The sequence below is a fragment of the Microcaecilia unicolor genome, chromosome 9, assembly GCF_901765095.1.
Source record: "Microcaecilia unicolor chromosome 9, aMicUni1.1, whole genome shotgun sequence".
NCBI lineage: Eukaryota > Metazoa > Chordata > Amphibia > Gymnophiona > Siphonopidae > Microcaecilia > Microcaecilia unicolor.
In genome coordinates, this window is record NC_044039.1 from 6,435,040 (window position 1) to 7,011,755 (window position 576,716).

General features: G+C 43.9%; 2 protein-coding genes and 1 long non-coding RNA gene across 5 annotated transcripts in view; 1 reads left to right on the forward strand and 2 right to left on the reverse strand.

The window, feature by feature from the left end:
• Positions 1 to 17,373, forward strand: part of CALD1 (caldesmon 1) — a 255,182-nt gene extending 237,809 nt beyond the window's left edge. For all 3 annotated transcript variants that reach the window (XM_030215003.1, XM_030215005.1, XM_030215004.1), the window contains 6 exons: positions 1 to 35; positions 346 to 483; positions 4,300 to 4,395; positions 8,304 to 8,384; positions 9,155 to 9,191; positions 15,921 to 17,373. The exon at positions 1 to 35 is cut by the window's left edge and continues 44 nt beyond it. In XM_030215003.1, coding sequence (XP_030070863.1) covers positions 1 to 35; positions 346 to 483; positions 4,300 to 4,395; positions 8,304 to 8,384; positions 9,155 to 9,191; positions 15,921 to 15,949 — 416 coding nt within the window. In that variant the 3' untranslated portion in view covers positions 15,950 to 17,373. The remainder of the gene's footprint in view (positions 36 to 345; positions 484 to 4,299; positions 4,396 to 8,303; positions 8,385 to 9,154; positions 9,192 to 15,920) is intronic.
• An 8,008-nt stretch (positions 17,374 to 25,381) lies between these two features.
• Positions 25,382 to 357,462, reverse strand: LOC115477548 (LARGE xylosyl- and glucuronyltransferase 1). Its single transcript, XM_030214492.1, has 15 exons — positions 356,839 to 357,462; positions 264,661 to 264,850; positions 207,922 to 208,217; positions 198,280 to 198,362; positions 176,159 to 176,282; positions 159,885 to 160,056; positions 110,283 to 110,387; positions 79,058 to 79,170; positions 71,795 to 71,920; positions 63,393 to 63,548; positions 55,670 to 55,833; positions 42,097 to 42,375; positions 36,009 to 36,155; positions 33,140 to 33,335; positions 25,382 to 26,935 (listed from the first exon to the last, which is right to left on the reverse strand). Exons 2-15 carry the CDS (start codon positions 264,764 to 264,766, stop codon positions 26,738 to 26,740), a joined length of 2,265 nt encoding a protein of 754 aa, XP_030070352.1. The 5' UTR covers positions 264,767 to 264,850; positions 356,839 to 357,462; the 3' UTR covers positions 25,382 to 26,737.
• Positions 357,463 to 497,456: 139,994 nt separating this feature from the next.
• LOC115478215 lies at positions 497,457 to 521,083 on the reverse strand. The gene is made up of 3 exons (XR_003943463.1): positions 521,071 to 521,083; positions 505,978 to 505,987; positions 497,457 to 497,749 (listed from the first exon to the last, which is right to left on the reverse strand). It is a non-coding gene; the product is annotated as an uncharacterized LOC115478215 (long non-coding RNA).
• Positions 521,084 to 576,716: the final 55,633 nt, after the last annotated feature.

The following is a 576,716-nucleotide window of genomic DNA, read 5'->3' on the forward strand; positions in this document are numbered from 1 at the left end:
ACAGCAGACTTGAGCAGTACACCAGTGCAATAGAGGTAGGTCCACGTCTGTCCTGATACCATGGATACTTCCACATTTATTAACAACTTGTGCAAAAGGCAAACTCCAAATGTAGATACTCTTTAAGGAAAATATCCCTAAAGGAACAATGAAGGTGATGTGGTGTTAAAACGTAACCTAATGAAAGCAACAGTATTATCTATACAAAACTACTTTGATGGATTTGTTGTAGAATAATTGTGATAAGGGAATTAGTGCTTGGGAGCTACGTCAAGCTTATAAGTTGTAAGTTTTTGGAACTCCTAAATTCCCTTTCTCAGACCATATCACTGCAATTTTATCCAGGGCACAAAATCTACCAGGCCTGCCAAAGCCGGGGCATCTGACCTTCCTCTGCCAGCTGAGGGTGTCCGAAATATCAAGAACATGTGGGAAAAGGGCAATGTCTTTTCCTCCCCGGGCGGCACAGGCACACCGAATAAGGTAACCGGACTTTGCACAGTCTGCTTTGAAAAAGAGTTGTGGATCTAGGATGTATGGTTGAAAACTAAGACACAGAGGAGAAGAGAAGAGCTTTTATCAAGATTCAGAAGTAGCAATATTTACGTAAATAGATTTTGTTAATAACTGTTCCTTGTTCGTTAATGAGATGCAGCTTCTTCTGGAGTGTGACACACCTATTTAGGTCAGATATTGCCTCTTGTTCTCGTTTCCTTCTGCACAGTTACCAAGCTTGTGGGGGCTGGCACGTGTGTGACCCTCAGCAGAGCGAGGTTGCCAGCACCATCCCTGGCCATCCCAAGGCAATGAAGTGTTAAGTGGGTTACGTGGCTTACCCAACGCCACAAGGAGCTGCTGTGGGATATTAACCTGGGTCTTCTAGGTCCCAGCCCATTGCTCTAACCATTAAATTATTCCTCCCAGACGTTTCTGGATGGAATCTGGATACAAAACCCGTCTCTCATTCCTCACAAAGATGTTAAAACAAGTAGACCATCCTTGCATGTTGGGTTTGATGGTACAGTGATGTGTTTTTAAATCTAGGCTTGCATGGATGCCTTGTTTGCTTCAGGTATGTGCTGCTGGTTTCTTTTTAAGGGCTTTTTAGCAGTTTTAGTCCACTGCTTGAGATAATATTTGTTACCTTAAAATAAGTGAAGAAGGGGCTGCCAAGAGTCCAGGAACCAATTATAGCACATTTCACTGGTTTGGCTTGAAGTGATTTTTCTGAAATCAAGGTATGACCTTTTGCTTTCGATCTATTAAAAAAGTGAGGGAAAAGCAAAAATCAAGTGGGGGCAATGGTATAGTACCTAGCATGAAAACAGGTGAACCAGATGGACCTTAAGATCCTCTTTACCCTTGTCACACCAGACTATATCCCTCCCGCCAGCAGGTGGAGACAAAGACAAACTTTCTGGGATAATGGGAAGAATTCTATAATTGTGCACCTATGTGGTGCCTATTCTCTAAAGAGAAGTAGATGCCTACTTTCCTGTACAGAATACTCTTGGCATTTGGGCGCAGGAACGGTGATATTGTATAGAATGCTACTGCTCTGCCCTTAGCCACACCCTCTTTTAGGTTGCACGCTAGGGAATTTAGATGTGTGGGGGTTAAAGAATAGCAAGCAGAAAGATGTGAATTTCCAGTATACTACAGGCTGGACATTCCAAGATTCGTCTTAAGATTTTTAATGTGAATGGACCGCGACTTTGGAGCTCACTTCCACTTCATGTTCGCCTAGAAACCAGTCTTGATAGATTTAAAATTAGTCTAAAGATGTTCCTGTTTAAGGATGCTTTCAGGTCTGAGATTTCTTGATCACAAGCCCTACCCCATGGTATGGTGGTCTGCGTGGATGCGATGGCCCATTGATGCTGCAATACAATATTTCCTTGTCCTGATCTCTCTGTTTCTTCTATTCTGTCCTTATTAATTACTGTAGTTCTTTTTTATCTTTACATTTTTAGTGATTGTAAACCTCTCAGATGGTAGACACTTATGACATGGAGGCATATTTTCAAAGCACTTAGCCTCCCAAAGTGCTTTGAAACTATGCCTCATGGTATATCAAGTATAAACTAACGAAGTCATTTGACGTAAGCATATACTGTATGAGGGTAGTTCTGTAAAGCAGTTCCTGACATAAATGCATGTAAACATCACAAGTGCCCCTAAGTACCGTTGTGCAACTGTATACAACTTTATGATAGCAGTTTGATGAGATATTTATTTGGATTTTGCCCACACGTTTTTCAGTAGTAGCTGAAGGTGAGTTACATTCAGGTACTCTGGATATTTCTCTGTCCCAGGAGGACTCACAATCTAAGTTTGTACCTGAGGCAATGGAGGGTTAAGTGACTTGCCCAAGATCACAAGGAGCAGCGGTGGGATTTGAACCAGGCACCCCTAGATGTCAAGACCAGTGCTCTAACCACTAGGCTACTCCTCCACTCCAGGTGGACACATACATGGGTGACATCTGGGTAGGATAACATGTGTTTATGCGCATAACTTATGGAATACTATGTTATCCGAGTATCTTCTCAAACTAAGCACAAACATTTAAGTTAAATTCTGAAAAAACAATCTGCCCCGACATTTAAGCTATTTAACTGGCCAGACATGGCCACCAACAGCTTAATCACATATCAGGGCCTAACCACTTTATTCAGCGGGAGATATCCAGTTATCTCTGCTTTATATTGCCCAATAGCACCTAGCACATAACCGGATATATCGTATAAGTTATCCAGTTAAGACACCAATATTCAGTGACTCACTGGATAAGTTTAGCAGTCAAATAGGACCGCACAAATAGCTGTCCTATCTTTAACCGCTAAAGAATTAACCAGTTAGCACTGAATATCAGAATAACCAGTTCACGTTTTAGCAGTTAAATAAACCCTGGATATTGGAAATGGCCTGGAATTCAATACCCAGGTTTAACGCCAGCAGCGGACATCAAAAGCTCTGCTTGCTGCGAGGAGAATATCAGGTCGTCGTCTTAGAGAAGTCATACCCCCCTCCCCCCCTCTGATGACTGCCCTACATTTGGATGGTAGGAACACACTTTTTCAAACATCTATCTGTCGCTTAGGAGTCAGGATTTGTTCCACTTTGGATGAAGAGAGTCATATAAATCACTTGGAACCGGATTTATTTATTACATTTCTACCCTGCACTTTCCCACAGAAGCAGGTACAATGCGGCTTACATATTAAACAGAATTACAATTGTTAGATTCAGAATATTACGAACTGTAATGTAACATAGTAATAGAAGGCTTTGAGAATGTGTGTTGAAGTAGGGTTCCAGCTTGGGTTTGTAGTTAGGTCCGATTGGTTCCCTGGAACGTTAGGTTGTGTCGACGGGGATGTGTTTTTTTGAATAGGTGTATTACCTACCCTGTGAGAAGTGTCAAATAAGGGATCCAGCAGGAGCCATGTCTAATGAAGAAGAGGTATTAATATCTCCAGACCTTAATATTAAATATGACCAAGATGCTAGATACATCTTTGGATGTAGTAGACGCTTTGCTACCCTTCTTGCGTCCTTTGTTTTCAAAGTTGATTCAAATCTTGCGATGAAGATGTATTTCAGGACTCATACAGTTTTATTCCTGGGCCAAAAGATTTCCCCCCCTCTTTACTAAGTTGTGCTAGTGATTGCCATGCGCTAATGCCAACACAAAGAATTCACTTCGAATGGGCTGTGTCGGCATTGCCGTGCAGCTTAGAAAACAGGGGGGATTGGTATTTTCCGAATGTGTGCAGAGAGACTCAGGAGTGGTGGAAGCTGTCTCTGATCCTCTGGGCTACAGCTCTGAAAAATGTTTAAGAAAGTTGCAAAATGTGCTTATGTTTTCTATGATCCAGGACAACTTATTTTCTTGATAATGTTTCCTATCCAATTGGAGAATCGCTTCCTATAGAATCTTGAGTGTATAAGTTGGCTTGGTTTGACGAATATAATCAAAAAAATCTATATGTCGAACTTTTCTTTGAAATAATTTCCTGAGAAAATGTCCATGTAAAATTTCTGTGGTTTTGTTCCCCTCTTTTTTGGGAATACAACAGCATTTCAACAACTGTTTAATGGTTATCTATCTATTTATTTATTTATTTTAGTTTTCTTTCTATTGTGGAAGGTTTGCTAGAGTCTAAAAACCTATTTGCATCTTCAAGATGTTTTTTTTCCCCTTGTCGGTATTATACTTAAATTACTAATAAAAATAAACTGGCTGTTATTTCTTGCTGTGTAAAAGGACTGATTCGCACCTGTTTATGTCTGCAGGAGACAGCTGGTCTGAAGGTCGGCGTCTCCAGTCGTATTAATGAATGGCTCACTAAAACTCCAGAAACCAACAAGTCACCTGCTGCCAAGCCCTCAGTAAGTGCAGCCATGCTGTAGACACCCCCCCCCCCCCCCACCCTACCATTTTGATCACAGGTCACCTAAATGAGCTAATCATGCCTTTGGCTTTATAGAATCCTGTTAGTTATGGGCTCTATTTACAAAGCTGCTGTACTGATTTCCGGTGTGGTAAATACAATGAAGCCCATTCAATTCCAATGGGTTTTGTCGCATTTGCCAAGCAGGAATTAGTACCGTGGCTTTGTGAAAGGAGTCCTATGTTCGTAACTGTAATTTTAGGTAAATGACTGCAGTGCGCTAATCGCCATAACTCGAGCTAATCTTTAGTAAAAGACTCCCATAAATTCACTATTTTTGTGGCTGGACATTTGAAGTTTGTTATTTTGTCCTACAGAAGGGTTTTATTTTACCATTGATGATGAGCAGATCAGTTATGATCATTATAGCTCTATAAATCAGTTTTGACCTGGAGCTCCTTTGAGGTTTTTTCCTTCCTTTTTTGATTTCTTTGTGATATATACATTATTTTATTGATTATCCGAGAGAGATTTTTCCTTTGTATAGGTGGGACTATTTTTGTAGATTCTAACTTTAAGAACTGCCATCCAGGGTCAGAGCAATGGATCATGTAGCCCAATATCTTGCTTGCATCAGTGGCCGATCCAGGTCACAAGTACCTGGCAGAACCTCAGACAGCAGCAACATTCCGGAATCCCAAAGAGTATTAAAAGATTCTGGAATCCCATAGAACAGCAAGATTCCATGTTACCAATCCCATGGATAAGTAGTGGCTTTCCCCATGTCTGAATAGCAGATCAGGGACTTTTCCTCCAGGAACTTGTCCAAACTTTTTTTTTTTTAAGTCCAGTTACACTAACTGTTTTTACTACAACCTCTGGCCATGCATTCCAGAGTTTAACTATGTGTTTGACACATGAGTTCTTTTATAAATTTGACCCCCCCCCCCCCCCACCCCACAGACACAATTGGGATTTCAAGGTAAGGACACCATGTGAAATCAGCAGAATGCAGCTTAACCATTGTCGTGGCTGTACCTAGATTGAAGGTGGCTAACAACAGAAATGATTAAAGACCAGGCTCCATAATTGGACAGACTCCTCATCCCAGAGGTGGCTGTGTGTTTGTTACAGTATTGCATACTGGCAACCCCCTGGAGGAGAAACGTTATATAGATGCAGAATATTATTCTTGCAGCAATGAAAGAAGTGTTTCTTGTCAAAATCACCATCATTATATTGCTGCTTTGCTGTAGAAAGCAGTGAAATGCATTTTCCAGCAGTTCTTCAGAAAAGAAAAATGTGCTCTTTTCCCCTTGTGATTGCCACCTCATTGTGTCAGAAGCGGTTCCTGTGATGCTTTTCAGCCATGTGACCCTGCACTTTAAATCCAGATTGCTGACTTGTTTCTGAATCTATCTTGCAGCACTGTCCGGTGGTCTCTCCTTTTGCTTCCTTGAAAGCAGTTCCAGGCTAACGCCCTCCTTTCCTCTCTGAATTTCTGGCTCCTTCTAGCAGACCTCTTTGCGTCTCTCCTCTGTCGTCTCTGCTTGAATGGGAAAATCCTCTACATGGCTCCTTCCTTCCTGTCTCTTCATTCGCCTTCTGGGGGCTTGGCCTGTTCTTTCCTGCTCAGGTAAATGGTTCTTTTGCATTTCAGCCAACAGTTGCCAGCTGACTCCATTCTTTTCAGCACATGTTGATCCAGTCCTGGCTTTGTCCTACTGCATGCACAAGGTAGGGATTACATTTGGACAGGGACCCCAAACTCCACAAGCAGCCTATGCCTCCTTCCGCTCTGGGTAGGATGGAAGCCCAGGGCAATTGCTCTAGTTACAGCTAACAGCGGTCCTGTGCTTGCACGAATGTACAATACTGTTAGGGTACTACCCACTCCATGTCATAAGGAGCTGTTTAATCCAGTTCTGGATTTACTCTTTTGCAATGCATGGACTTTTCTTTGGAAACTCAATGGGACAATCAAAGTTACACGTTCATACATACACCAGGTAAAACCAGGACCAAGACTAACTGTCCTTATAAGTATTCACTTTTCACTGTTTGTCTAAGGAAATTCATTCAGCCAGTGGGTTCAAAGTCAAACCAGGAGTGCATCAAACTGTCCTGAAAATGTGTAACCAGCTGGTGGCGCCCTTTCATCCTCTTCAGTAATTAGGGCAAAAGCCTGAGGGTCTGCACTGCTGTTTTTCTTTCATTTTCCTGATATGCTCGGTGGGTTCAGCTTTCTAAAAATGTTCCCCACTGACACACAGTGGCAGAAGTCAAGAATAAAGAGCCTGTTTTAATAACATAAAAATATGCCAGGAGATTATGGCTTGCTTTATTTTCAAGGATGGTTGGTTAGTGTAAGAAATACTGAAAAGCAGTAGTTTAGTAAAGTTGACAAGAGAAGAACAGAATTGCCAGCGTCTTAACATTGTCCTCCAATACAGCCACCCCAGGGCCTGATCCATGCAGCAAGGCACACGGGAGACTGGAGTGCTGTGTGTTTCAAACAGGTTGTGTAGAGAGGTGCGGTAGCCATGTTAGTCCACTTTTAAAGGTAATCAATAGAAATAAAAGAAAATAAAACATGGAAAGGAAAATAAGATGATACCTTTTTTATTGGACACAGGGCCGTGCCTAGGGTCTCCGGCGCCCCCCTGCAGTTGGCCTCTCCGGCGCCCCCCCCCCCCCCCGAAAACGAGCGCTACACTACCCGCGCTCTTCTCCCCAGATCCTTTTTTTTTTTTTTTGTTTAAATTTACCTCTCCGGCGTGTGGCAGCGTTAGTGAGAAGGAGGCGGCGCTCCCCCGCCCCGATGTGTCTTCCCTTCGCTGTGTCCCGCCTTCTTCTGACGTCAGAAATGACATCAGAAGAAGGCGGAACCGAGCGAAGGGAAGACACGTCGGGGCGGCCGGGGGAGCGCCGCCTCCTTCTCACTAACACTGCCGCGCGCCGGAGAGGTAAATTTAAACAAACAAAAAAAAAAAGGATCTGGGGAGAAGAGGGCGAGGTAAGCATGGTGCGGCGGGGCGCCCCCCAGAGGATGGCGCCCTCCTGCCATGCTTACCTCGCTTACCGCGTCGGCACGGCCCTGATTGGACATAACTTAATACGTTTCTTGATTAGCTTTCGAAGGTTGTGGACAGCAGGAGACGAGAGGGATGTGAGAGGATCCCCTGCTGTCCTGGTCCTACTTCCATCCTACGAAGGCTGCTGCAGGAGACAGGAGGAAGGGCGTACAGAAAAATTATGACGGAAGAAAAGAGGGTGGTAGGGGAGGGAGTAATGAGGGGGCTTAATGGTGAGAGAATGATAAAAAGCCCAGATAACGCCCTCTATTGCACTAGGGGGGGGGTCTTTTACTAAGGCGCACTGGCATTTTTAGCACGTGCTAAACGCTAAAGATGCCAATGTATTCCTACGGGTGTCTTTAGCATTTAGCACGCACCTATTTTTAGCACACGTTAAAAACGCCAGCGCGCCTAAGTAAAAGACCCCCCTAGGCTCCTTATCTCCTACAGTTCTAGGGGAACTGGTCAGTTCTTCTGCAAGGGACAGATTTTGCAGGAGACCGGGGGGGGGGGGCAGCATCTGTTTCAAAACACTATTAATCGTTATAGGTTTCCAGTGATTGCATATCAGAGGTCAATCGCAAGACCTCTGCCTGTCTAGTAATACTCTGATAATAACCAGGATTTACCCGTCAGGAGCCAAAAGTGCAATTGATCAGGCCTACATTGAAATCTGGCATTTCACTGAGACTGTAAACAAGAAGCCTGTTTACAAACAGCTTAGAGAGAAAAAACAGATTTCTATAAAGGTTTCTATCTTATCCATAAAGCTGTATGTAATTACTGATCGGTTTAAAAAAAAAAATATCCTGACTTTTCTTTTTCCCAGGATTTAAAACCCGGGGACGTGTCTGGAAAACGCAATCTCTGGGAAAAGCAGTCAGCCGAAAAGCCTGGATCTTCTACCAAGGTAAAACAAAAAAATGACTGCAGCAACCGTTATCGCCATCTGCTTTTAGGGGTTAAGGGCTCCCGCATTAACCGTGCGTTAACTGGTTACTGCAGGAACAACCCACTCTCTGCTCCGACACACCCTAAAAAAATTTCCCAAATATATTTAGCATGTGGTTAGCATGCATGCATGCAAAAACTAATGCGAGATGTTTCAGTGCATCCAATGCTGGGTCTTTTGTGCTGCATTAGATGCGCATTAGCACCTCACCCAGCTTAGTAAAAGGGTTCCCTAATCCCTTCTTTGCCTGTTTAAATATCCGTGTTCTGCTCACTGTCCTTAATCTCGTTTATGTTTATTAAAACGTAGTATACGGCTTGCCAAAGTGGTTCCTAATTTATAAATAAAATACAAAACCAAAATAAAAACAATAAGGAAAAGCAGAAAGCAGGTGCCGACAGGGACCCACAAAGACCTGCAGGAGCACTTGAGTCAGTATCCAGGCAGTCACTGCTTTTTTTTTTTTTTTTTTTTTTTTACAATAGTGGTAAAAAAAACAAACAAAAATGAATGATGTTTATTTATCCACTTGGTCTGTTTTGAATGGCCTGTAAAGTTGGTGTTTAATGCATTTGTGTACAGTGCTGTGTACATCTGGTAGTGTTATAGAAATGATAAGTAGTAACAGTGTTTCTAGCTTGCTCTTTGCCGAGGTTGAATCGGATGTTTCTGTCTCGTTTGTTATTTTGTAACGATAATATTTACATTGTATCTATTTCTTAATTCAGATGACAGCTGTTGGGAAAAGCAAGGCAAATACCAACGGTAGGTGACCCCTAGTAAATTCTATTACAATATCAAATTTGTTTTTTTGGAGCAGTAAAGAAAAGTTTTGACCAGCCATCAGACTGCTTTGATTATTACCTAATGAGAAAAACACGTGTAGAGATTGGGCCTGCTTTTTATGCAGATAATTTTTTTGATATTAAACAAGGTACGTAGGTTTGAATGCGTTGCTCGCTCCAGCCCCACCTCCCTCTCCCTGAATACCTCCAGAGTCCCCACATACATACAGACGGGTTGGATAATATGCCAAACTCCCTGCTCCGCAGTAAAATGCCACCCTATTGTCTACGACCAATCATAGACGCAGGACGTCTTGAGAACTCCACACTCCCATTGGCTCATTCCCAAGCACGGTTCCTTCTAAGCTGAGCAGGAGTCGTGCACTTACAGACCTGTCAGTAGGGGGTGCTGTTTCATTGTCATATTTTCAATAGTGAGAGGCAGTGGCGTAGCAAGGGCGGTGGGGGCAGGGAACCAGCGGAACCGACATCCCCCCAGCGGCGTGCACACAGCAGGCAAGAATGCACTCGGGGGGGGGGGGGGGGCTTGGTTGATGCGCCAAGGGGGGGTTGATGCGCCGAGGGCCTGTTCCGGAGCAGAGGGAGCAGGGAACCAGTGGAACCAACACCCCCCCAACGGCGTGCACACAGCAGGCAAGAATGCACACGGGGGGGGCTTGGGTGATGTGCCAAGGGGGGGTTGATGCGCCGAGGGCCTGTTCAGGGGCAGAGGGAGCAGGGAACCAGTGGAACCGACACCCCCCCCAGTGGCGTGCACAGGTATTTATATTTCACTGAATCCCACAAGGTACAAAGCGGATTACAAGAGTAGTAAAACATTACAAGCACCAGCAAATTAACTGCAAAATACAAATGAATGAAAAAAAAAACATGTTAACAAATATTTCTGAAATAAAAAACTTTTCAGAGTAAGCTAGAAAAGAGTAGGAATTCAGGTATCTGAGATCTTTTGCAATAGAGTTGCAACATTGAACAGCTTGAAAGCCAAAGGAGCTTTTGAATATCTTGTAATAATGAACACTTTTTTGGTGAAGAAAATGAATGAGAGCAGAGGTGTAAGATCTTAAAACTTTTTTTATATTTTCTGGAAAAACAAATAATTGCATCATATACTTTAGTCCAAGTCTTTCAAAAAAAAAATTTTTTTAAAAAACAGCACAAGCCATTTTAAGATGAATTTGGGCTTGTACAGGGAGCCAGTGTAACTGGATTAACTAAGGAAAAGGCTTTAACAGTTTTGTGGCATATGAAAATCATGTGTGCAGAAATGTTTTGAAGTGTTTGAAATTTCAAACCCATCTTATCTGAAATACCTGAACGTTGACCATTGCAGTAGTCTAGGTGCTAAAAGATCAAAGCCTGAATTAATACAGAGTAATGTTCTACATAAGTACATAAGCATTGTCATGCTGGGACAGACCAAGGATCCATCGAGCCCAGCACCCTGTCATCGACAGCGGCCAAAAGAACAAGCAATTTGTCCCGCCCATCCTAGAAATACTGTGTTATTCCCTTGTTCATTCAATAACATTCTATGGCTTTTTCCTTCAGGAAGCTGTCCAACCCTTTTTTGAAGTCCGCTAAGTTAACCGCCTTAACCACCTTTTCTGGCAGCGAATTCCAGAGTTTAACTACGCGTTGAGTGAAGAAAATTTTCCTCCGATTCGTTTTAAATTTACCGCACTGCAGCTTCATCACATGCCCCCTTGTCCTAGTATTTTTGGAAAGCGTAAAAAGACGATCCACATTGACCCGTTCCATTCCACTCATTATCTTATAGACCTCTATCATATCTCCCCTCAGCCGCCTCTTCTCCAAGCTGAAGAGCCCCAGTCTCTTCAGCCTATCCTGATAGGGAAGTCGTCCCATCCCCTGTATCATCTTTATCTCCCTTCTCTGCACCTTTTCCAATTTCACTATGTGTTTTTTGAGGTGCGGAAACTAGAATGGAACACAATACTCGAGGTGCGGTCGCACCATGGAGCGATACAACGGCAGAATAATACCCTTATTTTTGTTTTCCATCCCTTTCCTAACGATACCCAACATTCTATTTGCTTTCTTAGCCGCAGCAGCACATTGAGCAGAAGGTTTCAACGTATCATCAACGATGACACCTAGATCCCTTTCTTGGTCCGTGAGTCCTAACGTGGAACCTTGCATTACGTAGCTATAGTTCAGGTTCCTCTTTCCCACATGCATCACTTTGCACTTGTTCACATTAAACGTCATCTGCCATTTAGACGCCCAGTCTCCCAGTCTCGTAAGGTCCTCTTGTAGTTTTTCACAGTCTTCCCACAATTTGACTACTTTGAATAACTTTGTGTCATCGGCAAATTTGATTACCTCACTAGTTACCCCCCTCTAAAAATAGAGGCTCCTTTGCACTAGCCGTGAATAAGCTTTTGCCTTGAAAGACTTTTTAAACTGAGTTAATTGTAAGACCGCAGAGTGAAGTTCACAATAGCAGTAACATCTGAAGTCATTTACTGTTCTCAATGCCTTGCCAGGTCTTTCCTGCAGGTTATCTGGAGCCCTAAATTCCTCCCACCTCCGTTCCAGGGCACTGTTAAGCACCAGGAAATACCTTTAAGGATTAAATTACTCATCTTTCCCAAGCTAAGCTCAGGCATGTTACATTTAATGCACAGTAATTCCCTGCCCCAGAGGGCTTACAATAAGGTCATACCTGAATCAATAGGAGGCATGGAGACATATTTTCAAAGCACTTAGACTTACAAAGTTACAAAGAGGCTAATTTTTGAAAGAAAAAAACCCCATCCAAAAAGTGTCATAAAAGTACCATTTGGACAGATTTCCTTTCAAAACATCCAAATTGGTATTTTCGTAACATGTTTCACAGACACCTAGCTATGCATTTCACCCGCTGTGCATCCAGATCACAAGGGGGCACGATGGGGGCTTTTTGAAGGTGGGCTTAGGGCGTGCCTAACACGAGGACATTTTACAGCCATTATGGAACAAAACCAAAACGTCTAAGGCAAAAAAACTTCATATTAAGTATATTTCTAAGGTAGAATTTTTTTTCCACACCCTTACTCCCCCGGTGGTCACTAACCCCCTCCCACCCCCAAAAATGTAATTAAAAACATTATTTACCAGCCTCTATGGCATAAGTACATAAGTAATGCCACACTGGGAAAAGACCAAGGGTCCATCGAGCCCAGCATCCTATCCACGACAGCGGCCAAGCCAGGTCAAGGGCACCTGGCAAGCTTCCCAAACGTACAAACATTCTATATTCCCGGAATTGTGAATTTTTCCCAAGTCCATTTAGTAGCGGTTTATGGACTTGTCCTTTAGGAAACCATCTAACCCCTTTTAAAACACTGCTAAGCTAACCACCTTCACCACGTTCTCTGGCAACAAATTCCAGAGTTTAATTATGCGTTGGTGAAGAAAGATTTTCTCCGATGTAATACTCAGGTCCATTACAACAGCATGCAGGTCCCTGGAGTAGTTTAGTAGTAGGTGCAGTGCACTTCAGACAGGTGGACCCAGGCGCCTACCTCCCCCTACCTGTTACACTTGTGGTGCAAACTGTGAGCCCTCCAAAGCTCACCAGAAACCCACTATACCCACATATAGGTGCCCCCTTCACCCATAAAGGCTGTTGTAGAGGTGTATAGTTGGAGGCAGTGCGTTTTGGGTGTATTTTGGAGGGCTCAGCAGATAAGGGAACAACGGTGAGATGTGCTTTGAAAATGAGCCTCAACGTGACTTGCCCCAGGTCACAAGGAGTGTCAACAGGAGTAGAATTTCAAATCTTGGTTGCCCTGGTTCTCAACCCGTTCTTCTAATCATTAAGCATCAGTTAACTGAAGAATTAAAATCTTGTATAGAAGAAAGAGAACATCTATGCTGATATTAATAATGCAACCCACTTTAACCTGGAACTGTCTAGTAACTCCACCTCTATCTACAATAGTCCGCTTCAAAAATATTATCACTTCCTGGATTGCAGACCCTTCTGGGGAGCATTAACACAGATTATCTACACTCTCTCTGCTTTCTCATCCCCTTTTAATAGTCAAGAGAACAACGGAACCAAGAGGGAGGGATATGGAAGACTCTGGGTAGTACTGCAGCTTAAACGAAAGGTGCGGTTACTACAGGCCCACCAATTGAGCCTTTGGGATCGACAAATTCTTACTAGCAAATGGGCTGATAGGATATCAATACTGAGCACTTAATGTTGGAATACATGAAGATTGAGTTTCTTCCATTTCAAACTCTGTTGCTTTTAATGCCAGCAAGACATACCTTGTTATCTAAAAATGAGCTTTGCCATTATTCTGTGCCTATCTTGCAACTTTGTCCATCCATTTCTAAGTTTAACTATCAGCTCAAGTAATGCATTATAGACTCTCTTTTCTCAACAAGAAGGTCCTAACAGTGCACATTATAGTCTAGGAAAGGAATGAAAAACAAAAATGAGGACGTTACAATGCATTTGTATGGCTCTATGCTGTGACCACAGTTCGAATATTGTGTTCAATTCTGGTTGCCGCATCTCAGTTCGAATATTGTGTTCAATTCTGGTTGCCGCATCTCAAAAAAGATATAGTGGAATTAGAAAAGGTACAGAGGAGGGTGATGACAACGATAAAGGGGATTGGATGATTTCCCTATGAGGAAAGGCTGAAGCGGCTAGGGCTCTTCAGCTTGGAGAAAAGACGGCTGAGGGGAGATACGATAGAGGTCTATAAAATAATGAGTGGAGTGGAATGGGTAGATGTGAATTGCTTCTTTACTGTTTCCAAAAATACTAGGACTAGGGGGCACATGATGAAGCTACAAAGTAGTAAATTTAAAACGAAACAGAGAAAATTTATTTTCACTCAACGTGTAATTAAACTCTGGATTTCGTTGCCAGAGAATGTGGTAAAGGCGGTTAGCTTAGCAGAGTTTAAAAAAAAAGGTTTATGGATGGCTTCCTAAAGGAAAAGTCCATAGACCATTATTAAACTGGGGAAAATCCACTGCTTATTTCTGGGATAAGCAGCATAAAATGTTTTGTACTTCGTTGGGATCTTGCCAGGTACTTGTGACCTGGATTGGCCACTGTTGGAAACGGGGTGCTGGGCTTGATGGACCTTTGGTCTGTCCCAGTGTGGCAACACTTGTGTACTTGGGATTCTGAATGGAATGTTGCTACTCTTTGGGGTTCTACATGGAATGTTGCTACACTTTGAAATTCTGCAAGGAATCTTGTTATTCTTTAGAATTCTAGAATCTTGCTACTCTTCGGGGTTCTACATGGAATGTTGCTACACTTTGAAATTCTGCAAGGAATCTTGTTATTCTTTAGAATTCTAGAATCTTGCTACTCTTCGGAGTTCTACATGGAACGTTGCTACTATTAGGGTTTCTGCCAGGTACTTGTGACCTGGATTGGCCACTGTTGGAAACGGGATGCTGGGCTTGATGGACCTTTGGTCTGTCCCAGTGTGGCAACACTTATGTACTTAGAGCTAACTACATGACAGGGCTAAACCGGAGTCATTGCTGCTGTGGGAATAACGTACCATGGGTCTCCAGCACCCAGGGTCCAATGTTTGTTTACACTTCCCCAACACACCCCATGTCTCCTAGGCCCTATGCTTTTATTTTCTGACCTTATAGCATGCTTCCTTCAGGCTGGAGATCCAGGGGCCATGGCCCATTCCGTCCCCCCTCCATTGGTACACCAATTACTGTGGGTTTCTAATTTAACATTAAAAATGAAAGTGGGAGATGAAGTTGATGAAATAAAACAGAGGAGGTACTGCAGGAGGAATATTTTTATTAAATTGCTGTCTTGGTGTGAGATGTTGCTGCATATTAATGCCATATTCTAGAAGGATGAGCAAAACTGAGTGGGACTGACTGTGCTATCCAGGGCCGCCGAGAGGGGGGGGGGCAGGAGGGGCAAAATTCCCCGGGCCTCCAAGGCGGGCCCGGTGCTGGGGTCGGGCCGGCAGCGCTGTAGTCCCCGGTGTCACCTGCCTGCCTCCACGGCTCCGGGCCCCCTTCATTCAAAGCGGCAGTCGCAGATCGCGTCTCTTCTTTCCTTCCCTCCCTGTGTCCCTCCCTCGCGGAAACCGGAAGTTACATCAGACAAGGGTGGGACACAGGGAGGGAAGGCCAGAAGAGACGCGATCTGCGACTGCCGCTTTGAATGAAGGGGGCCCGGAGCCGTGGAGGCAGGCAGGTAAGTGAGACCGTGGATTGCAGCGGGGGGGGGGGGGGGGGGGGGGGGTCAGAGGTGGGGCGGCCTTGCCCCAGGCCCGGCCTAGTCTCTCAGCGGCCCTGGTGCTATCTTTTTACATGGAAATCTATAAGAAAATGGATTTTATGTACACAAGATGTTTTTACGGTGCCACAAAAGTCTGACTCTGTTATACAAGTCATAACTAGAAGGGGTGATCTGACTCCTGATATAGCCTGGGTTTTGCTCCCATTGCATCTCCAGCTTTCTGTTTATAATATCTTTAGCAAAGCAAACAGCCAAATGTCCATAGATGCCATGAGGCAAAACCTGGACTGGATCAACTTCCCAGAGCTGCAGAAAGCTGGACCGGTTTTGACTATTTTTAGCCCAGTGCACTGGCAAATAGTCCAGTTTGTAATATCTCCCTGGTCTTTGCTCCAAAAATCCCTTAAAGTATTTCCTTTTTCCCAGCAGGTTTGCGACAATATGAAAAAGACTCCTAAGATGTGACAAGGACCAAATCCACCTTCAAGTGCTACATTCTCTTTTTATATTTATAATTCATTACCAAAATGTGTTGTTTGTTTGTTTTTTTGCATTATCCCATTTAAACCCCATGTATATTAGCACTGTATTTAATATTCACAAATCTAGATGTTGGTGAAAGAAGAACCGCCTTTGCACAAGCCCCAGATCTCAAGAGAAACCCCCTGCTGTGAAAAAAACCCAAAAAATAACCTACTGATCAAAGTCCTAACTAATCGTGTTTGCAACGGTAGAAGTAGCTGCACTAGAAGGGTCAGGAGAGCACCTCCGCGCCAAGAACAGCCCAGGAGAGCACAAACTATTCATTAGAAGCCGCACGAACGGGCGAGAAGGCAAACCCAGGATCTTTCTGCACTTTAGGATCGATAGTCGCCCTCCGTAGTGCCAAAAACTCACTTGGCTGTTCTAATGATGAAACCACTGCACGCATGAGATTGTTAGTGGACAGCGGTACTGATTTCCTGTAGAATGTTACGACAATGACTGCCATTAGAATACGGCGTATACACACAATGGCGTCTCGAAGCTTAGCTTGACCAGCACACTTTATAATGTGTGAGGATATTATGCTTGTACTAATCAACATAATTCTTGCCAGTATCACAGCTTCCTTCCGTTTCGGGGACATTTCAACTTTTTAATTGCCACCAAAATGGTGGCAAGATCAGTATTCTAGCTCCCCGATGCTCCTTTGCTCAGAAACAGCTAATAACGTGTCATTAAAAAAAAATGTGTGTATAAAAAAAAATAAAAACCAGAAAGAGAGTTATTAAAGTCAAAGTAGGTCAACATTTGTATTGAACATTGTAGTTAATTTATATAAACACCAATGGCAATAGTGCTGTAGAGCGCTTCCAATCCACTAATCCTACCACGGGCTATTAAAATGGAAGTATCTGTCCAAAGAAGGCTATTGGCTTCGTTGTATTTGTATATAGTAAAGATATTGCCTGTGCTCAGTTGTAACTGCAGTAGCAGGAGAGCAGAGTCGACAATTTGCTGTACTGTCTTCCATGATACATTATGTTAAATTGATTGCTCTGGAGATCACAGATTCACGCTATAATTTCCGCCTTCTGGCTGCTTTAATCTGCATTATGCCATGGTGAACCTGCCACCACATTTCGTGTAATTGGTTTTGCTACTGTAGCATTTTAATTGCTTGGAAGGGAGGAGTCAAATAAGCAAAATCCCCCCTCCCCTGAAATGCAATCTCAGAAGACATGTTATATGGTAGGTATATATAGAGAGAGTGCCTTCCCTGGCTGCTTCCTGTGTATTTTTTTTTTTCTTAGTGGGGAGGTGAGGACAGGGCGCAGTAGTTCATAGCTTCAGTCTGATTTTAAAAGCACCAAAAACTACAAAACAAACAAAAAAAAAAGACAGAAAGAAAGAATGCATTTCATGCCAAAGATTCCTGCACAGCTTTAGCAGAAACATTTTAATCCTTTTGAAATGAACATTATGGTTTACATCTTATGATGCAAATACTCTCATTTTGTTTGTGGTGGGTTGGGGGGAGGGGGGAAGGGAAAGGGGCGGTAAGGGTGGAAATCTATGCAAAAACACTTTGCGTTCTCTGCAAATCTGCCATTTTTATAAACACTTTGAATATTTCAATTACAGCCGATAGCTGCATAAGAAAACTGAATTGTTTAAACAGTGTATTATGAACATGCAACCACAATAAATGGAATATTTCCATCTGCGGGCTTCTGTCTTTATTTTGTTCAGAAAATGAAGAGTGGCCTTGAAATAACTGGAATGGGTTTCTACAGGAAGCAAGCTTGGCACTGCAGGAGGTGAAAGGCTAATATTTGTGGAGGGTGGGCACAGGATGGTACATAGGTACCTTCCTGGGAAGACTACAGTGCTGCTGCTTAGACTGCTGGAGGAGGTGGAGGAGGAAGGGCTGGATCTCAAGTGCTTGCAGGAGACTATCAGCCTCACTTGTGTATTGGCTGTTTGAAAAGCTGGCATTGCTTTGCCCCATCTGGACTTTCTGGCGAATGTCAAACGTTGCACAACTTATTGGCTGCAATGTACACAATGAAAAATTTTCCCCTGTAGAAAATCTTGCTTGTTGCTTGCTGGAGTGCTAGTTTTCCAGAAGGCAGGCTGAATATTGTCACTCTCAGTGGCGTAGGAAGGGGGGGGGGCGGTCTGCCCCGGGTGCACGTGCTCGGGGGGGTGCTGGCCCCGCTGGTTCCCTGCTCTCTCTGCCCCGGAACAGGTTACTTCCTGTTCCGGGGCAGAGAGAGCAGGGAACCAGCGGGGCCGACGCAGCTCCGAGTGACGTGCACTCGGGGCGGATCGGCCCTCCCACAGGTAAGAATGCGGTCCGGGGGGGGGGGGGGGGGTGTCGTGCCGTGCTGCACCCAGGGGGGGGGGGGTGCGCAGCGGCGACCCGCCTCGGGTTCCATTAGCCCTCGCTATGGCACTGGTCACTCTCCAGATTGTTCCGTGTATGAAAGAAAAAGGTGTCATTACTTCAGATTGACTTCTGAAATAATTGAAGTGAATGAGCCTCAGACGGGGAGCATCAAGCTTTCAGCGTAATACGCCAGACTCCCGCATAGCCACCAGTGGGTCAATCCACCAGTATTTCAATTCTTGTATATTTATAGAGAAATCTCATAGAAACAGATTTTGAAAAAAAAAAAGGTGTAAACTTGGCTTTTCCCCCCCCCCACCAGTTTAATAGTGATAAGAGATTGGGCACCACCTGCAAATTGGGTGGGGTGGTGAAGTGAGGGGAGGAAGGATGTCTGAATGTACGTAGGGGCACTTTTACTAAAAGTCATTAAGCCCTTAATACATGGTTACTGTAGACAAACAGGCTTCCACAGAAAGGTGTTAAACTGTTTTGCACATGCTAACTTGTGTTACTAATTTTTGAGGGTTTTATTACAATTTTTGGACAGGGTGTGTGGGCATTCCCACGTTACCCAGCTAGCGTGTTATGATTAGCATGTGTTATCTAACACTTATCTCCTAAATAAAGATAGTACATGGTACCACATGCTAAAAGCAACATTAACACATGACCTGCCACAAGATATAAAAAAAAAAAAAAACAACCAAAAGTGTTGTGTTAAATCTGATCTTAGCGCATGGGAAAGTACCCCATTAAAATGCATGAAGCCCAGATTTTACCACATTTTACTAAAATGGCCCTTTACTTATTATATAGCTTTTATCATTCATTTTTGTTGCGAATGTGAACGGCTTCTGTGACTTTTTGCCAGTAGGGTGGTACATACAGTAATACCTCGGTTTTCGTTGACTTCGGTTATCGTCGGTTATGGTTTTCGTCAATTTTTTTTCTGCGAAAACTTTGTCTCGGATTTCGTCAGCGTGCCCACGTGACCTCGCTGCTAATTTTGCAAAAACAAAGGGCGACCCATGTGTTCTGCTCAGTGTGGCGTTGTTTCTCGTTGTGTGAGCATCCCCCGCGCGTCTAGCCAAACAATTCCATATGAAAATAATTGCCTCGGTTTCCATCGGTTTTGGATTTCGTCAATTGTTTTCGGATGGATTATCGACAAAAACCGAGGTATCACTGTGTGTATGTGTGTTATATATATATATGTGTGTGTGTGTGTGTGTGAAATAAGGTGAACTGAAGAACTATGAACCTGTCTTGGAGCCTGGGAGTTCTGGAAGCTTTAAATCCTGCACGGGTGCCTAGTGACTGCAGCACAGGTGCTGTGATGTCATTACAGTGAACCCGCCTCTCTTTAAGACTGGAAACGGGAGCTGCAGCACTGGGGGAGCCTGTGAATTCCACAGGTCATCAATCCTGCAATGGTACTGGTGTCTGTGACGCAGGGGTTGTGATGTCATCACAGCGAGCCCAATTCTAAGATTTTGACCACTGCAGAACATCTCTGAGTTCAGCCTCTTGTAATGTTATTCCCTAGTCTTGGGGTACTAGAACATTTGGCACCTACTGCTTCATCTAAGTTATGGGACTCTTTACTAAAAGGTGTTAAAGGTTTGCAGTTAATGCAGCTTAATGTGGGATTTTACCACACATTATTTGCAAATCTAGCACACGCTGATCCATTTTTTAGCGCATCTGTAAAAAGGCGGCAAAATGAAAATTGCTGCGCATCCATTTTTATTTACTTGTTACATTTGTACCCCACATTTTCCCACCTATTTTTTTTTTGTTACATTTGTACCCCGTGCTTTTTCCCACTCATGGCAGGCTCAATGCGGCGGGCAATGGAGGGTTAAGTGACTTGCCCAGAGTCACAAGGAGCTGCCTGTGCCGGGAATCGAACTCAGTTCCTCAGGACCAAAGTCCACACCCTAACCACTAGGCCACTCCTCCACTGTTGCTACTATTTGAGATTCTACATGGAATGTTGCTATTCCACTAGCAACATTCCATGTAGAAGTCGGCCCTTGCAGATCACCAATGTGGCCGCGCAGGCTTCTGCTTCTGTGAGTCTGAAGTCCTACAGCCTTCTACATGGAATGTTGCTAGTGGAATAGCAACATTCCATGTAGAATCTCCAATAGTAGCAACATTCCATGTAGAATCTCCAATAGTATCTATTTTATTTTTGTTACATTTGTACCCCGCGCTTTCCCACTCATGGCAGGCTCAATGCGGCGGGCAATGGAGGGTTAAGTGACTTGCCCAGAGTCACAAGGAGCTGCCTGTGCCGGGAATCGAACTCAGTTCCTCAGGACCAAAGTCCATCACCCTAACGACTAGGCCACTCCTGCCACATTTGCAGGCTCAATGTGGCTTACATAGTACCGTAATGGCGTTCACCAGTCGGTCGATAACAGATAACAAGGTTATATTGTGGTTGAATGAGGTAATTGTGTATCAGGCATCATGGGGGTCAAAGGGTAATGTCCAGTACGATCATTGGTTATGTTGTGTTGCTGGGTGTAGGGATTTACGTTGGATCGGTGGGGTAAGCCTTTTTGAAGAGGGTAATTAAGTACAATTGGCAGTACTTTTAATGAGTTACAAGTAAAAAGTATTGCAAAAAAAATATGTAACGAGTTACATTAAAGCTGTACTTTTGTACTTAGTAACAAAGTACAAATTTGGAAAGTAGTTAAAAAAAAAAAGTAGTTTCCATCCCTCTGCTTCTCCCCCCACTAATATCTTGCAGAAAAAGGGAGACTTGAGAATTAGGATAATGAACTCTTGCCAAAGAATAATGCAAAATCAGTTACTCATTTATAATGTTTCTTTTTAGTCTCATGCATTAATCCAATGGTTTCTAATGTTTCTCAGACCTCACACTATTTGCTTTTGTCTCACCTAGAATGTAAATCGCACTGAACCCGGAAAGGGGATATTAGCAGTATACAAGAATTCATTTGAATATAACATGTCCACACCCTGCCTAGCTACACCTCCTAACACCCATGCAGTAACTGTCAAAATAATGCAAAACCCCTTAGCCATATTGTTCAGTAGTCATTACCATGTGCTAAACTACACATTAATCCCAGATTTTATACAGGCCACCCAAATTTGGGTTTGGATACCAGATGCGTCTTCAAGCGGTTAGCTTGGCAGAGTTTAAAAACGGGTTGGACAGTTTCCTAAAGGGCATGTCCATAGACAGCTACTAAATTGACTTGGGAAAAATCCACAATTTCGGGAATAACTTGTATAAAATGTTTGTACGTTTGGGTAGCTTGCAGGTGCCCTTGACCTGGATTGGCCGCTGTCGGGGATAGGATGCTGGGCTCGATGGACCTTTGGTCTTTTCCCAGTATGGCATTACTTATGTACTTACTAGTAAAAAAGGCCTGTTTCTGTCAGAAATGAAGCGGGCGCTAGCAATGTTTTCCTCAGAGTGTATGTTTGAGAGAGTGTATGTGTGAGAGATAGAGTATGTGTGAGAGATGGAGTGTGTGTGTCAGAGACAGAATGAGAGAGACAGTGTGTGTGTTTGTGTGAGAGAATGTGTGTGAGAGACAGAGTGCTTGTGTGTGTGTGACAGAGAGATAGAGTGTGATAGACAGAGAGTGTCAGAGAGTGTATGTGAGAGACAGTGTGTGCTCCACCCACTTCTCCCCCCCTTTATGGTCTGAGGACCTCCTTCCACCCCCACATCTCTGGTCTTCACCCCCTCCCCTGCCCCCCTCCAGCCACTCATGTCCAGCGACCCTCCTGTCCCCCTGCAGCCACCCATGTCCAGCGACCCTCCTCTCCCCTGCCCCCCTGCAGCCACCCATTTCCAGTGACCCTCCTCTCCCCCTTTTCTCCTACACACCCATCTCCTCCTCCTCCACCGCTCCCTACCACTTTCTCTGCGATCTTCCCTACTCCTCCCCCTGCCTGCCCGTTACCTGTGCTGTGCTTCTGCCGGTCGCCGAGTTGTGTACGGAGGGAGAGCGGGCAGGCGGTCTCAGACAGTCCGCTGAAGCCTTTCTTCTAGCTCAGGGGGGAAGGGCTGCCAAAATGCTCGTCCTGCTCTCTGGGTCTCTGTTTTGTAGCGCGCAAAGCTCTGACAGTTTGGGCGTGGGATAGCTGAGGGGCGCACGCTGTATATCTGTTCACTGACACATTTTTTCTCCTTCACACCCACTGCCTCCTTCTCCTCCACCGCTCCCTGCCACTTGCTCCGTGAGTTTCCCTACTCTTCCCCCTCCCTGCCTGTTACTTGTGCTGTGCTTAAGCCGGTCGCCGAGTTGTGGACGGAGGGAGATCAGGCGTGCGGTCTCCGACAGTGCACTGAAGCCAGTTCTCCGTTTTGTAGCGTGTGCAGCTCTGACAGTTAGGGAGCGCGATAGCTGATGGGCGTGAGGCAGGTTTTTTTTGCTGTGTTGTTTGATGCCAGATTTGCGCGTGGCAGTGTGTGTGTGTATGGGGGGGGGGGGGATCAGCTGTGAGTGATGTCAGCCTGGCTACGGAGCCTAGCTCAACAACGCCGAAGGCGCCACAGACACAGGCAAGACATTAGAATGTTGGTGGTGAGAATTATTATATAGGATGTAATCAATTAGGTGCTATCAATTATTGGGGTTAATCGGAGTTAATTGGCACCACATCTGTCCAAGTCACTATTCTATAACATCTGCACCTAAATTTCTTACTGTGCAACTCAAAAGGCACGGGCAGGTCAGGGGACTTCCCAGAAATTAGGCGAGATGTTACAGAGCACTTAACGTTTGCAAGCACAACTGCCATCAGTTGGGAGCCAGGATTTACACCAGGTTTCAGTAGGCGTAAATCCCTTGCCCAACATCGCTTAGACCGGATCTTAACAGTGCCTGACTCTGGGTGAAATTTACTGAATCCAGCCCTAAGTATCTAATGCACTTTAGTGAAAAGACCCGCTATCACTGTCCGTCTGATCACTTTTCGTAAGCATTCAGCTTTGCCAAAGACAGAAAATGTAAAGGCAATTATAAAATAAAGCCCTCTGTCTCCAGAACCCACCAAGGTGCAGAAAAATGACACTCGTATCTGCTCTGTTTATAAACAAATTATTAAAAGAAAAATGATCCAAGACCACCACTACATGCAGAAACACCTGTAAATTATTTCTTAACTGCACATCAAAAGCAGCTTGAGCTGGATGTAAGTTGTTCAAATAGTTAGAAAGAGCAATACTCAGATCGTTCTGGTTTCTTTGTCGCCCTCCTTTGATAGACCTCCAATGCCCAGGAAGCACCAGGAACCTTCACTGGCCCTGTAGGACGGAGGGATGTCTCCTATGAAAAGATTAGTTTTGCGGTTGGGTTTTGGGCCCAGATGCATTAAAGACGTCGGTAATTCCCGTTCCCTACCGATTCCATAGCGAATCAGTAGGGAACGGGAATGCATCAACGATAGGGAATGCAAATGAGCTACTCGTTGTAGCTCACTTGCATTCTCTAGTCCTTCGGTACCTGAGTCGGAGAATCGGGACGTCCCTTTAGATTAGGCTCCTCTTCCTGGTCTCTTCAGCCAATCAAAGCGGGCTTAGCTGGCTGTTGTCAGCGAAACGCGCTCTGATTGGCTGAAGAGACCAGGAAGAGGAGCCTAATCTAAAGGGACGTCCCGATTCTCCGGCAACCAGGAAAATATAAAAGTTTTGCTGTGGAGGGGCGGCGAAGACAAAATAGAAGGGGGGGAAAAACACCAGCGCCGGCAGAGCTAGAAAAAAAAGACGTCTCTCAGAAGCGCAGGGAGAGTACGTCCTTAAAGGACGCCCCTCACATGCGCTCCCTGCTTTTTTTTTTTCTTTTTTACCTTTTTTGGGGTCCCTTTTCCTTTCCGATTCCCTCACAGGAGCCCTAACGAGAGGTCAGACATCTCGTTAGGGTTCCTACGGTAAGGGAATCGGAAAAACGGTATTGCATCTCATTATAATGGGCTGCAATGGTAGTGCAGCTCATTATAATAGCTTTTCAATCATTTGCATTCCATTTTCGTTGCCTGCTACCGTGGCAGGGGAAATGCCCTTAGTGCATGCCCGGGGTGAACTACTTGCGTTTTAAACTGGCTGGAACCAGTTTAAAACGCAAGTTATGGGCTCGTTAGGTTTTGTGCATCTGGGCCTTGGTTAGAGCACGTTGGTGGGTTCTGGGGTTGGTCCTTTGGAAGTTACAGGGGGAGCAGCAGAACCTGTAAACTACCTTTAGCATCATCTCAGACTAACCAGAAGGCTGATCCATTAACTGCAACACTGTTTTGTAAAAAGGATGTGCAAAAGAGGTGCAAGATGCCGTGTTAGCAATTTTTTTTTTGTGTGCGTGAGGCTCTTTTGGTGAAATAAATAACCAGAAATTTCTCATTTACAAACTTTTATACATAGTTTGCTTCATACCAGCATTTACTAACCTTCTGCACTGATGAGCTGCCGCAGTGCGGTATCAAGCAAATCAACTCATTAATGCAGAATTCAGGGCACAAACCCAGCTTTTTTTGCAGTGAGGTGTTGGTACCTCTTCATTTTGCCAGGCCATTAGCAGTGTTTATCAAGAGAGTTTGTGAGCGAGCTCATTGGCACGCGAAGAAGGCCTGCCAACCTGAAGGACATCCCCGGGTTAGTACACCAGCCTCCGAGCGATTTCCTGCTGAAAGGTGCCAATGAGTAAACATTATTGCTGGCCCCCAACCTTTCCTGGGGGGGGGGGGGGTCTATGTGAAGTCATTTGTCATCATTTTCAGCCTGTGAGCATCAGAGGCTCGTTCTGATTGAATTGGAAGACCAAAAGGGGCAGAAGGAAACCTGAACCAGATAATACAACCATAAACGTCTGTGAAATCCCACTGGCTGCCACCATCACATTCAAAGCTATAGAGATAGGAGTAGATATGTGTTGGTTAACATGTACCATAGAGAAGTCTACGGTTTCAGGAACATTGGAAATAAAACATGCGTCAAACTGCAGAGGCACAAGGCAGCAGGAAGGGATAACGGTCACATCTCTCCTTTATTCAGTTCTGCTTTCTCCGCTTAACATGGCAACCGGATACAAGGAGACCAGCTACGGTAGTGCATTAAAACGGCTGTCGTTGGGGGATTTTTTTTTTTTTTTTGTTCGTTTTCCCTCTTTTTTGTAAACACAACATTAATACTGAACAATACAGAACTCGGCAGAAAGTTCGGTGTCCGTGGGTCTAGCTGTCTTGTCCTCTCTCACTGCTGTTGGGACTGTGGACGTTGGCGAGATGAGCAGATAGCCACAGATATTCAAGCAAACTCTCACACTTTGCTGTTGCAAACCTTGTTCCCCTTCCCCCCCCCACCCCCAAAACCCCTCACGGGGAGTTTATTTTGGATCTCCTCTCCAGTTCTGGTCTTCCTATAAATAAAGAAGTTGCTCTGACTGATAATCTGAAGTTCACAGTCATGCGGGTACAGGATTTTCACAACCCTTGAGAAGCTGAAAGACCCACCTACCCTGATGTCGTGTCATTCTCTGTACAGTACCCAATAAGAAATTGTTAATATGCAAAACTCCAAGTCTTGGGCCCACTTGTTCAAGTCACTAGCCTTGGGGTTATCCATTTCTACGAATACCTCTAAGCCTTCCACACTCTCATGTACAGCAGCCTATTTCAGCTAACCCTGACATGTTTGTCTTCTTCACTGGACTGTAGGGTGACCAGAAATAGGTGACTAAAGGACATGACCTTTAAAATCTATACCTGTGGGGTAGGGTAAATGCTCCTTCCTTAACTGGCCGACGCATGGTCTACATGCATCACCCAGAGGTCTGGCTCGGTACTGCAACTATTTATCTGCTAGCCAGCGAGGTCTGCCCTTCCTCCCTTATACCGAGCACCTTCAGAGCTTTCGCATACACACTCTTCTGCAGGTTGGTCTGGACCAAAGATCGGCCAAGGCAACAATTCAGTTTCTAGATTTTGAGCTCTAAGGTTAAAGAGGCTGACCATCACATATGGCATTAAAGAATAATAGGGACAAATTAAATAAGGGGATGAGGCGAATCCCTCGTTCTGAAGGCCTGAATTTGCTCTCTTGTAAAAATACGTAAGTGTCCTGCACCCAGACATTCCAGTGGAGTATTTACCTTTCCCTTACCCTACCACACTAAAAACCAAAGACACGAGGGGTAAGATGCAGGTGCTTTCCAGCACTGTGCAGACCCCCCAACCCCCTTCCCCCAAATTGCTAAGCCCAGGCCACACAAGAAAGGACATTCCTCAGTGCTACTTGAGTGCTAGAAGGCTTGCAAAGCACTCAGAATCTCTCTCTTGCCCTCTTTCGCCATCTGGAGCTTGCTGTGACCAGGGCTCCACAGGGTTAGCTGTTATTCTCCGCAGTGAGATATTTCAGGGCTGTGAATCCATAGCGACGGGACATGTCCTGCTGGAATTCCTCCTTCAGGGTCTTCAGACAGATGCGATATTGCTTGTTGGAGCGGAACTTGGTTATGTCAAAGCTGGGGGCATGTGGCATATGGATCATGTACGCATTCGGCAGCACAGTGAGCTCATACTCCTGCAGAGAAAAGACATCCGTGAGTAACTGGTCCATTTATGCTGTTACTATACATCCACTGTGGCTAGAGGAATAATGCAATAGACATCAGGGATGGAAAGACCCATCATACCATGCTACTCAAAGAGAAGAGGTCAAATTTGTCAGGGCATAGGGAGGAACCCGTAAACCATGTAAACCGTTTTGAGTGCACTCAATCTGCTGCCCCCCCATTACCTCTCTACCCTCCTCTCCCCGTATGTTCCCACCCGTAACCTCCGCTCTCAGGACAAAGCACTCCTATCTGTACCCTTCTCCACCACCGCTAACTCCAGACTCCGCCCCTTCTGCCTCGCATCACCATATGCCTGGAACAGCCTTCCCGAGCCCATACGTCATGCGCCCTCCCTGCCCATCTTCAAGTCCTTACTCAAGGCCCATCTCTTCTCCCTTGCTTTTGGCGCCTAACCACCTTCCCCATTCCTGTTACCTACACTGACTACGTAGTCTGTTACCGTTAGATTGTAAGCTCTCTTGAGCAGGGACTGTCCCTCCCCATGTTTAAACTTGTACAGCGCTGCGTAACCCTGGCAGCACTATAGAAATGCTAAGTAGTAGTAGTATTCACATCTAGGATTAACTCATTTTGACTCTGGGCATTGGAACTAAAGATATTTGACTTATGGCGGAATTGTGCCCGTAAAGCTGTTGCTATCGAATGGGCAAAACATGCAAGAAGCACAAGGAAAGATCACTGGAAAAACAGTGCCATCTTTAAAATTGAGCCTCAATGAGAAAGGCAACTGCAGTGGACTTGACCCAGGATGGCTCTCGGGACAAAACAGTATTGTGGACGGATGCCAGCTTCTCGTAACATAGTAAATGATGGCAGATAAACTCCAGCACGGCCCGTCCACTCTGTCCAGAAAGGCGGCCAGGGTTGTACCTGTGACTCTCTATGGGATAATCCCACCTCCACCCCCCTTTGTCTCTAGGGTTGCAATTGATGTCCGGTGCAGTCCATCCCCTTCGAGTGACAGTTTATTTTTTATTGATTTGGTTTCAGCTCACACCTCTTTCAGTAGTGGGTTCAAGGCTGAGCTACGTTCGGATACACTACTTTGCACCTCAGGCAACAGAGGGTTAAGTGACTTGCACAAAATTCAAGGATCCAGCAATGAGATTTGAACCACACTTGATGATTATGGGTACTTGCAGCCCGCCACTCTCCCTAAATTTAAGTTCAGAGCGGGTTGACAGTACACTCAGTTAAACAGGTATCAGATGACAGACAATAACAATATCCCTACGTCAGTTTATCATAACGGAAGAAGTAACTAACTTGTTAGTCTCACACACACACACAAGGATTGACTTGGGCTGCACATACTGCAGCGGGACATGTTTATCCACTCCTACCCTAGCTGAGATAATATTTAACCATCTCTCTGACCTCACGTGCAACTTCCTTCAAATCAATCACCTTACTTTCTAACTCTTCCTACTTTCTTACTCATCTATATGTTACAACTTTGCCTTACCCTTCACTACCAATTATAATGTTCTAGTACGTATTGTGTAGTCATTGCAAGTAGTATACCATGTCATACTTTGTATTGTTTGAATATTTTTACTGCTCTAATTTGACTGCCCCTATCGGACCGACCGTTCACTTGTCTATTAGATTGTAAGCTCTTTGAGCAGGGACTGTCTCTCTTTGTTAAATTGTACAGCGCTGCGTAACCCTAGTAGCGCTCTAGAAATGTTAAGTAGTAGTAGTACTTGGCTCACTTTCCCCCCTTAGTGTGAAGAGGTTCAGTCTTTGGTAACCAGAGCTGATACTGTGATGTCATAATGCCTCATTCCACCAATGTCTAAGAGCCAACCTCATCAGTGATGTCACAATGGCTCAACTGTCCTATACTTGCTATACTTGTCTTTGCTTAAAGCCCACCTCTTCAATGCTGCGTTCGGCACCTAACCCTTACCGTTCAGTGAATCCAGACTGCCCCAATTTGACTGCCCCTATCGGACCGACCGTTCACTTGTCTATTAGATTGTAAGCTCTTTGAGCAGGGACTGTCTCTCTTTGTTAAATTGTACAGCACTGCGTAACCCTAGTAGCGTTCTAGAAATGTTAAGTAGTAGTAGTAGTAGTACTTGGCTCACTTTCCCCCCTTAGTGTGAAGAGGTTCAGTCTTTGGTAACCAGAGCTGAGCTTGTGATGTCATAATGCCTCATTCCACCAATGCCTAAGAGACAACCTCATCAGTGATGTCACAATGGCTCGACTGTCCTATACTTGGCCCCCCCTTAGTGTGAAGAGTTTCAGTCTCTGGTATCCAGAGCTGAGATTGTGATGTCATAATGCCTCATTCCACCAATGTCTAAGAGCCAACCTCATCAGTGATGTCACAATGGCTCAACTGTCCTATACTTGGCCCACTTCCCCCCTTAGTGTGAAGAGTTTCAGTCTCTGGTATCCAGAGCTGAGATTGTGATGTCATAATGCCTCATTCCACCAATGTCTAAGAGCCAACCTCATCAGTGATGTCACAATGGCTCAACTGTCCTATACTTGGCCCACTTCCCCCCTTAGTGTGAAGAGTTTCAGTCTCTGGTATCCAGAGCTGAGATTGTGATGTCATAATGCCTCATTCCACCAATGTCTAAGAGCCAACCTCATCAGTGATGTCACAATGGCTCAACTGTCCTATACTTGCTATACTTGTCCTTGCTTAAAGCCCACCTCTTCAATGCTGCGTTCGGCACCTAACCCTTACCGTTCAGTGAATCCAGACTGCCCCAATTTGACTGCCCCTATCGGACCGACCGTTCACTTGTCTATTAGATTGTAAGCTCTTTGAGCAGGGACTGTCTCTCTTTGTTAAATTGTACAGCGCTGCGTAACCCTAGTAGCGCTCTAGAAATGTTAAGTAGTAGTAGTAGTACTTGGCTCACTTTCCCCCCTTAGTGTGAAGAGGTTCAGTCTTTGGTAACCAGAGCTGATACTGTGATGTCATAATGCCTCATTCCACCAATGCCTAAGAGCCAACCTCATCAGTGATGTCACAATGGCTCGACTGTCCTATACTTGGCCCCCCCTTAGTGTGAAGAGTTTCAGTCTCTGGTATCCAGAGCTGAGATTGTGATGTCATAATGCCTCATTCCACCAATGTCTAAGAGCCAACCTCATCAGTGATGTCACAATGGCTCAACTGTCCTATACTTGGCCCACTTCCCCCCTTAGTGTGAAGAGTTTCAGTCTCTGGTATCCAGAGCTGATACTGTGATGTCATAATGCCTCATTCCACCAATGTCTAAGAGCCAACCTCATCAGTGATGTCACAATGGCTCAACTGTCCTATACTTGGCCCACTTCCCCCCTTAGTGTGAAGAGTTTCAGTCTCTGGTATCCAGAGCTGATACTGTGATGTCATAATGCCTCATTCCACCAATGTCTAAGAGCCAACCTCATCAGTGATGTCACAATGGCTCAACTGTCCTATACTTGCTATACTTGTCCTTGCTTAAAGCCCACCTCTTCAATGCTGCGTTCGGCACCTAACCCTTACCGTTCAGTGAATCCAGACTGCCCCAATTTGACTGCCCCTATCGGACCGACCGTTCACTTGTCTATTAGATTGTAAGCTCTTTGAGCAGGGACTGTCTCTCTTTGTTAAATTGTACAGCGCTGCGTAACCCTAGTAGCGCTCTAGAAATGTTAAGTAGTAGTAGTACTTGGCTCACTTTCCCCCCTTAGTGTGAAGAGGTTCAGTCTTTGGTAACCAGAGCTGAGCTTGTGATGTCATAATGCCTCATTCCACCAATGCCTAAGAGCCAACCTCATCAGTGATGTCACAATGGCTCGACTGTCCTATACTTGGCCCCCCCCTTAGTGTGAAAAGTTTCAGTCTCTGGTATCCAGAGCTGAGATTGTGATGTCATAATGCCTCATTCCACCAATGTCTAAGAGTCAACCTCATCAGTGATGTCACAATGGCTCAACTGTCCTATACTTGCTATACTTGTCTTTGCTTAAAGCCCACCTCTTCAATGCTGCGTTCGGCACCTAACCCTTACCGTTCAGTGAATCCAGACTGCCCCAATTTGACTGCCCCTATCGGACCGACCGTTCACTTGTCTATTAGATTGTAAGCTCTTTGAGCAGGGACTGTCTCTCTTTGTTAAATTGTACAGCGCTGCGTAACCCTAGTAGCGCTCTAGAAATGTTTAGTAGTAGTATTGCTCATGTTTGATCTATTCTTACTGTAAACCGCCTTGAGTGCATTCCTTCAAAAAGGCGGTAAATAAATCCTAATAAATAAATAATAAAAATTCAGAAAACAAATAAAATTTAAACTGTTTCCGGAAATGAGTATAAGATGAAGATATTCTTACATCTGTCGGAAGCACGTTCCGAAGTCTCACCAATTAAAATATTACAGACCTTTCTTGAATACTTTTAAAGTTTAATTCCTCTAAAAGCGGGAGTGTTCAACACGAAATAAGCTGTGTTACACTCTTCCACCTGTTAACAAAATAACTAGAGGCGTCAACTCTGACGGACGATAACCCTTTCCTGGTTGTCAACCGCTACTTACTTTTATGGTGTTTGGCAGAAGTTCTACAACCATTGTACAACATTTCATGGACATGCTGAAGTCCAGACAAATGGCCCATTCTTAACTTCCCTGAGGCTGTGGTTGTTGTACAGCGAAACATTGGCCAACATCGGGAGGACATTGGGAGCTCTGAACGCAATGCTAATAGCGTGCAAATGCATGCTAAACAGGGACACTAGTATTCCTCTCCAATGTTTGGCAGGCAGCGTGCGAAACTAGCGTGCTGCTACCGTTGTAAACCCTACGCCAGCTTGGAGCCTCTCTGAGTTTCTCCCTTATATGGTAGTGAAGCCCTCCTGCCCAGCGCATTCCAGGATGCAATGGGCAGCGTGCTGCCATTTTGGAGGCGGCGCTGGAAGGAGGAGAGCGTGCTACTCCCTCCTCCATCGTATAAAGGTAAGGGGGGAGGGGTTCAGGGCCTTTAGACCACAGGTGGGAGGGTGCTAGACCTCCAGCCCTCTCTTCTGTCAGGCGGGTTTCTTGCATAGGGTTCAGGGGGGCAGTAGACCACCGGGGCCTCTGTCTGAGGGGGTTGAGCGGGCTGGAGATCCACCAGACTTCATTGGTGTTTGACAGGTTCAAGCTTTTTTTTTTTTTTTTTTAATTTTGACAGCCTGGACCTGTCAAACAACTTCTGCAGGAGGATTATGCTTTGGATGCATGACCAGGCACAGTCCTATCATACCCCTATGATCAGAACTAATAGTGCACCTAAATTTGCATGCTATTAGCTCTGATCAAAGGGGCGTTAATGCGCTGCACTGTTCCAGCTCTAATTTTAGAGCGCTGTTTGGAACAGTGCGGGGCTTCTGATCATCAGGCTGTCAATTTGTAGAATACCAATTACCACTACTACTATTTATCACCAATTAAGGGCAGTTATCTGTGGAACTGTTAATTAGTGCCAATTAGCACCAAATTAATTAGCAGTTAATTTAACAATTAAGTTACATGTGCAACTGACACAATTCTGTAACTTGCAAACATTTACAGAACTGGGGAGGGGGGGGGGGGGGGGGCTGTGGAAGGAGAAGCAGGTAAGGAAGAAGAGATGCACATTTCCAACTTACTGCCTCCCTCAATATGACCAAACGCAAAGTATTAGAACTGTGCACCAGACAAAAAGTTTTAATTCGTTTGGACTTTTCTCCAATTAAACATTAAAAAAAATAGTAACACAAGTTATACCAACAGCCCGATATTCAAAATGACTTTTCCGGGTAACAGCGGGTGGGTGATATCGGTTAGCAATTTTCATTGGTTTTACCCAGATAACGCCACTGAAAATTATTACAGACCACCCCAGCACTATCTTGACAGCAGCAGGGTGGTCCACGGGCAGAGCAAGGACGGTCCCTGCAGTTATCTGGTTGGTGGATAACCAGATAGCGCTGGCAGTCATTGTGGAAATAGATATTCAGTATCAGCCACTATCCAGATTCAATTTAGCTACACTGACTGGTATTAAAAAAAGAAAAACAAAACACTGACCACACTCGGCTGGACTCTGACCTATATATGATTTAAAGTGCATTAAGGAACGTGCGTCTCGGTGCGGTACTGAGGTTTCCCCAAGAAAGAAGGTGGGGTTTTTTTTTACCTGTGCATCCAGCTCCATAATGTGTGCAACTTTGTTCCAGCCAAACCCAACAAACCGTCGGTCGTACTCGGGGCAGTCTCGTCTCACCACCACATATGGCTCAAAGTCCGCTTCCCACTCAACCCGGTACGGTGTCGTTGCAGTCCTCCACTTAGCAAAGTTCGTAGGTGCGTGTCCCTTCGTCCACACATGATACCTTCATCAAATGGAAAGAGTACAAGTGAGCTGGCAGGTCTAAGGTGGTCTGCCCTAGGGTGTTAAGTTACATGCAGGTGAAAAGCAAAGCATTCTTATCAGTGCGATGCTGTCTGCTCGTTGCATGACGCTGAACTGCTGTGGCATGTGGAGTCATTAACTAAGAGAAGTGTGAACCTTCATCAGATCAGTTTGTCAAACACTTAGAAGAATTTGCAACAATTTTGAAGGCCTCAGCAAACCATTTTGAAGAAACCTGAAGCAGATTTTTAAGAGAGGTCAATTTGTACCTTTCCAAAAGGGTGCCGGATGCACCTCTGAGAATGCATATACTTCAAATCTGCTTGAAATTTTCTAAATTTCTTTTGAGATTTCTTCAGATTTGTTAGTAAATATCTGCCCGATCTAGGGAAAAACCTAAAAATTATGTTGAACCTGAATCAGACTGACATCCTCCTGGTTAGGGGAATGGGGCGTCCACGCTGGATATCTAGCCGAGACCATCAAAAAAATTCATTGGGCTAGGTCAGCTGCATTTTCACAATCCCTGGACAAAAGTTACACACAACTAAAAGGAGAAACACATTGTCTGATGCAGCATGAGAGCCCTTTACATAAGTACATATGTATTGCCATACTGGGAAAGGCCAAAGGTCCATCGAGCCCAGCATCCTGTTTCCAACAGTGGCCAATCCAGGTCACAAATACCCGGCAAGATCCCCAAAATGTACAAAACATTTTATACTGCTTATCCCAGAAATAGTGGATTTTCCCCAAGTTCATTTAATAACGGTCTATGGACTTTTCCTTTAGGAAGCCGTCCAAACCTTTTTTAAACTTCGCTAAGCTAACCGCCTTTACCACATTCTCTGGCAACGAATTCCAGAGTTTAATCACACGTTCAGTGAAGAAACATTTTCTCTGATTCATTTTAAATTTACTACATTGTAGCTTCATCGCATACCCCCTAGTCCTAGTATTTTTGGAAAGCGTAAACAGACGCTTCACATCTACCCGTTCAACTCCACCCATTATTTTATAGACCTCTATCATATCTCCCCTCAGCTGCCTTTTCTCCAAGCTGAAGAGCCCCACCCTCTTCAGCCTTTCCTCATAGGGAAGTCGTCCCATTCCCTTTATCATTTTCGTCGCGCTTCTCTTTACTTCCATGGATTGGTGGAAATTTGGTGAGAAACCAGTTTTATGTATGTAACTGTGAGGACGGAGGAAAAGGCCATAGAATGTTATTGAACAGACGTGGGAAAAATCCACTATCTCTGGGATGGGCGGGACAAATTGTTCTTTTGGCCGCTGTCGGAGACAGGGTGCTGGGCTTGATGGACCCTTGGTCTGTCCCAGCATGGCGATGCTTATGTACTTGTGAGATGATCACACACCTGTGCAAGGATGAAGCTTCTCCAGTTGACCAGTCATGGAAGTACATAAGTAACCTACTAGCTCCAAGGGCAGAGCAACCATAAGCTCTCAAAAGAGCACCCAGGAAAGGAAAACACCAGGCAAATTCCCTGGAGTGCAATCGAATAATCAACTGAAGGTACAGAGGGGGGGGGGGGGGTCCAGAATGACCTACAGATTCATAAACAGCTGCAAATGCATGGAGAGAAAATTCTAAAAGCAGCATGCGGTCACCATGCCCAGCTGCAGGCATGGACTGGATGTGTAAGAATAGAGGAAGGGGTGCCATAAATGCTGAAAATGCAGAGTTGACTGACTGCAGGATGGGGAATACAAATCAATATCACCTATGAGAAGGGTGGGGGGGCAACTTGTATAGACAGAGGGCCGCAAGAATGTCAGTGCTATCCCTAGCAGGCTGCAAGTCACTTAACCCTTCATTGCCCCATGTAAGCCGCATTGAGCCTGCCATGAGTGGGAAAGCGCAGGGTACAAATGTAACAAAAACAAAATAGATACAATTGGAGATTCTACACGGAATGTTGCTACTATTGGAGATTCTACATGGAATGTTGCTATTCCACTAGCAACATTCCATGTAGAAGGCTGCGCAGGCTTCTGTTTCTGTGAGTCTGACGTCCTGCACCAGGACGTCCGACTCACAGAAGCAGAAGCCTGCGCGGCCACATTGGTGATCTGCAAGGGCTGACTTCTACATGGAATGTTGCTAGTGGAATAGCAACATTCCATGTAGAATCTCAATTAGTAGAAACAGTGGAGGAGTGGCCTAGTGGTTAGGGTGGTGGACTTTGGTCCTGGGGAACTGAGGAACTGAGTTTGATTCCCACTTCAGGCACAGGCAGCTCCTTGTGACTCTGGGCAAGTCACTTAACCCTCCATTGCCCCATATAAGCCGCATTGAGCCTGCCATGAGTGGGAAAGCGCAGGGTACAAAAAACAAAACAAACAAAAATGAACAAATATGCCATATAATTCGCTGCCCATAAAACTCGATCCAAACAGTTGCTGACATCGTTCCATTGGCTGGTTGGTTCCACCAACAATAAAATTCTGGTTAATGATGTTTATAGGGGCCCCTTTTCTACGTATACTTCCCATGGTCTCGCCGGCTGCATAAAATTCAATGGTGGGCCACAGGTTGCCCACCCCTGACTTATGACAATCTTGAAAAGAAGCAGTCCGAGGACCAATCTTTGTAGCTCAGGACCGGCCATAAAGGAAGAGCCAAGTGCCTCACCTGAATGTGAAGAGGGTTCCCATGTCCAACATGGAGAGCAACTCTGCCTTAGACTTGGGAAAGGACAGGCGGTACCGCAGTGTTTCAAAAGCAGGGACGATCAGTGCTTTTTTCATATTCGCCAGATCCAGCTGGGCGACGGACTTCCTGGTGAAACAAGAGAGACAACAGAAGCTGAACTTTTTAAAACCCGGAAATAAAAGAGCGGGACAGGAACAGAGACACATCTCCCCCTGTTTCTCCCTTGCTAACAAGGATTCTTATATTTATTTATTTCTTGATTTATTTGTATCCCACATTTTCCCACCTCTTTGCAGGCTCAATGTGGCTTACATTATGCCGTTATGGCGATCGCCATTTCCGGAAGGAGAAATACAGAGTATTATTGCATTTAAAGTACAGAAAACATAAAATAAATTAGAAGTAAATAGAAATACAAATCATGTCAGGTCTATGAGGACAAAAGTGATGTGTAATGTTCAATGACGACATTGTGGTTAAAGTAAATAAGTAAAAAAAGAGTTCAAATGATAACTTCTTCTGTTAAAAGTTTTGATGTCAATTCATTTATGAAGGATCCTTATGATAAGTCTCTTTGAACAGGTTAGTCTTTAGTAATTTCCGGAAGGTTGCTAAATCGTGCGTTGTTTTTATGGCATTTGGCAATGCATGGTGGTTGGGAGGCGGGGATAGGGCTGGGCAGACTTATATGGTTTGTGCCAGAGCCGGTGGTGGGAGGCGGGACTAGTGGTTTGGAGGCGGGGATAGTGCTGGGCAGACTTATACGGACTGTGCCAGAGCCGGTGGTGGGAGGCGGGGCTGGTGGTTGGTAGGCGGGGATAGGGCTGGGCAGACTTATACGGTCTGTGCCAGAGCCGGTAGTGGGAGGCGGGACTGTTGGTTGGGAGGCGGGGCTAGTGCTGGGCAGACTTATACAGTCTGTGCCAGAGCCGGTGGTGGGAGGCGGGGCAGACTTATACGGTCTGTGCCAGAGCCGGTGGTGGGAGGCGGGACTAGTGGTTTGGAGGCGGGGATAGGGCTGGGCAGACTTATACGGTCTGTGCCAGAACCGGTGGTGGGAGGCGGGACTGGTAGTTGGGAGGTGAGGATAGTGCTGGGCATACGGTCTATGCCAGAGCCGGTGGTGGGAGGCGGGACTGGTGGTTGGGAGGCGGGGATAGGGCTGGGCAGACTTATACGGTCTGTGCCAGAGCCGATGGTGGGAGGCGGGACTAGTGGTTTGGAGGCGGGGATAGTGCTGGGCAGACTTATACAGTCTGTGCCCTGAAGAGCACAGGTACAAATCAAAGTAGGGTATACAGAAAAAGTAGCACACATGAGTTGTCTTGTTGGGCAGACTGGATGGACCGTGCAGGTCTTTTTCTGCTGTCATCTACTATGTTACTATTCCATAGCTGTGTGCAGGTGTACGAGAAGCTAGATGCATATATTGATTTGTATTTGAGTCCTCTGCAATTGGGGTAATGGAGGTTCAAGAATGTGTGTAATGACCTTTTTCTGTTCCTTGCTGGTAGGTCTATGAGGTCAAACATGTATATCGGGGCCTCGCCATGAATAATTATATGATTCAGAAAATCCTTCTGCAGTGAATCTGTTAGATGAAGCAAGTTCTGGTTCTCTTCCATGTTTATTTCAGAAGGAAAATAATTTGGAGGAACCTTTTTCTCATTGTAACAAATCATATTAAACATTTTCTGCTCATATCTACATCTGCACCAACACAGGGATGTTCAAAGCTCTGGCACTGTGCAAAGAAATTGCGCCAGAAAACACTAACAGCAGCGCAGAGGAATTATTTATTTATTTAAAAAGTTTCTATTACTACCTATGACTAGGTGGTTTCCATAAAAAACAGTCATAATCACTTCCTCATGCTTGAAGCTAATAGTATGCAAACGATATGCGTGCTATTAGCTTCGAGCATGAGGAAGTAAATCGGGCAGATGGTGCCTGGCGCATACGCTGAAGAGTCGCATGCGCCAGAGAGGAGGAGGAAGTGCTGACAAGTTTTTGTTTTCCCACATTCCAGGTCTATGGCTGCTGTTTTTGGCGTGTTTAAGAGTGTCATACAGTGTATGCAACTTACAGTATTGAATAAGGTGCACATGTAATTAGAAGACACACCCCTTGGTCCTACATGCTCTGCCCTCATGTACACTAGAGAACTGCGCAGGAATGGAGTTTTACAGGAATCCCCTCCAGGACTGCAGGGACAGAAGCAGTTCATGTGGGGTTTCTGTGGGGACGGAACTAGTTCCTGTGGGGTTCCCATGGGGGAAAGAAGCAGTTGCTGTGGGGTTCCCGTGGGGACGGAAGAAGTTCCTGAGGGGTTTCCGTAATGACGGAAGACGTTCCTGAGGGGTTCTTGTAGGGACAGAAGCAGTTCTGCGGGGTTTCCGTGGGATGAAACAGTTCTGTGGGGTTCCCGTGGGAACGGAAGCAGTTCTTGTGGGGTTCCCGTGGGGATGGAAGACGTTCCTGAGGGGTTCCCTTAGGGCTGGAAAAAAGTGCACTGCAATTCCCCCATTAACACATTTTCTGAGGTCAGTTGAACAGAAGGAGCATTTGGAGGGTCTTCAATCTATGTCCTGCTACAAATGTTAAATTTCTTGTTATTTGGGTGATGACAGCTCCTGGGGATGCCATTATGGCGAAACAGAAATTTGTGTCGAGTTGGAGACTATCTTTAAGATCAGAGACATTTTCAAGAGATGGAAAATATTCTATGGACTGGAGATACTTTATAATAACTTTCTGATCGTTGAAGAATGGACTAATGGACTTCCATGTGAGAGATTATATTGCCTTTGTCAACTGGACAATTGGTTTTGAAGCAATTAGGTGAAGTTTGCATCTGTAATAATTGAAGGGTAACACATGGAAGAACCCTTTTGGTTTTAGGAGTTAGTGAACACATGTATAATTAATGGGGGAATTTGCAGTGCACTTTTTTTATACAATGTGTTATTGGTTGATTTAATAAATTTTCAATTTGCATATTAATATCTTTCTTAAAAATGTTTTAAATTATTTTGAATTTTCTATATTTTTGTTTTGAATATTGTATGAGAAAGTTATAGTGTTGGTTAGATTCCTAGGTTTGTCATTTTTTCTATCCAATATACATCATGCCTTTTCTTTCGATCAGGTGCAGATTAATTTGGATGCGTCTAATGAGTGTAGTTACTGGATGATGCAGCTGGTTTAAGCTCGAGATCTGATATGCTACCATATCTGACAGCAGGTCACAGAGGTTTACAACATATAGAAAGAAGCTCTATGTACGATTTGAAAGAAATGATAAGACTTAAGTATAAAACTAAACTAAAATAAACATTAAAAAAAAAACCCAAAATAAAATAAACTAGACTAACAGACTATTTGCTGTTCCCGAGGCTCCAAACCCAGAACTCTGAATGCCTGTTGAAAAAAACGGGGTTTTAATAATTTTTTTAAAAGGATTTGAACACCAACTTAGACCTCAATATTAACACTTACAGGGCTGCTGAGAGGGGGGGCAGGGGGGGCAAAATTCCCTGGGCCCAGGCCACCGGCGCTACAGCTCCCGGTCTCACCTGCCTGCCTCCTCGGCTCCGGGCCCCATGCATTCGAAGCGGCAGTTACAGATTGCCTCTCTTGAGTTGCAGATCGCCTCTCTTCGGGCCTTCCCTCCCTGTGTCCCGCCCTCGCGGAAACCGGAAGTTACATCAGACGAGGGCGGGATACAGGGAGGGAAGGCCAGAAGAAAGGCGATCTGTGACTCAAGAGAGGCAATATGCAACTGCCGCTTTGAATGCAGGGGGCCCGGAGCCGTGGAGGCAGGCAAGTGAGACCGGGGACTGCTGCTGCAGGGGGGCGGTGGCAGGGTGGCCTTGCCCTGGGCCTGGCCTAGTCTCTCGGCGGCCCTGAACACTTAACCTTAAGAAGTGAATTTCACAATGCTGGGGCTAAATGGAAAGAGCTGAATGACGAACACTCTCCAACTGGGCAGTAGCTGGAGAAGGAAAAACCAGATGAAATACATAAAAGCTACGAACAGGGTGATTAGACATAACAGGAACAACAGCGGATGCCGGATATCCCAGACAGTCATACTGAAGAACTTTGAATACCAAGCAAAGTATTTTGAAACAGATACGAAATGAAATTGGAGCCAATATTTTTGAATAAATAATGGTGTAATACGATTATACTTTGAGGAATGACACATTCAATACAACATTATAGTAATCCAGTCGGGTAACAAACAGTGAACGTGCAAGGTTTGCAGCTCACGTTGAGAACACTAGATGGTGCTGTTGACTCTTCATGTAATAAAATATGTTAGCCTGAATAAACCTCTCTCGTTTATTTTCTCATGGGCCGATGATCAGAAGCAAACGCAAGCGCTTGAGGCTATTAGCACCGTACTAGCGCCTGCGTTTGCCAGAACCCCATGGTCGCAGGCTTTGACCAAAACTAGCATGCAAATGCATGCTAAACATATTCCTCCCCAACGATCAGCAGGCTGCATGCCAAACACTGGCACATTGTTCGTGGCAAACCCTATGCCAGTTCAGAGCTGGCGCTAGGGTTTGCAGACCATTGGGGAGGAATGGTGAGCCCTATCCAGCATGCATTTGCATGCTAGCAGGCCCCCCATTCTCCCAAATACAGCCCACCCCCCCCCCTGCAGGAGCAGGACCCCACCCCCCCACCCCAAGCCAGCAACTCGGACAATGATTTGTACACATTCTACTTACATATGAACATAAGTGCTGCCATACTGGGACAGACCAAAGGTCCATTAGTCCAGTACCCTGTTTCCAACAGTGGCCAATCTAGGTCACAAGCACCTGGCAAGATTCCAGATTTTATGCTGCTTATTCTAGAAATAAGCAGTGGATTTTCTCAAATCCATCTTAATAACAGCTTATGGACTTTTCTTTTAGGAAATTATTCAAATCTTTTTTAAGCCCTGCTAAGCTAACTGCTTTTACCACATTTTGGCCACTCATGCAAGTATTTTATAATAAAAACTAGCCACTTAATTTTCTTTATAAAGTAGGTGCGCCTTGATTAGTGATTTTAGTAGGTTTACCCTACAATGGGGGGGGGGGGGGGTTACAGATGTTTTCTATGTGTAAAATCTGGTAGTTCCTAGTCCCACCAATTCCAGAACCAGCTGGTCCATGAATTAACCATTTATGGCATCTTGAAACCAACTGTTTACTTGCCATGATATGAGACACCTACCCAATCAAGTGAGGTGATACAAATCTCCCATTGTTATAACATTCTCTATTTTATGAACGTGTCCATCTCTGTTAGCATTTCACTGTGTTCCATCACTCTACTCAAAAGGATAATATTATAATACCCCACTACTATACTTCAAAGCTCTCTGTTTTCTGACCAAAAATGTAACCATTTTTCCACTAGATAACATTTTTTTTTACTCCAGCACAGCTCAATGGATATATTCCCTTTTTCTCAAAATCCATTTTCCTCCTAATGTTTTTGGATGCTACCATGTAGATACTCAAACTGCTCTACCATCACCCCCGACTCTCCAAGCTACGCCGAAAGCATTTAAAAATGGAATCATGGAGCATCAAAAACTTTATGGGCCCCAGGTGAGTTGTGGTCCTTTGCATTTTATGTCAAGCCCTGCCTGAACAAACTCCCCGAGCCCATACGCCAGGCCCCCTCCCTGCCCATCTTCAAATCACTGCTTAAAGCCCACCTCTTCAATGTCGCCTTCGGCACCTAACCACCACACCTCTACCCAGGAAATCTAGACTGCCCCAACTTGTCATTTCATTCTTTAGATTGTAAGCTCATCTGAGCAGGGACCGTCCTTCTTTGTTTAATTTGTACAGTGCTGCGTAACCCTAGTAGCGCTCTAGAAATGTTAAGTAGTAGTAACCATGCTATATCCTTCATAAAACTGCTCACATCCAGTAACATCCAATATTTTGCTAGTGTCCTCCAATCCTTCATCGGTAATTTTACAAAGCCGATCGGCTGATTTTTTTTATTTTTTAGGATGGAGCAGAACTGTAGCCACAAGGCTGTGTCCAATTACCTGAGGTACTCGTAGAGTCCATACATAGGCAGGAAATCAATGTCCGATAGGAACATGTACGGCGTATTGACATGTTTCATGGCCACATTACGCAGCAGGTTCACAGGGTAGAACTGGCCTTCCTTGTAAACAATGTGGTAGCCGACGTTGTGGCGGCTCATGAGGACCTCCGAGCCCTGAGCGTAACGCAGGAACTGCTGAGCCTCTGCATCGGAGAGGTAGAGAGCCAGGCTGATTGGGCCCTCCCAGTGTTTGCAAATGGCCTCCAGCATCTGGAGCCTGGAAAGGAGAATAACAGAAACGAAATCATCAGATATCATCTACCCAGGAGTGGTAAAGTCAGTGGTGTGCTGGAGCAGGCTCTCACAGGCTCGCAAGAGCCGGTTGTTAAGTTTTTAAGAATTTTGGGAGCCGGTTGTTAAAGTAGGGCCCTCCATGGCTACTTTAACAACTGGCTCCCAAAATGTGGGCTTGGGCCCCCTGCTGAATTCTCTTTTACTTTGCTGATGGGGATGCTGAGCCCTGTCAGTCAAGTAAATAGACTGCTGCTGCTCCCCGATCCTGTTTCCAGCTCTGAGCAGCAGGCTGGGACTTCTCCAGCATGTGTGAGAAGTTTCAGCATGCTGCTCAGAGCAAGACGTTGGGAGTGGTGGCAGTCCATTTATTGCCTGCCAGCAAAGGTACGCCTAGCGTGCCCGCAGGAAGGGAGGGAGGAGAGAGAGGCAAGTGTTGCTCCACCCCATCCCGGCCACCCCTAGCCCTTCCAACTGCAGAGCTGGCTACGTCTGGAGAAAGAGCCTGTTGTTAAAAATTTACCAGCACACCCCTGTGTAAAGTCATCCTATATAATAATTTGCACCTCCGTCTGGCTGCCTGGGTTCGTAACACAGTTCCCATTGGTCCGCCCTGCGGTACATCAATATAACTTGCTCATATGGTCCATCCAAAACTCAGATCCATTTCACACTGGATAATCCATCCCAGGTGAATTACAAACGAGTTAACACCTGGGGATTTTCTCAGTGTCCTGGCCACTCAATACCCTGAGCTAGAGAGTGACACAGGGACAGAGCCACGGGGACAAACTCTGTCCCAGTGTCATTCCCTATTTTGAAGGCTGTTAATAAATTGGACGGTTATTTTATGTCTGAGGGATGCAGATGACGGTTATTTTTTGGAAATACAAGCAAACGTGCTGGCCACAACTGGCAAAATTTGCATGGGGGAACCTGTGCATTTCTGCTACCAGCACATCTTCTGAGAAGGCTTTTTTTTTGTTTTTTTTAATTGCAGAAAGGACTGTGGAAGATGGGAGAACTGGACCGAATCCTGGGATTGCTGATGTCTTTTTGTTCATCCACAGATTTAAAAAATCATCATATTCCTCTCCCACTGGGGCACACAGAATGGGTTTTATTTTACACCCCTGGGGTAGTAGAAACCAGCTATTGTTGGGGGTTGGAAGGGGAGGGGGAGTTATTAGATTTGCTCATTGTTGCTATTGTTTTCTATTTGTGATGGACAGAGCCTGGGGGGGGGGCTTGAAAGGGGGACAGGGCAGGGACAGAGCCCAGGGCCACGGGTACAGGCTTCGTGTCCCCATGTCATTCACTACCCTGAGCTTAGGAGTCCTGATTTCAATAGCACAGAAATGAACATCTCCAGACAGTTACAATGTCTCAAATCTTTTCCTTCCTAATGATACCTCATTTGTGTCCTTGGTATTTTGCCACATAATATCTATTTGTGAAACAGTTCTGTTGCATCTAAACAGCATCACGTTCATCTGATGCCTGCCTTGTTAACTGTAATAGACAGTAACAACTTATTTACATTGGAGCTAAAGGTCAACTATACACTAAAAGAATATGGAGGCGTAGTTAATTGTTGCATCTTTATTTAAGAGAGATGTGGGTTTTCTTTCCTAGGATGAGTATAAACATTAGCCTTTATTGACTCTGCCTCATTAGAGTGATTTCAGCTCAATCTAGATTATGGTATGGCTATTCTGCAGGGCTTTTTTTTTTTTTTTTTGACCCAGCAGTTTTCTCCACCTCCTTTCACTTCTCAGCTCTGGCAGAACCAGGACCGGGATCTAGTACCACGAGCCTTGTTTCACTGTTATCCTGGGATTTTTTTTTTTTCCTATTTCATAATCCTGCTTATTTTTTTATCTGGGGAATTAAGAAAGGGTCATGCCATAATATCTCCAGTGGTCAGCTGCTCAATTAGAGCAACTCTTTATAACTTAGATGCGATCGAAAAAGGTCTAGATACAAAACGTCCTTCTTTTTAGACATGGATGTTTGTTCCCGTTCGAAAACCACTGTTGGGACGTCCTAGTTTTGGGCCCTCCCTAGTCCTGCCCAAAAGACACCCACAACATATCCCTTGGCTATTTCGATGAACTGCAGTGTGAAACGTTCAAATTCTGACTTTGCAAAATTGGGATCTGGATGTTGTTTAGTAGATGGACTTTTTGTTTTAGGCATCAGCCTCTCTTTCTTTCTCTAACCCAGCCAGTCGCAGGGCCGGCCAAAGTTCAAGGGGGCGTGTCGGCAGGATACCGAAGGCGGATGCAGAGACTGCGTTTTAAGACTCGGGCATTTGCGAATGATTTGGGCTGGGTTTAAAAACATGCTTTTTCTTCTTTTTGTAGCGGCCGCTGCTGTTCAACAGGAGAAGCAACAGCGGCTGGACAGCGTTACCAGTGGCAGCTGCGGGTGGCAAGGGGGTTGATGTGCCCGGGGGGGGGGGGGGGGGGGGGTGTTTGATGTGCCAGGAGGTGCCTGTGTTGCCATGCTTGTAGTTTTTTGATGCGCCTCTCCCTGACACTTGCTCCGAAGTGGCAGGGAGCGGCGCACTGACAGCTGATTCCCAGGCAGTGGAAGGAGTAGCTGTGAGTGACGTCATCCTGGCGACAGAGCCTAGCTCAGCAACTCCAGGAGCCAAGGACACAGGCAGTCCCACATTAGAACGTTGGTGGTGAGAATCCTACTTTATAAATGAAGAGTGACCGATGTGCCGCACATGCGCAGAACAGCGCAGCTGTTCTGTGCATGCACTGTACGTCACCTCCTATGCCCGCCCTCAAAAGTTGGAGTTAGTCAAACTAGGGCGAGCCCATGCCAGCGCTCCTGACCGGCTGCTGCGGACGATCATTGCCGGCAAGGACAGAGAGTTGCGGGTAACCGGCGAGCACCGGGTGGGGATAGTCTGACAGCGGCTCCGAGGCGCAGTCTGACAGGTCCGACGACCTGCTGCCACCACTGCCGGTGTGACTGCAGGCCGTGCTGGGAGCCGGGCGTTTCCCTCTGCCACCATTCCCCGGGGTGGCTTTCCTGGGTGGGGGAGGGGCTCGGACCGCTTTCTTGACGGTGCTTCTGGGCGGGACGGGCTTATTCTTAGCACTGGGGGTGCTGCAGCAGGACAGGCGGCTTAACGGAAAGGTGAGCGGATTTGGGGGCGGTAGTGGTGGAGGAAGCTTGGCCGGGGAGGTGCACAGGTCCCGCAGGAAGGGGTGTGCCGGGGAGGGGGCTCGGTGCAAGTGGCACGCCTGCTGCAGCTTGGGGTCGGCGCCGCTCACAGCCTCCATCACATATACACACTCTCTGTCTCTGCCCTGATTCATCTACCCCAGTGTCACTCTGCACCGCTGACAATGCCTCCATCCACAAAACTAAACACCTCTCGACAACAGAGGATATATAGTTTGCCTCCCCCCCCCACCCCCACCAACACCATTGCATTAGGCTTGGCGAAGAAGGGATAAACCAAATGGCGTGGAGGGAGGGGAAACATGGATTACTACTAAAAAAATTACAACAACGCCTGCTATCTCTTGCGCACACACACACATTTTTTCTCTCAACTCTCACACTCTATTTCTCTTTCAGACAGATGCACACACACACACTCACTCTCTCGCACACACACACACACACATATATACACACTCTCACTCTCTCTTCAACTTTTAAATTACATTTCAGAAATAAAAAAAATCTGAGAGAGAGAGAGGGAGAGACAGAGAGAATGAATATTAAACAAAAAAGGCGAAGAACTTCAGCTCCGGTGGGAACAGAGGGAGAGGGATAGAGAGATGGAGAGCCGAGTCCTGCCCATTATCAAAACAAAGGCCACTCTTTATTTATATAGCAGGATATTCATTCTCTCTCTCTCTCCCCCTCTCTCTTTCAGACAGACGCGCGTGCGCACACACACTTTCACTCTCTCTCACACACAAACACACACATATACACACTCAGTCTCTCTCTCTCTCTCTCTCACTCTAAAGATGGATATGGATGGGATGAGAGGGCAGGGCAGAGGACAATCTCTGGGGAGGGCAGAATTGCAGGACAAGGATAGGAGGACAGGGCACAGGAAAATCGGTGGACATGGAGGGGAGGACAGAATCGCAGGACATAGAGGGGAGGGCAGGGCAGAGGAGAATCGATGGACATGGATGAGATGGGACGGAAGGGGAGGAGAGAATCGTGGGACACGGATGGGAGGGCAGGGGAGAAATGCTGCACATGGAGGGGAGGGCAGAATCGCGGGACACAGAGGGGAGGGCAGAATCGCGGGACACAGAGGGGAGGAAAGAATCGCTGGACATGAAGGGGGGGGGCAGGGGAGAGAGAAAATAATCGCTTAGACGAGAGCCTTTCTAGGGCCCGTTTCAAACGGGCTTGGGTCCACTAGTTATTATATAGGATAACACATGTATAACAGTTACATGTGAGCTGGGCATGAACTCGGCAATTTTCTGTAACTTTAGCGTGCAAGGGGGTGGGAGGAGCATGGGCAGGTCACAGCAACCACTGGGGAATTAAGAAAGGGTCATGCCATAATATCTCCAGTGGTCAGCTGCTCAATTAGAGCAATTCTTTATAACTTAGATGCGATCGAAAAAGGTCTAGATACAAAACGTCCTTCTTTTTAGACATGGATGTTTGTTCCCGTTCGAAAACCACTGTTGGGACGTCCTAGTTTTGGGCCCTCCCTAGTCCCGCCCAAAAGACACCCACAACATATCCCTTGGCTATTTCGATGAACTGCAGTGTGAAACGTTCAAATTCTGACTTTGCAAAATTGGGATCTGGATGTTGTTTAGTAGATGGACTTTTTGTTTTAGGCATCAGCCTCTCTTTCTTTCTCTAACCCAGCCAGTCCCCGTGCCCCTCCTCCCCTCCCCACTTTCCCTATCTAATCCCATCATACACAGTAACACAGTAAATGATAAATATATAGACCCACATGGTCCATCCAGTCTACCCAGTAAAGTCATTCATGTTGAAACACTGGTTGGCAATTTGAAATTATGCCAACCACGTAAAGGTAGTTAAATATGATACAGTCTTCAGACCGTATTTTATACCCACAAGTATTGTAATAGTATTTAACTTGCTAATCGCAACCTTAAAAATATTTTTCTGTCCCCCTTGAGATGCACAACACCCCACTTGAAGCATAAGATAATAAAGTGATATACAATACGCAGACTTGATCTTCATCTGTCTTGTGTCATTTTCAGGAGACAGACTGTAGAAGTCCATCCAGCACTGGCCTTACTTCTCAACTGCTCAACATAAGTACATAAGTAATGCCACACTGGGAAAAGACCAAGGGTCCATCGAGCCCAGCATTCCTGTCCACGACAGCGGCCAATCCAGGCCAAGGGCACCTGGCAAGCTTCCCAAACGTACAAACATTCTATACATGTTATTCCCAGAATTGTGGATTTTTCCCAAGTCCATTTAGTAGCGGTTTATGGACTTGTCCTTTAGGAAATCGTCTAACCCCTTTTTAAACTCTGCTAAGCTAACCACCTTCACCACGTTCTCCGGCAACGAATTCCAGAGTTTAATTATGCGTTGGGTGAAGAAACATTTTCTCTGATTTGTTTTAAATTTACTACACTATAGTTTCATCGCATGCCCCCTAGTCCTAGTATTTTTGGAAAGCGTGAACAGACGCTTGACATCCACCTGTTCCACTCCACTCATTATTTTATAGACCTCTATCATGTCTCCCCTCAGCCGTCTCTTCTCCAAGATGTTTTGTTTCCGTCCTCCTATTTAGGCAAGGCTTGTGCTTATCCCATGCATTTTTGAATTCCTTCACCGCCCCTCTTGGAAAGGCATTCCAGGCATCCACTACCCTCTCTGTGAAAAAACATTTCCTGACATTACCCCTGCCCTGTAACCTCCATTCATGTCCTCTAGTATTACAGTCTCTATATCATATCTCCTTTCTCACTCCTTTCCCGTAACCTATACACATTCAGGCCTTCCAGTCTCATCATTTCTCCCTTCCCCAACAATTTCTTTTTTTCTCCAGTTGTCCCAACATCCCCATCTGACCTCATCTCTCCCTTCACCTGTTGCTGCTCCCCTACTGCTCTTGCAACTTCACGCTGAGCAACCGTCATAAGCTCCTAGACCTCAGTTCACTGCTATGAGTCAGGCCTGCTCCACTCCAGACCACGCTGTCCCTGTGGACCCCACTGCTTCTAATTCTTCATGCTGTACAGTGGCTGCTGCTCCCACCCCTGCTCACGTAGTCCTGCAGGCTATGCAGTTCCCACAGCATCCTGCAGCTTCTGGCAATGCGGCTATTGTTGTCCCCCACGCCTGGTACTTCCAGCTGCCCATCTGCTGCTGTTCCCTCCCCAATGTTCCTGCCACCGATATTCACAGGGTAAGCTACAGTCTCACGAAGAGGCTGGGTTTTCTCCATTGTACGGTATCCTTGCGAATGCACCGTGATAGCCTCAAGAACCACAGTGCACCACAGACCACTGATTGGAGAAGGTACAGAGAAGGGCAACGAAAATGATAAAAGGGATGGAACGACTTCCCTATGAGGAAAGGCTGAGACGGTTAGGGCTGTTCAGCTTGGAGAAAAGGCGGCTGAGGGGTGATATGATAGAAGTCTACAAGACAATGAGCGAAGTAGAGCGGACAGATGTGAGGCATTTGTTTACACTTTCAAACAACAACAAAACCAGGGGACACAAGATGAAGCTAGAATATGGTAGATTTAAAACGAATAGGAGAAAGTTTTTCTTTACTCAGCGTGTAGTTGGACTCTGGAACTCGTTGCCGGAGAATGTAGTGACAGCAGCTGGCCTTACAGAATTTAAAGGGGGTTTGGACAGATTCCTGAAGGAGAAGTCCATTGAACATTATTATTTGGGGGGGGGGGGGGTTGCCAGGTTCTTGAAGCCTGGATTGGCCGCTGTCAGAGACAGGATGCTGGGCTTGATGGACCCTTGGTCTTTTCCCAGTATGGCGGTGCTTATGTGCTTATGCTTATGATTGGGGCATGCAGTTGGTATAGATTAGGAACCAGGGCTCTGGCAGTTCAAGTTAAATTCTCCTTTCGGGTTCCAGATTTAGAAAGATGCCAACACCATCACCCTCTGCCCATTCAAAAAGAGTCAGTGTCCTCTATGACAAGGAAAGGGAAGACGGGAAACAAGTATTCAAATATCTCACCAGTTCAGTTTGTTCTTAAATGTCACGTTTCATCTATGATTTACTATCTCTAGAGGTACAGCATTAAAAATTTATGGTGATAGACTCTTAACTGATAAGTAAACTTATGAGAAAAACATGTAGAAAATCAATATCACCATTTGTTTTTTTTTTTTTCAAATATCTCAGTGAGTCTCAGAACAAATGTCCACAAGCACATCGGTTCCAGATGATTGGGTCCACATGTGATAATATGCTCTGCTGGGAGCCTTCGGGTTTAAACACCGATAAAGTGAGCAATTGGAGAAGCCCTGCTTGCAAGGAATGTTATATGTCACAGAACACACATTTGTATCGCTTCAGAAAAAAAAAAATGGTGCTTTTTCACTCAAGTTTAGTAATATACTTTATATAATATAATATATAGGAATATTTTGTTATTTCAATATTTTTACTGCTGTAATTGCCTAATGCTCATGTTTGATCTATTCTTACTGTACACCGCTTGAGTGAATTCCTTCAAAAAGGCGGTAAATAAATCCTAATACATAAATAAATACTAGAAATGTGATTGAAGTGTTAGTTTACTTCTGTGGTTAACAATCCATTGAAAATATACGTTTCTAGCTAGCTTTTGGGAGTTCTCTGCTCCTCTGAGTGACTCCAGATGGAGTACAATGTAGGACTGAACAAGGCAGAAGCTTCACCATTGCCATGGGAGGATTTATTGAACCGTGATGACGGGCAGTAATCTAAAAGCCCTAATCTGGGAGGAAAACTTGTATTCTGCCTCCTTTTCTGTTGTCATCTTCTAAATGAGCAACCTAACTGCTCGCTTCACAGATGAAACAAGCCAGGACTAGGAAATACGGAGCCAGCAGCCACAAGCTACGTCGATGTGCAATTATCCTGCGGATTTCCCCCAGGTTGCTGTGGCAACCTGCGGAAGCTCTGCGAACTGCAGTGAGAATGATCATGGGTTGCCGTGGCAATCTGCACCAAAAATTGCAGGGCACTGCAGATTGCTAACTGTTTATAATTACCATACCTGCATTTCATTATGATTAAGAAATACTTAGCACAGAAAACCTGTATGAACTCTATTCATGTAACAAGGTATCGGAACTCAGCACATAAAAATGATGGGATTTCAGTGCAAATATTTTGTTGAAAAAAAAACAAACAAAAAACCTTAGAATCCACTGTTGGGGGTCTCTCCCCCATTCCTTTGCCTCTCCATCCCTGCATTTGCAAGCTACCCCCTGGTTCCCAGCGGGTGGTGTATGTCGCAGGTTAGTGGAGAGAGACTCTGATAATACTTAAAAAAAAACTCCAAACAGCCCAGAACACGGTAGCCAGACTTATATTCGGCAAATCAAAATACGATAGCGTGAAACCCCTACGAGAAAAACTACCCTGGCTCCCACTTAAAGAATGCATCACATTCAAACTTTGCACCCTAGTCCATAAAATCATCCACGGTGACACCCCAGCCTACATGTCAGACCGAATAGAACTACCACCCAGGAACGCAAAAAAATCCTCTCGCACATTCCTCAATTTGCATCCTCCCAAGTGTAAAAGGTCTGAAGTACAAATTAATGCACGCAGCTACCTTTTCCTATATGAGCACGCAATTCTGGAACGCGTTGCCACGTGACCTGAAAACGGTTTATGAATTGACCAATTTCCATAAATTATTGAAAACTTATCTCTTCGACAAGATATAGCATAAAGATCAACACGTGTAACTGTACTATCCTTCATATATCCAGAAACGTCGTTTAATGCCTTTTGCTTTAACACTGTCATGTATCTTACCACCATGTAACCCATAACCCTCTGTAAAGCCAAATGTATATTCTCTTCTATCTCCAGTATCCATGACGAACTGTAAGCCACATTGAGCCTGCAAAGAGGTGGGATAATGTGGGACACAAATGTAATAAATAAATAAATTTGCAGAAGTTCCCTGTCATTTAATTCAGGAGGGGAGCATTCTTCAGCAGTCAGTGTTATTTGCAACTAGTAGAAAAGGCCCGTTTCTGTTTTAAAGGAAACGGGCGCTAGCAAGGTTTTATATGAATGTTTTTTTTTTGTAACCTAACAGTTGTTATAAAAGTGTTATAATCCGAAGGAATATCTGTGTCCTTGTTTTTTTTTTTTATCTTTTTTCTTTCCCTAAATTTGTAATTCTGCCAACATGTTTGTCTTTGTGCTTGTGCATGAATTCATGTGTTGTGGTGCTGTTTTTTTTTTTTTTTGCATGTTCAAATTGTTGGATGCATTCCTGTGTGTGTAACTTCATTCTTGAAATGAGCACCATTAAGTTTTTGCTGGTAGTGTGTGTGTGTTTTTCCATTGTTTACTTGTGTGAATTCGCCCCTACTTACCCTCCCCTCCCCTCCTTCCGCAGTGAGACACAGAGAATGCAAGACTGGTTGTGTGTGAGAGAGAGCATGTGTGTGTGTGTGTGTCTCTCTCTCCATATCCTCCTCCTTGCAGCATGCCCTTGCAGGAGCACAGGGGTAGGCACTGTCTCAGAGTGTATGTGTGTGTGTGTGACAGAGACATACAGTGTGTGTGTTTTTGTGTGTGTGTTTTCTAGAGTGTGTGTGACATGTTTTCTAGAGTGTGTGTGACAGAGAGTGAAAGACTGTGTGAGAGACAGCGAGTGTCTATGTGTTTGGTGCAATTTTTCCTCCCCCCTCCTGCCGTTTTTTAGCTGCACTTAATACCCTGTAGAAGGGCTGGTTCCCTTTGAAGTATTGTTTTTCCATTGTAGACCGGTGAATTTGGCCCTATTTCCCTTCCCCTCCTTCTTTTCGTCCCTGTACATAGCACACTTACTCAGAGTAGTTTCGATTTCATTTCTGTGCTGCCTGTCAGTTGCCTCTGTCATGTCAGTAGGAGTTCCCTGTTTTATTACTGTTGTTTCTGCAGGGAGTTCTGTGAGCGCGTTAGTGTCGGGACGCCCGCTGGCTCGCAATCTTTGTGGTTTTGTGAGGGTGGGCGGCACTTTAGTGACGGTGCTTCGGGAGGCCAGCAGTGTTGTTGGGTCGGCCGGTGTCTTGCAGGCTACGTGTTTTTGTTAGGGCGGGGCAGCACTTTCTGTACAGGGCTTCTGTAGTCTGGCAGTGTTGTCAGCTGAGCTGTCAGTTTCGAGAGTGCGGTTCGCGATGTTGGCAGTACAAAACTGATCAGTTCCCAGCTGATCAGTTTTGTACTGTCGATTACCGAGCGCGGCACGTTTGGGCGGGCTGCAGGCACCGTGGAGCCTTTGCGCGTGGCAGCCAGTCTCGAGCCTCTTTTTTTTTGTTTGTTTATTCACGCATGGGCCATGGCACTTGTTCTTTTTAGCAGCCGTTGATGTGAGGTTATCTACACAGCCTACCGGTCCACCTTTCAATGCGGCACGGTCCCAGGCGCGGGGGGGGGGGGGGGGTGACAGCTGATTCCGAGGCAGTAGGAGGAGTAGGGAAACCTTGCCTTGGAATCAGCTGTGTTGACGTCAGTGACGTCCGTGCGTGTCTGCCTCGCAGACCACTTGCAGCCAGGGAGCCACGGTCCCAAGCATAGAACGTTGGAGGTGAGAATTATTATATAGGATATATGTATGTACATTTAGCTCATGCACATTGCAGTAAGTTTTCAAGCAGATACCACCGACGTTGCTTCTCTTGTTGCAAAGTCTGTACACAGACGCCTGTATCCGGGGCTCCATCTGCCCTTTTTACACCAGCAGCTTTTTAAATCACCACGGAACACGGCTAATATTTCACTTTTGAAGTTCAAATGATAACACTTGAACAAGGTTTCCTTTGCAACACGGCTTGTCCCACAATTCATTTCCCGACATGCCGCTGCTTCCCACGTCAAAATATATGTCCATATGCAGCAAATAAAAGCCCTTAAATCGGAGGTTATTTTAGCTATTTTTTTTTTCAGATGTTTATATTCAATGTCTGTCTACATCAAATGCTAAGCATGCAAAGTGGGTCGAGGGATCCAATTTTATATAAAATTAAAACCACGGGGATACAGGGGCAGAAGGATTTGCTTGTTTATTGGTTTTTCAGATTCCTTCAGCTACTCTGTATCAGAAGCAGGGCTGAGATCTTGAGCCATGACCCCCCCCCCCCCCCCATTTGCAACCCACCCAGGGAGTTTTCCCTGCTATTTATAGCCCTTCAAATCAGGGGTGTAGCTACATGGGGCCACGGGGGCATGGGCCCCCACAGATTACACCCTGGCCCCCTCTACATTTGACCCCCCCATCACCACCGCATCAGGTACCTTGTTTGCTGGCGGGGGTCCCCAATCCCCGCTAGCCGAAGAGTCTTCTTCAGCGCCGGTCAACTCCGGCGCCTTCGTTGTGTGATCATCTGTTTCTGACGCCTTACGTCCTGCACGGGGCAGGACGTAAGGCGGTGGCGGGGTTGCGGTTGCAGCGAGGGGGGGGGGGGCGGTCAGCGGCAGGGGGAGGCGGCTAAACAGTGCCCCCCCCACCACCTCGGACTCTGGCCCCCCCTCCCGCCGAGGTCTGGCTACACACCTGCTTCAAATGTACCTAGTCTGGTCACCTCAATGAGTGTCAGGAACTGGTGGCTATTTGCCAGGAATCTTTATATAAGAACCTTTCAATCAGGTCCACAAAATGTCGCTGCTAGATTTAACCCTTAAGCCAGATGCTAAAGACAAGATTTAATCTACAAAGACATCATATGAAACGAGACAATGCCAACCAGGATGTCACCTCTGTGGGACAGCACGGCACAAAACCAGAACGCTACATCAATGATCTTATAGTGAAAATACTAAAAGGCAACTTTAAGACAATCCAGGAACGAAAGACTTCTGAATTCAAAATAATGAAATAATTTGACACCCACCAGACAGGATTTGACAAAGATCTGGGTTTTCCATCCCACTATAAACCATAAAATTATACTGTTTTGTTACCCTCTTATCAGCCTCCCAGCTCTCCCCGTTTCTCACCTAACCCACCCCACCCTCTTCCTGTGAGACTGGCATTGCAATGCTTTTGTATTTCCCTTAAATATTCTGATTTTTATCAACATTTGCTTATTTCTGATCTGAAGAAGAAGGGTTACTTTCGAAAGCTAATCAAAAAATGTATTGTTAGTCCAATAAAAAAAGGTATCACCTTATTCTCTTTTCTCTGTTTTGATTTATTTCTATTTATTATCATTAAACAATGAAATCTGGCTACAAGATTTCACTCAAACAATGGCCTTGGCTCCTTCTACCTCCTATCCTAGAGGCTGTGAACACTGTCTCTGCATAATCCCTAGCTGCAGGTGACCTGATGAGCAAAAGACCCGACCTGAGAATCATGCAGGAAAATGAGCCACCAGACTGACCAGAGGTCCCACATTCCACGCAGAGGCGGTGCCAAGTTGACGGCGCGAGGGGAGCGAAAGCAGACTTCCGCCGGCGCCGGCGCACATTTTCAATGCAACACGACGAGAAAAAAATAGGCGCCGGCGGAACTCCGTTTGGGGGAGCAGCCGCTCCCCTGGCGCCCCACCTAGCTACGCCACTGATTCCACGGTGAAATACCATCAACAAATGAATAGACACTAAGTCACGCTCATGTCACTTTCGGCACTGCCTGAAGCCAAGCTCTTGGGGGCCCTTTTTATTAAGCCGTGTAAGCGTCTACGCGGGCCAAAATGTAGTTACCGACCAGTCACCGCTCGGCTCTTGCAGTAATTTCAATTTTGGCGTGCGTCTGATACGCACATACGAAAAATAATTTTTTTTTCTCGGACACACGTAGGTCATTACTGCACGGTTACCGCGTGGGACTTTACCACTACGTCAATGGTTGGCGGTAAAGTCTCAGACCCAAAATGGACGCGCACCAATTTTGATTTTGCCCCGCGTCCATTTTTGGCAAAAATGTTAAAAAGGCCTTTTTTTTTTTTTTTTTGAGAGGCGTGCTGAAAAATGGACCTGCGGGTGCCCGAAAACCCGTGCCTACGCTACCGCAGGCCGTTTTTCAGCGCACCTTGGTAAAAGGACCTCCTCGGTTTCCAAGACCTGCCGTGAAATAAGAGCTTTACCTATCCATGGAGAGCTGCGCCACCAGGGTGACGTCTGTATGGTCAGCTGCTGGCTCGTATTCGTAGTGCAGGAAATACAGGTGCGTGCGATGGACGGTGAAACGTTCCCGTCGGAACTCGTAGCAGAGGTCATCCTCGTCCAGCTCAGAGAGCTGCTTCTGAAGCTGTGAATCACAAAACACACACCAGAGACAGGTGAGGCAATATTCAGACGGTTACAAAACATGGAGCTGTTTACAGACGAGTTATCTGCATAAATTTACATATTAGTTCAGCTAGCTGAAAACAAACGTATAATTTTATATGGATACAATATCAGCATTAAGTTATTCCTGCTATTACTACGGCCAGACAAACATATACAGGTCAAAACTAAAAAACACTTTTGCATTTTGAGGTGTTTACAAAGGCGCATTAAACGCTAACATGCCTATACATTTCTATGGGTGCATTAGTGTTTAACGTGCGTACACCATTTATGCGCGTTAAAACACACCTATAGCACACTTTTGTAAACATAGGCGTTTGTGTCAGCCAGGGGCGTAGCTAGGTGGGGCCACGGGGGCAAGCCCCCACCAGATTTAGCCCTGGCCCCCCTGCTTTCATCCCTCCCCGCCGCTGCCCCTCACCTGCCACATTCGACCCTCCCCCTCCCGCCGCTGTCAGGTACCTTTGCTGGCAGGTGTCCCCAACCCCCGCCAGCTGAAGTCCTCTTCAGCGCCGCTCTCTGGCGCATTGCTGATCTGGATTCTGTTTCTGTGAGTCCTGACGTCCTGCACGTAGGAATGTGCAGGACGTCAGGACTCACAGAAACAGAATCCAGATCAGCGAATGCACCAGACTCGGAGACCGGGCTGAAGGGGACCGGCTGGTAGGGGTAGGGGACCCCCGCCAGCAAAGGTAGCTGGCGGTGGTGGGGGAGCATTGGCAGCGGCGGCGGGACGGGGGGTTGAAAGGGACAGGGGAGGGGCGGCGCCGGAGGGGGGGGGGTCTAAAATGTGCCCCCTCACCTCGGGCTCTGGAGCCCTCCCCTCCCGCCAAAGTCTGGCTATGCCCCTGGTGTCAGCACTGACTGATTAAGGGTTATTTTATTCCATACACATTTGCATGAAGTGAAATATAATTCTGGACGTACAGAGAAACAGTACCAAAACAAGCCAGCACAGAAGGGGCAGTCGGACAGACAGGGCAAGTCCAACTGCATTTGCTAAATTAGCTCTTTGTATCAGCAGCTGCGGCACGGTCGCTGACACCAGGACAGAGGAACCTGCAGAAAGCGTTCAGGTTCGCTGACACCAGCTTAGGGGAACCTGCTCAAAGCAGATCTGTTTGAAGTCTTCTGCTCTAGGCCTTACTTTCAAATGTTTTCACCACCTTTAGGGTTTTTTTTTTTTTACAAAGCTGCGCTAGCGAATCCCTGGTACGGCAAATGAGAGGAAGCCCGTTCAATTCCTATGGGCTTCCTCCCATTTGCTGCGTGGGAATCGCTAGCGCGGCTTTGTAAAAGAAACCCTTAATTAATTTTCAACGTTTTTTTTAAATAGTTGATAACAGAAAGATAAAATGTGATCACTGTAAATAAATTAAATAAAACTCAACAGGGACATATTTTAGCGCCCTGTTTACTAAGCCACATTACAGGCGCGTTAGCATTTTTAACACACGTTAACAGTGTACGCCCCTACAATATCCTTATAGGCGCCTACATGGTTAGTGCGCACGCTAATTGAAGGCATGTTAAAAACGCTAATGCACCTTAGTAAACATGGCCCTGAGTGTACTATTGTATTTTAAAAAGAGTCACTGGTTTCCAGCTCATGCTAGAATTTTGTTTTAATTCTTTTCTATTAGAGATAAAATAGTCCATGAGTCTGCTCCCATCTACTGTTTTTTATCCCATTTTATCTTTTCTCAAAAACTAAGGATCGCTATTTCAACAGCTTTATTTGCTTTCCTTCTCTAAAAATTATGAAAAGATCTAGGACATTCAGTAACCTTTTTTCATTTCACGCTGCTCGCCTTGAGAAAGATATTGAGATTTTGCTATGCTCTTCTTCAAGTTATTTTCCGTTTCGAAAACAAATTAAAACCTATTTATTTAGGAAATTTGTTCCACAACAAAGTTATTGTCCAAGAGACCAGCAGTTTTAATCTTATGAGGAGTCCATAACGACCTGTGATGAAGAAAGAAGAGAGATTGCAAATAATTTGCAGATGCTATAGGTCTACTGATTTGGGACCAGAACAAACTCAACTGCTGATCTGTCAAGTGGTATTTTCAGCTCAGATTCCCATATAGCTCGTAGACTAGATTTACCACTGTAAAGTGAAGTAATCATAAACTTGTATAACTTGGAGACAACATGAAAAAGAATTTTCTGACATTACTCCTACATGTTATATTATTATTATTATTTACTGCATTTGTATCCCACATTTTCCCACCTATTTGCAGGCTCAATGTAGCTTACATTGTTCCGTCATGGCGATCGCCATTCTGGAGTGAGAAATACAAGAGGTATTACATAAAGATCATGAATAACAAAGTAGATTAAGCAATCAGGTATAAAGAGTTCATGTTCTGGATAAGAGGTAGAGTGGTGTTCCAATAAAAGTTCATAGGATGGATCGTTGGAGCATGCCTTGATGAGGACATAGTAGATTCAAATTCAGAATGGGCGATAAAGCGGTATTGCGTTAACGTTCATAGGAGGGATCTTTGTGGTATGCCTCGTTGAAGAGGTAGGTCTTCAGTGATTTCCGAAAGTTGGCTAGGTCTCGCATTTTTTTCACGTCGGGTGGTAGTGCATTTATACTGTAATCTGCCTAGGATATAAGTAGTCTATAAATGTCAAAATAAACAGCAGATGTGTAACTACATCAAGGCTGCAAAAAAGCATAGGGAGATGAACACTGACAGCTTGGTCGTGTTTGGGATGGAGGATTGACAGGTCAGGTGGGCAGTAGGTGCATTAGTGTAAATCTCATAGACACCTCTTCAAGATGAAGAATATATACCTGGCAGAGTGGATCAGACACTTCAGTCTATCTGTTGGCATTTAAGATACATTTAATACATTTTCTTGCATGAATAAGGGTAAGGCTTTTTCTCTGATCCTTCGTTAGTTGTTCAGCTCTTGCTGGGCTTCCTCGAGTCTCTGCTCTCATGGACATCTCCTTACAAAGGGGAAGATGCACTAAAGTCCTCGGAACAGCCATTCCGATTCCATAGCGAATCGGTAGGGAACGGCCATGCATCAAGGAAATGGAATGCAAATGAGCTGCTCGTTTTAGCTCACTTTCATTCTCTCTTCCCTCGGAAACCAGTCGGCCAGTCGAGCATGCGCAGAGCAGCCAAGCGTTATGCTGGCTGCTCTGCGCATGCCAAAGACGTCCAAAAAGGACATGCAGACTCTCCTCCCGGGAACGAGTGGCTCTGGGTCAAGCTCCATCTCTGGCCGTCTTCAAATCTAAGCTAAAAGCCCACCTTTTTGATGCTGCTTTTAACTCCTAACCCTTATTTTAATCATCCTCACCTTAATATTCCCTTATCTCTTGTTTGTTCTGTTTGTCTGTCCTAATTAGATTGTAAGCTCTGTCGAGCAGGGACTGTCTCTTCATGTTCAAGTGTACAGCGCTGTGTACGTCTAACAGCGCTATAGAAATGATAAGTAGTAGTAGTAGTAGGTGGGCTAGGGGTGTATTTGAAGTATCCACAGATAACTGTTATTACAGATAAGCAAGTCGTTTAACTATGACCACAGAAACAGTAGACGTAAAGTTATACGGATAAATTATCCATAGGTCTTTATTTCTGCATTGATAACAATCAGATGTAAATGGATAGGGATCACTGAAAAAGACAGTAAAAACCAGGAAGCTTTTTAAAATTAGCCTAGCACTTAGAAACGAAAAATAAAATTAAGTAAACTTATGGGACAGGGGGAACATCTCCCCTTCATATCAAACTCGTAACGAACAGTGGTGACTGCTGGGGACGTAAGACTTTTTGCAGTGATTTTTCGGTGCCCCAGTTGGTTGCGTGTTCCATTGGAGTTAAGCAGGACTAGAAATCGGAACTGGCACTCACAAGAAAACGGGCAATGGGCCAATTTTGACTAGCACATCTGGCCATAATTGGACTGTGCTTTCTGCCAGACTGTCAACTGGGTTAACAGATCAACTGGAGACTTTAGTGTGTCGATTGGGGTGCCTCAGGGCTGAACAGTATTAAGAAAGTGGTACAATAATAATATTTTTTTTTTAATGCAATCAACTCCCCCCTCCCCTTACCAATAAAACAAATGATTTATAGCAGACACGATGGCTGTGCACGATGTCTGTGTGTTTCCAACAAATGAAATGCCAAAGACGGGAAGAAGCCAGAACAGCAAGATCTAATGTAACAGAAGGGACAGTCGGACAGACAGGGCGAGAGTTCAATTGCATTTGTTAATTTAGCTCTTTGTAGCAGCAGCTGTGGCACGCTCGCTCGCCGACACCGGGATCGGAGAACCTGCTCAAAGCAAATCTGTTTGAAGTCTCCTGCTTTCAGAGCTCTAGACCTTACATTCAAAAGCTTTCATTTTACACAAGCACGAAATGAAAGAGGCAGCTTTGAAAATGAAACTTCTTGTGTTTTGCTCTTTTTACAAGGCAATTGGTTCCCAGCTCTCGACCTTTGTTAAGACAGAGGTCCGCTTCTATATTACTGCCTGCCATTCCACCGTGCCTGGGGCCACGAAGCCTGCCTCTTCCATGAAGAACAGGCAGGGCCGCTGAGATACTGGGCCGGGCCCGGGGCAACGCCGCCCACGGGGCCCCGCCCCTGCCGTCCTCGCCGTACCGCCCCCAGAGGCCGCCGCCACTCCCCCTCCCCCCCGAGGTCGCCACCGCTCCCCCCGAAATCGCCGCAACCACTGCTTCCCCCCTCCACCTCCCGAGGTCACCGCTGCTGCTCCCCCTCTCCATCCGCCACCGGGCCGGGCCCCCTGCATTGAAATCGCAGTCTCACCTCTGTGGACGCAGCGCTGCAGACAGCAGAACGCCTTCCTTCGGCCCTTCTTTCCTCCTTGTGTCCCGCCCTCGCGGAAGTTACGTCAGATGAGGGTGTGACACAGGGAGGGAAGGACGGCCGAAGGGAGGCGTTCTGATGCCTGCAGCGCTGCTTTCACGGAGGTGAGACTGCGATTTCAATGCAGGGGGCAGACGGTTGACGACGGAGGGCAGGTGGGACTGCAGTGCCGGGCCCGGGAAATTTTGTCCCCCCTGCCCTCCCCTCTCGGCGGCTATGAGAACAGGGTGGGGTAAGAGACCGTGACAGCCTCAGGGCCCAAGAAAATGGACTGACCATGGGGGTCGCAACCCACTGTAGAGAATTTGGGGGGTCTTTTACTAAGACACGCTGGCGTTTTTAGCGTGTGCTAAAGATAGGTGTGCGCCAAACATTAGACACACCCATAGGAATACATTGGCGTCTCTAACGTCTAGCGTGCGCTAAAAACGCTAGCTCGTCTTAGCAAAAGACCCCCTTGGATTTTGATATTTACATGAGAGTGAGGTGGAAATTATTTTATTTTGTTTTTTTGTTACATTTGTACCCCGCGCTTTCCCACTCATGGCAGGCTCAATGCGGCGGGCAATGAAGGGTTAAGTGAGTTGCCCAGAGTCACAAGGAGCTGCCTGTGCCTGAAGTGGGAATCGAACTCAGTTCCCCAGGACCAAAGTCCACCACCCTAACCACTAGGCCACTCCTCCACTCCAGGGCAACCAGGGACATCTTGGTGGTAATGAGGGGGGGGGGGGGGGGAGTGCATATATTTTCTTACAGGTAGCCAGCCCTTTCAATATGGTCCTCAGGGGAGTCAGTGCCTGCCTTAGGGAACACTGGTATCACTGAGCTCAAAAAATCTAGCTTTCTGAGCTCACGGTCTCCACGAACAGAAACGAGAACCGAGTTCCACCCCAACAGGTCCATAATACACTTGAATAAATTCAGGCATCAGCATCTTATTACTCCAGCCGTCAGCTGCTCCCATAAAGCACCATCTGCTCCCACTGCTTCCCTGCCCAAGCTGCACCAGGAAAAATGGTTTTTGAGAATCCAACTCAGAATGGTTTTATTTTTAACTTGTAATTAAAGCTGAGAGGGGATTTTCCCTCCTCCCTTTGAAGGATTTAATAAACAGGAGAAAGGGAAGCTGTGCTCCCTGGCAGCTTTGGCAGATAAAAAATTAATCATGAAGCAGCAGATGGAGGGGGAGGTGATGCTCCTGGATGACAAACCAAGGCCTACTGTACATTGCATTTGAAAACGAGGGCCTGAAAATGCACTGCCAGCGCTCTGCAAATGACGTGGGTTTTTTTCCTCTCTTTTGATTTGTCTTGCATGCATGGCTGTGTTCTTTACTGGGTCAATATTAAATATATTTATTGATGGTAGTGGATCAGTGAATTACAAAATGTACAGAAATCAAACAAAATAAAACATGGAAAAGAAAATAAGATGATACCTTTTTTATTGGACATAATACATTTCTTGATTAGCTTTCGAAGGTTGCCCTTCTTCGTCAGATCGGAAATAAGGGCAACCTTCGAAAGCTAATCAAGAAATGTATTAAGTTATGTCCAATAAAAAAGGTATCATCTTATTTTCTTTTCCATGTTTCATTTTGTTTGATTTCTATTGATAACCTTAAGAGTGGACTAACACGGCTACCACACCCCTCTACTTAAAATGTACAGAGAAGGGCAACAAAAATGATAAAGGGGATGTGAAAACTCTCTTATGAGGAAATGCTAAAGCGGCTAGGGATTTTCAGCTTGGAGAAGAAACGGCTGAGGACAGACATGACAGAGGTATACAAAACACTGAGTGGAGTGAGATGGGAAGATGTAAATCGCTTGTTTACTCTTTTTAAAAATACAAGGACTAGGGGGTACACAATGAAGCTACAAAGTAGTAAATTTAAAACAAATCAGAGAAAATATTTCTTCACTCAACATGTAATTAAACTCTAATTTGTCGCCAGAGAATGTGGTAAAAAGCAGTTAGCTTAGCAGGGTTTAAAAAAGTTTTGCAGAATTTCCTAAAAGTAGAGTCCATAAGCCATTAATAAGATGGACTTGGAAAAATCCACTGCTTATTCCTGGGATAAGCAGCATAAAATCTGTTTTTACTCTTTGGGATATTGCCAGGTACTTGGACCTGGATTGTTCACTGTTGGAAACAGGATACTGGGCTTGGTAGACCTTCGATCTGTCCCAGTGTAGGATTGTTGTGTTCTTATGTTCGTAGTTTCTCGAAACGCCAGTCATGGCACTTATAGCTTCAGTCCACCTATATGGCTGGGTGGTAAATAGGGACAGCCACAACAGACAGCTGTCCACATATAGCTAAATGGTTTAATTTAGAATAGCTTTTCTCTAGGCCTCAATTAAACTGCTTAGCTATACAGATAATGGCCACCTATCTCCACCATGGGGACAATTCTGTAAAGTTAGGTGCAAAAATGCTGTAAGAACTTTAAAGCAGTGTAATATTCGACCCATTATGCATTTTACACGATTGATATGGAAGCGATGGTGTTGGAATGATCATTAATCTTCAAAACCTTGGAGGGGGGGGGGGGGTGAAAGTAATCTGAAGTGAGCACAAGGCTGAAGGTTCATCTAAGGTACCTAATATCCTTGCGCTGGCCCTGAATCTTAGTTGCGTACTCACGTTTTCGCTGTTGACGTCAGCCTCGCTAGGGCAGCCAAAGAGCTCTCGCCGAAGGAGGTTCCCGTCATACTCCAGGAACGTCAGGTAGAGGTTGCGGAAGAATTCCACATGCTTGTTCTTCACACGAAGCTTCTTGGGTGAGTTCCAGTGGATAACCTGTCAGAAGGCAAAGAACAGGACGAGACTTCTCAACCAAGGTCTAGGTCAATCCCATGAGATGGCATCTTTTCTTCAGGCCAACACAGAGCACATTAGAATTTAAACACTTCGGAGACAAATTCTATAAATTGGCACTTTGTTTAGGTGCATCGATGCCATTATTTATTAGGATTTATTTACCACCTTTTGAAGGAATTCACTCAAGGCGGTTACTAGGTAAGTCAGCATGAACGTGCCTAAGTTTATGTGTGATCATTTATGACGTCAATGGCAATTGTAGATGGCCGCCTACACAAGTCAAGTGACATACATAACTGATAGTATTCTATAAGTGACACACATCACTTGAAGATATGCCCATGGACTGCCCATGCTTCACCCATGTATACGCCCTCTCTGCAATTGCACGCTACTTTACAGAATAGCAACTAGCGCACATTTGTAAAAATACCCCGTTACTGGTGCCTACGATACGTGCAAGTTGATTGTATGTCTAGGTGCCAATTTATAAAATTACCTCCTTCCTGCTAAATCATATCAAGTCCTTGAGCTAACCTCTATATTCCTGCTGTCCGATATTTAAAACCATTTAACCGGCCAGGAACGGCTCCTGGCCGGTTAAATGGCATTTAAACAGCTACCTGGCAAACTTCAGCAGGAGATAGCCAGTTATCTCCTGCTGAATATTCACAGCGCAAATCACTCAAAGCCAGAAACTGAAAAGTGTGTCCATTCACCTGCTGGAGATAGAAAATACTGAATTGCTAGACTGTATGCCAAGAGAGATATGTTCTGGAATAGTAGGAACTAACCTTAAACGCCTCCTTTCACCTTCGCAGCAGCAGGGCAGGCCACTCCTTCCTTCCGTGTCCCGCCCTCGCCTGACGTAACGTCTGCGAGGGCGGGGCACGGAAGGAAGGAGAGGTCTGCCCTGCTGCTGCTTGCTGCGAAGGTGAAAGGAGGCGTTTAAGGTTAGTTCCGGGAGCGACGGAGGGTGGGTGGAGGGGGGGGCCCAGCGACCTCGGGTGGGGGGGGGGGGCGGCCTTGTCCGGCTCTCGGCGGCCCTGCTTTCAAACAAAAATTTGCTAGGTCTTACTTTCGGGGGAGGCCTTATATCTACCAATTCAGGAAAACCTCTACTAGGTCTTATTTTGGGGGGATGTCTTACTTTTGGGGAAACAGGGTACTATATGTGTCAGTGCAACACTGAGCTGCCTTACAGGGTGACGTTTATCACTACCAGGGCAAATGAGTAAGAGCAAAGATGCATGCATGCAACAAAGCAATTTTGTCTCTTCATAAGGAAATACAGTAGCTTTGCCATATTAAGTTTGTTTCTGACTACACAGTAAAGAACCAGCACAGGACCATATACAGAAACAGAATACAATGTGGCAAATGCACGGAGATGAATTAGATACCGCAAAAATAATATAACAGGAACAAGAGACCTCAGCAATTGCACCGGAAGACAAAAAAAAAAAAAAAACACCAATAATTTTGCTGGCTATCCAAAATGTTTCTGGTAGGTTTACTTCCATAAGGAGAATGAATGGGCTGCTGAAAGACCAGTAAGAGTTTCTAGTAGGCAGATCAGAGAAAATAACTGTAATTAAGTAATAAGACACGACAGGCAACGTGTTGCATTGTAATTATAAACATTTAGATTGCTAGACACAAGACCGCAGGTCCGCTGTCACCGAACACATCATGGGGTGTGTAATTACACAACGCAGGACTCTGCTTCTAAAGTGCTTCAGTAGGGAAGAAAGGATTAGTAAGGCTTTACGATAATTTACAAAAATAAAAATTCACGGTATTTATTACTGGATAAGAAACTTGGAAGCCGCTATTTTCGGGGGCACCTGGGTCTTTACAAGAACGGTGGGGCTTGCACAGGAAGGATGGACTCCAGAGTGCTGGCGTACAAAATTCAGAACACTCTTAAAACATTTGCAGGAGGCACAAGGTTGCATTTAGTGTACAGTAAGCAAAGCTTACCGTGATGTTAACATTTGCTTTAGACTGGTTCTAGCCAGTCTAAAGCAAATGCTATTTAGCGAGCAGCCGTTGGCAGCCACTGAGAACCCCATGCAAATGAGCTCGTTGGTATTTTAATGAATATTCCGAGCAATGCACAGCTCCAGAGCGCCCAGTTCTAAGGAGCTAATTTTACGGCTGCTCTGGAGCTGTCAGAAGAGGAGGGAAACACAAGCAAGCAACTGCAAAGGCTGCCTGCTTGTGCTCCCTACTGCTCCACCCCCTCTCCGCAACACCCCCTGCTGGCAAGACCCCCCCCCCCTGCACCCTTGACAAAATTCCCTGGTGGTCCAGTGGACCCCAGACCCCTCCCCGCACCACCTGCCCCTCCTCCTGCACCCTTGGCAAAATTCCATGGTAGCTCAGTGAACTGCACACCCTAGCAACTGACCCTGATGGTCTTAGCAACCCTCCCTCCTCCCCAGTACATTAAAAAAAAGTTAGGCAGAACAACAGCTCTTCCCTTCCTGCCTCAGAGCCACCGCTCTCCAAATGGCAGTGCTTTCTGGGATGCACTGGGTGGGGCTATACACCATATAAGGAGAAAAACTCCAGACCACCACGGAATTTTTTCGCGGTGGGGATTGGAATCCGGTGCACCTGAGCTGTCAAATGCATGAATGCATTTGACAGCGAGTGATGCACAAAGGGGAATCTGTGCAACTCATTTGCATGTGATCCTCTATGTGCACCGTTCACTGTTTGTGAGTTGCTAAATTTTACAGAGGCAGACGTATTTTTACAGCTGCCTTTGTGCATCGTCACCTGGGTTTCATGCAACAAGAGCTGTAAGCAGAGGCACTGAGCTGGGTCTGATGCCAGGAGAGGAGGAGATACAGGTTTTTGAGAGCACATGAAGAAGAAATCCCACTGCTTCATGCCAATCTCATATATGCATTGGGTAAGAACTCACCTTATAATGCTCTGAAGCCTCACCTGCTTTCCCACTGATGCTTCCAACCCATGTCTGCCTTCATAATAAAAGGCTCATCTCATCTCTGGGGAGAGGGACCGGGAGGGGGAAGGGAGAGCATCACTGCTATTCCTGAAGGGAACTGAAGGGGGCAGTCTTTGATGTTCCCAACCCCTAGGCATGGACATCCACCACAGCCAGCCTTGCTAGGGGGCAAGCCAGCAAGTTTGGAGTGGCACATAGCATCCTTTATGAAGAACAAGGACCCCACCTCAAATGATTGCTGAAAATTGCCCCCCCCCCCACCTTGAATTTTCATTAAACTTCACTAATTGCTTCTAGTCAATCAATCAAACCATCTGCAGAACAGAGTATGAGACTGGCCATACAGCTGCACTGTCCCTTCCATAAAGAACACTGTACCAATGATCTCATGGTGAGACTATTAAAAGGGAACTTTAAAACAATACAGGAACGTAAGACCTTTGAAGTCAGAATGACTGAATATTTTGACACCCAACAGACAGGACTTAACGAAGACCTGGGTTTTCTAGCCCATTATAAACCATAGAAATTCTACTGCCTTGTCACCCTCTTATCACCATGCCTCTCTCCCTGTCCCTCATCCACTTGGCCCTCCCTGTCTCTCACCTAACCCACCCCACCCTCACCCTGTTAGACCGTCACTGAAATGTAACATAGTAACATAGTAGATGACGGCAGAAAAAGACCTGCACGGTCCATCCAGTCTGCCCACGATAAACTCATATGTGTATACCTTACCTTGATTTGTACCTGTCCTTTTCAGGGCACAGACCGTATAAGTCTGCCCAGCAGTATTTCCCGCCTCCCAACCACTAGTCCCGCCTCCCATCACCGGTTCTGGCACAGACCCCGTATAAGTCTGCACTCCCCTATCCTATCCTCTCAACCACCAACCCCTCTTCCCCCCGCTTTGATGTTTCACTTATATATATACTGTCATCTATTAACCTATGCTTATTTCTGATCTGACAAAGGGCTACCTACGATCATCAAGTTAGTCCAATAAAAAAAAGGCATCATCTTATTTTCTATGGTTTATTTTATTCTATTTCTATTGATTACCTACATAAAGAACCGAGAAAGCAAGCTCCGGAGGGTGTAGTAACTTTTAAGGTCAGACAGTGAGTGAGAGATGGGGAAAAGGTAACCTAGATGTATAATTCATAGGTCCACATTTTGACTACTATGTCGCGCTGCCAGCCCCATGCAGATGCACAACATCTGTTCTGCAGTTTAATTATGCAATAAATCTAAGAAGGCATGATCCTCAATGATAACAGTAAGATAGATTTTTCCCATTTCCATCTATAATATTTTTCATGCAGGTTAACACGTACCTCTTATGCTTTCATCTCAAGAAAAAAAAAGGTGCCCTTTCCTTGTAGAATAATTATTTTTAAATGAGAAAAAAAACACATTTTGTATATGATGAATGAGAGACAGAAGCAGTATGCATGACAGTTGGAAGGGGGGCTGTGAAGAGACGTGTTCTTGGGGGTGGGGAGGGGGGGGGGGTACGGGGGAAGGAGTGGAACACTCTACAAGCAAAACTTAGCTGTATACTTTTCAGTAACAATGCTGGCAGTTTCCATTTCTAAAACTAAAAACCCAATGCCAAACTGCCTCTGAGGCAGGCAGATAGAGCTCCCACACACTTTTTTTTATTTTTGTTACATTTGTACCCTGCGCTCGCTTTCCCACTCATGGCAGGCTCAATGCGGCTTACATGGGGCAATGGAGGGTTAAGTGACTTGCCCAGAGTCACAAGGAGCTGCCTGTGCCAGGAATTGAACTCAGTTCCTCAGGACCAAAGTCCACCACCCTAACCACTAGGCCACTCCTCCACTGTTGCTACTATTTGAGATTCTACATGGACTGTTGTTATTCCACTAGCATCATTCCATGTAGAAGTCGGCCCTTGCAGATCACCAATGTGGCTGCGCAGGCTTCTGCTTGTCTGACGTCCTGCACGTCAGACTCACAGAAACAGAAGCCTGCGCAGCCTTCTACATGGAATGTTGCTAGTGCAATAGCAACATTCCATGTAGAATCTCCAATAGTAGCAACATTCCATGTAGAAGTCGGCCCTTGCAGATCACCAATGTGGCCGCGCAGGCTTCTACATGGAATGTTGCTAGTGGAATAGCAACATTCCATGTAGAATCTCCAATAGTAGCAACATTCCATGTAGAATCTCCAATAGTATCTATTTTATTTTTGTTACATTTGTACCCCACGCTTTCCCACTCATGGCAGGCTCAATGCGGCTTACATGGGGCAATGGAGGGTTAAGTGACTTGCCCAGAGTCACAAGGAGCTGCCTGTGCCTGAAGTGGGAATCCAACTCAGTTCCTCAGGACCAAAGTCCACCACCCTAACCACTAGGCCACTCCTCCATCTTTACAGCTGATTCCCCTATGAACAGCGGAACGGGGGCAAGACAGTCTACATCCCTTTGAAAATTCAAATGTGCAGGTGCTGTTATGCCCCAAAATTACACACCCCCTTGGGAGCAACGCTTTCCAATCCGATTTAGCTTTAAATTTGATTACTTGCTTCAGATCACATCTCTAGGTGAAGCCCTATTAAGATTAAGCATAAGAATACAAGTTAAATAACATGGAAATAAAAACACATGTGAGTGCGATAACAAAGCTGTATTTTTAGCCACCCTGTGAGGAGCAATTTTCAACTAGGAAAATGTAGTTGGGTTGCGTCCCTTTGAAATCTGTCTCTTCTCAAAGGGCCAGATGCCCTGAGCACTTTTTCCATAGATACAAAATGGAAGGGTGGGGGGAGGTAGGTGGGACCCCTTAGTGCAATGTTTCCCAGGTCCAGTCCTGGAGTATTCCTTGTCAGCCAGGTTTTCAGGATTTCCACAATACATATGCATGAAACAGATTTATATATAACTAGTAAAAAAGCCCCGTTTCTGATGCAAATGAAACGGGGGCTAGCAATGTTTTCTTCTGTGTGCATGTGGGAGTGTGTGTGTCCCTGCCCTCTGGCCTCTCTCCCCTCCCCCCTGTGAGTCCTTCACTGTTACAGAGCCAGCGATTTGATTTCGTGTTCTGCTGTTTTCCTTCACTGACTGTGTTACAGAGAGGGCAGGGCAGACACACATAGGGAAACCGGATATCTCGCCCCCTTCACACTTCCGGCTGGAGGCTTCATAGAACATTGGTGTTGCCTTTTATATAGAGAGATGTAGGCAGTGTATGCAAATCAAGTTCATGCATATTCATTGTGGTATATGGCATTTGAATACTTTCCTGTTTGAGAGGTTTCCACCCATTGATGGAGTGTGTTACATTGTAACCAGCCATCAATGGTTCTTTATTTAGTTCCTGTTTGTATCTTATTTGTGCTACTCTGCTCTTACTTGATATTTTGTTTATGGTACTGTAAACCTTGCCTGTTTTATTTACCGTATGCCATATTGAACTCAAGTATGTTGGGAATAATGTGGAGTATAAATGTCAAAATAAACAAACCAGGGAAACCCTGCAGGACACATGTGCACAAGATTCTGTGTTGAAGACAGCTAGAACTGGGAGCACATATCTGCGAATGTGCTGGAATGTTTTTCTACAGACAAATTTCAGCCTTGCAAAAATTTCTTACAAGTAAAATTTTTTGAGAGGCTAATATTTATGCACAGAACTACATTCCAGTTCATGTGCAGGTATAAGTTTTTGCTGCTCAGACCTGTGTGCAGAGTTGCCTCCGCTTGTTCTGTCCTAAAAGTTGTGAGTACACAAAACAAAACAAAAAAAACTAGCATTAAATTCTCTCAGCTCTCCTGCAGAAGAAAGACCAAATCCTTCCACACCTCCTCAGACCTGGCGGCCAGGTTCTAGCATTGTGTTCACCTTGATGTTATAATGCCGTTGTATCGCTCCATGGTGCGACCGTACCTTGAGTATTGTGTTCAATTCTGGTCACCGCATCTCAAGAAAGATATAGTAGAACTGGAAAAGCTGCAGCGAAGGGCGACAAAAATGATAGCGGGGATGGGACGACTTCCCTACGAGGAAAGACTAAGGAGGCTAGGGCTATACAGCTTGGAGAAGAGACGGCTAAGGGGAGACATGATAGAGGTATATAAAATAATGAGTGGAATGGAACAGGTGGATGTGAAGCGTCTGTTCACGCTTTCCAAAAATACTAGGACTAGGGGGCATGCGATGAAACTACAGTGTAGTAAATTTAAAACAAATAGGAGAAAATGTTTCTTCACCCAACGCGTAATTAAATTCTGGAATTCGTTGCTGGAGAACGTAGTGAAGGCAGTTAGCTTGGCAGAGTTTAAAAAGGGGTTGGACGGTTTCCTAAAGGACAAATCCATTGACCGCTACTAAATGGACTTGGGAAACTACTACTACTAAACATTTCTAGAGCGCTACTAGGGTTACGCAGCGCTGTATAAATTAACAATTAAGGATGGTCCCTGCTCAGAAGAGCTTACAATCTAAAGGACGAAATGTCAAGTTGGGGTACTTAAGATTTCCTGAGAAGAGGTGTAGTGATTAGGTGCCGAAGGCGACACTGAAGAGGTGGGCTTTGAGCATTGATTTGAAGATGGGTAGGGAGGGGGCACGGCGTATGGGCCCAGGGAGTTTGTTCCACAATTTCAGGAATAACTTGTATAAAATGTTTGTACGTTTGGGTAGCTTGCCAGGTGCCCTTGACCTGGATTGGCCGCTGTCGGGGACAGGATGCTGGGCTCGATGGACCCTTGGTCTTTTCCCAGTATGGCATTACTTATGTACTTATGTCTTCTGCATATACACAGAGACCAAATTGCTAAAAGCCTTATTACCATTCATTTGAATACGTTGTGTGCCAGTGTCCAGGCATGGAGTTGTGTAGTGTATCTCTGTATGTATGAAAAGCTTCTGTACATCCTGCAGCTATAAAATGCTGCACAGATACCTTGTTAACTGCAAGCTGCTGTCCAAGGTAGCTTTCTGTATCGACCCCACAGCAAGACCTGGAATGCATTCCAACGGGTGTTAGAAAACCAGGATTGAACCTAATGCTCGTAATTCTGGCAGCTCTGCTACATTTTGAGTGAATTGTGAGCTGAATTAATCCTCCGGGACGCTATCTGGAAACAATCTGCATATCCATCTGGAAACCGTGCAGTACGTTAACACCTAAGAAGATGAGTCTTGTGTTCCTGGAAGCTGTGCTGAATCTTAAAACCCAAATCGCTTTGCTGCCGCATCGCTCGTTACTGTACCTTGAGATCTGAGACGTCCCTGTAGCACTGCTCGGACCGGGTGTGGTCAGACAGTTGCACGTTCCAGAAGCAGGGAAGCTGGTACACCAGAAAGGGATTCTGTTTGATGACTGCATTAAAGATGTCCTGCAGAAAAGACAAGACAGATGGGCGCATTAAAATGTTTTCCTGCCCTAATACAACCGACACGAGAAGTGATGCAATAAATTGATAGTCCAGCTATAAATATGCACAAATTCATCCAAGAAATTTCCCCAAGACCACCTGCCTACCAAAAGCACATACTGATGGCTCAATTGGTGCCTATATGTTAACATCTGGAAGCTGTTACCGGCAGCCCTCCAGTGATGAAAGGGTCTGGAATGGAATCAATCTCAGTACATCTCCTCTATGAGCTGACATCATCAACAAGTGACTGTTTAGTCAAAGTTTAGCAATGTCTGCTCAGGAAGAAAACAGACTGAACTTTGCACATTATTTTCTCTCAAGCTGCTCAAAATGCAGAGCAAAACAAGTCTGATATTCAAAGGATTTATGCTCCTAATTTTAGAGTTCTGCTCATAAATTTGGCTTCTTCGATAATTTACTAGGGTTGAATGCATAACTTTATACTCAAAATTTCACCACATTCCTAAAAATTGGGTGGGAACAGGGGTAGATTTACGGTTGGGGGGGGGGGGGGGGAGTAGAAGCTAGGCACTGATTTTCAGCACCAGACTCATAAATCTAGGCAAATGAATGGCAGGCCTAAATTTATAAGCATAACTTTTAAGCTCCTAAATGAGGATGATTTTTTTTTTTTTTTTTGCTGGAAACTTAGGCTCATAAATTTTGCTGGAAATAGGTTACAAATTTATGAGCCTAACTTAGGAGCATAAATTTAGGAGCTCAGCTTTACTTGAACATCGTCTTAGCAGTTTCATCCTGCTCAATCAGAACCAAGGCTGGGATCTGGTGCAAGGAACCTTCATTCAAAATACATGGGGATTTTTATATCTCCCTCAGAACTCATTTATTGCTGCTCTGGAACTACCCTAGGGCTCCTTTTGAAATCTAGCTCAATTTGACCACTAGGTGTCACTATTGTGCAATAACCAGGACCTCCTACACAGCATCCCCAGACCCAAGTGAACCAGAGAGTATCTTGGTAAGCAGGGGCGTAGCTAGGTGGGGCCGCGGGGGCATGGGCCCCTGCAGATTTAGCCCTGGCCCCCCTGCTTTCACCCCCCCTGCCGCCAATCCTCCCCTGCCACCGCCGTCAGGTACCTTTGCTGGCAGGGGTCCCCAACCCCCGGCAGCTGAAGTCCCTCTTCAGCGCCGGTCTCCGGCGTGTTGCTGATCTGGATTCTGTTTCTGTGAGTCCTGACGTCCTGCAAGGTGTCAGGACTCACAGAAATAGAATCCAGATCAGCAAATGCGCCAGACTCGGAGACCGGCGCTGAAGGGGACTTCGGCTGGTGGGGGTTGGGGACCCCCACCAGCAAAGGTACCTGGCGGTGGTGGGGGAGGGTTGGAGGTGGTGGGGAAGGGCTGGCGTGGCGCGAGGGGGGGTTGAAAGGGATGGGGGAGGGGTGGTGGCACTGGGGGGGGGGGGGTCAAAAGTGGCGGGGGGGGGGGGGGCTAAAATGTGCTCCCTCACCTTGGGCTCTGGACCCCCCTCCCGCTGAAGTCTGGCTATGCCCCTGTTGGCAAGAGAACAGAAACAAGGGACATCATCTGGCAATGTGCAGCATTGATGCGCAAACTCCCACAATTATTTTTAACCAGTAAACTTTGAAAATAAGCACATAAGCACCGCCATACCGGGAAAAGACCAAGGGTCCATCAAGCCCAGCATCCTGTCTCTGACAGTGGCCAATCCAGGCTTCAAGAACCTGGCAAAACCCCCCAAAAAAGAACAACTTAATTCTTAATGATGTTCAATGGACTTTTCCCTCAGGAATCTGTCCAAACCCCCGTTAAACTCCATAAGGCCAGCCGCTGTCACTACGTTCTCTGGCAACGAGTTCCAGAGTCCGACTACACGCTGAGTAAAGAAAAACTTTCTCCTATTTGTTTTAAATCTACCATATTCTAGCTTCATCTTGTGTTCCCTGGTTCTATTGTTCTTTGAAAGTGTAAACAAACGCTTCACATCTGTCCGCTCTACTCCGCTCATTAGCTTGTAGACTTCTATCATATCACCCCTCAGCCGCCTTTTCTTCAAGCTGAAGAGCCCTAACCTTGTGAACAGAAAGTCCTACTATGGCTACAAAGCCAATCCAGAAGGCTCTGCTTTCTAGGTAATCATTATTAACAAAAGTCTGCATGAAAGGGATATTTGATGACAAGCAAAAAGATTTGTTTTAGTCCCTCATTGACATGTGGTAAGATGAAGCAAACGAAAAAATATTTATAAACATTCTTTTGGTAGGGGGGAAAAAAAGCAAATCCCCCTCCTAATGCAGGAGAGCTGACTGCTCACGGTGGTCTGCACTCTCATCTTTGAAACCTCTCATGTTTGAAATCTAAAAGTTCTAAACTTTTAATTTTTATTTGAGAATGTAAATAAGGATATCCTTCATTTTAGATGTGGACATTTCCGAGCACTCTACCAAAACCCTCATCCACACCCTCGTCACCTCTCGTTTAGACTACTGCAATCTGCTTCTTGCTGGCCTCCCACTTAGTCACCTCTCCCCTCTCCAGTCGGTTCAAAACTATGCTGCCCGTCTCATCTTCCGCCAGGGTCGCTTTACTCATTCTACCCCTCTCCTCAAGACCCTTCACTGGCTCCCTATCCATTTTCGCATCCTGTTCAAACTTCTTCTACTAACCTATAAATGTACTCACTCTGCTGCTCCCCAGTATCTCTCCACACTCGTCCTTCCCTACACCCCTTCCCGTGCACTCTGCTCCATGGATAAATCCTTCTTATCTGTTCCCTTCTCCACTACTGCCAACTCCAGACTTTGCGCCTTCTGCCTCGCTGCACCCTACACCTGGAATAAACTTCCTGAGCCCCTACGTCTTGCCCCATCCTTGGCCACCTTTAAATGTAGACTGAAAGCCCACCTCTTTAACATTGCTTTTGACTCGTAACCACTTGTAACCACTCGCCTCCACCTACCCTCCTCTCTTCCTTCCCGTTCACATTAATTGATTTGATTTGCTTACTTTATTTATTTTTTGTCTATTAGATTGTAAGCTCTTTGAGCAGGGACTGTCTTTCTTCTATGTTTGTGCAGCGCTGCGTATGCCTTGTAGCTCTATAGAAATGCTAAATAGTAGTAGTAGTCTCTTGTAATCAGAGGTGATATTGTGATGTCATAATGCCTCAGGCCACCAATAAGAGCCAACCTCATCAGTGATGTCACAATGGCTTGATTGTCCTATACTTGGCTCACTTTTATTACATAGCTCTTTGAGCAGGGACTGTCTTTCTTCTATGTTTGGGCAGCGCTGCGTACGCCTTGTAGCTCTATAGAAATGCTAAATAGTAGTAGTAGTCTCTTGTAACCAGAGCTAATAGTGTGATGTCATAATGCCTCAGGCCACCAATAAGAGCCAACCTCATCAGTGATGTCACAATGGCTTGATTGTCCTATACTTGGCTCACTTTTATTACATAGCTCTTTGAGCAGGGACTGTCTTTCTTCTATGTTTGTGCAGCGCTGCGTACGCCTTGTAGCGCTATAGAAATGCTAAATAGTAGTAGTACCACATCTATCTTACAGTACTTTTCACCGGCCTCCTACTAAGCCATTTCTCTCCCTTTCAATCTCTTCAAAATTCTGCTGCACGACTTCTATTGCGCCAGTGTCGCTATGCTCATATTAGCCCTCTCCTCAAGTCACTTCACTGGCTCCCTATCCATTTCCACATACAGTTCAAACTCCTCTTACTGACTTACAAGTGCATTCACTCTGCAGCTCCACAGTACCTCTCCACTCTCATCTCTCCCTACATTCCTCCCTGGGAACTCTGTTCATCAGGTAAATCTCTCTTATCTTCTTCTCCTCCACTGCCAACTCCAGACTCCTTTTCCTTTTATCTTGCTTCACCATATGACCGGAATAGACTTCCTGAGTCAGTACATCAAGCTCCAGCTCTGGGTCTTCTAATCTAGGCTAAAAGCCCACCTTTCTCAGGCTGCTTTTAACTCCTAACTCCTATTCACGTGTTCAGTCCCCATGTCTCTTTTATCAGTCCCACCTTAAGTAATTCTGTTATCTATTTGTCCTATTTGTCTGTCTTGATTAGATTGTAATCTCTGACAAGCAGGGACTGTCTCTTACATGCTCAGTGTACAACACTGCGTATGTCTAACTAGCGTTATAGAAATAAGTAGTAGTAGTCTTTGGGATTCCGGAATCTTGCTACTCTTTGGGATTCCGGAATCTTGCTACTCTTTGGGATTCTGCACAGAGTCTTGCTACCCTTTGTCCTTATCCCTTATTTGTCCTGTCTGTCTTGATTAGATTGTAATCTCTGTCGAGCAGGGGCTGTCTCTTACATGTTCAGTGTACAGCATTGCGTACGTCTAACTAGCGTTATAGAAATGATAAGTAGTAGTAGTAGTCTTTGGGATTCCGGAATCTTGCTACTCTCTGGGATTCTGCACAGAATGTTGCTACTCTTTGGGATTCCGGAATCTTTGCTACTCTTTGGGATTCCGGAATCTTGCTACTCTTTGTTCTTATCCCTTATTTGTCCTGTTTGTCTGTCCTAATTAGATTGTAAGCTCTGTCGAGCAGGGACTGTCTCTTCATGTTCAAGTGTACAGCGCTGCGTACTTCTAGTAGCGCTACAGAAATTATAGGCAGTAGTAGTGATTGTACTGCATGCTTATCCTGAGGAATGTCTGGTTAGGAAAAAGGGATATGGAGGAATGGGAGGGTTAGGAAAATTCCTTGCAGCAAGAAATGAGCAACCAGTTAATATCCCATTCTACTGTAAACTATTTAATCCACGTAGAAAAAAATCTCAGCTTTCAAAACCACATTTTTTCATTTATTTACAAATGTATGTTTTTCAAGTAATACAATAAGCCCAACAAAACAGTAAGATAGATTTTCAGTTAAGTGAAAATAGCAAAGCTGAAGGTGAACACAGTGCAATTAAAAGGTATCTGACAAGCTTTCCTCCCGTTATCAGAACATAAGAATAGCCATACTGGGTCAGACCAAAGGTCCACCTGGCCCAGTATCCTGTTTCCACAGTGGCCAATCCAGGTCACAAGAACTTGGCAGGAACCCAAATAGTAGCAAGATTCCATGCAACCCAATCCCATGGTAAACAATGGCTTCCCCCATGTCCGTCTCAATAGCAGAATATACACTTTTCCTCCAGGATCTTGTCCAAACCTTTTTTAAAGCCAGATATGTTAACCACTGTTACCACATCCTCCAGCAACAAATTCCACAGCTTAACTATTCTTTGGGTGAAAAAAATATTTCCTCCTATTTGTTTTAAAAGCATTTCCACATGATTTCATTGAGTGTCCTCTAGTCTTCGTACTTTTTGAAAGAGTGAAAAATCGATTCACTTCTACCCAGTGGTGTGCTGCAGCAGGCTCTCATGGGCTCGCGAGAGCCATGGGAGCCGGTTGTTAAAGTAGGGCCCTCCATGGCTACTTTAACTACTGGCTCCCAAAATGTGGGCTCGGGCCCCCACCTCAATTCTCTTTTACTTTGCTGGTGGGGATGCTGAGCTTCGCCAGCCAAGTTAATAGACTGCTGGTGCTCCCCGCTCCTTACTTCCATCTCTGAGCAGCAGGCTGGGACTTCTCCTGCATGTGCAAGAGCTGCTCAGAGCCAGAAACAAGCAGTGTGGTGTGGTGGCAGTCTATAGCATGCCTATATGAGGTGGAGAGAGAGGGGCATATGTTGTCCCCCCAGTCCACCCATGCCCCCCCCCCCCTCTAATTGCAGGGCTGGCTATGCCCAGAGAGAGAGAGAGAGAGCCCGTTAAAAATTTACCAGCACACCCCTGCTTCTACCTGTTCTACGCCACTGAGGATTTTGCAGACCTCAATCGTATCTCCCCCCCCCTCAACCATCTCTTTTCCAAGCTGAAGAGCCCTCAGTTCTTTAGCCTTTCCTCATATGGGTGGCGTTCCATCCCCTTTATCATTCTGATCACTCTTCTTTAAACCTTTTCTAATTCTGCTACACCTTGTTTTAAATATGACGACCAGAACTGAACGCAATGCTCCAGGTGAGGTTGCACCATGGAACGATACAGAGGCATTACAGACTTCACTGACCTGATGGAGAGGAAACCTCTCAAAAGCTTGGCAAAGATACACTAAGGGGCCCTTAATGCAGGTTTTAACGTGTGGAAACAGGCTACATCGTAACTGCATTAGGGGATTTTGAGGTAGTTTTTGCCTGTTTCTGTGTGTGAAAAGTTTTCATTCAGGAGTCGTGGCACGGGCGGAGAGTGGGCGTGTAAGTATTAGCCAGATAGAGCGCAGTAAGTATAATGTACCAACTGGCTAATGCACAGTTAACAAGGGGAATCACTTAGACCCTCCTACAGGAGGAGGAAAGTACTTCCATGTTAAACCTGGCGCAGGTACCGCACATTAATCAAAATGTTTTAACACATGACCTGCAGTAAAACAACTGTGGAAATGCCCCTGCTTAGTAAAGTTAGTTTTGGTTTTGCTGCAAGTTAAAATTCAGTGTTATAGTGCATTAACCCCAAACACCTAATGTATTTTAGAAAAAAACTTCCCAAGTTAGTTCAATAAAAAGACACCCACAACTGGGTTATTTATTTGTTGCACTTGTATCCCACATTTTCCCACCTATTTGCAGGCTCAATGTGGCTTACATATTGCCGTAGTGACAGTCGCCACTTCCGGATCTGAGAAATACGAAGTGGATGTACAAGACAGGCTATCTTACAAAGTGGTGTTGCATTAATCTTCATGGATGATAGAATAAATTATAGAGTAATTAAATAGTCAAGTAAAGAAACTTCATTTCCGGTATGGGAAATGACGTGGTGGTGCATCAGGCATTGCGCGTGTCCAAATAAGTGAGGTAGTCCAGTGTAAGGTGTGATTCCTATTTCCACATATCCAAGAGAGCTATCGGTATTCCTGTGTTAACAATGAAATAACACAATGCCTTCCCACCGCTCTGACCCTATTAATTGTCCATCTGGTGCCACATAACCTGATAAAAGCCTGAGGTTATGCCATGACCCCTATGTTATGCTGTTAAAGCAGATGCAGGGTCCCCTTCCCAGTGCCGTACTGCCCCGTGCACGCACCTGATCTGCTAATGAGGTGGAGAGCATGCTCATTAGCTCTCGTTCTGCTGTCAGCCTCCACATCTGCTCCCATTTCATCTTCCGAAGCTTATCCAGGAGCAGCAAGATGACACCTGGAACAGAAACGCGCAGAGGTGGGAAAATGCCATTACGATATTGTGCTAAATTCATCACCGAGCCCCGCTGTAGCCACAGGAAAGGCAAAGATACACAGCCAGAAAGTCCTGAAGTGTTCTACAGGGAAATGTTCTTTCAAAGTTACTGAGTGTTTTAGCCACGGTAAAATGTTTAATAATTTCAATACAGTGAGAGCAGAATCCCTTCCTCAAGAAATGGTAAAATACATTTTATGAAGATCAGAGCATAGCTTTTGGATTTCTTTGCTGCTCAGGCTGTTAAATATGCTATCAAAAAAAAAAAAATCCCTGTAAGATGCACCGATGTATCTGCAGGATGTTAAATTGATTTGCAAAGCCCTTCATCATTAGAATATGTATAGCAGAGACATAATGCGACATGTTTGTGCAAGCAGAGTACCTCATGCTGCTGATAGAGGGCTTCATTCAGCACACTGCACTTCCACATGAGTGAAGTATTCATACTCATTGAACCACATATACATAGTAACATAGTAGATGACAGCAGAAAAAGACCTGCATGGTCCATCCAGTCTGCCCAACAAGATAAACTCATATGTGTATACCTTACCTTGATTTGTACCTGCCTTTTTCAGGGCACAGACCGTATAAGTCTGTCCAGCACTATTCCCCGCCACCCAACCACCAGTCCCGCCTCCCACCACCAGCTCTGGCACAGACCCTATAAGTCTGCCCAGCACTATTCCCCGCTTCCCAACCACCAGTCCCGTCTCCCACTACCAGCTCTGGCACAGACCGTACAAATCTGTCCAGCACTATCCCCTCCTCCCAACCACCAGCCCTTTTTTTTAAACCTCGCTAAGCTAACCGCCTTGACCACATTTTCTGGCAACAGGTTTTTGACACATGCTGAAGCCCCTTTTTACTGCAGCAGGTAAAAAGCTATCTTTTTTTTTTTTCTAAATAGTAACATAGTAGATGACGGCAGAAAAAGACCTGCACGGTCCATCCAGTCTGCCCAACAAGATAAACTCATATATGTATACCTTACCTTGATTTGTACCTGCCTTATTCAGGGCACAGACTGTACAAGTCTGCCCAGCAGTATTTCCCGCCTCCCAACCACTAGTCCCACCTCCCATCACTGGCTCTGGCACAGACCGTATAAGTCTGCCCTCCACTATCCTCGCCTCCCAACCACCAACCCCTCTTCCCCCCACCTGCTCCGCTACCCAATTTTAGCTAAGCTTCTGAGGATCCATTCCTACTGCATAGGATTCCTTTATGCACATCCCACGCATGTTTGAATTCCGTTACCGTTTTCATCTCCACCACCTCCCGCGGGAGGGCATTCCAAGCATCCACCACCCTCTCCGTGAAAAAATACTTCCTGACATTTTTCTTGAGTCTACTCCCCTTTAATCTCATTTCATGTCCTCTCGTTCTACCGCCTTCGTATCTCCGGAAAAGGTTCATTTGCAGATTAATACCGTTCAAATATTTGAACGTCTGTATCATATCACCCCTGTTCCTCCTTTCCTCCAGGGTATACATGTTCAGGTCAGCAAGTCTCTCCTCATACGTCTTGGAACGCAAATCCCATACCATTCTTGTAGCTTTTCTTTGCACCGCTTCCATTTTTTTAACATCCTTCGCAAGGTACGGCCTCCAAAACTGAACACAATACTCCAGGTGGGGCCTCACCAACGACTTGTACTGAGGCATCAACACTTCCTTTCTTCTGCTGATCACACCTCTCTCTATACAGCCTAGCAACCTTCTCGCTACGGCCACCGCCTTGTCACACTGTTTCGTCGCCTTCAGATCCTCGGATACTATCACCCCAAGATCCCTCTCCCCCTCAGTACCTATCAGACTCTCACCGCCTAACACATAAGTCTCCCGTGGGTTTCTACTCCCTAAATGCATCACTTTGCATTTCTTCGCATTGAATTTTAATTGCCAAACCTTAGACCATTCTTCTAGCTTCCTCAGATCCCTTTTCATGCTTTCCACTCCCTCCCGGGTGTCCACTCTGTTGCAAATCTTAGTATCATCCGCAAATAGGCAAACTTTACCTTCTAACCCTTCGGCAATGTCACTCACAAATATATTGAACAGAATCGGCCCCAGCTTTGAGTAAACACTCAGGAATGGGCAAAAAAAAACAAAAAACAACCTCTGCCTGAACCCAAGCAAAACAGAGATTCTCTGGGATTCTAATGCAAATGGACAAATACCGGACTTCAAAATACCTTTGGGGAAATATGAACTCTTCCAAAAAAAAAAATCACAGTTCAGGAATCTTGGGATTCTGCTAGACTCATCATTCTAATCCGGCAAATTCAAACAACCTTTATAAATTGTCTCTTACCATCTGCGGCAGCTAAGAAATCTCTCACCATATATTGAAAAGATGAGTCTGACCACAGTGGTCCATGTCACGACTGGACTACTGTAATGCCCTGTACACTGGGCAAACCAAAACAGAGTTTGCACCGGCTCCAGCCAATTCAGAATGTTGCAGCACGACAGAGAAGGCTGCAAGTGGCATAAACACATCACACCCGTCCTGCAAAAACTACACTGGCTACGAGTAGCTTACAGGGATAATTTGAAAACTTTTACGTTTGATTTTCAAGTTCCTCAGACAAAATGGGCCAGAGCACTTAAAGAATAAGTTAACTCTCTATACACATTTTAGGACCTCTAAGGTCCTTTCCAGCAGCATCACTCGTCATGAGCATCACTCATGTAGCCTCATCAAAACAAATCGTATGGCACGATACCCGCCAGCGAGCCTTCTCAGGGGTAGCTCCCACACTTTGGAATCCATTCCCAGGGGGGCTACATCTAACCTGAGACTACCTCTACTGCAGAAAGCAGCTGAAAGCCTGGCTCTTCTCCCAAGACTTGGTGACTGACTACACACTCTCTCTGCACCTGGACTGCACACCCTGTAACAGACCAGATCCTCATACCTTATTTAACTGTACATAGAACCTGCCTCGAGTTTAGCAACCCATCTATTTATCCCAATTGACTGTGCAATACCCGTCTTGTCCCCAAAGCATTAACATCATATCTTTCCCACTCATGGCAGGCTCAATGCGGCTTACATGGGGCAATGGAGGGTTAAGTGACTTGCCCAGAGTCACAAGGAGCTGCCTGTGCCTGAAGTGGGAATCAAACTCAGTTCCTCAGTTCCCCAGGACCAAAGTCCACCACCCTAACCACTAGGCCACTCCTCCACTGATGCTACTATTTGAGATTCTACATGGAATGTTGCTATTCCACTAGCAACATTCCATGTAGAAGTCGGCCCTTGCAGATCACCAATGTGGCCGCACAGGCTTCTGCTTCTATGAGTCTGACGTCCTGCACAGGACGTCAGACTCACAGAAACAGAAGCCTGCGCAGCCTTCTACATGGAATGTTTCTAGTGGAATAGCAACATTCCATGTAGAATCTCCAATAGTATCTATTTTTTTTGTTACATTTGTACCCCGCGTTTTCCAGTCATGGCAGGCTCAATGCGGCTTACATGGGGCAATGGAGGGTTAAGTGACTTGCCCAGAGTCACAAGGAGCTGCCTGTGCCTGAGGTGGGAATCAAACTCAGTTCCCCAGGACCAAAGTCCATCACCCTAACCACCAGGCCACTCCTCCACTCCAATCATATAACAGAAATCTATGTTACTCGAATGATCTAATGCGGGCTTATTAGGTGTTTCATTGGTATCATGCTGTCATCAAACAACTTTGTTACATGACTGTTCTTCCTTGCTGCCTATTATGGTACTGTTTGTATTGTACTGTCATTTATGATATTTCCGTTATATGATTGTTGTGCAGTGCTGTTAAACGTGTATATTTTTGATACTGTTTCATGTTAGTCCTGTTATTAGGTTTCAATTTGCCATTTCCAGCTTTACCTCATCGATTGCATTTATGCTCAAATTTGGTCTTTTTACTATTGTTATGCTGTTAACAAAATTGCAAATTTTATGCTAAACTGTTGTGCAGCACCTTGGGTGAATCTCTTCAGAAAGGTGGTTAATAAATCCCAATAAATAAATCTATAAAACGATTCTAGCCTGAAAATGTCATTGACGAGACCCAGAAGACTATGCAGTAGGGATAAAACTGAACCAGGCACCTGTCTATAAATAAAAAGCATAACCTTGGTTCAGGAATTTTCCCAGTTACAGTGCTGTTCACATACTGAGCTTCCCTGCTGAAGGTCAGGCCACCCGGGATCCTGTTCTGACAGATCCCTACAGCTAACAGGCCTCAAATGTGGATTCTGGGCAGATGGCAGGAATTTTTAACCGAGCAAGATCTAAAGCAAAGGCCTCTGCACCGATGCTCTATAAGGAATTCCATCTCACTTTAATTTCCTTACTAAACAAGATTGTTGGCTTTGGAGTGCTAATGAAGACAAAAGGAAGTCCACCTGGCTGAGGCACACAGTTGAACTAAAGAATAGTTTTATCAGTATTCAATTTTAATAAATTGTCAATGGCCCAACAGTGGGTTCTTTTCAATACAATCTATAAAATTAACTTCACTCATCACTCCTACCTTTACTCATAGAAATATGTATACTATATGTCTTTATGCCTTAATATTGCCCTCAAGCTCCCATTGTCTCCTTCCAATGTTCGTGTTCCACTGTTGCACTCCTTAACGTCACTTCGATTGTCTCGCATAATTCTGCACAATGTAATCCATAACCAATCTGTAACAAATTGTAATTACATCATTCATTTCTTATTGTAAGCCACACTGAACCCGCAAAAAGGTGGGAAAATGTGGGATACAAATGCAATAAATAAATAAACTTACAATCAGTGTCTGACACCAAAGGTACTAAGATAAAAATACCATCTGCATAAGATGAAATTTTAAAAAAGCAGAATATTCTAATACTTAGATACTAATGAGGTCCTAGTTAGATCATTGAAAAGCCTAAAAAGCTCTCTTAAATTCCGAGTACCATCACCTATTAATGTTTTATGATACAGCTTTTTGGCATTAGATACTGTCTTTTGAGATTCTTTGATCATTTCACGGCATAATATTTGCTTTGTGAATCCTGAAACTTTCTCCAGGCCTTTTCTATCTTACGTCAAGATCTTTCAAAGTGTTATCAGTATACCAAGGACATTTAAATACTCTCTTAAGTTTTTTAATACCGTCCTCTGGGAATTGATTTAAAGCATCATCTACTATTTTATTCCATTTTGATAACGAGATTAAAGATGAAGTCCCATTAAAATCCAAATTTCCACTAACAAGATCAAAACTTCTCTGCTTCTATCTTCCTCCTGGTACCCAAGTTATTAATTCTCTGAGTGTTCATTTGTTGAGATTTAGAGAAATACATTGTGAACTTGGCAATATAATGATCAGACCATAACACTGGGGACCAATCTATATCAGATATAAACCGATGTCTCCTTGAATGAGTTAGTGTCACTTTTAAATCTAATGCATGCCCTTTCTCATGAGTTGGACTACTGATCTCAAAATGATAATGAATCGATTTTAACGATTTAAGAAAAAGTTGACGCATTTGAGTCTTGTCTTTTCCTTTAAATGCAGATTTATATCACCCAGAAATATTACTTGAGAGAAATAAGCAGAATACCGTGTTAGCAAGTCTAAAACTTGATCTTGAACTTTTTGCCAACTGCCAGGAGCTCTATAAATTAAAATAACTCCCAATGTTCCCTCCAAAGACTCGTCTAATTGACAAATCATAACCTCCAACCCAGTTATAGCTACAGACGACACTAATTTAATTTTCATAAAAGATTTATAAACTAATCCAAGATCTCCATCAGTTTTCTTAGGCCTTGGACAAAGTACTATTTTATATCCTGGAGGGGCATAAAGCTAACTCTAGCTGGACTATCCTGATCAGTAACCCACCAAGTTCTTCAATCAGCTCTCTCAATAACATTGTCTTACTATTAATAGATCTTGCATTCAAATAGCAACACGGAGCTGGTTGAAATCCGTCACTACACATTTATTTTTATTTTATTTTTTGTTACATTTGTACCCTGCGCTTTCCCACTCATGGCAGGCTCAATGCGGCTTACATGGGGCAATGGAGGGTTAAGTGACTTGCCCAGAGTCACAAGGAGCTGCCTGTGCCTGAAGTGGGAATCGAACTCAGTTCCTCAGTTCCCCAGGACCAAAGTTCACCACCCTAACCACTAGGCCACTCCTCCACTGTTGCTACTATTTGAGATTCTACAAGTCGGCCCTTGCAGATCACCAATGTGGCCGCGCAGGCTTCTGCTTCTGTGAGTCTGACGTCCTGCACGTATGTGCAGGACGTCAGACTCACAGAAACAGAAGCCTGCGCAGCCTTCTACATGGAATGTTGCTAGTGGAATAGCAACTTTCCTTGTAGAATCTCCAATAGTAGCAACATTCCATGTAGAATCTCCAATAGTATCTATTTTATTTTTGTTACATTTGTACCCCGCGCTTTCCCACTCATGGCAGGCTCCATGCGGCTTACATGGGGCAATGGAGGGTTAAGTGACTTGCCCAGAGTCACAAGGAGCTGCCTGTGCCTGAAGTGGGAATCCAACTCAGTTCCTCAGTTCCCCAGGACCAAAGTCCACCACCCTAACCACTAGGCCACTCCTCCTCCACATTGGTCTAACAATTATCACCCATTGCAGACTAGCTCCTCTATATTCTGTTTTCCTTCTATTAGGTCTATTACCAATAATTACTTCTGTCAGAAAAGCTTCTGAACCACATATGTCTCCCCCAAAACTTTGAATCCCTTCTCCCACTTTTGATCAAGCTAAAAAAACAGTAGGGGATAGCTAATAGTAATATTCCCTAGTACCCTTTAAACCATTATCATCATCAAAACCACATCCTCTACCACAAACCAACAAACACATTAAAATCAACCACCAAAACAATTCCGTAATGAACAACTAACAGTACTGAACACCTACAAAAGGAAACACATTCAATTACTACTCACTGCACCCCCCCACCCCAGTCTTTGCTCACATCACTTGTGCAAAGTCGCTGCGCAAAGGCACGCACTGAGGTGTGCACTATCGGCTTGCATCATAGGCGGCGTGCCGCTAGGTCACTTGGGTAAACAACCCAGGCATCTGATGACCGCTAGATGACCGAGGAGTAAAAGGGGCGATCAGGGAAGACAAAGCCGTAGCGGAGAGATTAAATGAATTCTTTGCTTCGGTCTTCACCGAGGAAGATTTGGGTGGGATACCGGTGCCGAAAATGGTATTCGAAGCTGAAGAGTTGGAGAAACTTAATGAATTCTCTGTAAACCTGGAGGATGTAAAGGGGCAGTTCTACAAACTGAAGACTAGCAAATCTCATGGACCAGATGGTATTCATCCCAGAGTACTGATAGAACTGAAAAATGAACTTGCGGAGCTATTGTTAGAAATATGTCATTTATCCTTAAAATCGAGTGTGGTACCGGAAGATTGGAAGGTGGCCAATGTAACGCCGATTTTTTTAAATGGTTCCAGAGGAGATCTGGGAAATTATAGACCAGTGAGTCTGACGTCAGTGCCAGGCAACATGGTAGAGACTATTATAAAGAACAAAATTACAAAGCATATTCAAAAGTATGGATTAATGAGACAAAGTCAACATGGATTTAGTGAAGGGAAATCTTGCCTCATCAACCTACTACATTTCTTTGAAGGGGTGAACAAACATGTGGATAAAGGTGAGCTGGCTGATATTGTGTATCTGGATTTTCAGAAGGCGTTTGACAAAGTACCTCATGAAAGTCTCCAGAGGAAATTGGAGAGTCATGGGATAGGAGGTAGTGTTCTATTATGGATTAAAAACTGGTTAAAAGATAGAAAACAGAGAGTAGGGTTAAATGGTCAGTATTCTCAATGGAGAAGGGTAGTTAGTGGGGTTCTCCAGGGGTTTGTGCTTGGACTGCTGCTTTTTAACATATTTATAAATGATGTAGAGATGGGAATAACTAGTGGGGTAATTAAATTTGCTGATGACACAAAGTTATTCAAAGCCGTTAAATCGTGGGAGGATTGTGAAAAATTACAAGAGGACCTTACGAGACTCGGAGACCGGGCGTCTAAATGGCAGATGACATTTAACGTGAGCAAGTGCAAAGTGATGCATGTGGGGAAGAGGAACCCAAATTATGTCATGCAAGGTTCCACGTTAAGAGTCACGGACCAAGAAAGGGATCTAGGTGTCATCGTTGATGATACGTTGAAACCTTCTGTTCAGTGTGCTGCTGCGGTTAAGAAAGCAAATAGAATGTTAGGTATTACTAGGAAACGAATGGAAAACAAAAATGAGGATGTTATAATGCCTTTATATCGCTCCATGGTGCAACCGTACCTCGAATATTATGTTCAATTCTGGTCGCCACATCTCAAAAAACATATAGTGGAATTAGAAAAGGTACAGAGAAGGGCGACAAAAATGATAAAGGGGATGGGACGACGTCCCTATGAGGAAAGGCTAAAGCGGCTAGGGCTCTTCAGCTTGGAGAAAAGGCGGCTGAAGGGAGATATGATAGAGGTCTATAAAATAATGAGTGGAGTGGAACAGGTAGACGTGAAGGGTCTGTTTACGCGTTCCAAAAATACTAGGACTAGGGGGCATGCAATGAATCAGAGAAAATGTTTCTTCACTCAACGTGTAATTAAACTCTGGAATTCGTTGTCAGAGAATGTGGTAAGGGCGGTTAGCTTAGCAGAGTTTAAAAAAGGTTTGGATGGCTTCCTAAAGAAAAAGTCCATAGACCATTATTAAATGGACTTGGGGAAAATCCACTATTTCTGGGATAAGCAGTATAGAATATTTTGTACTTTTTTGGGATCTTGCCAGGGATTTGTGACCTGGATTGGACACTGTTAGAAACAGGATGTTGGGCTTGATGGACCTTTGGTCTTTCCCAATATGGCAATACTTATGTACTTAAAAAGTTATTAAAAATGATTTAAAACAGCACTTTTTTCCGGAAGCCTTCTTTGAGGGAGGTTAATGTGTTGCTTTTGTGAATTCTGCAGTGATGGTTGGCATAAGATTTAGGTAAAAGCAAGCGTAATGTTGGAGTTTGTCGATATGTTTAATTATGCATGTTTTTATCGGAAACCAACCTAAGCAGGATATAAATGTTAAAAATAAAATAAAATAACACTGTTCTGCTTACAGAATGGAAAAGTTTAAAGCCTACACGAACAGAACTTGCCTCCTCCCTCTTTGGCTGCTGTTTTGAAAATCCATTTCATAAAGGCAGTAAGCAGAGGGATCATCAGGGTGAGTAAGATTTGGAAGTATTCTCATATGCTTTGAAATCCAAATCAATAAGCACTCTGGATTTTCTGCTGAGGGAAAGAAAACAGCTTTTAGAAGTAAATTTTTCCATTCTCTGGAAGCTCTCATGTTAAACTCATCTAGCGCTCTGTCATAAATGGTTGTTCTTGCAGGTACCTGAGTGTGCATCTCGCACACCATTCCAGATGTGATGCTTGTCCCCATGGTAACAGAACTCCAACCAGAGCTTGATATGAAAAGTTAAAGCCTTTCATTTTCCTGACTGAGATTAACATGTTGACAGCATGGCCAAGTCAATTGTCAACCGGTTGGTGTTTACAGGCTTGTACCTTTGATTTTATTTTATTCAACTGCTGAGTGGTGTCGACTTGTGTTTTCTGATTTGCACCTACCATTTTAGTTGGTAGGTGGCCATGTTTTGGCAACCCCTGATGCAACCGGTTGCCAAAACATGGCCATGTTGGGTTTGAGTAATGTAGTTTTTTTGTCTCTACCATACTGGTCTGTGCTTATTTCTGCTTGGCCGTCCTTGTTTCTCCTGACCTGGTTGGCATCATCAGTTCGTTGAGTCATAAACCTTGCCCCTTCTGTTTCCTGTAAGTTAAATGCTTGACCAAATTCCACAACGTGGCAGTGACCAATGTGTAAGAAGTGATGTCTCCAGGCTACGTGGCTGGGTGGTCTAATCACAGTTTTACATTTGCAGCCCAGAGTGAGCCCAGGCGGTCACTGTAGCACTGCACTAACTCAAGTATGTAAAATCAGATATCTTTGAAAGCTTAAGCAGTGGAATAGGGTGGGCAAGAGGAGCCATGGCCCTACCAAATATTTTTTGTCCCACACAGCATCAGCAACCAGATAGATTGTGTGTGTGTGGGGGGGGGGGGGGGGGGCAGGGACAGACTTTGGTATATTTACCTCTTCTAACTGAAAAGATGCTCTGCTGCAACTGTTTGAAAGGAACGTTTCATACTCATTCCATAAATGGAAAAACAAACAGTCAAACAAACAAACAAAAAAACCCATATTATTCAATACTCCTGATACGGAGAAAGACTTTCAGGCTTATCTTTGAAAGAGAAGGGCGCCCATCTTTCGACACAAATCGGGAGATAGGCGTCCTTCTCCCAGGGTCGCCCAAATCTGCATAATCGAAAGCCAATTTTGGGCGTCCTAAACTGCTTTCCGTTGCGGGGATGACCAAAGTTCACGGGGGCATGTTGGAAGCATAGTGAAGGCGGGACTGGAGCGTGCCTAACACATGGGCGTCCTCGTCCAATAATGGAAAAAGGAAAGGCATCCCTGACGAGCACTCGGGCGACTTTAATTGGTCCATTTTTACTTACGACCAAGCTCAAAAAGGTGCCTGAACTGACCAGATGACCACCGGAGGGAATCAGGGATGACCTCCCCTTACTTCCCCAAGGGTCACTAACCCCCTCCCACCCTAAAAAAAACTTTTTAAATATTTTTTGCCAGCCTCTGTCATACCCAGCTCCCTGACAGCAGTATGCAAGGTCCTGAAGCAGTTTTAGTGGGTGCAGTGCACTTCAAGCAGGTGGACCCAGGCCCATCCCCCCCCATGTGTTACATTTGTGGTGGTAAATGTGAGCCCTTCAAAACCCACTGTACCCACATGTAGGTGCCCCCATCCCTTAGGGCTATGGTAGTGTTGTACAGTTATGGGTAGTGGGGTTTTATTTGGGGGGGGGGGGGGTTGGGGTGCTCAGCACCCAAGGTAAGGGAGCTATGCACCTGGGAGCAATTTGTGAAGTCCACTGCAGTGCCCCCTAGGGTGCCCAGTTGGTGTCCTGACATTTGAGGGGGACCAATGCACTATTAATGCTGGCTCCTCCCACTACCAAATGGCTTGGATTTGGTCATTTCTGAGGTGGGCGTCTTTCCATTATCACCGAAAATTGGGGACGACCATCTCTAACGTCGACCTAAATTTCGCGATTTGGGTGTCCCCGACCATATTATCAAAATGAAAGGTGGATGCCCATCTTGTTTCGATAATACAGGTTTCCCCGCCCCTTCACCAGGATGCCCTGCAAGGACATCCTCAGGAAAACTTGGGCGCCCTTTTCGATTATGCCCCTCCATGTATTGAGTAGACATCTTATCAGTAACACATTATCTAATTCAGTCATCCAGTCCATTAAAGGAATTCACCTTTCAGCCTTATGTGTGCAAATTCCTGCGAAATTTAAAACATTTCAGGTATTAAAGTAGGTAAAGGGAAAGTGAAATGGGGTGGGATTTGATATACTGCCTTTCTGTGGTTACCAATCAAAGCAGTTTATATATTATATATAGGTACTTATTTTGTACCTGGGGCAATGGAGAGTTAAGTGACTTGGCCAGAGTCACAAGGAGCTGCAGTGGGAATCGAACCCAGTTCCCCAGGATCAAAGTCCACTGCACTAACCACTAGGCTACTCCTCCACTCATTCCACCAATAACAGCCAACCTCATCAGTGATGTCACAATGGCTTGATTGCCCGATACTTGGCTCACTTCTGATATTGTGATGTCATAAGGGAAAGGGAAATGGGACTTGATCTACCGCCTTTCTGTGGTATTTTGCAACTACATTCAAAGCGGTTTACATATATTCAGGTACTTATTTTGTACCAGGGGCAATGGAGGGTTAAGTGACTTGCCCAGAGTCACAGGGAGCTGCAGTGGGAATTCAACCCAGTTCCCCTGGTTCTCAGGCACAGGAAAAGCTCTTGTTTTCCATATGCTATTTTTCAGGGCTTTTTTTTTTGTTTTGTTGCTTCATTTCTGCTTTATAGGGATGGAATAAAACGCTGTAGGTGGTAATGTTAAAAGCCATTTGCATGCAGGAAATAAATAATTATGCAAGAAATGCCATAAATGACTGACCGATGCTACACATCAAAAACAAAATACGGTACGGACATAACACAATTCTTCCGTGTACGACGCCCTTATGAATAAACTTTATCCTATCTCATGTGGCTGTACCACATGAACGTTATCTCATCTCAACATCATTATGTATTTGTTTACACTGGAGCCTGCAATCGCATCTCCGGTACTACGTAAGCCACATTGAGCCTGCAAATAGGTGGGAAAATGTGGGATACAAATGTAACAAATAAATAAGTTTTAAAGCAGCCCAGGCTGTATACAGGAAGAAGTGAGAACATTAACTTCGAGCCAAACTGAGTGAAGGTATTGCTAGGTAAAGGGTCGTGGAGGGTTTAGCATCCACATGCATAATCTATTAGATACATATCCATGCACGTCTTCTATAATAATTCTCACCTTCAACATTCTAATGTGCCTGGGACTGTGGCTCACTTGGAGGTGGTCTGCTAGGCAGTTTAGAATGCACTGACATCAGTGATGTCACTGACAGCTGATTGCAAGGCAAAGGGAGGAGTAGGGAAACACGTGGAGCGTGTTTCCCTACTCCTCCCCACAGCCTGGGAAACAGCTGTCAGTGCCCCCCCTCGGTGCAACACCCAAGCCCCTGCCCTGAAAACCGCGAGCCAGGCAGGGGGAGGAGTAGGGAAACACGCGGAGCGTGTTTCCCTACTCCTCCCCCTGCCTATGAATCAGCTCTCAGTGCCCCCCCTCTCGGCGCAACAACCAAGCACCGGCGCAACACCAAAACCCCTACCCCCCCTCGACGCATCACCCAAGACCCTCCCCCCAACGCTTTACCAAAGCCCCTACCCCCCCCCCCCCAGCGGGCACATCAACCCCCTCGCCACCCGCAGCCGCCAATCCTAACGCTGTCCGGCTGCTGCTGCTTCTCCTGTGGAGCAGCAGCGGCCGGTACAAAAAGAAAAAAAGCCCAAAAAAATATTTAAACCTGAAATGTGGCTCCGTAGACAGCAGTCTGGCATTGGCTGTCGTCTCTGCAGCCGCTCCTCCTCTCCCCTCCACATCACTGCCCCTGCAGGAAGACCCTGGAGGAGCGCAGCGACGTCAGAGGGGAGAGGAGGAGCGGCTGCAGAGACGACAGCCAATGCCAGACGGCTGTCTACGGAGCCATGTTTCAGGTTTAAAATCTTTTTTTGGCTTTTTTCTTTTTGTACTGGCCGCTGCTGCTCAACAGGAGACGCAGCAGCGGCCAGACAGCGTTAGTATTGGTGGCTGCGGGTGGCGAGGGGGTTGATGTGCCCGAAGGGGGGGGGGGGGTAGGAGCTTGGGTGATGCGCCGAGGGGGGAGGGGAGGGTCGCTGGACATGGGTGGCTGCAGGGGGGGCAGGGAAGAGGGAGGTGGGGAGGGGGTCCTGAGACCAGATGGGTGGTTGCAGGGGGGGCAGGACGGACACTGCGGGAGGGGGGGGATTACCTTGCTAGCGCCTGTTTCATTGCCTACCGAAACGGGCCTTTTATACTAGTAAACCAAGAAATGTATTTGTTCTAAATAGTCAGCATAAGTCTTTGCGTAATAACCATGGGGTAATTTTCAAAGGTAAAGTACATGGATACTTTCCCTTCTAAAACTGGTGCAACTTATGTACACAATTGCTGTACAAGTTAGGAGATTTACTCTAAAAATTATCCTCCCGTTGTGGACCAAAATTATTTAGCATGTGCTTAATCATTCTGCTGTATGTTATAATGATTTTAATGCCAATAAACTGCAAAAATAAAATGCCTTTTTTGTGCTCTTCTGGATGAAAAGCGAAAAAACAACAAATGATCTGTCATTGAACAGACGATGTATGCTTAAGAATTATGAGTCTGATATTCAGCCTGTGGTGGTCAGTGACAGTCCAGATATTCAATGGCAAATGATATCCAGGCTCAGGCACTGAATATCTGGGTCAGGGGATGTGCCAGTAGGTCAGGATTGAGGTGCACAGAGGGGGGAGGGGGCAGACTTGCTACTGGAACAGGTAGGTCATGTGACCTGCAGGTCCACCAACAGGGGGAGCAAGATTCCCCGGGCCTGGCCTCGAAAGGGGCATTAGCAGCATGTTGCTTGGAAACCCTGCATATACCTGCCTCAGCCAGGTGACGAAAGCCAACAATCTTGTTTAGTTAGGAAATTAAAGTAGATTGAATTCCTTACAGAACATCAGTGCAGAGGCCTTTGCTTTAGATCTTGCTCAGTTAAAAACTCCTGCCGTCTACCCAGAATCCACATTTGGGGCCTGTTAGCTATAGGGATCTGTCAGAATAGGATACCAGGTCACCAGGGTCAACAAGAGAAAAAAGCAGGCCCGGGGCAAACACTCTTATGGGGCCCTCCCATCCCACCAAACGCAAGGGCATAGCTAGCAGCCCGTACGGGAGGGGAGGGGTACTCTGGGACCACCCATTCCTTGTTGCTGCTCTCTGTCTGATTCCATTCCCTCTCCCCAAACCATTAAAACTTTGCTGGCGGGGATGCCCAACCCTCACCAACCAAATAGCTCTGTGGCTGAACCTCCGCTGGTGTAAGGAAGTCGGCATCATGCTTTCTAACCACTAATGCTGGCTCTCCTCACACATGTTCAGTTCATGCATGCAAACCGAGCATGGGTGGAGTGCTGGCGTCTTGCTTTCCTAACTTTCTGTGCTTCTGAATATCACCACTGATTGGTTATGTGCTGGCTCTGCCCAAGCTCCACCCACAAACCACCGCAGTACCCATTACACATAAATTCAAGCTCACCATCTGCCCGGGATTATGACGGTGATGTAGTGCTATATCCCTGATCTTGCCTTATTGCTGCAGCAAAGCACTGTAGACTTCTCTTACCAGGTATTTTTCTGGCTATTTTCTCCCAGAAACAACTTTAGACCTGTGGTTTAGTTTAAAACAAAAAACACACTGCACTGCTGAGACTCTGGAAATGAGCCCAGCCTGCTATTACTCCGCGTAATAAGTCCATTTCTACCGTGGCCATAAAATTGTCTTCTTTCCCCCCCTGTTTGTTTCATTTCTAGCCGTGCACAGACATTACCATTAGCGCATGGCCATTAAAACAACTTAATTCAAGAGCAATTACCGTGGGGTAAGGGTTCCGGAATTAGGTTGCGGGCTCTCACATTAGGTCTGCATTATGCAGTTAGTGTGAATTAATGTCGGCGTGCTGGCTGAAGCAGTGGCGTAGCTAGGTGGGGCCACGGGGGCCTGGGCCCCCTCAAATTCGCTCTGGGTCCCTGGTTGGCTGGCAGGGGTCCTCCCTCCCCCTGAACACTTCATCCAGTGCTGGCCTGTGGCGCTGCCACCGCATTGCCTGCCCTGTTCTCTCTTCCCCTCACGTTGGGCACGCCCCTTTTAGTGAAAATGAGCATGCTCAGTTTCCCTAAAAGGAGCGTGCCGGACGTGAGGGGAAGAGAGAGCAGGGCAGGCAATGCGGCAGCGCCGGAGACCAGCGGCAGCGGTGCTTCAGCTGACGGGTTGGTGGCGGGGTGGTGACCAAAATGTGCCTCCCTCCCACCTTGGGCTCTGGCCCCCTCCCACCTTGAGGTCTGACTATGCCCCTGGGCTGAAGAGCGCATCCGTGCCCATTCTCCACCCCAGTCCACTCCATCCCAAAATTTTTTTAAAAAATAGTTACCATGCAACTTAGAAAATGCTGATGGCAAAACTAATGTGGAATGCTTTCGTGCGTCCTGTGTTAACACAATTTAATAAAAAGGGCCGCTGAACGTACAAAAAGCCAGTTACCAGGGTTTGTGCTACCATGAAAGCACAGAAGCTCAGACTATTTTGGGTTTTGTTTTTTAATTTTCATTTTCTGAAAGCAACGTTTCTCTTAGGCATAGGTTCCATCATTAATAATTCACTTCTGCTCCTGCAGGGTGCATTTCTCTTCAATGCAGAACTATCAAATATAATAGAACGCTCCATCCAACGTATGTAAAGACAGAAAGGTCATGAATGATGTCTTTATTGTATAACAGGTGCAGGTCGCGTTTGTGTGACTAAAGGCGTCACAGAATTACAGAAAACACCGAAATGGAAGGACCTTACACAGGTCATGTGGTGCATCCTCTTGCCTCTCTGCTAGATGGCTTGTACCTAAACTGTTAATATGGAGTTTATCTCCTCAAAGGGAAGCAGGGAGCGAGCCCATGGTACAAAGAGTCAACAGCAGCATGAACCTGCGGCAAGCAGCAGGAGACAGGAAAGCTGCCACAATGATTATAAAAAGGGCTCAGAACAGTTTCAGAAGCATCAGTCAAACACAGACAAGATCCTGTCATTACTGAGAGTTATATGTACTGTATTGATTCATTTCCGTTCACTGAACAGCTGATATTGCAATACCACTTAGCAATGCGCAACATAAAATTTAAAAAAACAACACAAAAATCAAACAATGCAACAATAAAAACAAAAATAAACAAAAATATCAAGTTACTGACCACAGGACCTATTCTAGCTAAAAACTTGCATTAATGGTATTAGTACGCACTAATGCGAGAGTGCGTGTTAATAAATCAAGCCTTTTGTGTGACGTGGAGGTGGTGGAAAGAGGCAAAGGGGCCCTTTTACAAAGGCGCGCTGAAAAATGGCCTTCGGTAGTGTAGACGCGTGTTTTGGGCGTGTGCAGAATCATTTTTCAGTGCACCTATACAAAATGCAATTTTAAAAATTTTTTGCCGAAAATGGATGTGCGGCAAAATCAAAATTGCCATGCATCCATTTTGGGTCTATGACCTTACCGCCAGCCATTGATCTAGCGGTAAAGTCTCACACGGTAACCATGCGGTAATGACCTTCACGTATCAAATACTACTTGGAGGGACATAAACGAACTGGGCGCCCACGTTTTCATCAGGGCGTCCTCGCAGGACGGCCCCACGAAGGGGCGGGGAAACCTGTGTTATCAAAACAAGATGGCCGTCCAACTTTCGTTTCGATAATACAGTCGGGGACGCCCAAATCATGAAATTTAGGTCGACCTTAGAGATGGTCGATCTTAGGTCGTTTTTAAGATGGTTGTCCCCGGTTTTCGGTGATAATGGAAACCGAGGACGCCCATCTCAAAACTGACCAAATCCAAGCCACTCGGTCGTGCGAGGAGCCAGCATTCATAGTGCACTGGTCTCCCTAACATGCTAGGACACCAACCGGGCACCCTAGGGGGCACTAAAGTGGACTTCAGAAAAAGGTCCCAGGTGCATAGCTCCCTTACCTTGCGTACTGAGCCACTCAACCCCCCACCCCCAAAACCCACTCCCCAGAACTGTACACCACTACCATAGCCCTTAGGGATGAAGGAGGGCACCTAGATGTGGGTACAGTGGGTTTCTGGTGGGTTTTGGAGGGCTCACATTTACCACCACAAGTATAACAGGTGGGGGTGATGGGCCTGGGTATGCCTGCCTGAAGTACACTGCACCCACTACAACTGCTCCAGGTACCTGCATACTGCTGTGATGGACCTGAGTATGACATCTCAGGCTGGCAATGAGGCTGGCAAAAAAGTATTTTTAAATATTTTTTTTGAGGGTGGGAGGGGGTTAGTGACCACTGGGGGAGTAAGGGGAGGTCATCCCCGATTCCCTCTGGTGGTCATTTGGTCAGTTCGGGCACCTTTTTGATGCTTGGTCGTGAAAAAAAATGACCCAAGTAAAGTCGGACAAGTGTTCGTCAGGGACGCCCTTCTTTTTTCCATTAATCGGCTGAAGATGCGCATCTCCTAAGCACGCCCCAGTCCCGCCTTTGCTAGACTGCCGACATGCCCCCCCTGAACTTTGGTCGTCCCCGCGACGGAAATTAGTTGATGGTGCCCACAATTGGCTTTCGATTATGCCGATTTGGGCGACCTTGCGAGAAGGACGCCCATCTCCCAATTTGTGTCAGAAGATGGGTGCCCTTCTCTTTCAAAAATTCACCTGCTGGCGGGCGTCTGAAAATAAAAATTATTTTTCAGCCACACGTATCGGACGCGCGCCAAAGATGAAATTACCGCAAGAGACACGCAGTAACCGGGCGGTAACTCCATTTTGGTGCACATTGGACGCGTGTGGACGCTTATGTGGCTTAGTAAAAGGGCCCCTTATGTGACTTGCCCAAAGTCCCAAGCAGTCACAAATCTCTCTCAAATATATTGATTGTGGATATTCTGAAAATCAGATTTGTTCTGGGGGTTCTCCAGGCCACGCTGTTGCCAAACATGCCCTGCCCCACGGTCAGTCAGGTTTTCAGGGTATCTGAAATGAGTGTTTATTGGCGTTTTCCTGCAACCGGTATCATTACTGAGTATCTTAACCAACGGAATCACACATGTATGTTTATGTCACTTAGGAGTCAGACAAAAACTGGGTGAAAGACACCAGCCAGGAGAGGGGTGACAGTGTACTAGAGGGCAAATAAACATCTATTTTTAAGTCAGAAACCCCTACCTATAAAGAAGAGTTTTGACTTCATTCCTCAGGGCATTTAGGGAATGCATCAAAAAGTTTTCATACATATCCTATCACGCTCTATTGCCACCCTAAAGAGAAATCATTGTGCTCATGAGAGCAATGACTTCTGCCTATGCTTTCTCCAAGAAACAGGACAGCCAATTAGTCCAAGGAATCTGCAATTAGCACTTGCTGCTCCTGCGATAAGAGATGCACTGCAGCTGGTGACATAGGTGCTCAAAACGTACAATTTCATGGTACAACACCCATTTTCACATCTGGTTTTTAACAATACTTTCTCCATGCTGCATACAAGGGAGCTGGATTAAGTCAACGGCACTGCAAATATGCAGTAACATTAATGATTTGGATTTATATCATCTTTCATCCAAACATGATCTCATGGCCCCATAAAAGAACAATGCTATTACCACGGCTTCACACAGCCTGGCAGATGCTCTTGGCTGGGTTTGGCGCTCTAAATATTGAGTCCTTCCCACAAACCTAGGATATTCAGCAGTATCGGCGCAGGAAATGGGCAGTTCCATGCAGCGCAGCCTTCTGTAGTTGACAGATGGTGATTTCGTCAATTTTCTAGGTCTTTCAAAATTGCTTGAAGGGCGCAAATTACTACAGGGGCCACAACTTCAGTTTTCAGCAGAAATTGTTCAAGTTAAATTTTTGAGTCTTCATATTTTGCGATCTTCTCCCTGGTATTGCCACATCTACGATTCACACCTGCTTCTTTTTCAAACAGATATTGGTTGTGTTTTGAGGCAAGTGTTTGTCAGTCTGTATTCTGACGTTCTAGATCATTTTTACTTGATCACTTTCCACCAGAGTTTTGATTTTGTGGTCCTTATCAATTCGTTGTTATGGGCAAATAATCCAGTGAATCGTGGCTGCTACTTTGTTGTGTCTTTCCTTGTAATCAGTCTGGGGTGATCTTTTTGCAGCCAGTAGCTAGATGATTGTTGTGGCTGTCTGTGGGTTTTTGGATCCAAGTAAGTAGAACCAACATTTCAGCCATTGTGTTGTGGCTTTCTTTAGGGTAGCCGAAGAAAGACTCAGCACAATCGCTGAAATGTCAGTTCCACTTACTCGGATGTGGCAAGACTTGGAAAACCACAACAGTCGTGACACCAGTCACAGAAGCCCAAGAGAACGGTAAACTAGATGGTCTACAGTCTCTTCAGCTTCTTTACACTGGTGGCACATGCTATCATTCGATGTTTTATTAATGTTAAGCCTTTTTTGCATTTGTTCAAAGAGCTTGATCTTCTGCTACCATGATAAGTCCCCTCGCTTTGTTTCTTCAGGGTTCCTTTCTCCAGCCATTGCCACATTTTGAATTCGTCAACTTTTCCTTTAATGTCTTTTATATACTGTCTATAGAGTGGTTTTACTGTGCCATTTTTATCTTCAATTTCTTACTTGCTCTTATCTGTAGACCTGCTTAGATTCTTTGGCCTTAAGTAAGCCTTTTTGATTTACTCATTTTAGTGTATCACCTTCATTATTGTTAATGTATGCAGCCAGATCACGTTTCCCCTCTTCCATTTTTTATAGCACCTACAACAGTCCTCTTCGACCTATGCTATGAGGAAGATAAAGCCTGTCAACATTACTGCGGAGGTGGAGAGCATGGTTAACGGTCATGACTTTTGCATTTTTCAAGCCAAAGTTTCTAACTCTGCCTTGATCCAATGTACTATTCCTGAACTATATCTAATGACAGATATGGCATTTCCACCATTGAGTTTAGCTTTTTAGGCTTTTTCTAACTTTTCTGATGTATTCTTCGGTGATTGTGTTCATTACCATGGACTATATAGGATGCCAGATATTTGTAGGTTCCTTCACTGTCCAGCCTCTTACTCTGTAGTTGCTTAGGGAAGTCCCTTTTGCCTGAGGTAGGTCTTCTCAGTTGTTAATCAGTCTTCAATCTGCACTCCTTGCAGAAACCTGAACTGTTCAGCTATCCTTGGATGTAAACTGGTCAGATGTTTCAGCCGGAAACCACGCAGTGGTTCTTTTCCAGGATTCCTCTCCAGGTGTTTCATTTGTACTTTGTTCCTCTGAATTTCTTCTAATTCCATATCCATAAAAAATCTTTTGTCTGTGATTAATTGCCTCTTCCCTTATTTCTGAGTCCGAGTGTTTTTCTTGCCGTAATTCAAACATTTGTTTTAAGTAGCTGCGTTTTGATGTGTCCGATTTGTACTAGGAAACCAAAATTACTCTATTTTCAACAATTGTGTATTCCTGCCAAGTTTGCGATTGTTCTTCCAGTAGCTCTGCAGATCCAGCCCTTGTTATTCAACTGAAGATCTTGATTCCTATAGCCCATTTGCCATCAGCTTAACACCCGATGCAGTCCTTGTTGCTCCAGGTGACAACCAGTCCAGTATAGGATTTGTTTTTCTTGTTAGCATAAATAATTTGATGTGTTTGAGATATTATAAGTACATAAGTAATGCCACACTGGGAAAAGACCAAGGGTCCATCGAGCCCAGCATCCTGTCCACGACAGCGGCCAATCCAGGCCAAGGGCACCTGGCGAGCTTCCCAAACGTACAAACATTCTATACATGTTATTCCTGGAATTGTGGTTTTTTTCCCCAGTCCATTTAGTAGCGGTTTATGGACTTGTCCTTTAGGAAACCGTCCAACCCCTTTTTAAACTGTGCTAAGCTAACCGCCTTCACCACTTTCTCCGGCAACGAATTCCAGAGTTTAATTATACATTGGGTGAAGAAACATTTTCTACGATTTGTTTTAAATTTACTACACTGTAGTTTCATCGCATGCCCCCTAGTCCTAGTATTTTTGGAAAGCGTGAACAGACGCTTCACATCCACCTGTTCCACTCCACTCATTATTTTATATACCTCTATCATGTCTCCCCTCAGCCGTCTCTTCTCCAAGCTGAATAGCCCTAGCCTACTTAATCTTTCTTCATAGGGAAGTCGTCTCATCCCCGCTATCATTTTAGTCGCCCTTCGCTGCACCTTTTCCAATTCTACTATATCTTTCTTGAGATGCATCGACCAGAATTGAACATAATACTCAAGGTGCGGTCGCACCATGGAGCGATACAACGGCATTATAACATCCTCACACCTGTTTTCCATACCTTTCCTAATAATACCCAACATTCTATTCGCTTTCCTAGTCGCAGCAGCACACTGAGCAGAAGGTTTCAGCGTATTATCGACGACGACACCCAGATCCCTTTCTTGGTCCGTTACTCCTAACGTGGAACCTTGCATGACGTAGCTATAATTCGGGTTCTTTTTTCCCCACATGCATCACCTTGCACTTGCTCACATTAAACGTCATCTGCCATTTAGCCGCCCAGTCTCCCAGTCTTGTAAGGTCCTCTTGTAATTTTTCACAATCCTGTCGCGAGTTAACGACTTTGAATAACTTTGTGTCATCAGCAAATTTAATTACCTCGCTAGTTACTCCCATCTCTAAATCATTTATAAATATATTAAAAAGCAGTGGTCCTAGCACAGACCCCCGAGGAACCCTACTAACTACCCTTCTCCATTGTGAATACTGACCATTTAACCCCACTCGCTTAGTTTCACTCCTCCCCAGAGTCCTGTCTGATATTGGGTGGCCCTACTGCATAGCCCTCCGATTCATAGAAGCACACATGCCCCTCCACTGCAGCAAGGTGGTGTCCCATCACAGGGGGCTATTATTTTTATTATTAGTATCCAATCACAGTTATGTCAAGCAGTCAGGGCCTGGTGCAGAGGTATTAGGTGAACTTGCAACACTGCACCCCCTCAATTAACTTACAGAACCGTAGGCCTTCCCATTGAGATTTGGATAACTAAATTCATCAAACTTTTTAGTATTAAACTTTGTTTGGTATAAATAGTAGATATATATCATGACGGAAGTTTCCAAACCTGCCTATCCTCACAGTGAAAAAAGTATGCTTTGGTGGTTCTTTCCAGAACCCATGGTTTTCTGTTGACTTAAGCTGCTCTGTCACCTCCCTGGAAACTGCTGCCCCTCGGTGATCCCTAGTTGCCCTGTAGGCAGGTCTAGAGGCTGTGCTGGTCCCTAGAGAAAAGTAGGATTTCTATAGGTTGCGATACCTTTTAAGGAATATGTAAGCCACACTGAACCTACCAATGGGTGGGAAAAATGTGGGATACAAATGCAATAAATAAATAAAATAAATAAACCAGCAAAAACGAAATGTAATAAAGGAGCATCTGACATCTCATAGAACCTAGAAGGAAGAACGGACCTGTGTAGTCTCAAATTTCACTTACTGCAACAGCTTTCTTGCCCGTCCCTTAAAAGGTGTTACAAATATTACAGCTACTAGGACTACAGCCGCGTATACCGAGTCTCAAAGTGATGAAGTGACATATCCGAGGTCAGACAGCAATTCAGTGCCTCACACCTCTTCCTTAATTACATTTTTCCTACATGTAATGTAATGTCCTTTCAGGACAGGATGTGCGCTCTGCCGGCTGCCCGAAGTGTCTTTGTAAACAATCTAATTAGTATACTGAACAGAAAAGACTTTGCTTCCTCACAAAAGGAGAAACGAAATCCAGGAGCATCGACTCCGTATAAATGGCCTCTAATAAATATGTTCCAATGTTCCTTTATCTCGTCAATTGCTACTTGCCATCTCCCGAGGCTTTCAAATAGTCTTTTGTTAAATTATAGCACAGTAAGCGCTTTACATTACTTCGTACTAGAATATGATAATAGAGAGTATCCATTTTGGCTTTAGTGTTCATAGACGGAATAACTGCAATCAATCCGGTAGACGCATTATATGATCAATAGGCCAGATCAGAATGCAATGCTGGCAGGAAAGAAAAAAAATTTTGGGACTCATTCGATACCATTGTGCATAACGTCTCCTCGCAGAATTGCAGGAAGGTGCTGGAGGACAATCCGGGCCTGGGAGCTGTTATGCTCCTCGGCCTGGACGGAGCCAGCAGATAAATCAGATTCAGGAGTCAACGTGCTTAAACAATGACCTTTTTATTAGTAGAGAGGCACAGAGCATATGTATATATTTGGCTGCTTCTTCCCTGGGCTGGTTTGTAGAACTTAACTCCCGGGGAGATACACTTCTGACCTTTGTTCCCTTATGGGAACCTCCTCCATGTCCTTGGCTTTTCTTAAAGGGGATGGCTACATTGCTTCCCAAAATTACCAAAAATGTCACCAGATAAGTTTGTGTAGAAGTTACTGTCCTGATAGTGACGCGGAGGGTCAATTCTTATTGCAAGGATCGCACTTAAATTTTGGGGTACAACTGCCAACTTACGCTCTATTCTTTAATAGAATCCAGGTGCCTACATGCCATTATAGAACTCACACTCAGTGTACTGCATTTTGGCGCCCCAAATTTGGAGCTCTTTATTGAATTACCCCTATTATATCCCTGTCGGAAAGTTACAGGATACCGTAAAGATCTTGGTATTGACTTTTTTTTTTTTGTTACATTTGTACCCCGTGCTTTCCCACTCATGGCAGGCTCAATGTGGCTTACAGGGAGCAATGGAGGGTTAAGTGACTTGCCCAGAGTCACTAGGAGCTGCCTGTGCCTGAAGTGGGAATCGAGTCCACCACCCTAACCACTAGGCCACTCCTCCACTGTTGCTACTATTTGAGATTCTACATGGAATGTTGCTATTCCACTAGCAACATTCCATGTAGAAGTCGGCCCTTGCAGATCACCAATGTGGCCGCGCAGGCTTCTGCTTCTTTGAGTCTGACGGACCTCAGACTCACAGAAACAGAAGCCTGCGCAGCCTTCTACATGGAATGTTGCTAGTGGAATAGCAACATTCTATGTAGAATCTCCAATAGTAGCAACATTCCATGTAGAATCTCCAATAGTAGCAACATTCCATGTAGAACCTCCAATAGTAGCAACATTCCATGTAGAATCTCCAATAGTATCTATTTTATTTTTGTTCCATTTGTACCCTGCGCTTTCCCACTCATGGCAGGCTCAATGCGGCTTACATGGGGCAATGGAGGGTTAAGTGACTTGCCCAGAGTCACAAGGAGCTGCCTGTGCCTGAAGTGGGAATCGAACTCAGTTCCTCAGTTCCCCAGGACCAAAGTCCACCACCCTAACCACTAGGCCACTCCTCCACTCCACTTATGCAGTCAATGTGAGTTTAAAGCCAGAAAAGGATTTTCAGCTCTTGACTGTTCTATTTTGGATGAGTTGCAGTTCTTGCACTTTTAAAAACATTACTGCTCAGGATGACCCAATCAGTCTAATCAATGCCTAACGCTTTATCTTCACCTTGGATGGCTTGCAAGACAGTGGTGAGAACTCGTTTTTAGGAACTTAAAAAAAAAACCCACATACTCCAATCAAACAAGACAATCCAAATGCAGTCTTGAGTGCCAAGTGAAGCTCTGCTCCCGAGGACAGAACTCAGGACTACTAGTGGGAAAAAAAAGCTTTTTTTTTTTTTTTTTACTACTTTGAAGATAGAGGGGAAGCTGAAAGCAGGATTCTCATAAGGCCTGGAAAAAAAATTAATCAATCAGCAGGTACAGGTAATGATCCAGTAAAAAAATAATACAAGCAATAATAGCACAGAATATAAAGCACCAATGGTGTGAATAGATTCCATTCAGTGTTAAGTGAGGGGAAAAGTGAGTCTGTTTCCAGTTCTAAGAGCCCACGACAAGGAAATGAAAAGAGCTCACCATGAAAAGCAACAGAGGGAAAAAAAAAACACCCCACCCTTGAGTCCTCAAAGCACCTTTCTAACTTTTAACTCTTTCGCAGGGATCCTGCTATTTCACGGCACACGGGGCACAGAAATTTGCAGGCCTTTTCCAAGATCAGAACTAGTTCACAGCAGACATGCTACAAGGACACGAGTGTTATACAAAGCTATGCGTCTCACCATACTCCTCCCTTCTAAAGACTCAATCAGATTTCATGGAATGTTTGTTGCAAAATATATATATCTACTAGTAAAAAAGGCCCGTTTCCGAAACCAATGAAACGGGCGCTAGCATGTGGTTTTGAGTGTGTGTGAGTGTGTGTATGTGTCACAGAGTTATTTTGTGTGTGTGTGTGAGTGTGTGTGTGTGTCACAGAGTTATTTTGTGTGTGTGTGTGAGTGTGTGTGTCACAGAGTTATTTTGTGTGTGTGAGTGTGTCACAGAGTTATTTTGTGTGTGTGTGTGTGTGTGTGTGTGTGAGTGTGTCACAGAGTTATTTTGTGTGTGAGTGTGTGTGTATGTGTCACAGAGTTATTTTGTGTGTGAGTGTGTGTGTATGTGTCACAGAGTTATTTTGTGTGTGTGTGTGTGTGTGTGTATGTGTGTATGTGAGGGTGCGGTGTGTGTGCAGGTTGTTGATGTGTGTCTTTTTTTGTTTTGTTTTTTGCTTGGGGGTTGGGGGATGTGCTGTGCTGGCAAAGTGGGTTGGATTGGTGTGTGGCTTTGAGGGTGTGTTTCTGTTGTATTGTGTGTGTGTGGTTTTGTCTGTCAAGGAGGTTTGTGGAGGGGGGTCTTTCTGTTGGTGAAATGTAAATGAGGTTGTAGGGGGTCAGCCTTTGTTGAGTGTTGTTTTTTTTCATGGGGTTTTTTTTTGTGTTGTGCTGAGGCAGCAGTGTTGTTTTAGATGGGCGGAAGGTAGAGGAGTTTTATTAGATATCTATATATAGAAAACTCACCCTCAACGTTCTATTTGCACTGACGTCACTGAAGCCAGGTTCGTAAGTTCGAAGCTCTGAAGCCACACAAAATCACAGTCTATGGGCCCCGCCCTCGCGTCAAACGTTATGACGTTGAGGGCGGGGCACATTCTAAGCTCCAACGTTGTAATGCACTGTAGCTCTGCTCCGCCCTCGCGTCAAAACGCGATGACGTCGAGGGCGGAGCACACGTTACTTCTGCAGGTCAGTGGGGTGGGGGGGCCTTCGGAGAGGGGGGAGCGCCGGCAGCGACGACATCGGTGGGGGTGGAAGGGGGTGCACTGGCAACACACACATCGGGGGGGAACGGAACGGTCACGGACGCTGGGGGGGCGTGCCAAAAGGCCCGAACGGTCACGGATGCTGGGGGGGGGGGGGGGGGGCATGCCAAAAGGGCCAGGGTCACAGCACATTCGCACGGAGGCTGCAGGGGGGCCGGCGACACACGGAGACATAAAGGGACGGAGGGGAGCCCTGCTAGCGTCCGTTTCATTGCGATTTGAAACGGGCCTTCGTTACTAGTATATATATATATATATATATATAGTTCTTCCTCCATCTATTTAGGGTTGCCACCTCATCCCAGATGAAGAGATTTTTATTTATTTTATTTTTGTTACATTTGTACCCCGTGCTTTCCCACTCATGGCAGGCTCAATGCGGCAGGCAATGGAGGGTTAAGCGACTTGCCCAGAGTCACAAGGAGCTGCCTGTGCCGGGAATCAAACTCAGTTCCTCAGTTCCCCAGGACCAAAGTCCACCACCCTAACCACTAGGCCACTCCTCCACTGTTGCTACTATTTGAGATTCTACATGGAATGTTGCTATTCCACTAGCAACATTCCACGTAGAAGTCGGCCCTTGCAGATCACCAATGTGGCCGCGCAGGCTTCTACATGGAATGTTGCTAGTGGAATAGCAACATTCCATGTAGAATCTCCAATAGTAGCAACATTCCATGTAGAATCTCCAATAGTATCTATTTTATTTTTGCTACATTTGTACCCCGCGCTTTCCCACTCCTGGCAGGCTCAATGCGGCTTACATGGGGCAATGGAGGGTTAAGTGACTTGCCCAGAGTCACAAGGAGCTGCCTGTGCCTGAAGTGGGAATCAAACTCAGTTCCCCAGGACCAAAGTCCACCACCCTAACCACTAGGCCACTCCTCCACTTCACACACTGATCTAGTCTTGGTTGTTCCCTACTGCCTGACAACTAGAAATCCCAGCATGCAACAGGGTAAAAGGACTACTGAGAAAAGTGTAAACTCAATCCGAACCCCTTTCTTTACCCAGCATGCAACGGGGCAAAACCAAAACTGGCTCAGTCAGTTCTGCTGACCTCAGCATGGCAAATGCATACAATGTTCCTGTAGTTAAAATAAAGCACAAATGAACCGTGCATGCTGCTAACTCAAGAAAGACAGAAGCAAGAATGCTCTCTAGGAGGATTTTTTTAAAGCGGCGAAGGATGCCTTTAATGGATGTGAGGAGGAAAAGCTGTGTGCTCAGTAATACAAAGAATGCAGCGTGGACCTGGACAGTATGTGCCACTCGGGAACAGATCTTGGCTGCTCTGGTGCAATAAGAATCCGTAGAAAGGTGGAAGCGAAGCTGTGGAGAATGAACCAAGGACAACAGCAGCAGCCATACTACAGGGGCAACTTACACTGTATCTCCTCTGGTTGAAGATTTAGCAATTGGTGGTACTGGTCACAATTTTCAAACTTAGACTAAATTCAACCATTATTCTGTATGTGATACCATGTTTCCAATACGTTGTGTGTATACGTTTCTGCGGTTCTCCAGATATTAGAAAGCAGCAGACAGGGTAACTCTGGAGTCCTAGATGGTGCCTAGAGCTGTTTCCATCTCCTAGAGCTTAATCTTGAACTGCAGCGTCTCACATTATTCCACTTACATTCAAGGGCTCTGCCAAGGTCTCTCACTCTGGTAGTCCATAGTGAGAACCCCTCACACCTAAGCTCTCTGCCTACGCCCCTTGCTTCCAGCTCTGCAATTCCAGTACCAAAACCCACACATAGAACTCTTGACAATGCACCTTCACTCCTGCCCTGCAACACCCTCTGGTAATCTTGCTCATGGAATCCAAAGAGCCCATCGTGTGTTGGATTACACTAGAAAAGAAAAAATTTGTTCTGCTACTCTCAGTCTCCTGCGTGCATGCACTGTTACTATACCTAGCCTGTCATTGAAAAAGCACAGTTCCAGGAAGTCGAAAGCTGTCAGGGACTGTCTACCATGTCTACATTGCTTTTGACTCGTAACCACTCGCCTCCACCTACCCTCCTCTCCTCTTTCCTCTACACATTAATTGATTTGCTTGCTTTATTATTATTGTCTATTAGATTATAAGCTCGTTGAGCAGGGATTGTCTTTCTTCTATGTTTGTGCAGCGCTGCGTACGCTTTGTAGCGCTATATAAATGCTAAATAGTAGTAGTAGTAGGAAGCCAGGACTGGCACCTTTTGAAGTCACTGCTAGAGCCACAGTACGTTACTGCTAAAATTAACTTGCCACAGTATAAATCAGAAAGAGAAACAAAATCATTTCAATGGAATACCAAAACATGAAATCTAGTATGTAATATCATACTACATCCTACAGAAAGACTGGGATTATTCTGGCAACACTCAAGAGGAAATAGCCGTAAAAGGTAGGTGTGTATGTATGAACACCACAGAGCTAAACCACTGGGAGAACTGTACACTAATGTGTTGCACCTACCCAGACATTACAGGGAACTTAGTTTTGTTCTGCTGCACGACTAACATTCCGCCAGCGTCGTTATGCTCATATTAGCCCTCTCCTCAAGTCACTCCACTGGCTTCCTATCCGTTTCCACATACAGTTCAAACTCCTCTTATTGACCTATAAGTGCATTCACTCTGCAGCTCCTCAGTACCTCTCCAATCTCATCTCTCCCTACATTCCTCCCCGGGAACTTCATTCACTGGGTAAATCTCTCTTATCTGCACCCTTCTCCTCCACAGCAAACTCCAGACTCCGTTCCTTTTATCTTGCTGCACCAAATGCCTGGAATAGACTTCCTGAGCCGGTACGTCAAGCTCCATCTCTGGCCTTCTTCAAATCTAAGCTAAAAGCCCACCTTTTGATGCTGCTTTTAACTCCTAACCCTTAATCACTTGTTCAGAACCCTTATTTTATCATCCTCACTTTAATATTCCCTTAACTCTTATTTGTCCTGTTTGTCCTAATTAGATTGTAAGCTCTGTTGAGCAGGGACTGTCTTCTTCATGTTCAAGTGTACAGCGCTGCGTACGTCTAGTAGCGCTATAGAAATGATAAGTAGTAGTAGTAGTCTTTGGGATTCCGGAATCTTTGCTACTCTCTGGGATTCTGCACAGAATGTTGCTACTCTTTGGGATTCCGGAATCTTTGCTACTCTTTGGGATTCTAGAATCTTGCTACTCTTTGGGATTTCGGAATCTTGCTACTCTTTGTCCTTATCCCTTATTTGTCCTGTTTGTCTGTCCTAATTACATTGTAAGCTCTGTCGAGCAGGGACTGTCTCTTCATGTTCAAGTGTACAGCGCTGCGTACGTCTAGTAGCGCTTTAGAAATGATAAGCAGTAGTAGTAGTGTTCTTAGTATGGGCATTGGGGGGGGGGGGAGCAGTGCAGAAAGCGCGTGTGAGCAGAAGTGCATGGTTACCATGATATGTATGCACAAATTGCTGCTGCACAATGTACAAAGGGGTTCTGCACAGAAGTTCATTTGTATGGTACACATGGGCACAAAGTATATGGAAAATACATGGTAAAACGTCCATTAGGTATTCCACAGCAATGCAAAGAAGCAAATAGGGCATTTTAAAGCATGTACAAATGCAGAAATTCTCTACCCGGTCTAGGGCAATGTAGAAGGTTTAGCTGAGAGGATTTAAGGCCAGTTTTTAGAATTTAATGCCAATTTTTCTGCAACTTTTTTTTTTTTAATGTCCCCATGCTTACCCCCACCCTCCCACTCTGTCAGACTGTCAAAGTAATGCTTTGATGTTTCTCTTATATATACTATCTGCTACCATATTTGCTTATTTCCGATCTGACGAAGGGCAACCTTCGAAAGCTAATCAAGAAATGTATTAAGTTATGTCCAATAAAAAAGGTATCATCTTATTTTCTTTTCCATGTTTTATTTTGTTTGATTTCTGTTGATAATCTGCAACTTTTAAAAGACGGAAAAGGCAATAAGAGCTCTGTGCACATCTGCGCACAAACTAAAATATTCTGTGCATAAATATCAGCCCTGCAAAACTTTTAGTGGAAAAATTTTTTTTGGGAGGCTAATATTTATGTGCAGAATAATATCCCGGTTCATGAGCAGATGTGTGCTTTGCACTTTCATTTCGTTTGGACATGCACACAGTGAAGCTGCCCTCAGTGCAGAACCCTTGTGCATATGTGTCCAGCAGACTTTCCTTGATTAGCACACAAGCTCTGCATGTTTTGAATTTACATCTCATTCATTTACTGCATCACCACAGTTTATTTTTTGTCGCCAGTTCCAGGGTAAAATTCTCCTCCTGCATTAGCCCCTGGATGGAAATGTGAAAATCTGAAGGTGGTAGACGAGGCCATTCAACCAGAGCCTTCAGGACAGCAGCTATACACCTCCAACGTAACGGGGATGGAGGTGTGATGAGATCACCTGTCATTTAAAGGTTTTCCTTGCCAACGTCTTACCTGTGTTGTATCCTCTCCCAAGTGCTGGCCAGGGTCGGTGATTCTTCCATAGGTTGCCCAGGTACCAATCACTCTGGTTTTCCACTAAGCCCAAAACCTGCTGGCCTGCAAATAAAGAGAGGACGTTACTAGAAATGACGGGGGAAAGTGTCCACCATGATGCAGAACAGTCCCTTATTCCTTGTTTTCCCTGAGTTCATCAGGAATTCATCGAACATCATTTTGGTTCTTATCAGAAAATCGTCAATCACAACCTCTGGTGTCTGTTCCCTTTGCGTCTTAGCTTCACAATATAGATAAACAGGTTGTTAGCATCTGATTCTGTATTAAAATTAACTTTATAAGGTATTTCCTTACCACTTACTGTTCTTTTGGAGTTTCCTGTGCAGATCTAGATAATCTCAGTTGCCAAGAAACCTCTTTTTAAGTTTGGACAGGCCTCTGTTTTTGCTTTTTATATCTTACTGCTTGATTTTATAATAGCTTTGTATTTAAGACCGTCAACTGCCGTGATGGCATAGCTAGTACGCAGCTAGTTCAAATGGCAGTCAAGCAAACATTTTAATGATAAGTTGTACCTAGTAAAACCATTTCTTTGTTCAAACGATTTTAAAACCACCATGCAAGACGGCTATTTTGGTTGTGTGGTTCTAATCGGGATTATCAAATAAAGATGGTCTTGTCAATTACAGCTGCTGTAAAACCCAATGGTACATGTTATTTCGTCCGACCTTGAACAGTTCTGTCTTTAGTGCTTTCCAGAAATTTAGGTGGTCGAGCGTAGTTTTTACTGCTTTTGGCAGTGCGTTCCACAGTTGTGCGCTTAAGTATGAAAAACTAGATGCTTAGGTGGATTTGTATTTGAGCCCTTTGTTGCTTGGGTAGTGGAGATTTAGGTATGATTGTGCAGATATTGTGGTATTTCTGGTTGGCAAGTCTATGAGGTCTGTCATTTAACCAAGCTTATTGTTTTAATTTGCGTTTTTACCTGCTGGGGGGGGGGGGGGGGTGCTGAGCGCCTGTTAGCTTTGTTCGTTCCATGCTCCCTCTGCCCCGGAACAGGAAGTAACCTGTTCCGGGGCAGAGGGAGCACAGAACGAGCGAAGCCAGCAGGCGCGCGGCACCCGCCCCCAGCGGCGTGCACCCGGGGTGGACCACCCCCTCTTGGTACGCCACTGTCCTGGAGAATAGCGTTTTCATTACCATCAGGGGGAAGTCTTCTGCTGGCGAAGCTTGGGATCCCCACTTGCTACCGCTAATACTTGTGCTGCTGTTGTGTGGGCTTGAGCCACCCAGGCCCACCCTTGGCTACGCCCACTGCCAAGGAGTCCAACTCCTTTCCCAGAAAACAAAACTCAAAAGCCCACCACACCCAGTAGGAGGAAATCAAGTATTCCAGGAAGAAAGATCCAGCCCAGGGGCATTGCTATGCAACAGGAGCAAAATGACTTCTAGTATAGCCGTCAACCAGGATCGAAGTGGAAGTGTGGGGAAGATGCAGTATGAAATGGAACCCTAGGCCTAGCAGTTTTATTAATAGTTTCAGAATAAGAAGCTACTATATAGGCAGGAAGCCATCAGGCTGGCCTCAATGGCTAGGTTTAACACGTCCAACTAAAAATAGACTTCCCGGCATTCTTTATCTGGCCTGCTCTGCTTTCCTGCTATCTGATTAATTAGTCAACTTACACAGAAACACTCCCTCCTCTACATGTTTCTAGCTCATCCAAGCAAGCGCTGTATTCAACCTGGCTGGACCCTGGTGATACCTCGATCTATTCCTGCTCCTTCCAAAGATAAAGCAGCTCTACTTCTACTTATCATTTCTATAGCGCTACTAGACGTACGGAGCGCTCTACGGAATGATGATTCTTAAGTGCATTTGCAAAATCCCCCTGATGGTTTTTCTTTTTTCCTATCAGCTTTCTTTGGTAAACAAGTATTTTCTGTATAACTACTTATAACTGTGGGATATCTGTGAGAGGACAAATAAAACACAGACAGGAATAGTCCCCAGCATTCTCATTAAAACAGAAGATAATGCAAGACAGCCCTTAATAAAACTAAATATGATCATCTGCTTAATTTATAGTTAAAGGAATTTCCTAGTTCCAAGTAGCTCTGGAGCATCATGCAGTTCTGTGCTTTTGTTTTGTGTATCAGCTGGCCACTCAGATATTGGTGGCTGGTAAGTTGGTGTTGGCAGCGGCATGGAAACAACAAACTCTGCCGGGACTCAGGACTGTTATAAGGAAACTGGACTACATTCACCTAATGTCTAAGCTAATGGCGATGCGACAAGGTCGCCTGATAGTGTATCATCGAATATGGGACTCATATATTGAGTGGTCGGCGCAGCCGGACCCTGCCTTGCCAATTAACTAAGTGGGAGGAAGAGGGTAGAGGGAGGGGGAGGGGGTAAGGGGCATATAAGGGGATTATAGAGTAATAAAAACAAAACAAAAACCAATGTTGATGTTGCAGAGGGAAGTGGCGATACTGTTTGTTTACAATTATTTCTGTGCGGTATGTGTATGTTCAATAAATATAAATAAACATTTAAAACAAAATTTAACAGGCACCTTCCTCCCCCAACTTCTCCCTACTACCAGGAGAGTTCTATTTGTCAGATTTTCCCCTCTCCCCCCACTCTCTTAACAGCAGCAGGTTGTGAGACTTGTGATAGCAGATGGCGAACTACCTTCAGACGTTGGCCAATGAAGGTTCATTTATTGACTAAGACAGGGGTGGGCAAACCATGGTGTTCGAGGGCCACAATCTAGTCAGCTTTTCAAGATTTCCACAATGAATATATGCATAAGATTGATTTGCATGCACTTGTATGGAAATAGATCTCATAATATTCATTGCGGACATCTTTAGAAACCCAACTGGACTGTGGCCCTCGAAGACCATGGTTGCCCACCCCTGGACTAGGAGCTGGGAGACCATATTACAATACCTGAGCAAGTTTAGTCCTAGGACTGATACCCACTACTACAGCCAGTACTGTTCCTCTGGTTCCAAACAGCTTTCTGGATTGGATCAAGGCACTGAATAAGATGAGACCTTGCACATGTCTGAGGAAGAAGCCTCGGCGGTCGTTACTCTAAAGCCAGTGCTTCCCAACTTGAGGCGTACCTAGTCCCATCACATTTCCAGGATATTCACAATAAATATACATGAGATGAGATAGATTTATAGACCAAGGAGGCAGGACAGGCAAATATCATGCATATTTTATTTGGATGTCCTGAATCCTGATGGGACTAATAGGTATGCTTTAAGGACTGGGTTGAGAAGCATTGCTCTAAAACAGGTCGGTTTATGATAGTTTATGAGATCAATAGATCATCAGTAATGCTGCCAGACACCAAGAATAAATCTTGGCTGGGCAACCCACATCTGCATACAAAGTATGCAGATGGACACAGTTTCAGTATCACCCCCCCCCCCCCCCCCCCCCCCCCCCCCCCGAACAGGCTGAGCCAACACCTCAAAGGAACACTCTATTAACAACAGATACTAATTCCATGCTATTAGAATCTGCTCTTAAATTTCTAGTGCCCATTTCAATGCAAGCTGTTGAACAACCTTGGCCAAAACGTACCGGATGGGTGTGACAAATCTCCAGTGCAAACTGGCTCAGGAAATGTTTACTCAGGGCTTTTTTTGAGGGGGTACTTGGGGGTACTGAGTACCGGCACCTTTTCCATTGTCTGCTAAAATTGACCCATGGACCCCAAGTTTTAATGAAAGAGCTCAGGCTCTACACACCAATTCTGCCTTGCCGTAGATTCTGTGACTGGTCGCAGGGGGCCAAAGGCTGGGTCAAAGGCTTGTGGGTAAGGTCTCAGACCCAAAAATGGACACGCAGCAAATTTTCATTTTGCTGCACGCTCATTTTTGGCAAAAATTTAAAAATTGCATTTTTTTTTGTAGGTGTGCGGTAAAAAATAATTCTGTGCATGCCCAAAACACGCGTCTACATTACCGTAGGCCATTTTTCAGCGTACCTTAGTAAAATGACCCCTAGGTTCACCCCTTTGACCGCTCCCACTCACTTTGATCCACTTGTAACCTTTCCACCTTCACTTAGAACTTCCATCCATGGTCAGAAAGTTAAAAGGGGGAAGGGTAAGAGCCCTGAGTTAAGGGCACGTCCTGTGTACTTTAACCCGAGAGCTTCTTTGCTTGGATAATCTTGGTAGAGGGGCAGGTAGATACCGTTCTCTGTTGATCTTTCACATCTTCTCCTTCACCCCTTCTATCTTTGAAATTCACTTTGATATCAAAATGCAAGGACTGAACAAATCAGATTTGTCCAACTTCAGTCCTCGAGGACTGCAAACCAGTCAGATTTTCAGGACTTCCTCAATAAAGATTTGCCAGGGCTTTTTTTGAGGGGGTACTGTGTACCGGCACCTTTTCCATTGTCTGCTAAAAATGACCCATGGTCCCCAAGTTTTAAATGAAAGAGCTCAGGCTCTACACACCAATTCTGCCTTATCATAGATTCTGTGACTGGTTGCAGGGGGGCTGGCTATTGTGGGGTTGGTTCCTCAGTGATTACCCCACCCCTTAAGGGTGGCCTAGCATTTGAGTACCGGCACCTTTTTTTGCTAGAAAAAAAAACTCACTGAGATTTGCATACTATGGAGGTAGTGGGCATGCAAATGTCTCTCATGCATATTCATTAGTGAAATCCTGAAAATCTGGCTGCTTTGCAGCCCTGGAGGACTGAACTTGGATAAGCCTGCAATAGAGGCACTGGTTTTCTCACCCATTAGAAGAACTGTAAAGTGCTTCTATCCCCCCCCCTCCCCCAAATCCCCTTCTCACTGAGCTGTAATAGCAGAAGCAGGCAGCCAACGACCTAGGCGACTTTGGATCACTGTACCATTTCCTCATTGACATGATGAAGAGAAGATAACTCTGGAAAGCTAATAAGTTAGTCCAATAAAAAGGTTTCACCTACAACTTGTTCACTGACCCTAATTTTCCTTTAGATTCCATTTGCTCTTTTCTAAATATCAGAGCAAAGTCGAATTGCAGAGGGCCAGGAGCATAAAAGTTCAATCAAAGTGTAACACATTTAACCTGAGCGTAGGCAGCCAGATTTCTCTGCTGCCTGCTATGCTTATTGGGTAATGCTCCTTCTAAAGTTTCTGTGATTTATAACAGCAGATGCTCCCTTTCAGCTGCTATTATTCACTGGCAAGAGAACAGAATCAATACAGTCTCTAAGTACAAAAAAAAAAATAAAATAAAACCAGAACTGGACAAACACCATATCAAAACATGGATTTATGATGGCAGCAATGCTGATGTCCTGGGGCACGTGCATGCCCTGTATTCTAGAGGGTCTCGTTCCTGGAGGCTGTGTAACACAAGCCTGAGAAAGCTGACAGCACAGTGCAGGGGTGTGCTGGTAAATTTTTAACAACAGGCTCTTTCTCCGGACGTAGCCAGCTCTGCAGTTGGAAGGGCTAGGGGTGGCCGGGGTGGGGTGGGGGAGCAACACTTGCCTCTATCTCCTCCCCTCCCTTCGTGCGGGCACGCTAGGCATACCTTTGCTGGCAGCCAATAAATGGACTGCCACCACTCCCAACGTCTTGCTCTGAGCAGCATGCTGAAACTTCTCACACATGCTGGAGAAGTCCCAGCCTGCTGCCCAGAGCTGGAAACAAGGAGCGGGGAGCAGCAGTAGTCTATTTACTTGGCTGGCAGGGCTCAGCATCCCCACCAGCAAAGTAAAAGAGAATTCAGCAGGGGGCCCAAGCCCACATTTTGGGAGCCAGTTGTTAAAGTAGGCATGGAGGGCCCTACTTTAACAACCGGCTCCCAAAATTCTTAAAAACTAACAACCGGCTCTTGCGAGCCTGTGAGAGCCTGCTCCAGCACACCACTGGCACAGTGTCTCTTATACTCAGGTTACACTTAGTTCATAGATTCGTATGGGGTCCAGGAAAAGGGGACTCAAAAGTTGGTGGCATCAAGCTACAGCATGGGACCACAGTCCATCCCAACCAACCCACACTCCTCATCCGATGGAGCATTTAATACTACTACTTAGCATTTCTATAGCGCTGCCAGGGTTACGCAGCGCTGTACAAGTTTAAACATGGGGAAGGACAGTCCCTGCTCAAGAGAGCTTACAATCTAAATAATGCTCTGCATCCCCTACAGCTCCTGGCACTAGCTTCTCTCTTCTTTAGGAAGCGGCCTCTCTGGTTTACTCTCCCAAAGCTCTGGGAAGCAAATGCTATTTAAATACCTGAATCTTATTCTTACATAGTAACATAGTAGATGACAGCAGAAAAAGACCTGCACGGTCCATCCAGTCTGCCCAATAAGATAAACTCATATGTGTATACCTTACCTTGATTTGTGCCTGTCTTTTCCAGGGCACAGACCATATAAGTCTGCCCAGCAGTATTTCCCGCCTCCCAACCACCAGTCCCGCTTCCCATCACCGGCTCCACCACCCAATTTCGGCTAAGCTCCTGAGGATCCATTCCTTCTGCACAGGATTCCTTTATGTGTATCCCACGCATGTTTGAATTCCGTTACCGTTTTCATCTCCACCACCTCCCGCGGGAGGGCATTCCAAGCATCCACCACTCTCTCCGTGAAAAAATACTTCCTGACATCTTTTTTGACTCTGCCCCCCTTCAACCTCATTTCATGTCCTCTCGTTCTACCGCCTTCCCATCTCCGGAAAAGATTTGTTTGCGGATTAATACCTTTCAAATATTTGAACGTCTTACGTCTGTATCATATCACCCCTGTTCCTCCTTTCCTCCAGGGTATATTCTTATGAATGAGAGAAAGAGAGAGAAAAAGCCATAGAGGTAAAAGGAGAATGTAGAGACAAGAACAACAAATGACAGTTAAATGAAGAAACAGAACATAGCATAAGCACTGGCGAATTAGATGAAAAGCACTGATAAGGAAGGGGAAAACATTTTTTAAAAGAAGTTTGCTATAGCGGCAAAAAGTCATAACAAAACCTTTTTCAAGTATATTTGAAGCAAGAGTCCTGTGAGGGAGTCAGCTGGACCATTAGATGATCATGGGGTAAAAGGGTCACTCAGGGATGACAAGGCCACAGTGGACTAAAATTAATTTTTGCTTCATTCTTTACTGAGAAAGATGTAGGGAAAGTACTCATGCCAAAAACGATATTTAACAGTAACGAAGGAACTGACGCAAATCTCAGTAAACCAGGAAAATGTAAATAGGTCAAATCAACAAACTAGAAGTAAATCACCTAGACTGGATGGTACTGAAAGAACTCAAAATATCATTAAAACTGTCTATGGTATCTGAAAATTGGAGTTTTTAAAGAAGGCTCCATGGGTGATCCAGGAAACTATAGATCAGTTAGCCTAATGTCAGGATCACACAAAATTGTTGAAACTACAATTAAGAACAAAATTACTGAATACATATATATATACATAGTTTAATGGGCCAAAATCAATACGAGTGTTTAGCCAAGGGAAGTCTTGCCTCACCAATCTGTTACATGTTTTGACAGCATGAAAAAAAATGTGGATAAAAGGTAAGCTAGTTCATATACAGCCCCAATTCACACGGAACAGAGTCCAAAATTGAGGTTGGGACATGCTCAGTTCCAGTGGTATTTTATTATTAACATTTGTATAGCGCTACCAGACGCACGCAGAGCTGAACACCTGACACAGAGAGACAGTCCCTCTCCTCCACTGTTGCTACTATTTGAGATTCTACATGGAATGTTGCTATTCCACTAGCAACATTCCATGTAGAAGTCGGCCCTTGCAGATCACCAATGTGGCCGCGCAGGCTTCTGCTTCTGTGAGTCTGACGTCCTGCACGTATGTGCAGGACGTCAGACTCACAGAAACAGAAGCCTGCGCAGCCTTCTACATGGAATGTTGCTAGTGGAATAGCAACATTCCATGTAGAATCTCCAATAGTATCTATTTTATTTTTGTTACATTTGTACCCTGCGCTTTCCCACTCATGGCAGGCTCAATGCGGCTTACATGGGGCAATGGAGGGTTAAGTGACTTGCCCAGAGTCACAAGGAGCTGCCTGTGCCTGAAGTGGGAACCGAACTCAGTTCCTCAGTTCCCCAGGACCAAAGTCCACCACCCTAACCACTAGACCACTCCTCCACTTGCATATAAATGCATATAAATATTGTATGTGAATATAATGACTGCAGACAGCTACAACAGCTAAGACAAATCATGTCAAATAATCAGATGCTGTTGATATGGATAGATAAGAAGAGAGATGGCTAAGAGTGTAGTTTTATTTATTTACTAGTAAAAAAAAGGCCCATTTCTGACACAAATGAAATGGGCGCTAGCAAGGTTTTCCTTGGAGTGTGTATGTTTGAGAGTCTGTGAGAGTGACTGTGTGTGAGAGAGAGAGAGAGAGTGAATGTGCAAGTGTGTGTGTGTGACAGAGAGAGAGAGAGAAAGACTGGGTGCGAGTGTGTCTGTGAGAGAGAGAGTGTGTGTGTGAGAATGAGAGTGTGTGCCAGGGCCCCCCTCCCAGTCCCAGGGTCTTCCCCCCCTCCCTCCCAGTTCCAGGGTCGTCCCCTCCCTCCGAGTTTCAGGGTCTCCCTCCCCCCGTTTCAGGGTCCCTCCCTCCCTCCGAGTGTTCTTCCCGCTGCACTACAGGTGCCTGATGAGCCGGCGGCAGGTGCGGCTCCAGATCGCCACGGCCTGGCTGCTGCCACCCGCCCTGCTCTTTCCCATCGCCATCTCCAGCGGCGCTGTGATTCTCGTATACTTCTTCCTACTCGCTGCTGCTGATGGTACTCATCTTCTTCCCTTGCTTGTCCATCGTCACCGTGACCAATGGGCGCCTTTTTTCGCAGTGACGTCAGACTGTGTTACAGAGCCTAGCAGAACAACTCTGAAGAAGTCACGAACACAGGCTGCAGGACGCATAGAACGTTGGAGGTGAGAATTATTATATAGGATTTGTTACATCTGTATCCCACATTTTCGCACCTATTTGGAGGCTCAACGTGGCCTACAGGTTATCGTAAAGGCGATCGCCAATATCGGTATGAACAAATACAGAGTGATGTTGTGGCAGAGTGGAGTTCATGTGTGACAGAGACATTGGGTAATCGTAAGGAGGAAGAGTTAAGTTATGTCCAGCACGAGCTTTGGTTACGTTATATTGCAGAGTTAAAGGAAATGTTGAGAAAACAGACCAAAAATATTGCCCTTCCTGCTCAGGTTATTCACATGTATAGGTCAAAACAATGAGCAGAGATGATGAGGCAGTGTGTGACCTTCTGATGCAAGTTATTAACAAAACACACAGTCTCATGTTACGCGTCTGTTTGCACCGACTTCCTGTCAGCATTCCATGGTAAATTTAGGGAAAAACCTCAATTTGGGATGGATGAGCGGTTTAAAATGGGAACCGGCGAAGGGTAATTCTACAATACACGTCTGCATTTACACGCCACTAGTATTTTTGCGGATTAAGTGGACACTTACAAACACAAGTTCCAGCAGGACATCTTAAGCACTATTCCGTAAGAACACTCTTCAATGGCAGAGCGCTTAAATGCAAGGACGACGTATCCATGGGCAGAACATGGGCAAAGCTCCCACTTACGCATTTAATTTACACAATACTGTAAGTTACGCACTATTCTTGCAGTTATGCAACCATAGTTACACCAGGTCTATGGCTAGGGAAACTCAAGGTGTGGAGTGGAGTGCTAGTGATTAGAGCACCGGTCTTGCAATCCAGAGGTGGCTGGTTCAAACCCCACTGCTGCTCCTTGGGTAACCCTCCACTTAACCCTCCATTGCCTCAGGTACAAACTTAGATTATGAGCCCTCCTGGGACAGAGAAATATCCAGAGTACCCGAATGTGACTCACCTTGAGCTACTACTGAAAAAGATGTTAGCAAAATCTAAATAAATAAATATTTGGAATGTTGCTACTATTGAAGATTCTACGTGGAATGTTGCCACGTTTTGAGATTCTGGAATGTTGCTACTATTTGAGATTGTAGATGGACGGTTGCTAGTGGAGGAGTGGCCTAGTGGTTAGAGCACTGGTCTTGCAACCCAGAGGTGGTTGATTCAAATCCCACTGCTGCTCCTTGTGATCTTGGGCAAGTCACTTAACCCTCCATTGCCTCAACTACAAACTTAGATTGTGAGCCCTCCTGACAGAGAAATATCCAGAGCACCTGAATGTAACTCACCTTGAGCTACTACTGAAAAAGGTGTGAGCAAAAATCTAAATAAATAAATATTCCAAGTAGAACCCCAAAGAGTAGCAAGATTCTTTGGGGTAGAGGAGTGGTTAGAGCACCAGTCTTGCAATCCAGAGGTGGCCAGTTCAAATCCCACTGCTGCTCCTTGTGATCTTGGGCAAGTCACTTAACCCTCCATTGCCTCAACTACAAACTTAGATTGTGAGCCCTCCTGGGACAGAGAAATATCCAGAGTACCTGAATGTAACTCACCTTGAGCTACTACTGAAAAAGGAGTGAGCAAAATCTAAATAAATAAAATAAATATATGTTAGATGCACCGATGCGAGGTTACACAGCTATTCTATTACAGAATCCAGACACCCAGTTGCAATTACAGATTAGGCTCTCACCGCATGGCATCTGGACACCTAAACAGAGGAACCTGCTTACATTAATAGCATTAAGTTTGCATTTTGTTACCCGCTCAGAACTGTAGAGGATGCAGGGTATACATTCTATAAATAAATAAAAATAGCTTCTGGAGCCCTTAAATTTTCATCTCTTGGTAGCTGCCTGCTGTGATGTGACTGGGCAGATCTGACAAAAGTTGTACTATTTGGTGGACCCTGTGAAAACTTGCTGGTTCCCAGAAACAGGACCACCATCAAGACAGTCACCAATCAGCTGTCTCCGGAAGAGAGAGCCAGGATTGAACAGGCATCAATTACAAATTCTCTAGCAGCAGAGGGTAATTCCAGGGGCATCACTGGCTCCTGCTCTCCTTGTAAATCTAAGGGTTCGGTCTCCAGGGGGCTGTCGCACACCAGCACTAAAAACTCACTGGAACTTTAAAAGTGGAAAGCAGAGAGTGATCACCTGAGTTAGAAACTGAAGATTGCTTAGGAAATGTCAGACCATCTCTCTCAATCCACATACCTTTTCTGGTGACATTTCTCATTCCCCCCCCCCCCCCCCCCCCCTGCATTCTGTTGTTTATTTGTTTTCCTGTGAGTGCTTTTAACTTGATTAGCTGCATCAGCAGAGCAGAGATGTGGGAGCTGGGGAAAGAGATGTTTAAGCCAAGACTAAAATGAAAGGCATTCCTTGTGCACATCTGTATACAAAGCTCATCCAGGTCTGAGAAACTACTGGCTTCTGTTAGGAAAAAAGTAGCTAGCTGAAGAAACATTATATCTTGTTACAGTTTCAGTTACCCCTGAAGTTACTTTATAAGTGTAGCTGGTATCTCACTAGGGGGCAACAGAGATCTTACATAAAAGAAATCCACAGAGCATGACTGGAGCTCAGGTAAACTGGAGAATAAGCTTTGGTCGACAGAGGAGGCAGATCTAAGCTGGAGGGAATTCAAAAGACAAAAAGGGAACACGGGTACCACACATAGTAACATACTACTACTTAACATTTCTAGAGCGCTACTAGGGTTACGCAGCGCTGTACAATTTAACAAAGAGAGACAGTCCCTGCTCAAAGAGCTTACAATCTAATAGACAAGTGAACGGTCGGTCCGATAGGGGCAGTCAAATTGGGGCAGTCTGGATTCACTGAACGGTAAGGGTTAGGTGCCGAACGCAGCATTGAAGAGGTGGGCTTTAAGCAAAGACAAGTATAGCAAGTATAGGACAGTTGAGCCATTGTGACATCACTGATGAGGTTGACTCTTAGACATTGGTAGAATGAGGCATTATGACATCACAATCTCAGCTCTGGATACCAGAGACTGAAACTCTTCACACTAAGGGGGGAAGTGGGCCAAGTATAGGACAGTTGAGCCATTGTGACATCACTGATGAGGTTGGCTCTTAGGCATTGGTGGAATGAGGCATTATGACATCACAATCTCAGCTCTGGATACCAGAGACTGAAACTCTTCACACTAAGGGGGGAAGTGGGCCAAGTATAGGACAGTTGAGCCATTGTGACATCACTGATGAGGTTGGCTCTTAGGCATTGGTGGAATGAGGCATTATGACATCACAGTATCAGCTCTGGTTACCAAAGACTGAACCTCTTCACACTAAGGGGGGAAAGTGAGCCAAGTACTACTACTACTTAACATTTCTAGAGCGCTACTAGGGTTACGCAGCGCTGTACAATTTAACAAAGAGAGACAGTCCCTGCTCAAAGAGCTTACAATCTAATAGATAAGAGTGAGACAAATATAGGACAATCAAGCCATTGTGACATCACTGATGAGGTTGGCTCTTAGGCATTGGTGGAATGAGGCATTATGACATCACAGTATCAGCTCTGGTTACCAAAGACTGAACCTCTTCACACTAAGGGGGGAAAGTGAGCCAAGTACTACTACTACTTAACATTTCTAGAGCGCTACTAGGGTTACGCAGCGCTGTACAATTTAACAAAGAGAGACAGTCCCTGCTCAAAGAGCTTACAATCTAATAGACAAGTGAACGGTCGGTCCGATAGGGGCAGTCAAATTGGGGCAGTCTGGATTCACTGAACGGTAAGGGTTAGGTGCTGAACACAGCATTGAAGAGGTGGGCTTTAAGCAAACACTTGAAGACGGGAAGGGAGGGGGCTTGGCGTAAGGGCTCAGGAAGGTTGTTCCAAGCATTGGGTGAGGCGAGGCAGAATGAGCGGAGCCTGGAGTTGGCTCATCATAATAGATGATGGCAGATGACGATCCATACGGTCCATCCAGTCTGCCCAACAAGGTATTTATTTATTTATTTATTGCATTTGTATCCCACATTCCCCCACCTATTTGCAGGCTCAATGTGGCTTACAAATTTGTTAACATTATCATATCAGAATAACAGATATAGTTGGTAATGTGTGGCGATCAAGGAAGGGAAGAAGGAAGAGAGTGACTGGGGTAGTTATAGAAGGTGGGCTTTCATAATTGATTGGGTTGGTGAGGTGACTTAGTGAGGCTATAGGTTCTCATTGTAGGCCTTGTTGAAGAAGAATGTCTTCAGAGATTTTCGAAAGATAGCCGTTTTGTTGATTGCTTTCAAGTCTGTAGGTAATGCATTCCATAACTGCGTGCTCATGTAAGCTAAGGTGGTGGCGTGCATCAGCTTGTACTTAAGTCCTTTGCAGCTGGGGTAGTGCAGGTTGAGAAATTTGCGGGATGATCTTGTGGACTTTCTGGGAGGTAGGTCCACGAGGTTTAGCATGTAGATTGGGGCGTCTGCGTGAATGATTTTGTGAACAATCGTGCAGATCTTGAACGCAATGCGTTCCTTAAGTGGGAGCCAGTGAAGTTTCTCTCTTGGTGGTTTTGCACTTTCATATTTAGTTTTTCCAAATACAAGTCTGGCGGTGAATGATGTAATACTATGTAGTCTTGATCTTGATTTGTCCTTGCCATTTTCAGGGTGCAGGCCACAGAAGTCTGGCCTTGTTCTTCAGTTATTGAACCTGTCATTGAACCCCAACTCCAGCCCATGTAAATCTGTCCAGTCATGATCAGGGCACAGACTGTAGAAGTCTGCCCTGGCACTGGCCTTGTTCTCCAACTTCTGAAGCTTGTCACTGAAGCCCCACGCCAGCCAATCCATATCTCTCCAGCCACGATCGGAACACAAACTGTAGAAGTCTGCCTGGCACTCTCTGGCCTATCTGTTCAGCCACGATCGGGGCACAGACTGTAGAGGTCTGCCCAGCACTGGCTCTGCTTCCCAAATTACTGGTGTTGCCATTTAATCACTGCTAAGCTTGTTTGGTTCCATGTCTTCTACACAGGATTCCTTTGCGTTTATCCCACGCATTTTTGAATTCCGTTATTGTTGAAATTTAAATTTATTATTTCTAACCTGCCCTTATCCAGGGTGGGGTACAAAAGAAACATACATAATTAGTAAAAACAAAACCTACATATAAAATACGAAACAACACTACACAGTTCCAACAAGGAATTCAGCGTTTTATCTCTCAATTAGAGTCATGACTACTACTGCTACTACTTAACATTTCTATAGCGCTACTAGGGTTACGCAGCGCTGTACAGTTTAACAAAAAAGGACAGTCCATGCTCAAAAGAGCTTACAATCTAATGGGCGAAATGTCGAGTTGGAGCAGTCTAGATTTCCTGAATAGAAGTACGGTGGTTAGGTGCCGAAGGCAACATTGAAGAGCCTGATATAACAAAACAAAACCTTTCTTGAAGCTGGACAGGGAAGTTTCACTTTTAAGCCGCAGGGGCAGGCTGTTCCATTCAATTGTTCCACGCATGGAGAAAGCGCCAGACTGTGTAACCTTCAATCGGCTATGTTGAGGTGCAGGAACAACCAATTCACATTTGTGCTGATAAGCTTAGAGATTGGGACAGCAAATACCATTTTACAGCATGATGCACGTAATATGTAGAATCTTGACAAAGAGTCCGATGGAACATTATTAACAACTTATACAAAATACTACTATGCATTGGTAATCATTTCGGACGCCTCAGGTGGCCACTCAGATGTTCTGACCGTGAAAGGCCCAACACAAGCTGCACAGTAGAACTAACTGCCACCTGGAGTGCCTGAAGACAAAAATTTGGGAGGCCAAGATAATAATCTATAGTACTGAATATCATTACCTTTACTAGGCTCTTAAAATTAACCCAAAACAAAAGATGCTTCAATTTACTCAGTCTTAAAATTGAAGTATACACCTCCCGTGGTAAAAAATATCAAGTGGAAAAAAAGTAGAGTTACTATTTAGAGTAGTGTCCACTGTTATAATGTGCAATCGTATGGCCACTGCTAATGGAGGAGGAGTCTCATACACCTACAAAGCTGATTTCACCTCACCCCACGGTGAGTCTCAGCTTCTCTGCGTCTTTATAATCATCGGCTCGCCTTCCCCCTCCTTTTTACTAATGCTGTCTAGTGACCACTACTATGATACATTCTGTAATCGCACTTTAGAGCAGTCTTATCTGTATCTTAACATCACAGATGGCTGCGCTTTACTTATCTGTATCGGCCAGCATGCCCTGTTTCCCCCGACAGGTGCCTGTTTCGCAAGAACGCTTTGTCAAGGGGAGATAATTGCACCGGACCGCTTCGCCTCACTTGCGCCGTCTGGAATGTTGCTACTATTTGAGTTTCTACATGGAATGTTGCCACTATTTGAGATTCTAAATGGAGATTCTACGTGGAATGTTGCTACTATTTGAGTTTCTACATGGAATGTTGCTAATATTCGAGATTCTAAATGGAGATTCTACGTGGAATGTTGCCACTATTTGAGACTCTACATGGAGATTCTACGTGGAATGTTGCCACTATTTGAGACTCTACATGGAGATTCTACGTGGAATGTTGCCACTATTTGAGACTCTACATGGAGATTCTACGTGGAATGTTGCCACTATTTGAGACTCTACATGGAGATTCTACGTGGAATGTTGCCACTATTTGAGACTCTACATGGAGATTCTACGTGGAATGTTGCCACTATTTGAGACTCTACATGGAGATTCTACGTGGAATGTTGCCACTATTTGAGACTCTACATGGAGATTCTACGTGGAATGTTGCTAGTGGAGGAGTAGCCTAGTGGTTAGTGCAGTGGACTTTGATCCTGGGAAACTAGGTTCCATTCCTACCGCAGCTCCTTGTGACTCTTGGCAAGTCACTTAACCCTCCATTGCCCCAGGTACAAATAACTACCTGTATATAGTATGTAAACTGCTTTGAATGTAGTTGCAAAAACCACAGAAAGGCGGTAGCAAGTCCCATTCCCTTTTCCTTACCAGCTACTGCAGTTAGTAACAAGAAGGTCCCTATACGAACATTTCTAAGCAGTGGTTATTTCTTCCTTCCTATAATCTGCAATCTCGCATGTATAGGTGGCAATGACCTCATCCTGCAGCTAAATCCCAGGCCTGGAGCAGCACCCGAAGCTGTCCACAAACACATCAACAGGGGGCGCTGTGCCCACAAAAGAAAAAGTGACTCCTTCTACCAAATCAATGCCAAGGGCAGGAGGAGGAACCAGGCTGGTGGGAGAAGGCTCCTGTCCTCTGAAACTCCACAGCTCTGATAATGAATTCCACACAGCACCTATCTCAGCCCTGCAATATTTCACACATTGATTTTACTGTCAAATAAAAAGGTGTGCGTTCCAAGTGGCATTTAGTGAGACAGATGGGAAGTGACCAAGACTCCATTATTTGGAGTTTGTTCTCCTGGCGGGTGGGTCATGCTGACAAACGCTAGCATTAAAGGATGACGTCGTCTGTATCTGCTCTCCCAGACCACTGCTCAAGTGCTCTGCATTCCACGATAAGGTACATTATTCACACAACGCTATCAATTTACTTAGCCCAGCATACACAATTCACACAGTTTCAGCTCCTTCCCCCTACAGGGCTAAAAATAAATTCCAGGACCCAAGCTACAGTGTTCAAAATATCAAATACTATTTTCTTGGTAACACTGTAGCAAAGTAATCGATGGCAGATAAAACTGACTTTTTCCTTTGGTCTTACTCTTAAGTTTCCTCTCTCTCTCTGTCATAATATACTTTTTACTTCACTTTTACCCATTTACTAAGCCATGCTCGAGGTGCGTTAGGGGTTTTACCACATGCTAGTATTCCTATGGGCGTCTACACGGTTAGTGAGCGCTAATTTTTAGCATGCGCTAAAAACACTAGCGCACCTTAGTAAACAGGGCCCTTGGAACGCAAAATAAGAATTTTTATTATGGTTACACGCGGCTGTTCAAAAAAATATCTTACAAATAAAAATTCAATAAAAATGAGCATTCAGAAAAATGTGCATTTTTTGCCCCACTGCTAGGTCTTTATTCTGTTCCAATATATCTTATTTCTTATCTTACATATTTTCTGCCGGATTCTATATACCGCACCTTAATTTCTGTGCAGAAATTGAAGCATATTCTTTAACAATGCGCATAACTTCATTGGTTAACTAGCTAATCAGCGCTGTCAATTGGTTCATATAAAAATTTAGGCTGTAAGGTCTCAGGGGAGAGGGAAATGCCCCATTGTAACTAAGAATTTATCAAACACAGACGCTTTCTCACAATAAAAAAAATCCAAAAAAGCTCTGTACCAGCATTTGCTGGTTGAATCCCATAAAGAGAGAACAGGGTACATAAAAATTTACTATCTTCCTCCAGTTGCTACAAGTTTAATGCTAGGACTCTGACAATAACTAAGTGTCAATTTTTGAAAACATGCAGAACAGGGAAGCAATTCTTTTCCCAAGAGAGCTGAAATAAGTTTCTCAGCAGCAGGTTGTACCAAACTGAGTTCTTGTGAGCAGGCAGTAGAGAGGAACTTTTGCACAGATGCTCATTAATGTGTTCCAAACGACCTTGGAAAATGCTTTCTACCAACCCCAGAGAAGCATGTGGGGGGGGGGGGGGGGGGGGAGAGAAGTTATCATTCAATAGCCCAATAATCTTCTTCAATCCCTACCCTACCCATCTTCAAATCTCTGTTTAAAACTCACCTCTTCAATGCTGCTTTCGGCACCTAACCTTTCGTGAAATATAGTATGCCCTATCAGACTGACTCTACACTTGTCTTTTGACTGTACACTTGTCTTTAGATTTATACCTGTCTTTTAGATTGTAAGCTCCTTGAGCAGGGACTGTCCTTCCATGTTAAATTGTACAGTGCTGCGTAACCCTAGTAGCGCTTTAGAAATGTTAAGTAGTAGTAGTAGTAATTAGCAAAGTGCATGTAAATGGAGCACTTGCATCTCTTACTCTCCAACCTAGTGGTCTCTTCTACTTCACCCCCACCCCCCCACTACCAGTATTCTCGGTCTTCGGTCAGTTCACGTTTCCACAATCCTTCATGGTCATGTCCCTGGGTTACACCACTCACCACTCCTAAATGGGGAGCTAACAAATGTATGCTTGCCTAAGGCCCAATATAGTGATCATCTGGCCCTGAGCGTTGTATCCGTCTTTGTCTCTCACGCTTTGGAGGGGCCCTGTTGTATCTCCTGGATCTCAAACCACTTCTAGTCCAATACTCTGTCTGGCCTGGATACATCGGGATGTTTATGTGGTAATGCAAGACACATAGGCTGTATATGAGTAAGGGGCTCATTTTCAAAGCACTTAGACTGGGGCAATGGAGGGTTAAGTGACTTGCCCAGAGTCACAAGGAGCTGCCTGTGCCTGAAGTGGGAATCAAACTCAGTTCCTCAGGACCAGAGTCCACCACCCTAACCACTAGGCCACTCCTCCACTGTTGCTACTATTTGAGATTCTACATGGAATGTTGCTATTCCACTAGAAGTCGGCCCTTGCAGATCACCAATGTGGCCGCGCAGGCTTCTGCTTCTGTGAGTCTGACGTCCTGCACGTACGTGCAGGACGTCAGACTCACAGAAACAGAAGCCTGCGCAGCCTTGTACATGGAATGTTGCTAGTGGAATAGCAACATTCCATGTAGAATCTCCAATAGTAGCAACAGAATCTCAACATTCCATGTAGAATCCCCAATAGTAGCAACATTCCATGTAGAATCTCCAATAATATCTATTTTATTTTTGTTACATTTGTACCCTGCTCTTTCCCACTCATGGCAGGCTCAATGCGGCTTACATGGGGCAATGGAGGGTTAAGTGACTTGCCCAGAGTCACAAGGAGCTGCCTGTGCCTGAAGTGGGAATTAAACTCAGTTCCCCAGGACCAAAGTCCACCGCCCTAACCACTAGGCCACTCCCCCACTCCACTTATGCAGCCAATGTGAGTTTAAAGACAGAAAAGGATTTTCAGCTCTTGACCGTTCTATTTTGGATGAGTTGCAGTTCTCGCACTTTAAAAAAAAACATTACTACCCAATCTGTACTAGTTTTCCCACAAAGTGAAAATGCCACATAGGTCTTAGCAGGGAATCCACACTGTCCCAGTATTGGCAGCGGGGTGGGGGGCCTTTCAACCCTCCCCCCTCCTATACTAGCCCATTTTTACGAGCTGAACGGCTAGTCTTTTCATATGCAACCTGCAAAGATGGACATTCCAGGAATCCCAATCACCTCAATCAACTAGAATAAAGGCTGTAGGATGGAAGACGAGGATGTGATCAACTCCACAGCAGACTAGATGAAATATCATTCAAACCCTTAAAGAGCACTGACAAAAGCTTCTGCTGAACCCGATAGGAGACCGACAACCAATGTGAGGCCGTCAGGTTAGGGATGACGCAATCATATATTCCATCCCCATTATGATCTGAGCTGCGGCACTTTGAATTCTCTGAATGATCTTTACTGATGAAAATGAAAGACCAATAATCAATTAATGGTATGAACACAGCCTGAAAAAATGAACAAAAATCGGGGAGGTTCTAGGAAAGAGTTTGTGCATTATAAAAGACAATTAAAAAGACCCCAGTCTTCACTACACATTCTTTTCATCTCTCTCTGAATCATTATTAAGAAACAATTGCTCAAATGCCAACAGTTCAAAGATAGCTCCACACCATCAACTCAAAACACATAATCTGGAATTTTGGTTTACATGGACTTCGGTCTACATATCTGTGATTTATGTTTACTACTACTACTACTAATTAGCATTTCTATAGCGCTACAAGGCGTACGCAGCGCTGCACAAACATAGAAGAAAGACAGTCCCTGCTCAAAGAGCTTACAATCTAATAGACAAAAAATAAAGTAAGCAAATCAAATCGATTAATGTGTACAGGGAGGAGAGGGAGGGTAGGTGGAGGCGAGTGGTTACGAGTCAAAAGCAATGCTAAAGAGGTGGGCTTTCAGTCTAGATTTAAAGGTGGCCAAGGATGGGGCAAGACGTAGGGGCTCAGGAAGTTTATTCCAGGCATAGGGATTTGGTATTCTTTCTTCTGCATAGTATTAGAAATTATCCTGCCTCTTTGACAGATTTAAAAAGACTGACTGATTGATATGCAGCTTTACATTCATGTGTGTGGGTGTATAGTTGTAATTGTATGTAGGAGTGTGGTGTGTCTGTGTAACATCTGTTGTGTGTATACGCTGCATCTGTGAAACTTTGGTGTATAGCTTTGTGCCACTTGGATACATATATCAACATTTACAAGTTTACATAACACACATGCAAATGGAAATTTTACAAAGAGGGGCATAATTGAACGTGGCCAGCCATCTATACTAGCGGCCATCTGTAGGGCCGGCCCCATAAAGCGGCATACCCGGCCGTATTATCGAAACAAGATGGCCAGCCATCTTTCTTTTCGATAATACGGTCGGGGCTGGCCAAATCTCAACATTTGGGCTGGCCTTAGAGATCGCAGCCATTGGTTTTTGCTGATAATGGAAACTAATGGCAGCCATTTCAAACCCGGCCAAATCCAAGCCATTTGGTCGTGGGAGAAGCCAGCATTTATAGTGCAATGGTTCCCCTCACATGCCAGGACACCAACCGGTCACCCTAGGGGGACACTGCAGTGGACTTCACAAATTGCATAGCTCCCTTATGTGCTGAGCCCCACCAAACCCACTACCCACAACTGTACAACACTACCATAGCCCTTAAAGTGTAACGGGGGGCACCTACATGTGGGTACAGTGGGTTTCGGGTGGGTTTTGGAGGGCCGGCCAAGTGCTCGTCAGAGCCGGCCTTCTTTTTTCCATTATCGTCCGAAGCCGGCCATCTCGTAACTACGCCCCCGTCCCTCCTTCGGTATCCTGCCGAAACGCCCCCTTTAACTTTGGCTGGCCCTGCGACTGAAAGCAGTTGAAGCCGGCCAAAATCGGCTTTTGATTATATCGATTTGGCTGGGTTTAGGAGAAGGCCAGCCATCTCCCAATTTGTGTCGGAAGATGGCCGGCCTTCTCCTTCAAAAATAAGCTGGAAAGTCGCTATTTACATTTGGAGAGCTGCACAAGGGTTCCCTAACCAGGAGAATGGAAACAAAGCATGGCTGTTGAGGTATTATGTTGGAGAAGAGTAGTTGGGAACCTAGGCCAGTGTCAGATGGACTTCTACTGTCTGCGTCCCGCAAATGATAAAAGACAGGTGTGGATTAGGGAACTAAGGCCAATGCTGGATAGACTTCTACAGTCTGTGTCCTGGAAAATGGCACAACACAGTTGTGGATTAGGAAACTAAGGCCAATGTCGGATAGACTTCTACAGTCTGTGTCCCGCAAACGATGAAAGACAAGAAAACATCAAGTCTATGTATTGTATATCACTTTATTATCATATGCTACACCTGTGCATCTCAAAGGGGAGGGGAAAACATCTTGATGTTGAGATTAGCAAGTTAAAATACTGTTAACAATACTTTTGGTTATAAAATATTGTCCCAAGACTGCATCACATTGAACCACCTATTTGTGGTCGGCATTATGGCAATTGCCAACCAGTTCTTAACATGAATGAGTATTACCTTCACGGAGTGGTAGGTACAGCTTTGCTCTTGTTGAGCAGGCTGGATGGACCATGTGGGTCTTTATCTGTCTTCATTTACTGTGTTACACCACACCCATTTCAAGGGGCATGATGTGGACCAACAAACTACATGTGTATGCCCATTTTGCATAGGGAATTTTTTTTATTATTATTTTATTTCCATTTTGCTCTCACCTTTTTCAGTAGTAGCTCAAGGTGAGTTACATTCAGGTACTCTCTGTCCCAGGAGGGCACACAATCTAAGTTTGTACCTGAGGCAATGGAGGGTTAAGTGACTTGCCCAAGATCACAAGGAGCAGCAGTGGGATTTGAACTGGCCACCTCTGGATTGCAAGACCAGTGCTCTAACCAGTAGGCCACCACTCCTCCACCCCAAAGAATCTTGTTACTCTTTGGGGTTCTACATGGAATGTTGCTACACTGTGAAATTCTGCATGGAATCTTGTTATTCTTTAGAATTCTAGAATCTTTATTTAGATTTTGCTCACACCTTTTCCAGTAGTAGCTCAAGGTGAGTTACATTCAGGTACTCTGGATATTTCTCTGTCCCAGGAGGGCTCACAATCTAAGTTTGTACCTGAGGCAATGGAGGGTTAAGTGATTTGCCCAAGATCACAAGGAGCAGCAGTGGGATTTGAACCGGCCACCGCTGGATTGCAAGACCGGTGCTCTAACCACTAGGCCACTCCTCCACATGTGTATGCCAAAACAAATAGCTAAAGGTTGCATTGCACTTCTGCCGAGACATGCACAAGTGCCAAGAAAAGGACAAATGCAGCTACTGTACAATGGCAACAACGTTAACTGGAAGATACCATGGTCACAAGACACAAATACTTCACCACCTTCTGAAGGACCCACCCTATTACGGGCCATGGAGGGAATACATGGAGAGGCGCTACCTCTAGCCAAGTCTAGGGAAGCCAACATTTTCAGTGGGGGACACTCAACAAATCTGCAATCCAATCCAATGTTTTAACCCACTGTCAGTCTATACTCAAGACCCTGAAAACCTCAGCGGTGCTACTTGCATATAAAGATATCTCAGTGCAAAAGCTTTACTGCACCCACCTCCTCAAAGGGTTCCATTACTCATTTACAAATTATATGGTGCTCTCCAAAGTGTTTCAAATGTTCAATTTATGTGTCCAATGTGTCTTTAAACCACTTGTTGTTTAAATATACTTAAATTTCACTTTTTTTTCAAACATGTACTTATCTTAGGCAGAACTTAATTCAAGTGGGGCATAATCTGTCCGACATGATCACGTTCCCCCGTTTCAAGGATGTTCCCCTAATATCAACACATAGAATCAGGCAAGATCTCCTAAGGTAAGACTCCCCTCAAGAGGAAAAGCTAAAGAGATTAGGGCTGTTCAGCTTGGAAAAGAGACAGCTGAGGGGCGATATGATTGAGGTCTACAGAATCCTGAGTGGTGTTGAACGGTAAAAGTGAATCGGTTTTTCACTCTTTCAAAAAGTACAAAAACTAGGTGACACTCAATGAAATTAAATGGAAATACTTTAAAAACAAATAGGAGGCAAAGAATAGTTAAGCACTGAAACTCGATGCTGGAGGATAACAGTGGTTAATGTATCTGGATTTAACAAATGGTTTGGACAAGTTCCTAGAGTAAAAGTCCGCTATTAAGATAGACATGGAGGAAACCATGGTTTGCCCTGGGTTTGGTAGCATGGAATGTTGCTACTATTTGGGTTTCTTCCAGGTACTTGTGACCTGGATTGGCCACTGCTGGAAGCAGGATACTAAGCTAGATGGACCATTGGTCTGACCCAGTATGGCTATTCTTATGCTACGTTATGTTAATGAAGGAAGCTAGCTATTCCTTTCGAAAGGGCCTTACCACTGGGGAGTCCTCATCTTCCTCCAAGGACATTCTATCCAGTGAGGCATCCCCCAGGAGGGAACCACCTCTGTCATCTATATATCTCATCTATCCCTCCCCCCCACATGATCAGAGCCCTCGTTGAGCAACCTGGCCCACCTGCAAATTAGAGCTGGGCAATAGATGAAGCCAGAGACCCCCCGAGAACATTGGCCCTCAGGGAGGTTCACCAAAAGTCCTCGAGCAAAGACCTTAAACAACTCTAGAACTCTTCTAAAACAATTAGTTAGCGTCTGTAACATATGGAGCCCAGGGCTCTGGAAGGTCCCACACTGAACCCCCCATGGGGGAAGGATAGAGTCCTACCACAGCCAACCCCAATGGACTCTACAGTATACTGCACTGGGCCTGGTTTTGATGGTCTGAGGACAAAATGGCCATTGTTCCCACCAAAATCGGCTCCTCACAAGGAGCTGCAGAAGTCTGCTGCCTGGCCTCTACAAGCAGTCCTACTGTATCCAGGAGGATCGTAATAGCATCTGCTGAAGACATTTGCTGTCCCCCATCACAAACAGGGTAGTAGGAGCTGGCCACGCTACTAATGCACCAGCTGCCACCATGCCCTGCTGCATCTGCCTCCCGGCATGAAAGCTGCCTAACAAAGAACCCCTACTAAGGAGAAAATGATTAAAAGCAACCTGGGAGTCTAGCATAGGCCTGCCCCAGTCAACCCCCTGCCTGCCTCTTCAATTAAATTAACAAGCAGTATCCAGCTACCAGCACTCTGCTTTCTTTTCTTTTTTTAAAATTTGAAACAGACAGGCAAAGCTGACAGAAAAGCTCCTTGTATTGTGAAGTCTGTGGAGGGTGGGGGAGGAGGAGAAGGGAATACTACTCACCCCCCACTGGCTGGCCAGCCTCACTAGTGAAGACTGCTGGCTAGAACTTGGGGCCCTGGAGGGGAAGACACCTCCACAATTGACCAGAGAAAGTTCCGTGGACCAGTCTCTAGGATAACACATAGGTCAGGGCACCCTGGGAAACGCACACTGGGGAGAAAGGCCTTGTTCAGAAGAAATGATGCTGCAGTAGTCAACCTGCAGCACCTGCTGGAGGCAGAGAAAAACTGGGAATCCTCCTGGCTGCTCCACCTGTTATACCAAAGATGATGTCAGAATCTTCAAATCTCTGCCTCCATCTGCTGATAGGGGCACATAACCTGTCGTTCTGGAATGGTCTGGCAGGATGATAAGGAATATGTTTAGCCTTGACTACTGCAACCTACTAATCACTGGTCTCCCACTTAGCCATCTATCCCCCCTTCAGTCCGTTCAGAACTCTGCTACATGTCTTATCTTCCGCCTGGACCGATATACTCACATCAGCCCTCTTCTCAAGTCACTTCACTGGCTTCCGATCAGGTACCGCATACAGTTCAAGCTTCTGCTACTAACCTACAAATGAACTCGATCTGCAGCCCCTCCCTACCTCTCTACCCTTATCTCCCCTTACGTTCCTACCCGCAACCTCCGCTCTCAAGACAAATCCCTCCTTTCAGTACCCTACTCCACCACCACCAACTCCAGGCTCCGCCCTTTCTGCCTCGCCTCACCCCATGCGTGGAACAAACTCCCTGAGCCCATACGCCAGTTCCCCCTCCCTGCCCATCTTCAAATCATTGCTCAAAACCCACCTCTTCAATGTCGCCTTCGGCACCTAACCACTACACCTCTACTCAAGAAATTTAGACTGCCCCAACTTGACATTTCGTCCTTTAGATTGTAAGCTCCTTTGAGCAGGGACCGTTCTTCCTTGTTAATTTGTACAGCGCTGCGTAACCCTAGTAGCGCTCTAGAAATGTTAAGTAATAGTAGTAAGTATATGTATTCTTTTGACATATCCATGCATACATTATTGTGTCTCATCAAATATGCAGCCCTGGCAAAATAACTGAGACATACTTTTAGCAACCTGGAGTACTTGCAAGAAAACCTCTCTCCCTTCATAAGCATCCTATGGTCCTGATAATTGCAGTCTCATTGTTAGTAAGCAATTTCAATTGGTGATAATGTAGCATCTGTAACACACTGTATAGTCAATGACGGTCAAAGGGGCTTGCAATGAATGATGGCCCGAACCTTGATGTGTGTAAGGGGAAGGAGGCACCTTGGATATGACTGGCCTCCTTTTTGAAGCAACTTGGAGATGGTCCAGGGAGGGAGCTTTTGGGAACCATGGGCCTTGTATTGTTGGTTACACTGCCCTTTCCTTTGTGTGTGCATTCTTATGTCATTGCTTGATTTGCTACTACTATCCGCCAAGTTTACCTGGAGGGGCATAATTGAACAAAAACGTCTATCTCCATGAGCGTTTATCTCCGAGAACGGGTCCGTGAAGGGGCGGACCGAACCGTATTTTCGAAAAAAATAGACGTCCATGTTTTATTCGACAATTTGTGAGCTGGGCGTTTTTGTTTTTCAGTGATAATGGAAAATGAATGCACCCAGCTCAAAAACGAATAAATCCAAGGCATTTGTTCATGGGAGGGGCCAGGAGTCGTAGTGCACTGGTCCCCCTCACATGCCAGGACACCAACCGGGCACCCTAGGGGGCACTTTTACAAAAAAAAAAAAAAAAAGGTAAAAGAGCTCCCAGGTGCATAGCACCCTTCCCTTAGGTGTTGAGCCCCCCAAATTCACCTCAAAACCCGCCGCCCACAAGTCTACACCATTACTATAGCCCTAAGGGGTGAAGGGGGGCACCTACATGTGGGTACAGTGGGTTTGGGGGGCGGTTTGGAGGGCTCCCATTACCAGCACGTGTAACAGGTGGGGGGGGGGGGATGGGCCTGGGTCCACCTGCCTGAAGTCCACTGCACCCCCTAATAACTGCTCCAGTGACCTGCATACTGCTGCCAGGGAGGTGGGTATGACATTTGAGGGTGAAAATAAAAAGTTGTGAAACGGCATATTTTGTGGTGGGAGGGGATTTGTGACCACTGGGGGAGTCAGGGGAGGTCATCCCCGATTCCCTCCAGTGGTCATCTGGTCATTTAGGGCACTTTTTGGGGCCTTATTCGTGGAAAAACAGGGTCCAGGAAAAGTGCCCTAAATTCTCGCTAAAAACGCATATTTTTCTTCCATTATTGGCGAAAGGCGCCCATCTCTGATCGCCCGATAACTACGCCCCAGTTCCGCCTTCACCACACCTTCGACACGCCCCCATCAACTTTGTCCGCATCCGCGACGGAGTGCAGTTGAAAACGTCCAAATTCGGCTTTCGATTATACCGCTTTATTCGTTTTTGTGAGATAAACGTCTATCTCCCGATTTGGGTCGCAATACAGGCGTTTTTCTTTTTCAATTATAAGCTGGATAGTTATTACAAAAAAAAAAAAGCCTTGCAACATTTCTTGTAGAACCTTAAGAGGCCCATGGAAGGAAGGAATTACCATTCCATGTTTCTAGCACATGACAGGAACCCCAAAGAACACGAATTTCTATCTTTATCCTACTGCGATATTAAAAGTAATGAATTTCACATCACGGAGAATGTGATAAGCTGTAATTGGATGACAGCGGATTAGGACAGAGAACTAAAAAGATAAACAAAAACTAAAAAGGCTTGCATTCTGTTTTACACTTTGCTCGAAGCTTTAATGCATGGGTCATAATTTACATGAAAGGAGACTTTAGAAGATGTTTACACAATTAATATTCACTGCTCTTAAACAATAATTAGCTGCACAGTCACTGCATCAAGAATCATTTTATGAAGCTAATGGACAATTAAGGATGTACTTGAGATGACAGAACAATATGAATTTGCCTCTTCCTTTTCAGCCCGCACTTGTCATTCATAGTACCACGATTCCTGAGATGAAATAGTACAAAAAAAATCACCTCCCACCTCCCCAAAGGTCACTTTCCTGCAGCTTTTTGTGCTGTCCTCCAAACCAGGGTGCATCAGGGAACGTAAAAGCAAAAAATGACATCAGGTCTATGGTTCGCACAAGTTACGTCATTTTTTTGCTTCTACATCCAGTTGCGCCAAGTCGTTTGGTTTTTGTGCATCACTACGAGCTGACCTATCAGGACTGGCTGTTCTGTTTGCACTCCTGATGAAGGTACTTACCAAGACAGGCACCACGTACAGTCCACGCTTCAGTGTATTTTGACTCACCTCATTTACAATAAGTACATAAGTATTGCCATACTGGGACAGACCAAAGGTCCATCAAGCCCAGCATCCTGTTTCCAACAGTGGCCAATCCAGGTCACAGATACCTGGCAAGATCCTGTAAAAGTTCAATACATTTTATGCTGCTTATCCCAGAAATAAGCAGTGGATTTTCCCCAAGTCCATTTTAATAAATAAGCAGTGGATTTTCCCCATGTCCATTTTAATAATGGTCTATGGACTTTTCCTTTAGGAAGGCATCCAAACCTTTTTTAAACCCCGCTAAGAAAACCGCCTTTACCACAATCTCTAGCAACGAATTCCAGAGTTTTATTACACGTTGAGTGAAGAAATATTTTCTCCAAATCATTTTAAATTTACTACATTGTAGCTTCATCGCTTGCCCCCTAAGTCCTAGTATTTTTGGAAGGATTAAACAGACGCTTCACATCTACCCATTCAACTCCACTCATTATTTTATAGACCTCTGTCATATCTCCCCTCAGCCGTCTTTTCTCCAAGCTGAAGAGCCCTAGCCGCTTTAGCCTTTCCTGATAAGGAGTCATCCCATTCCATTTTTCATTTTCGTCGCCCTTCTCTGCACCTTTTCTAATTCCACTATATCTTTTTTGAGATGAGGTGACCAGAATTGAACACAATATTCGAGGTGAAGTCGCACCATAGAGCGATACAAAGGCATTATAAAGGTCCTCATTTTTGTATTCCATTCCTTTTCTAATACCTAACATTCTATTTGCTTTCTTAGCTGCTTTAGCACGCTGAGCAGCGAGTTTCAACGTATCATCAACGACGACACCTAGATCCCTTTCTTGGTCTGTGACTCCTAACGTGGAACCTCGCATGACGTAGCTATAATTCCTGTTCCTCTTTCCCACATGTATCACTTTGCACTTGCTCGCATTAAACGCCATCTGCCATTTAGACGCCCAGTCTCCCAGTCTCGTAAGGTCCTCTTGTAATTTTTCACAATTCTCTTGAAATTTAACAACTTTCATCTGTGGATATTTGTAATAAAGGATTAATAGAGATTCCAGTCTCAACACTTTGGTCTTTCTCTCTCTCCTTCTTGGTTCTAGAAAGAATGCTTCCATTTGGAAAAGTAGCCTAGTGGTTAGCACACCGGACTTGACATCCAGGGGTGCACAGTTATTATTAATATTATTTGTAGCATTTGTATCCCACATTTTCCCACCAATTTGCAGGCTCAATGTGGCTTACATTTGCCGTAATGGCGGTTGCCATTTCCAGGTAGCAGAATTACAGATGGACTTGCGTTAAGGTACATACATACATGGTAGTAAAGAATCCACAAACGTGGAGAACTCAACGAAGTCCAACGGATAGTCACAATACAACAAAGTAGTGGGTAAAAAACCAGGAGTCCCAGAGTGAAGATGAACCAAACTTTATTAATCAGTATATTGACTCGACACAACGTTGTGTTTCGGCCAAAGGGCCTACATCAGGAGTCTACAAATAAAAACAATATATAAACACAATATAAAGCAATATAACACTAAAAACAAATGATAATACATATATAATCTGAAAACTGTGCAAATATATGTGATTATTAAGGTGGTTCATCTTCACTCTGGGACTCCTGGTTTTTTACCCACTACTTTGTTGTGTTGTACATACATACATGGTAACATACAAGGACTATGATATATATGGGTTCATATCCCACTGCTGCTCCTTGTGATCTTGGGCAAGTCACTTAACCCTGTGTTGCCTCAGGTACAAAAATTAGACTGTGAGCCCTCCAGGGACACAAAAATACGCAGTGTAACTGAATGTAACTCACCTTTTGAGCTACTACTGAAAAAGGTGTGAGCAAAATCCAAATAAATACATAATAATTATAAGGAATGAGAAGTGCCCAAATGAAAGAAAGGATCTTTTTTGAAGCAGCTCTTCTGTTTTAGAACAAGCCTCTAGCCTGAAAAAAAGCTGAATTAGCTAATAAGAACTTTCTCTGTTCTTAAATACTGGGCATCCAAATGGTAGATTAAATTTAATGTGGGCAAATGCAAAGCGATGCACATTGGGAAGAATAATCTGAATTACAGCTACCTGATGTTAGGGTCCACCTTAGGAGTCAGCACTCAAGAAAAAGATATCGGTGTCATTGTAGACAATATGCTGAAAATTTTCTGTCCAATGTGTGGCGGTGGCCAAAAAAGCAAACAGGATGCTAGGTATTATTAGCAGAGGAGTGTGGTAGCCGTGTTAGTCCACTCTTAAGGTTATCAATAGAAATCAAACAAAATAAAACATGGAAAAGAAAATAAGATATTACCTTTTTTATTGGACATAACTTAATACATTTCTTGATTAGCTTTCGAAGGTTGCCCTTCTTCCTCAGATCGGAACTAAGCAAATGTGCTAGCTGACAGTGTTTATAAGTGAAAACATTCAAGCATTACTATGACAGTCTGACAGGGTGGGAGGATGGGGGTGGGTCGGAGGTATGCATGGGGACATCAAAGCATATCATTGATATTCTAACAGAATAGGTGTGGATAGGTGAGGGGTGGGGTGATCAACAGAGACATACAGCTTTATGGTTTATAATGAGCTAGGAACCCCAGATCCTTGTTAAGTCCTTTCTGTTGGGTGTTAAAATATTCAATCATTCTGACTTCAAAGGTCTTACGTTCTTGTATGGTTTTAAAGTTACCTTTCAGTATTCTCACTGTGAAATCACTGGTACAGTGTCCTGGTTCTGTGAAGTGCTGTCCCACCGAGGTGGGGGCCCTACTGGCTGTATTGTTCATGTGATGTCTATGTAAATTGAATCTTGTCTTCAGCATCTGGCCTGTTTCTCCAATATAGCATCCTTCGTTACATTTTTTACACTGAATGATATATACCACATTGGAAGATGAGCAAGTGAAAGATTCCTTTATGTTGAATATCTTTCCTTTGTGGATGACTGTGGGGTCCTGTGAAATATTTTGGCATAGTTTGCAACTGGATAAATTACAGGGACGTGTGCCCTTCTGTTCCTTTTCAGTCTGTGATGGAAGTTTACTTCTGATTAGCTTGTGTTTTAAGTTGGGTGGCTGTCGGAAGGCCAGTACTGGTGGGGATGGGAATATTATTAGGATATGTATTATTAGGAAAGGGGGTGAAAATTCCTCTGTATCACTGCATAGTGTGACTTCACCTTGAATATTGTGTTCAATTTTGGTCACTGTATCTCACAAAAGATAGAGTGGAATTAGAAAAGGTTCAAAGAAGAGAGAGCAAAATGATAAAGGGGATGGAACTCCTCCCATATGAGGAAAGGCTAAAGAGATTAGGGCTCTTCAGCTTGGAAAAGAAACGACTGAGGGGGGATTCGATTGAGGTCTATAAAATCCTGATTGTTGTAGAACAGGTAGAAGTGAATTAATTTTTCACTCTTTCAAAAAGTACAAAGACCAAGGGACACTCAATGAAATTACATGGAAATACTTTTAAAACAAATAGGAGGAAATATCTTTTCATGCAATGAATAGTTAAACTCTGGAACTCGCTGCTGAAGGTTGTGGTAATGGTGGCTAGCATATCTGGGTTAAAAAAAAGGTTTGGACAAGTTTCTGGAGGAAAAGCCCATAGTCTGTTATTGAGATGAATATGGGGGAAGCCACTGTGTACCCCAGAATTAGTAGCATGAAATGTTGCTACTAATTGGATTTCTGCCAGGTACTTGTGACCTGGATTAGCCACTGTTGGAAAGAGAGTACCGGGCTAGATGGACCATTGGTCTGACCCAGTATGGCTATTTTTATATTCTTATGAATAGTTATGAGACTAGGTGAATGGGATTGCACTGTGTTGACTACCGTAAGCAACTTCAACTAGACTAGATAGATGGTGGGTGCTGTCTACAGATTTCCACCTCAGACAGAAGAACTAGACAGGTTGCAGATTTCCAAAAATTGGGAGCAAAGGGTCAGCTGCTATTGCTAGGCAATTTCAACCCTACCCCTTACCAGATATTGACTGGAACATCCCCATCTGCAGAATCAAAAAGTAGAGCGATGATAGATGACTTTCAAGGAGAAATAATGCCTTAAATGATGTTTTTATGAAAGGGAAAAACTGGGGAGGAAGGGGGGGGGGGACAAGACTCGGAGAAAATACAAGAGTCCATATTATTTTAACAAAACATGATCAAGTGGTAGCAAAAACTTCTCTTACCCTGGCCCCGAACACATTCAGGACCCCCTGCCCTACCTCCCTCCATAAAATAAAGTCTGATGGAGTTTAAAGAATGACGAGATTCAACTCTAATGCAGACAACAGTAGACAAATGATGCTGTAAATGATGTTTTATGAAAGGAATAAAACAAAAAAGGCCACCATTCTTAATGCAGTCACTTAAGAAGAGTCATATACATACTGGTTAGTGGTCAATAATTTAAAGGTAATTGAGGTAAGCTGAGGACAACCGTCCCTTCCTCAAAGCAAGATCAGCGGAATCTGTCTCACTTTAGATAATATCTGCCAGAAGATGCACTTTTCTCCACTTACTGTCTTCACATTCCTCCTGGGAATTCTAAGGCCGACTCTACGGAGGTACCTGGTGCTCCTGTGCACAGTCAGGCTGAGACTAAACATCCCAGAAAAGGGAATCAGTGAGGGGTAAGGGATACCTCCTTCTGTTCAGGCTTACACTGCAAAGACCTCATCGAGAGCTGTCAGGATCCCAGACCTCAACCCAAGGAATCATTTTTGGGGTGCAGCTATCCACTCCTGTGTTGACTCCCCATAAAGTACAGGAATCCCAGAACAAGGGAATTACCCATGGGCTGCAGAGATGCACCCTTCTGTAAAAGTTCACATGCGTATTATTTGCTGAAGATATGAGAGCACTTTCAAAGGGACTCTACTCCTCAGGAGCACATTTATAGAAATCCCTTTGAAATCCTCCTCCTAAATGACAGTCATGATTTTTCCCAGCCCTCAGTCATAAAATAAACCTTTAATCGACAAAAGTATATAACCTCTAAGGGTTCCTTTTACTAAGGTGTGCTAAAAAATGGCCTGCAGTAGTGTAGGCGCGGGTTTTAGGTGCGAGCAGATCCATTTTTTCAGCGTGCCTGTAAAAAAAAATGCCTTTTAAAATTTTTGCTGAAAATGGACGTATGGCAAAATAAAAATTGGCGCGCATCCATTTTGGGTCTGAGACCTTACCATCAGCCACTGACTTAGCGGTAAGGTCTCACACGTTAACCGGGCGGTAATGACCTATGCGTGTAGAATGCCACTTGAGAGAGGGAATCTGGCTTTCTTGGGGGGGGGGGGGGCAATATTTTTTCCTCTTTTTTCTTAGGGCAAATATGGTAACCCTAGATATACTTATGTAAATAATAAGAATAGATTTGTGTCTTAATAATCACTAGCAATTTCTATTTATCCCTATGATGCTTCTAACAAGTATACATTATACCCTTCCAACATTCATAAATACATATCATCATATAACTTATTCTCCACAAAGCTATGGTTCCAATGTAGGTAAGCTTATTATTATTATTAATCTGAAGACCAGTATTCTTTAGAACCTACAAAGTTCGTATCTTAATCATCTATATAAAGATACCATTGTGTTGTTGTCAAAACATCCTTATGGAGCAAAAACCTAAACCCCCTCCAGTCAGGCAGAAATCCTGTCCAGGGACTGCAAGATTTTGCCAACTTGGGAGCCTTACTGAAGTCTATTTATCCTTATTCCACTTACACCTGTGGTTTTTTTTTTTTTTTGGAGAATGATTAATCCAGTTAACTCTTGTGGTTATAAATTCTTCATCCTTATAGCATCTGTGACAAGGCTTGCGACTGGCTCCACAAGCCCCGCCTTCATTTGTCTAGGTCAGGGGTAGGCAACTCCGGTCCTGGAGAGCCGCAGGCAGGTCAGGTTTTCAGGATATCCACAATGAATATGCATGAACTTGATTTGCATACACTGCCTCCATGGTATGCAAATCAATCTCCTGCATATTCATTGTGGATATCCTGAAAACCTGACCTGCCTGCGGCTCTCGAGTCTCGAAGGCAAGTTGGAAGGAAAGTAGGACACGGGGCAGACAGGATGAGGGGGAAATGCTGGACTGTGGGTTCAGGTGATACAGGGGTAGGCGATTCCGGTCCTCGACAGCCGCAGGCAGGTCAGGTTTTCAGGATATCCACAATGAATATGCAGGAGATAGATTTGCATACCATGGAGGCGGTGTATGCAAATCAAGTTCATGCATATTCATTGTGGATATCCTGAAAACCTGACCTGCCTGTGGCTCTCGAGGACCGGAGTTGCCTACCCCTGGCCTAGTGGTTAGTGCAGTGGAACATGGAATGTTGGCTACTGTTGGAGATTCTGTTGCTACTATTTGAGATTCTACATGGAATGTTGCTACTGTTGAGATTCTGTTGCTACTATTGGAGATTCTAGATGGAATGTTGCTACTATTGAGATTCTGTTGCTACTATTTGAGATTCTGGAATGTTGTTACTATTTGAGATTCTACATGGACTGTTGCTATTTCACTAGCAACATTCCATGTAGAAGCCTGCCCTTGCAGATCAGCAACGCGGCCGCGCAGGCTTCTGTTTCTGTGAGTCTGACGTCCTGCACGTATGTGCAGGACGTCAGACTCACAGAAACAGAAGCCTGCGCGGCCACATTGCCTCCACATAAAATGTTGCCAGTGGAGGAGTAGCCTAGTGCAGAGGTAGGCCATTCCAGTCCTTGAGAGCCTCAGGCAGGTCATGTTTTCAGGATAGCCGCAATAAATATGCAGGAGATAGATTTGCATACCATGGAGGCGGTGCTTGCAAATCTATCTCCTGCATATTCATTGCGGATATCCTGAAAACCTGACCTGCCTGCGGCTCTCGAGGACCGGAGTTGCCTACCCCTGGCCTAGTGGTTAGTGCAGTGGAACATGGAATGTTGGCTACTGTTGGAGATTCTGTTGCTACTATTGGAGATTCTAGATGGAATGTTGCTACTATTGAGATTCTGTTGGAGATTCTAGATGGAATGTTGCTACTATTGAGATTCTGTTGGAGATTCTAGATGGAATGTTGCTACTATTGAGATTCTGTTGCTATTATTGGAGATTCTACATGGAGTGTTGCTGTTGCTACTATTTGAGATTCTGGAATGTTGTTACTATTTGAGATTCTACATGGACTGTTGCTATTTCACTAGCAACATTCCATGTAGAAGCCTGCCCTTGCAGATCAGCAACGCGGCCGCGCAGGCTTCTGTTTCTGTGAGTCTGATGTCCTGCACGTATGTGCAGGACATCAGACTCACAGAAACAGAAGCCTGCGCGGCCGCATTGCCTCCACATAAAATGTTGCCAGTGGAGGAGTAGCCTAGTGCAGAGGTAGGCCATTCCAGTCCTTGAGAGCCGCAGGCAGGTCAGGTTTTCAGGATATCCGCAATAAATATGCAGGAGATAGATTTGCATACCATGGAGGCGGTGTATGCAAATCAAGTTCATGCATATTCATTGTGGATATCCTGAAAACCTGACCTGCCTGCGGCTCTCCAGGACCGGAGTTGCCTACCCCTGGTCTAGGTATACATCTACAAAAAGAGGTATCTAAGCTTGCATGTGCTTGTTGAGAAGGGATGTCAGCGTTGGGAAAGAAAGGAGGCTGTTTTTGTGTTGCTGAGGATGGTTTTTTGTTTGGGGTTTGGGTACTGGAATTTGTGCATTTGGAATGAGAAGAAGCATTATTTATGTTCAGTGGTAGGAAGGGGTTCAGGGGGAGCTAATGACAACGCCCCTCACCCTTTCTAAAACAAAGGAAGATGATTACATTCCACACAGAACAGAAAATCTTTCCAGTTTAATGCCATTTTCGCCCCAAAGTGTGCAAAGAAATCAGTAAAACACGCTTACAGGAATACAAGATGCATGGCTTGCATTTCAGCGTTCAGAGTAGCGTCCCTGCCGGATCTTGCACAAACCGGAGGGAAGAACAGAGGAAGAATCGGAAGGAAAAGTTGAAAATTGAACTTTAAGAAATGACTGCAGCAGGTTTCCATAGGGATAAAAGAGCTGCATTACGTTGCCATGGCAACTAATTTTTATTTTTATTTTTTTTCATGGCATAAAACAAAAGCGAAGGGAGGGAAGACGAGCTGGAGGTGGCTGCTCTGCACTTGCCAGGCTCCAGACAGTGGGAGCCTGCGTCAGACGATGCAAAACCGGAGACAGAATCAGCTGTGAGTCACCGCAAGATGCCGAGTATTCTCTTAATTGTTTCCTCTCTCTTATTGTAATCGGTGAGCGAAGGCATCCGACAGGTGCCGTCTCGGCGTTTTCAGCCCCGTCATTCATTTCCAATTCTCTGGCTTTTGGCAGAAGTGGGTTGTTTTCACAATCACAATTTCACTGTGTGGGTTACCAAACCTCAGTAAGAAAAAGGTGTGTGGGGGGGAGAGGGGGAGGGGAGGCAGAAAGAAAGAAACAGACTGTAGACAAGAAAGTACGAGAGGCAAGGAAAGAGTGAGCGGGAGTGGGGGAAAGAGGCAGGGAGAGAGGTGGGGAGAAAAGGAAGAAGGAAGAGGGGAGGGAGTGAAAAAAGGAGAAAGGGAGGATGGAAGTGGGAAGACAGAGAAAAAGGAAACAAAGATAAAAATGGCAGCAGATAAAGACCCTATGGCCTACTGAGTCTGCCCACCCATACTAACTATTAAGCTCTACTATCCCTTCCTCACCTTCAGAGACCCTCTGTGTTTCTCCTATGTTTTCCATCTTAAGTAGAGAAGTGTGGTAGCCGTGTTAGTCCACTCTTAAGGTTATCACCCAACAGAAAGGACTTAACAAGGACCTGGGGTTCCTAGCCCATTATAAACCATAAAGCTGTATGTCTCTGTTGATCACCCCACCCCTCACCTATCCACACCCATCCTGTCAGAATATCAATGATATGCTTTGATGTCCCCATGCATACCTCCGACCCACCCCCATCCTCCCACCCTGTCAGACTGTCATAGTAATGCTTGAATGTTTTCACTTATATACACTGTCAGCTAGCACATTTGCTTATTTCCGATCTGAGGAAGAAGGGCAACCTTCGAAAGCTAATCAAGAAATGTATTAAGTTATGTCCAATAAAAAAGGTATCATCTTATTTTCTTTTCCATGTTTTATTTTGTTTGATTTCTATAGATTCTACATGGAATGTTGCTATTCCACTCGCAACATTCAATGTAGAAGTCAGCCCTTGCAGATCACCAATGTGGCCGCGCAGGCTTCTGCTTCTGTGAGTCTGACGTCCTGCACGTATCAGACTCACAGAAACAGAAGCCTGCGCAGCCTTCTACATGGAATGTTGCTAGTGGAATAGCAACATTCCATGTAGAATCTCCAATAGTAGCAACATTCCATATAGAATCTCAAATAGTAGCAACATTCCATCTAGAATCTCCAATAGTAGCAACATTCCATGTAGAATCTCCAATAGTATCTATTTTACTGTCATAGTAATGCTTGAATGTTTTCACTTATATACACTGTCAGCTAGCACATTTGCTTATTTCCAATCTGACGAAGAAGGGCAACCTTCGAAACCTAATCGAGAAATGTATTGTTACGTCCAATAAAAAAGGTATCATCTTATTTTCTTTTCCATGTTTTCTTTTGTTTGATTTCTATTGATATCCTATGTTTTCCTAAATTCAGATACAGTCCTTGTCTCCATCAGCAACACTGGGAGGATTTCCACGTATCCACCACCCTTTAATAAAAGAATATTTCATGTCTCCTTTCACCTTCATCCTATGCCCCTTTTCAATTGAGAGAGACTCGCCTCCTGTGCATTCATGTCATGTAGGTATTTAAATGTCTCCATCATATCTCCCTTCTCCCGCCTTTCTTCCAAAGTACACATACTGCAATCTTTAACTCTGTCCCCATAAGCTTTATGGCAAAGACCACTGGCCATTTTATTAGCCACCCTCTGGACTGACTTCATCCTGTTTATATATTTTGGAAGCTGTGGTCTCCAGAACTGTACACAATATTCTAACTGGAGGTCTGAAGAGACTTATACAGAGGTGTTAATCACCTCCCTTTCCTTGGTGGCCATTCCTCTCCCTATGCATGGAAGCATCCTCTACCTTGTTTGACCATAGGAGAAGATGCAGTGCTCTACCGCCAGTCCAAAAAGGCAGGTTAAAGAAGCATACAGGAAGGTACGAAAGATAGATGGGAGACACAAAATGGAGGAAAAATAATACAACAACATTTGTTCACCTGTACTTTAAATTCTTTTTCACCCCTTACTTTATAAAAGTCACTAGTAAAAGAGGCCCATTTCCAACAGAAATGAAACGGGTGCTAGCAAGGTTCCAGGGCCCCCTCCCTACCTCCCTCTCTCTTCCGAGTTCCAGCCCCCCTCCCCTCCGAATTCCATGCCCCCCTATCTGCCTCCCTCCCTCCGAGTTCCATGCCCCCCTACCTGCCTCCCTCCCTGTCCTCTGAGTTCCAGGACCCCCTCCCCTTCCAGTTCCAGGTCCCCCTCCCCTCAGAGTTCCATGCACCCCCCACGCCTCCCTCTCTCTCTCTCTCTGTGGCCTCCAAGTGGAAGCAGGACATGTGCGGCTGCCCCTCCCGTTCGTGTCGGCTGTTCTTTAAAACTTTTTACCTCGTGGTCCGCCGGCAATAGTGAAGTCGAGCAGGCACGGCACGGCGCTTCACACTGCCTTTGCTTCTGTTTCAGCTCTGCCTCTGGTCCCGCCCCTTCTGCAAACAGGAAATGAGGGCAGGACCAGAGGAACAGCGAACCACAGCCTGTCTGAAGCGGCGTCTGTACTTGGTGGACTTGAGTGTTGCCGGCTGAGCAGGAGGAAAAACTTTTTAAACAGCAGCTGCCACGTACGAGGGCTGGGGCACTCGTACACGTCCTCCTTGCACTCGGAGGCCACAGAGACAAAGGGTGGGAGGCGCTGGGTGGCGGAAATCGGAGAGGAGGGTCCTGAGACGAGGGGGGGAGGTCCTGAGACAAGAGGGTGGGGGTCCTGGAACCTTGCTAGCACCCGTTTCCTTTCTGTTGGAAATGGGCCTCTTTTACTAGTTCTATGTAAAATATACTGTAAGTGGGACCCCACCATGCAAAATGCTCCCCTTGCAAATAGGTGCTATGCAAGATCTATATAATAAAACTCACCCTCAACGTTCTGAAGACATTGACATCACTTCCTTCATGAAGGGTTCGTGGTGGTGAAGCCACCGAAATCACCAAGTCTCTGGGCGCCGCCCTCGCATCAAACGTGATGACGTTGAGGGCGGAGCAATGGCGTCACACATCGAGGGCGGAGCAATGGTGTCAGTGGCTTCACAACGAAGAAGGTGATGAAGGTGTGTTGACGAGGTGCAGAGCAATGGCGTCAGTGGCTTCACAACGACGAAGGGGTAGGGAGGGGGGGTTGGGGAGGAAAACCTTGCTAGCGCCCGTTTCATTTGCTACAGAAATGGGCCTTTTTTACTAGTAATTACATATTTACAGAATAATGCTTAGGTGGCTGGATGGGCAGCATGTGGTATATGGAGATTATGGATTTGATATATCACCTTTCTGTGGTACAGCCAAAGTTGGTTGCATCTCAAAAAAAAAGATATAGCGGAATTAGAAAAGGTTCAAAGAAGAACCACCAAAACGATAAAGGGGACGGAACTGCTCCTTTATGAGGAAAGGCTAAAGAGGTTAGGGCTATTCAGCTTGGAAAAGAGACGGATGATTGGGGATATAACTGAGGTCTACAAAATCCTGAGTTGTGGAGGACGGGTAAAAGTAAATCGATTTTTTCAGTCTTTCAAAAAGTACAGAGACCAGGGGACACTCAATGAAATTGAATGGAAATACTTTTAAAACAAACAGGAAGAAATATTTTTTTTCACTCAAAAAAACAGTTAGGCTCTGAAACTCTTTGCTGGAGGATGGAGTAACAGCTGTTAGCGTATCTGGGTTTAAAAAGGTTTGGACAAGTTCCTGGAGGAAAAGCTCATAGTCTGCTATTGAGACAGACATGGGAAAGTCACTGCTTGCTCCTGGATTGGTAGCATGGAGTGTTGCTTACTAACTGGGTTTCCGCCAGGTACTTTGACCTGGATTGGCCATTGTTGGAAGCAGGATACTGGGCTTAGATGGACCTTTGGTCTGTCCCAGTATGGCAACACTTATGTACTTGGGATTCTGCATGGAATATTGCTATTCATTAGGGTTCTACATGGAATCTTGTTACTCTTTAGGATTCCGGAATCTTGCTATTCTTTGGGGTTCTACATGGAATGTTGCTACTCATTAGGGTTCTACATGGAATCTTGTTACTCTTTAGGATTCCAGAATCTTGCTATTCTTTGGGGTTCTACATGGGATGTTGCTACTCATGGGGGTTCTACATGGAATCTTGTTACTCTTTAGGATTCCAGAATCTTGCTATTCTTTGCGGTTCTACATGGAATGTTGCTACTCTGATAGGTTCTGCATGGAATCTTGTCAATCTTTAGGATTTCAGAATCTTGCTATTCTTTGGGGTTCTACATGAAATGTTGCTACTCTTTAATGTTTTACATGGAATCTTGTTACTCTTTAGGATTCCAGAATCTTGCTATTCTTTGGGGTTCTACATGGAATGTTGCTACTCATTGGGGTTCTACATGGAATCTTGTTACTCTTTAGGATTCCAGAATGTTGCTATTCTTTGGGGTTCTACATGGAATGTTGCTACTCATTGGGGTTCTACATGGAATCTTGTTACTCTTTAGGATTCCAGAATCTTGCTATTCTTTGGGGTTCTACATGGAATGTTGCTACTCATTGGGGTTCTACATGGAATCTTGTTACTCTTTAGGATTCCAGAATCTTGCTATTTCTTTGGGGTTCTACATGGAATGTTGCCACGATTTGGGTTTCTGCCAGGTACTTGTGACCTGGATTGGCCATTGTTGGAAGCAGGATACTGGGCTAGATGGACAATTGGTATGACCCAGTATGGCATGTTCTTATATATATACTGCTACAATTCTCAACATTATATGCACATTTAGGCATGCAAATTTTAGTGTCCAGTTGATAGAACTGCCCTTTTCAAGTGTCTTGTGTGGTAGGAAAAAAGGAGAGAAAAATGAACAAGAATTTAAAAAAAGGCCAAGAGAACAAGAAAGAAAAAGAGAAAAGAACAAAAGTGCAAAGCAAAGACACGAAAAGCCTGATAGAACAAAAACAAAAAAAAGTATTGAGGAATTGCCATGCAAGTCACAAAGACAACAGTGGCAGTATAGGATGCATTTTATTTGATTAGGAAAGGAGCCCTGGGCATGGAAATCTACCAATTAAGCATCAGTCTTCTGTGGGTCCTTGTCACACAACCTCACATCAATGACTGATCTTCCTTTGTAAACATGAATGACCCTGGCGCATTTCTCCCATCACTGGTAGAGAGGTGTGGTAGCCGTGTTAGTCCACTCTTAAAGGTTATCAATAGAAATCAAACAAAAGAAAACATGGAAAAGAAAATAAGATGATACCTTTTTTATTGGACATAACTTAATACATTTCTTGATTAGCTTTCAAAGGTTGCCCTTCTTCGTCAGATCGGGTTCTACATGGAACGTTGCTACTCTTTGAGATTCTGCTGTGGAATCTTGTCACTCTTTAGCATTCCGGAATCTTGCTATTCTTTGGGGTTCTACATGTAGAGAGGTGTGGTAGCCGCGTTAGTCCACTCTTAAGGTTATCAATAGAAATCAAACAAAATAAAACATGGAAAAGAAAATAAGATGATACCTTTTTTATTGGACATAATACATTTCTTGATTAGCTTTCGAAGGTTGCCCTTCTTCGTCAGATCGGGTTCTACATGGAACGTTGCTACTCTTTGAGATTCTGCTGTGGAATCTTGTCACTCTTTAGCATTCCGGAATCTTGCTATTCTTTGGGGTTCTACATGTAGAGAGGTGTGGTAGCCGTGTTAGTCCACTCTTAAGGTTATCAATAGAAATCAAACAAAATAAAACATGGAAAAGAAAATAAGATGATACCTTTTTTATTGGACATAACTTAATACATTTCTTGATTAGCTTTCGAAGGTTGCCTTTCTTCGTCAGATCGGAAATAAGCAAATGTGGTAGCAGATAGTATATATGAGGGAAACATCAAGGCATTACTTTGACAGTCTGACAGAATGGGAGGGTGGGGGTATTACTTTGGCAGTCTGACAGAGTGGGAGGGTGGGGGTGGGTAGGAGGTATGCATGGGGACATCACTGGTGAAACTTTCACCTGCCCAAGTCACTGTCACAAAGCAGGGCCTGGTAGGTGCTCAACCTACAGCTCTCTCTTCTAGAATCCAACAAAACCAACCAAGGGACACTTTTCCCAGTCCCAACCCCCTCCCCCCTCCTCCAATACTTTGTTTACTCTGTGCTACTGTATTCCTAAAAAAAGATGATGTTCTAAAATTAAAATGTATGAAGCATTTATTAAAAATGTTTTTAGACATTTTAGACATGGTACACGGGATTGACAATAGGGTTAGAGGTTTGGGAGTAAGATTAATCTGCACTTTTCAGTTAAAACTCCCGATGACGCACTCAGCGAAACACAGACTTGTTGTCGGGTTTGACGGTGGCATCTGAATACAGACAACTGAAAGTTTACTCTGCATTTCTATTCACAGCTTCCTTATTAATGACAGTTGACACATGTAGTTTGGGAGCGTTTATACGTTCATAGGTACCAGCTCTGCAGGAGCAGTGAGTGGACAGGGAGGGTAAATTTACATGGCATTTAACATTGAGTTTATTCATGTAGAAGCTATGAATGTGCTCTTTAAAATTCATCCGAATTACCCCAGTCCTTACCATAACCTCTGTGGCCCTTTTACTAAGCCACATAAGTGTCAAAACGCGACATACATGTGCCAAAATGGAGTTACTGCCCGGCTACCATGTGCCTCTTGCAGTAATTTCATTTTTTGCGCGTATCCGATGCATGCGTCCGAAAAATAACATTTTTGGACCTGCGCCAAGTGGCATTTGACGCGCGTAGGTCATTACCACCCGGTTACCGCTTGAGACTTTACAGCTAGGTCAATGGCTGGTGGTAAGATCTCAGACCCAAAATGGACGCATGTCAATTTTCATTTTGCCGCATGTCCATTTTCGGAAAAAATTTTTTAAAAGGCATTTTTTTTACAGGTGCGCTGAAAAATGATTCTGCGCACGCCCAAAACACGCGTCTACACTACCGCAGGCCATTTTTCAGTGTGTCTTTGTAAAAGGACCCCTCTATTTTTGACAGTATGCTTTGAAAGCACCTCACTCAAAACCACGCACTCCTCACTGACAGCCAAAGGGTGCTCTCGCTCCCTTTTAAAGTTTATTTATTACAACTCGATATTCTGCTTATGGATTTACTAAGCCCCAAAGCAGCTTATCATCATATTGCACATAATCCTTAAAACATTAGAATTATAGTAAAGGTACTTATGTAAACACCTTTTAAAAAACAAAACCAGGCCTTAACCTGCTTCCTAATATGTAAATAATGGGTTTCATATTCAGATCACTACAGGAAGCTCATTCCACAGTTTAGGTGAACTGTACTGAAATGCATTTTGCTGTGTTCCTGCTAATCTAATTTGAGGGATTTTGGGCACCACCAGTAACACATAGATGGAATAATTCTGCTAAGCAGTGGCGGACTCGAAAATAAAACACTTCAACACTTTGTGGAACTCACTTCCCCAACTAATCCGACTGGAAAAGTCCTACACCCTTTCTCGTAATGCACTAAAAACTTATTTTTTTTCCAGCTAGCATTTTGCTCCAGCTGATCCTGAATTTTTGGCCATTGTCAGTGAGCTTCTACGACAAGAGATATATAGTTAATTTAGTTTGCCTGTTAGAAATTTGAAAACATGTTACTTTTATTTTGGATGGATGGTTTTAATTGATTAGTGTTATGTTTTTATATATCTTGTATGAATATGTATGGATGATATCTCTGTCTTATGATTTTATGGCGTTCTTTTCCAATTAGGAATTAATTGCAAACCGTTCTGTCTTGCATGGCAAATACATACGGTATAGGAAATTTAATAAACGATAAAGTGAACCCTCTTGTTCAACAGTGACTAATTCATTTAGTAAAAGTATTGCTATATGGTCAAACAACTTCTGCAGGAGCAACCTGGTTGCTGTGTTTTTCACCGGTTGCTATCTTTTCAGCCTACATCCTGCTACAATGAATTACAATAATAGCAACAAGGAGTGAATGATTATTAACACCTTTTTTTTTTCTGCTGGCTTTTAATGTCAACAGCTAAGTTCCATCCATGGTTAAGGTGAAGCTCATCCCATTGGAATACGCTCCCCCTTTCCTCAATTCCTAACAAATCTGAAGCCCTTTTTCCCTGCACTACTGTCTCATCTATGCATGATTTCAACCTGGCTCTGGGATCATGTGTGTGAAAATGGAACCTGTATGCTTTTCAGTTTCCTCCCAAAAGTTAAATTGGACTTCCGGAACCCCTCTATTGCACCTTCCTATGTCATTTATACGCACGTATACCACAATAGCTGGTTCCTTCCTAGCACTCTCCAAAATTCTATTTAGGTGACAAGTGAGATCCACTATCTTTGCATCCAGTAAACAACATACCACATATTTTTCACGGCATCAGGCCATCCAGCTATCTACACCCTATTGACTGAGTCTTCAATAACCTAGACACATAACTCTGGACAGGATGAGTCATCACCTTGAGGGCAGGTGCCAACCACAAAATTACTTCATTCCATGCCAACATGATGGATGGTCTTCTTCTACAAGTCCTTGGCTCCTCCAAAGCAGGTCAGGGGCTGCCAGAAAGGAAGTGGGATTGGCCTTCAATGTTTCTGAAGGTGTCCTCTACATACTTCTCTGGTTTATCTGATCCAGTTCTGCCATTCTAGCTTCTAAAGACCATATTCATTCTCCAAGAGCTAGGAGGTCTTTGTACAACGTTCCACCAACAGGCAGCTCCTTATACATATGATAATCAGTGCAATAGCCCCCATCTTGCTGACAGACTGCATAGAGAGGTATAACCTTCATGAAGTGACAGATGCAACCCTAGCCACTTTCCCGGGCTAACTAGGTGGGGCTATGCTGGTCTTAACCTACTGTCAATTGCTCTGTTACTATAAAAGTTTATGTCCCTTGAATTAATTTGGTTTATTTTTTCTTACTTAGTTTGTCAGCGACATGAAACTGATCGACCTATTTCTTTCATTCTTTTTGTCAGTGCTCCCATATTCATCATTGTTTTTTTAAATGCCACGCACTAATACGGTTCCAGTTAGTTCATTTATAGCCTGCTAATACCAATCACATAGTTTATAGCAGATTACAATTAAGTTGCTAAATCAAAATAAATCTAGGATGTGACAAAATTCATCTACAATTCCCACAGATATAACTAGAACAGTCATCAGCTACAAAAACACAACGTCATAAAAGTAATTACAATATTTCACTGCCTTATCACATGTTTATAAAATAGAAAGGTCTTTAATACCTTCTTAAAGATATTATGGCTAGGAAATTACCTTGGATTAAATGAGAGGTAATTCCATAATCTAGCTGCCTGATATGCAAATAAGCAAGTGAATGAAAATGAACTTTGTATATTATAATGCTGTCCTGTTATCGATTAACAAACAAGAGAAATCATATATTGGGGAATCAAGCCATAAACAATCTTGAATAATAAACATCCTAACTTAAACAGAGCCCTCGATTCTATAGGAAGCCAATGCAGCTTAATAAAATAGGATATAATTCTGTCTAATTTCTTAAGAGAGAAAAATCAGACGAACAGCCGTATTTTGAATGGTTTGAATTTTTCTCAATAATTGCGTCATGCTCCTACTCCCCCACCCAAAAAAATATTTTTTTAAAGGCAATTTTATGGCCACGCTAGACATGGGCTGAGCAAGTGGGAAAGATCTGCGTAAGGGAATATTAAGCCCATTTCTCCGCACAGCTTAGTAAAGGGGCCCCTAAGTTTTGCTCCAGTGGATAAAGAACGGGAGCAGGGCCGCTGAGAGGGGGGGGGGGGGGGGGGGGGGGGGACAAAATTCCCCGGGCCTGGGCCTCCAAGGGCCCGCCCCTGCCCCTGAGGTCGCTGCACTGCAGTCCCCACCTGCCCCCTCCGCCCGCCCCTGGGCCAGGCCCCCTGCATTGAAATCATCACAGCACCTCACCTGTCAACTCCGTGACTGAAAGCGCAGCAACGGCAGATCGGATCTGCCTCCCTTCGGGCCTTCTCTCCCTGTGTCCCGCCCTCATCTGATGTAACTTCCACGAGGGCGGGGAATAGGGAGGGAAGGCCCGAAGGGAGACAAATCCGATCTGTCGCTGCTATACTTTCAGTCATGGAGCGAGGTGACAGGTGATAACAGATAACGACCTCGGGGATGGGGCCCCGGAGGCAGCCTTGCCCCGAGCCCGGCCCAGTCTCTCAGCAGCCCTGAATGGGAGAAAACCCTTCAAAAATAAAAAATAAGCCCCAAGAGTCTTGCTACTATTACAGTACACATATATTTCAATTGACTTTACATGATTTTTAAAGATTTCTAGTCACCTCTACATGATCATTATGAAACTGTCATGACACCACACAGTTATCTCCTCACCTGCCTATTTCAACTCATCAACTGACCCAAAAGTGTGTGTTCCAGCTTTGCAAACATGGTTTTACTGTATGCTTGTCTGGAGCCCACAGCCTCAGTGTTCCTGGTGAAAATACGCCCACTGTCCCGGTAACTGGGGGATAAGATGGAAGCCAATTTTCAAGGCACTTGCAATTCAATTACTTTAAGTGATAAAACTTTAGCAGCTCATTTACAGGTTATTACTGAAACTCATTCTACTGCTCCAGCTCACTTCCCAAGAAAGTTGTTAGAAAGCTACTCCTTCTAGACTCTAAAGCATTTTCTGAAAATGTGAATTCTGCTTCTATTAGTCAAGAATAATGAAAACAACCAACAAAGGAGAAACACTGCACAAACTATGCAAGTCAAGCAGATAAGGTGCAACAAAAAATACAAATAAAAATGATAAATAAAGGGGGGGAGAGGGGGTCCAAGATGGCGTCCTAAGAGTTCTACAATTGTTCCGGTGTTTTGTTGACCAGGATGGCCTGCCAGACTCATTGTGTTGCCTGCGACTCCTCATCTTCTGAGCAGACTGGTTGCTGAGCAGGCTCTCACAGAGGGAAAACAGGGAAAAGGCGCAGAACACCCCAGGGGGAAGGCACGATAGGGACCCAGAACCACCAGGTATGGCTGCTCAACTGGGAACCAGTTGATCAACTGGACCAGGAGCAAGGCCTCAGAACCAGAGATAGAGGAAGTCTGTCCATCCACCTGCTGGAGATAGAAGATACTGAGGAGCTGAGCTGCTAGTAGGGAGCTATGTAGTGGTGCTCATTTCTGTATTTTCTATCTCCACCTTCTTGTCGATGGACATAACTACCCACTCGTCCTGGAATAGTGGGAATGAACATAATTGGAAAGAAATGTTAAAGACGTATCTGCTGGAAATATTGGGCTTTTCAGAGGATACCCTCCCTCCCATTGTACATGCTACATTTCTGATTTTACTCACGAAGATGATAGTGGATAATAAGAACCAAGAAAAGTCCCGGGAAGACTATATGAATTTGAATGAGTTTCTACAATCATTTATGGAACTGATTATGGAGAGATCAACACTGCTAGTTAGCACTGGAACCAGACCAAAACCAAGTACTGAAACTTTACTTCAGACATACTAATGTGCAATTCTTTGGGTCTTATATTTGAACTTTTCCCAATTTATTTACGATAGCCCAGCTGAGGTGTAAAGAATTCTTAGGTGTCTCATATGTGCTAAAATTTCTTCATCATTGTTTTGCTCCTTATAGTGGTAACAACTTTATGTTTTTAGACCCTGTAAAGCTCATGCAATTTCTTATTGATAGAGAAGTTATTACAGTTACTGGGGAGTCTTCACAACAGGTAATCCTTAACCAGCTGCTATCTGCTCGATACAACCCTACATAGATTAAACTGTTCATTTTTTACTTTCTTTTTTCTTTTCCTGGAGGTCCCTCTAATATTGTGAGCTAAAGTTTCGTTATTTCCTTTAATGTCTTATTGAATGATGATATTTTCTTGTTTTCATAGCATTCATAGGATTAAGCCGCGCTGTAGGCGTGCTATCGTTTTTAGCACACGCTAATGCTAAAGATACCCACAGGAATATATGTGTCTGTAGTGTTAGCATGTGATAAATTTTAGCGTGCGATAAAAACTTTAGCGCACCTTAGTAAACAGGGCCCATAGTGTTTGAATGTTTGTAAGATAAAAATCTTGCATAAATAAAAATTAAAAGAAAAAGAAATATAGAATAACATCAACATAAACATACTTTATTACATATATAAACAACTAATAAAAGCAAAGGACATATAAAAACAAAGTAAAAAAGACAAAATCATACAATATTGAGAACATTTCATGACAAATCAGATGCCCAACATGTTTCGGCCGTCACCTACCTCAGGGGGCTTATTTACGCCTATGTTTACTAAGGTGAGTTACAGGCACTTAAACATTTTTAACATGCGTAAATGGTTTACATGTGTTAAACACTAACGCGTCCATAGAAATGTATAGGCGCATTAGCGTTTAACGTGCCTTAACTTTAAAGGTGCGTTAGAAACACTAACGCACCTTAGTGAACATACCCCTTAGAATGAAAATGATGATTTAAAACAAAACAAGCCAATAGCACACTTCAGGCTTGAATGCCCATAAAAAGGGAATCACACAGTCCACATATGACACCACACCAATTCTCACTGTAACACTTAGTTGACAAACAACGTCAAAACCAGGTACCTCAACATAAAGTAGCAGTTGGATCCTGAAGTCTCATCTCATCTTGGTTTTGAGCAAACCCATTTTAACAGCCCTTACCTGATCCTACACACCCTGCCTACAGTCTCCAGACCATTGGAGCCGACTCTGTCGGTGCTGTGGGTGCTTGAGCACCCCCAATATTGAGAAAATTCCTTGTATGTGTCCAGGGAGGAGTCATTTCCATTGGGCTTAGCACCCCCAACAATTTTGAAAAGTTGGCTCCTATGCTCCAGACCCAGACCACAATAGTACAAAGTACTGCACGGATCGACTTTCGCATACATGAGCACACAATTCTGGAATACACTACCACGCAACCTGAAAACGATCTACGAACTGACCGACTTCCGCAAACTACTAAAGACTTATCTCTTTGAGAAAATCTACGGCAAGGATCAAAACACATGAAGCCCATACAATCTCATAGACACGCACCAATACACTCTCTGTAATCTCTTCTCCCGCGCTCTCACCACTCTTTAACCCTACCCACAGATAAAATTGTCAGACCTCCATGTTCCCTCGATACTGTTTTGTCCCTCTCTCAACTCACCACTGTTATATCCCACTGTTCTATCCCCTAATGATATCCTGAATTTACTCTGTCTTATATAACTCATCACAATGTAACCCATAATTGTACTGCAACTAATTGTACTTCCATCATTTACAACATATTGTAAGTCACACTGAGCCCGCAAATAGGTGGGAAAATGTGGGATACAAATGCAAATAAATAAAAATAGTGCAAGAGAAATTCACCAACAATCTGCACAGATGTGATGTATGAACAACCAACACAAAAGTTATCACTCCCACTTTCTTATCTTACAAATTCCAAGCTGTACTTTATTTTCACCTTATATTCCTGTACTTTATTCCTCCGTTTCTTTTCGCTGAAGTGTGCGACTGCTCAGTCCCCCGTCAGAAAGCCTCTGAAATAAGCAAACAGAAAGCAAAGCAAGTGGCGCGGCTTACCTTTGAACTTGTGAAAGACAGCCCAGAGCTCAGCGATATCGGTGGCAAAGGTGATGTCCGTGTCCAGGACGATGACTCGCTCCAGGTTAGAGGGAAGGGTCTTGGTGAGAACCAGCTTCATTAGACCATATATCCCAGAGTAGTGTTTGTTAGGGATCCAGGATACTTCTGACTACCACCGGGAAGAGAAAGTGGAGAGGCCCAGGAAAAGAAAATGGGAAAAACAAAAGAGGGTTTTAACAGCGGAAGCGTTCTTTTTCAATACTGTAGAGTCTAAACAATGCGATCACCTGAATTACCACCAAGCAGAATTCCTCTCGTCTTCTTTCATATGTTGGGGTCTATATTCAGCTGATGGTGAAGGCGTCTTTTTTTAGCTACCAGTGGGTTATTCCTGGATATTCAATGCTGGGCCATGTCCGGTCATGGGTATTGAATAACCAGGTTTATGTGTCCTCTTACGTCTGATATTTAGCACTTAACCGCATTAGGGCCTGTTTACTAAGACGCGTTATAGGTGCGTTAACATTTCTAACACGCCTTAACTATGCACGTGCATTAACTGTGTAGGTGCCTACAATATCTCTATAGGCGCCTACACGGTTAGCACGCACGTCAATTGTAGACGTGTTAAAAATGCTACCGCGCCTTAGTAAACATTGCCCTAAGTGACACTGCATACAAGATAGGACTGGCTGTTAGGCGGTTAAGTGATTAAATATTTCTTTAGCAAACGTAGCAACCATTTTAATTTTTTGCGCCCTCTTTTTCAATCTCTGCCAACACCGTAACCCTTGCAATACGCCGGCCGATATTCAAAACGATTTAACTGGCTGGAAACGGCCGCCAACTGGTTAAATTGCTTGTTTGCAGCTATCTTGGCATTTTCAGCGGCACTTTAGCGCCAAATTCAAAAGCGGCTAATTTGTGGGTGTTCTAGGGGAGGTTGTGTTGCTATTCAGCCCCTCAACGCATAAGTAAAGCTCTTAAATTCGGGCTGCATAAATAGCAGGTCCTATCTTTAAGCAGTTTTTCTTATATGGTCAAGGGTTGAATACAGACTTGTTAGCAGGCTCAAAGAAAAAAAAAATATATATATTTAATGCTGAAGCCCAGACAGAAACAAAAGGGGTTCGCAGTTTCCACAAAAATTCAACAAAAGAAGGAGGTGGAAAACACAACTTCAAGAGATCAATCCGAGACTCAGGGTGAGATGCTCCTAATAAAGGTTTCCTGGAGCATCTCACCCTGAGTCTGGGATTGATCTCTTGAAGTTGTGTTTTCCACCTCCTTCTTTTAAAGCCCAGACAGAGCCCGGCTTTGAATACCCGGGAGTAACACCGGCAGCAGAAAGCAGCAAAATGCTCACTGCCACCAGCTGAATATCAGGGCGACACTGCTGAATGTGAAGCAATACCCAAAAAGGCTATTTCTAGGACTCTGCTGTACTTAGGGGGTCTTTGACCAACTGGTAGTAAGCCCAACCGAGGGCTTACCGCTCGCTAATCTGGGACTACCGCTGGGATACTGAAGCAGCCCGGCGGTAGTTCTCATCCCAGGTCGCGCCATTTGTTTACCCAGCGGTAATCGGGCAGTGCCACACGCCGTCCAGTTACCGCCAGAGCCTTTACCGCCACCTCAATTGGTAGCGGTAACTGCTTCCCTCCCCCCCCTCCAAAATGGCCAAGCAGCAAGTGATTCGCTTACCACACAGCCATTTCGTAGAAAAAAAAAATACAGCCTTTTACCCGCTGCTGTAAAAAGGCGCCTCAGCGTGCATCAAAAACACGAGCTGACACCGGCGCAATCCCCCTTTTTACTGCAGCTTAGTAAAAGGAACCCTTAATAAACTGCATGCTAATCTCTCTCTCTCTCTACACGCAGCGGTAGAAAAAAACGCTGACGGGCCCTCAAAGTTTACAGCCCTGTCTACTACTGTTTCTGAAACCATAAACAGATCATGTCAGATCATGTTTTACCTGATTGAGTCCAGGACTGAAGGACTGCGTGTGCTCAATCCGAATATCAATTTTGTGTGAAGGGGACCATATGACGTTGCAGTGTATGGCTTCTAAACATTGTATTGTCTTCATAATACTGTCGCATGTAGTCAACTGTTTCTTGCGACCCCTGACGCAGGCGCTGGGCGCCGAAACACGGACCGTGTCGGGTCCATTTAAGTATTGCTTCATCAACGTATACAATTAAAGACTTTATCCCCTTTCTTTGAAGGCCCTTAGTGCTTTTTGTTTTATTACTACAGTTTAGAAACCAAAGGCATTTGATTTGAGTTCCAGAAGGGACAACGTGCACTGGGCACAGTTCAGCTTACTGGATGCTATGAAGGATACAGTACTTCTTTGGAATCTCAGCCTTACCATGCATTAAAAAAAGTAATCAAGATTCCCTTGACAACCGCCATACTATTCATCCCACTTTTATTAATTTTGGGCAGGTCGTCCCAGCCTAATTAGGAAAAATGCAATACTGCACTAGAACAATGCTACCTAATTTACTTATGCAAATGTATTTAATTAGAGACAGGGAGGCTGAGAAGGTTTAAATGTGGCTTACGGTAGAAGCAAGCTAAGGGACTCCAGAGGAGAACAAGCACAGACCCGATGCAGTCACCTTCAAGAAGCCACCCTACACTTGGTGACGCTTCCCGCTTTCCCCGCTGCCCTGTCAGAAAGCAGAATTCCAGGGCTGAAGTAACACAGGCGCAAGGTCATTGCCTGGAAATTCCTTGGCACTGAACCTGGCAGCTATTCACAGCAAAATGTCAGCACGTCCTTGATCTCAGAAAACCCAGCAGTATTCGATTCACAAGGTGCAGTTTAGTGTTCGCACTTAGGACTGGGGTCTCAGAAAACCTAACATAGCCCGCTTTCATGAACTGCCACCGGCAGTAACTGGGTGATGATAATACTATTATTACCACTAGGCTAGCAAAGTACTAGAGAAATCTAATATTATCATTATTTACCGTAGGGTACTAATAAGGAAGAGGCATGCATTGGAAATGAGATTGAAGGGGGCAGACTCAGGAAAAATGTCAGGAAGTATTTTTTCACGGAGAGAGTGGTGGATACTTGGAATGCCCTCCCGCGGGAGGTGGTGGAAATGAAAACGGTAACGGAATTCAAAAATGCGTGGGATAAACATAAAGGAATCCTGTTCAGAAGGAATGGATCCTCAGAAGCTTAGCGGAGATTGGGTGGCAGAGCCGATGGGGGAGGCTGGGCTAGTGCTTGGGAGGCGGGGCTAGTGCTGGGCAGACTGCTATGGTCTGTGCCCTGAAAATGGCAGATATAAATCAAGGTCAGGTATACACAAAAAGTAGCACATATGAGTTTATCTTGTTGGGCAGACTGGATGGACCGTGCAGGTCTTTCTCTGCTATCATCTACTATGTTACTATATTATTAGACAAGATTTATGTTGATGCTATAGATACAAACTGATCTCACACAAGATTTCTCTCTATGATAAAGGCAAATATTGTACTTAAAAAAACGACTAAAGTTCTGTGAAATGCATCAAGCTTCAAAAATGCAGGAAATCTGAACGCGTTGAAACTGCTTGGTTTACTCACGTCTTGAGACAGATAATAACATAGCGAAACTCTGGCCAAAGTCAGTGTGTGTTGGACCGATTACCTATATGTGATATCTTCTCTGCATTTGAAAATTGAAGTTAAGTTTGAAATTAAGTTTATAATGTTCTTCACATTTTCCCGGATCTGTAGTCAGTTCTGTAAAGGTTTAGCATCTCTTATACTATAAAACGAAAGGGTTTTTTTATGCCGATGATGAAGGAACCCATGATCGCTTCCAACCTGTGTCATTATCGCAATACAACAAGATTAATCATATCAATATAAATACCCCAAATTTTACTCTTCCTGTTTCAGACACCTTGAAACTTCTGGGAGTCACAATTGATCGAAATCTCGCACTAGATAGTCACGCGAAAATTGTTACAAAGAAAATGTTCCACGCAATGTGGAAATTCAAAAGAATAAAACCTTTCTTCCCTAGTGAGGTATTCCACAATCTGGTGCAATCAATGGTGCTAAGCCATTTGGATTACTGCAATTCCATCTATGCCGGATGCAAAGCTCAAATTATTAAGAAACTCCAAACAGCCCAAAATACGGCAGCCAGACTCGTATTTGGAAAAGCGATAAATGAAAGAGCCAAATCCCTCAGAGAAAAACTACACTGGCTCCCACTAAAAGATCGAATTACATTCAAAACCTGTACCCTGGTTCATAAAATTAACCATGGCGAGGCACCGATATATATGTCAGACCTCACAGACCTACCAGCAAGGAACACAAAAAAATCATCACGCACATTCGTGAACCTCCATTACCCCAACTGCAAAGGACTTAAATATAAATCAATATATACATCTAACTTCTCCTACATCTGCTGGCAACTATGGAATGCATTACCAAGTGCCATAAAAGCAACGCACGATTTGGCAACCTTCCGGAAATTATTAAATACAAACCTGTTCAAAGAGACTTATCATTTGGACCCTTCTTAAATGAACGGACATCACAACTTTACCATAACAAGTCAACATTATACTTTTTTTATTTGTTTACTTTAATCTCATTGACATTATTGAATGTTTACATTACCCTTGTTCTCAAATACCAGAAATGAATTGTATATCTATTCATTTCTAATTTATATTATATTTTCTGTACTTTAAATGCAATAATACTCTGTATTTCTCATTCCGACAATGGCGATCGCCATTACGGCATAATGTAAGCCACATTGAGCCTACAAAGAGGTGGGAAAATGTGGGATGCAAATAAATAAATAAAAATTCAAGATAATTATCCGGGTTGGAGGTTGGGTGGATTTCAGAGGTTTTTTCCCTTTCATATTTTTGAAGCTTGATGCATTTCACAGAACTTCAGTCTTTAAGTACACTATTTGCCTTTATCATAGAGAGAAATCTTGTTTGAGATCAATTTGTATACTCTCTCTTCCTTGTTGGGATATAGATGCCAAAGATACAACCTCAACTTTGGGCTAGACATCAACTGTGGTGAATTTTCATCCTGACTGCCTGGCAGACTTATACGGTCTGTGCCGGGGCTGGTGGTTGGGAGGCGGGGCTAGTGCTGGGCAGACTTATACGGTCTGTGCCGGGGCTGGTGGTTGGGCGGCGGGGATATGGCTGGACAGACTTATACGGTCTGTGCCCTGAAGAGGACAGTACAAATAAAAAAGTAGCACATATGAATTTATCTTCCTGGGCAGACTGGATGGACCGTGCAGGTCTTTTTCTGCCGTCATCTACTATGTTACTATGACTGCCAGTTAAAACTACTGTATACAGTGGAGATTTTACCCTTTACCCTAAGGGGGTCTTTTACAAAAGCGTACTACCGTTTTTAGCGCACGCTAAACGCTAGAGACACCTATATATTTCTATGGGTGTCTCTAGAGTTTAGCGTGTGCTTATTTTTAGCGCATGCGCTAAAAACGCTACAGCACCTTTGTAAACAGACCCCATATTGAGAACAATTATTTTGTCCCAGCCATCTCCTGCAGATAGGAAGAAAAGGACACAGCAGCATCTGAACTGCCAACAGGTCTGGCTTTTTGGACGATCCAGATGTGTAAATTAACAGAGTTTTTACATCTGTGACAATTCACTATAGACCTTCAGAGAACCAGGCTCTCAAGAACCAAAGCTGACCCTCTACTGTGCCAGATTATAATGGATTACACACTATCGTAAAAATGCAGGGAAATGCTTATGTAAGGCTCCATTAGAATATCCAGGTGTCCCTCTTACACTTTTAAATGTACTAATGCTGCAGAATTCAGCAGAACAGTCCCACATTATGGCTCTGTGTTTGATAAGATTCCAGGTACGATGGGGAAATAAACGCGATTGCCTTCCATCTTGCAATAATGCCACCCCTCCAGTTTGGACAGCAGGCTCTGTGACTGAATCTACAGTCTGTAAACTCAGTTATCTTTGCGGAATAAAAGGAAAGAGACAGAATTGTGCCCCTTTGCTCCAAACAGAATTAAACAAGTATTTTCCAGACCACAGTCTGCTGCACTCTGGACTCTCTTGTTAATGGAGTGAAAGCTACACATACGAAGGGCTCCCAAATAATTTGGCGGACCAGGTATCTACTCTGTATTTAACAGCAGCATCAAAGCAGTTGGAAGACATGCCAGAGCTATTAATCGCCTGGAAATTATTACTTGGCTCCCAAAACCAATTCATTTACCCAACTGGAGAGTGCGATAGCCATGGTTTTCAACACAGGCTCTAAACTGAGGGAGGTGCAAAACTGCACTGTTCAGCTTTCAAGAGATCATATATCAAGTATAGCAGCAATAACAGTAGACAACAGAAGAAAAAAAAACAACTAGCCTATCCCATCTGCCCTGTTATTCCTGTCTACACAGTAAGACAGTTCTCAACCTTCTCCTGCAAGGACACAGCCAGTCAGGTTTTCAAGGTTACCATAATGAATACATATGAGATAAATCTGTAAATATTGCAGACCTATGTCATGTATATTCATTGTTCTAATCCTAAAAACCAGGACAGAGTTGAGACGCACTGCATTAACAACATACAGCATGACCACCTATTAAGACAGCTCTCTTTTTCCAGAGAAGTTGGCCATGCTCCATTCTTGCACCTAACCATTATACCCCTATTCAAGAAATCTAGACTGCCCCAAATTGATTGACTGCACATTTTGTCCTTTAGACTGTAAGCTCCTTTGAGCAGGGACTGTTCTTCTTTGTGAAATTGTACAGCGCTGCGTAACCCTAGTACCGCTTTAGAAATGTTAAGTAGTAGTAGTAATAACATAGTAACATAGTAGATGACGGCAGAAAAGGACCTGCACGGTCCATCCAGTCTGCCCAACAAGATAACTCATATTTGCTACTTTTTGTGTATACCCTACTTTGATTTGTACCTGTGCTCTTCAGGGCACAGACCGTATAAGTCTGCCCAGCACTATCCCCGCCTCCCAACCACCAGCCCCACCTCCCAACCACCGGCTCTGGCACAGACCGTATAAGTCTGCCCAGCACTGTCCTCGCCTCCCAACCACCGGCTCTGGCACAGACCGTACAAGTCTGCCCAGCACTATCCCCGCCTCCCAACCACCAGTCCCGCTTCCCACCGCCGGCTCTGGCACAGATCGTATAAGTCTGCCCAGCACTATCCCCGCCTCCCAACCACCAGCCCCGCCTCCCGATCTTGACTATACAAAGTAATAAACTAAGTAATTTTGTATTGCCCACATTGGGGGGAAAAACCATGCAGACCTCACATGATTTTCAAGCTAAAAGTCCATATGTGCTTTCACTTGGAAAATTATTCCAGGAAAAGGACCCACACATATCTAAACCTGCTAACTCGTGCAGACGTGTTTTCTGAGTAAAAATATCCACAGTCTTTTTATAATTCTTGGGAATAGGTGGTTTAGTTCTGAAGTGCTAAATTAGTTATCTAACAAATAGAACATTTGAGGTCGCTTCTGTAGTTGTCCTGCTCCTTCAGTCTTGATTGTAATGTCCTACAAGGGTGTTTTGGGCCTTATCCTTTTTAAGGATTTTTTTTGACGTCACTGAAACCACTTATACAAGTCATATGGAGGTAGCTTGTATATTTTCACTTCCTGTAAAGTGGTAAAAAGAAAAGTACTTACTAGAAATTCTATAAAAGCCCGTTTATGTGGGTAAAGCACTACTGTAGCCCACTGAAATAGCTTTGAGAATCACTCTCACAGAGAACTCTGTCACTGTTTCATTCAAGGAATTCATCATCTCCCCAGTAAAGACAATTCCTCACATTTACTCTGAACCTCCCTCCTGCTAACTTACCACACTCAAACTGTTTTCAACCCAGTAAAGGTTGCAAACAAATTATCCTTAAGGACTCAAGAAAGTCTGGGGTCAAAATAACTCCATACATTTATCAGAATGGGAAGACATATCTAATTCAAAAATGGACCACATGGAGCTGGGTAAATCTCTCTTATCTGCACCCTTCTCTTCCACCGCTAACTCCAGACTCCGTTCCTTTTATCTTGCTGCACCATATGCCTAGAATAGACGTCCTGAGCCGGTACGTCAAGCTCCATCTCTGGCTGTCTTCAAATCTAAGCTAAAAGCCCACCTTTTTGATGCTGCTTTTAACTCCTAACCCTTATTCACTTGTTCAGAACCCTTATTTTATCATCCTCACTTTAATATTCCCTTATCTCTTGTTTGTCCTGTTTGTCTGGCCTAATTAGATTGTAAGCTCTGTCGAGCAGGGACTGTCTCTCTTCATGTTCAAGTGTACATCGCTGTGTACATCTAGTAGCGCTATAGAAATGATAAGTAGTAGTAGTAGTATGGAGCTAGATGTTGCAGAGAATAATTCCCAGTTTCCAATGCATTTCTATAGAAGAAGCAATTCTAGCTTCTGCAATATAAAAACGCTGATAAACTGCAATGTTCCTTTTCAACTCTCTCTCCCCTCCCCCCCTTTCCTAACCTCCCAGTCACAGATGCACAGAGCCACTACCCCTCTCCCACACACACAAAACACAGACACACACACAAAAAAACCCCATTTACGTGTACTTTTTAATCTAGGTGCAATCATTTATACTAGCTGTACGGTCAGGGGAGAAAATGGCATCCAAAGACAGGTGCCAACATGATCAGCAGCGCTAAACTAGTATTCTGCGAAGGGCGTGACCTTTTCAGAATACCGGCTTTAGCGCTCATTTCAGCGCCTAACTTTGGGCGCGCACTTATGCCTGCCAACTGGTGTAAACGCTGGTAAACGACCGCATTCTATAGCATCACGTCTAACTTCTGGGAAAGCCCTGGACCCACAAGTGCCCCCTCCCATGGACACACCCCCCCTTTTGGAGTCACACACTACGAAATTTAGGCGCTCCTGTAATAGAACTGGGCATAGAGATGCCTTTGTAACTCCCAAGGACTGCAAATTCATGTAAATTACCGATTGTTAATGCCCGATTAGCTAATTAAATTGTGCACGATCTGTGACTTGGGCCTGTCTTTGCGCGACCTACACGGAATGTGGAGCTTCGTGGAAGTTGCCTAAATTAGATGTGCATATTTCTGCTCCCACACTAGAATCTACTTTCCTTAACAGATTCCAGTTAGGGTCCTTTGAGGGCCTAAAAACAGGTGCCCCTTTGTAAAATTACCTTCTACACGACTGTGTAATTTGCAAGGGGCTGCTGTGTGCTGTGTTTCAGTGGTGGCAAAGCACGACAACTGTAATATTGGCATATGGCATTCGGAGGTTAAAATGTAAAATCCCGCTTTTGAAATTTGTTGACAGTGACAACTGATGGCAGGGGGCAAACTAACTATTCGGGCAGCCAGGCAGTGCCTGAGGGCCCAGAGTAAGGTAGCCTTATATTCACAAGAAGTGAGGATGAAGGCACAACCCTGCCACTTATGACGACGTAATTCTCCTGACCTCCTCCTTTATGAACAAACTCTAGACTTGGTGTTTCCCCCTGGTAGCAGAAACAGAGATAAACTAATAATCTCTCCAGTCAGTGCTAAAGTCACTTCACACATTCTGGCACACGGGAGACCTAGTTCCACCCGCACACACTTTTGTTACATGCTTTTCACACACCCAGACTCCTCGTGCTCTCACCAGTACCAGACCGTTTGTTTACTCTTTCCAAAAATACTAGGTCTAGGGGGCATGCGATGAAGCTACATAAGTAGTAAATTTAAAATGAATCGGAGAAAATGTTTCTTCACTCAACGTGTAAATTAAACTCTGGAATTCGTTGCCAGAGAATGTGGTAAAAGCGGTTAGCTTAGCAGGGTTTTAAAAAAAAAGGTCTGGACGGCTTCCTAAAGGAAAAGTCCGTAGACCATTATTAAAATGACTTGGAGAAAATCCACTGCTTATTTCTGGGATAAGCAGCATAAAATGTATCAAACTTTTTTGGGATCTTGCCAGGTATTTGCGACCAGGATTGGCCACTGTTGGAAAACAGGATGCTGGGTTTGATGGACCTTTGGTCTGTCCCAGCGTGGCAATACTTATGTAGATTTGAAAAGGTTATGAAACATACAGAATACTACAGCCCCACACTAAAACCAGAGAAGCGACTGACTATCTGAAGTGCTCTTTGCTCATAATGCTGAGATGTGGTTGGGCCCAGAGGACTGCAGGAGAAGGAAATCTGTTAAAAACAAAAATCAATAGCCCTTATTTTTTGCTTGCCCTGCTGTGCTGGGTTTATCCTTCCTTTCCCATTCTTACAAGTGACATGAAAAATGTGTCTTCCTTTAAAGCACAGCACTAGCTATACATCTCAATACATCACCTGGTCCTTTTGGCTTTATTAAAGCTTCTGCTTTGTCTTATTCTTAAAGTTTCCTTTCTTTACAGGCAAGTTTCACAACAAGCGATAGCGGCGTCTGTCCATCCATACGTCCAGATGTGCAAACATATGTGTACAGAGTGAAGGCCAGCTGGCAACAGGGAACAGATGGGCTTTTTGACAATAGGTACCAACATCAAAAGACAGAGAGGTGGCAGCGATGGAGGAAAGAGCAGCAAAGAGGCAGGGAGTCATCCCAAAGATCAGAGACACACGGGCTTGCAAGTGACGCAAGCTGGGAGGGGATCAAGAAAGGAGGAGAAGAAAGTATGGGTTGAGGAAGGGGGAGTAAAGAAATGCAAGCATAGGGGGATGGTGAGAAGAGCATTGAGGCTGGGGTGGGATGCGGAGGGGGTGGTAAATGTGCACCTCTCCCACCCACTGTCTCCTTATACACACCCCATCCCCCACATCAATCCAGCACCAACAAAATACCTCCCATATCCCCCTCTCCCCCCGACACACAAGCACCTACACTTTCTCCACAGGCACACCACCATATGCGCACCCAACGCATGTCAATTTTGAGTTACCGCCCAGCTACTGTGTGGCCCTTGCAGTAATTTCATTTTACCGTGTGACACTTAACTAGACTGTGCCACTGAATATCACTTGTTAGTGAATCCACTGTAATACAAACAAAATCGCTCGACTCCTAAAGGGTAGGAAAAAGCCTGAGAAAACTAAGGGTAGACTTAATACATTGTTCATGTTCCCTCTTTCTCAATCATTGGCTCAAAAAACCCCTCCCTCTTTCTCAATCATTGGCTCAAAAAAAAACCCTCCCTCTTTCTCAATCATTGGCTTTAGAAAAACCCTCCCTTTTACAGAATACTAGCTTTAGTGTGCAATTAGGCATCAGTCTCTGGCTTTTTGGAGACAATGATTGAGAAAGAGGGAGAACGAACAATGCATTAAGTCTACCCTTACTTTTCTCAGGTTTTTTCCTACCCTTTAGGAGTCAAGGGATTTTGTTTATATTACAGTGGAATTGTATGTGGATTCTCTAGGAGTTATACCACTGCCCTCCATAAGCTCCCAAGTTTTTCACTAACTGGCCAATGCCAGGAGTGGAGCAGAGAGAGCATTTCCCTTGTTCTGTTTCAATTTGGTTAGCATTAATATTCAAATTCAGAGCTAGGCAGTCAAAGTTTCAGCCACACATCTGGGTACCAAGATTCCATCGTAGAACACTAGCGTAAGTCAGAATCAGCACACCTAATTATTTAGCCACACCCACTTACGCCATGACGACAGCAGGTTAAGTGTGAGCACCGAAATGCGGCACTTATTCTGCAAGTTATATGCATAATCTTAGTCCCGCCCATGCTCTGGCTATGCTCCTCCCCCGGGAACGCCCCCTTGCATTCATTTGCTAAGCGAACTGCACGTGTCACTTAGAGAACAGCACTGAGCACTCACTCAGCGTTTATCCATGTGAGTGTACACTTACCTGAATACGTGCTATTGTTCTATAAATTTAACAATATCATATAAAGGACTTGCTTATAGAACAGGGAGGAGAGGTTATTGGACAAGGTGTTTTTCATCAGAATGACGACCTATTTGAGGGTGTCTTTTACTAAGGCGCACGCTAAACGTTAGAGACGTCCACAGAAATGCATTGGCATCGCTAACATTTACCTATTTTATTTATTATCCTTTCAAAATATTTAACAAGAGTAAACTTGTCAAAGCAATACAGCATAAATCGCAATAAAGAAAAATTATTTTCATTCAACTTAATTTTAGATCGAGATTGAAAAGTATCAACTCAATCATTAAGAAAATATCAGGAAAAAACATTCATATCCTTCCTTAGACCCCAATACACAGGGGGGGGGGCATGATGAATAGAGAAGATTATATAGGATAAACAATTAATAATTAACAATACGGCGATTCCTCGAATATCTTTCAATGATGTTATTTTACAGTTGTTTGAAGTCCAGAAAAGATTTTAGCTGTTCTGGTGAATAAAATATATATTTTGTTTCACCCAGCTTTACTACTCACTACTAGTGCGTACCTATTTTTAGTACGTGCCAAAAAAACGTGAGTACGCCTTAGTAAAAAAAACCCTGAACGTTTTTGATTGTTTTTGCATTTGTGATCCGTTGTCATTCAGCAATAAATTTATGTTTAAATAATTTTTAACTGCTTAAATGGTGCTTACATTTAAATGCCAAGGTACTGAATGATGAGTAAATGCTTCTAGAACTCTTGTCCTCAAAAGCTCAGGCTTCAGTAAACTGCTATAAGACGCCACCAATTACTCTGTAAATTTTTGCCACTTCAGATTAACATGACTACCTCGTCTGTACGATTTAATTATCTTCCTTAAACTTGTCTAATCTCTTTACGAACCAATTTACAGTATTTCACCCTCATGAGGCTTTGCGGCAACGAGTTATTTTCAGCAGACAATGGTCGAAAAATAAAAGCAAAAAAAAAAAAAAAAACAGAGAGCGTCAAGTGACCATGGGCTGAAATCTTTTTTTTTTTCTGCGCAGACAGCTCTGAGACAGTATCACGAACAACTATCTTCACATTAACTGAAGCATGACGCAAGCACTGGTACCGCTGACAGTTCAACAGAGGCAGCTGAACAAAGAAAAACTTGTAGAGAGTGTAAAATTTTAGTTTAGGGTTGCACAACGCCAGCACTGGATTAACACTAGTCAATCAGGTTTTCATACAATCAACAATAAATATACAATGGTGTCACTTCATGCAAATACATCATATACACATGAAAAGCAATTCTATCACTTAGGTGATCACATTTACACATGCGTTATGTGTACACACGTGCACACATACCTCTGTAAGTGCTGGCAGAGCATTAGTCTGCAAATACTTTCGTACATGGAAAGACAACAAAGCAGATAAGTAGAAGAAAACCATAAATTCGTTGAACAAAAAAAAAAAATATTCAAATCAGCCCGACACAGGCCATGTTTCGCCCAGCAGGGCTGCATCAGGGGCTACACAGTTTTCTTTTATTGTCAGGGTACAGAGGTCTTCTAAAATGTAATTAAAAAAACAGCCAAATAATCAAAAAAGTGATGACGTGCAATCCGTCAGATACATTAGCAACTCTGACGGATTGAACGCCATCACTTTTTTTGATTATTTGGCTGTTTTTTAATTACATTTTAGAAGACCACTGTACATTTTTTACATCAGTATACATATCTCATTAACCCTGGCAATAAAAGAAAACTGTGTAGCCCCCTGAGGCAGCCCTCCTGGGCGAAACACGGCCTGTGTCTGGCTGATCTGAATATTTGGTTTTTTGTTCAATAAATTTATGGTTTTCTTTTACTGATCTGCTTTGTTGTCTTTCCAACTTGGAGTCTGCAGATCATCTGCCTTGTTGTTTTCTTGAATAATTGCATAGATTACATAATGCACGTTTGCAAGCAGGGCCCACACATGGGAGGAGTATGGGTGGTACACAAGCGAGGCTCCCACTTACTCGCATCAATGACAGAACATTACGTCACGCATGTCCCCACAACATTTAGGTACCTTCACTTAAGCCACCTCTAAGGCCGATGTAAACGCCTAAATGTTGAACGCGCTGATACAGATTTACATCTAATTGGGTTTCTGCAAGGTACTTCTGACCTGGGTTGGCCACTACTGGAAGAAGGATACTGGGCTAGATGCACCATTGGTCTGACCCAGTAGGGCTATCCTTAATTCCAGCATTCTATAACGAAACCTACCGAGTTACTCCACAATGGAACCTCAGTTACTCTAGTATTCTACAATAGAACCTTCTGAGTTTAATCTAGTATTCTATAATGGAACCTCAGTTAATCTAGAATTCTACAATGAACCCTACTTAGTTATTCTAGTACTCTATAACAGAAACTCAGTCAATCTAGTATTCTACAGTGGAATCTATTGAGTTACTGTGTTCTATAATGGAACCTACTGAGTTTCTTTAGTATTCTATAATGAAACCTCAGTTACTCTAGTATTCTTCAATGGAATCTATTGAGTTATTCTAGTATTCTATAATGGAAACTCAGTTCATTTAATATTGCATAATGGAACCTTGGTGCCTAAGTTTTATTATAGAAAAGGCTCCTACCATATAGCCTTGGGGTGTCTACATGGCGTTGCCCAGTAACTGAACTGCCTCCACTATGAGTAATTCGATTAACAGCACGTCTACATTCAGATGCCAAGAGGGTGTTATGTGGTGCCTACGTTTCTTTATAGAATTCTAGTGTAGTGGGATGTAACTGATTGCAACTAAATTGCCAAGAAACACATGTAAAACTACAGCACCCTGCCCATGCTCTGCCAGCTTCACCCATGTGTGTACCCCACCTGCAAACTACACGCCGTCGCATTCAGGCACTTGTTTATATAATAGTGCTTAGACATAATTTTGATATTTACAAATAAATGTGCACACATAAGCCATGTCCTCATTCAGTGGGGTATCGTGAAAACCTCACCACCTAGCAGTTCTTCAGGACAGAGCCTCTGTTCACCCTCCCTCCCTCCCCCACCATACACCTTGAGCATTTCTTACAGGAAAATCTGCAAATCTCTCATCATCTTTGAAACGTACAAAAGTCTGACGTCACCCCACCCGAGAGTCTCTTTCACACAAATTTAGTTCACTTATTTCTGTCATTTCCAATGCACGTACAAACTGCAGTGCATGCAGACATCCACTGTGATCTGATAATCCTCTGTTCCTTATAGAACCGAGGCTAAAAATGGATGTTTCGTAGTTTGAAACGGAAATGTGATATTTTGCCACTTTTAAGTCAGTTTGTAAGTGCAGTATCACATTCCAGAGTGTGCATTATTAAAGCAGTGCTTCTCATCCCGTTCCAAAGACCCACCTAACCAGTCGGGTTTTCAGAATCACCACAACAAATGTGCATGAGATAGATTTCCACGCAACAGGTCTCCGATATATGCAAATTTATTGCATAGAAATTCGTTGTGGTTATTTTTGAAAATCTAACTGGCTTAAGTGTGTCTCCAGACGAGGGTTTGCATCAAAATCCTTTGAAGGGATGCTCCCATTCTCTGAAGTCATGCTGACTTACTGACCAGGGTAGGTGAAAGCACCACACTCTGTGCACCAAGATTCATAATGGTGCTGAGGTGGTATCTGCAAGCCCTCCTCAGTTTGGAAGACATGGAAAATATTGACATCACTAAAAAAAAAAAAAAAAATGCTCCTGGCAACACCAAGTTAAACTAACTCATGACCTGTCGATTGCCCAGCAACAGATTCCGTTCATCTAGATGAACTTTGGGTCAGACCAGAACAAAACAGCAGAGCAATAAAAAAACAAAAACAGGAGCCATCCAATAAAAGCATTAAATATTTCTTTGCAATAGTTGCGTCAGTCCTGCTTTAAAAAAAAAAAAAACATTCAATACTATTTTGCAACAAACAGTCATATTTGGCTGCTTACATCTGTTCATGACTTAAGTATCTTGCGACACGTTTAAGTTCTCAAGACTCCTCCTGACACAGGCACTGTTTGGCAAAACACAGCCGTGTCAAGTCTTCCGAGTCATCTGGTTTGTGCCACAGACATCCCTTGATGATCTGAATATTAAACACTTTTGATGCTTTTATTGGACTGGCTCTTGTGTTTTATTGCCTTGCTGTCTTGCTGTGGTTGTTGCTACCTGGGGGCTCCATCCATCTTTTACGTATCAGTCATCACTGAACTTTGAGTCGCCCATAATTTTATAGATGTGGAACCCCGGCTCTTCCATTTCCTCCCCTCTGCCATTTCGGATTTCCCTACATGTTATAAACCACAGCCATCCCGGTTACCTTCAGCTCATCGGCATCGTAGAAATCTATCCGCACAGCGGGAACCATCCAGGTCTGGAAGAGAGTGGCTAGGATCTGCTTGGCAATAGCATCCGCAATGAGGTGAAAGTGAAGAGGGTTCCGTCTGGCAAATGGAAACAAAAGAAGTCGTGAGATCCACTGATAGAGAAGAAAGCAGACACAATACTAGATCCCTGCCCCTAAACAGAAACCTTGTCTGCTCGATTTTCAAACACACTCAAAACACTCACAGGCAGATGATCAAAAGCAAACGCCGGTGCTAGAGGCTGTTAGCGCCATACTAGCGTCGCCGGCGTTGGCTACCGCCCCATGATCAGAGCCCGCGAGTACGTGAAAACATGTTTGAGGGCTCTTAGCACAAGTAGCATGCAAATGCAGGCTAATCAGCGCTTAACACATTCAACCCCAATAATCAGCGTCCAGCACGCCAATGATTGGGTCACTGGCTGCAACAAACCCTATGCCAGCTCCGAGCTGGCGTTAGGGTTTGCAGATCATTGGGGAGGAATGGTGAGCCCTGTCCAGCATACATTTGCATGCTGGCAGGCCCCCATTCTCCCCTACAGCAAACCTACCCGCAAGGGCAGTTGAGGACGTCCAAAATTGGATGTTTCTATGAAAGACGTCTTTCTCATAGAAACATCCAATTTTGGGCGTCCTTAACTGTCCATTGCAGAAACGTCCAAATTTTGGACGTCCTCAACTGCCCCGTCACTATACCTCCGACACCCCCTTAAAATTTGGCCGTCCCTGCAACAGGGCAGTTAAGGATGTCTATCTTCCGATTTAAAGATCGGCGTCCTTCTCTTTTCATTGGTCTCCAGCCCAGACCTGTCAAACAATTACTACTACTACTTAACATTTCTAAAGCGCTACTAGGGTTACGCAGCGCTGTACAAATTAACATAGAGGGACGGTCCCTGCTCAAGGAGCTTACAATCTAAGAGACAAGTAAACGGACACTCCGATAGGGGCGGTCAAATTGGGGCAGTCTGGATTTACTGAACGGTAAGAGTTAGGTGCCGAATGCAGCATTGAAGAGGTGGGTTTTAAGCAAAGACTTGAAGATGGGCAGGGAGGGGGCTTGGCGTAAGGCCTCAGGAAGGTTGTTCCAAGCATAGGGTGAGGCGAGGCAGAATGAGCGGAGCCTGGAGTTGGCGGTGTTGGAGAAGAATACAGAGAGGAGGGATTTGTCCTGTGAAGGGAGGATTGTGCTGAATGCATGCTCAGGCACAATTCTCCCGCACTTCTACCCCATAATCAGAGATAATTGTGCTGCTTAAATTTGCATGCATTATCTCTGATCATAGGTCTAACAGCGCCCCGCGCTATTCCAGCGCTATGTTAGAGCGCTGTTTGGAACAGCGCGGGGCTTGTGATCATCTGCCGGTCAGTGACAATACCGACCCGTAAAAGTACTTTCAGTTAAAAAAAAATATGTACAGATATAATATTGGCTGAGGTTTTTTTTATTTTATTGGCATTTAATAATTATTACACAAGCAAAACACACTTGTTACAGTAATACAGAGAAGGAATAAACAAAAATTTTGAATTAACTTTGACGGTTTAAAATTGCAAAAACGGTCAAAGTTATACGTTTCAGAAAGAGTCGTGGTGAGAGGCAGGGACTGGACGGGTAAAACAGTTTATGCTCAGTAGCTGCTGAAATTATATAAGTGGTAAAGAGTAAACAGCAGGGCACAGACTAATTGTTTCTCTTCATCTAATGTGGGATATAAGCAATTGCTTCTTAACATTCAATTATCAGCGCTGATTAGCTTGTTAACTAATTAAGTTATGTGTGGTGTTATGGAATACGCACCGATTTCCACATGGAAATCTCGGCACGATATATAGAATCCCAGGGTATGTGTGGAAAATGCTTTATAAATTACCCCCAAGTTACCCAGGCACAAAACAAATCAGCTAATTATTTTGTACAGAAACTGCAGCACCGCTTTGTGAATACAGAAAAGGAGCCAGAGGAAAGCAGGGAGTGGAGAAGAGGGAGGTCGATATCTCTCCAACTATTTATAAACACATCTGGATCAATCATAAAAGAATTAGGCAAGGAAACAGAACCCTTGTATAAAAGAGAGCAAGGAATTCACTGTGATTTGTGAGGCAACATCATAGACCCATCAGCACTTCATGGGAATTTGCCAATGGGGAGCTGCTTTCATAGAAATACAGTATGGGGGGTAATTCTGTGAAGTAAGAGTGAAGATTTACACACAGCTATGCGTTTCATTTATTTATTTGGATTTTGCTCACACCTTTCTCAGTAGTAGTTCAAAATGAGTTACAGTCAGGTACTCTGGATATGTCTCTGTCCCAGGAGGGCTCACAATCTAAGTTTGTACCTGAGGCAATGGAGGGTTAAGTGACTTGCCCAAAATCACAAGTAGCAGCAGCAGGATTTGAACCGGACACCTCTGGATGTCAAGACCAGTGCTCTAACCACTAGTCCGCTTCTCCACACGTACATAAATGGTCAGAATTCTAGCAATATAAGTGCATACATGCCGAATACGCACCTATGCGCTGTTCTATAAATACACACATTTTACATAGCGCATATTTTATAGATAGAAGTACCCATAGGCAGAGTGTGGGTGGAGAGTCGGCAGGTCGCACATTTACGCATGTAACACAATAGTATAAATTACGAGCATATTACAACACTCAAACGTGCACATGTAGCCTAGCCTCAATGCACACAAACATACATAACATGTTATACTAGTATTCTATAATCCAAAGACGGGCCCAACCTCGGTCCTCAAGAGCCACAATCTAGTCGGGTTTTCAAGACATCCACAATGAATACTTGCGAGATCTATTTTCATTTAATAGAAGCGGTACATGCAAAACAATCTCACGCATATTCATTGTGGCAATCTTGAAAACCCGACTGGATTGTGCAACTGAAGGACCGAGGCTACCCATCCCTGCTATAAAGAAAAGCAGCTGTCTTCTTCCAAGTATGAAGGCATGAGAACATAGATGCCAGGTTTTTCATGCTGTCTTAGTGTCAACGGAACACAGTTTACCAAAACTATCGGGCATGTGGCTAGAGATGTTGGCATGTGGATCCGTCTTCTCTCACACAGATGGATCCACAAAGTATACAATGCAGAAGACGAAAAAAAACCTCTTGCAGATGGTGTCAAGGGAAAATCTTTATGTAGCAACAATCTTCAATAACAACTTGTGTTTCGGCCCTAATGGCCTGCATCAGGGGTCTAGGAATTTATCATTCAAACATATTCCCAGACAAGTCATGAAACAAAGTCTCCTATTAGCAATCTTCCTACATATAAGAAGTTTCGAAACTAATAGGAGACTTTTGTTTCATGACTTGTCTAGGAATATGTTACGAAACTTCTTATATGTAGGAAGATTGCTAATGAGACTTTGTTTCATGACCTGTCTGGGAATATGTTTGAAATGATAAATTCCTAGACCCCTGATGCAGGCCATTAGGGCCGAAACACGAGTCGTGTCGGGTCCCCTTTATTGTTATTGAAGATTGTTGCTAAATAAACATTTTCCCTGGATACCATCTGCGAGAGGTTTTTTTTTCTTCCGCTGTTTGTTGCCTGGTGTTTGCCCTCAGTGGAGTTTTTTCTTCTGTTTGTGTTTGACTACAATGCAGAAGAGACATGGTTTGTACAAAAATAACTCCACCAACATTTGTTTTCCTTTCAAGGAATGGAAACCAATAAACGTCATGAGCCACATACCCAAGCTCTATTTTTGTAAACCTTTCACCCTCCCTTCATCTGACTATGAATAACTTTCTTGCATTTGACAGTTTCACATTTTTACTTCAAATGTGCCCGTGGGACAAATGTTTAGCTAATATCTCTAGTCCGGTCGAAACGTTAAACAGCCCTGGGATAAACTATTAGGGGGTTTTCTTACTGTAAATAGCAAGTTGTGAACATGCAATGAAGAATAACCAAAAGAAAGAAATATTTTATGCACTCTTTAGCAGTACTGCTGACTTCTCACTGTCCTTCCACATGGAATTTATAAGGGCAAATTGATGAATGAAAGACAAGAATCAACTCAACCACCACATCAGACATCAAAAGGCAAACCAAGGTGACTCTCTGTGGGTGAGCATTTTTCATGACCAGAGAACTGCATAAATCATTATCACCAGAATACTAAGAGAAATTTTTAAGACAAACCCAGGAATGCAAAGATGTTTGAAGTTGAAATGATAAAATGCTTTGACTTTACAAAGATTTGGGTTTCCTATCGCATTATAAATCATAAAAGTACGCTGCTTTCTCACCTTCTGATCCATCTCTCCCTGTTTCTCAGCAACCCCCCCCCCCCCCCTTCAACCTTTCCAAATGAGACTGTCAATGGAATTTAGATTTCACTTATACATTCCAATATTCTCATCTTTTGGTCATGTAGGTTTAATCCAACACGAAAGGATTGTTCAATTCAAAATGCATTAAATACTTCATTTCACTGATATTCACAACGCTCTACACTTGCAATGTGAAAGAGTAATTAAGGAACCAAAAAGCTTTGATTGGATAAGTGTTCAAAACTTGATGGAAACCCTTTTTGCAGAACCTTGACAACCTTTATGCAGTTTTTGTCCTTTCTTGGCAAAATAGCTCAAATTCTTTCAAGCTGGCTGAGGATCATCTGTAGATTGCAATCTTCAAGTTTTGCTACACATTTCCTACTGGATTTGTGTCTAGGTTTTAACCATGTACTCAATGACATTCATTCACTTTCTTCTTGCTGAGTTGCTCCATTGTTGCTTCTGCTTTAAGATCATTTTCCTGATGCAAGTTTTCTCTACCCTCTCACGTCTATGACGGACTGGGAGAGGTTTTTCTTTCCCAGAATCTGCCTATACTTTGAACCATTCATTTTTCCCTCAACACTTCACAAATCTCTTTCTGCAAACCATCCCCACAAAATAATGCTGTAAACATTATGGTGGAAAGTCTATAAATTGGTGGCTCGTGGAGAGGAACCTGGAGAACTGGGTTTGATTCCCACCGCAGCTCCATGTGACCCTGGGCTAGTCACTTAACCCTCCATTGCCCCAGTTCAAAAGCTTAGATTGTGAGCCCACTAGGGACAGACAAAGTACCTGCATATATTATATCTTTGGTTGTACCCACAGAAAGACGGTATATCAAATCCATGACCCATTTTATTTATATTTATTATTACATTTGTACCCCGCGCTTTCCCACTTAAAGCAGGTTCAAAGCGGCTTACATAATAATATGGATTACAGAGTATTGACAGAGAAAATATAAGTTAATTATATCAAATAAGAGATAGGTAGGTAGAGATAGGGAAAGGTGAAGGGAGTAGGAGAGGTATGAGCAAGGGGTAGATGAGCATTGGAGGATGGGTAGAGGAGGCGGGAGGGGATAGGACACGGGAAAAGCATAGGGAAAATTTGGTGGGAGATGTAGTCTGAGTCATTGTCTTCTGGGTATGTGTTGGGTAGATGGGTTCATGGGATTAGATTGGGTCATTTGGGTAGGCTTGCTTGAACAAATGGGTTTTTAGTGATTTCTGGAAGGCTAGATAGTCGCTGATTGATCGGATGGGTCTAGGGAGGGCATTCCAAAGTTGGCTGCCCAAGAAGAAGTTGGATCCATAATAAGTTTTGTACTTGAGTCCTTTGCAATTGGGGTAATGTAGGTTGAGGTAAGTTCGTGACGTTTCAGACATGTTTCTGGTGGGAAGGTCAATCAGATCGAGCATATAGCCCAGAGATTCACCGTGGATAATCTTGTGGATTAATGTATGGACCTTGAAGTTGATTTGTTCTTTGATAGGGAGCCAGTGAAGTTTTTCATAAAGAGGTGTTGCGCATTCAAAACATGATTTGCCAAAAATATGTCTTGCTGCTGTATTTTGGGCAGTCTGGAGTTTCTTCAGGATATGGGTCTTGCAGCCTAAGAAAATACTATTGCAGTAGTCAGCGTGGGTAAGTACAGTGGATTTTAGGCATCTCAAAGGGGCACACTTAGTGCCAATTCTATAACAGCTTAAGGGCATGCCTATACCCTTTATACAGTACTAATGCAAATTCACATTGGTGTGCCAAAGGTTAATCGAACCTACCTATGACAAGTCAATGGCTACGCAATGTGTACAATTGATAGAGTTCTATAAGTTGCGCATGTTGATTGATGACACGCCCATAAAATGCCCATGCTCTGCCCATATGTACTTCGCTTCACAGTTATGCGCTAAGGGCCAGATTCTATATAATGTGCCTAAAAAAATCCACACAGTAAACATTTCCGCCTAAGCGTATTCCATAAGCGGCACCTAGATTTATTTATTACCTCATTTATACCGCACATTTTCCCAACTGCGTTAGGTTCAATGTGGCTTACAGCGCACCACAGAGGCTGAAGCCAATGAAGTAAAATTAAGCTAATACAACATAAAACCTACATAAGAAATAATGGGGAGGATGGGAAAGGGACAGAAGGAACAGGGAAACCAGGGGAGAGGAGGGAAGGGTGGATGTGTCCAAAATTGTCCTTGGGGTAGGCTTTTCCAAATAACATGGTCTTGATTTAGGCGCGGTATATTGAATACCCTTAGTTGATATCCCAGCACCTAAAACTATTTCCCTCTATTTACACCAACAAAAACGTATGTAAATCCCTGTGTGCAGATTTATGCGCACTAGGCCATATTATGTAACTACATGGGTAAATTTAGGAACACCCACGAAATGCCCGTTTCTCTGCCCATGACCCTTTTGAACTGCGCACATTAGAATTTAGGCACAGTTCACTGCAGAATACACTTAGCGAGCTGTGCGCGTAAATTCTCTTTTTTTTTAAATTTATTAATTTTAACACAATACAATGCTTATAGAAACATACATCAGTGTATATTATTCAGATGAAACATTAAATATAAAAATAAAAAAAACGCACAGCTCGCGTGTAAATTCTAATTATTGCCAATTAGTGTTCATTATTGCTTGTTAGGTGCCATTATTGGCATTGATTAGCTTGTTAAGCCAATTAAGTTACGCGCACTATTAATAGGCTTAGATTTCAGCGCAGAATGCTAAGCGCGCTATACAGAATCCGTCTGTAAGCGACTTGGGCACACGGTTTATAGGGAAGCACCTAGCGCTTACATGCGTAACTGTTATTATTCTATGAACCAGGTGCATTATAGAATTGCCTTTCAGACTTTACTATAGGAATGGTCATTATCAGGTCACAAAACCTTCCTCCATATATCTGCAGTATCCCTTACGTACCTCTTTTCTATGCAGCACATCAAATGGTTTTTCTTTAACAGTGGATAGAACCACTTAGTTTAAGGTTCTATCCAAAAGAGTCCAGATAGTGCACTAATAAACCACTGGCATCGACCACATGCTTCATGAGATCCATTATAGGTGTCCACTGTGGAGTTTCCATCAGGGGCGTAGCCAGACACCCAATTTTGGGTGGGCCTGGGCCCAAGATGGGTGGGCAGAGTTCCCTATCCCACAAGTGCTTTGGTCTCTCCCTCTCTCGCCTTTATACCATATGGTCTCTCAAACATCCCCCTAATCTTTTAAATAGCAGACTTTCACCGGCAGTGAGCAGCAACTAATACACACTGCTCATGTTGGGCCCACAGCCTTCCCTCTGATGTAACTTCCTGTTTCCGCATAGGTGGGAATACATCAGAAGGAAGGCTGTGGGGCTGTATGCAGGAGGGATAGTTGGCTGGTGGGGCTTAGGGATCCCTGCCAGCCACATCATAGGTGTGCTGCTACTGGGTGGGCCTAAGCCCAAAGTGGGTGGGCCCGGGCCCACCCATGGCTACGCCACTGGTTTCCATGCTTTTTAGAAAACTCTCTCCAGTATTGCAACTACCCTCCCTAAGGTTTATTGATCCACTGAAAGGCCCACTGCATCCTGGAAAAATTCAGAAAGGAGTGCTCTCACAAACGGATTATACATCTACTCCCAGTGGTCCTTGTAATTTTTTTGCAGGGTGTACAAAAGTGTCCATTACTATTGGGTGCATTGTATTTGGAAGAAGAGGGGTGCAAACCTTCCCTTTGGCCTGTAATGGCTACATTAAAAGTAAAGAAAATATCCACAAAGAAATTATAACATTTGACACACCCATACAATGCTATAGACAGATCCACAAATAACGCATTCAGATTCTCACCAAATGCAAAACTGGAGATTACAAAGTAGAAACAGAACCGTAAAACGGCAAATGGAAAAATGAAAGAACCCAGACCGCATGCACTGCAACACTGGAGAAATGCAGCCAATCCCAAGTTCTGACTGCTAGCTTTCGGGAAATTGGACAGAACAGCTTGTAAGGGGGAGAGAACATACAGTCTGCTCACCATTCCCACCTCCTGAAGTTAAGGACACAATCTGCTATGTAGCAAACCTAATAAGAACAGGGCAGTGTGATATTTAAAAAGTTATAATACTGGCCCTACAATATGCAACCAATGCAAAAGTCAGTAAAAAAAAATCACAACCTTATTTAAAATTGAGAAAAAGGACAGAAGCTGGTAACGGGTCGTGTTTCGGTGCTACCGCATCTGCGTCAGGGGTCACACCAATGACGAGGAGGCTTTTTAACATACAAATTCAGAACATCTGATGATTTTCAAGGTTGTCTATATTTCTCCATATATGACGCAGGTGCGGTAGAACCGAAACACGGCCTGTGCCGGGTCTCTCTTCAATCAAATTTCATTATTAAAGGTTTTTTTAAATGTAAGAACTGTGTCCCTTTTGTTTTTAAAGTCCCTTTGTGCTGTTTTCTTTGGTTGGACTTTGCTTGTACTCAGTTCCCTCTCTTTGTTACATTTTTGCTTCTCTAGATACAGGGGGTCTTTTCCTAAGGCACGCTCACATTTCTGGCAATGCATCGCTATGGGTGTTTCGAATGTTTAGCACGCACCCAATTTTAGTGCGCACCAAAAACGTGAAAGACTCCCTAATATAGCTAAACTTCTGGATAATTTCAATTGAGAATATTTCTTCTTTTGTGTTTTCTCATCATGAGTTCAGCCTTTTCTCCACTTTCCTGATTCCTCTTGTTTGGACTTTTTTTTTTTTCCCTCCTCTTACATATTTCTTCTCCGCAGTCTTATCTCCTCCCAAAGAGATAAGCCACGGAGCAGGCATAGAAATCCATGCGTAACTTAGTGCCCCAACCACATCCGGCCAGACTCTGCCTACTTGGACACATACCTGGAAAATACGTGCTGTGTAAAAAAAAAATACACATATTTACAGATAGTTACAGGATAGAACTTATACAGAATTTTGGCATGTTTGCGCAAATGCACGTCTAAGTTCTCTCAATTAGAAGAATTAGGTACAAAGCCCAGAATCATGGAGTAGGAGAGCACTGGGGTGGAATTAAGAGGGGTGAGATTTCTAAAAATTGTTTTTTTTAATGTTTATCTGAGTCGTCAAGTCGCAGGAGGAATGTGAACGATTACAGGAGGACCTTGCGAGACTGGGAGAATGGGCGTGCAAGTGGCAGATGAAGTTCAATGTTGACAAGTGCAAAGTGATGCATGTGGGTAAGAGGAACCCGAATTATAGCTACGTCTTGCAAGGTTCCGCGTTAGGAGTTACGGATCAAGAAAGGGATCTGGGTGTCGTCGTCGATGATACGCTGAAACCTTCTGCTCAGTGTGCTGCTGCGGCTAGGAAAGCGAATAGAATGTTGGGTGTTATTAGGAAGGGTATGGAGTCCAGGTGTGCGGATGTTATAATGCCGTTGTATCGCTCCATGGTGCGACCGCACCTGGAGTATTGTGTTCAGTACTGGTCTCCGTATCTCAAAAAAGATATAGTAGAATTGGAAAAGGTACAGCGAAGGGCGACGAAAATGATAGTGGGGATGGGACGACTTTCCTACGAAGAGAGGCTGAGAAGGCTAGGGCTTTTCAGCTTGGAGAAGAGACGGCTGAGGGGAGATATGATAGAAGTGTATAAAATAATGAGTGGAATGGATCGGGTGGATGTGAAGCGACTGTTCACGCTATCCAAAAATACTAGGACTAGAGGGCATGAGTTGAAGCTACAGTGTGGTAAATTTAAAACGAATCGGAGAAAATTTTTCTTCACCCAACGTGTAATTAGACTCTGGAATTTGTTGCCGGAGAACGTGGTACGGGCGGTTAGCTTGACGGAGTTTAAAAAGGGGTTAGATAGATTCCTAAAGGACAAGTCCATAGACCGCTATTAAATGGACTTGGAAAAATTCCGCATTTTTAGGTATAACTTGTCTGGAATGTTTTTACGTTTGGGGAGCGTGCCAGGTGTCCTTGACCTGGATTGGCCACTGTCGGTGACAGGATGCTGGGCTAGATGGACCTTTGGTCTTTCCCAGTATGGCACTACTTATGTACTTATGTACTTATGATAAACATGTAAATCACAAACAGGCCTTCTAGAATAACCTCCTTTATGAGTCCTTCTATGTTCTGTCCAAACTCCTGTTACAGTAACATTCTACAAAGAAAAATAAAGGAGTAGCCTAGTGGTTAGTGCAGTGGACTTTGATCCTGGGCAACTGAGTTTGATTCCCACTGCAGCTCCTTGTGACTCTGGGCAAGTCACTTAACCCTCCATTGCCCCTGGTACAAAATAAGTACCTGAATATATGTAAACCGCTTTGAATGTAGTTGCAAAAACCTCAGAAAGGTGGTATATCAAGTCCCATTTCCCTTTCCCTCTTTCCCTTATGACATCACAATATCAGAAGTGAGCCAAGTATCGGGCAATCAAGCCATTGTGACATCACTGATGAGGTTGGCTCTTATTGGTGGAATGAGTGGAGGAGTAGCCTAATGGTTAGTGCAGTGGACTTTGATCCTGGGGAACTGAGTTCAATTCCTACTGCAGCTCCTTGTGACCCTGGGCAAGTCACTTAACCCTCCATTGCCCCTGGTACAAAATAAGTATCTGAATATATGTAAACCACTTTGCAAAAACCTCAGAAAGGCGGTATATCAAGTCCCATTTCCCTTTTTAGAATGGACACCTGCCAGGTGCCCGGTTACAGCTGTACATCTACATATACATGATTTTAAAGCATGGGTAGCTACGACTAGAACCAGCTGTGATTGACAGCTGTCCAAAGCTCCATGACTATGCACATGTGTCCTGCAAGTCACACGGTAACTGCACACAGGCAGTTTAAAACTCTACAGTTTCACAAAACTGATGCTCTACTTTGGGGGAAATTGAAACAAACAAATGAAATGCAACAGAAATTTGAAATTAACAAAGGAAACATTTCTCTCTCTTTCACAACTCCAATCAGTGCCTTCACTTCCCCAGAAACTGCCTCCTTGCCCTTCTTTTTCGGTTTCTGCAAATTATGTGCACGAGACGGGGAAAGAGTGGGCTAGCTATGCTGTAAAGGGCAATTGTGTCTTTCTTTCCAACGCGTGGGAGACCAGAGCTGGGAAACAGGGTCTGTCAAGAATTTCCCAGGCACAGATGGGCGAACAAGGGAATGAGTGGCAGCTAAAGCATCCAGATTTCCAAAACAACAGGAGACGGTGAAGGTTTGTGCAACACAGGCTCTTCGCTTATAGAAGAACATTCTTAATCTGTTCTCAAAAAAATATATACACAGGGGGAAAAAATGTAAACTCCAAACTGCCCAAAACACAGCAGCCAGACTCATATTTGGAAAAACGAAATACGAAAGTGCCAAACCCCTCAGAGAAAAACTACACTGGCTCCCACTAAAAGAACGAATTGCGTTCAAAGTTTGCACCCTGGTCCACAAAATCATTCACGGTGAAGCCCCGATCTATATGTCAGACCTCATAGACCTGCCAACTAGGAACACAAAAAGATCAGCACGCACATTCCTGAATCACCACTACCCCAGCTGCAAAGGACTTAAATATAAATCCACATATGCATCCAGCTGCTCCTACATAAGCGCGCAACTATGGAACGTACTACCAAAGGCCATAAAAACAATGCATGTCCTAACAATTTCTGAAACCTACTGAAAACCAACCTGTTCAAGAAGGCATACCACAATGATCCATCCTAAACACTTAGTTTGGTTTTGTCTAGTTCATGTAAGTCTGGTTGTCTAACTCTTTACACTAGACTGATAACCTTCGTTGTTACTACTGAAAGTTAGGCAATTTGCACTACCACGTTATTTCCGATTATCTAATTTATTTTATAATTCACTCTATCATTCAGGAACTTCAATGCAACACCACTTTGTACTCGACTTTCCCATTTATGCGCCTCAATGCAATACAACTTGTAATTCTCTATCCGGAAATGTCGATCGCCATTACGGCATAATGTAAGCCACATTGAGCCTGCAAATTGGTGGGAAAATGTGGGATACAAATGCAACAAATAATAAATAAATAAGAATAATAAACAAACAAATACAAAGAACCTGGGACAATAACTTTCAATTATCATATGAAGATGGAAAAGGATACACAATTGTTTTTGATACTTTACAAATGATAATTGGCCTGTGGTTAAAATTTAGAATGCACAATCCATGAACTTACACTGCACATAAGAGCATAAGGGTAGTCATACTGGGTCAGACCAATGGTCCATGCAGCCCAGTATCTTGTTTCCAACAGTGGCCAATCCAGGTCAGAAGTACCTCGCAGAAATCCAAAGAGTAGCAACATTCCATACTACCAATTCCAGGGCAAGCAGTGGCTTCCCCCCTTTCTGTCTCAATAACAGACTACTGACTTTTCCTCCAGGAACTTGTTCAAACTTTTTGTAAACCCAGATACGCTAACCGCTGTTACCACATCCCCCAGTAAAGAGTTCCACAGCTTAACAATTTGTTGAGAGAGAAAAAAATATTTCCTCTTATTTGCTTTAAATGTATTTCCATGTAACTTCCTTGAGTGTCCCTTAGTCTTTGTAGTTTCGGAACGAGTTAAAAAAAAAAAAAAATCGATTCACTTCTACCCGTTCTACACCACTCGGGATTTTGTAGACCTCAATCATCCTTCTCTTTTCCAAGCTGAAGAGCCCTAACCTCTTTAGCCTTTCCTCATATGGGAGGAGTTCCATCCCCTTTATCATTTTGGTCGCTCTTCTCTGAAACTTTTCTAATTCTGCTATATCTTTTTTGAGATACGGTGCCCAGAACTAAACGCAATACTCAAGGTGAGGTGGCACCATGGAGTGATATAAAGGCATTATAATAGCCTCGGTCTTTTTCACCATCTCTTTCCTAATTTTATTTATTTTATTTTTTTATTACATTTGTACCCTGCGCTTTCCCACTCATGGCAAGCTCAATGCGGCTTACATATTATATACAGGTACTTATTTGTACCTGGGGCAATGGAGGGTTAAGTGACTTGCCCAGAGTCACAAGGAGCTGTCTGTGCTGGGAATCAAACTCAGTTCCTCAGGACCAAAGTCCACCACCCTAACCACTAGGCCACTCCTCCACTGTTGCTACTATTTGAGATTCTACATGGAATGTTGCTATTCCACTAGCAACATTCCATGTAGAAGTCGGCCCTTGCAGATCACCAATGTGGCCGCGCAGGCTTCTGTTTCTGTGAGTCTGACGTGCAGGACGTCAGACTCACAGAAACAGAAGCCTGCGCAGCCTTGTACATGGAATGTTGCTAGTGGAATAGCAACATTCCATGTAGAATCTCCAATAGTATCTATTTTATTTTTGTTACATTTGTACCCCACGCTTTCCCACTCATGGCAGGCTCAATGCGGCTTACATGGGGCAATGGAGGGTTAAGTGACTTGCCCAGAGTCACAAGGAGCTGCCTGTGCCTGAAGCGGGAATTGAACTCAGTTCCTCAGGACCAAAGTGCACCACCCTAACCACTAGGCCACTCCTCCACTGTTGCTACTCTTTGAGATTCTACTTGGAATGTTGCTATTCCACTAGCAACATTCCATGTAGAAGTCGGCCCTTGCAGATCACCAATGTGGCCGCGCAGGCTTCTGCTTCTGTGAGTCTGACGTCCTGCACGTCAGACTCACAGAAACAGAAGCCTGCGCAGCCTTCTACATGGAATGTTGCTACTATTGGAGATTCTACATGGAATGTTTCTATTCCACTAGCAACATTCCATGTACTCAGAAACAGAAGCCTGCGCAGCCTTCTACATGGAATGTTGCTAGTGGAATAGGAACATTCCATGTAGAATCTCCAATAGTAGCAACATTCCATGTAGAATCTCCAATAGTAGCAACATTCTATGTAGAATCTCCAATAGTATCTATTTTATTTTTGTTACATTTGTACCCTGCGCTTTCCCACTCATGGCAGGCTCAATGCGGCTTACATGGGGCAATGGAGGGTTAAGTGACTTGCCCAGAGTCACAAGGAGCTGCCTGTGCCTGAAGTGGGAATCGAACTCAGTTCCCCAGGACCAAAGTCCACCACCCTAACCACGAGGCCACTCCTCCACTAATAATTCCTAGCATCCTGTTTGCTTTTTTGGCCGCCACGACACATTAAGCTAGAAGATTTCAACGTATTATCTACAATGACAGCTAGATCTTTTTGTTGGATGCTGACCCCCCCCCCCCCCCCCCCCAAAGGTGGACCCCAGCATGTTTTTCCTTGACGCAGCTCATGGTAGCTGAAACACAGATACGTTGGAATGGGCGTATATATATTTTCCAGTCTGGATTCTGCCATGCGATCCCTGGTCAATTATAAGCAAGTTATAAACACAATCACGTACTGCAAAATTTGATAATGGATATAATACACTATTTGAATGTTAATGAGCAGATGCCTGTTCACATTACTGACGTTTTGAAAAGGTGATTATAAAAAAATCCGGCCGCTTATTAGAACCTATTTGTGGTTCATTATAACTTTTCTCCAACAAAGGGGCATATTTTCTTTCCTCTTCATATGATAATTGAAGATTTATTGTCCCGGGTTCTTTGTGTATGTTTAATCTGCCTCTGACAGTCACTCCCAGAGCCTCACACTTCCTGTCATTTTCATGTAATTTGCTGGCCTCAGAGAGAGCTGGGTATGAAAATTAGAAAAGAAAAGAGGGTGGAAGGAGGAAGATAAGTCGGAGAAGATTCTCTTCTGTTAGTAAACAATTATTTGTGATGATGATTCTTGTACTTTATGCCTAAAAATGTTTTGGAAACCTTTTTTCTAGAGGTTGCTGTTGCTAATGGGGAAAAACAAATTCTTCAGCAAAGTGGGCTCACAGTACTGCAGCATATTCACTTTCATTCATGCATTCATTCATTTAAGTATTTATATAGCAACTCAGGCCTAAGCGGGTTACAGTTTCATTTTACAGGTACCGGGTCTATCCCATTTAAAACAACAGTATTAAGACCAGGGGCGTAGCTGCTATGGGGCCACGGGGGCCTGGGCCCCCGTAGATTTGGCCCTGGACACCCCTGCCGGCAACCCTCTCAACCCCCCCTCCCGCCGCCAACCCGCCGCCTGCTACCTTTGCTGGCAGGGGACTCCAACCCCCGCCAGCCGAGGTCTTCTTCCTTGCAAGGCTTCGTTCTGTTTCTGTGAGTCTGACGTCCTGCACGACATCAGACTGAGAAACCAAACGAAGGAAGAAGACTTCGGCTGGCGGGGGTTGGGGACCCCCGCCAGCAAAGGTAGGCGATGGCGGGTGGGGGGGTGGGGTCGAGAGGGTCGGCGGGGTCAAAGTTGTTGGAGGTGGCGGCAATGGCAGCGGCGGGGGGGGGGGGGGGGCTCGGCGCCGGCAGGGGGGAGGGCTAAAATGTGCCCCCCTCACCTCGGCTTTGGACCCTCCTACCGCTGAAGTCTGGCTACGCCCCTTAAGACCACACTGCAAGTTGGCTTAGATGGTACCATAGATGAAAGATTCAGAAGTCTCCTGTATAGATTAGTGGAACCACTGGTCTGGAAACAAGGGCAGGGTCATGCATTTTGGATATACCGCCTTTATGTGCACCGGTCAAAACAGTTTAGATATTAGAGACAGGTACTTTGTCCCTACTGCGCTCAGAATTAAGATTTGTACCTGGAGCAACGGAGGGTTAAGCGAACACGAAGCCGCAGTGGGAATCGAACATGATTCTCCTGCTTCTCAGCCCGCTGCACTAACTCCTTATTTAAGCTGTGGAAGAAAACGCTCCGCACCTGTCCGCATTACTAAGCCTAATGACGATTTCATTTTCAAAAATCACCATACTTTCCTTTACACATAATGCCAAAGAAGTGTAAGCTCTGTAGGTACTTCTGTACCTTCACCACGCACACCAATGAACTTTCTAAAAGAAAAGGATTGTGAGGAGCTGCCATCCAATGGGCGTACCAAGGGCGGGGCGGTCCGCCCCGGGTGCACGCTGCTGGAGGGGTGCAGAGAGCAGCTGCACGGCCCTTGACTCCGCTGGTTACTTCCTGTTCCGGGGCAGAGAGAGCAGGGAACCAGCAGAACCGACAGCCGCACAGCTGCTCCGAGCAGGAAAGAATGCACCGGGGGGGGGGGGGGGGGCAGACATCGCCGCTGCACCGGGTGGGGGGAGGGAGGTGCGCAGCAGCAATCCAACCCGGGTGGCAGCTGTCCAAGGATCGCCACTGCTGCAATCTGAAAATTAACTGCTCCCTTATTTTTAAAAATCCAAAAGCATGCAGCTGTAAATCAGAAACTGGTGGAGCTGCTGTGGTGCCATTTACTGCAGTGGGACTATCCAAGCACTGCCGTGGCCAAATGCCACATCTCCCTAGACAGCACTGCATGTTCCACAGAACTGTTTACAGAAGCAGGTATAAGCAGCATAACAGGCCGAGACAACAAAAAAAAAGTGGAAAAGACGTGACCAGTTTCCAAAACGTGGTTCAGCAGCTGATTTTCAGCACGGAAAGGAAAACTACCTAATGCTATAAAAGGCCTTTGAGGAAGTGACATCATCAGCAAAGAATGCTCTTTCACAATAAGCTCACGGAATGATTTTGTAAACTTCTTATACCCTAAAAGGACTTCAATATAATCACCCCTGGGGATACACTCACTGAGCAAATAGCACCTTCTTTTCTGCATGTTCTGACCTGGAGTTTGGGCAGTCGTAAAAGATTTATTTTAGAAGTCCTTTTGCAATTTACATGTAAAAACACCAGCATTTACATAAGTACATAAGTAATGCCACACTGGGAAAAGACCAAGGGTCCATCAAGCCCAGCATCCTGTCCACGACAGCGGCCAATCCAGGCCAAGGGCACCTGGCGAGCTTCCCAAACGTGCAAACATTCTATACATGTTATTCTCATAAGTGTTGCCATACTGGGAAAGACCAAAGGTCCATCGAGCCCAGTATCCGGTTTCCAACAGTGGCCAACCCAGGTCACAAATACCTGGCAGAAATCCAAAGAGTGGCAACATTCCATGTAGAACCCCAAAGAGTAGCAAGATTCCATTCAGAATCCCAAATACATAAGTATTCCATACTCAGACAGACCAAAGGTCCATCAAGCCCAGCATCCTGTTTCCAACAGTGGCCAATCCAGATCACAAATACCCGGCAAGATCCCAAAAAAGTACAAAACATTTTATACTGCTTATCCCAGAAATAGTGGATTTTCCCCAAGTCCATTTAATAACGGTCTATGGACCTTTTCCTTTAGGAAGTCGTCCAAACCTTTTTTAAACTCCCCTGTCAAATATACAGAGGGGTCCTTTTACTAAATGGTATCAAGTTTGAGGAGGGGAAGGGGACGGGAGTACTGTGTTCAGTTTTGGAGACTGTATCTAGCTAAAGATTTAAGAAGACTCGAAGCGGTCCAGAGGAAGGCGACAAAAAAAATGATATGGGGCGTGCGTCAAAAGGCACATGAGAAGAGTCTGGAAGACCTGAATATGTACAGCCTAGAGGAGAAGAGGGACAGGGGAGATATGATACACACGTTTAAATACTTGAAAAGTATTAATACAGAAACAGATATTTTCCAGATAAGGGAAATGGTAAAACTAGAGGACATGAATTGAGATTGGAGGTGGTGGATTCAGGAATAACATCAGAAAATTCTTTTTCACAGAGAGGGTGGTGGATGCCTGGAATGTCCTCCCGAGGGAGGTGGTGGTGGAGGACAAAAACGGTGACGGAATTCAAAATGGCGTGGGATGAACACAGACGATCTGTAATTAGAAAATGAATGGTATAAAAAAATACAAAATTTAAAGGGTTGCATAAGTGTTTACATATCAAGTGGTGCTTAGATGGTAACTCTGGCTGTATCGACGAAGACCGGTGCTGGGCTGGCTTATACGATCTGAGTCCCGCACAGAGCAATCCAGTTGTAAGATGGGTTGGCGAGAGCTTAGACGGAAACTCCAGTAATTTGGAACGCGAGGACAATACTGGGCAGACTTTATGGTGGGTACTGCAAATGACAAAATGAATTCGGATAAGCTGGAGTGAGCTTTGACGGCAAGTCCAATAGTTGGAACACAAGGACAGAGCCAGGCGGACTTCTACGGTCTACATCCCAGAAACACCAAAGAAAGACCACGATCAAGTATATTATATCTCATTCACTGTTGATTTAATCTTGAATTGATAACGATTGTGATTGTTGGGCAGAATTGACGGACCACGCAGGTCTTCACCTGCCGTCACTTACTATGTTCACGGCGGTGGCCTGGGGAAGGGAGAGGGAAGGAGAGGGCTTTGAAGGTGGGCTGGGAGGGGGATCAGGTGGGCTTTCATTCATCAGAAAAAGTTATGCGAGCCCCGGTTGAGTATCAACGGGATCCCACATAAGCACTGGATATTCAGTGCCAGAGTTCACACGTGGCCCAGCACTGAATTTCTGGGGCTAATCTAACACTGACTGTTGTGGCTGAATATCGGCCGGATTATTTTTCAGATAAGTCTTTGGAGGTTAGACACTGGTGGCCTGTCTTGTTCAGACAATCTACACTGTTTTATTCTCTTTGTATGGAAGCCAGTGACTTTTTTTTTTTTTTTTTAATTTGAAATGTTTTTATTCAATTTTTCAGTTTCCATACAGTAACCATTTTAACGTATTACCAGTTATATATCAAGCGTTCAACTGAACCAATAAACTTCACATGAATAACCATTACGTGAATAACATCATTCGCACACCCCTTCCCCCTCCTCATTCCGCACAGTAATGGCTTCTGGCCCTTGTCCATCCCCTTCAGTTCCTGTGCCCAAAATAGATTCTAAAGCTCTCCATTCCTTTGCCTTTGAGGTATATCTTCCCCCTCTTACTTTTATTGATGAATGTTTTATGAATCTTTCCTGTAGTTTTACTGGAGTTGCCTTTCTTTATACTGATTTGAATTGTAAACCGCCTTGGCCTGTTTTTTTGCGGTAAAGGCGGTATAGCAAATATAAATAAAATAAAATAAACTTTGCACTTGTCCACATTAAATCCATCTGTTATTCCACATATGAGCAGCAGTGCTATAGGTTATGACCCAGGAAAGCAGAATTTAGAACTGTTAGGAAAGCATTTGACCGTAGGCTGCTACCTTAACCCTAGAACGCATATTGGGGGCCTTTTAGGCCCCCATGCTTACATTTTTGCTATTATCTGCAAAATTACTTTAGTTAGAATTTTGAAACTCAAGGTATTACTCAAGTATGTCATTGTTGATAATATCCAGTTGTTCATATAATTTTTTTTCATAGGCATTATGGTGTAACAATGCTTGTTTGGTGAAAACTACATCTGTACGAATTGGGGGCCTTTTAGGCCCCCGCTGTTTTTATCATGTTCTCAGAAGTGTTTGTGTCTCAAGTTACTTTATTTGTACTCAGTAATGCTGGTGGAGGGGCCAGGGTGTGGATAATAACATGTGAGGATGTCATGTGATTTTTGGAGGGAGTGATAAGGCCATGACATCACCTCAGGTCCTCTGAACACTGAGGACAGTATACAATAGTGAGCTAATTGCTGAAGGACCTGTGATAAGATAAGCTGTTGAGAGGAAATCTGTTTCATTTTCTAACATCTAGTCAGCAATGGCACAGTCTTCCTCCAAGTGTCTGACTGACCAAGAGATTGAAGCGATTATGTTTCAAAGCGATGATGAAAGTGAACTATCTTTGTCTGATGAAGAATATCTGCCACCAGCTAATCAAACATCCTCATCCAGTGATTCTTCTGATGATGAAGAAGTGAATCTAGTGGATCCTCAAGAAGTGATAAGTAGAACATCCAAAACGAATGTTTTTTGGGACAGTAATCCTAGCATTAGTCGGACGTACTCCAATACACAATATTGTGAGACAGGCTCAAGGAGCTGTGGGAAGTCCCAGTTACTTTACCCCTAAAGATGTATTCTGTACTTATTTTTCTGACAATATTGCAGAAGAGGTCCTATTATGTTCAAACCTAGAAGGAAGACGTATCGCTTCAGCAAAAAATAAGTCCTGGAAAAATATCTCAAAAGAGGAACTTTATGCATATATTGGACTTTTCCTGCTGGCAGGGAGTCAAAAATCGTATGATGTCCCAATACGAGAATTATTTCTGGACCCACTTTCTGATCCACACTATAAGGCGACAATGTCAGTGGGCAGATATGAGGAAATTAGAAGGATCATTCGCTTTGATGATAAGCGAACTCGTGCAGCGAGGTTTGAAACAGACAAATTAGCCCCTATCAGTTATATCTGGAACATATTTATCAAAAATTGCACAAAACTTTACAATCCTAGTACTAATGTTACTGTAGATGAGCAACTTGTACCGTTCAGAGGACGCTGCAAATTCATACAATACATGCCCAGCAAGCCAGCCAAGTACGGTATAAAAATCTTCTGGATGTGTGATTCTGCAAATTATTATGGCATAAATGGCGTAATCTACTGTGGCAAAGAGGTTGGTGCACCAGTACAGAAGGATCTGGGGTCTGAAATAGTCAAAACTCTTGCTGTTCCAATATTCAATTCAGGTAGAAACATCACCATGGACAATTATTTCACCAATGTTGAACTAGGCAATTTTCTGCTTGCAAAAGCTATTACACTTGTTGGTACTATAAAGCAAAACAGACGAGAAATTCCAGCAGCACTCAAACACAATCGTCAGCGAGCACTTTATGAGAGTGTCTTTGGATTCAATAACAAAGCGACTTTGGTATCTTACAAGGCAAAGAAGGAGAAATCTGTAATTTTACTCAGTACCATGCATCACGATTGCAGTGTTGACAGCAATAACCAAAAATTGAAACCAGAAATCATCCTGCATTACAATGCAACAAAAGGAGGTGTAGATAAAATGGATGAGATGGTGGGAGAATATTCGTGTAAGAGGCAAACAAAACGATGGCCTGTAGTACTATTTTCAAATATGCTTGATGTAGCAGCCCTAAATTCATTCATTATTTATACAGAAACTCATCCTGAATTTCATGCACAGAGGAAGGACAGGAGACGCTTATTCTTGAAGGACCTTTGTCATGAACTTGTAATACCTCACATGATAGAGCGAAGCGACTTGAAATGCTTGCCAAAGAAAACTAAAGAAGCAATGAAACGGTGTGGCGTACAGTTTCAGATTACTCCAGAGCCAGGAGAAAGAAAACGAAAGCGTTGTTTCATGTGTCCAAGAAACATAGAGAGGAAAACTGAGCGATATTGTTCCACTTGTAAGGAAACTGTTTGCAAAGAACACTCTTCTGAAAAAATAACGTCAGAATTGTTTGGAAGACTAATATAATAGAAAAGAAAGTTAGAATAAAAATGTAGCTGCAGCTAGTTTGCTATAGATTTCTATGCATTTTTGTGTGTTTTCATGTCTTTGCGTGAAATTTGGGAAAAAAAAAGATTTTTTGGTGTTTTCTGTGAAAAATTATAATTAAAATGTTGTCCACTATTCATATTTTATTGAGCAATTTTGAAATAAACTTGTGAAAGTTATTTAAGTGTGTTTTTCTACATTATGTGCATGGGGGCCTAAAAGGCCCCCATGACGTTAATATGTATATTTTTAACGTCATGCGTTCTAGGGTTAAACACCGAGTACATTCAAACACCCCCTTCCTCTTCATCACAGGCCCCCAAAACTAAGACAGGGGAACAGGTTTTACTCACCTGTGGAACAAGACAGATTTAACAAGCGTGACAACGTCCCGACTGGCATTGTACCCGGCACAGACGATGGCGACGTGAATTGTCTGAGGAGCAAACAGAAGAGAGAGAAATGAGATATTTCCAAGAACAAGAAACGCAAGAAAGGTTACAGACATTTCATTCCATGATCCCCTCTCCCAACCTGTTTCATAATGGCACAGACAGCATGCAACGAAAGTCAGTCTTTATCGGGATAATTGTGGTTAGATGTGGGAAGATCACAGGGGCTGCAGCCCACATGATACGCTAGGAGTGGCCTAGTGGTTAGGGTGGTGGACTTTGGTCCTGGGGAACTGAGTTCGATTCCCACTTCAGGCACAGGCAGCTCCTTGTGACTTTGGGCAAGTCACTTAACCCTCCATTGCCCCATGTAAACCGCATTGAGCCTGCCATGAGTGGGAAAACGCAGGGTACAAATGTAACAAAAATAAAATAGATACTATTGGAGATTCTACATGGAATGTTGCTGCTATTGGAGATTCTACATGGAATGTTGCTATTCCACTAGCAACATTCCATGTAGAAGCCTGCGCGGCCACATTGGTGATCTGCAAGGGCCGACTTCTACATGGAATGTTGCTAGTGGAATAGCAACATTCCATGTAGAATCTCAAATAGTAGCAACAGTGGAGGAGTGGCCTAGTGGTTAGGGTGGTGGACTTTGGTCCTGAGGAATTGAGGAACTGAGTTCAATTCCCACTTCAGGCACAGGCAGCTCCTTGTGACTTTGGGCAAGTCACTTAACCCTCCTTTGCCCCATGTAAGCCGCATTGAGCCCTGCCATGAGTGGGAAAGCACGGGGTACAAATGTAACAAAAATAAAATAGATACTATTGGAGATTCTACATGGAATGTTGCTTCTATTGGGGATTCTACATGGAATGTTGCTACTATTGCAGATTCTACATGGAATGTTGCTATTCCATGTAGAAGGCTGCGCAGGCTTCTGTGAGTCTGACCAGACTCACAGAAGCAGAAGCCTGCGCGGCCACATTGGTGATCTGCAAGGGCCGACTTCTACATGGAATGTTGCTAGTGGAATAGGGTGGTGGACTTTGGTCCTGGGGAACTGAGGAACTGAGTTCAATTCCCACTTCAGGCACAGGCAGCTCCTTGTGACTTTGGGCAAATCACTTAACCCTCCATTGCCCCATGTAAGCCGCATTGAGCCCTGCCATGAGTGGGAAAGCTCGGGGTACAAATGTAACAAAAATAAAATATAGGCACTTAGTTGAACATTCAATACCTGCCCATCTTATGGGCCTCATGCAATTCACTACAGATTGACTGTAATAGTGAAATTCAGGTAACATATTTTCATCTCTGGAGAAGTGGCCCCGAAATCACTGCTTGGTTCACAGCATTTTTATTCCAGTGGAGTGTCGTTAAGATTGAGGAATTCTCTTAAGACCTCTACAGTGTTATTCTTCTACTTTTCATCATCTTTCCTCTGGACTCTCAGCAAATGTGGGTCAGAGGAAACTTAATTTGCAAAAACGTCATCGGTTCCAACTCTCCTTTTATGAGGTGCCCCTTCCTTCTACTTGACCAGATAATCAACTTTCTCCACCCCAAGTGCTTAGATTTTGATTCACTTTAATAACGTGTTAACACATTTCCCTCTTAAAAAAAAAAAAAAAAAGAGAGAGATTTCAAATTCCATCCCACAGTAAGCCAAGGCCTCTACTGTCATTTATTTCGATTTTATTGTTTTTCAAGTGGGATATTACAACGGCAATTTCAACTGACAGCTAGTATTTCATGTGCAGTAGCAGTTACTGTAAGTGCTAAGCATGCCCCATCCTGTAACATCAGTCACTCCACAAGCATTAGCTAGGCCTGCAACGATATGGCAGACCTCGGTTCCACGCCCGTCTTTCACGTCTGGTTTCCAAATTTTAGTAGCCATAGCAACTACCAAATATTAAAATGTCCCGAGTGATATTTAGCACTCTATGGGGGGATGTAGTCAGCAGTGTACAGCAGAAAAAATCCCTCCATTACGAACAGAGATGTCTTTATTGGGGTGGAGGAAGGAGCAGGGGGCTTTAAACAGCAGGGCAGTGATTCAGGAACATGTCTGTGATGGAAGACAACACTGCAAGTACAGACTAATCTTTACAGTAAAATTAAAGGGGGAAAAAAAAAGCTATAGCGAAGTAAAACATTTTATCAGCTTGGAAAGCCACAGGACACCATCACGATAGTGTAGGCAGACATTTTTAACAGGGGGTATGACTCTCATCAGTACGTTAAAAATCATCTGCTCCACTGCAGTCTACGCCCGGGCAGTGGCACTCATAGGCTGCCTGAACTGTGGATTTCTCTATGAACTGTCCCGTCCTTCAGTGTTGCCAGGTTTAAATAAATTTTCCGACCCCAACCAGTTTAAAACCCGCCCAAAACCACACACCCCTGCCACCGCCGTCATCAACCCCACCCCCGCCGTCATCAGCTCCACCCCCGCCATCACCAACCACACCCCCGACATCACCAACTCCGCCGTCACCAATGTCGTTAACACATCGTTAACACATCGTTGACACGTTGATAACCACGCCCCCTGCGGGGCGAGAAAACCCGCAGCTGGTGAAGAAAAAACCGCCCAAAAAACCGCGACCCGCAGCAGGCAAAAATTTCCCGCAGCGGGTCGCAGAAAGCCGCCCAATTGGGCGGGAAACCCGCCCATCTGGCAACCTTGCCGTCCTTCATAAAACAGGAAGTTGTGTCAGAAGGGGCGGGGATGGTTCACAGAGAAAGTCCTAGTGCAGGCCACAGGCAGCCTATGAGTGTCACTGCCACTGCCCGGGCAAAGACTGGAGGGAGATGATTTTAAGGCACGGGGGAGGGGGAAGTCTGACATGGAGTACATATGCAACATACACACCTGGAATAAATACGTCACTGCATCAGCAATACACACTCTGCCTGCCACTGTAACCAATAAAGTTCCAACAATAGGCTCAGGGGCCCTTGTACTAAGCCAGAAAAAGCGTCTATGCATGCCCAATGCGTGCCAAAATGGAGTTACAACCCAGCTACTGCGTAGCTCTTACGATAATTTCATTTTTGGCACATGTCCGATACGCGCAGCTGAAAAAAATTTTTTCCCGGATGCGCGCCCAAGTGGCATTTGACGCGCGTAGGTCATTACACGCCCTGTTACTGTGTGAGACTTTACTGCTAGGTCAATGGCTGGAGGTAAGGTCGCAGACCCAAAATGGACGCAGAGCAATTTTGATTTTGCCGCACATCCATTTTCGGCAAAAATTTTAAAAAGGCCTTTTTTATAGGCACGCTGAAAAATGGATCGGTGCGCGCCTCAAACCTGCGCCTACACTACCGCAAGCCATTTTTTTCAGTGCACCTTAGTAAAAAGACCCCTCTGTTTGCAATGTGGAGGAGTGGCCCAGTGGTTAGAGCACCGGTCTTGACATCCAGAGGTGGCCGGTTCAAATCCCACTGCTCCTCCTTGTGATCTTGGGCAAGTCACTTAACCCTCCATTGTCTCAGGTACAAACTTAGGTTGTGAGCCCTCCTGGGACAGAGAAATATCCAGAATATCTGAATGTAACTCACCTTGAGCTACTACTGAAAAAGGTGTGAACAAAATCTAAATAAATAAAGATTCTAGAATTCTAAAGAATAACAAGATTCCATGCAGAATTTCAAAGTGTAGCAACATTCCATGTAGAACCCCAAAGAGTAACAAGATTCTTTGGGGTGGAGGAGTGGCCTAGTGGTTACAGCACAGGTTTTGCAATCCAGAGGTGGCCAGTTCAAATCCCACTGCTGCTCCTTGTGATCTTGGGCAAGTCACTTAACCCTCCATTGCCTCAGGTACAAACTTAGGTTGTGAGCCCTCCTGGGACAGAGAAATATCCAGAGTACCTGAATGTAACTCACCTTGAGCTACTACTGAAAAAGGTGTGAACAAAATCTAAATAAATAAAGATTTCATGCAGAATCTCAAAGAATAGCAACATTCCATGTAGAACCCCAAAGAATACCAAGATTCTGGAATCCTAAAGAGTGACAAGATTCCATGCAGAATCTCAAAGAGTAGCAACATTCCAGATAGAACCCTAAAGACTAACAAGCAGAGGAGTGGCCTAGTGGTAAGAGAACTGGTCTTGCAATCCAGAGGTGGCCAGTTCAAATCCTGCTGCTGGTCCTTGTGATCTTGGGCAAGTCACTTAACCCTCCATTGCCTCAGGTACAAACTTAGATTGTGAGCCCTCCTGGGACAGAGAAATATCCAGAGTACCTGAATGTAACTCACCTTGAGCTACTACTGAAAAAGGTGTGAACAAAATCTAAATAAATAAATAATGTGGAAATGTTATTTCTGGTTTTTCATTAGTCAGATAGTCCTCTACTTAAGGGCTTCCCGAACTGTGGATCGTGAACCCACTGGGGTCACAACCTGAGAAGGCCCTCCATAAACATGCCTCTGGAAAATTTCGGTGGCTGCATGAATGGTGTTGGTAAAACGTTCTGGAGATGGGGCAATTCCTGAGGATGAGGCAACACATGCAGACATGTACTGATACACAAACATATCCCCCCCCCCTCCCCCACATACACATAAATACATACAGAGGGGTTGGAAAGAATTTCATGAGCCAGGCTAAAAATGCTTTCCTCTCTTGTTCTATGCTACAGAAGATGGAGATCCTCCCACAGAAATGCACGGGGTCGTTTTTTTCAAGGACTTATTTCTCTAGAACCCCCAGTCCGATCTGGCCCATTTTCAAACTCTTTGCATCTTTTTTACTGGTTTATCCCTCATGCCAAGTTTCATCTCATTCCAATAAAGTTGCAGAGCATTCTTTTGCCCCAGACAGATAATTCTGTTGGGCTGAAAAGAATAAAATGTTTCACCCCTCTTGAAAGTTAAAAGGCATAAGATTCTGACAGGGCCAGGGCTGGGGTATTGGGTGTCCCAAGCAAACATTTAGCTTACGCCCCCCAATTAGTCTGTCCCCAGATACATGTTTCTAAAACATTAAATTTGTTGCATGGGTTTGCATCATACACATACGAACAATGAAGGCAATTCCTAGAAGTCATTACTCAACCAAACGAGATATTTGAAAACTGCCCACCGGGAACGTAGCAAGATACGCACCCCTTCCGTTGGCTTCTCTTGCAAAGTGGGCGGGGTAATGTCAGTAGCATCTGGGGGCAACTTACACAGGGCACATACCGGGCTTACTCCGCTCCTGCCGCCCACTCTTCCTGCAGGTAAAAGTTCACACTGATGGCTCTTTGAATTCCTATGGCCATCTAGATCTGTTGTTTTGTTTTGAGTGCAGCCATACTTTGCCCCTCTCTCTTCCCCCAGAAGCTACCAACCTAGGTGACCGCCTAGTCTTGCCTAATGGATGGGCTAACCCTGGAGAGTCATAGAGGCTGCTTATCCATAGTAACGTAGTAAACGACGGCAGATAAAGACCTACAGGGTCCATCCAGTCTGCCCAATAAGATGTGTAACATATAAATTCTTGATCTGTCCTTGTCATTTTCAGGGCATAGACCGTAGAAGTCTGCCCAGCATTGGACATACTCCATGCCATCGAACCCCACTCCAGCCCATCCAGATGTGTCCAGCCGTAACTGGGGTACTAAGCAAAAAAAAAGTCTGCAAAACATCTTTCCCTTGTCCTTTGACAAGAATGATTTCTGCCTTTCTGAATTTCTTTTTCACCCTACACTGCAATTCCTCTTTTTAACTTATCAGCTCTCCCGGGGGGGGTCTGTGCAGTGCAGAACCATCTGGCAAGTCTCCCTCTTCCTGTCACACGAAGACGCCTGCTTATTAATAGCTTACTGCTTTATTGATCAAGTGTTTTATTCCTTAATGATGGAAGCCGTGAAGTCCTTTCAGAAACATGACAGCTTGCAAGTCCATTGCAAAGGGAGAAGGAAGAGGAAATGGAAGGTTGGGGGGGGGGGGGGGTTGAAAAGGAGGGAGGTCATTTTACTCATATGCACGATGATTAATTTTGATAATGAGCAAATGAATGAATTATTTAAAGGGTTTAATTATACAAAACCCATAATTAATTGCTGGCTGCTCTGCCACTAAACTCCCCCCTCCCCCATTTATTTTTTACTACTGTTTTTATTAAACGTTTTTAAAATAATACAGTTCTTTCCCAGTGCTGGGTGGGACGGCAAGATGTGGACAGTGCTTAGTGGATTGGAGAAGAGGGTTTGTATAGCAGTGGGGTAAATAGGAGAAAAACAAAGGTGGATGGATGGCAAAAAGATGTTGGCAGCACTGAGTGGAAGAGGTAAAAGCAAAAAAGTAATTGGTAGATGAAAGAGGGTAAGGAAGGGCAGGGTTTGGAGGAAGATGAAAGGAGTTGCCGTATGCCTGGAATAAACTTCCTGAGCCGGTACGCCAAGCCTCATCTCTGGCCATCTTCAAATCTAGGCTAAAAACCCACCTCTTCGATGCTGCTTTTAACTCCTAAACCTTCAACTGTCCCCTATCCCCGATATGTCCTGTCTGTCCTAACCCTTATCCCTTAGTTGCCCTGTCTGTCTGCCATAAATAGATTGTAAGCTCTATTGAGCAGGGACTGTCTCTCCATGTTCAAGTGTGAAGCGCTGCGCACGTCCGGTAGCGCTATAGAAATGATAAGTAGTAGTAGTAGTCTCTGGGATTCCGGAATCTTGCTACTCTTTGTCCTTATCCCTTATTTGTCCTGTTTGTCTGTCCTAATTAGATTGTAAGCTCTGTCGAGCAGGGACTGACTCTTCATGTTCAAGTGTACAGTGCTGCGTACGTCTAGTAGCGCTACAGAAATGATAAGTAGTAGTAGTCTTTGGGATTCCGGAATCTTTGCTACTCTTTGGGGTTCCGGAATCTTTGCTACTCTTTGGGATTCTAGAATCTTGCTACTCTTTGGGATTCCGGAATCTTGCTACTCTTTATCCTTATTCTTTATTTGTCCTGTTTGTCTGTCCTAATTAGATTGTAAGCTGTCAAGCAGGGACTGTCTCTCCATGTTCAAGTGTGAAGCGCTGCGTACGTCCGGTAGCACTATAGAAATGATAAGTAGTAGTAGTAGTAGTTATAGCATTAAGATTGAAGCTTCCTGTTTGGTTTCCCTCTTCTCAAGTCGTCTTCACATAGTCTTGTTCTTTTCTTTATTCAGAGTACAGTTCAGAAATAGGTTTCATATTATGCCTAAACAGTTTCCCTTCTTCCCCTGTTTTTATAAGAATTCTTCTGCAGGTAATATTGCCATGAATTTCTCATTTCCTCTACTAACGTTTTGTATCCGGTCTCTAAAATAAACATATTTCAGAAGACGATTACGTGCATTAGGGCGGGATTAGTCATTCCAATTGCTCCATGGCTGGGACAGCGCATGTTCACTACTGTGCTATTATGCATCGTATGGGACGGCACCAACAAAACAGTTTAGGATGGCGCTAGGCAGCAATAGTGTAACAAAGAGAGGGAACTAAGTACAAACAAAGTCCAAGCAAAAAAAAAAAAAAAAACAGCACAAAGGGCCTTTAAAAACAAAAGGGACACAGTTCTTGTATTTTAAAAAAAAATCCTTTTAATAATGAATTTTGATTGAAGAAAGACCTGACACGGGCCGTGCTTTGGTGCTACCGCACTCGCGTCAGGGGTCACACCAATGACAAAGAGGCTCGTACAGACCAATTCAGAACATTTGATGATTTTCAAGCTTGTCTATAATATATTCCTCCATATATCCTACAATATAGAGCTCACGCACACCTTCAGTATGAATGTCAATCAAAATTCATTATTAAAAGGGTTTTGTTTTGTTTTTTTAAATACAAGAACTATTTCCCTTTTGTTTTTAAAGGCCCTTTGTGCTATGCAGCAATAGACACACCGGGGCTCAGGACAGAGGCTAAGGAACTGGCCGGCAAGTGTCAGGTGCCCTGAAGCTCATTGGCATCACTTAGTTTTGTCAACGAGCTACTTGTGATGCTGGGACCTCGGGAAATTGTCCTGCTTTCCTAAGCTCTACCCTCGTGATCCTAAAACGGTGTCCTGCACATAAGAACTGTGTCCCAGGGGCGTATCTGCGTGGGGCCACAGGGGCCTGGGCCCCCGCAGATTTTGCCCTGGACCCCCCTACCGCCGTCAACCCTCCCCGTTGCCGTTGTTTACCTTTGCTGGCGGGGGACCCCAACCCCCCGTCAGCTGAGGTCCGCTTGCTGCCTTTTAAAGATATTTTTTCAGCTGGCGGGGGACCCCAACCCCCGCCAGCCAACCCGACGTCTTTAAAGTTCTTCTTCGGCCTCCGTGGCCGTGCTGTAGTTGACTGTTCAATACAGTTAGGAGTCTAACGTCCCAGCAAAGGTAAACAACGGCAGCGGGGGAGGGTTGACGGCGGGGGGGGAGGGTGGAGAGTCGTTGGTGGGGAGGTTCTGGCAATGGCGGCAGGGGGGGGGGGTCGTTGGGGGGGGGAGCTAAAATGTGCCCCCTCTCTCTGGCTCTGGCCCCCCCCTACCGCCAGAGTCCAGATACGCCCCTGCTGTGTCCATGTAAAAATTCTATACTATTCATACTAAAAAGAAGTAAAATTTGGCAACTATTTCTCCAGATGGGTTACCTTCGAATTTTATTTTATTTTTATTGTTTACCTTTTAAAAAAGTGGACTAACATGGCTACCATATCACTTTGTTCTAGATATAAAAGTACAGGTAAATATAACTTTAGAGCCAAGACAAAGATAAGTTCTATAAATATAAAATGATAAAAAAAAGTTTTTTAAAAAACATTATAAACCTATGGTAAATTTAAGAGTCGGAGTCGGTACATTTTTACCAACCCCACAGCCCTGGTGCAACAGCCTCTCCGGTACTATGTAAGCCACATTGAGCCTGCAAATAGGTGGGAAAATGTGGGGTACAAAATGTAACAAATAAATAAATGTCAGAAATGTGCACATATCTTATACTAAATCTGTAAGACGCGCGTTTGTTTGTCTACCTGTAAAACACGGTCTCAAGATATGCACAAACATTTACGCAATAGCAGTTAAGCAGAATTTTGGAATTTACAGGTATATGTGAACACATGTCATTGGTCTAATAATTTAAGCATATAATTGGTGCTTAAATGTCCATGCATACTTTTTAGAACTGACCCTGTGCTGCTAAAGGAGTTAGCTGAAGTGCAGCATGATTAGGGTGGCTTTGCCCAGGAGCACTTCTCCCATATTTATAGTTTTACCAAGAACTGCAACTTCCCCCCCCCCCCCCCCATCCCCCAGCTCCCCATCTTGAGTTGATGAGATACGAGTACTGAAAGAAATGAGAATACTCCTTGGCTAACTTTTAAGAAAAATCTCCTTACTCGGTACATGCTTGTGCTTACAGAACACGACAGCAGAAAATGACATACAGTCCACTTAATCTGACAATCTACACTGTCTGAGCAGCTCCAGAGCCCTTCCAGTCTTTCAGAACAGATATAAAGAACCCAAATGGGGTATATTTTATTCTGCCCCAGCATGACACTTAAGCACTTCAGTGTGTAATCGCCAGATCTGGTTCTGCCGCAAATCGAAGCCCATGTTAAACACCTGAGTAGTTACCTCGCACTTCTCCACAGCCGGTTGCTGCCCACACTCGGAGCTGTTGCCAGCTACGATGCCGGCTCGTAGGCTTTCGCTGTCCCCCGTCCCCTCCTCCATGGAGTAGGTTTTGGAGTGGTTACTATGGCGTCGCTGAGGTCCCCGGCTCTGGGCCAAGCTGAGCTGTCTGCGGAGTACCCGGTTCTCCTCCTCCACCTCTCGCACGTGCAGCTCCAGGCTCTCCCGCTGGCTCGAGGCTGTGTAACGAGGGCTATGGGGCTGGGATTCAATTGGAGATAGGGATATTTGTTTCCCATCTAAAAGAAAAGAAAAAAATGTCATGGATTATTGTAAATAAAATTTGACCTGTGACTCTTAAAACCAAAAAAATCATATTATTTCATCTTGAGACAATTTTCATACTGGTATCAGAGCTGCATACAAACATGACAATAGAGAAATAATTAGGGGCCCTTTTACTAAGCCACGTAAGCGCCTACGCGAGCCCAACGCGCGCCAAAATGGAGTTACCGCCGGACTACCGCGTGTGGCTCTTGCAGTAATTTCATTTTTGGCACGCATCCTATACTTGCGTCTGAAAAATATTTTTTATTTTCAGGCGCACAAAACGGCTGCGTGCTGAGTGGCATTTGATGCGCATAGGTCATTACCACCCGGATTCTTTACTGCTAGGTCAACGGCTGGCGGTTAAGGTCTCAGACCCAAAGCCGCACATCCACTTCCAGCAAAAAAAAAAAAAAAGGCCGCAAGCCATTTCTCAGCGCACCTTTGTAAAAGGACCCCTTAGGTTGTTAGAACTGTACAGAGGAAGTCCCCTTGCATTCCATTTTTATTTTCAGAAAACGATAAACTACTGTTTGATTTCTTAGTTTCTGTTGCATTGAAACTAATAATATTTATTTGCTACATTTGTTATCCCACATTTTCCCACCTATTTGCAGGCTCAATGTGGCAGGACGTCAGACTCAGAACGAAGGAAGAAGAGGACCTCGGCTGGCAGGGGTTGGGGGTCCCCCGCCAGCAAAGGTAGGCGACGGCCGGTTGATGGCGGGAGGGGGTCAAGGTAGTGGTGACGGCAGCGGTGGCAATGGCTGGGGGGTCGCAGCGGCACCGGGGGGGGGGGGCTAAAATGTGCCCCCTCACCTCGGGCTCTGGACCCCCCTCCCGCCGAAGTCTGGCTACGCCCCTGGTCCCGAGGACTGGGTTCAGAACCCCTGGTATATACATAAGTACGTACCTACATATGTATGGTATTCTAAACACTCACCCGTGCACTGGGTCTGCAAATGTTAATGCCTGGTTGAAAGAATTGCTCTTATAGAGAAGGGGGCATCCCTTTCAATACAGCATGTCTTAAGGGGCGATCTCCCTCCTTTGCTACCACATCCCTTAGGGGTGTTTACACTTCCCCTCTTCTAACAGCATAGGGGTGCTGACCAGGTAAATTCGGCCCTGGTCACGCTTCATGCAGCACTCTACTTTGGGTATCAACCTAAGTACGTAAGTATTGCCACTCTGGGACAGACCAAAGGTCCATCAAGCCCAGCGTCCTGTTTCCAACAGTGGCCAATCCAGGTCACAAATACCTGGCAAGATCCTGAAAAACTTCAGTACATTTTATGCTGCTTATCCTAGAAATAAGCAGTGGATTTTCCCCAAGTCAATTTAATTATGGTCTATGGACTTTTCCTTTAGGAAGCCGTCCAGACCTTTTTAAAACCCCGCTAAGCTAGCCGCCTTTACCACATTCTGAAGGTGCTTTTCTCTCCTCTCCTGATCTTTATACCATAACTATACTTTGGGAAGAAGTAGAAGCCCCCTAACACACCAGAGGCCATATGCCACCACCTCATACTTTACTTTGATATAACAGGAATTCTGTTTTCTCAAAGCTGTTCTTAAGAGAGTGTATTCAAATTCTGAACACACTTGGAGATCACCAGCTCTGGTTTCTTATTAACACCGCAGCAGCTCCCAGATTCCCTTACATAATGATGAATGTGGTTAATTAGAAGGGAATTGAAACATTTGTAGTTTTGTTCCTGATGTGGTATTAACAATTGGTATTTCTTAAACTGTTGGTGTTTTTCTTCTCGCCAATGCTCGATTCTTTTTTTCTTATTATTTTTTTTTTAATCCCTTTTTAGCAGTTCGCAGCTACTTTAAAACGTCAAAGAGAGAGAAAAAAAAAAAGAACCAAAACAAAAATCTGAGAAGAATCCATCAAGAAAAAGCAAGCAGAACCAAGAATTTAATAATGGTCATGGATCATTCAATTCACTAGTGGGCAATGTTCTGAATTAGGAACCAAAACAGCAACAATTAAGACACAAAGCAGTAAATCACCTTCCACCCTGCAATGTGACCAAAGTCAGCAACATCATTTGAAGCAGTCTAACATTAACTGGAAGCAGCGTACCTGCAAATATTTCATGGATCTTTTGGGCTGATTCTTATTTAAGGAAAACAGTTCGCAGAGACGGTGTGAGTTTGAAGATGCCTTAAGTATGAGTGGAAGAATGACATTTTCAGGCAAAGCTTTTCAGCAGGACGTGAGAATTTTTCTTCTTAGTCAGTCACAGGAATAGAGCATTATAGGGATCATCTGCCCCAGGTCCATGCCCCATAGCATTTTCCCTATAGTTATATCTAGGGTTACCATATTTTGTCCCCCAAAAAGGAGAACACATGCCCCGCCCCCACCACACACCCACCACACCCCTTTTCACTCCCTCGCTCCGCCCCCTGTCACATTTTCCCCTCCCCCTGTCACACACCCCGTCACCCCCCTCCCCGTCATCCCCCTCCCCTTACTATTGCCCTGGTGGTCTAGTGACCTCTTCGGAGCAGGAAAGAGCCCCCTCTTTCCTGCCCGGAGCGCTGCCCTGCATGCATCCTTCCTGTTCCTGATCTCTGTGCCGATTCAAAATGGCTGCCGAGAGTTGAAGTCTCGCGAGGTCACTTCAACTCTCGGCGGCCATTTTGAATCGGCGCCGAGATCAGGAACAGGAAGGATGCATGCAGGGCAGTGTTCCGGGCAGGAAAGAGGGGGCTCTTTCCTGCCCTGAAGGCGGAAGAGGTCACTAGACCACCAGGGCAGTAGTAAGTAAGGGGAGGGGAGGCCAGCAATCTGCCCGTTTGTCCAGAAATCCGGACAAACGGGCAGATTGGCAAAACCCGCCCTGTTGCCCGGACATATGGTAACCCTAGTTATATCACAGGGAAAGATTTCCCCCTATAGCTGCTTAATGCAGTGCTGCATTGTTAGCATTTCTTCCTTAAAGGAATCCACAGAAATTTTGCATCTCAAGGAACATTTCCCCCATAGCCTTTACAGTGCATTGTGGGTGATTCACTTTCCCAGAGGCAGCCACAGTTACGCAGGATATCATTTTATGATGACTGCTCATACCCTAATTACGGAGCAGGCAGCCTGCAAACATGGAAATTCTTAAGAGTAACATTCATTCTACTCTCTGTGTGAGCTGGTGCTACCTCTCAGCATGCGACACTGATGAAGAACCTGACTCAGAGGAAGGTCTACAGAGAGTTTAAGGGATGAAAGAAGGTGGGTAGTACTCACAAACCCTTCTACAGGTCAGAATAAAAATACGCCGAGTCTTACTGAATCAGGATCCTGCGTCATAAAAGCTTCTCAATGTTAGCACTTTGGAACCTTGGCACTTTGCTAACAGTTTCACGGGATCCCCTAATTGCTAGGGATTCACATCTAAAAACTGGCATTCAGACATTCCGACTTTATACCAGTACATCCATATGGCAAGGAGGAAGAGTCTGGACATTTTTCTGGGTAGGACTAGGGAGGGGCCAAAAGATGGACTTCCAAGCTCTGACTGCAGACAGGGAAGGGACGTCCATGTTCAAAAAAGATGAACATCTGTATTTACATCTGGTACTTGGCACATCCAGGTTACAGACAGGGGCTCTGAATGAGCAGTTCTCCACTGAACGGAGATAAAGGAAGTCACAGTAGGTATTTTGATGTCCCTGGAGTGCTCGAAAGAAAGATTACAAAAAGCTGAAATGGAACTTGACCTCTGGATCTCTGCTCTGGTTCTCAGTTAGCTGCTTTAGCCATTACACATGGATGTTCCTATGCTGCTACACAGATATTCATGTCTCTCATTTTGCTTCATTCATAACTTTGATGTTTCAGTTTGTAAAATGGATGCTCATTCTGGACAGGTCCAGCACATGGATGTCCATCTCACATACATTTTAGAACAGGCTGTATCCTGTTGCAAAGAGATGGATGGTAAAAGTGAGTGTTCAGTACTGTAATGCTGTCTAAAACCAGTCTGCCTCAGTGGCTGCTGCGGCTAAGAAAGCAAATAGAATGTTAGGTATTATTAGGAAAGGAATGGAAAACAAAAATGAGGATGTCATAATGCCTTTGTATCGCTCCATGGTATTACTGCACCTCGAATACTGTGTTCAATTCTGGTCGCCACATCTCAAAAAAGATATAGTGGAATTAGAAAAGGAGCAGAGAAGGGCGACAAAAATGATAAAGGGGATGGGACGACTTCCCTTCAAGGAAAGGCTAAAGCGGCTAGGGCTCTTCAGCTTGGAGAAAAGGCAGCTGAGGGGAGATATGATAGAGGTCTATAAAATAATGAGTGGAATTGAACGGGTAGACGCTTTCCAAAAATACTAGGACTAGGAGGCATGCGATGAAGCTACAATGTAGTAAATTTAAAACGAATCGGAGAAATTTTTCTTCACTCAACATGTAATTAAACTCTGGAATTCGTTGCCAGAGAATGTGGTAAAGGTGGTTAAGCTTAGCAGAGTTTTTAAAAGGTTTGGACGGCTTCCTAAAGGAAAAGTCCATAGACCGTTATTAAATGAACTTGGGGAAAATCCACTATTTCTGGGGTAAGCAGTGTAAACTGTTTTGTACTTTTTTGGGATCTTGCCAGTTATTTGTGACCTGGATTGGTCACTGTTGGAAACAGGATGCTGGGCTCGATGGACCTTTGGTCTTTCCCAGTATGGCAATACTTATGTACAAACTCCTTTCTTACTGCATCCGTGTAGATGCAGCTCCAGTTTCTCTAAGAAAGTCGTCCAAAGACAGACAATCATTGTCCAATCAGTAAAGGCAGGGGATATTCAAACGTTTAAATTTGATATACCGCATATAATACAGTTTATCTATGTGGTTTACATTAAAACCATTATTAAAGGGAAGACAATAGAAGAAAAAAGGGCATGAGGGAAAACTAAAATTACAATAATAATTCAGAGTTTAATAAAATTAAGTGTGAAATTTACCACCAACCCATATAAATGATCACAAAAAATTTACATAGCAACCAAGATATAATAGGAAACTAGGAAGTGAATAGACAAAAGATGAGACTGTGCCCAACAGAACAAATGTGCTACATAAAGAGATCTCCACAGACAACTATCAAATTCATTATCTATCATTAACAAAAAAGGATTTTTTTTGCTTCTGGTTCCATCTGCTAGTCAATGGACATAACCTACAGGTTCTGGACTGGCCTGGTGAGGATGCTAAGGCATTAAACTTAAAAAAATCTATTCTGAAGATAACATTGAAACCACAAGAAGACAGTTCCTGTGATTCCTATCTCTTGAAGGCTTTGTAATAAAATCTTATGATATACAAGGTCAAACGTTAATAATAAATCTGAAGAAATTAAAAACACTTCCTGTCCCTTGTCTAAGCAGGTACGCACAAAGTCAGTCACTGGTAAAAGTAAGTGTTCAGTACTGTAATGCTGTCTAAAACCAGTCTGCCTATGACGTAAAACATTTATCTCATCAAAGAATCTCATCAATTGCATTTGACTCCAAATTAGCTCATTACCATATTACCACTGCTTCAGGTTTACAAGCTGGGGAATAACACAAAAAATATGGTTTTAATTTCAAATTCTGTGCATTATTTGTCTTTTTGCTCTGCTAACACACTTTATGGTGCAGAAACTGTTTGCGCAGCTTAGTAAATAGATCCCACAGCAACCCAAGCTGCTCAATGGCGATGCCGTGGAGAATTCTGTCTCATTTCAGCAGAATCCCATTGAGCTGTAGCATATCACGTTTCTCACACACGTAAATCATTTCTTATTCTGGTGTAAATATGCAACTAAGGGTCTGATGTTCAACTTGTAAACTGCTCACAGCCAAGAGCTGATTTAAACCCAGATATTCTGGGTCGGGGGACGTCATGCCTCCAACACTACATTTCCGGTATTAGTGCAGCATCCCGGAAGCTTCTTGTTGCAATTTTATCCACTCCTTTAACCAGTTAGCGGACTGAATATTGCCGCTAACCAGTTAAAACGCTGGCTCCACCCACACTCCACCACTAACCTAGCCAGCTAGTGATTTGGCGGTAAGAGGATATTAACTGGATAGTGAATATATGGGCATGGCTGGCTCTTCTGCCTGGTTAAACCCTTTTGAATACTGACCCTTAGGGTAAACGTGACCATAACAAAAAGTGACCATTAAACCGTGACAGAAAAGTATATCCTCTTGTCTTATAAAGTAGCAGAAAAGGGTCAGCTGGTCCCATCTTGGAAATCAGAGCCAGTAGGGCCTCGCTAGACACCAGGGACTTGCAGCTGAGCCTGAGAAACATTGAGTGGGGAGGGACTGGAAAGGGGGGGGGGTTGAAAAGGGAGTGAGGGACGCATTAATTCAGACACAACATTAAGGGCCCTGTTTACTAAGGTGCCTATAGGGATATGGTTGTCGCACGTACATGGTTAACGTAAGTACATAAGTAATGCCATACTGGGAAAAGACCAAAGGTCCATCGAGCCCAGCATCCTGTCCATGACAGCGGTCAATCCAGGTCAAGGGCACCTGGCAAGCTACCCAAACATACAAACATTTTATACATGTTATTCCGTGGATTTTTCCCAAGTCCATTTAGTAGCGCTATGGACTTGTCCTTTAGGAAACCGTCCAAACCCTTTTTAAACTCTGCCAAGCTAAACGCCTTCACCACGTTCTCCAGCAACAAATTCCAGAGTTTAATTACGTGTTGGGTGAAGAAACATTTTCTCCTATTTGTTTTAAATTTACTACACTGTAGTTTGATCGCATGCCCCCTAGTCCTAGTATTTTTGGAAAGCGTGAACAGACGCTTCACATCCACCTGTTCCACTCCACTCATTATTTTATACACCTCTATCATGTCTCCCCTCAGCCGTCTCTTCTCCAAGCTGAAAAGCCCTAGCCTCCTTAGTCTTTCTTCATAGGGAAATCTTGCGCTAAATGCTAGGAAGCCCATTTTATTCCTCTTGGCTTCTTAGCATTTGGCACGTGCTAATCGCTAGTCACCTTAGCAACTTTTTCTCCTATTTGTTTTAAATTTACTACACTGTAGTTTAATCGCATGCCCCCTAGTCCTAGTATTTTTGGAAAGCGTGGACAGACGCTTCACATCCACCTGTTCCACTCCACTCATTATTTTATATACCTCTATCATGTCTCCCCTCAGCCATCTTCTCCAAGCTGAAAAGCCCTAGCCTCCTCCGTTAACGCGCCTATAATGCTGCTTAGTAAACAGGGCCCTAAGTTATGCAGTTTCAAGTTTTCTTTTGGATTTGCATTTTATACTTTACTAGTAAAAAAGGCCCGTTTCGGAAAGAAATGAAACGGGCGCTAGCCAGATTTTCCTCGTAGTGTGTAGAAGCGCTGCCGGGCCGCCTCCTCTTCCACATTGCGCCCTCTCTCCCGCCTCCTCTTCGTCGTTCCGCCCTCTCTCCTGCTTTCGGCTACTGATTGGCTCCTTGAATGTGCTCCGCCCTCAACGTCATGACGTTTGACGCGAGGGCGGGGCCCACAGACTGTGCTACAGAGCTTCAAACCCGCCTCCTCTTCGTCGTTCCGCCCTCTCTCCTGCTTTCGGCTACTGATTGGCTCCTTGAATGTGCTCCGCCCTCAACGTCATGACGTTTCACGCGAGGGCGGGGCCCACAGACTGTGCTACAGAGCTTCGAACAAACGAACTGGCTTCATTGACGTCAGTGGTCAATGGAACGTTGAGAGTGGTTTTTATGTGCAGATGGGGCGTGGCCTAGGGCGCAGATGGGCGTGGCTGAGTGCGGGAGTCCAAATAGCCTAGGTCAGGAGCCACAGTTGGAGTGAGGTGAGCTTCAGAACGTCTGAGGGGGATTCAGAATGTCTGAGGGGGATTTTATTTATATAGATTAAGGGTTTCTGACATCAACACCAGCTCGGTGGGCAGCGTGTTCTGAAAGCAGATGTCCCGCAACAAACCGGTAATGAGGAACTTTCGGTGTCAGCACTTGGACTGGGAGCCTGAAGCCAACACCGATAAAACATACATGGGAAAAAAAATAAAGCTGAAAAGAAATAAATATAGCAATGCCTATGAAGACCCTGCACCCCAGTCAGATGAAAGGTAGTTAAAGGGTGACCCTGCAGATAGAAGGTCACCCTGGAACGAAACACAATGTTCTCCACAGCAAGCCACCAATATCACCATTAGCACTGCAACCCTCACTGTATCAAAAGCATCTGCTAATAATTGGAAGGGGAAAAAAAACCCCTCTGCAAATGGAAAAATATTGTAATGTGATGGCCTGGTTTGCTACTATTCCCTTAAAATAGCCAGATGATGAACAGAGTCAGAGTAGGAAACAGCTCTTCAAGGGCATTAATTGAAGCATACATTGCCACCATCCTACCATGGAGACCTAGCAATATAAAAACAAAGGTGAATTTCAAAAGGTTTTATCAGACTAACTTCTGAATGCTCTGGAGGCATTCCTGAGATGGCTTTTCAATTCAGCCAGTCAGCAAGGATTATTCAGCACTAACTGGCTAAAATGTACTTGTGCCACTGTCCAGTCATACAAATTGTAGTCTTAAATCTAGATGCACAAAGTTTCGTTAGGATAGATTAAAGCATATTTTCAGGTGCAAGCTTTGCCAGATGCAGATAAAAATTCTGCTCAAGACGACCAAATAAAATTAACGGGGTACATTACCCGCTCAAAAGCTTTTGAGGAATTTATCTGATACACATTTAAATTAAACACAAAAAAAAAATTGGAAGTGTCCTAGAGCACTTTTTATTTAAAAAGAAAGAAAGAAAGAAATCTAATAACAGAACAATTGAAACCATCACAGCATGCCAGCCCCATAATGAAGTCCTGAATGGAAAAAAAGAGGTGCTTTCCTTCCCAGCCAACACAGCTGAACGACTCACATATTCACATAATACCAAACCTGTGTGTTAATGGTTCTCTGCAAAATAAGGTAGAAACGGAGCAACATTACCAGCTAAGTCCTTTATTAAAACCCAGTATCTACAGCCTTTGTTGATACTAAAATGATTCAGTTTAATTAACTCTCTATTCTTTATCAAGATTACAATAGTTAGCAGATAATAAGCAGCAGTTACTTTCCACTCCATGTCCTGTTAAATTTTCTTACACCATCCATTCTATCATCACTGGTATTTGTTTGGCTCTGTCTGGGCTGACAGACATTAGGCAGTACTAGGTTGTGGCCTAGGGTGGCAGCTTCTGGGGGACAGCCAATAACATCTGCAATGAAACCAACACAAAGGGGCCGATATTCAGACGTGGGAGTTAGCCCTGCGGTCAGTGCTAAAGCTGGATATTCGATGCTGCGTTGTTTCCGGTTGACCAGCATTGACTATCCGGTTTATTTTTGGTCGGTTTGAATATATTATATAATGGCTAAGCCGATATTCACCCTTAGCTGGTTATGTTCAAACTGGCCAAAGATATTGCACGTATTCACACGGCCAAATACAGGGAGTCTTTTACTAAGGTGCTGTGGAGGGGCATTTTCAAAAGGGACGTCCAAATAATTACAGCTGTTGCCTGGACATGGTCCAGTATCTAGGCAGAACACTGGTGGCAGCCAAAAACAAATGATCGTCCCCACCAGAATATTTACCCCATAATGTGATGTATTTGCTAGACTGCTATTTTGTCCTAAATCTGTTCTGTAGTCCAAAAATAGTATCCTATATAATAATTTACACCTCCGTCTGGATGGCTGGATTCGTAACACACTTCCCATTGGTCCGCCCTGGCGAAGACGTCAGAGGGCGGATCAGTGAGAGGGCAAGGGAAGCCAGTACCAGCCAGCGGAGGTAAGTAGAGAATCGCCCCCCTCCCTCCGAGTTCCACGGCCCCGCGCCTCCCTCCCTCTCCCCTCCGAGTGCAAGCATGACCTGTCCTCCGGCAGCCCCTCGCCTTCCTGCATACCAGCTGTAATTTAAAAATTCTTACCTCGGGGTCCGGCGTCTGCAGTGAAGGCGAACGGCGCTTCAGACTCCCTTCCCACGTGTCTCAGCTCTGCCTCTGGTCCCGCCCTCATTTCCTGTTTCCGGAAGGGCAGGACCAGAGGCAGAGCTGAGACACATGGGAAGGCAGTCTGAAGCGCCGCTTGCCTTCACTGCAGACGCCGGACTCCGGAGGTAAGAATTTTTAAATTACAGCTGGCACGCAAGAAGGCGAGGGGCTGCCGGAGGACAGGTTGTGCTTGCACTTTGAGGGGGCAGAGAGAGAGGGAGGGATGGCATGGGGGTCTGGAACTCAGAGGAGAGGGGGGCGTGGAACTCGAAGGGGATGGAAGGGAGGGGCGTTCTGGAACTCGAAGGGGAGGGGGTAGGGGTTCCTGGAACTCGAAGGAGAAGGAGAGAGGGAGGGAGGTAGGGAGGGGGGCGTGGAACCTTGCTAGCGCCCGGTTCATTTCTTTCAGAAACGGGCCTCTTTTACTAGTAGAAAAATAAAAGGATACAGAGCTTAAGCAGGGCACTTTTTAAAAATTACTTATGCAGTTAAATGGCTTTCTACAAGTGCAAGTCAGCTCTGAAAGCTGTCCACCAAAACTATGGGTAGAAGTGTGCAAGACGTTCGATAACACGCAGCAGAAGCATTCGCAGGAGCACGGTTAGGGCAGGAAAAGCTACAGCGCATGTTATGCATTTTGAGAACGATGTGCTTTGTTTGGGAGGGAAAATGTATCCACATAAAAAAGCAGGTCTCTTTTGTATATAATTTATATTTTTTTAAAAAACCCCACATTGAATGAAAATCCATAATCAATCCCACTGAACCTTTGGAATCAGCTGTGACTGTATCTTCTATATTTCTCACATACAATTTTCAAAGCTCCTTTTTTCACAGCAAGGACAGCTACTGCTTGAAAACCCACTTACATTTTTCCTTTTGTTTAGACAGACATTTGACAGGGAGTGGCACCAGCTGCAGAATATCAAAGATGCAGGTGCAGACGCTGGATGCTGAATATAAAAATCAGGGAAGAGCATGTTGAGCCTTCTGGCTGTCAGGGAACAGCTTTTCCTATTTGCAACAGATGCAAACGCATAAAGAAAAATAACAAGTAAAGTTCACTCTGGGGTAATCAGTGGCGTACCAAGGGAAGGGCGGTGGGGCGGTCCGCCCCGGGTGCACGTCGCTGAGGGGGGGTGCCGCACGCCTGTCGGCTCCGCTCGTTCCGTGCTCCCTCTGCCCGGAACAGGTTACTTCCTGTTCTGGGGCAGAGGGAGCATGGAACGAGCGAAACCGACCGGCGAGTGGCATCCCCCCAGCAGGTAAAAAATGCACCGGGGGGGGGGGGGGGGGGCGCATCAGCGATCCGCCCCGGGTGTCAGCCACTCTAGGAACGCCACTGGGGGTAATTTTATAACAGGGCAGTGACGGTCTTTTTAGAACAGGCTCCTAAAGTCACCCTCTGTACTTACAACATCGTGTGTGCATGTGTCCTGCCTACTCCCTGTCCCCATGAATACCTATATGCACATCACACACAAATACAATCTTTGTGTGTGCAACAATTTTATAAAAGCCTTACTAAGATGACTTGAAAGCTGTTCTCCAATGCACTAATCCATTATATATATATATATATATACAGTGGGGGAAATAAGTATTTGATCCCTTGCTGATTTTGTAAGTTTGCCCACTGACAAAGACATGAGCAGCCCATAATTGAAGGGTAGGTTATTGGTAACAGTGAGAGATAGCACATCACAAATTAAATCCGGAAAATCACATTGTGGAAAGTATATGAATTTATTTGCATTCTGCAGAGGGAAATAAGTATTTGATCCCCCACCAACCAGTAAGAGATCTGGCCCCTACAGACCAGGTAGATGCTCCAAATCAACTCGTTACCTGCATGACAGACAGCTGTCGGCAATGGTCACCTGTATGAAAGACACCTGTCCACAGACTCAGTGAATCAGTCAGACTCTAACCTCTACAAAATGGCCAAGAGCAAGGAGCTGTCTAAGGATGTCAGGGACAAGATCATACACCTGCACAAGGCTGGAATGGGCTACAAAACCATCAGTAAGACGCTGGGCGAGAAGGAGACAACTGTTGGTGCCATAGTAAGAAAATGGAAGAAGTACAAAATGACTGTCAATCGACAAAGATCTGGGGCTCCACGCAAAATCTCACCTCGTGGGGTATCCTTGATCATGAGGAAGGTTAGAAATCAGCCTACAACTACAAGGGGGGAACTTGTCAATGATCTCAAGGCAGCTGGGACCACTGTCACCACGAAAACCATTGGTAACACATTACGACATAACGGATTGCAATCCTGCAGTGCCCGCAAGGTCCCCCTGCTCCGGAAGGCACATGTGACGGCCCGTCTGAAGTTTGCCAGTGAACACCTGGATGATGCCGAGAGTGATTGGGAGAAGGTGCTGTGGTCAGATGAGACAAAAATTGAGCTCTTTGGCATGAACTCAACTCGCCTTGTTTGGAGGAAGAGAAATGCTGCCTATGACCCAAAGAACACCGTCCCCACTGTCAAGCATGGAGGTGGAAATGTTATGTTTTGGGGGTGTTTCTCTGCTAAGGGCACAGGACTACTTCACCGCATCAATGGGAGAATGGATGGGGCCATGTACCGTACAATTCTGAGTGACAACCTCCTTCCCTCCGCCAGGGCCTTAAAAATGGGTCGTGGCTGGGTCTTCCAGCACGACAATGACCCAAAACATACAGCCAAGGCAACAAAGGAGTGGCTCAGGAAGAAGCACATTAGGGTCATGGAGTGGCCTAGCCAGTCACCAGACCTTAATCCCATTGAAAACTTATGGAGGGAGCTGAAGATGCGAGTTGCCAAGCGACAGCCCAGAACTCTTAATGATTTAGAGATGATCTGCAAAGAGGAGTGGACCAAAATTCCTCCTGACATGTGTGCAAACCTCATCATCAACTACAGAAGACGTCTGACCGCTGTGCTTGCCAACAAGGGTTTTGCCACCAAGTATTAGGTCTTGTTTGCCAGAGGGATTAAATACTTATTTCCCTCTGCAGAATGCAAATAAATTCATATACTTTCCACAATGTGATTTTCCGGATTTAATTTGTGATGTGCTATCTCTCACTGTTACCAATAACCTACCCTTCAATTATGGGCTGCTCATGTCTTTGTCAGTGGGCAAACTTACAAAATCAGCAAGGGATCAAATACTTATTTCCCCCACTGTATATATATAGATCCTATAAAAAGGGGGGGGAGGGGAGTCTGCGATTGAATTTTGCGGCTGTTCAAAGAATACGTGGCACGGCTGCAGTGTTCTGAAATACCTGACACAATTTTATGTTAATACGTTATCTGAATTTATTTCAGGGTTTGCATTGGGGTTAATGGTACTTTTCCCCCAGGCAGTTCACAAAGGGGGAAAAAAAAGGCTGCATTGCTTTTCAAATTTCTTTCAAAAGGGTTGAGAGGTTATCGAGCACCTCAAATAGCAAAATATCTGGAGATAAAGTATATTCATGTCGTCTTCTCTCACTTACCTTCACCCTTTCCACAGTAATTGTGATTTAGAGGTCCTTTTACAAAGCCGTGGTAAGCACTAACGAATTTTAACTGCAGCAAAAAAAATGGATATACTGCAGAGCACGCCGAGGCATCCCGCAGTAATTTGGGGATGTGCAAGCGATGGCCCACACTAGAGAATGGCACGGGGAAAAAGTTTGTCCCCATCCCTGCCCCGCCCCCATGGGCTCTGTCTCCATCCCCGCAAGTTCTGTCCTCATCTGCAGAAGCCTCGAACAATTATGATTTCATATTTAAATCTTTTTTATTAAAGTATAAAAAGGAACAATATGCTGTGCAACTGTTGTGTATAAATTACAAATAAAAAACAATAACAATGAGCAGCTATAATAACCCTCCTCCTGACCACCACCCTCTACCCTTCCAACCCCAACAATACCCTGTTTCCCCAAAAGTAAGACATCCCCCGAAAATAAGACCTAGTAGAGGTTTTCCTGAATTGGTAGATATAAGGCCTCCCCCGAAAGTAAGACCTAGCAAATTTTTGTTTGAAAGCAGGGCCGCCGAGAGCCGGACAAGGCCGCCCCCGGGCTGCCCCCCCCTCCACCCACCCTCCGTCGCTCCCGGAACTAACCTTACACGCCTCCTTTCACCTTCGCAGCAAGCAGCAGCACGGCAGACCTCTCCTTCCTTCCGTGCCCTGCCCTCGCGGACGTTACGTCAGGCGAGGGCGGGACACGGAAGGAAGGAGTGGCCTGCCCTGTTGCTGCGAAGGTGAAAGGAAGAGTTTAAGGTTAGTTCCGAGAGCGACGGAGGGCGGGGGGGGGGAGGCAGGCCAACCCTGATCCAACCCCGATGTTTCCCCAAAAATTAAGACAGCCCCTGAAAATAAGACCTAGCGCATTTTGGGGGGGCAAAAATTAATATAAGACAGTGTCTTATTTTCGGGGAAACACGGTAGCTGATTTGTACTACCCCAAGGAATCCTAATCCACAACATTAATATGTCCAGGGGTACAAAACACAACCCATTCTGTATGCCCTAGAGGGGAGAAATACACCCTATGAAGCACTGTCTAAATCTCCTGTCTTCCACAATCCTTCCTATGTCTTCTTAGAAGATGTGCTGGTAGTAGGAATGTCCAGCATCCCCCATGCAAACGTTGCTAGTTGTGGCCAGCATGTTTGCTTGTTTTTCGAAAAAAAGTCAAAATATTGTTGCTTGCGTCAAAATATAAACAACAGTCCAGTTCATTAACAGACTTCAAAGTAGAAAAGTACATAGGGCCAATGTTTGTCCCCATCCTTGTGGGCTCTGATCCCAACCCCACTCTGTCCCCGTGGGAACTGTCCCAGTCCCCACGGTTACTGCGGGTCCCCGTTCCCATGTCACTCTCTAGCCGTTGGTAAAAAGAGTCCCTACGTCCGAATTCTTAACACTATGTATTCTTTCTCCGCCAGCAAGATTTGTGTTGACTGCAGAGTTTTGAAAAATCTTCAATAAAAATCAATTTATAACAACAACAACAAAAAAAGGATTATTCTACAAGACCGTATCAGAGTAAAAGAATTACTCTTCGGGATAAGACTTTTCCCATTTTTTTCTGACCATAATTTGCCACAAAAGGGTTTGTTATAAAGACAGTTTATTGTAAACGCACCCTGGTACTCACTCTCGATTTCTGTGAAAGACTCAAACAGCGCTTGTCAGAATTTCCTTTCCTTCCCGGTCAATGAGCTTCGGCTCCCCATTGCGGTATCTCTGGTGGATACCCCACGGAGTCAGACAAGAGGTGGAATCAAAGAACTGACACTACTCATCTGTAGGCAGGCAATTGTCATGGGGTGGTGGTGGGGGTGGAAATCAGTCATATTTTGCTAAAAAAAAATGCACTTTACACCATACTTAAAAAAAAAACAAATATGCATCTATTTTAACTTTCGTAACTTCGCTTGGGACAAGGCATCTGCAGATATTTGCAAATACTTTGCATTTAAAGACACCCTTCCAAGAGAATCTACATCCCATTTTGCAACACCCCACCCCCTAATCTAAGCACACTCCCATGAACTCTACCTCCTAATGGATTTTTAGCTGCAGGTGCTGTGGAGCAAATCACACTTTCGGACAGTAAAGAATGGACAATTTTCAGACAGCTGGGTAAATCAGTACTAACAGGATTCGATGGAAACGCACCAGCCTCAAATAGACTTTCAAATGACCATGGAAGGTGCCGTGGCCATTCACCCGCTGTAGCCCGTGGTGCACAGGAACCACAGTGCTGGAAATGTTAACACAAAATGTACCTACACAAATTACAATTATTACATTTGCTCGTCACACACAATAACTAGTTCCAATTATTAGCTCCTGTCAGCCAAACGCAACTAGTTATTACTTCCTGTCATGCACGCATAACTAATTACAGTGATTACCGTAGTTAAATTTGCATGACACAGCTAGTTACACTTACTGTAATCACTTTCTGTGGAGTGCAAGAGGAAGTTGTTACATTACCACCTCCTGCTGCTCATTAACTTATTAGCTGCCGCAATGCACAATAATGAGGCAAAGTTATTACGCTTCATGTCACTGGGTAAGATATGAGTTACTGTGAAGAAACGGGGCCCTTTTACTAAGGAGCACCTACAAGTGGGCTGTGCTGGTGTACGTGCATGTTTCGGACGCATGCTGGTCCACTTCCTCAGTGAGCCTGGGAAAAAGGCATTTTTGTTTGTGCTGGAAAATGGACATGCGGCAAAATTAAAACCAGTGTACGTCCATTTTCAGCCTGAGACTTTACCGCCACCCACTGGCTTAATGGTAAGGGTTCAACGCACGTAAACTGTCAATTACCGTTGGGCAAGCGCCATGTGGTAGAAAATAGAAAATATTTGCTTGCCAAAAGTGGAATTACCGCCCGGGGAATGCAGTAGCCGGAGCGGTAGTGCCAATTTGACACATGTTGGACGCGCGTAGGCGCCTATGTGCCTTAGTAAAAAGTAAAAGTGTTCCAGTGTGTTTTAAGCCTGTAAATGTATTGGCTATTCTCCTGGCTTAAATATGTCTGATGTATTTCTCCTGTTTGGCCAGCAGATACTGTATGTTTACGCTTAAAGTTGTTACAGAGGACTTGACCTCTCTTTATTTTATTTGGCATACAGATAGGCATACAGATAATATGAAGTGTCTTGCAGTGATGTAACCAGTTTTTATTTGAAACTTGACTGTTCTGGGTTCTGATTGGTCTTCAGTTCTGAAATTGCCCAGCAGCTGTGGCTTGCTGTTGCTTCAGTCTTAGCCCAGGAAGAAGAGAGAGACAAATCTCTTTGCTAAGGCTCTGTGAACAATTATTTGTCCTGATCTTCCCAGATTCTGTTTAGACAGTATACAGATGTTTAGTTAGTTTTCTAATTGATCCACTCTTCAGTTACTTGTTACTGTTTGCACATTTTTGTTCCTTTTTATGAGAATAAACACAATTGTTTGCTCTGTTTCTGGACTGATAAAGAATTCTGGTGGTTTATGTATTGGGTCTGTGAGTGCTTTCTGGGAACTGTGGCACCACTGGTAGTGTGGCTCCAGTAACCTAGAAATCACTGGGAATAAATGGAGAGCGGGAGACTCGCCCAGAGGCAGTTGTGATTCAGTCAGTGGGAGGAAGGTGGTAGTCTAGAGTACAAGTGGTAGGTGCAGGCGGACCCGAGCTGTGCTGGGGATAGACCATCTAAGTGGCCGCGGGGTAACCCCAGATGGGTGGCTAGGTGTTTTGTGACAGTTACTATCTAGGTTATAAAGTGTGGCGATGGAAGTGCACTGCTGAACAAAAGACGCTGGTGAGCTTCTGCCCACTGGATCAGTGAAAAGGTGACATACTGTTAAACTACACACGACAGAGAAAACAGAATATATCCACACACACAAAACAAAGTACACCCTGTCAATGTCTTGGCAAGGAAATTCATAAAATGATTGTAAAGTAAAAAACAAGCACTACATTCAAATAAAAAAAACAAACAAAAAAAAAAACAATTAAATTCTAAAATAAGCAGCACTGGTTTAGCACTTCCATGTGGAAATGGTGATTTTACAGCTTTTCATGTGTAGGTGTCCCATTGTGCAAATCTATACATGTAAAGGTCACTCACTAAATAGTGAGGCTGCAAATCTTATTCCTTTATTAGGATTTCATTATCTAGATCTTGGAGACAGAACCACAAAACTATGAAGAATTTACTCACCTTATTCCAAAGCCAGAGCTGGAACAACACACATTTTTAAAAATCCATGTCTGCTGGTGTAACACCCATGAGGAAATTTGTTCCCATAATAAACTTCTATAAAATGGGGAATACACAAGAAGATATATGTCCCACCCAAGACACATCCAAAATCCAAACCACACCGCTATCACGTCTCCTTGAAATCTCTGCATGTTGTGGATCTCCACGTGCAAACAGCAGCTTTCCGAAATACGAGTGTATGCAATCTACATGTGAAAATGCCACTATGTACAACTTAGTATATGATAAAATCGATCTAATCTACATTAACCTATAAATTCACATATGTTGATTAGCCCACATTAAAAAGCTCTGATGTGCGTTAAAATTTCTTTATTGCAAGAAATGTGTGAAACATACCACAAAAGGTCTAAAAATTGAAGGAAAATTCCAACTGCATCGAAAATGAGCTAAAACGTTTTGCCCTGCGCACATCCCTAGCAACGAGGCTCAAAATCAATAGACTAACCTGGTCAAAGGTTATCAGGGGAGTACTGTGTTCTCTCTTTGTGACTCTGCAGGTTAGTATCAGGGAGGGAGCTTCACCTCCAGATGCTACTTACTAGTGCGCTCTCACTGAAGGGCAGAACGGGGGCAGGTGCGCATTGCTCCAGATGTTTTCTTTCCACCCACTCTGATGCCTGCTCCTGCTCACTCTCTGTGTTCCTACCAGCCCTTGCATTTCTGTCTCACAGTGAAATACTGGTTGCCTCCTCCATCTTGCACCTCTGTTCATTCCAGCCATGAAAGGTTTCTGGATAATAGTTTTATTATATAGAATAACTTTCATTGCAAACATAATCCAGCGAGCTTGGCAGTTCAAACACTTCAGAAACAAACACGATCACCTCCGCAATAGAAAAATTTGGTGGCCAATTGTATTGCTCGGCTTGAGGAGAAGGCATAACAAACCTTCCTTATAAAAGGGAATCTAGCAAATAAATTCTTTTTAAACTATTTCCCTACGTCACTCCTACCTTTAAGGGCAGGATATCAAGGCCACAATCACTGCTGTGTTTTCCACCAAGCGCTAATATTATGGTCTGAATTCTCAACACGCGTGCTACTCTCTCCTTGGTGCAAGCTGAAGTCAGGGAACAGGGCTGCAGATGACGATTTAATTAAAAGGCATCCTCTACACACCTTCCTTCCTCTCCTCTATTTCCACGCATCACCTCATCGGCCTAACACCATGACAGCAGCATTTCACTCAACAGTTCAGTGCCGAGAGATGAGGTCCTCTGCTGGGATGGAATCGCTTACAGTCTGCGCCAGTAGAAGGTACAGTATCACCGCTATTAGTGGATGTCACACTCCACCTGCTTCTATCACTTAGGCAGCATCATTAAACATGGCGTAGCTGAGCTGCCTCACCTAAATGGTACCTCAGCACCCATGGAGCACCCTTCCAGCATCTGCTCTCCTACACGGAAAGGTTTTCTTCTACACACGGACTGGGAGCAAAGCCTATGCATGGACTTACATTACACTACAGTTAATGCTCGTTTGCTGCTCATACCAAAGACTAGATCAGTGTGGCTCAGACACCAAGAAACAGGACAAAACCTAGAAGGTACAATAGAAATTTAAGAAAGTTTAAAACAAACATCCTATTCAAGACAAGAAAAATAACAACAAAACCTACGAGTGATTAAGCAAACTTATGAAATAACCAAGATTTTTTAAAATTTTGGATATAAGGGGATAAATTTTCAAAGGTTTGCCATGTATCAGTTAGACTTCTAATACAATTTTTTTAAAGACACAAGTTACGTATAGAAATCAGAGGCAGGCTGCCTGGGGTACATACTCGCAAACTCAGGCAGGTTAGACTCGGGTGTGGCCTCGTCCTGATGCTGAAGGCACACACTCAGTTAATCTTCCAAGACATAAGACATTAAGTACTTGATATACTGCCCATCGAGGATCATCTGAACAGTTTATATAATTTAAACAAAATAGAATAGGAGAATAAAGAGAAACAAGAGGCACATGAGTGTTGGAATGGAACTACAATAATTGATAGGAAAGAGCAGCAAAATAAGAGGGAGGGTCACGCTCTACAAGTTGGCACTGAGAACAGCTATTTTGCTCATCTGGAGGCTAGTATAGCACATTTCATCCTAAACATCTGGAGAAATGTAGTCAAGTGTGTCTTAAGATCAGCCTTAAATTTATCTAAGGAGGCTTCCAAACAAAGGGAAGAGAGAGTAAAGCATTCCATAAAGCTGGACCAGTGACTGAGAAAATGTGGCGATGGGTGGAATCATAAGTGATTTGTCTGAAAGTGGGGACAACCACAAAGATTTTGTTAAGATCAGAGAGCTTAGACAGATATATACAGAATCAGCAAACGGTCAAGAAACAGCAGGAGTCCTGCTTGGCAGATCTTGAAATCTTATACATTCCTCCTCGGGAACTCCGTTCACTGGGTAAATCTCTCTTATTAGCACCCTTCTCCTCCACTGCTAACTCCAGGCTCCGTTCCTTTTATCTTGCTGCACCATATACCTGGAATAGACTTCCTGAGCCGGTACGTCAAGCTCCATCTCTGGCCGTCTTCAAATCTAAGCTAAAAGCTCACCTTTTTGATGCTGCTTTTAACTCCTAACCCTTATTCACTTGTTCAGAACCCTTATGTTATCATCCTCACTTTAATATTCCCTTATCTCATGTTTGTCCTAATTAGATTGTAAGCTCTGACGAGCAGGGACTGTCTCTTCATGTTCAAGTGTACAGCGCTGCGTACGTCTAGTAGCGCTATAGAAATGATAAGTAGTAGTAGTAGTCTTTGCAACTCTTTGGGATTCTAGAATCTTGCTACTCTTTGGGATTCCGGAATCTTGCTTCTCTTTGTCCTTATCCCTTATTTGTCCTGTTTGTCTGTCCTAATTAGATTGTAAGCTCTGTCGAGTGTACAGTGCTGAGTACGTTTAGTAGCGCTATAGAAATGATTAAGTAGTAGTAGCAGTAATTCTGTAAGTGAGCCTATGAGTTTCTGGCAGCCAATGTGCTGACTTAAGAAGAGAAAGAACGTCAAATTTCCTGGCTGCTACAATCAATCTGATGGACATATTTTGCTAATTTTAGGTGATGAAGACCTTTCTATCTGAGACCCCGATAAAGCGCACTGCAGTAATCTAACTGACTGATGACCAAGGAGTGGATCAGGATATTAAGGGTTGATGGTTGAAGTAATGGCTTAATTGAATGGATCATGCGCAGCCTTAAAAAGTTGCACTGAACAACTGAAGAGATCTGAGACTGAAAATTGAGGTTAGAATCAAGTATTACACCTAACACCGTTAATGAAGGTACCTGGAGGACGGACTGTGGGAAAGAAGAACTGGAGATGAAAGCTGGAATATGGGTTTGTATATCCTCAAGAATCCAGCCATTTAACCATGGATTGAAAATTTTCCCCGAGTGGCTAACAAGCATGCTCTTACGCTAGGGCATGGGGAGCCCTGTCAGCAACGCCAACGATGTGTAATACTGCTGGGTAGGCCTAAACTCAAAGTGGGTGGGCCCTTGCCCACCTGTGGCTATGACAGGGGTGCAGCTGAATGTATGTGTCCACAAGTAGAGCGGTGATATAGTAAAGCTCCCAGGTACAAGCATAGAGTATACAGACATTTACACTGTAGGAGCAATGCAAGTGCAAACAGTATGAGCACTATACCCAGTCATCCATGTGACTATATGGACCTACATGATATACATGGTCCTACATACATGGCACTATCCAGCATTAAGAACCTGATTATAATGTGCAAATTCAGGTATTTCCGTTATAAAAACTCTAGACATTGTAGAAACATCAAGTCTAACAGAAGTATCAACTCTTAATTACTGGACAGAAGCTGCTGATAAAAGGATAGTGTTGTCAGCATTGACGAAGGTTGTTATCAGAGTTGACATCAATGCAGGACACTTGGAGCTACTTGTTCTCCAAATGCAGAAAATACATTGGCAACAGAGATAAGGCTCCTGATTTCTCTATAAAATAAAGAGCTCATCACAGTCGCAGGGCTGTGTGTCCACATCACATCTGAGGGACAAGATCTGCATTGGACCAGACGGACATCTGAGGGACACACTGACATCTGAAGGACTACATCGGGTTACATGCCATGTATGTTTGTAATAGTGCTCTGGGGTTAGAGTGACTCTTTATACTTTAGAGTCTAGCTAGGGATATACATATCTTTACTCCAAGCTTTTTCTGTAATAGGATTGTCTTTATCTTTATTCTTGTTTACTCTATGTCATTTGCTGATACTGTGTGTAGTTAGTTTCTTCTAAATTATATTGGCGCAGTGGGCTTGGATCTACGGATAGGCAGTGATACATTTACTTCTGACACTTTCCTAACCAATGCTAGCCTGGTTGGGACCCATTTTTCCAGAATTTATACTGTCAGGTACCCCAATAACACCCCAAAACACAGTGAATCTGTTTTGCGCCCACAACACCTTCTTCAGAACAGGTGCGCATTTTTGCACTATTAGGGGCAGCCCTGAGAGCCTATTTCATAAGGACTCATAGACATTAGGTTACTTCTATACATAAGTACATAAATAATGCCACACTGGGAAAAGACCAAAGGTCCATCGAGCCCAGCATCCTGTCCACGACAGCGGCCAATCCAGGCCAAGGGCACCTGGCGAGCTTCTCAAACGTACAAACATTCTTCATGTTATTCCTGGAATTGTGGATTTTTCCCAAGTCCATTTAGTAATGGTTTATGGACGTCCTTTAGGAAACCGTCTAACCCCTTTTTAAACTCTGCTAAGCTAACCGCCTTCACCACGTTCTCCGGCAACGAATTCCAGAGTTTAATTATGCGTTGGGTAAAGAAAAGGTTTCTCCAATTTGTTTTAAATTTACTACACTGTAGTTTCATCCTATGCCCCCTAGTCCTAGTATTTTTGTAAAGCGTTCCTGTTCCACTCCACTCAATAAAACAAGTGCTTTTGAGCACAATGCTATGAAATTACCCCGTTTATAAAACTTTAAGCACCATCCACAGAACACATCAGTTAAATTTTGGCTACATGTTGGCTTATATGGCAAACATTTTGCTGCCTGGGAAATTTAAACAAAAGTGTGGCACTCAATAATGGGATGATAATTTTGTGTAATTTTGGGGGGGGGGTTTTTTGGCCCATCATTCCAAATATTTCTCAAGGCAGATTACAGGAATATCAGTGTTTAGGAACAATGAATCCCTACTCCTAAAGGCTTATTTTTAAGTGGGTAGCATAGGTGATAGGAAATGAAGAGGTTCATCCAAGGCCAGAAGGAACAAGGTCTAGGAAGAATCAAGATGTTTGACATCACTCTGCAATGGGTGAAATAGTGCTGACGAACAGAGAGACACAAAATCTCTCTGCAGGTGCTGATCAATAGAAATAGATTATTACTTGAATTTGTATTGATTACTCATATAATAGGTGGTCGGTACTGGATTTTTTAGCTCCAGGCAAACCAATAAACAGAAAAGAACATTTGTTTTGCATACTGACAAATCAATTGGGAAATGTTAGCTTGTCCATATGCAGAAATAAATGTCTTTTTTTTTTTTGTTGTTGCTGTTTGGAGCAGTAGCTGCCTTTGCTACTTTCGGGCAGTGTGAAGAAAGTATCTAAAAAGGAGAAAAACTGACCAGCCGAGTGCTGTAAACTTAGAAGGGCCCCTAGTAAAACGAAAAACTTCCAGCCACTCATCCATATGACGGCATTTCTCGAAACAAAAAAAAAAAAAAAAAAGCCTTCTGCTTACACAACCCTCTGCCTATTCAGAGGGCAGGGGGAACTAGAAGCCCAAGACTAGATCAGTGTGGCTCGGACACCAAGAAATAGGACAAACCCTAGAAGGTACAGTACAAATTTAAGAAAGCTTACAATAAATATCCTATTGAAGACAAGAAAAATAACAAAAGTCTGCCCAGCCCTATCCCCGCCTCCCAACCACCAGCCCCGCCTCCCGATATTGACTAAGGAATGGATCCTCAGGAGCTTAGTCAAGATCGGGAGGCGGGACTGGTGGTTGGGAGGCGGGGATAGGGCTGGGCAGACTTATACAGTCTGTGCCAGAGCCAGTGGTGGGAGGCGGGGCTGGTGGTTGGGAGGCAGGGATAGTGCTGGACAGACTTGTACGGTCTGTGCCAGAGCCGGTGGTTGGGAGGCGGGGCTGGTGGTTGGGAGGCGGGGATAGTGCTGGGCAGACTTATACGGTCTGTGCCCTGAAGAGCACAGGTACAAATCAAAGTAGGGTATACACAAAAAGCAGCAAATATGAGTTATCTTGTTGGGCAGACTGGATGGACCGTGCAGGTCTTTTTCTGCCGTTATCTACTATGTTACATGCATGATTGAGCAAACTTATGAAATAACCAAGTTTTTTTAAGATTTTGGAAATAAGGGGATACATTTCAAAGGTTTGTCATGTATCAGTTAGACTTCTAATGCAATTTTTAAAGACACAAGTTACGTATGGAAATCAGACGCAGGCTGCATGGGGTACATGCTCACAAACTCAGGCAGGTTAGACTCAGGTGTGGCCTCGTCCTGATTCTGAAGGCATACACCACAGTTAAGCTTCCAAGAGATTAGACATGTAGCTACTTGATATCAGTGGCGTAACCAAGGGTGAGCCTGGGTGGGCCAGGCCCACCCAGTAGCAGCACACCTATGCTGATTCCCTAGCCCCACCGGCTGAAAACTCCCAACAACTGTCCCTGCTGCATACCTTGTAAATAGCAGATGGCATGCAGGTGAGACAAGGAGAAACCAAATCACCTGAGGAACAGGGAGGGGTTCTTCTGCCCACCCATCTTGAGTCCAGGCCCACCCAAACTTGGATGTCTAGCTAAGCCCCTGCTTGATATACTGTCCATCAAGGATTATCTGAAGAGTTTATATAATTTTAAAAAACAATAGAATAGAACAAAGAAAGAGAAACAGGAGGCACACGAGTACTGGACTGGAACTACAATAATTGATAGGAAAGAGAAAGCAGGAAAAGAAGAGGGAGGGTCATGCTCTACAGGTTGATCCTGAAGAAAAGAATTCCCTTTATTGGGCCAATATAAAAATGATCCAGAGATGTTGTTGGTTATGAGATGACAAAGATCCCTAAGTTACTACGGTGATTAATTTAGAAGCACTGACCCATGTTTACATGGCCATAAACCGGTGTTTAGATGTTCATAGTGAATGAACACCCAAATTCTAATTTTACAAAGCAGAGATATGAATGTCTAAAACCAAAGAACATCCATATGGTATGAGGGTGTGGTCCACCCGTACCCCATTTCAGAAGGGGAATGAACATCTATGTCCCAAATAATGGACATGGGGATCTTTACCTCCTACCTGGGATGTCTAAGGGGGAAGTTATCAACGTGGGCTCCCGTTAAAAGATAGGATGTTTTACTGTTAATCTGGGTTATTAGTAACTAGGTCTCATTGAATAAAATCGGACCTGTACTAAAATAGCATCAGTTGAGGTAAAATAATCCATCTTATTAGTAGCCTAATTTGAACCCCCCTCCCAACCAGAAAAGTTCTCCTATTAAGCAGAATTCCACTTGAGAAATTGGGGGGGGGGGGGGAGGTCACCCCATTAATCATCCAGTGGTTAATGTTCTGCCAAAAGTGAAACTGGAAAGGGAAAAGGGATTCTGCGACACCTTCAAGAAAAATGAATGCGTTTCTTAAAATGGCAAGACATAAAACGTTTATGTTCCAGCATATAAACCTTTACATTGCCTATTTTATAACATGAATTGCCCCTGTGCTGCCACAAAGACGCTCATGTTCCAGTTTTGTCCCATTCATCTTTTAGATGTTCGTTTTGCTAAAATGGATATTCCTACAACACTACGTAGCTAGTGCAGGATTGTTCATTTCACCGTGTATTTTAGAACTGGCCGCAAGCCGACAGATCCAGTTCTAAGATACTAACGGAACTTCAGGTGTCCCAACCTGGACATCTCAAGCCTCGTTTGTACATCCTTTATAAAATGCCACTCTCCAATACTATGTTCACGACTGACAGGCAGCATCGTCTCTGGCCACATCTCACACTGGTCTAACAAAGGAGATTATTGTGTCTAACTGCGTCTTACTCATAGCATATTCTTTATATTTTATTTATTTTCTGCAATGAATATACTGCGAGTGATCCCTGAGGAGACTATGCGGTTTACAATTTCTATTACAAGTACTTTGCGCTGTCCATAATGGGCAAGTTGTGTATTGTACCTGACAGGGGAGTAACCAGACCTTGGCAGGGGAGGAAGCCAGAGACCAAAGTGTGTGGGGGGGGGGGGCGGGCACAATTTGGCCCACCCCCCCCCTCCCGAAATCTCATAAGAACATAAGAATAGCCATACTGGGTCAGACCAGTGGTCCATGTAGCCCAGTATCCTGTTTCCAACAAAGGCCAATTCAGGTCACAAGTACCTAGCAGAAGTCCAGAATGAATAGCAACATTCCATGTTACCTCCATTAGGAACTCCCCTACCATACCCTCCACATTCCCTTCGTTCTGAGCGCGCACACACACAGGCCCAATATCCCGCCCCCCACCTGCTGTGACTTTAAGCCACCGTTTACCAACACAGTCCTAGAACTCTGTTTTTCTAGATAACCACAATAAACATGTCCGAGATTGGAGATGCAGTACAAAGCTCTCTCATGTATATTCACTGTAGATATCCTGAAAACCAGGCTGCTTAGATGTGCCTGCAGGACGGGATTACAAACCACTGACTTAGGTTTCATTTAAGGCATAAGCATCGCCACACTGGGACAGACCAAAGGTCCATCTAGCCCAGCACCCTGTCTCCGACAGTGGCCAATCCAGGTCACAATCAACCGACAAGATCCAAGGAGCAAAGCATTTTGTACTGTTTGTCCCAGGAATAGTGGATTTTCCCCTACGTCCATTTAATAACATTCTATGGCCTTTTCCTTCAGGAAGCCGTCCAAACCTTTCTTAAACTCTGTTAAGCTAACCGCCTTAACCACATTCTCCGGCAACGAATTCCAGAGTCGAATTACGCGCCGAGCAAAGAAAATTTTTCTCTTGTTTTAAACTTACTGCACTCCAGCTTCATCGCATGCCCCCTTGTCCTAGTATTTTTGGAAAGCGTAAACAGACGCTCCATATCTATCTTTTCCACTCATTATTTTATATACCTCTATCATATCACCCCCTCAGCCGCCTTTTCTCCAAGCTGAAGAGCCCCGGCCACTTTAGCCTTTCCTCATAGGAAAGTCGTCCCATCCCCTTAATCATCTTTGTCGCCCTTTTGTGCTTCTCAGCTCAGAGTCTGAAGACCTCCAAAATATACCTAGTTTTCAAGAGTATCAAAATATTTTAAAACATTTCTCTCATATTCACACCTAGCCTGTTCAGTTTTCAAGACTACCACAATGAATATGCAGGAGATACATGTGACACATATGCAAATTTATCTCCCAGCTGGCCAGGTATGCCTGCAAAGCAGGGCTGGGAATCACTACTCTAAAACCAGATCTATTTTGAGACCTCCAAAACCAATGATGTGTTAAAGGATGAAAGTCTTCAGGAACACAAGAAACTGAACGCATTTTTTGTGCCTGCGCATTAAAAGTTAAAAGTCCGAGGTACACTTTTTCCCTACATGTAATGACGTAGGAAATTTGTTAGCAGAAACACCTGCGTTAAGTAACAGGGAAAAAAAACACATTAAATTTATTTTGCTACAGTGACAGAATACCATTAGCTGAAGTGATTAGAGATGTGAAAAATTCCTGCAATTTATAGTTAATAGTGGAGCCAGAGCTCAGTCAAAGCGTCTGGTCTGGTTTTATCAGCCAAGAATAGAAGAAACTGCCAAGAACATTCAGGAATTACAGATTTACCCCATAGTCAGAAGTGCAATTGTACTTCACTCACTGAAGCTTTCCTGGGAAACGGCCCGGAGAGAACACTTCTACCTCAATTCAGACTTCCCAAATAAGAGATGGAAAAAGGCAAAAGCCCTGCAGGTTAATAAATATAACATGAAGCAGAAGAAAATCATTCATGTAATCTTTTACTGGCAACACAAAATCTGACATTCGCAGCTGATTTCATCACTTTAAAATACATAAAGTATTGTTCACTCTTTCTTCTTCCATTCAAAGTCTGCTACACTAGATGGTTTGGGCTTCAACTGCTTGAAAGATTAAGCGATTTCGTACTGTCCTACTAGGAATCTGAGATCAAATGAAGGATTTAGTGTTCCCAAATTAACAAAAGGTATTTTTTAATTTTTATTTATTTATTGCCAAATTGTCGTTTACAGAAAACTAGAAATATGGCCAGCTTTGGGGAAGACCCGGAGTTATGGAATTCTCTGCCCCTGGGACAATAAGAATGTCACTAATTTGGCGCTTAGAAAATTGGTAAAAAAATAAAACTTGGCTATTTTTTAAAAAAACTCTAATCGCTAAGATCATAGCTTGTTAATATTTTTTTTTTAGCAGCAGAAATGGGATTTTTTTGGGTCTGATTCATCTTAACTTCTTGTATTTATGAATTGCGATGTCTTTGAATTATTATTAATATCCACCTAGAACCCTCTGGATTAAATGAAATATAAATGCATAAATTAAATTAAAATACATGGCAGAAAACTAAATGCGGGATTAGTGGGGTATAGAATGGGAAGGAAGGGCAGGGAGGCTGCAGCTTCTATCCCCAGAGACAGCTGCATGACTGAATCTGAAGAGCAAACAACACAGTGGGAAGGTGGAGATGGCTTGAAAAAAACCAAAGTTTAATTATGCGTTGGGTGAAGAAAATTGTCTCTGATTTGTTTTAAATTTACTACACTGTAGTTTCATCGCATGCCCCCTAGTCCTAGTATTTTTGGAAAGCGTGAACAGACGCTTCACATCCACTCCACTCATTATTTTATATACCTCTATCATGTCTCCCCTCAGCCGTCTCTTCTCCAAGCTGAAAAGCCCTAGCCTCCTTAGTCTTTCTTCATAGGGAAGTTGTCCCATCCCCGCTATCATTTTAGTCGCCCTTCGCTGCACCTTTTCCAATTCTAATATATCTTTCTTGAGATGCGGTAACCAGAATTGAACACAATACTCAAGGTGCGGTCGCACCATGGAGCGATACAACGGCATTATAACATCCTCACACCTGTTTTCCATACCTTTCCTAATAATACCCAACATTCTATTCGCTTTCCTAGCCGCAGTAGCACACTGAGCAGAAGGTTTCAGTGTATTATCGACGACGACACCCAGATCCCTTTCTTGGTCCGTAACTCCTAACAGCTGCTTCTCACTGACAGTCGGCCCCGACAAAATCGCACCCGTTCCCACGCTACCCTGCATCAAACTGCGCACCGGCCTTGCCAGACAGCCCAAAGACTCCGGTATATTCAGATACTGTGCTAAATCCGAAGATGTGCTGCGGCTGTTTCCTCCGCTTGGAACAGGATTCCTGGCTTGCAATCACTGCAACACCCCGACGCCACAGCAGGGCCACCACTGAACTGCCTCCGAGGGTGTCGCCATTCATCCCGACTGTCAGAAGCACAGCATGTGTCCCATGCAGTGCGACAGGATCCCTCCCGCTCCACCAAGTAGAACTTGCAGCCCTCCAAGCGGTTCCGAGTCAAACTTAGTTGGACTTAGCACTGCTGGCTGCTCCCCCTCAGCTCACAGTGTCCACAAGTCTTACCCCAGATGAAAAAGATCTCTGACTGATACTCTGTCCCATGCTCTCCAGCAAACCTCTTTCCTTCTCCCCTTTTATTTTCTTTTAAGGTTGTTGTGCTGGAAAAGGAGAGCTCCACAAGAAACAAGGGAGAGGTGAAGGGAGAGAAGAAGTAAATTCACAAAGCACCACAGACAGGGATCTGAAGACCTCCGGATATGACTCTGCAAACTCAAGCCACCTGGAAAGCTCACCTTGGGACCAGTTGGCCAACTGGTCCAGGATCAAATCACTCCGAACCAGAGTCTGAAAGTGTATCCATCCACCTGCTGGATGCCAAGAGAGATATGTCTCAGCTCAAGTTTCAGGTCTTTATCTCCCCCTGCTGGTTGATGGACACAAATATCCAACAGGTTCTGGAATGGTGGGAAGCTATGCAATGGGAAATGTATTTATTTATTTGTGACATTTATATCCCACATTACCCCAAACAAGTTTGAGTTAGGCTGTATAGAGAGAAGTGTGACCAGCAGAAGAAAGGAGGTGTTGATGCCCCTGTATAAGTCGTTGGTGAGGCCCCACCTAGAGTATTGTGTTCAGTTTTGGAGGCCGTACCTTGCGAAGGATGTAAAAAGAATTGAAGCGGTGCAAAGAAAAGCTACGAGAATGGTAAGGGATTTGCGTTACAAGACGTATGAGGAGAGACTTGATGACCTGAACATGTATACTCTGGAGGAAAGGAGAAACAGGGGTGATATGATACAGACGTTCAAATATTTGAAAAGTATTAATCCGCAAACGAACCTTTTCAGGAGATGCGAAGGCGGTAGAACGAGAGGACATGAAATGAGATTGAAGGGGGGCAGACTCAAGAAAAATGTCAGGAAGTATTTTTTTCACGGAGAGAGTAGTGGATGCTTGGAATGCCCTCCCGCGGGAGGTGGTGGAAATGAAAACGGTAACAGAATTCAAACACGCGTGGGATAAACATAAAGGAATCCTATTCAGAAGGAATGGATCCTAAGGAGCTTAGCCGAGATTGGGTGGCAGAGCCGGTGGCGGGAGGCGGGGATAGTGCTGGGCAGACTTATACGGTCTGTGCCAGAGCCGGTGGTTGGGAGGCGGGGCTGGTGGTTGGAAGGCGGGGATAGTGCTGGACAGACTTATACGGTCTGAGCCCTGAAGAGGAAAGGTACAAATCAAAGTAGGGTATACACAAAAAGTAGCACATATGAGTTTATCTTGTTGGGCAGACTGGATGGACCATGCAGGTCTTTTTCTGCCGTCATTTACTATGTTACTATGTGGCTTACAATAAACAGTATAGGATACATAACAAAGAATAATGCATAAGTAATTTGTTGTTAAGAATCCAATTTTACAATACAATGTCATAAGCATACTAGGATAACTATAAAATGCTATTTTAACATACAGAAAGGGCTTTAATTACTGCCCCCTAAAGTTAGCGCCAATTTAAAAAAAAACATGCAAAGGGCGATATAAACAATAAAACCAAAAAACTACAGGGATATATTTAATCAAAGATAAAGTCATCATATCTAACAAGGAACAACTAGCAGTAGCGAAGCTAGTAAGATGTTGTAGATGTTATTTTTGCTAACGTTCCTGGCTGCCTGAATATTCCAGAAAGAGGGAGTGTTAATCCTGGCACATGCTTTGACTTCATTGTCTTGTCGAGCTGCTGGAGCTGTCCAGCAGTTTTTCTGTGCAGAAATAGTCCAAACAGTTAAGCTACATCATTCATTTTTTTTTCTGGCTCAGCTTGCATCCTTTACTGTGCCAGAATTCTTCTAGAAGGTGGTTCTGATTATTAAACCTCCCTCTGCATCCCTTAACAAATTTTTTTTAATTTGAGTATTTCAGAAGCTGCCTCTAATACTCAGGCTTCATAGGTGCCTATGACCTTATACTTATCTTTCCTTGCTGTTTTCAAGGTTACCGGTAAATCTCATCATACATCATTTTGTCTCCGTGCTATCTGAGATTTTCTCACATCTCCTACATATATCTACATGAGCGTTTCAATATTTGCATGTTCTCTTATGCTCTTTGCTTCATGGAGGAGATGTATAGGTCCTTTTACTAAGGTGCGCTGAAAAACAGCTTGCAGTAGTGTAGGTGCAGGTTTTCGGCACGCGCCAATACATTTTTCAGCGAGCCTGTAAAAAAGGCCATTTTTAAATTTTTGCCAAAAAATGGATGTGTGGCAAAACCAAAATTGCATGGCTTATAAAATAGTGCTTTTTTTCGGTGCCAGACACAGAATTCATCCCCATATATGTTGATTAAGTTAGGACTGCTTTTTTGCAGGCCTAAATTAAAGCACATAGCTATAAGGACAGCACTGAATATTGCTTCTATCTGAATACTGGGTGTACTTCCCTTTATCCACCATAACTCTGCCTCTGCACCATCCAGCATTTAGAAAGATTTTCAGCGCCACTATCCAGATAAGGGACCGGAGCAACCAATAAAAGTGTAATTTAATAACAGACCACCTATGCATGAGGGCCAAGTAAGACACCTATTACATAAGTATTGCCATACTGGGACAGACCAAAGGTCCATCAAGCCCAGCATCCTGTGTTCAACAGTGACCAATCCAGGCCACAAGTACCTGGCAAGATCCCAAAACAGTACAATACATTTTATGCTGCTTATCCTAGAAATAAGCAGTGGGGTTTCCCCAAGTTCATTTTAATAATGGCTTATGGACTTTTCTTTTAGGAAGCTATCCGAACCATTTTTAAACCCCGCTAAGCTAAGCTAACTGCTTTTACTACATTCTCTGGCAACGAATTCCAGTGTTTAATTACACATTGAGTGAACAAATATTTATACAATTTACCCCCATATGTCTAAGTCCTTTGAACACTGACCTGAGTGTTTTTCATAGATTCATACACACCAGCAACCTCCCCTGAGAGGATGTGAACTCATCTCTCTCTCTACTCCAAGGTTTGTCAGAAGAGAAACCTTCAGCTAAAATGAATTACTGGTGGTTGCTTGGTAACTAGGATTCAAAACGTTGAAAAACTTCCAGCTCAGAAGACCGCTCATAACCAATAAGTGTTAATCCATGAAAAAAAAATAACTCTTTCAGAGAACAGATGTTACAGGTAAATAATTTCCCTTTTTCAAGCGTTTGATTTTCAGCTTTTTTTATAAACGAGCATGAACTTTCACTGGTCCTAATCAAAGCCTCCTTTTCTTTGAGAAAAATGCCAGAAGTGAAAATAATGAAGTTGAGAAAAGTGTGCAGATATGCAAGGCTTCCTACCCACTCTCACCACCTGGCTGTTCTAAGATTCACCACAGCTCTGCAGACAGCTGTTCCTACAGCTGCACCAGCTAAACCTAAATTATTAAATGCAATTTTTTTTTTCCAAACTAGAAATCTTACATCCAGGCTTTTCTTTCCCACATTCAAACCAGTGTAAGACAACCTTTCAGTACTGATTTTCCTCATTATAAATACGGGAATCTGATAAAATGAGTCTTTCTTTAACGATGTTAAAAAAAATGCAAGTTTATTTCCCATCTCTTCGTGGGCAGCCTACCATATAAAGGAAAACGAAGCAGCAAAGGGAACAGAGGAAGGGAGGGGCTGACAGCAAAAGGGGCACAGAAAGAATGAGGAAGGACTGCAGAGTATAAAGAGGGAATATTTATGAAGAATTTTCTGCTTGTGGAAAACAGCTCCCGTGAAAATGGTGTGAGGGTACACACATGTAAACAGCTGGTGCACTGCAACAATGCACCTACTTTTATGTGATCTGTGTATGGGGGGGATAGTTGTATAAAGTGGGGGGGGGGGGGAGAGGTTTAGATTCATATGCTTATTTTATAAAATTCATATGTAGATGCATAGAACGCACAAGAACATAAGCACTGCCATACTGAGACAGACTGATGAAAAGTGAAAACCTTCCTATTTGACAAGCTCTGAGATTTTTTTTTCTACTGAAAAATTATATTCTGATGTAATCTTTATAATTTTATTATATTTTCTACAGTCTGTGCCCTGATCGTGGCTGGATAGATTTGGATGGGCTGGAGTAGGGGCTTCAATGACAACTTCAGAAGTTGGAGAACAAGGCCAGTGCCAGGCAGACTTCTACAGTCTGTGCCCTGAAAATGGCAAGGACAAATCAAGGTCAAGAATGCATATACCTACCTTATGCTATGAGTTTATCTTGTTGGGCACTTTGGATGGGCCATATGGGTCTTTATCTGCTGTCACGTACTATGATACTAAGTATTTAATTTGATGTAGCTCCCCATATACAATATTTGGGTTTCTATGGGGTGGGTGTGTGTGTGTGTGTTTGTGTTACACCCACCCACCCCACCACCCTTTCATAAGACATAAGCATCGCCACACTGGGACAGACCAAAGATCCATCTAGCCCAGCACAATCCAGGTCACAATCACCCGACAAGATCCACGGAACAAAGCATTTTGTACTGTTTGTCTCAGGAATAGTGGGTTTTTCCCTACGTCCATTTAATAACATTCTATGGCCTTTTCCTTCAGGAAGCCGGCCAAACCTTTCTTAAACTCTGCTAAGCTAACCGCCTTAACCACGTTCTCTGGCAACAAATTCCAGAAGGTTTACAAAACAAAATATCAAGAATATTTTCTTAGATTACTCGTCTATCCTCTTTCACCTTCATCCTATGACCCTTCATTCCAGAGCTTCCGTACATTTAAACACAAAGGTATTTAAATGTTTCTCTGTCGTCTTCCTTTCTTGACTTTCCCCCAAAGTAGACATATTTGCATCTTTACAATTGTCCCCATAATGCTTTATGACAAAAACACTGACCATTTTAGTAACAACCCCTGGACTGACTCCATCTTGTTTATATCTTCTGCAGATACAAAAAGGAGACACAGTCTCCAGAATTTTACACAATATTCTATATGGGGTCTCACCAGGTACTTATAGAGAGGCATTATCACCTCTTCTTTCCTGCTGGTCATTCCTCTCCCTATCCTTTCAGCTTCGGCCACTGCCTTTTCTACCAGGGCTGAGGAGTAGGTACACCAAACCGTCAACTTCAGCCCCTACTGATATTAGGCTTTTTTTCTGGATGTAAAGTACCGACTTCAACTCCACCCAAAACTGCTTTGGACTCCATGACTCCGACTCCGCAGTCCTTTATTCCAGCTGAGGCAATGGGGGGGGGGGGGGGGGGTAAATGGAGTGGAGGAGCAGCCTAGTTGTTAGTGCAGCAGACCTTGAACCTGGGGAACTGAGTTCAATTCCCACTGAAGATCCTTGTGACTCTGGGCAAGTTACCTAACCCTCCATCACCCCAGGTACAAATAAGTACCTGTATATACAGTACTATGTAAACCAAGGCAGTATATCAAGTCTCATTTCCCTTTCCCTATTTGAGATTCCACATGGAATGTTGTTAGTGGAGGAGTAGCCTAGTGGTTAGTGCAGTGGCCTTTGATCCTGGGGAACTGAGTTCGATTCCCACTGCAGCTCCTTGTGACTCTGGGCAAGTCACTTAACCCTCCATTGCCCCTGGTACAAAATATGTACCTGAATATATGTAAACCGCTTCGAGTGTAGTTGCAAAAACCTCAGAAAGGCGGTATATCAAGTCCAATTTCCATTTCCCTTATGACATCACAATATCAGAAGTGAGCCAAGTATCGGGCAATCAAGCCATTGTGACATCACTGATGAGGTTGGCTCTTATTGGTAGAATGAGTGGAGGAGTAGCCTAGTGGTTAGTGCAGTGGACTTTGAGCCTGGGGAACTGAGTTCGATTCCCACTGCATTTCCTTGTGACTTTGGGCAAGCCAACTTAACCTTCCACTGACCCAGGTACAAATAACTACCTGTATATACCATGTAAACCGCTTTGAGTGTAGTTGCAAAAAAAAAAAAAACACCAGAAAGGTGGCATATCAAGTCCCATTCCCTTTCCCCTAAATAACTTGCATTAATGAGATCTGAACTCTGGTTTCCCTATCTCTCAGCCCACTGTTCTAACCTCTAGGCTACTCCGTTCAAAAAAAAAAAAAAAAAAAGGCGCAAGAACTCAGACTGACTTCAGACTTGCTAAATATCAGTCCCAGTTTCTCTCTCTGACACGACATCAAACTAAGTTTGCGATACACACAGCTCATTTATAAAGATCAGTATGGATGCAGAATGTGAGGGGAAAAATCATTTTAAAGTAAATTCTTAGTTATTTTTAAATGTTCTCTTTTCACAAAATATATTTAAAAAAAAAATACTGCTATTATTATGAGTTTGAAAAGCTTGAGATGTGGCCAAATTTCAAAGCATGTAATATTTCTTCATATCTTTGAAAAGTTTTAGGGCGCCGTTTAATAAGCTGCGCCAGCGTTTTTAGCGCGCACTAAAATTAGCGCATCCTAAACGTTAAAGGCACCCATTTGTTCCTATCATTAGCGTGCGCTAATAATGCTAACTTGCCCTTAGCGCTGTTTAGTCATGGAATTCCCGAGGTCACAAGGTGCAGGTAACGCTATCCCAGATGTCAGCAGAGCCTCTCAGAAGGAACATTTTTCTCATGTTTCTCATCTACTAATTCGATATAATCACAAACAAAATTAACGTCACATTAACGGTATGTACCATATTGCTTTTCTTGAAGCACTGTTGGAGATATGTTTATTCAGCATTCAGGAACTTCGTCTACACACTCACGCCCTTCTTGATACTCTCCATTACTAGCCCTCACACACACACACACACACACACTCCCATTCCCGCATCATCAGCTCTAAGAGTAACAGATAATTTCATTATCTTGCACATAAACTCAAGAAAGTGCAGCATTAATATCAAGAATGAACTTGGAATTTTCAACACCTCATAAAATATTTAAGGTGTGATATGAAGAGGAAAGAAACTGTTAAAACATAAATCTGACTAAGCCAACCGCGTTTTGCAACCTTGACAAGCACACACATATATACATTAATGCAGACCCCCGTATATACAAAGAACACGTCACACGTCCACGTGCAAGAACTGAGTTCAGGTTCTGTTGGAACCCAAGTTGTCCTCTCAATTCTTTTCATCAGATTTTTGTCCGGAGGAAAAGATGTTGTTAACATGGACATTCCCATCTCTTCCCTAATTAACAATAACAAAAAGTTTTTACAAACCAGATTTGGCTGCTCTGGCTGCCAGCATTATGTAGTAGCTAAAATCAGAGAAAATCTATTTCCTGGGTTTTTTTTTTTTTTGGGGGGGGGGGGGGGGGTACTTTGATCTCTGCTTTCAACTCGTGTGGTGCTGGCGACCAGATTAGCTGAAGAAAGGAACTCCTTGATCTGCAGCGGATTTAGTAGTATTGGGAAGGTGGGAATTGGAATTTGGAGATGGGTCCGATACAGAAGGTGAGAGAAGGCAGAGGACCACTATTGTCGGGGGTGGGGGGGGGGGGAGAAACATAATCATAGGTAGGGGAAGGTGAAGATGGAGGGGCAAAGCGATGGATGCTGGGGTTCTTAACTTGGTGCTGGTATGCTAAGCTGCTTCTCAGTGTATATTTGCAAGGATTTGTCTTACAATACACAGTGTCTGGTAGTGGAGGGAGTTCGTGTTTGCTGTCACTGATTTGCTACCAGAGTTTGTATGTTGAGTTGTAAAGTGAAAACGTTCTACTTCTGCTTTGTACCCCTTTGTTGGGAAAGTTTTACTGGTTGACCTGCATTGGCCACTGTTGGAACCTGTATAGTGGGCTAGATGGGACCGTTGGTCTGATCCAGTATGGCCATTCTTAAGTTCTTATGTTAATTATACTCTATATATAACATACATAAAATTAACTTCTGTTTGAGTACGTGTGCTCTTCATCCCGGGTTTCACGGGTGTGCAGCTAAGCTCTGGTGGCTGCCAACACCAAAGGGCTCAACCCTGGTAGAATGGACTGGATATTTTTTGTGTGTGTGATTCAACTCTGTTTTTATATGCATGTAAAAAAAAAAAAATATATATATATATATAGGGTTACCATACGTCCAGAGTTGAAGCAGCCTCGCGAGACTTCAACTCTCGGCGGCCATTTTGAATCCCAAGACCGTCACACCGCAACAGGATGCAAGGCAAGGGCAGCGCTCCGGGCAGGAAAGAGGGGGCTCTTTCCTGCCCCAAAGAGGTCACTAGACCACCAGGGCAGTAGATAGTAAGTAAGGAGAGGGGAGGGGGGGAATATGTGACAAGGGGCGGGCTGAGAGTGAGAAAGGGCAGGGCGAGGATGTGAAAGGGGCGTGGTGTGGGTGGGACAGGGGCACGGAATGTCCTCTTTTTCAGAGGACAAAATATGGTAACCGTGTTTGTGTGTGTAGTTTAAGAATTATTATTATTATTAGTTACATTTGCACCCCACATTTTCCCACCTTTAGCAGGCTCAATGGTTTTCTGATAAATTAAATTGCTTATTTGATTTTATGAAGGGTGGTATATTAAATAAACAATAAATTAAACTAAACTTTTTCTATCACTCCCAATTGTAGTTCTCAGGAGCTGCCGGATGGTGGGGAGCAGTGCCATCTCATTCCTCACCTCAGGCAGCAGATTGCCTTGAGCCCCACCCCCCCAGTCCAGTCATCCTATAATAAGTTCATCATACTTATCCTAATTAATTTCCCATTGTCTTGCACCATTGTACTTGACTGAAAGCAGAATGCCAAAGCTGAACAGCAGCAAATGAATAGCAGCAAAGTTATGGGCCATCATGCGATTGTGCTCCGTCGTCAAGAGCTGACAAGCACTTCAAGTATGAATAATTATCAAAAAAGACTGTGCACCTCCCCCACTTCCTGCACTGCAGTGTCTAAGCCCTGAAAAGTCCTATTCTATTGCTTTCAAAGTGCTCTAACTGTGAAACAAGTCATAACCTTGCTTGAACGCAAAATGTTACATAAATTCAAATTGTTAGCACAAACTCTAGGACAACAGCCCTTCAGCCTAACCAACCTCTGCAAATTTAAGTGGATTACTGTAGGTGAAGGGAAGGAATAGGAAAGTGTTCCAGAAAGCATCAAGGGAACATAAGACCTGAAGGGTTAGGGCAGTTGATTCTCAACCCTCATGGAGGCAACACTGCCTTGAGTGAATTCTTGCAAAAAGGTGGTAAATAAATCCTAATAAATAAATAAAATATGATATTGTCAGTAAATGGTTTCAGCATTATCACAATGCATATGCATCAGATACTTTATCACATACAATGGGTCTCTAGTATATACAAAATCTATCTCGTGCATATTGATTTAAGGTAATCCTGAAAAGCCAGACCATCTAAGGTGCTCTAGAAGAGGGTGAAGGATTGGATGCATGAGAAGGATGGATTGTGAATGGAAAGGGATAAGGAGATGTATAGGAAGCATCAGAAGAGTGGAGGAGGAGAAATTATGGAGATGCAGTGAACGTGGGCTAACGTCGTTCCATACAGAAGACTGGTAAATAAAGTAGAAAGCATGGGAAGAGGACGACAAGTGGTTAAACAGGTGATAAGATAAACAACAGAAGTGAGAGTTGGTCAATGGAGTCCATTCTGGTGGAATTTAAGCGACGTGTCTACTGCCGAGTCTCTGGACTAATGGAAAGTGAACATGATTAAGAACACACTAACACACAAGATCGTATATGGGGACGCTCCAGCTTATATGTTCAGCCTAATTGACCTCCCTACCAGAAATGCCAAAAAGCCTTCTCGTTCCTGTCTTAACCTTCACTATCCTAACTGCAGGAATCTGAGATACAAATTGCTCTTCACCTCCTCCTTTTGCTTTGTGAGCCCTCGTTACTGGAATGCTCACCATCTACATTAACGGAGACCGCCAACCACAATCTGTTCAAGAAGACCCTTAAGACTTATCTTTGTGGTAGAGCATACACCACTGTTAACTACCCCCCCTTCTGTTCCCTCTTTTGTTCCTCCTGCTGATTGCTCCCCACCCAAGCTGTACCTTATTCTCTGTTCTGACCTAAGAATTAGTTTGATGTTCTTTTCATAAATGTTGTACGCCACATAGAGCCTGCCATGGTGGGAATCTGTGGGATATAAATGTTCTAAATAAATAAACAAATAAACAAACAAACATTCAAACATTTAACATATTTCCATAACATACAATGAAAGTAGGCCAAGATGATTTATTTCACTGCATTTGATTATCTGCCTTTCATAGTAAACATTGAGCAAGCAGAAAACAATGATTGCAGTGCTAGTTGACTTGGATATGTGGAATTAGGGGTCAACAACTAACTTATATGTGATACAACTAGAACAACAATGTATCTTGGGCAAACTTTAGAGTGATCTTTTCATTAAAGCAGAATAAATTCAAAATACATTACAAAAAAGCCTTCAAAGACAATTAACACCCGATTAAAAAAAAATACAGTAAATCCAAGACTTACACACAGACCCGAAACCCATACCCCTCCTCCCAAAATGAAACAAAACACCTCCAACCCAAGAACCTTCTGTCCATATGGCCCGCCCCAGCTCCCTAGCAAACTAACGCACAACAACTATGCTTGGAAAAAGCCTGGGAAAATAACCAAGCCTTGGTCAGCTTACAGCAAAGAACAACAACTCCAGACATATATCCAATGAAAAGGCATTCCGGAGCACCGGGGCTAGCCAACGAGGTGTGTGAAAGTATTTCGTGAGGACAGCGGATGCCTACAACTGCCCACCAGCACGGCTTAAATCAGTGCTTTTCTATCTTTGTGACCCCATGATCCACTCACTGTTCCTCCCTATCATATACCATGAGTTTATCTTGTTGGGCAGACTGGATGGATCATACAGGTCTTTATCTGCCTTCATTTACTATGTTACTATCAGGCTTATTTTCGAAAGTGATCGCCGGTGATCTTCCGACATAAATCGGGAGATGGCCGGCAATCTCTCAAAAGCGGCGAAATCGGTATAATCGAAAGCGGCTTTTTTGACACCATCGCCGCTTTCCCGTCGCCGCACCGGCGAAAGTTCAAGGGGGCGTGTCGGTGGTGTAACGAAGGCGGGACATGGGTGGGCATGGGCATAGCTACCAGATGGCCGGCTTTCGCGGATAATGGAAAAAAAAAAAGCGGCGTTAATCAGTATTTCGCCGGGTTTACTTGGTCCTTTTATTTTCACAACCAAGCCTCAAAAGGTGCCCCAACTGACCAGATGACCACCGGAGGGAATGGGGGATGACCTCCCCGTAGTATCCCAGTGGTCACCAACCCCCTCCCACACTAAAAAAAATAAAAATAAAAAACTTTTTTTTACCAGCCTGTATGCCTGCCTCAAATGTCATACCCAGCTCCCTGACAGCAGTATGCAGGTCCTTGGAGCAGTTTTTAATGGGTGCAGTGCACTTCAGGCAGGCAGACCCAGGTCCATCCCCCCCACCTGTTACACTTGTGGTGCTAAGTGTTGAGCCCTCCAAACCCCCCCCCCCCCCCAAAACCCACTGTACCCACGTGTAGGTGCCCCCCTTTACCCATAAGGGCTATGGTAATGGTGTAGAGTTGTGGGGAGTGGGTTTGGGGGGGATTTGGGGGGCTCAACACCAAAGGTAAGGGAGCTATGCACCTGGGAGCTATTTGTGTATTTTTGTAACATTTTTAGAAGTGCCCCCTAGGGTGCCCGGTTGGTGTCCTGGCATGTGAGGGGGACCAGTGCACTACAAATGCTGGCTCCTCCCATTTCGCTTTTGAGATGGCTGGCATTTTTTTTCCATTATCGCTGAAAAACAAAACTGGCGATCTCAAACCCGGCGAACTCTGGCATTTGGCCAGGCTAAACCGTATTATCAACAAAAAAAAAAAAGATGGCCGGCCATCTTTTTCGATAATACGGTTCCGGCCAGCTGTTGCGCCGCCGCCAAAATAGATCGCCATTGACCTTCGATTATGCCCCTCTATGTTACGTAAGCTGAGTAGGAGTTCTTCACCTACAGCCCTGCCAGTGGGTGGTGCTGTTTCACTATCACATTTGCAATAGCAAGGGATCTGCAAGCTCTGCAGGACTCTAGACAACCTGCCTGTCCCTAGTAACTGAAAACACAATACTGAAGCACCATCACTCGCTGGCAACAAATGCAGCTGAAAGACTCCTGTTCAGCTTAGAGGGAACAGTGCCATGATTACAAACAAGCAGAATTGCATCCCCCAGAGGTGCAGAATAGTGATGCACCTCTGGAGAGTCCACCCAGGTTGCGACCCCAAACGAGGGTTTTGTGACATGGACTGTTGTTCTGTTGCTTCTCTTCAGACTCCAAGAAGCAGAGGTGTTGTGATGAGAAGGAGGGAAGGAGATGATCCTGGAGCAAAGCACAGAACAGTCACTACTCCTTAATCCAGACCCCCCCCCCCCCCCCACCTTTCCTCTGGCACATCCAGCCCCTTCCCCAGTTCTACCTCTTGTTTGTGTAAAATTAAGCACTCCCTACCAGCGTAAGTGGGAACAACCAAAGGAGTGACCAAATTCAAGCAGGTGATGGAAAGGGCAAGGGAAGGGAAAAGCCCAGCGATCAAGCAGGATCGGAAGGGACACGGAAAGTGAAAAAGGTTGCAATCAAATGGTGAATTATTTAATGGCACAGGAAAAAAATGCAGACCTAACAACTGTCAGGTAGTTACTGAATTTTTTTCTGTTCTTAAAAAGTAAGGGCAGCAGGGCTTACCAGTGTTAACAGACAAGTTACCAGCACTATAATATTCTCCGACTCTTAAACTGTTGCTGAAGTGTAGAAGACTAATGAACCTGCCTTCATTATCTACAACCTTATAAGTTACACAGCTGTGTACAGTAGTTATTGCAATAAATTAATACTGTCTGCTAACAGGCTCTTGTAACTACTAACTGTACAGCACAGTCCACAAAGGCCTGAATAGAAGAATTAAGTAAAAAGGGTTCCACCATCTCCAGCCCAGATGTAAAAAGGGGTGGGACCCCAGCTCTTGCCACAGGGAAAGAGAAAAAGGAGGGGAAGGAACCTGGATCTTCCTATTGCAAAGGAGAAGATCTCGGAAAAAGGGAGAAAAACAGCAGGATCTTATATCCTCCAGTGAGAAAGGGGGAATGAAGGGAAACTCAGCTCGGCTCTGCTCCTGTCCAAAAGATGTGTAAAGAATTTGGGAAAGGTCCAGGCACTCTCTGATCAGAAGGGTTCAGGATTCACTCTGCACCCTTTCCTCACCAGATACCCTTCCAATGCAGCTCAGCCACAAGAAAGTCAGGGACAACAGCCTCGACACCAATTCAGTAATAAACAGATGTGCTATAGAGTCTCTTCAATTATTAAAACTGTAATGCTTGGCTTAATTAGATATGCAAATGACTTGCTAGATGAGCCATTTACAGGAGCATTACCCTGCTCTGCACAAAAACACCGAACACTTGGCGAGCCGTTCTCTCTCTCTCCCGTGTGCGTTACTGGTCTGTTGTGCTTGCAGACTAATATGCTTCTTACAAAACACCATTCTATTCCGCCTCAGGCTGCTACTCCGTATTACACATGTGGCTCCCCTGGGCCAGCAACCTGCTAAATAAACACAGTTGCCAATTAAAAAGGAAGGGAGCAGTTAATGGGTACTGTCTCTTAACAGGAGCTGGCAGGTGAATTTCCTCCAGAAAGCTAATTTCACTAGGGTTAGGCTAGAATTTTCAGAGTTAGCATCAAGTTCACAGGAAGCAAACTTTTACTGGCCTTTATAGTTCTGTTTGGCCCTCCACCCCAACGACAAAAGCAGGGACCCCTTCAACCTGTGAGCCCATCTCTTTTCAGGTAGCTGCACCTGTGCCCTCCCGGAGCCAGGGACTAAAAAGCTGTGGTAAGAGGAGACAAGTTTTGTTTTGTTTTTTAAACATAGTAACATAGTAGATGACGGCAGAAAAAGGCCTGCATGGTCCATCCAGTCTGCCCACAAGATAAATTCATATGTGTATACCTTACCTTGATTTGTACCTGTCTTTTTCAGGGCACAGACCGTATAAGTCTGCCCAGCACTTGGTCTCAAGTTGCATTGAAACTGGTCATTTCGCACTGGAAAGACAATTCCCAAGTAAATGTGGTGGTTTGGTGGAACTGGATTTTACTATACAAAAAATACGAGCAGTCTGCAGTAATTTCCAATCTTAGTCATAAAACTTGGTCTTCAAAAAATGGAAATCTTTAGACCTTTTTCTTTCAACTGCGGGCTAACATTATGATTTGAACTCAGCTTTATTGTGTATTTTATTCTGTTGTGTTACCTTTTGAATTTGTTGTATAATTAAAATCTAATTTTAAAAAAAAAATGCAAAAACATCTCCAAAAAAAAAAAACATCAGAGATGCACATTTGCCAAAGGTAACCAACACAGTGGAGAAAACAATAGGTGGTGGATGTCTGCAGTCGCTTTATTAAACTCCAAAACGACTCGACACGGGCCTTAACTTCTAATTACTAGCACCAATGAAGGGGTCCTTTTACTAAGGCAGGGGTAGGCAACTCCGGTCCTGGAGAGCCGCAGGCAGGTCAGGTTTTCAGGATATCCACAATGAATATGCATGAACTTGATTTGCATACACCGCCTCCATGGTATGCAAATCTATCTCCTGCATATTCATTGTGGATATCCTGAAAACCTGACCTGCCTGCGGCTCTCGAGGACCGGAGTCGCCAACCCCTGTATCACCTGAACCCACAGTCCAGTATTTCCCCCTCACTCTCATCCTCTCTGCCCCGTGTCCTACCTTCCTTCCAACTTGCCTTGGAGACTCAGAGCTGCAGGCTGGTCAGGTTTCCAGGATATCCACAATGAATATGCATGAACTTGATTTGCATACACTGCCTCCATGGTATGCAAATCTATCTCCTGCATATTCATTGTGGATATCCTGAAAACCTGACCTGCCTGCGGCTCTCGAGGACCGGAGTCGCCAACCCCTGTATCACCAGAACCCACAGTCCAGCATTTCCTCCTCATCCTGTCTGCCCCGTGTCCTACTTTCCTTCCAACTTGCCTTCGAGACTCGAGAGCCGCAGGCAGGTCAGGTTTTCAGGATATCCACAATGAATATGCATGAACTTGATTTGCATACACCGCCTCCATGGTATGCAAATCTATCTCCTGCATATTCATTGTGGATATCCTGAAAACCTGACCTGCCTGAAGCTCTCAAGGACTGGAATGGCCTACCTCTGCACTAGGCTACTCCTCCACTGGCAACATTTCATGTGGAGGCAATGTGGCCGCGCAGGCTTCTGTTTCTGTGAGTCTGACGTCCTGCACATACGTGCAGGACGTCAGACTCACAGAAACAGAAGCCTGCGCGGCCGCGTTGCTGATCTGCAAGGGCAGGCTTCTACATGGAATGTTGCTAGTGAAATAGCAACAGTCCATGTAGAATCTCAAATAGTAACAACATTCCAGAATCTCAAATAGTAGCAACAGCAACATTCCATGTAGAATCTCCAATAGTAGCAACAGAATCTCCAACAGTAGCCAACATTCCATGTTCCACTGCACTAACCACTAGGCCAGGGGTAGGCAACTCCGGTCCTCGAGAGCCACAGGCAGGTCAGGTTTTCAGGATATCCACAATGAATATGCATGAACTTGATTTGCATACACCGCCTCCATGGTATGCAAATCTATCTCCTGCATATTCATTGTGGATATCCTGAAAACCTGACCTGCCTGCGGCTGTCGAGGACCGGAATCGCCTACCCCTGTATCACCTGAACCCACAGTCCAGCATTTCCCCCTCATCCTGTCTGCCCCGTGTCCTACTTTCCTTCCAACTTGCCTTCGAGACTCGAGAGCCGCAGGCAGGTCAGGTTTTCAGGATATCCACAATGAATATGCATGAACTTGATTTGCATACACTGCCTCCATGGTATGCAAATCTACCTCCTGCATATTCATTGTGGATATCCTGAAAACCTGACCTGCCTGCGGCTCTCGAGGACCGGAGTTGCCTACCCCTGTACTAAGGTATGCTAAAAAAATGGGCTGCGCTAGTGTAGGTGCGTGTTTTGGGCACGCACAGATCCATTTTTCAAGACACCTGTAAAAAAGTCCTTTTTTTTTTTTTTTTAACGTTTTGCGAAAATGGCCGTGCGACAAAATAAAAATTGGCTTGCGTCCATTTTGGGTCTGAGACCTTACCGCCACCCATTGACTTAGCGGCAAGGTCTCGCAGTAACCGTGCAGTAATAGTCATTCTACGTGCGTAGACGATTACCGCCTGGTTTCCGCCGTACGCAGGAAAATAAAAGTTATTTTCTGGCACACATAGCGGACGCGCGTAAAAAAAAAAACAAAATTTATGCCCGGGCCACACAGTAGCTAGGCGGTAAGTCCAAATTGACATGCATTTGGGCGCACGAAGACGCCTGCCTGGCTTAGTAAGAGGGCCCCCACAAGTGCATTAAGTGCTACAATTCTATAACTTGCCACACTATTGATGCTAAATTTAGGCGGTAGCCTATAGAAGTGCCTTTCATGTGTCTTTTGATGTTTTCCCCACACGCCAAGTTTCACTGTACTCCGTTATATTTTCATAGTTATTTTTGCCCCCAGGCCAACATCTCGACCCCCTTTTGTATAATTCTCTCTCACTTCCGTTGGGTTGGAAAGAGCAATTTTACGGGGCTCCCTTTCTTTAAGGAACAGAAACCATTTCTTTGAGCTCCCTTTCCTGTCTCCGGACCTGCATCATATCAGTCACGCCCATAGGCTGGGCTCTTGCTGGAGAATGTGCTGGCTGCGAGCATTATCCCTCTCTTACCCAGTCAAATGGCCACCTGTCATAGATTAGACATGAGAGATGCATAGCAAATAGACTCTTCCACCCTTGCTGATGAAGATTAATCTCGTTCCTCTGATGAGCAGGGACCGCTTAATCTCCATTATTAATATTAAACCACTGAGGTACAAAAGCAAGGCAAACGCAGGCAAGGCTGGGAACACGAGGGGAGAGAGAGAGAGAGAGAAGAAGGGGCTGCAGGAGACAGATGCTCACAGCAGATCACAGAACAGCACTGCTGAATTTAGCTTTTTTCTTGGCATTTGTTTTCGGTAGAAGAGCAGTGACCAGTAACAAGAAAACCATGGGGGGGGGGGGAACCAGTACAATGTCTGTATTTGCAAAAAAAAAAAACCACTGTTGCCGGTGTTACTTAAGCTGATAAATGTCACTGTTCTGCTTGTTTAGCGTGGTGGAGATTTGTTATTTAGAGCAAGAAATGCAGCAGAATCAAACTCCTGAAAATAGAAATGCCTAAAATAAACCCTCTGAATTCACAGGCCTAATTTTATATCAGAACGCGAGTTACTGTGGCATCGCTCCGCCTCTATTCAGTATTTACCATTATTACATTAACGGGAAGCAAAACTTTGCCCTTTTACAGACAAATGTGACTTGCAACACTGGGCTGTAAAACCCTCGGAAGACAGACACATTGCAGGTGGGCACCTTGCCAGGAACGTACTCTTGTTATAGGAAGAATGGGGATCCGTGAAGGGGAAGGGGGCCTATTTTTGTCTGGAGATCTGGTTGCTGAAATGAGAGGGAAGGGAGAGAGAGGCCGCGGCTATCAGCCCTTCAGTTCCACACTGATTTGGTGCATTACAAGCTGGGAACCTAAAAGCACGCTGGACGTCAGAGCCCTGGGCTTTGCTTCCTCAGCCTCTGGGGGGGGGGGGGGGACCTGAAATTAGTAGCCCACAAAATGGGAAATGATTTGGGACGTACGAACTCCAACTACATCTGTTCCAGTGCAGGCACTGATTCTGACAACTCACCCCTCTGTGCAAATTTCACACCAGTAACTCAGTTAAACAAATGAAGCAACTATCAGACCGAGTTTAGTCTTTCCCTGGAGTAACCACTTCTATTCATCCATCCTTCAGCTGCTCTCCTCCTCCTCCTCCCTTCCTCTTCCTCATTCACTGCCAGGAGCCATGCAGATGATCTGGGTTCCTCTCCATGGCCTGGGAATGTTACAGAGTCTGTTCACAGTCACTATGTGATGTTGATATCTGGTGGCTGGATTTAAAGCCCATAACTGCAATATTCTCGAGGCATCTCGGATGGCAGCGATCCCCCACCCCTACCCCACACCCACCCTGCACCTCCTGGCTGAGGAATTTCTGGATCAAAGTAAGCTGGGGAAAGTGAGTGGATATAATGCAGAAACCCACCTTTTCACCACTGCTTTTGGCTCCTAACCACTACTCAATTCCCCTATCCTTGTTCCTTCTTGTTGGAATGTATTGTATTTTACATGCATTGACTGTCACCTATTATTTCTCTGTGATTACTCTGTGACCTCTGATGTGAATTACTTAGAGAGGTCACACCTATGCAACTTCCTGTGGGGGTTAGGCACAGCACATGGAGCTCATGATCTCTCCTAACCTGAGAGGATCTATGGTGGTGTGAGCATCCATTACCATCTAAGCACATGGAAAGAGCTGATAATCCAAATGTATAGTATTATGTATATATAAGCCTGTCTGAATATAATCTAACTACAAACTGTGAGTAAACAGATGTTTTGTTACTTCAACTTTAAAGTGACTCAGCAGTGAATTATTCAGGGGTGTATGAGAGAGATGAAGAATAGAAATTAACATTTCTAAAGCTGAAGCTGTGTGTACTAAAATCTGCTAATTATTTACTACAAATAATCCAACAAAAGGGTTATGGGCCCAGGGCCAGGAATTGAAAAAGAAGAGAAATATTACCAGGCAGTAAAAAAGCCACATTTTTCTCTTAAGTTTTAAAAGAAAGATTCAGTCTGTCTCTCTCTCCCCCCACACACCAAACAGCAGGCAAGGCTAAGAAAATGGCTGAGGGAGGAAATTCACCATTTTTCTACTCTCTCAAGGTGCCTAAATTAACTGAATTTAATTATCAGCAATGGGAACTAAGATTCATATGTCTCCTTCAAGCAAAAGGATTAAATATATGCTTAGACCAAAACAGAACAGCTGAAATATGGCTGAATGGGACAATGCAAACTATTATGTGAAGTGCATGTTTTTGGAAGCTCTCTCAGAGAAACAAGCCATATTAGTGGAGGGAAAAGATACACCAAAGGACATTTTATATAAACTGAGAACTATGTATGCAACTACATATGCAAAGCAGCAACCAATTTGGTTGGCAGAGTTGAATGAAACCAAATTAAGGGATAAAAGTAAATGTAATGATCACATTATGCATCTTATGTCTTCATTTCAAAAGCTAGAACTTTCTGGAATTCCCATGTGTGATGCATTGAAAAGAGCATTTCTATTTACCTCACTATCAAAGAAGTTTGATGTTTTTAGGTCTGTAAATGAAGCCATTGAAGGGCAATCTTTTGAACAGGCAACATCAAAACTAAGGCAGGAATGCATAATAAATGATTCTGAGGAGATGTGTTCTCAAAGCAAGTCAGAGAGAAATGAAACAAATTTCTTGGCAAAGAACAGAGGAAGGCGGAGCTATGGGAAAACTCCACCCAAGGGCAAGCTGATTTGCTACTCATGTGGAAAGGAGGGACATGTATCTAAATGGTGTAAGGAAACACAAAACACTCCCTCTAGCTCACCTAAGCCAATGGAACTAAAGAATTTTCAAACCAGGAAATGTATGAAAGACAATAATAAACATAAGGGCTTTCTAATGGCAGAAAAATCTTTGACTATGGTAAATAATAATTCAAATGAAAGTACTTGGATTTTGGATTCGGGGAGCACATGCCATTTAACCAATTCTAAGGATTTCTTTCAGGAAATGTGTCCAGAAGAAGGTATTCTTAATACTGCAAATGCAGGGACTGCTAAGATCCAAGCAAAAGGCATTGGATTCTTAAAATGCAAAGTGTCTAATGAAGTTAAAGAAATTCCTGTAAGTGATGTCTTGTATATTCCCCAAGCAGTTTGTAATATGCTTAGTGTATCTACATTAGATAAGAAGGGATTTGTGATTCATTTTGAAAACAGTAAGTGCACAATCTCTAAAAATGATGAAGTGTATGCTGAAGCTTTTATGCATAATGATGTTTATAAACTGAGCATTTCAGGTGAAGCCTCACATATGGCGCAAGTAAGGAAGAATGATGGTAAATGTAGCCTGGAAATCTGGCACCGCCGCCTGGGACATCGTGATTCTAAGGTGATCCAGGATCTTTACAGTAAGCAACTAGCCACCGGCATTCAGATAAGTGCAGATGCTGGTAAAATGGAGAAATGCATAGACTGTGTTACTCAAAAAGGTGTGAGACCCTCATTTCCTGCATACACAGGAAATAGGAGTAATAAAGTACTGGACTTAATACACAGTGACTTATGTGGACCGTTTAATATCCCATCATTGGGAAATAACAGATTTGTGCTAATATTCTTGGATGATTTCTCTAGATATTGTGTGGCCTATTTGCTGAAAGAAAAAAGTCAAGTCACAGACATGCTGAAGAAATACGTAGCCATGGTGAGCAATAAATTTGAAAGAAAACCAAAGGTTCTTCAGACCGACAATGGTGGTGAGTTCACTTCACAAAGCATGCGCACATTTCTAGAACAAGAAGGCATTCAGCATATCACAACAGTAGCTTATACACCAGAGCAAAATTCTGTTGCAGAGAGAAAATTTAGGTCACTTGTGGAAATGACCAGATGTATGCTGTCAGATAGCAATCTCCCTAAAAGACTATGGGGGGAAGCCATTCTCACAGCAGTGTACCTACAAAACAGAATGCCAACTAAAGGCGCTGAGCGCACACCACATGAGACATGGCATGGTAGGAAGCCAAACCTGTCACACATAAGAACATTTGGAAGTACAGCATATGCTCATGTACCAAAGCAAAGAAGGCATAAGCTGGATTCCACAACAGAAAGGGGCATTTTAGTTGGCTATGCTCCAGGACACAAAGGATATAGAATTTTGAATCTGAAAACTGGCATTGTTGGCATAAGACATGTTACATATTTTGATGAAAACAAAAGGGTTGATAAAGGCTGGATTATCCCAGATGAGCCTTATCATCCAGAATATGAAACTAGAACCATAATAGACATGCCAGTGCATATAAATGCCATACCAAGGCAGATGTCTGAAAGCAACTCATCTGTATCTAACGAGGAACAGGCAGAGGAAGCAGACATAGAAAGGATCATTGAAGAAGACAGTACAGTTGGAGAAGGGGAATCAATTGGAGAAGGACTCTCAGATTTAGAGGATGCGGAAAGGTCGGACCAACCTGTTGTCAGACGCTCATCCAGGGAAAACAAAGGTGTTCCACCCCCAAGACTGTCTTACCTAACAAAGTCAGCAGAAGCTCAAGAGCCCTTAACATGGGATGAGATTGAGAAAATGCCAGCAGAAGAAGCTGCTGAATGGCGTAAAGCTGCACAAGAAGAAATTGATGCATTAAATAAAAATAAAACTTGGATTCTTACAAAATTACCTCCTGGCAAGAAAGCTATAGGATGCAAATGGGTATTCAAGTTAAAAAGGAATGCACAAGGAAAAGTGGAAAGGTATAAAGCCAGATTAGTCGCAAAGGGATATCTTCAAAATATGGAGAAGATTTTGATGAAGTGTTTGCACCTGTAGTGAAACACACGACAATAAGAACACTTCTGAGCATTGCAGTCTCAAAAGGCATGCAAGTCAACCACATTGATGTGAAAACAGCATTTCTTCATGGAGATATAACTGAAGACTTGTACATGGAACAGCCAACAGGTTTCATAAATACAAAACAAAGACAGCTAGTGTGTAAATTAAACAAAGGTCTTTATGGATTAAAGCAAAGTGCAAAATGTTGGAATGATAAATTGCATGAAATATTGACAAATTTAGGATTTAAGCAAGGTGAAGCAGATAAATGCTTGTACACTAGGTGCAGAAATGGACAATATGCATACATTTTAGCTTTTGTTGATGATCTGCTCATTGCAAGCAAAAGTGAGCAAGAGTACAAGGACATTGTAAAATATTTAAACCTCAATGTTGAGATAAAAGAACTTGGTAATGTGTCATACTATCTTGGTATAGAAATTGAGAAACAAAATGATGGTTCTTATCTTCTAAGCCAGAAGCAGAAAATAAATGAGCTTATTGAAAGTTTAGGTATGCAAGATGCCCAAGTTGTAAGCACTCCCATGATCACTGATTTTCTGAAGGATGAAACAGTAAGAGAACCTTTACCAGATAACATCCAATATAGATCAGCCATAGGTAAGCTTTTATATCTGACTACCACATACAGGGCTGATATAGCAAATGCAGTAGGAATTTTGAGCAGAAGGGTCAGCTCACCTACCAAATCAGATTGGACTGCAGTTAAAAGGATGGTAAGGTATTTAAAAGGTACCATTGATTGTAAATTAAAGATTTCAGCCAATAGTAATCCAAAACTAATATGTTACTGTGATTCAGATTGGGCAGGGGATCATTCTGATTATAAATCCACAAGTGGATATGTGTTTATGTATGGAAATGTACAAATTTCATGGGCCAGTCATAAACAAAGTATTGTGAGTCTGTCTTCTACAGAAGCTGAATATGTGGCTGTATCAGAAGCATGCAGAGAACTGATGTGGATTGAAAAACTTTTGCTGGATTTTGGAATAGCTGAAAAGAGACCAATCCAGATAATGGAAGATAATCAGAGCTGCATCCGACTGTCACAGAATGACAAGGTTCAGTCACGCACCAAGCACATCGCAACGAAATACCACAACGTGCGAGAGTTGGCGAAAGAAGGGGTCATCAGTCTACACTATTGTCACACCAGTGAGATGACAGCTGACATCATGACCAAACCGTTACCCAGAGAACATTTTGTGAATCTGCGTATAAAGCTTGAACTTTGTATGAATAAATAATTGCATGACAGTTATGCATGAGAAGGGGTTTGTTGGAATGTATTGTATTTTACATGCATTGACTGTCACCTATTATTTCTCTGTGATTACTCTGTGACCTCTGATGTGAATTACTTAGAGAGGTCACACCTATGCAACTTCCTGTGGGGGTTAGGCACAGCACATGGAGCTCATGATCTCTCCTAACCTGAGAGGATCTATGGTGGTGTGAGCATCCATTACCATCTAAGCACATGGAAAGAGCTGATAATCCAAATGTATAGTATTATGTATATATAAGCCTGTCTGAATATAATCTAACTACAAACTGTGAGTAAACAGATGTTTTGTTACTTCAACTTTAAAGTGACTCAGCAGTGAATTATTCAGGGGTGTATGAGAGAGATGAAGAATAGAAATTAACATTTCTAAAGCTGAAGCTGTGTGTACTAAAATCTGCTAATTATTTACTACAAATAATCCAACACTTCTCACCCAGTACTTTCCTCACCCTTAATTGTCTTGTCTGTCTGTATTTTTAGATTGTAAGCTCTATCGAGCAGGGACTGTCTCTCCGTGTCAGGTGTTCAGCGCTGCGTGCGTCTGGTAGCGCTATACAAAATGTTAATAATAATAACACTCCATGTAGAAGCCTGCCCTTGCAGATGAGCAACGCGGCCGTGCAGGCTTCTGTTTCTGTGAGTCTGACATCCTGCACGTCCGCGTTGCTGATCTGCAAGGGCAGGCTTCTACATGGAATGTTGCTAGTGGAGGAGTAGGCTAGTGGTTAGTGCAGTGGAACATGGAATGTTGCTACTACTTGAGATTCTAGATGGAATGTTGCTACTATTGAGATTCTACACGGAATGTTGCTACTATTGGAGATTCTAGATGGAATGTTTTGGCACCTAACCACTACTCAATTCCCCTATCCTTGTTCCTTCTCACCCAGTACTTTCCTCGCCCTTAATTGTCTTGTCTGTCTGTATTTTTAGATTGTAAGTTCTATCGAGCAGGGACTGTCTCTCTGTGTCAGGTGTTCAGCGCTACGTGCGTCTGGTAGCGCTATACAAATGTTAATAATAATAACAATACGAATCGCCATACAGGATCAGAACGAAGGTCGCATCAAGCCCACTACCCTGTTAGCAACAGCACCATTCCAGATAACAAGTATCTGGCAAGACCCAGGCCCACCTAATAACTGTTTATGGAAATTTCCTCTTGGAACTTGCCCAGAGCGAAGGCTCACAGTACCAGATCCTGGCCCTGGTTCTAACTGGAAGCTGAAATCCCCAGAAGGAAACGTCTGGATTAATAGATATACATATAGGTTCACCCATGCCTGTAGATATTTGCACAGGGCAGTGCACTGTACCGATCTTATCCTGCAAGCCCATCATCCAAAGTGCTGTTTTCATTTTGTTTCCTGTGTCAATTACGGAACTTTCATTTTGTTCAGGGTTTTATATTTGTTTTTCGTTATTAGTGTATGATTATTAAGACTACGCACTCTTAACAACTTTGATTGTGAGCCCACTAGGGACAGGGAAAATACGTGCCTGAATGTAACTCGCCTTGGAAACAGACGTGAGCTAAATTCATGCATAAATTACACACACGCAACAACAAGAAAAAAAAAAGTTTGTTTGTTTTTTTCCTGTCATTTTGGAAAGAATAAATGTTGTGGACATGTCCCATGTCGTTTCAAATGAATGCACATCCTTATTGCTTATAGCACCAACCCAAACTGAACCAGTTGCGAGGCCTGAAATGTTGGCAAATATAGACAGTTAGACATAAATCTGTCTTACGTTACCTTACATTTTTTTTCCCTCGTAGAATGCTGTTCACTTTCAAAGAATTTCCATTTCACGGCTGCACGTACATTAAAAGTAGGCAAAGCTCTGCCTCCTTCCCCACGCACCTCTCACTCCCCCACCCCACCCCCACCCCCACACTACCACAGTACACGAAACACATTAATATCCCTTGTATCACAGGCCATGATCTGACAACAGGTTTCGGAAGGAAAGACCTTGGCATGTCAAACAATAGAAAATGAATTTTCTGATACCACGACACATAGGGAATTGAGTTCACCCATCAAAAGAGCAACAGCGCTGGGCGAAGGGGAGAGAGAGGGGGGGAGGGGAGGAGAGTGATATACAAATACCCAACTTTGCAGCATTAAGTAGATAACAAACATTCAGAAAAATACTGCAGTTCCAGATAGGCACTTTGAATTGAGGGATGCAGAGAAGGTTCAGATATGTAAATGCTGTAAAACCTATTGTTTCCCTTTCTAGATACAATTACATGAGTCAGGGAAGCCTACAGTATAGAACAGGGGTTCTCGACCCAACCCCAGGAATACTCAGCCAGTCAAGTTTTCAGGATATCGACAGTGACTAAGGCATGAGTTTTAAGCTGGCCTCAAGCCTCGCTTATTTGCCTGCCCTTTCCCCATTAGCTGAGTAGACCTTGGCAGGCTTCTTCCAGTTCGGACTGCTGACCTTCCCCACTCTAGTTGGTCTCAAAGCTCCAGATTCTGCTTCTCTTCTTCCCTATTCATCTCTCTGGCCTGTTTTTTTTTATAGTACTCTCTTTTTTTTCCTTTTTCTAGTAATTAGTTGATAAAATATTTTGCTGTGGTGACAAAGGTGGCAGAGCAAGTCCTTCATAAACAGTGAGAGAGATTTGCATACAGCGGAGGTAGCGCATGCAAATCTCTCTCATACGTATTCATTAGCATATCCTGATAACCTGAATGGCTAAAGTTTGCCCCAAGAACTAGGCTGAGAACCACTGTATTGGAATGCCCCCTCCCCCTTCCAAGACACAATCTTCCTCTCTTCATCCACCCCTGAGCACTGCGTTCCTATTAAAGACCCCCTCCCCTCTACTTTTACAGTCCCTGGTGGTCTAGCGTAGAAGGGCTGGACATACCCCCCTCAACTGTCCCTGGCGATGGTAGCTCCAGCTTCCAAATGGCTGCCACAAGAGCGCCACTAGAGGTCACAGAAGACGAAGCCACCATAAGCAGGAGCGTATAGGAATATTGCTCTTCCCTTTTCTATCCTAGACCACCAGGGACTGTAAAGGTAGGTGTGGGAGCATTTAACAGAGGTGCGATGCTTGGTGGGTGAAGGGGCAGGGGGCAAATGCAGCTACGGTTTATTAAATTTGCTACACCGCTAATCTTTTTACCACAAAAAGATCACAACATTAAAAATAATACAAAACATAAATCCACACACAAAGAAGTACAATATGCAGAAAGGAAAGATACAAACAATCCATTCACCCAGAGAACTAAGTAAAATAGTCACACCACCAAAATAACCCAAGCATATTCCTCATTACCCCTCAGGAAGAGATACACCAAATGCAAGGATAAAATAATGTGCTTTCAACAATCGCTTAAAACATCTCAAGGATTTTTCCCTGCAGACCCTCAAAGGAAGCGCCTTCCACAAGGATGGCACCAAACAGAAATAAGAGCTCCTTCTACTAATCACAAGACCCCATAGTAAATAAGCAAGTAGATAAAAACTATTTAACATCTCCTCAAAGGCCTGACCAACATCAAGTGGCAGAATTCTAGGGCAGTAGAGGCCAGCCTCTAGCCATACAGCAAGAGCGTAGCGTGGAGTTGGTGGTTCCAGATACTCTTTCAGTCTCGTGGGAGACTCCGTTGTTTTCCAAAAGAGAAAAAATATGTTGCGTTATAATGGCTGACTATTGTTTAAATGATGCATTCCTTTGTTCTACCTTACTGACCGGCTATAGTGAAACGGTTAATACAGTACTATAGTGACTGCCACAGTGAAAATTATCCATATAACATGAGAAGGTGAGCACGACTATGACATATGATAAATTAGATACAGGGTTATACCGTTAAAGGTTATGATTGACACCACTTCATCTTTCCATTCACTTACATGTCTTCCATGGACCATGTCCTTCTTCCACATTTTGCATTAATAGGTTTTCCCATAACAAGATGGCCTCCTACCTTCAAAGGTCCCAGTGAAGAGGTAAATCCAGGTGAGTGCCGGAACGAAAAGGAGGGTGAGAGAGACTGCCAGGAATTTCTTTCTCCCTCTGCACATTCCCAGCATTCTCTCAAAGGAGGCAGTTTTCCAAACCCCAGTGCTGTTCCTATGTCGGAAGCATTGGTTCCACAGCCAGCCACATGTTACTCCCTGGGAAAAACACAAAACAAAGTGGTTAGCAAGTACAACCTTCCCATGACAATGAAAAGAAGGATTTCAAAGACAAAAGTTCTATCTTCTTCAGACTCTCTAAATGACGATCTATGAATAGCCAAAAACTTGCTTGTTCTGAAGAAAACAAGAAGTTTATAGGGTCTCACGCTTTTTTTATTGGACCAACTAAAAAGACGTTATAGGAGCACGTCAGCTTTCAAGACCACGGAAGTCCTTTTTCCAGAGTATTGAGATGCTTCCAAGTCTAGTTTTGAGTAATGGGGTAGACGAGGGAAGGAGGTAATCAACTCTATAGAGAGTTGTAAACTGTTTAGGAAGAACAGAGATGACCGAACAGGGGAAGGGTTGTTCTTTATGGGTCCAATATTTAGTGAAAGTTATCTGCAAAAGAATGACTCCTACCCAAAAAGGTACCAGGCACTGGAGAAAGCAATTGATTTTCAGAGGTATGAACTAGACAGTGCCACTGAAAATCTTCACTGAGTGCCCTGGCAATATCTGGACGGAGTCAGGGCAGTCTGAAGGTGGAGCCAAGGCTGAGAAGGAAGTTGTTTTTTTTTTAAATTTAGGGCTCCTTTTACTAACATGCTTACCCAGCAGACGAGCTTGCCGCAGGGCATGTTCAGGCATCCCACAGTAATTTTTGCATGTGTGGGCAGGTCTGGGGCATAGAGGGCGTGTTCTGCACTGAATCGGTTAGCGCAGCTACTGATTACCGTGTTAGCGCATGAGCTCTTACCGCCTACATGATGGGTGGCAGTAGGGGCTCATGAGCTTAACAGCCAACGCACTAATGGGAAAAATAGCGCATGGCTATTAATGAGGAAAATTGAAAAATCAGCCATTTTACCCTAGCAGTAAAAAATGGCCATAGCGTGCAGGAATGGCCCACATAAACATGCACTAAGGCCACCATTTTTTTTTTTACCAGAGTTTGGTAAAAGGGCTCCTTAATTCCTTACATACCGCCTGCAAACTTGAAAGCAATTGAAGCACTTTACTTTCAGGTACAGTAGATATTTTTCTAGACCCAGGAGGGCTCACAATGTAAGTCTTTGCAGTGAAGGGTTAAGTAAGTTGCCCAAGATCACAAGGAGCTGCAGTGAAATTTCAGCTGGGATCCCTGGTTCTCAGTCTGCTGCTCTAACCATTCAGCACCAGCATCCCCCGATAACTGTCCGAATAAATAAGGAACCCAGATATCTACAAAAGCACGTCAAGGAGTGGGAAGAACCATGGCGATGAAACAAGAAGAGTTAATAAGTCTTTATTATATGTATTTGCCGGGGCATGACGCAATCAAGGCATATGACAAATGATCACTGGAGCTGTGAGACTGTAAAGGGGCAGATGTAGCCCCACTGTTCATAATGGTGATCTGACAGACACAAGGTTGTGGTTAGTTTAACCTCAGTAGTGGGAAAATTAATGGACATTTTACAGAAGAAAAGGAGCATCTACAGTCTAGTGCAGGGGTCCCCAAACTTTTTCAGCTCACAACACCCTTAGTATCTGAGCAATTTTTTGCAGCATCCCCTCCCCCAGCCACATGGGTCTCCACCCCCCCCCCCCAACAGTCACATGGGTTTCTGAACCCTCCCACCAGCCACATGGGTCTCCGCACCCCCCCCCCCGCCACATACGTCTCCCTTTCTCTGCAGCCCACTCTTTCCAGAAAGTCCAGCACACTATTCCCTGCAGCCCCTCTCCTGCCACAAATCCAGCACACCTCTGCCTTCCCCAACTAAAACTCAACACAGAAAAAACACACTCTCTCACATCTCATCCCAATACAATACACATACAAACACACAAACATCAACACCCCAGGTTACACCCTCCCTATCTCAAACAGCCTGAAAATTCTCGGAGTAACAATCGACCGGAACCTCTCACTAGTGAACCAAGCAAAATCCACCATAAAGAAAATGTTTCACTCAATGTGGTGCCTCAAACGCATGAAACCATTCCTCCCAAGGGAAGTATTTCGCAACTTGATACAATCAATGGTACTAAGCCACGCAGACTACTGCAACGGAATCTATGTGGGATGCAAAGCACAAATCAAAGAAACTTCAGACCACACAAAACACAGCAGCCAGGCTTATATTTGGAAAAACGCGTTCTGAAAGCACCAAACCCCTACGACAAAAACTGCACCGGCTCCCAAAGAACATATCGCTTTCAAAATCTGCGCAATAGTTCACAAAATTGTTTACGGAGAAGTCCCATGATATATGACAGACCTTATTAACCTGCCAACTAGAAACACCACACGATCAGCACATTCATACCTAAATCTCCATTATCCAAGCAGCAAAGGACTCAAATACAAATCAACTTACGCATCCAGCTTTTCCTATTTAAGCGCACAACTATGGAACGCACTGCCTAAAGTAGTAAAAACTACAGTCGACCACTTAAATTTCCGAAAGGTCCTAAAATCTAACCTGTTCAGAAAGGCATACCCCACCAATCCAACATAAATAACCTGGACACTTGCGACATAACGAAACCAAAGACCATAATGGACATATCCTAACTCTTCATCTTTCTCTCTAAGTTCCCCCAATGTATTCACCATACTTGAACCTCTTTCTACCATCATATCACCTTGTATTTGTTCATACCGGAACTGCAAACGCTGCTACGGTACTATGTAAGCCACACTGAGCCTGCAAATAGGTGGGAAAATGTGGGATACAAATGTAACAAATAAATAAATAAATCCAGCATCGCTAGCTACCTTCCTTCCTGCAGGTCTAGGATCACTGCTGCTTCCTTCTCCTTCCCATGCCTCCACTGCAGTGCAGTGCACATTTTCTGGGCCGTTCCGTGATTCACACAGGCAGGCACTCCGGAGCCTTCTCAGTCTGCAGCATCCAGCCCTCTCTGATGCAACTTCCTGTTGTGAGGGCCGGATGAGGCAGAGGGAAGTCCCCACAGTGCCAGTGTAAATCGCGGATGGCCCAAAAGTGTAAGCTGCAAGCACTGCAGCGGTGGCGGGGAAGAAGCAGGAAGCAGAAGATGCCAGACCTGAGGGAGGGGAAAGTAGGGAGTGATGCTGGATTGTGGGCGGCAGAAAGAAGGTCAAGTTGTGCCGCGGCACCCCTGAGAGTTCGCTGCGGCGCACCAGGGTGCCGTGGCAAAGTTTGGGAAACATTGGTGTAGTGAACTGGACAAGGAGAGCATCATTCTACCTAAGGGAGATGGTGTCAACACCTCAGCTCTTCAACTGGATGATTAGAGAATAAAATCAAAGGTATGGTGGAAGGTTCGATGGCGGGTGGATGCCCGACTATTGTTCGGACATGTCTTGCTCCCGTCTAAAACCCCAAAGGGCATGAAAGCTTTTATTCGACAAGCGGTTATTGTAGCCAAACAGTGTATCCTAGCGGAGCGGATTACAAATAAAAAGCCTACAGTACAACAATGGAGGTTACGTATCATTAACTTAGTGAGAATGGAGAGGATGGATATAAAAACTTTCTCGTCACCAAAAGAAGAGAACTGGCAGAATTGTTGGACCCCTTTCTTGAATACATTAACTCCGGCAGCACGGAGCCGATTGGTGAATAGTTAAAGGTTGACCTCTGTGTTAAACTGGCACGTCTAAGTACTGGCGAACTAGGAATCTCAAGAGGAGGGAGGGTTAAGAAAGACTAAATTGTTATGACTGTAATTGTTCAATATAATAAGAAGTTGTTTGCATACCGAACTGTTTATATGTGTATAATTAATAAAAAAGATTGAAACATAAAATCAAAGGTATGTGCTGGATCTGATCTACTTGGATTTCAGCAAAGCTTCTGACGCTGTTGCATGCAAGAGGTTCACCAATAAACTGAGCAGCCTTAAGGTAGCTCCCATGGTGGTGAACTGGACTGGAAACTGGCTGAGCAATAGATAACAGGGACAGTGGTAAACTGAATCCACTCTAAGGCAAGAAGAAAAATTAATTAGTTGTGTGTCTCACAGAAAGGTCTGAAGCCAGTTCTGTTCAAAATACCTTTGTGGGCAATACTGCAGAGGAGTAAAACATCTACTATAATAAAACTCACCCTCAACGTTCTGAAGACAACATTCTGAAGTCACTCAGTCACTCCCTGAAGGGTTCATGGATTCATGGTGGTGAAGCCACAACACTGACCATGTCTCTCTGCCCCGCCCTCGCATGACGGACCAATCAGAAAAAACACCCTCAACATTCTGAAACACAAAGGACCATCACAACACCGTTCCCAGGCAACACTAGGCAACGTAAGACAGACCAATCAGAGGAAACTATGTGACAATAAGGGAGGAGCATTCCCCGGCAGAATGGCTCATTATCTGTGCAGCACGGAAAGCACAGAACCACCGCTGGAAAAAAACAAAACAAAACAAAAAAAAAGACACATCAACAACCTGCACACACACCGCACCCTCACACACTCACACACAAAATAACTCTGTGACACATACACACACACAAAAAAAAAAAGCCACATGCTAGCGCCCGTTTCATTGGTTTCGGAAACGGGCCTTTTTTACTAGTTTAAAATAAAGTTTGTTTTTTTTCAGATGACATGAAGGTCTGCAACAAAGTGGTCACTCCTGAGGCTACAGACAGAAATGAGAACTGATCTAAGAAGGACTGAGGAGTCAAATGTTTGACAGCTAAAGATTAAGGGCAGAAAAGTATAATCCATGCCTCTTGGGGACAAAAATCTATAGGAGTGGATACATGATAGGGACTAATGAGTTGATGTGAACTAACCAACATCTCCAGCAGACAGCGACCGAGTGAAGCCTGACCTGTCTATTATTTTAAAATTAATTCTGTCAGTCTGCTTTCATCCTTCAATTTCTCTTTCCTGTCATTATCCGGCGTTCCCTTATGAGAATATTAGAATTGTAAACTGCTTTGCTTTTTCATCTGTGAAAAGCAGTATAGCCAGTTTTTAATAGATGAACGAAAATGTCTGATGATCTCAAGGTAGTAAAACAATATGCTGATTTAGTGACCAGAGTCAAAGGGATTCTGAGGTGTACAGAGGAAGGCATAATTGCCGACATGTTGTTAACATTTTTATTCCTGTACATTCAAATGACTAACCCTACAACATCATCATCCAGAAAAAAAAAAAGACATATGAACAGGTAATTTCAATTATTATTATTTTTTTTTTGTTACATTTGTACCCTGCGCTTTCCCACTCATGGCAGGCTCAATGCGGCTTACATGGGGCAATGGAGGGTTAAGTGACTTGCCCAGAGTCACAAGGAGCTGCCTGTGCCTGAAGTGGGAATCGAACTCAGTTCCCCAGGACCAGAGTCCACCACCTTAACCACTAGGCCACTCCTCCACTGTTGCTACGTGCAGGACATCAGACTCACAGAAACAGAAGCCTGCGCAGCCTTCTACATGGAATGTTGCTAGTGGAATAGCAACATTCCATGTGGAATCTCCAATAGTATCTATTTTATTTTTGTTACATTTGTACCCTGCGCTTTCCCACTCATGGCAGGCTCAATGCGGCTTACATGGGGCAATGGAGGGTTAAGTGACTTGCCCAGAGTCACAAGGAGCTGCCTGTGCCTGAAGTGGGAATCAAACTCAGTTCCTCAGTTCCCCAGGACCAAAGTCCACCACCACTCTAACCACTAGGCCACTCCAGACTACTGTGATCAGTTCTGGAGGGTGTATCTCCAGAGGGATATTGATAGGTACAATCAATGGTAATAAGTCATCTAGACTACTGCAACGCACTATACGCAGGCTGCAAAGAACAAACTATCAAAAAACTCCAAACAGCCCAGAATACCGCTTGCCAGACTCATATTTGGAAAAACTAAATATGAAAGTGCAAAACCCCTAAGAGAGAAACTTCACTGGCTCCCACTCAAGGAACGCATTGCGTTCAAGATCTGCACGATGGTACATGAAATCATTCATGCAGACTCCCCAATCTATATGCTAAACCTCGTGCACCTACCTCCCAGAAATGCCAAAAGATCATCCCGCAAATTTCTGAGCCTACACTTCCCCAGCTGTAAAGGATTAAAATACAAGCTGATACACTCCACTACCTTCTCTTACATGAGCACGCAGATGTGGAATGCATTATCTACTGTCGAAATAACGAACTTTCGCAAATCTCTGAAGACACATCTCTTCAACAAGGCCTACAAAGAGAACCCATAACCTACAAACTACCCCACGAATCCACCCATCTATGACAGTCCACCTTCTATACTATCTCTTCCCTTACTTAACCCCTAGTTAACCTTTGTATACTACCAATTGTATTTGACATCCTGTAATGACTATGTCATAACAAAACTCTGTAAGCCACATTGAGCCTGCAAATAGGTGGGAAAATGTGGGATACAAATACAATAAAATAAATAAATAAAAATAGGTTACAGACGACCCTGAGAAAATCTGTTTTATTACTGCTACCAAGTATTACATATTAAGGGATTTGCTTTAAACTTTAATTCGTTCATCCAGTCCTTACATGCGCATGGTATTGCTTTTTAAACCCAAAGGTGAATCCTAAGGGTGGCTGAACAATTAGGTATAAACTATGCTGTTTCTGACTACTTGTTTTGGACTGCTTTGGGTCCTGCTGATCTGTATATCTGCTGTCTAGAATTCTGGAAGATGGAACTGAGAAAATAAATATTAAGCTTTGGACGTAGTCTGTAGAAGTTGTTGTTGACTTTTGCAATGTGTGTATAGATGTCTGTTCTGGTGAGTGAATGTTTATACATATGGCTATGATTCCTGAACATGCAGCATCATTAAAAGGACAGACTTTTAAATGCTCAGTTGGAGTGGAGGAGTGGCCTAGTGGTTAGAGTGGTGGACTTTGGTCCTGGGGAACTGAGGAACTGAGTTCGATTCCCACTTCAGGCACAGGCAGCTCCTTGTGACTCTGGGCAAGTCACTTAACCCTCCATTGCCCCAGGTACAAATAAGTACCTGTATACAATATGTAAGCCGCATTGAGTCTGCCATGAGTGGGAAAGCGCGGGGTACAAATGTAACAAAAAATATATATATATACTAGTAAAAAAGCCCCGTTTCTGATGCAAATGAAACGGGGGCTAGCAAGGTTTTCTTCTGTGTGCATATGGGAGTGTGTGTGTCCCTGCCCTCTCTCCCCTACCCCCTCTGAGTCCTTCACTGTTACAGAGAGAGCGATTTGATTTCCTGCTGTGCTGTGTTTTCCTTCACTGTTTGTGTTACAGAGAGAGCAAGGGCTGGGCAGACACTCATGGGGAAACCGGATATCTCTCTCCCTTCACACTTCCGGCTGGAGGCTTCATAGAACGTTGGTGGTGCCTTTTATATAGATATATGTGCTAATCTTAATATATGTAACTTTGTTAGTCTAAGTACTCTGAAAATACAGCTCACTGTTTGTGCCACAAGTTTTTAACTTTTCTTGGGTATCCAGATAAATTTATTTGTGGATTTTATTTTGGGGTAGAAAGTGATCTTGTATTTTGCTTCCTACAGTAGATAACCCTTTTTTTTTATTTTCACTTCTCCTGTGCTGTACTGCATACAGAAAATGTGATTTCTCAGTGATTCCTTTTGTAATTTTGGTGCTTTATTCTGTAATTGGCGAGGCCTGGTCTGTGTTCTATGAGGAACCAAGATGAGAGATTCTGCTGGCATGTAATTTGTGCTTGAATCCACAGAGTCCAATTTGTGTGGCTTTTTCAATAGGAAGCATATTGCAGTTCTGTATATTCACGGCTGCCTTTTTAAAGGTACAGTTACTGAATATTTGTGTGTTCAGAATTGGGGCTGTTAAGCTTGCCACGTAGGCTTTGAGAAGCTTCTTTGCAGGATTTAGGGTTATTTCACAAAGTAATTTGGCAGACAATCCTTTACTTGTCTGCTCCTGAATAAGGAACACTTGTCAGGAACTCCAGGGACTTGAACTGGTTCATGTCAGCTTCAGGTTATCAATAGAAATCAAACAAAATAAAACATGGAAAAGAAAATAAGATGATACCTTTTTTATTGGACATAACTTAATACGTTTCTTGATTAGCTTTCGAAGGTTGCCCTTCTTCGTCAGATCGGAAATAAGCAAATGTGCTAGCTGACAGTGTATATAAGTGAAAACATTCAAGCATTGTTATGACAGTCTGACAGGGTGGGAGGATGGGGGTGGGTAGGAAGTATGCATGGGGACATCAAAGCATATCATTGATATTCTAACAGGGTGGGTGTGGATAGGTGAGGGGAGCCAAAGGTAACTTTAAAACCATACAAGAACGTAAGACCTTTGAAGTCAGAATGATTGAATATTTTAACACCCAACAGAAAGGACTTAACAAGGACCTGGGGTTCCTAGCCCATTATAAACCATAAAGCTGTATGTCTCTGTTGATCACCCTCCCCTCACCTATCCACACCCACCCTGTTAGAATATCAATGATATGCTTTGATGTCCCCATGCATACTTCCTACCCACCCCCCTCCTCCCACCCTGTCATAGTAATGCTTGAATGTTTTCACTTATATACAGTGTCAGCTAGCACATTTGCTTATTTCCGATCTGACGAAGAAGGGCAACCTTCGAAAGCTAATCAAGAAATGTATTAAGTTATGTCCAATAAAAAAGGTATCATCTTATTTTCTTTTCCATGTTTTATTTTGTTTGATTTCTATTGATAACCTTAAGAGTGGACTAACACGGCTACCACACTCCTCTATGTCAGCTTCAGAAAGAGGAGAAAGCAAAGGAAAAAGCGGAAGGGACAAGATGACTTATTTTATTAATACAGCTTAATAAGGTATTTTATATATTTCTTATAAAGTAAAGCTGAGGGATATTTGCCACTGCAGTAATTATTTTCCTGGATATCGTGACGTGTGTTGAGAGGTTGACCAGACTCAAGTCTACTATAACGGTAAAAGTTTAAGTTATGGGATAATGCAACTTCATTTAAAAATGTCAGTGCTTCCAAGGTTTCCGTAACTGTGCATTTTGTTTATGTTGATACAGGACAGACTTTTTACTTATAAATCCATTATCAAGTGCACTCTAAAGCATTATTTAGGAGTATATCAAGCACTACTCAAGCCCATATACCTAGTGCCCCCCCCCCCCCAAAAAAAAAGTCAGGTCTTGCTACACTCCTGATCTGAAAACTGCTCCCATAAAACTTCAAGGGGGGCACAGCATTCAGTGTTTAAAATACACCAACTGCTACAGGCTGAATTAGACCTGCATAGACTGTGCTGGGCAGTGGCGTAGCAAGGGGGGGCAGGAGGAGTGGTCCGCCCCGGGTGTCAGCTCGGGGGGGGGGGGGGTGCTCCCTGCCAGCTCCCCCCCTCGGCGCATCGACACCCCCCCCCCCAGTGCCCACCCTCCTCCGTCCAACCAGCTCCCCCTACCTTTAAAATAATATCAGAATCAGAATCGAGGCGCAGCGCCTCGCGCCTGCATGTAAAAGAAATGTGCAGCATCTCATCTGGCCTTCTCTCGCTCTGTCTGTCCCCACCCTTGCAGAAATAGGAAGCTGCATCAGCGGAGGGCGGGACAGACAGAGCGAGGGAAGGCCAGATGAGATGCTGCACATTTCCTTTACGTGCAGGCGCGAGGTGCTGCGCCTCGCTTCGGATTCCGATATTTTTTTTAAGGTAGAGAGCTGGTTGGACGAAGAGGGTGGGCACTGGGTCGGGGGGGTGTGTGTCGATGCGCCGAGGGAGGGGGGGTATGTCATCGTGTGCTGCACCCGGGGGGGGTGCAATGGCGAACCGCCCCACCCCGGGTGGCAGCCCCCCTCGCCACGCCACTGGTGCTGGGCATGATCTGGGTACCAGAATCGAATCCAGGCTTTTCACAGCCGCCAGGAATTATCCAGTCCAGCCAATATTCAGTGTTTGATACACAAATAACTAAACCAGGCAGGGTTACGACCACTGTTTCTGCAGTCCTACTTGCCTGGACACCAGCACTGAACACCAATGGTGCCTGGTAAGTTCTGGGGCCACCCCGACTCTGGGGATATTACTCAGGCTACTTCGATAACCAGTCGCCCTCGCCAGGTAAATGCTGCTGAAGATATCAGCACCTAAACCAGCCTCTATCTGGTTAAATTGTAGTGAATATCGACCCTCGTTTAAAGCAATTCAAAAAGGTCTCGGGAGAATGAACGGATAACAATTCTAATCAACTACTGCAAGATGAGAAAGGCTTAGTAGACTGCTCAGTATGTAATAACAGCCTCTTTGCAACATCGGACTGGCATCACTGGTGGTTTAGCAGACTCTACAATTCACTCATATGTGAATACTGAGATAGAAGAATGCAGTGGAGACAATAATATTTATTTACAGCCGTCAATAATTCAAATTGCCGCACAAGGCTGGATAGAGAGACATAACCAGGAGGAAAAAAAAAAAAAGGAGATGATCGTGCCTTTCTATAGGTTGCTGGCGAGGCCTCACCTAGAATATTTTGTTTGGTTTTGGAATCTGTATCTCATGAAGGCTAAAGGCACTGGTACGGGTCTGTGCCACAAGTCATAAGAAAAACCATTAAAAATCTACACCTTAGGGCAGGGGTAGGCAACAATGAATATGCATGAGGTAGATTTGCATACCATGGAGGCAGTGTATGCAAATCAAGTTCATGCAGACCTGCGGCTCTCGAGGACGGGAGTTGCCTACCCCTGCCTTAGGGAAAAGGAGCTATGGGGGAGATATGATACAGACAGAAAGTATTAATGAACAAACAAGCGCTTTCCAAAAGGGGAGAAGAGGTAGAATAGGAGACATGCAGGCCTGGCCCAACATTTAAGTCTAGGCGGTTGCCTGGGGCAGCAAAGAGCAACTGCAGTCAAAGCAAAGTAATAGGTCCTGATAGCCACAGCAACTGAAAGCACGATCTATGGATACTTTTGTCTGCAAGAAGGATGGGAAATTTTCAAACAGCCCATGTTTCCCAGTAAACGAATTTTGGAAACTGCCCTCATTACTTGTGTATGTGTTATACACAAGAATCTCATCTGGGGAGGAGGAGAGGCATAACGCTGAAGGTTCGCCTAGGGTGCCCAGTACTGGGGACCTGGCATGAAGCTGCAAAAGCAGACAAACTCAGCAGCAGTGTCATTCCACTGAAATGGTGGTGTAAATATAGAATTTCCTTCTGGGAAAGGAGGTGGTGGAGAGAAAAAATGGTAAAGGAATTCAAAAAGGTGTAGGACACGCAGACGTTCCCTAAACGGAAAGAGAATGGAAACTAGTCATTGAGCATTTCAGCTGAAACACAGCAGCAGTAAAATGACTTTCGCATTCCTAAGATGGAGGAGGGGGGAAAGAACGGAACCTGCACGGAGCGGCAGTCACAACAATAGTCAACTCATTGGGAAGACTAGATGGGCCAAATTGGTCTTCGTCTACCATTACGTAATCAGTTTTTATCATTAGTTTGCATGATAGTGACAGGTGGGGAGAGGAGACATTTTTATTATGATTCCTATTATATAAAATATTTCAATATTAATAATCTATTATTGTAAAATACCACCTCCCAGGAAGAGAAACAGCTAATATTAGTTACATCCCCTCCCTTGACTCTCAGCCTTACACATGTCCGGTATGTAACCACCGGAGTGTGTTCTGACAGACGTGTCTAGGAATACCACAGCTGTGACATTTAATGCAATGGAACATGGCCTGAATTTTGCTGGTCGCTGTCTACAGAAATAAGCTGAAATGTACTGATGTCACTTGGCATTTGATTCATTTGGGTGAGCTGGAAAATCTTATGCACATGTACTCTCTTGACTCAGTCTGTCCATCAGAGACAGGGATAGAGAAGCTTCAGTACATTGGGATACAATCGTATTTTATTTTATTTTTTTTTATAAGAATTTAAATTTACAAGCAATAAAATAACTTGCCAGAAATACAGAGAAAGTAATACACAAGAACTATTTCAATCAGGTAATTCTATTCTCTTCCTTAGACCACAAAATAGGGAGAGTGAAACAAGACAAGGAGATCAATTAAACAACAGTAAACCAAGAAAACGTGGTATTAACCTGATTATCCCCAGTTATTATTTATCTGAATCATTATTCCACATTGATCCTCTGGTTGGCTTCTTCAAACCCAAAATGGTGTATATTCAATTTATTTCATTGGAAACATACTTATTGTCCAATATTAGTAGAAATAATACACCTAATTTCATTTTTTCTCTTTTAAAACCAGAAATTATTTAACAATGCGAACACTTGAGTCTCTAATCCAATTCCCACTGATTAAGGTAATCCCAGTTTCACAGGCTTCACTCCTTTTGAATTAATATTACTAAGTGATAATTTATATTACTAAGAGGAATCATTACAAAGGAAAATAACAAAATTTTCAGGAAATATTTCTGAGGAAATCTTTAGGAGTCATACCTGGAACTCTGGGTAAACAACAATCTCAATATTAATCATTTGTAATAATAATCATTTTTGTTCAAATTTCTGGTCTATTATCATTTTCAAAATCTTAACCATTTTCTACTCCTGTAGAACTTCATTTGCTGTATCAATTTTTCTTTCTCAAAGGGTTCGATTAGGTTATCCATGTAGCTCACTAATAAGATGATATCTCAAGCAAAGTTATTTACTACCACCGTTAGGTCCTGGAGCGCCTTCCAGATGATATTCAATGTAATCTCCACAGGAGCCAAAAACTCCAAGCTGATAGCTCTTACGGGTTTAGGAGTGGCACCGGCGACTTGGGTTCAGCTGTATTTTATTTTTATGGCCTTCTAATTCTCCCTAGCCGTGTTCATACGACTTACACTTCAAGGGAAACTGTACACAACTGTACCATGCAGAATTTCCCCAGGGCACACAATTTAGCAAACCAGCAAACTGTGGAGCTGTGAATGAGAAGCAGTGGGTGCTGTCCTCTTCCTGCATGGTGCAGTTCTGGCAGACTGTGATCCACATGGTGCCGAAGTCCTGTGTTATTTCCACGGGACTCTGAGAACAGCGCAGGATTTTGGGTATCCGCAGGGCTCACACTGAGGGGGGGGGGGGTGTTTAAAATAGGTGTTCTGGCGATTTTATCGCACGTTAAAAATAGGCACACGCTAAATGCGAAAGACGCCCATAGGAATACATTGGCATCTTTAGCGTTTAGCATGCACCTACTTTTAACGCGCGCTATAAACGTCAGCACGCCTATGTAACTTCAGGAAATCACTAAAAACCAACCTCTTCAAAACAGCCTACTCCAACGACCCCACGTAAACCTCTTCGTCCAGCAACACAACAAGACTATAATCGTACTGGACAACACGCAATCTTCACCCCTTCCGACCCTCCACTTATACCTCATACGATCACTATACAACCTTGTATTTGTTATCAACCGACTGGGCAAACACCTTTGACGGTACTATGTAAGCCACACTGAGCCTGCAAATAGATGGGAAAATGTGGGGTACAAATGCAACAACACCCCCTTAGAGAGCTGTGTGGTACAAGCGGATAACGACTGCACTAGCTGAAATTTCAACGGCACTGGGATGGACTGGAGAGGTGGAGCGGGGAAACAATAAGCTACAGGACAACAGGGACTAAAGGGATGAGCTTGGGAGAAGGAAACAGGATAATGGGATGCTGGAGAAACAGGAGCTAAGTGGGCACATGTGGGGAAAATGATCTTGGGGAGACAAACAGAGGGAGATGAACTGGGGGAGATGAGCAGAGACTAAAGAGTATTCAAGTCGAATGAGGAAAAGAGGGGGACAGTGCTGGGGGGGGGGGGAGATGATCTGAGTGACGGGGACAGGCTATAACTCTCTATGGATCGCAAGAAGTGTATGCACCAAGAGGGATTCTATATATGGTGCCTAAAAAAATCCACGCAGAAAGCATTTGAGCCTAAGAGTATTCTATAAGCGGTGCCTAGATTAAGGCGTGGTACACAGAATATGAATAGTTGAAATCCCAGTGCCTATAACTATGCATCTCCATTTACACAAATGAAAACATGGTGTAAATCTTTTCACGTACATTTAGGCACAGAGGGCCATATTCTACATACATAAATTTCAGAATGCCCATGGAAGATTTTCTTATATATACTGTCATCTAACACATTGGCTTATTTCTGATCTGACGAAGAAAGGCAACCTTCGAAAGCTAATCAAGAAATGTATTATGTCCAATAAAAAAGGTATCATCTTATTTTCTTTTCCATGTTTTATTTTGTTTGATTTCTATAGAATGCCCATAAAATGCCCATTTTCCCGCCCATAACCACACCCCTTTTTGTCTGCACATTAGAAGCTAGGCGCAGTGCGTTACAGAATACGCTTAGCGAGTTGTGTGCATAAATCTGATCTTCAAGGCCCTGAAAGGAAATCACCCTGAGTATCTGAGAATAGGATGATAATTGCCTATTACTCATGTTTGATCTATTATTCTTACTGTACACCGCGCCTTGAGTGAATTGCTTCAAAAAGGCGGTAAATAAATCCTAATAAATAAATAAATAAAATTCTAATTCTTGCCAATTAGTGCTCATTACTGCTTCTCAGGTGCTGTTATCAGTGCTAATTATCTTACTAAGCCAATTAAGTTATACGCATTGTTGTAGAATCCGCCTGGATTTCAGCGCAGATCTCTAGGCATGCTATATGGAATCCGGTGCAAGCGTAAATTCTACGATGGTAAGTCACATGCGGAACAGCCATTATAGAACTGTAGCATCAGTCCACATTTAGACACATATGGCTAAGATTCTATATATGGTGGCAAAAAAAACTGGCACCGAAAAAAAGAGCTATTCTATAAGCCGTGCTTAAAGTTAGGAGCGGTTTGTAGAATACCACCTATGCCCGGGAATGGGTAAAATGAAGCTACTTGCCACAAGATCATAGTCGGTCAGTGATTCTAGCTTACTTAGCATTCCTTTCCGTTTTGATGCCTTTTTAAGGTAAACCACCTAGACCTGTCCTTCAGATTAAGCAGTCTTTCAAGTTTTTATTAATCAAAAACAAACATCTTCAGATGCTTAGCTCAACACTTAAACCACTGAACTTTTCCCATATTTCCTCATTCCTCCCAACTGCTCGAACCTTGCGTTCAACAGATAAACTTTTACTTGATGTCCCCTCATTTCATCAAATTAGATTAATTGAATACCGGTCACCCATTCTTTATATTAAGGGTGTGAAACAGTGGAATTTGTTACCTGTTGAGTTACGTAGTACGACTTTAGTTCTTCAATTTGGTAAACATTTGAAAGAATTCCTTTTTATTCAAGCATTTTCTGATGATGGTTAGTGATGAATACTTTAAAATGTTGAAGGCTGCTGATTGATTCCCCTGTTGAGCAAGAGTTCGTTTGTCATTATGAATTTTTTTTAATTATTTTATTATGTATGTAACACTGTGCGGAATAGAAATTTTCTAAATAAATAAACTTCATCCAAGTCTCATTGTTACTCTCACAAAAACTATTAGAGCAATTCCATAACTGCACACGTGCACAGAAAAGTGATACTTAACCACATCAAGCGCATTACGCACTAAAAGGGAACACGTAAATGATGTAGTGCGTAACTGCGTAGGTGTGTACATGTGGGCAGAGCATGGGCGTGTCTCCCACTTACACATACAACTTACACGATTTCCCACCAATCCATATTCACTGTCCATCACTCCACTACTGACTCACCTCAATCACCAAATGACTTGCCAATCACAAAATGGTCCTCAATCCACAAAAAAACAGTAGCCTGTTGGTTCACCGGGAGTCCCTCTATTCACACATCTCCCCTCACTCTGGGTGGATGTCACTTCTTTCCGATACTTAGGGGCTATCTTAGATTCCCACGTCTCATTTGCTTCACATATTTCTGTTGTCTGCAAAACTGGTTTCTTTATTCTATGTCAACTATGCTCTCTCTGTTCGCCGCTATTTGGATCCAAAATCATTTCACTTTCTTATTCTGTCACTTCTAGTGACAAGACTTGATTATTGCCATATTTATCTTGGCTGTCCATATTATCAATTTAAAAAGCTCCAATCCTTGCAAAACACAGCTGCCTTCTCTATCATGCACGTTGTTTCGATCACTCCTCCCCCCTCTTAAAACACCACCAGAATCGAGGCTTTCAGAATAGGTATTCCATGTTCTCACTCTAGTCATACAGTTCCCTATTTCCCCGCACGTACCTTACGCTCTTAACGATCACAGCCTCATTCTTCCCAAGCCAAAAAAAGGCTAATTTGGAGTCCACCCACCACTGTGCCTTTTTCTTTGCTGCCCCCTTTCACTGGAACTCCCTCCCCAAAGAAATTAGGAGCCAGACATCGTTTGATAAATTTTTTCGGCACATTTGGAGATAAGAGGCTGCTCATACGACCTCAGGTCCATAACCATTTGTTTCTGCATTTCTGGATGAGCCGTTTTTTTCAGGATATTGACCATATACTTGCCTTTACCAGCATATTTCTGTTTTGGTAGTGGAGAACTACTATATAGCCCCTGAAGCAGCCCAGTTGGGCGAAACACGGCCTGTGTCGGGCTATTTTATGTATACGGACTATTGTATGCATATTTTATCTTTATCGTATTAATAAAATATATTTTGGTTTATTAACAATCTGCTTTGTACAGTTTCCACTTTGGAGTTTGCAGATCGTCTGCCCCTTTGCTTTCTTGGACCCTTTCAGAATAGGTATTCCATGTTCTCTCTCTAGTCATACAGTTCCCTATTCCCCCGCACGTACCTTACGCTCTTAACGATCACCGTCTCATTCTTCCCAAGCCAAAAAAAGGCTAATTTGGAGTCCACCCACCACTGTGCCTTTTTCTTTGCTGCCCCCTTTCCCTGGAACTCCCTCCCCAAAGAAATTAGGAGCCAGACATCGTTTGATAAATTTAAAGTCGCACATAAGACTTGGTTTTTCTCCTTGGCTTTTGGCACTGCTTAATCGAGTTTTCCACTTTTCTCTGGTTCTGTCTCTCCCTTTCCAATTCGTAGGAGTACCCTTTCCCCACCTCTCCTTTTTTCCTTCGCCTCTTGCTCACTTCTATTCACCCTGTGTAACAGTCCAGTGCCTCACCCTAACAATATTATACGGATGATTGTTATCTTTCCTATCTAAATATTATAGTTCTTTACTGTATGGATGGTTATTATCTTTCCTTTCTGTTTTTCTGTAATTTTTTTGATATTGTGTAAAACGCTTTGATCTGCTGGTTTAGCAAGCACAAATAAACTAAAAACGACTAAACTAAATTTAGGTGCATCCATTTACAGCAGCCACTAACCTAGTGTAAATGGGCAGGTCAATGTAGGTTTACGCCAATGTTCTATAATGGATTCCATTACAGAAGAGTCTCTCCCAATGCAACACCTAACTGGGCACGCTCAGTTAACGAATTGTCCCCTATAGCATTTCTTCGTTCTCAGACCTAAGTAACGTCAAATTCCCGAGGTACCTTCATTCTAAGACTCTCTCTATCTGTCTGTCTGTTCTGGTGATGTGTTATACTCATTTCCTACACACTTCACTTTCTCTTTATCTTTCAGAAGGCTGCCTAGTAATTTAGTTTGCTGTCAGAAGCAAGAAACAAATTTTGTTTCTTATCTAGCAGTAAGCAGCAATTCCCCCCATCAATGCTGGGGCTGAAACACCTTCCACAAGCTAGATTCACAGACCAAACAAATGTTTATGGACTGCTGTACCAGCAGCAGAGGTATCTGGCTCCCGCATCCCTGAAGGAACTCTGGAAGCTAATAGGCAGATTCTGAAGCAGACGGAGAGGCACCTCATATCAAACAGAAATGTCATTTTGACAGTGAAGAACAAGACTGAAAAGGACAAGAATAATTTGGGAACCCGTATTACAAAGAAAACATTTTTTTGACAAGCGGGAACTCATGATAGTACGCTGGAAAGTAGACTATTATAAAAAACGTTTTGAATATTTTTAGGAGAGAAAAAATAATAATTTCAAAATCCTTCCACACTCAACAGAATAACCTGCCAGAAAATTAATCTGTCGCCTTATCCCTTCCACCTTCACTTTGCACAAAAAAAAAAAATCATTTGTACACACAACACACTAACTACATGATGTTCAATGTTTTTCACTGTGCCCAACAGAATAGATATATATATATTCATAAAACCTTATTATCGAAAAAGATGGCCATCTTTCGTTTCGATAATACGGTTGGGGCCGGTCAAATGTCAAAGATGGCCGGTTTTCGCCCATAATGGAAACTAATGCCAGCCATCTCAAACCCAGCCAAATCCAAGGCATTTGGTCATGGGAGGAGCCAGCATTTGTAGTGCACTGGTCCCCCCGACATGCCAGGACACCAACCGGGCACTCTAGGGGGCACTTCTAAAAATTAAAAATAGCTCCCAGATGTATACCTCCCTTACCTTCGGTGCTGAGCCCCCTAAATCCCCCCCCCAAACCCACTACCTACAACTGTACACCACTACCATAGCCCTTAGGGATGAAGGGGGTCACTTACATGTGGGTACAGTGGGTTTGGGGAGGGGTTGGAGGGCTCAACACTTACCACCACAAGTGTAACAGGTAGTGAGGGGATGGACCTGGGTCCGCCTGGCTGAAGTGCACTGCACCCACTAAAACTGCTCCAGGGACCTGCATACTACTGTGATGGAGCTGGGTATGACATTTGAGGCTGGCATAGAGTCTGGCAAAAAAAATGTTTTTTAATGGGGTTTTTTGGGTGGGAGGGGGTTGGTGACCACTGGGGGAGTAAGGGGAGGTCATCCGGTCAGTTGGGGCACCTTTTTGAGACTTGGTCATGAAAAAAAAGGGACCGAGTAAAGTCGGCCAAATGCTCGTCAGGGCCGGCTTTCTTTTTTCCATTATCGGGCGAAGTCGGCCATCTCATAACCACGCCCCCGTCCCACCTTCTGTACCCTGCTGACATGCCCCTTGAAGTTTGGCCGGCTCTACGACGGCCTGCAGTTGAGGCTGGCCAAAATTGGTTTTAGATTATGCAGATTTTGTTGGATTTGAGAGATGGCCGGCCATCTCCCGATTTGTGTCGGAAGATGGCTGGCCTTCTCTTTCGAAAATAAGCTGGATAAGCATTTAGCACGAACTAAGCTTGAGTAAAAGGACTCCTTAAAGCACTGAGCTATACAAATAGCAGTTGAATATCTGAAGTACGGGGAAATAACCGGTTATAGGTCAGCTTAAAAACCGGTTAGTGACATTCAAGTATGCCGATTAATCCATTCTAGTATCCTAGGGCAGTTTTTCAAATATTTAGGGGTCCTTTTAGAAAGCCGTGGTAAAAGTGGCCTGCAGTAGTGTGGGTACATCTTTTGGGTGCATGCTGGACCACTTTTTACCGTGGCTGGGAAAAAGGCCATTTTTTAATGAGTCGGGAAATGGGCCGTGTGCAAAACTTAAAACTAGCACCCGCCTATTTACAGACTGAGCCAGCAACATGGATTTCTCCTCTGAAGCTGTGGCTTGGGGGAGGGCGGGGACATGAAGACATAATCAACCCGATAGAACACAGTTCCACTTCCAGTGGAGGAGCTACTGCTGAGCAAATCCGATCATATTACACCGGTTCTGCGCAAGTTGCATTGACTGCCAGTAAAATACAGTGTACAGTTCAAGGTAGTGGTTCCCAAAACTGGTCCTGGAGGCACCCCAGCCAGTCAGGTTTTCAAGATATCCACAATGAATATTCATGAGAGACATATGTACGCACTGCCTCACTGCATGCAAATCTCTTTCATGAATATTCATTGCGGATATCCTGAAAACCTGATGGCTGGGGTGCCTCCAGGATCAGGTTTGGGAACCATTAGTTTAAGGTTTCGATATTCATTTATAAGGCAATTAACAATGAGGTTCCTATGTCTTTAGCAATTACCTTACGCATTTAGGTCCAGATTCAATAAACAGCACCTAAACTTAGGCACCGTTGAAGTCAGTACTAAGATAGCATTCTGTAAAGGGTACCCTGTGCAGAACAATCCTAACAGAATACTAGCTAAGCGTGTATTCCATGCAGCTATTCTATAACATCGTACCTAATTTTTGGAAACACCCCTTACCCACCCATGCCCCTCACATGGCCATGCCCTTTTGGAACATAAGAAAACAACAACATAAGAATAGCCATACTGGGTCAGACCAATGGTCCATCCAGCCCAGTATCCTGCTTCCAGCAGTGGCCAATCCAGATCACAAGTACCTGGCAGAAACCCAAACAGCAGCAACATTCCATGTAGAACCCCAAAGAGTAGCAAGATTCTAGAATTCTAAAGAATAACAAGATTCCATGCAGAGTTTCAAAGTGTAGCAACGTTCCATGTAGAACCCTAAAGAGTAGCAAGATTCCATTCAGAATCCTAAGTACATAAGTTTTGCCATACTGGGACAGACCAATGGTCCATCTAGCCCAGTATCCTGCTTCCAGCAGTGGCCAATCCAGGTCACAAGTACCTGGCAAAAACCCAATTAGTAGCAACATTCCATGCTACCAATCCCGGGGCAAGCAGTGGCTTCCCCCATGTCCACCTCAACAACATACCATTGGACCTTTCCTCCAGGAACTTGTCCAAACCTTTTTTTAACATCAGATACACTAACCGCTATTACCACATCCTCTGGAAACAAGTTCCAGAGCTTAACTATTGAGTGAAAAAAATACTTCCTCCTATTTGTTTTAAAAGTATTTCCATCTAACGTCATTGATTAACCCCTAGTCTTTGTACTTTTTGAAAGATTATAAAAATCAATTCACTTTACCCATTCTACTACACCCAGGATTCTGTAGACCTCAATCATATCTCCCCTCAGCCGTCTCTTTTCCAAGCTGAACAGCCCTAATCTCTTTAGCCTTTCCTTATATGAGAGAACTTCCATCCCCTTTTTACCATTTTGGTCGCTCTTCTTTGAACGTTTTCTAATTCTACTATATCTTTTTTGAGATACAGTGACCAGAATTGAATACAGAACTCAAGGTGAGGTGCACCATGGGGAGATACAGAGGCATAATGGTCTTATTTTCCATCACTTTCCTAATAATTCCTAGCATCCCGTTTGCTTTTTTGTCTGCCAATGCACACTGGGCAAAAGATCTAAGCATATTGTCTACAATGACACCTAGATCTTTTTTCTTTGGGGCTGATTCATAAGGTGGACACTAGCATCAGGTAACTACGATTTGGATTATTCTTTCCAATATTCATCACTTTAGATTTGACCACATTAATTTTCACCCGTCATCTGGATGTCCTGTCTTCAAATTTCTTAAGGTCTTCCTGCAATTTGTTTTAACAACTTTGAATAGTTTTGTGTCATCTGCAAATTAAAAATCACCTCACTTGTCATTCTGATTTCCAGATAATTTATGGAAAAATAAGTTCTTACCTGATCATTTTCTTTCCTTTAATCACAAAGGATCAGGCCAGATCAAGGAGAAATTAGACCTTACCTGCTAATTTGCTTTCCTTTAGTCCCTCCGGACCGGCCCAGGGTTGGACTTATGGGTTGTCCACGCCTTCCAGCAGGTGGAGACTGAGAAACTTCTGACTCTAAAGAGCCAATAAGAGCCCTGGCCGTGTGACCCTAGCCTCAGTATTTTCTCAGTCTCCAGCAGGCGGTAGAAGGTGAGCCCAATAGTCTCTCTCTTTCTCTACTTAAAAAATAAAAATTACCCTTCTGTGGTTATGCCCATCTACCAGCAGGTGGAAATAGAGAGCACAGAGCTATGCTTTATAGAATGCTATGAACCCTGATTCAGCAGTGGAAATGTGACTTGTAAGGAAAAAAAATCCTGCCTCCTTTACAAATATAACTTTTATCAAGAGTAGAACAAGATCGAACAAACATGTGCCCATGAACTAAAAGACACCCATGAACCATAAACATAAACGAGTATAAAAACAATTAAGGGTGGGTTCTGGACTGATCCTTTCTGACTAAAGGAAAGAAAATTGTCAGGTAAGAACTAAATTTTCCATCCTCTTTGATTACAAACCCACGGCTATCACATAAAACAACCATCAGTGCCCTGCACAATAGCTGTCTATTATCTGGGACGGTTTAGTGGTTAGAGAATCTTTCCCCATTATCCAATATAATTTATGGGCAGAATTAAAGGAGAGAGTCGCCTTCCACACTCAGCGTGTAATTAAGTATGTTGCTTAGGCAATAACGGCATAACAGTATAATCAAGTTATGGTTATTTTCTATTTGCTGAATTTTCTATTAGCTTTTATTATTCAAACCCCCTGGCACGGAGAACAACTCTTTATTAATAGTGACATCAGAAAAGACAATATTGCTCACCTCAGTAAAAATAATAATAACAACAATGAAATAACAGCATGTCAGTTTTATCCCTGCTCATTCTGCTTCCCAAACATCAGGGATACATTATTTATTAATCAATCACTCAAATTAAATGTGCTTATTGGGAAAGCCAAAACCAAATAAAAGCCTTTGTTTTCCTACTGAGTATTTTGGGCTTCACAAGATACATCAAAACATAAGCCAATGGAACAATTCTATCACATCAAATGCACAAAGAATTAACAAAACATTCACAAGGTATATGAAACTTCTCCTGAACAGATCTGAAGCTACTAACACCACAACCGCATTGCCACAGGTTAAGTGGAACCTCCTTTCAAGATGCTGGAAAAAGGCAGAGTACATGAGTATCGTCATACTGGGAAAGACCAAAGGTCCATCGAGCCCAGCATCCTGTTTCCAACAGTGGCCAATCCAGGTCACAAATACCCAGCAAAATCCCCAAAATGTACAAAAACATTTTATGCTGCTTATCCCAGAAACAGTGGATTTTCCCCAAGTCCATTTAATAATGGTCTATGGACTTTTCCTTTAGGAAGCCGTCCAAACCTTTTTTAAAACTCTGCTAAGCTAACCGCCTTTACCACATTTTCTGGCAACGAATTCCAGAGAGTAATTTTCTGTGTTGGCATATTACTGCTTTCAGGAAAACTTAGTTTTCTGCTATTTGCTGACCTGAGAGCAAATGCTCTGTTTGGTAAGAAGGAAAGTTTTGAAGATGGAAACAGCAAATCCAGACTGACTTCTGTAGACAACTGCGATGCACAGAGCAGAGTTTGGACTCCCCTTTCCATCTGGGATCCAAGTTTTGAATCAGCACTCTAGTGGTGAACATCCATGTTACCCCTCTGTGCACAAGTGCTGTGGCTCAGGAGAAAGGATGTCAGCAAGAGCCAGCTTGGCAACAGCTCACACCCTTTAGGGAACGGGAAAAAAAAAAGCATGTTGTACCCCATGGCAAGATAATTCAGAGGCAGTTTTCAGATTATTTAAAAATATATAACTTGCTAGTATTGCTGCTGTCGGGCAATCTTGTTGGATTATTTGTAGTAAATAATTAGCAGATTTTAGTACACACAGCTTCAGCTTTAGAAATGTTAATTTCTTTCTTCATCTCTCTCTCATTCACCCCTGAATAATTCACTGCTGAGTCACTTTAAAGTTGAAGTAACAAAACATCTGTTTACTCACAGTTTGTAGTTAGATTATAATCAGACAGGCTTATATATACATATTACTATACATTTGTATTATCAGCTCCTTCCATGTGCTTAGATGGTAATGGATGCTCACACCACCATAGATCCTCTCAGGTTAGGAGAGATCATGAGCTCCATGTGCTCCATGTGCTGCATGTGCTGCATCTAACCCCCACAGGAAGTTACATAGCTGTGTGACCTCTCTAAGTAATTCACATCAGAGGTCACAGAGTAATCACAGAGAAATAATAGGTGACAGGCAATGCATGCAAAATACAATACATTCCAACAAACCCCTTCTCATGCATAACTGTCATGCAATTATTTATTCATACAAAGTCCAAGCTTTATACGCAGATCCACAAAATGTTCTCTGGGTAACGGTTTGGTCATGATGTCAGCTGTCATCTCACTGGTGTGACAATAGTGTAGACTGATGACCCCTTCTTTCGCCAACTCTCGCACGTTGTGGTATTTCGTTGCGATGTGCTTGGTGCGTGACTGAACCTTGTCATTCTGTGACAGTCGGATGCAGCTCTGATTATCTTCCATTATCTGGATTGGTCTCTTTTCAGCTATTCCAAAATCCAGCAAAAGTTTTTCAATCCACATCAGTTCTCTGCACGCTTCCGATACGGCCACGTATTCAGCTTCTGTAGAAGACAAACTCACAATACTTTGTTTATGACTGGCCCATGAAATTTGTACATTTCCATACATAAACACATATCCACTTGTGGATTTATAATCAGAATGATCCCCTGCCCAATCTGAATCACAGTAACATATTAGTTTTGGATTACTATTGGCTGAAATCTTTAATTTACAATCAATGGTACCCTTTAAATACCTTACCATCCTTTTAACTGCAGTCCAATCTGATTTGGTAGGTGAGCTGACCCTTCTGCTCAAAATTCCTACTGCATTTGCTATATCAGCCCTGTATGTGGTAGCTAGATATAAAAGCTTACCTATGGCTGATCTATATTGGATGTTATCTGGTAAAGGTTCTCTTACTGTTTCATCCTTCAGAAAATCAGTGATCATGGGAGTGCTTACAACTTGGGCATCTTGCATACCTAAACTTTCAATAAGCTCATTTATTTTCTGCTTCTGGCTTAGAAGATAAGAACCATCATTTTGTTTCTCAATTTCTATGCCAAGATAGTATGACACATTTCCAAGTTCTTTTATCTCAACATTCTGGTTTAAACACTTTACAATGTCCTTGTACTCTTGCTCACTTTTGCTTGCAATGAGCAGATCATCAACAAAAGCTAAAATGTATGCATATTGTCCATTTGTGCACCTAGTGTACAAGCATTTATCTGCTTCACCTTGCTTAAATCCTAAATTTGTCAATATTTCATGCAATTTTTTCATTCCAACATTCTGCACTTTGCTTTAATCCATAAAGACCTTTGTTTAATTTACACACTAGCTGTCTTTGTTTTGTATTTATGAAACCTGTTGGCTGTTCCATGTACAAGTCTTCAGTTATATCTCCGTGAAGAAACGCTGTTTTCACATCAATGTGGTTGACTTGCATGCCTTTTGAGACTGCAATGCTCAGAAGTGTTCTGATTGTCGTGTGTTTCACTACAGGTGCAAACACTTCATCAAAATCTTCTCCATATTTTTGAAGATATCCCTTTGCCACTAATCTGGCTTTATACCTTTCCACTTTTCCTTGTGCATTCCTTTTTAACTTGAATACCCATTTGCATCCTATAGCTTTCTTGCCAGGAGGTAATTTTGTAAGAATCCAAGTATTATTTTTATCCAATGCATCAATTTCTTCTTGTGCAGCTTTACGCCATTCAGCAGCTTCTTCTGCTGGCATTTTCTCAATCTCATCCCATGTTAAGGGCTCTTGAGCTTCTGCTGACTTTGTTAGGTAAGACAGTCTTGGGGGTGGAACACCTTTGTTTTCCCTGGATGAGCGTCTGACAACAGGTTGGTCTGACCTTTCCGCATCCTCTAAATCTGAGAGTCCTTCTCCAATTGATTCCCCTTCTCCAACTGTACTGTCTTCTTCAATGATCCTTTCTGTGTCTGCTTCCTCTGCCTGTTCCTCGTTAGATACAGGTGAGTTGCTTTCAGACATCTGCCTTGGTATGGCATTTATATACACTGGCATGTCTATTATTGTTCTAGTTTCATATTCTGGATGATAAGGCTCATCTGGGATAATCCAGCCTTTATCAACCCTTTTGTTTTCATCAAAATATGTAACATGTCTTATGCCAACAATGCCAGTTTTCATATTCAAAATTCTATATCCTTTGTGTCCTGGAGCATAGCCAACTAAAATGCCCCTTTCTGTTGTGGAATCCAGCTTATGCCTTCTTTGCTTTGGTATATGAGCATATGCTGTACTTCCAAATGTTCTTATGTGTGACAGGTTTGGCTTCCTACCATGCCATGTCTCATGTGGTGTGCGCTCAGCGCCTTTAGTTGGCATTCTGTTTTGTAGGTACACTGCTGTGAGAATGGCTTCCCCCCATAGTCTTTTAGGGAGATTGCTATCTGACAGCATACATCTGGTCATTTCCACAATTGACCTAAATTTTCTCTCTGCAACAGAATTTTGCTCTGGTGTATAAGCTACTGTTGTGATATGCTGAATGCCTTCTTGTTCTAGAAATGTGCGCATGCTTTGTGAAATGAACTCACCACCATTGTCGGTCTGAAGAACCTTTGGTTTTCTTTCAAATTTATTGCTCACCATGGCTACGTATTTCTTCAGCATGTCTGTGACTTGACTTTTCTCTTTCAGCAAATAGGCCACACAGTATCTAGAGAAATCATCCAAGAATATTAGCACAAATCTGTTATTTCCCAATGATGGGATATTAAACGGTCCACATAAGTCACTGTGTATTAAGTCCAGCACTTTATTACTCCTATTTCCTGTGTATGCAGGAAATGAGGGTCTCACACCTTTTTGAGTAACACAGTCTATGCATTTCTCCATTTTACCAGCATCTGCACTTATCTGAATGCCGGTGGCCAGTTGCTTACTGTAAAGATCCTGGATCACCTTAGAATCACGATGTCCCAGGCGGCGGTGCCAGATTTCCGGACTACATTTACCATCATTCTTCCTTACTTGCGCCATATGTGAGGCTTCACCTGAAATGTTCAGCTTATAAACATCATTATGCATAAAAGCTTCAGCATACACTTCATCATTTTTAGAGATTGTGCACTTACTGTTTTCAAAATGAATCACAAATCCCTTCTTATCTAATGTAGATACACTAAGCATATTGCAAACTGCTTGGGGAATATACAAGACATCACTTACAGGAATTTCTTTAACTTCATTAGACACTTTGCATTTTAAGAATCCAATACCTTTTGCTTGGATCTTAGCAGTCCCTGCGTTTGCAGTTTGAAGAATTCCTTCTTCTGGACACATTTCCTGAAAGAAATCTTTAGAATTGGTTAAATGGCATGTGCTCCCCGAATCCAAAATCCAAGTACTTTCATTTGAATTATTATTTACCATAGTCAAAGATTTTTCTGCCATTAGAAAGCCCTTGTGTTTATCTTTGTCCTTCATACATTTCCTGGTTTGAAAATTCTTTAGTTCCATTGGCTTAGGTGAGCTAGAGGGAGTGTTTTGTGTTTCCTTACACCATTTAGATACATGTCCCTCCTTTCCACATGAGTAGCAAATCAGCTTGCCCTTGGGTGGAGTTTTCCCATAGCTCCGCCTTCCTCTGTTCTTTGCCAAGAAATTTGTTTCATTTCTCTCTGACTGACTTTGAGAACACATCTCCTCAGAATCATTTATTATGCATTCCTGCCTTAGTTTTGATGTTGCCTGTTCAAAAGATTGCCCTTCAATGGCCTCATTTACAGACCTAAAAACATCAAACTTCTTTGATAGTGAGGTAAAAAGAAATGCTCTTTTCAATGCATCACACATGGGAATTCCAGAAAGTTCTAGCTTTTGAAATGAAGACATAAGATACATAATGTGATCATTACATTTACTTTTATCCCTTAATTTGGTTTCATTCAACTCTGCCAACCAAATTGGTTGCTGCTTTGCATATGTAGTTGCATACATAGTTCTCAGTTTATATAAAATGTCCTTTGGTGTATCTTTTCCCTCCACTAATATGGCTTGTTTCTCTGAGAGAGCTTCCAAAAGCATGCACTTCACATAATAGTTTGCATTGTCCCATTCAGCCATATTTTCAGCTGTTCTGTCTTGGTCTAAGCATATATGTAATCCTTTTGCTCGAAGGAGACATATGAATCTTAGTTCCCACTGCTGATAATTAAACTCAGTTAATTTAGGCACCTTGAGAGAATAGAAAAATGGTGAATTTCCTCCCTCAGCCATTTTCTTAGCCTTCTGTCTGCTGTGTGGGGGAGAGAGAGACAGACTGAATCTTTCCTTTAAAACTTAAGAGAAAAAATGTGGCCTTTTTTTCTGCCTGGTAATATTTCTCTTCTTTTTCAATTCCTGAGCCCTGGGCCCATAACCCTTTTGTTGGATTATTTGTAGTAAATAATTAGCAGATTTTAGTACACACAGCTTCAGCTTTAGAAATGTTAATTTCTTTCTTCATCTCTCTCTCATTCACCCCTGAATAATTCACTGCTGAGTCACTTTAAAGTTGAAGTAACAAAACATCTGTTTACTCACAGTTTGTAGTTAGATTATAATCAGACAGGCTTATATATACATATTACTATACATTTGTATTATCAGCTCCTTCCATGTGCTTAGATGGTAATGGATGCTCACACCACCATAGATCCTCTCAGGTTAGGAGAGATCATGAGCTCCATGTGCTCCATGTGCTGCATGTGCTGCATCTAACCCCCACAGGAAGTTACATAGCTGTGTGACCTCTCTAAGTAATTCACATCAGAGGTCACAGAGTAATCACAGAGAAATAATAGGTGACAGGCAATGCATGCAAAAATACAATACATTCCAACAAATCTTACTTGCAACGCCATTGCTATAACCACTACCCGGAAAAGAGGCAGAAAATGTCAAGAAGGTGAGAGAGACATTTCAGGTCAAGGCACATGCATTTACTGGGACAATCAACTGAAAGGAGTTTGTAAGAAGCAGGCATAATAAGGGAAAGGGAAATGGAACTTGATATACTGCCTTTCTGTGGTTTTTGCAACTACATTCAAAGCGGTTTACATATATTCAGGTACTTATTTTGTACCAGGGGCAGTGGAGGGTTAAGTGACTTGCCCAGAGTCACAAGGAGCTGCAGTGGGAATTGAACTCAGTTCCCCAGGATCAAAGTCCACTGCACTAACCACTAGGCTACTCCTCCACTCATTCCACCAATAAGAGCCAACCTCATCAGTGATGTCACAATGGCTTGATTGCCCGATACTTGGCTCACTTCTGATATTGTGATGTCATAAGGGAAAGGGAAATGGGACTTGATATACTGCCTTTCTGAGGTTTTTGCAACTACATTCAAAGCGGTTTACATATATTCAGGTACTTATTTTGTACCAGGGGCAATGGAGGGTTAAGTGACTTGCCCAGAGTCACAAGGAGCTACAGTGGGAATTGAACTCAGTCCCCCAGGATCAAAGTCCACTGCACTAACCACTAGGCTACTCCTCCACTAGCAACATTCCCTGTAGAATCTCAAATAGTAGCAACATTCCATGTAGAATCTTCAAATAGGGAAATGGAAATGGGACTTGATATACTGCCTTTCTTTTTTTTTTTAATTTTATAGAAGTCTTTATTGAACATTGCCAAAACAGTACAATAATCACTCTATGCACAACACCATACTGTGGTACATTATCCAGCAAGCTTTACATGAGTGTGTTACAATAATACCATCCATTCCATGACAATGTTAGTATAAACACCAATTCTACTTCAAGTTTTTTAATTTTTTAAACTTTTAACTTCCCTTATTCTACTCCCCCTTCCCCCTCCCCCCTCACCTTTCCGAATGCTCTGTCATCATACTCATTAGTCAGAACAATTTTGTAGAAAGGGTTCCCACACCCTTTCCCATGCAGGCAAAGTTTTAGCTTTCTGGGCAGTCAATCTCTCCATTTCACATATGTATCGCACCTTGGTGTTCCACCGCACCATTGAGGGTACCAAAGGTGACTTCCAGTGTTGTGCTAAATTCAAACGGGCTGCATGCAGGGATCCTCTCAACAGAAGCCACTGGTCTGAGGTGAGGCCTATTGGTCTCTGCCCAAATAAGAAGGTTAGAGGATGCCACCTCACAGATTTGCCAACCCAGTTCTGAATACGAGCTTGTATCCCCTTCCAGTAAGCCTTTGCTTTAGGACAAGACCACCAAATGTGCCCCATTGTCCCCTCACCCCCGCAATTTCTCCAACATTCCTTTGGCACCCTAGCAAACATGTGGTGCAGTCTAACCGGGGTCAGATACCATCTGTAAAATACTTTAATAGCATTCTCTTGCATACTCACTGCTCGAGCTGATTTCAAAATCCTTTTCTCCAATGTAACCCAGTCCGCCTCCGGTAATGTGAAGTGTAGTTCTTGCTCCCACCTCCTCCTATGTTGTACGTATGGTCTGGCAGTAGCCATCAGCTGTGCGTATAGGAAGGATATCAGTCCTCGCTCAATCTTAGAGTCTACGCATATTTCCTCCAATGGATGCGTGTCCCGCTTCAGACTTCCTTTGTAAGCCTGGCCTGTCAAAAAGTGTTGTACCTGTGTGTAGGCATAGTGATCCTTATCCCTGAGCCCAAAGTCATCCACCAGCTGTGCAAAAGGCACTAGTTTCTCCTCTTGATGCATCTGTCCCAGCAAATCCAGCCCCGAGTCTGCCCATCTCCTAAATGTGTTATTGCCTATACCTGGCTCAAACATTGGGTTTTCTGCTATGGGAGCTAAGCCCGATACCGGCGGTTGACGTTCTGAGAACATAAGATCCCAATAGTAAAACGTGGCCTGTACTGTGGGCGGGAACATGTCCACTCTTCCCCTATATTTGTTAGGAAGCCACATTAAATGGACTAATTTCCGCGATCCCACTAAATCCTGTTCAATGTCAATCCACAACTTATAACTATCTTTCCTAAACCAGTCCACCGCCGCTCTGGTCTGTGCTGCACAATAGTACCAGAACAAATTTGGCACTCCCAGCCCTCCCAGCCTTCTACTTTTATAAAGAAGAGCCCGTGATAACCTTGGTCTTTTCTGATTCCAGATAAAGCGGATCAACTTATCTTGGAGACCCGAGAAAAATGTTCGGGGTACTTGTAATGGAAGAACCTGAAATAAATATAAAAGACGGGGCAAGATGTTCATCTTAATCGCTGCGATCCTCCCGAACCACGACAATCCCATATTAGCCCATCTGTCTAAATCTGTTTGCACCTCCCTCTTCAGAGCTGGGTAATTAGCTTCAAAAAGCTCAGATAGGTCGTTCGTGATCTTGACTCCTAAATAGCATATTGCACGCCTCTCCCATTTAAATGCAAAGGCTGTCTTCAATGTCTCCATCAAACCCCGTGGGACCCCCACTGCCAAGCCCATAGACTTGCTGGCATTCAATTTATAGCCTGAGACCCGTGTGTAGTCCCCTATTTCTTTCATTAAGTTAGGCAAGGAAACCAGTGGGTTCGTTAGTGACAGCATCACATCGTCTGCAAATAGCGCAATTTTATACTCCTGCCCCCTAACCTGCACTCCAGTAATGTCATTATTCTCACGTATAGCTGCTGCCAGAGGTTCCATCGCCAGAGCGAACAGTAATGGAGACAGCGGGCATCCCTGTCTGGTTCCGCGCCCCAAAGCAAATGTCCCTGAGTTCCCCCCGTTAACTCTCACACAAGCCCTCGGCAAAGAGTATAAGGCCTGGATCCAGGCTCTAAAATGCTGTCCAATTCCCACTCTATGCAAGACCTTATCTAAATACCCCCAGTGCACCCGGTCAAACGCCTTCTCTGCATCCAGACCGAGTAGCACTGCGGGCCTTGTTTTTTTCTGTGTTGTGTATATAAGATCTATTGTGCGGCGTATGTTATCCATGGCCTGTCTCCTGGCAATGAATCCCACTTGGTCCGGATGAATCAAACAGGGGAGCACCCTCCCCAAACGGTTAGCCAACACCTTGGCCAGAATTTTGACATCAGTGTTCAATATCGAAATGGGTCTGTATGAGGCACATTCAATATGATCCTTGCCTGGTTTTGGTATTACCGCCACCCATGCTTCCATCATAGACCTAGGGAACGGTGCCCCCTCCCTGACAGCATTGATTATCATCGTCAGGTAAGGCGCTAGCTCCATCACATATGCCTTAAAGAACTCATTCGTGAAGCCATCTAATCCCGGCACCTTCCCCCTTGGTAATGCTTTCACCACTTCTATCACCTCCTTTACCATCACTGGGTCCTCCAACTCTCTCTTTTGTGTATCAGAGAGCGCCGGTAGGCCCCTTGCCTGTAAGTATCCCTCTATTTCCCCAGTCTGTACTGTGGCATCCTCTCTATAGAGGTTCTCATAGTATTGGGCAAAGCAATCCCTTATCTGTGCTGATTTGTGCGTGATGCCCCCCCCAGCATCTCTAATTCTTAATATGTGTCGATCTGCTCTCAGTTGTCTCAATTTGTTAGCTAGCAAGCGTCCCGGTTTGTCAGTGCAAGCGTAGTGAACCTGTTTCATCCTTGCACTCACAAACTTCAAGCTTTCCTCATGTAGCCCCGCTATCTCCAATCTCACCTCTTGCAATTTTCGATAATCAGCTACTGAACCTGAAATTTTGTATTTATCTTCCAATGTAGCCAGTCTATCCATGCAATGTACCAGCCTCTGCCGATGTACTCTGGCCTTCTGACTGGCACATTTAATAAAATGTCCTCTTGAGACTGCCTTGAATGCATCCCACACGGTACCCAATGTAGGCCCCGAGTCCAGATTAATGACAAAGTACTCTCTAAGTAAGGGAATAAAACTGGCTACTGTTTCAGGATCCTGCAGCAAACTGTTATTAAATGTCCATCTTTTATCTCGCTCCTCCTCCCTCAGGGAAGGAACAGCAAGCCAGACCGGGGCATGATCCGATATTGTGATATGACCTATATCGGCTTCTTCCCCCCCTTCCAATAACGTTTTATCAAGAAAAATGTAATCCAATCTGGAGTAAGTGTGATGCACTTGGGAAAAAAAGGTAAAGTCTCTCCCTCTAGGATTTCTCAAGCGCCACCCATCATACAGCCCCATCCCCTCAACAAAGTTATTTAATGCTCTAGCAATTCTACAGTCTGCCTGGGCAGGAGGAGTCGACCTGTCCAGGCCAGGTTTCATGGTCGCATTAAAATCCCCGGCCACTATCAGCTTCCCTCTGGCAAAGGCCTGCAGCTCCTTCTGAAGGTGCCGGAAAAAAACGCTCCTGTCTTTCATTGGGCGCGTATACACTAACAAGTGTATACTCCTCCTGCTCCAACCTGATATGCAAAAAGAGGAATCTACCCTCCCTATCTCTTCTAGTGTGCAAGATCTGGACTGTGACATTTTTATGAAACATTATGGCCACCCCTCTTTTTTTAACTCCTAAGACATCTGAAGCACACACCACCTGTGGATAGCATTTGGAATACAGTAGTTTCTCATGCTTTTTTAAGAGATGTGTTTCTTGTAAAAACACCACTTGTGGTTGCGCAAGACGCAATTCACGCCAAAGGGCATGCCGTTTATAAGGAGAGTTTAAGCCCTTTATATTATAAGTGAAAAACTTATAGCCCACCATTTACCAATTCTGTTCTGTCAGCATGTTCTAAGAAAGATGCATAGCCATCCCCCCCTCCCCACGCTCCCCGCTGACTTTCGTCCTCCCTCCCTCCCCCCCCCTTTAACATCCACTCACCAGACAATACCCTCCGGCATTGCATGGGTAACCAGAGGAAAGCGGCCCCGAAGGCCAACACCCCACCCAGTTCTGTCCCCCTATTTCACACGTATCCCCCTATTCAATTATACAGCATTTGAACACCTCCTCTTCCATCCTACCAGCTCACCTCACACTAGGCAACAGTCATTCTCATTCACTCACTCTTCAGTTCCACCTCAATTTAAACCTTATGAACAGTCCATTCTTAACCAGAGTCCTCTTTGGGCTTTCAAGTCTGAAGCCTCGATGTCTTCGCATTCGCTGTAACTCTCTTCCACTTTTGCATGCGTGCTTTTGTTGTCACCGCCAGCTCCGTGGGCACCGTCTCCGACGTAGTCAACCCGGCCTCGTGTAGGCTTTTCCAGGCATCAGTCACCTTCCTTGTCCTGCACTGTTGCCCCTTGATCACAAAACAAATAGCAAATGGAAAGGCCCATCTGTAAGCGATCTTTTCTTTAATCAATACTTCAATCACTGGTCGCATAGCCCGTCTCTGCATCAGTGTAAACACCGAAAGGTCTTGAAATACTGAGATCCTGGCTTCATTATATTCCAGGGTTGGAAGCTGCCGGGCTTTTTGCAACACCATCTCTTTAAATGTATAAGAGGAGAATCTCACGAGTATGTCTCTGGGTCTATTTTCAAGTCTCTGGCCCTGCACTCTATGTGCTCTGTCCATACCCGCAGCACTCGGGTCCCAGGCCTCTCCCATAATTTTTTCACATAGGTTCCTCACCAGCGTTTGGATATCTTCCATACCTCCGCTTTCAGGGACTCCACGGAACCTCAAGTTGTGTCTTCTTCCTCTATTCTCAAGGTCATCCATTTTATACTTAAGTTCCTCATATTGTTCTTGCTGCTTTAAAATGCGTGAGCTCAACAGGCTTTGCTGCTCTTCCTGCTCATCGAGCCTTTCCTCTATGGTTTCTACTCTGCCACCCAGCTCTCTGAGATCCAAGCTGATAGCGTCGACGTGCTCCAGTATTTCAACCCGGGAAGCCTTTATTTCCTCTCTAATCGCTTCCAGGCATTTCGCCAAGTCCGCTGGGGAGTGCTCCCTTGTAACAGCGGGGCTCGGCGCCACGTGTTTAGCCGGCGCTTCCGAGTCCGCCATGCCGGGTGAAGCTGGGCGCGAGAGGTTCTTCCCGGCTTGTTTCTTCGGCGCTTTATTGCTTCCCCGCTGTGCCGCCGCCGCGGTTTTACTCATTTTGTGGAGCCCGGTGTATAGCTCGTCGCCAAATGTGGTGCTGGTCTAATTTTTTTTTTTCCAATAGCTCTTTTGGTGCTGCTTAACGGTGGGGATGTGCAGGAGCTAACAGACTAGGCAGCCATTCACCTCCGTGACGTCGATATACTGCCTTTCTGTGGTTTTTGCAACTACATTCAAAGCGGTTTACATATATACAGGTACTTATTTGTACTTGGGGCTTGCCCAGAGAGTCACAGGGAGCTGCAGTGGGAACTGAACCCAGTTCCCCAGGATCAAAGTCCGCTGCGCTAACCACCAGGCTACAAGCCAGGGCTCTCTCTCAACTCAGCAGACAAGTCTCACCACTGAAGTACCACCTGATCTTTGAACAAACTGTGGACTCCCTACAGCAACTTTAACCAGTATCAGGCAACGTGCCAGGCTCATGCTGTCTCTATGGCATCAGCAGAGTTTGCTCCAGGAACATGTAAGTTATGGAATGCTTGTTCATTAGGCTGTAAGTTAATTAAACTGTTTATCACCACCTTCAGGTTTGTACTGACTGCTAATAGCACAGCAAAACATGAGAGACCAGCATGCCCCTGAAAGAAAAACTCACAAAAATAGCAAAGAAAATAGTTTTATTGATGGGCGTACAGAACTAAAGGCCAGGCATGAGCTTCTAAATACAGCTGTCATGCCACACGGTATGCATCTGCCATCTTCAGTAAATGTACATCTGGCTTTCCTCAGCTACTCCTCTGTGGAGAGTTTTCTTACAGGGTGACGCTGGTCTGTCTTCCTCTGTTGTGCGAAGTACGAATTGTTCTGGGGTTTGAGTTCATAATTCTGTTGTGTTCTCTGGATACGTGAGCTGTTTTACAGTATGTTCTGAAACCATACAGATCACATATCCTTGCAGATCAAGGGAGTATAACCTGAAGTCACGAAGCAGATCAAAACATTGCACTTAAAATTTCTTTTCTTCAAGTATTTTGTGGGTAAACCTTGCTGCATCAGGTGACACATCCTTTTCATAGGCTGCTGCTCTGAGTGATTAGTTGAGCTTCCTGTAAAGACAGTTTGCTATAATAAGCAACGCTAGCTTAGATCATCAAGGCTTCCTGGGCTCATGAGGCAGATTGCCTTTTCACTCCACGGAGCGGAGCGTCACCACCACCATGGCTGCATTGCAGCATGAAAGAAACAATCTGTAACTGCTTCTGACCAATCAAGACTAAGTACTCTCATTGGCCTGACAAAGAAAAAAAAAAAAAACATAACGAGGTGGAGGGGGATAATTTGGAAACGTACAGGTTGAAAAAGTGTCAGCAACCGTGGCAAAGGCTTTTAAGGAAGGACAAACTCATTCGTTAACGTAGTATGTCTTAATGGCCTGAACTACATTAGAACAACAGTTCTGATTTATCAAGGGCTCTTTCCATAGACACAAGATGGGGAAAAACCTTTGATAAATCACACTCAATGACATTAAAATCAGTCAATATTCCTCTCAAATTTTATTAGTAAAAGACCCCTAAATAAAAAAAATAATAATAATGTGTGCTAGCCTTTTTAGCTCGTGCTAAAAATCAGCTGGTGCTAAATGCCGAGACGCCCACAGGAATGTAACAGGCATCTGAGCTGCCTTAGTAAAAGGCCCGCTTATTTAGTAAGATTCTCACATATTCCCAAAATGTGCTCTAATATAACTGTGAATTCTAATTTACTTCAACATCATTATACAACGAAAATTACAGTTAGAATCATCCTATATAATAAAACGCACCTCCAACATTCTGAAGCTGACTGCATGGCTGAGGCATTCCTGCTCTCTGTATCCATCTCCTGAATTGACATCACGTACTTCCGGGTTCGTCACAAGCAGAAGTGACCAACCACATGAGGTTTCTCAGCTTCAGAATGTTGGAGGTGCATTCTGTTAAATAGGATTGGTCAGTTCCTTGAAGCATAGCCAGAGCTCAGCGTCCTGCACAGTAACGCTCAGACACCAGAGAGAGAGGGGGGGGGGGGGGGTCTGGCACCAGAGAGAGGAAGGGAGGGGGGTCTGACACCAGAGGGGAGGCGGGAGGTATCTCTGTCACACACACACTCTCTCTCTCACAGTCAATGTCTTCCTATCTCTCACACACTCTATGTCTCACACTGTATCACATTCACTCTCTATGTGTCACACAGTCACTCACACACTCAGTCTCACAGAGAGTCTGTGTCTCTCACACACTCTCTCTCTCTCGCACACACTGTATCTGTGTGAAACACACTCTCTCTCTCACACTGTGTCTAACACACGTACTTGCACACACTCTCATTCTCACACACACTCGCACCCAGACTCACACTCTCTCTCACACACACACTCGCACATTCACTCTCTCTTTCACACACAGTCACTCTCACATACACTCTCTCAAACATACACACTCCGAGGAAAACCTTGCTAGCGCCTGTTTCATTTGTGTCAGAAACGGGCCTTTTTTACTAGTAAAATATAAACACAGCAGTGTCCAGTGAATTTTGTTGCATTCTTGTTATTCTGCAAATAAATTGATACCACCATGGCACAAACGCAAACTAAAAACCATCATGCTTTATATCACACATGGATCCTTCCAGAATCCCTTCTACTGTGAAACATTCCACGTGCAGAATTCTAGTGGCTGCCTCTCATTGTCTCTAGTTCACAAGGTCCAGGGGCTCGTTGTTAAATGGAAGTTACTGGCATAGAGACTTCCAACAGACATTTATTCACAGCGAGCAACACCTTTCCAAATACAGACCAGAAGTTTATGGCATTCTCAGTGGTGCTTTATCAGTACACACTTTTTCTGCTTTCTCGGTCATAAACCTCCGAAATACAGAAAGTCTACCCTCTATGAGTATCTAAAATTATCTAATAATAATCCATTTCCCAACCTTCTTTCACGCACTACATTCTCAGTGACCTTTATCCGCAAAGATCCAAAATTACCTCGCTAAAATTTATCTACAGGTCAAGCACATCAAACTCAATCCCAAGTTGAAAAATGAAATGCATACATTTATGTTCACAAATTTTAAATACTCCCATGTTTTAAATCTCCACAGGGAAGATGTTGCTCCAACCTCCTTTTCTTGATCCTTATAATACTCACGTGCATGTCCTATGTCAGATCTAATGGAACTACCACCCAGGAACGCAAAAAAATCTTCCTGCACACCCCTCATTCTTCATCCTCCAAAATGCAAGGGTTTGAAATACAAATCAATGCATGCATCTACCTTTTCCTATACGAGCACGCAGCTCTGGAATGCGTTGCCACGTAACTTGAAAACGGTTTATGAACTGACCAATTTTCGCAAACTATTGTTTGATTTCTATTGATAACCTTAAGAGTGGACTAACACGGCTACCACACTCCTCTACGCAAACTATTAAAAAACTATCTCTTCGAAAAGATATATCACAAAGATCAACATGTATAACTGTATAACCTTTTGAACTTCTAGTACTGTCTTATAATGTCTTTTGCTTTAACACCATCATGTAATTCACCACCATGTAACACAAACCCTCTGTAAACCTAATGTATATTCACTTCTATTTCCAGTACCCATGATGTATTGTAAGCCACATTGAGCCTGCAAAGAGGTGGAATAATGTGGGATACAAATGCAATAAATAAATAAATAAAAATATGGGCTATTTTGAATTAAATAGTTTTGTGAAGCAAATTTGGCATATCGTTTTTCTATCAGCTAATAGTTAATGAGCTGCTTCATATTATTTTGTATTGTTAATGTAAATAAGTTCTCACATGCGTAGAAGTACAGATGAAAATTTACTATTTGCAAGGCTGAAAATTTGCAAAGTTCCTCTTGTTTTCCAGTATGGACCACCATTATACAGGTCTCTTCCTGAAAAGGCAGATGGCCATCTTCATAAGAGGCAGAACAGGCTTCAGATCTGGAACTGGATTCTACTGAAGGCCACAGCAAGTGCATAAAGTCACAGACCGAGCATTACTCCAGAAAAAAGAATCAAAGCTTGCGGAACACAAAAATGAAATTTGAGAAGTACATCTATCGCCTTATCTTTTCCCCACTATAATCTCACATGGTTTCCATGCCCTAACAAATTTTGACTTGACTATGTCTTCCTATAACTCCTCACAATGTAACCCATAATCGTACTGTAACACTGTATTTCCATCCTTCACAAAATATTGTAAGCCACACTGAACCAGCAAATAGGTGGGAAAATGTGGGATACAAATGCAATAAATAAAATATATAGACTGTTGAAAAAGTTGCAACAGTCCAAAGGTGCCAAAAAATTGATAGTTCGCACACCAAACAGCAGACCAAACAACAGAACCTGTGGAATCCCAGAAAATCTTAGTGGGGGAGGGGGTCACATTTCTTTCCTGATGAAAAAGTGTTTCTTTAAGTTGGAATGAATTCAGTCCATGCGTTCCCTTCTCACTCTTGTCTTTGTACATATTAAATCCATTCCTTACTGATAAGTCAACAGAACTACTGTAATTCCCTTTTCCGAGGATTACATAATAAGGATTTGAGGCGCCTTCAGATCATTCAAAACACCCCAGTGAAAATTACAGCAGGTGCAAAAAAAATGGGACCATTCCTTGAGGAACAACACTGGTTGTCTATAGCGAGCAGAATTCCTTATAAAATCCTCCTATTATTTATACTGTGGTATTTGATTTCTTATACATCAGACAGAATTTTACATTCTTCCAGTCAGCATCTGTCAAATACGCTATGAGAATATGTACAGTTCCTAGTTCAGTGTTATCAGTACCTTCTTATTGCATCTGAATCTAGAACCTTCATTTGTGTAATTTAAGACTTGTTCGAAAACTTACCTCTCTGGAAAAAAAAAAAACATACTTTCCATAAGGTGCAGAATGACCAGGAACCAGAATACCAGGCTGGAACAAATGGCAGACCCCCTTCCTTCCTCTTTTCTGCTACGCTTACTGTAAACTGTAAGCCCCTTTTACTTCTCCATTTCCTTTTCACATCTTCACTAACTACTTAATTCAAATTTGTTGTTGAAAACCACTTGTTCATAGGTGGTATTTTATCAAGAATAAGGGAAAGGGAAGGGAAATGGGACTTGATATACCGCCTTTCTGAGGTTTTTGCAACTACATTCAAAGCAGTTTACATATATTCAGGTACTTATTTTGTACCAGGGGCAATGGAGGGTTAAGTGACTTGCTCAGAGTCACAAGGAGCTGCAGTGGGAATGGAACCCAGCTCCCCAGGATCAAAGTCCGCTGCACTAACCACTAGGCTACGCCTCCACTCATTCCACCAATAAGAGCCAACCTCATCAGTGATGTCACAATGGCTTGATTGGCTGATACTTGGCTCACTTCTGATATTGTGAAGTCATAAGGGAAAGGGGGAAAGGGAAATGGGACTTAATATACCGCCTTTCTGAGGTTTTTGCAACTACATTCAAAGCGGTTTACATATATTCAGGTACTTATTTTGTACCAGGGGCAATGGAGGGTTAAGTGACTTGCCCAAAGTCACAAGGAGCTGCAGTGGGAATCGAACTCAGTTCCCCAGGATCAAAGTCCGCTACACTAACCACTAGGCTACTCCTCCACTAGCAACATTCCATGTAGAATCTTCAAATAGTAGCAACATTCCAGAATCTCAAATAGTAGCAACAGCAACATTCCATGTAGAATCTGAAATAGGGAAAGGGAAATGGAAATGGGACTTGATATACCGCCTTTCTGAGGTTTTTGCAACTACATTCAAAGCGGTTTACATATTATATTCAGGTACTTATTTTGTACCAGGGGCAATGAAGGGTTAAGTGACTTGCCCAGAGTCACAAGGAGCTGCAGTGGGAATCCAACTCAGTACACTTAAACTTATTCAGTCTGAACATTGGCTTCCTGTCACCAACCAAATCCCTTTCAAGATATTGACCAATACCCATCAGGTTCTTCTATGTTGGTCTTCCATGCTTTCTGTCAAGTATCTTGATCCCATAACTCCCTCCCCTCAGAGAAAGCACTACTTTTCTCAACACAATCTCTCAATTATTGCTTCTCATCATCTAATTAAACTTAACTGCATTAGTCACTTGTGTTTTCGTGTACTACTGCCCACTATAGCCTGCTTTTGGACATTCAAATAAAATCCTCTTTCAAGAAGTTCAGATAATCTCCAAAAGCTCATTTTTTCACTTGGGCTTTTCCCAATGATTAGTTTATAGGCTGTCCTAATTAGATTGCAAGCGCTGTCAAGAAAGGACTGTCTCTTTATGTCCAATGTACAGTGTTGCGTACGTCTAGTAGCGCTACAGAAATGATAAGTAGTAGTAGTACATAGTAGATGACAGCAGATAAAGACCCTATGATCCATCCAGTCTGCCCAACAAGATACCTTATGCTATGAGTTTATGATGTGATACTACATATGCATACTTGAATCTTGATTTGTCCTTGTCATTTTCAGGGCACAGACGATAGAACTCCGCCCAGGACTAGCTTTGCTTCTCAACTACTGGTGTTGCCAATTAATCACCACTAAGTTTGTTTGGATCCATGCTTTACATACAGGATTCCTTTGTGTTTATCCCATGCATTTTCAAATTCCATTACCATTTTCATCTTCACCACATCCCGTAGGAGGGTATTCCATGCATCTACCATCCTCTCCGTGAAAAAGTACTTGCTGACATTTTTTCCTGAGGTGGTCCCCCCCCCCTGCAATATAATTTCATGTTTTCTAGTTTTACCACCTTCCTGGCTCTGGAAAAGGTTTGTTTGTATATTAACACGGACATTCAAGTATTTGAAAGATGTTATATCATCCCCGTCTCTCCTTTCCTCCAGGTATACATTTCAGTCATTGTCTCTCCTCATACTCTGCTGATGACAATGGCTTAAATCCTTTCATCTCGATTTTCTTTAAATGTGTTACGTTAGGCCTTTGGTTTTTCCTTTCTGTTCCTTGGCTGTCCCGTGAACTGTGTTCTAGTGCCTTGACTCTGGGTACCCATATTACCCCTTAGTTTCTCATTATGAATAACTATCTAATTGGTTTACATACAATTGCAGTATATTAAATATGAAACATGAAGCAAAGTTACCAACACATCGCTTCTCGTGCTCTTTGAGAAAAGCAACAGGAGAAATAGAAATGTCTATTAAACTTCTTTAGGTCTTCTCCACCCTAGTATCTTTTCTGGAACTTCTGTGATCATCCACCCACAGACAATATTTTGAAAAATAATTGGTTGGTGTCTTTCACCTCTGGACAGACTTGCGAGACCTTAGGTATAGAGACAGATGCCTTCTATAGCACAACGAGCTACCGAATTCCTACTGGAATGTCTTCAAACCTTTGAGGGAACACCTCACTCCATCTGTAGACAAGGGGTAAACATTTTTTCCTCATTTAGACAACATAACCAGAGCTGTCCCTCGCTTGCTTCTTTGGGAGGTGCAACCCCCTGCTTGGTCTCCTTGCACCCTACACCACATTATGTAGACTGTGCGTCATGGAGCCACCAAAATCTCTTCTAATGGAGTCAACCTATGGAAATGGACTGAAACATCACAATCTACATCACACCCAAGGAACCTCCTTCCTCCAAAAACTTCTATAACACATAGAGAAAACTACCATTGGAGAAAATGGGACTAACTATCCCCAAGTGGGGTTTAAGTTCCAGAAAAAAAAATGAATGGCGATGACTTCCCAATAATTTTACATCCCTTGCCCATATCAAAGCTGTTAATATGCTTATGTCTCTACTCAATTCCTACAATCTACAAACGACCAGAGACTGGTCCCTGGGATCCCACAAAAACTAGCACCTTCTTTTTGGCTCCTTCTCTCTTGAGTGATGTTCCGCTATCCCTACGCTCCAAATTTTCCTACGCTAAATTCAGAACAGCTTTGAAAACACAGTTTTTCAATACTGCTTTCGGAAGATCACTGGGGTCAGATATGACAGTATAATTTACCTAGATACTGTGTTCTTATTGTCAACACTTGAATGGATCCTCCTTCTGTAGGATTGTGTCTTTCCTATGGTTTACTGGCGTTCCTTTATATTATCTGGCTTTGTAATTTTGTCAACCATGTTGGCTTGTATTACAAATAAACTGGTAAATTAAGTTCAAAACAAGCAATAAACAAAATGATCTAAAAGATGGATAATGATCACTAGTACATTTCGTTTTATTCAGAGAATTTTGACAACGGATGGCCTAGCCAGTTGTTCAAAGTACAACAATATCTTTTTGATTAAGTTCCGACAACTGAACAGCAGCAGTACCTCCTTAAACAAAATTATCATCCGAAAATGGAATGTTAGTGCCTTTTACATGAAATACGTGAAGTATCTTGTATCCCAACATAGATGCAAATGTCTCATTATCCATTACACTAGGAATAGAAATCTCAGGTCACTTTCCATATAGCAAATGTCATCCATGTATTATGTTATCCTGTATTCCCTCTTCCAGGGCGAGATGTAGTTAGCTTAATTGTTAAATTTAATTATTCATTTTTAATCCTGAACGGATCTCAAAATGAAATGCATACATCAGTAATTAAAAATCAAAACTACAAATAATATTTATGTCAATTTATTATTATTGAATATGCCAGGTTTCTATGTTTTTTTCCTAAAATCTCTGTAATTTACTTTTGAATTCCTAATATTACTTTCTCATAGAGTACAAATTTGAAATCAAAGAAAACTTCTGCATAGCCTGTCAAACATTAGAGGGAACACGTAGTATCATAATAGCTCCACTTGATCCAGTAATCATCTTTACATCAGAACTAACGCTTAGGTCAAGAACACGACCTGCTCTGTGAGTGGGTTTGGTTACAAATTGAATTATTCCCAACTCTAACATGTGCCTCATAAAATCACTGGCAGCAACACAATTTAAAGTGCCCAACTGAATATTAAAAACCCCAACTACCGTTAGAGTACTATAAATGAAGCCACAATTATGAAACAAAAAAAAAAATACAGAACAGAGATCTAATAAAGAACTTGCTTAAGAAACAACTGAGCTTCAATAGATAATCAACAACCCAAGGATGTCGGAGCCGTGGACTTAGTATCTATTCAAGCTGAGAACCAAATTGTAAGTTTAACAGTTCTCTCTCATACATGCCACCACACATAGTAACATAGTAGATGACGGCAGAAAAAGACCTGCACGGTCCATCCAGTCTGTCCAACAAGACAAACATATGTGTAAACCTTACCTTGATTTGTACCTGCCTTACTCAGGGCACAGACCATTCAAGTCTGCGCAGCAGTACTTCCCGCCTCCCAACCAGCAGTCCCGCCTCCCATCACCGGCTCTGGCACAGACCGTATAAGTCTGCCCTCCCCTATCCTCGCCTCCTAACCACCAACCCCTCTTCCCCCCACCTGCTCCGTCACCCAATTTCGGCTAAGCTTCTGAGGATCCATTCCTTCTGCACAGGATTCCTTTATGTGTATCCCACGCATGTTTAAATTCCGTTACTGTTTTCATCTCCACCACCTCCCGTGGGAGGGCATTCCAAGCATCCACCACCCTCTTTGTGAAAAAATACTTCCCGACATCTTTCCTGAGGCTGCCCCCCTTCAACCTCATTTCATGTCCTCTCGTTCTACCGCCTTACCATCTCCGGAAAAGATTTGTTTGCGGATTAATACCTTTCAAATATTTGAACGTCTGTATCATATCACCCCTGTTCCTCCTTTCCTCCAGGGTATACATGTTCAGGTCAGCAAGTCTCTCCTCATATGTCTTGGAACGCAAATCCAGTACCATTCTCGTAGCTTTTCTTTGCACCGCTTCCATTTTTTTAACATCCTTCGCAAGGTACGGCCTCCAAAACTGAACACAATACTCCAGGTGGGGCCTCACCAACGACTTGTACAGGAGCAGAAGCAGAAGCTGCAAGGGTACTGAAGCAGAAGCTGCAAGCACAGGGGGCAAACCCTGGGATTAGCGGCAGTCAGAGAGTTCAGAGACTGCAAGCCAGATGCACTCAGTGAAAGCATCACCTCCTTCTCCCATGAAGGTTCCCTTTACAAAACAGGAAGCTCATGCAGGGGGAGAAAAAGAGGGGCAGCAGCAAACCGGGACCACCAATGGTCCTCATCCTGCCCCCTGCTACTTCAGCTATTAGCTGCCAGCGCCACAATACCCCCCCCCCCTTTCCCATGTAGCTCCAGTCTTACCAATAATGAACACCTCACACAAGATGGAAGTTGTTGGAGGATCCAAGATGGGGGGGGGGAGCAGGAGACAGAGAAGAAAGACAGTAGAGGTGTGGGATAGGCAGACCATCCAATTCACAAGCTCTAAAAATTCCACCCTGCATTGACATGTAGGTTAACCCAAACTTTTGGGGTGCATCTAATAAACCTTTACTCCCTTGCCCTGGGACTGGTAGTGTGGAACGTTGCTACTACTTGGGTTTCTGCCAGGTTCTTGTCACCTTGATAAGCTACTGTTGGAAGCAGGATACTGGGCTAGATGGACCACTGGTCTGACCAAGTATGGCTTTTCTTACGTTCTTTCCATATCTGCATGAGTAACAAAGGTCAAAACCATAGGGACATTGTACTAGACCATAGTAGTTCCTCATAATACATTAAGGAGTCCTTCTACTAAGGCGCTCTAACAATTAGCGTGCACTAAATGTTAAGATGACCATGGGCATCTTAGCATTTAGTGCACTTTTGTAATAAGGCCCTATAATGTTTCATGGAATAATATCAACATTATTGACCAAAGACTACGCCAAGGAAACCATGATTAAGAGTGTTAGTCTTCTGCCTGTCATCACTTCCAACTAATGCAAAAAAGTTCTACATTGTCTTTCTTCCTTAATGAAACCTGCCTGCCTGTTTTTTTTTTTTTTTTTATTTCCTACAGTCGATAGTTGATGAGCAAATCTACTGGTCATTACCTTCACCAGAAATTTGCATTATCTGCTTGGCAAGGACTCTTGCCAGACGTACGCTCAGTGCCCCTAACGACTTATTCTTTCTAAGTATGAAAAAATATTGTTGCAAGCAAAGCAGAAATCATTAATACTCCCTGCCCCGTAAATCATGTTATATTAAGCCAATCAAGGATTCATTTTAAAAATTCCCCTGCCAGCCCATCTGGTCTGAAAGACTTTCATATGTTAAGGGTTTCCAAAACCCTCTCAGCTATTAAAAGAGCCCCATAATTGCTTAACTTCATTATTTCTGAAGTATTATTTTATTAAAATAATACCTTACCCCTTAGTATTCTGGAGCAGTGTACAGTTGTTTATATAACACGCAAATGCATAATTTATTACCAAAATCCATTTTGAGTAAAGTGGTGTGGTAAGACAAAACAGAAAAGAAATGAAGATGGTACATTTTATTGGACTAACAATATATATTTTTTAATTAGCTTTTGAAGGTGTTGGCATCAAAAACTAAATGAAAAAAAATGATCTATTTTTGTAGCGTCAGAACTTAACCAGTGGTAACCAGACAGCGTGCAACGCTGCTTGGTTACCAATGGATTACTGCCAGAGCCCCTATTGCCATCTCAATGTGTGGTGGTAGGCCTCCCCCTCCCCGAAATGGCCATGCAGTGTTTCAATTACTGCACAACTATTTCTTTTACCCGTTGTGGTAAAAGGGGGCCTCAGAGCGAGTCAAAAACATGCATTGATGATAGCGCAGGACCCCTTCACTGCAGCTTAGTAAAAGGACCCCTAAAAGAGAAATACCACCTTCTCTTTTTTGTTTTATTTCTGTTTATTACCTTACCAAAATCCGTAACTACATGTACACCCCCAAAGTCTATAAATGGTGCTTAAAATTGCATGCGCAAACATTGGCGCACAATTTAACTTAGCGAGCCAATCAGCACAACTAATTGGGTGTTAATAGTGCTAATTGGCATTAATTAAAATTTATGCACATATTTTTTTAGTTGCCGAAATCCGTGCATAAATTTTGCACATGGCTCCAAAAAAGGGGCGTGGCTTGGTCAGGGGCATTCCTGCAATTTATGTGCGCTGTTACAGAATAAGAGGGATCCTTACCTAAATTTAGGCACAAAGGTTTAGGGCAGGGTTTACTTGGTATAAATCTTCACGTCTAAAGTTAGGCGCTGATCACGGCGCTATGCATATTCTATAAATGGTGCCTACATTTCAGCACTGTTTGTAGAATACCACTTAGCGCATTTTTTTCTGCACTGATTTGTTGACGGTATTTATAGATGTGCACTTGCGGCAGTGTAGATGCGTGTTTTGGGCACACGCAGAATCGTTTTTTCTGCGCACCTGTAAAAAAATGTCTTTTTTAAAATTTTTGCCGAAAATGGACGTGCGACAAAATGAAAATTGCCGCGCGTCCATTTTTGGTCTGAGACCTTACCGCCAGGTACTGACCTAGCGGTAACTGGGCGGTAATGACCTAAGCCCATCAAATGCCACTCGGCACGCGTCCCAAAATAAAATTATTTTTCAGATGCGCATAGCAGACGTACACCAAAAATGAAGATACCGCAACAGCCACGCAGTAGCCAGGTGTTAACTCTGTTTTGGTGTGCATTGGGCACAAGTAACATACATACATAGTAGATGACGGCAGAAAAAGACCTGCACGGTCCATCCAGTGTGCCCAACAAGGTAACTCATATGTGCAGACACTTACAGGACTTAGTAAAAGGGCCCCAGAATTCGGTGCACATATTACACATCCGACATGCAAACAATTAACCATGCATCAAATTGTTGTCAAGTTTCAAGTTCATTGTCAAAATTTCAAGTTTCGAAATCATCTATGGCGTAGTCCCAGGATACATGACAGACCTTATAGATCTACCAACAAGAAACGGACTTGGATCAGCACGATCATACCTAAACCTACGTTACCCAAACTGTAAAAGGCTAAAATACAAAACAACATATGCATCTAGCTTCTCCTACATAAGCGCACAATTATGGAATGGACTCCCATATGCAGTGAAAACAATACATGCCCACCTAAACTTCAGGAAATCATTAAAAACCCACCTCTTCAAAAAAGCTTATCCCACCGATCCAACATAAATCCTCACACCCAGCAACACAACATAATCAATGTTCGTACTGGTCAATTTACTTTTCTCTTTCCCCTCGACCCCATGACGCCTGATTCACTTCTACCTCATCTGACCTCAACACAATCTTGTATTTGTTATCAACCGAAATGGCAAACGCCTTTACGGTACTTTGTAAGCCACACTGAGCCTGCAAATAGGTGGGAAAATGTGGGATATAAATGTAACAAATAAATAAATAAAAGATTTTCTAACCCGCCTCTCAAACTTGTGCCTAGGCAGCTTACAATGCAGAGGGGATAGAAAAACAATAAACTAAAAAAAAAACACACTAAGATGTCGAAAGGACAGACTGTACAATGGGAACAAGGGAGGAGCTATAATAGCCGACAGGAAAGGAGAAGAAAAAAAAACCTTGAAATCCAAATAACTTGAGGGCCCTTTAACTAAGCTGTGTAGGCGCCTACGCACGTCAATTTTGAGCTACCGCGTGGCCCAGGCAGTAATTTCATTTTTTACACACATCCACTAAGCGCGCCAGAAAATATATTTTAATTTTCCGGCGCATAATGCTAACTGGGCGGTAATCGGCATTGTACTCTCATAGACCATTACCGCCCGGCTAACGCGTGAGACATTACTGCAAGGTCAATGGGTGGCAGTAAACTCAGGCTCAAAATGGACACGCGTCAATTTTTATTTTGCCGCACGTACATTTTTGGTAAAAAACAAACAAAAAAAAAAAAGACTTTTTTGCAGGTCCACTGAAAAATGGACCTTCATGCGCCCAATACACACGTCTACACCAGCGCAGGCCACGTTTTGGTGCACCTTAGTAAAAGGACCCCTTGAAATCCAAAAACAAGGGCTTCTGAAATTCTGCATTTATAAGTTCAGTCCAAAAGCTTAAAACTGTGTTTTGTTTTGTTTTTACAAACTCTGGTGCAGCAGTCCAGGGGGTTGGGACTTCTGAACGGAGGGAAAAAATTCCCAATATATATGCAGTTTGTGAATGCAAAATAAATGTTATTACTTTTACAGTTCACAACGACAGATCCAATTTATAGTAAAAATAAAAGGAGCACTTGGCAGGGAATGCTAGCCAGCTAAACAAAATAATTCAGCAGTCTATTAGTGACTCTTCTGGAGCTGGCACCGAGCTGCATCGTTAGACCTATATTCACTGGAAAGATGCAATTATTTCTTCTCAATCCCAATAGCTGGTGATTTCTTGGCTAAAGTTCTTCTCTCCTCAACCTCCAACAAAACTTATATTAAAGCTGGTTTTCCTTCAAGATGGAAAATTAAAGGGATTGTAACCCAATGAATCATGATAAAGCCAAAACAAAGAGCAACGATCACAACAGGCAAGAGCTACAACAGGGAGATCTGCAATTAACTCAAATGCAGCACACAGATTTCCCTAATCAAGCTTCCTCTACTTTTCATACTTTACAAGATTCATAAGCACGCGTCAACAGATGCAACCTAAAGCTTTAATCAACATCATGAGCAAACATCTTCACTTGACCGAATCCTACACAATCTGTATTAGCTATTATAACCCAACACTAATAGGAAGAGGAAATGATGTCAAAAGGCGGGACTCTAAGGGAATGAACTCGAAGGGAAGGCTGGAGATGGGCAGGGCTTTCAATGACGCGGCCGCTTCGACGGAGGTAATCAGGGGAGCGAGGAGAATCGCTGGGTGGCTCGGGAGAGACCTGTGAAGTGACACATGCGCGGCAGTCACAGCTCATTTATATAGTAGGATTGAGATTTATTAATCGCCTTTATGAAGAGATTCACCCAAGGCGGTGTACAGTACGTATGGTTTAACATCAAACTTACAACTCTGTTAACAACATAACAATAATAAAATGAAGTATAAACATAAATACAATGAAACAGGAAAACTTTAAAACAGCGAAGTGAACATGATTGTACTTTAATTATCATAGGGGGGGTCTTTTACGAAGGCACGCTAGAGTTTTTAGCACTCACTAATCATAGTAACATAGTAACATAGTAGATGACGGCAGAAAAAGACCTGCACGGTCCATCCAGTCTGCCCAAGATAAACTCATGTGTATACCTTACCTTGAATTTGTACCTGTCCTTTTCAGGCCACAGACCGTATAAGTCTGCCCAGCAGTATTTCCCGCCTCCCATCATCGGCTCTGGTACAGACCGTATAAGTCTGCCCTCCCCTATCCTAGCCTCCCAACCACCACCCCCTCTTCCCCCCAACTGCTCCGCCATTAGCGAACGCTAACCACTAGAGACACCCATAGGAATATATGGACATCTCGAGCGTTTTGCAGATGCTTATTTTTAGTGGGCGCTGAAAAAAAAAAAAAAAAAACACTTGCGCGCCTTTGTAAAATAAGAATGATTAAATATTTTGACACAAAACAAACAGGACTTAATAAGGATCTGGGTTTTCTAACTCATTATAAACCATAAAGCTGTATTTCTCTGTTTATTACCCTCCTCTCACCTACCAACACCCATCCTGTTAGAATATCAATGAAATGCTTTGATGTCCCCATGCATACCTCCTACCCACCCCCATCCTCCCACCCTGTCAGACTGTCATAGTAATACTTGAATGTTTTCACTTATATACACTGTCAGCTACCACATTTGCTTATTTCCGATCTGAGGAAGAAGGGCAACCTTCAAAAGCTAATCAAGAAATGTATTAAGTTATGTCCAATAAAAAAGGTATCATCTTATTTTCTTTTCCATGTTTTATTTTGTTTGATTTCTATTGATAACCTAAAAAGGATCCCATAATCTCATCCACCAGCGCCAATGAAGAAACCCTTTTTTTGCAACCAGGCATAATATCACAGCAAAGCCTAAAACAGAACAAGAGTTTCTTACATTCACTAGATGGAGAACCGCAACAAACATTTAACAGTTGTTTTCACTGAGGGACCTCAGCAGGTCTGCAGAAAAACATTACTTCCAAATACTTTTGTAAACCGTAGAGTTTCACCGTTTTCTCCACATCTTCATTTCTATGAGGTACATAAAGCACAACTACTTTTGCTGGGGTAGGGAGAAGGAGGAGGAAAGTGGCACACTGGAACATTTCATATATCACACAGTAATTGTTTTTCTTTTTATGTCCCAGTGTAAATATTATTCCAACCTGCACTTACAAGTCAGGATGTTATGGAAAGAACAGCAGGAGGTTTCATCAGAAACTGAGCATCCACGTATACATCCACACTTTAATGCTGCACTAAATGCATTTTAGCATTGTCAGATTATAATGCAAGAAAATAAAAGGTTAGCAAATATAAAATTTTATAAAAGCAATATTGGTTTATTATATTACAGTTCTTTATGTCTATCCTCTTATACTTTATGATGGTCTCAATATGTATACTTTGGAAGAAAGTTGGGAAAGGGATGATATATTACTGTAATGGAATCTATGCGGGAAGCAAAGAACAAATCATAAAGAAACGTCAAACTGCTCAAAACACAGCAGCCAGGCTCATATTCGGTAAAACAAGATTCGAAAGCACCAAACCTCTACGAGAAAAACTGCACTGGCTCCCAATCAAAGAACGTATTGCGTTCAAAGTCTGCACCCTGATACATAAAATCATCTATGGCAATGCCCCGGGATACATGACAGACCTCATAGACCTAGCAACCAGAAACACAACAAGATCAACACGAACATACCTAAATCTCCATCGCCCAAGCTGCAAAGGACTCAAATACAAATCAACCTATGCATCCAGCTTCTCCTATATAAGCACACAACTATGGAACGCACTACCAACCCGCTGTGAAGACTACATATGACCACCTAAACCTCCGGATGCTACTAAAAACTAACTTGTTCGAAAAGGCATACCCGAACAATCCAACTTAAATGCCTTAACCCTGCAACGCAACAACATAAAAGCTCGTACTGGACATAACGTAACTCTTCACCCTTCTGATCCCCAATGTATCTATCACAAATGAACTTTACTCTACCATAACCTCACTCTGTATTTGTTCATACCGGTATTGGCGATCGCCTCTATGGTACTATGTAAGCCACATTGAGCCTGCAAATAGGTGAGAAAATGTGGGATACAAATGTAACAAATGAATAAATAAATATGATAGATACATTTAAATACCTATATGGCATAAATGTACAGGAGACGAGTCTCAATTGAAAGGAAGCTCTAGAACGAGGGGGTTAGAATGAAGGAGAAAGGGAAGAGACTCAGAAGTAACATGAAGAAATACTTCTTCATGGAAAGGGTCTTGAATTCATGGAATGGCTGTGCAGGCTTCTGTTTCTGTGAGTCTGACGTCCTGCATGTACGCATCACCAATGTGGCCGCGCAGGCTTCTGCTTCTGTGAGTCTGACGTACGTGCAGGACGTCAGACTCACAGAAACAGAAGCCTGCGCAGCCTTCTACATGGAATGTTGCTAGTGGAATAGCAACATTCCATGTAGAATCTCCAATAGTAGCAACATTCCATGTAGAATCTCCAATAGTATCTATTTTATTTTTGTTACATTTGTACCCTGCGGTTTCCCACTCATGGCAGGCTCAATACGGCTTACATGGGGCAATGGAGGGTTAAGTGACTTGCCCAGAGTCACAAGGAGCTGCCTGTGCCTGAAGTGGGAATCGAACTCGGTTCCTCAGGACCAAAGTCCACCACCCTAACCACTAGGCCACTCCTCCACTCTAAAAAGTTGATTTAATAACATTTCAGGATGCATTTTCTTGAACTTCTTCCACAAGCTCATCTTTTTGAGTAATCTCCGAGAGATGCTGGTGTTACCTGTTGTGTTACCCCACCCCCACCCCACCTTTTCTATGTCACAACCTACTCTCCCTTTCAATCCCTCAGACATCCTATGTACTTGTCCCAAGCTCTCTTGAATTCAAGGGCTCTTTTACTAAACCTGTGTGCGCCAGATTGGAGTTGCCACCCAGTTACCGCGTGGCCCTTGCAGTAATTTCAATTTTGGCTCACGTTCGCTATGTGCGTCTAAAAAGTGTTTTTTTATTTTCTGGGGCGCAGCAGCTACACGCGTCCAGTGGCATTTGACATGCAAAGACCATTACCACATGGTTACCGCATGAGACCTTACTGCTAGGTCAATGGCTCGTGGTAGGGTCTCAGACCCAAAATGGACACGCGGCAATTTTCATTTTGCTGCACGTCTGTTTTTGGCAAAAATTTTAAAAAAGGCATTTTTTTTTTTGTGGGTGCACTCAAAACACAGGTCTACACTACCACAGACCATTTTTCAGCACACCTTAGTAAAAGGACCCCTCAGAGACTAGTGGAATAGCAACATTCCATGAAGAATCTCCAATAATAGCAACAGTGGAGGAGTGGCCTAGTGGTTAGGGTCCTGGGGAACTGAGGAACTGAGTTCAATTCCCAGCACAGGCAGCTCCTTGTGACTCTGGGCAAGTCACTTAACCCTCCATTGCCCCATGTAAGCCGCATTGAGCCTGCCATGAGTGGGAAAGCGCAGGGTACAAATGTAACAAAAATAAAAAAATAATAATAATAATAACTTTGAATTGAGCAAGAGGCGTCTGATTGCGGAGGGTGGGAGGGCAGTGAATTCCACAGTAAGGGTCCCTGAAAGGAAAAAATAGAGTCCCTAGTGTGTTCATGAATTATATCTTTATGGCTTGGGATAAAACAGATAAAATAGGCTTCACAAGGGGAGAAAGCATTATAAAAAATGTTCCTGTTGCGAGTCGACATTCCCTTTCTCGGTTTCCAAAGATAGTGTCAAAAGTTGTTAAGATACTCCAATAGAAAGGTATCAGCTCGATTATACTTTGTTTCAATACCCTCAAGTTGATTAACACAGACCCCTCATTAGGCTACAATGACAATATTTCCTACTGTCACGGTTGTGCCCAGGTTCCTTGCTCTCAGTCACCTCGCCTCCTGGTGGTTAGACCTGGTGGCTGCTGTGAACCGATGACTTGTTTCCCATGTTCCAGAAGATATGCTGGTCCGGTCCGGATCTTCCAGCGCTCCAGATTGTTGTGGGAGTTTTTGGGAACTAAGCAGTGCCCGTACCTGGTGAACTCCCTTGTTTGCTGCCTTTATTAATCACCTGGGAAGTTTTCTAGTTTGCCTTGCAACAGAGGTCCTCAGAGGTTTTTCCTTTGGTGAGAGTTGTTGCAGTGCGTCTGTGCTATTTTTTCCCCTTTTGTGACTCTGACCCTGCTTGTCTCCTGGATTCTTCTTCTGCCTACAGCCAGGAGCTCAACTCCTGGTGAAGGGCGGCTAAGTGTAGGTGAAGCCTTGCTCCAGTCCACTGTGTTCCAGTTCCATTCTGCCTTGTCTTGTGTTTGGGTGATTTTCCTGCCGCTGCCGCCCCTCGGCAGTGGTCCAAGGGCTCACTATCCAGAGGTTCGCCTGGAAACCTGACACCTACACAATGACAATATTTCCTAAAATTATGTAGTACCAGAAAGCCAGAAAGAGTGAACAACCACATGGGTCTTTTTACTAAGGTGCGCCAAAAAGTGACCTGCACTGGTGTGGACGCATGTATTAGATGCGTGCAAGTTCATTTTTCAGCGCACCTGCAAAAAAAGGCCCTTTTTGGGGGATAAAAATGGACATGTAGCAAAATGAAAAATTGGTGCACATGCATACAATTCCGATTACTGCCCATTTAGCGCCGCTCACCAGAAACTTTCCAGCACATGTGAAAAACGAAAATACTGCCCGGGCCACACGGTAGCCGGGCGGCAGTTCTGAATTGGTGCAGGTTGGGTGCGCGTAAGCACGTACGCGGCTTAGAGAAAGGGCCCCGCAAACAGCAGGGCCACTTCAAGGGTTTTAGGTACCCCAGGCAAGCCCTCAATTAATCTTGTGCCCCCAACAATTAACTTTAAAACCAAGGGGCCTTTTACTAAAATGTGATTTAAAAAAACGGACTTAGTGCGTTTAAACATGGGACTTTTTTTCTATTTTTGCAGGTCCTGCAAAAAAATTTAATACAGGAGCACTTCCTGCCTCCTACTTAGGAGGTGCTAAGAGTTCCCATGTTAGCTCTGTATTAACTAGTTAGCATGCTCTAATCAGAACGAGCTAGCTGGTTAATGCAGACACACCCATTCCCGTGCATGCCTTCTTCCAAAAATTATTCTTAAAAACTCATTAACATATGCTGAGTGTGTGGAAAAGGCAAAACAACAGCAAAACATAAATTTTGTGGTAAGCATTTTTCCACATGCATTAGGTAGGGCTTGACGCTATTTGGTAAAAAGTGTCCCCAAGTCCCCACCACCCAAGATTTTTATAATTTTATTCCACAACTATCGTTACTGGCTTTACTTGCTCCTTTGCAGAAATCACTATATAGAATTATGCAAGTAACAATTAATTTGCTACAGAAAATGTCAAGGAGGAAAAAGGACTTCAGTGGCTTAGGTCACGTCCCCGCCTTACTTCTTCATTAGTCCTAAACACCTCCAATATTTAATTACATGGTACCTGATTATATGATTTTTCAATTTTTTAATGATTTTTTTCATTAAGTCCATTTATATTCAAACTCTTTCAGGTACTTATCTGAAGCAACGCTGTAAAGCACAGTTGTTTCACCCATAGAGCGTAGCAGAATTTGCTTCACATAAGTACCTGAAAGAGTTTGAATACAAGTGGACTTAATGAAAAAAAATGAAAACAATCGTTAAAAATTTGAAAAATCATATAATCAGATACCATGTAATTAAATATCGGAGGTTTTTTTTTTTTTTAGGACTAATGAAGAAGTAAGGCGGGTCATTAGTCCAAGTTTTATTTTTAAACGTGACCTACAACACTGAAGTCCTTTTTCCTCCTTGAATTTTTCTATAGCGAATTGTTACTTGTTAATTCTATATTATAAAATTTAATTCCACAATCATTATCACCCCAAGATCATTCCTCCTATAACGCTCCAGTAAAAATGCACAGATATTTATATTTTTAAAAAATTTAACTTTAACGTGTATGTATGTATATATGTGGGGGGGGGGGGGGGGGGGAGTAATTTAACAAAGAATTTTAATGGACATAAAATGGCTGCTATAAAATCGCATTCAAACAGTGCCCCAAAATATTTTAGCATTAAAAAATCTGTAATTCTATAATGATTTAGGGATCCTTTTACTAAGCTGTGGTAAGGGCTAGCATTCGCTTACCACAGCTCAAAAGGACTTACCCACGGGACACGCCGAGGTACCCTACAGTAAAAGCTGAATGTGCGCGTGCAAACCACGCACTAAAAAAAATTTTCTCTGAGGGGGCATGTCTGGGGGTCAAGAGTGGGTGTGACAGTGCGAATCACTTAGCACAGCTACATTAACATGAGATAACTGATTAGTACAAGATTAGTGCGTGAACCCTTACCACCTACAAAACAGGTTGCAATAAGAGATCACGAGCTCATCTCTGGTATTGGCTGCACGCTTATGGATATTCAGTGCAAGCTAATTTAGCTGGTGGAAATCAACTGGCTAGTCTTTGCACGTGGTCCCAAAAGAAGCGTAGACTAATCAACACTGTTTAATATGGCAGAACATGGGGGCAGTTCCTCTATTCCCTACCAAACTCCAGCTATGGGATTCTTGTACACCTTCCGCACCCATACCAGCTGTGCCAGATCTCAGGAAGCGAACAGCTTGCCGTTCAGAGTAGAGGTCTGGGACACAGCACTTCATGGATTTTTGCTCTAGCTCCTACTCTGACACTGGGCATCTCTTTTCGCCTACCTGTCTCCCCTAGATATACCAATATAGCAATAACCCATGTTGTAGATCGTGCAAGTCAAGAATCATATGGAGCTCCACAAGGATCAATGTTAGTGCCAACCATTTTAAATATATTTCTGACTCCTTTAGCAACTCTAATACAATCGCTGGAGATAGTTTCGTTCATATATGCTGAAGACATTCAGTTATTGACTAAAGATCACTACAAACTATGCCTTGACTAAATTTACCCAAACAAACTCAATCCTGTTAAGTCTTTGTATTTTCAAGCAAATCAGGAATTAACGCTACCTGACCCGCTTTCAAATTGCCGGAAAACCAACTCAGTTGACGAAAACATCTTGCGGATCATTACAGATGATCAATTAAGTTATCAGCAACATACTTCATAGATTGTCCAATGTTCAGTTAGATCGTTTCTTGATCAGTCAGCATACCTCAGTTCATTCTTTGGTGTTAGGCCATTTACATTACTTAACCTATTTCACAATTTTCACTTGATTGACATAAAAAGATTACAAATTACTCTAGCAGTGCAGGTAACCTCTGCAGCAAAACATTGGGGTTATGTCACCCCTCTAATCAAGGCCAGGCATTGGTTGCTGCTCTCACCCAGAATCCCTTACAGGCTCCTGACAGTGGTTGACAACATACTCAACTCTAACTCTGATCTTCCATTTTTCTTGTCACGATTGGTTTTCCCTTATACATCTTCTTGCATCCCGTATTGAACCCAACAAAACCTATTCGTAATCCTTTCCTTTTCACCAAAATTTGATTTGGTAACAAAATCCTCATTTTAAAATGTAACCAGACCCATCCTGTGAAATAATCTGCTGTGTTATTTGCATTTTGAGGCCTCATTCCAAAAGTATAAAGCTGGTTTAAAAAATTTTTTTTAATTCTTTTGGAGATTAATAGGTCTCAGTTATATGGCTACTACAGTGATGACTGCGAAAGGGCCAGAGCCAGAAATGTCGGCAACAGACAACTTTTTAACTTAGTCTATCCTTTTTCCCCACTGGATTATTGTAGATCCTTTTCTCCTTTATCTTATACTTGACCTTGAGAAGTAAATTCAAGAAATTGCAGCAAGATGATGCACACTACGTACAAATTTTATAACGGCAGTTCCATCCAGACCTGTCATTATAGAATACTAGTATAAGTCTATATTTACATGCCCAACATATGTCAGCTCAAAGGCTAATGTAGAAAGTTAGGCTTCTAAATGACCGTATTCTATAACGTATGCAGTGACTGACCTTATTCTATGAATTGTGCACGCAACTTTCCATGCTAAAGGCCAGATTCTATAAATAGTGCCCTCAACGCTATTCTATAAAGGGCGCTGCGGGATGAGCACCAAATTCGGCACTCAACTTTGGATGCGAGGACTTATGCCAGGTGAATCCTGGTGTAAACCCTAGAACGTAAATTGGGCGCAGATCCCCACTATTTCTGTAACAATGCACACATCCTTTATGAATATCCCACCCTGCCCCCTCCTATGGCCACGGTCCCTTGAGTTCCACATGATCCAATTTAGGAGCCCATTGTTGCAGAATAGCATATAGCCAGATCGACACCTAAAATATAAATTAGTGCCAATTAAGTGCTTGTTAGCTCCAGTAATTAAATCATTGGAGCCCATTAGCTAATTATTTTGGGCACCGATCTGGGATCCACACCCAATTTTGAGCATCCAAATCTGAGCAAACTTTATAGAATCCAAGGGTATGGGTAAAGTTGGGCACCAAACTATACAGAATTGAAAAACTGCATAGCTGGTTCTCCTAATGTACGGTATAGGAAGAAATACCTTGAACTTGAAGGCGTTTGCTAGCCACTACCAAGGTCTCTACCTATGCCCTGGAATGTTCATGGAGGTACAATTCCACAGAAATGCACTGGGGAACAGTCTGCCAAGAAACCAATGTAATCCCATTGAAGTCATTATCTCCTAATGCGCCGTTGGGAAGACACTGGCATGAGCTTAGCCCAGTTCACTTTATTACTTCCTTAATCTTTCCCTCTACATAACCTGCTTTCGAATTTTCTGCTCGAGGTTAATTTTAAAATCCGTTGCTTTTGCTAAAAGAGTGTAGGACTGTGAGATGCTTAGCGCTAACCGTCTACTGAAAATGCATCTTATTGAATGGGATCACACAAGAGAACAAGAAATTCCTCAGGCTACTCTACTGTTTTCCATTTAAGGTTTCTCCTCGTTCCTTCTAATCTTGCACTGGGGCATCAAAAGTGATGAGAAAGGCAGCAGAACAGGAGAGCAGGCAAGCAAAAAAAGAAAAAAAGAGACAAGAATAAAAAGACATTAAACAAAAAAACACAATATTCCCATCACGTTTAAAATACACTTGCCAGTTCCATGATGGGGGAGATCCAAACAGGCAAAAGCTCCTCTCTCTCATTCCATTCCGCCACTGTCGCTGCTTCTCAACGTGAAATGAAGGCAACTCATTTCAGCGTGCCCACTTACGCCAGGTCTACAGCCATCAAATTGGCACACCTAGGTATGTTATGCACTGCATGCAACTTATTCCATAAGATGCACATGTAAACAGGAAACACACATGCTAAAAACATATCTATTAGAAAATTTAAGTATACCTTAGTCAAATCTACCACCCTTTACAAGGGTTTTTCTACTTGCCTCAAAAATTAAACGGAACAACAACAAGAGGAAGGGAAGAATCTAGATATTTCTGCTTTCTTAGAGACATCCGATACTGAACTGGCCACGGCTGCGACGTTGGTTGCAACCGTGGCTTTACCTCCAGACAAACAATGGATATTCCAGATGGTTTTTTTTAAACATAAGGAAAAGCCATTTTTGGGTCTACGTATTTCCTTATTTCCGGATTTCTCAAGAGAGACACAAAGAAGGAGGAAACAATTTCTCATAATGAAACCAGCAGTAATGCAAGCAGGTGGTCATTTTTTTTTTAGATACCCCTGCAAGTGCATAATAAGGTTTGGTACTACCAAATATACCTTTATGGATCCATCTCAGCTTTCAACACTCATCGCCTCCAAGACAACTTCTGGAGCGTTATAAAAAAAATGTAACACCAATCTTTTCGCAAATGCTGTTTCCTTTTGTTTTTATTTTTCTTTATTTATTCCTCTGTTTTGATTTTGGAATCCCTAATCGAGGACTTGAGTGATATTTGTAATATCTAAAGAAAGTAATTAAAAAATTTAACAGTTTAAAACTTTCTTTAGACTTATCACTTTCTTTCAAGAATGTAAGCTTGAAAATAATATTGTAAACTATAAATAAAAAAAATTTAAAAAAAATAAAAAACACAGGAAACACACATGTCCTGTCCATGCTCCACCCCCTTCTAGTTATGCGCCAAGGTACTTACTCTCCCTTACAGATTAGCGCATAATGCACTCACTGCAGGGGTCCAGTTATACAGTTGCCCTGAAGCAATGGAGGGTTAAATGACTTATCCAAAGTCCCAAGGAGGCTCAGTGGGACTCGAACCCCAGCTTCCTTGGTTCTTACCCTCCTACTTTAATCATTAGGCTCCTCCTCCTCTATTGTAAAATCCGCTGTATATTGTCTTGAGTAGCTCTCTTCATAACAGTTAACAAATCTCAATAAATTAAAGAAATAAAATGTGAAAGGTAAACCGTTAAGAGGAAATAACAAAAAATGCAAATCATTAACGGTGTGGGACAATGGGCTGCAGTCACAGACCGATTACCATGGGTTCACATCCTAAACACCTTATAAAACCCTCCGTCTCCTGAAAAACCTTTGTCCGGGACAGTGTGACAAGAGTATTTCAGTCAGTGTCACTTATCCAATCAGCAGGTGCTGAAAAGCTGAGTACCTGCCGCTGAATACTGGGCACTTGGGAAACATTGGTTTAAACCAAAGTCGGTCCCTAGAGTGAGGTTTTCAGGATTCTCCACAATGAATATGCATGAAAGAGATTTGTATATAACGGAGGCAGTGTATGCAAATCAGTTTCATGCATATTCATTGAGGATATCCTGAAGACTTCACTGGCAAGGGGGTACTCCAGGACCGACTCGGGAAACACTGGTTTAAACATCTGGCTACATTCTCAAGGCTAAATCATGTAAAAGGGGGAATTAAACAAGCAGTTACCCTGTTCTGCAGCGGTGTGGCAGCAGCAGGGAAAGATCCTGAAATGAAGCACTGACACAGGATGATGGAGGAAGCGGGATAGTGTAAGGGTTCATCCAGCGTGCTGGACATAAGCTTTTATTTAAATACCAGTAAAAAAGGCCCATTTCTGACACAAATGAAATGGGCGCTAGCAAGGTTTTCCTCAGAGTGTGTATGTTTGAGAGAGTATATGTGAGAGAGACTGTGTGTCAGAGTGTGTGTGAGAGAGAGAGTGAGTCTGGGTGCGAGTGTGTCTGTCAGAGAGAGAGTGTGTGTGTGAGAATGAGAGTGTGTGCAAGTGTGTGTGTGAGACACAGTGTGAGAGAGAGAGAGAGAGAGTGTGTTTCACACAGATACAGTGTGTGCGAGAGAGAGTGTGTGTGAGACACAGACTCTCTATGAGACTGAGTGTATGAGACCAAGAGAGTGTGTGTGACTGTGTGACACATAGAGAGTGAATGTGATACAGTGTAGGACATAGAGTGTGTGAGAGAGAGAGAGAGTGTGTGAGAGAGAGAACGTGTGTGACAGAAATATCTTCCCCCCTCTCTGGTGTCAGGCCCCCCCCCTCTCTCTCTCTGGTGTCAGGCCCCCCCTCTCTGTGGTGTCTGAGCGTTACTGTGCAGGACACTGAGCTCTGGCTGTGCTTCAAGGAACTGACCAATCCTATTTAATAGAATGCACCTCCAACATTCTGAAGCCAAGAAACCTCGTGTGGTTGGTCACTTCTGCTTGTGACGAACCCGGAAGTACGTGATGTCAATTCAGGAGATGGATACAGAGAGCAGGAATGCCTCAGCCGTGCAGTCAGCTTCAGAATGTTGGAGGTGCCTTTTATTATATAGGAAAGGAACTGGCCAATCCTATTTAATAGAATGCACCTCCAACATTCTGAAGCCGAGAAACCTCGTGTGGTTGGTCACTTCTGCTTGTGACGAACCCGGAAGTACGTGATGTCAATTAGGAGATGGATACAGAGAGCAGGAATGCCTCAGCCATGCAGTCAGAATCAGAATGTTGGAGGTGCGTTTTATTATATAGGAAGTGCCTTTTGTTCAAGCTAAAAAGCACAGAATGGCCTGAGAAGCTTAAATCGATACACTAGTGATGTCATCAGTGGTAAATTTAAATATATATAAGGGCTGCAGCTCCTTTGTGACTCTGGGCAAGTCACTTATCCCTCCATTGCCCAGAGTCACAAAGAGCAATGCTGCACTAAAAAAACAAACAATAAAAAGTAATGAAAAGATACAAAATAAAAAAATACAAAAATTACAAATAAAAAGAAACTAAAACCGAATGCAGAAATAGCTGTAAACAGCCTTACAGTTTTCACAGCCTACTTCAGAAAAGCAAGCCTAATAAATTTATGTGTACTTTACAGAATACGCCTAGCGGCATTCTTTTTTGTTCCAGCGCCATTTTATATAGGTGTGATATCTAGAATCTACCCCTATATGCATAAAAGCTATGGACCCGATGTTCAGCCAGCAGCGACCAGCACTTAATCAACTATGGGCTACCAAATAAAGGGGCCCTTTTACTAAGAGGAAGAAAAGCCCACCCACGGGCTTACTGTGCGCCAATCCGGGTTAGCGTGGGAGCCCTTACTGCCATCTGAATGGGTGTTGGTAAGGGCTCCTCCCCAAAATGGCCGCACGGTGTTTCACTTACCACACGACCATTTCTTGTTCTCAGAAAAATACAACCTTTTACCTGCTACGGTAAAAGGGAGCCTCAGCGTGCATTAAAAACACGCGCTAACGCTAGCACAGGCCCCCTGTTAACGAAGCATAGTAAAAAAGACCCCAAAGATAGGACTCGCTTTTATGTGGACCTACTTATGCAGTTACCCTACCTGGATCATTTTTCGCAACCTGGTACAGTCAATGGTGCTGAGTCATCTAGATTACTGCAATGCACTCTATGCTGGCTGTAAAGAGCAAATCATCAAGAAACTCCAAACAGCCCAGAACACTGCAGCCAGACTCCTATTTGGAAAAACAAAATACAAAAGTGCAAAACCCCCAAGAGAAAAACTACACTGGCTTCCTCTCAAAGAACGTTATCACGTTCAAGGTCTGCACCCTAGTTCATAAAACCATTCACGGAGACGCCCCGGCCTATATGTCAGACCTTGTCGACCTACCACCCAGGAATGCTAAAAGATCAGCCCGCAAATTCCTTAATCTTCACTTCCCCAGCTGTAGAGGACTAAAATACAGACTGACACATGCGTCCAGCTTTTCCTACATGAGCACGCAGTTGTGGAATGCACTGCCACTTAACTTAAAAACAATTTACAAACGAATTAACTTTCGTAAATCTCTGAAGACCTATCTCTTCAACAAGGCATACCACAATGATCAATAACAGAAATTGTAACATCACCACTCTACCTCATAACCTGAATGTTTTCTTACTATATCTGTTTGCTTAATTCAATTATGTCATCCATGTTCTCTATGTAACACCAATTGTATATTTTACTCTGGAATGGCGAATGCCATGACGGAACATTGTAAGCCACATTGAGCCTGCAAATAGGTGGGGAAATGTGGGATACAAATGCAACAAATAAATAAATAAAATACTGGAAATTAACTGGCCAGGTATGAATATTTGATCTGATATAGTTACTTAATATACTGCTTAATACAATGAAGTTTTAAAGCAGTTTACAAAATTTACAAAATTATTGAGGGGCTGATAATCAGCAGCCCAATATCTAGTTATGTTAACCAGTTTACTGTAGTCCGCGTTAACTGGTTAATGCTGAAAATTAGCACCGTGGGTTTAAAGTGGAACCACGCCCCTAGCGCGACGCTTTCCTCTCCCAAATTTATGTTAACTAGAGAGCGGGCTGGCAATTCTTAAGGCAAACATTTGCCCCGTTATTTATTACATTTGTACCCCGTGCTTTCCCACATACAGCAGGTTCAATGCAGCTTACATAGTAAATAGAATTATAAAGTGTTATATGGAGAATATTACAACCTGATGTTTAAGAAAATGTGAACATGGAACGGTAAATAAGGCAAGATAGACAAAGGAAAGAGATTGGGAAAGGTATGGTGTGGGAAGGAGGAGGATCAGGATTCAGGAACAAACTTGAATAGGTAGGAATAGGATTCAGGAACAGACTTGACTAGGACTCAGTTATTTGCAATACTAATCTCCTATGGATTTGTTTTGGAAGAGTTGACTTGTTCACCACCTTCAACTTCTCACAGACAGGCAAGTTTATAAATTCAAGAATTAAAATAAATATTTATATCTACCGTTATTCATGGCTAGATGGCATCCTCTCTTTTAAATCGCTCTGCTACTCATCTGATTTTTCATTGCCCAGTGAGGGGTTATGCAAAGCCTCTTTGGCCGGTTCAGGAGGGGGAAGGTAACTAAATAAGCCAACCTCTGCTACACACCCCTGCTCGTACCATCGATTTCTTAGTTTAATAGTTTTCAAGTAACATCTTCCTTACATATAATTTTCATACCAGTTGAATGTCCACACAGGTCCCATTTCCATTGCTGTGTGGTGCCAGAAATTGCCCCCAGTGGCCCTTGCCATTCTACTATCGTTGGCTCCAGCCATCCTTGTCTTCCCATCTCTTTACACACTCACTAACCAGGCCCACTCCACTCTCTATCATCCAAATCCCAACTTTTTTCACGTATTCCTCTCCAGGTATCCTTCTTGCTTCAGGCCCAATCTTGTCAACTACATCGCCTGGGGTGCACACAAGTTCCATGTTCAAGGGCTGTAAACAGGTCAAGATTTTAGGATATTCCTAATCAATGTGCATGAGGCAGACCTGAATGCAAACTCCCTCTACTGTATGCGAATCTACCTCATGCATATTCATCCAAGAGATCCTGAGAACCTGACCTATTGGCTCACCTTATAGACTCTACTGTGGCCTCTCTACAGCTACCTTGTACTTCTCTGTGCTTTGGCTCAAAATTTTATATAAACATCTAGAAACAGAAAACACCAGACCTCATAAAATTCAAGCTGTGAAAGGCTTCCAGGCAGAAAGGTCAATCCTATGATCTGAGGTTTATGGCAACAAAGAAGCATATTCCCTAGAAAGGAAAGAAGTTTCTGACCTACTCAAACATGCAGTGGAACGGGCAAAAAAAAAAAAACCATCGAGTGGGAAAGACACAACAGAACCCATTTCATTTTGCTATCTGCAGCAGATAACCCATTCCTTGCCAGATTGCATTAAATGTTACCAGATGAATGAAGATCACCTTGCAGAACAAACCATGGTGTGGGGATGATGGGACCACCATCAGGGAATCTCCATAACCTACAATTTAATTCTTCATATACTACAAATCATAAGATTAAAAAAAAAATGTAAGGGACCCTTTTATCAAAGGGCGGTAAGGGTTGTGCTGGCTTGGCACGCAATGATTCAGCCCTACTGCTAGGCTCGCCCAGGAGTCTGGCAATAGTTCTGGCTTTCCCACATGCCATTTCCGGCACTAGAAAATATACTTGGGGGAGGGGTGCCTGGAGGTAATCAGGCAGCGATTTCCACTGAACCCTCACCGCCACCTAAATAGGAGGTAGTAAGGGCTTCACCAGTAAATGGTCGCAAGGCAATCGTTTTTTTGTTAGTAATTATTTTTTATTAGAATTTCAAATTTTACAAGCTTAATACTTGAAAGGGAAAAAACAGATTACATGATAGCAAGAACTATTGATTACAATATACATAAAGAAATCTTTTTGCCCTCTTGTATTAGACCACCATAAAAAATAAGACTAACCCATATATCTCGGTAGATGATTTTAAACAAAAAAATATATAAAGGCAATTGCTTAACACTAAATCCACTTAAATTTTCTATTATGAGCCCATGGTCAAGTTGCTTTTCCCAACTAGGTTCGTAACTAGGTTTGTGAACGTTAGTTCACAAAATTATTCACGGTGAAGCCCCTGCATACATGTCAGACTTAATAGACCTGCCACCCAGAAATGCCAAAAGATCATCCCGAACTTTCCTCGATCTCCACTTCCCTAAGTGCAAAGGCATAAAGTACAAAGTACTACATGCATCAACCTTCTCCTATATCAGCACGCAATTCTGGAATACACTACCACGCAACCTGAAAACGATCTACAAATTAACCGACTTCCGCAAACGATTGAAGACTTATCTCTTTGAAAAAACTTACTGCAAGGACCAAAACACATGAACTCCATACACACTAATAGAAATGCATCAATACACTCTCTTCTGAATTCTCTTCCCCCGTATTCTCTCCACACCTAAAATCTACCCACAGATAAAGTTGTCATACCCTAACGCCCTCTTGCTATTATTCGATCATCCTATCATTTCCCCAATGTCACATTCAATAATTTCCATGCCCCAAAGATGTTTTGACTTGACTTTCCAGCTTATAATCGAACGAGAAAAACGCCCAAGTTCCGACCTAAATCGGGAGATGGACGTTTATCTCACAAAAACGAATAAAGCGGTATAATCGAAAGCCGATTTTTGGGCGTTTTCAACTGCACTCCGTCGCGGATGCGGACAAATTTGATGGGGGCGTGTCAGAGGTGTGGCGAAGGCGGAACTGGGGCGTGGTTATCTGCCGAACAAAGATGGGCGCATTTCAGCGATAATGGGAAGAAAGTATGCGTTTTTAGCTAGAATTTAGGACACTTTTCCTGGACCCTGTTTTTTCACGAATAAGGCCCCAAAAAGTGCCCTAAATGACCAGATGACCACTGGAGGGAATCGGGGATGACCTCCCCTGACTCCCCCAGTGGTACCTAACCCCCTCCCACCACAATAAAATGATGTTTCACACATTTTTATTTTCACCCTCAAATGTCATACCCAGCTCCCTGGCAGCAGTATGCAGGTCACTGGAGGAGTTGTTAGGGGGTGCAGTGGACTTCAGGCAGGTGGACCCAGGCCCATCCCCCCCTACCTGTTACAATTGTACTGCTTAATGCTTATTAGTCGTACAACCCCCCAAACCCACTGTACCCACATGTAGGTGCCCCCCTTCACCCCTTAGGGCTATAGTAATGGTGTAGACTTGTGGGCAGTGGGTTTTGAGGGGGATTTGGGGGGCTCAACACACAAGGGAAGGGTGCTATGCACCTGGGAGCTCTTTGACCTTTTTTTTTGTTTTTGTAAAAGTGCCCCCTAGGGTGCCCGGTTGATGTACTGGCATGTGAGGGGGACCAGTGCACTACGAATCCTGGCCCTTCCCACGAATAAATGTCTTGGATTTATTCGTTTTTGAGCTGGGCGCTTTCATTTTCTATTATCGCTGAAAAACAAAAACGCCCAGCTCACACATTGTTGAATAAAACATGGGCGTCTATTTTTTTCGAAAATACGGTTCGGTCCGCCCCTTCACTGACCCGTTCTCGGAGATAAACGCCCATGGAGATAGGCGTTTTCGTTCAATTATGCCCCTCCATGTCTTCCATAACTCTTCACAATGTAACCTATAATCGCATTGTAACAAACTGTATTTCCATCATTCACAATGTATTGTAAGCCACACTGAGCCCGCAAATAGGTGGGAAAATGTGGGATACAAATGCAATAAATAAATAAATAAATAAATAAATAAATAAAATAAATAATACTTGTTTCTGTTCAATAAATTGCTTTAAATGTTCAGGTTTAAAGAAAAGATATTTTATCCCCATATATTTCACATTGCATTTGCAAGGATAGTTTAAATTAAATGTTGCACACAAGGCAATCTTTTAATTATGGCACCATTATTCTTCCCCTCACCACTGTCCTTTCAACGTTGGAGTTCCACCCAATTTCCCTGTTGTTCTTATCCTCAGCCTTCCTCTCTCTCTCTAAGGGGTCCTTTTTACCAAGTCTCCTGTGGAAAAAGCCACTTTTACCAGTGGTGGTAAAAAGGTGGCTTCAGCGCACGGCAATCCCACAGACCGATGCCACTGCGGGGGCCACCTTTTACCAGCATTTGGTAAAAGGGCTTCTAGGTAATTTACATAAAATAACTACTACGTAGGACAGGAACATTTACAATTAGTAAGTTAGGACAGGCTTCACAGACAACTGACACCAGGGAAGAACAAAAAGGGAAACCTACGTTACAATTCCTGTTTTTAAAGGATATAGGAAAAGAAAGGAAAGAGCAAACAGGCATGAGAAGTCAGAGATACGTGATCACAAAGGGTAAGCAGATTAACAGGGGCTAAGGAGAAATTAGACCTTACCTGCTAATTTGCTTTCCTTTAGTCCCTCCGGACCGGTCCAGGGTTGGACTGATGGATTATGCAAGCCTTCCAGCAGGTGGAGACTGAGAAACGTCTGACTCTAGAGAGCCAATAAGAGCCCTGGCCATGTGACCCTAGTCTCAGTATTTTCTCAGTCTCCAGAAGGCGGTAGAAGGTGAGCTCATTAGTCTCGCTCTCTCTTCTTTAAAAAAAAAAAAAAATTCCCTTCCGTGCCTGGGGAATCCAGTATTGAGGCTAGGAAGAGAGCAATTTTTCTTTCCTCTCTAGCCTCTGAGGTGGTAAACGCGGGGGTCCCGGCAGTGGCGTTCCTAGGGTGGCTGACACCCGGGGCGGATCGCCGATGCGCCCCCCCCCCCCGGTGAAACAACACCTCCCCCCAGGTGCATTTTTACCTGCTGGGGGGGGGGGGGGGTGCCGCGCGCCTATCGGCTTTGCTTGTTCCATGCTCCCTCTGCCCTGGAACAGGAAGTAACCTGTTCCGGGGCAGAGAGAGCACGGAACGAGCGGAGCTGAAAGGCACGTGGCACCCTCCCAGCGGCGTGCACCCGGGGCGGACCGCACCCACCGCCCCCCCCCCTAGGAACACCACTGGGTCCCGGGTCCCTCCCCCACTTCCTCCCCATCTTCCTTTGTTGCAGGGAATGGCTAACCCTTTCAGAGGAAAGGTGTTTAGTTTTTGGGAGACAGGGGCTAAAATGCATTTAAAGTTTTGTTCCCAGATTTGCAGGTGTTCTAATGTATTTTTTGCAACCAAAGAAAGATCTTAAGTTTTCAAGGAAAAAATTACCTCAATTAGACATGATTTATTTCTGGAAGAAAATGATCCAAAAGACAAAGAAGCCAACCTTTTAAAGATGTCCTGTCTTCACATTTGATCATTTATCAAAAAAGTAACATTACTGGTATTTAATTGTTCAAGTAACCTATCTTTTAATATGCAAAAAAAAACTTTTTTTATTTCTCTGCAAAAGCTTTCGCCTTATTCCATCTCATCAGGATCATCATAAAAAACTCTGCAAAGCCTCATTTCTCCCTGTCCTTTCCCCAAATTCCCATTACATACAGAGCAGTTTTGCCAAGTGGCTTTTATGGCAACACTTATGTACTTAGAATAAAAAACACACCTTGGTAGTAACAGACACCCTCCCATTGCAGTGACATATTACTAGGGGTCAACTCAACAGTACAGCAGCACTAAAACCTCTCCAGTACTTCAAGCAGTACCCAGGACCTCAACAGCTGCCTCACGCACAGGTCTCCAGGGCCCACAGCTGTGCAGGTCGGTCATGGAGCAATCTCTTTTAAAAGCAGCCTTCCACATCGTAAAACATTTTAACAAAAAGGACAGCTATTTTCATTTTTCTTAATGCTTGTGAAAGATACCAACTTGGCAGCTCCGCAAAAAAGGAAAGCAAGAGTCCTCTACCTACCCAAAAAAGGAGGTAAACTTACTCAGACTGATACCTGAACTCTGGCTGTGGCTTTTAAATTATTCACGTGCATTCAGGCTGCTATCTGGATAGTGCATGGTGCTGAATATACATATCAAGCAGTGAGAGTGGCCTCAGTATGGACAGCGGCGATATTCTGTCCACTATCCAGAAACACTTAGGAAAGCCCTTTTCCTGGGTAAACATAGTAACATAGTAGATGACGGCAGAAAAAGACCTGCATGGTCCATCCAGTCTGCCCAACAAGATAAACTCATATGTGTACACCTTACCTTGATTTGTACCTACCTTTTTCAGGGCACAGACCGTACAAGTCTGCCCAGCAGTATTTCCCGCCTCCCATCACCGGCTCTGGCACAGACCATACAAGTCTGCCCAGCAGTATTTCCCGCCTCCCAACCACCAGTCCCGCCTCCCATCACCGGCTCTGGCACAGACCGTATAAGTCTGCCCTCCCACTATCCTTGCCTCCCAACCACCAACCTCTCTTCCCCCACCTTCTCCGCCACCCAATTTCGGCTAAGCTTCTGAGGATCCATTCCTACTGCATAGGATTCCTTTATGCATATCCCACGCATGTTTGAATTTCGTTACCGTTTTCATCTCCACCACCTCCCGCGGGAGGGCTTTCCAAGCATCCACTATACACACAGAAGAATAAATATTGCTGCTCTCCATATAATATTCCACAGCCTAGTACAATCAATGGTGCTAAGCCATCTAGACTACTGCAATGCCATTTATGCCGGATGGAAAGAACAAATCATTAAGAAGCTTCAAACCGCTCAGAACACAGCAGCCAGACTCATATTTGGGAAAGCGAAATACGAAAGCGCCAAACCCCTACGAGAAAAACTACACTGGCTCCCACTAAAAAAAACGAATCGCGTTCAAAGTCTGCACCCTGGTACACAAAATCGTCTACGGGGAAGCCCCGACCTACATGTCAAACCTTATAGACCTGCCTACTAGGAACGCAAAAAGATCATCACGCACATTCCTCAATCTCCACTATCCTAACTGTAAAGGGCTAAAATATAAATCCACATACGCGACCAGCTTCTCATACATCTGCACGCAGCTGTGGAACGCACTACCGAAGGCCATAAAAACAACGCAAGACCTAACCATCTTCCGAAGGCTACTGAAAACAGATCTTTTCAAGAAGGCATACCACAAACATCCATCTTAAACACTAAATAATAACATTAAACATGACCTATACAAAACCAAACTTTTATCGCATGACTGATTAAACACTCTGCTATTAATGATCAAGCACTACCACTTTAAGCCTATGTCAAATAGGGTCTCTCTATAGTCGATGACCTAATGTATATTACAATCCAATTTATTACTCAGGAACCTTCATGCAATACCATAATGTATTCTTCTTTACCATGCATGTATACACATGATATATATATATACCATGATCTGTTCCATATATATTATGTTCCATGTATGTTACCATGTATGTATGCACCTTAACGCAATACCATTTGTGATTCTGTTACCCAGAAATGGCAACCACCATTACGGCAAATGTAAGCCACATTGAGCCTGCAAAATGGTGGGAAAATGTGGGATACAAATGCTACAAATAAATAAATAAATAAATAGCAGAGAAAACCCACACTCCACCTAACATGATCCATGTACTGCAGTACTCCCGAAAACCCTAGGATTGGGCGGTCTCAGGCACAGTATAGGCACATATCTGCATTTTCTTCATAGCACTTACATGTCCTGTTGCATGTTATATGGTTAACACTGACTTTAGCATGCACACAATTCAAAGGCGCCATGTTAACTAATTGTGTACCAATTGCCAAATATTCATTTAACATAACTTAAATTGTTAGAACGCCCTGAACCACCAGTGCCATTCCCTGGCCATGCCCCCATGGGATTTAGGCACTCAGTGTTACAGAATAGCGTGCAGGCAGATGCGTTCGCAAATTCAAATTAGTGTCAAGTAACTAATTGATGATTAAGGCCAATTCATTCATAGTCAATGGCTCGTTAACTAATTTAGTTGAGTGGACACCTTGGATTTGCACTGAAATTTCAGTGCCACATATAGAAGCTGGGGGATAACGCATTCCTCCTGTAAGTCTTAACAACCAAATAAACTTCCACCACAAATCACACCCACATCCTCTTTACAAATCATAAGAACATAAGAATAGCCATACTGGGTCAGACCAATGGTCCATCTAGCCCAGTATCCTGTTTCCAGAAGGGGCCAATCCAGGTCACAAGTAACTGGCAGAAACCCAATTAGTAGCAAGATTCTAGAATGCCAAATAGCAACAACATTCCATGTAGAACCTCAAATAGCAACAACATTCCATGTAGAACCTCAATCCTCCGGCAGTGAGTGAGTTCCAGAGCTTAACTATTCTGAGTGAAAAATTATTTCCTCCTATTTGTTTAAGACATAGTTCATCTGATGCCCACCAGCCTTCTCTCAAATCTCTCTCTCTAATGTCACAAAAATTGACAATCAACATTGGTTGGGTGATATGTTGTGGATATCATTCACACTTGCAGATTGGCTATTAAGTTAGAACGTTTAACATTTGAAAAGATGAAGCCTTGGCACAAATTTACATCTGTAAATCCCAGAGATGCCTCAGCTTCAAGGCGGTGTGGCCATGGCAAGAATGTAAACATGTATTTCTCATTTTACAAAAGAAATACATTTATAAGTTTCTCCATCCTCTTCTACGTCTGCTCCGAGGCACATACTGATTTGAAAAAAAGTACTTGTTTAGACCAGGGCTTTAAAAAGGAGAGATTAAGGACGCAATACTTCTTAAAATATCCCTGTTTTTACTTCTGTCACTAAACTGTATTAAAAAAAAAAAAGCACACACAATTTTGTTATATTTTAGACAAATTTTCCAATTTTTATAATTCCTAATCTTTGTCCTCTCTCATATGTTAAACATTTTATTTATATCGTTTTTGTGTTTTTCATAATTTACAGTGTTTTATAAAACAATTATATGCAGATATTTTTTATATTGTTTGTTCATCATATTCTGCAGAGATACTGTGTTCCTTTTAGATAATATTAAAATAAAATGCATCGTATAATGTCATGTTTTTTTCTGTTTTATTTAATATTCATATGTACATTTCTTGAGTATTATTTTCATTTATCATATATGGTTCATCTTCCCTATTATACTTTGGTACTTTTATGTTATTTTATTAGTATACATATTTATTTATTTATATACACTTTAATATTGTATATGCAAATTCTCATCCTGAGGCAGGCCTTTTGCTGAAACACAGGCCTGTGTCGAGTCATTGGATACAATAAAGAATTAGACTTCGCACTGTCATCTGTCAACCTTTTGGTACCTGCGCTGTGTTTGAGTGGTGCTGTTTGCGAGGGTGGTTTCCTTTGTGTTTCCAGAAGAAAAAAAAAAAAAAAAAAGACAGACATACATGGAAGTTGCAAAATCACCACTTTGACATATAATTACATATAATTCGACATAGAAATTACAGTCAATCTTGATGGTAGGATAACATCCATTAAGTTCTTCCACAAATTGGAGTAACTCAGCCGTAACAAAAATGCCATCTATGTAACTCCCCCAGTATACAACCTTATTGTACCTTGGTGTGGGATAACCACACCTGATTCACTTCTACCTCATTTGACCACAACACAATCTTGTATTTGTTATCAACCGAAATGGCAAACGTCATTACGGTACTTTGTAAGCCACATTGAGCCTGCAAATAGGTGGGAAAATGTGGGATATAAATGTAATAAATAAATAAATAAAATAATCTCTGGTACTTATACCTGGAAGATGTCATTCCTTATTTCTACATTCAGCATTGTAAAATCACTGTTCCCACTGGACGTTCCAGCAATGTCCGACGCATTTGACAAACCCTTTTGCAAAATGCCAAGGGAGCTGTGAACATTCTAACATCTCCCTCAACATCCCATGTAGAAAATGAGGCTTTCTGATGCCAAAAAAAAAAATCTCTCTTCATGCCAGTGGAAAATACTGTTCTTACAGATGAGAACTGGATGAACGTAATTGTGAAAGATACCCCCAAATCTTCTAAATACGAAGCTAAAGTTCCATATGAAGCAGTCGGCTAATTTTTGAACTAATAATACTGAGAACTTATGCAAAAGGGGAAAACGAATAGCAGGAATGCCAGTGATACGTAAAGATGCATTCCAGTTCGAATGATTACAAATTTTCCATCTACTTAGCATTTGCCATGTCTATTAACAAACCACAAGGACAAATGTTCAGAGTTGCTGAAGCAGATTTCAGATTGCATTGCTTCACTCATGCTTGACATAAATGTGTCTTGTAAGCACAGTACAGTTACGTTTTTTTTTTTTCTTAAGGTAATACATTAGCACATATTGCTGGAAATACTTTAACGTAATTGGTGTAGTTCATGCATCAGATCTGCATTTTCCCCAGGCAACATCAGATATTTCTTCTACTGTTAAACAAAGGGCAGGCGTTTAACGTTAAAAAAAATGATAAGCAAAGGTGCATTGATGGCTTAGGGCACACAGCAACGCTTTTATCTGGGACAAGATGGATCACAGGATTAGTACAAATATACAGGACATTCCACCTCTATGTGCCTTGGGGATGACAACGCTTGTTGGATCGGTACAGCAGTGCAGAGCTTCTCAACTCAAAGTCACTAGGAAGTACCTTTCCCCTTTTAATCAACTGGGACTAGTACTGGTAAAAGGACACGTGGAGGGGCATAATCGAACGGCAAAAAGCGACCTCGAACCGTATTATCGAAAAAGATGGCCGGCCATCTTTCGTTTCGATAATACGGTTGGGGCCGGCCAAATGTCAACGATGACCGGCATCGGTTTTTGTCCATAATGGAAACTAATGCTGGCGATCTCAAACCCGGCCATATCTATGGCATTTGGTCGTGGGAGGAGCCAGCATTTGTAGTGCACTGGTCCCCCTCACATGCCAGGACATCAAGCGGGCACCCTAGGGGGCACTTCTAAAAGTTAAAAAAAAATTTAAAATAGCTCCCAGGTGCATAGCTCCCTTACCTTGGGTGCTGAGCCCCCCAAATCCCCCCCCCCCCAAAACCCACTACCCACAACTCTACACCATTACCATAGCCCTTATGGGTGAAGGGGGGCACCTACATGTGGATACAGTGGGGTTTGGGGGGGGGGGTGGAGGGCTCCCATTTACCACCACAAGTGTAACAGGGGGGATGGGTCTGGGTCCACCTGCCTGAAGTGCACTGCACCCACTAAAAACTGCTCCAGGGACCTGCATACTGCTGTCAGGGAGCTGGGTATGACATCTGAGGCTGGCATAAAGGCTGGCAAAAAAGTTTTGTTTTGTTTTTGGGTGGGAGGGGGTTGGTGGCCACTGGGGGAGTAAGGGGAGGTGATCCCCGATTCTCTCCGGTGGTCATCTGGTCAATTGGGGCACTTTTTTTGAGACTTGGTCCTAAAAAAAAAAAAAAAAAAATGGACCAAGTGAAGCCGGCGAAATGCTCCTCAGAGCCGGCCCTCTTTTTTCCATTATCAGCTGAAGCCGGCCATGTCTTACAACGCCCTCGTCCCGCCTCCCATACCCTTCCGAAACGCCCCCTTTAACTTTGGCTGGCTCTGCGACGAAAGCATTTGGAACCAGCCAAAATCGGCTTTCCATTATACCGATTTGGCCGGCGATTTGTGTCGGAAGATGGCCGGCGATCTCTTTTGAAAATAAGCTGGAGAGTTTCCTATAAATGGCAACGACCAATCAGGATCAGGTATGAGTATCTTATCACATTCATATCATATCAAGTTCTCAAGTTTCATGTTTTACTTATACTTTCTATCCCGCCATACAGACGAGCCATCTAAGTGGCTTAAATCTAATATTAATTTAGGGGCCCTTTTTACTAAAGGGTTTGCGCACAGCAACAGGCTTGCCGTGCGGCATATCCGGAACAACAGCAGGGCTACCGAAGGAACCCGGCAGTAGTTCCCACCTCCAGCACGTGCCTCCCCTCAAACCTACTGTACCACATATAGATGACAGCTGCAGCCATAATTACCCTAACAACTCTCTTCCCTCTTCCCTTACCCCTTCCTAAGTGCTACACATTACTAATTGTATCGATATCCTGTTATGACAATGTTATCAAATCTATGTAAGCCACATTGAGCCTGCAAATAGGTGGGGGAATGTGGGGTACAAATGCAATAAATAAGGGCTATTGAAGTGGTTTATAGTTGGGTACAGTAGGTTTTTTGTGAGTTTTGAAGGGCTCACCATACAATATAAGGGAGTAATGTTGAGTTGTGTACTTAGGACTTCTTATGTGCAGTCCGCTGCAGGGCCTCCTAGGGTGCTCCACTGCTGTACTGGGATGCCTGTGTGGTCAGTCCACTAGGAAAGAAGGCTCCTCCTGTGTCCCAATGGATTGATTTTGTGTGTTTTTCACTTGGACTTTTTTTTTGTTTGCTTGTTTGTTAATGGTCCAAAAAGATAGAAACACTAAGTACAACAACATCTAGGAAATGGCCATTTTCAAAGAAACAAAGACAAGACGTTTTTCTGGTTTGACAATGTTCATTTTCACTACTCGATTTTTGGACGCTTTGAAGTCGGATTTAGACGTCATATCTGAGTAGAGCGATGTGGTAGCCATGTTAGTCCACTTTTAAAGGTAAATAAGTAGAAATAGAATAATGATAGATCTCATCATCCTACCGCTTCGGAATACATTCAGACCCTCCCGTTCATATCTTGCCCTTCATTATCCAAACTGCAACGGCATCAAGTACAAGTCCACGTACGCTACCTCCTTCTCTTTCATTAGCACTCAGCTTTGGAATTCTTTGCCGAGGACCATAAAAACCATCACAGATCATCTTAACTTTCAGGAAATCTCAGAAGACCACGTTATTTGGAAGTGCTTATCCCACGGCCTCTGCATGTGTCTCCAATGCTGGAAGCGCATCTATCTAGAGACATTTGGACACATCCCCCTTCCCTCAAAGTCTCCCTTCTCCTTCCGTCCATTCCTACTCTTCCCCAGTATCTCTTGTAGGTTTTCTGCTGTATTAGCTTCATTTTACTGCATTGGTGTCTGCCTCTGTGGTGCTCTGTAAGCCACATTGAGCCTGACACTGTTGGGAAACTGCGGGGTACAAAAGAGATAATAAAATAAAAAATTTAAAAAAAAGATGATGATACCTTTTTTATTGGCCTAACTTAATACAGACGTCATATCTAAAATGCCCCTCTAGATGTCCTCAGGTAAGGAACACTGCTGAAATCTGGTTTCTGGAGATAAATAAACCTTTGCTTTTAAATACCTTGCATTAATTTGCTTCCTAGTGGCATGTGTTTTACTATGCTTTTGGTTTATTTTTGAATCAAGTTCTCTGTTTACTCATCTCCCTGGGAGGCTTTATTTCTTGTCACTCTGCTGTTCATATATATAATTGTCTTCTGGTATTTGAGTAGGCCTAGTTTTAAGCTTATAAACTTAACACTAGATTTAAAAAAAAACTTGTATTTATTATTTTTATTTATACTACTATTTATATGCCACAATTTTCCAAACTGGTTTGATTCAATGTGGCTTACAGGATTTGAAAAATGGTTTACAAGGTAAGACAGTGTTTACAATGTTACAGATGATTTTTTTAATCAATTACATATACAGAAACAAAGACCGTTTAAAAACCCAAGGTGAATGCCTTAGCTTTTGCAAACAGATGTGAACTCTACAAAGGCATGGTAAGCAGACTGCCTGATTTGAATCTCAGACTTTCTGCTTTCAATTTTTTATTTTTTATTTCACCAGTCGTCTTATATCCCCCCCCCCCCCTCTCTCCAAGTTTGTTTGCAGCAGATTTAAAATTCATTAACTTTGAAATTTTGAACACAGAAATTTCCAGAATCCCATAGTAGTTGCTCATTACCCGGCGCAGAACCGCAGCTGGGGTCCCATACAAACAAGTATAGCCCAGAAACAAAACTACAGGCCCCTTTACTAAGGTGCGCAGGCACCTATGCGCGTCCAATGCGTGCCAAATCGGAACTACTGCACGGCTACTGCATGCCCCGGGCGGTAATTCCATTTTTGACGTGCGCCCCCAAAACACGCGGTAGAAAATATTTTCTATTTTCTACCGCGAGGCACTTACCCGGCGGTAAATTGGCAGTTTATGCACGCTGGCCGCTTACTGCTGGGTGAGCGCGCGAGACCTTACTGCTAAGTCAATGGGTGGCGGTATGGTCTCAGGCCGAAAATGGACGCGCACTGGTTTTAATTTTGACACAGGTCCCATTTTCAGCCACAAAGAAAAAAAAAAGCCTTTTTCCCAGGCATGCTGAAAAATTGACCTGCGCTCGTCCAAAACAACGCCTACACCAGCGCAGGCCACTTTTCGGCATCCCTTACTAAAATGGCCCCCTAGTGATGTAAACAAAGCATGAAGGACGATGGCAATGAAATATGTTTTGCTTTCCAAATAAAGCCAGTAATTTATTTATTTATTGTACACTTATACCCCACGTTTTTCCCACAGTTTTGCAGGCTCAAAGTGGCTTACAATGCACTGTTAGGCTATCGCCAAATCAGAGGTGGCACAATTACAATTAAATTAGTTAGAGAATAGAAGGAACGGGGAAGGAGAAAATAAGGAAGGGCAAGAGACTAAATTTCTGGCAAATAGCAAAATAGTGATTCCAGCCTTTTCCAGACCCAGTTACTTGGATAAATATTTATTTCTGTGCATTAATACCTATTTATTCCTCTTTTGAACTGGCAGAAAAATGAAAGGTATGGGCAAGCTATTTCCTAGATTAAAGAGAGGCATTTTTGGTAGTCAAACAGATGTACATGGGCTTTCAAAATTCCTCCTGCCATTTCCCCTTCCCCCTCTGCTCCCCATAGAAATAGCAAAAGTGAACTACGTGGATGGTTTCCACATGCACGATTTATCTTATGGGCAGTAAGGGTAATGCTGTGCTCAAAATTGTTCCCAGAGTGGAGCCATTTTGATAACAGGTCTTTTAATATTTGAGATTTAAATAGGGCTGTTGAAGGCTGTGTGTGTGGTCTGAATTCAGGGTGGCATAATAAGAGAATCAAACCGGAGACTGTAAGTTCCCAGTGCTGCGGTGTTAACCACTTGCTGTTTCTTTTTTAATTTAATTACTGTTTTAACATATTACTTCACATTGCCAGTCTAAGCATGGAAAAGAAACTTAGGAGGGCAGATGCTGGCGAGTTAGCAAATCTGTACGTAGAACGAACTGTCTTACGTTTCTGGCACATTTTCCACCCATATATTTTTATAGTGGATTTCTTTTTAAGTGATTATGAAAACAGTGTGGCTTCTCCATTTATTCCCTGTGCAGTATAGTGCATGAGAGCGCAGCCTTTTCCTGCTGGTGTATAATGCACAGCATTGCATACAGTCTTATCTGTAGGAGTGGCCTAGTGGTTAGTGCAGCGGACTTTGATTCTGGTGAACTGGGTTCGATTCCCACCACAGCTCCTTGTGACTCTGGGCGTCACTTAACCCCTCCATTGCCACAGGTACAAAGAAGTACCTGTATATACTACGTAAACCGCTTTGAATGTAGTTGCAAAAAAACCACAGAAAGGTGGTATATCAAGTCCCATTTTCCTTTCCCTATTTGAGATTCCACATGGAATGTTGCTACTGTTTGAGATTCTGTGGCTACTACTGGAGATTCTCCATGGAATGTTGCTACTTTTTGAGATTCTGTGGCTACTATTGGAGATTCTCCATGGAATGTTGCTACTGTTGGAGATTCTCCATGGAATGTTGCTACTTTTTGAGATTCTGTGGCTACTGTTGGAGATTCTCCATGGAATGTTGCTACTATTTGAGATTCTGTGGCTACTATTGGAGATTCTCCATGGAATGTTGCTACTTTTTGAGATTCTGTGGCTACTACTGGAGATTCTCCATGGAATGTTGCTACTGTTTGAGATTCTGTGGCTACTATTGGAGATTCTCCATGGAATGTTGCTACTGTTGGAGATTCTCCATGGAATGTTGCTACTGTTTGAGATTCTGTGGCTACTATTGGAGATTCTCCATGGAATGTTGCTACTATTGGAGATTCTCCATGGAATGTTGCTACTATTGGAGATTCTGTTGTTACCATTGGAGATTCTCCATGGAATATTGCTACTATTGGAGATTCTGTTGTTACCATTGGAGATTCTCCATGGAATGTTGCTACTGTTTGAGATTCTGTTGCTACTATTGGAGATTCTCTATGGAATGTTGCTAGTGGAGGAGTAGCCTAGTGGTTAGTGCAGTGGACTTTGATCCTGGGGAACTGCAGTTCGATTCCCACTGCAGCTCCTTGTGACTCAGGGCAAGTCACTTAACCCTCCGTTACCACAGGTACAAAATAAGCACATGTATATAATATGTAAACACCATTTTATGCTACATTAGATGTGTCTTAGTACCTAAGACAACTTAGTAACTGGACCCCTTAGGCACCTAGGGGTCATTTTACTAAGGTGAGCTGAAAAGTGGCCTGCGCTGTTGTAGGCATGTGTATTGGACGCTCACATGTCCATTTTTCAGCGTGCCTGCAAAAAAGGCCCTTTTTGGGGGACGAAAATGGACGTGCAGCAAATATAAAACTTGATGCGCGTCCATTTTGGGCCCGAGACCTTACCGTCACCCATTGGCCTAGAGATAAGGTCTCACACTTTAATCGGGCAGTAATCGTCAGCGTGCTTACACTGTCAATTACTGCCCAGTTAGCGCCATGTGGTAGAAAATAAAAAAATTGTTTCTGCTGCGCGCATCGGACGTGCGTAAAAAATGGAATTACCGTCTGGGGCTCACGGTAGCCAGGGGGTATCTCCAAATTGATGCGTGTTGGATGTGCGTTGGCACCTGTGTGCCTTAGTAAAAGGGCCCCTTAGTTTCCTCTATAATAGTGATTCTCAACCTTTTTTCTACTGTGGCACAAGTCCACAGATGATGTTTGCGTGTGCGACACACTGACCACTAAAATTCAGAGCAGAGCACACAGACACACACAAAAAAAAACCTGAATATTTCATTGTTCTTAAACACAATGCACGGGAAATAAAATATTCTTAAACATAAACTTACTTTGTTTTAAACAATTTTAACAGTTTATGAGAAAAATAAAATTTGGTAAGTTTTAATCTGCACTTATTTTATCCATTTTATCTTGTTTTCAAAAGGACTCCTGATGAAAGGAATTCAAAAATGCTGAAACACTGCAGTGTTGGCTTTCCTTCATTTTGAAGTGCTATCTGTACACCACTCTAGCAAAATACTTGGGGGCCCTTTACTAAGCTGCGGTAAAAGGGGGGGGGCCGTTTCTGCCACACGCCAGGGCTCCCTTTTACCAAAGCAGGTGAAAATAGCCAAAAATGAAATGGCCGTGCATTAAGTTCGCACTTGCCGTGCGGCCATTTTGAGGGGGGGGGGCAGATCACTTATCGCAACCAGGCGGCATGCAACGCTGCCCAATTACCATCAGGTGAACCCCCTGTGGAAATACATTTTTTAATATTTATGCTAGCGCCGGAAATGGCGTGTGCTAGGGGTGGAATTATTGCCCGGCACCAGCGTTGAGCCGACTGTAGTTCCAGGTTGCCACCCAGCAACCCTTTATTAAAAAGGGTCCCTTGGTTTGGGTATATTCCTCTAAAAGACTTTTCTTTCTATTTGTTTTATTGTGAATAAACTGAGCCTTTTTTCCATCCTGGCTCGCTGGTTTGGCTCCTTCCGTTCTTTTGTTTTCCTTTACCCATTCCAGTTCATACAGAGTGCAGAGATAGGATGTTTCCCCTTACAGCTTATTATTTCCTGAATGTCTCATTTATATGCATTCTATTATTACTTGTTGACTATCTTTTTTGTTTGTTTGTTTTTTGGAATTGTGCTTTTCATGTCAGTTTTTTTTTTTTTTAAATCTACTACAACTTTGTAGATTATCATATTGAGACTTGTACAAGCTTGTTCTGTCCATCTGATACATTACATTTTATTATTATACTAGGAAAAAAATGCCCGTTTCTGAGCGCAATGAAACGGGCGCTAGCAAGGGGCCCCCTCCCTTCGTCCCTCCGAGCTACTTGCCTTGTTTGGGGTTCGCCTCGCTGTGTGTGGGGAGGGTTTTGGGTTGGGTTTTTTTTTTTTGCTGCGCCTCCGTGGCCGTGCCTGTGGCGTTTCCGTTTCGGCCCTCGGGTGTCATAGCACCGCCCTTGACATCATGACGTTTTGACGCGAGGGCGGTGCAGACACTCCAGGGCACACCGGATATCTCGGGCGCCTCAACTTCCGTCTTTTATATAGAGAGATCATTTGATAGCTCTACTTTAGTCATCACACGATCTTATATATTTATTTGTATTACTGATATTTTACTCCTTTTTATATGTTGAATTTATATTTATGGTTTTATGTTTGTCCATTATTTTTAGAACCCTGATGCAGGCTTTAGGCCGAAACACAGTGTTGCCCTGGGGTCTTGAAGAATAAAGGTTTTGTTCATTACTCACTCGTTACCTCTCGTCTTGACTATTGCAACCTTCTCCTCGCTGGTCTCCCGCTTAGCCACCTATCCCCCCTTCAATCTGTCCAAAATTCCGCCGCACGTCTTATCTACCGCGTGAACCGATACTCTCATATCACCCCTCTCCTCAAGTCGCTTCACTGGCTCCCGATTCGCTACCGTATTCAGTTCAAGCTTCTCCTAACGACCTTCAAGTGCACTCAATCTGCAGCCCCCCCCATTACCTCTCTACCCTCCTCTCCCCCTATGTCCCCACCCGTATCCTCCGCTCTCAGGACAAATCACTCCTATCTGTACCCTTCTCCACCACCGCTAACTCCAGACTCCGTCCCTTCTGCCTCGCATCACCTTATGCCTGGAACAGACTCCCCGAGCCCATACGCCATGCGCCCTCCCTGCCCATCTTTAAGTCCTTACTCAAAACCCATCTCTTCTCCCTTGCTTTTGGCGCCTAACCACCTTCCCCATTCATGATACACTGACTACACTGACTACATAGTTTGTTACCTTTAGATTGTAAGCTCTCTTGAGCAGGGACTGTCCTTCCCCATGTTTTAACTTGTACAGCGCTGCGTAACCCTAGTAGCGCTATAGAAATGCTAAGTAGTAGTAGTAGTAGTCCTCCATGTCTTCAGGAAGTACGGTGCCTATATCCTGACTTAGCTGACAAACATTTGCGTCACTTCGTTGGCTCCCTATCCATTTCCACTTACTGACATACTAGTGCATCCACTCACTCGTTACCTCTCGTCTTGACTATTGCAACCTTCTCCTTGCTGGTCTCCCCCCTTCAATCTGTCCAAAATTCCGCCGCACGTCTTATCTACCGCGTGAACCGATACTCTCATATCACCCCTCTCCTCAAGTCGCTTCACTGGCTCCCGATTCGCTACCGTATTCAGTTCAAGCTTCTCCTAACGACCTTCAAGTGCACTCAATCTGCAGCCCCCCCATTACCTCTCTACCCTCCTCTCCCCCTATGTCCCCACCCGTAACCTCCGCTCTCAGGACAAATCACTCCTATCTGTACCCTTCTCCACCACCGCCAACTCCAGACTCCGCCCCTTCTGCCTCGCATCACCTTATGCCTGGAACAGACTCCCCGAGCCCATACGCCATGCGCCCTCCCTGCCCATCTTCAAGTCCTTACTCAAAACCCATCTCTTCTCCCTTGCTTTTGGCGCCTAACCACCTTCCCCATTCATGATACACTGACTACATAGTTTGTTACCTTTAGATTGTAAGCTCTCTTGAGCAGGGACTGTCCTTCCCCATGTCTTAACTTGTACAGCGCTGCGTAACCCTAGTAGCGCTATAGAAATGCTAAGTAGTAGTAGTAGTAGTAGTAGTACATCCCTCGTCCTTCTGTTCTTTTGTGGGACAGCCCTGCTGATTACACTACTGCTTTCGCTGGTTTCCACTGATGCAGTGACACACGGTCCTCTGCTTTTGCGGTGTCCCTCCCCTTACAAGTTGTCATACAACAGAAGTAGACATTCAAATTCTGCGGTCGCCTCAAACAACGGCAACACAAAAATCCTTCCACTGCCAGATACTTTGAAGAAACACAAAACCCTGCAAATATGCTACTCAAACTATGTAGCAACCAGGACCTATGAACAGCAGGCCTCCAACCTCTCCACTGGATGCTGGCAGCAGTAGCTATCAATGGATAAGGGGCCCATTACAGGGATCTCCCTAGCTTTCTGGCACAGACGGTTGTAAAGGCTTGATGTCTATGCAAAACGTTTATTTATTTTTTATGTATTTGTTATTATTATTTGTAGCATTGGACGCATGTTTTCAAAGCACTTAGCCATCCAAAGTTCCATAGGTTTCTATGGAACTTTGGAAGACTAAGTGCTTTGAAAATATGCCTCTTTGTATCCCACATTTTCCCACCAATTTGCAGGCTCAATGTGGCTTACATTATGCCGTAATGGCGATCGCCATTTCCGGGTAGAGAATTACAAATGATATTGTATTAAGGCGCACACATGGTAAAGTAGAAAGCAAAGTGGTAGTGATAGAAGTTCCTGAGTGAAAGAGTAAATGATAGCATAAGTTAGATGGTCAGCTATAGAAAAGTTCATTTCCGACATGAGAGATAAAGTGATAGTGCGTATTGCGTAACTTTCATTAATAGCAGCAAGGTTTTCAGTCAAGTATAAAGAGTTCGGTTTTGTCTAGTTCATGTAAAGTCTAGTTGTCTAGTATTTAGGATACATCGTTATGGTATGCCTTCTTGAATAGCTCAGTTTTCAGTAGTTTTCGGAAGATAGTTAGGTCGTGCATTGTTTTTATGGCCTTTGGTAGTGCGTTCCATAGTTGCGGGCTTATGTAGGAGAAGCTGGATGCATATGTGGATTTATATTTAAGTCCTTTGCAGCTGGGGTTGCATTTGTATCCCACATTTTCCCACCTTTTTGCAGACTCAGTGTGGCTTACATTATGCCGTAACGGCGATCGCCATTTCCGCGATGAAAAATACAAAGTGGTATTGCATTAAAGTTCATAAATGAATAGAGTAAATTATAGAGTAAGTTAGATAATCAGTTCATTTCCGACGTGAGAATAGGGTGGCAGTGCGTTAACGTTCATTAGTGACAGTGACTGAAGCAGTCAGGTATAGAGAGTTCGGTTTTGTCTGGTTCTGGAAGAGAGTTTCATTGTCTGGTATTCAGGATGGATCATTGTGGTACGTCTTTTTGAACAGGTTGGGTTTTAGTAGTTTTCGGAAGATTGTTAGGTCGTGCATTGTTTTTACGACATTTGGTAGTGCATTCCATTCAAGTCTTGGTTTAACTAATTTTGAAAGATGATATTTGAAATTCCCTGCATCAAGGTACAAGGACAAAAAAAAAGACGCACCTCCCCACTCTTGCTGACACACTGGTTGAGAACCACAGTTTCATAGACTCTCAGCCTAACCAGGTATATATACATTTTGCATTTAGGTGCGAGCACTTATATCCGTAATTGAGCTGCTGTGTTAGTGCCTAAGTACTGCCGATACTCACATAACAGAGTATTCCATAAGTGACGCATGTAAGCTTAAGCCCCGCCCATGTGCACAGCCCTTGCAAATCCATGCTATGTTAAGGGTTGTTGTACAATAATGTTTACGTGGAATTTCGGCAGTAACGTGCAGGAACTGTGGTGTGCAGGATCTCAGAGTGGTTTCCTTGTCTTTACTCTCCATTTTTGGCATTCCTTTCACTGTTATTTTCATTTGAATTGATGTGTTCTCGATACGCGGTACACCAAACGAAATAAAACTGTGCGCCATTCATATGTAAATATCATTATTCTAAACTTTTATGTGCACAGAAATATTAAAACATAATATAGAATTATCCGCTCCCCCCCTCCCCCCCCATTTTATGTGCTTAAATTTTCCATCTAATTCTCTACAAAACCCATGAAGTGAATGGAAGTCCACCACAGTGAGAACACACTACGGATGCAAGCCAAGCTCAGAATCACACAGGATTCACCATTAAAATAGACATTATTTTATCTTTTTAGGGTGTAAGGTCTTGTTCACGACCTAGGAAATACCTGGGGGTAAAAATGCTCCTGAACACACCAACATGGTGCTTCGCCTTTATTAGCAGGCAAACACAGCGAAGGTGACACAAAGGGATGATGTGGAAAAAACATCCAACTGACTCAAAGAGTTCACAGCAGGACAAGTCAAATTTCTCTCGTTCTATAGCGTCTGAAAAAAAGTGACCCAATATCTGTTGTAGCAAACACCGAAGCGCACAATTGAATTGGAATAGAATGTAACAAACACAGGAGCGCACTTCCTAATTGAAGCAAAAACAGATATTAGGTCCCTTTTCTTTTTTTTTTTAAGATGCCATAGAACGAGAGACGTTCGACTTGTACACTGTACAAGGACTCCTGAGGCAGGCCCTCGTGGCCGAAACACGATTAGTGAGTCCATTACATATTTTTGAATAAAGCACCTGCTGTGAACTCTGAGTCCATTGGGACGTTTTTTTCTACACCATCCTTTGTGTCACCTTCGCTGTGTTTGCCTGCTTGTGTTGACCTGTGCGGAGGTTTTTTCGTTCTTCTGTGTTTGTCGTTTCCCCTTTATTAGCCCAGTTCCATTGGCTTCCGGTTTTATTATCGTCCTACGTTCAAGACTCTGTGTCTGGCTCAAAGCCCTTCAACTTGGTTCAACTTCTTATATCTCTTTTTTAATCTTACCCTATTATTCATGTGCGTAACCTAAGATCATTGGATGCCCACCGACTGTCTCTACCTTCTCCCCGACTGGCACACTACGAGACCACATGCTCCTCGGCATTTATTTTTTCATCACTCCGCATTTTTGGAATGATCTTCCACCTCTAATTAGATCGGAAGCCTCCTTGGCATGGTTTAGCAATTATTGAAGATGCATTTTTATTCAGTTGGCGTTTGGGTCCCTAGTCCCCACCCACATGAATAGTCCTTACCTGCTCTCATGGATCTAGACATTTCAGTTAGTTTCACACTTCATTTTTATGTCTTCTTTCATTGGATGGAATTCTGTCCCATCATTATTGGCATTCTTTTATTTTTTTTTTTAATAGTTTTAGGACTTTGGTCCTGGGGAACTGAGGAACTGAGTTCGATTCCCACTTCAGGCACAGGCAGCTCCTTGTGACTCTGGGCAAGTCACTTAACCCTCCATTGCCCCATCTAAGCCGCATTGAGCCTGCCATGAGTGGGAAAGCGCAGGGTACAAAAGTAACAAAAATAAAATAGATACTATTGGAGATTCTACATGGAATGTTGCTACTATTGGAGATTCTACATGGAATGTTGCTATTCCACTAGCAACATTCCATGTAGAAGGCTGCGCAGGCTTCTGTTTCTGTGAGTCTGACGTCCTGCACGTACGTGCAGGACATCAGACTCACAGAAGCAGAAGCCTGCGCGGCCACATTGGTCATCTGCAAGGGCCGACTTCTACATGGAATGTTGCTAGTGGAATAGCAACATTCCATGTAGAATCTGAAATAGTAGCAACAGTGGAGGAGTGGCCTAGTGGTTAGGGTGGTGGACTTTGGTCCTGAGGAACTGAGTTCGATTCCCACTTCAGGCGCAGGCAGCTCCTTGTGACTCTGGGCAAGTCACTTAACCCTCCATTGCCCCACGTAAGCCGCATTGAGCCTGCCATGAGTGGGGAAAGCGCGGGGTACAAATGTAATAAAAATAACCGCTTTGATCAACTCGTGTTGCATCTGTGGTATATCAAAGCCTTAATAAGCTACAACTATAAACATTTTTAACTCATCTTTTTACTCATGAGCTAATAGAACGAGGATGGATTGTTATTCACAAAACAGCAACATCTTTGTGTAGATCTTAATGTACAAAGCCCTAAAGTAGAATATCATTATCATTAAATATTAAAAATCTGATGTTGGTCAAGCAGAGTTCAAACCAAATCTAAACGATCTGAGAGACCATTTGCTTCACAGCACTACCGTCTTTTTAGTGCCAAAATAGAGAGAAAAATACTCGATTCTCATAATATTTCTCATGAATCCTGCATTCCTCCACCCTCCAGAGAAAGCAGATCCTCTCAGCCTAAATTCTGGGCATCTCCATATTTCCAGCAATAATACAAAAGTCAGCGTGAATTTACCCTACCATCAAACACCAGGACAGTACGGGGACAGACGGAATATAAATTGCTTTAAATAAATCAATCAGCCCCAGAATAGTTTCCATGTGCTTCATTCTGCTAAAGCTACTCTTCAGATGCACCGAGCATAAGAACATCATTTTAAAATTAGACAAGTATTTTTTGCAAGCCCTGGGAATTGCCAGGCTGGCATAGTTCTGTATCTTCATTCTGGAAAATGGGAGACACACGTGTCAGCTTTGTGAGTGTTGTGGGTGTTTAAACAGCCCACCAGCACTGAGCCAACTAACTGTGTCCAAGGAGAGATCATTTGAATTGAGTTTAACACCCCCCCCCCCCCCAAGAAGTTGGCTTCTATGACATCCCCTATTCCTTACTGGTGTCCATTAATTCCTGGGGTCAGGTTTCCAAGTTAACTCAAGTAAGTAAAATTATCCAGATTTTTAATCCAGTTCGGGTTTCATGAACAAACCTAGGAGGTACTGACCTTGAAGAAAGTTTGGTACCTATACAAAAAAAAAAAAGCAATAATTCTTCTCCCAATCAAGCTACTGGGGAAAGACTTATTTTAGCAAAGGCCGTGCTGGAAGTTTGCTGACATACTGAATCAGACACGTCCTTGACCCCTGAGAGGACGAAGACAACAAAATCAGACCTGCAATCCTTTCTACAAGTTCCAAGGGCAAGGAATGCAGTGTTATAGCTATAATTTGTGCAAACATTGTGGGAGGGGAAAGTTTGTTGCGTTTTCTGTGGGATTTTTATTTTGCAAACAGACTTCAAGATGCATCGTTTGTGTGTTACATATTGCATGACAGGTAGCTAAACTAAACAATAAAAACCAAAAGGTACTGCAGTTGGTAGAAACTTTTCTTCTATTATGTGTGATCTCTCCCAGCACAAGGGAATGTATGAAACTCTGGGTACCTGAAAGAATGCACCAGCAAAAGGTTGACTCACACAGCACTTTAAAACTTCCTCTGGATTCACCTTAATCATAGTAACATAGTAGATGACGGCAGAAAAAGACCTGCACGGTCCATCCAGTCTGCCCAAGAAGATAAATTCATATGTGCTACTTTTTTTTATTTGTACTGTCCTCTTCTGGCCAGCCCTATCTCCGCCTCCCAACCACCAACCCCGCCTCCCACCACCAGCTCTGGCACAGACCGTATAAGTCTGCCCAGCACTATCCCCGCCGCCCAACCACCAGCCCCAGCACAGACCATATAAGTCTGCCCAGCACAGACCATATAAGTCTGGCCAGCCCTATCCCCGCCTCCCAACCACCAACCCCACCTCCCAACCACCAGCTCTGGCACAGACTGTATAAGTCTGCCCAGCACTATCCCCGCCTCCCACCACCAGCTCTGGCACAGACCGTATAAGTCTGCCCAGCACTATCCCCGCCTCCCACCACCAGCTCTGGCACAGACCGTATAAGTCTGCCCAGCACTATCCCCGCCTCCCACCACCAGCTCTGGCACAGACCGTATAAGTCTGCCCAGCACTATCCCCGCCTCCTAACCACCAGCCCCGCCTCCCACCACCAGCTCTGGCACAGACCGTATAAGTCTGCCCAGCACTATCCCCGCCGCCCACCACAGGCTCTGGCACAGACCGTATAAGTCTGCACAGCACTATCCCCGCCGCCCAACCACCAGCCCCGGCACAAACCGTATAAGTCTGCCCAGCACTATCCCCGCCTCCCAACCACCAGTCCCGCCTCCCACCACCAGCTCTGGCACAGACTGTATAAGTCTGCCCAGCACTATCCCCGCCTCCTAACCACCAGCCCCGCCGCCCACCACCGGCTCTGGCACAGACCGTATAAGTCTGCACAGCACTATCCCCGCCGCCCAACCACCAGCCCCGGCACAAACCGTATAAGTCTGCCCAGCACTAGTCCCGCCTCCCACCACCAGCTTTGGCACAGACCGTATAAGCCTGCCCAGCACTATCCCTGCCTCCCGCCACCGGCTCTGGCACAGACCGTATAAGTCTGCCCAGCACTATCCCCGCTGCCCAACCACCAGCCCCGGCACAGATCGTATAAGTCTGCCCAGCACTATCCCCGCCGCCCAACCACCAGCCCCGGCACAAACCGTATAAGTCTGCCCAGCACTATCCCCGCCTCCCAACCACCAGTCCCGCCTCCCAACCACCAGCTCTGGCACAGACTGTATAAGTCTGCCCAGCACTATCCCCGCCTCCCACCACCAGCTCTGGCACAGACCGTATAAGTCTGCCCAGCACTATCCCCGCCTCCCAACCACCAGTCCCGCCTCCCAACCACCAGCTCTGGCACAGACTGTATAAGTCTGCCCAGCACTATCCCCGCCTCCCACCACCAGCTCTGGCACAGACCGTATAAGTCTGCCCAGCACTATCCCCGCCTCCCAACCACCAGTCCCGCCTCCCACCACCAGCTCTGGCACAGACTGTATAAGTCTGCCCAGCACTATCCCCGCCTCCTAACCACCAGCCCCGCCTCCCACCACCAGCTCTGGCACAGACCGTATAAGTCTGCCCAGCACTATCCCCGCCGCCCACCACAGGCTCTGGCACAAACCGTATAAGTCTGCCCAGCACTATCCCCGCCGCCCAACCACCAGCCCCAGCACAGATCGTATATGTCTGCCCAGCACTAGCCCCGCCTCCCAACCACCAGCTCTGCAAAGCTATTTTAACTACTTTTTTCAGAAGGGACAATGGTATCACTTATCCTGCTCAGAACAACACACAGAACTGCAGCCACAACTGAAGGATGTTAATTTACCTGGCATGGCTACACATTGAAGTGTGTTGCGAAAATACATTTATGTCCTTTATAACTTTAAACCCAGACAGATTATTATTATTTGTTACATTTGTATCCCCACATTTTCCCACCTATTTGCAGGCTCAAAGTGGCTTACATAGTACCGGAGAGGCCATATGACAAATGAAGTCTTTACAAGTCCTAGTTTCCATTCTCTATTCTTTGATAAAACACAGGTAGGTTTAAGAGGGGCATTTAAATATGTATACGAGATCTTTTTCTTCAACAAGACACTTACTGATCTCACGTTGAGCCACAAACCTATCAGTTAAATCTTTTCCTCAAGTCTAGGTTCATTGGGCGAATAACACTCCCGTGGATTTTCTGCATTTTGTATGCTGTTAACAGTCTGTCCAGAGCTAACAATATGGGTGTCCTGACATCAAGACCAGTGCATAAAACAAGACAAAGTCAACAATATGTATAAACAAAATCACTGGAACCACAACGCCTGACTAGAACAATTACACCAGTTCTGAACTCTGCAGAGGTAATAGAACAGGTTATGTCCTGGATGCTGCTCGGTACAGTGAGGTGAAAACACAGAGGAAGCTGCAAGCCAGTGGCATGTACAGGATCTGGGTGGCAAAATATATAAATTACCTATGTTCAGTTGCACTTTCTCTGGATGAATTTATTCAAAAAGATGATCAATATAGTCCAAAATAAATAAAAGTCCTGGAGGAGTGTCTGAATACCAATTTGAGCAGCTGCATTACAATCTCTCAGACAGAAGTGTTTTCCAAGGGATTTGTCTCCCTTTGCCTTCCCTCTGGTACCCACCCTGAGACTGTAAGGTTGTGCTAGGAATTCCAGAGTCAGTAAAACCCCATTCCCTGTTTAAAAATCACTTTTTCGCTGTTGTAAGGTAGGAAGAGGCACTGAGTTTGAAGTTTGGAATAGGTGCACAGTCTGGCTCTGACATCAGATATTATTATCTTTTGGTCTGACGTTAGCAAATGAGCTCCAAAGTGAATACTTCTGGAGACTCTTGTATTTTCCCTCTGCACTAAATAAATAAAACGGTGTAATAAAAAAAAACCTAAACTCTGCAAAGGTGGCAGGAGGAGGGGAGGAAGTCCTGGACACAGAAACAAAGGGAAGGTTTCATTCAACGTCTTGCAGGGCCGTTCATCGTCCAAGTTAAAAATAGATCCCTTATTAGATATCTGTCAAACAAGGGCCAGTAGAAAATTCACAGCTCGATGCAAAGAATTCTTTTCTACCCACCCCGGGCCGGTGCAACCAGTAGGTGAACGACTAGGGCAGCAGCTTCTAGGGAGGGGGGGTTAAAAATGAACAGCTGCAATCAAAGCAAATCAAACACAATAGATGCTGACAGCCAAACTCAAGAAGCCATTAAGGCAGAACCTTTTGCAACAGTGCACTTTCCCATTTATTTCATGCATGGAGGCAGATAGGCGGCTGCCTAGGGGTGAAGGTTCGCCCTCCCCTCCCCCTACCTGATCTGAAGCCGAGGAGGAGATGTCCGAAGAGCAGCCCGGGGCCACTTTGTCCGTCTATCCAACGCTGTTCCTGAAGGGGGGAGGGGGGAGTTCTCCAGTCACCTGCAAGGGTCGGGGGAGGCGTTGGAAACGTCTAAGACCCTGCCCCCTCCTTCCCCGCAGCAGCTGCTGCTTCAAGTCTTCCGGCGGCTCCGGGCCTCCTCGCGCTCCGCTAATCCACAGGGCCCGAGGCCGAGAGGGAGCGGCGCGAGCTCTGCAACCACAGGCGCGCGACACCCGACAGAGCGGCGCGAGCTCCGGGCCCGGCCGAGACGCAGGGACTGGGCTCTGCTGGCGCGAGCTCTGCTGCTGTGCTGCTGCTTCGTCTTCCCCGTCGCGCGCGCCGCGTCTGCAGCCCGGGGCTTCGCTCTGGACAGCTGCAGCGATTGTTCGTGCCTGTGTGTGTACAAGGCGCTGCTGTGCCGGATCTGGGACTCGCGGGGCTGGGCACTTCTTGCAGAGCTTATCTGGGAGCGTCCAATCAGGCGCGGCTGCATTCTCTCTCCCGATCCCCCCGAACGCCAGCGAAGACCAGGAGCCTGGCAATGCAGGGGGATCTGGAGCTGGGGGCAGGCGCCAGGGGATGCTGCTACATCCCTTACTTTCACCAGCAGCAGCAGCACCGAACCCTGCGACGCACCGCCTTACGCGCCCACTTTTCCCTGGCTAGTTTCTAAAAGAAAAAAAAAATAAAGCAATGATCAAAAATAGCGCACTGCCTGAGGTTTAGGGGATGTGATTGGTGCCGCTTCCTCACCAAGCCACAGTTTTGGAAACACACATCTTATATGCACGCCACACTCGGCTCACCAGTGATGCCCTTGTGCTCAAAGCACTACTACTACTACTACTACTATTTAACATTTCTAGAGCGCTACAAAGTGTACGCAGCGCTGTACAAACACAGAAGAAAGACAGTCCCTGCTCAAAGAGCTTACAATCTAATCTACGTTGCCACTATGACTCATGCACAGCAGAACGAGTCACCTTTTTGTGAAAAAAACTTCACTAGTGTTCAATATCCCAACAGTTCTCAGGACCTGAAAACCTGACTGGCTAGCTGTGTCCTGAGAAGCCCTGGATTAATTTCGTATAAATGGCCCTCTCAGTTGGGCATTATTTATAGAATAGCATGTACTTTGGGCACGAGGATTATAAATCCTTGCACATCCCCCAAATTCTGTAATAGTGCACGCTCCTCCCATGAACCAGATTTATGCATGCATCTTTATAGAATAGCATTTAGCAAGATGCATGTGCAAATCCAAATTGTTGCCAATAATTGATTAGTACCCAATTATTGGCTCTAATTGGCTTGTTACTCAATTAAACTGTGCATGCAAATTGGGCACATGCCCCACTTTGAGCGTCATATATAGTGACTTGTATCCACATGTATAACACGCTCATGCATATAACACACGCTATACCAGTTTATCTTTCTATGATGTGCTAATTGCAAAACTAATACATTTGGTTTTAAGAGCTTTTCTTTTTAGGTTCTTGAAGGCATTATCACTGCACGAAACCTGCAGAAAAACCTAAAAAGACGAAGAAACAGACTTAAGGACAAACATGCTAATTTTGCATTTAGCACATCATAGATACGCCACTGTAGCACACCCATTCATACAGGGACCCTTTTATCAAGCGGCAGTAAACCTACCGTGGGCTTATCATGCGCCAATCCGGAGCTACCACTGGCCCAATATGGGCACCGACAGTAGTTCCACCCCCAGCGCACAGCATTTCTGGCGCTGGCATAAATATTCAAAAAATATTTCCACTGGGGGTTACCTGGCGGTAAGTGCTCCCCCCGCATGACCACACTGTAAGAGCAATCTTACTGCATGGCCATGTCTTTTTTCAGCCTTTTTACCTGCTGCAGTAAAACTGCACAGCCTCAGCACACAGCAAAAACAGCCCCGCCACACATTTTTACCACAGCTTAGTAAAAGGGCCCCCCCCCCCCCCCCCAGTTTGTAAAGCTGCATATAATGCACACGTTTTGGACTCAAATCTATAAATGGAGTGGAGGAGTGGCCTAGTGGTTAGGGTGGTGGACTTTGGTCCTGGGGAACTGAGTTCGATTCCCACTTCAGGCACAGGCAGCTCCTTGTGACTCTGGGCAAGTCACTTAACCCTCCATTGCCCCATGTAAGCCGCATTGAGCCTGCCATGAGTGGGAAAGCGCAGGGTACAAATGTAACAAAAATAAAATAGATACTATTGGAAATTCTACATGGAATGTTGCTACTATTGGAGATTCTACATGGAATGTTGCTATTCCACTAGCAACATTCCATGTAGAAGCCTGCGCGGCCACATTGGTGATCTGCAAGGGCCGACTTCTACATGGAATGTTGCTAGTGGAATAGCAACATTCCATGTAGTAGTAGCAACAGTGGAGGAGTGGCCTAGTGGTTAGGGTGGTGGACTTTGGTCCTGGGGAACTGAGTTTGATTCCCACTTCAGGCACAGGCAGCTCCTTGTGACTCTGGGCAAGTCACTCAACCCTCCATTGCCCCATGTAAGCCACATTGAGCCTGCCATGAGTGGGAAAGCACGGGGTACAAATGTAACAAAAAAAATGGCACAGAAAAATTGGTGCCAATATCATTTTGTGCTAAGCGCAATTCTATAAATAGCGCTTAGATTCTGCACCCAGTTTTAGGTAAAACCTGGTGCAAATTCTCACACTTAAATTATGCGCAGATCTCACTTACTCTAGAAAACTGTACGTAAATTCCAGGAACACCTAAATCTGCCCATGCCCCTCCCATGGCCTTGCCCCCTTTGCGGATAAACACGTAAATTTCACGTGCAGATCCCAGCGCCTAAAAAATGTGAGTGTAAATTTAACGCCAATTAGTGCCGATAATTATTAGTGCCTCATTATCGGTGCTAATTGATTTGTTATTCAATTAGATTGCACGTGAAAATTAAGCATGCACCCAAATTTCTGCACAACAATTTGTATCACCGTATATAGAATTAGGCCATAAATATGCATGAAGATAAGGCAATTGGAAGCATTTGCACATGTAGCGTGGAAAAAAAGAAGCAGTAGATCTCAAAAATCTGCAAAATGTTCAATTTATGCACCACTAAAATAATTGATATGTAAATAATTAAAAGCCCAACACGGCCGCGTTTCACCCTCTCAAAGGGCTGTGTGAAGGGCATGAAACAGAACCCAGTGGTGCTGACCGACCGCTTCACCTGCTGCTTCTGAGGACGGAGTAGTTTAAAACCAGAAGGTGAAGCGTTCTGTCAACACCACTGGATTCTGTTTCACGCCCCTGATGCAGCCCTTTGAGAGGGCTAAACATGGCCGTGTCGAGCTTTTAATTACGTATAAATTTATTATTTTAGTAGTGAATAAATTGAACATTTTGGAGGGGTTTTTTCTGTGCTGGATCCTGCAGATTGTTTTTGTGGTTTATAACATGGGAAAGCTACACATGGAAGGGTTGGCACTTCTGCATGGAAGGTGCAAAATTGACACTTTCAAATTACACGGATGCATGCCAGTGGCATAGCCACAGGTGGGCCTGGGTGGGCCAGGGCCCACCCACTTAGAGCTCAGGCCCACCCAACAGTAGCACATGTTTAGTTGTAGGTGTGGGATCCCAAGCTCAGCCAGCTGAAGACTTCCTCCAGATGGTAACGAAAACGCTACTCTCCATGATGCCGGCACCTGCGTCTGTTCAGTTTTCAGCGCATGCCTGCTGCAGACTGCCAAGGTGGAAAGAAGCGTTTTCCCACCAGCTGAGATATTTTTTGGGTGGTGGTTGGTGGGGGGGGGGGGAGAACAATTGGTGCCCACCCACTTCTTACCTAGGCCCACTCAAAATCTGTTGTCTGGCTACACCCCTGATGCATGCTGGTTTGTTTGGTTTTTTTCTATGTATTTCTCAAATGGCTGCTTCTGCTGCACGTGTCAGTAAATAAAAATGCAGTCCTGCTATATGTTGACAGATTGTTTTTTTTTTTTCTAACATATCACAGGAATTGAGTACATCCTGACCTGAACATCTGAATTCACATCTCTATTTTCTATGTACGACGGGACTTGCACATCTATTAAGTAACTTAGCAGGTCAGCATCTTTGCTATCACTTTAACTTGTTGAAGGACTATTTTTTTTTTTGGGGGGGGGGGGGTTGTTAACAATACATTTGTGTATTCCTAGACCCCTTCTATCCTCCATGTTTCTTGCACCTCAGCTCTTAATCCCACTCCCAAACTTTCATTTCACAGTTAACAGCATGTCCAAAGACTTTCAAGCGTTTTTTCCCCGGATTGTGTCAGCTGCAGTTTCCGTGTTTTCATTGTGCCGTGAGAAACTGACAAATGTGTTTTATTTGTAAAATCAAACATATGTAACCCGGACCTCATCACATAAGCACCTTGAAAGATTCTGTTCTACATAGCACAGAAATAGTACTTGTTCCTTTCAAGACCGATAAAATCTCTTTACTAACAACTTCTCGTAGCATTTTTAAAAGGCTAGCAGGTTTGCCGGATAACTTCCCGAAATGATGGACTCAATTGCTCCTCCATCCATCTGCTGGTTTTCTGTCTACACGGAATACTGGACTTTATTACTGTTGAAGTCTGAATTTGCTGACAAGAGAAAGAAACCACTGGATCGTAACACTTTCATCCTGAAATTGATTCATAGAAGGGAAAGCAGGTATTGTCCAGCAAATCTATTAAGCATCTCTCAGCTACATATATCTGTATACACATACACAGAGAAATATTTATTGACCCTTTGGAAGTGAGGCTCTGCTGGGACTAAAAAAAATGCCAGGCCACACTCTTAATTAATTAACGGCCCAGACCTATTCTATTTTCTATCAAATCTTTGCCACTCGGCTTCCCAAGTAACAATGGGATAAATATTGAGCTGGTGGCAGCAGTGGCGTAGGAAGGGGGGGGGGGCGGTGGGGCAGTCCGCCCCGGGTGCACGCCGCTGGGGGGTGTCGGCGCCTCGCTGGTTCCTTGCTCTCTCTGCCCCAGAACAGGTTACTTCCTGTTCCGGGGCAGAGAGAGCAAGGAACCAGCGAGGCGCCGACACCCCCCAGCGGCGTGCTCTCGGCGGATTGGCCCTCCCACTCGCCCCTCACCGCCTTCCAGGTATGTTCTCGCGGGCGGGGCGGGGGGGGTGTTGCGCTACGGAGGGGGGAGGGTGCGTCACGCTGCACCCGGGGGGGTGCGCAGCGGCGACCCACCCCGGGTGTCAGCTGCCCTCGCGACGCCACTGGGTGGCAGTGGCGGGTGTTTTTCTAGCTGCTGCCAGCATTATTCCCAGATTCTCAATGCCGGGCCATAGCATAAGCACATAAGCGTCACCATACTGGGACAAACCAAAGGTCCGTCAAGCCCAGTATCCTGTTACCAACAGTGGCCAATCCAGATCGCAAGTACCTGGCAGAAACCCAAAGAGTACCAACATTCCGGAATCTCAAAGAGTAACAAGATTCCATTCAGAATCCCAAAGAATAGCAAGATTCTAGAGTTCTAAAGAGTAACAAGATTCCATGTAGAATCCCAAAGAGTAGCAACATTCCATTCAGAATCCCAAGTGCATACGTATTGCCATACTGGGACAGACTGAAGGTCTGTCAAGCCCAGTATGCTGTTACCAACAGTGGCCAATCCAGATCACAAGTACCTAGCAGAAACCCAAAGAGTAGCAACATTCCAGGTAGAACTGCAAACAATAGCAAGATTCTGGAATCCTAAAGAGTAACAAGATTCCATGTAGAACCCCAATGAGTAGCAATATTCCATGCAGAATCCCAAGTACATAAGTATTGCCATACTGGGACAGACTGAAGGTCCTTCAAGCCCAGCATCCTGTTACCAACAGAGACCAATCCAGATCACAAGTACCTGACAACATCCCAACAGGTAAAACAGAGTTTTTGCTACTTATCCTAGAAATAAACAGTGGATTTTCCCAAGTCCATCTTAATAACGGCTGGAAAGTGATTTTCCTAGCTTAAATCTCTGCTGACTTCTTCTATGTTTCTATATTCTGTACTTGTCAGGGTGCCTCTGCAACACTTATATTCATGTCAGGGCCGCTGAGGGGGAGGAGGGGGCAAGATTCCCCAGGCCTGGGCCTCTCTCTCTCTGCTGCTCCTGACAGGACTCGGGTGATCGCGTCCCTGGGGAGGACCCGGAGAAGCAGCAGATACAGTAGGTAGAAAAGATCTTCTTCACAGCTGTCAGGCTGGTCGTGAGCCCTTGAGCCTAGGCCGAGGCCTAGTGTAGCTTTTAGGCCAAGGATGGACCGAACAGGTACTATACGCCATCCCAGCTACCAAGCCCTGTACACACACACGCGACTAACTTGCACTACCAGAAAGGGGAAGATAGGGCATTCAGGCGGGCCTCACGGCCTATCGGGAATCCACTTGCTCAGAATACAGTCATACGGGCCTCACGGCCTAACCGGAACCGACTCAAACCCAGGGAAGGGAGAAAGAAAAAAAGAGGGGTCCCCACGGGAACTAGAGCACCAACACGCTAAGTGCTCGCTAAGGACACAAGGGAAAAATGAACTAAGAGAGGTAACTATAGGAAACACGTCAGGCTGTACCCCACCAGCACACAAAGGAAATGAGGGACTGAGAAATATGGATACAGAGAGTAGAGACCCTCAGCAGACAGGACAGTGAAAAGCCAGCAAAAAATAGAGAGCTGGGCCTGAGACGCACCCCACTCAGAAAGAGCAGTACATAGTAATAGCAAGTGTAGTGACAGCAAAAGGGAAAGACTACTCCAAACACTCAGCTGCCAGAGGCAGGCAAAATACTGCAGTCAAAGGGTTAAACAGGCTCTGAACCAGTGGCGTTCCTAGGGGCGCTGACACCCGGGGCGGTCGCCGATGCGCCCCGCCCCCTGGGTGCAGCGCCCCACCCCCACCCCGGCGAAAGAACCCCCCACTGGGTGCACACCGCTGGGGGGGGGGGTGTCGCGCGCCGGTCAGCTTCGTTGTTTCCACGCTCCCTCTGCCCCGGAACAGGAAGTAACCTGTTCCGGGGCAGAGGGAGCATGGAAACAATGAAGCTGACCGGTGCGTGGCACCCCCCCCCCCCCCAGCGGCGTGCACCCGGGGCGGGCCGCACCCACCGCCCCCCCCCCTTAGTACGCCACTGCTCTGAACACACAGCTGCCAGAGGCAGGAACACTGCAGACAAGGGTAAACACAGGGAAGAACAAACAAACAACCCCCACAGAAAGAAACAAAGGTCCCGAGTCTGCCACAAAGACAAGAAGCACGACAAAATACATGAAAGGCTTAACATCCAGGTGTACCACAGACATATAGGGGAGATGGGGTTTGATATGCTGCTTTTCTGTGATTACAAAGCAATTTACATATATTATATGCAGATACTTTCTCTGCCCCTAGGGGGCTCACAATCTAAGTTTTTGTATCTGGGGCAATAGAGGGATAAAAGTGACTTGACCAGGGTCACAAGGAGCTGTAGTGGGGAGTCAAATCCAGTTCCCCTCATTCTCAGGCCACTGCACTAACCTTTACACTATTCTTCCACTCCGTTGGGCGTGGAAAACTATTGTTGCACGCTTCATTTGAAGGTTTAAACTGCTCCAAACTTCACAGTGCAAGAACAGAAGGCTTGCTGATTTTTAGTGTTTCAGTTCTTCCTCTATCCACTTCTTAAATGCCAAGACCTCCAATAAATGGTTTCAAATCCTGTACAGACAAATTGCACCATGAGATAGTGTGTAACCACCTTGCATATTTCACAGAAACTATGAGCATTTGAGACGTTGGTTAATCTTCATTTTTCTCCCCGTAATTTGGCAGACTTTTGCTGTGAGCTCCTATCACAGGCCTAGACCGCGTCAAGAAGCGTGAAGCTCTGATAAATGCGGAGTGCTGAGACTATTAATGTCTCATTAGACTTCAGGCCTTTCCCTAATGCGCTGCTCTGCGCTCAACAAACACTGGATGGGAACCAGTAGCACATCTGCTTGCTGGTATTTGTATCGTTTCAGAAGATGATGGAGGGAATGCGAACTTTTGATTGTTTAGACTGAGCACTGGATTCCTTGAGTATATGTTGCAGTCTCATAAGATGCTATCGCACATGGGATTTCAGATGAACACTTTGGAATACATTGACAACATTTTAGTACATCATTTTCCCTTGATACTGTATCTGGAAGACACAGACCTTCAGGCTTTGTTTTGCAGGTCATTCAGCGAGATAACCCTTCCTTGTCCTGGGGCTTCACCATCTCAGTGTGTAGTAGAAGACCTCAAAAGCTTATGCCTCAGTGAATCCCTTAGTCTCTGGGATGTCACAGCCTCTGTGCATTTTTTTTTACTTCTGTTTTGATCTTGGAGATAATCCTTTGTTAGCAGACTGTGACAGGACCGTACATAACCGGGTGCTCGTTTTAAAGGTACAGTATGAATTGATCGTATTCTATCAGACACAGACAATGATTTATTATATAGACAATATTTCTTTTGCATGGGAGGGGGGAAGAGGAGCCATTATACTAGACTAGCCATTGAGCCCGTGAAAACGGGCTACTTTTGGAATGGGGGGGGGGTTCCGAGCCCCCCCCCCAGGTCGGCCCCGCCCCGCCTCCCCCAGAGTCGCCGCCACCGCCCCTGCCCCTCCTCCCGGCCCGAGCAGCACTGTAAACTTACATCAGCACGCAGCAGCAGTCACATCAGCAAAGCTGCCATTGGGGCGGGCTTCCTTCTCTGCCTGTGTCCCGCCCTCGTGTGACATAACGTCGGCGAGGGCGGGACAAAGGCAGAGAAGGAAGCCCGACGGCAGCTTTGCTGATGTGCCTGCTGCTGCGTGGTGATGTAAGTTCACAGTGCTCGGGCCAGATGGAGGGGCGGCGGCGACTCCGGGGGAGTGGGGGGAGGGGGAGGGGGAGCGGTTCCGACCTCTGCAGCATGCCAGTAGAGACTTCCCTCTCTGTCCCGCCCCCGTCATCACGTATTGATGCGGGGGCGGGGCAGAGAGGGAAGTCTCTACTGCGCATTTGCGAGTGAGTACGGTCACTCGCCGTTTATATGTTTGACTAGTAGACTCAGAAACATTTGTGTGTGTCTGTCTGTGTGACATGGAGGTGAGAGCAGGACAGTTTGAATGGAGCAGCTTCCTAAACATTCATTTAGCTTGGGAAGAGCAATAAATGAAAACTAGTATTTATTTTAATTTCTTGTGTACATTTACATAGTAACATAGTAAATGACTGCAGATAAAGACCTGAACGGTCCATCCAGTCTGCCCAACAGTTACACTCATTATTTTATTTATTTATTAGCTGCATTTGTATCCCACATTTTCCCACCCATTTGCAGGCTCAATGTGGCTTACGAAATGTTACAACGACATTCACATTAACGGAATAATAATTTCAGAATTGTTACAAATAAAGGTGCATAAGAATATCATGTAGGATTGGAATTGGATAAATAGATAAAACGTAACAATGATATTAGGACGAGATATAATATTCAGTAATGAGGATGTAATTAAACAAATTAGAAGAGTTCCATAATCGTTGTATTTGGAGCAATTTAGGAGTCAGATCGTTGTTATCAATTTACGATTAAATCAACAATTATATATCACAAGTCTTTCTTTGGCGTTTCTGGGACATAGACCATAGAAGTCCGCCTGGCTCTGTCCTTATGTTCCACCTACTGGAGTTGCCGTCAAAGTCCCACTCCAGCCTATTCAAATCCATCTTGTCATTTGCAGACCATAAAAGTCTGCCCAGCAATGTCCTCGGTTCCAGCTACTGAAGTTGCCATTGAAGCCCTTTCCAACTTACCCTAAACCGGACTGCCATATACAGACACAAGCCTACAAAGTCTGCCTGGTACCGGCCTTAGTCCTTCAAAGCCAGAGTGGCCGTCCAAGCGTCACTCACACATTGTCAAGGATCGAATCACCTTTAAACTCTGCTCTCTAGTTCACAAAATCCTATATGGTGAGGTACCTGGCTACTTGATAGATCTCATCATCCTACCTCTCAGGAATACTTTCAGGCTCTCCCGTTCATATCTTAACCTTCATTATTCAAACTGAAACGGCATCAAGTACAAATCCACGTATGCTACATCGTTCTCTTTCATCAGTACTTAGCTTTGGAACTCTTTGCCGAAAACCATAAAGACCATCACCAACCATCTAACATTCAGGAAATCACTAAAGACCATGTTATTCGGAAATGCTTATCCCACGGCCTCCACTGTTGGATGCGCATCGATCTAGAGACATTTTGGACACATTCCCCTTCCCTCTTCCCTCCTGGTTTCCCTACTCCTTCCGTCAATTCCTACTCTTCCCCATTATCACTTGTAGATTTTCCTGCTGTATTAGCTTCATTTTACTGCATTGGCGGTTGCCTCTGTGGTGCGCTGTAAGCCACATTGAGCCTGACACTGTTGGGAAACTGTGGGGTACAAATGAGATAATAAATAAAATAAATAAATATTCAGGTCTTCCAGTCTCTTCTCATATGTCTTATGGTGCAGGCCCCATATCATTTTTGTTGCCTTCCTCTGGACCGCTTCTAGTCTTTTTACGTCCTTAGCAAGATGTGGCTCCCAAAACTGAACACAATACTCCAGGTAGGGCCTCACCAGCGACTTGTACAGGGGCGTCAACACCTCCTTTCTTCTGCTGGTTACTTCTCTCTCGATGCAACCCAGCAACCTTCTGGCAATGGCCACCACTTTGTCACTCTGTTTTTTTGCTTTAAGGTCTTCGGACATCATCACCCCAAAGTCCCTCTCCCCGGTCTCACCTGCCTGCCTCCACGGCTCCGGGCCCCCTTCATTCAAAGCGGCAGTCACAGATTGCGTCTCTTCTGGCCTTCCCTCCCTGTGTCCCGCCCTCGTGGAAACCGGAAGTTACATCAGACGAGGGCGGGACACAGGGAGGGAAGGCCAGAAGAGATGCGATCTGCGACTGCCGCTTTGAATGAAGGGGGCCCGGAGCCATGGAGGCAGGCAGGTGGGACCGCGGACTGCAGCGCCGGGGGAGGGGGGTGGCAGGGGGAGCGACGGGGGGCAGAGGCGGTGGGGTGGCCTTGCCCCAGGCCCAGCCTAGTCTCTCAGCGGCCCTGTCCTGCAGCACTGCTAATGAGCCACTAGCTCGGTCCACATATGCATATTTTATAGGGGAGGGGAAAGGGGGGAGAATATTTTCTGCAAGCTCTTTATGTCTGTTATAAGCAGTACTCAAATGCCAGGCCAGGTATGGGTGATCACCGAGGGACCCACCCCGCATTAGCCAGGCCCCCTGCAACCAGTCACAGAATTTATGACAAGGCAGAATTGGTGTGTTGAGCCTGAGCTCTTTCATTAGAACTTGGAGACCATGGGTCAATTTTAGCAGACAATGAGAAAGGTGCCAGTACTCAATACCCCCAAGTACCCCCTCAAAAAAAGCCCTGGTTATAAGTATAAAGCAAAGTCTCCTTGAAACTGCCGACGTGAACATGCAGTGCCCGTGTTTGGGGTGCTCTGTTTCCATCTGGTGAGGATACACATTGCCATCTTACCAACATGCTTTCTTTCCTGCAGTACAGATTACAAGGAGGGGAGGGGGTGGGGGGACTGCGATGTCAGAGCTGGAGGAGGAAATCATTTGTTAGATCGCAGTTATAGATCTGTCTAAATTCTGAGTGAACAACTTGGTCACAGTAAATTAGATTCCTGCTTTGTAAAATAGCCTTGCTCTCTGTAATAAGCCCCTGTGATGAATCTCAATGCAGCGGGAGAGATAGAGGCGGAGGCGGGCGGGTGGGCTTTATTGACAGCCGTGCTGGGCACGGGGTAAGACTGATCGCAAGTCTGTGCCATCTCAAAGGTACTTTTCTGCACACCGGGTGGTAAACATTTTGATTTATAAATAGGATTAAGCTGAAAGGACTGTCAGAAGGACATGAGCTTTAATCAAACAGCAAAAAAAATGATGCTCCTTTACATTCCTTAATCCTTTTTTCTTCTAGTTCTCTATATCCTTCCTGATCACTTGTGTCTGTCTGTTTCCTCTGTTTTCCTCATTGTAATACTGTTGCTTCTCTCTCGCTTCCTTTTTTTCTGTTTCTAGACTTCTCTTCTTTTCTTCACTCTTCCCATTTCCTATTTGGTCTCTTCCCTCATTCCCTTCGTAACACATTCCTGCATTAGAGGTAGCCAAACACCAGAGGAGGAGGAAGGGGTTTTGTTTTGGTTTTTTTTTTAACCTGAAGACATTTTTTCCTCCTCAGGAATGAAATGAAAAACAGAAGAAAAAGGGGAGGCTTTGACAATCTGCTTATTTAGGATGCAACTCTCTTCTATACATCAGGGGAAAAAAAACCCAACAAGCAAATTGTAGGAGAGGTTTTTTTTTTCTTATTTTAATAGGGAAATTTAATTTTGTCCTAGGATTTCTAAGGGAGAGGAAGGACTAGTGGATAGTATGGATGGGCAGATTGGATAGGCCACGAAAGAAGGACACTGGCTTCCTATTTTGCATCAAATTACTTTCAAAACCATCATCTTAATTCATAAAATTCATCACTCAGGTACCCCACTATCAGGTTTATTTTCGAAAGAGAAGGACGCCCATCTTTCGACACAAATCGGAAGAAATCGGCATAATCGAAAGCCGATTTTGGGTGTCCCCAACTGCTTTCCGTCGCGGGGACGACCAAGGTTCATGGGGGCTTGTCGGAGGCATAGCGAAGGCGGGACTTGGGCATGCCTAACACATGGGCGTCCTTGGGCACTGAAAAATATTGGTGCTTCTATGATGACCATTGAGCGCCAAATTTCAGCTTTTGGTGCAAGGGCTTACATTGGCTGAAACCTGGCTGGTCGCGCATCGGTAGTATTCTATAACACTGCGTGCAATTTTACAGAACGCCCCTCCCATGGTCATGTTCTGTTTGCAGTCACACACGAAAACACTAAGGCGCTATCCTGTAACTGGACACGCAAGAGTGTGCACCAGTCTGCCATTTCAGCCCCGTTTTGGTGCCTTGCCTCTGTTAGAATGCGTTTCCACGCCAATTACTGGGTGCCATTTACAGAACTCCCCAGATGGTCGTTATCTCCCTTCATTTTCTACATATCTATGTTTCTAGAAAAATAGGCTTTTATTCCTATTTCTGCTTCTAACAGTATGAGGAGAGACTTGCCAACCTGAACATGTATACCTTGGAGGAAACGAGAAACAGGGGTGACATGACACAGACGTTCAAATATTTGAAAGGTATTAATCCGCAAACAAACCTTTTCCAGAGACGGGAAGGTGGTAGATCTAGAGGACATGAATTGAGGTTGAAGGGGGGCAGACTCAGGAGTAATGTTGGGAAGTATTTTTTTCATGGAGAGGGTGGTAGATATGTGGAGGTGGTGGAGATGAAAACGATAATGGAATTCAAACATGCGTGGGATAAACACAAAGGAATCATGTTTAGAAGGAATGGATTTACGGAATCTTAGTGGAGATTGGGTGGCGACGCCGGTAATTAGGGAGTAAAACCAGTGCTGGGCGGATTTCTACAGCCTGTGTCCTGATCGTGGCTGGACTGGAGTGTAAATTTTAAGGAGCTTCGACGTTAGCTTCAGAACTTTTAGTACAGGAACAGTGCTGGGCAGACTTTTACAGTCTGTGCCCTGAGAAAGGCAGGGACAAATCAAGCTCGGGTATACATATAAAATATCGCATACCATGTAAAATGAGTTTTTATTTTGTTGGGCAGACTGGATGGACCATTCAGGTCTTTATCTGCCGTCATTTACTATGTTATTTTTCTAATGATGCATGCAAAACTCCATGTTCCTCTTGGATACTGGAGGGGGAAACGGAGCAGTTCAAACCTACAGAGACTCATGTGGCGTCAGAAGAAAACAGAATGGCTGTTCCCAAGGTGGCACTGCCAACAGGCATATGGAGCAAATGGAGGAGGATTTAAAAACCTGGAGGAAGAGTCAGCAAAGAGGTTGGAAGTGGTGACAGGACAGTGAAGGCTGACTGATGGGGATGAGGATTGGAGGAGAGAGTGTTGGGTAGAGGAGCTGGGTAACGGGGATGGAGAATGTGTGGGGGATAGAATTTTTTAGTTACTCAAATGATTCTAAATGCACTTGAGCAACTAGGCCAACCTTATAAGAGGGGGAGCCCTTCAAAATGGCCATGTTATTGGAAGAGGATTGCCCTCCCCTGCCACCCAGTGTGTTGTGTCTGCTTTGTACAGCACTGATCTTTATTTATTTAAAAACAAATTGTATTCAGCTCTAGTCCCAGTTCAAGGTGGAGTACAAATTTGCTCCATTATCGTCATGATGTAATCGTTTATCATTTATTTACTATACCGTCATTTATTGCAAGGCAAATCAGAACGGTTCACATATTTATAAATGATCTAGAGATGGGAGTAACTAGTGAGGTAATTAAATTTGCTGATAATACAAAGTTATTCAAAGTCATTAAATCGCGGGGGGGATTGTGAAAAATTACAAGAGGACCTTACGAGACTGGGAGACTAGGCATCTAAATGGCAGATGACATTTAATGTGAGCAAGTGCAAAGTGATGCATGTGGAAAAGAGGAACCCGAATTATAGCTATGTCATGCAAGGTTCCACGTTAGGAGTCACGGACCAAGAAAGGGATCTAGGTGTCATTGTTGATGATACGTTGAAACCTTCTGTTCAGTGTGCTGCAGCGGCTAAGAAAGCAAATAGGTATTATTAGGAAAGGAATGGAAAACAAAAATGAGGATGTTATAATGCCTTTGTATCGCTCCATGGTGAAATCGCACCTCAAATATTGTGTTCAATTCTGGTCGCCGCATCTCAAAGATATAGTGGAATTAGAAAAGGTGCAGAGAAGGGCAACGAAAATGATAAAGGGGATGGGACGACTTCCCTATGAGGAAAGGCTAAAGCGGCTAGGGTTCTTCAGCTTGGAGCAAAGGCGGCTGAGGGGAGATATGATAGAGGTCTATAAAATAATGAGTGGAGTTGAACGGGTAGATGTGAAGCGTCTGTTCACGCTTTCCAAAAATACTAGGACTAGGGGGCATGCGATGAAGCTACAATGTAGTAAATTTAAAACGAATCTGGGAAAAGTTTTCTTCACTCAACGTGTAATTAAACTCTGGAATTCGTTGCCAGAGAATGTGGTAAAGGCGGTTAGCTTAGTGGAGTTTTAAAAAGGTTTGGACGGCTTCCTAAAGGAAAAGTCCATAGACCATTATTAAATGGACTTGGGGAAAATCCACTATTTCTGGGATAAGCAGTATAAAATGTTTTGTACATTTTTGGGATCTTGCCGGGTATTTTTGACCTGGATTGGCCACTGTTGGAAACGGGATGCTGGGCTTGATGGACCTTTGGTCTTTCCCAGTATGGCAATACTTATGTACATATGTACTTATAAGCAAACCGTACAAAAAACAACATAAATTAATACATAACCATCAGTACTTCAGTTCATTTTTCAAATGCTTGTTCAAATAATAAAGCTTTCTAAAAGAACAAAGGGCGTTTGTGTGCCTAACCTCCAGTTTTAGACTGTTCCATTCAAAGATCGCAGCTAGTGTAAAGGATTTTTTCTGCATTTCAATATCATGATATTCCCAAGGCTATGTAGCCAAAGTCTTTCGGAAGGTCTACATTGCAAGGCTTGTATAAGATTTTAACTGAGAAAGAAAAGAAGTTGGACCTTGGCTCTTACACTGAAGGTGTTTTTGCCAACATGGCCCTGTAGCATGATACGAGTTTAATTGTCAGAATTATTGATTTTCCTGGATCAGATACCAATATAAAAATACAGCTTTAAAGACTTATTGAGACAGAAGCAGCTCAACTGGTCTGAATTTCAAGTTCCTCCTTCCCCTCCCCCTGGGAAAACCACTGAGACCCTTAACAAAAGACTATCCAGAAACAAATAATGAAATTGCTTCAAAGAGATATAAACTTCCTCTCCCCCTCCCACCTGAAAGACTGATCTGAAGATCCTGCCTGAGTGTGGATATCAACACAACAAAAGATCAAAGACACCAGAAGACACAGAGTCTGGAGAGGTGTGAACCTCCACCCATTAAAGACAAAAGGACTCAGAATGAACCATAAACCATTTGCCAGCAGAAATCCAGACCTAGGATTTGCTACAATAAAACCATTTGTCAGCAGACCATGATGCTTTGCAAATTAGCCAAGATTCAGTGCACCCTAAGACCATGATTCTTTGCAAATTACCCAAGATTCAGTGCATCCAGGACCATGATTCTTTGCAAATCACTCAAGACTCAGCAGCTCCTAGAGACATTATAAAAGCAGGAGCTGCTCCCCTCTTAGTCAGACAGACTCTCCTCTTCTGCTGCTCTCCTCTTCCCCCTCCCCCACCGCTGACTGCTGTAAGAATTCTTGGGCTCCTATTACCACATGTTGCTCATCACTAAGCTGGACAACAAACAAGGACTTTGTAAGTTAACTTATGGTTTATGATTCAGATCTGTTATCTTGTAGCAAATTTCTCCTGTAAAGATTCTTAAGCTACCTCTCGCTTGTAACATGATTACATTACCTGTATTGTAAATAAACCCATTTTGAAGCTAAATGTATGGTCTTTTCTGTTCTGAGCACATGCTTTTAAGCCTGGCAGTGCAGGTTAATGTAATTCAACAAATATAACATTTAATTCCTCTTTATTCCTGCAATTGTAAATCTTATTACCTTATAGGTAATTGGTGGAGAATAAAAATCGGAATATATCTTAAAACCTAGAAATACAGCACATGCTGTGACCACATGCTATGGGCAATTCCCCCTGTTCTTAAATATCATTTTGGAACTGTAACATTTCTTGTAACAGCCCCGGCTAGAAAATAAGGAAGATTCATGCACTAAATGATGATCACAAGAGGCCTTGCATTTGTACCAAGTGTTCTGGATGTTTTATTTCCCCTTATTGCCTTTATGTACAATGTTTTCATCTCCACTGAATGCTTCCTGTTTGAGTATTTTGTACTTGTAACCTAGAAATTTGATGAGTCTTTGGTCCGACCTATGTACAGCTCGAACAGGTCACAAGAACTTTGTACTTATGATCTGGAAACAGGATACTGGGCTTATATGGAAGGCTGACCCCTCTTCTACCTGTTTGGCCACCTTAAGATCATGCCCGAGTCTCGCTCCTCTTTCGTACTTCATCCCTAAACTATACTGCCCCTTCTGGTTTTTGCAGCCAAAATGCATGATCCTGAATATTTTAGTATAAAATCTTAGCTGCCCAGTTCTGGATCATTCTTCAAGCTTTGATAGGTCCCTCCTCATGCTATCCATACCATCGGGGGTGTCTACCTTATTGAAGATTTTGGTTTCATCCGCAAAGAGGCGGACCTTACCGGACAGGCCTTTGGCAGTATCGCTTACAAAACCGTTACAAGGAATTGGAGCAAGAACCGATCCTTGCAGGACACCACTGGTAACATCCCCCTTCTTCACAGTGAGTTCCATTTAACACTACCCTCTGTCACCTTTCCATTCAACCAGTTCCTAACCCAGTCAGTCACTTTAAGGGCCATACCGAGAGCACTCAGTTTATTTATGAGCCGTCTATGCGTAACTGTGTGAAAGGCTTTGCTTAAATCTAAGTACACCACATCTAGCTCTCTCCCTTGATCCAACTCTCTGGTCTCCCAGTTAAAAAAATTAATCAGATTTGTCTGACAAGACATAAGAGCATAAGAGCATAAGAGTAGCCATACTAGGTCAGACCAATGGTTCATCTAGCCCAGTATCCTGTTTCGTCTCAGCATCAGTCTTGTATCTGGGTCTCCTCTTCCTCTCTACACACATCTCCCATACAACAATCTTGGTTGAGAAGTAATTGGTTGTTTTTTTTTACATCATTTTGTTCATTTCAAGGATAAATTAACAGAAGTACATCCCTGTGCAGAAATGTAAGTTATTACATTAGTGGAGGAGTGGCCTAGTGGTTAGGGTGGTGGACTTTGGTCCTGGGGAACTGAGGAACTGAGTTGGATTCCCACTTCAGGCACAGGCAGCTCCTTGTGACTCTGGGCAAGTCACTTAACCCTCCATTGCCCCATGTAAGCCGCATTGAGCCTGCCATGAGTGGGAAAGCGCAGGGTATAAATGTAACAAAAATAAAATAGATACTATTGGAGATTCTACATGCAATGTTGCTACTACACTAGCAACATTCCATGTAGAAGCCTGCGCGCCCACATTGGTGATCTGCAAGGGCCGACTTCTACTTGGAATGTTAAATCTCAAATAGTAGCAACAGTGGAGGAGTGGCCTAGTGATTAGGGTGGTGGACTTTGGTCCTAGGGAACTGAGGAACTGAGTTCAATTCCCACTTCAGGCACAGGCAGCTCCTTGTGACTCTGGGCAAGTCACTTAACCCTCCATTGCCCCATGTAAGCCGCATTGAGCCTGCCAAGAGTGGGAAAGCGCAGGGTACAAATGTAACAAAAATAAAATAGATACTATTGGAGATTCTATATGGAATGTTGCTATTCCACTAGCAACATTCCATGTAGAAGCCTGCGCGGCCACATTGGTGATCTGCAAGGGCTGACTTCTACATGGAATGTTGCTAGTGGAATAGCAACATTCCATGTAGAATCTCCAATAGTAGCAACAGTGGAAGAGTGGCCTAGTGGTTAGGGTGGTGGACTTTGGTCCTGGGGAACTGAGTTCGATTCCCGGCACAGGCAGCTCCTTGTGACTCTGGGCAAGTCACTTAACCCTCCATTGCCCGCCGCATTGAGCCTGCCATGAGTGGGAAAGCACGGGGTACAAATGTAACAACCCCCCCCCCCCAAACAAACAAGAAAACAAGACAGAAGAGGTTGATAAAAACCAGACTCTACCCACAGTGAACTTCTCAGTTCCGGATGGTGGTGATGTCACTAGCATAACTCTGCATCTCAGAAGGGGAATAATGTGGGACCCAAATCCTGTGAGGAAGCCGATAATATATTCTGAGAAGTGGCCTGGAGATCACACCAGAAAGGCCTAGAAAGGGTGTTTATGTGACTTTGCCAAGATATGCAACGTTTCTCAGCGTTGTGTTCTTAAAGATACGACTACATTATTTCTCAAACTTGGCCATAAATTTCTTCTGCGTCCTAAATTTGAGTGAAATTGAGCCTGAAATATTTATACCTTCAATTCACAAGCAGGGTCTGACTTCTAAAGCTTTATTACATTAAAGTGAGGCTGATCCTACTCACAACCCTGTGAGCATTAAGCTGTGAAAAGGTTTTGACAGCATCTAAGTTAATAAAGAAGACAGCATTTAAAGCAACTTCATCTCGGTTGGAAAAGAAAATCCCTTCAAGTATGTGTTTACCACATGCTTGAGCAGGGCCAGAGAAAAATTTGCTGTTTCATGATTTCTGCTCACAGCTCTCGCCTTTCTCAGGGCCAGACAGAAAATATACCCATGTACAAAGGCCTGGTTGTTCAGTATTTCCTTTGAAATGTTTACAGATCTGTATCATATCTCCTCTGTCCCATATATAATGAGTTTATCTTGTTGGGCAGACTGGATGGACTGTACAGGTCGTTATGTGTTGTCATCTACTATGCAGTGGCGTACCAAGGGGGGGGGGCGGTGGGGGCAGTCCGCCCTGGGTGCACGCCGCTGGGGGGGGTGCTGCGTGCCTGTTGGCCGAGTCCGCTTGTTCCCTCCCTGCTGCTCCCGTTACTTCCTGTTCCGGAGCAGAGGGAGCAGCAGGGAACGAGCGGACTCGGAGCCGACAGGCGCGCGGCACCCCCCCCCCCCTCCCCAGCAGGTAAAAATGCACCTGGGGGGGTTGCACTGCACCCAGGGGAGGGTGTAATTTCGCCGGGGGAGGGGCGCATCGGCGATCCGCCCTGGGTGTCAGCCAGCCTAGGAACGTCACTGCTACTATGTTACTAAAGAGCTCATTTTCAAAAGAGAAAAACGTCCAAAAAGTGGCATAAATCTGCATTTGGCCATTTTTCCCATTCTGTAAAGGCATTGAGGCACCTAACCTGTTACAGAGTCCAAGCATAACGTAAGCACAACCAGGTGTGCCAGACTGTGATAATATAGGGGTCAATATTCAGCCGTCGGTGGTGAGCATTATTTCCAGATAGTCAAAGCCAGGACCTGTACCTGGTTATTTTTAAGCCAGCTAATACATAGCCGCTTAAGTCGATATTCATCACTTAAGTGGCCATGGGTTACTGCATAAAAATAAGAGACATTTGTGCGCTAACTCTGACCACTTAAGTGATAAATATCGGTTTTTAAGCAGCCAAGTGCTGACTCCACCCTGGAATATAGCCTGGAAGATAGCCAGTTTTGCGTTCAGCGCTAACCACAAATTTCAAAGGCCATTTAAGTGCATTTTAGCGACTAGCCCCGACCAAGCGATTTCACCAGTCAGTGGCCGGCTAAATGATTTTGCATATCGGGCATATAGAATCAGTAGCAGAAAGGTGCAGCATAAGAGAAGGTCCGTCCATGCCCCAAATGCCCAAAATATCAGCAAAAGGCAGGGTTCAAAGGTTGTTGATCCAGGAGAATCCACCAGAATTCATAATTTAGGTACAGAAATTTTGATTTTATTTCCAGGTGCTTGATATACCGCATGGGCTCCAAACATGGTTACTATAGGGTTTACAATAGCAAAAACAAATCTAGAGGGAGGAGCCAAAAGGGAGGGGTGGACAACGACATATTGCGGATTTAGCCAAAGGCCTCTGTGAATAGGAACGTCTTAAGCAGGTTCTTGAACTTAGGAGAAGTGGTTTTTAACCAAAGGGAGGAAGGAAGCAAATTCCAGAGAGAGGGACCTAGGAAACTGAAAGATGACTCATACAATATGGGGTCAGGCAAAATGCTGGAAGAGATGACACAACAAGAAGATTGGTTCTGGAGGAGTGGGACGTGCGGACCAGGTTGTAGGGGAGAAGAACCGATTGTGCTGGAAGCAGAACTGGTGTTTGTGTGATATTCAGGCTACAGTGGTCGGAGATAAATATTTGTTGGGAACTTTATCGGTAAAAGAGGCCAACGGACAGAGAAAACACATAGAAATAGTTATTGAAATGAATTTGCACTGTTGATTTCCTTCTGAAGTGTACTTTGGAGAATGAGATTTTTTATTATACCAAAGGCAAGATTGATTTTTACAAATAGATGTTATTGTGCATGAGCTGTGGGAGTCTCAGAGGACACTTTTTTTTTTTTAAATCACTGTGCCATAGACCCAGAAAAGACACTTAAGACTCACACAAGCACATTTGCAGATTATAAAGCTTGTTTACAGAGGGACAATGATTATCATGCATTTGCTGATGAGTGCAGAGAAGAGGAAAGGAGAAAGATGAGAAGCAGGGGATTTCTGAATAGTGAGAGATGAAAAACAAAAGAGGGAATGAAAGCAAGGTTGTTCTTAAAAGGTGAAGATAATGAGGCTTTTATCTGTAGGCAAACTGTGCAGCAATTCTGGAGAGAGAGCAAAGGCGTTAATTGGAAGTGTAGGAGGCAGCAAAGAATTGATTCTGAGACAGAGGTTCTGATATCTGGAGGGCAGTGTGGGGGGGGGCAAAGGTGAAAAGGAAATTAAAGAGGCATCTCTCCTCTTCTGAGAGAGCTAAAATGCAGAATAATGTTTTCAGGGTTAGAGGAGCAATGCTACTTAGTATGAGTCCTCAAACCGTTCACTCCCTTTTTGGCTCTGTTGTAAATTGCCTGCTTCATTGAGGCAGCCTCATTAACGCAAGGTCTATGGCAGGTGCAAATGGGGGCACATAAATATACACTAGCATTCTATAAGGACACTTGGGTGCCCTAGAGGGGCATTTTCAAAAGAAGTTGCAATTTGGATGTCTTTGCAAAACGTCGAAATCCAGGGGCAGGGAAACCCGTATTTTCGAAAAAAGATGGATGTCCATCTTTCGTTTCGAAAATACCATCAGAGACATCCAAATCCTTAAATTTGGACGTCCCTAGATTTGGGCGTCCTTAGATCTGGACGTTTCTGACTTTCGACGATTTTCGAAACCAAAGATGTCAATGTCAAAAACTTCCAAATGCAAGCCATTTGGACATGGGAGGAGCCAGCATTTGTAGTGCACTGGTCCCCCTGACATGCCAGGACACCAACCGGACACCCTAGCAGGCACTGCAGTGGACTTCATAAATTGGTCCCAGGAACATAGCTCCCTTACCTTGTGTGCTGAGCTCCCCAAAGCCCACTACCCACAACTGTACACCACTACCATAGCCCTTACGGGTAAAGGGGGCACCTATATATGGGTACAGTGGGTTTGTGGTGGGTTTTGGAGAGCTCGCTGTTTCCTCCACAAATGTACAGGTGGGGGGGGGGTATGGGCCTGGGTCCGCCTGTCTGAAGTGCACTGCAGTACCCACTAAAACTGCTCCAGGGACCTGCATGCGCTGTCATGGACCTGAGTATGACATCTAAGGCTGGCATAGAGGCTGGCACGAAATATTTTTAAAGATGTTTTTGAGGGTGGGAGGGGGTTAGTGACCACTGGGGGAGTAACAGGAGGTCATCCCCGATTCCTTTTTGTGGTCATCTGGTCATTTTGGACATCTTTTGTGCCTTATTCATAAAAAACCCCACATCCGGGTGAAATTGTCCAAGTGTTAGTCAGGGACGTCCTTGCTTTTTTCGATTATGGATCAAAGACATCCAAGTGTTAGGTATGCCCAAGTCCCGCCTTCGCTATGCCTCCGACATGCCCCCTTGAAATTTGGGCGTCCTTGCGACTGCAGTTGGAGACATCCAAAATTGGGTTTTGATTATACCGATTTGGGGCTAGATTCTATATAAGGTGCCAAAAAAAGAAATCGGTGTCGAAAAAAAGCACTATTCTGTAAGTCGCACTTAAAGTTAGATGCAGGTTGTGGAATATGCCTGAGAGTCAGGCCTAACAGTCTTATGTCCATGTACTGTTTTAAAGTCCTCTTTTCGCGTCCTGATCATGTGGTCATTGATGCAGTATTCCAGTCTTGAGAAGTTCTCCCCCATGGAATTGTCACCTTGATTGCAAGTTTCAGTATTGTTGATATACTACAAATTAGTACATGGAAATATGGGGAAAGCAGAGGTAAGGTTACAACATACTGATCAGGAAGATAGGAAATGGGGAGGACCTGGATAGAAAAACATGTTGCTGCTAGTCACAAAAGCGGGAGGGGTAAAAGAGACAGGAAGCTTTCTAATGCCTAGGAAAAGGCCTGGGGGAGAAGTAACGTACATATGCCCTCATGATCAAAAGCCCCGCGCTGTTCCAAACAGCGCCCCAAAAATAGCGCCGGGACAGCGCAGGGCTTTTCTGCATCGATGATCAAAGATAATGCATGCAAATCTAAGCAGCGCTATCATCTTTGATTATCATGTTTAAGTGCGGGAGAATTGCGCCTGAGCATGCACTCAGCACAATCCTCCCGCACTTGTTTGACAGGTCTGGGCTGTCAAAATCCCAAACCTGTCAAACAGCCTGCCGAGGCCCAAACAACGAGGGCTGGAGGACCGAATGTTGTCTCCAGCCCACCCCCCAAACCCCCAGAAAACGTTGAGGCCGCCGCCGCCGGCCAAACCCTCTCCCACCCTCCCACCCAGCGAGGGGGGGCTGGAGGTTCGGTGGGTCTCAAGCTTCCCAAACCCCCAGAAATCGTTGTGGCCGCCACCCTGTTATCCATCGACGGAGGGGGGTGGGGGCTGGAGGTCCGGTGGACCTCCAAGCCCACCCCAACTCCTCCCCCCCGGCGTTCTCAATCCCTGGTGGTCCGTGGTCACCCACCCTCCCTCCCGGCCGACCCCCCTACCTTTTGTTGGAGGAGGGATGCAGCCTGCCTGCCTCCCTCCTCTTCCTGTCAACGCTGCTGCAAAATGGCGGTGCCCAGCCCCGCCCATTGCATCCTGGGATGCACTGGGCGGGGCTACAGACCATGTAAGGGAGGGTGGGTGACCACGGACCACGGACCACCAGGGATTCAGAACGCCGGAGGGGGAGGAGTTGGGGTGTGCTGGAAGTCCACTGGACCTCCAGCCCCCACCCCCCTCCGTCGATGGATAACAGGGTGGCGGCCACAATGATTTCTGGGGGTTTGGGGGGCTGGAGACCCACCGAACCTCCAGCGCTCCCCCCCGTCGCTGTGTGGGAGGGAGGGTGGGACAGCGGAGGCGGCCACCATGATTTATGGGGGTTTGGGGGGGGGGGCTGGAGACCCACCGGATCTCCAGCCCTCCCTGGGCATGGAGGGGGTCGGATCGTTGGGGGGACCGGAGGTCCACCGGACCTCCAGTCCCCTGTTTGCATTTGCTTTGGGGGGGAACGGGGGCCTGCCAGCATGCAACTGCATGCTAGACAGGGCTCACCATTCCTCCCCAATGATCCGCAAAGTCTAACACCAGCTCAGAGCTGGCGTTGATTTTGCCGCGGCCAGCGACCCAATCTTTGGTGCGCTGGCTGCTGATCATTGGGGATGAATGCGGTAAGCGCTGTTTAGCATGCATTTGCATGCTACTTGCGCTAAGAGCCCTCGAGTGCGTTGTTTCAGGCGCTCGAGGGCTCTGATCATGGGTCGGCAGCAAACTCCGGCACTAGTATGGCATTAACAGCCTCTAGCGCCAGAGTTTGCTTTTGATCATGAGGGCAATGGAGAGGTGATTCCAAAGACGGAGCTATTTCAGGAAAGCAAGAGCATCTGGCACAATCAAGGTGGATCTGACAATGGGAAGGGAGAGTTCACAAGTTATGCTGAAAAGGAGTGAAATGCTATCTGTGGAGAAGAGTGAAGTGTTCTCTCCTGTTGTGATGCATTTGATCTAATTCTTAACTTTTGTGCCTGGCTTGTAACCCCAACATTCAAGAGTCCACCATGGTTGCTAATATTGTACTGTAATCTCTAAAAGCGCTACAGGCATTTGTACTGACTGCCTTTGAAACCTTGGTTTTGTTCCCTTCCTGCACAATCACTTCTCTCATGTGTTCTTTTCCCAACAGTAGGGTCTGATTGTCTTCTTCTCTCGCCTCAACATTGCATCCGTTTTCACTTTTACTACATTAACCTCCAGATTCTATATATGACACCTAAAAAAAATCCACATGGAACTAAGCGCATTGTACAAGATTTAGGCATGGTGTATAGAATACACTTAGTCAATACTGTAGCGATTAAATATATGTGTACCCATTTACGCCAATAAAAACCTGGTGTAAATCCATGCATGTAGATTTAGGCGCATTGACCCATATTCTGTAATTATGCATGGAAGTTTTGGAACACCCATAACATAGTAACATAGTAGATGACGGCAGAAAAAGACCCGCACGGTCCATCCAGTCTGCCCAACAAGACAACATAAACACTCCCCTTTTAAACTATGCATATTTATTTTGAACTGCGTGCTTTGCAATTTAGGTGCAGTTCTTTATAGAAAACGCTTAGCAATTTCCATGCATAAATTGTGATAATTGCCAATTAATGCTCATTATTGCTTGTTTAAATGCTGATTACCTTGGGCTCTTCAACTTGGAGAAAAGACAGCTGAGGTGAGATATGATAGAGGTCTATAAAATAATGAGTGGAGTGGAACTTGTAGATGTGAATTGTTTGTTTACTCTTTCCAAAAATACTAGGACTATGGAGCACACAATGAAGTTAGAAAGTAGTAAATTTAAAATGGAGAAAGTATTTCTTCACTCAATCTGCAATTAAACTCTGGAATTCGTTGCCAGAGATTGTGGTGAAAGTGGTTACCTTAGCGGGGTTTAAAAAAAGGTTTGGCTGGCTTCCTAAAGGAAAAGTCCATAGACCATTATTAAAATGGACTTGGGGAAAACCCACTGCTTATTTCTAGAATAAGCAGCATAAAATGTATTGTACTGTTTTGGGATCTTGCCAGGTACTTGTGACCTGGATTGGCCACAGAATGCTGGGCTTGATGGACCTTCGGTCTGTCCCAGTATGGCAATACTTATGTAAATTATGCATGTATCTCCATATATAGAATCTGGCCCTAAATGCTATATACTATATTTGAGGATGAGGATGAGTAGGATCCTCTTGTGTTGAATGTTAGGTTAGGTAATGTGTTGGCACAGTTCGCAGTTTAATATATTGCAGGGACTTGTGTCCTTCTCTTCTATTTGAGCTTCTGTTGGGAGTTTGCTTTTCACTAATTTTTGTTTCATATTTGGTAGTTGTTGGAAGACCAGCGTTAGTGGAACTAGGAATATCTCTTCCAGCAAGGTCTGTAGATGTTTTATGAGTTCTCTCAGTTTTTCCAGATGTGGATTATATGTCACTACAAGGGGGACTCTCTGAAGTTTTCTTTTCTTTGTACCGAGTAGGTTTTTCCTGGGTGCTTTAAGTGAAGAGGAGATGCTCTATCGTGCAAAAACTATGAGGACTAATACATCACTGTAGAAAAGTACCAGGGAAAACAAAAGGGGTGGGGGACTTATTGTAGCTGCTCAATAACTTTCTATTGCTCTTTTAGCTGCACCACTAAAAAGGATAAATGTAAGAATCACTATCCTGAGGTAAAGGAAGTAGAGATAAGCAGGAAACTCTATCAGCACCACGGACAGAGACAGCTGGATCCTAGTAATGTGATCTGCCTACCACTAGGGGTGTTGCAATCACAGCTGGAACCAGAGGACCGTACAGTATAATACTGGGGACCACTAGATGCAAGAACTATGATGGGCTTGTAAATTCTTATCAATCTTTTAATAACGTAATGGAAACATCAGATACTATAGTTTATATAGAATAAGCTGAAACTGAAGGAAAATATGTATATAAATGGCAGAGAAATATAAAGGAAAACATTTAAACCACTGTCTCAAATAACAAAACATACTTGCAGTTTCTTTTAATTTTTAATCATACTACCTATTTAAATAACAAAGAAGTTGCATCATGTTTAGAAATATTTAATAATCATAAATATTTTAGCACCATCTTTAATATGTAGAGTAGTATTTTATACACTTAAAATATTGCACTGGCATCCATATGTGTAAAAGCAAGTAATCACAGGGCTGATTCAATAAATGGCACTCAAATTTAGGCACCAAAAAGATCCATGCAACATTCATATTCTATAAAGGGCGCTCCACGCCTAGCATCCTTTATAGATTAGCGTTTAGCTCTAATTCCCACACTCAACTTTGGGTGCAACAACTTACACTTGATGAAACCTGGTGTACAAGTTGGGCACACAATCACACAATTGGAGGAGTGGCCTAGTGGTTAGAGCAACAGTCTTGCACTCCAGAGGTGGCCAGTTCAAATCCCACTGCTGCTCCTTGTGATCTTGGTCAAGTCACTTAACCCTCCATTGCTTCAGGTACAAACCAAGATTGTGAGCCCTCCTGGGACAGAGAAATATCTAGTGTACCTGAATGTAACTCACCTTGAGTTACTACTGAAAGGTGTGAGCAAAATCTGAATAAATAAATAAAAGATTCCATGCAGAATCTCAAAGAATAGCAACATTCCATGTAGAACCCCAAAGAATATCAAGATGCTGGAATCCTAAAGAGTGACAAGATTCCATGCAGAATCTCAAACAGTAGCAACATTCCATGTAGAACCCTAAAGAATAACAAGTGAAGGAGTGGCCTAGTGGTTAGTGCACCGGTCTTGCAATCCAGAGGTGGCCGGTTCAAATCCCACTGCTGCTCCTTGTGATCTTGGGCAAGTCACTTAACCCTCCATTGCCTCAGGTACAAATCAAGATTGTGAGCCCTCCTGGGACAGAGAAATATCCAGTGTACCTGAATGTAACTCACCTTGAGCTACTACTGAAAAAGGTGTGAGCAAAATCTAAATAAATATAACACTGTGCCTAAAGTTTTGGAATGCCCCTGACCCATTCATGTCCCTTCAATGGCCATGCCCCATTTTGGGTTGCACGAAAGACACTTTGGGCACACAGTGTTATAGAAAAGCATGTAGGCAGATGCATGTGTAAAGCCAAATTAGTGCCAACTATTGGAAGCGAATAGATTCATTAAGAAAAGAATTTGTGCATATGTCTGCCCTGTGCACCCAAATTCAGGCACCTTATATAAAATCTGGAGGATCGTGTCTACATTTACGTGATCTGGCCCTTTGCGTTTCTGAGTGTGGTGAATAGGCAGAGCAGAGGCAGTATCGGTACTTATGCATGTCTGCTCTAAATACATGCGGAAGGGCCAATTCTTTGTCGATTCTAACTATGCTCTTTATTCTATGCATCCATCAATTGCTGTTCAGGAAAAGGCATACACTGAGCTGAGATTGGGTGGTAGAGCCGGTGGCGGGAGGCGGGGATGGTGCTGGGCAGACTTATACGGTCTGTGCCAGAGCCGGTGGTGGGAGGCGGGACTGGTGGTTGGGAGGCGGGGATAGTGCTGGGCAGACTTGTACGGTTTGTGCCAGAGCCGGTGGTTGGGAGGCAGGGCTGGTGGTTGGGAGGTGAGGATAGTGCTGGGTAGACTTATACGGTCTGTGCCAGAGCCGGTGGTTGGGAGGTGGGGCTGGTGGTTGGGAGGCGGGGATAGTGCTGGGCAGACTTATACGGTCTGTGCCCTGAAAAGGACAGGTACAAATCAAGGTATGGTATACACAAAAAGTAGCACATGTGAGTTTATCATGTTGGGCAGACTGGATGGACTGTGCAGGTCTTTTTCTGCCATCATCTACTATGTTACTATGTTACTGAGCCTGATGTTATCATAATAGGGATTTAAGTGAGTTGGGCTGCATCTCTCTGTAAGTCATGCAAAATGTTCTCTGAATCCACTTTGTAAAGCACAGCAGCTGCTTGAAAGGCAGAGACTATAGATTTAATTAAGTGCAATGTATAAGAAAGTGTTTGGAATTAACAAGGCGTGCTGATGGAATAGGTGTATATGTTTATGTATACCCCATGCATTCTGAGCATCTGAGTGAATTAAGTGAATAACTATTATTATCTGTTGCACACTTGCTGCGGTGACAGAAAGGTCAAAGGAAAGGGGTTAAAGTCTGTTCTTGCCCAGACTCACCCACTGGTGTTGAAAGCACAGTTTTCCCAAATTGAAATCTCTTTTCTCGGATCCCTTTTCATGTTTACCTGTTGGATTGTCTCTCCCAGAGTTTAGTGTGCATTGCTGAGCACAAACTGGTTCTTAATCTGTAAAAATCAGAGGCTGTTTTGTTTCCTGGCCATCATTCACCTTTTCCCTTTCAGCCTATGATAAATTAGGTCCCATTCTTCTTAAGGACTCTGTGTCTTTCCTTGGAGTCCTGATAGATAATTCACTTAACTTTGACCGTCATATGTCCCGCATTGTGTGGAAATTCTTTAAGAAGAATCCAGGTCTTTGTTGGTTTGATGACTCTTAAAACCTTACAACATGCCTTGATTTTGACCCCTTTGAATACGCCAACTCCCTTCCGGTTGGCATCCTCTTTTACTCTATTACATGGCTCGATCTTACACACAATACGGCTATGAAACTGATACATGGAACCAAACACTCAGATCACGTTTCACCTTTGCTTGTGGCCCAGCATTGGCTCTCTGTTTCCAGCCACTTTCAATATATGATTTTACTCCTCATACACAAGTCGTTTCATAAGAGACAGCCAATTTATTTATCCTCTTTACTTTCCCCTTATTCTCTCGCTCATTCACCTAACACAAATCTTCTATTCATTCCTTCAGCTTCACAAATACGGCTTGACTCTTCTCACTCAACAGCTTTTCGCCGTCTACCACCTGTTCTTAGGAACCAACTCCCTATCTCTTTTCATCTGGAGTCTAATATCAAGTTTAAATCCATGTTGAAAAAAACTTGTTTTTTTTTCCTCCAGAACTTTGAGTGATGCCTAAGAACTTGCTTCTTCCTTTTGTTTTCTTTTCCTTTTTTATTTTGTCCCATTTTTACATCTGTTATTTATTATTGTGATACATTACTCTCCATCTTTTCTATGTTGATATCTCTGTCGATGTTTAAATTTATTTTAGGCTGCTCCGTTAGTTATTCTTTGTTAATTAACCACCATGATGGCATTTATAGCACTCTCTTTTCATAGGTCCTGGGGGTTTAGGACTGTTAGGGTATGAAAGCCCACCTCTTCAATGCTGCGTTTGGCACCTAACTTTTACCGTTCAGTAATCCAATTTGTCTGCCCCTTTCAGATTGACTGTTCATTTGTCTTTTAGATTGCAAGCTCCTTGAGCAGGGACTGTCCCTCTATGTTAAATTGTACAGTGCTGCGTAACCCTAGTAGCGCTTTAGAAATGTTAAGTAGTAGTAGTAGTAGTATATAGGTTATGAGTGTCTTATTGTAGGGGTTTGTGTTATTTTGCAAAGTGTCTGGCCTGTTTGAAACCAAGGCTCTCAGGCAATGTCACTCAAAATGAAAATGCTCAGGATTAGTGGTCTCCCTATCCTTGGAGTCACCACACAAACAAATCCATCTGCTCTAAACAAAGCATCACGCAGTGGAAGAAGTGAGTGCTGTCCCTGAGGCAATGATCACAATTTGAATATTTTTTCCTATGGTGAGTTCTAAGAGGATAATTCCATTGTTGGGGAATATGGAGGTCATTGTCCAATCCTATAGAGAATCCAGACTTCATTCCCACATTGAAGAATTTGTTGAATGATGTAATCAATTACATTGATGGTTTTACTGGGTAGCCAAAACTGGCTAGTTGGAGAGGAGGAGGTTTCTTTATGCATAGAAGGACCTGGTGTCTTATATTATTTATTTATTTATTTATTTGTAGCATTTGTATCCCACATTTTCCCACCAATTTGCAGGCTCAATGTGGCTTACATTTGCCGGAATGGCGGTTGCCATTTCCGTGTAACAGATTTACAAATGGTATTGTGTTAGGGTGTATACATACATGGTAACATATATGAAACATAGTATAATATGGAACAGCTCATGATGTGAGTATATACAATTTGCAAACATATTTGATAAGGGAAAATACATTATGGTATTGTAAGAAGATCCCTGAGTAATAGATTGGATTGTAACATACATTAGATCATCAACTATAGGGAGACCCTACTCGACACAAGGTTTAAAGTGGTATTGCTTGATCATTAGTATCAGAGAGGTTAGGCAGTCAAGCGATAAAAGTTCGGTCTTGTATAGATCGTGTATAATGTTAATATTTAGTAGTTAAGATGGATGTATATGGTATGCCTTCTTGAAAAGCTCCGTTTTCAGTAGCCTTCGGAAGATGGTTAGGTCTTGTGTTGTTTTTGTGGACTTCGGTAGTGCATTCCATATCTGCGTGCAGATGTATGAGAAATTGGTCGCGTATATGGATTTTGCTAATTTAAAAGTGAGGGGAGGGTGTGTGTGATATAGTGGTGGTGGTGGGTACCATGTGTGGAAATCTCATTTTGGTTTGCCTCCCCCCCATACCTAGCTTGCCCCCCTTTTGCCATACCAAATATTGCCGTCTAGAAACTCCGTGGTTGTCACTATTATAGGAGAATCAGGACCAAAACGTTTTGTAATGATTTTTATTTTAAAAAGTTTATATGTCTTTTGCTAGTTCTATTGCATTACAGTTCATTGATTCTGGTGATCCTCATGGCTGGTTCTCTTCAGGAAGAAAGGATGAGTGATTTTCCTTTGAAAGAGGAGCCCATTATCCTCATGCTGCCGTCTAAACTGTTTGCTAATTGCCAGGGTGAGCATCCCATTGAGGAAAGAACAATGGACAGAGTTTTCCCTTCAGAAAAAAAAAATCTGCAGTGCTTTATCCAGCCTATGAATCTACTGCAGGGAATGGCTTAGTAATATTCAGACACCACTTTCCATTCAGGGAAGTACAAAGCAGTAAATGGACTCCCCCATTCAGCTCTCAAGGTCTTATATTGAGAGCAAGTAAGGAAAACAAACTAAGGACAAGAGGTCACAATGGGAACTTGTAAGAAGGGAAGGTTGGAGGAAATACTTCTTTATTAAGAGGGTATTGGATGCCTAGAAAAGCTAAAAGAGTGACTAAATCCAAGCACACTTGGGAAAATGTTATGTATTATCTGAGGCAAAGATAAGCTAAACACAGCACCTGGAAAGCAATGACACAAGACAGTATGCAAAAACCTTGGGTCAAAGCTGGAGAAGTTCTGCCCCAAGGGAGCAGAAACAACAGACCCAAACAGGAAGCAAGAGTTGGAGAAAACAGTGAAAACAGGAACAGGGAGAGAAGAGAAGATTCAGAGCTGTGAACAGGTGTACAATCTAAAGACAAGTGTACACCTGTTCACAGCTCTGTCTTTAGATTGTAAGCTCCTTGAGCAGGGACTGTCCTTCCATGTTAAAATTGTACAGCGCTGCGTAACCCTAGTAGCGCTTTAGAAATGTTAAGTAGTAGTAGTAGTAGCTGTGAACAGGCACATTGTACCAGGAAAAGCCAGGATCTTTTCTCCGGTTCCTGCTGATGCAATTAAGGTGATCAAAGGCACAGACGACCTATCTGTCTTGGTTTATGGCATACAAATAACAGCTGGTCAGTAAAGTTTCATATTGTGGTTGAATTGTGTTTACAGAGTTGTAATTACTATTTTGCCTAAGGTTCCCAGGAAAGAAGGTGGAGGATTATGTGTTTGGCTGGGGAAGGGGGGGGGGGGGGGGGGGGGGGAGGAAGGGTACTTCAGCCACTTAAAGATATAAGAATTCTGCCCAGGGTTGCCTAAATAGGAGGACGGTAACAAAACAGGCTGAGGTATTATGTTGGACAAGAGTAGTTGAGAACTAAGGCCGTTGCCAGATGGTCTTCTATGGTCTGTGTCTTGCAAATGACAAGACAGATGAAGATGAAGTCTGCGTATTGTATATCACTTTATTATCGTGTGCTTCGAATGGGGTGCTGTGCGTCTCAAGGGGGAGAGGAAAACATCTCAATGTTGAGATTATCGAGTTAAATACTGTTAGCAATGCTTTTGTTTATAAAATATTGCCCCAAGACTGTATCACATTTAACTACCTCTATGTGGTTGGCATAATGACAAATTACCAACCAATGTTTAAGCATAAATGACTTGCTGGGAAGACTGGATGGACCATGCAAGTCTTTATCTGCATCTTTTACTGTGTTATATCAGGGATGGTCCTTCAGTATCTGTTTGCTTCAGAAAATGCTGATAGTACAGTGATACCTCGGTTTTCGTTGATAATCCGTCCGAAAACAATCAACGAAAACCAAAACAGATGAAAACCGAGGCAATTATTTCCATGTGAATCAATGTAAATCCAATTAGCAGGAGAACGTGTGGGTTGCCCTTTGTTTTCGCAAAATTAGCAGCGAAAACCGAGGCAACCAACGAAATCCGAGACAAATTTTTCACTGAAAAAATCAACGAAAACCGAAACCGACGATAACCGAAGTCAACAAAAACTGAGGTTTCACTGTATTTTGAACAGGTCCACAGTGCAGATTATAGTAATGAGAAGGATGTATGAATACAGCAGAACAACACCCCCCACCCAAAAAAAATCTGCCTTGGCTTTAACCACGGTTTTCACCTATCTTAGACTCTGTGTCTGCCCTTATGTTGCTTTTAAAAGATGCAACAATCCCAATAACTATTTCATATTAGGAGCTGAGTCTTTTGTTCCATTACCTGGAGATTCAGAAGTAAATCTGGAATCTCGGTTACGTCTAATTTTGATAATTAGACGGAGCTGCACTTAGGTGAGACCAGCCCACAATGCACTGGTGCGGATTCTGCCTCAGGCTCCATTCAGCAGACTGAAAACATTTCACCAGTGGGAGCTGAGCTGTCAGCAGCCAGGAAATGAATTAGAGAGACAATTAGTATATTCTGGAAGAGGAAGCATTCAACCACCCTTTAGCTCCTTCCCTTGAAGACAGTGAAAAGATGTGAAATACATATAAATATGCTATGGGCCAGTTGTGATACAGAACACATGTTAAATGGATACAGACAGCTTGTGCTATGACCCAGATCGCATGTAGGTACAGACTGCATATTATATGTGGTGCAGATCAAAGGTGATATAGACTGAATGTGACAAAGGTGTGATAATCACATACGACACAAAGCTACACACAGAGTCAGCTGTTGCAAGTGTTCCCAATCTATGCACACTTGGTCGATGATAGCAGGGCCGGTACTAGACATGATGGGGCCCAGGGCAGATGCTAGGGAGAGGGCCCCAATGCTCGTTTACAGGCTGCCCCTCAACTTCAGGCAGGTTTGGGCCCCCCCCCCCCAGTAACATGGGGTCCCAGGGCAATTGCCCTGTTTGCCTACCCCTAACGCCGGCCAAGATGGTAGGCTTAGTCAAACCCAGGCATGAGCCTTTTCTTGTCCTGTGCCTCCCCTGTGGGACATGTTATCAGTCACGATATGTATTGCAGATGATGTTGGTGATTGTAGTAGGTTTTTAAAGGCCTATTTATTTAGAAATGCCTATTTTTGTTATTTTCCATCTGTTTTGTCTTAGGCCTGTACATTTTTATGTTTTTGTGTATTGTAAATATTTGATCGTATGCCACCTTGACCTATGGTGATTTGACAAATTATAAGCATTGTAAATAAATACATACATACATATTAAATATGGACCACCTGTGAATCAGAGCAAAGAGAACGCAGACCCAATATGGCCGTTATGTGGAGTTGTGTCACGGTTGTGACTGTATCCCATGCCTACAATCACCTCACCTCCTGGTGACCAGGCCCTATGGCTGCTGTGGACTGTCTTCTTCCTGTTTCCCAAACAAGTTCCAGAATTCGGTTCCAGTGAAGCCCGTTCCAGAATCTGGTTCCATCCAAGCCCGTTCCAGAATCCGGTTCCAGCCAAGCCAAGCCCATTCCAGTCCTATTCTGATGTTCCAGCATTCCAGACTTACTTGTGACCTCATCTGTAATTGCCTTTATTAAGCACCTGGGACCTTTCAGGCTTGCCTTTGCAACAGAGGTCTTCAGATGAGTTTTCGTCTGTGTGTCTGATGCAGTTCCAGCCCTGCTAGTTCTTGTCTTGCCAATCTTCAACTTCTACTCCAACCCTGCTTGTTCCAGCCCTGCAAGCCTTCAGCTTCAGTTCTAATCCTGCTAGTGTTTGCCCTGTTTGTCTTCAGCTTCAGTTCCTCCACTGTTTGTTCCAGCCCTGTCTGCTTTCAGCTTCCATTCCAGCTCTGCCTGAACCGTGTTCCAGCCAAGCCTGTTTGAGAATCCTGAATCCTGTTTGAGAATCCTGAGTCCTGTTCCAGCCAAGCCTGTTTGACATTCCTGAATCCTGTTTGAGAATCCTGAATCCTGTTCCTGCCTTGTTTATTGTCTTGCTTCCAGTCAAGTCAAGCCAAGCCAAGCCAAGCCCGTTCCAGAATCCAGTTCCAACCAAGCCTGTTTGAGAATTCTGAATCCTGTTTGAGAATCCTATCCACAGCTTCAGCTCCAGTCTGGTTGTTCCAGTCCTGCTTATTCCAGCCCTGCTCATCTACAGCTTCAGTTCCTATCCTGCTAGTTCCGGTCCTGCTTGTACCACCAGCCTGTCTGTGTTCAGCCTCACTTCCTGTTTGAGTGGTTCACCTGCTGCTGCCGGTCACTGGCAGTGGCCCAAGGGCTCACTACTCTGGACTCCGTGACAAGTTGCATGCGATATGGACTAGTTGCAGTATATAGACCAGCTGCGAATCGCGATATAGACCAGATGTGATACTAATAGGAAACTGATCACACATGATACAGAACGGTTGTGATAAGGACTGGATATGATATGGATCAGCTCTGCTATGACAAACTGTGATGTGCATTGGATATGATATAGACTGGCAGTGGTACTTGATAGTGGGTTGGAACCAGAAGCAGCCACTTCAGCTGCAATGAGGAACAAGACACAAATCAGTGATCCAGTGGCGTTCCTGGCCTGGATGGCACCCGGGGTGGAGCGCTGATGCGCCCCTCCCCCCGGGTGGAGCGCACCCCCCCGCTAAATGACACCTCCCCCCCCTCCGGTGAAATGACACCCCCCCGGGTGCATGCCACTGGGGGGGGGGGGGTGTCGCGGCACGCGCCTGCTCCAAGTTCGCTAAACTTCACTTCGCTGCAGCTCCCTCTACCCCGGAACAGGAAGTAACCTGTTCCGGGGCAGAGGGAGCTGCAGCGAACGAGCGACGAAGTTTAGCGAACTCGGAGCAGGCGCGCGCCACGGCACCCCCCCAGCGGCGTGCACCCGGGGCGGACAGCCCCCACCGCCCCCCCTTGGTATGCCACTGCAGTGATCTAGCAGAGAATTTCCCACTGCAGACCAGCTGTGATATAGACCAGGTGAGATATGAGCTGGATATGACACAGACCAAATGACTAACCTTTTGTTCCGAGTCCAAGGTGAGGAAGCTGAAGCCGAAACCTGTAACTGCTGACTCAATGACTCTCAAGGCGTAGGATACTGCCGCTGTGCTTTTTTACAAGCTCATCCTCAGGGGAAAAAGACCAAGAGCATTGCTTCTTTCAGAATGCAGCTATATCCGGAAAAGGATCTGCCGAGGTAGAGCCTTTTCAAAATTACATGCTGGAATGAACATGTATGTGTAGGTTACATATGGCAGGAGTCTAAAACATCAACGGGATACTGCGGCAATATACATGTCTAAATATGAGATTTATTTATTTATTTGGATTTCTTAACCGCCATCTCTGGTCGTCATCAAATCTAGGCCCACCTTTTTGAGGCTGCTTTTAACTCCTATTCACTTGTTCAGTACCCATCTCTGTTTTATCATTCCCACCTTAAGTAATCCCCTTATCCTTTATTTGTCCTGTTTGTCTGTCCTTATTAGATTGTCTCTTCATGTTCAAGTGTACAGTGCTGCCTACATCTAGTAGCGCTATAGAAATAAGTAGTAGTAGTAGTGTTTGAGATTCTAGAATCTTGCTACTCTTTGGGATTCCGGAATCTTGCTACCCTTTCGGATTTCAGAATGTTGTTTACTCTTTGGATTCCGGAACCTTGCTACACTTTGTCCTTATCCATTATTTGTCCTGTTTGTCTTGATTAGATTGTAAGCTCTGTTGAGCAGGGACTATCTTTTACATGTTCCGTGTACAGCGCTGTGTACGTCTAGTAGCGCTATAGAAATAAGTAGCAGTAGTACGGTAGTAGTAGATTCACCCAAGGTGGTGTACGGCAGGTGCAGTTTAACATAAAACTTACCATTTTGTTAACAGCATAACAATAGTGAAATGACCAAGTATAAACATAAATGCAATAAATGAGGTAAACTTATTTATTTGTGACATGTATATCCCACAATACCCCAAACAAGTTTGAGTTCAATGTGGCTTACAATAAACAGTATAGGATACATAACATAGAATAATGCATAAGAAAGTAATTTGTTGTAAGAATCCAATTTTACAATACAGTATCATAAACATACTGGGGCAGCTATGGATATTAACATTTAGAAAATCTATTATGAGTGAGAAATTGTACAAGAAGCAAAGAGAAGGTTAATGGTAAATAGAGTAATAACCAATTCAGGTAATAATTTAATTGTTTGACATATGGTTGTTCTTAGTGAGGGTTTGTTTGACTAGGAACAACTTGAAATGCACTCTGCCTCTATCAGACTTATTTTCGAAAGAGAAGGACGCCCATCTTTCGACACAAATCGCAAGATGGGTGTCCTTCTCACAGGGTCGGCCAAATCAGCATAATCAAAAGCCGATTTTGGGCATCCTCAAGTGCCTTCCGTCGCGGGGACGACCAAAGTTCTAACACAGGGGTGTCCTTGACCCATAATTGAAAAAAGAAGGGCGTCCCTGACGAGCACTTGGATGACTTTAATTGGTCCTTTTTTTGTTACAACCAAGCCACAAAAAGGTGCCTGAACTGACCAGATGACCACCGGAAGAAATCGGGGATAACCTCCCCTTACTCCCCCAGTGATCATTAACCCCACACCAGGTACGCCACTGCAGAGATACTTTAGTCTCGGCCATGTCCACCTAAGCAACTATTGGCTCCTTCTTTCTCCTTTTGAAATGTTAGCATCAGCAGCCTGGTTGCAGCCCAGTTAAGGTGGGTCCTGTCTGTTTGGAAAACGCTTCCCCTTCCCGGAATATTGCCCAGTTCCTAACAAATCTAAATGCCTCTTCCCTGCACCCCACCATATCATCCATACATCAAGGCTCCTGAGCACTGCCTGCTTCTTGGGTCCTGACCATGGAATGGTGAGCATTTCTGAAAATCCTACCCTGGGGGTTCTGGGTTTCAGCTTTCTAAGCATCTAAATTTGGCTTCCAGAACCTGTCTCCCACATTATCATATGTTGTTGGTACCCACATGTACCAAGCCAGTCAGCTCTTCCACAGCACTGTCTACAATTGTATCTAGGTCACGTGTGTGAAGTCCACCAACTTTGCACCAGGCAGGCAAATCACCAAGCGATTCTCACATCCACCAATCACCCAACTATCTACATGCTTATTAATTGAATTACTAACGACGTTGGCTGTCCTAACTCTTTTCTTCCAAGCAGAAGCCCCTGGAGATACATCCATGGTATGAGAGGATGTATCCCCTGGAGGGCAGGTCCTGGTTACATGATCACTTCCTGCTTTATCACGATGATGCTCTGTTTTTAGGTGACCTCCTCCAAGCCAGCACAGAGGCTGCCACACTGGAGGTGGGACTTTCTCCTGGTTTCTTATTACAGAGAACAGATCACTCCCACAGAAGATGGTGGCAGCTTATCTTTGCAATGTGCTTTGAAAGGCTATTTAAAGCCAGCATGGCATTCGTATTTCCATGAATGAGTGACATGTCCACATGTCTCCACCTCTCTTGAGAGTACAGTAAATTCTTCATGCAGGCGGGAAAAGCCCCATATTCATGCCTGAGCAAGTCAAGGTTTCTGGACTGGGAAGCTGGAACCTTTTCAACAGAGCAGGAGGTGAATCTAGAAGCTCACTCGTACGGCTTTCAGGTTCCTGACTCCACAAAGAGACTTTTTAGTGTTTAATCTCCTAGAGACTTCAAAGTCCATTTAACCTACTAATAGAAGTTGGTCTCTTGACAGACATGTAATCTGCATGGACAGTTGTGTTTTCTTGTACTCCTGGAGGGGAGAGAGGGAGGATCTGGGCAAACCTGGGGAGGGAGCACAGTGGAGAAGAAAAATAAGGGCAGAACCTTTAAAGGTTTCGTAGCTTCCCCCTCTGCTTTTAATGTTGCAGAGTTTTCTCAGGCTAGGAATCCTTAGTTAGAGATTGGTACATTTTGCTACCCGATACAAAGCTGCCCTAGGAACGCCCAGGCAGTCTGAGAACCAGCAGGCTATAAATAAAGGACTGAGGACCTACCATGGATTAAGATTTCTGTCCTTGACATTTTTACTGAAGCAGCATGTTCTCAGCAGCTGGAAGGAGAATTGTTTTACACTGATTTATTTCCACCTAAGTATGTTATCACCTCTGGAAATCTGAGCATATATGAAATCTACATAGACATTAGGATCCACTCATGACCCAAATGGAATTTACAAAATCGAGACCACAACTGATGCATTATAACTACAAATTTGTGATTTAGAAAAAAAAAAAGTTTCAGCTGAAAGTGACTGGCCAACTTTGACATATAAATACAGTCACAGCTGGTGGTAAAAAGTCTGATTCAGGATCCTCAACATCACTGAAAACATAACACCCCCCACCCCTCTCCCGTCCACTTGGTACTGGGTAATATATTAAAATATATTAGCCTCATCGCAATATGCGAGTCTGTCATTATCCTTTTTCAGATTAGCATAATCGCGCTTATGAGGTCATCAGCATCTGGTGTGCGATGGAAGAAGCCTACTGAGCATCTTCAAACCATGACATCAACTGAAACTAAGGGTAAGAATCTAAACACTGCCCACACTTCCATCAGGTTATTAATTTCTGTACTGAGTTACTGTCTGTGCCAGAGCCGGTGGTGGGAGGCAGGACTGGAGGTTGGGAGGCAGGGATAGTGCTGGGAAGACTTATACGGTCTGTGCCAGAGCCGGTGGTGGGAGGCGGGACTGGAGGTTGGGAGGCGGGGATAGTGCTGCGCAGACTTATACGGTCTGTGCCAGAGCCGGTGGGAGGCGAGACTGGAGGTTGGGAGGCGGGGATAGTGCTGGGCAGACTTATACGGTCTGTGCCCTGAAGAGGACAGGTACAAATCAAGGTAAGATATACACAAAAAGTAGCACATATGAGTTTGTCTTGTTGGGCAGACTGGATGGACCGTGCAGGTCTTTTTCTGCTATCATCTACTATGTTACTATGTTACTTAGATACTGCCCAGACCCTCAAAAAATAACCGATTCCACATTCACATAGTAAACACATACAGGTCTAACACACACACACACATGCATGCACGCACACCGTAACTGGCGTCCTCATAGAGCATTCCATGTAAGAAAGGACGGATAGAGGCGGCCCTGATCTTTGCCTGTAATTCTCAATTGCTGCTCATGGTAACACAACAAGGTAGAAAAACAGAATTGATTCAGTCTTCACTTATAACATGGTACTAAACCTTCCCACCCAAACTGTAAGGGGTCAAACCTGCCAAGATTTCCATATTGAGAAAAGGAGACTCTCACTTTGGAAGGCCATCTCTCCCCCTCACCCCCCCCCCAAAAGTCAGGAATCTCTTGCCGCCACTCAGCCTTTTCTCCGTCAGCACTCGGCTCCAAATTTCACAGCCAAGGCTTCCTTCTTCATGACGAACGGGCAGAAAGTGTCAGCCGTGTAATTTAATGCTGTTCATGGTCACAATCCTAGCAGGGAGATATTTCAGAGGGGGTAGAATGGGGTGGGGCCAAAATATCCCCTTAGCATCTTTGGGGGGGGGTTCCCCTCCCCCTCCTCTACTAATGTATCTCGGGTTATTTAAAAGGATTCTGATGTGGTGAATCGCAGCCTGTGCCCCTGAATGAGTCGATATGCCTCAACCTGGTGTATTATTTTTATACTCTTTATGTTAATTGAATGTTTCTTCTTTTATCTTGACGCTTAAAACCTTGGTTCAGAACACACTCTGGACTGGACTTGTGGTTTGTGGAGGTGGGTGTGAGTGGCAATGGAAGAGTGGATCCGGCCTCCTAAACTGGTCCTGACCTATGACCCACAGTCCCAGTGAGGTAAACCTAAAATATGCAGTGTTCGACTCCCTGGCCATGTGCCCCTGGGACTGATGCCAGTAGGGTTGCTTGCTGCAAGAGTTTTGACAAGCCTCACATGTATCACATTGCATTCGTCAAATTTGTAGACCTCTTCCTAGTAGTATGACCTGTTTTGGATGTCAAATGGTAGAACTCATGGCTGCTTGTCACTGCGGCTCCAAGCGTCAAGTGACAGCTGACATGTGGATTGTGTCCCTCCGGCCGCCATGCTCAGGGCAGTCTATAATAAGGGCTGACACGACATCACAATAGGTCTTATCCAGCCAGCCTGTGAAAAGACATCTGAATGCTGTTTCTTGTCATCCAGCGTGAACCCTCTACAGGATGAAAATCCTCTGTAACGATCCTTGATGGCAACAAACTGAACTCGTGAGTCTTTAGGTGCATTATTACTTTTCTACAGTAACAGGGTATTTCTGTTTTAAACACATGAACCTCACAGCTCCCCATTTGTCTGCTGGTTAGAAAGAGGCCCTGTAACCACTGCGACACGTAGCTCCCAATCTTTTAAGGTTCCTGTCTGTGCGGAGTGGAGGAGTGGCCTAGTGGTTAGGGTGGTGGACTTGGGTCCTGGGGAACTGAGGAACTGAGTTTGATTCCCGGCACAGGCAGCTCCTTGTGACTCTGGGCAAGTCACTTAACCCTCCATTGCCCGCTGCATTGAGCCTGCCATGAGTGGGAAAGCACGGGGTACAAATGTAACAAAAAAAAAAAACCCAGCAGATTATGGAGTTGAGCTGTGCGGATTTTTCTATGGCACCCAATAGCCTGGCAGCGCTGTTTTTCTTAGCTTGCTATGCCACCTTTTCTGGCAAACAGGTCAAGACGGTTTACAATAAAAACCAATAAGAATAGAAAGGGGAGAAATGGAACTTCATTAAAAAAAAAAAGTCAGTCACAAGCAAGCAAGAAGCACAATCAAACAACTAAGCGCCAGGTCACCTGGTTCACCAAGACACCCCTCAAGTCTAAGACTTAATATCCAGTATAAACAGACACGTTTTTGATTAAGTCTTAATTTTTTTTTAAAAGATAATCCCTTTCGTAAAGGGACAGGAAGAGTGTTCCACAGTAAAAGCGTGACAAAAAAGAAAAGCGGAGTGACATATAGATTCAGGATGAGCTCTCGCAGGGGGTGGGAGAGCCAAGCCTGGTACATAGAGAGAAAATCAATGTGGATGAGTAAGAAGGAAGACCCTCATATAAGCACAATGGAACAGGGTAAGAATCTTAAACTGAAAACAGTGACGAATGGGAAGCTAATGTAACCTCTGGAGAATAGGGGACATACGTTCAAATTTACTCGCTCTGCAAAGAAACCTACAGACAATTCATCCTAAAGGGCTTAACTCGAGGATTGAATGGAATTAATTTTTTTGAATTTTTTTAAAAATACAATGGCACATAGTGGGTACGTTTAGAGGAGGAGCTTCGCATCCCTTTACATCCTTGTTCGCAGCCTATAGTGAGGCGCTGTGTCGAAGGCGTGTGACGTCAACATTATAAAAGAGTACAAAAAGTGGGAGAGCGACCAAGGATACCAGAAACTGGAGGATGTTCGTTAATAAACAATTTTATTGAAAATTTGAAGACTTGACACAACGTCGTGTTTCGGCCGTCAGGCCTGCATCAGGAGTCTGCTTTGCAGAGTACTGCGGAGCAATGATGATGAAAAACCTTTAAAGATCTCACAGCAGTCTCTAGCGCATAACGTAGTAGTCTTTAAAAAGACTATTTTGAAAAAGTCCGTCAAGAACGCTGCACGCACTGCTAGTGATGCAATTGAAAAAATGTATCTTGAAAGAAACCACACTATAAACAAAAAAGGGTGCCAAAAGCCTTTTGTTTATAGTGCGGTTTCTTTCAAGATACATTTTTTCAATTGCATCACTAGCAGTGCGTGCAGCATTCTTGACGGACTTTTTCAAAATAGTCTTTTTAAAGACTAGTATGTTATGCCTGAAGGATCATCTTCATTGTAATTCAGCAATACTTTGTGCTAGAGACTGCTGTAAGATCTTTAAAGGTTTTTCATCATTGCTCCGCAGTACTCTGCAAAGTAGACTCCTGATGCAGGCCTGACGGCCGAAACACGATGTTGTGTCGAGTCTTCAAATTTTCAATAAAATTGTTTGTTAACGAACATCCTCCAGTTTCTGGTATCCTTGGTCGCTCTCCCACTTTTTGTACTCTACTGTTTTTACCGTGGGTCGTTTGAGTTCTCCGCTTGCTGGCGGATCTTCTCTCACATCAACATTATAAAAGCCACATGCCATATTGAGTTTTTAACTGGACTAACGAGAAAGGACTAAGCAGTAAAAGTGAGGCGTTACGTTTAAGTGTGTGGTGAGAGAGAGGTATAATGAGGAAATGATTGTTGAACCAAGTGTGTTCTCTTGCAGAAACCGGTCGAAATACGCCACGGACCCTGATGCAGGAGTCGAAACCTTGGCCAAAGTTGGCCATGGGTAGTGATACGAGACTGAGCAGCTGCAGAGATAAGCTTGTCTTCCAATATTATAAGTCTGGGTAAAGTTGAATAAAGTACAGTTAATATTAAAGAACCAGCTAATGCTAAAGAACAACTGGAGTTAAAGAACAACTGGAGGTTTCTCCGCCTGTGATGAGTGAGGGGGCTCCCTAAGGTTGACTAAGGGATCAACAAAGGAGTGACCCCTATACCTATTGAGGCTTTTCCTCCTTTTTCTGAGACATCACCACGTTAAGAAGGAGTGGAAGAGATCAGTTTGAGTTGATCAGTTAGTATAACACAGTAGAGTAGCCACAGGTGGGCCTGGGTGGGCCGGGGCCCACCCACTTAATGCTCAGGCCCATCCTACAGTAGCACATGGTAATGAAAATGCTGCTCTCCACAATACTGGCACCTTCGCACACTCAGTTTTTAGCGCATGCCTGCTGCAGACTACTAAGATGGAGACTGGAGAGAAGCATTTTCCCACCAGCTGAGATATTTTTTTGGGGGTGGGGGTGGGGGAGAAAACATTTGGTGCCCACCCACTTCTTGCCTAGGCCCACCCAAAATCTGCTGTCTGGCTACGTCCCTGGTATAACATTGTGATACTCTTCCAGCTCTGTGTTTATATATAGAGTTACAGCTGTCGTACCTGAGCCTGAAGGTTTAGAAACAGGACACACTGTCTACTGTACCTTGTGGGCTTGGAAAAATGTTAACACACAGGCAGAGGAAGGCTCATGCCATGTGCAAGACTCAGACAGGGATGTAATGAGAAATGAATCTTGAGATGTCAGTAGGGGTAGAGGGGTACAAAGATCTGATGGAAAAAGGTACCAGAAATGTGAATTGAAAAGTGGAACCAGACGGGGATCTAGCAAGAGTTCAGCCATGAGACAGGAAGGGACAGAGGCTTGATCAAGTAAAAGATTATTGGCGATACTAAAGAATCGCAAAGAACTCTTAAAGGAACAGAGAGGCCAGAAAGGAGGCGGCTGCAGTAGTATGGGTGAAAGTTCACTGCTGGGCAAACGTCTACAGTCTGTGCCCTGAAAATGGCAAGGACAAATCAAGGTCAGGTATACATATAAAGTAGCTCATACAGGGGTCCTTTTACTAAGCCGTGTAAGCGTCTACGTGTGCCCAATGGGTGCCAAAATGGAGTTACTGCCCGACTACCATGTGGCTTTTGCAGTAATTTCATTTTTGGTGCACATCTGATACGCGTGTCTAAAAAATATTTTTTATTTTTGGGTGCGTGTAACGGATGCGCGCCAAGTGGCATTTGACGTGTGTAGGTCATTACTGCCCAGATTCTTTACCACTAGGTCAATGGCTGGCGGTAAGGTCTCAGACCCAAAATGGAAACACGGCAATTTTGATTTTGCTGCACGTCCATTTTTGGCAAAAAAATAAATAAAATAAACAAAGGCCTTTTTATGGGTGCACTAAAAAAATAGATTGGCACACGCCCAAAACCCGCGCCTACACTACCGCAAGCCATTTTTCAGCACGCTTTTGTAAAAGGACCCCACAATGAGTTTATCTTGGGCAGACTGTATGGACCGTACAGGTCTTTATCTGCCATCATCTACTATGTTTCAGAGACTTTCTGCTTCTGAGATTCCTCATTTTGGGAGGAATTTCAGAAACATCAGCAGACAGATGGAGGGGCTTGGGTTTGACTTCCAGCTCTGGTCTTCTGCTCCTCACATCATTTAGACTGGAGATGAGCAGACAGTTTTATTGCCTGTGGGCTGAGGGAATCATTGTCTTTGCACAGTGGTGACACCTAGTGGCTGGATTTAGGCTCCATGATTGCAAGGTTCTAGAAGAAGCTCTCATGCATGGCCCTCTGGCCAAGATACTGTAGCTGCAGTGACTGGACTACGTTTGGGAGGGGATATAGAGGATGACCTTCCACCCCTCCTCCCATCACCAGAGAGGTTCAGTGAACGAAGGCCCCTCAGTACTAGTTCTAATTCAGCTGACGTCCAAGAAGCATTTCACACAAGGTGTCAACTATCTCAGGAGGCTTGTCAAACTTCACAGTAGTTTTTGGAAGAAAGGAGAGAGAAGATGGCCTTCCATTGCAGTTGATATTTTTCTGCTTCGTTGTAAACTGCTTTAGCCCGTGTTTTCACATGGGAAAGACAGGATAGCAAGCATAAATACAAACCAAAGTGCTGATCCTTCCTCATCATTATTCAGGACTTGTTCACAATGAAATGAATAAATAACCATAAAACTTACATTCTGAGCTTCTGCGTCATCCTAGAATATGCCATCAGTCAGTGCAACAAATCCCAGTTACCGTTATGAAAACTAATGGCTCAGGCAGTGGCTTTGTACATGTTGGGAAAGGCAAAACATGTTTCTGATCCACAAAGACTAGTGTCCACCATCTCAGCACATGATATTCCAGAGTCCGAGCAACTTGTCACCAGAGGTTCCTCTCACGGAACACAGGGCACGTGCTCACGGCTGAGCCATTGGTTGCCCAATTCTGTTAAGGATAAAAATGACCAAACAGCACAGAATCAAATAGCACACAGTCCTAATTGCAATTCAAATTCAAGAGAGGTCTGGATATCCCGTGGCCGGCTGCAAGAACACACGTGGCTCTGTTGCTTGAAATGGGGCTACCTGTAGAGTTTCTGCTGCAGGCTATGGTGGACACAGGACTTGCCTGTAGAAACCTATAAATCAGCCCTGCGTTTTGTTTTTATTTCATCTGAATATTTTATTCCAGCAGCACAAAACAGAAAAAGCTTCTGTGATAGAAGCTCCAGTCCACCAGGAACTGAGACAAGGCCATCAAACATAATTGGATAGCAATTGGAATTTTTGATTAATCCATTAATCATTCTTGGTAATTACGTTTCCATGTTTTATATCAGCATGGGGCACTGGTGTATACCAGAGTGGTCCTGGGCCACTTTTTGGACTGACCAGAAGTGATGATTCCCTTCCTTCTCATTTTGCCCAGCTCATAACAGGATCTAATATAAAGCCTAAAGGAAGGTTTACTGCCGTACTGTGTTTTGAGAGAGTAAGCTGGAATGATAGAAAATTCATTTTCAGAAGGAGAGACCTGTGTTTGTTCTTCAGTGTGCCTGGAGTCACTTAATCCTGCTGTCAGATTGTAACAGTGTAAGATGGCAAAACTTTGGAGAAAAAGACCTTGGAGGGGGGGGGGGAGCTTGGGAGAAAGGAAAGACCTTGGAGGAGGGGAAGCTTGGGAGAAAGGAAAGATCTTGGGGGGGGGGGGAAGCTTGGGAGAAAGGAAAGATCTTGGGGGGGGAGCTTGGGAGAAAGGAAAGACCTGGGGGGGAGGGCTTGGGAGAAAGGAAAGATCTTGGGGGGGGGGGGGGGAAGCTTGGGAGAAAGGAAAGATCTTGGAGGAGGGGAAGCTTGGGAGAAAGGAAAGATCTTGGAGGAGGGGAAGCTTGGGAGAAAGGAAAGACCTTAGGGGGAGGGGAGGAGAGGAAAGCAAAAGTTATTGTTTTAAAGTTTTGACTGCAGTATTTCTCCTGAGGCAGCATCATATTTTCTGGAGGGGGGAGGGGAACTCTTTGCTTTGCAATTCAGTAAAATAAAGAAGTACATGTATCAGAGTTCTGTATGTTCCACAAAAGGTGTTTGATCTTAATTCCAGTCCCAATTAAAGAAAGGGCGAGGCATCACAGGGCAGGAATGAAACCCATAAACAGCTGCAAACATTTTGAAATTCACAACTTCCACGTTCTGAAGCGTTGTCAGATATTATAATGGTGGGCTTGGTATGCCTTAAATGACATTGGCCAATGAAGTTCTCCGATTATGAAATTGCTAGACACAAAGCGGTAAAATATTACCCTGCTCATAGATGAGGTCATTTTCAAACTGCCCACACTAGTGCAAAGTTTGAAAAAATTGAAATGTGCTGAAGGAAAAGATGCCCAGAGATGTGTACCTTTGGGCCACCTGCCATTGAATTTTATGTTGCCCACAAGACCATGGGAAGTATATACAGAAACCGGGCCACACAAGTATCACTAACCAGAATTTTGGAATTTTAAATACTGTATTTCACAAATACGTTCAGATTAGCAGCAAAGATCTCATTAAGGGGTCCTTTTACTGAAGGGTTGCCATGCGGCAATGGGCTTGCCGCACAGCAAATCGGAACTACCGCAGGCCTAACACAGCCTCCGGCAGTGGTTCCACCCCCAGTATGTGGTATTTCTGCCACGACAGGAAATTCCAGAAAAATATTACCACAGGGTGTTATCTTGGGTGCAGATAGCAGCAATATGAGAGACAGGGAAGGCAGAGAACAGGTTGCAAGAAACAAGCTAAGAATAATGGGGGTGAAAGGTTAAGAATATAAGAGTAGCCTTACTGGGTCAGACCAATGGTCTATCTAGCCCAGTATCCTGTTTTCCAAACAGTGGCCAAGCCAGGTCACAAGTACCTGGCAGAAACCTAAATCGTGGCAACATTCCATGTAGAACCCAAAGAATAGTAAGATTCTAGAATCCTAAAGAGTAACAAGATTCCATGTAGAACCCAAAAGAATAGCACGATTCTGGAATCCTAAAGAGTAGCAACATTCCATGCTACAAATCCCAGGGCAAGCAGTTGCTTCCCATGTCTGTCTCAATAGCAGACTATGGACTTTTCCTTCAGGATTTTGTCCGAATCTTTTTTAAACCCAGATACGCTAACTGCTGTTACCGCCTCCATAAAAACATAAGAATAGCCATACTGGGTCAGACCAAGGGTCCAAAAACACTTTGCTCAAAGTGGTATATTAAACTGATGTTCGGATGAGCCTTTTCTGTTACAATTCTAACAAAGACCCCCTTGTCCAGTCATTAAATATTTAGGTTTTATATCACTTGAGGTAGAACATAGTCCTTGAAGAGCTTCAGTATTGTCTGCCTCCCTCCTCCCTCCTCTCTGTGATTCTTACACTTGTTATATATAAAGAGTTTCTCAACACTTCCCAGCAGTGGGTTGTGCATTGCAGTTTCCATAGGAACACTTTCTTCTCTTATCCAAATATAATATGCATTTATTCACAAAAAAAAATAATTGTAAAAGTAACATTTAGGATCTCAGAGAAATTCAAAGATCAATGTAAGCTGAGTCATGAAACAGGCTAAAAGCATAATATTGCCATATGCCAAGGTCCCAGCTTTTAGCAAAGACGAAGGATGTACATTGGGTTCATTAAGGTACCTTAAAAATGATAGTGCACGCAAGGTTGATTTAATGCACATTAACCTATGAATTTACTCATGTATAAATTGACTTCAATATATTAAAAGGCTAAAGCTATAATTGTTTTATTAACCTGAATATATGAAGTAAACTGAACAGAGTAATAAAAACTGGGTTAAAAGACAATTTTTCTGTATACATCCCTCGATGACAAGGGTGGGATCCTTGTTAGAAATTTGGGATACCATTAACAACAGACCTATCCAATTGAGATGTACTACCAAGGGTGTTATTTACCTCATTACATGCCCATGTGGACTTAGATATATAGGTCAAACGAAACGTATGCTAAAAACACGACTCATTGAGCATAAATCTTGCATTGTCAACAAAAAACTTCATATGCCTTTGTATTCAAAAAGAACATACCTTTGATCAATTGCGATGCATTGTAATAGAGCATATCCCGGATAATGGAAGACGGGGTGACATTTCAAGATCTTTGCATGAAAAAGAACAAAGATGGATATTTCGATTACACACTGTTTTTCCTGATGGCCTTAATGGCCCTATTGAATGGGAAGCTTTTTATTAATATTTTTTGATATATTTTTGAGGTATCCTTAGTATTGGCTGTCCCTTTAAGAAAATGACGTCATCTTCACTATGTTTCCGGTCTGCCTATATAAATAACAGTCAGTTTTGTTTATAAATTGCACGATATGGAAGATGTTATATCCCCTCCTGAAGAAGGAACGAAACAGTATGAATTCTATGGCTGTCGAGGAGAGTGAGAGAACGAGAAAATTCGAGTGATTTGAAGACGGATAAGCTTAAAAGAGGAGAGAGAGAGAACGAGAAAATCCGTGGGATTTAAAGACGGTTAAGCTTATTTTCTTCATATGTGGAGGCGCCTCCCGTTGATTTTTCTCTGAAGCTAAGTACTCCAATTATTATCGAAGTGACTTATTGCTACTGGCTTTTCGTTTTCTCCTTTCCGTTCTATAGTTGTCATTTCCATGTCTCTATATTGTTGACTATATTATGAATTTTGTCCAACATATGAACACTTTTTGAACACAATTTCTCTGTTTTTTTACTACAGATTGTCTGTTGTATTTCACTCTGTAGGTTTTTCCAGAGAATTGTTGGCCTGTGATAAAAGCCATATCGGGTGTGTCCACTGAGTTGGTACCCTGGGCTATTGAGGCCTCTTTATTTAAATTTATTTGTTATATGGACATTAATATGGTCACTCTATAGAGCGACTTAGAGCTTTTTTGTTTAGTTTCTACTTATATTTTGCTCTAAGCAGATTTTTCGAATTTTTTTGTCTGAGATCCTTGTTAGAAAACCAGGTTTTAGTTAAAGGAAGGAAAGACAGATAAAGATTTAACAGGAGCCACTGATCCTACTGTGTGCAATTCTGGTTGCCACATCTAAAAAAAAAAAAAAAATGTTGCAAAACTAGAAAATGTAAAAATAAGGGCAACCAATATGATTAAGGGGATAAAACAACTCTTATATGAGGAAAGGCTAAAGAGGTTTGAGCTCTTCAAGCTTGGGGAAGAGATGACTGAGGGGAGATATAATACAGGTCTATACAATCCTGAATGGAGTGGAACAGGTAAATACAAATCAAACGCTTACTCGTTCTAAAAGTACGAAGACTAGTGAACGCTCCATGAAGTTACAGAGTAGCATATTTAAAACAGATGAGAGAAAATATTTTTTCACTCAACGTATTGCTAAGCACTGGAACTCGTTGCTAGAACAAGTGGTAAAAGCAGTTAATGTAGCTGGGTTTAAGAAAAGATTTGGACAAATTCCTGGAGGAAAAGTTCATAAGCCATTATTAAGGTAGACCTGGCGGAAGCCACTGCTTATCCCTACGTTGGTAACATGGAATCTTGCTACTTTTGGGGACTCTGTTGTATACCCTAGGGAACAAAGAACACTGACATATCACTAAAAAAAAAGAGGGAAAAGGGACCTGGAGGCATCAGATGTCCCTCAGTGTCAAGGCTATCATGTCTCCTATAGCACAAAGCTATTCCAAACTCCTGAGCCTACTGCATGTAATCAATCATTTGCCTCCAGGGACCAGTGGCGTAGCGGGGGGGGGGGGGGGGCTGCCACCCGGGGCGGGGCAGTTTGCCATTGCACCCCCCCCCGGGTGCAGCACGATGACACCCCCCTCCCCCGACCAGCTCCCGTACCCTACCTTTAAAAAGAATATCGGGAGGCGCTGCGCCCTGCACATAAAAGAAATGTGGACCGTCGGATCTTCCCTTGCTGTCTGTCCCGCCCTTGCGGAAATAGGAAGTTGCGTCAGCGGAGGGCAGGACAGACAGCGAGGGAAGACCCGACGGGCCACATTTCTTTTATGTGCAGGGCGCAGCGCCTCCCGATATTCTTTTTAAAGGTAGGTACGCGGGAGCTGGTCGGGGGGGGGGGAGGTGTCGATTTGCTGAGGGGGTGGAGCTGGCAGGGAGCACCCCCCCCCCCCTGAGCTGACACCCGGGGCGTACCGCCCCTCCCGCCCCCCCTTGCTACATCACTGCCAGGGACCAAAACCTCTATATTTTTCATTAACGTTTTGTTCTAACTTTAATTATAAATACATTTTAAATTCAAGAATATTGAAAAAAACTTGAAGCAAAAAAAATCAATACATACAAATAGCTTTTAAAGTTACTTCGTATGAGGCAGTAAACATAAAACCTCATTAAAGTTTCAAACAACTGCTCATAAAGCAAACACAGAAAATTGGAAAAGAAAGAAAATAAACAACTATTTATACTGCGTTAACAGGCTCGGCATTTGTTTAAAGAGTTCTTTTACTAGATGCTGATGCTCATCTCTCTATATAAAACGCACCGCCAACATTCTAATGAAGCCTCAAGTTTCCCAACATTCTAAATGTGTCATGGTGTAGATCGCTTTTTAACCATGAGTGTCTGCCCCGCCCTCGCGTCACAACGTAACCCCCTGGGATCTCCTGCTTCTTTTCAAAAACACCTTGACTGAGGGGGGGCCCCTGCCGCACACTCTCATTCTCTCTCTCACACACACACTCTCACACAGACAGCCTCAAACTATGTCACACACACCCACACTCGCACATTCACTCCATCTCTCTCTCTCTCTCTCTCTCTCACAGTCACTCTCACACACACTCTCTCAAACATACACACTCCGCTGAAAACCTTGCTAGCGCCCGTTTCATTGGTCTCAGAAACGGGCCTTTTTTACTAGTATGGAATAAAGCGTTTCGATCATAATTCAGATCTGTTAACCTTTAAGGTACTAATTCTTAAAGCATCTACTCCCGGCCTATTAATTCCATTGAAACATGCTAAATTGTTTAATTTAATGATCTCGATTGCACTCCATCTGATAATTCTACACTGGAAGAATAATCAACGTCTCCTATCATGAGTGGTGGAACTGGCTTTGTTCATATAGGCGATATGAAGAAATAGCTGCTTTGAGAACTGGTCATATTTTGTCCTTTCCTAAAACTTGGTCATTGCTAGACAAATATGCAAATTTAACGGGCTAATAACTGCTTGTTTTACTTGTTTAACTTATAAATTACTTGTTTACATATGCTGTCTGTTATTTTCAATGTTAACCCATTGTCATTTGTTTTTTCTTTTGTTTTCTTATGTTCGCGTTTTCTAATTCAAAATTATAAATAAAGATGTAAAAAAAAAAAAAAAAAGAAGAAGATCTGCTTCTGGGGATTTTGAACTGTCGCTGAATGAAAATTTAAACTGTGGCAAACGCCATCCAAAATAACTGACTCGAGGGATGGCGTGCTGCTAAAGAAAGCTGTTTTTATTGACTCCAGGCTGCAAAGATTCTTTGGTTCATCCCTACTTCTTGGATTTTCTGTTTGGACTGTACGTAGGGTGTTTTTACCTTTACCTTTGGGTTATGATTGTTCCAATTTTTTTTAGGTCCCATATATAGAATCTCCTCTAGTGTGCTTTGAAGAGGTAAATAACTGTTCCTCATTTACCGCCCACCCCACTCCACTCATGATTTCATAAACCTTCCATTACATCTTCCTAAGGGAGCAGTTTCCAGTTCCACTTCACCTTGATTCACATGTGGCGACTATAACTGAAATCAGTGCTCAAGGTGCGGTTACATATTAACATAGTAGATGACAGCAGAAAAAGACCTGCACGGTCCATCCAGTCTGCCCAACAAGATCCCTGCCTCCCAACCACCGGCTCTGCAGTTGTACCTTTGATCATAAGTACATAAGTATTGCCATACTGGGAAAGACCAAAGGTCCATCAAGCCCAACATCCTGTTTCCAACAGTGGCCAATCCAGGTCACAAATACCTGGCAAGATCCCCAAAATGTACAAAACATTTTATACTGCTTATCCCAGAAATAGTGGATTCTCCCCAAGTCCATTTAATAACAGTCTATGGACTTTTCCTTTAGGAAGCCATCCAAACCTTTTTAAAACTCCGCTAAGCTAACCGCCTTTACCACATTCTCTGTGGTAAAGGCGGTTAGCTTAGTGGAGTTTTAAAAAGGTTTGGACAGCTTCCTAAAGGAAAAGTCCATAGACCGTTATTAAATAGATTTCTTTATGTATTTGCAAACTAGATTGATTACAAGGCAACGTGCACAATTTCAAAAAAACATTAACAAAGAATCAAGCAAACACCACTATAATAGAAAGTTTTTTAAAAAAATGTAAGAAAAGATAGTAAAGAGCATAATGAATACTGAATCTTGTCACTTCCACCAGAGGCCCGGACATAAATAAAACATGAAAATCAAGTATTCAGCTAAACCATTAAGCCACACGGCCCTTCACATCATTAACCACCAAAGGTCTGAATAAAAGTATTTTCTTAAATGCAATAGCGTCTGCTATAAGCCTAATCAAAATAGGCAGCTGTTTCCATTCAAATAGACCTGCAACTAAAAAAAAACAACCACCCCAAAACATTCTCTGATGTCTACAAATGAATAAAGTTGTGATTCAAGAGCTAAGGCAGTGGCTCCCAAACCTGGTCCTGGAGGCACCCCAGCCAGTCAGGTTTTCAGGATACCCACAATGAATATTCATGAGAGAAATCTGCATACATTGTAAGTACAAAAGTAATGCCACACTGGGAAAAGACCAAGGGTCCATCGAGCCCAGCATCCTGTCCACGACAGCAGCACCTGGCAAGCTTCCCAAACGTACAAACATTCTATACATGTTATTCCTGGAATTGTGGATTTTTCCCAAGTCCATTTAGTAGTGGTTTATGGACTTGTCCTTTAGGAAACCGTCTAACCCCTTTTTGAACTCTGCTAAGCTAACCGCCTTCACCACGTTTTCCGGCAACAAATTCCAGAGTTTAATTATGCATTGGGTGAAGAAAAAGTTTCTCCTATTTGTTTTAAATTTACTACGTTGTAGTTTCATCGCATGCCCCCTGGTCCTAGTATTTTTGGAAAGCGTGAACAGATGCTTCACATCCACCTGTTCCACTCCACTGTATGCAAATATTTCTCATGAATATTCATTGTAGATATCCTGAAAACCTGATTGGCTGGTGTGCCTCCAGGACCAGGTTTGGGAACCACTGAGCTAAGGTAAGGTTAGTAAACAGCTAAGTTTCTCTATCCTTAATTCCTTTCCCAATACTTCCTAACATTCTATTGCGCAGTGCAATCTAAAGACTTGCTAAGAGTTGATATAATACTTTAAGATGGATGATATCTTGTATAATCGCTTGGCTCAGTCAAGGACTGCGATATGATTAATCCATTGTGCAGCTGTTACCGTTTATTGTACCCACAATGGTTAACCTTTCCCAATACTCAGGTTTAGAAAAGGATTCTGCATGAGTTAAGTACTGAAAGTGGGCTGGTGAGAGGGGTTAGAGACTGATAAAACATTTGGAAAACCCAAGAAACTGGTTAATAAAAACTAAAAAAAGAAACATTGACAGAGGAAGCAGATGGAAAGAAAGAGACAAAAAGGGGTCTGTGAAAGCTGTTTTAAGTTTTCAATTTAAGTCTTGACAGAACTGGATAACCTTGAAGAAAAGGTGGTAGGTCTTTCCTCTTTCTCTGTTGTCTACATCAGAGGCTGGGTAAAGCTGTTTTCACTCTTCATAAAATCAATTCCAGATATGGCAGAGGGATGAAAACTATATTAGATGAAAAGATAAATGGCACGTTTAGCAACTTTGAACGCCTTTTTGATGGGAAATTGGATGGAGAGATTCGAGGAGTGATGCTTTTAAGTCTAAAAAGCTATGGGAAGGGTCTGACTGAATGGTAAAGAAGTGAAGGGTAGAGAAAGACAAAGTCCAGCGTTTCATCTTTACAAGGCTGTGTGTCTGTGGAGGGTGGGGGGGGGGGGGGGGTGGGGGCTCTTGAGAGGATGTGTGCAACAAGAAAGTAGCAGCTGAAGCTTCTAACATAGTAAATGACGACAGATAAAGACCTGAATGGTCCATCCAGTCTGCACAACAAGATAAACTCATTTTACATGGTATGTGATACTTTATATGTATACCTGAGTTTGATTTGTCCTTGCTTTTCTCAGGGCACAGACCGTAGAAGTCTGCCCAGTACTGTTCTTGTACTAAGTTCTGAAGCTAACGTCGAAGCCCCTTAAAATTTACACTCCAGCCCATCCATATCTATTCAGTCATGATCAGGGTAAGTCTGCTCAGCTCTCATTTTGTTTCCCAATTACCGGCGTCGCCACCCAATCTCCGTTAAGATTCCATGGAACCATTCCTTCTAAACAGGATTCCTTTGTGTTTATCCCACGCATGTATGAATTCCATTACCGTTTTCATCTCCACCACCTCCCGCGGGAGGGCATTCCACATATGCACCACCTTCTCCGTGAAAATATACTTCCTAACATTAGTCCTGAGTCTGTCCCCCTTCAACCTCAATTCATGTCCTCTAGTTCTACTGCCTTCCCGTCTCCGGAAAAGGTTCATTTGCGGATATTTCTTCTTTCCTCCAAGGTATACATGTTCAGGTCAGCAAGTCTCTCCTCGTACGGTTTGCAACACAAATCCCATACCATTTTTGTAGCTTCTCTTTGTACCGCTTCCAGTCTTTTTACATCTTTAGCAAGATACGGCCTCCAAAACTGAACACAATACTCCAAGTGGGGCCTCACCAACGACTTGTAGAGGGGCATCAACACCTCCTTTCTTCTGCTGGTTACGCCCCTCTCTACGCAGCCTAGCATCCTTCTGGCCACGGCCGGCACCTTGTCGCATTGTTTCTTCACCTTCAGATCCTCCGACACCAACACCCCAAGGTCTCTCTCCTGAGTCGAGCTCATTAATCTCTCCCCTCCTATCCGGTATCTCTCTTTCGGGTTTCTGCACCCCAAGTGCATCACTCTACACTTCTTGGCATTAAATTTTAACTAATCCTGCTAGTAGGGGATAATAATCCTATACCGGAGTTAAATGCCGATACCAATATTGTTTTCAAGTCAATATTGGTGAATAGTGGTAACAGTATCATGTGATGCATTATGCCCATGTTATATGCGCATATGTTTATATTGATTACTGATATTTGAAATTGAAAAGGTCAGGCAAGAAGGGTGAGTGGCGAATGATTGTTGATGAATGAAAGTGTAGTCAGATGACCAAAGTCAACTGATTTGTGAAGATACAGTGTTGTAATAATAAAAAGAAGTATTTTTGTAAACTACTGGAGTTTTTAGTGTATTAAATTTTAATTTCCAGACCCTCAACCATTTTTCTAAGGTTCGGAGATCCCTTCTCATCGTTTCTACTCCCTCCAGGGTATCCACTCTATTGGTTATTTTCGTGTCATCCGCAAAAAGGCACACCTTTCCTTCCAACCCTTCAGCAATATCTCCCACAAATATATTAAACAGAATACGCTCCAGCACCGACCCCTGAGAAACTCCACTGCTCACCTTCCTTTCCTCCGAGCAGATTCCATTTACCACCACCCTCTGCTACCTGTTGGTCAACCAGTTTCTTATCCAGTTCACCACTTTCGGTCCTAAGTTCAACCCTTTCAGCTTATTCTGTGGGGGATCGTATCAAAGGCTTTGCTGAAGTCCAAGTAGATTACATCTAGCACACACACCCCATCCAGTTCTTTGGTCACCCAGTCAAAAAAATCAATACGATTCATTTGGCAGGATTTTCCTGTGTCGAAAGATGGGCGTCCTTCTCTTTTGAAAATAAGCATGATGGTCTTTATCTGCCTTCATTTTTCTGTTTCTATGTTTCTAAGTCTTTGCATCCTCTTTATCATTTTTGTCGTCCTTCTCTGTACCCTTTCTCAAATCACACTAAACATCTTTCTGTATTTTACCAGAGAACGTCAACCCATCAAAGCAAATTTAGGGAACAGAATAGCAATATCATGAAACCAACTTATCAATGCCTTCATTGGGCCATGCATTTCCGGTGTTCATGCAGCACAATTTTCCCCGATCCAAATCAATCTTTGTGCGGGTGTCACAGACTGTAACGGTCGTAGGCAAAGTGGAAGGTCTGACTGAAAGAGACAATAGGTTTCATAGCATTTCTCAATGTACTTAGAGCTGATACTGTCAGAAAGTGAATTTTCTGTAGATTATGTAATGTATCTCAAATATCATCTGATTTACACTGAACTCTGGAAGTTTTTAGAGTAAATGGGAATTTGTTTTATATGTGAACAGTTAATTACACAGATTCAGGCAAATAAAATTATCTCTGCTGGAGTTTGTATAAATTAACTGACTAGAGGAAGCATGGCCAGTCTTAGACTGGTAGTAGCACTGTTTGATAAACATGCTGGACCTTTTGGTATCTTCTCTTCCCCCACCATTGCTTAATGATTGACTTTCAGGCTTATTTTCGAAAGTGATCGCCGGCCATTTCCCGACATAAATCGGGAGATGGCCAGTGATCTCTCAAAAGTGGCGAAATCGGTATAATCGAAAGCTGCAGCTTAGCAAAGGCGGGACATGGGCGTGGCTTCCAGATGGCCGGCTTTCGCGGATAATGGAACAAAAAAAAGCGGCATTAAGCAGTATTTCACTGGGTTTACTTGGTCCTTTTATTTTCATGACCAAGCCTCAAAAAGGTGCCCCAACTGACCAGATGACCACTGGAGGGAATGGGGGAATGACCTCCCCATACTCCCCCAGTGGTCACCAACCCCCTCCCACACTAAAAAAAATACAAATAAAAACCTTTTTTGCCAGCCTGTATGCCTGCCTCAAATGTCATACCCAGCTCCCTGACCGCAGTATGAAAGTTCCTGGAGCAGTTTTTAATGGGTGCAGTGCACTTCAGGCAGGCAGACCCAGGCCCATCGCCCCCTACCTGTTACACTTGTGGTGCTAAGTGTTGAGCCCTCCAAACCTCCCCAAAACCCACTGTACCCACATGTAGGTGCCCCTCTTCAACCATAAGGGCTATGGTAATGGTGTAGAGTTGTGGGGAGTGGGTTTGGGGGGATTTGGGGGGGCTCAGCACCCAAGGGAAGGGAGCTATGCACCTGGGAGGTTTTTTGTATTTTTTAAAATTTTTAGAAGTGCCTCCTAGGGTGCCCGGTTGGTGTCCTGGCATGTCAGGGGGACCAGTGCACTACAAATGCTGGTTCCTCCGACCACCAAATGCCTTGGATTTCGCCGGGTTTGAGATGGCCGGCATTTGTTTTCCATTATCGCTGAAAAACAAAACCCGCGATCTCAAACCCGGCGAACTCTGGCATTTGGCTGGGCTAAACTGTATTATCGAAAGAAAAGATGGCCAGCCATCTTTTTCGATAATATGGTTCCGGCCAGCTGTAGCGCCGTCACCACAATAGATCGCCAGCGAACTATTTGGCCGGCGACGTTCGATTATGCCCCTCTTTGTCATTTACAATGGAATAAAATTCCAAGTCAAAATGAATCACTGAGTGCGTTGACTGAACCTTCTCCTTGCTCAAGTTATCCTGAAGCAGACCTAACCCCAGAATACACACCGCAGGCTGGAATATCTAATCTCATCTCATAGAGTTTATATGCTGCATTCTTGGCCCATTAAAGATCAGCAAATGTATCAATACAATGATAACAAGGGTGTCAGAACAGGGAGAGTGTGGTCCTTCTTACACCAAGTTAATTAATTCTCCAGTGAATGTATTATAACAAATTGAAGGTCTCAGTGAATTACCAGTAAATAAGAATTATGTTCCCTGGCTTTGATCTGTTATCACATTGTGCGTAGGATCCTTTTGTCCTTTCTTCTCGGAGTGTTGCTCTGTCTGATTCCTCAACAACTAATCACATGCATCAGACATCTCCACAAAAGAAAACTGGGATTACTTCAGGAGACAAATTAAATTAAGATTGTTCAGGAATTAATTGGAAATCCCTGGACTTCATTTATCATATTACAAAGCTGTGGCACCCTAGGGCAAAAATTCTCTGTGCAAACAGATGAGTGGAACTCTTTCTGTGGCTGTTCAATTAATCATTTAGAAATGCCAATGTCAAATTAGGATTCCCAGCCCTCTTCTTAACATAGTCTTCCAATTTTCCCATGCCATAATGCTGCTGGAGCACCTTGGCCCTGGCTCATTCCCTGCATTTCTGTGCTGCTGTACAAAATCTACTGCATGTCCACCTAATTAAAACTAGGAGAATGCAATTGATCTATAACCCTCCTCCCCAAATGAATAAAGGTAAAAAATGCAGAATTGCAAAAAATCTCTATTGTCCCTGAACAAGGTGTTTGGATACACCTGATGGAACGTACTAACAGCCCTTCTCACTTTACTGAGGAAAACCCCACTCTTGGGACAAATGGACCCTCTGACACTCTTAAGTCAAGTCTTGGTGCTTTCTGCTCCTGACATTTCTCAAAACTGCTTCTGCAGCCCAGACACCTCAGGGGTCTTCAACTCTTCTTACTTTTCAGCCTTAGCTATGCTTACACTCAGCTGGCCTGAGGATAAAAGCACTCCCTGTGGATGTGTGACCTAGCTGACCATCAGCAAGGCTGCCTCTCAGGCTGTACTGAGCCCCTTTGGGCTCCTACAGCCCCCTCCTCCTTCTCTAGACTCCTGAGAAGGGCACAGAAGAAGCTTTACCCCTGAATGAGGGACCCTTTTTATCCTTCCCTCCAATTGCTTCACTCTACAGAAAGTCAGACCAGGTGTATGGACTAAGAATGATCACCTGTTTGAGTATAGAGTTGAGTTCTGCTACACCAGTATTTCTTCCATAGAATCAAAATGTGAGAAAGCTCTTTGGACATCTAGCTTTTAACTACAGACCAGTGGCCGCAATACCATTACTGACCAAAACGATGGAGGGTCTTGTAACACAACAACTAACAGAATATCTGACAAAATTCTCAATCCTCCATAACTCTCAATCAGGTTTCAGACCACAACATAGCACTGAGACAGTCATAACCTTCCTGATAATGAAGTTCAGAAGCATAATATGCCAAAGGCAAAACATATTTACAGTTCAATATGTCTAGGCAATTCAACTTGGTAGACCACACTACACTCATGACACTGCTCGACAACATGGGAATAAGCGGTGCAGTGGCAAGTTGGTTCAATGGCTTTCTAAGGACCAGATCCTATATAGTAAATATGATAGTGCTACACCTCTTCGACTGAAACTGCACTGGCTCCCTATCATGGCCCGCATTACTTTCAAACTTTGTACTCTGGTCCACAAGATAATCTACGGTGCAGCCCCTGGTTATATGATTGCCCTGATTGATCTTCCAGCCAGGAATAGTATCAGATCATCTCATACCTATACGAATCTTCATTATCCTAACTGCATTGGTCTTAAATATAAATCATCCTATGCGTCCAATTTCACCTACTTAAGTACTTAAATGTGGAATTCATTACCAAAAAGAGTGAAAGCGATACATGACCATCTAGAATTCCGGCGAACTTTAAAGACCTATTTGTTTTGTAAGGCCTACCCTTCTGAATCTACCTAGCTGCCTCAACCCTGGATTGATTTAAAAGACAATGTTATTTCTTATTTCCTTTGTCATTTATTGTTCCCATCTACCTCTACCTTCCCTTACCCTATTTCTGATTGTATTTGTTTAACATCGACCCAATACGGTGTCTTCTAAGCCACATTGAGCCTGCTAGTGTGTGGGAAAATGGGGGATACAAATACTGCAAATAAATAAATAAATAAATGTCTAACCAGATATCTGCCCCATGGATCTCTGAGTGTGGGGTACCAAAGGGATCGCCAATATCACCGATACTGTTCAATATAATGATGGCGCCACTCGGTAAAAAACTGGAACAAATGGGTTCAACCCATTCATATATGCAGATGACGTCACCATCTTCATACCTTTCCACAGCAGCATCACAAATATATTGGACAAAATTTAAAAATGCCTGTACCTCATGGAAGAATGGGCAACAACTTTCAAGCTGAGAGACAAAACCAAATTCCTAGTCCTATCCAGCCCACACAACCCTACATCTTACCAAAATTTCACAATCAACCAACAGTTGAACCACAACTAAAAATACTAGGAATCATCCTTGACAAGCACCTAACACTGGATAATCAAATAACTGCAGTTACATCAAAATGCTTCAGAACATTATGGAAACTGAGAAGGATGAGAAACTTCCCTATATACTCAGGCTACTAGTCTAATCAACGATATTATCGCAACTAGACTACTGCAATGCAGCAAACATAGGGTGCGGATGCAAGGAAACCACACTAAAATCTCTACAAACAGTCTAAAACACGGCAGCAAGACTGATCTTCAAGAAATCAAAATACAAGAGAGCAACCCCACTACTTGAAAAACTACATTGGCTACCAATCAAGGCAAGACTACTTTTCAAAACGAGCACCCTAATCTTTAAAATACTATTGAATGGCACCTGAATATATGCTGGACATGATCGAGTTATCCCCAAGAAATACAAGCCCGGGGGGCGGAGCAAGATGGCGGCCGCAACACTCTAACGCGAATTACCTCGAGGAATTTTGCTGGAGTTAAGCCTTTCTCAACTGTTTTATTGTTGTTTTAAACAACGCTTTACTTCTTACCTGTTTGCCACGATGCCTCATACCAAGAGAAAGGCTTTTGTTAGAACGGGAGCCCAGCCGGTTCTTACATCGACACCAACCCAGCAAACAATCGAAGGATATCTCGTGAGAACCAGTCAGGCGTTGGGAGCTCCCGCTGAGCAATGTGCGCAAGGAGAAGCCATACTCCAGGGACAGGACATATCGTTGTCCCCCCCAACGCGTTCTCCTCCGCCGCAACCGGCAGAGATTGGCTCTAGAGGTGAATCACGGACCCACGAAAGTGGAGGACTGGTATCTCATCTGGGCCCTATAGCTGAAACCTCTTCCGAGGTCCTTCTTCCATCGGAGGCTCAAGCTGCGCCGGTAACACTTGAGGCAATATGGGGAACGCTCCAGACTGTTTTGGCATCAACAAGTAAGATAGAATCTTTAGTAGTAAATGTTCAGACTTTGACCTCTTCCTTTACTACCATGAAAAATGATGTTGCAGATAAGATAAATCATTTATCTGAAGAAAATATTAAGTTGAAGGAAACCACTGTAAAATTAATACAAGACAATACTTTGATACATGGGAGATTGGAATATTTTGAGAATTTTAATAGGAGATTAAACCTACGCTTTTTGAATTTCCCCAAGACTCCAATCTACTCACCGCATGAAATTTTCAAAAGATATCTAATAGAAAACTTGAAATTCTCAGAAGATAATATACCTCCGCTGAATAAAATATATTATCTTCCAATTAAAAAAGTGAAAGAAAAAGAATGTGATATTCAACAGGAGGGAAAAGAACTTAACGTATCAGAACTATTGGAATCTTCCTTGACAGAGTTAACTCAACGCCAAACTCTTCTGGTATCATTTATTTTTCATCAGGATTTGGAAAATGTTAGGAAAATTGCGCTGAGAAACTTACAAACCCCATTTCATGGGAGCAAAATTTGGGTATTTCCAGATGTCACAAAACAGACGCAAGCCAGGAGAAAAGAGTTTTTGGCACTTCGATCTGCAACATTGGCTCTAGGAGCCTCCTTCAACCTGAACTACCCATGTAAATGCAACATCAAATATCTTGGGGTTAAATACGTTTTCTTAAATCCCGAACATTTAAAACAGTTCATTGCTCAGAAAAAGATAATTTAATACATGTTGTGACTAACAGGTATAATTTGCCTTAAGTAATAGACTCAAAGAGACATAATGTAAAAACTGGTTTCAATTTGGCTAAGCCTTTCTATTAGTGATTTTGTTGTACTGTTTATTTCTTAATTTGAATCTCATCTCCTGAGTAACTGCTTAACCCCCCACCTTATGGTGGTCTAATATAGTGATACAATTTTTGCTTTAGTATATTATGCTTATATTATTAATATGTACTACTTTACCTACTCAAGATCTAAATGCTTGTGAAAAAATTGAAATTGATAAATAAAAGAATAAAAAAAAGAAAGAAATACAAGCCCAGAAACCAGGAGCTACCTATTACTACATCTACCCAACAGCAGAAACACTACCTACGAAACCTTTAGCTACCTTGGTTCTAAATGGTGGAACTCAATACCAAAAGCCATAAGAAGCATAACAAATCTCCTCCAGTTCAGAAAAGAAATAAAAACCTATCAAAAAATTCTATAGCTAACTAGAAAACTGCCAGACACCTTCCCCATCAAATCTATTGAATAACTACACAAGCTACAGATTTCCTCTTCACACATGGATTGTAATTCCACCAAAATGTAATTGTAAGCCATTTTGAACCGAAACTTGTTTTTGAATAATTGTGGGATACAAGAATGCATAAATAAAATGCAAAAAAACACTGTTTTAGAGTCATGGTAGCTAATCTTAGGATGGCAAACTGGTTCCATCTTTGGAGAACAGCCTAACTTAGCCCTGGTTTTAGTCAATGGCTTTCCTGGACTTTAGTTTAACTTTTCCCAGTGACCACAGACCCAAACATTTCCTTAACAGCACAATCCTTCTTCCTGTAGTCATCATGGTCAGAAGATATTCATGTTGTGTAGGTGGCTATAAATAGATACACAATAAACAGTATTGAATGCCATTACTGTACAGGTTCGCAGGCTTAGTCAAAAGTACAAGGGACTATCCTCAATTAAAAACTCAGGGGAGAGGTCATCAACATGGGCTACCATAAAGATGTGTTATTTTACCATTAACTTGTGCTATTTTAGCAGAGATCCCATCTTACACAATGAGACCTAGTTACTAATAACTGAGGTTAACAGTAAAATAACCCATTTTAATAGCAGCCCACATTGAACTTCCCTCTTTAATTAAAGAAAAAAAGAAATGTCTCTAGAAATGGAAATCACATTGTGATATCACTGATGAGGTTTTTTTTTTAAAAATTACATTTGTACCCCGCGCTTTCCCACTCATGGCAGGCTCAATGCGGCTTACATGGGGCAATGGAGGGTTAAGTGACTTGCCCAGAGTCACAAGAAGCTGCCTGTGCCGGGAATCAAACTCAGTTCCTCAGGACCAAAGTCCACCACCCTAACCACTAGGCCACTCCTCCACTGTTGCTACTATTTGAAATTCTACATGGAATGTTGCTATTCCACTAGCAACATTCCATGTAGAAGTCAGCCCTTGCAGATCACCAATGTGGCCGCGCAGGCTTCTGCGAGTCTGACGTCAGACTCACAGAAACAGAAGCCTGCGCAGCCTTCTACATGGAATGTTGCTAGTGGAATAGCAACATTCCATGTAGAATCTCCAATAGTATCTATTTTATTTTTGTTACATTTGTACCCCGCGCTTTCCCACTCATGGCAGGCTCAATGTGGCTTACATGGGGCAATGGAGGGTTAAGTGACTTGCCCAGAGTCACAAGGAGCTGCCTGTGCCTGAAGTGGAAATTGAACTCAGTCCCTCAGTTCCCCAGGACCAAAGTCCACCACCCTAACCACTAGGCCACTCCTCCACTGTTGCTACTCTTTGAGATTCTACATGGATTGTTGCTATTCCACTAGCAGCATTCCATGTAGAAGTCGGCCCTTGCAGATCACCAATGTGGCCGCGCAGGCTTCTGCTTCTGTGAGTCTGACGTCCTGCACGTACGTGCAGGACGTCAGACTCACAGAAACAGAAGCCTGCGCAGCCTTCTACATGGAATGTTGCTAGTGGAATAGCAACATTCCATGTAGAATCTCCAATAGTAGCAACATTCCATGTAGAATCTCCAATAGTATCTATTTTATTTTTGTTACATTTGTACCCTGCGCTTTCCCACTCATGGCAGGCTTAATGCGGCTTACATGGGGCAATGGAGGGTTAAGTGACTTGCCCAGAGTCACAAGAAGCTGCCTGTGCCGGGAATCAAACTCAGTTCCTCAGGACCAAAGTCCACCACCCTAACCACTAGGCCACTCCTCCACTGTTGCTACTATTTGAAATTCTACATGGAATGTTGCTATTCCACTAGCAACATTCCATGTAGAAGTCAGCCCTTGCAGATCACCAATGTGGCCGCGCAGGCTTCTGCGAGTCTGACGTCAGACTCACAGAAACAGAAGCCTGCGCAGCCTTCTACATGGAATGTTGCTAGTGGAATAGCAACATTCCATGTAGAATCTCCAATAGTAGCAACATTCCATGTAGAATCTCCAATAGTATCTATTTTATTTTTGTTACATTTGTACCCTGCGCTTTCCCACTCATTGCAGGCTCAATGCGGCTTACATGGGGCAATGGAGGGTTAAGTGACTTGCCCAGAGTCACAAGGAGCTGCCTGTGCCGGGAATCAAACTCAGTTCCTCAGGACCAAAGTCCACCACCCTAACCACTAGGCCACTCCTCCACTCTGCTTTTATTGGTGGAATGAGGCATTATCAGCTCTGGTTACTACAGACAAACTCTTCACACTAAGGGGGTAAGGTGTGAACATAGACTATTGTTAAGATGGGTTATTTTACCACAGGCCCCATTTTATGTAATGAGATCTAGTTATTTATTTGTTACATTTGTATCCCACATTTTCCCACCAGATTCCATTTACCACCACCCTCTGCTACCTGTTGGTCAACCAGTTTCTTATCCAGTTCACCACTTTCGGTCCTAAGTTCAACCCTTTCAGCTTATTCTGTGGGGGATCGTATCAAAGGCTTTGCTGAAGTCCAAGTAGATTACATCTAGCACACACACCCCATCCAGTTCTTTGGTCACCCAGTCAAAAAAATCAATACGATTCATTTGGCAGGATTTTCCTGTGTCGAAAGATGGGCGTCCTTCTCTTTTGAAAATAAGCATGATGGTCTTTATCTGCCTTCATTTTTCTGTTTCTATGTTTCTAAGTCTTTGCATCCTCTTTATCATTTTTGTCGTCCTTCTCTGTACCCTTTCTCAAATCACACTAAACATCTTTCTGTATTTTACCAGAGAACGTCAACCCATCAAAGCAAATTTAGGGAACAGAATAGCAATATCATGAAACCAACTTATCAATGCCTTCATTGGGCCATGCATTTCCGGTGTTCATGCAGCACAATTTTCCCCGATCCAAATCAATCTTTGTGCGGGTGTCACAGACTGTAACGGTCGTAGGCAAAGTGGAAGGTCTGACTGAAAGAGACAATAGGTTTCATAGCATTTCTCAATGTACTTAGAGCTGATACTGTCAGAAAGTGAATTTTCTGTAGATTATGTAATGTATCTCAAATATCATCTGATTTACACTGAACTCTGGAAGTTTTTAGAGTAAATGGGAATTTGTTTTATATGTGAACAGTTAATTACACAGATTCAGGCAAATAAAATTATCTCTGCTGGAGTTTGTATAAATTAACTGACTAGAGGAAGCATGGCCAGTCTTAGACTGGTAGTAGCACTGTTTGATAAACATGCTGGACCTTTTGGTATCTTCTCTTCCCCCACCATTGCTTAATGATTGACTTTCAGGCTTATTTTCGAAAGTGATCGCCGGCCATTTCCCGACATAAATCGGGAGATGGCCAGTGATCTCTCAAAAGTGGCGAAATCGGTATAATCGAAAGCTGCAGCTTAGCAAAGGCGGGACATGGGCGTGGCTTCCAGATGGCCGGCTTTCGCGGATAATGGAACAAAAAAAAGCGGCATTAAGCAGTATTTCACTGGGTTTACTTGGTCCTTTTATTTTCATGACCAAGCCTCAAAAAGGTGCCCCAACTGACCAGATGACCACTGGAGGGAATGGGGGAATGACCTCCCCATACTCCCCCAGTGGTCACCAACCCCCTCCCACACTAAAAAAAATACAAATAAAAACCTTTTTTGCCAGCCTGTATGCCTGCCTCAAATGTCATACCCAGCTCCCTGACCGCAGTATGAAAGTTCCTGGAGCAGTTTTTAATGGGTGCAGTGCACTTCAGGCAGGCAGACCCAGGCCCATCGCCCCCTACCTGTTACACTTGTGGTGCTAAGTGTTGAGCCCTCCAAACCTCCCCAAAACCCACTGTACCCACATGTAGGTGCCCCTCTTCAACCATAAGGGCTATGGTAATGGTGTAGAGTTGTGGGGAGTGGGTTTGGGGGGATTTGGGGGGGCTCAGCACCCAAGGGAAGGGAGCTATGCACCTGGGAGGTTTTTTGTATTTTTTAAAATTTTTAGAAGTGCCTCCTAGGGTGCCCGGTTGGTGTCCTGGCATGTCAGGGGGACCAGTGCACTACAAATGCTGGTTCCTCCGACCACCAAATGCCTTGGATTTCGCCGGGTTTGAGATGGCCGGCATTTGTTTTCCATTATCGCTGAAAAACAAAACCCGCGATCTCAAACCCGGCGAACTCTGGCATTTGGCTGGGCTAAACTGTATTATCGAAAGAAAAGATGGCCAGCCATCTTTTTCGATAATATGGTTCCGGCCAGCTGTAGCGCCGTCACCACAATAGATCGCCAGCGAACTATTTGGCCGGCGACGTTCGATTATGCCCCTCTTTGTCATTTACAATGGAATAAAATTCCAAGTCAAAATGAATCACTGAGTGCGTTGACTGAACCTTCTCCTTGCTCAAGTTATCCTGAAGCAGACCTAACCCCAGAATACACACCGCAGGCTGGAATATCTAATCTCATCTCATAGAGTTTATATGCTGCATTCTTGGCCCATTAAAGATCAGCAAATGTATCAATACAATGATAACAAGGGTGTCAGAACAGGGAGAGTGTGGTCCTTCTTACACCAAGTTAATTAATTCTCCAGTGAATGTATTATAACAAATTGAAGGTCTCAGTGAATTACCAGTAAATAAGAATTATGTTCCCTGGCTTTGATCTGTTATCACATTGTGCGTAGGATCCTTTTGTCCTTTCTTCTCGGAGTGTTGCTCTGTCTGATTCCTCAACAACTAATCACATGCATCAGACATCTCCACAAAAGAAAACTGGGATTACTTCAGGAGACAAATTAAATTAAGATTGTTCAGGAATTAATTGGAAATCCCTGGACTTCATTTATCATATTACAAAGCTGTGGCACCCTAGGGCAAAAATTCTCTGTGCAAACAGATGAGTGGAACTCTTTCTGTGGCTGTTCAATTAATCATTTAGAAATGCCAATGTCAAATTAGGATTCCCAGCCCTCTTCTTAACATAGTCTTCCAATTTTCCCATGCCATAATGCTGCTGGAGCACCTTGGCCCTGGCTCATTCCCTGCATTTCTGTGCTGCTGTACAAAATCTACTGCATGTCCACCTAATTAAAACTAGGAGAATGCAATTGATCTATAACCCTCCTCCCCAAATGAATAAAGGTAAAAAATGCAGAATTGCAAAAAATCTCTATTGTCCCTGAACAAGGTGTTTGGATACACCTGATGGAACGTACTAACAGCCCTTCTCACTTTACTGAGGAAAACCCCACTCTTGGGACAAATGGACCCTCTGACACTCTTAAGTCAAGTCTTGGTGCTTTCTGCTCCTGACATTTCTCAAAACTGCTTCTGCAGCCCAGACACCTCAGGGGTCTTCAACTCTTCTTACTTTTCAGCCTTAGCTATGCTTACACTCAGCTGGCCTGAGGATAAAAGCACTCCCTGTGGATGTGTGACCTAGCTGACCATCAGCAAGGCTGCCTCTCAGGCTGTACTGAGCCCCTTTGGGCTCCTACAGCCCCCTCCTCCTTCTCTAGACTCCTGAGAAGGGCACAGAAGAAGCTTTACCCCTGAATGAGGGACCCTTTTTATCCTTCCCTCCAATTGCTTCACTCTACAGAAAGTCAGACCAGGTGTATGGACTAAGAATGATCACCTGTTTGAGTATAGAGTTGAGTTCTGCTACACCAGTATTTCTTCCATAGAATCAAAATGTGAGAAAGCTCTTTGGACATCTAGCTTTTAACTACAGACCAGTGGCCGCAATACCATTACTGACCAAAACGATGGAGGGTCTTGTAACACAACAACTAACAGAATATCTGACAAAATTCTCAATCCTCCATAACTCTCAATCAGGTTTCAGACCACAACATAGCACTGAGACAGTCATAACCTTCCTGATAATGAAGTTCAGAAGCATAATATGCCAAAGGCAAAACATATTTACAGTTCAATATGTCTAGGCAATTCAACTTGGTAGACCACACTACACTCATGACACTGCTCGACAACATGGGAATAAGCGGTGCAGTGGCAAGTTGGTTCAATGGCTTTCTAAGGACCAGATCCTATATAGTAAATATGATAGTGCTACACCTCTTCGACTGAAACTGCACTGGCTCCCTATCATGGCCCGCATTACTTTCAAACTTTGTACTCTGGTCCACAAGATAATCTACGGTGCAGCCCCTGGTTATATGATTGCCCTGATTGATCTTCCAGCCAGGAATAGTATCAGATCATCTCATACCTATACGAATCTTCATTATCCTAACTGCATTGGTCTTAAATATAAATCATCCTATGCGTCCAATTTCACCTACTTAAGTACTTAAATGTGGAATTCATTACCAAAAAGAGTGAAAGCGATACATGACCATCTAGAATTCCGGCGAACTTTAAAGACCTATTTGTTTTGTAAGGCCTACCCTTCTGAATCTACCTAGCTGCCTCAACCCTGGATTGATTTAAAAGACAATGTTATTTCTTATTTCCTTTGTCATTTATTGTTCCCATCTACCTCTACCTTCCCTTACCCTATTTCTGATTGTATTTGTTTAACATCGACCCAATACGGTGTCTTCTAAGCCACATTGAGCCTGCTAGTGTGTGGGAAAATGGGGGATACAAATACTGCAAATAAATAAATAAATAAATGTCTAACCAGATATCTGCCCCATGGATCTCTGAGTGTGGGGTACCAAAGGGATCGCCAATATCACCGATACTGTTCAATATAATGATGGCGCCACTCGGTAAAAAACTGGAACAAATGGGTTCAACCCATTCATATATGCAGATGACGTCACCATCTTCATACCTTTCCACAGCAGCATCACAAATATATTGGACAAAATTTAAAAATGCCTGGACCTCATGGAAGAATGGGCAACAACTTTCAAGCTGAGAGACAAAACCAAATTCCTAGTCCTATCCAGCCCACACAACCCTACATCTTACCAAAATTTCACAATCAACCAACAGTTGAACCACAACTAAAAATACTAGGAATCATCCTTGACAAGCACCTAACACTGGATAATCAAATAACTGCAGTTACATCAAAATGCTTCAGAACATTATGGAAACTGAGAAGGATGAGAAACTTCCCTATATACTCAGGCTACTAGTCTAATCAACGATATTATCGCAACTAGACTACTGCAATGCAGCAAACATAGGGTGCGGATGCAAGGAAACCACACTAAAATCTCTACAAACAGTCTAAAACACGGCAGCAAGACTGATCTTCAAGAAATCAAAATACAAGAGAGCAACCCCACTACTTGAAAAACTACATTGGCTACCAATCAAGGCAAGACTACTTTTCAAAACGAGCACCCTAATCTTTAAAATACTATTGAATGGCACCTGAATATATGCTGGACATGATCGAGTTATCCCCAAGAAATACAAGCCCGGGGGGCGGAGCAAGATGGCGGCCGCAACACTCTAACGCGAATTACCTCGAGGAATTTTGCTGGAGTTAAGCCTTTCTCAACTGTTTTATTGTTGTTTTAAACAACGCTTTACTTCTTACCTGTTTGCCACGATGCCTCATACCAAGAGAAAGGCTTTTGTTAGAACGGGAGCCCAGCCGGTTCTTACATCGACACCAACCCAGCAAACAATCGAAGGATATCTCGTGAGAACCAGTCAGGCGTTGGGAGCTCCCGCTGAGCAATGTGCGCAAGGAGAAGCCATACTCCAGGGACAGGACATATCGTTGTCCCCCCCAACGCGTTCTCCTCCGCCGCAACCGGCAGAGATTGGCTCTAGAGGTGAATCACGGACCCACGAAAGTGGAGGACTGGTATCTCATCTGGGCCCTATAGCTGAAACCTCTTCCGAGGTCCTTCTTCCATCGGAGGCTCAAGCTGCGCCGGTAACACTTGAGGCAATATGGGGAACGCTCCAGACTGTTTTGGCATCAACAAGTAAGATAGAATCTTTAGTAGTAAATGTTCAGACTTTGACCTCTTCCTTTACTACCATGAAAAATGATGTTGCAGATAAGATAAATCATTTATCTGAAGAAAATATTAAGTTGAAGGAAACCACTGTAAAATTAATACAAGACAATACTTTGATACATGGGAGATTGGAATATTTTGAGAATTTTAATAGGAGATTAAACCTACGCTTTTTGAATTTCCCCAAGACTCCAATCTACTCACCGCATGAAATTTTCAAAAGATATCTAATAGAAAACTTGAAATTCTCAGAAGATAATATACCTCCGCTGAATAAAATATATTATCTTCCAATTAAAAAAGTGAAAGAAAAAGAATGTGATATTCAACAGGAGGGAAAAGAACTTAACGTATCAGAACTATTGGAATCTTCCTTGACAGAGTTAACTCAACGCCAAACTCTTCTGGTATCATTTATTTTTCATCAGGATTTGGAAAATGTTAGGAAAATTGCGCTGAGAAACTTACAAACCCCATTTCATGGGAGCAAAATTTGGGTATTTCCAGATGTCACAAAACAGACGCAAGCCAGGAGAAAAGAGTTTTTGGCACTTCGATCTGCAACATTGGCTCTAGGAGCCTCCTTCAACCTGAACTACCCATGTAAATGCAACATCAAATATCTTGGGGTTAAATACGTTTTCTTAAATCCCGAACATTTAAAACAGTTCATTGCTCAGAAAAAGATAATTTAATACATGTTGTGACTAACAGGTATAATTTGCCTTAAGTAATAGACTCAAAGAGACATAATGTAAAAACTGGTTTCAATTTGGCTAAGCCTTTCTATTAGTGATTTTGTTGTACTGTTTATTTCTTAATTTGAATCTCATCTCCTGAGTAACTGCTTAACCCCCCACCTTATGGTGGTCTAATATAGTGATACAATTTTTGCTTTAGTATATTATGCTTATATTATTAATATGTACTACTTTACCTACTCAAGATCTAAATGCTTGTGAAAAAATTGAAATTGATAAATAAAAGAATAAAAAAAAGAAAGAAATACAAGCCCAGAAACCAGGAGCTACCTATTACTACATCTACCCAACAGCAGAAACACTACCTACGAAACCTTTAGCTACCTTGGTTCTAAATGGTGGAACTCAATACCAAAAGCCATAAGAAGCATAACAAATCTCCTCCAGTTCAGAAAAGAAATAAAAACCTATCAAAAAATTCTATAGCTAACTAGAAAACTGCCAGACACCTTCCCCATCAAATCTATTGAATAACTACACAAGCTACAGATTTCCTCTTCACACATGGATTGTAATTCCACCAAAATGTAATTGTAAGCCATTTTGAACCGAAACTTGTTTTTGAATAATTGTGGGATACAAGAATGCATAAATAAAATGCAAAAAACACTGTTTTAGAGTCATGGTAGCTAATCTTAGGATGGCAAACTGGTTCCATCTTTGGAGAACAGCCTAACTTAGCCCTGGTTTTAGTCAATGGCTTTCCTGGACTTTAGTTTAACTTTTCCCAGTGACCACAGACCCAAACATTTCCTTAACAGCACAATCCTTCTTCCTGTAGTCATCATGGTCAGAAGATATTCATGTTGTGTAGGTGGCTATAAATAGATACACAATAAACAGTATTGAATGCCATTACTGTACAGGTTCGCAGGCTTAGTCAAAAGTACAAGGGACTATCCTCAATTAAAAACTCAGGGGAGAGGTCATCAACATGGGCTACCATAAAGATGTGTTATTTTACCATTAACTTGTGCTATTTTAGCAGAGATCCCATCTTACACAATGAGACCTAGTTACTAATAACTGAGGTTAACAGTAAAATAACCCATTTTAATAGCAGCCCACATTGAACTTCCCTCTTTAATTAAAGAAAAAAAGAAATGTCTCTAGAAATGGAAATCACATTGTGATATCACTGATGAGGTTTTTTTTTTTAAAATTACATTTGTACCCCGCGCTTTCCCACTCATGGCAGGCTCAATGCGGCTTACATGGGGCAATGGAGGGTTAAGTGACTTGCCCAGAGTCACAAGGAGCTGCCTGTGCCGGGAATCAAACTCAGTTCCTCAGGACCAAAGTCCACCACCCTAACCACTAGGCCACTCCTCCACTCTGCTTTTATTGGTGGAATGAGGCATTATCAGCTCTGGTTACTACAGACAAACTCTTCACACTAAGGGGGTAAGGTGTGAACATAGACTATTGTTAAGATGGGTTATTTTACCACAGGCCCCATTTTATGTAATGAGATCTAGTTATTTATTTATTTGTTACATTTGTATCCCACATTTTCCCACCTATTTGCAGGCTCAATGTGGCTTACATAATACCGTAGAGGCAATCGCCATTTCCGGTAGTGAAACAAATACATAGAGTTGGATAACTGGGGTTGACAGTAAAATAACCCATCTCAATGGTAGCCCATGTTGGTAACTCCACCCCCCACCCCCAAGTCATTATATTACATTTCAGCCAATGAAAAGCCCACAAATGCAACAGAATAAAAGATAAGACTGGTTCTATTTACCCTGGAAAAACTGAGCTCAATGGTGACCTAACCGGGTGGCTTTGTCCAAGTGCACTGAGTCCATTTAGACTACGGCAGTTTGCCCAAGTCAGACTGCCTTGCTGTCCTCCTACAATTGCTATTAGCCTCTTTGGGTACTGTATCACCCAGCAGGAACTTAATGAGTGACAGAGTCCAGATAAAGAAGTGAGAGCTTAATTAGGCTAAATGGGAATTCCTACCAGAAGAAAATGTCAAAGAATGCAATAACCGGCAAGGAATCTTTACAACGTCATTTTCTACAATGTTCTCTCACAACTCATTTACTTCTATTGTGTTTTACACAATGAACAAGTAAAATTATCCTAAGAAGCCTTATTATTGCTGCTCAAAATCTTCCTTTTAGCCCCGCTTGGAAGCTTCAGGTTTTTGTCATTATGACACCATCACTAAGTTAATCGACTACAAATGCCAAACTGAAGTCCTTGGAACTTGGTGCATGGCGAACGCAGTGCACACGGAATGAGCTATGTAAACATGAGTCTACTGTGTGGTCATATGACACCTTTCTCTTTCAATCTGAGCGTGCTACAAGACTTCTTGAAGGTCGCACAAGAAGTGACATTCACAACTGAGTTGCCAGGATTCACAGCTCTAGCTCTATACAGATGATATAATAGTTTATCATGAAGATAAACTAGAAGTCTATCAAATCTAAGATCAGCTCATATCTAAGTTTAAAAAAAAGGTTTGGACAAGTTTCTGGAGGAAATGTTCTCAGTCTGTTATTGAGATGGACATGGAAGAAGTCACAGCTTGCCCTAGGATTGGTAGCATTGGCCAGTATAATTTTATTTATTTTTGTTACATTTGTACCCCACGCTTTCCCACTCATGGCAGGCTCAATGTGGCTTACATAGGGCAACGGAGGGTTAAGTGACTTGCCCAGAGTCACAAGGAGCTGCCTGTGCCTGAAGTGGGAATCGAACTCAGTTCCTCAGGACCAAGGTCCACCACCCTAACCACTAGGCCACTCCTCCACTGTTGCTACTATTTGAGATTCTACATGGAATGTTGCTATTCCACTAGCTAAAAATCTTTATTGAATGTGCCGGAAGTGGTGTCTTCTGAGGACTCCCAAACATATTCTAGAACATATTCATGTTATTGAATCTTCAGATGTTTGGGCTTATGTTACCTTAAAAGTATAGAGATCTTTTAGATCCAATAGAAAATATAGAAGAATTCCCATAGGTATAGGGGGTGTTTATCATTAGTTCTTTGTCTTTGGTTTGGTGTTATGGCTATTCCACTAGCAACATTCCATGTAGAAGTCGGCCCTTGCAGATCACCAATGTGGCCGCGCAGGCTTCTGCGAGTCTGATGTCCTGCACGTACGTACGTGCAGGACGTCAGACTCACAGAAACAGAAGCCTGCGCAGCCTTCTACATGGAATGTTGCTAGTGGAATAGCAACATTCCATGTAGAATCTCCAATAGTATCTATTTTATTTGTGTTACATTTGTACCCTGCGCTTTCCCACTCATGGCAGGCTCAATGCGGCTTACATGGGGCAATGGAGGGTTAAGTGACTTGCCCAGAGTCACAAGGAGCTGCCTGTGCCTGAAGTGGGAATCGAACTCAGTTCCTCAGGACCAAAGTCCACCAGCCTAATCACTAGGCCACTCCTCCACTGTTGGTACTATTTGAGATGCTACATGGAATGTTGCTATTCCACTAGCAACATTCCATGTAGAAGTCGGCCCTTGCAGATCACCAATGTGGCCGCGCAGGCTTCTGCTTCTGTGAGTCTGACGTCCTGCACGTACGTGCAGGACGTCAGACTCACAGAAACAGAAGCCTGCGCAGCCTTCTACATGGAATGTTGCTAGTGGAATAGCAACATTCCATGTAGAATCTCCAATAGTATCTATTTTATTTGTGTTACATTTGTACCCTGCGCTTTCCCACTCATGGCAGGCTCAATGCGGCTTACATGGGGCAATGGAGGGTTAAGTGACTTGCTCAGAGTCACAAGGAGCTGCCTGTGCCTGAAGTGGGAATCAAACTCAGTTCCCCAGTTCCTCAGGACCAGAGTCCACCACCCTAACCACTAGGCCACTCCTCCACTGATGATGGTTTCACCCTCTTTAGAGGAACTGACCCTGAAAAGAGCACTTTAGTAGCCCACCTGCCATCTTTACCCGTGTGAACCAATGAAAACATCAAGGTAAACCAACAGAATGTCTTTATTATTTTAGAATGCTTAGATTGCAGAAATAGAACTGTATATAAAAGGTTAACAATGGACAAGCGTGAACAGCTATACACAGTAATATCTTGGCCTTAAGATAATATAATACCAGACGCTCAGTGGATGAACTATCAAAAGAGCTTCGAAATTATAATTTTTTTTAAAGCGAGCTATCGTTAAGTTGGCCCATTTCTAAAAATCAATAATTCAGTGTTAACTCTCCAGTTCTTACAGTCTTGTTGGTAAGCTGAGCCATGCTCAAATTGCCAATGACACAGAGCCAGATCTTTGGGGAAAATCTATTTTTAAACAATTTTTATATATTCAAAAGCATCACCCACCATAGGTGACAGCACCTGAATGGTCTGCTGCCTTGAGCATTACAGAATAAAACACATGATTAAGTGGGCGTCTTTGGACTGAATTCACCATCAAAACTGGTACACACATGGGTGGCCCAAAGCTTTCAGTTTTAGTAAGTGACTGTTATTGCTCGAGGAGATCTTTTGAACCCTTAGCGCTTAAATGCCACCTTATTATCTTTCATCCATTAAGCACAGCCAACGATGTTCAGACTCAAAGTTCATGTTTTTGTGACCTTCAATGGCTACTGTTCGCACATAGAATTCATTTCGTTCTATCTCACAGTATTTGTCTACGTACCCATAAGAAAATGATTATACTTTTTAAAATAATGCTAATTCACATCGTTCTTTCTGTAGTACTACATGGGGCCACAGCCCTCTGGAAGTCAGTCTTCAGTGCATTAAGTTACTCCGTTAAAAAGTCTAATATAGTGTTTATCCTTTCACCTTTAATTTCCATAGTGCTTATTTTAGCTTTAGTCGCATTTTGAACATCTGAAAACTGGCATTTAGACATCCACATTGCATGGACAATAAAAGATTAAAATTCAGGGGAGACAGATAGACATGGGAAAGTAAGTATTTTATACACTATCAAAGTTATAGTATTATTAAACCATACAAGACAACAGGTAGGATGGTAAGGGGCATGAAGTAGGACATATTAAATGATACCACAAAACAGTGCCAAGCTACTGACATCAGGAGCAGGTGGGTAAACCTCCAGCAGGGAAAGCTTGGCTGAAATAAGAAGTTTTTAGTGCCGTCTTACGTAAGAACATAAGCATTGCCATACTGAGACAAACCGAACGTCCACCAAGCCCAACATCCTGTTTCCAACAATGGCCAATCCAGGTCACAAGCACCCGGCAAGATCCCAGAACAGTAAAACAGATTTTATGCTGCTTATCCTAAAAATAAGCAGTGGATTTTCTCAAGTCCATCTTAGTAATGGCTTATAGACTTTACTTTTAGGAAATTATCCAAATCTTTTTTAAACCCTATTAAACTAACTTCTTTTACCGCATCCTTTAGCAAAGAATTCCAGAGTTTAATTACATGTTGAATGAAGAAATATTTTTTTCCAGTTTGTTTTAAATTTACTACTTAGCTGCTTCATTGCATGTTTGGGTTCCTCTTTCCCACACGCATCAATTTGCAATTGGTCACATTAAACGTCAGCTGCCATTTGGATGCCCAGTCTCCAATGGGGGCATAATCGAACTGGGCGCCCATCTTTAAAGGTGCCCCGGCGAAGGGGCGTGGCATCCCATATTATTGAAACAAGATGGGCATCCATCTTTCGTTTCGATAATACGGTTGGGGACGGCCAAATCTCAACATTTAGGTCGACCTTAGAGATGGCCGACCTCGGTTTTCACCTATAATGGAAACCGAGGACAGCCATCTCAAAAACGTCCAAATCCAATCCCTTTGGTCGTGGGAGGAGTCAGCATTTGTAGTGCACTGGTCCCCTCTCACATGCCAACCGGGCACCCTAGGGGGCATTGCAGTGGACACAAATTGATCCCAGGTGCATAGCTCCGTTACCTTGGGTGCTGAGCCCTCCAACCCCCCCCCCCCCAAACCCACTACCCACAACTGTACAACACTACCATAGCCCTTAAAGGGTAACAGGAGGCACCTAGATGTGGGTACAGTGGGTTTTGGGTGGGTTTTGGAGGGCTCCCATTTATCACCACAAGTGTAACAGGTGGGGGGGGGGGGGGGAATGGGCCTGGGTCCGCCTGCCTGAAGTGTACTGCAGTACCCACTAAAAACTGCTCCAGGGACCTGCATACTGCTGTGATGGAGCTGGGTATGACATTTGAGGCTGGCATAGAGGCTGGAAAAAAATGTTTTTTAATTAGTTTTTTTGGGTGGGAGGGGGTTGGTGACCACTGGGCGAGCAAGGGGAGGTCATCCCTGATTCCCTCTGGTGGTCATCTGGTCAGTTCGGTCACCTTTTCAAGGCTTGGTCATGAACAAAAAGGGACCAAGTAAAGTCGGCCAAATGCTCATCAGGGACGCCCTTCTTTTTTCCATTATCAGCCGAGGACGCCCATCTGTTAACTATGCCCCCGTCCCGCCTTCGGTACACTGCCAACACGCCCCCTTGAACTTTGGCCGTCTCTGCAACGGAAAGCAGTTGAGGACGGCCAAAATCGGCTTTTGATTATGCCGATCTGTTCGACCCTGAGAGAAGGATGCCCATCTCCCGATTTGTGTCGGAAGATGGGCGCCCTTCTCTTTCGAAAATGAGCTGGCTAGTCTCATAAGGTCCTCTTGCAATTTTTCACAATCATCTTAAGATTTAACAACTTTGAATAACTGTGTCATCAGCAAATTTAATTACCTCACTAGTAATTTCCATCTCTACATTATTTATAAAATATGTTGAAAAGCAGAAGTCCCAGCACAGACCCGTCAGGAACCCCACGACCTACTTTTCTCCATTGACAATACTGACCATTTAACCCTACTCTCTATTTTCTATCTTTTAACCAGTTTTTAATCCACAATAGGACATTACCTCCCATCCATGACTTTCTAATTTGCTGTTCTGAGATGTATGAAAGAGTTGGAAGTGAGTGAAGTTTCACCAAGGAAACCTTTTAATGTTTCTTTAATGAAGTGTTATGACCAATGTTACAACCAATTTCCCCTAATCATATGGACAAATTTGTCTTTTACTTTTCATTATTCTTATACCGTACATACTTGTTAAATACCGGAGTGCCAATTAAAGGGACTTTTTAAAAAAAAATCTTATAGCCACTCTGAGCTCCACTATTCTTTTAACTTTTGTGGTTTTTCAATGCCTTTTTTATTAGGTAGTGCAGCGAGCGCGCTAATTGGAGGGGAATCCTCACTATTATGTGCGCCATGAGATCGAGAGTGAGGAGTTTGACTATACATTCTGGTCAGAAGACACTATAAATCAGAGAATCTCAACCCAGCCCTTAGGAGACACCTAGCAAGTCAGGCTTTCAGGATATTCACAATGAATATGCATGAGATAGGTTTGCACAGAATGGAGGTGGGGTATTAAAAAAATGATATATAGTATGGGCTAGAGAGGATATTACTAAATCAATCAATAATAAAGCCCCCTTCAGAACATGACTCTTTTTAAGCATTTGCAATTTAACAATCTCAATTCTATCTAACGTAGGTGGTGGCGTCATCCCCCCGGCGCTTCATCTCAAGACACCCCCCTCCTCCGGGTGCATTGCCTCTTACCTCCTGGGGTGCTGGGAGCTGCTAGGCGGCTGTCGGTTCCACCGGTTCCCTATTCCCTCTGCCCCGGAACAGGAAGTAACATCAGAGAGACCAGGGAGCTGGCGGAGCCGACAGCCATGTGGCTGCTCCCTGAAGTGTGCACCCGGTGTGGACCACCGCCACTGCCCCGCCCTCGGTACACTGCTGCTTCAAGGTATGCAAATTCCAATACACTTATTTCTATTTACTGCAAAGCTGATATGAACACGTGCAGATACTCTAAGCATGTATTTGAGCATTTCATAAAATGAGCATATAAAGTCGGATATAGTAAATGGTGTAAAAAAAAAAATCGGCAATACCTCACACAATATTGAATCCTGTTAAAACTATCTGTGTAACCAATCAAATTACCAATATCTTCGAGGGAAAAGACCTCAGCGGTTCTCACAGCTCCAAATACGGAGCACGTGGAAGAACCTCACAAGAACGCCATCGTTGGTCTGAAAAATTCCTCGGTTATTAACGCGTTTATATAGATTAACCCTTCACCAATTTAACTATATTACATAGGCATTATAAAACAAACTCGCTATAAATTTCACCCATACCACAAACTTCTTGTAAATCACACTGTTGGTAAGCTTATAGTGGGAAATACGAAGCATTACTCCAGTTGATCAAAAGTGGCCACAGGAATGGTTAAGGAGAAGTGAAGTGAAACCTAAGGATAAGCGACTGCTAGTTGCAGCCCAGGACAGTGGATTACGGACAACCATAGAAATAAAACTGGTAGACATTTGTAGATTCAGTAAGAAAGAGCAGGACACAAAACTGGGTGCAATTTTCTAACGGCAGAAAATGTCTATACTGAAAGGTATAATAAAGTGGCACATCTCGTCTATTGAATACCTTGTAAACATTTACAATGTGTCTGTACTGGGATCAAGATCCAAAGAGAATTGTGGAGAATGAAGAGGTTATCATCACCTGGGACATTCCCATCCCGAGTAATAAAAAGCAGGATAAGACTTGTAAAAGAGAAAAACACCAGAACAGCATGAATCATAGAAGTATCAGTCCTTTGTGAATCATATGGAGAGAGAGAAGATCCTCAAGTACCAAGAAATGCAGTTCGAGACCAAGGAAATGTGGCAGAAAGAGACGGAAACATTTCTCAATGTATTGAGAGCCACAGTCTTGATTAAAAACTGTTTTCAAGCACACCTGAATAGATTTATAAGTACATAAGTAATGCCACACTGGGAAAAGACCAAGGGTCCATCGAGCCCAGCATCCTGTCCACGACAGCGGCCAATCCAGGTCAAAGGCACCTGGCAAGCTTCCCAAACGTACAAACATTCTATACATGTTATTCCTGGAATTGTGGATTTTTCCCATTTAGTAGCGGTTTATGGACTTGTCCTTTAGGAAACCGTCTAACCCCTTTTTAAACTCTGCCAAGCTAACCGCCTTCACCACGTTCTCTGGCAACGAATTCCAGAGTTTAATTATGCGTTGCGTGAAGAAACATTTTCTCTGATTTGTTTTAAATTTACTACACTGTAGTTTCATCGCATGTCCCCTAGTCCTAGTGTTTTTGGAAAGCGTGAACAGACGCTTCACATCCACCTGTTCCACTCCACTCATTATTTTATATACCTCTGTCATGGCTCCCCTCAAGAAGATCTTTGGCACAATACAAATACTGTAAACATGAGGGATTCAGGTAATACTCCACATAGCCCAGTTGAGCTGCTCCGTGGTATTGGTTTCTTCATATGGCTTTGTTTTGTGCCTATTGTGGCAGGAGTGGACTTTTCTCGTTGCACATGGTATATTGGGTATCATCTCTCAGATTTATTGCCAGGGATTTCTTTTCTGGATTGGCAGTTTCCTCTGGCTCCCTTGTGTACCAAGTCTGGTCCTTTTGTCCACTAGAGGGGGTTATAGGATACTTTCCAAAGGAAGCAGCCTCAAGAATCTGAAGTCACTTCTTGTTAAAATTTGTTGTTATTGTTAGAATTTTCTCAATAAAGAAAGTTAGGCTGCATCTGGGAGTCCAGTGTATGACAAGATGAAATACTTTCATTTTCCAGCTCATTTAGAAATAGCAGGGATTTTCCCTTATTTAGCATCCTCTCCCAAATTGGCCATCCATTGCAGTGGCAACCCTTCCTTGTTCTTGTCTTTCTAGATCTTCGGCCATAAGCATTAAGTCCAGCCACTAGGTGTCACCATCGCACAATGACTGGGACTTGTTCTCCATCAGGGCCGTGAGTGCCACCTCTGCAACATCCCCAGCTTAATCTAGGAATGAAGCTGAAATCTCCCCACACTTCTGCACCTCTCCGCCTCCTTGTCTCCTGTAGACGTGTTGTGCAACCTCTTTGCTTCTTTGTAGGTGTCTCTCAGGTAAGGACACAGGTATCAGCCCCCGCTCTTCTCCTTCTCATCCCTTGTGTCGTAGCACTTTATAGGGCCAGAGTAATGCTCTAACCACCCCTTCTCCTCCACATGGATACTTGACCTGTCTGGAACAGGCAGGAAGAACACACACAGAGCTTGAATCCTACTACTCACATACTTAACACTAGTCCTGCATTCCAAGCCTTCTCCCTTCTCCTAGAAATGGGATTTTCCTTGATGGCCCCTTACTTCACCTTCTTAACACACACTGTACCTGAGGGGTTTGCTGTGGCTCAGGCTTAAAGTCTTTCTCCTCTCCACTACTGCTCCTGGGAAACAGACCCCACTCCTGGACTTTCCCCTCTCCTTGATTGATGTATAGGGCCAAGGTCCTGGTGGGTCTCTAGCTGGGAGATCCCACCACATCTTGATTGGACTTTCCTGTGGGAAGGAAGGAAGGCCTTGGGCACCCCCCTGTATCCAAGTCTTATACGTCCCTCCAATTCCTCAGGCACACTCACTGCAGGGGATTTTTCCAGACTAGACCACCCCTGGTTAGTTTGACTGGCATCACTCTACAACAGGGGCCTAGAATGCTCCTCCTGCTACTGCATGAAAGGCACATAATTGTGGCTTCCTGCAACATAAAGGGTTGGAAGGAGTGGAGCCTAAAATGAGATGATTTTCATGTCTTCCTACCTATTGGGTAGAGGGGATGGTGTATGCGTGAGTAATAAACCTCACTCCTAAGCCAGGGTACGTGAAGTTTGAGAAAAGGAGAGTGCTGTGATTCACAGCGATGTTACAGCATTAGTACTGAAGAGCTTACTAAAGCAGGTGAGACAGTAAACGGGATCAGATCTCAAACTGAGGATGTCACCCCGTGTATTTTATTTTATGGGGAAAAACACTTGAAGCTTAAAATAAGGGCAATTTTTTTTTTAATTATTTTTATTCCTTAGCACTGATGCTTATTCAACCACGGACTGGGAATCATCAACTGTGGTTCCATGAAAGTCTAAAACTCCATCGACGTCAGGCAAGAAGGGCCGAACGCCTTTGGCACAAACATAAAATGCCTGACGCCTTGAGGATTTCCAGGCTCACTGATCAGTATTATACGTCCCAGATTAGGGAAACTAAAAGGACATATTTCTCTAGACAAATTAAGTAGGAAAAATATTTGTTTTGATGTTGCATTTTTAAAATCCCATCATAATACTTTCTGGCCTTCTAGGATCTCCAGCCAAACTCTGTATCCTTATGAGTGCCAATCACGTCCTGGTTTACCCCCAATGCTGAGCAAATTCCTTCACCCTGTCCAGGGAGGGCCAACTTGAATAGAGTTTAGAACCACCTATCATTTTGAAAAAGTGGCTTCTATGTCTTGTTCAGTAGCACCTGGTTTTCTGATACACATACCAGTCCCACTCCCTCCCATCACCGTTGCCAACTGAAATGCATGGATGCACATTAGAACAGATTGTCACGTCCCGTGCTCCTACCTGCTCCTCCGCCGCGGGGGGCGGGAGCCAGCATCCTCCGCGGCAAGGGGTAGCGGCCCGGAGGCCTCGGCGGGGAGTCAGGGGCCGCCGCAGTGATGGCCGTTCCGGCCGGGACCGAGGCCGGAGGCCGGCGACTGTGGCCGCCGGTCTCTCGGTCGCCGGCTGTGGGGGCTATGTTCGCACCGAGGCGCGATGGTCGGCGTCTTCTTCCCTCCTGGGCAGGAGGGCCCGGAGCTCCGCCTCTGAGGCGCCGGATTGGGAGGCCAAGTTGGTGGTCCCGCCTGGGAGATCGGACAGAGCCAATCGGAGGGGCTCTGCCGATGCCCAGGGCCGGATTGGTCGGCTGTCCCTGCGGGGGCGGGGCGGCTGATGTTGTGCTGTATTTAAGGAGGGGAACTGAGCTACCACTTTGCTTCAGGTTCTGTTCCCGAAGCCAGTCTCCGTGGTTCCTATGTTCTGTCGTTTTCCTGGTTTTGCTGATTCTGGAATTTGGACTGTTTCCTGGTTTCTCTGCCTAGGTACCTGCCTCGACCTCCAGCCTGACTTTGACTTCTCTACTAGCCGCCTGCCTTGATCTCTTGCCTGACACCGACTACGCCGTTAGCTGCCGGTCCTGTTCTGCTGCCAGTGTTTGGACTTTTCTTTCCTCCTGCCCGCTTCTCTCCCGGTTCCAGCCCAGGTCAGTCCGGTAACCCCGCGGTTCCTGAAGTCCCGTTGACCGCCTGCAGCTGGGGGCTCAACCCTTGGTGAACAGTGGTCGCCGCGGGTGAAGACTTGGGGTTGCACGGCTGTCCTTTGAGGTCCTCTTTGTGGATAAGACACAGATATTAGTCTCCTGATGACACAGGGTTAAGTTGCTAACACTACTCTACATCCAACACAGGGAGCCAAGGACAAGAATATGCTGTCAGGGGAGATAGAAAACTAATAACAGACCCAATGACACTCTGTTAGGCTCACAGTGCTGCTGAAGGATGGTGAGCACCATCGACCTGGCCCCAGCTCTTCCCCAGGTGTGGAGTAGCGGACACTAATTTGATTAGGAGGGTGAAACAAACCACGCAAACCTTCCTGGTTGCTAATGCCGTGGGTTAAAAAAATTATTCAGGCCCACCGTGAAAACGGTAACAGAATTCAAACATGCGTGGGATAAACATAAAGGAATCCTGTTCAGAAGGAATGTATCCTTGGGAGCTTAGCCGAGTTTAGGTGGCAGAGCCGGTGGTGGGAGGCGGGGCTAGTGGTTGGGAGGCGGGGATAGTGCTGGACAGACTTATACGGTCTGTGCCAGAGCTGGTGGTGGGAGGCGGGACTGGTAGTTGGGAGTCACTTCACTGGCTCCCTATCCGTTTTTGCATCCTGTTCAAACTTCTTCTACTAACCTATAAATGTACTCACTCTGCTGCTCCCCAGTATCTCTCCACACTCGTCCTTCCCTACACCCCTTCCCGTGCACTCTGCTCCATGGATAAATCCTTCTTATCTGTTCCCTTCTCCACTACTGCCAACTCCAGACTTCGTGCCTTCTGTCTCGCTGCACCCTACGCCTGGAATAAACTTCCTGAGCCCCTACGTCTTGCCCCATCCTTGGCCACCTTTAAATCTAGACTGAAAGCCCACCTCTTTAACATTGCTTTTGACTCGTAACCACTCGCCTCCACCTACCCTCCTCTCCTCCTTCCTGTACACATTAATTGATTTGATTTGCTTACTTACATAAGTAAGCTCTTTGAGCAGGGACTGTCTTCTTCTATGTTTGTGCAGCGCTGCGTACGCCTTGCAGAGCTATAGAAATGCTAAATAGTAGTAGTAGTAGTAGTAATAGTGCTGGGCAGACTTATACGGTCTGTACCAGAGCCGGTGGTGGGAGGCGGGGCTGGTGGTTGGGAGGAGGGGATAGTGCTGGCCAGACTTATATGGTCTGTGCCCTGAAGAGGACAGGTACAAATAAAAAGTAGCACATATGAATTTATCTTGTCGGGCAGACTGGATGGACCGTGCAGATCTTTTTCTGCTGTCATCTACTATGTTACCCTGTTCTGCTGCCTCTATGATCTTCAGACTCCTCTTGCAAAATCTCCCGCTAGGCTGCAGGGCCTTGCTGGGATGGGAATAAACCAGGATACAGAGTTCGGCCGGAGACCCTAGAAGGACCAGAATGTATTGCGATGGGATTTTCAAAAAGCAGCATCAAAACACATACTTTCTCTTCAACTATGAATTCCATACTGCTTAAAATTCTTAGCCTCCTGTTTTTCCTGTCTGCTGTGTTTCACATGAGTTCAGAGTCTCAGTCTACTGTAAGAGCGATATTAAAATGCAGGCTGCCTGCAGCTCTCTGTCCTTTACCCTTCAGCTACCATCAGCCCTAATCAAGAAGAAGTAAATCTGGGAAGAAAGAGAAGAGAATAAGAGCCACACTATCTCAGGGAACAGATGGAGATAGGATGCCGGAGACGGTTGCCTGGGAGTGAGACTGCTGAACGTCACATGGTGCCAGTGCTAGAGGGACATAAACAGAACCATTCTCTAATGTAAAGAAGAGAGCGGAGACATAACCATGACCAACAGCTACAAACACAGAGGCACAGGGCTGAGGGGAGATATGATAGAAGTCTATAAAATAAAGGATGGAGTGGAACGGGTAGACGTGAAGCGTCTGTTTACTCTTTCCAAAAATACTAGGACTAGGGGGCATGCGATGAAGCTACAAAGTAGTAAATTTAACATGAATCGGAGAAAGGGTTTTCTTCACTCAACGTGTAATTAAAATCTGGAATTCATTGCTAGCGGATGTGGTAAAGGCAGTTAGTGAGGTTTAGAAAAGGTTTGGACGGCTTCCTAAAGGAAAAGTCCATAGACCATTATTAAAATGGACTTGGGGAAAATCCACTGCTTATTTCTGGGATAAGCAGCATACTACTACTACTACTTAACATTTCTAGAGCGCTACTAGGGTTACGCAGCGCTGTACAATTTAACAAAGAGAGACAGTCCCTGCTCAAAGAGCTTACAATCTAATAGACAAGTGAACAGTCGGTCCGATAGGGGCAGTCAAATTGGGGCAGTCTGGATTCACTGAACGGTAAGGGTTAGGTGCCGAACGCAGCATTGAAGAGGTGGGCTTTAAGCAAAGACAAGTATAGCAAGTATAGGACAGTTGAGCCATTGTGACATCACTGATGAGGTTGACTCTTAGACATTGGTAGAATGAGGCATTATGACATCACAATCTCAGCTCTGGATACCAGAGACTGAAACTCTTCACACTAAGGGGGGAAGTGGGCCAAGTATAGGACAGTTGAGCCATTGTGACATCACTGATGAGGTTGACTCTTAGACATTGGTGGAATGAGGCATTATGACATCACAGTATCAGCTCTGGTTACCAAAGACTGAACCTCTTCACACTAAGGGGGGAAAGTGAGCCAAGTACTACTACTACTTAACATTTCTAGAGCGCTACTAGGGTTACGCAGCGCTGTACAAAATAAACAAGGAAGGACAGTCCCTGCTCAAAGGAGCTTACATTCTAAAGAATGAAATGTCAAGTTGGGGCAGTCCCACCCATCTGGCAACACTGCTTCCCTGTGGTTTCCCAGCCCTGGCTTTTATTTCCCATGGCTGAACCACACCCTCCTGGCTGAGCTTCCTAAGCCTGGGCTTTTTAAGGTGACCCTGTGAGTGAGTGTGCTTAAGGGAGACAAGTATCTTCCTGTATACTGTGGTGCTCATTTTGAAAGAGTGCTTAAAATTAAAAAAAAGATTAAAAAAAGGTTTCCACAAACCAAATGTGCAAACGAAAACCTCTCAACTGTGTTAGAGGGATGATTAACTTGCCCAAACCATTCAATAAACAGATGTATATGGGTGGGGAAAAGACTTCAGACTCCCGACAGTGTTAACTCACCACCCTGTTTAAATCATTTTCACTTAAAGCATGTGAAGTTCAAAACAAAAACAAGTGAAATCATGTGAAATTCCAGAAATTAACAACATAGTAACATACTAGATGACGGCAGAAAAAGACCTGAACGGTCCATCCAGTCTGCCCAACAAGATAAACTCATATGTGCTACTTTTTGTTTATACCTTACCTTGATTTGTACCTGTGCTCTTCAGGGCACAGACCATATAAGTCTGCCCAACACTATCCCCGCCTCCCAACCACCAGTCCCGTCTCCCACCACCGGCTCTGGCACAGACCATATAAGTCTGCCCAGCACTATCTCCGCCTCCCAACCACCAGTCCCGCCTCCCACCACCGGCTCTGGCACAGACCGTATAAGTCTGCCCAGCACTATCCCCGCCTCCCAACCACCAGCCCCGCCTCCCACCACCGGCTCTGGCACAGACCGTATAAGTCTGCCCAGCACTATCCCCGCCTCCCAACCACCAGCCCCGCCTCCGGCACAGACTGTATAAGTCTGCCCAGCACCATCCCCACCTCCCAACCACCAGTCCCGTCTCCCACCACCGGCTCTGGCACAGACCGTATAAGTCTGCCCAGCTTTAGTGAAAGGGCCCCCTATTCAATAAAGTACATTTCTACTACTACTTATTTCTAAAGCGCTACTAGACGTACGCAGCGCTGTACACTTGAACATGAAGAGACAGTCCCTGCTCGACAGAGCTCACAATCTAATTAGGACAGACAAACAGGACAAATAAGAGATAAGGGAATTACTAAGGTGGGGAAACTGAGCACCTGACAATATCATAAGGTAGCCTGGTAAATGGTTCCATGTTTCCAGGCCAGGAAAGAAAAAGTACATGCTCTTGTTTTTTGAAAGTTGATCTTTTACGAGGAGGGAATCAATAAATATCACTGTCCTTCAGCTCCAAAATCTCAAGACGGAGCACAAATCCTTAAAATAGATGTTAAATAATAGGGAGCAACAAGTTTAAGAGCTTTATGCAATATGAGTAACAACTTAAACTGAATTTAATACTGCATTGGAACCAATGTAGAGATTACTACTACTACTTAACATTTCTAGAGCGCTACTAGGGTTACGCAGCGCTGTACAGTTTAACAAAGAAGGACAGTCCCTGCTCGAAGGAGCTTACAATCTAAAGGACGAAATGTCAAGTTGGGGCAGTCAAGATTTCTTGAATAGAGGTGTAGTGGTTAGGTGCCAAAGGCGACATTGAAGAGGTGGGCTTTGAGCAAGGCTTTGAAGATGGGCAGGGAGGGGGCCTGGCGTATGGGCTCAGGGAGTTTATTCCAGGCATGGGGTGAGGCGAGGCAGAAAGGGCGGAGCCTGGAGTTGGCGGTGTTGGAGAAGGGTACTGAAAGGAGGGATTTGTCTTGAGAGCGGAGGTTACGGGTAGGAACGTAAGGGGAGATGAGGGAAGAGAGGTAAGGAGGGGCTGCAGATCGGGTGCATTTGTAGGTTAATAGGAGAAGCTTGAATTGTATGTGGTATCTGATCGGGAGCCAGTGAAGTGACTTGAGGAGAGGGGTGATATGAGTGTATCGGTCCAGGCAGAAGATAAGACGGGCAGCAGAGTTCTGAATGGACTGAAGGGGAGATAGATGGCAAAGTGGGAGGCCAGTGAGGAGTTGGTTGCAGTAGTCAAGGCGAGAGGTAATGAGAGAGTGGATGAGAGTTCGGGTGGTGTGCTCAGAGAGGAAAGGGCGAATTTTGCTGATGTTATAGAGGAAGAAGCGACAGGTCTTGGCTATCTGCTGGATATGCACAGAGAAGGAGAGGGAGGAGTTGAAGATGACTCCGAGGTTGCGGGCAGATGAGACTGGGACGATGAGGGTGTTATCAACTGAGATAGAGAGTGGAGGGAGAGGAGAAGTGGGTTTGGGAGGCAAAACAATAAGCTCGGTCTTGGCCATGTTCAGTTTCAAGTGGCGGTTGGACATCCAGGCCGCAATGTTGGATAAGCAGGCCGATACTTTGGCCTGGGTTTCTGCAGTGATGTCTGGTGTGGAGAGATAAAGCTGGGTGTCATCAGCATAAAGATGATATTGGAAACCATGAGAGGAGATTAGGGAGCCCAGGGAGGAGGTATAGATTGAAAAAAGAAGGGGTCCAAGGACAGAGAGAGGGATGGGGGTGGAGGAAGAGATGCCAAATAATGGAACTGGAGGCACCTACACATTGGTTAAGTTGGAGTCATTAATGAACTGTAGATCTAGTTACTTTTAACAGTTGGCGATGTGTTACCCTGCATTCTTTAGTCTTCAAGAGGAAGAACAGCAGATGAAGTCAAGTGATGGCTTTGGGCAGTAGGAGCTCTGATGTTCTTAACTTTAGTATGTTCTGAGAAGTATCAACCAGCAGGCACATGATCTTTCCCTCTTTCTCTGTGAATAGGCGTAAGAGCTGGAAACACAAGACTTAGCTGAGACTCGACGAAGAGGAAACCAGTTTTAGGTTGTCATGCCAATTCTACAAACAGTGCTGTTTTCCTTAACAGATGGCAAATAAAGACTTGTATGGTCCTTCTAGACTGCCCAGCAAGGGGGTTAGAGTCGTACCTAGCTCTGTGTGCAGATCTTGGACATGTCTACTTTTTCCTTAATATCAGGAGTAGTTTCCAGTATCCTGAAAAATCCGCTGCCTTCATCCTCATCATCCTCATTATCAGTGGAGGAGTGGCCTAGTGGTTAGGGTGGTGGACTTTGGTTTTGAGGAACTGAGTTCAATTCCCACTTCAGGCACAGGCAGCTCCTTGTGACTCTGGGCAAGTCACTTAACCCTCCATTGCCCCATGTAAGCCGCATTGAGCCTGCCATGAGTGGGAAAGCACGGGGTACAAATATTAACAAAAATAAAATAGATACTATTGGAGATTCTACATGGAATGTTGCTACTCTTTGAGATTCTAGATGGAATGTTGCTACTATTTGAGGTTCTGTTGCTACTATTGGAGATTCTACATGGAATGTTGTTACTATTGGAGATTCTACATGGAATGTTGCTATTCCACTAGCAACATTCCATGTAGAAGGCTGTGCAGGCTTCTGTTTCTGTGAGTCTGACGTCCTGCACTTACGTGCAGGACGTCAGACTCACAGAAGCAGAAGCCTGCGCGGCCACATTGGTGATCTGCAAGGGCCGACTTCTACATGGAATGTTGCTAGTGGAATAGCAACATTCCATGTAGAATCTCAAATAGTAGCAACAGTGGAGGAGTGGCCTAGTGGTTAGAGTGGTGGACTTTGGTCCTGAGGAACTGAGTTCGATTCCCATTTCAGGCACAGGCAGCTCCTTGTGACTCTGGGCAAGTCACTTAACCCTCCATTGCCCCATGTAAGCCGCATTGAGCCTGCCATGAGTGGGAAAGCGCAGGGTACAAATGTAACAAAAATAAAATAGATACTATTGGAGATTCTACATGGAATGTTGCTACTCTTGGAGATTCTACATGGAATGTTGCTATTCCACTAGCAACATTCCATGTAAAAGGCTGCGCAGGCTTCTGTTTCTGTGAGTCTGACGTCCTGCGCAGCCACATTGGTGATCTGCAAGGGTCAACTTCTACATGGAATGTTGCTAGTGGAATAGCAACATTCCATGTAGAATCTCAAATAGTAGCAACAGTGGAGGAGTGGCCTAGTGGTTAGGGTGGTGGACTTTGGTCCTGAGGAACTGAATTCAATTCCCACTTCAGGCACAGGCAGCTCCTTGTGACTCTGGGCAAGTCACTTAACCCTCCATTGCCCCATGTAAGCCGCATTGAGCCTGCCATGAGTGGGAAAGCGCGGGGTACAAATGTAACAAAAAAAAAAATCCTCATTATCACGTGGTCAGTACAATCCTTTAATCAACAACTCAAGCAGAAGTTAATGGCCTCTTTCGAGGAAGGGCCTTGTCGTGTGGGGCCCTGTAGTAATTCAGCTGCTAATGAGATTTTCTTAGAGGGCTGTTAAAGATCGTTAAAAAGCCGTTTTTGCAAAACCAATATTAGATTTTAGTTAATCGGTGTACACCATTCAGCAGCCCATGATAATCTGCACTGAGCAGTCAGCTGCTGTTTTACCCTGCAATATTCCAGTATTGTCCTTGTCAGTTTCAGTGTGTAGAACCTGAGTTGATGGTACCTTGACCACTAGACAAGCTGAGTCACTTTCTAATCCATTTTAAATGAATTCAAAGGTTGACTCATCCGTAATGTATATAGTGACCTTTGTAAAAACAAGGAAAGAATTAGCATGATAAATATATAACCACAGTACAGGCTTCAAAGGAATGTTCTTGTTGGTGCCAATAAGGATCATAATTTACAACATACCTACATTCAATGTCTCTATCCCATAGAGCTTACAATTTAAACTTCAGCAGAGGGAGATTACAGCACAGAGCTGGGACATATGAGAACAAAGTTAAGGTCTCATCTGGATCTCTGCTATAACAATTTCCAACTGACTCCATTTTAACCCAACTGCAAAAAATTAAAAATAAATTGGAAATCTCAAAATATTCAATCTGTATCTTATAATTATATATTTGTCATTTCTATATTACTTCATTTAGTTGTATGGATTGATACCATATTTCATTTCACATTTTGTATTTTTTCAATTTTTCTTTAATCATTTGTAACACTTATTTTATTAATTATTCTGTTTCCTTGTACATTATAACTTCACAAACTACACTTGAACAAACTTCAACAAAAAGATATTTTTGTAATGGGTTGAACTCAAATCCAGTTCCATCTCCAGAACAATCTCACTGTCTAGATGACACTGAAAACATATCTGTATAATCATACCAAGGGTTCTTAACCTTTTGTGGTTTCTGTACCCCTTCAGCTGATCTATGAAACCCTTACATCCCCTTCCTAAACCATGCATCCACTAGTGACTGCCGATAGCTACATATATTAACAGTACTAACTATTAATATTACTAAAAGTACAGTAGTTCATAGTTATACTACCAATAACTTTCCTAATATCTGCCTTCACTTTGCCTAGAAATTTCAATAAAGTGCCTCAGATTTCAAGACCCTTCTCTGCACCCTGTTTGACCTCTTCTTGTACCCCTTGGGGGTGTGGGCACCACTGGTTAAGAACTCCTTCCTTAGAGGTTTGTAGATCAAAGTAAAGTTCATGGATGATGAAACAATTGTCCAAATATGTCACTTAAATGCATCCCAGCAAGTTCACAAGCGTAATGGAAAAGAACTCATAAATTCATCTTATGCTCAAATCAAAATTCCCAACTTGGCCATTGGTTTCATCGCACATTGGAGTTTCATCAGGGAGAACTAAAATATCGCAAGGAAATAGAACAGTGTTTTGAATTGTATGCTCTTGTACTTAGACAATTGGTCTACCTTATATTCTGTCATTTTGAGCACAAGGATTGTGAATCAGCATGTGATTACAGGCCCCATGGTGGCCCTACCTTCCCCATGGATTGAACAGACGTTCTTGCTCGAGGATGGAGTAGAGCTACTGGAGGACTTGTGAGCATATGCACGATCACGTTTCCTCATGATATGTGACTAGGCAGGAATGGAAGGGGTGGGGTGGTAAAGGTAGGATGGATTGATGGTGGTCTACTAGGTAAGGCAGAGAAGGAAGTGCGAGAGCAATATTCTTGCATTAAAATGGGGAATTTGCATTATGAGTTAGCCTCACTGATCCATTCAAGATGGAAGAAGTGAAGGATTCTGGGACTCTTGTTATGCACCGCAAGAATGCTGATGAAGCTTACATTGCAAATTATCAGTCTCAAGTAGACTGTCTGCATCTTAGACCTTTTGAACAATGAGTAATTGTGAAACACAGCTGCAAATGCAACTCCATGGTCAAAACGGCCATTGCAGCCTCTAGTGATAGTCTCACCGTCAGCCAGAAACTTAGCAAGCCATGACAGCTCTAAGATATCTATGAAAAGACTGTGCTATAAATATTATACTGGGTCCTAGAGCACCAATATACCTGCTCCTGAGAATCTGGAAAAAAACTGGACTGTTACACATTCCAACACAGACACCACATGCTAAGCAGAATTCTTCACCTCAGTTGCAGGTGCAGAACACGGACAGATCCTTATTTCCCATTAAACACTCCTGGCTTTCCTTCACCATTATCAAAACCTCTCTAATGGGATTCCCTAAATGTCCTGTTTTAATGTTATCCTTTGAGGATACTCCACACCGAACCATGTGCTCCTGTTGGCTTCCCCACCCCCCATCTTAGTTTAAAAGGTGCTCTATCAACTTTTTAAAAGTTAACGCTTAGCAGCCTGGTTCTATCCTGGTTAAGGTGGACTCCATCCTTTAGGATCAGGCTCCCCCTCCCCCAGAATGTTGTCCAGTTCCTAACAAATCTCAATCCCTCATCCCTGCGCCATCGTCTCAACCACGCTTTGAGACTTTGGAGCTTTGCCTGCCTCTTGGGTCCTGTGCATGGAAAGGGGAGCATTTCTGAAAATGCTATCCTGGAGGATCTGGGTTTCAGCTTTCTACCTAAGAGCCTAAATTTGGCTTCCACAATCTCCCTCGCTCATTTTCCTATGTCATTGGTACCCACATGTACCAAGACGACAAGCTCCTCCCCAACACTAAGATCTTTTCTGGGTGGCACGTGAAGCCAGCCACCTTTGCACCAGGCAAGTAAATCACCAGGCAATCCTCATGCCCACCAGCCACCCAGCTATCTACATACTTAATGATCGAATCACCAACTACAACAGCTGTCCTAACCCTTCCCTCCCGGACAGTAGCTCCTGGAGACCTATCCTCAGTGTGAGAGGATATTGCATTCCCTGGTGGGCAGGTCCTGTCTACAGGATTACTTCCTACTTCACCAGGGTGATGCTCTCTTTCTAGGAGACTTCCCTCCTCCAAAGCAGCACAGGGGCTTCCAGACTGGAACTGGGATGTCTCTATAACATCCCTCTAGGCCTTCTACATGTACCTCTCTGTCTTCCTTAGCTCCTCCAAGTCAGCTACTCTAGTCTCAAGAGAACGGACTCGTTCTCTGAGAGCTAGAAACACTTTGCATCGAGCACACACATACAACTTCTTGCCAACTGGGAAGTAATCATATATGTGACACTCAATGCAAAAGAGTGGATAACACGCCCTACACCTGCTGGTAGGGTATTCTGGTTTCACTAGGTAAAATAATTGTTCGATAATCAGAGCAAGACATAACCCCAGCCAACATTATTAAAAATGGATTAAATAGACAATCCTTTTTCAAAAAGTGAAATATTTCCTGGCATTTCCATGTCCTTTTCTTAGGAATAAAATGCTACAAGCTTGGTAAAATGTTTTAGTTATATCTCCTCCTCCTTTCTCAGGTTCCCTTGATAACATCACGTGCACCATGAAACAGAGCAGAAGGAAGCTGCAGACTTAAACAGAATGTGGGCATGAAATCAGAGGCATTATCCTATCACTTATTCACCAGCAAGAAGCTTGGGAACAAGCTATAAATTTTGTATAAAGCCCTGCTCGGTGGCTCAGTGACAGTGCTGTGTGTTTTCACATGGAGGACTTGGGTTCAGTGGTTCTTTTAGTGGACCCTTGAGCTGTGGAAATATATGTGAAGTAGGGATTCCACTTTGAAGAAAGGGTGCTGTCCACACACTGGTTTTCAGCAAGCTCGGATATACCAATTGGATTTTAGATTTAGACTGAATTACTCATCTTTCCAAACCTGAGGAACGGCAAGTTACAAGCAGGAGTCCATGTCTGTGAATGACTGATGCCTCAACCACAAAGCTGACCACAACTGACCACGAATTCAGGTGCTACCAAAGACCTGTGATCTGGCTTAACCTTCAGCAGCAAGCCAGATTAAACCCAGACATGTCTACTAAATCCGGGGACTGTGCCAATTTCCTGCTAAGAAAGTATTAAAACAGTTCTAAATGCGAGAGCAGATGGTACATGATGCAATGAAGTGATTTTCTGTCCCTCCACACACACACACACGAAGCTAAGTGCTATCATGGCTGCTGCTCCTCAGCTGCTTTTATTGAGAGAAGCAAGGAAGCCAATGAAAGCTTACGAGATTGATCAAAATCCTCATATCCACAGATATGGCAGAGTGGGGGTAGGAGGTGGGGGGTTGGTTCCACATATATGCACAGGCCATGGGCACGCATGTGTGTCCTGTAAATTAATCTGGATTCTTGGTAGATCTCTTCATTTCATTGCTGTATCCATGATAAGATTTGATCGCATTTTCTGTCAGTACCCTGTAAATATGGCCCTGGTTGGCTGGCACTGACTAGTCCTGGAGTACCCCTTGCCAGTCAGGATATCCACAATGAATATGCATGAAAGAGATCTGCATGTAATGGAGGCAGTGTATGCAAATCAAGTTCATGCATATTCATTGTGGATACCCTGAAAACCTGACTGGCAAGGGGCACTCCAGGACTGGACTTGGGAAGCACTGTTCTAGAGGCACAGCTAGGCAGTCAGTTTTTCAGGATTACCACAGTGAATATGCATGAGATAGCTTTGCAAACAATGGTTCTACAGTACATGTAAATCTAGTTCTTGTTGGACAGACTGGATGGACCGTACAGGTCTTTACCTGCCGTCATTTACTATGTTACTATGTTATCATGCATATTCATTGTGGTATTCATGAAACCCTGGCTGTGTCTCCAGGAGAGGATTGAGAACTGGAGTAGGGCATTAGCTGGTTCCACTGTTTCAGATCAGGTAGAGTCGGCCATGGTTCTGCCAGAAGACATAGGTAGATTTGCCCTAGGGGAAGGGAAAACTACTAATTCTGTTCACACACCCCTGGATTTTATAAACTTGTGCACCCAAATTTATGTCTAGTGTGAAAATTGCATGCACAGATTATAGAATAAGGGCAGTCACATGCAACTTAATTTAATAATTGACTATTAATTGGAGTTAACAACCAATTATTGGCTTAAATTTGTGCTAATTGTCACCAATTACCATTTGCACTTGCAACTGCCTTAGTCACTTTTCAAGAATTTGCGTGCACTGTTTCCATCGCGCTCAACATCTAGGGAGGGGCATGGGTGGGTCAGGGACATGCCTAGGGGGTTTGGCAGGCGGGTTATGGACTTCAGGGAATTTTGCCAACAGTTAGGCTTGAGACCTGGCATAAGGACTTGAGCCTAAACTTAGGTGCAAACTGTGGACTTATTAATGTATAACAGGAGTTCTGCGCAGAATGGCCGCTTTAGAATTCGCACTTAGAGCTTCTTTTGCAAAGCCGTGCTACCGATTCTCAGTTCTTATGGGCTTCCTCTCAATTTGCCATGTGGGAATCACTAGCATGGCTTTGTAAAAGAAGCCCTTGGTGTACACCATTCCGCAAATTTGGCGCTGTTTCTTGAACCTACCTCACAGTGGGGAAAGATCAGCGATTCCTCTTCTGGTTGACCTATGGGTGCATTTGTGCCAGCTTGCAAAGGGCAACAAGTCCATGCTTTCAGTCACACGACTGTTACTGTACCATCCCTCCACACTTTCAGTGTTCACTCTGGTGGATCCTCTTCTACTTCTATCCCTCTGCCTGTCAGCGTACCTCAGGGTTCTGTTCTAGGTCCCCTCCTCTTTTGTATCTACACTTCTTCTCTTGGTTCATTAATCTCATCCCATGGCTTTTCCTACCATCTCTATGCTGATGACTCCCAAATCTACCTTTCTACCCCTGATATCTCACCTTGCATCCAAACCAAAGTTTCAGCGTGCTTGTCTAACATTGCTGTCTGGATGTCTCAACGCCACCTGAAATTATACATGACCAAAACCGAGCTTCTCATTTTTCCCCCCAAACCCACCTCCCTACTCCCACCGTTTTCTATTTCTGTTGATATCTCTCTCATTCTCCCTGTCTCCTCAGCTCGAAACCTTGGGGTCATCTTTGACTCTTCTCTCTCCTTCTCTGCTCATATCCAGCAGATCGCCAAGACCTGTCGTTTCTTTCTTTACAACATCCGTAAAATCCGCCCCTTTCTTTCCAAGCACTCTACCAAAACTCTCGTCCACACCCTTGCCACCTCTCGTTTAGACTACTGCAATCTGCTTCTTGCTGACCTCTCACTTATTCACCTCTCCCCTCTCCAATCGGTTCAAAACTCTGCTGCCCATCTCGTCTTCCACCAGGGTCGCTTTACTCATACTACCCCTCTCCTCAAGTCCGTTTTTGCATCCTGTTCAAACTTCTTCTACTAACCTCTAAATGTACTCACTCTGCTGCTCCCCAGTATCTCTCCACACTCGTCCTTCCCTACACCCCTTCTCGTGCACTCTGCTCCATGGATAAATCCTTCTTATCTGTTCCCTTCTCCACTACTGCCAACTCCAGACTTTGCGCCTTCTGTCTCGCTGCACCCTACGCCTGGAATAAACTTCCTGAGCCCCTACGTCTTGCCCCATCCTTGGCCACCTTTAAATCTAGACTGAAAGCCCACCTCTTTAACATTGCTTTTGACTCGTAACCACTTGTAACCACTCGCCTCCACCTACCCTCCTCTCCTCCTTCCTGTACACATTAATTGATTTGATTACTTTATTTTTTGTCTATTAGATTGTAAGCTCTTTGAGCAGGGACTGTCTTTCTTCTATGTTTGTGCAGCGCTGCGTACCCCTTGTAGCGCTAAAGAAATGCTAAATAGTAGTAGTAGTAGTAGTAGTAGTAGTAGAAGGGGCAGCATGAAAGATTAGGGAGGGAAGGGGGGGAGCCTCTGTGTAGCTCAGAACAATTTTAGCCTAGGTAAAGGATTAGTTCATAACAGAAAACTCAAAAGGGAGTAGGAAGAAGCTGGAAGGTCAAAAAATAAAGACAGCCTGCGTGTACAAATTGATTTACCCATCATCTCCTGCTCTATAGACCTTTTCTACAGGTACCGTGGGATAATGATATAGTGTTCAGTGGATTTGCAGCCATTGGATCGATGGAAGATTAGCTCAGAAAGAGTTTAAACAATGTGTCAGCTCATAACGCCCAAGTATTAATCCTACTTTCTACAGTAGGTGTTACTATGGGAAAATACAGTAGAAAGCGAAACAAAGTCACTACAGCTTGTTCAAGATTCAAGAATCCTTGTTGGCATGAATTTTGTCTCTCTTTCTAAAGCTGAAGATCTGTTTCCATTAATTAGTAGCTCTTCTTTGCTCTCTCCTTTCAGCTCCTCTGTTTCACTGGACAGTTTGAACACCCCGTATTCTCTCTCTGCTCTTCTCCCCCCCCCCCCCCCCCCCCCCCCCCCCCCCCCGGTATTTATTTATTTATTTATTTATTTATTGCATTTGTAGCCCACATTTTCCCACCTTTTTGCGGGCTCAGTGTGGCTTACAATACATTATGAATGATGGAAATTACATTTTGTTACAATTCGGTTATGGATTACATTGTGAAGAGTTATACGAGATAAAATCAAAGTATCGTTAAGGAATATATCAATGGAAAAGAACATTGAAACATTGGAAGGAAAACAACGAGAAACTAGAGGGTCTGAGGACAATATATAACATATAATAATAACTTTGAGCATATCTTTAATGGACTGCAAATCTTCTCTGCTTGATCCCTGACCCGCTTTCCTTCCTTTGCCTTCTGTTCTCTCTTTGTGGCAATCTAGTTTTCGCTCAGACTGTGGGGTCCCTTTACTATGTGGTAAGTTTTTGCACTTACCGCAACTTAATCCATAGGAGCCGGCTCTGTCGGTAGCAGTGGCTGCTGAGGACCCTCCATGTTGAGCAAACTCATTGTATCCAGGGAGGGGATATTTGTGTTGTGTTTGGCACCCCTAAGCATTTTTGAAATCATGGTACCTATGCCTTATTAGAAAAACTTAAGGTCTGGTAAGTGCAAAGCCTGTGTGAAAGGTGCAATGGGTGTGCAAACAGTTTCCAGAAGGGTCCACATGGCTTGAGTGCAGCCACAGTACCTGCTGATACATGTAATGTGGGTCTCAGCATCGCTATCAGTTTTAAAAATGTAAATGCCACGGAGGCAGTGCAACCCCCTACTGAGGAGATCTCCACTGCCAAGAGCCCCTTCTGAAAGAACCCTCCCCAACCTAATATCCTTCCTACCCCTAAGCCCCTAGGCATTCCCTGATATTCTAGTGTAGCAGGGCAGGAGTGATCCCCCTCTGCTCCCACCCTGCTGGTTGCTGGGGTTCACAATGGCAACTCTGACCCCTAGTGGTAATCTCATAGCACTGCTAGGAATCATCCAGCCACATAAGGGCAATCACAGCAATCATGGTGGCTAGAGTCTGGCAGCCACACCTTGTCACCATTCATGTCACACCCACTATCTGCCCCTACAGTTAATATAGGTTTTTACAGCGCTGGCTAGCTTTAACACGTGATAGCCATTAGCATAAGCCCACAATAACAGCCATCAACTAATGTAGCTTAGTAAAAGGGCTTTTTGTTCCCCATGCCTGGAAAAATCCTGTGATTTTCCAGCTTCTCAAAAACCCCCACCTTAGACCCTACTGTTCTGGTGAATTTCCACCCTGTTTCTAATCTCGCTTTTCTCTCTAAACTTCTTGAGAAAGTGGTCCTCCTCCAGCTTTCTCGGTTCCTTGACAAAAAACTCTTGCCTTACGCCCAGGACAGGCCGGCTTTCCTGCTGGCCATAGTACTGAGACCTTTCTCACCGCATTTCTCAATGACGTTTGATCCTCCCTCAACCAGGGTGAATCTAAGTTTAGTCGCTTTGAATCGTTCCTCAACTTTCAATTTAGTTGACCACTCTGTTCTGTAGCGCCATCTCCAAGAATTAGGACTACAGGACCGTGTTCTGAAATGGTCCTTGTCTTATCTCCATGACCATTCTCTCTCCAGAGTGGGGCTCTCCAGGGCTCCTTCTTAGCCTTCACTCTTTTGAACATTTTCTAGGATCATCTCCCTTTGCTCGTTTGGCCCCATTTCTCTATGCAAATGATGTTCAGATTATTTTCCCTGTCAACACCACCCATCCAGATGTCATTCCCTCACAGATAAGTCTTCAAGCAACTAATGAGTGGCCGTGTGACCACTGCTTAGTCTTAAACGTTGCGAAGTGTGAATCTGTTTTCCTGGTCCAAAATTCATTGTTGCCTCTCCCCTACTATCTCTGGAAGTCTCCTGCCTTTCTACATTCCTACGAGTAAGTGCTAGATTATATAGACCCGATAGGCAGCCAGTGGCAATCAGCAACCACCAGTGGCATGGTATTATACCTGGAAATTTAATGCCCGGCCATGTCTGGGCTCTGACATTGAATTTCCAGGTATACAGAGCTAAGCAAGTTATAGCCAGTCAAGTGCAATGTTCGACACTTAAATAGCTATAAAGAACTACATTAAGATAGGACTGCCTTTTATACTGTCCTATTTATGCAGTTAACTTTAACCGTTTAAATGCCGAATATCACTCTTAGTATAGCAGAGAGAGGGAACAAAGCACAAACAAAAAGCCAAAGAGCAAAACAAGGGCCTTCAAAAAAAAAGGGGGGTAAAAACCTTTAATCATATACGTTGGTGACACAATTCTTGAATGGTCCCGACACGGTCTGTGTTTCGGCGCACAGCGCCTGCGTCAGGGTTCGCGGGACATTGCAGAAGACGTGCGGCGGTATTGTGAAGCACAATACAATTGTAACGAGTAATATACGTCAACGCCGGATTGAAGGAGTGCGTCTGATCACTAGAGTAACTCTGTGTTTATTTTAATTTTGTGCAAAGGGAACACACGGCGTTGCAGTATATTACTCGTTACAATTGTATTGTGCTTCACAATACCGCCGCATGTCTTCTGCAATGTCCTGCGACCCCTGACGCAGGCGCTGTGCGCCGAAACAAGGACCATGTCGGGCCCATTCAAGAATTGTGTCAGCAAAGAATATGATTAAAGGTTTTTACCCCCCCTTTTTTGAAGGTCCTTGTTTTGCTCTTTGAATATCACTCTTAACCAGTTAAGTGCCAATTCCACCCCCAAAATGCCCCCCAAAGTAGCTAGTTTTGGCTTGGGTGCTAACTGGGTGTTTTTTTTTTTTAGCGCAGCACTATCTGGTTTAGTGAACATAAGAACATAAGTGTTGCCATACTGGGACAAAGTGAAGGTCCATCAAGCCCAGCATCCTGTTTCTAACAGTGGCCAGTCCGGGTCACAGGTACCTGGCCAGATCCCAAGAGTAAAACAGATTTCATGCTGCTTATCCTAGAAATAGGCAGTGGATTTTCCCCAAGTCCATGGCTTATGGACTTTTCTTTTAGGAAGGTAACCAAACCTTTTTAAAACCCTGCTAAGCTAAACGCTTTTACCACATTCTCTGGTAATGAATTCCAGAGTTTCAATACACGTTGAGTGAAGAAATATTTTCTCCGTTTCCTTTTAAATTTATTACTTTGCAGCTTCACTGTGTGCCCCCTAGTCCTAGTATTTTTGGAAAGAACAAACAAGTGATTCACGCCTACCCGGTTCCACTCCACTCATTTTATAAACCTCTATCATATCTCCCCTCAGCCATCTTTTCTCCAAGATGAAGAGCCCTAGTCGCTTTAGCCTTTCCTCATAGGGAAGTCGTCCCATCCCCTTTATCATTTTCCTCACCCTTCTCTGTATCTTTTGTGCTGCTGTAAAGGCTGGGTTAGCTCCAGGCAGGTGATTTAAATGGCCAGGAACATCTCCCGTCTGTTTAAATCATTTTGAATATTGGGCCCTAGAATCCTAGCATGCAAATCACACTTACATTTAGGTGCTAAAGGTTATACAATTAGGGGGATAGTGACAATTTTCAGTGACACTTGATATAGTACCACCTTAAACTGCCAGACAGGATTTCATTTAACTTTCTTACCCCATAACAGATTATTTTTTTTTTCTACTACGGAATGCATGAAAAATGGTTTGAAACGTACCATGAGAAATTTAGAGCAAATTATTGCATTCCTTTGTCTCGTAGGAGACTCAGATGGAAGCCATATATTTTCTTTTCTTCCTGCTGGAAGCACTGATATGACATCAATTCTCCAGGAAGACACATCACAAAGTAACGTTCAAAAATAGCATAATTCAACATTTTTAAATCACCAGAAAAATATATAAGTGAAGTAATTTCCTGTCTGTATTCCTGTCAGGTTTTCCAAATGCTTGGATGGGGAGGGGGGGGGGAGGGGGAGGGATGGAGACGTTAGTCAAGCAGGGAAGGTTTCCTGCAACTGTAATTCTGTGACAAGCTGACATTCAGCAAAATCTCAACATGCTAACAATACTTCACAGGAAAAGAAAATAGAAATTCTCTTTTATCCACAGGAGCCTGCTGTTAGCAAGGTGGTAAACGATTTTGGTGACCTGCTATACCATCTCTGTAGAAACTGTGACAGGGGATCTACCTCAGTCCTTTTTGAAATCCTGAACGGCTGACACAAAAGAAGTATCAGTGCATAGGAATGGGTGATTCAAATCCTGTCAGATAGACAATTCTGTTCAGCAACACCTCCTCCTCACCTTGGGCACTGACCTGTAGAGTACTTGCAGGATCCATACTGTCACCTATTTTATTTAATATCTACTTCAAGCCTCTAGTTGAGCTGTTTTGGTTGGTGGACAGAAAATTCAACTTCTGTGCCAATGATGTACAGCTTCTCGTATCCACTGAATCAGATCTACCTGCTGCAACTTGATGGACACAAAACAGCAAAGCCTGTCTGAACCCAAGCAAAATAGATTCTGTGGGTTCTTAACACGAGCAGAGAGGGTACATGGCATCATAAATCCTTTCTGGGAAGTACGAGCTTCCCCTGAAATCAGTGGCGTAGCAAGGGGGGCTGCCACCTGGGGCGGTTCACCGTTGCACCCCCCCCCCCGGCACATCAACACCCCCCCGACCCAGTGCCTACCCTCCTCAACTCCGTCCAACCAGCTCCCGCACCCTACCTTTAAAGAAATCTCAGAAGCCGTGGCATGTAAAAGAAGTGTGGATTGTCTCATCGGGCCTTCCCTCACTCTGTCTGTCCCGCCATTGCGGAAATAGGAAGTTGTGTCAGCGGAGGGCGGGACAGACAGAGTGAGGGAAGGCCTGATGAGATGATCCACACTTTTTACATGCAGGCGCGAGGTGCTGTGCCTTGCCTCGCCATGGCTTCCGAGATTTCTTTAAAGGTAGGGTGCGGGAGCTGGTTGGATGGAGCTGAGGGTAGGTACTGGGTCTGGGGGTGTTGATGCGCCGAGGGGGGGGGTGTCATCGTGCTGCATCCGGGGGGGGGGGAGCTGGCAGGGAACACCCCCCTTGAGCTGACACCCGGGGTGGACCACCCCCCCCTGCCCCCCTTGCTACGCCACTGCCTGAAATCACAGGTCAGAAATCTTGGGATACTGCTGGGCATATCACTTACTTGGTTCCAGTGCATTTTTTCTAGCAAAAAAGGTGCTGGTACTCAAATGCCAGGCCACCCTTCAGATATGGGGTGATCACCAAGGGACCCACCCCACAATAGCCAGGACCCCCCTGCAACCTGTGACAAGGCAGAATTGGTGTGTAGAGCCTGAGCTCTTTCATTAAAACTTGGGGACCATGAGTCAGTTTTAGCAGACAATGAAAAAGGTGCTGGTACTCAGTACCCCCAAGTACCCCCTCAAAAAAAGCCCTGCTTGGTTCCCACATATTTTGACAACCTTTAAAAACCGTTTCTATCATCTGCAACAACTAAGAAACCTCAGTCAAGAACACAGGTCTGATCACAGTGACCAATGCCAATGGATTGCTGTAGTGCCCCGTGTATCGGTCTGACCACAAAATCATCTACCCCAGCTCCAGTTGACTCAGAAGCTGAGAGAGAATTGCAAGAAGCCTGATTACATTGCTGCCAAAAAACTTTACTGGCTACCAGTACCCTAGAAGGCCAAATTTAAAACCCTCTGATCAAGAACCTTAAAGGAAATGGGCCAGAGAATTTAAAAAATTGGTTATCCCTCTATATTCCCCCCTCCCCCCTCTGTTGTATCCGTACAAAGGGCGGTATATTAAGGGGCTCAAAACTTCTCAAAAATGGCATAAAGTGGCATTTGGATGTTTTTTGTATAAGGCCCCTTGGTATGACCTTTGGAAATATATTAGTTCAATCTTTATTAGGAAACTACTTTAGCAAACACTTTGTGCCCGACGAAGTAGACCAACGAAATGGAAAAGGTATCAAGTAATCTTTTGGAACCCTTTCACGTCTCCAAGAGCACAGTTTCCTGTTAACTTATTAATATTTGTTGTTGCTAATTGTTCTAGGGTGGGTGGGAGGTGTAGTTGTGATTGGGAGCGGTTGTATTTCCTTTTGATGAATCCAGGGGGGGACGGTATAAGGATCCCCACTTTCCCCATCGATTGTCTTTTTTCTGCGAATGCCACTCTTGAGAAGGGTTTGTTACACATAAAAGAAATCCTTATTTTATGTTATGTTGGTAGAATGTTACGATGTTATAGACGTACAAACCTGTTGGAATATGATTTGTACTGTCCTTTTCATTTCAATAAAAATTATGTTAAAAAAATAATAGAATAAAATAAAAATAATATAGATGTGGTCACCCACCTTGAAGTCCATGACTTCAGCAACTATTAAAAAGCCTGCTGAAGAAGATGAAGGTTCTTATGGAGCGTCAACGGCAAAGTATTCCAGAGAAAGGGAGTGGTGCAAGAAAAGACTGAGTGCCCAGTAGATTCCAAATGTGCTGGCCCAAGGCGTAGGAATTTGTAAATGGCCCTCATGCAATCATCTTAGTGCCCTTGATAGGCTGTGAAAGGAAATGAAGGAGGCCAGATAATTAGGGGTTCCATTGTGCATCGCCTTAACTTAGGTGTCCACACTTGATACCAGCTCTGTGGCTGGTGTGAGTGCTCGATCCTATGTGTGTACATGCGTACCCAGCTGTTACATTATTATTGCACGGACCTCTGTGATTAGACTTGTGCTCTCATTGCCAGACCCATACATTTTCTGTTTAATGGGGAGTTGCGGGGGTTTGGCCATCCTAGTAAGCACACAACTATGGAATGGCCTCCCAAAAGCGGTGAAAACAATCCATGACCACCTGAACTTCAGGAAATCACTAAAAACCAACCTCTTCAAAACGGCCTACTCCAACGACCCCTCGTAAACCTCTTCACCCAGAAACATAACATGACTAATGATCGTACCGGACATCACGCAATCTTCATCCCTTTCGATCCTCCACATATACCTCATTTCATCTCTATACAACCTGTATTTGTTATCAACCGACTGGGCAAACGCCTTTGACGGTATTATGTAAGCCACATTGAGCCTGCAAATAGGTGGGAAAATGTGGGGTACAAATGCAATAAATAAATAAATTGTATGAGGTGAGATTTCTTAGTTGCTGAATGGATGGAAACCAATTTTAAAGGTTGTATGAACAGGCAGGTGGACCCCCGTCAGGTGCCTTTTCTATAAAGACTGATATTCGGAAAACCAAAATTTGAAAGTGCCAAACCCCTTCGCGAAAAACTGCATTGGCTTCCCACCAAGGAACGTATTGCCTTTAAGGTTTGCACTCTTGTCCACAGGATTATTTACGGTGAAGTTCCTGGATACATGTTGGACCCCATAAAACTTCCACCCAGAAACAGTACCAGCCTATCCCAAACTTATTTAAATCTGCATTATCCAGACTGCAATGGACTTAGATACAAATCGACTTACGCATCCAGCTTTTCTTACATAAGTACACAACTGTGGAACGCTTTGCCCAAAACTGTGGTCTCTATCCATAACCATCTTAACTTCAGGAAACTACTGAAAACCAACTTGTTTAAGAAGGCCTACCCCCATGACCCAAATTAACTTCCCGCTTCATGCGACACAACAAAATATGAACTGTACTAGATTTTTATAACTTCCCTCTTTTATTTCTTTGTTGTTTTATACTGATGTTTATTACATGCTTTCTAATGTACTATGTATTTGTGTTATTGAACCGGAGTCAACCTCTATGGTACTGTGTAAGCCACGTTGAGCCTGCAACTAAGTGGCAAAATGTGGGATATAAATGTGTTAAATAAATAAAAATAAATAAAGGCAAGCAGGTGACTACTGTATTTCTGTAACAAGTTGGCATTCAGTAAAACTAGAAATTCTCATTTATCCACGGAGCCTGGCGTTAGCCAGGTGGTAAACGATATCGGTCTTCATCCATAACAATGCACATAGATTTTAGAAATGGCCATGCCCAACCCCTGGCCACACCTCCTTTTCAACTGTGGGACTTTAGGTGCATCACATTACAGAATCCATTTAGGGGCCCTTTTACTAAAGATGTGTAGGTGCCCTATGCGCGTACAACATGTGTCAAATTGGAACTACGGTCCAGCTACCGCGTACTCTGGGCGGTGATTCCATTTTTCACGTATGCTTGCTGACGATTACCGCCCGGTTAACATGTGAGACCTTACCGCTAAGTCAACGGGTGGCGGTAAGGTCTAACGCCAAAAATGGATGCACGCTGGTGTTAATTTTGCCACACGGCCATTTTCGGCCCCCCTTCCCCAAAAAAGGCTCTTTTTGTAGGCACGCTGAAAAATGGACCTGTGTGCGTCCATAACACACCCCTACAGAGACCATTGTTTGGTGCACCTTGGGGGAATGGGACTTAATATACTGCCTTTCTGAGGTTTTTGCAACTACATTCAAAGCGGTTTACATATATTCAGGTACTTATTTTGTACCAGGGGCAACGGAGGGTTAAGTGACTTGCCCAGAGTCACAAGGAGCTGTAGTGGGATTTGAACCCAGTCCCCCAGAATCAGAGTCTGCTGCACTAACCACTAGGCTACTCCTCCACCTTAATAAAAGGACCCCTTAGTGATTTGCGCACTTAAATCTTAATACCAATTAGTGCTGATAATTGCTTGTTAACATCCAATTAACAGTGTTGATTAGGTATTTAACCAATTAAGTTATACACATCGTTATAAAATACCCTTCGATTTCCACATGGAAATTAAGGCCCATGTATAGAATCCCGGGATTAATGGCTATAGTGACTGACTATCCAGTCATTCATATTACATTAGGACTAGCACATACCTTATTCAAACGTATATATAATTTACGATCAATCCAGCTCGTCACCTTTGTCTTACCCATCATATCTATGGATATGCCCCAGCTGGAATGTCCCTTATCTTAATGCAGCAAGACTAGATAAGAACATTTTTCAAGCCTTATGGCTTTCAATCAATTATAGGGACTTTAGGAGAAGGATTAAAATGTAAATTATTTTCATAAATATGTGATTCAGTCATAATAACAACAGGTTAGATAGTTGCTCTGTTCCCAGGGCTAATTTAAGTTTTCCTATCCATTGTTGGCTCTGTGTATCAGATTATTTGATTATGTAAGTTTTTAGGCATGTTACTGTTACTTATGTAATTCCCAGGTATGTTCTGGCTTCTTTTGTTCTATTCCGCTAAGAACTGAATAGACTTAGGCAGATAAATTCTGCTACTATTATTATTCTGCTGCCTATTACGATGTATATTGTGCTGACATTGTATCATATTTCTGAGGAGTGAATGTCCTAACAGGCTCTTTTAATGTGTACATCACTGACACTGTATCATATCATTGCTACTACTGTAACCTAATTTGCCTATTCCCAAGTATCTCACTGATCTGTTTGCGTATTACAGTATCATTTGGTCATGTTCATGTAGTTATACAGCTATCACAGTGCACCTTATGTCCAGCTACTGTTCACAAAGGTGGTTAATTAATCTTAAAAAGAAAAATATCACCATGATAGCGAAGTCAAAAGGAAATAAAATAACTGATTGGCAATTTAAGGGGTCCTTTTACCAAGGCGCACTGAAAAATGGGGTGTTTTGAGTGTGCGCAGATCCATTTTTCAGTGCGTTTACAAAATCATGAGGGGTGTGGTGGGGGGGGGGGACATTAAATAGAGAATGGTGTTTAACCTTTCAAACACACTAAAACAAAAGAACGCTCTATGAAACTAATGACCTCAGTAGACTGCTAGAAAATCGTAGGTGGCGTGTATTTTTCATGCAGCACATAATTAACGTTGCGATTGACACCATGTGACTAACATGGTGGGATTCAAAAGAGGTTTGGACAAGATCCATGAGGAAAAGACCATAAAAAATATTATTAGCCAGGCAGATGCATGAAATCCATTGCTCATCCCTGGAACGGAGTTAAGTAACAGATCCACTTTTGGGGAGTGTCCAGGTACTTCTGACCCGGGACTGGCCATTGTTAGAGACGGGATGCCGGGCTCAATGGATGTAGAAACCAGGGGCGTAGCCAGACAACAGATTTTGGGTGGGTCTAGGCAAGAAGTGGGTGGGCACCAAGTGTTCTCCACCCACCCCCCACCCCCACCCCCAAAAATTTATCTCAGCTGGCAGGAAAATGCTTCTTTCCACCTTGGCAGTCTGAAGTAGGCACTCGCTGAAAACTGAGCATGCACAGGTGCCGGTATCATGGAGAGTAGCATTTTCGTTACTATTAGGGGGAAGTCTTCAGCTGGCAGAGCTTGAGATCCCCACCAGCTACCGTTAAACGTGTGCTACTGTTGGGTGGGCCCCAGCCCACCCAGGCCCACCTGTGGCTACACCACTACTATGAATGGTTGTTCTACATTCAAAAGAAAAAGTTTTAAATTATGGTTGAGCGATTAAACTAAGTATATTTCTAGCTAGTTGTTGGCACTCATGGACTTCTCTGCGAAATGAGTTAGTCAGTATTTTGGCAGATTTGGCTGAAGGGTATGACATCCTTTACTGAATGATCAACAGTGGACGCTATCCTTTATCTTGTGTGTTTTGTTCTGGCAGTCAATCTTTCTGGCTTTGCTTGGTGGTGGAACACCTTAGCTATAAACCTTAATGATGGATGTGCTGGAGACACCTTCCAGCAGCCACTGCCTGGGGTGGGGGAGCCTGGTGAGTTCTTCAAGCAACGACCTTCTCTCTGCCTTTGTCAGAATAAAGTAGGAAGGTTAAACAAAAAACCTCAGAACCACACAATCTTCCTTTTTTTTTTTTTTTTTTTTAGTTGCGTATTCCCTTGGCTAAGCTTGTTCTGAAATACAGAAACGTTTTGATCTTCAGAGTGCGAAGAGAAGGTTTTGGAAGCCTGTTCTTAAACAGCCACAAAGTCATCTTTTCAAGTCAGCAGAAGCTTTTCTCAGCTAGTTTTATGAAAGCTCTGCTTTTCTGCTCTTCAAATTTGGTCAAATTATGCCATCTTTTCCTCAAACCCTTTATTCACTGTGCATTCATGTTTTCCTTTATCGCTTCTGCTGTTGCTGAAAATGATCCTCCAGCAACTGCCAACAGAATCATCCAAAAGCGAGGCCAGATTGCAACAGTCCCTGAAAATACAATCCCTACAATATTCTACAAAAGAGAAAAGAAATCATGTCACTGAAATGCTATTTCTGTGTTCTCCAGGGCTTGCTGTAGGCCAAAAGAATTCTTTTTCTTTAGAAAAGGGGTTCAAGTCCCCTGGGGTAATTGTCAGAGTGCTGCAGGCTCCTCAGGGAGGCCCAGGAAAAGGCAGCTTCTTCCACCTGCTGAAGCAAACCACCAGTTCATTGCAGGGAACATTTATAAAATTATTTCCAACAAAAAGAGTCATTCTCTACAGATCATCTAAAGTTAGACACCAAGATAATACGCTCTAAGTGCAAATTCTAGAATGGCAGTTGTGCATGTGACATGTAATTAAACTCTGGAATTTGTTGCCAGAGAATGTGGTAAAAGCAGTTAGCTTAGCAGGGTTTAAAAAAAAAAGGTTTGGATAGCTTCCCAAAAGAAAAGTCCGTATGCCATTATTAAGATGGACTTGGGGAAAATCCACTGCTTATTTCTAGGATAAGCAGCATAAAATGTATTGCACTGTTTTGGGATCTTGCCGGGTACTTGTGACCTGGATTGGCCATTGTTGGAAACAGGATGCTGGGCTTAATGCAACACGTATGTTCTTATGTTCATATGTTCATATTAGCAAAAGTCTACAGCTACATACTTAAGTTTAGGCGTGAGCACTTACGTGGACTCAATGGATGATGTAAATGTTTTCACCTCACCATAGGCAGTTAGCTGTGTAAATGCTCGTATTCTGTAGCCTACCTGTTTGACACGCCCATGTCCTACCCATGTTTCTCCTGGTCCTTACCCCTCACAGTTGCGTGCTCTAGAATTTGAGTGTGCAACTTAGAGAATACTAATTAAGGGCAGTTACAAGGGCGATAGGGGGCAATTCTACAGCTGGGTGCTGCCACTTAGATGCGCCAAAGTTGCGCAGTGGGATCCTATTCTGGGGGTGTAGCCAGACAACAGATTTTGGGTGGGCATAGGGAAGAAATGGGTGGGCACCAATTGCTCTCCCCCCCCCCCCAACCACCACCCAAAAAATATCTCAGCTGGTGGGAAAACGCTTCTTTCCACCTTGGCAGTCTGCAGCAGGCATGCGCTGAAAACTGAACAGGTTGCAGTCTTCAGCTGGCCGAGCTTGGGATCCCACCAGCTACCACTAAATGTGCGCTACTGTTGGGCCCTCGCCCACCCAGGCCCACCTGTGGCTACGCCACTGCTTTAACAGAACCTGGCAGCCAACGGTCTTTTACACAATTGTCTAACCTGGTATCAACACACCTAATACTTAGGCAGCTACAGTTCCGCCTGTCTTAGAGCTGCTGTAAGTCCAGGGTACCTAAATGCTGAAGGGACTCTTGCAATTTACAGTATTCTGTAAGTTAACCCCCAAATTCATTAAAAATAGCACGTGCCAAATTTAGGCACACAATTTAATTGAATGACCTAATTTAAATGGGCTATTGCAGAACAGTACTTGGGGGTTGGGTGATAATTGTCATCACTTTTCCGCGCAGGTATTACCCTTCCTACGGTGGTACATGCACACATGATCCATTTGCTGATAAAGACTATCAGAAGATTAGCGATGTGTGTTGAAAGAGCCTTTCACATACTCGGGCTGGATCACTTTGACTCCCATTTATTAAAAACTGTGCTGAAGGTTTGCAGTTACCATATGTTAAATAGTCAAAATTAACACACAGTGACTGCAGTGCATCTGCGTTAATGGTTGAGTGTATTCCCAGTCATTTTGGGAGGCTGCCGTGCAGTTAACAGAAAAAAAGCTTCGCTACCGCAAATGAGCTGCATGGAAAATAAAGGACGATGCTGTTCGCTGTAGCTCTTGCATTGGCATTAACTGCTCTGTATTATTATTCCAGAGAATGGAAAATGGTAAAACTGGAGGACATGGATTGAGATTTGCGGGGCGGGCGGTAGACTCAGGAGTACCGTCAGAAAATTCTTGTTCAGGGAGAGGGGTGGTGGATGCCTGGAATGTCTTCCTGAGGGAGGTGGTGGAGAAAATTTATTTATTGTACTTGTATCCCACATTTTCCCACCTATTTGCAGGCTCAATAAATAAAGAAACTGTGGCAGAATTCAAAAAGGCATGGGATGAACACAGAGGATCTCTAATTAGAAAATGAATGGTATAAAAATCGAAGCATGCGTTTGCATGTCAAGTGGTGCTTAGAGGGCAACTCTGACTGTTGCAACTGAGGCTGGTCAGTGTCCACTATTAACCCTAATGCACTATGGTAATACACAACGTACTGCAGGTCAAGGAGGCACTGTCCCTTTACCCTCTACACAGAAAGAATAAGACAGAGGGCCAAAGTGCTCGGAGCTGCCCGTAGCACCCACCGCCTCAGCTGTGAGGGGGAGGGGGAGCTGCTATGGCGACCAGGAGGGAGTTTTTGCACCAGGAGGGGCTCCCTGCAGGGAAAGAGGGGCTGGATCCATGGGCTTAAAAGCCCACTGAGTTACTGCGCTGTCCCTCTTTTTTTGTTCCTTAAGGACACGAGAATGAGCAGCTTTCCCTTGCTCTATTGATTGTTTATATTATATTACGCATGTCGCAGCTTGGAGGGCGGGAATACCCGAGCCTGAGTGATTGGAGGAGCGCTAATTCATCAAGTTACGGTTTGATGCCGATGGGTTCACCGCACCTGGGTTCGATGCACCTTCCTGGGTGGTGGGAGGGTCCTGTGTACTGCATATAGCGCATCTGTCAGTCTTGCTTATGGTGGCGGACTGGGTGCTTTCATTGTAGCTTTTTAAGAGCTTCCAGTGTGGCTCGGGTATCCTGTTTTGATTGTCTCATAAAGCTGCGGCCAAGTTGTTCCCACTTAATCCAAAGTGAATGTGTTGTTATTTATTAATTCGTGTTCCGAGTACTAAGGGACTGGGACAGGGTGCCACGGTTGCCTATGTTCTTTTTAGAGGGTAAAGTGACAGAGCCAGTTAGTTTATGCACAGATCTCCGATCCGTGCCCTATACAGAATCCGACAGTATCTGTATTTCTACTGTACATAAGTACATAAGTAATGCCACACTGGGAAAAGACCAAGGGTCCATCGAGCCCAGCATCCTGTCCACGACAGCGGCCAATCCAGGCCAAGGGCACCTGGCGAGCTTCCCAAACGTACAAACATTCTATACAATCAAGCCATTGTGACATCACTAATGAGGTTGGCTCTTATTGGTGGAATGAGCCACTATGACATCACAATAGGTTAAATCACTGCTCTATGTAATAAAAGTGAGCCAAGTAGAGGACATAAGTACATAAGTAATGCCACACTGGGAAAAGACCAAGGGTCCATCGAGCCCAGCATCCTGTCCACGACAGCGGCCAATCCAGGCCAAGGGCACCTGGCAAGCTTCCCAAATGTACAAACATTCTATACGTGTTATTCCTGGAATTGTGGATTTTTCCCCGAGTCCATTTAGTAGTGGCTTATGGACTTGTCCTTTAGGAAACCGTCTAACCCTTTTAAAACTCTGCCAAGCTAACCGCCTTCACCACGTTCTCCGGCAACGAATTCCGGAGTTTAATTACGCGTTGGGTGAAGAAATATTTTCTCTGATTTGTTTTAAATTTTCTACACTGTAGTTTCATCGCATGCCCCCTAGTCCTAGTATTTTTGGAAAGCGTGAACAGATGCTTCACATCCACCTGTTCCACTCCACTCATTATTTTATACACCTCTATCATGTCTCCCCTCAGCCGTCTCTTCTCCAAGCTGAAAAGCCCTAGCCTCCTTAGTCTTTCTTCATAGGGAAATCTTGCGCTAAATGCTAGGAAGCCCATTTTATTCCTCTTGGCTTCTTAGCATTTGGCATGTGCTAATCGCTAGTCACCTTAGTAACTTTTTCTCCTATTTGTTTTAAATTTACTACACTGTGGTTTCATCGCATGCCCCCTAGTCCTAGTAGTTTTGGAAAGCGTGAACAGACGCTTCACATCCACCTGTTCCACTCCACTCATTATTTTATATACCTCTATCATGTCTCCCCTCAGCCGTCTCTTCTCTAAGCTGAAAAGCCCTCCTTAGTCTTTCTTCATAGGGAAGTCGTCCCATCCCCGCTATCATTTTAGTCGCCCTTCGCTGCACCTTTTCCAAATCTACTATATCTTTCTTGAGATGCGGCAACCAGAATTGAACACAATACTCAAGGTGCGGTCGCACCATGGAGCGATACAACGGCATTATAACATCCTCACACCTGTTTTCCATACCTTTCCTAATAATACCCAACATTCTATTCGCTTTCCTATCCGCAACAGCACACTTATACTGTTACAGAAAATCTTTTCTGCACAGGTAGAGAGGTTCTGGTGCTACGAGCTCAGCTCCTTCTTTGGACCCTGCAGCACAGAAAAGTAGGTACTTAGAAAACTGCAAAGCCCAGACAGGTCTCAGAAAGGGAGGGGCAGATTTCTAGGGGAAAACCCAGTTCAGATACCAGCTCAGAAGGAGCCTCTGACAAGAACTAGTAACATTAATTACTTTTCTGTAGTAAGTTTTTAGAGTCAGCGAAGCCCCCAAAGGTCTTCTTAGTCTGCCAGGAGCTGGGGCTCCCGCTGTGTCCACAGCATTAACCTTGCTCGAACTGACAGAAGCCTGGGAGGCAGCTTTCTCACTTGTTATAATGCTAAATCTCTAAGGCCCCAACCTTTTGCAACAGTTTTCAGTGCTTTGAAATTCTTAAAAGCCCTCCAGCATCAGTTTTGGCCTCTTTGAGCATCAGACTAGAAATTGCCATGTACAAAACTCCAGCAAATGGTGGGAACAGGTCACAGGGGTGGGGGGTCCTACTTGCTGAAGTTTTGCACCTAATGCATGCTGACAGCCAGCATTAAGGCTCATTAAATGCAAAACCTCTGTGTTAAAAACTTGGGAGGAGGCATTCCTAGCATTTGGGGGAAGGCAGCCATGCAGTCAACACAGAGCAATGGCTGCTACTGAATGTCAACAGCATGGCTGGTAAGATGGAAGGCAGTTAGCTACATCTCTACCATATCAACAATTAATGCAAGGAAGCAAGCAGTTAATGCAATGAGCTGCACCTCTGCCACGTTGGCAGTTAATGCAATGAGCTGCACCTCTGCCACGTTGGCAGTTAATGCAATGAGTTGCACCTCTGCCACGTTGGCAGTTAATGCAATGAGTTGCACCTCTGCCACGTTGGCAGTTAATTACTAGGTCCAATCCCTGTTGCGTAATCCACCTTTACAGCAGCAGTCCTGTGTGTGGGGCCAGAACTTGTATACCAACTTCCACCTGAAGGTGTCACTGTTGGGCAATAACTGGGGGCTGTGAATCCCTCAGTCAAAGCATTCCAGCCCCTTCTGGCTTAGTACGATAATCAAAATCAAGTTTTTTCATATGCCTGTGCTACTACTAGCCCACCAGGCTAGCCACTTCAGTAGCTGGAAAATAAGGCCAGTGCCGGGCAGACTTCTATGGTCTGTGCCCTGAAAATGGCAAAGGCAGATCAAGGTCAAGAATGTATATGTTATATTGCATCGCAAGCTATGAGTTTATCTTATTGGGCAGACTGGATGGACCATGCAGGCCTTTATCTGCCATCATCTACTATGTTACTACACATTATTATTTATGGACTGGGTTTTTGTTCTCATTGATGCTTAAGATTTGTACCTAGGTCAAACCCACATTAAGGTGAGATCTTTCAAGTGGTTTGTCCTTCAAAACAATAGTTATAAGTGGTTGCTTTGTGTTTTTAAGAAATTGGCGATAAGTAATCACATTCACCAAGATATGGAGCCATACTACAGGGACAGATAACCCTGAAGAAGTGGAAGCCTGTTTCCATGGAAACCTCCTGAGCCTGTAGTTCCTCTCCTGGGTTAATGGAGGTTCCATTACACCTCTGTGTTAAGAAAATAGATACAGACCCTTGAAAAGGCCACAAGCTGTTCCCTCTTTTGTCTCTCGATGAGAACAAACAAGTACTTTTTTGTTAGTTCTTGGTTGAGAGAGTGGGGGCGGGGGGGGGGCAGAGGGTACAATTAAATATTCATTTTTCAAAGTCAACATATTGTTTACGTTGGAAATTGGAAGTCCTCTCGTTTTTAAGTAAACAACTGTTTTAGTAGAGCTATCACGAATTCCACCCTCTTAATTTTAGAGATTCCAGAAGGTGGAAAAAAAAGAAAATCTTCTAAATTCAGATTAAGTGAACCTTTGGCACTCACTCAGAAACAGAAAATATGTTGTTTGAATCTTTCATCATGGGCATCTGACACTGGTGATAATGGTATACCAGAATCTTTCTGATGTGCTTAAAATATATCAAGAAAGCTCAATTTCTCAAATGCTGGATTTCTACCATTATTTATAGCATTTGTATCCCACATTTTCCCACCAATTTGCAGGCTCAATGTGGCTTACATTTGCCGTAATGGCGATTGCCATTTCCGGTTAACAGAATTACAAATGGTGCGTACATACATGGTAAAGAATAATACTTTATGGTATTGCATATAGGTTCCTGAGTGGTAGATTGGATTGTAACATATGTTAGGTCATCAATTACAGAAAGATCGTTTTCGACATAAGGATTAAAGTGGTATTGCGTAAGGTGCGTACATACATGGCAAAGTAGAATATGTTATGGTATTGCATATAAGTTCCTGAGTAATAGATTAGATTGTAACATATGTTGAGTCATCAATTATAGAGAAAACATTTTAGACATTAGGATTAAAGTGGTAGTGCTTGTTCATTAACAGCAGTGAGGTTAGTCAGTCAAGTGATAAGAGTTCGGTTCTGTCTCGTTCGTGATCAGTCTTATTGTTTGGGAATTAGGATGGTTGTTTATGGTATGCCTTCTTGAACAGGTCAGTTTTCAGTAGCCTTCGGAAGATAGCTAGGTCTTGCGTTGTTTTTATGGCTTTCGGTAGTGCGTTCCATAGTTGTGTGCAGATGTAGGAGAAACTGGTTGCGTATGTGGACTTGTATTTTAGTCCTTTACAGTTGGGGTAGTGGAGATTGAGGAATGTGCGTGCTGATCTTTTTGCGTTCCTGGTAGGTAGGTCTATAAGGTCTGACATATAGGTCGGGGCTTCCCCGTGCATAATTTTGTGGACCAGGGTGCAAACTTGCATTTACATTTACATTACAGACCACTGGACCACAGACTGCCACTGGGTCATGGAGAGGAAGAATAATCCTGTCCTGGAGAATAGCATCCCAGTACACCGACACTGGGCCTGTTTCAACACCTTAGACTTTCAGGAATTTAGATCTGCATTGCACATATTCTCCAAATTCTTCCTGTACCCTAGACCCCTGCAAAGCCCCCCCCCCCCCATCAATAGTAGAACATGTCAAAATGATGATAGAGAACATCCTAAGTGAAAGAATCTTTCCTAGAGAGATGGGAGGCATTGTCCTATCCCCACTCCTAAAGGGGACATTTCTTGATAGAACAATTCAAAATCATTATCGCTCAGTGGCTAATATTCCCACACTGATGAAAATAATGGAGGTGACCACACAATTCCAGAACTTTCTAGATCAGCACAGTCTTTTAGACTATTCTCAATCAGGCTTCCACCCCTGCTATAGCACAGAAACAATAACAGACAGCCTCTTATCAGAATCCCGCTTATTGTTCGAGAAGGACCAGCAAATCTTTATAATGCACTTGGATCTATCGACTGCATTTGATCTGGTGAACCTCATCTATATAGTAGAGATGTTAACTGAAGTAGGAATCACAGTCACAGTTCTTAGGAGGTTCACAGGGTTCCTGTGACATAGATCAGTCCAAGTAAAATGGCATCATTCATTATCTCGTCCCTGGTTTATAAGGTGTGGGATCGCACAAGGATCGCCTTCATCTCCAATTCTCTTTAACTTCTACTTAAGAGCCATAGGAGAAGTGCTGGAGTCATTCAGGATCAAATATTTCTCCTATGTGGATGACATCATTCTTTTCTTCTCATGGACTGATTTACATTGTTCATGTGCTGACGACTGTTTAGATGGTTCTGTGAACTAAGTCTGAAGATAAACCCAGAGAAGACCAATATGCTATGGCTAGGAAAGGAGATCCACAGCCCTTCAACCCTACTACCCAAGTTATTAGGATCCACGAATGCCATTAAATCAGAAATAAAGCTGCTGGGGATCTGAATAGAATCACTACTAACCATGACTGCACAAAATAAATAATGTACGCAAATGCTTCTACAAACTGAAGCTGCTTCGTCACATCAGACATCTACTGGATTCAAAACACCTCCAGATTATTGTCCAAGCACTAGTCATAACTACTACTACTTATCATTATAGCGCTACTAGACGTACACAGTGCTGTACACTTGAACATGAAGAGACAGTCCCTGCTCGACAGAGCTTACAATCTAATTAGGACAGAAACAGGACAAATAAGGGATAAGGACAAAGAATAGCAAGATTCCGGAATCCCAAAGAGTAGCAAGATTCAGAATTCCAAAGAGTAGCAAAGATTCCGGAATCCCAAAGACTACTACTACTACTTATCATTTCTATAGCGCTACAAGACGTACGCAGCGCTGTACACTTGAACATGAAGAGACAGTCCCTGCTCGACAGAGCTTACAATCTAATTAGGACAGACAAACAGGACAAATAAGGGATAAGGACAAAGAGTAGCAAGATTCCGGAATCCCAAAGTGTAGCAAGATTCCGGAATCCCACAGTACCAAGATTCTGGAATCCCAAAGACTACTACTACTACTTATCATTTCTATAGCGCTACAAGACGTACGCAGCGCTGTACACTTGAACATGAAGAGACAGTCCCTGCTCGACAGAGCTTACAATGTAATTAGGACAGACAGACAGAACAAATCAGGGATAAGGACAAAGAGTAGCAAGATTCCGGAATCCCAAAGAGTAACAAGGTTCCGGAATCCCAAAGAGTAGCAACATTCTGTGCAGAATCCCAGAGAGTAGCAAGATTCCGGAATCCCAAAGAGTAGCAAAGATTTCGGAATCCCAAAGACTACTACTACTACTTATCATTTCTATAGCGCTACTAGACGTACGCGGCGCTGTACACTTGAACATGAAGAGACAGTCCCTGCTCGACAGAGCTTACAATCTAATTAGGACAGACAAACAGGACAAGCAAGGGATAAGGGAATATTAAAGTGAGGATGATAAAATAAGGGTTCTGAACAAGTGAATAAGGGTTAGGCGTTAAAAGCAGCATCCAAAAGGTGGCCTTTATAACAGTCCTAGACTACTGTAACAATGTCCAAGTAATGCGACGGCTATCACATTACCTTACATTTACTTTTCGGCACACACTTTGCTCGAATTGTAACAATTTTCTCCTTTGTTTAATGTAATGATATTTACCTCCGTTTTAATGTAACAGTTTTCCGTTTTTTCGAGTTTCGATGTAAAATGCCTTTGTAACTGGATTTGTCCTCCGCCTACAGCTTAAAGGTTAAGCGGACTATAATTAAATTAAATTACAATCTGTTCTTGTATTCCGCTAATACCCAATGCGTTAAAAAGCAGATCACAGACAAGAAAAACTAGGTAAAACACTAGGGCCATAAGAAAAAAAAATCTAGATTACATCAATTTAGAAGTGACATATTCACAAAGGAGAGTGGTTTTTTATCATTTTGTAAACAGCATAAAATTACACACTGTTCTTAAATTCTCTGATAGTACATTCCAAGCTTTAGCTGCCTGATGAGGGAATTAAAAGTCTCTTTGATCTTATCTCTTTAAAATCTGGAAAAAAAACATAGTTGGTTCAAAGATTGTAAAGAATGTTTCTGGAAGACACATGAAAAATCAACTAGATGAATCATATAGGCAGGAACTATTCCTTGTCGAATCTGGAAAATCATGCAGTATAATATAAACAATACTCTGGCCTCTATAAGCAACCAATGAAGCTGAACATAGAAAGAGGTCAATCAATCAGATTTCCTACTTGAGTGAATCAGTCTTACTGCAACATTCTGCACCGTCTGCAATTTTTAAAATAGGGCCTTTTTGTACATCCTGTATACATAATGTTGCAGTAATCTAATTTAGATCAAATCAAGGCCTGCACGATCAATCTAAAATGTTCCAGTGTCAACATTTTTCTAATTCGTCTAAGTTTTCTCATTATCCTGAAACAATTTCTTATCAGTTGATGTACATGTGATTCTAATGTTAGTTTACAGACTAAAATTGCCTCTAGTATTTTCAAGGTGGATTCCAATTTATAACTAACCTTCTCAATGTTATGATCTGGCGAAAGTGAGCCCTTGTGCCCCGACTGAGCACGGCAGAGATGGAGTGACACCGCATTCGGTCAGGCAGCCAGACAACCCCTAGCTTCACCTGGGAAGCGACCACCGTTCACTGGGAGTTGAGCTCCCAGCTGCAGGTGGCCACCAGGACTTCTGGAACTGGCGGGGTTGCACAGCCGCTGACCACGCTGGCCGGGAACAGACACAGTCCAGAACCAGTACTCCGGCAGGCAAAGAATAGTCAAAGTCAGCCCAGGGTCAAGGCAGGCGGCAAACAAGCGAAATCCAAGAAACTAGCCAAAGTCCGGTACACAGGAAATCAGGAACAGACGCTAGCTGGCGAACAGCACTCCGACAGCAACTCCTCAGAACAATTGAGGCCAAAGCAATGAAGGCCTGGAGGCAGTGCTTTAAATAGTGAAGGAATCAGGCCAAAGCATGTGCAGCTGAAACAAGATGGCTGCCCCCATCAGCAGAGAAACCTAACACCCAAATACGGAGTTCCTTCCTGTTCTCGTTATACAAGATGGCTGCCCCCTCCTGAGCTAGTCAAGATGGCTGCTGCCCTTGCTCCAAGCCAGATGACGGCTGCCGGACTAGGAAACCGAAACATGGCTGATTCCCCTGAGTCAACCAAGATGGCCGTGATCTTGATCCAAGCTAGATGACGGCTGCCAGATTTAGGAAACTGAAACTGAATCAGATCTTCCGTCGGGAGGAACGCCGAACAGGTGAGGAACGTGACACTCAATAACAATGGAATCAATCTTGTCTTTCGATCCTATCGGAAGAAATTGATCTTATCCTTGTTTAGTGTTAGTAAACTGTCTGAAATCCATTTAGCAATTAATGAAATACAGTGTAATATCAGAGAGCAGACAGAGGCGCTAACCTACTGGGACTGGGGAACCATCATAGGAACATAAGGAAAGCCATGCTTTCGGATAGATGCTGGCGATGTGAGAAGGATACGGGTACATATTATCACGTATGGTGGGAATGCCCTACACTGCAGTTGTTTTGGGGGGGGAAGTAACGCACTTACTAACCAAGGCTTTGGGATCCCTGTTTCCATATGATCCCAAGTGGTGCTTATTGGGTTGGGGAAAAGAAGGGGAAGAAGTGGCAATGTAGACTCAAAAGAATAGGTCTCGCCGCGGCGAAAACCACCATAGCTTCGAATTGGAAGTTTAAAACGGGTCCAACTGTATACAATTGGATAGTGAAACTTAAAGTGGTGTCTGCAATGGAAAAGATGATAGACCGTCGTAGGGGGAAATTTTGCCTGGCAGCGGAAGAATGGATACATTTGAAGGTAATTTGGAACAATGGTACAGGGGGAAGGACTGAATAGACCGAAGAAGAAAGGGGGGAGGGGAGTTTTAGGTGGGGGTGGGGGGGGAACGCTGGGGGTTGGGAAGAGGGGGGAGGGTTAGGAGGGTTAATAGGGTTTAATGGGTAAGGGGGAAAATGTTTGTATGAAAAATTTCAGATTGTTTGTACATTGGAATGAAGTTAAAGATTGAGGAGTCTGTGGCTCCTGATTGTTCTTAAATTGGTTGTTTTAATAAAATTTATAAATTGAAAAAAAAAAGAAAGAAAAGCCATGCTAAATCTGACCAACGTCCATCGAACCAGCCTCCTGTCTGCAACAGTGGTCAGTCTGGGTCATAAGTATCTAGCAGTAGAACTGTTTCTCATACCTCCTTTCCAGGGATGAGTAGTTTAATTATGTACTGCATGAAAAAAAACCCTCTAAAATTGGCTTTCATGGGGGGGGGGGGGGTTCCTCTTGTTTTAGTGTTGCTCCCTGTTTCGCTACTGCTGCGTTGTAGCAGCAATTTGTTTTATAAAGAGAAGGATCAACAATCAACCCAAGACATATTTTGCAGTAGAATTACTGGAGGGTGTCAAGTGATGTACAGCTGAGAAGATTTATTTCCAAATACCTGACAGGGCCATGTTATGCCTATAAGGCCTGCGTCAGGAATTCACGGCGTACTATAAACCCCTGATGCAGCCGTATAGGCAAAAGGTGGCCACATTGGTTATTTGGAAATAAATCTTCTCAGTTGCACATCACTTGGTCTGCTTTTTACTGTCTGACGGTTTATCTGCAAGCAAATCGCTGCCTCTTCTGTTTATCCGATTACTGGAGGATGGAAATTTTTACAAGAGACATTTTACATTACATACACAGATATATACGGGCTAAAATGTCTTTTTAAAACTTACACTCCACATCTATAGACCTGTTGTAACCTGCTTCAATATTATGTTAATACAAAAATGCCCAGTGTATTAAGGAATAATCACTGTGGCTACCCAGACATAGTAACATAGTAACATAGTAGATGACGGCAGAAAAAGACCTGCATGGTCCATCTAGTCTGCCCAAGATAAACTCATATCTTGAATTTGTACCTGTCCTTTTCAGGGCACAGACCGTATAAGTCTGCCCAGCAGTATTTCCCGCCTCCCAACCACCAGTCCCGTCTCCCATCACCGGCTCTGGTACAGACCGTATAAGTCTGCCCTCCCCTATCCTAGCCTCCCAACCACCAACCCCTCTTCCCCCCCACCCAATTTCAGCTAAGCTTCTGAGGATCCATTCCTGCTGCACAGGATTCCTTTATGCATATCCCACGCATGTTTGAATTCCGTTACCGTTTTCATCTCCACCACCTCCCGCGGGAGGGCATCCCAAGCATCCACCACCCTCTCCGTGAAAAAATACTTCCTGACATCTTTTTTGAGTCTGCCCCCCTTCAATCTCATTTCATGTCCTCTCGTTCTACCGCCTTCCCATCTACCCAGACTAGCAGAACCGCTGCAGGCTGCCACAGACCCCATTTGGAAAGCACAGCTGTACCGAGCTCTCCTCCTGTACCAAAATGGATTTTAGTGTGAGAGGACTCACTGTACTTAAGACCTTCGGTAATGGATATAGAAACTATCGCAAGAGAAGTAATCAAAATGAGACCAAATAAAGACTTGAACCCCCAATGGAAATTAAAGGTCATTAAATATAGCCGTGGAGATAATTTACAAGAGACGAAAGTGAGAGTGAGGGAGAAAGGCAGAGAGAAATTAGGTTTTAATGAAGCCCTTAATTAGAACCGTGGTAATAACACAATAAGAAGCTATCTTGTCGTAAAATGTAATGATCAAATCTGCAGAACAAGTTTACGTTTCCCAAATTAGCACAGTGAAACCTATACTTAAAGATTTTGTGCAGTGGTGTGACCGTATTAGACGGGCCCCTCCCTGGGATGGTCTTTGAAGCCATAAGCAGCAGGAATCCCAATATTTTGGCTGTTCTGTGAATTGTTTTCAGAGTTAGAAGCTAGTGTCTGATGTCAAGACCCTGTTTACCTATTGAGACTTTGACCGATCCTGTCAAACTTCAAACACACAAATGTGTTTCTTTAAACTGGAAAGCAGGAAACGCTTTGCACCTCTAACATAAGTGCAACATATGTTAGAGGTGCATTCAGAGAGGAAAAACAAATTTACTTAAGTACATAAGTAATGCCATACTGGGAAAAGACCAAAGGTCCATCGAGCCCAGCATCCTGTCCCCGATAGCGGCCAATCCAGGTCAAGGGCACCTGGCAAGCTACTGAAATATACAAACATTTTGTACAAGTTATTCCTGAAATTATGGATTTTTCCCAAGTCCATTTAGTAGCGGTCTATGGACTTGTCATTTAGGAAACCGTCCAACCCCTTTTTAAACTCTGCCAAGCTAACCACCTTCACTACGTTCTCCGACAACGAATTCCAGAGTTTATGTGTTGGGTGAAGAAACATTTTCTCCGATTTCTTTTAAATTTACTACACTGTAGCTTCATCGCATGCCCCCTAGTCCTAGTATTTTTGGAAAGCGTGAACAGATGCTTCACATCCACCTGTTCCACTCCACTCATCATTTTATATACCTCTATCATGTCTTTCCTCAGCCGTCTCTTCTCCAAGCTGAAAAGCCCTAGCCTCCTTAGTCTTTCGTAGTCTTTTCTTCAACATGAACAGAATGTTTAACAGGGCTTTCAGTGGTTCATCATGGAGATCCTGGGTGACAACTTCCTAAGTCTGCACAGTAAGCAATGTCTTCCACTTTTGCTAGCGAGAAAACTGTGACCGCAGCAACACAGAGCCATCATTGTATTGGTCCTTTATTTTTATTTATTTATTGGGACTTATTTACTGCCTTTTTGAAGAGATTCACCCAAGGTAGGTACAGTTTAACATCAAACTTACAATTTTGTTGACAGTGTAACAATAGTAAAATCTACAAGTATAATTTAGAAAATACAGTATACATTATAAGTTTAAACATAAATACAATCAAAGACTACCATGAAACACCATGAAACAGGATCAAAATATACAAAAAAATATTGAGTGGAGTGGAACAGGTGGATGTGAAGCGCCTATTCACGCTTTCCAAAAATACTAGGACAAGGGGACATGCGATGAAACTACAGTGTAGTAAATTTAAAACAAATCGGAGAAACTTTTTCTTCACCCAACGCATAATTAAACTCTGGAATTCGTTGCCGGAGAACGTGGTGAAGGCGGTTAGCTTGGCAGAGTTTAAAAAGGGGTTAGCCGGTTTCCTAAAGGACAAGTCCATAAACCACTACTAAATGGACTTGGGAAAAATCCGCAATTCCAGGAATAACATGTATAGAATGTTTGTACGTTCGGGAAGCTCGCCAGGTGCCCTTGGCCTGGATTGGCCGCTGTCGTGGACAGGATGCTGGGCTCGATGGACCCTTGGTCTTTTCCCAGTGTGGCATTACTTATGTACTTATCATAACGACCCATCACCTGAACTCTAATACATTACCGTTTTAATTGTTATTTCATTATCAATCTTGTTATACCTAATGGTTTATTCCACTATGTTACTCGTATTCTTGTGTTATTAATTATATTTCTATTCTGCCTTAGCAATAGCCAGGACAGAGCAATGTAAGCCACACTGAGCCTGCAAATAGGTGGGAAAATTAAATAATAAAAATTCAACAGCACTGAAATACTTGGTTCATACTTTAAAGAAACCGAAGCTCACCAACTAAGGTCCGTCATTCCAGGGACTGCTGAAAATCCACCCCATTGTAATAAATTCCTCCACATGTCTCAGGTCATCAGGGGATTTGTGAGGAACAGGCAAGAGGAAAGACATGAAAGGTTTGGTGCATGTCCGTTATCAAATACATTTTATTCTAGGCTAGGGCTGTGCATGTGTTTTGTAAGAAAATGAAATCAAAACAAATCCTGTCTAAAACTTGGGGTGTTTTTTTGTTTGTTTGTTTCAGAAAAAAAAAAAATTAGTACCTGCCCCATAAAAAATTGAAAACAGACTTGAGTTTTATCCTATTTTCCCCTTCCCCCTACTGACCTAATACTGCCCCACTGGGTGCCATTTTTTCAAAATGGTGCTGGCCAGCACTCAGATTAGCATCATTTTCTTACACAGCTGTGTTAGAGCAAACACCTGTACAAGCAGTAAAACATCTGTTTTCAATTCATTCTGTTGATGAGAATATACTATTGAGACCAGCCCAGTGAAACGATTTCACACTCAAGAGCTGAAGTCAATTCTTCGCACTTTTCCACTTCCAATAACTGTAACAGTTTTCATCTCGGTCCTTTGCGTAATTTGCCTGGTAAAACCTTCCAGTGGACCAGGAAAATCTCTCCAATATCATTGTGCATAATCCTTCCTAGTCACTTTTGGTAATAGGCTGGAGTCAAGGAGCTGGAAATTAGACTGAAGCCCTCCATGGTAGAATAAAGCAGGAACAGCAGAATCGGTGCAGACTCTTGCATTTTCTCCTGCAGAGTTTCTCCAGTGACTGGCTGGGTTAGAAACAGGGGCGCTTTTACTACTCCGCGTAAGCGTCTACACGCACACAACACGTGCCAAAATGGAGTTACCGTCCAACTACTGCGTGGCTCTTGCGGTAATTTCATTTTTGGTGCATGTCCGATACACGCTTCTGAAAAATAGTTTTTATTTTTGGATGCACGTAATGGACGTGCGTCAAGTGGCGTTTGATGTGCGTAGGTCATTGCCAACCCATATTATTTACCGCTAGGTCAATGGCCGCCAATAAGGTTGCAAACCCAAAAGGGACGCGCAGCAATTTTGATTTTTCCACATGTCCATCTTCGGCAAAAAAAAGAGGCTTTTTTCACAGGCGTGCTGAAAAATGGATCAGCGCATGCCCAAATCCTGCGCCTACACTACCGCAAGCCATTTTTCAGCGCACCTTAGTAAAAGGACCCCTGGTTGACAGGGCCGCTGAGAGACTGGGCCAGGCCCGGGACAAGGCCGCCCCTGGGCCCCCCCACCCAAGGTCACCGAGCCCCCCTCCACCCGCCACCGGGCCCTCTCTCCACCACCGGGCCCTCTCTCCACCCTCGGGCCCTCTGCACTGACCTTAAGCGCCTCCCCTTCGAAAGCGCAGCAAGTAGCAGCAGACCACTCCTTCCTTCCGTGTCCCGCCCTCGTGGAAGTTACGTCAGGCGAGGGCGGGACACGGAAGGAAGGAGTGGTCTGCCGTTGCTTGCTGCGCTTTCGAAGGTGAGGCACTTAAATTCAATGCCAGGGAGCCACGGAGGGCGGGTGGGCCGGACTGCGGAGGCGCCGCCGCCCCCCCCCCCCCCAGAGGCCCAGGCCCGGGGAATTTAGTCCCCCCTGTCCCCCCCTCTCGGCTGCCCTGCTGGTTGAGGGGAAAGTGCCAAAGGATAGTGGTAAATGGAGTTCAGTCAGAGGACAAGGCCATTACCAATGGTGTGCAACAAGGATCTGTCCTTGGTCCTGCTCTTTCTAACATTCTTGTGTAGTAACATTTAGTATCATCTACAAAAGGAAGAATCTGCAATCGAGTAAACACCCCAGATGGTATGGATAACATGAAGAGGGATCTGTACAAGTTTAAAATATCGTTTCCTGTCACTGCATGCAGATGTTATTTGTGATAATTACGAAAGAATTCTAACGAGCAATTATGGAAATGAGCTTGCTCCGTGTTCCATTAGTGCTGTATTGAAGTATTGTGCAGTGCAGCAAGATGGATGCTGACGAAGGAATCAGGTCTCTAATTAGGTTCTCGATATGAAAACTGAGCAGGCCGGTTCTGTTAAACCTGTTAAATGGAAGACATTTGCTGACAAAGTTAGGAGGATCAATGGGGGAGACATGAAAGCAGTAATTAAAAAGAAAATATGATTAGGACTGAAATACTACTACTACTATTACTAATCATTTCTATAGTATTTAGATGTATGCAATACTGTACATTCTATGTCCCTTGTAATCCCCCAAGGGTACTCTCATGTGCTGAGGGCCCTCTTGTAGCTCCTGTCCTCATCCAGGGCTCACTGCTTCTGAGAAAGGCCCAGAAACAAGGCTCCTCTATGGCAGCCTGTAAACTCGGTCTCAATGTTTGGACTTCCCCTTTAACTCAGGGTGACTCCCTCATTTACCACCAGTTCATGGACATGCCTCCCTGCTGTATCCTCTGGTAACAGGTCACTTTTCCGGTACCCCTGATAGGCCCCTGTCACCCTTCTTGGGAATATAACCCTGCTTTCTCAGCTTTCGTCAATATGCAAATTTACTCTAGACCAGATGCAAATCCCCTTAATTAGCACCCTGCTCCAGTGTTGTGGGGAACAACTTCTTTCCAGCTTATCATTCAACTTCCAATAATACGCAGTTCCATTACTACCAAAAGGCATACCAGGTAAGTACCTTTTTGGTTTTTAGAGGGATCTCCTCCAGCAGGCTTCCCAGGTCCCCATCTCCTCCCTTCCTCTTCTTGGAGGGTGCTCTTTATAGGGTGGCTAATAATCCTCCCCACCTCTTTAGGCCCCTCCCCCTGGTTCCAAAAAGGTCCAGGACCAGAACTCTCTCCACCTTTCCATCTCCTATTCTGAGAGTTCCCCCTGGTGGTCTCTTCAGGGAAGGGCAGGTCCTATACCATGAGCACCCCTTAGCTGTCCCTTCAGGTCATTCCACTGGTGTACTTGCCTCCCTCTAGTGACCAGATCAGGGCATTTTCCAGTCTTTTCCCTAGGACAACGCCCTCTGGCGGCCTCCTCAGGGTAGGGTAGTCCTGTGTTTATCACACCCTAGAGAGCTCACAATCTAAATTTTTGTACTTGGGGCAGTGGAGGGTTAAGTGACTTGCCCAAGGTCACAAGGAGCTGCAGTGGGATTTGGGGCTTTAGTGGAGCAGTAGCCTACAGGGAAGCCAGGTTCAAATCCCACTGCTGCTCCTTGTGACCTTGGGCAAGTCACTAAGGGGTCCTTTTACAAAGTGACAGTAAGTCCAATAAGAGCATACCGCAGCAGCCAGGCAGTAGTTCCCTCCCCCAGTGCGTGCTATTTCCGGCGCAGCAAAAATATTTCAACTTTTATAGCACCGGTGTGTACCCAGTGGTAATCAGGCAATGCTGCGCGCTGCCCAGTTACCACCATGTTAGCAAGGGAGCCCTTACTGCCACCTCAATGGGTGGTGGTAAATGCTCCCCCCTCCCCAATATGGTCATGCGGCAAATGTTTCACTTGCCACGTGGCCACTTCTTGAAAAACACAAAGACCTACCTTTTACCCGCTGCAGTAAAAGAGGACCTCGGCAAATGCCATGAACACGTGCTGATGCCAGTGCAAGCCCCCTTTTGCTGCAGCTTCGTAAAAGGACCCCTTAACCCTTTATTGCCCCAGGTAAAAATGTGAAGGACTTGCTGCCAATTCTGTAATGGCATCTTGGCACCAAGATTTTGATATAGAATGCTAACATAAGGTTGACACTGGTGTGCCCATGTGTACGGTCGCCCTCTTATGCCACATCAATGGCAGGCATAAATTATAGTAACATAGTAGATGTTGGCAGATAATGACCTGCACGGGCCATCTAGTCTGCCTAATAAGATAAACTCATAGCATATGATGCAATATCTACTATAATAATTTGCACCTCCAAAGTTCTGAAGCTGAGTGCCAGGAAGTTGAAGCCCGGTTTGTAATGTCCGAAGCCTTCTGGTGACGTCATCGTGTTGTCTGGGAAACCGCGACGCGACTCAAGCACGGGCGTTACGAGTTCGCACCACCATCTCCATCCCCTCCCAGTTCAGCAGTCCGCCCCCCCCCCCCCCCCCCCCCCGTATGTCACCCTCCTCCCTCTGTCTCTGTGGCCTTCGAGTACAAGGAGGACGTGTGCGAGTGCCCCAGCCCTTCATACGTGGCAGCTGCTGTTTAAAAAGTTTTACCTCCTGCTCGGCCGGCAACACTCAAGTCCACCAAGTACAGACGCTGCTTCAGACAAGCTGTGGTTCACTGTTCCTGCGGTCCCGCCCTTCCGCAAACAGGAAATCCCTTTCATTCCCTACAGCCAAAGTCAATATGAGCCAGAATTCCGATAGACCAAAGCATGCAAAAAGCCTGAAGATCAGTTTGGTTGAAAAATTCCTATGGATAACAAGGTGAGACAACGAACTGCAATTGTAATCTTTTCAGTTGATTAACAATTTAGCAGATCAGTGGAGAATGGGCTCAACTGATGTCCAAATACAATCGTAGGCTGGATTACACAATATTCGTGCTATTGCTTGCACATTGTTCAAATAAGTTGTCTTTTTTGCAAAGGATTTAAATTCTTCTCAGCTTCAAGAAGGGGAACCATCCATGGAAAAGAATTGTGCACACAGGCCGCATGGGGGATCACCAACATCCATCTAACGGCTGGGTGCAGTCCAACCATGTTATAGTTTAAAGGGCAATGGGTTGGCAGCTCCCATTAGACCATGGAAGCCCATGAGGTTCTCAGTTCTCCTAGAGCATGCCCTGTGATTTCATGAATGTTGACAAGCACGCAGATAAACCTATAAGTTATTTGTAAGATGGACAATAGACCAACTCTGCATTTATACATAACGGTGTGAGGCCTATGCTCTGAGGTTAATATTCAGCAAGCCAGCAGAACAGAGCTGGGAACTGGTGACCCAGGAGGAGGGAATTGACAAGAATAGGTCTCACACCCAATTTTGGATGGGCCTGGGCCCAAGATGGCAGAAGAACCCCACCCAGTCCCACAGGTGATCTGGTCTCTCCTCTCGCCTGCATGCCATATGGCCTCTCAAACATCCTCCCTCTCCCGCATACCTTTTAAATAGTAGATTTTCACCAGCAGCAAGAAGCAATTAATACACACTGCTCATATTGACCCCACTGAAGCAACTTCCTGTTTCTGCATAGGTGGGAATACATCAGAGGGAAGGCGGTGGGGCTGGTGCGAGAAATATGTATCAGTCGCTGCTTGCTGCAGGCGAAGATTTGCTATTTACAAGGTATGCAGGAGGGACAGTTTTTGGGAGTTTTCAGCTAGTGGGGCTTGGCAATCCCTGCCAACCACATCATAGATGTGCTGCTACTGGGTGGACCTGAGCCCAAAGTGGGTGGGCCCGGGTCCACCCTGGCCCACCCTTGGCTACACCACTGTTTTATACACTTTGATGCCAGATTGAAATTGTAGAACAGAAGTGAAGAAACCAAAACCAAACACTACAGCCTGGCTTGCAAGCAAAAGCGTTTGAAAGACCTTTTATTTTTTGAAGCAACACTTTTGCTGGGAATTCAGCTCCCACGTCTCTCTTGTTTTATTAGCCAGAGGGCATTCTGATCCCCTCGCTATTAAAATTTTATAAAGGATCTTTGCCTCTACCCTCAGGAATGAGAGCGAAGAGCTCCTCCGACCTGACCCAGGCAAGTTCTGCCCAGCAGGAACCCGCTGAAGTTGTTTCTAATCCCTTTGGGCCCATCTGCTTCCAGCAGGGTTCCCGGAGGAGCAAGGATGGCCCTGGGCCCTGTAGAAATGCGGGGGAGGGGCAGCTAATAGTACATTGTAGGCGAAATTTCAGGATCATTGAAGACTTTATCTTCATTTTATCCGAGATGGGAGGGGGGAAGAGAAATACGGGCCTTTAAAGAAACCAATGCAGAAGAATGCCAAAAACAGATCATTTTGAAGGACAAGTAGGAAATAACATAGTAACATAGTAGATGACGGCAGAAAAAGACCTGCATGGTCCATCCAGTCTGCCCAACAAGATAAACTCATGTGTATACCTTTACCTTGATTTGTACTTGCCTTTTTCAGGGCACAGACCGTACAAGTCTGCCCAGCAGTATTTCCTGCCTCCCATCACCGACTCTGGCACAGACCGTATAAGTCTGCCCTCCCCTATCCTCGCCTCCCAACCACCAACCTCTCTTCCCCCACCTGCTCCGCAACCCAATTTTGGCTAAGCTTCTGAGGATCCATTCCTACTGCACAGGATTCCTTTATGCATATCCCACGCATGTTTGAATTCCGTTACCGTTTTCATCTCCACCACCTCCCGCGGGAGGGCATTCCAAGCATCCACCACCCTCTCCATGAAAAAATACTTCCTGACATCTTTTTCGAGTCTGCCTCCCTTCAATCTCATTTCATGTCCTCTCGTTCTTCCGCCTTCCCATCTCCCATCTTTAACCTCCTATCATTGTGAAACCCACAGGGATTTTTATTTTTAATTTTTGCTCTTGAGGGATTTTTAACATACAATCAGGTCTCGAGTCTTTTCTTCAATAAAGAAGTTTTTATGATATTGTCTCCAGGATTTGTATTTCCGTGGTCATTGAGGTTATTTGATCGTGTGATTAAGGTCGATCCAGTCTTATTCTTCAATCTTATTGTTTAGTAATTAGGATGGTTGTTTGTGGTATGCCTTCTTGAATAGGTCAGTTTTCAATAGTCTTCGAAAGATAGCTTTTTTTTTTTTTTGTTACATTTGTACCCCACACTTTCCCACTCATGGCAGGCTCAATGCTGCTTACATGGGGCAATGGAGGGTTAAGTGACTTGCCCAGAGTCACAAGGAGCTGCCTGTGCCTGAAGTGGGAATCGAACTCAGTTCCCCAGGACCAGAGTCCACCACCCTAACCACTAGGCCACTCTTGCGTTGTTTTTATGGTCTTCGGGAGTGCGTTCCATAGTTGCGTACAAATGTAGGAAAAACTGGTTGCGTATGTGGACTTGTATTTTAATCCTTTGCAGTTGGGGTAATGGCGGTTGAGGAATGTGCGTGCTGATTTTATTGCGACACTGCATTCAGACTTCTTAACCAAGATCAGGAAAACAATCACCCATTCCTTCATTTAGTGAAATTAATGAACGAACATGAGCTATAAAAAGAATCAGGTTTTCTCCAGATGGCAGCGAACCCCCCCCCCCCCCTCTAATAAACCACTGAGAGGATTAAATTGTTTTGTACCTTCGTATTTCTGATTCAGCTTAGAAATGAAGCTGGAAAAAAAAACGCTACGGGATTGAATGAAGTGACAAAAAACATTCAAAGTGTTGTTTTCTCACACAGTGAGAGAAATGGGCATTAGTAACCCGAACAAGGTACCAGATGCCAAAATGTGGATCTGCAAATTCTTCTCCTTCCTCTGCTCTCTCCCCACATCCCTATTTCCAAGCAACACATGGCAAGGTCATCTCAAGCAACTTCCCTCCTTCTCTCTTTTGGTTTTAATGAGTAGAATTTTGAGCGGAGTGTGATTGGAAATAAGGCTCTGTGAAATGCTTTGACTGTGATACTGTATCTGCTGAAGTAATCTTAATTCGAAGTGCAGCTTACTGCACTAGAAAAAATAAATCCTCTATTCTTCCTTCAAACCCTATTCTCTTTACTGTTTTTTTTACCTTCTAGCATTAAATGTGAAGCAGAAAAGCCTTTCTTTGCCTCCTGGGCTGAATCCCTCAAACGAGGTGCAGAGGGTAGGAAGTCGGTACCAGCAATGTGAGGAGCACTGCTCAAGGGCTAGGAGAAGCAAGAACAAGCAGAAGATGACATTCAATGGGTTTGACTTAGATCCATAAGCACAGTTTGGGGTAGGCGTGGGAGGAGTTAGTACTCCCCTCCCCAAATGTGCTTGGGTTTAATGCTGAATTGGTCTCTCTTAACCCACTGCTAAAATGAATTCATTACTCTCCCCCACCCCCTTCCAAGCAGGCAAATCCTACCATTGCTAAAACCTGTCATTTCTTTCTCTATAATATCACTAAAAATTGTCCCTTCCTTATCTACACCCTTACAACTTAGGGGATAGGACGATGTACCATCTTTCTGTAGCTACAATCAAAGTAGTTTACATGGTTAGTTATTTATTTAGATATTGCTCACACCCTTTTCAGTAGTAGCTGAAGGTGAGTTACGTTCAGATACACTGGGTATTTCTCTGTCCCTGGAGGGCTCACAATCTAATTATGTACCTGAGGTAATGGAAGGTTAAGTGACTTACCCAAGGAGCAGCAGTGGGGTTTGAACCAGCCACCTCTGCACATCAAGACTGGTGCTCTAACCACTAGGCTGCTCCTCCACTCTGCTATTATATACAGGTACTTATTTTGTACCTGGGGCAACGGAGGGTTAAGGGACTTGAACAAACCAAGAAGAGTGGAAAAAGCCAACCACAATGTCCAGGGTGACCAAAGTTTATTCTCCAATCATGCAATGCCGACAGATTGACCCAACACGGGCTATGTTTCGACAAACACAGTCTTCGTCAGGGGTTTCTTAACAAAAACAAAATAACAATGTATAAATATAATGCTAACATAAAACCTTTGATAAAAATATGAAATAAAATTGACTAGCAAACATACTTGCTGATTTAGAAGGTATGTTTGTATAATATTATATTTACTTTATTTATTTAGTGTGCCTGAAAATTTTGTCAATTATCATTTTTTAGAGTATTGTCATCTCAATATCTGATGTCTGTTTGGTTGTTAGTCAATTTTATTTCATATTTTATCAGTTTTTATTTTAGCATTATATTTATGCATTGTTATTTTATTTTTTTATTAAGAAACCCCTGATGAGAAACACTGCCCTTGTTGGGTCAATCTGTCGGCACTGCATGATTGGAGAATAAATGTTGGTCATCCTGGACATTGTGGTTGTTTTTTTTCCACTCTTCTTGGCTTTTGTATTTGGTTGGGTTAAGTGATTTACCTATGGTCACAAGGAGCTGTAGTGGGACTTGACCCCAGGTCCCCAGGATCAAAGGCTGCTGCATTAATCACTGGGCTACTCTTCCACTTGCTTCTCACAAGTCTCCCACTAATCAATCCCTCTCCCCTTCAATCTGTTCAAAATTCTGCTGCACAACTTCTATTCCGCCAGTGTCGCTATGCTCATATTAGCCCTCTCCTCAAGTCACTTCATTGGCTCCCTATCCGTTTCCGTATACAGTTCAAACTCCTCTTACTGACTTTACAAGTGCATTCACTCTGCAGCTGCTCAGTACCTCTTCACTCTTATCTTTCCCTACACTCCTCCCTGGAAACTCTGTTCATCAAGTAAATCTCTCTTATCTTCTTCTCCTCCACTGCTAACTCCAGACTCTGTTCCTTTTATCTTGCTGCACCATATGCCTGGAATAAACTTCCTGAGCCAGTACCTCAAGCTCCAACTCTTGCTGTCTTCAAATCTAGGCTAAAAACCTTTATGAAGCTGCTTTTAACTCCTAACTCCTATTCACTTGTTCAGTACCATGTCTGTTTTATCATTCCCACTTTAAGTAATTCCCTTATCCCTTATTTGTCCTGTTTGTCTGTCCTAATTAGATTGTAAGCTCTGTCGAGCAGGGACTGTCTGTTCATGTTCAAGTGTACAGCGCTGTGTACGTCTAGTAGCGCTATAGAAATGATAAGTAGTAGTAGTAGTATTCTTTGGGATTCCAGAATCTTTGCTACTCTTTGGGATTCTAGAATCTTGCTACTCTTTGGGATTCCGGAATCTTGCTACTCTTTGTCCTTATCCCTTATTTGTCCTGTTTGTCTGTCCTAATTAGATTGTAAGCTCTGTCAAGCAGGGACTGTCTGTTCATGTTCAAGTGTACAGCGCTGTGTACGTCTAGTAGCGCTATAGAAATGATAAGTAGTAGTAGTAGTATTCTTTGGGATTCCGGAATCTTTGCTACTGTTTGGGATTCTAGAATCTTGCTACTCTTTGGGATTCCGGAATCTTGCTACTCTTTGTCCTTATCCCTTATTTGTCCTGTTTGTCTGTCCTAATTAGATTGTAAGCTCTGTCAAGCAGGGACTGTCTGTTCATGTTCAAGTGTACAGCGCTGTGTACGTCTAGTAGCGCTATAGAAATGATAAGTAGTAGTAGTAGTATTCTTTGGGATTCCGGAATCTTTGCTACTCTTTGGGATTCTAGAATCTTGCTACTCTTTGGGATTCCGGAATCTTGCTACTCTTTGTCCTTATCCCTTATTTGTCCTGTTTGTCTGTCCTAATTAGATTGTAAGCTCTGTCGAGCAGGGACTGTCTGTTCATGTTCAAGTTTACAGTGCTGCGTACGTCTAGTAATGCTATAGAAACGATAAGCACTATTAGTAGCAATGCTTAGTTCTAGAAATTATTTACGGTTTGAAGTTCAGAAAACAGTATTTTTCTGCTATTTAGAAGAACTTCATGGCAGGGGCGTAGCCAGACCAGCGGGAGGGGGGGTCCAGAGCCCGAGATGAGGGGGCACATTTTAGCCCCCCTGGCGCCGCCGACCCCCCCACTATTGCCTATTGCCGACACCTCCCCCCCCGCCGCCGCCATCACCACCACCACCAACTTTGACCCCCTCTGCCGACGACCCTCTCGACCCCCCTCCCGCCGCCAACCCTCCCCCACCGCCGCCATTGCCTACCTTTGCTGGCAGGGGACCCCAACCCCTGCCAGCTGAGGTCAGACTCAGAAACAGAACGAAGGAAGAAGAGGACCTCGGCTGGGGGGGGGTTGGGGTCCTCCGCCAGCAAAGGTAGGCGACGGGAGGGGGGGGAGGGGTTGAGAGGGTTGTCGGCAGGGGGTCCGGGGCCAAATCTACAGGAGACCAGGCCCCCGCAGCCCCATGTAGCTACGCCACTGCTTCATGGGTAAACACCCAGAGTCTGTACAGGTCAGCCATATTTAGGCACTCAAACTTGGGTGTAGATCCCAGATCTGCAGTTAGTTAATCAGGCATTAACAATCAATACTTGGAGTTAACAAGCACTTAATTGGCAGTAATTGGGACTTACAGTGTGGATCTGCCCTATTGTCTATTCTGTTATAGGTGTGCTTAAGTTCACAGCTTGCAACTCCAAAGGGGGTGTGGCCATGGGAGACGCATTCCCAGAAATTAGGTGCAGTGTTATCGAATGCCTGCATTTGTCTGCCTATCTGCCATTAGTTGGGTGCCAGTATTTATAACAGCCTTTGGCAGGCTTGCGCCAAGAGTTAACTGTGAAATGCACACTAAGCTAGTTTTCTATGAAAAAAACTAGGGGGTCACTCGAGGAAGTTACATGGAAATACTTTAAAAAAAAAAGGAGGAAATTTTTTTCACTTAAAGAATAGTTAAGCTCTGGAACTCTTTTGCTGGAGGAGGTGGTAACAGCGGTTAGTGTTTCTGGGTTTAAAAAAGGTTTGGACAAAACACTGGAGGAAAAGTCCATAGTCTGCTTTTGAGACAGACATGGGAAGCAACTGCTTGCCCTGGGATTTGTAGTATGGAATGTTGCTACTCTGAGATTTTTCATGGAATCTTGTCACTCTTTAGGATTCCAGAATCTTGCTATTCTTTGGGGCTCTACATGGAATGTTGCTACTCTTTGAGATTCTGCATGGAATCTAGGATTCCAGAATCTTGCTATTTCTTTGGGGTTCTACATGGAATGTTGTCACGATTTGGGTTTCTGCCAGGTACTTGTGACTTGGCTTGGCCACTGTTTGGAAAACAGGATACTGGGTTAGAAGGACCATTGGTCTGACCCAGTATGGCTACTCTTACTGTCCTTTCAGATTATTTGCTTAGCCCAGATCATTTAGCCTATAGTGGAAGGTTGCAGCAGCAGAGAAAGCATCCAATTAAATTAGCATCCTTGGTTTTCCATGTTATGCTAGACATTAACATATGATCGAGCAAACCTGAAGGAAGCCATTTTCTTTCTCCATGATCTCTTCCTTCTGTCTTACTGCCATGGAGTGGAGGAGTGGCCTAGTGGTTAGGGTGGTGGACTTTGGTCCTGGGGAACTGAGGAACTGAGTTGGATTCCCACTTCAGGCACAGGCAGCTCCTTGTGACTCTGGGCAAGTCACTTAACCCTCCACTGCCCCATGTAAGCCGCATTGAGCCTGCCATGAGTGGGAAAGCGCAGGGTACAAATGTAACAAAAATAAATTAGATACTATTGGAGATTCTACATGGAATGTTTCTACTGTTGGAGATTCTACATGGAATGTTGCTTTTCCACTAGCAACATTCCATGTACAAGGCTGCGCAGGCTTCTGTTTCTGTGAGTCTGACGTCCTGCACGTACATGCAGGACGTCAGACTCACAGAAGCAGAAGCCTGCGTGGCCACATTGGTGATCTGCAAGGGCCGACTTCTACATGGAATGTTGCTAGTGGAATAGCAACATTCCATGTAGAATCTCAAATAGTAGCAACAGTGGAGGAGTGACCTAGTGATTAGGGTGGTGGACTTTGGTCCTGAGGAATTGAGGAACTGAGTTCAATTCCCACTTCAGGCACAGGCAGCTCCTTGTGACTCTGGGCAAGTCACTTAACCCTCCACTGCCCCATGTAAGCCGCATTGAGCCTGCCATGAGTGGGAAAGCGCAGGGTACAAATGTAACAAAAATAAATTAGATACTATTGGAGATTCTACATGGAATGTTTCTACTGTTGGAGATTCTACATGGAATGTTGCTTTTCCACTAGCAACATTCCATGTACAAGGCTGCGCAGGCTTCTGTTTCTGTGAGTCTGACGTCCTGCACGTACGTGCAGGACGTCAGACTCACAGAAGCAGAAGCCTGCGTGGCCACATTGGTGATCTGCAAGGGCCGACTTCTACATGGAATGTTGCTAGTGGAATAGCAACATTCCATGTAGAATCTCAAATAGTAGCAACAGTGGAGGAGTGGCCTAGTGGTTAGGGTGGTGGACTTTGGTCCTGGGGAACTGAGTTGGATTCCCACTTCAGGCACAGGCAGCTCCTTGTGACTCTGGGCAAGTCACTTAACCCTCCATCGCCTGCCGCATTGAGCCTGCCATGAGTGGGAAAGCGCGGAGTACAAATGTAACAAAAATAAATAAAAAATATGAACCTATTATTCAAATTGCAGGGTTAGACTTGTTTACTGGCCTGTAACAAAATACTGCTCTGGAAAATCAAATGTACGTTAGCAGTGGCTTCGTTGGCAGAGGAAAGTGGCTGTCTCCGCGTGAACTGCGCTGTATGTTAGTAGCTTGGAAACTGAAAATATTTCTAGCTTAATCGCACAGTTAAGCTGCTTCTGAGTTCCACAATTCATGTAATTAATGTCTAAAATGACTGCAAATCTCCTTCAAAATGAGCTTGCATCAAATCAATTGCTCTTTCCCGACTGTACTCATCCATATTTTTATATATTAATGTGCAGCTGAGGACCCTCAAAAATCACAGCAAATCAGCTGAACTTAACGGAATACAGCAAAATATCAGGGTAACAATGAGACGTTTGCAAAGTGAGAGATGAAAGGTCTCGGGATTATCCTTTCTTCAAGCAATCTGAGAAAATTTAGCAGCACCTAGAGCATTATCCAAGGTCACATCTCAGACCAGCCTTGTGACTCAAGCTGGAGCACTGGGGTTTCAGGTCTCCTGTTTGTCAGGGGCCTAGGGAGAGAGGAGATATGGCTGTTGCTGAAAAAGAAAAATGTGCCCCTCCAGCCATTGGGCATGCCATTTGGAGAGGGGGGAGGAGGTGGCAGAGTCCACCCAAAGGAAGAATGAAGGGGCATCATCTCTCCCTCCTACTCTGCTGGTTCTTGTTTAATTTTACTTTAAGTACATAAGTATTGCCACACTGGGACAGACCAAAGGTCCATCAAGCCCAGCATCCTGTTTCCAACAGTGGCCAATCCAGGTCACAAATACCTGGCAAGATCCCCAAAAAGTAGAAAACATTTTATGCTGCTTATCCCAGAAATAAGCAGTGGATTTTCCCCAAGTCCATTTTAATAATGGTCTATCGACTTTTCCTTTAGGAAGCCGTCCAAACCTTTTTTAAACCCAGCTAAGCTAACCAACTTTACCACATTCTCTGGCAATGAATTCCAGAGTTTAATTACACGCTGAGTAAAGAAACATTTTCTCTGATTTGTTTTAAATTTACTACTTTGTAGCTTCATTGAATGGCCCCTAGTCCTAGTATTTCTGGAAAGCGTAAACAGAAGCTTCACGTCTACCCTGTCCACTCCACTCATTATTTTATAGACCTCTATCATATCTCCCCTCAGCTATCTTTTCTCCAAGCTGAAGAGCCCTAGCCACTTCAGTCTTTCCTCATAGGGAAGTCGTCCCATCCCCTTTATCATTTTCGTCGCCCTTCTCTGCACCTTTTCTAATTCCACTGTATCCTTTTTGAGATGCGGTGACCAGAATTGAACACAATATTCGAGGGGCTTATTGAACAAGCTGAGACTGAGGATCATGGATGAATCTCAGCTTGTTTTTGATCATTCGCAGTAACTGTTGCACTTCAGAGTTTCCAGGCATGCATGCGCTTCAGCCCCTGTGCACACACATGCATACATACATACTACTATTTACTACTACTATTTAACATTCTAAAGCGCTGCTAGGGTTACGCAGCGCTGTACAGTTAACAAAGAAGGACAGTCCCTGCTCAAAGGAGCTTACAATCTAATGGACAGTATGTGCGGACAGACAAATTGGGGCAGTCTAGATTCCTGGGTAGAGTTGAAATGGTTAGGTGCCGAAGGTGACATTGAAGAGATGGGCTTTGAGCAAGGATTTGAAGATGGGCAGGGAGGGGGCTTGGCGTATTGGCTGAGGAAGTTTATTCCAAGCATAGGGAGAGGCAAGGCAGAAAGGGCAGAGCCTGGAGTTGGCGATGGTGGAGAAGGGGACAGAGAGGAGGGATTTGTCCTGTGAGCGGAGGTTTCGGGTAGGAGCGTATGGGGAGATAAGGGTAGAGATGTAGTGGGGGGCAGCAGATTACTTGAATTACTACTCCCTTTCGTCCACCAGAGCAGTCCAGAAACACTTGGGTTGCACACACACCCACGTGTTTCTGGACTAGGCTGGTTGGCCTCAAGGAAAGAAAATTAGCAGGTAAGGTCAAATTTTTTCCTTGTAAAATCAGGCATCCACATAATACTTTGAAGCGTCACCCAGAACATACCCCATTCAAATTTTTGTGTGCTGTTCTGCCACATTTACATAAGGCCTTTTCAAAAATTACCATGCAAGTGGAAGTCCGATTTCCACATGTAAATACCACCTAAGCCTAAGCACTCACATACATGCACACACCCAGTGCCTTTTGCAGCTCCTGTTCATTCTCTGATTTCTAATTAGCAGAATATAAATGTTGCTCTTTCCTCCATAGCTTTAGGTTTTTGCATGCCTTCTCTCTTTCCCCTAATTGGAATAATTTAGTGTCTTTGACCTGTGCTGTCTGACAACAGCAATTCTGAAAAGGAAAATAACTCTGAGAGAGATAAGGATCAACTCCCTCAGTTTCATCAAGCCAGAGGAGGAGAGTGAAAAGTGAGAGACAGAGAGAGACATAATGAGGTGGAAGATGAGCTACAAAACCTGAAGGGTAGGTGAGAGGTCATTTGCCAGAGACAATATGGGGACAAAGGAAGGACAGAGAGACTGGAAAATAGAAATCAGAAGCCCTTAAATATGGACAAACCACTGAAGCTTTGAAGACTAGGGCAAAACTGAAAAAAGGAAGGAAAAGCTTTGGTTAAGGCAGGTGCATACGTTTCTGGATATTTATAACATGAATTGACAAAAAAAAAAAAACAGAACTAAATTACTGAGTATAAAACTTCAAAACGAAAGTCGCCTGGAGTGAAATGAAAATAGTTCATAAGCATCGCTCCAAATGAAACCTTTATCGTAGAATCAGTTAATTAGAGAGACACAACCAAGAAGCAGAAAAATTACACATATGAAATGAAAAAGACCAACGCTGCAGCCTGTCTGCAGGGAACAGAAAAGGGACATATAAGAGCTGACTTTTAAAAATAATTGGAGATGTTAAACTCATTCCAGGGGCTTGTTGAAGAGTTTGCTCAAGCACCCAGTGCGCTTGTAGGACAAGGTACTTAATCTTGCTACGATTTGGGTCTCTGCCTGGATTGGGATACTGGGCTAGAGGGATCATCGGTCTGACCCAGAATGGCTTTCCTTATCTTTTTTTTTTTGTTGTTGTTACATTTGTACCCTGCGCTTTCCCACTCATGGCAGGCTCAATGCGGCTTACATGGGGCAATGGAGGGTTAAGTGACTTGCCCAGAGTCACAAGGAGCTGCCTGTGCCTGAAGTGGGAATCAAACTCAGTTCCCCAGGACCAAAGTCCACCACCCTAACCACTAGGCTACTCCTCCACTGTTGCTACTATTTGAGATTCTACATGGAATGTTGCTATTCCACGCAACATTCCATGTGGAAGTCGGCCCTTGCAGGTCACCAATGTGGCCGTGCAGGCTTCTACATGGAATGTTGCTAGTGGAATAGCAACATTCCATGTAGAATCTCCAATAGTAGCAACATTCCATGTAGAATCTCCAATAGTATCTATTTTATTTTTGTTACATTTGTACCCTGCGCTTTCCCACTCATGGCAGGCTCAATGCGGCTTACATGGGGCAATGGAGGGTTAAGTGACTTGCCCAGAGTCACAAGGAGCTGCCTGTGCCTGAAGTGGGAATCGAACTCAGTTCCCCAGGATCAAAGTCCACCACCCTAACCACTAGGCCACTCCTCCACTGTTGCTACTATTTGAGATTCTACATGGAATGTTGCTATTCCACTAGCAACATTCCATGTACAAGTCGGCCTTTGCAGATCACCAATGTGGGCGCACAGGCTTCTGCTTCTGTGAGTCTGACGTCCTGCACGTACGTGCAGGACGTCAGACTCACAGAAACAGAAGCCCGCGCAGCCTGGAATAGCAACATTCCATGTAGAATCTCCAATAGTAGCAACATTCCATGTAGAATCTCCAATAGTATTTTTGTTACATTTGTACCCCGCGCTTTCCCACTCATGGCAGGCTCAATGCGGCTTACATGGGGCAATGGAGGGTTAAGTGACTTGCCTAGAGTCACAAGGAAGCAACCTGTTCCGGGGCAGAGGGAACAGGGAAACAGTGGAGCCGACAGGCGTGGGACTGCTCTCTTCACCCCTCCAGCGGCGTGCACCCGGAGCGAACCATCCCCACCGCCCCGCCCTTGCTACGCCGCTGCTCGCACGCTAACTATATGTAGATGCCATGTGCCAGTGACAATATTAGCTCATGACTTGCATTGCAATATTTCTTAAAATACCCCCCCCCCCCAAGTGCTGTGTTAAATCTAAAACTCTAGTAAAACGGCCCGATAATATTGCAATCTTAAGGTCCAGGTTGCTCTGCCCCAAGCAGGGTTACCATATGGCTCCAGAAAAAGGAGGACAGATTGAGCCAGTCTGGATTTTACTTCTGCTTTCAAAATGGAAGCAAAGCCTGGACTGGATCAATGTGTCCTCCTTTTTCTGGAGCCATATGGTAACCCTAGCCCCCCCCCCCCCCCCCAAGCAGCCATATACTGGTTTTATAGCGTAGTTCTAAAATGTGTTTAATTCTAGTCTCACATCTTAGGATTTTTAGTGCTGTAGTTACTTCCTGGTGTGGTATGTGAGCAAAGCATTGTGGGTAATGTGGTCTCACATGTACGGCAGTCACCCCTGCTTATCTATATAAGCTTTGCTACTAGAGGTCTTTTCTCCTGCAAACTCCTCCTCTTTCCCTCAGCCAAGCTTGAGTCCTTTGTCTACCTGCTGTTATTTCCTGATTACTATCTTTGCCGTGACCTCTCTCTCCAATCAAGGATTACCCTCTATGACCTCCTCTGCAACCCGGTATCAGGCTCTGTCCTTATTGGTCCCGTCACCAAGTATCTTTGCTGGCTGGGGTCCTCAACTCCCGCCAACCAGTATTCTTCAGCGCCGGTCTCCGGCGCGTTCGCTGATCTGTTTCTGTGAGTCCTGACTCCTGACAGAGTCAGGACTCACAGAAACAGATCAGCGAATGTGCCAGAGACCGGCGCTGAAGAAGACTGCAGCTGGCGGGGCTTGGGGACCCCCGCCAGCAAAGGTACCTGGCCACGGGGGAGGGTCGGCGGGAGGGGGGTCAAAAGTGGCAGGGGAGGGTCAGCAGCAGGGGGGTCTAAAGTAGAGGGGGCCAGGGCTAAATCTGTGGGGGCCCATGCCCCCATGCCCCCATGGTCCCACCTAGCTACGCCTCTGACCGCACAGCTCAGCACCTCCCCTCTGAAACTACCTTCATCTACCTGCCAATTCGCCCACTCCTACCATAAAGCTTTTTTGTCTTCAAAACTCCACCTCCACCCACTTCTCAGCATTCAGAACTATGAAATCTCTTCTGAGACTCTACAAACTGTGAGTAAATTACTACATATAAGGGTCCTTTTACTAAGGTGCACTGAGAAATGGCTTGCGGTAGTGTAGGTGCGGGTTTTGGGCACTTGCTTATCCATTTTTCAGTGCGCCTGTAAAAAAGGCCTTTTTTAAAATTTTTTGCCCAAAATGGACGTGCGGCAAAATCAAAATTGCCGTGCATCCATTTTGGGTCTGCTACCTTACCGCCAGCCATTGACCTAGCAGTAAATTCTTGTGTGGTAACCCGGCGGTAATGACCTATGCATGCCATATGCCGCTTGGTGCACATTCGATACATGCATCTGAAAATAAAAATTATTCTTCGGCCGCGTGCATCCGATGTGCACAAAAAATGAAATTACCACAAGAGCCACGTGGTAGTCGGGTGGTATCTCCATTTTGGCACGCGTTGGGCACATGTAGAAGCTTATGCAGCTTTAGTGAAAGGGCCCCCTATTCAATAAAGTACATTTCTACTACTACTACTACTACTTATCATTTCTAAAGTGCTACTAGATGTACGCAGCGCTGTACACTTGAACATGAAGAGACTGTTCCTGCTCGACAGAGCTTACAATCTAATTAGGACAGACAAACAGGACAAATAAGGGATAAGGACAAAGAGTAGCAAGATTCCGGAATCCCAAAGAGTAGCAAAGATTCCGGAATCCCAAAGAGTAGCAAAGATTCTGGAATCCAAAAGACTACTACTACTACTTATCATTTCTAAAGTGCTACTAGATGTACGCAGCGCTGTACACTTGAACATGAAGAGACTGTTCCTGCTCGACAGAGCTTACAATCTAATTAGGACAGACAAACAGGACAAATAAGGGATAAGGACAAAGAGTAGCAAGATTCCGGAATCCCAAAGAGTAGCAAAGATTCTGGAATCCAAAAGACTACTACTACTACTTATCATTTCTAAAGTGCTACTAGATGTACGCAGCGCTGTACACTTGAACATGAAGAGACTGTTCCTGCTCGACAGAGCTTACAATCTAATTAGGACAGACAAACAGGACAAATAAGGGATAAGGACAAAGAGTAGCAAGATTCCGGAATCCCAAAGAGTAGCAAAGATTCTGGAATCCCAAAGAGTAGCAAAGATTTTGGAATCCAAAAGACTACTACTACTACTTATCATTTCTAAAGCGCTACTAGACGTATGCAGCGCTGTACACTTGAACATGAAGAGACAGTCCCTGCTCGACAGAGTTTACAATCTAATTAGGACAGACAAACAGGACAAACAAGAGATAAGGGAATATTAAAGTGAGGATGATAAAATAAGGGTTCTGAACAAGTGATTAAGGGTTAGGAGTTAAAAGCAGCATCAAAAAGGTGGGCTTTTAGCTTAGATTTGAAGTCGGCCAGAGATGGATTTCAGAAAAGAACAGAGACTCTGCGTGTGTCCTAATGTGCTAAGGTTATAATCCCTGGATATTGGAGCATGTGTACTCTTTAAAAGGGCCAGGACACATGCCGGCAAAAATTCTGCCCAATGTACAGCACCCAAATTTAAGATGTGTGTGACAATGTTTCTACATTATAAATCGCCTGACTTGAATTTTGTGCAAAATGCTTCAGGGTCTACTAATCCATAAATTTCAGGTCTTCACCATTACAATGTCCTTACCATCAGTTATAAACTTCTACCCAAAGTCAGCTTATTATGTTTTGTCTTTCATTTCATGCACAAAATGAGAAGGCACTTTAATTAACACACGCACTGGACCAATGATTGATTAGGGGAGTGAACCGACAGTCTGACAGTCTACTTGCTGTGGTTTTCCCTCCATATTCTGAGGTCCATTAATTTAGAATTTATTCACTATATAATTTCAAGTAGTTGGGGCTTTGCGGTCTGCAGCACTCATGGAGAGTGATTTGTGGTTTCGTTCACTGCACTCTGAGGATTTCCTGTTCCTATTTTTTTTTAATTAGGTTAGGCTTTAAAGCAGAGCACATGCAACACTGGCTTGAACATATGTACTTTTATGTAGGCATTGTTGAGGGTGTGGTTTGGGTGGAGTGAGCGGAATCTTGAAGTATGAGCATGAATTAGAAAATACAGTAATCTATGCATATACTCGAGTAATCTTATGCACTGACATTTATACTACTACTACTTATCACTTCTATAGTGCTACAAGGCATACGCAGCGCTGTACACCATACACAAAAAAGACAGTCCTTGCTCAAAGAGCTCACAATCTAAATATGGAATGTTGCTAGTGGAATAGCAACATTCCATGTAGAATCTCAAATAGTAGCAACAGAATCTCCAATAGTGGCAACATTCCATGTAGAATCTCAAGTAATAGCAACATTCCAGAATCTCAAATAGTAACAACATCCCATGTTCCACTGCACTAACCACTAGGCTACTCCTCCACTAGTAACATTCCATCTAGAAGCCTGCCCTTGCAGATCAGCAACGCGGCCGCGCAGGCTTCTGTTTCTGTGAGTCTGACAGGACGTCAGACTCACAGAAACAGAAGCCTGTGCAGCCGCGTTGCTGATCTGCAAGGGCAGGCTTCTACATTACTACTACTACTACTTATCACTTCTATAGCGCTACAAGGCATACGCAGCGCTGTACACCATACACATAAAGACAGTCCCTGCTCAAAGAGCTTACAATCTAAGTAAGACAGGTAACAGACAGAACAACTAAGAGGTAAGGGAATTAAAGTGGTGGGGATAAAAGGTACAGGCAAGTGAGCAGTGGTTAGGACTCAAAAGCAGCGTCAAAGAGGTGGGCTTTTAGCTTGGACTTGAAAACGGCCAAAGACGGGGCTAGACGTACATGCTCGGGAAGTCTATTCCAGGCGTGCGGTGCAGCGAGATAGAAGGAACGGAGTCTGGAATTAGCAGTAGAGAGTACCTGCTCTCTCTGTTTTTCAATCAGCAAGGCAGGCAACTGCGCATGCAGGATAAGCGTACTTAACAGTAGGGTTTTCAGCTTTCTGATTGAAAAAACTGGTCTTACGACAATTTCGAGGAAAAATAAAATGTACCCTCAAAAATTGAGATTGTTCTTATCCCTAACACAGGCAGATGCTGAAACAGGGCCATGCTGGGTTTTCTCTGCGCATATCCAGCAGATAGCCAAGACCTGTCGCTTCTTCCTCTTTAACATCAGCAAAATTTGCCCTTTCCTCTCTGAACACACCACCCGTACTCTCGTCCACGCTCTCATTACCTCTTGACTTGTCTACTGCAACTTACTCCTCACCGGCCTCCCACTTAGCCACCTATTCCCCCTTCAATCTGTTCAGAACTCTGCCGCACGTCTTATATTCCGCCAGAACCGATATACTCATATCACCCCTCTCCTCAGGTCACTTCACTGGCTTCCAATCAGATACCGCATTCAGTTCAAGCTTCTCCTTCTTACCTACAAATGCACTCAGTCTGCTGCCCCTCACTACCTCTCTACCCTCATCTCCCCTTACGTTCCTGCCTGAAACCTCCGTTCACAGGACAAATCCCTCCTCTCAGTACCCTTCTCTACCACCGCCAACTCCAGGCTCTGCTCATTCTGCCTCGCCTCACCCTATGCTTGGAACAGCCTTCCCGAGCCCTTACGCCAAGCCCCCTCCCTGCCCATCTTCAAGTCTTTGCTTAAAGCCCACCTCTTCAATGCTGCGTTCGGCACCTAACTCTTACCTTTCAGGAAATCCAAACTGCCCCAATTTGACTGCCCCTATCAGACTAACTGTTCACGTGTCCTTTAGATTGTAAACTCTTTGAGCAGGGACTGTCCTATGTTAAATTGTACAGCGCTGCGTAACCCTAGTAGCGCTTTAGAAATGTTAAGTAGTAGTAGTAGTTTTAAAACATGGTTTATTAATTTATTTCTGTTGCAAAATATTTGTATTGTAATAAACATATTGTAATAAATTATTATTATTTGTGATTCTAGTTTTGTTTTGTGGAAGGAAGATGAGTGCCTGGCGTAGGAAAGCAAAGAAAGCGCAAGGAGGCACATGCTGGCAAGAAATGCATGAGCCAGGGCCCTTCTGCTGAAAAAAGAAAAGCCCGTGGAACTGGGAAGACAGAACAAGATGGAATGAGAAAATAGAAGAAGACAGAGAGAAATGGACAGAGGAGGACAGAGCAAGATGGACTGAGAAGACAGAGGAAGACAAAACAAGACAGACTAAGAAAACAGAAGCTAGAAAGAAACAGACAGAGGAAGGCAAAGCATGACAGAATCTGACCTGATAGCATTAAGAAGTGCAGCTTAAGGATTGAAATTGGCTTTAGGGGAAAGCTTTGATAAAATTCCCCTTTAGTCCCCACCCCTGACGCAGCCTGTTGAGGTGAAACATGGCCATATCAGGTGTTCTGTTTTGAATAAATTGCACATTTCTACCCTTGCTGGTCTGCTTTTGATTGCTTAATCCCTCCAGTGGTCAGGTGGTCAGTTATTTATTTATTTATTTATTGCATTTGTATCCCCCATTTTCCCACCTATTTGCAGGCTCAATGTGGCTTACATAATGTTGTTAACAATGTCATTATAAGATATCATATACAGTTAGTATTGTGCAGAGATTGAGTAGGGGAGAGAGAAGAAGGGAGCGAGTGATCGGGAGTTATGTAGGTGGATCTTCATAACTGAGTGGGTTGGTGAGGTAAATTAATGAGGTTGTCGGTTATCGGTTCTCATTGTAGGCTTTGTTGAAGAAGTGTGTCTTCAGAGCTTTGCGAAAGATAGTTATATCGTTGATTGTTTTCAGGTCTGTAGGTAGTGCGTCCCATAACTGCGTGCTCATGTAAGAGAAGGAAGTGGCATGCATCAGCTTGTATTTTAGTCCTTTACAGCTGGGGAAGTGCAGGTTGAGAAATTTGCGGGATGATCTTGTGGCGTTTCTGGGAGGTAGGACTTAGCCGAGATTGAAACAGATCCAGGTAAAAACATCTCAATTCTTACCCTAGACTATTTTATCTTCCATTATCCTGGGAAACCGTCCAAATTCTGGGCCAGCCCAAAACAACCCCCTCCCCCAACCCCCTCCCTTGCAATTTAAACAAAACTGGGGAGAAAACCATCTCAAATCTGAATTTTGAAAATCGCAACTTGAATGTTTCCCCATGAAAAACATCCATCTGGTGCTTTGTGTCACTTTTGAGACATTTTTCTCCTTTGAAAATGAGCGCCTAAGTATACAGCACCCTTTCCCTTTGTTCTACAGGAGGTCCTTGCAAAAGTAATCCACAACTCATTACCAGTGCAGCTCTGGAGTTACTTTCTCATCCCCTGTAAAATTCAAAGGTTTCCTATCCAGCATTACAAAAGACAAACATTTTTCTTTACTTCCATTTCAGTGAGTGCGAGAACATTGATATACCTCCTATCGAGAGGTACAGATTGAAAAACAGCAAAAGATGGACTGCTATTGATCTGTACACGGAAACCGCACACTTGCAGAATACCTCACCTTGGTCATGGGTGCAGAACACAGACAGTCCCTCACCGAGCAGAAAAGAAGGGACCAGGCATTAGAAATATAAACGTGCAAGATAAAACTACAATTATGTCAAACTCTGTCTATAGTGCAACACTGGAGAAGCAGACACAGAACCTGCATCCCTTCCGTAATTGTGCAAAACATAAAATTAACAGATGCACGTTCCCAGAAAAGAGTGAGCAGGAAAAACTTTGCATAATTCTAGAGGAAGAAAAAGAGAAGAGTGGGGGGAAGGTAGGCTCTTTCCAATCAATAGGGGAGATGTATGTTTGAAAAAAGTATATTTATTTATTATAACAAGTTGACTCAACACAGCTGCGTTTCGGCGCTGTGACGCCTTCTTCAGGAGTCTTCCAACAGTATATCGAGTATTTGAATTATTAATACTCCAAGAAAAGCCAATTTCAAAGAGCATGCAGTTCCTTCTCTTCCAGAACAATGGCAGAAACGCACACAGCAAGCGTAGCCGTAGTAACCGTAGCGTAGCCGTAGTAGCACGTCCAAACCTATGCTTGCTGTATGCGTTTCTGCCATTGTTCTGGAAGAGAAGGAACTGCATGTTCTTTGAAATTGGCTTTTCTTGGAGTATTAATCATTCAAGTACTCGATATATTGTTGGAAGACTCCTGAAGAAGGCGCCATGGCGCCGAAACACGGCTGTGTTGAGTCAACTTGTTATAATAAATATTATACTTTTTTCAAACGTACATCTCCCCTATTGATTGGAAAGAGCCTTCCTTCCCCCACTCTTCTCTTTTTCTCCCTATATTGTTTCGTGGGGATTAAGTGCACCTCCACACTTCGTGCGGCTTCCTTTTTTAGATTAATTCTAGAGGAAAACAGAATAAACAGCATCTTGAGCTTTAAGTTTGTTGCATCTGCCACAATCTGAGCAGCGAAAAGACAGGCCAGCACCTTGCAAACTGTCTTTCCAGTATTTTGTATTTTTCTTTTTTTACTGTTATTTCTTTGTTGTTGTTTTATTTTGTATCCCCTTGGTATATTACTTTGGAAACACATCCTTAAACAGTCAGGCCAGTGACTGTTCCCGACTGCCTCATAAAAACATAAGAAAAGCCATACTGGGTCATATCAATGTGTCACATCTGTGGTCGTGACCCCCCTCAGGCTTACCTTATTTCTGGCGGTCAGCTTCTAAGCTGGCTTCTGACTGGTCTTTCTAAGTTAGCTCTGTCTCTGTTTCTGTGTGCTGGCTGCTTCCAGCATGGCTCTGATTTCTCCACTATACTGCACCTGTGTGTGTTAAGCCTCTCTGTGCTTCTGTATGCCTTCTGCTTGTGTTTTGGTTTGTGTTCCTCTTGCCCTCTGGTGGCCAGACCTGGTGGCTACATTGGATTGTCTATGTGCTGTTTCCCGTTCCAGACTTCAGCCTAGTCCAGTCTGGATCTTCCGGCCTGCCAGACTTGCTTGTCTTGTTTGAGCCTGCACAGTACCCGTAGCTGCCTGGTTATTGCTGCATCTGAATCTCAGCTGCTGCTGGGCTTATTAGCCATGTGGAAACTCTCTGCTTTGCCTTTGCATCATCTAAGGTCCCTGGTATGTGGGTGTGCTCTGTGCACTTCTGCCTAGTCCAGTTTTATTCTGAGTTCTTGCCTGGTTCTTGTTTGTTTGTGTGTAGTTAGCTTTGGTTTGATTGTTTAGCCCCTAGTCTTGTTTCTGGTCTGCATTTCCTTGTCTTGTGTCTATGTTCTTTATTAGTGGCTGCTTGGCAACTTTTAGTCCTGACTCCCTCCTGTTTGTGTTTGTGTTTCTGTCTTAGTGGCTGCCTGGCAGCTTGTAGTCTTGACTCTATTGTGTGTTTCCTGCTGGTATCCAGTTCCTGCCCAGTCCGGTAAGTCCTGCCGGCCTCCTGCACCCAGGGGCTCAACTCCTGGGGAAGGGTGGTCAAGTGCAGGTGAAGCCTTGCTCCAGTCCTGTGTTCCAGTCCAAGTGTTATTGCCCAATGTATTCCTGCTTTGCTTATCCCTGTCTGCAGTCCCTGCTTTGTGTGTGTGTGTTAGCCCAGTGCTGGTTGGGGTGGTTTTGCCTACCACTGCCGCTCCTTGGCAGTGGCCCAAGGGCTCACAAACCTAGTTGCTGCTTTGGAAAACCTGACACAATGGTCCATCTATCTCAGTATCCTGCTTTCAGCAGGGGCCATTCCAGGTTACAAGTACTTGGCAGAGAGGTGTGGTAGCCGTGTTAGTCTACTTTTAAAGGTAATCAATAGAAATAAAATAAAACATGGAAAAGAAAATAAGATGATACCTTTTTTTATTGGACATAACTTAATACATTTCTTGATTAGCTTTCGAAGGTTGCCCTTCTTCGTCAGATTGGAAATAAGCAAATGTTGGTAGATGACAGTATATATAAGTGAAACATCAAAGCATTTCAGTGGCAGTCTAACAGGATGGGGGTGGATAGGTAAGAGACAGGAAGAGTTGGGTGGATGAGGGACAGGGAGATATGCATGGAGACAGGAGGGTGACAAAGCAGTACAATTTTATGGTTTATAATGGGCTAGAAAACCCAGATCTTGTTAAGTCCTGTCTGTTTTGTTGTCAAAATATTCAATCATTCTGACTTCAAAGGTCTTACGTTCCTGTATTGTTTTAAAGTTCCCTTTCAGGATTCTTACCATGAAATCAATGGTACAGTGTTCTGGTTTTGTAAAGTGCCGCCCCACAGATGTGACATCCTGGCTGGCACTGGCATTTTACATATGGTGTCTATGTAAATTAAATCTCTTCTTTAGCATCTGACTTGTTTCTCCAATGTAGCAGCCTTCGTTGCATTTTTTTTACACTGAACGATATATATCACATTGGAAGATGCGCATGTGAAAGATTCCTTAATGCTGAATGTTTTTCCTTTGTGAATGACCGTGGAGTTCTGTGAGATATTTCGGCATAGTTTGCAGCTGGATATATTGCAAGGAAGTGTGCCATTCCAGAGCTTAAGTATTCGTTATTTGTTTTAAAAGTATTACCATATAACTTCATTGAGTGTCCTTAATCCGTGTAGTTTTTAAAAAACCAATTCAGAATCTAAGAGAGAAACAGGGACAGAGCAGACAGCTATAACCTGTTGGCAGAGAGCGGAGCTGCTAAAGCACCTTTGCCCATGTACAGAAGGAAGAAGCCTCCAGTCACCGAGCCCAAAGTGTCTCCCATTAGAGGCAGCAGCACATTAGTGGAAATGAAATCAGGAATTAAAGTGGTTATTATTCGGCAGTTCACAGGGTCCAGAGCCAGGAGCAAACAAGCAATAAAAGGCAGTAATCCTCTGGACGATGATTGATGCACTGGGCAAACACTTAGAGAACAATTATCGGAACCAGAGAACCACACATCTGTTCTGGGCTGTCATTGTGACTTCTCCAGGCTGCAGGCACCGGGTCATTGCCTTCTGAGAGAAAAATATTAAGTGCAGCTTGGGGCAACAGACACATGAACTCAGCAAATATAAGGTGGTGTCACATGGGATGTTTAGAAGTGTCTAGTTGCATCTCTATGCAGCTATCTTGCGAAACACAAGGAGTGCGGTATTAAAAAACCCAAAACTTAGGAAATTGTTAGGTTCCAAAACTTGCTCCCTATGTAACTGGGGGCCAGAGCCACCTATCAGGGTGACCCCACAGTCAGAGGCAAAGGCTTTGGATTAAACACACCAGGTCCTGGGATCAGGGTTCTGGGACATGGGCAAGATAGGACTGGCAGGCTTTTGATGGGAGAAGTTAATTACATAAGTACATAAGTAATGCCATACTGGGAAAAGGTCTATCGAGCCCAGCATCCTGTCCCCGACAGAGGCCAATCCAGGTCAAGGGCACCTGGCAAGCTACCCAAACGTACAAACATTTTATACAAGTTATTCCCCAAATTGTGGATTTTTCCCATTTAGTAGCGGTCTATGGACTTGTCCTTTAGGAAACCGTCCAACCCCTTTTTAAACTCTGACAAGCTAACCGCCTTCACCACATTCTCCGGCAATGAATTCCAGAGTTTAATTGTGTGTTGGGTGAAGAACAATTTTCTCCAATTTGTTTTAAATTTACTACACTGTAGTTTCATCGAATGCCCCCTAGTCCTAGTATTTTTGGAAAGCACGAACGGACACTTCACATCCACCTGTTCCACTCCACTCATTATTTTATAGACCTCTATCATATCTCCCCTCAGTCTTCTCTTCTCCAAGCTGAAAAGCGCTAGCCTCCTTAGTCTTTCTTCATAGGGAAGTCGTCCCATCCCCGCTATCATTTTAGTCGCCCTTCGCTGCACCTAAATGGCTCTGGGGTAAAAGGCAGTGAGCTCCATCTACTTTCCAAGCCCCCTCTAATTACCAGGAATCATCAGTCTGGTTCAGTAGCATCTACTGGTTAAACTCATTGAACAAGTCAACAGAGAATGTTATACACAGGAAAATAAAATACCAGGTTATATATCAGGCAGCAAAACTACATAACTAACTAACTAACTAACTAACATATGTAGGATTTTCCCCAATACCCTGTCTATCCTCATTCGCTTCTGCAAAAGTCTCTCAGAGCACTGCTGAGTCCCCTTGTGTCTGTCTGCTCTACTCCAGATTTCATACTCCGGTAAAAAAATAAAAATAAAAATCAAGCTCTCTAAATCACTGGGTATAAGCTGTGCTTTTGGAGGAATTTCTTTCTCCTGGGTTTCATGGTTTTTATTTTTCTTCCAGGCACTCAGTACTATAGCTGAAAATCTTCAGATTTGTCATTCTTCTGCTTGGCGATGAAACACTTTTCCCCTGCTTCACTTCTGCAGGCTGGCTGTGGGATGCTTTATTAGACTCAGCGAACAAGGGACCTTCCCTGCTGCTGCAGTCTTAGCTCGCAGACACATACTGCCAAACGTAAGCCCATGGTTCTAATTTTGTAGATCACTTCCTCTGGGGTGTCCACTCTATAGCCAATCTTCACCACCATACTGGGAAAAGACCAATGGTCCATCAAGCCCAGCATCCTGTCTCTGACAGTGGCCAATCCAGGCTTCAAGAACCCGGCAAAACCCCCCCCCCCAAAAAATATATATATATAAATTTAATAATGTTCAATGGACTTTTCCTTCAGGAATCTGTCCAAACCTCCCTTAAACTCCGTAAGGCCAGCTGCTGTCACTACATTCTCCATTTGTCATCTGCAAAACGGCAAACGTTTCCTCCTATCTTTTCAGCAACGTTGCTCAGAATCGATCCGAAGACTGATCCCTGAGGCACTCCACTTTTCACCTTCCTGTCTTCTGAGTGAATTGCATTTAGCACCATCCTCTTATCTGTCAATCAACCAACCAACCAGTTTTTGATCCAGTTCACCACCTTGGGACCCATCTCCAGGGAACTCAGAGTACTTTCAAGCCTCCAATGAGGATCTCCTATATTTTATTCCTTGTCTAAATGCTTGTCCCATTTAGTACAGCAACGGAATTCAGTATAGGAACGAGCGCCAGGACGCCTTCTGGAAATTCGTTATCATGGGCCTTAAATAGAGTCACCAAAGGAAGAATGGAGTCCTGAACCTTTCTCTTCCCAAAGACTGCTTCAAAATAATCCGTCATGACTTCTACTTCCTAGTATCATCCTTTATCCTTTCCTTTAATGTTTTTAGTCTCATGCATTACACCAACGGTCTCAGGGCCGTGCCAACACAGTAAGCGCGGTAAGCGCCGCAGGGGGGCGCCTGCCTTCAAGGACACCGTGCCGTCAAGTTGTATTAAAAAAAAACCTTACTCCTCCATTCCATCCCCGATTCCCCGGTGCTTTAAATTTACCTCGCTCCGCCTTCGACGTCTGCGCAGCGTCAGTGAAAGCGCTGCCTGTCTGATGTCTCTCCACCATCCTTCCCTTCGCTCGTTCGTTCCCTCTGTGTCCCGCCTTCAAGGAAATGATGTCAGAAGAAGGCGGGACACAGAAGGAACGAACGAGCGAAGGGAAGGGAAGGCTGGTGGAGAGATGTCAGACAGGCAGCGCTTTCACTGACGCTGTGCAGACATCGAAGCCAGAGGCGGAGAGAGGTAAATTTAAAGCGCGGGGCGCGCACGCCAACCGATGGTCTGCAGGGGGGCGCCAGAGACCTTAGGCACGGCCCTGAACGGTCTCTAATGTTTCTCATACCTCACACTAACACTATCTGCTTTTGTCTCACCTAGACTGTAAATTGCACTGAACCCTGAAAGGGGATATTAGCGGTACACAAGAATTGAATTGAATTAATGCCGGCAGAGCCAATGGGCTCTGTCGGCATTAGTACCGGGACAGCCATTAGCGTGGCTTAGTAAACAGGAGAGTTATTTATTTATTAGGATTTATTTACTACCTTTTTGAAGAAATTCACCCAAGGTGGTGTACAACAAGAATGTAGTGTACAGTAAGAACTGGCCGTCAAACCCGTGTCCCTTTGTAAGGCAGCATGCAGCTCTGGCACTGAGCCCCAAGCTGTCTCATCTCCAAGAATTTTATGATGGCAAATGGATGTGTGAAGCTAAATTGTTACTTTAATCACACTTTCAAACAGGCTGGAGAGAGATGAATTGCAGAGTGGCTCAGGATCAGTCTAATCTTAATTTGATTCTAGCATGCTGATGTTGCAACGCAAAGAAAACAGGGGTCATCTTAAACCATTACTCAATGTTTAATTCCTTCTCTTATGGATTCATTGTGATGCAAGCGTGCACCAGCCCTGATTACATCCAAAAGGAAGCCACACTATGGAAACCTATTTTGTGGGTAATTGATGTGAGGCTGGACGTTTCGCAGTATGAAATTCCTTATCAACATACGGAATGTTATCCAAAAGGATTTGTACATTTAGCGGTGGCTGCTAAAAGTATAAAACCCCTATGTGGGAATTTTCAGTGGTGAGTCTATGAGGAACTGTCTAAAGGTGGTACATGTGCGTGGAAATACCGGTATTCTAGTCATTTATGTACATACTAGTGGAACCATGCCCGTTTCCTCAACAATGAAACGGGCCCTAGGAAGGCTGTCATGTAAGCTTTTTTTTTCTCTCTCCCCTGCCCTCCCCTCCCCTCCATGTCCAGCGATTCGCCTCTTCCCTGCCCTCCCATCCGTGTCCCACGATTCTCTCCTCTACTGTCCTCCCATCCCATCCATGTCCATCAATTCTCCTCTGCCCTGCCCTCCCCTTCCCTTGTCCCGCGATTCTCTCCTCTACTGTCCTCCCATCCCATCCATCAATTCTCCTCTGCCCTGCCCTCCCCTTCCCTTCCCCCTCCCCTCGATGTCCCGCGATTCTCTCCTATACTGTCCTCGCATCCCATCCATGTCCATCAATTCTCCTCTGCCCTGCCCTTCCCTTCCCCCCTCCCCTCGATGTCCCGCGATTCTCTCCTCTACTGTCCTCCCATCCCATCCCATCCATTCTCCTCTGCCCTGCCCTCTCCTACTACTACTACTATTTAACATTTCTAAAGCGCTACCAGGGTTGCGCAGCGCTGTACAATTAACAAAGAAGGACAGTCCCTGCTCGAAGGAGCTTACAATCTAAAGGACAAAAAGTGCAGTCAATCAAGATTGAGGCAGTCTAGATTTCCTGGATAGAGGTACAATGGTTAGGTGCCAAAGGCGACATTGAAGAGGTGGGCTTTGAGCAAGGATTTGAAGATGGGTAGGGAGGGGGCTTGGCGTATGGGCTCAGGGAGTTTATTCCAAGCGTAGGGTGAGGCGAGGCAGAAAGGGTGGAGTCTGGAGTTGGCAGTGGTGGAGAAGGGTACTGAGTGGAGGGATTTGTCCTGTGAGCGGAGGTTACGGGCGGGAATGTAAGGGGAGATGAGGGTAGAGAGGTAGTGAGGGGCTGCAGATTGAGTGCATTTGTAGGTTAGTAGGAGAAGCTTGAACTGTATGTGGTACCTGATCGGAAGCCAGCAAAGTGACTAGAGGAGAGGGGTGATATGAGCATATCGGTCTAGGCAGAAGATAAGACGCGCAGCAGAGTTCTGAACCTCCCCTTCCCTTCCTCCCTCCCCTCGTGATTCTCTCCTCCCCTCGATTTGTACCTGAACGTTCTCTGGCTGGCGTGCTGGCTTCCCTTCCCTCTCACTGTTCCGCCCTCTGACGTCATTACGTTTTGACGTGAGGGCGGGGCAATGAGTGGTTATGGATGTTACGAACCCAGGCATCCAGATGTAGAATGTTGGAGGTGCAAATTATTATATAGGATGTGGGCATAGGTGTGATTAAATGGCAATTTGGTGGCGTGCTATTTGATATCACATACTTCACATGACTTACACCCATAACATCTTGAGCACTCTCATTTATATGCCTACCTCCCAGATCTAGCTGTGAGCATTTACAGTAGCTCATGCATAAACACATTTACATGTATAGAAACGTGAAGGCGGATAAAGACCATATGACCTATCCAGTCTGCCCATCTATGCTATCCACGCTCTCTATCACTCCCTTAGAGATCCTATGTACTTGTCCCAAGCTCTCTTGAATTCAGATACTGTTTTCGTCTCCACCACCCACCACTTCCACCGGGAAAAAAAGCTTTGCCTTGTTGCATATCACACATAGAGGGGCATAATCGAACGAAAACGTCTATCTCCATGGGCGTTTATCTCCGAGAACGGGTCCGTGAAGGGGCGGACCGAACCGTATTTTCGCAAAAAAGTAGACGTCCATGTTTTATTCGACAACGTGTGAGCTGGGCGTTTTTGTTTTTCAGCGATAATGGAACATGAAAGCGCCCAGCTCAAAAACGAATAAATCCAAATCATTTGTTCATGGGAGGGGCCAGGAGTCGTAGTGCACTGGTCCCCCTCACATGCCAGGACACCAACCGGGCACCCTAGGGGGCACTTTTACAAAAACAAAAAAAAAGGTAAAAGAGCTCCCAGGTGCATAGCACCCTTCCCTTGTGTGTTGAGCCCCCCAAATCCCCCTCAAAACCCACTGCCCACAAGTCTACACCATTACTATAGCCCTAAGGGGTGAAGGGGGGCACCTACATGTGGGTACAGTGGGTTTGGGGGGGTTGGACGACTAAGCATTAAGCAGCACAATTGTAACCGGCAGGGGGGGGATGGGCCTGGGTCCACCTGCCTGAAGTCCACTGCACCCCCTAACAACTGCTCCAGGGACCTGCATACTGCTGCCAGGGAGGTGGGTATGACATTTGAGGGTGAAAATAAAAAGTTGTGAAATATCATTTTTTGTGGTGGGAGGGGGTTAGTGACCACTGGGGGAGTCAGGGGAGGTCATCCCCGATTCCTTCCGGTGGTCATCTGGTTATTTAGGGCACTTTTTGGGGCCTTATTCGTGAAAAAACAGGGTCCAGGAAAAGTGCCCTAATTTCTAGCTACAAACGCATACTTTTTTTCCATTATCGGCGAAAGGCGCCCATCTCTCTTCAGCCGATAACCACGCCCCAGGTCCGCCTTCGCCACACCTCTGACACGCCCCCATCAACTTTGTCCGCATCCGCGACGAAGTGCAGTTGAAAACGTCCAAAATCGGCTTTGGCTTATACCGATTTATTCGTTTTTGTGAGATAAACGTCTATCTCCCGATTTGGGTCACAATATAGGCGTTTTTCTCTTTCGATTATAAGCTGGAAAGTCTCGCAACAGAGTGGACACTCAGGATGGAGTGGACAATGTGAGAAGTGATCTACAAAACAAAGAAGCTTTGGCTAAAGCTTGGCAGTTAAAGCTTTAATTCAAAGAAATGCATTTTGGGAGCAGAAATCCAAAAGACCTTTACATGATAGGAGGAGAGACTGTGATGTGCATGAACCAGGAAAGGGACCTTGGGGTGACCGTGTCTGAAAATCTCAAGGTGATGAAACAACGTGATGAGGGAGTGGCCAAAGCCGGAAGGATGCAGAAAGGAGGAAGTGATGATGCTCTTGTACAAGTTGCTGGTGGGGCTTCACTTGGAGTTCCGTGTTCAGTTTGGAAGCTACTTCTTGCTAAGGATATAAAAAGACTTGAAGCAGTTCAGAGGAAGGTGACCAAAATGGGAATGGAATCTGTGCCCTAGCTGAGATAACATTTAATCATCTCTTTGACCTCATGTGCAACTTTCTTTAAATCAGTCACCTTTTACTTTCTAACTCTTCTTACTCTCTGACCTATCTATGGGCCCCGTTTACCAAGCCGCGTTATAGGCACGTTAGCGTCTTTAATGTGCGTTAAACATGTACACACGTTAACCGTGCACGTGCCTACCATATCCCTATAGGCGCCTACATGGTTAACACACACGCTAATTGTAGGAGCGTTAAAAATGCTAACGTTCCTTAGTAAACAGGGCCCTTTATGTTCCATCTTTGCTTATACCCTACACTGTCAATTAAAATATTCGATTAAGTATTGTGTTGACATTGTAAGTATTATACTATGCCATGCTTTGTATTGTTATTTGAATATTTTATTGCTGTAATTGTCTATTGCTCATGTTTGATCTATTCTTACTGTACACCGCCTTGAGTGAATTCCTTCAAAAACTAAAGGTAACTAAATCCTAATAAATAAATACTTGACGACCTGAATGTATATGTATTTACCCAAGAGGAGAGGATAGGTAGGGGGGTATGATACAGACATTTTAATACTTGACAGATATTAATGAGCAAACAAATCGTTTTCAAAGATGGAGAAGCCATGGAGCTGGAGGACATGACATGAAGCTGTGAGGAGGTAAACCTAAAAGCAACGACAGGAAATACTTTTTCACTGAAAGGGCAGGGGATGCCTGGAAGACCCTTTTGGTGGAGGTGGTGGAGACAAAATCAGTGACAGAATATAGAAAGACAGAAGATCTTCATCCAGCAAAAGGATGGGATTAAAGCAAAATAAATGACAGAGGGGATGTGACTTGACGGAGCAGCACGGACCATCCTAAACAGAGCCATAGAGGAGGTGACTTGCCCGTCCTGCTCAAGAGCAGCAGGTACATCTCTAGCCATCTTGCTGGGAAGACCAGATGGACTATGCTGGTCTTTATCTGCTGTCTGTTACTAAGTACAGACTTAGGGATTTATTTATTTACTGAGCTGTGTTATGACAATAACATCCATTAATTGCCAATAACACAGCTTAACGGCAGAAATTTTACCACAACGTACCTTAAATAATAATGAGCTCAGAAGCATGCGAGTGTATACAAAGCAGCTCATCATTATGCAAAACGAATACTGCAGCTTGCACTATTTAATTGGTAATTTAACTGCACCTCACAGGTGTGTTTAACTCCCTCCCACCCCAACCCGGAAGCATGGAGCTGCTGTTCTCAGAGAACAAGTTAAAGGGATTGGCAATGTACAAAAACATTCCCCTAATGCAGTGGCGTTCCTAGGGGGGGGCTGACACCCGGGGCGGATCGCCGATGCGCCGCGCACCCCCCCCCCTCAGCAAAAGGACACCCCCCCACGAAAGAACCCCCCCTGGGTGCACACCGCTGGGGGGGGGGGGTGCCGCACGTGCCTGTCCTTCCTTTGTTCCATGCTCCCTCTACCCCAGAACAGGAAGTAACCTGTTCCGGGGCAGAGGGAGCACGGAACAAAGGAAGGACAGGTGCGCGCGGCACCCCCTCCCAGCAGCGTGCACCCGGGGCGGACCGCACCCACCGCCCCCCCTAGGAACGCCACTACCCTAATGCCTTGAAAAAAAAATCAAAAGTGGACTCCACCTATCAACTTCCTGATCCTTTCATACAGCTCAAAGTTTCACTTTCAGCCCAGGCTCTGATCCCCCTTGGCACATATCCGAATCCCCCTAATAGGGGATAGGGTAGGAGCGATTCTCAGTCATTTCTACACCAGCAGCTGCTGTTTGACAAATGGAGGCCACAGGTTGCTGGTGAAAATATCAATAGGTGTGCAAATATTTGGGAAATATTTGGGAAAACAAAGTATGAAAGCGCAAAACCCCTAAGAGAAAAACTACACTGGCTTCCACTTAAAGAACGTACAGCATTCAAGGTCTGCACTCTAGTTCATAAAATCATTCACGGAGAAGCCCCGGCCTACATGTCAGACCTGGTTGACCTACCACCCAGGAACCCTAAAAGATCATCCCGCACATTCCTCAAATCTTCACTTCCCCAACTGTAAAGGACTAAAATACAAGCTAACACATGCGTCCTGCTTTTCCTACATAGGTACGCAGCTGTGGAATGCATTACCACTTAACCTAAAAACAATTTACGAACTAACTAACTTTCACAAATCCCTGAAGACCTACCTCTTCAACAAGGCTTACCACAATGATCAACAATTATAATCGCAACATATCACTACGTTATCTTATACTCTGAACCAGTTCTTCCAAAATTTGTTTACGTAACTGTTTAATTCTATCATGTTTCCTATGTTCTCAATGTAACACCAATTTGTAATCTTTCACTCTGGAATGGCGACTGCCATAACGGAACATTGTAAGCCACATTGAGCCTGCAAACAGGTGGGAAAATGTGGGATACAAATGCAACGAATAAAATAAATATAAACGAGATAAATCTGTATACATTGGAGAGTGAGTCTCTGCAAATTTATCTCATGCTGATATCCCAAAAAACTGACTGGGTGTGGGGTTCACAAGAGAGGTTTGGGATTTTTGAATGCTCCGTAGTAGGACGGCAGTTGATGGCAGGCAGACCAGAGGCCTGGGCTTCAGGGTCCTCCTGGACGCAATCTGATTCTGAAGCGCCCGTCCCTATCTGGTTCAAAACAGCCTGCTTCCAGAATGAGTCTCGCCCAAAATATACCACAGCGTCTTCTCAGTAGGGCTTGAGGCTTGTGAAGTGTCAGCTCCTGCCTCTGTGCCACAGCCATGAACACGTTTGGCATTGTAATATTTTTTTTTGGGGGGGGGGGGGATGGAAAGTTGGGGAGGGGGAGTTCTCAGCCCTGCATTGTCAACAAACTTCCTTGGAGGGTATGGTTTATTTCTTGGGTTGACATTCTTGCTGTACACCACCTTGGGTGAATTTCTTCAAAAAGGTAGTAAATAAATCCTAATAAATAAATAAAGTACCTGTTCCTAACCCACACTAACGGTTGTCCCAGCGCTAATGCCGACAGAGCTCCTGAAGTTGAGGTAGCTGTTTTTCGTTCTGATGGGAATAGGTAGAGAGTTCCACATATTTTGACTCCAAGAACAGGGAATAGAGAGCTGAAAATTTTCCGATTTCGAATTGTCTTTTGAAACGGTGACACTAGCATCAGTTGTTTTTTTCGGTCTGTTAGACTGGACCAGATATAGTGAAGCGGTCTTAGTCAGCAGTTCAGAGGTGAAGCCCTGTAAGATTTGAAAAAGTAAACAAGCAGCTTTGAACCTGAGTCCTTCTGCTGTGGGAAGCCACACTAGTACATCTATTCAATCTGTATATTAGTCTTGCAGCTGTATTCTGTATGATTTGCAGTTTTTTCTGATATTGACACCTAATACCAAGGAATAGAATGTTACAGTAATCCATTAGCGCCGGGACAGCCGCTGGCACGGCTTCGTAAACAGACTCCTAAGTAAGCAAGCCCAATTCCTGTAAAACACACCTGAAACATCCCTTGTGGGCAATGAAGGCATTCCCATAGGGTACTGCATTTTATTTTTGGTCTTTAAAGGCTGCAGTTTGGATTTTCAGACTATTGTTAATGAATATGCATGAAATATATTTGAATTTAATGACACTAATATGCATGCACATCTATCTCATGCATATTCATTACGAACAAACCTATTTCGACGGCTCTCTAAAACATTAAATTTCTAATAAAAGCAGAAATTTAATGTTTTAGAGAGTCATCAAAATAGACTTGTTTGATATGTATTAATACTTGCTGACAATTGAAGAGTATTTAAGCCCATTTGAATAGCATATGCATATTCATTAGGGACGTCCCAAAAACTTAAACCATTTGTCACTTGAGGACCAGAAATGAATACCACTGAGATAGGGAGTCCTCTACCTCCCCTCCTGTCTGCCCTTTCCTCAATTATGCAGATAACGTGGACTATTAGACTCCAGGTGATCTTTTCGTTACAATGCAATTGTTTAATCTCTGTCTCCTTCCCTCAGGGCCACAGGCCCTTCCTAAAACTGTGTCCCCGGTTCTGTTCAAGACCTGCTAACTTCCCTTGCAATTTGTTCTGAGCTGGGCACATAAAAGCCTGACTACAAATACTGTAGACGGCATTTGAAAAATTAAATGTGAGGTCAGCAATGTCTGAGTAATTTCCAAAGAACTGAGCACAGAATCCGCAGGGATTGTACAGGGGTCTTTATTCAGGAGAAATTAAAGCTATAAATAATTATGCAGCACGTATGACAGAGAGAGAGAGAGAGAGAGAGGGATGAAAGAAACAAGCAGGGAGGAGAAAGACACAGGGGCAGATGCAGCAAATCGGTCCAGTTTAGTTGTGCTGTTTTCCCCAGTGACAATACTGGGAGGTTTTAAATGGTAAACCTGGAAAACGTTGTGCACCAATCAGAGAGAAAAGAGCAGGGCCGCTGAGAGACTGGGCCACCCCCCTCCCCCGAGGTCACCGCGGCCACCGCGCTGCAGTCTCTAGTCTCCACCTGCCCACCCCCATCGACAGCCCCCCTCCGTCCACCACCGGGCCCCCTGCATTCAAATCATAGCGCCTCACATCCATGTGAAAGCACAGCGGCAGACCACCTCCCTTCGGGCCTTCCCTCCCTGTGTCCCGCCCTCGCAGAAACAGGAAGTTACATCAGACGAGGGCGGGACACAGGGAGGTTAGGCCTGAAGGGAGGCGGTATGCCACTGCGCTTTCACACGGAGGTGAGGCGCTGTGATTTGAATGCAAGGGGCCCGGTGGCGGACGGAGGGGGGCTGTCGACGGAGCCGAGGGTGGGCGGGTGACCGTGGACTGCGGCGCCGGGCCCCCCTTGGTTTACCCTATAAATGTCATTGTCAAAGTCAGAAAATTTAAAAGACAGCTAGAAAGGACATCTGAAATAATATGAAGGCTAACTCATCACTGTGCGATCATGAGAAATGCAGAGTTCAAGAAACCCTATTGTTCTTGGGGAAAAAATGGATCCCATGTCGGTTCTGATAACTGTTATTAGACAAACAACAGATATGTGAAATGATGTACGTGAGCTTTGAATATAAGATTAGAGTTATATAAACCTTCGGTGTGTCCTTGCTTCAAGGACATATAGCTAGCTTGGATGGGCTGAAAACCAAGAAACCAGATTCCACTGCTACTCCTTGTGATCTCAAAGGTATTTATTTATTAGGGCTTATTTACCACCTTTTTGAAGGAATTCACTCAAGGCGGTGTACAGTAAGAATAGATCAAACATGAGCAGGAGGCAATTAGAGCAGTAAAAATATTCAAACAACAATACAAAGTATGGCATGGTATACTACTTGCAAAGACAACACAATACGTACTAGAACATTCTAATTGGTAGTGAAGGGTAAGGCAAAGTTGTAACATATAGATGAGTAAGAAAGTAGGAAGAATTAGAAAGTAAGGTGACTGATTTGAAGAAAGTTGCACGTGAGGTCAGAGAGATGGTTAAATATTATCTCAGCTAGGGTAGGAGTGGATAAACATGTCCCGCTGCAGTATGTGCAGCCCGAGTCAATCCTTGTGTGTGTGAGTGAAACTAACAAGTTAGTTACTTCTTCCGTTAAAGGCTTGGTTGAAGAGCCAAGCTTTCACCTGCTTCCTGAAGTAGAGGTAGTCTTGTGTTAAGCGGAGCCTTTCAGGCAATGCATTCCAGGTAGTCAGGTTATAAACTCTTTGGGGAAGGGATTCATTCCAAAACCATTGTACAGTGAGGACACAGTACAATGTAGGTATTAATAATATTACAGTGCAGTACAGCAGACAGCTATAGCAGATGTTGCCTCTTCAATTTGGCAACGTCTTCAAATGCTATCTCAGTAGCGAAAATCACATTCTAATTATTGATTTCCATTTCATCTCTAGAGGAACAGAGCAGGGAAAGAAGGTGGTTTTTTTTTGTTTTAATTAGTAATCTGAGTAAACAGTGATGGATTTAACATTGTCCCCGGTGTCAATGTCTAATTTTTATATTTTGGGGGATCTTAGTTGCTCACCAGTTAGCCCTCAGTCCATGGCCAAAGGTGTTATTTTTTTATTTTTGTTACATTTGTACCCCGCGCTTTCCCACTCATGGCAGGCTCAATGCGGCTTACATGGGGCAATGGAGGATTAAGTGACTTGCCCAGAGTCACAAGGAGCTGCCTGTGCCTGATGTGGGAATCGAACTCAGTTCCTCAGGACCAAAGTCCACCACCCTAACCACTAGGCCACTCCTCCACTGTTACTACTATTTGAGATTCTACATGGAATGTTGCTATTCCACTAGCAACACTCCATGTAGAAGTCGGCCCTTGCAGATCACCAATGTGGCCGCGCAGGCTTCTGCTTCTGTGAGTCTGATGTCCTGCACGTACGTGCAGGACGTCAGACTCACAGAAACAGAAGCTTGCGCAGCCTTCTACATGGAATGTTGCTAGTGGAATAGCAACATTCCATGTAGAATCTCCAATAGTAGCAACATTCCATGTAGAATCTCCAATAGTATCTATTTTATTTTTGTTACATTTGTACCCCGCGCTTTCCTACTCCTGGCAGGCTCAATGCGGCTTACATGGGGCAATGGAGGGTTAAGTGACTTGCCCAGAGTCACAAGGAGCTGCCTGTGCCTGAAGTGGGAATCGAACTCAGTTCCTCAGGACCAAAGTCCACCACCCTAGTAGAAAATCATTCAATGACCACACACCTGGAAAAACGAAAGATGTAGAAAAAAAGCGAGTTCCTGAGATGAAGAAAAGAAAGAAGAAAGTGAAACTGCCGAGCTTGCTACAAATGTAAATCCTTTCAGCATTAAAGCAGTCACACTGTGAAGAGGAAAGAGAATGAGAAAAAGGCAGGCTGTAATAAGATGGAAGAAAGCGCCATTAAATAGTTTTTCATGATCTACGGCTTTCATAAATGCAGACTAGGCAACATGTCCTAAACCATAAAGGCTATGGAAGCACGTTACAGTTCCAAAGCCACATCAGGCAGGTGCCAACAGGAATGGGACAGGAGAAAAATAATTTCTCGGCCCCTGAAGTTCAGATCAATGTATGCTGAGCAGCCCAAAAGTCATCATGATGAAAGGAAGGGAAATGTAATTGGCATCCACAAGAGAATAAAATACTCTTTTGAGACTTATGACTTTATGGTTTAAATTCACAGTCAAGCTCTGTTCCTCAGTCAACTCAATTCCTTTTTTTTTTCTCCACTCCTCGACTGAATTCTTCTCTCCTCTGCATGTCATCTTAGCTCCCTGTCCTTTGACTCATGATTCAATTCCTTTGTGGTCTCTTCAACTCTTTTCTTCCATTGTTTAACACCTTCCTTTGCTTTTGTATTTAGCAGATCTGCAATACCCCCCCCCCCCCCCCTCCCCACCATTCTTGAACTTATCTTGGGTTTTCAACTCAAATCAACTGCTCAGGTCTTCATACTTCAACCCTGTTTTCTGTCTTGCCCTCTTTATTCTCTTCCCCCCCCTTAATTTTTCAAGTCACATCACATTTTCTTCTAAATGCCTGAAGCTTTATTTTTTTACAACCAAAGCAAAAGTGGTTCTAACACATAAAGGACAGCCATAAAAGCCAATAATTGAAAGAGCAGAAGATAAACTCCCATAGGTAAAAACACGAGTCCAGATTAAGGCCAGAATGACAAAGCTGAGAAGTATGTCTGAAAGGTACAAGCGAAAGCTGACAAGGAAGGAAGCAGGTGAAGATGACAGCAGGAATAGGAAAGGGCTCCAAGAATAGGGAACATAGTAGCATAGTAGATGACGGCAGAAAAAGACCTGCACGGTCCATCCAGTCTGCCCAACAAGATAAACTCATATGTACTACTTTTTGTGTATACCCTACCTTGATTTGTACCTGTCCTCTTCAGGTGCTGGGTAGTGCTGCCCAGCACTATCCCCGCCTCCCAACCACCCACCCCGCCTCCCACCACCGGCTCTGGCACAGACCGTATAAGTCTGCCCAGCACTATCCCCGCCTCCCAACCACCAGCCCCGCCTCCCACCACCAGCTCTGGTACAGGCCGTATAAGTCTGCCCAGCATTATCCCCGCCTCCCAACCACCAGCCCTGGCACAGACCGTATAAGTCTGCCCAGCACTATCCCTGCCTCCCAACCACTAGCCCCGCCTCCCACCATCGGCTCTGCCATCCAATCTCAGCAGAGACAGAAAAACCAAGACCGGTACAGACAGAACTATTCTCTCAACGTGGTATTACAAATAGTCGGTCTTGTCCATGGGTGCCAAACACAATGCAAATTGCCCCTTCCTGGACACAAATGAAGGAGCTTGCTCTCTATTGGGCATCTTTGTAGCCACAGAGCTAGATCCTTGGGTGACCAGAGAGTGGGATCAGGAGAAGATGCAAGTACTGTGTTGGATTTCAGCAAGGTCTGGCACAGTTCTCTATAGATGACAGAGAAATAATCTTAGACATGTGCATTTTTTAGTGTGCATTCCATTCGCTAGTACACTTTAAAATATTTAGTACATGCTAAATTAATGTAATACATGCTAATGCATGCATACTGAATGGCTAAGTGGCCTGGTGCAGTGATATAACATGACTCACCAGTAAATTACCATTTTCTTCTCAAGTCATAAGTGTTGAAAGAGATGGTCACTCAATTACCCTTCACTATCAATTTAATGTAAATTGATTTGTATGCATTAAAAAGTTACAATGTTTGTTAAATATTTTTATCAAATGAATGAGTGAAACAAACTAAAAAGTAGTCCAAAAACTGGATAAAAAAAAAGCCCAAACCAAAAATGTATTCCCTACGTACATCCCTAAAACTGATTGAGTGGGAGGTGACAAAGAGTAGTGATAAATGGAGTTCTGCAAGGAAAGGTTTTTACTAGCCATGTGCAAGAGGCATTGGTCCTTGGTCCAGTTCTTTTCAATGTTCTCATGGTATTGTGGAAGGGCTATCGGGAAGGTTTACCCTTTGTGGATGATACCAAAACCTGGATCAGGGCAGGGCAGACCCTGTAGAAGGTGTGGACAGGGCTAGTATTAGGAACCCTAGGTAAGCTTTCAACCATTCACCCCTCAATTTACTGTCTGGATCCTAGAAACCCTTCCATGAGATTTTGTTGACTCTGTAACTCATTGCTGGAGAATATGGTGGCAGCGGCTGGCCTTACTGAGTTTAAGGGGGCTTTGGACAGATTCCTGAAGGAAAAGTCCATTGAACATTATTTAAAAAAAATTTGGGGAGGGGGGGGTTTGCCGGGTTCTTGAAGCCTGGGTTGGCCGCTGTCATGGACAGGATGCTGGGCTCGATGGACCCTTGGTCTTTTCCCAGTATGGCGGTGCTTATGTGCTTAATGGAACAATTTTATTTATTTATTTACCAGAATTTGATGGACTGCCCATCCCACGGTAGTGCTGCTGGGTGGGTTTACAATCAAGGACAGAAAGGACTTAACAAGGATCTGGGGTTCCTAGCCCATTATAAACCATAAAGCTGTATGTCTCTGTTGATCACCCTCCCCTCACCTATCCACACCCATCCTGTTAGAATATCAATGATATGCTTTGATGTCCCCATGCATACCTCCGACCCACCCCCATCCTCCCACCCTGTCAGACTGTCATAGTAATGCTTGAATGTTTTCACTTATATACACTGTTAGCTAGCACATTTGCTTATTTCCGACCTTCGAAAGCTAATCAAGAAATGTATTAAGTTATGTCCAATAAAAAAGGTATCATCTTATTTTCTTTTCCATGTTTTATTTTGTTTGATTTCTATAGATTCTACATGGAATGTTGCTATTCCACTAGCAACATTCCATGTAGAAGTCGGCCCTTGTAGATCACCAATGTGGCCGCGCAGGCTTCTGCTTCTGTGAGTCTGACGTCCTGCACATACGTGCAGGACGTCAGACTCACAGAAGCAGAAGCCTGCGCAGCCTTCTACATGGAATGTTGCTAGTGGAATAGCAACATTCCATGTAGAATCTCCAATAGTAGCAACATTCCATGTAGAATCTCCAATAGTATCTATTTTACTGTCATAGTAATGCTTGAATGTTTTCACTTATATACACTGTCAGCTAGCACATTTGCTTATTTCCGATCTGAGGAAGAAGGGCAACCTTCGAAAGCTAATCAAGAAATGTATTAAGTTATGTCCAATAAAAAAAAGGTATCATCTTATTTTCTTTTCCATGTTTTATTTTGTTTGATTTCTATTGATAACCTTAAGAGTGGACTAACACGGCTACCACACCTCTCTACATGTAGAACCCCAAAGAATAGCAAGATTCCGGAATGCTAAAGAGTGACAAGATTCCACAGCAGAATCTCAAAGAGTAGCAACGTTCCATGTAGAACCCGATCTGAGGAAGAAGGGCAACCTTCGAAAGCTAATCAAGAAATGTATTAAGTTATGTCCAATAAAAAAGGTATCACCTTATTTTCTTTTCCATGTTTTATTTTGTTTGATTTCTATTGATAACCTTAAGAGTGGACTAACATGGCTACCACACCTCTCTACATGTAGAACCCCAAAGAATAGCAAGATTCCGGAATGCTAAAGAGTGACAAGATTCCACAGCAGAATCTCAAAGAGTAGCAACGTTCCATGTAGAACCCGATCTGAGGAAGAAGGGCAACCTTCGAAAGCTAATCAAGAAATGTATTAAGTTATGTCCAATAAAAAAAGGTATCATCTTATTTTCTTTTCCATGTTTTATTTTGTTTGATTTCTATTGATAACAATCAAGGACAGAAAGAAGAGGGAAAAAGCCAAAAAAAAAAAAAAAAGAGAAAGCTACCAAAAATTAACACATTAAAAAAAAAAAAGAATGCTGACTTCTTTATGATAAGTCAATTAACACCATTATCCAACACCATTCCTCCAAGGTGACCTTATAACAGTGGTGTGCTGGAGCAGGCTCTCACAGGCTTGCGAGAGTCGTTTGTTAAGTTTTTAAGAATTTTGAGAGCCGGTTGTTAAAGTAGGCCTCCCCATGGCTACTTTAACAACTGACTCCCAAAATGTGGGCTTGGGCCCCCTCCTGAATTCTTTTTTACTTTGCTGGCAGTGATGTTGGTCCCACAAGCCAAGTAAATAGACTGCTGCCCCCTGCTCCTTGTTTCTGACTCTGAGCATCAGGCTGGGACTTTTCATGCAAGCGCAAGAAGGTTCCATCATGCTGCTCAGAGCCAGAAACAAGCGGCAGAGAACAGTGGCAGTCCATTTATTGGCTGGTGGGGTTCGGCAAAGGTATGCCTAGCGTGCCCGCACAAGGGAGGGGAGAGAGAGGCATGTATTCCCCCCCCCCCCAAAAAAAAAAAAATAAAATTTCAGGGCCGGCTATGACCGGAGAGAGAGAGCCCGTTGTTAAAAATTTACCAGCACACCCCTGCCTTATAAAAACATAACTGGACATTTTTTTGTTTAAACAATGTATAAAATACTACTCTTACAAACTGACATCTGTTCAGTGCAGTTTTAACAGGAGTACACAAAAGAGAACACCCCCTCCCCCCCACCAAGAAGGCAGAGATCTATCCCCCTCCCTCCCTCCCAGCTGTTTATATAGATTCCATTACTCAATCGGAAACAACCAAGTCTTCAATTTCTATGAAACGATGTAAAATCCTGTTCAGCTCTTAAGTCCAAAGGCATTTCATTCCACCGCTGTGCTGCAACAGTACAAAGCATTTGTTTTCAGCGTGGCATTCTACGCATAGAACTTCAATTCATTATCTGACCATAAATGCCTATTTGCAATGTACCTTTGTAACGCTAAATGCCAAATATATGTGAGTCGGCGTATATGAGTGTAACAGCAATTTAAATTTAATGCATGCAGTCTCTGAGAACTAATGAAGGGATCAGAGCAAGAATTGTTCTGTCATGCTGTGGCTTTCCTAAAATAATTTGGGCAGCCGGGTTTTGCACCAGTTGAAATTTGCACAACAATCAGGATTCGCAATCCTGTCAAAACCCCATTACAATGGGCCTCTTTTACAAAGACGCGTGCTAATATTTAGGGTGTGCTAAATGTTAGAGACGTCCATTTAATCCTTAGCACACCTTAGTTATTAAATGCCAGTGATGTGGTTGTCAGTGGCTAGCTGTGAACGTTCTCATTGATAGGGATGGGGAGATGGCCAAAGTGCAAAGAAAAACCATAGACATCGGAATGAGGAAGAAGTGGATTTCTTTCTGAAGCTATAGCTGAGCACATAGGAGCCAACTTTTCAAAATGATTGGGGGGTGCTGAATTTTTTTTTTTTACAGGTAGTGCATTCCCCCCTTCCCCTCCCCCCTCCATTCATATCTAGCAATTCTCCTCTCTCCACTACCCTCCCCTCTCTTCCACGTCCAGTGATTTCTCCTCTCTCCCTTCCCTCCACGTCCAATAGCTTGCCCCAAACACCACCTGCCCCTTTTCAGGCCCCCCTCTCCTCCGAGTTCCAGGCCTCCCTCCTCTGAGTTCCAGGCCCCCCTCTCCTCTCCTCTGAGTTCCAGGCCCCCCTCTCCTCCGAGTTCCAGGCCCCCCCTCTCCTCCAAGTGCCAGTCCCAACCCCAGCTCAACCTCTTCTCCCACAACAGTCTTCCGTCCTCGCCTTCCTGCCGCCCAGAATTTAAAACTCATCTTACCTCGCTCGGTCCCGGCAGCAGTGAAAAGCGAGCAGGTTTGGCTTCAGCCTTCCCTTCTCTCTCAGCTCTGGTCCCGCCCTTGCGGAAACAGGAGATGAGGGCGGGACCAGAGCTGAGAGAGAAGGGAAGGCTAAAGGCGTCACTGCTGCCAGGACCGAGGTAAGATGAGTTTTAAACTCTGGGCGGCAGGAAGGCGAGGACAGAGGACTGTTGAGGGAGAAGAGGGCAAGAGGGTTAAAATATTGGGGGTGCTCGAGCACCCACAGCACCCACAGAGTCGGCGCCTATGGCTGAGCATACTGACAACAAGAGAGACATTTTGGAAACTGGAGCAGAATGCAGCAAGAGCACAGAGGGGAAGAGTCCAGACAAAAACAGGATCACATCAAGGAGTCTGGGTCTGAAGAATAACAGGATCACAGCAGGAAATTAGGATCTAGAGAGTAGGAGGAACTCAGCAGCAGGGTCGTTCTTAGTAATTGCGGGGGCCCTGGGCAGACCAGTTCAGTGGGCCGGGCCAGGCCAGGCCGGGCCGCCCCTCCCCCCCCCCCCCCCCCCCCCCCGTCCACCACCATAAGCCATAATTTATGAGTTTAAAAGGAGGTTTAGAGCGCTCAGAACCCCCACCTCACCCCATACCTTGATATGCATCCACCACGTTTCAGTAGAGAGTGGCAGACAGAGGCAGCAATTTTCATATCCCGTCAGCTGCTGAGCCCAGAGCCTCCTTCCTGCTGCATCTCACCCTTGTGGAAACAGGAAGTGATATCAAAAGGGGGATGGGACGCAACAACGAGGAGGCTCTGGGCTCAGCATTTGACAGGATATGAACATCGTTGCTGCTGCCTGATGCTCTCTACTGAAATGTGGATGCACATTAAGGTACGGAGAAGGGAGGTGTTCCGAGATAGGAGGACAGACATGCCAGAGATGCAGGGCCCCTAGGAGTGCGAGGCCATGTGTGACTGCCCCTGTCATCCCTGCCTAAGACCGGCCATGCTCAGCAGGGTCATGTAACATGGAGACATACTCTAGAGTGGTAGAAAACCACTCTCTGGCAAAGGAAGACGGTGAAGTCTAACTGGAGTCTGGAAAACATCTGATAAGAATTTGGGCATTACTGTCCAATTCTCTTCTTGATATCATTTGTAGGCCAACAGGGTGATACGATTGAGATATTAAATGCCTCTAAGACATTAATGGACAGGAGGTGGACCTCTTTCAATGGAAAGGAAGCTGTGAAACAAAGAATCATAGGATGAGAGTGAGAGGGGATAGACCCAGGCATAATCTAAGGAAACGTTTCTTTACAGAATGGATGAGTAGAACAGTCTCCCCATGGAGTCAATGACAGTATCTGAATAAAAAAAAAACATTGGGGGTCTTTTAGAAAGCGGCTGTAAACTCAACGCAGGCTTACTGCTCGCTAATCTGAAACTACCGCTGGCCCAACGCAGCCGCAGTTCTGGCTGGAGCACGCAACATTTCTGGCGCTCCAGAATTCCTCAATGGGTAGCAGTAAGGGCTCCCCACTGCATGGCCACACGGTAAGAGTCATCTTACTGTGTGGCCACTCTGGGGGGGGGGGGGGGGACATTTTACCGGTTGCAGTAAAAAGGGCCCTGGCTCGCAGGAAAAACTGACCCCACCACTTCCGCAGGGTCCTTTTTCCCCGTAACTTAGTAAAAAGACCCCATAGTGAAGCAGAAATGGTTTTCCGAGCTGAGCAGGTGGTGTTGATGAGAAGACTGGATAGGTCAAATGGTCTTTTCTGCCATCATGTTTGCTGTTTCTATTCTCTGGACACTATAGAAAAAAAATCAGAGGGACTTAATCATAAAATTACAGCAGAGGAAGCGTGTCTGAAAAGACGTTCTTAAAAGCTGAATAGTTTTTACAGATAAAATCTACTGAAAAACAATAAATATACAATGTCGTAATTTCATTACGAATTTATTCATTAACAGTAAGGACATTGCATTTCACTCGGTGACTTTTTTGGCAAGCAGCCTGCTATAATTCTACTAATACATTCCCTACAACCAAGTGCAGGATTAGCAAATCTAAAAGGCTCTTTCATCTTACCCCCTGGCAATCACTTATTACTTACAAAGCGCATTATTCATTGGTTAGAGAACCAGAAAGCGGTACATAAAATTACATTTCATAGAGAAACACTCAAAAGCTTGTCACTGTCCCAGCTTAATTTTCTTTTGAATCAATACTTTCCTACCATTTTAAATAACAGCAGGGTTTGGCTTTCTTGGAAGGGACATCAGAGGTGTCAATGTCCTTTTGTGAGTTGTATCAAGCCTGAGCCGCAGCCACAGATCCGTGACCTGCTGTGACGTAAAGGTTAACAAGTAACTTATCAAACTCTAAAGCAATACCTCTTTATTGGAATAACTTAATACATTTCTTGAGTAGCTTTCAGAACAGAAATGAGAAAATACAGCGTTATCAGAAAATATGTGAATCATAACAAGTAGGGAAAGCATGCAGAGCATCGCCTAATGATTCTCCCATTGAAATTCATTGGAACCATTTCTTGGAGGGAGGGGGGAGACTAAATTTCTCTGGTACCCGTCCAATCTGGTCCATTTTCAAATTCGATGTATCCTTTTACCATTTTTGCCCCCACACCAAATTTGGAGGTCCTTTTACTAAGATGGGCTGAAAAATGGCCTACGGTAGTGTACATGGCAATGTGATTAGTATCAAGGACATTCCCCTCAAGTCTCCCTTAGCACCATAAGTACATAAGTACATAAGTAATGCCTCACTGGGAAAAGACCAAGGGTTCATCGAGCCCAGCATCCTGTCCACGACAGAGGCCAATCCAGGCCAAGGGCATCTGGCAAGATTCCCAAGCGTACAAACATTCTATACATGTTATTCCCGGAATTGTGGATTTTTCCTAAGTCCATTTAGTAGCGGCTTATGGACTTGTCCTTTAGGAAACCGTCTAACCCCTTTTTAAACTCTGCCAAGCTAACCGCCTTCACCACTTTCTCCGGCAATGAATTCCAGAGTTTAATTACATGTTGGGTGAAGAAAAATTTTCTCCGATTTGTTTTAAATTTACTACACTGTAGTTTCATCGCATGCCCCCTAGTCCTAGTATTTTTGGAAAGCTTCACATCCACCTGTTCCACTCCACTCAATATTTTATATACCTCTATCATGTCTCCCCTCAGCCGTCTCTTCTCCAAGCTGAAAAGCCCTAGCCTCCTTAGTCTTTCTTCATAGGGAAGTCGTCCCATCCCCGCTATCATTTTAGTCGCCCTTTGCTGCACCTTTTCCAATTCCACTATATCTTTCTTGAGGTGCGGCGACCAGAATTGAACACAATACTCAAGGTGCTATTGTTTATCAGGATCACCCCCTTACAAAGATCTTTGTAAGGGAGTGATCCTGATAATAGCAGAGCTGGCGCTAAGGGAGACTTGAGGGGAATGTCCTTGATACAGCGCGCATTCGAGCGAAACACGCATGTCGGACAGCTGAACCCCTTGGTCTGACATAACAAGATAAGTAAAAATAAGTAAAATAAGTAGAGGAGAGAGAAATATATATACTAAAAATCGATTAAGCGGGTGTGCCAATGAAGAAGTTGGTGCTAATCACATTGCCATGTTTATATCTTGAGCAACGAGCACCGCTGAGGTCACCATAGTTGGGTAAATCTGAAAGCACTAATATTTGTCTGAAGTGTTTATTGTTTGAATAAAAATAAAAAAAAAATCTACTTATTGAATATCTACCTGATCCCACAGAACTAAATTTTCTAGCTGTTACATTTTGGGACCCGTGTTTAAATTGTAAGTGGATGAAAACTAGCTATTGATTTGGTATTCTACGGTAGTGTAGACACATGTTTTGGGCATGCACAGATCCATTTTTCAGTGCGCCTGCAAAAAAAATGCCTTAAAAAATTTTTTTTTGCTGAAAATGGATGTGCGGCAAAATAATAATTGATTCGAGTCCATTTTGGGTCTTACTGCCAGCCATTGACTTAGCAGTAAGGTTTCATGTGTTAACCGGGTGGTAATGACCTATGCAAGTCAAATGCCACTTGGCATGCGTAGCGGATGCACGCCAGAAAATAAAAAATTATTCTTCAGCCATGCGGATCGGACGTGCGCCAAAAATGAAATTACCACAAAAGCCACGTGGTAGCCGGGTGGTAACTCCAAATTGGCACACGTTGGACACACGTAGATGCTTACGTGTCTTAGTAAAAGGGCCCCATGGTCCTGTTCCATTAAGGGGCCCTTTTACTAAGCCGTGTAAGCATCTACGCGTGTCCAATGCAAGCCAAAATGGAGTTACTGCCCAGTTACTGTGTGGCTCTTGCGGTAATTTAATCTTTGGCGCACGTCCGATATGCGCATCTGAAAAATATCTTCAGATGCACATATCGGACGCGCGCCAAGTGGTATTTGACGTGCATAGGTCGTTACTGCCCGAATACCACATGAGACTTTACCGCTAGGTCAATGGCTGGTGGTAAGATCTCAGACCCAAAATGGACATGCTCCAATTTTGATTTTGCTGCACATCCATTTTAAAAAGGCATTTTTTTTGCAGGTGCGCTGAAAACTGGATCTGCACGTGCCCAAAACACGCACCTACATTGTAGCTTCATCGCATGCCCCCTAGTCCTAGTATTTTTGGAAAGCGTGAACAGACGCTTTACATCTACCCATTCAACTCCACTCATTATTTTATAGCCCTCTATCATATCTCCCCTCAGCCACCTTTTCTCCAAGCTGAAGAGCCCTAGCCGCTTTAGCCCTTCCTCATAGGGAAGTCGTCCCATCCCCTTTATCATTTTCGTCGCCCTTCTCTGCACCTTTTCTAATTCCACTATATCTTTTTTGAGATGCGGCAACCAGAATTGAACATTTATTTTTTTTTTATTTTTGTTACATTTGTACCCTGCGCTTTCCCACTCATGGCAGGCTCAATGTGGCTTACATGGGGCAATGGAAGGTTAAGTGACTTGCCCAGAGTCACAAGGAGCTGCCTGTGCCTGAAGTGGGAATTGAACTCAGTTCCCCAGGACCAAAGTCCACCACCCTAACCACTAGGCCACTCCTCCACTGTTGCTACTATTTGAGATTCTACATGGAATGTTGCTATTCCACTAGCAACATTCCATGTAGAAGTCGGCCCTTGCAGATCACCAATGTGGCCGCGCAGGCTTCTGCTTCTGTGAGTCTGACGCCCTGCACGTACGTGCAGGACGTCAGACTCACAGAAACAGAAGCCTGCGCAGCCTTCTACATGGAATGTTGCTAGTGGAATAGCAACATTCCATGTAGAATCTCCAATAGTAGCAACATTCCATGTAGAATCTCCAAAAGTAGCAACATTCCATGTAGAATCTCCAATAGTAGCAACATTCCATGTAGAATCTCCAATAGTAGCAACAGAATCTCAATAGTAGCAACATTCCATGTAGAATCTCCAATAGTATCTATTTTATTTTTGTTACATTTGTACCCTGCGCTTTCCCACTCATGGCAGGCTCAATGCTGCAGGCAATGGAGGGTTAAGTGACTTGCCCAGAGTCACAAGGAGCTGCCTGTGCCGGGAATCGAGGTCACTCATCATAACATCACTTATCGTTGGGCACCATTTACTGAATCTGGTCCACAGTCCAATGTTGCATGTGACTGACCAGGGCTTGGCATCTTCGTATGACCGTAATATGAATTTCTTCAGAGTTTCTCCCATTCCGAGGAAATAAGAGCTAATAATATTTCTTTGGGCTTTTGAAAGTTATCCTCTCTTCATCTGACCTGTTGTTTTTAAGTTTATTTATGCAATTTCATAGGACATATAACCAAGATATACTTGTAAGGAAAATTATGAAAGCAGAGCAATAATTGAATAGATTTCAAAAGAAACGTAGGATTAAACATAAGTAATATACATTCCTTCTGCCTGCATAAATTATAGTCCACAAAACTCAAGAACGCAGCAGTAATCGAGGGAGAAAATAAGGTAAACCTAATAACAGACTACAAGATATAAACAAAACACTTGCAAGCACAGCAAGTAATTATGACACATTCAAGAATGGTCTCCGAAGATGACTCACTTATCCCCCAGAGGAGAGGAAAAGGAGGGGGTTTTATCACTTAAGAAGAAAGATAATTGTGATTGTTCAAAAAAAAAAACTTATCAAACATTTACATGGAAATTTCAAAGCAAACGGAGCAAACGCTTGGTCTCATCAGTAAGAACTAACCTCGTAGCATGGTCTACACAAACTCAACAGAGGTTAGTTCTTACTGATGAGACCAAGCGTTTGCTCCGTTTGCTTTGACATTTCCATGTAAATGTTTGATACATTTCCAGACGTAGCATGGTCTACACAAACCCAACAGTCTGGAAATGTTTGATATTACAGAATAATTCCTGTATCTGAAAAACCTTCTCAAAATCTTATCACAAGCTGCTGTTTCTGTACACACAGCTCTTAAAGTCCCAACTTGCATTCCAAAGTTAATTCCAGCTCCATCCAAACTCTCAGAAAGTTCCAGAGAAATTTCAGTAGAATCATCCTTTTTACCGACGGACTTGGTAAATATTAAACTTCAGTCAAGCTCAGTATTACTGACAGTTTCAACGTCTCTTTAGGATATCTCTCCTGCATCTCCTTTGCGGAGTCCTCTTTCTGCTTTGCAAAAATGTATAAACCGAAGATTTCCAGCTCTAGTAATGTTTTTCAACAGCTTCCTACGAGTCAAAATATTGTCTTTTGCAATAGCAGCTGTGATGAGGCAGGGAACTCCAAGGTCCAGAATGCACTGCAGCAGCAAGGGAATCAGAGTCAGGGGGAGGACTCTAGGCAGGAGAGTGAGAAGCCAGCAGTTGATTGGGAAATTGAACCAGGTGTGAGAGGGTTGCAGGCAGCTTTATTAAGAGAGTGGTGGAAAGCTGTAAGGAGGAGATGGAAGCACTGGGGAAGCTCTCTCTGGAAAAGGTGACAGCTCTGAGAAGGAAAGTAAATTCTTTTGTTTGACAGTTTGAGGAACTGTCTAAAGTTTGAGAAGGGTTTAAGAAGCAGGCTCTGAGTAAAGTGCCTTTCCTTATGTTTGACTTGAAGAAATGTTTATGTTAAAGACATTAATAAAACCCTTAATTACAAGAAGCCTGGTGTTGATGAGCGTTTTGTGAAGGGAGAAGAGGAGGCAGAAAGCTCCCCAGTGTTTGAGACAGAATCCAGTGAGTTACCGAGAAGGCTTGTGTGCGTGTGCGGGAAGCTAAGCAGGGTCAGCCCTGGTCGGAGTCTGGAAGGGTGACTAGCTTCACACAGCCTCCAAAGCAGTGGCGTAGGCAAGGGTGGGCCTGGGCCCAGGCCCACCCACCCACTTTGGGATTAGGCCCACCCAGTAGCAGTACACCTATGATGTGGCTGGCAGAAATCCCTAAGCCCCACCAGCTGAAAACTCCCAACAACTGTCCCTCCTGCATACCTTGTAAATAGCAGATCTTCGCGAGCAGCGACTGATACATACTGCTCGCACTGGACTCATAGCCTTCCCTCTGCTGTATTCCCACTTATACGGAAACAGGAAGGTGCATCAGAGGGAAGGCTGTGGGCAGGGCCGTGCCTAGGGTCTCTGGCGCCCCCCTGCAGCCTATCAGTTGGCGCCCCCCCCCTGCAGACTATCAGTTGGCGGCGGCGGCGGCCCCCTCCCCCCCCCCCCCCCGTGAAAATGATCGCTCACCACTTGCCACACTGACAGGAATTGTCAGCAATATTCTTAGAAAGAAATTGCTATACATTGCAAAATAAGATAGCAGATGTAAATTCTCAAAGTGGACATATTCCAAACACTAAAATGAAAATAAAATGATTTTTTTTCTACCTTTGTTGTCTGGTGACTTTCTTTTTCTGATCATGCTGGCCCAGTATCTGATTCTGCTGCTATCTGTCCTCTTAACTCCGTTTCCAGGGCTTCCTTTCCATTTATTTCTTTCCTTTCCTCCTTTCTTCTTCATTTCTGGTCCTCAGCTTCTGCCTATTTTCTTCATCCATGTGCAGTTTTTCTCCTCTCTTCCTTTTCCCTCATTTCATCTCCTTCATCTCTCTTCCTTCCCCTCTATGTCCAGCAATTTCTCCTCTCTCCCTGAGCCCTGCCCTCCCAATCCATGCCCATCCATGCTCCTCTGTCCCCTGCCCCCTCCATTCATCCTTTTCCAGCAATTCCCCTCTGTCCCTTCCATGACCCCCCCCCCTCGCATCCATGCTCCTCTCTCTCCCATGTCCCAGCCTGGCCCGCCCTCTTCTCCCCCCCCCCTTCGCATCCATGCTAAGTAGTAGTAGTCGTTTCTCCCCTGCCCTCTCGCTCCCATTGTTCAACTGCGGCTGCCCACCCTCTTCTCTCCCCCCCCCAACATCCCTTTTCTTTTTTTTTTTCTTTTTAAATTTACCTCCGTGGCGGTTCCGGCAGCGCAGCGTCAGGGAAGGAGGCGGCGCTCCCGACGTCTAGCCTTCCCTTTGCTGTGTTCCGCCTTCTTCTGACATCATCCTTGACGTCAGAAGAAGGCGGAACACAGCGAAGGGAAGGCTAGACGTCGGGAGCGCCACCTCCTTCCCTGACGCAGCACTGCCGGAACCGCCACGGAGGTAAATTTAAAAAGAAAAAAAAAAGAAAAGGGAGGGCGAGCGAGGTGAGCATGGTGCGGCGGCGCCCCCCCCCCCCCCGACGGAAGCGCCCCCCTGCCATGCTTACCTCGCTTACCGGGTCAGCACGGCCCTGGCTGTGGGGCCAACATGAGCAGCGTGTATTAGTTGCTGCTCGCTGCCGGTGAAAATCTGCTATTTAAAAGGTATGCGGGGGAGGGGGGATGTTTGAGAGACCATATGGCATGCAGGCAAGAGAGGGAGAGACCAAATTACTTGTGGGACAAGGCTGAGTTCTTCTGCCCACCCATCTTGGGCTCTGGCCCACCCAAAATTGGGTGTCTGGCTACGCCCCTGCTCCAAAGTTTCTAGCGTTGTCACTTTAACACACTAATGTCTTCAAGCTTTTCCTTTTTTTTTTCCTGCTCAGCTAACTTAGCAGAAAGAGTAGCAGACACATCTGAAAGTTTCAAAATATGAACTTTCTGACCTTGAGATTGTTTTTAAAGTGATTTCTTCAAATCTTCTATAGCAAACCATAGCGTTTGCAAAATAAATACTTGTGGTTTTTCAGATAGCACGATGGAAGAATACAGATCCAAAGGGGGGTAATCCACTTGAAACAGGAGTGGAGGGACCGAGAAAAGTGAGGAGATAGAAGTGTTCTCATTTATTGTTCTTGTTGAGAAGAATACTGACCCCTGATGCAGACAATTGCCGAAACATGGACCTTGTTGGGTCTTTGAATAAATATTGCTTCCTTTGATTCCTGACTCCGCCTTGTGATTCCATCTGTGGCCTGTCACACTTTTTCCACTTTATGTTGTTATTCCCTCTGATTTGCCTGATATGAAAATATTCAACATTTTCTTTTTTTCTCCTGTCGTTTCAGGGGGAAAAATGGACATGAAATGGCACAGAAAGTGTGGTTGGCGTTTCTCATGTTCTTTCAAATGAATGCACTTCCCTACTCTGGAGCTTGGAGGTGCTATATTTCATCATATGGTCTGCGGTCCCCATGCCCGCAAGGATAAGTCGTTAAAAACTTCTGCTCAGTGTGCGGCGGCGGCTAAGAAAGCGCACGGAATGTTGGGTATTATTAGGAAAGGGTTGGAAAACAAACACGAGGATGTTATAATGCCGTTGTATCGCTCCATGGTGCGACCGCACCTCGAATACTGTGTCCAATTCTGGTCGCCGCATCTCAAAAAAGATATAAAGAAATTGGAGAAGGTGCAGAGAAGGGCGACGAAAATGATAAAAGGGATGGAACGACTTCCCTATGAGGAAAGGCTAAAGTGGTTAGAGCTCTTCAGCTTGGAGAAAAGGCGGCTGAGGGGTGAAATGATAGAAGTCTACAAGATAATGAGCGGAGTAGAGCGGACAGATGTGAAGCGTTTGTTTACACTTTCAAACAACAGCAAAACCAGGGGACACAAGATGAAGCTAGAATATAGTAGATTTAAAACAAATAGGAGAAAGTTTTTCTTTACTCAGCGTGTAGTTGGACTCTGGAACTCGTTGCCAGAGAATGTAGTGACAGCAGCTGGCCTTACGAAGTTTAAAGGGGGTTTGGACAGATTCCTGAGGGAAAAGTCCATTGAACATTATTACATTTTTTTTTTTGGGGGGGGGGGGGTTGCCAGGTTCTTGAAGCCTGGATTGGCCGCTGTCGGAGACAGGATGCTGGGCTTGATGGACCCTTGGTCTTTTCCCAGTATGGCAGTGCTTATGTTAAGTTCTTATGCCCCATTATATACAGTGCAGTAATGCTGTGACCCTTTGCAGGATTTGGTAGCAATCAGCACTATCTCATGGCCTAACATGGTCCACATTCAACTGGAGACAAATCACTCAATCTACTACCATACAGCACAACATGGGGCAGCTATATTACTAACTTTGGTAACAAATCAGGAGCGGTAAACAGTGCATTGTACCGAGCCTTTAGTTGATAGGGAGGCTAAGGAGGGTTATCAATCTAGGTGCCCCACTCTGTTCCAAAACATTTACACTAAGGAACAGACTTATCAGGGTGGGGAAGAACACTTTAAGTGCCTTTCCATTAATAATACATTTGGGATGCCACATATCACAGCTGCTCATTGTACATTCATTTGCTGTTAATGTGTTTGCCATCGTGGGCAGTGGTACAAAGTGAAACAAACCCATTACAGCCGTCTGCTTTCTACTCTTCTTCCCCAGTTGCTTGCCCATCACTAAATCCTTAATCACTGTGTTTTATTTCCATGTTCCGTCTGTTCTATATATCGGACTTTTTTTGTTGTTGTTGTGTTGCTACGTTCCTGACCCTTTCCTCTGACTTTCGCTACCGTCTTCTTGGTCACGTATGGATGGCCTCAACAGGGGCGTGCCACCCAGTAGCAACACAGTAAAGACCTGCACGGTCCATCCCAACGGCCCTACAACATTGTCCAGAGTTGTATCTGGCAACTCCGTGCGGGTTCCACTTCTTCATAAACAGGGCAGTCGGCAACTTTTCTTGCCAACTTCATAGGGGCAGTTATATGATGCAATCTTGGAACATAAAACCACATTTCAAACCTAAGCCATAGAATGTTACTGAATGGACGAGGGTCTACAGTATTTCTAGGATGGGCGGGACAAATTGCTTGTTCGTTTGGCCGCTGTCGGTGACAGGGTGCTTAGCGCGATTGACCCTTGGTCTGTCCCAGCGTGGCGATGCTTATGTACTTATGTAAGAATGTCTTCCTCCCCCCACCACCACTGACTAGCATCATTTAATCACTAATATCTACTTTATGATTCTACTCGTCTGCTGCCCATCTCGTCTTCCGCCAGGGTCGCTTTACTCATACTACCCCTCTCTTCAAGACCCTTCACTGGCTCCCTATCCGTCTTCGCATCCTGTTCAAACTTCTTCTACTAACCTATAAATGTACTCACTCTGCTGCTCCCCAGTATCTCTCCACACTCGTCCTTCCCTACACCCCTTCCCGTGCACTCCGCTCCATGGATAAATCCTTCTTATCTGTTCCCTTCTCCACTACTGCCAACTCCAGACTTCGCGCCTTCTGTCTCGCTGCACCCTACGCCTGGAATAAACTTCCTGAGCCCCTACGTCTCGCCCCATCCTTGGCCACCTTTAAATCTAGACTGAAAGCCCACCTCTTTAACATTGCTTTTGACTCGTAACCACTCACCTCCACCTACCCTCCTCTCCTCCTTCCTGTACACATTAATTGATTTGATTTGCTTACTTTATTTTTTGTCTATTAGATTATAAGCTCTTTGAGCATGGACTGTCTTTCTTCTATGTTTGTGCAGCGCTGCGTACGCCTTGTAGCGCTATAGAAATGCTAAATAGTAGTAATAGTAGTAGTAGTAGTCCCCCCCCCAATAGAGATATGCAACACCTCCAATCATAGCATCTGCTTTGAATGTGAGAGATTAAGTATGCCTATGCCATAAATCTCTCCCTGTCAATTTTGAAGAATTGACTGTAGACATCTGCCTTGCATCAGTTCTACTTCCTAACTACTGGAGTTGCCATTAAAGTCCACTGTAGACTTGATCTTGATCTGACTTTTCCATTCATGGGGCCCACACCGTGGACATCTGCCCGGCATTGGTCCCACTTGCCAACCTCTGGAGCTGCCGTCAAAGCTCGCTCCAGCTATGAGGTCATTTAAGTTTTAATTTGAATTCCATCCTTTTTCTACACAGGAATCCTCTGCATTTATCCTACACGTTCTAGACTTTCATCACTGTTTTTGTCTTCACCACCTCCTCCAGGACTGATTTATATATTTATTTTAAAAAATGTATTACGTGCACAATCTACAATTCTCGGCACCTTACAATAAAAACATACATAGAAAGTATAAACACAACAACTCGAATCATAACGTTTTTAACGGCACCACTCAAAATAATTGGATTATTGGAAAATGTGCACAGACGGTTTTTGAGTTAGTGTGGCTGTTGGGATCTATTGTTTTACTTTCTCTGTAATTACTCTTTGCCACCCCTCTGGAAGCTACACCCGAGGCTACTGCCTAGTTTGGCTGATAGGGTTCAGGCCCTGATGCAGAGAGACCCAAGGTCGAACCAATGGGAGTAGCTGGGAGATGAATGGCAAATTCTCATTTCACTTGACTCCTCTGTACCCCAAAAAGCTCTCTTCATTCTGCCGTTGTGAAACCATTTTTAGGGGACAGACAGCATGCACCTTGATTAAATAAGTTTACTTGGCAACATACTATTTATTTACTTTTGTTACATTTGTACCCCGCGCTTTCCCACTCATGGCAGGCTCAATGCGGCTTACATGGGGCAATGGAGGGTTAAGTGACTTGCCCAGAGTCACAAGGAGCTGCCTGTGCCTGAAGTGGGAATTGAACTCAGTTCCTCAGTTCCCCAGGACCAAAGTCCACCACCCTAAGCACTAGGCCACTCCTCCACTGTTACTACTATTTGAGATTCTACATGGAATGTTGCTATTCCACTAGCAACATTCCATGTAGAAGTCGGCCCCTGCAGATCACCAATGTGGCCGCGCAGGCTTCTACATGGAATGTTGCTAGTGGAATAGCAACATTCCATGTAGAATCTCCAATAGTAGCAACATTCCATGTAGAATCTCCAATAGTATCTATTTTATTTTTGTTACATTTGTACCCCGCGCTTTCCCACTCGTGGCAGGCTCAATGTGGCTTACGTGGGGCAATGGAGGGTTAAGTGACTTGCCCAGAGTCACAAGGAGCTGCCTGTGCCTGAAGTGGGAATCGAACTCAGTTCCCCAGGACCAGAGTCCACCACCCTAACCACTAGGCCACTCTATACTAGCTGAAAAGGGTTAAAAGCCCCCCCCCCCCCCACACACACACAAGAAATGTACAAACACACATGCCAGACACAACAGCAGAAAGAAAAACAGCAGAATTAGCGAGCCAGATTAGGTAAGGCAGGGTCCTTCTACCAGCCCTTCATAGAGAGTTTAAGGGAAGCTGCCCCAACTTGACATTTCGTCCTTTAGATTGTAAGCTCCTTCGAGCAGGGACTGTCCTTCTTTGCTAAATTGTACAGCGCTGCGTAACCCTAGTAGCGCTCTAGAAATGTTAAGTAGTAGTAGTAGTAGTAGTGTGTGTGTGTGTGGGGATTTGAAAGCCTGGAGCCATGTTTTTGTGCAGGACTGCATGGGGGAGGGGGAAGGGTGGAGAGGGATCAAAGAGACCCAAACCTGAAAAAATCTTTTTTTTTTTTTTTTTTTAAGGGTGGGCATCTAAAAGAAAAGAACAAAAAAACCAGAAGTAATTAGAAAATGCTGTTATGCAGTTTACGCCATTCCAGACTCGAAACAATTCAAATGACATGACACCAATGGTGGATGGTTTCATGTCATTTTGTACATCTCTACAATCCGCCTGCTTAATCGGAACTCTTTATTCTGAGAATGTAGGTCTGGAGTAGGTTTTTTTTTGAAAACTTACTCCCATGTAACATCAGTAGTGCCCCTCTGGGTAAGAGAATTTCCTGAAACCCCTCCACACAGGGCATTCACCCTTACAGAAGGCCTTGGCGTGAGGGGCTATTGTTTAGCAAAGCCTTGGAAAAGAATACCCCACTGACAGACTTGCTGGCTGACTCCCGTGTCATAAGGAAGAGGCTAGTTCTGTCCTGCTTTTACCCCATTGCCCTGCAGGGATTTGTAGTTTAGACTGCCTCACTGATTTAGAACTACAGCGGGACAGAACCAGGGCTGGATTTGCCTAATCCCCCCCATATGATGAAACCAAATGATACAGTATTGACTGATCAATCAAGCACAGGATGTAGCAGGTGATTGGGATGGGGTACCACCAATAGCGGCTCAGTCTGCCTCTTTTTATTTATTTATTTATTTATTGCATTTGTATCCTACATTTTCCCACCTCTTTGCAGGCTCAACGTGGCTTACAATACATCATGAGTGGTGGAAATACATTAGAAAATAGATATTTAGTGTTACAGAAGGATCTTGGGTAACATGATAATGAAAAAGCATGATAGTAGTATAACAATTAGATACTATAAGACAATTCCGAATATATGTGGAGGGGTTGTGTATATGCACATTGGATTATCTTTGTGGTATTGCACGGAGCAGTCGATTCATCTTACCTTTAAACCACTTGAAAAAACCCGTCATTATTATATCGCTGAAAAAGGACCGTCATTATCTTCTGTACACACACAGTGAGAACTTACTTTCAGAGGAGCAGTAATTTCCAGTAACTAGACTGCGGCCTGCCAACTCCTGTGAGCATAACATACGCACAGAAGCGAGAGATGGAAAGAACAAATATGAACTAGATGCAAGATGCACACGACCCAAAATAAATCCTCACGGAGCGGCTGAAGTGCGAAGGGAACGAAAAAGACTGAGCAATACATTCAGAGTAAAGAGCTTTCAAGAAGGCGGCAACGGCGGAGGCTCGGTGATCTATGGGGGGTGCGAGGGGCTGTCGGAGCGCGTGCTCATAACTCAGCAGCTGCCGCTCGGAAATAAATCTCAGCGCTCCTTATTTAAAGTGGCACAAAATGGGGAAAGGAGGAGGAATTAAAGAGCTGGAAGAAGGGAGAGGCATTTATGTGCTGACTAGAGCATAAATAGATTGTTACCATGGCTGCTGCCTTATTTCTTCCTAACTCACACAGGGCAGGGTGTCAGCGAGCAGGGGATGGTGTTCAGTTCTTCTACTGGTGGGAGGAGGAGGGGGGCTTGGCACTTGCGAAGGAGGCCTGCTTAGCAGTACTGTCTGAAAAGTGGCATTTGAGATTGCTATGGCTGGTCATACCGATCCATGGAACTGTCCACTCAACAGAAATAAGTATGGGGCCCTTTTACTGAGCCTACTACTACTACTTAACATTTCTAGAGCACTACTAGGGTTATGCAGCGCTGTACAGTTTAACAAAGAAGGACGGTCCCTGCTCAAAGGCGCTTACAATCTAAAGGACGAAATGTCAAGTTGGGGCAGTCTAGATTTCCTGAGTAGAGGTGTAGTGGTTAGGTGCCGAAGGCGACATCGAAGAGGTGGGCTTTGAGCAAGGCTTTCAAGATGGGCAGGGAGGGGGTCTGGCGTATGGGCTCAGGGAGTCCGTTCCATGCATGGGGTGAGGCGAGGCAGAAAGGACGGAGCCTGGAGTTGGCGGTGGTGGAGAAGGGTACTGAAAGGAGGGATTTGTCCTGAAAGCGGAGGTTACGGGTAGGAACGTAGGGGGAGATGAGGGTAGAGAGGTAGGGAGGGGCTGCAGATCGAGTGCATTTGTAGGTTAGTAGGAGAAGCTTGAACTGTAGCCCCGGTAGGATCTACGCCAGGCGCGTAGCCAGACCTCAGCGGGAGGGGGGCCAGAGCCCAAGGTGGGGGGGTACTATTTAGCCACCTCCCCCCGCCACTTTGGACCCCACCATTGACCCCCTCCCCGTCGCAACCTCAACCCTCCCCCACCGCCCACCCGCCCCGCTGCCGCATCAGGTACCTTGTTTGCTGGCGGGGGTCCCCAATCCCCACCAGCCGAAGAGTCTTCTTCAGCGCCGGTCGACTCCAGCGCCTTCGTTGTGTGATCTTCTCTTTCTGAAGCCTTACGTCCTACACCGTGCATGTAGCCCTGTGCAGGACGTAAGGCGTCAGAAACAGATGATCACACAACGAAGGCGCCGGAGTCGACCAGTGCTGAAGAAGACTCTTCGGTTGGCGGTGTTTGGGGACCCCTGCCAGCAAACAAGGTACCTGATGTGGCGGCGGGGCAGGGGGGGGGGGTCAAATGTAGAGGGGCCAGGGAGTAATCTGTGGGGGCCCATGCCCCCGTGGCCCCACATAGCTATGCCCCTGCTCTACGCACGTGCAGCATGTGCCCAAATGAGACTACTGCCAGACCAGCATGCCCTCCTGGCGGTAATTTCAGATTTGGCGTGCACCCATAGCGCATGAATGAATTATATATTTATTTCCTCCTACACACGCCGGTTCCGGCCTTAATCGGCACTTGGCGTGCACCGACCGATCACCATGCATGTAGCACGTGAGCCTTTACCACTAGATCAATAGGTGGTGTTAAGGGCTCAGGCCAGTTTTGGGCGTGTGCTGGTTTCATTTTTACTGCAGGTCCTTTTTCCCGTCCCATTAAAAAAAAAGCCCCTTTTTGTAGATGCGGTTAAAACTGGTCCAGCGTGCGCCCAATACACGCGACTACACTACCTCAGGCCACTTTTTACCACAGCTTAGTAAAAGGGCCCCTAAACTTCAAAAACAGATGGTGGAAAAATACGGCAGTACTGAAGATTAATATGCACACACTTCCTATCCTTTTTATTTCTTATTCTTATTTACTTTTTGTTTTGTTTCTTTCAAAAAATAAACAAGCGGAGGAAAAGACCTCCAGAATCCGCTTTGCTTAAATCACTGTCGAAAGCACTGTGCAGACGTAAACTATCACAGGTCAAAAACCTCCAAAGCCTTCCTTCACCCTTCAGCGTATGTTCAATATCACACAAAATAAATAAAGCGAAAGGCACACTTATCTTTGAACCCAACGGGGTCCCGTTTCACCCTTGATTTTTCTGTGCTTCTTCAGGGGAACGTGTGCCATTTTTCATTCTCTGGCAGCATTCTCTTCTCTTTCAGTTTGAAAGAACCAAAAAATAAAAAAAAAACCCCATGAATTAGAAATATAAGGATAGGAAGTGTGGGCACATTAATCTTCAGTAGTAAATGATGGCAGATAAAGACCTGTACGTTCCATCCAGTCTGCCCGACAAGATAAATTAATTCTACATACTATGTGATACTTTATATGTAGACCCAAGTTTGATTTGTCCTTGCCATTCTCAGGGTACAGACTGTAGAAGTCTGCCCAGCACTGTTCTCGTACTAAAAGTTCCGAAGATTCTGGAATCCTAAAGAGTTACAAGATTCCAGAATCCCAATTAGTAGCAACATTCCATGTAGAACCCCAAAGAGTAACATAGTACATGATGGCAGATAAAGACCTGAATGGTCCATCCAGTCTGCCCAACAAGATAAACTCATTTTACATGGTATGTGATACTTTATATGCATACCTGAGTTTGATTTGTCCTTCCCTTTCTCAGGGCACAGACCATAGAAGTCTGCCCAGCACTGTTCTTGTACTAAGGTCTGGAGCTAACGTCGAAGCCCCTTAAAAGTTGCACTCAAGTCCATCCCTATCTATTCAGTTACGACCAGGGCATAGATCGTAGAAGTCTGCCCAGCGCTGGTTTCGCTTCCCAATTACCGGCGTTGCCACTCAATCTCCGCTAAGATTCCGTGGATCCGTTCCTTCTAAACAGGATTCCTTTGTGTTTATCCCACGCATGTTTGAATTCCATTACCAGTTTCATCTCCACCACCTCCCGTGGGAGGGCATTCCATGTATCCACCACCCTCTCTGTGAAACAATATTGGCGTATTTTCCACCATCATTTTTGTGGTCAGTGTTCATGCCATTCCCAGTTGAGGATGTGCCTTGTTCTGAAATGACAGGGAAATTTTAACAAGAAGGCAAACAAGAAGGAAAATTTTAACAAGAAGGCAAACAAGAAGGACAAAACACCTCATGAGAGAAGTCAAAACAACTAGATAAAGTGAGTGAATGAAGTCAACTTGTGAATCAAGCAGTCTTTACTCCAACCAGCACTGTGCTATGGTCAGGGGTGTGCTGGTAAATTTTTAACAACAGGCTCTTTCTCCGGACGTAGCCAGCTCTGCAGTTGGAAGGGCCAGGGGTGGCCGGGGTGGGGTGGGGGAGCAACACTTGCCTCTATCTCCTCCCTCCCTTCGTGCGGGCATGCTAGGCATACCTTTGCTGGCAGCCAATAAATGGACTGCCACCACTCCCAACGTCTTGCTCTGAGCAGCATGCTGAAACTTCTCACACATGCTGGAGAAGTCCCAGCCTGCTGCTCAGAGCTGGAAACAAGGAGCGGGGAGCAGCAGCAGTCTATTTACTTGGCTGGCAGGGCTCAGCATCCCCATCAGCAAAGTAAAAGAGAATTCAGCAGGGGGCCCAAGCCCACATTTTGGGAGCCAGTTGTTAAAGTAGGCATGGAGGGCCCTACTTTAACAACTAGCTCCCAAAATTCTTAAAAACTTAACAACTGGCTCTTGGGAGCCTGTGAGAGCCTGCTCCAGCACACCACTGGCTATGGTAGTCTGTGACTTTGTGGTACCCTGTACAATTTTGATTGTCTAACTGTTTTGTATTGGTGGTACTGCTCTATCAAACCAGCAACCTATGTTATGAGATGTTACAGACCCCTTACGCAGGCATGACTTTTGCCGAAACATGGCCGTGTTGGTCATCTCATTTGTGCTGCTAATGCTGGTTGGAATAAAGACTGCCTGGTTCACAAGTTGACTTCATTCCCTCACTGCGTTTGGTAGTTTTGACTTTCCTAGGGAAATTGTACCAAAATGTACAGGTTTATTTTTCTCATCTGGACTGAAAAACAAACTAAAGAAAGTTTGCTTTTGTTCATTTTGTTTAAAAATATAGGCTCTGGCAAAAATTGTGCCTCCTGTACCCTTCCTCAATTTCCCTCCCCCTCCTCTACTCTCTCCCCGACTCAGTTTACGGTCTATAAATTGGATATATCACCTTTCATAACGCATGTCAAAGTGGTGCAAAAATGCAATAATCAGAGAAAGGATTTATATCTCTCCTAGATGCACTGAACTGGTCTTGTCTTGTCGCCAGGAGCTTACAGGGCCAGTGAGGATCCCAAAGGGATCTTTACACTTGGTTTAGTCAAAAAGTCATTCCCATCTTCTCTCTGCTGTCCAAGGTCTTGCTCCCATTTATGTCTCTCATTTAAAACATGACTCCCTGGGTCTCAATTGTCTTTGTTACACTGCTCATTTTCTCCCTGTACCCATTCTCAAGTCTTTTCCTGCCCACTTAAAACATAACCAGATCACTGCTTTTTTTTCAGATCAATTCTGCATCTACCGAGTACCTACTATTAAACTTAGATTGACCTGCAATTTGATTTACCAGCTATATATTACTTTGAAATAGGGCATTGTATAAATATGAAATCCAAGAGAACACTGAGCCTTAAAGCAGACCCTTTAAGATCTGATTAAACTAACTTTGACCTTCCAAGAGCCAAAAAAGAGTTATGCCAGTCTGCTGAAACTCACTGAAACTCTTAAGGTGGCAATGTATCAGTGCAATTTGCATATCGCAATCCTATTGGTTAAGATGCATCCGTGCTTTAGGGCCAGATTGAAGGATCTTGCAAGATGACATAAAAACACAAATAGGTTACCAAGCTGAATTGCTCGTACAATTTTGAAATGGCACTTTTTGATGAAATGAATTTAATGTAATTTAAGTTTGCAGGTGAAAATATTCTACAGGCAATATTAAGTAGGTAAAGACTCGGTTATGAGCATTAGCAGGGGTATATTTAAGATTCAAGGAAAGTCCCACCATGATTAAAATATGAGCCAGGAGAAAAGATATATGAGGCATTTCTAAAAACTGGTGCCTCAGTTTAGGTTACCTGAATGGCATGCGCTTAGCACCAATCTTAGAAATGCCAACTTGGCACCAAGATTACATTAGAATACTAGAGTATGTTGGCATTGATGTGCCCATCTTTAGGTGCCCTCTTACGCCATGCCAGCGGTAGCTGTAAACCGGGGCACCCAAGAGCTCCATGTGGCACCTGTAATTTATAGAATTCTATAAACTATGGTGCCAAAGAAATCAGCACTGAAAAAACATGCTTAGCGCTAGTCTGGAAACCTCATTTAGGGGGTCTTTTACTAAGGTACACTGGCGTTTTTAGCGTGCGCTATAAATAGGCACGCGCTAAACGCTAAAGACACCCATAGGGATACATGGGCGTCTTTAGCGTTTATCGCGTGCTTATAGGTCCTTCTTCCTGCCGTGTCCCGCCTCCTGGGAAGTAACTTCCTGTTTCCACAGAGGCAGGATGAGGCAGGAAGAAGGACCTGTGGCCGGCAGAGCAGTCTCTTTTGATCGCCGGCACTGGGCCCTCCTTGGAGGCCAGGCTCAGGGAATTTTACTCCCCCTGCAGCCCTGATTCTACCTCTCAAATACAAAAACATCCATTATATACAGCCAAGCCACACAGTACCATCACATATGTTCTGACCCAAGAGACAGATAAACACCTGAAATTCCTGACTGAGTCCTTCATACAAAAAGGCTACAACCCCAAAATAATCTCCAAGAAGATTGCCTCTTCCCTCAAAACAACCAGGAAAAAACTATTACAGTACTGCAAAGAGTCCCTACAGACATTACTCCAGGAAGATAAAGATGAGTTACTCAAAGAGATATTCCCAGATCCACCAGGGCTGGCCTTCTGACAACCACCAAATCTGAATCAAAAATTAGTGAAAAGCAAACTCCCAACAGAAGCTCAAGTCCTTGCAGTATGGCAAGCTGTAAATTGTTCCCGCACAAATCAGGGGACCCCAGTTACCCACGTGGGAAAGCATGGCCGCCGAGAGACACAGCCAGGCCCTGGGCAGAACCGGACTGCTGGGCCCAGGGCAGAACTGGACCACTGCTTGCCTCCTCCCCCAACTCATGCTGCCACTCCCTCCCGCCTGCTCGCCCCCTTTTATTTATTTATTTATTGCATTTGTATCCCACATTTTCCCACCTATTTGCAGGCTCAATGTGGCTTACAGAGTTTTGTTATGACATAGTCATTCCAGGATATCAGATACAATTAATAATGTACAATGGTTGAGTAAGGGAAGAGAAAAGAAAGATGTTAGGCGTGATAGTATAGAAGGTGGGCCTTAATAACTGGATGGGTTGGTGAGGTAGTTTTGTAAGGCTATGGGTTCTCTTTGTAGGCCTTGTTGAAAAGATGTGTCTTCAAAGATTTACGAAAGTTAGTTATTTCGTCAATGGTTCTCAGGGCTGTAGGTAATGCATTCCACAACTGCGTGCTCATGTAAGAGAAGGTGGTGGCGTATATCCACTTGTATTTTAGTCCTTTACAGCTGGGGAAAGGACTAAAATTTGCAGATTTGCGAAATTTGCGGGCTGATCTTATGGCGTTTCTGGGAGGCAGGTCAACGAGGTTTAGCATGTAGATTGGGGCATCTGCGTGGATGATTTTGTGTACAATCGTGCAGATCTTGAACGCAATGCGTTCCTTAAGTGGGAGCCAGTGAAGTTTCTCTCTTAGAGGTTTTGTGCTTTCATATTTAGTTTTTCCAAATATGAGTCTGGCGGCAGTATTCTGGGCTGTTTGGAGTTTTTTGATAGTCTGTTCTTTGCAGCCGGCGTATAATGCTTTGCAGTAGTCCAGGTGACTTATTACCATTGACTGTACCAGGGTATGGAAGATGTATCTCGGGAAGAAGGGTTTTACTCTTTTGAGTTTCCACATGGAGTGGAACATTTTTTCGTCATATTCTTCACGTGGGCATCGAGTGTGAGGTTTCGGTCAATGGTAACTCCGAGAATTTTCTGATTTTGTGAGATGGACCCGGGCCTGGCGCCAGCAAGCCTCTTCCCGCTTGCCTGCTCCCACGGTCTGTCCTCTCCATGCCGGGAGTTGGGACCCAGATAATTGCATTAATGTGATATTGCGCTAATGCAATCATCCAGGTCCTGGGCAGCACATAGGATAAGGAGATGGCAGGCAGGAAGAAGCTTGCAGATGTCAGGCTTGCCCCTTCCCCTCTTGGAGGCCTGGCCCAAGGAATTTTGCTCCCCCTGCCCCCCTCTCAGCGGCCTTGTGGGAAAAAAACTATTCCACATAAAGGCACCCTACTCATGCTCCTTCTCAAATGTTGTATGTATCATTCAATGCAGAACCTTTTTCACTCCCCATCCCTACATTTCCCTGTGAGACTGTCATTTGAATGCCTTTATATTCGCATGTATATTTGACATGGTCATCTTTTTCTCATTGCTGACCTGAGAAAGAAGGCTCTGTCTTCCAAAGCTTGCCAAAAAATGATATTGTTAGTGCAATAAAAAAAAGACATCATTTTATCTTCCTTTTTTTTTTGTTTTATTTTTATTATCTTTAAAGTGGACTAACATGGCATCCATACGAGTTAATCAAAGACGTGAGGAGAAAGACACAATCAGCTGAGTCTCTGGCATTATACCGGGATAACTAGATTGGCCTTGTGGGTCCTTCTCCGTCTTTATATTCTACGTATAAAACTCTGAAGATGACAAAATAGCGGGTGCTGAGTGAACGGATGGCACTCCAAGCAGGATACATAAGTAGGGCATCTTCAAGAGTCTCATGCTTCTCAAACAAGGCAAACTCATCTGACAACTGAACCAGCCTATAGGCTGTGGAAGCGAAGGAAGGCTATGTCATGTTTATGCATAAGCTTCCTAGAAAAGAATTAAAGTGAAATAGATAGCACACGATGCTTTCTTCTCTTCATAAGAGGCAGCTGAGCAACAGGCAATAAGATAGTCACTGACACAAGACCCATAAAATGTTTATTGTAGGATAATACGCTTCTGCTCAGTAGCTCCAATCTCTGCCTGGATGGCTGGGTTCCTTCCGCTTTGCTTGTAAAAAAAAAGTAGTCCATAAATGTGTCAAAGACCGTGTTGTTGTTTCAAAGGCAGGTGATAACAGGGAGCTGTGGCAGCCATTGTTTAAGAGAATGCATGGAAAAAATGATCTGCATTTATCCAATCTACTGCAGGCTTGCGTGGGCAGGAGAGCAGGTTGTCTAATTATTTAGAATCAGGGCCACAGACCTAGATGTGGACTGACGTGTTATCAACCTAGATGCTCTTAACAAGGTTACAAACAAACAGAGTGATGGTACAGAAATAACACTCCCTTGCTTACAACTAGGGTTCATGAGATATAAACCACGTCTACACACCTAGAAGCACAAAGAAAGACATTAGAGGCCAAGCTGTCTGCAAAGTTGAAATAGGGCTGTATTGTACAAGCTGCCTCTATATCTCTTTGCAATCAAACTCTAAGAAGTTAATTTAATGTTCTTTCTCTGTCCGTCTTTTGATGACAGGGTGTGCAGTTAGCTTCACCGGAAAGCCCTCATCTACAGTGATCTTAAAGTGAGCCAGTTACCTAGCAAGCCAAGGGAACAACAGCAGCTGTGTGGGAAACTGAGCCCATCATTATTTAGGAAAGGTTGAAAATGGATTAGCCTGACAGTTCCCAATGGGGAATTCTTTCCCTATCCTTGCTCACTCCCACAAGTATGTGGTGCCGATCCCCATATTCATGGGGGATGCAAAGGGGCTTGGAGCCTTGTGCAAAGACCCTCTGTGGGGCATCATTTGCATAAGTTGGTAGGGGCTCAAATGGGTGGCCCCCTCCTCCTAGTACAATTTCAAAAGGTAAACCACTGTTCCTTATTAATTTGTTCCACTTTATCTATTATTTTATAAGGTTCTGTCTGGTGCCAGTAGAGCTTTGGGACGTGTGCTATGGAGGATTGTTAAGGGGTCTGTGTGGCACCAAGGGTTGCTTTGAGGATCGGATGCCATGGGGTGTTGCTTTGGGGGGTCCTCCATGAGGGGAATGCTAGCATCAGGGTGGAGGCCACCTACTGGAGGGAAGTTCTAACTGTGATTGAGGACCTTTACAGAGGGAGTGGCAATTTTAGAAATCTGCCTCCACATTTATGTGTGGGGGGAGGGGATTGTACATTGGTCTTCCCCATGTGGGGCTTTCCAAAATCACTGCTCTCTCTGTACATGGAAAGACTTTGATGTGCCATCTTTTGCACCTATATTACAAGTTCCCAGAACCTCTCGTAAAATAGTGTGGGAATTCCCCACATCCTGACATGGACATGTGAATTCCCCTCTCCACATTCTCTCTAAAATCTGCCTCCACATATATCAAACTAAAGAAAGAAAACCTCAACCTGCACTACACTGGAATTTAAGACAAGACTGGACAACAAAAGTTGCATCTCTAAAGAACCAACTGATAAGTCAAGCCAACCCCGAAATCAATGGTCCTTCTACATAAACCAGGACAACTTACCTATGAAATTACTTTTTCACCTGTTGATTTCATTATATTTTGAGCCAATGTTCTTATCCGGTGGTTCCCAAACCTGGTCCTGGATTCGCCCCAGCCGATCAGGTTTTCAGGATATCCACAATGAATATTCATGAGAAAGATCTGCATGCAGTGGTGGCAGCGCATGCAAATCTCTCTCATGCATATTCATTGTGAATATCCTGAAAACCTGACTGGCTGGGGTGCTTCCAGGACCAGGTTTGGGAACCAGTGCACTAATCTAACACGAATGGCAAATTGATTCCCATTTCACCCAATTAATCAGAAATGATTCACATAAATCCATTTGTAATTGTAAATCCTGAATGCGAGCATTATTGAGTGGAAAGAAAACTCCAGAACACAGGCTCAGCATATGAGGCTCCAAACCTAGGGCTAAGCTGGGGAAAGACCAAAGGAAACATTTCTTTGTGGAAAGGAGAAGTGGTGACGGATGCAAAAACGCCTTCCAGCGGAGGCAGTGAAGACGAGAAAGAAAAATATTTCAAGAAGGTGCAGAACAAGGAAAGGTCCTATTTTGGGGAGGGGGGGGGGGGGAAGTGAGGGCAAAATTAGCAATCTGTGGTAAGTGTGAATCGAAATTTATTGAACTATAATTTAATTTTGCTCCTAATATCTATTTTAATTTTCAAGAGTTTACAAAGACTCACATTTACATCTTGGTAGGCACAGCCTGAAGCCTGGCAAATATTGCAAATATTTTTAACTCAGAAAAAGATGTTTATCTTCTAAAAGCCTTTCTCGCCGCTAACACACAAGTCTGATGCTGAAAACATACTGTATTCATAGTTCATTACTACTTATCATTTCTGTGGTGCAGTTGAAGCTACACAGGCCTACATTTTGCATAATAGCAGCAATATGAAAAATGCCATGCACAGCTCCAGCCAAGCAGAGTAAACAAAATTCAACATTTATCTTACCTCGCCAAGTCCAGGACATCTTTGTTGAAGTCTGTGCGGAGAATGGGAAATGATTTTAAAGTTTTAGACTCTAAAGTTCCTCAAATTAATTTTCTCTCTTTTTCCAGCCTCATCGTTTTCATTTTCTCAACCCATAATAATGTCGCTGCTCCCTATGCTGCGGCAAGAGGTGGCTTGGAGGGTGTGAAAACAAACAAACTTTCTGTTGCTATTCATGCAGAGGTATCTTTGAAAAGGGTTTAAATGTGTGTATAAGACAGGCAACTCTGGAATGCCCTACCCAGACCTATCCGAGCAATCAGTAACTATCTATCCTTCTGGAAATCACTAAAAACCCATCTGTTCAAGCAAGCCTACCCAACTGACCCACACTAATCTCATGAACCCATATGCTCAACAAATATCCAGGAGACAACGACAATAACCCAAACTACAGCTCCCACTAAATTCCCTTATACGTATCCCATGTACTATTCCCCTTCCCACCTCCACTACCCTTCGCCAATGCTCACCTACCCCTTGCTCAGACCTTCTCCTACTCCCTTGCCCATCTCCACCTACCTATCTCCTCTTTCATTATTCTGCTATACTTATATTTTCTCTATCAATACTCTGTAATCCCTATTACTATGTGAGCCGCATTGAATCTGCTATGAGCGGGAAAGCGCGGGGTACAAATGTAATAATAAATAAATAAATACTTTGTGTGCCATTGCATTTGCTGCATAGATTCTGGGGGGGGGGGGGGGGGACAGTGTTACCTGGGTATCGGCTACTAATTTTATTTGAATTTCATTGTACGTACCTTTTATGATTCTTTAGCTTCTTCTATAGAAACGAGTAGCCTAATAGCTAGTGCAGTGGGCTTTGATCCTGGTATCCTGGGTTCAATTCCCACTGCAGCTCCTTGTGACCCTGGGGAGTCACTTAGGGCCCCTTTTACCAAGCTGCGGCAAAAGGGGGGGCGGTGTTGGCGCATGTTTTACACGTGAGCCGAGGCCCCCTTTTACCGCAGCTGGTAAAAGGGAAGTCTCGCCTTTTTCCAGGAAATGGCCATGCAGCAAGTAAAGCACTTGCTTTACCTACACGGTCCGTGTTTCGGCAAACAAGCCTTCTTCAGGGGTCTAAAAACACACAAAATTAAAAATATGAACAACGAAGATAAACATAAAAATAAGAATAAAAATATACATTATAATAAACTATACAATATATAGAGAGACGTGAAGATATATGAAGATATAAATCACACACAATAATAATTCAAAATACATTAATAGATGATAAAAACATAAAAAATATATTTAAAGTATAAAAAAATATTGTAATAAATAAAATAGAAAAAAAGAAAAGAAAAAAAATAGAAAGAAAAATAAAAATAAAGATAAAAATAGAAATAGCAATGATCCAACGTTTGAAGTCGAGTCAACTGTGAGTGCTGAGAAAGCACAAATATAATAATGCTAGAAATAACTGCTGATTTGATGGTGCTTTTGATGCGTATTAGTGGTACCCACCTCTAGAAGCCACTTTATACAATTGCCCCATATTTTCAAAGACTTCGTCACTCTTTTAAGATACAAGTAAATTTAATTCAATCAAGTTGGCTTTTCAGCAGCTACAATCATATGATAACATACACAAATTGGAAACAGTCGTATAAAAGGCATTAAAAAGCATCCAGAGTGTGGGCACTAATTATTCTGGAAAGGTGACCGGGTACCCAGATTCTATTTTAGAACAGAGCCTAAGTTGGCGTTTGGACGCTATCACTTACACTATGTAAAAGGCAGGTAAACGTTAGCATTTGAACGTGCAACCTACCGTATTCTATAAGTTCACATGTAAGTGTCTGACCCGCCCACATGCCTCCCCCTTGCAGTTATGTACTAAGGGGCCCTTTTACTAAGCTGCGGTAAAAGGGGCTGGACACACCCCCTGGCACTAGAAAATAGAAATGTATTTTTAGCACCAGAAATGGAACGTGGCAAAGGTAGAACTACTGCCGGGTACCTGGGCTGATTTGCCGCTCGCCAAGCCGGCGCTGGGCCTACCACCTTTTGTAAAAGGGCCCCTTAAGTTGCACAAATCAGTTTTATGAGACCCCTTTTCTCAATGTAAGCATGTTGTACGCATGAAACATTCTTTATAAAATTAGGTCTAGGCTACAGCTCTAGGTGGTTAACAAAGATACAAACACATAAGAATGAAGATGGTAAACATAAACTCCACAGACTCCATATGAGGAAAGGCTAAATAGGTTAGGGCTCTTCGGCTTGGAAAAGAGACGGCTGAGGGGGTTTTATTTCCTTGTGTCTTGATCGATGGTGTGGACTAATTTAAGACAATTTCCTATGTTTTCTATTTAGTAGGAAAATAATATTTTACTTAATGATTTTTTTTCTTATTTTCCCACATTTATACTATGTAAATGTATAATTGAAAAATTTAAAAAAGGTATAAATAAAAAATAATAATTAAAAAAAAGAGACGGCTGAGGGGGGATATGATTGAGGTCTATAAAATCCTGAGTGGTGTAGAGCGGGTGGAGGTGAATCGATTTTTCACTCATTCAAAAAGTACAAAGACTAAGGGACACTCGAGGAAGTTACATGGAAATACTTTTAAAACAAATGGGAGGAGATATTTTTTTCACTCAAAGAATAGTTAAGCTCTGGAACTTTGTTGCCAGACGATATGGCAATGGCAGTTAGCGTATCTGAGTTTAAAAAACAGGTTTGGACAAGTTCATGGAGGAAAAGACCATAGTCTGTTGTTCAGATGAACATGGGGGAAGCCATTGCTTGCCCTGGGATTGGTAGCATGGAATGGTACCATGGTACTTGTGACCTGGATGGGCCACTGCTGGAAGCAGGATACTGAGCTACATGGACCATTGATCTGACCCAGTGTGGCTATTCTTATATTCTTATGTAGTACTTCAAAATTATCTGACAGCTATTGACACAAAATGGAGGATCTTCACACAGTGAGGCAAATTTCCCAGAATACACTTCCTTTCACCAAATCGAAGCAACAATAGCAACTTTTGTGTTGACGAATCCCAATGCTATTTTCCAGATTTGTGGTTAGATTTAAAATTTTCGTGGTAGCTGATCCTCCCCAAAGCAGCAGCGTTTCCACCTCTAAGTCTCCTAGCTAGACATGTCCACATTGAGGTCAGGAAGAAGGTGCCTCCAGCTCATACAATACCCGCCAGGCCATGAGATATTGATTAGTGTATTAATCATACATGAGGAAAGTGATGGTACATAGACAAAGCAATGGTTATTGTGTTCAGACTATTAACTGATGGATATAGTTGTTTTGATGTCTCTGTTAACTGTTGCAGAATCAATAGATTTTATAGTACTTTTCAAACCTCAGAAATGTTTTGTGAAAATAGCCTGAAGTTAAAGGGCTTTGGTAACTCTCCTAATTTTCTTTAAAACGCTGAAAGACTGAAGGGTCTTTCCCAATTTGCGCCTAAGGGGAAAATATCTAGTTTCAATTGGCTACTGTAATAGGTGAATAATAATAATGTGCCTTTAAAGATATGTAAAACCAGCAACAGGCAAGAACTGCATTTTTATGACCTGATGATTGTGAAAACTCTAAAACTTTAATGATCAAACCATTTATGCAGAAGTTCTGTTCTCTGCAACTAAAGAGCATTATGAAGTTATCATCTGGAAAGCATTTTCTATTTTCCTCTCTGGAAGGAGGCCAAGTGCAATCTAGCTGAATAAAAATAAATCTTAATAAGGAACCATTAAATCTAGACTCCCCCTGCCGTGCAGGAGTCTATGTTCTTTACAAACGCAGCACGCTATCTCCAAGGTTGGTCTGTACTTCCTCTCTCTTCATCTATTTAAGGCTATGGACTGTGCCATGAAAGATCTGAAATACCTCTTTGTCAGTTCATGTGTAAATGAGATACTTGCAAGCAATGTTCCTTACTAAGGTCTATTTAACCTTGTCTGCCAAGCTGAGCTTCCTCAGTGCCGGAAGTCTTGCTGACTGAAGAGAAGTTTAGGTTCTGTCATCGCTACACAGAAGATTGACCGGTTTCCTTGGCTCACAATGTCGTCAAGTAGAGTGAGCCATTCTTGAACAAATGTTCGGCATTCTGCTAAGTCCAGCTGTGGGAGACTTCACATGCCCCACAGGTTTTCAAAGCTCTACTAGATGTTCTGGAACAGTCCTGGGCTCTAGAGTAAGTTGCAATGAGCCTGATCAGATTTTGGGCAAGAAGCAAATTGAAAGTAAAGAGGAGGAGCATGGCTGAAATTATGCCAGAAATATTATCCTACATCACAAAGCAAGTTGGTCAATAGCCAAACCAGGTCGTCCCAGTTTGATTGAAATTCCTAATTTTGACCTGGCTCACTAGTTGAGTACTAACTTCATGGTCAGCTCCTGAAAAACTGTAGTGCAATTGAAACTCCTTGACTGAGGTAGGATACTTACTAATGTACATTAAAGGACTAAATATATGATATTTGATACATGATCTGTCACGAATGAAGTTTAACCTAATACCTTTCAGTTCTTATCATAAGACGAACTTTCCTTCCTGTAACCTAATCCACTCTATCTCCTCTTCCTCCACTATGTATTTCTCCTCTCTGGAACTGGTAATCACCACTTATGGAACTATGTAAGCCACAATGAGCCTGCAAATCGGTGGGGAAATGTGGGCTACAAATGTTATCTCTCTATATAAAAGGCAACACCAACGTTCTATGAAGCCTCCAGCCGGAAGTGTGAAGGGGGCGAGATATCCGGTTTCCCTATGAGTGTCTGCCCCGCCCTCTCTGTAACACAGTCAGTGAAGGAAAACAGCAGAGCACGAAATCAAATCGCTGGCTCTGTAACAGTGAAGGACTCAGAGGGGGGAGGGGAGAGAGGCCAGAGGGCAGGGACACACATACTCCCACATGCACACAGAAGAAAACATTGCTAGCCCCCGTTTCATTTGCATCAGAAACGGGGCTTTTTTACTAGTAAATAAATAAATCCAACCTAATAAGAGGAGTTTGTATTATATACCAGGTTAGTTTGAGGGTGTCCCATTCCACTAAGAGGAAAAAACTTCCCCCTGCATATAATGACTATACCAAATGGAACCTCAAACCTCCAAACAAGGGACCATTCCAACGGAATTTAAGCACACCTTGTATAATACGGAGTAAATTAATATCATAGGTTTCTCCCAAAAAGGAAAAAAAAGAAAAAAAAACCCAGACGAAAAAACTCAAATTAACTGAGATAAAAAAACGAATGGGATGAAAAAACTCTCTTTCCTTCTTGTACCTAAATAAATAAATATTTGCTCCTTAAGGCGTGTTAAATGGAATAATGTGTGGTATATTGCCATAACGCATGTTAGTTAAACTCATTGTAGGAAAAAGCATTTTATCTTGTCATTTGTTTGGATTTGTTTCAAATTTTTCTTGTAACATCCTGTTCCCCTGAAGTTATGTGGGGGGGGGGGGGGGGGGGGGGGGAGCCAGTAATAAACAGACACAGCCGTTTGAATTTCGAGAGCAGAGAAAAGAATGTGTTGCAGAAGACTCATGAAGAGAGAGAAAATTTATGCACGTTTAAAAACTGGAATAGAGAAAAACGTCTCTGAGCCCTAGGTCTAGTTTCTTTACTGAGGTATTCTAGTAGGATGGAGTGTGTGTGTGGGATTTAAGTTCAGCATCAGCATCCGAAAACCTGATGTCAGACACTGGCAATGCAGGTTTTAACAGTTTTAAAAGCTTTGCCCCTAATGCAGAATCGTTGTAGGTTGTGAAATATTTTATTTCGTCAATCAAAATGATGTTGTAGATGGGGAAGGGAATTTGGTTTCAGTTTATACTTTTGTAGTAGCAGTTCAAGATGAGTTACATTCAGGTACACTAGGCATGCTCCTGTCCCTGGAGGACTTAAAATCCAACTTCGTACCTGAGACAATGTACATAAGTACAGAAGTATTGCCATACTGGGACAGACCGAAGGTCCATTAAGCCCAGCATCCTGTTTCCAACAGTGGCCAATCCAGGTCACAAGTACCTGGCAAGATCCAAAAACAGTACAACACATTTTATGCTGCTTATTCTAGATAAGCAGTGGATTTTCCCCAAGTCCATTTTAATAATGGTCTATGAACTTTTCCTTTAGGAAGCTATCCAAACCTTTTTTTAAGCCCCGCTAAGCTAACTGCTTTTACTACATTCTCTGGCAATGAATTCCAGAGTTTAATTACACGTTGAGTGAAGAAATATTTTCTCCAATTTGTTTTAAATTTACTACATTGTAACTTCATGGCATGCACCTTAGTCCTAGTATTTTTGGAAAGAGTAATCAAGTGATTCACATCTACCCATTCCACTTCACTCATTATTTTATAGACCTCTATCATATCTCCCCTCAGCTATCTTTTCTCCAAGCTGAAGAGCCCTAGCCGCTTTAGCCTTTCCTTATAGGGAAGTTGTCCCATCCCCTTTATCAGTTTCATTGCACTTCTCTGTACCTTTTCTAATTCTACCATATCTTTTTTGAGATGCGGTGACCAGAACTGAACACAATATTCGAGGTGCGGTCGCACCATGGAGTGATACAAAGGCATTATAACGTCCTCATTTTTGTTTTCCATTCCTTTCCTAATAATACCTAACATTCTATTTCCTTTCTTAGCCGCTGCCGTACACTGAGCAAGATGGTTAAGTGACTTGGCCAAGGTCATAGGGTCGTCAGTGAGATATGACTACTGACTTCCCTGGCCCTCAGCTCACTGCTCTAACCATTAGGCTACTTCTCCTGGGAAAAAGGCTGCCATAAATGCAACATCTGAAGAAAGAACCTGGTTGGTCTGAAAAGTTCACGTTATGTTGGATCAGTAACCTACAAAGATTCCAGTCTCCTCCTGCAGGAGTACAACTGCTAGAAATCTGCCCCTAATGTAGAGTTTTTGTTCAGTTTTAACCCTGCAGTGTCCTAAGAAGACATGCCAAGTACATAGACGTGAGGAACGGCTCTTTTGGTTGATATACGATGAGTTACTTCATCTACGGATGAAGAGTTCAGAAGGACTAGATTGTTTTTACATCTTGCAACAAACATATTTATTAAAGGCAACACAACATCTAAAAATTCTTGTGATCACTGTTACATCTCCACTGTCATTGTCCTCCCCTCCCCCCCACCCCTCCAATAGCCCAGTTTTTATTAGCTCCACCCTCATTCCTTAATCGCCACACATTACTAACTGTATCTGATATCCTGAAATGACAATGTTAACATAACTATGTAAGCCACATTGAGCTTGCAAATAGGTGGGCTAATGTGGGATACAAATGCAATGAAATAAAATAAATAAATAAATCTCTCCCTACACTCCTTCCCAGGAACTCCGTTCACTTGGTAAATCTCTCCTAACTGCACCCTTCTCCTCCATCACTAACTCTAGACTCCGTTCCTGTTATCTTGCCGCACCTTATGCCTGGAATAGACTTCCTGAGCCATTACGTCAAGCTCCATCTCTGGCTGCCTTCAAATCCGGACTAAAGGCCCGCCTGTTTAATGCTGCTTTTGATTCCTAACTTGTCACTTGTTCGTAACCTTTATCTTATCTTCCTCTTTTCAATAGTCCCTTATCCCTATGTGTCCTATCTGTCTGTCCTACCCTTATCCCTTATTTGTTCTGTCTGTCTGTCCTGACAGATTGTAAGCTCTTTTGAGTAGGGACTGTCTCTTCATGTTCAATTGTGAAGCGCTGCGTACGACTGGTAGCGCTATAGAAATGATTTGTAGTAGTAATTTGTAGTACTTCTGTGTTAAACTGCTGCAGGACAGACATTTTAGTTTGGATAAAATGGAAACAAACATCTCTTGTATGAATCATTAAAGACAGAGCGATATTGGGAAAATATAAATTAGATTTTCTTGCTAGCAATAATACTCAGGACACAACTAGCGGCCTGATTTATAAAAGGTTTTTTTTTTCCATTCAGTGCTTTTGATAAATTTAGTGTCAAAATTAGACTATAAGCAGAATGCAAGAAGAAATCGAAAAATTCTGGAGGGAAACTGGTGCAGAGAAAACCAGAGCAGTAGAGACTTTGCAGGGAATGAAAAATCTTGGCAACCTACTGAGAAAGAAGACACAAAGGCCATTTAGTCAAGATCATTAACAAAAAGATACGCGTGTTCACAAGAATATTAAAAATGCCGTACCGAGTTAGACTAAAGGTCTGTCATACCCAGAATACTGTTTCCAACAGTGGCCAGTCCAGGTCACAAGTGCGCAGCAGGATTCCACAAGAAGATAAGACTTCTAATCTCATCGGAAGAAATGCAGTATCTTTCCAAAACAACTCTTTACCATGGACAGTGGACAAGTTCTTCGTGAGAGGTCTGGGTGCCATACAGTTTGACACCTTTAACTGGGTCAAGAAAATAATCATCAAAGAATGATTATCTAGGACCATTGAGACCACATTAAATTCCTTCTTCAGATGGTATCTTCTGTAGGCAATACTTAAAAGAACAGCATCCAAATCTGAATGTAAATTACCTTGAAGAAAGACTAAGGAGGCTAGGGCTATACAGCTTGGAGAAGAGACGGCTGAGGGGAGACATGATAGAGGTATATAAAATAATGAGTGGAGTGGAACAGGTGGATGTGAAGCGTCTGTTCACGCTTTCCAAAAATACTAGGACTAGGGGGCATGCGATGAAACTACAGTATAGTAAATTTAAAACAAATCGGAGAAAATTTTTCTTCACCCAACGTGTAATTAAACTCTGGAATTCGTTGCCGGAGAAAGTGGTGAAGGCGGTTAGCTTAGCAGAGTTTAAAAAGGGGTTGGACGGTTTCCTAAAGGACAAGTCCATAAACCGCTACTAAACGGACTTGGAAAAATCCAAAATTCCAGGAATAACATGTATAGAATGTTTGTACGTTTGGGAAGCTCGCCAGGTGCCCTTGGCCTGGATTGGCCGCTGTCGTGGACAGGATGCTGGGCTCGATGGACCCTTGGTCTTTTCCCAGTATGGCATTACTTATGTACTTATGTAGGTATGAGCTAAATCTAAAACTAGACCAGATCTGTCAACTTCCAAGCTCAGTAGCTACCCTTTTAAAGAAGGAGGGTTGATCTATTTGCATTATAAAATGCTGTTTTTGATTCATCACTCCAGTGTTGGTGGCTCTCAAAGAATGAATATGCCTATGATATGTAGGTTACATATGGTCTAAGAACAAGGTGCCAGTCAGTAATTTCAGTAGCATTATCGGGGTAAAGGTGCCGAGAATGATTACAGACTGCCTCAGTGCTATCCAGATAATTCCGGGGCAGTCCAGTGGCAACTCTATGAGTTATCTGGAGTCCAACAATATTCAACACTGTAAAAAGTCTGTCCTGAGTTAGACGGGTAGGTAACCCAGATAACGGTACTGAATGTCATCGTTCTCATAACAGTGGCAGTGGTGGCCATCACAACTAGATATTCAGTTCCAATATATGGATATCAGTATTGGGTATATGTTTAAAAGAAACCCTGACCGTAGTGTTTAACTAGGTACACCTGCACACTTTAACCTCTTCCTTTATCACCCTCATATGTACCCCCTTTCCTTTATCATACCATGTGCTAACTGCCTAATGCAGAGTTAAGAAAGAAACAAAAAAGCAACGCTGGGCCTTCAGGATTGAGGTGATCAAAGTCTCTTGTTTATTAATTGACGGATAGGTCCGACATGGGCCGTGTTTCAGCGCACTGGCACCTGCCTCAGGGGTCGGCTAATCCTGATCAAAATTTGTAGGTGGTACTGTCACAGTGTAGCACCTTTGATATGGAATAGAGTCTCAATTGCTCCGAGAGTGTAATCAGCATGGACAACGCTGTCAGTCTAGCAACCCGATCTGTTAGAGAGGAACGTTGCCATATATAATTTTAAATATCACAGTACAAAGCTTAAATTTTTATCTAGCGCATGTAGGAAGCCACCTGATCATCTCTAAGCTTGTTTGGTTCCATGCCTTCTATACCGGATTCCTTTGTGTTTATCCCACGCATTTTTGAATTCCATTACCATTTCCACCACCTCCTAGGGGAAGGGCATTCCAGGCATCTACCACCATCTCAGTGAAAAAAGTTCTTCCTGATATTATTCCTGAGTCGACCCCCCTGCAATCTCAATTCACGTCCTCCAGTTCTACCACCTTCCAGTCTCTGGAAAAGGTTTGTTTGCGAATTAATACCTTTGAAATATTTGAACGCCTGTATCATTATCAACCCTGTTTCTCCTTTCCTCCAGGGTATACATGTTCAGGTCCTCAAGTCTCTCCTTATGTGTCTTGACAGCAAAACCCAATACCATTTTCGTCACCGTTCTCTGTACAGCTTCAAGTCTTTTTATGTCCTTGACAAGATACAGCCTCCAAAACTGAACACAGTACTCCAAGCGGGGCCTCACCAAGGACGACTTCTCTGTCCTAGAAAGAAGGAGAGCGGCCCCCAGCTTAGATTTTTTTTTATTAATAGGAGTCCTACAAAACACAAGTCCACAGAAAAATCAAAGGAAAGCTCTTTAGCATGCTTTTCTGCAAACTTCTAAATTGTACTTTTTATCTCGGTCACAGTGGGAAATGGAGAAAGAAAGAAAAAAAAAAAAAACAACCTAGCTAAGCTGGTGAGCAATAGCAGGGGCTGTGTGAGAAAGAGAAGAGATAAGACGGTGGCATCGATCACAGGGTTTCTGCTTTCAGTACTGATAGAAATTCTGTCTTTCCAAAGTTGTCAGTATTGGCAGAAGCAGCTGCCTTTCAAAGCCAAAACTAATCCTGCGGAGCTGAAGCCTTTGGGTCTCTTTCTTTTTTCTTTCTAGCGGACTTATCAAAAGGAAATTTTTAATGTACTGTAGTGTATAAGTTCTCCACCTCCTACTGTTTTATTGTTCAGTAATGTTATTTTCTCAGGTGGTCCGAGGGCGGAGTCAGACTAGAATAAGGACTTAGCCCGTTGGTGGCAGTTTTCAATCCACTAACTAGATAAATGCCCAGATAAAAGTTAGAACAGCAAAAAATCAGTCCTATCTGTTTGTTGGGGGGGGGGGGGGGGGTTCTAAATTTTCATTGACATTTTTCACAAATACAACTTACTGACATACAGTTGGTTCATAAGAGGGGCATAATCAAAAGGGGCGCCCAAGTTTTCCTGAGGACGTCCTCGCAGGATGTCCCGGCGAAGGGGCGGGGAAACCCGTATTATTGAAACAAGATGGGCGTCCATCTTTCATTTTGATAATACGGTCGGTGACGCCCAAATCTTGACATTTAGGTCGTCCCTAGAGATGGTCGTCCTTAGACTTGGTCGTTTCTGATTTTCGGTGATAATGGAAACTAAGGATACCCATCTCAGAAACGACCAAATGCAAGCCCTTTGGTCATGGGAGGAGCCAACATTCATAGTGCACTGATCCCCCTGACATGCCAGGACACCAACCGGGCACCCTAGGGGGCACTGCAGTGAACTTCAGAAAAAGCTCCCAGGTACATAGCTCCCTTGCCTTGTGTGCTGAGCCCCCCAAAAACCCACTACCCACAACTGTACACCACTACCATAGCCCAGGGGCACCTAGATGTGGGTACAGTGGGTTTCTGGTGGGTTTTGGAGGGCTCACATTTACCACCACAAGTGTAACAGGTAGGGGGGGATGGGCCTGGGTCCGCCTGCCTGAAGTGCACTGCACCACTAAAACTGCTCCAGGGATCTGCATATTGCTGCGATGTACCTGAGTATGACATTTGAGGCTGGCACAAAGTATTTTTAAAGTTCTTTTTTGAGGGTGGTAGGGAGTTAGTGACCACTGGGGGAGTAAGGGGAGGTGATCCCTGATTCCCTCCGGTGGTCATCTGGTCAGTTCGGGCACCTTTTGTGCCTTGGTCGTAAAAAAACAGGACCAGGTAAAGTCGTCCAAATGCTCATCAGGGACGCCCTTTTTTTCCATTATGGGTCGAGGACGCCCATGTATTAGGCACGCCCAAGTCCCACCTTTGCTACGCCTCCGACACACCCCCGGGAACTTGGGTCGTCCCCGCGAAGGAAACCAGTTGAGGATACCCAAAATTGGCTTTCGATTATGCCGATTTGGGTGACCCTGTGAGAAGGACACCCATCTTCCGATTTGTGTTGAAAGATGGGCGTCCTTCTCTTTCGAAAATAAGCCTGATAGTGTGCCAGATTTGCAACACAAATAGGGGCCCTTTTACAAAGGCACGCTGGAAAATGGTCTGCGGTAGTGTTCGACGCATGTTTTGGGGGCGCGCAGAATCATTTTTCAGCTTACCTGTAAAAAAATGCCCTTTTTAAAATTTTTGCTGAAAATGGACGTGTGGCAAAATGAAAATTGCCGCATGTCCATTTTTGGTCTGAGACACGTGGTAACCAGGCGGTAATGATCTATGCGCCTCAAATGCAACTTGGCGCATGCCCAATATGCATGTCCAAAAATAATTTTTCAGACGCGCAAGAAATTACCGCAAGAGCCACGCGGTAGCCGAGAGGAAAAGCCATTTTGGCCTGTGCTGGGCGCGCAAAGACGCTTATACGGCTTAGTAAAACGACCCCACTTGTCTGAATATTGGCCGGCACCCGGATAACTGTCAGTGACCGCATATGATGCAAATAATCAATACTGGTGGCCAAATTAGGACCAGCACTGGATGCCTGGGTCTAATTCAGCCCGTAGCGGTCAGCGACTTTAAAACTACTGACCACTGCAGGCTAACTATCGTGGGATGTCAGTATTTAATTTCCAGTAGTTTACCAAATCTGTGTGATAGCAGTTTACTATAGCATGGTAGATGATGGCAGAAAAGTGCAAACCCCAACCCATCCAGTCTGCCAGTTATTCCTGTCCATGCTGCTATGGAACATGGTCACATGTAGGATGCAACTCATTATCCAAAACAGTGTTCATCATCCTCCTCCTTTGGGAGGCTCCCTCCTCAGTAAAGAGCATGCAACATTCCCAGCTTAATTAATTTTATTTATGCATTCTTGTATCCCATTATTATCCAAAAACAAGTTTCAGTTCAAAGTGGCTTACAATCAGGGGTGTGCTGGTAAATTTTTAACAACAGGCTCTTTCTCCTGACATAGCCAGTTCTGCAGTTGGAAGCCAGGGGTGGCCGGGGGGGGGGGGGGGGGGGGAAGGTGGAGTGGGGGAGCAACACTTGCCTCTCTCTCCTCCCTCCCTTCGTGTGGGCACGCTAGGCATACCTTTGCTGGCAGCCAATAAATGGACTGCCACCACTCCCAACGTCTTGCTCTGAGCAGCATGCTGCTACTTCTCTCACATGCTCGAGAAGTCCCAGCCTGCTGCTCAGAACTGGAAACAAGGAGCGGGGAGCAGCAGTAGTCTATTTACTTGGCTGGCAGGGCTCAGCATCCCCACCAGCAAAGTAAAAGAGAATTCAGCAGGGGGCCCAAGCCTACATTTTGGGAGCCAGTTGTTAAAGTAGCCATGGAGAGCCCTACTTTAACAACCGGCTCCCAAAATTCTTAAAAACAACCGGCTCTTGCGAGCCTGTGAGAGCCTGCTCCAGCACACCACTGCTTACAATTTACATTTTGGTGGAGTTACAATGGTGTTACGCAATGTGGAAAAGGCATCTATAGTTCGTGTGCTTATTCATAGAGTTTTCGAAGAGATAGATTTGAAGTGGAAAAGGTAGTGGTAGCTTTTGTGTAGTTATTATTATTTATTGCATTTGTATCCCACATTCCCCCACCTATTTGCAGGCTCAGTGTGGCTTACATAGATTTGATAACATTGTTCAATTGGAGAGCTGTGGTGACATTGATTCATATCGTTTTTGAAGAGGTAGATTTGAAAGGAAGGAGACGATATCTTTTAGCTGTAGAATTTTTTTGAAGAGGTAGGTTTTCATTTCTTTTCTGAACTGGAGGAGATTTGTGATGCTTCTTATGGTTTTTGATACCGAGTTCCACCATTTGGAACCCAGGTAGCTAAAGCCTGCTGTGTAGACAGTTTTGTAGATGGTGTCATTGCCAGAGAATGTTGTAAAGGCGGTTAGCTTAGCGGGGTTTAAAAAAAGGTTTGGATGGCTTCCTAAAGGAAATGTTCATAGACCATTACTAAAATGACTTGGGGAAAATCCACTACATATTTCTGGGATAAGCAGCATAAAATGTATTGAGTTTTCTGGGATCTTGCCAGGTATTTGTGACCTAGATTGGCCACTGTTGGAAATAGGATGCTGGGCTTGATGGACTGGTCTGTCCCAGTGTGGCAATACTTATGTACTTATCTCATACTACCCCTCTCCTCAAGTCGCTTCACTGGCTCCCTATCCGTTTTCGCATCCTGTTCAAACTTCTTCTACTAACCTATAAATGTACTCACTCTGCTGCTCCCCAATATCTCTCCATACTTGTCCTTCCCTACACCCCTTCCCGTGCACTCCGCTCCATGGATAAATCCTTCTTATCTGTTCCCTTCTCCACTACTGCCAACTCCAGACTTCGCGCCTTCTGTCTCGCTGCACCCTACGCCTGGAATAAACTTCCTGAGCCCCTACGTCTTGTCCTATCCTTGGCCACCTTTAAATCTAGACTGAAAGCCCACCTCTTTAACATAGCTTTTGACTCGTAACCACTCGCCTCCACCTACCCTCCTCTCCTCCTTCCTGTACACATTAATTGATTTGATTACTTTATTTTTTATCTATTAGATTGTACGGGCGGTTAGCTTGACGGAGTTTAAAAAGGGGTTAGATAGATTCCTAAAGGACAAGTCCATAGACCGCTATTAAATGGACTTGGAAAAATTCCGCATTTTTAGGTATAACTTGTCTGGAATGTTTTTACGTTTGGGGAGCGTGCCAGGTGCCCTTGACCTGGATTGGCCACTGTCGGTGACAGGATGCTGGGCTAGATGGACCTTTGGTCTTTCCCAGTATGGCACTACTTATGTACTTATGTACTTATGACTGTCTTCCTTCTATGTTTGTGCAGCACTGTGTATGCCTTGTAGCGTTATAGAAATGCTAAATAGTAGTAGTAGTACTTATCTCTAATGACTTCCTTGGCGGATATCTTCATTCTTTCTTTGGAAAAGCCCTCACAGGCAGACCTGGACTCAAGTCTGGGCTGCCTTGAAGAGAATGATCAGTTGCATTTCTTCTTATGCAAAAGATATGTCTTTGTTAAGTAAGAACATGAAACTTTTAGTTTCTAATCAAACTTCCAAGCTTATTGAACTGTCTGTGGCAAGGTCAAACAATTGGATTCAACGATGAATGGGTCAATGTCAATTTGCTTAAGATAAAATGGTGATTCAACGTTGAAAGAACTTGAACGGTAGAAGGATGCTGCTAGGCAGCTTAATTTAAGATTCGTGAATTAACACAAAGAGATATATATTTTTTTGGAGAACTCAGTTTAAAATATTGACTTTGATTCATAAAGCATTACATGGTGATTTATTTCCCTCTCTTACATTTCATTTAAGTTAGTGCTGCTCATCCTTGAGCTATAATCTATTAGACGTACTTTCAAACAAATTCAGCTTGAGGAATATCGTTCTTCAATTGTCTCTGTTGCAGGTTCTGTAATATGAAAATCTAGTGACTGAGCAAAGGCTGCGTCTAACCATGTATCATTCAGAAAGTTCTTGAAGGCTAATTATACAGGAAGGCTTTTAATGATATATTGTAAGGACAACTTGGGGTAAATATTTTAAGGGTTTGAGGGTAATGCATTTGATACACTGCCTTCCTGCGGATTGAAGAAAGAGCACCTATAGAATACTAAGGGCACTTACACGCATAACTGTTTATTGGTGTCAATTAGAACCAATTAAGGCGGTGGAGGAGTGGCCTAGTGGTTAGGGTGGTGGACTTTGGTCCTGAGGAACTGAGTTCGATTCCCACTTCAGGCACAGGCAGCTCCTTGTGACTCTGGGCAAGTCACTTAACCCTCCATTGCTCCATGTAAGCCGCATTGAGCCTGCCATGAGTGGGAAAGCGCGGGGTATAAATGTAAAAAAATAAAATAGATACTATTGGAGATTCTACATGGAATGTTGCTACTATTGGAGATTCTACATGGAAGGTTGCTATTCCACTAGCAACATTCCATGTAGAAGGCTGCGCAGGCTTCTGTTTCTGTGAGTCTGACGTCCTGCATGTACGTGCAGGACGTCAGACTCACAGAAGCAGAAGCCTGCGCGGCCACATTGGTGATCTGCAAGGGCCGACTTCTAGTGGAATAGCAACATTCCATGTAGAATCTCAAATAGTAGCAACAGTGGAGGAGTGGCCTAGTGGTTAGGGTGGTGGACTTTGGTCCTGAGGAACTGAGTTCGATTCCCACTTCAGGCACAGGCAGCTCCTTGTGACTTTGGGCAAGTCACTTAGCCCTCCATTGCCCCAGGTACAAATAAGTACCTGTATACAATATGCAAGCCGCATTGAGCCTGCCATGAGTGGGAAAGCGCAGCGTACAAATGTAACAAAAACAAATTACAGTCAATTATTGGTTAACACCAATTGTCATCTCATTATTAAATTAAGCTACGCACCCATCTGATTTTATTCTATAACTTGTGCATGCAAATGTGGGCGTGGGGGATCGTGCTGTATAGAACAGCTGACTGGAAAAATAACAGCGGACTGACGTAAGAGCACTTATACACAAATAACATTGGAAGTATAGTCTGAGCGACGTACATCTGAGTGACTGTGAATCACACCATAGATTTCCCTGACGAAGTCTATATAAAAGGGCGAAACGGGACCCCCATTGGTGGCTGGTTGACACTACAGACGGGCAAAAGGACATAAAGATAAGTGGAAGATTTAGGTTACAATATTCATATTCAGCTACACTCGCTTCCAATAACACATATTAAGAAACATTCTAAAGAGAAAGAGATATAAGAAATCCGCGTTTTTTGCCAGTGAAGAGGGGTGGCTCAGCGAATCTGTCAAAATAAAAACATTCAGACTGCTAACGTTCGGAGGCATTTTCCCGCGCAAAAAAAATTTCATCTCTTTAAAATTCCATCTCTAGATAACTTGCATAAGAATTAAGTTTTTGCAAGATAACAATAATTAATTCAGAATATTATCTAGAAAGTATTCCATAAGTGGAGTTGCACTGTATTATTAAGTAAAAGCACTTCAGATTAGGATTAATGTTCGTAGTTGAGCAGTAAAAATTCTACTACTTTGGGAAGTAATTCTGCAGGAGTTGCCAGCCCTGTGACGTTCAGTCAGCAGAATGACCTGCACGTGCTTGGCAGTCACCATGCAACTGGTGTTTGAGATAATCGATGGGAAGATGAAACAGGCACATGCAGAACTGTAGCCAGGTTGAAAATTTGAACAAAATTCCTTTTTTTTCCCCAACTCCAAAAGGATGAATGGAGAAGGCTGTCTAGATCTGCACAATAAAACTGACATGCCAGGGAATCGCAAATCTCTGTAAGACCATTATCTTCTGGGAACTCATCCAACTTAATTTAAAAATGTTTACTCAAGTGGTTATGGGTTCAGTTGGCAACATGTTTTGTAACCTAACCACTCTTGACGCTGAATGAGCTCCACTCGCTCTCTCTCTGGATAATTTTAATGGCTGCTGTCTTGAAAGTCAAAAAAAGTAGTGTTAATATGTTAAACAAATACACGAAACCGTGGGGGGAAAAGACTCCAAAGGGCCATCACAGAAACCAGCACTAATTTTCAAGTATTCCCACTTCTGAACTTTTCTCAGTTTTTAAATATTTTATATGAGTGGGGTTTCATATCTCAAGTGAGAATTTAATTCATGGGAACAAAAGCTCACACAGTCCCCACAGGTACAAATATTTGTCACAGTTTTTATGACTTTTGTAAAATGGCAAGCATGTAAGTAAAATGCAAAACAGGTCCAGGTGAATGAAATGAATGGTTCCATCCTCAGCCGTAGGCCTCCGACATTGGAGACAAACTTAAATTTGTGCAAAAAGCCCAACCAACCAACCAACCAAATAAACAGAAACAAACAAATAAACAAATTTGCTTCAAACGTCCATCATGCTGTGGCAGACTAGAAAGCAACTTTCTTGAAACCAATGGAATAAGAACAATTTTAATATTAATTAGGTGAGGATATTGCTGCAAAAATATGCACCTGTTCAAACTTCTTCTACTAACCTATAAATGTACTCACTCTGCTGCTCCCCAGTATCTCTCCACACTCGTCCTTCCCTACACCCCTTCCCGTGCACTCCGCTCCATGGATAAATCCTTCTTATCTGTTCCCTTCTCCACTACTGCCAACTCCAGACTTCGCGCCTTCTGTCTCGCTGCACCCTACGCCTGGAATAAACTTCCTGAGCCCCTACGTCTTGCCCCATCCTTGGCCACCTTTAAATCTAGACTGAAAGCCCACCTCTTTGACATTGCTTTTGACTCGTAACCACTCGCCTCCACCTACCCTCCTCTCCTCCTTCCTGTACACATTAATTGATTTGATTTGCTTACTTTATTTTTTGTCTATTAGATTGTAAGCTCTTTGAGCAGGGACTGTCTTTCTTCTATGTTTGTGCAGCGCTGCGTACGCCTTGTAGCGCTATAGAAATACTAAATAGTAGTAGTAGTAGTAGTAGATTAAGGAACCAGTAGGAGACACAAGAGTTAATGACTGCTTATTGGGATTGGCCTATCATGGGGATTTCTTATTGACAAAGAGCTCTCCTTTCTGGGTCTCCCATGTCACCATTTCTCTGTATTATATGTCTTCCCAAAGACTCGGATATTTAAGTGATCCTCCAATCAATGGGTCTCTACTAGAGCTTGTGTCCAGTTTTGTGGTTAAACTGTTTTATATATTACCCTAGGCTGACGTGGGATTTTATCGAATGCTACGTGATGCTAGGATCCATCGTTCAAGGAATGGCCACACAGAAAGTACGTAACAGATGTTTGCAAACTTATTTTAATCTGAGAAAGAACCAGAAGCTGATAAGGAAAGAGGGTTAGGTCAATGTTATTTCACAGTTGACTGAATTGTATTAGGAAAAAAAAAAAAGGGGGATTTTGGACTCTTCGTTTTTTTTCATTCACTGTAATCCTGAGATGTTTCCTAAGAGCTGAAGGTCTGCAATGCTGCTACAGTCTGATTTTGCTTTTTGCAGAATGACATATTTGACCAAACGGCCACCTTAATGGACTCACTGCTGTCCTAGTAATAGAGAGATCTTATGTAATGGGTTCTGTGATCAGCCGACCATGTTGCTCTTTCAAAGTGTCTCCCTCTGGCGCAAAGAATCACTTTAAAATGAGTGAACCTTCCATTGGCTGCTGAGTTTAAAATAGACAAATTATCAAGTGCCACAAACAAATATAGAGGGGGTGGGGGGTCAATATTCAGCATTTTGCTGACTGCTGCTGGCGTTATTCCTGGATATTCAATGCTGAGCCATATCCGGGCTTCGGCGTTGAATACCCAGACTTTGCAGAGCCTGGTTAGGTCAATATTCAGAACTTAAGCAGCCATGCGTTAACGCATAAAGATAGGACTAACTTTTATGCGGTTCCATTTATGTGGTTACTTTGGCTGGTTAACTGTTGAATATCGGCACTTAACCGGCCAAGTACCCTAAAGTATCCAGTTTTCACTTAGACACTAACCGCTAATTTTCAGTGGCGATAACCATAAGAACAAGAACGTAAGAGTAGCCATACTGGGTCCATCGAGCCCAGTATCCTGTTTTCCAAACAGTGGCCAAGCCAGGCCACAAGTACCTGGTAGAAACCCAAATCATGACAACACTCCATACCATAAATGCCAATTAAACGCCAATGAAAATTCGCTGATTCTGACCCCCTCCGTCCACCGCTCTCCAGGGATTCAAAGGTATGTGCTGGGAGAGGACTGGGAAGTCCCCACTGGTTTTAGCAAAAAATCAGGGCAGAAGTGTAGCCAGGATGTGACGCCAGGGGGAGCAGTGCCTACACTACGTAGGTTCATGCACACACTGCGTAAGCACAACGGACTGCCTGAAGAATAGGCGTTGGCACTGTTGGAAGTCCGTTTGGGGGAGTGTTTGCTCCCCAGGTGCCCCATCTAGCTACACCTCTGAATCAGGGTATTGCAGGTGCTGGGCAGAGTCTTGACCTTTACACCGTAATCAGGGGTGGGGGTGCATTAAGTATCCAGGTCATAAGTGGCTGCTGGAAGTGATCCAGATACCGGTAATATTCAGACCAATACCCAGGTAAGTGTCTGGATTAAGTTAGGACAGCTGAACACCCGTGTCTACGTGCTTAATCTATTTGCAGCCACCCCCTCGAACACCCTTGCCCTACCCCTTTTGCTTTATGTCCAGCACGATCCCCCATGCCCACAATTGCATGCACAAGTTATAGAATAAAATCAGTTGGGTGCATAACTTAATTTAATAATGAGATGACAATTGGTGTTAAGCAATAATTGACAGTAATTAGCCTTAATTGGTCCTAACTGATACCAATAAACAGTTATGCGTGTAACTGCCCTTAGTATTCTATAGGTTGGGCGCTCACTTCAAGGTAGTTGTGGACCTGGGAGGGACCTGGGCGGGTTATGTCCATGGCTTATAGAACATACTAGTATTTACGTGACTAACTGCCCAAGTGCTGGCATCTACAGTTAGACGCATCAATGCAGACTTAGGATAGCACTCTAGAATGGCAGTTGTTGTTATAGAATTTGCGTGTACCCACCAATTCTATAAAAGTCACCAAAAATGCGCGTGTAAATTTGGGTGTGCACCCAATTTGTATACGCACTTTAATTGGATAACAAGCTAGTTAGCCCCAATAATTGGCTTTTTAACAAGCAATTATTGGCACTGATTAGATTTAATTGGAACGGGATCTGACCTAAATTTACACGCTTAAAGGGTCATGGGTGGAACGGGGCATTCCTAGCATTTACGAGCGTTAGGAACAGAGAAACATAGAAACATGATGGCAGATAAGAGCCAAATGACCCATCCAAGTCAACAACTATGTCCTCCTCTTCCGAGATTTCTTACATTCAGACACAGTGATCATATTCACCACCTCCATTGGGAGGTGATTTCACGCATCCACCATTTTTTTCCTTGAAAAAATACTCCTGAGCCTATAACCTCTTAACTTCATCCTATGCCCCCTTATTCCTGAGTTTTCCTTCATTTGAAAGAAACTCAACTCCTATGCATTAATGCCACAGAGGTGATTAAACATCTCTACCATATCCCCTCTCTCCCGCCTTTCTTCTAATATATACATATTGAGAGCCTTAAGTCTGTCCCCATATGCTTTGCGACAGAGACCTCTTACCAATTTTGTAACTGGCCTATGGACCGACTCCATCCTGTTAATATTTTTCCGTAGGTGCGGTCTCCAGAATTCCACACAATATTCTAAATGGGGCCTCACCAGAAACTTACACAAGGGCACTATCACCTCTTTTTTTTCTGCTGGCCATTCCTTTCCCTAGGCACCCAAGCACCCTTCTTCTGCCTTTGACCGTTGCCTTTTCTACCTGTTTGGCCACCTTGAGATCATCCAACACAATCAATCCCGTCCCGCTCTTCTTTCATACACAGAAGTACTTCACCCCCTATACTATACCGTTCCCTTGGGTTTTTGCAACCTAAAGTGAAGTGCATTGTTATAGAATAAGAGGGATACATGCCCAATTTAGGTGCACATTTCAGCTGGTGGAAATGACCACACCTAAAGTTAGGCACGATTCATGGCCATAAGTGCTATTCTGTAAACTGTGCAAGATAAGATGGAATTTCCGTATATAAGGCTTTATGAGCCACAATTTGAATCGTGGCCTATATTGAACTGGCAACCAAAGATAATGCAGCTATAAAGGAGTCACTCGGTCAAATTTAAGCACA

Excerpts from the sequence above, each read along its gene's own strand:
- LOC115477548 (XM_030214492.1), bottom strand. The coding sequence starts at position 264,766 with ATGCTGGGAATGTGCAGAGGGAGAAAGAAATTCCTGGCAGTCTCTCTC. Across the intron at positions 176,283-198,279 it reads AAATCTGTCTTGTTCCACAG|ACGGAACCCTCTTCACTTTC; the intron begins GTGAGTAAAACC and ends TCCATTTGCCAG. Across the intron at positions 63,549-71,794 it reads GGGACGTCTCAGATCTCAAG|GTTATCCACTGGAACTCACC; the intron begins GTACAGTAACGA and ends GCCTTCTGACAG.